Source organism: Lissotriton vulgaris, chromosome 8 (assembly GCF_964263255.1).
Source record: "Lissotriton vulgaris chromosome 8, aLisVul1.2, whole genome shotgun sequence".
Lineage (NCBI taxonomy): Eukaryota > Metazoa > Chordata > Amphibia > Caudata > Salamandridae > Lissotriton > Lissotriton vulgaris.
The window spans coordinates 463,509,014-464,085,729 of record NC_141696.1 but is presented as its reverse complement, the minus strand read 5'-3'; the positions used below and the strand labels follow the sequence as shown (position 1 = coordinate 464,085,729).

Sequence of the window (576,716 nt, the reverse complement as noted above, 5' to 3'; positions counted from 1 at the left end):
TTAGACTTTTGTCTCAGTTTTGATCTCAGCTTAACTTAAGACCAAAACTTAAGTTTAACTGAGACAAAAGTCTAACTTAGCGGCTCTATGAATGCCGAAAGTAGTAAAGTTAGACTTTCGTCTCCGTTTACCTTTGTGAATTGGGCCCACTGTCTCAAAGTGGATGGACTTACTCCAATTACTGCAGCCTTAAGTTGGAACCAAACACTGTCTTCAAAAGTAAAAAACGGTTGTCTTTTGTTTCTCCAGCCAAACGTTTATGTCCTATTCCTGAAAAAAAGTACTGTATGGGATTTTGTCTACATGGATCATCAGTAGTTTAGGGAAGAATCAAAGAGAGAGCAAGGAATGACAGAAGGGTGTGTCCTCTTCCCCTGATTGGCAATAAATGAAACAACGTGGACGGACCCACTAAGGAATCCTTTAGTTTTATCGACTCATCGCCAAGCAATGGAGCACAAAAATACAATCAATTTGTAAGAAGAACCCTCACCCACCAACCTAGTTGGTGACATGCTTCATCATCGAGCTCCCAGCTGGGCTGCCGAGTGCAACCCAGCTGTGCTTCAATGCCTGAATTACAGCGGAGCGGGTTTTTTGATTTGACAGTGTGGTGTGTGCTCAAAAATTGGTGAGGTTAAAAATGTCTCTAGAATACCTAACTGGGTAAAAACAAAGCGGGGTCTAAAGAAGATGAAACATGGGTCTTCGATATCCCCTAAATACTGGTCAACATGTTTCAGCCTACCCAATAGTAAAGAGGCTTTCTTCAGGACCATAGAGCTTGAACTGTGGTCTGGCTCCAAAAGTGTATTAGCCAGGTACGTTGTGAATTATTTACAGCACACACACTAAGGTGTGCTGTGCGTGTGGTGGTGTAGCCTTACTTACGGACACACCAACTGGTTGGAATCTGTAAGAGAAAAAACACACAACGTAAAGGATATACATAACATGTAAAGAAGCATTACTATGACTTTTTGTTTGGCTTCATTATCCTTACGTACATGATGTGCTCTCTGAAATATCCTGGTGCACGTCGTGAGTCGGAATGTGGGGTGTGTTTACATCCCTTCAATCATACGTAGATATACTGCAAACACACATTTTAGGCAAAAGGTCATGCATGGTGGTGGGTGCCAGCATGCATGTCTCTAAATGAATGAGCTCCTTGCGTAGTCACAAGTATCCGCGGTCACGGAAGAGCCAAAAACTCTGGGAATGTTGAACGCTGGCTAATTCCTGGTAATAGCCTGTATATAAGACTAATTTGGTCTGAATATCCGTGCAAGTATATTTAGCCACTGTTGGACAGGCCACATGAAGGGCTCGCTCCCTCCCCGCATGCCCGGGCCAGGGCCACCGTCAACACCATTGCCCAGCCCGGCCGCCATCTTGGACTCTGCACCACGAGGCCGCACGGCCTCAGCTCGACCCCAACCCTGGGCCTGGCCAGGCCCCGACATCCCGGCACCACCATCCACCCAGGAGGTGAACGGACCACTTGGCAGGTCAATGGGAGAGAGGAGTTTCGATGGCTCTCCCCCGCCAGGTGCCGATCGCCCCCAGCCTCCCCGGGCGCTGGCTCCACCCCCCTGCTGGGTGTCTGGACTCCCTCATCCCGGACCCCCCGACCTCCAAGTGCGAGGGTCCGGACATCAAAGGCCGCCAGACCTATAACTGGGGCAGCTCCAGAGCAGGAAGGCAGTTGTATCCTGGAGTCGAGAGACACCGAGAAGAACTCATCCTTGACGGACTGCTGGCGCTGCCGCAGCCCTGCCTTGTGACCTGTCGTCCTGCCGTTGGCGCTGCCACGGCCCTCTGCAATTCGACCATCTTCGTTGGGACCTGCTGGCGCTGCCGCGACCCGTTGTAACTATCATCTTCGTTGGGACCTGCTGGCGCTGCCGCGATCCGTTGCAACTACCATCTTCGTCGGGACCTGCTGCCGCTGCCGCGGACCGTTGCCACCTTCGACCACTCCGGGATCTGCTGGCGCTGCCGCAACCCGTCCTTCAGGAACGCCGAGCTCGAGGATTGTGAGCTACCCATCACCTCATCGTAACTGCCAAATTGGTAACAAGACTGTCCCGCTTCCCCCTTTCCCTTCCAAGAGACTAGAATCGAGGGGACCCCTGAGTCCAGACCTCCTTGTACCATTCTACCGTACTTCAAGATTGCTTATAAAGAACGTTAAATCTTATCCTTGTGTGGTGCCTATTCTGTGGGGGGGAAGTTACTTGTCTGTACGATCGCAGGAGACGGCTCTCCCCGGAGACCTCTCCCCTTGTCCTCGGCCGACCCTCCAGGTCCCGTCTAACATTGGTGGCCAGCAGCGCGATCCGAACCAACGCGTAATCGTACAGAAAGCAACTCACCCCACGACTAAACCACAATGCCGGCCCAAGAGAGCGGGTCTACAGAGAAATTCCAAATGGACAAGCTGGAGGAGTACAACCATCGAGAATTAAAACAATTTTGTATGGAACTGGGCATTGCTACCACCGGTCTGAGTACAAAAGATGACTTTAAACACGACCTAGAATCATGGGCAGAGGCAAACCCTGCTGGTCCCCGGGACCAACGCGTCGAAACACCGGAAACCAACCCCGCTCCTTCCGAGGAAAGGAGAGCGGGTCTCTCCCGGGAAGAGATCCAAGAGCGAGAAAAAAACAGACTGCATGAACTGGAGTTGGCACGGCTCAAAATGGATGGAGAACTAAAACTGGCGGAACAAAAATTGAACCTAGAACACTTACGGCTACGAGAAGAGCGGGAGGAAAAACAAAGACAAAGAGAGCTTGAAGAAAAAAGACTGGCATATGAACACGAGCGCAAACTAGCAGAAATAGAACTACGTAAGCAAGGCAAGGACCTGGGGGTGCCCGAGCAACCACGCACCCCAGGAACTTCAGAACCAAAGGTCCACATTCCCAAAGATGTCGTCCGAGAGTTCTACCGAAACGACGACATACAGCAGTGGTTCAAGGCCTACGAGATCGCCATGTCCTCTCACCGGATCGATCGAAGTGACTGGGGAGCCGGTCTATGGGGGAGGTTCGTCAATGAAGGCCGGGATGCCCTGTTACAGCTCCCGGATCACCAAGTGACGTCCTATGATCACATGAAGGCCGCCCTCCTCACTCGATATGGGCTGACACTCGAAATGTACCGCCAGAGGTTCCGCGACTGCACCCGAATCCCGGGTACAACTTGGGTGGAATATGTGAACTATTTCAGTCGAGCCCTTGAAGGATGGATCAAGGGGAGCAACGTAACGACCTACGAGCAGCTTTTTAACCTTGTTGTGTGGGAGCACCTCTCCAACAACTGCTTTGTCGAGCTCAGGCAGCACCTCCTCGACAGTAAATTGACTGATCCACGGCAGCTCGCCGCCGAGGCTGACCGATGGGAAAGCACCCGAGTGGGCCGGGGTGGCCCGAACGAGCAGAACCGGAACAACCAAGGCCATCACCGTCCCCGAGGAGGAGGAGGAGGCCAGGGCCGGGGGAAAGACACCGTCCCGGCCGCTCCTGCTACCAGCACCCCGCCCCCGGCCAGCAGGGGCAACCCCCCGATGCGCCCGGGGTTCAGAGCCAATGTCACGTGTCATCGGTGCCAGCGAGTCGGTCACTACGCCAATGATCCGAACTGCCCACAGAACCAGACTCCGAGGCCCTGCCAGGTAGCTGCCGCCGCCCTAGGAGAAGAGCAGGTCTCCGAGGAGCAGGAAGAATACGAACAAGAGCAACAAGAGTGGGAACCGGCAGCCATGGTCCTGGAGTGCCTAGGGGGGAGAGACATGGTCCCGCGGGCTCCCCTACCCGCCAACACCAGAAAGTACAGTCAATGGGTGAGCATAAATGGGCGCAAGGCCGAAGCCCTACGTGACACGGGGGCCAGTGTGACGGCCGTCCGCTGTCACCTGGTGACCCCCGAGCAGATAATACCGAACATTCTCTGCCCCGTCCGTTCAGCCGACAATTCGGAGAGCATGTGTCGGATGGCCTGCGTCCCCTTCGAGTGGGGAGGAGTATCCGGCATGCTGAAGGTGACGGTCCGCGATGATGCCCCCGTGGACTGTCTCCTGGGAAACGATCTCGAGAGTTCCCCGTGGGCTGCCGTGGAAAGAAGAGAGCAACTGGGGATGTTGGGCCTCCCGGACTGGGCGTGCGTAACCACCCGGTCCATGGCGGCCCGCGCCATCCCCCGACCAGAAGAACCCGAATGGCCAGCACCTCCTCCCCCGATCACTCCAGTGGGGGACCCCGACACCGCTGACCTCCCGGAACAAGCCCAAGAAGAACCCGCTCAGCCCCGGGATCTCCCAGACCTGGCTCAGTGGCGTCAAGAAGGGGGGCCCACCCAGGAACAATTCCGTCAAGAGCAAAAGACCTGTCCCTCCCTCGAGGGACTGCGACAACAAGCCCTCGCCCAGAGGGCGGGAGATACCACCGGGGCCCACTGGATCTATTGGGACAATGATCTATTGTACAGCGAACAAAGAATCGCCGAGTTGGGGGCCAGTCGAGTGTTGGTAGTGCCCCTCTGTTTTAGAGACTTCCTGCTGAACTTGGCCCACGACGTCCCCCTGGCCCGGCACTTGGGCCAGGACAAAACCTACAACCGCCTGGTGACCCTCTTTTACTGGCCCAAAATGAGGAATGACGTACTCAACCACTGCCGGTCTTGTCCCACTTGTCAGGCCAGCGGGAAGAGCGGCCGCAAACTCAAGGCGCCCCTGCAGCCCTTTCCGGTGGTCACCACCCCGTTCGAAAAAGTGGGAATAGACATTGTGGGGCCCCTGGACCCCCGAACAGCACAAGGGCATCGTTTCATCCTGGTACTGGTGGACCATGCCACCCGCTATCCCGAGGCCATCCCCCTTCGAACTGTAACAGCACCGGTGGTCGGCCGAGCCTTAATGGGGATCTTCTCCCGGGTGGGCTTCCCCCGGGAAGTCGTCAGCGACCGAGGCACGAACTTCATTTCAAAATACATGAAATCCCTTTGGCAGCAGTGCGGGGTCACCTACCGATTCACAACCCCCTATCATCCACAAGGAAACGGACTGGTTGAGCGGTTCAACCGTACACTTAAGGGAATGATTATGGGGTTGGAAGAGCCCCTCCGCCGCCAGTGGGATGTGCTCCTACGGTGCCTCCTCTTCGCCTACCGAGAAGTCCCTCAGAAGTCCCTCGGCTTCAGCCCCTTCGAACTCTTGTACGGGCACCCTGTTCGAGGGCCCCTCAGCCTAGTCAAGGAAGGTTGGGAGATGGCCCCCCTCAAAACCCCTCCAGACGTCTACAAGTACCTCCTGACCCTCCGAAATCAGACCCGGCAGTTCCGAGAAATCGCCAAAGCCAATCTTGAAGCCAGTCAGGAGGACATGAAGAAATGGTACGATCAGAACGCCTCCTCCATAGAGTTCGTACCTGGCCAGCAAGTATGGGTGATGTCCCCCACCGAACCTTGTGCTCTACAAGATAAGTGGACGGGGCCCTTCAAGGTGATCGAGCGCAAGAGCCCCGTCACCTATCTCATCGACATGGAATCTTCCCGAAACCCCCTCCGGGTCCTCCACGCCAACAGACTCAAGCCTCACTTTGTGCGCTCGGAGCTCAGCCTATTGATGGCTACAGACAGTGGGACAGAAGAAGACTCCGAGCCCCTCCCTGACCTACTGAGGACACGTGAAAAGATGGTTCGGTAGACGGGGTCCGGCTTTCAGATGCCCTGACCTCAGAGCAGCGCCAAGACTGTCGAGCTCTCCTGCTGCAGTTCGCAGCCCTATTTTATTTTCCCTCACCCCAGGGGTCACCCCCTGGTGCCTGCACGACGTGGACACTGGGGACAGTCCCCCCATCAGACATCGGGCGTACCGCGTGCCAGATCGGGTATGAGCCTGCATCCAAGAAGAAGTCTCCAAGATGCTCACCCTCGGGGTCATCGAACCCTCGGACAGCCCCTGGGCCAGCCCAGTCGTACTGGTCCCCAAAGCTGCTGCCCCCGGCACCACCCCTGAGCTCCGATTCTGCGTTGACTATCGGGGCCTGAACGCTGTCACCCGGACCGATGCTCACCCCATTCCCCGAGCCGATGAACTGATCGACCGCATGGGGGCTGCTCGCTACCTCAGCATCTTCGACCTAACAGCGGGCTACTGGCAGATCGGCCTCACCCCCAGGGCGCAAGAACGGTCCGCTTTCTCCAACCCGGATGGCCACTACCATTTCAAAGTGATGCCATTCGGCATGAAAAACGCTCCAGCAACCTTTCAACGCCTGGTGAACCAAGTACTGGCGGGCCTCGAAGAGTTCAGCGCCGCCTACCTGGACGATATCGCGGTCTACAGCCGTCACTGGTCAGACCACCTCCGCCACCTCCGAGAGGTCCTGCAGGCCCTCCAACGGGCCGGCCTCACGATCAAGGCCAGCAAATGCCAGATTGGCCAGGGGTCCGTGACCTACCTCGGACACCAAGTGGGGAGCGGTCTGGTGGCCCCCCTCCAACTCAAGATCGCTGCCATCCAGTCCTGGCAACCACCCGAAACGCAAACCGAGGTCCGGGCCTTCTTGGGGCTCACCGGATACAACCGGCGGTTTGTGAAGGACTATGGCAGCATTGTGGGGCCCCTCACGGCACTTACATCTAAGAACCAGCCAAAAAGAGTCGACTGGACTCCCGATTGCCAAGCGGCCTTCGAGAAGCTGAAGGTCGCCATGTGCACCGCCCCGGTACTCCAGGCTCCCGACTACAGCCGGGAGTTCATCGTCCAGACTGATGCCTCCGACCATGGCATTGGGGCCGTCCTCTCCCAACTGAACATCGAGGGAGTCGACCAACCAGTGGCCTTCATCAGCCGACGTCTGCTGGCCCCAGAGCAGCGCTGGAGCACCATCGAGAGGGAGGCCTTCGCCGTGGTATGGGCCCTCAAGAAGCTCCGGCCCTACCTCTTCGGCACCCACTTTCGGGTGCAAACAGATCATCGCCCCCTGCAATGGCTGATGCAGATGCGGGGGGAGAATCCCCAGCTCCTGCGATGGTCCATCTCCCTACAAGGGATGGACTTCACTGTGGAACATCGCCCTGGCCAGGATCACGCCAACGCAGATGGCCTGTCACGATTTTTCCGCCTCGATGAGGAGAGTCCCCAAGAAGATGGGTGACTCTCCCCGCATTCAGCTGGGGGGGACGCATGTTGGACAGGCCACATGAAGGGCTCGCTCCCTCCCCGCATGTCCGGGCCCGGGCCACCGTCAGCACCATTGCCCAGCCCGGCCGCCATCTTGGACACTGCACCACGAGGCCGCACGGCCTCAGCTCGACCCCAACCCTGGGCCTGGCCAGGCCCCGACATCCCGGCACCACCATCCACCCAGGAGGTGAACGGACCACTTGGCAGGTCAATGGGAGAGAGGAGTTTCGATGGCTCTCCCCCGCCAGGTGCCGATCGCCCCCAGCCTCCCCGGGCGCTGGCTCCACCCCCCTGCTGGGTGTCTGGACTCCCTCATCCCGGACCCCCCGACCTCCAAGTGCGAGGGTCCGGACATCAAAGGCCGCCAGACCTATAACTGGGGCAGCTCCAGAGCAGGAAGGCAGTTGTATCCTGGAGTCGAGAGACACCGAGAAGAACTCATCCTTGACGGACTGCTGGCGCTGCCGCAGCCCTGCCTTGTGACCTGTCGTCCTGCCGTTGGCGCTGCCACGGCCCTCTGCAATTTGACCATCTTCGTTGGGACCTGCTGGCATGCCGCGACCCGTTGTAACTATCATCTTCGTTGGGACCTGCTGGCGCTGCCGCGATCCGTTGCAACTACCATCTTCGTCGGGACCTGCTGGCGCTGCCGCGGACCGTTGCCACCTTCGACCACTCCGGGATCTGCTGGCGCTGCCGCAACCCGTCCTTCAGGAACGCCGAGCTCGAGGATTGTGAGCTACCCATCACCTCATCGTAACTGCCAAATTGGTAACAAGACTGTCCCGCCTTTTAGACCTACTTCAGTCTTCTAGGAATCCTGGAGATAACTACCATAGGTAGAGGCAAAGTTTATAGCGGTACTCTGTGTTTGACTGGGGCGTGACTGCATAACATGCCGCTAGGAAGGGGCGTGGTAGCATTACGTGATGTTGTCACATGATCGCAGATGTATGTGCTACTGGAGAGCTAACCTCACTAGCAAGGCATGCTAAGTGAGGAAGATTTGTTCATGTGTAAATGAACAATACAGATAGTCAATACCAGAGGCCCTGTATTAATGGTGGCCAATTCCTGAGTAGTTTAAAAGTAAAATGATTCAGGCAATAGTCTCGGTAAACGAGCAGGTAACAGACTGTGATTGCATGAAGGGATTATGTGTGGTGCTTCATGTGTGGTATATGGAAACATGTCACCATAGTGTAGGGATGTTGGTGACATTATGCATTTGCAGAGAGTCTGATAGAGCAGGGCGTAAAGACATACTGGATACTAAACCTGGAAAGTATATTAAGCAAAGTCTTTTATGGGAGTTAGTGTGAAGAAGCGGGGGTTGTGTCACCACTTTTTCAAACAATACTGATTGTGATTACATTGTTCAATGCGACTAGCAGTGAATTTGAGCAGAATGTGAGAAAAATATATGAAAACAGGGTGTTCTACGTTTTTCTCGTGGTGACCCACACATCAACGTCTATCTATTGTTGTCTGTTGAGTAAATTCCATGGAATGTTCTCATTCAGTCCATTAGTGTGTGTAGCTAAATGGTAGACCCAACGTTGCTCCTTCTCGTGAAGGCGACTCTGTAGGATGGTTGTACCTTTATCCAATTGCTCGATTACCACCCATCTCATGTCATTCATGGTATGGCCAAGTTCAAGGAAATGATCCGTAATTTTTATTGTGTTACGCTTGCAACAGATGTTGCTCCTATGTTCACATATAGGGATTATTATTTTGCGGCTACTCATCCCCAAGTAACGGAGTCTGCAAGGACAAGTAATCAGGTAGATGATGTTGCATGAATTGCAGTTGGTGTGTTTTTTGATGTGCCAAGTAGTCGCAGGTTCTAAGTCCAGGGATTTGGTAGGTTTTGTAAGGTGGCACACGCTGCAGTTACCACGCGGAAAATGGCCAGTCACATTAGGGAGACCCCAGACATTTAGCACTGTATTTGCCGGGTTTGTTTGCTATTGTGGGTGTGTGAACACCAAACTGTCTTTCAAGCTTCTGGCTCTTCTGCATGAAAACAGTGGTTTGTGCCAATTAAGTTTGCCACTCGTGAGTATTCTCCAATTTTTTTTAATGATACGTGCCACTCTGTTGGAGATGGAATTATAGGTGGTCACGCATGTTAGTGGTATGGTAGTTGATGTCATCAGTAGTTTACACATCATTTGGCCTACCAGGGATGATGTTTTGAAAAGGATCTCCAATACTGAAGAGACCTTTATATTTATTTCTGATACTGTACCAGATATAATAAGGTGAGAAATATTTTTAACGTACATTTTGTCAGATTACTGTAGTAACTGTAGAAAAAGCCGCTAACTGATGACGTGTACTGAGTAAAATGCGTAGTATCACTAATTCGTAGTGATGCACTGTGCAGCTTTGTTTTTTTTACAATCCATTGATTATTTTTTCCCCACTGTTTGAGGATGATGCTTCATACAAACCATCATTTAGGGTAAAGAAGTTAGGATTCTGAGAACAAAAAAAAGGGGAAATTGTATTTTTACTATATTCTAATATAGTCTTACAGTATAAATAACGTGTATTGTTATATTTGTGTAATTTTGAAGATTAAATACTAACATATCTTTATTTTCTTTTTCTTTTTCAGTAGTGTCTGCAGTCCAACATCATTAGATATCTAAACAATGTTTTTCTTCTCCACACGTATTGCTTACTGACATGTATGGAAAGTGTTTTAAATATAAATTGTACTTCTCATAGTTTTCCATTTGCTTTTCTCTCAATTTCTAATTAAACGTTTCAGTGCAATACAGCACATTTCTAGGTAGTCAGACAACAACTTACTTAATTATTCAGGCACTTCTTTAAGCAGGGGCTAGCACATCTACTCACTTACCTACAAAGTGTGCCATAGAAGCAGTGACTCAGAGATATAGACACTGATATACCTACTATTTCACTTACATACTAGATTAGACCTCCACTCCTTCACTAAAACAGCCAGTGAAACAGCCTTTGACTCACTGATAAATCAGTCACACATCTACTTACTAATCCATTTAGCCATTTACACAGGGTTCTAGATAGAGCTCCCAAATGGCATTCATGCACTCAGCCACTCACCTATACACACACTCATGCACTCATTGAATTGCCTGTACACCACTGATGTACTCATTTAATTACCCATACACCACTCAGGCACTGATTTCATCATTCACGTACCACTCATGACCTCACTAAATCATCTGTGGACCATGCATGCACTTATTCTAATGTCCATGCATCCCTCATGTACTTATTCAATCAGCCATCGATCTCTCATGCACTCATTGAATAATCTGTGGACTTCTCTTGCACTCATTCTAACATCCGTGCACCACTCATGCACTCCTTCAATTACCAATGCACCACTTATACACTCATTCTAATGTCCAAGTACCTCTTATGCACTCATTCAAGCATCTATGCACCACTCATTTACTTACTGAATCATCCATCTACCTCTCTTGCACTCTTTCAACCATCCATGTACCACTCATGCACACAATTAATCATCCATGCACCAGTCATGCAGTCATTCTAACATCCATGCATGTATTAATACATCCATGTACCTCTCATGCACTCATTCTAACATACATACACCACTCATGCACTCATTCTAAAATCCATGCACCACTCATTCTAACATCCTTGCACTACTCATGCACTCATTCAATCATCCATCCACCTCTCAGGTACTAGTTCTATCATTTATGTACCACTCATGCACTCATTTTAACATCCATGCCCAACTCATGAACTCATTCTAACATCCATGCATCACTAATGCACTCATTCAATCTTGCGTGCACCACTTTTGTACTCATTCAATCATCCATGCCCCACTGATTCAGTGATCTAGGCACCACTCATGCACTCATTCAATCATCCATAGCCCACTCATTCAATTATCCATGCACTACTCATGCACTCATTAAACCATCTATACACCACACATTTTAACATCCATGCACTACTCATGCACTCATTCAACCACCTATGCACTACTGATGCACTCATTAAATCATCCATGCAGCACTCATGCAGTCATTCAATCATCCATGCACCACTCGTGAACTTACTCAGTCATCCATGCACTTTTCATGCACTCATTCTAACATCCATGCACTACTTCTGCACACATACTACTATAAATGCACCACTCATGTACTCATTCTAACATCCATGCACCATTCATGTACTCATTCTAACATCCATGCACCATTCATGAACACATTCTAACATCCATACACCTCTCAGGATGTATGACGTTACAACGCATACTTTTACTCCGCATACCATTACAACGCGGTATTCACAACGCATACCATTACAACGCATAGCGCTTTGGGGTGCTGGATAGTGGTAAGTATAATTTACTATTCTAACTCCAGTCCCCGTGGACCCTAGGGAAGGTGTTGGATAGTAAATTAAACTTACCTCTTATCCTAGAGCGCCCCCCAGCGCAATGCGTTGTAATGGTATGCGTTGTAATGCCTGCGTTGTAGTGGTAGTGCGTTGTAAAAAATGCGTTGTAACAGGTGCATACCCACCTCTCATTCACTTATGCTAACATCCATGCACTACTCATGCACTCATTCTAACATCCATGCATCATTCCTGAACACATTCTAACATCCATGCACCACTCATGAACCCATTCTATCATCCATACACCTCTCATGCATTTATGCTAACATCCATACACCAGCCATACACTCACTTAATCAGCCATGCACCACTCGTGCACTCATTTAATCATCCATGCATCACTTATGCACTCATTCAACCATTAATGAACCACTAATCAACTCATTCAATCATCCATGCTCTTCTCATTCACTCATCCTAACATTAATGTATCACTTATGTACTTTTTCAATCATCTATGCTGTACTTATCCACTCATTCAATCATCCGTGCACCACTCATGCACTTATTCAATCATCCACACACCACTCATGCCCTTATTAAATCTTCCATTCAGTGCACATGCACTCATTCAATTATCCTTGCACCACTCATGCACTCACACTAACATCCATGTACCACTAATTCAATCACCGATGCACCTCTCATGCACTCATTCTAACATCCATGCACCACTCATGCACTCATTAACTAATCCATGCACCTCTCATGCACTTAATCTAACACCCATGCACCACTCATGAACTCATTCTGACATTCATGCACCTCTCATTCACTCATCATCATATTTACTTTATTCGCATTTGATGGATGCATAAAAGTACAGGGAAATTTCACAGCGCAAAATGGGCAAAATATATATTATAAACAACACACGGATTTCGAAAACATACCGATGTATCAGGTCCCCTAACTGTACATTAAAAACCAGACGCAAAGCATAAAATGATGTAGTAAAATTCTTGCAGCTATTCATTAGCAAAGGTTAAAAGTAATAAAAAAAACTATCCGGGCAGACCGAGTGAACCAACACCCCTTGTATGCAAACTCTTACACGACCCAAAAACGTGCATTGGATAAATAATGAAAATCCTTATAACAATTAATTGGCAATAGTTAATACGATAAGAGCAAATTACTAAGACAGACCAAGTAAGACAACGCCTCTCTCAGACAAACTATATCTAGTCCATAAAACTGAATATAGAAAGTTTGCAGTCATAAAACAAACAAAGGGGGATTCCAGTGTAGTAATTACTGCAAAGGCTGAGGAGTATGAACAAGAAACTGTTTTCCAAGCATTGGAATTATAAATTCTTACCTCTCCACTTTATATAATGAACAGAAAAATAAAATATGCAACATAGTTTGTGAAGATCGATAGCCACAGGGGCACAGTGACACATGGTTATTCAAATGTGCTTGAGCTGGGTATCCTACCATTAAACGAAAAAGATTCAATCTTATCCAAGTCAATAGATAGTGGTGCACATTGTTGTAGACAAAGCAGAGATAAGAAGCATGACTCATGGTCACATTGGGCAAGGTCTGGTAGGTTAAAACCGTGATTTTACATTGATTGTGTTGCCAACTTTCAAGATCGGGCTTGGTGAGGAAAGCTTCTCTTAGCTTGGTTTTAGGGAAAGACAAGCACTTAGATGGTCATACGTACAAAAATGCTAGGCCCAAATCTGAAAATGACTGCTTAACATAACTTAGCCATGGAATACTGTTAGCTCGGTCAAGACTAAATATGTCTTATCACTGATTGATTTATTATGACCGAATCCCTTTTCCAGATTCTAACTCATAGAAGGAGCAGAGCCAGTTTAATAGAGTCGGTTAGAAAAGGGAGACAAAATTCTTTGTGAGCAACCAGATTCGAGGAAGCAGTTGGGACTGACAACAGTTATTTAACAAAATTGTCCTCCACAATCTGCAAGGCACCCAATTGAGCTGTGCCCCATATTTCGGCGCCATAAGTGGTTAGGGCTACAGGTTTTGCCAGGTAGATTTCTACCATTTACCTGCTTGCCATTGTACCCAAATTGGAGACAAATTTGTCACAAAGCTGCTTGGCTTCTTTTCATCACATTTGTTCTGTTTTCTACCATAGCAGTCCAATTAAATTTGGAGTCAAAAAGAATACCCAGATACTTAAAACTCCCTTCGCTTTCTAGGGAGCCCCGGTCTGCTTGAAGAGATCTTGTTTTTTTTTCCTGACCCAGCTGCCATAATAAATGTTTTTGATTTATTAACAAACAGTCCCACCAGATCTGCCATATAGTTTGTGTGTGACCTTGGCCATCACGCCCACATCATCTGCGTAGAGCAGAACTGGCAGGCGTAAACCACCTACATATGCAACGTCCCTACATTCTGCGGTCAGAACTTTGTTGAGGCTATTGGTGTACATTGAAAAAAGGAAGGGGGCAAGAACGCACCCCTGTCGGACCCCCTTTTCAACACAAAATGATTTCATGCATTTCCCCTGTTTACCAAACCTGACAACAGCCCCTGCTTCTCTATACAGTTCACTATTAAAAAGAATTATGGGTTTGTCCACGCCCATTGACTACATGAGGACCCATAACTAGGTGTGGCTAATGCAGTCGAAGGCCGTGTACAAGTCCATAAAGGTCATGTAGAGCTGACCCTTTTTAGCATGCACATATTTAGCTGCAATCAAGGCCAAATTTAGGCCTTGATCAACCATGCCCCTCTCCTTTCTACATCATATTAAATCTCAGCTTTTACATTATTTTCGTGTGCCCAGTCCTTTAATCTATTTAGAAGTAATCTCCCCATTAACTTAGCAGTGCGATCAAATAAAAAGATTGGACAGTATTTTGCTGGGATCAATGGGTCTCCCTTCTTGTATATAGGAATAATCAATGATTGTTTCCAGGATGCTGGGGGACCCACTTTAGCAACAGAATTAAAAACTTGTGTCAGGAGAGGGACACACAAAGTCTTTTGTACAAGAAGAATATCCATTGGGACCCCATCCGGACCAGCTGCTTTAAGGTAGGCGATTGGGACAGTGCAAGCTTGGTTTCCTGCAAGGGGAATTCCAACCCTTGTTGGACCAGCAGTGATTCCTCAGAGTCATTAGAATTCCTATCATTCTGTAAATAAAGAATATTCTGGAAGTGAGTCAACCGAGTGAGTTCTTCTATGTGGAGATCTAAAGAAGGACCCCTCTCCAGCAAAAACTGGGCATTGGCCACCTTCCAAAAGACATTGCTGTCCTTGCTCCTAGATGCCTCCCGCATTTTTCCCAAGCTTCCTCTCTCATCTGTTTCTTTCTCGACTCCCTTGCAGACTAATAGTCTGCTCTTAACTTTCTTATCAGGTCTTTATTTCTGGGACTGTTTTTAAGAGCAATTCAAAGTTGTTTAGAAGCCTTCGAACAATTTTCCTCAAACCATCTAGTCGATAGTGGGAGGTATGGTATTACTGAGCATGTAAGATTAGATCTAATAGACAGTAGGATTTTGCTAAATGCAGCAATGACTTGGGAACTATTGGTTTGAGTATCTAAACAGGAATTAATCTCAGGTAGCGTTTCCCTTACAACATTTGGGAGGAAGGAGATCGGATCTATTTTCTCCCACTTTCGTGTGAAACCATTTTTTCCAGTGAGGATGTGTTTTGGAGCAAAAAGAGGGTGTAAATTTACGGAAAAAGGCCAAACAAAGGAAAAGAATAGAAAAGTATGATCAGTCATTGCAGAATTCAGTCATCTGGGCCAATGAGGGCTTGATATATATCTTAAAATTTGGTTGAAGATGGATAAAATCAATCAACGAGGTACCCCAATTTCGTTGGAAAGTACAGAAGGGTTGTCTGGTAGAATATGAGGATGGGTGTATTATAATTATATCCCAAGTTAATAAAGAAACTGTTTAAAACGTTCCATAAGTGTGATGATCAAAATGAGCTAACAAGGAATCGTTAACATCAGTTATCCTGCAGATGCATTGGTCAGATTTGGTACAACAATGCACATTAAAATCACCAGCCCACATAATAAAAATTCATCATGGGTGGTGAGGCAACAGGGCTTCCAGTATTCCCCTCAACTTATCTGTCACTTGTGTGGGTTTTTAGAAGTTAATAATATACAAATGAATCAATAAAAGATCAATTTTTCCCTTCCCTTCAGCTAGGATAATATGAAAAAAGGGCAAGTTATTTGTGAAAGTCACCTTACCTAGAGGGATCGTGTTTGCTGTAAGGGTCAGTAAGCTCCCTGTAGCTCTGCCTGAGGGTGAAGGGAGTGCTAGAGTAAAAAAGGACCTGAATCCGTTAACATAGATAGACTGCCCTGCCCAAGTTTCTGAAAACAGCTAATATCTGAGATCAGAAACTAATTAAACCAGTGTTGGTTGTCTCTTATTTTCAAAACTGAATATGTTCCATGAAAGGAACATTGTGTTCCTTAAAGACTCATGTGAGAGACTCAGGCAAAGGAGATATGGTTGGGAGTAGTAACAATGTGCCAGTACCTTGGGAATCTAATCTAGGGGTCTGCTCTGTACCCTCATAGAGGTCACCAGGGGAGGGTCAGTTTGATTTTCGTGAACCAAATCAGTCCGAAGAGACGGATAGTTGAGAAAGTTAATGAGTCAACCACAAGCCTCTATATCTTCCAGAGGAGAATACCTATTTGAAAGAGAGGCGGTATGAGTAGCCATCTGAGCTGTCTTATGACTGTATTTCATTGAGGGGTGACCTTGATCATCACATGTGATGGAACTACGGGCCAAAGGAGGCCTATAAAAAAACCCTGAGGGACAGTGTAACTCAGAGTTTGAAGTGAAGGGTTAGCTGGTAAGCACCCCAATAAGTCTCTCTTTAGCCATTGGTTGTCATAGCTCACGATGACTTATTCATTTGGAATTGTTTTTACATCCAAATGGTCCATTCCACGGAGTTCTTCTGGCCATAATCAAGTGATTTTGGATAGGATGGCCGCTATTAGAATTTAGAGAACCCAGTATCAAGCTTTGGCCAGGAGCTGTAATGTGGACTCATTCTGATTGGTACGAATAAAGGAACATTAACTAGAATTAAGACATAAGGGCATACTGCTGGGGGAAGATTAATAAACTGTTGCTTTGGTCTGCCAAGGGAAAGGAGAGTTGGCGGGGTTGAAAGAGCCTCTGCCCTAGAAAAATGAAAGGTTTGTCCCTTTCCAGTAAGACCTTGAGTAGTCGCCTGAGATGAGGAGCGCCTATTGGCCTTGTCTGTAGACTATGATCTAGGGGCCATCTGGTTGGCAATACGGGGGTGACTGATAATTGTAGGGACCGGTTGATCTAACACAGAACCAGGTGGCATGTTTTTACAATTAAAAAACATAGGGCCGGGGCGTGGCCAAGATGGCGACGGAGTGAGACGCTCTCTGCGTTCCCTCCGGCGCCGATTTCGACAAAGCACCGAATAGCACCCCCGGGGCCGTGCTTTGACCGGTGGTTCTGTTGCCAAGGGGCACCGGAGCATAGTGGCTGCATTCTGGTGGCGGCGCTAGTCCCTCGGAGCGTCCCGCACGGAGAGGCGCGCTCTCGGAGCGGAAGCGGTGGAGGGCCTGTCCGACGCCGGACTGGCGCAGGAGTGAACGCCGACCAGAAGTGCAGGCAGGGCGGACGCCGTACAGGGATGGAGGTCGGCCCGACGCCAGGAGCGGGACCTCAGTAGCCGGCGGGATCTCCGGAGGACAGCATTTTCCCCGCTGCCCCCTTCCCGTGTAACGAGCTGTGTGGAGCGGCGACGGAGGAGCCGGGTGCTGAGTGCGGATCGGCCACCGGGTGCGCGACCCGGAGGAGCGGAGGGCCCGCCGAACGGAAGGAGGTGAGCGCCTGGAGGCAGCCGGAGGGGGCTCAGGACCGCGATCTGGAGCGCGGAGGGCGCCGACGGAGCTGGGCTGCTGGGCAGGACTTGCGAGGGGGCGGCATTGAGCTCTGGCCGAGTGCAAGGACGGCCTGGTGCAGGTTGGGCGACCCCCCCCCCTGAGTGGGTCAACTGAGGATTGCGGCCACAAGTAGCCTACACATGCAGTGCACCCTGGACGGCGGCGGCCTATAGTAGGGGAGGAAGCGAGGCACCTGGAGTCGCAGCTGCGGCCTACATCCTGAGTAAGGCTCTGCTCGGAGGGCCTGTGCCGAGCAGCGAACCTAAGCGCCATAACATCGGGGAGCAGTGGCCCGGACACATGAGGCGCTCTCTGGTCTCTGGGGGCACGCGCACCGCCGAGCTGTGACCTGGTGGGGACTGTCGCTAGATCAGAAGGGCTGGCCGTGAAGTGGAGTGGACCTGCTACAGCGGCTCTAGCACCTCGAAGAAGGGCACAGGGAGGCCCGCGGTGTGGAGCGGGGGTGGGGAGCCCGCCTCGGTCACCTCACCTCACAAACGGCGACTGACGCAGTGGGTTGTGATCGCCGGCGAATTGTGGTCGGCTTGGGGAGACGCACACGATCGACCTTGTGATGGCGAACAACCAGAGGAGGGGGAAGAACGGCAAGGACGGCCTGACCAGGGGCTCCCAGCTGCCGCCATCGCCTGGGGCGAGCTCCTCCTCCACATCAAAGGACGATGAGGCGCCGGTCACCAAAGCATTCATGACTGAGCTGTTTGCTTCCATTAAAGATGACATCTCCGAGCTGCGGTCCCAGCTCACGTCGGACCTTAGGGAGGTGAGGAGGGACCTGGATGGGGTTGGCGAGAGGGTAGCCACCCTAGAGGACCATGATCTTAATCTGGCTAATGATGTCCATCAGCTGCAACAGGATGTGCTGCGTCTTAGGGAACAGAATCTGGACCTGCAGTCCCATGCGGAGGACCTGGAGAACCGCTCCAGGCGGAACAACATCCGTATCAAATCGGTACCGTGGGACGGGGAGTCCGGCGATCTGAGAGGCTATGTCCTGGCGCTGTTCCAGCAGATCTTGGGCGACGAAGAAATCACTGATGTCAAGATGGACAGGGCCCATAGGGTTGGTCTTCCTAGGCGCGGGGGGGGCCCTCCGCCGGACATCCTAGTCTGCGTCCACGATTTTCAGTTGAAAGAGCGCATTCTGAAGAAGGCCCGGGAGGCTACGTCTATCCTGTTTCGTGGGCACCACCCACAGTTGTACCAGGATTTGGCAGCTTCTACTCTACGGAAACGGCGTGAGTTCAGACCTGTGACTACCTTTCTGCGGGACCGCAACATTGCTTATTCCTGGGGCCACCCGTTTCGCATCATATTTCGTTGGAACAATAGGCTTGAACAGATCAGGTCCCTTCAAGTGGCACTGGATCTACTGGGAATCGACGGACCGGATGCTTCACCTGGCGATAGGAGTCCTTCTGCAAGGGGCCGGCAACGGTCCCCCTCCTGGCACAGGGTGGGCGGGGAGGGGGGGAGGAGGGTGCCTGACAGGACCACCAGCATGCAAGAACGGGACGACGCGGTGGCCTCGGTTGCCACCGTCACGCTGTCTGCCTCTCAGCTTGGTTCCGGGGCGGCGTGATTTCTGAAGAAGGATCTGACTGGCGCCGGAGGGGCGCACCCATGCAGGTATCGTGGGTTCATATGTACTTTGTGAGAAGACACCCAGGTACGAGATTTGTGGGGGACATCGGCTGATGTCTCCTCGCCGTCCATTGGAGGACTCTTTTGGACTTTCGATGGTTTGTGAGGGGGTTTCCGGGGGGGGGGGGTCTTGGGGGGGCTGTTTGGGGTGTTGGGGTTGGGGGTGTGGGGGGGTATTGGTGGTGACGCGGACGTGTGGTGGATAGTGTTATGTGGTGGTGAGAGGGAAGTTGGGAGGTGCTGTTGGTATGGGAGATGCGGGGCGGTTTGGCATGGGACTCGAGGTTGGGATAGTGGGGAGGAGGGTTGGCGGGAGCCTGATCTTAACACGTGTTGTAACCAGGGTACCTTCCGGCAGGGGTGGAGGGCATGCCCCCGAGTTATAGAGGGTTCTTGTTTCTTGTCTCACGATGCCTGTTAGCATAGGGACCTGGAATGTTAAGGGACTGAACTCTCCGCAGAAAAGGCAAAGGGTGTGGAAATATATAACGGACCACCAATTAGATATAGTGGGTCTCCAGGAAACTCACCTTACACGCAAAGATGAGCTGCGTCTTAAGCATAAGGCATATCCCCTAATATACAGGTCCTCGGCGTCCACAAAGCACAAGGGGGTGGCCCTCCTCTTCCATGCTTCGCTGCGTTTTCAGCCTGTGGCGATACGCACGGACAGGGAGGGCCGCTGGTTGATGGTGAAGGGGCTGGTTCAGGGGAGGCTCTGTACTTTTGTTGTGCTGTATGTTCCTAATACTGGCCAGAATAAGTTTTTGCAAGGCTTGCTGCATAAAGTGGGTGATTTTGTTGAAGGGCAGTTGTTCCTCATGGGGGACTGTAATTTGGTGTGGGACGGGGCGCTGGACTGTTCTGGCGCTCGCAGGGCGGATACTGGTGTGTTCTCTGAGATGTCACGGCAAAAAGTTGCGGATATGGGGTTGGTTGATGGGTGGCGGTTTCTACATCCAACGTCCAGGGATTACACGTTTTTTTCTCATGTACACCGCTCATATTCACGATTGGACCATATATTCCTTAGCCAGGCTCTTAGAGGAGATGTCCTTGACTCCACCATACTGCCCCTCTCGGTTTCGGACCACAGCATGCTGGTGCTTACTCTGCGCTGGTCGTCGGCAGGCGCCGGGCAACGGAAATGGTATTTCCCAGCTTCGGTACTTCGGGACGAGGCTTCTAACAAGGCGCTGCGGGTGGCCATCAGGGAGTTCTTTGCCCTCAATCCAACGTCCGATACCTCAGTACCCAACACGTGGGATGCCTTTAAAGCGTCCATCAGGGGCACTTGCTTGGGCCTTAACGCACAACTCAATAGGATGCGACGCAAGGAGAGGGAGGCCCTGGAGGCTGAACTGGCTTCTCTCGAGCAGGCGCATAAACTCAACCCCTCGAGGGTGACCCTCCGGCCTCTCACGGCGGTACGGGGGAAACTGAAGGCTCATTACAGTAACAGGGCGGAGTTCACCCTACTGAGGTTGGGCCGACAGTCCTACTCTTGTGGCAACAAGGTGGGGAGGCACTTGGCCCGACAGCTTCGTGACAGGCGGGAACGTGAGTACATTGGAGGGATCCGCGACTCTGCTGGACAGTTGCAGCATCGGGACGAAACAAAGGCGGCCATCTTCGGTCGCTTTTACTCGGCCCTATACAAGGGGGAACGGCTGGAAACAGCTGCCCAGAAAGAGTACCTAGGGCGTCTGCCCCTTCCGCAGGTGTCCAAGGAATGGAACGAGCTCTTAGGGGCCCCGATTACCAGGGAGGAGGTGCTAGCTGCTATTAAGAACTTGAAGCTTCACAAGGCGCCTGGCCCGGACGGTTACACTGCTGTGTTCTATAAATCTTACGCTTCCGAGCTCTGCGAATTCTTGGTCACCCTTTTTAATGACATGGCCACCTCTGGTTCCTCCACTGGCTCCTTGGCGGAGGCGATGATTACGGTCTTGCCAAAGCCGGGGAAGGATCCGGCACAATGCGCCTCCTTTCGCCCGATAGCACTTCTTAATTTGGACGCCAAACTATACTCGGCGATCCTGGCGCGTAGGCTACAAGACCTTATGCCGGCGCTAATCCATCCGGACCAGTCTGGCTTTATCAAGGGGCGCCAGACGCATGATAACACACGTCGGGTGGTGCATCTAATAGAAAAGGCGGAAAGATTTCGCATACCGGCGGTCCTAGTGGGCCTGGACGCCGAGAAGGCCTTCGATAGGGTGGACTGGGGTTTCCTGTTCAATACCATGACTGCCTTTGGTTTTTCGGAGACCTTCATCACTATGGTGAAAGCTAATTTCTGCTGCCCCCGGTCCCGGGTTGCGGTGAATGGTCATATGTCAGCGTTCTTTGCTCACACTCGAGGCACTAGACAGGGTTGTCCTCTGTCCCCCCTGCTGTTCGCGCTGAGCATCGAGCCGCTGGCGGTGGCGGTACGGGAGCATGGCGGGATCCGAGGTTTACCATTCGCGGGGGAGCAGCATAAGATTTCGCTCTTCGCGGACGATGTCTTGTTCTCTGTTACTGATCCGGAGAGCTCGCTGCCCTGCATCAGGGAGGTCTTGTTGGAATTCGAGGGCGTGGCAGGCTTTAAGGTCAACTATAGCAAGTCACACATCCTGAATCTCACCCTGTCGCAGGTCGAGAGGGACCGGGTGCGGCCGCTGACTCCGTTGGCCTGGGCCACAGGTTCGATTGTCTACCTGGGGGTCCATCTGACTCCGACGGTGAGCGGGCTGTTCCAGGCCAATTTCCCATCTTTGATGGCGAAAACCCGGGCGGAATTGGACAGGTGGAAGCCAAAATTTCTGTCATGGCTGGGCAGAATCCATGCCGTGAAGATGGTCCTCCTCCCTAAATTCTTATATTTGTTCCAAGCTTTGCCTATCCCCATGGACAGCGATTTCTTTCGGCGGCTCAAGACTTATTTATTGCGTTTCGTGTGGCAAGGGGGTCAGGCACGGGTCTCCTATGCGGTTCTCCGTAGACCGAGATCAGAGGGTGGGGTTGGGCTCCCTGACCTGCAGTTATATTACAAAGCGGCGCAACTGAGAGTATTGGTAGAGTGGTCGCAACAGACCTCCGAGAAACATTGGCTCCATATGGATCGATGCGTTACCGGCAGGTCAATCTGGGACCTAGCATGGAAACCAAAGAAGGACCGCCCTCTCAACGCATATATCAGCACTCCTACAAGCACGGTGTTGAAGGTGTGGGACTCACTAGCGGGGGACGACCGTTGGACCACGTTCCCTTCACCGTTTACGCCCTTGCATTACAACCCGGCTTTCCCACCGGCACTTCATGAAGGGCCGTTTGCGGTGTGGAGGGAGGGGGGGTGTCGGGCGTTGACCCATTTGTTCCACGGCCTGGACACCCTCACTTTCGCTAACTGTATGAGAGATTATGGGGTCCCCCAGACTGAACAATTCCGGCATGTTCAGCTGCTTCACTGGGCTACGTCACCTGGAGTGGTGGAGGCGGCTACGAGACCGCCGACGCCGTTTGAAGCCTTTATATTGCGGACGTCTGCCATGAAGGGGGCCATTTCCTTCATATACCAGCTGTTGCTTCAATCGACAATAGCTCCCCGACCTCGTTATATGGGGCAATGGGAAGAAATGCTGGGGCGAGATGTATCGGACGTGGAATGGTCGGCGCTATGGCGTGACCTGACGACCTTTAACCATTCCTTGCACTTGAGGGAAGCCCACCTCAAGACGGTCATGCAATGGTATATGTGCCCGACTAGGCTTCACCGCATTTTTCCGGGGACCTCAGATAAGTGCTGGAGGGGTTGCGGACTTCTGGGAGACTTCCGCCACATCTGGTGGGACTGCCCGGTGATCCGTCCGTACTGGGAGGAAATCCTCTCCCACATGAAGGACATATTGACTTATCCCATTGATGACTCTATGGCCTGTGTCCTGCTAGGGCTGCGTGACCCTGGCCTCGTTTATCAGACCAGGGCAGATAAAAAGATATTGTGGCTATGCCTCGGCGCAGCGAAGCTCACACTGGCTGCGGCCTGGAAAAAGAAGGAGGCCCCGGCGGTCTCACTGTGGCACGCGCGACTATGGAGGTTGCTCAGTCTGGAGAGAGTGGCGGACATCTTCCTAGGCCAGTATAAGAATTTCCGATATCAGTGGGGTCCTCTGGTTACGTTTCTTTCTAAGGGGTTACCCTCGGCGGTATGTCCGGCTTCTTTGAGGTCGATGCACCTCTTTCAAGTGTAATGTGGATATGATTGAGTGTTGAGTGAATGGCGTCACCACTGGGGGGGAGGGAGGGGGTGGGATAGGGATGTTGGTTGTTTTGGTTTTTTGGGCTGTGGAGGATCCACGAATTGATTATCTGCACCGCTTGTGTGGAACTTGGAGGACTGGGGTCCGGCATATTGCAGCACTGGTTCTTTTAGCTGGACCGACCTAATGATAAGCCGGTAGAACATTTTGTACAGTGGTCCTAATTGATATGTTGCCTCGCGCCTGGACTGGATATGCTTATGATATGGTTTGGGTCACTGCTGATGTGCGAACAATGATTTTGCCTTGATCTTGAGAACTGTGCGGTTCCTCCGCAGCCCTTTGTTTATTCTCCTATGCAACTCAAAATAAAAATTTTACAAAAAAAAACATAGGGTCATATGTAGGTAATTTGGAAATAGCGATTCCTAATTTACCGAATTTCGGCCGTTACCGACCGGTATTTAGCTACCTACATATGGCCCATAGTGTGAGAAACACAATTACAGGTTTTACAGGGGATTGGCCACATTCTGTGAAGAAGGATTAGAAAAAGGATTAGAACTAGAATGTTTAGAGTCCACCACATTATGTTGGGCTAGTTTATTTGCTAGTAATCCCTCTAATTTGCGATCAATATTTTCTGCGCGTGCATAAATCGGTTGCAAGAACCGTTTAAAATCATTCATAATATCGACCCAATTTGAGGGAGATAAAAACGCCGGATTTTGCAAGCCACTATGACAGGGGGACGCTGTAGCTGGAGTGGCCTTTCTAGTTTTCTTAGTGGGACAATTGAAAGGAGGTTTCATATAGCCTTTTTTTCCTTTTACCATTAGCTGTACATAAACTTGATGTTAGCTGTGTCCCTTTAGTTGTAGGGGCGGCTTTTGAAGTTTTAGAAAGCGGCGGCTTGGCTTCAGAGAGATTCGATAGTTCATCCTGTGTCACTACTTTGCCCCCCTGGAATGGAGAATTATCTATAATGGTACCTCGTCCTGGATCAACCAGCGATAATCTCTTTTCAGTGAGGGCAATCTCCTTTTCTAAGGTCGTTTTTGCCTTGGCCAAAAAAGTTACCTCCGCTGTAGAAAGCGTCTTTTTCTTCCCCATATTTAATCAGAAATTTGGGGAAAAGATGTTAGAGGGGGGACCCAGCCCAGCCTCCTCCAGGCTCCCACTGGTGTGGACGGGCCTGCTCTTAGCCCAGGTGCGGCCCGTGCCATGGGACTGTTGTGGTGCTCATGTGCGCCTCTGGGTGCCGAGGAATCACAAAGGGAGCCCCGTTTCCACTGTGTTGGCAAAGGCTGCAGTTGGCGTTTCTCTCCCCCAGCTGGTGCAGGACTGCTGCAATGCTTATGTGGGCCTCCGGGTGCGCAGGAATCAAGACGGGAGCCTTGGGATTCTGGGAGATTAAGTTTCTCCCCTGGCCCAGTCTCCACTGTGTTGGCAAAGGCTGCAGTCTGCATTTCTCTACCCTTGCTGCCGCTGGACTGATGTGGTGCTTATGTGGGCCTCCCGGCACAGTGGAATCACAAAGGGAGCCCGGGGAGTCTGGGAGATTGAGTTCCTCCCCTAGCCCAGTCTCCACTGTGTTGGCAAAGGCTGCAGTCAGTGTTTCTCTCCCCTCCTCTCATTCAGTCATCCATGCACCACTCATGTACTCATTCTATCATCCATACACCACTCATGCACTCATTCAATTATCTATTCACCTCTCATGCATGTATTCATTTATCCATACACCACTCATTAAATCATTCATATACCACTAATGCACTCATTAAATCATCTGTGCACCACTCATGTACTAATTCAATCATCAATACACCACCTATGCACTCATTCAATTATCCATACTTCACTGATGCACTTATTCAATTGTCTATGAACTTATCATGCAATTATTCAATTATACAAACACCACTCATGCACTCGTTCAATTAATCATACACCACTCATGCATGTATTCAATCATCCATGCAGTATCCATACACTCATTCAATTATCCAAGCACCCCTCATGCACTCATTCAATCATCTATGTACCCCTCATGCACTTATTCAATCATACATGCACCTCTCATGCACCCATCCTAACATCCATGTACCACTCATTCACTCATTCTAACATCCATGCACCACTCAATCACTCATTCTAATATGCATGCACACATATGTACTGATTCAATCACCAATTCACCTTTCATGCACTCATTTTACAATCCATGCACCAGTCATGCAATCATGCACGTACCAGTCATGCACTCATTCAATCACCCAAACACCAGTCATGCAGTCAATCAATCAGCGATCTACCACTCATGCACACATTCTGTCATACAAGCAACACTCATGCACTCATTCAAGCACCCATGCACTACTCATGCACTCATTTATTCATCCATGTACCACTCATGCACTGATTCAATCACCCATGCACCACTCATGCTACCATTCATTCATACACCACATCCATGCACTCATTAAGTCATCTATACTCCACTAATGTACTTATTTAATCAGCCATACACCACTCATGCACTCATTAAATCAATGATATACCACTCATGTGCTCATTTATTTATCTATACACCACTCATGCACTCATTCCATCATCCATGCACCACTCGTACAGTCATCCAATCATCTGTGCACTACTAATGCATATATACTAACATCCATCCACCACTTATGCAATCATTCATTCATCCATGCACCACTCATACACTCATTTGATCATTCATGCTCCACACATGCTTTCATTCTAATAACCATGCACCACTCATTCACTTCTTCTAACATCCATGCACCACTCATTCTAACATGCAAGCACCACTCATGCACTCATTCAATCATCTATATATCCTGTAATGCACTCATTTTAATATTCATTCACTCATGTGATCATCCATGCACCAGTCATGCACTCATTCAATTGTCGTAAATATTTAATTTACTATCTTAATTTCTATGCAGGTAAGTACTTAATCAATAATAACTCAATCGGAAAGAAAGAAAACAGAGTCCGTGGTGTTAGAGTTCTTAGGGGTTTTATTCCTTAGAAAGGAATTATTCCGGAATAGGATATCATGTTCCTGCAACCACACGGGGTTCAGGAAGGGATAGAGCGAAGTTTTATTGACAATACATAGCTTATATACTTAATTTACATCATAGAAAGCAATGTAGTAGGCGTAACAGCTGAGAGTAGACAAGATAACAGCATCCACGTGTTACTAGTACGTAATCAGAAGGTGTGGACTAGGCGTAACTGGAGGTGTGTTCTAGAAACGTCACAGGTAGGTGTCACATGTGGGTGGCACTAAAACAGAAATGTTGCAATGTCAGCAGAAATCAGAGGCTGGGATGCGCGCGCAGCTGCATGACGTGTGATTTGGCGTGAAACTGCAGGGTGCAGGGGGCTTGACATTTACACTGACGGAAAGAGACAGAAGTCTGGCATGTCAGATCAACTTGTGCTTCTATCATATCTGATATCTGATGTTTAGGAACTGAGCTATCTGGGCGGAAAGGTCTCTGGGGCAGAAGCTATTCTATACTGACTGTGAGCGCGTGTATAAGCGCCTGAGTGTCTGCATGAGAAGCGTGGGGGCATGGGCCTTCCATGGGAGCATGGTAACAGGGGCTATGAATTACTTGCACGGAGACAGGCCGGCCCTTTGGCTCTGCAGCTGAGGAATGTTTACTGAAACTAGTAGGCAGGAATGTATCTTCGAGGAGCGGAACAGATAACTTGAAGGTTGTAGTCAGTCTTGGCAGGCAGCAGGCTGAGCTGAGCGTGGTGGGCCGCGCTGAAAGTAAGGCAGAGTTCACAGGTACGGGGGCAGCCTGGGCTGAGGCTTTCAGAGTCAGAAGGAAGGAAAAGCTCGATGGCAGAAATTCTGGGCCTACTTTGCCAGAGCTGAAAAACATGTAGAGTACACAACAAAAAGACGTTGGCATAGCATACTTAGGAACGGACTATTCAACCCATTCAGGGTGGGTCTGAAAGAGGACATGTTAACGTTGGACGCAAATGTATTTGCGTCTTCATAGCTGGCACAGGAGGGAAGTTACATGCACTTTAACTCGTACATGGAGACGGTGGGGTACACGATAGGGAACATAACTTGACCAAAAATTTATATTTCCTCATTCCCTCCTTGTTCCCTACGGACCCTTCATGATATATCGATCATCATAAATTGATCAGTTTGTTCTTGTAACATAATTTGTTCGTCTCTCTTCCGTTGTCTGTTTGAGAGAAAACTGGAATGTTCAATGCACGATGTGGCACACAGCCCACATATCGCCGGCCCACACTGTAGGCACAGGCAGCAACTGAATACTATGACAAGGCCAAAACCTAGGAAGGATAGGATCTTCCATCCCCAAGCGGACAACGTTGTCCAGAACCAACCGGACCAAGTCCAGGTGCCTGGATTCTGATGTATTAAACTTGCAATTTTGTGAAGACGTGTAATAGCTTTGTATACAGATGGCGCGTTTTCTGGAATGAAAACACAGCAACTTGACCCGATGACCTTACAGGCTCCACCTCTATCTGCCAAGATGACGTCAATAACAAGACGATTCTGAAGGACAACAACCCGCATGGCGGACTGTTCCTCTGTTAGGTTACCTAAGGCGGAGGCAGTTTCATGTACTACAGCTTCAAGGGTTCTAGTTAATCTACGTATTAATTTACTGTTTTGGACGGGGCCTAAAAAGAAAAAGAATCCTTTATTAAAATCGGTGTATTGTTCCCATGCCGTTTCTGTATAGTCGACAAGCGGGAGATCTCTTCGGAGTCTATTCTTTACTAGATTTGTGTTTCTGTGGTAATCAGGAGGGGCTAGAAAAACAGGTGGCAGAAGGAATGCAAAATAACAGGTACCATCCCAATCTGGAGGCAGACGTATGTATGCGGTATGACCACAAACAAAATAAGAATGACGGGTAGCTTTAAAGGATGATTTACCATGATCACTGAATTCGACCACAGTGGTACATTTACTATGACCTAAGTGTACTGAACCTTTCTTTCTGACACATAATTCACCAGTGACTGGTAATACTGACATAGCGGGCAGAGCTGATGCAGCTTCGGATTCAACAGTAAGAATCATAAGGTTAATTGTGTAATTACTTAATCCATATACTTCATTTTCTAGATCAGTTCCTATTCTAATGGGGAGTCCCTCCTTATCAGGGTAACAGACGTTGAGCAGGACTAAGTTCAAGTTTCCCCAAACCCAGCTCCCGTCGAGAACAGCAATATCAGGATCTAAGGAATTAATTATTTTGAACCATGCACCACAGGAGCCGTTGTGAGTGAACGGGTACGGAAAGAGGGGCAGAGCTCCCTTGTAATTCTGGTAGGGAGGGAGTCGGCCACATATCCAGCAGTTTGTAGCGTTATTAGTCTGATGGGAGTGATGTAACATACTAATGAATGTGTTGTTGCGCAGCGCAAGTCTGTAAGAAAGTTCATGTGGAGGTAACTCGCTAAAAGAATGTTCAGCAGAAACATTGTAAGCAGATTGTTCACGCTTGAAAATAGGGCAATATATTGGAAGAAGTACACTTGCAACAATGATCAGAATACTTAGAAAAAACATAATTAATAATGTCACTATACAGTGACTACGCAGTGATTTGCAGTATGAACGTTTCTTGAATTGTCTCTCTCTCTCTCTATCTCGATCTAGGGGATACATGTCAGAAACTATTTAACCGATTCACTTAGGGGAGGACTTAAACAATTAAACTGTCTGACTTGCTAGATCGAAGCTTGAGTCGGTACTCCTCTTGGGGAGTTTTCTCTCGTTCAGGTAATTTAAAGTCACTAGGTTTAATACAGTCTTTGGTGGGGGTGGGCGAGTCAAGGTCTGGTTTCAGTTCATTGCATAATTTAATATGACTCGTGTGGACCCACCCCTTTCTGCCCTCCAACTTCACAGCGGTCCTCGTAGTAAGAAGGACGGTCTTCGGCGCTTTCCAGCGGGGCTCCAGCGGACTTTTCCTGTCAAAATTCCTCACTAGGACCATGTCGCCAGGACGGACATCATGTGGCTTTACATCAGTGTTGTCAGGAAATGCTGCGGCAACCTGTGAACGACATGATTGGAGTGCAGACATCAAGGAGGCAAGGTAATCTGTCAACATGTTACAATCAACATCGGTAATTTTCTTAGGAATGGGCGTCCCCCACATATTCGGTGGTCTGCCAAAGACCACTTCGTACGGGGATAGTCCTGATCTCGAATGTGCAACCATTCTCATATAGAACAGCGCAACTGGCAGGGCGACTATCCAGTCGACCCCTTTCTCCTGGCATATTTTAGCAAGGCGTATCTTAAGTGTCTGGTTATGCCTCTCTACAAGGCCTGCGGCTTCGGGATGTCGGACACAGTGGAATTTCCACTGATATCCTAGCAAAAGGGAGACATGCTTCATAAGTTCGGATGAGAACGGCTGTCCGTTATCTGAGTACACGACACGAGGCAGACCGTATCGTGGGAAGAATTCTCGAACCAGCTGCTTGGCAGTGGTCGGGGCAGTGTAATCTGATACTGGGTAGGCTTCGGTCCAACGAGAGAGTGCACAAACAACTACGAGGACATATTTGAATCCTCGACAACGGTCCATCTGGATATAATCCATCTGGAGGACTTCAAAAGGGTGATCGGGAGGATGAAATCCACCTTGCTCTACGGGGACGCTTTTACCTGGATTGAACTGACAACAGATCATGCAAGTACGCACTTTCTGTTTTGCTGCTGCTCGTAAGTGTTTGTTGTACCAGAGATTCTGTAAACTGTCTAACATAGCTTTTTCTCCTAGATGTGCAGGACTATGTGCTGTATTTATCATGATTTGAACCATGGAGTCGGGGAGGAACCATGTAGGTTTTCCCTTTGTGACCCATCCTTGATCTGTCTGGATCCCTCCTAGTTCGGTCCATTTCTTTATTTCATCTGAAGTGGCATGTGTCTGAATATCGATTACGTCTAGGGTGGGATCCCTGACTGACATACACTGAGTTGGTACTATTGTCTTTGTCACATCAGTAGTCTGGGTGTGAGTCAATGCTGTATGTTTCGCTGTCTGGTCTGCCAGGTCGTTACCCTGGGAAACAGAATCTGTAACCTTAGTATGTGCTTTACACTTCATAACTGATATGCCTGAGGGCAAATGTATTGCCTCTAATAATGCTTGAATGAGGGGACCGTGTTGAATCTTGGCACCATGAGAGGTCAAAAACCCTCTTTCTTGCCATAGCATGCCGAAGTCGTGTACGACTCCGAACGCATAGCGGGAATCAGTGTATATGTTAACATTTCTGTTCTTGGCTAGAATACAAGCTCGGGTCAGAGCGATGAGCTCCGCTGCTTGAGCAGACAATGTGTCAATACGGTGTGTTTCTTTAACTGCAGTTTCAGTGGTCACTGCATATGCGGCCACTAATTCTCCTGTACTTGTTCTCATGCATGAACCGTCCACATAAAGTGTCAGGTCTGGATTTGTCAGTGGAACATCTGTTAGGTCTCGTCGAGGTTTTGTTACTGTATTAATGATCTCTATGCAATCATGCGGTGTTGGATCGGTCATAAGTGCAGGTAACAATGTTGCGGGGTTCAGGATGCTACAGCGTCTGATTTCTATGTGTGGCTGGAATAGTGTCAATTCATAACCTGTCAATCGTGCTATGGTCAAGTGTTGAGTCTGGGTTCTGTTTAAAAGAACCTCTACAGAATGTGGAACTTGAACTGTTAATGGATGTCCTAAAACAATTGAATCACTCTGTCTGATTGCTAATGCTGTTGCTGCTACTGACTTTAAGCACGCAGGGAGTGCCTGGGCTACTGAATCCAATGTACTCGAAAAATAAGCGCAAGGCTTGTATGAACCTGCTTGGTCTTGAGTGAGGACAGACAGTGCTGTACCTTCACGTTCTGTAACAAAAAGTGTAAAAGGTTTGCTGTAACATGGTGTCGCTAGAACAGGTGCTTGACATAATGCTTTCTTTAATTCCTCAAAGGCTTGTGTATGTTCCTGAGTCCAGGGAAGGACAGTCGAAGTCGCTGCCTCCTGTGTTGTTAACTGAATGAGTGGTTTGGCTAGAAATGCATACTGAGGAATCCATTGTCTACAGTACGAGGTGAGGCCTATGAAGGCCCGCACTTCCTTTTGTGTCTGAGGTTGTGGCATATTTGCAATTAACTGAATGCGATCGGGAGTGAGCTGTCTCCCCACTTTGGACAGCAAGTGACCCAAGTACACAACTTGCTGAACACAGAATTGTAGCTTCGAAGGAGACACCTTGTGTCCCTTGTCGGCCAGAAAATGTAAAACTGTCAGTGATGCTTGTTCACATTCGGGCTCACTTCGTGCGGTGATCAGCAGATCATCGACGTATTGCAGTAAAGCGGTGTTAACTGGCATAGTGATACAATCAAGTTGTCTTTTCAGTGCTTGGCTATAGATGCTGGGGCTTTCTGTGAATCCTTGAGGTGCGCGTGAAAATTTGAAACTGCGTCCATTTAAACTGAATCCGAAGAGATATTGGCTCTCTGGATCAATAGGTACGCTGAAGAAGGCGTTCTTGAGGTCAATTACAGTAAAGAACGTCGCTTCTGAATCAATAGCAGTCAATAAGGATGAGATGTCGGGAACCACAGGGTACTGTGGAATAATGCATTTATTCAGTTCTCTTAGATCAATCACCAGCCGATATACTGGCGGTGCATTGGGATCAGTACGTTTAAGAATCGGAATGATGGGTGAATTACAGATATTGGAGTCGGTCTCTACGACCACTCCCTGGGTAATGAGCTCTTCAATGATTTCCAGTAAAGCCACTACAGCATCGGGTGGTAACTTGTATTGTCTGATTCTGGGTAAAACTACACCTTGTTTGAGTGTAACACGGTATGGGGTAATGTGCATACAACCTACATCAGTTGGGCCTTTTGCCCACAGGTGATCTGGTACATTTTTCAATCTGACATCAAACTCACGTAACATATAATGACCCTTGAAATCCCGCAAAAATAGTCTAACTCCCTCCGGGGAACAGCAGATCACGGCTCCTAGAGCCTTCAATGTTTTTATTCCTAACAGATTCTCTGGACATGATTTCGTAAGTAACAAGTCTGTAACACGTGATAATGGACCCACAGCCAGGGGAACTGGTTCTGATACCTCATTTACAATGGGCTGTCCTGAAAAACCAAGGGAAACATTCTGTGAGCCTGAGAGGGGTGCCCCTGGAACTTCCTCATGACTGATTGTGGTGCGACTTGCCCCTGTGTCAATTAAAAACTTTCTGTCTTTTCCCAATACTTGACTGTGTACATAAGGACCCTCTTGATCTACAGGAATCTCAATAAGAGGCAAGCCACCCTCCCTCTCTAGGCTGTTTCATGTATATCGTGGATAATCGGGGTAAGCGGACTGGGCATACTGGTACATCTGTTGTGAAACTTGCTGTGCTGCGGCAATGGGCTGTGGCTGTGGTACCGCTACTGTCTGTGCTGTAGGAGATGAAGCATGCGTAGGCTGTGTATTCTGCATGGGATGCATATTCTGTGAAGACTGATGCTGATTATGGTCTTGTCTAGGCGGATGCGGTCTTTCTTTAGTTTTACCTGTCGCTATGTTATGTTTCAGAACTGGGCATTCATGTACGTAGTGACCTGGCTGCTTGCAATAGTTGCATGTCCCTTTAACGGGAGCTGCGTGTGACCTGTCTGGGTCGTACCCTTTCTGTGGCCATCGGTTGAGACCGATTGGGCTACTAGCATTTTCATTTTCGTGTCTTTCATACGTTTTTGTTCCTGATCCTGCTCTTCTCTAATTCTGTTCTGATGATATTGTAACATTTGTAACATCTGGGATGGCGTATTGGCTTGCCATGTACTCTCGACCTTGTATACACGGTTTTTAACTGCTAACAGGGAATTTTCGACTAACTTTGATACAAAAAGATGCGGGTACGACTCGCTACTTGGTTTAAGACCACTATTAATAATGAAACATTTCTCGAATCTTGAATAGAAGTCACTAGTATCTTCGTCGGGTTTCTGTTTACAGGCTGATATTGCATCCCAGTCTTCCTTTCTAGTTGTCAATAATCTTGGCAGAACCTGTACTATCAGAACTGGTAAGGCTTTAGTTTTCTCCCCAAGGCCTACCCCTGGGACCCGTTTGTTCTCTTCGTCTTCTATTTCTGTCCATACAATCTTTTTCTCTCCCACCTCCCATTCTTTTTCTTTTAGTTTCTCGTAAATGCCCGTGGGCAGCAGTACTTTTAACATTTTCGTGATATCTTCGTACGTATAATCCCCCATCAGTAACATGTCTTTAAGCTCTCTATGAAAACCTGCAGGGTCTTTATCATGGCACGGGACTAGTTTCTTCATTTCTAACAGTTCTAACTTAGTCAGAGGCGTGTGTACATACACTCGTTTCAAGTTATGATCGTCACCCATAACTGGGTGCACTTCTCGTAAGGGGTTCTGACTTTCAATGCCATGCCGACGTTCCATATGATACATTTTTCTTTCTGGGGGCGGGGCGGGGACATATTCGGAGCTTATGAAAGTGTCATATCTATGGCGTTGTTCTAGAATTATTTGAATTAATTTGGTACTTAAACCTCTCCATCTGTCCATGAGTAGTTCTTCTAATGTTTCGGGTAAGGGACCTGGATCAGAATGTTGATTTCTGTATTTCGTGAGAAGGTGCTGAATCATGTATACACCTGCTAATTTCTGCTCGTCTGGGGAAAGGTTCAGGAATGTCTGTGCTACGGTGTCATCATTATATAAATCTGGGTTTTCAGTCCATAATATGGCTGACCGGGCTAGTTCTTTTCATCCATAGAATTTAGTACATGGTACCCTACTCGATCTCGAAGCCTTTTATCAGTCTCCTGGAACTGATGTTCAGCAGAATTTGGGTTTGTCAAGGCAGAGAAAAGAACTTTCTTGCTTTCTGGACGAATGCCTTTCCTAAGGTAAGTTCCCTTACCTACATACGCTATAGTGTCTGTAGTCTTTTCTGGTTCTTCAGGTTCTTCTTCCCCCTCGGAGGAAGCCTTTTCTTTCTCTCCTTTGTGTACGTCTATCACTGCTCTTCTTATTTTCTTGTACATACTGGCTATGCAAGTCCCCTTGTCGTGTTTTCCTTCAGATATATTTTGACCCCACCTGTTGAGTGCATCTAATTCACCCTGATCTGTCTCAGGCCTGTCTCGTTCTCTTATTAGGCAATTTATGAAAAAACGTAATATCTGTCCTTGAACGTCAACTTTCTGATGCTCCATGGCATCCTTAATACTGTCGGGGTCTTTCCCAGTCTGAATAAACTGATATATTCTATCTAGGTGCTCGTTCATTCCTGGAAACATCAGCAGGAAATCAGTAGCAGATCGTAACCGTAGTGATGCCATTATCATTCTATCGTCTTTGCCGGGTACTGGATCATATCTGCAAACTGTAAGTTGTCCTTTGAGTATATCGAGACGGGGTGATTTGTAAGTGTAGGGACTCTGCAAGTCCCCGAGCTGTAACCTGCGTGTTAATGGTGGGGTCTGGTGACCCCCCATCGCACCTCCTGAGGCGGAAGCTTGGACATTATCTCTCTGTGGAGTCTGTATCTGTACTTGAATTTGTCCTTTAGCAGGGTCAGGTAAACGTGGCTTTGGTAGATTAACTTTAGGTATGGGAGGCGGTGGAGGGGGTGGAACAGGCGGAATCTGATCTTGGGGCGGGTTACCACCCCCGTCCCTGTCGTTAGGCAGGGCGCGGACAGGCAGATTGGTGTAAGCGGGTGCTACATCCTCTAGATAGGAGTTCAGGAATATGTCTTTAGTAGTCTTGTGAGTTACTTTAGTTGGAACCAATGGTGACGGTAGATTTTTCGGTATTTCTGAAATGGCCTCAGGCAAACCCTCGGCCGCGAGATACATACCGTTTACGAGGTTATTTCGTGCACGGTCTATCTGTTCTGACTTTACTCGGATCCCCTCAGTAATTAGTTCGTTTTCTTGGGCTTTCTCTGATTCTTTAAGTCTGTCCTCTCTACGTAGTTCTTTTTCAGCACGCTTACGGGATTCCTTACGCCAAAACTCTATGGCGTCTTTCTGAGATTGTCTGGCTTTCTTTTTCCATAATGATTCCTCTACCTTCATGATGCACTCGGCATCCCATGTTCCAGTAACTGGCCATCTGTGTCTCTCGTCTAGATGTTTAGTATAGTCGGCCCATAAATCTAGATACACTATGGCATCTATGCCATGCTTGTGGTACATAAAGTTTCCAGGAGTATCCTTAGGGGGGATAGGAATTTCTTCCTCTAGTATCCCTTTCCTAGTTCCTATCTGCTTTAACTTGTTGAAAAACGGCATCTTGTTTGCTCAGTACTGAACGCTCAATCCTTGCTACTTAATACTAGGTACAGCTAGTTATACAAGAACACAATAATGCACATAACAACAGTCACACTCATACCACGACATTAATCACAAAAAAAAGACATTTGCGACATATACGACTACCCCCTATATCAGATGTACTGCTGAACAGCACAGATACACTGCTGAAAACAGTGCAAGAACTTGAATCATCGGATGTACTGCTAAACAGTACAGATACACTGCCTAAAACAGTGCAGACCGGACTTGTGTACCCAAACCCGTCTAGATACGTCCCAGCAATGGTACTCACCGGGAAGCACGGAAAACAGAAGGCCTCGGAAAACTCGACTGGACTGGACTGGACCGGACTCGACTCGACTCGACACGTGGATACTTCGGAAAACTGGTGGGCCTCTTGACACCTCGGACCTTGCTTCTTTCGGCTAGGCTCTGGTCGGGATCCTCCGCACTCCTCACCGCCTCGTCTGGGTACTGATCGCAATCTTCGTCACCTCCGTGGGCCAGAGGGAGATACAGGAAATCCTGCCGGTACGCGTAGTTTCCTTCTAACTGATGGCAGGGGACAGAGCTTGCAACGCACCAACCGGCGCGTGAGGTGGGGGAGGGGTCCCTATTCGGGTGCCAAAATGTCGTAAATATTTAATTTACTATCTTAATTTCTATGCAGGTAAGTACTTAATCAATAATAACTCAATCGGAAAGAAAGAAAACAGAGTCCGTGGTGTTAGAGTTCTTAGGGGTTTTATTCCTTAGAAAGGAATTATTCCGGAATAGGATATCATGTTCCTGCAACCACACGGGGTTCAGGAAGGGATAGAGCGAAGTTTTATTGACAATACATAGCTTATATACTTAATTTACATCATAGAAAGCAATGTAGTAGGCGTAACAGCTGAGAGTAGACAAGATAACAGCATCCACGTGTTACTAGTACGTAATCAGAAGGTGTGGACTAGGCGTAACTGGAGGTGTGTTCTAGAAACGTCACAGGTAGGTGTCACATGTGGGTGGCACTAAAACAGAAATGTTGCAATGTCAGCAGAAATCAGAGGCTGGGATGCGCGCGCAGCTGCATGACGTGTGATTTGGCGTGAAACTGCAGGGTGCAGGGGGCTTGACATTTACACTGACGGAAAGAGACAGAAGTCTGGCATGTCAGATCAACTTGTGCTTCTATCATATCTGATATCTGATGTTTAGGAACTGAGCTATCTGGGCGGAAAGGTCTCTGGGGCAGAAGCTATTCTATACTGACTGTGAGCGCGTGTATAAGCGCCTGAGTGTCTGCATGAGAAGCGTGGGGGCATGGGCCTTCCATGGGAGCATGGTAACAGGGGCTATGAATTACTTGCACGGAGACAGGCCGGCCCTTTGGCTCTGCAGCTGAGGAATGTTTACTGAAACTAGTAGACAGGAATGTATCTTCGAGGAGCGGAACAGATAACTTGAAGGTTGTAGTCAGTCTTGGCAGGCAGCAGGCTGAGCTGAGCGTGGTGGGCCGCGCTGAAAGTAAGGCAGAGTTCACAGGTACGGGGGCAGCCTGGGCTGAGGCTTTCAGAGTCAGAAGGAAGGAAAAGCTCGATGGCAGAAATTCTGGGCCTACTTTGCCAGAGCTGAAAAACATGTAGAGTACACTACAAAAAGACGTTGGCATAGCATACTTAGGAACGGACTATTCAACCCATTCAGGGTGGGTCTGAAAGAGGACATGTTAACGTTGGACGCAAATGTATTTGCGTCTTCATAGCTGGCACAGGAGGGAAGTTACATGCACTTTAACTCGTACATGGAGACGGTGGGGTACACGATAGGGAACATAACTTGACCAAAAATTTATATTTCCTCACAATCACCCATGCACCAGTCATGTCCTCATTTAGTCACTCATTCAATCATTCATACACCACTCATGCACTCATTCAAGCATCCATGCACCACTCATGCACTCAATCAACCATATGCACATTTATGCATTCATTTAGTCAATCATACTCCACACATGTGCTTATTCAATCACCTATACACCACTCATGCACTCATTCAATCACTTATACACAACTCATTCACTCATGTATTCATCTATGCACCATACATACACTCATTTAGTCATCCTTATACTATTCATTCACTCAGTCAGCCACTCATACACACACTCATGCACTCATTTAGCCACCCATACAGCACTGATATACTCATTCAATCCTCCATGTAATACTCATGCACTCATTCAATCATCCATGCTCTACTCATGCAGTCATTCAGTCATCCATGCAATACTCATGCACTCATTCAATCCTCTAAGCACCACTCATGCACTCTTTCAGTCATCCATACTCCACTCATGCACTTATTTGATTACTCACATACACACAAGCACTCACTCATTTAGTCACTCATACACCACTCATACACTCATTCAATCATCCGCACATCACTTATGCATCATAGTGGAGTGGTGCAGTATGGCACTCATACTCTGTGCATGAGATAGTCGTTCAGCGGCACAAAGGAGCGCAGCTGGAAACTTAGTGGCCCATTAGGATGGCAGGCATATCGCCCCCGCCAGGCTGACGGTAGCCACCGCCGGCCTGGCGGGGGTGATCCGTCCGCCATCCGTGCCGGAATGACCCCCCACCATATTAGCATGGCCAGACCGTCCGCCGCTTTTAATGCGACGGGGAGGAAAAGGGTTCATATAGACACCGCCAGCCATATTACAATGGGCATTTACCAATGCCTTTCCGTGGCGGCAATGCCGCCACGGAAAGGCATGCGGAGTCTACTCTGGGGGCCCGTTTCGGGCCCCCAGGGACTCCGGGGGGGGAGTGGGGGTGCACATGGTGGGGTACCTATGGTACCCCCTGTATTTGCAGTACAACGTGGCAGGCACCGCATTGTGCATGTTACGTTGTGCTTTGAAATGCACAACATGTATTTTTACCATTGCAGCGGGCGGTGCTTTCAGCACCGCCTGCGGCAATGGTAGAAATACAGGATGGCCCGCCACTGTGGTGGGCGCATTCTCATTCCTCCCATGGGACCCCCGACCTTATGGCAGCCGGTCCCTTGTACAGGGAGGATGGCGGGCGGTCAAAGTCTGACCGCCATCCTAATGGGGGCCTAAGTCTTATTTCAATTTCAATTTTATTGAGTATATGATTTGGAACTCCTAGAGATCCACATATAATAAGGTAACAAAAGAGCAGTATAAGAAAAAACGACTTATTAAAACAAATTGTTGTTAACATGGTTTTACAAATTTTCGTGCAAATTATTTAATACAATTCTAAAAAGCATTAAAAAAAATTAAAAATTCTATTGCAGAAAATTTCATTGGGAGGACAGAAAATAGCATCAATGAAGGAGCTTGCCGATAAAATGCCCAATTGCATACATACTGGTCTCACCCACAAACGACGATAGGCCATTAGGGCAGGACAAACTAACAAAACATGTACGATGTCTTGGACTGAATTATTGCAGAAACTGCATATGTTGGGTATGCCGTACCATTTGGCCAACAACTTATTCAAAGGAAGGAGATCCTGCCTTAAAAGTAGCCAAAAACGGCGCAAACCATGGGACATATTCCAGGAAGCATACGGTTGTAATTGTCTAAACAGGTAAGAATTAACAACTTGAGTGACCCCCTTCTTAAGTGTAGTAGAGTTGCGGTCCCTTTCGAAGCTGAACTTCCATGTTGCCTGTTTTAATGTAGATTTTAGCTGATGCACAGACAGGTCAAAAAGGGTTGCTTCCTCCAGATCCAAGAGTGTAATAGCCTTCCTAAAGTTCTTTATGAGTAACGAATACTATTTTAGGGGGCCCATTAGCTCTTTTTTAATGAGAGACCTTAATGTGACTGGATTTCCTTTAATCAAGCAGTCGACTCAGTGAATAACTCCTGCCAAACCCTGTGCCCAGCTACTTCTTAATCCAAATTCTAATCGAAGGGATGCTGCAGTGCAACTTTTATTGACAGAAATTAGGTTTCTCAAGAGGGAACCCTCAATGGTGTCCAAAAAGCCCCATTCACCTAAATCGATGAGTTCTATGCCGTAAAGCAAAGTTGCAGGGATTTTTGCGCTGAATGCCTCTAAAAGATGCACAAAGTGTCTTTTACCGGTTGATTTATATAAGGCTCTCAGCCCATTTCCCTGCGACTTTGCTTTGCGGGAACTGTTATCTATATGGGGTTTATTACTCAAGTTGCTACTAACTATTTTTCCTAAAAATACATATGATTTTACACTTTCCAGTTTTTGACCTCCCAGCTCCCAACTAATGTGGCCTAATTTCAGTTTTTTCTTCCCCTCCAAAAACATTACCTTGCTCTTAGAAATGTTTATTTTCAGATAGTGAGCTTTGGAGAATAAGTGTAGGGCATGCAGACGGTTATTGAGGCCCTTCGGGGTAAGGTCTAGAACTAGTATGTCATCCGCATACATTAAACAAGAAATGTAAGTGTCTCCCAAGCGCGGAGCAATTCCTTCACTGAGGGATATAGTGCGGGGGAGGTCACTAACATAAAGGGAAAACAAAAGGGGAGCTAATAGGCAGCCCTGTTTGAGACCGTTGGCAGAGGGGATGGGCTGGGATAAACCCCTCTCTCCCCCCAATAGTACTCTACACCATGTATTGTCATGCAAGTCCTGTAGCAAGTGTAGAAGCCTAGGTGGCATTCCGAGACCAGATAGTTTTTTCCACAGCAATTGACGATCGACCTTATCAAAGGCTGTGGAAAAGTCTATAAATGCCACATAGACTCTCCCTTTTCTGGCTCTAATATATTTATCAGTTATTACCTGGAGGCTGTTAAATTAACCATAGTACCATGGTTCTTCCTAAAACCGGTCTGCTCAAGTGGGAGTATGTTTGCATGATCCACCCAGCCATTTATACGCTTCAGCAAACATCTTGTAAAGACCTTGCCGATTGCATCCAGCAATGCAATCTGGCGGTAGTTTTGAGGGGACAAACGGTCACCCTTTTTAAACAATGGAACTAGGATGCTTCCCTTCCAGGAAGGTAGAACCTTGCCTTCCAAAAGGCAAATGTTGAATACAGGACAGAGTAATTTACTCCATTTGGCCCCAGTTTGCTTTAGTATAGAAATGGGCAATTCATCGGGGCCCATTGCCCCAGAGCGCCGCATTTCTCTGATGGCTAGGACTATGTCTTTTTCTGAGAATGGTACCAGGGGCAGACTGGACTCCCTTGGCCATACTTGGGGGGCCACAGTGCTGTTACTTGCATAGAGATTGGAAACAAATTCAATCCATATTTGTTCCTCAATTGGAATGGGTAAAGGTCTTATTCTCAATCCACACCCCTCGCCTATAAGGGACCAGAACTGCCTCATTTCCCCGTTAATAGACGCTTCTCTTATTTTTATCCAGATGGCATCCTCTTTTTCTTTACGTATTGTGCATGATAACCTTCTCCTTTTCCTTTTTAGCAATGATATTTTTCGTGCTGCATCAACAGATCTAGCTAGATTTCTATATTAAGCAATCTCAAGGGGCTTGGGAATATTCTAGCAGACTTTTTCTTATTGGAGTTTTTAGCCACTGCTATTTCTGCCTTCATAAACAAAGAAACATTTTCAGTTTCCAAGCCGTGCCAGGAAGGAAGATCATTTATTGCTGCATCGAGCATTCCCTCCAAATTTCGTTGGGCTCTTGCATTCCAATGACACCTTCCTGATTTAACGCCAACATTTACCCATTCACTATTTAGAGACCACTTATCACATTAAGGGGGCTTTACATTCACAGAGATAGAAAGTATTTTGTGATCACTGAACGGCGTATCAATAATACTGAGATCCTTCAGTAGCTCAAATGAGTGAGTCCCCACTATTACATAGTCCAATATCGATTCGCCCTGATAGGATTTATGCGTGAAGTTGGCAGGGGAATCCGAGGGGAGTCTCCCATTTGCAATAATCCCATCCATATCTGCCAATTCATTTAGAAGTAACTTTCCACATTTATTTGTTTTAATATTTTCAGGGAATAATGCCGGAGGTATATGGAGAGTTTCTTCTTTGAATTTATCGCGAAATAAATTCATGCTTAGATTGGAAATTTTGCAATTTAAGTCCCCAACTATGACTATGGTAATCATCGGATCTTTCTCCCTGATATTCTGAACGTAAGAAAAAAACTTTTTCAAAGTTACATTAAAGCCAGCTTCCGGTGGAATGTAGGCATTGATCAAAACTAAGGGTTTAACAACTTCATTGTTGCTAGACCTAAATAGAGTTATGGCTTGAAAAAGGTTACAGGGGTCCATATAGTGGGCATAATTCCAATTTAGGTGATTCGATAAAAGACAAGCTATACCCCCACTGGCATGTCCTCTCTTGTTGATGGTGGCGCTGCCTTCCAACACAAAATAATCTTTCCCTGCCTGAATTTTATCTGGGCACCATGTTTCTTGGATGCATATTATATTTGCCTCAAGAGACAAGAGGAATTGCATTTTTTCCGGGCTATTTTTTAGACCAGCTGCATTCCAAGATATTAAAGATATCTTGTCGCTAAAAATGCGGATTAGACGTTTGATTGTTTAGGGGTTTTCCTGCTAGAATTCCAGGTAGCTAATTCCATTGGTCTCTTTCATCCCCGGAATCAGGTTGGCGAGATAGCAAAGGTGGATTCACATAGGACACTAAACGAAGGTCCTTAGACTTACATATTTTTAAATCCGCAAGATCAACTGCCTGTTTTGTACTACCTGTTGCTGCTTGCAACAAAGAAAAGGGGGACCTTGAAGGGATTAAAGGTTTAGAGACTTTATTTTGTCCGGTGTATCCTAGCAAAGGGATTACGTCTATCCCTCTGCTCTGAAGGTCTTCAGAGCGTTGCAGGATTACGTTTGCTACTAACTTAGACTGGAACTTCACCCTAGTTATCATCCCTATCTCGGACTTTAATATTAATACCCTGTCTAGATCAGCAGATTGTATTAATGTCAAGTTAGCCGATTCTTGAAAGTATTTAAGTAAAAGAGATCTATTCAAAGTGCATTCAGCGTCAAAAAGGGGGGAGAATTCTAACCACATGGTGTCAATGCTTTTTTCCTTAATATCTTTTAACAAAATGTCTTGTGAGACTGCTCCAGCAAAAGAGGTTGCTAAGGGATTGAGAATTGGAATTACATGTCCGGGGGATTATGCTCCTGTCCCAGAGGTATCGAGCTTATAAATCCAATTGTATCCCTGTTAGCATTAACTGGTTGGAGAAGGCTATATGTGTCAGTTGTTATGGGAGGGAAAGGAAAGGGAGTAACTATTAAAGGAACAGCCGAGGGCGGAGAAATGATATTTTCCGTTATGATCATATTTTCAGAATTGTTATCATTTTCAACCGCCACTTCGGGTGTTTGGCGTACTTCTTTGTTCGTAGAGGAGTTAAGGTGTTTTCCAAAAAGGATTTCCCTCCGCCTATTTTTCTCTATCTGTCTTATTAATTTCCTCTTGTTCTTCCCATTCTTTTTAGGTTTCACTAGATTCCCTTTATTACTATTCTCCTCTAGAACAACTGCCTCCCTGTCACCCTCTCCTTGTTGCCTTTTGAAGATCGGAAAGAGATCATTCTCCGTTTTTGGTGGGGACTTCCCCGAGACCTTTATTTATGAATCAATATCTATTGAGCTATTTAAGGTAGGGATTGGGTGGATAGGACTTGAGATTGCTTCCTCTTTTACCATTTTTAAGTCATCTTTGGCTATAGGGAACAGATCCTTTATTACTACCTCATCTCGTGCAGTAGGGGACTGCTCCTTTTGGACTATGTCCTGGACAATCTCCTTCCCATGTCGATTGCCCAACAAAACTTTCAGAATTTGGGTCACTGTGTCTAATACACAATCGGAGCCTCCCACGAATTTTTCTAGTAGTTGCAAAATAGACGACAATAAGTGTTCTAATGCGGAGAGAGAGGCAGAAATAGGTTTGTCCATCCCATGGAATTGGAGTGCATTTATCCCAGTTAGATTTAGGTTGGGACTCATTGAAAAATTAGAGTGTGAGGTCTTGGAGGGGGTACTACTGTAAAGATGGAGACCTGCATGTGTTGATATTGCCGGTGTTTTTAGATCGATCTGAGCTTTGTCTAGATCTGTATCCATGTATCTTTGACATAAATCCTTATCCAGAACCATAGGAGACAGGCCATTATTGAAAGAGACTCTTAATGGTGAGACAATCAATGAGGGGTCGTTTTCATCATGGGGGATTTTCACATTTTGTAAGATATCTTGTACTATCTCTTTCCTTGTTTTTATAATTACTTCGGGTACTAGATCAATTTTGTTTTTCATTGTGGAAAACAGAGGAGGCGAAAAGCTATGTTCAGGTGGTGTAGGTTCTACTCTTGCTGCTACAGAACAATTATCCACGTTTACCTTTCTGTTTACAGACCCCACTCCCAGTGTGTTAGATAGTATATCTAAATGATTTGCTTCAAGAGCCTTGGTATCCTCAGGTATGGTATCCACCGTTATAGCTTTATTCTTACCCCTTTCCCAAAGGTTAAAAAGCTGGCAGGTGCCTTTCAAATGGATTGCTTGGCTAGTCTTATTTTGAAGGGGGTTCGATTTGGTTTTAGAGCATGATCTTCCTACTAAAATTCTCCCAGACCTTAATTTTTTTGTCATCATCTCACTTAATGGAAACAGTTGAAAAAGATAATTACGGAAACGTACTGTTCAACGTACATAAAATACAATACTACCCCATTGATTAAAAATGAAAACAGAGGAAAGAAAAAAGAAAACAATCGATCTATGTCAACACAACACTTAGTGGGATCGCAAACCCCCTTATTCTTTGCCCAATTCCCAACGTCAATAGAAACCAAAGTCAAGAACGACCTTAATTCCCCCCAAAAAGCTTCGTTGGGTGATGCAGCAGTGAAAAAACCCTCTCAAAGTCACTACTCCCTTCCCAGGGACCTGGGCGATTCAGCGGCGGCTCATGTATCACCGCCAACTGACCTCCGTCTGGATACCGGGAAAGGAGAGGGGTAGGAGGGCTATGAGCAAATAATTTATGACTACCATAAGTACCGCTGTACCAGATGGATATGCTGTGTTGGGATGTTAGGGGACTGGCCTAGCCTGGCCTTCTCGTGCCTATGAGGGCCTCAGAGGGCCTGCCCTTGTCCCCGGCTTCTCCCGGGACATTCCCGCGCGCTCCCGCGCAGCGGAGGGGTGTACTACGTTTAAACGGGAGTAGAGGGAGGTGGGCGTGGCGACCAGGGAGAGCGTCCCAGGTGACTCGGGTAAGCAGCAAGGACTCCTGGGAATCGGAGTCCGTGCACCGCCTTGCTCGCAGCCCTGCTTCAGCCAACGCCCACAGCAACAGTGTCCAAAGCACTCCTCAAACTCACAGGGAGCAAGCGCTGTGAAGCGGGACCCGCGGAGCGGGTCCGGCGAGGTGTAGCGCTGTGTAGATGAAAATGCGCTCAAAGATCCAAATTGGCCACACCTGCAGCGAAGGTCCTGGTCCAGCAGGTAGGCGTTAAGAGAATAAGTCTTATCTGCCACATGGGTTGAGTCAAGGATCGACTCTTCACATCCTGATGAGAGTCTCGCTGACCGGCACCTGTGGCAGGGGCTGTAACAGGCTGCTTTGTGCATTGAATATGTGTGCCTGTGCCCCACGGTTGCAGAGGCGTCAGATGCCAGGCTGTCTCATGCCATATGGCAGCCACCAGTGTGGGTGAGCGTGTGGCCTCTGGCACCTTTGTGCTTGTCTGCGATAGCTGGCATGAGCCCACCAGCTGCCATCTTGGCAGTAGAATGGGGAACCCTGCTGCCATTTCTTCAGAGGTGCCGGTGCAAGGGTGCTGCAGTGGCCTCCCTTGAAGCCTAGCCAGGGCATGGGCAGGTAAGGCACTGAGACTGTGCAGCTGGGCATGGGCGCAGAGGGTAGACCCGCAGTGGTGGACACGCTGCCCTTTATTGTAAATCGAATGGGGATGGGACAGATGGCCATTGTATCCCTTGGAAAGGGCAGGCTAGGTGGGGAAGGAATTTCTTGTTTAATTACATTGCATGAAGCTATTGTACACAACCATGGCCCTTTCAGAGGGCTCATTACGGCCACATTAGTATTGTGGTATGGATGGTGCCCTCATCTATAAGCTAGATGGGCAACTGTGTCTTTCTGGGCGCTTATCTAGCTGAACAAGCACATTGTGAACAAGTCTTTGTATGTGATGGGGTTGTTAAGTTGTTTCTGGCAGTGGGACAATTGTGCTTACACAGAAAAGAAGAATACCACACCAAGTTAGAGATCCTGTGGAAATAAAAATGTTTAAAATAGTCATTGCCACAGACCGAATGAGCAACTCTTTTTACTACATAAGAGAATGATTATCACTTGTTACTGTGCACTTGTTACTGTGCCGGAAGACAAGGCAATAAAAGCTCCCGCATTACAGCTATGAACTGAACTCAAAGAGCATCTGCATGTCATGTCTCGCTTTTGTTTCCTACCTGTAAATTCTTGTTTGACCATGTTTTGTCTTTCCTGGTCTGGGCTAGTCCAGTCGTTAGGACCATGCATGCTTCACCTTTAACCCGCAATCAATTAACTCTTGTCCTCCTGTATATCAGTTCTTGCTCTTTCTTTCTTGAGCCGCACCCCCTGAACCCTAACTTTTAGTCACCAGCATGATATAAGGCCTCTACTCATCCCAAACCTCTTCCTGCTGCTATGATCTCCAAATAAACATAGACTCTCACTCTTCTATCTCCTTGCTATCCTTTTGAATCCAAATAGTAGACTCACATGCCCACCGCCCAAACTAATTTCATATTTCGCTATACTAAAACCACTAGTCCTTTTTTGGTTCCGGAGTAGCGTGCTACTCGCCGAAAAGCATATCAACACCTCTTAAGGGGTATTAAGCACTGTGTAAATGCAATAATAATTACAATGATAATACAATCATCCATGCACTACCCAAGCTCTCTTTTAGTCATCCATATGCCAGTCATGCACTCATTCAATCATCCATATACCACTCATACACTCATTCAATCCTCCATGCACCACTCATGCACTCATTTAGTCATCCATGCACCACTCATGCACTCGTTCAATCATCCATGCACCACTCATGCACTCATTCAATCATCCATATACACACTCATACACTCATTCACTCATCCATTCACCACGCATGCACTCAGTCAATCATCCATGTACCACTCATGTAGTCATTCAATCATCCATGCACTACTCATGCATTCATTCAATCATCTATGCACCAAAGATGCTGTCTTTCAGTCATCAATGCACCACTCATACACTCTTTCAGATACACATACAACACTCATGCACTCATTCACTCACTCATGCACACACTCATGCACTCACCCATACACCACTCATGCGCTCAGTCAATGAGCCATATAGCACTCCTGCACTCATTCACTCACCCGTACACGCACACTTGCAATCATTCAGTCATCCATACATGCAATCATGAAAACATTCAGTCACCATACTCCACACATGCACTTATTCAATCACCCATATGCCACTCATGCACTCAGTGTTTCTAATGTATACATATATACAATTTATATTTTTTAACCACGAAAGGCGGGTCTGAAAAGAACCTTATTTTTTTAACACTTTTTTAAATTTTATTTTGATATTTTTTAACATTTTGCAATTTTTTTGTATTTGTTCCAAAATGAAAATGGCAACAAGGGGGAAAAAGTACGTTCAAACAGAACAACAGCTCAAAAACTGGAGAAAATAATAACAAAACTTTAACATGTGTGCTTCTCGACAATGTCCAAAATAATGTCAACAGACTGCTCTCCAGCAGTTAGGGTGGTGTTGCAGTTCAAGCAGTATGTACCCACATGATGTAATTGAGGAGAGTTATTGGGCCGGCGCCTCTGCACCGCAGGTGGCACTCTAGTTGCTGCTGCAGGTACTGCTGCTCTCAATGTATTCGGTTGGTCTTTCTGTCTCCTTTTGTGCCATTTTTAATTGTCCTCAATGGTATGTTTTTAAGTGGTATAACATGGATGTAGTACCACAAAAGTAGTTTTTTGCTATACCATGCAAAAAAGTTATGTTGCACATAGAGCATTTCATTAATTTTGCAACAGTTTTGCTCTCACCAGAACGGATTGTGAAAAAATCCCAAGCCACACTCTGCTTCATGGGTGGTGGCCCTTCATCACCAAGGTCTTCCTCTCCTACTGGCCTCTACTTGGCAGGGTAGATGTTCTTGCTCTTCAGTTGACCCTGATGCCATTTTATTTTTCTAACACACCACAAAAAGACTCCAAAATACTCTAATTGTCAAATATCTCCACCAGAGCTCCAAAAGTGTTCCAATTCCAAAGAGGAACATTCAAGAAAGAAAAATCAGGTGGAAACGTCCTTTCAACATTAATGAAAAGTGACTCCTTCAATCAGATCTCTTCATTTCGAGGTCACATGATCTTCGTGCGTACTATCGTATTCGCGAACCCCAACGCCCTCATGGAGAACAACGTCACAGCGAACACGGAAATGTAATTAAAAACTGCTTTATCATTAAAGTAGTTGGACAAATACATGTTTCTACACTATATCAATAAAGAACTGCCCTCAATCTGTAATGTCAATGACTCTTTATATATCTATCAAGCTTTTTTTTAAACCAATATATTTGTGGTTAAACGCACCACAGGATACTAAGGGCCCGATGTAGGTAATTTTTTTTTACCGGTTCATAAATACCGAACGATACCGAATCGGTATTTCTGAACCGGAAAACGCAATGTAGGTAAAAAGTCGGAAAACAATACCGATTCGGTACCAATCGGTATCCAAAATCGGTAAATACCGAACCGGTATTGCCCGATTCGGAAAACTCCGATTCGGTAACACCCATACACTCCAATGGACCTACAGTCCCATAGGAATAAATGGGAGTTACCGAATCGGAGAATACCGAATCGGACATTACCGATTTGGTATTTACCGATTCAGTAAAATCCGCTCTGGAAAATTCGAAAACAGACATGTGAGCACAGTGAACCAATCAGGGAGACCCATCACACCCAACAACAAAGCCTCAGGGAATCCAACCAATCAGAAGCAAGCACCACACCCCAGTACCTGTAGCAGGCCACGCCCATGCTGGTTCAGAGCAACAGAACAGCAGAGACAGCTGGAGGTGAGACAGAGGAGCAGGCTGCACTGAGCCCAGCACAGCAAACACATGGAGGGCCAGGAGGCACAGAAGGATGGAGGTGACAGGAAGAGAAAGATCAAATTCAGCCCCACAGAGCTCCAGGTGCTGGTGGAGGAGGTCGTGCAGCACTACAATCAGCTGTTTGGGAGGCATTCACTGCAAGTACCAGAGTCCATCAAGAGGAGCACCTGGCTGGAAATACAGAGCAAGGTGAATGCGCTGGGAGTGACTCACCGTGGAATAGATGACATGAAAAAAAGGTGGTATGATCTGAGGATCACCACCAAAAAGAAGCTTGCCAGCCAGAGGAAGGAATCAGGACTCACAGGTGGGGGGAGTAACCGTGCACCACGCCTGACTGAATTGGAGCAGCTTGTTGAATCCACCATTGAGTCAGAGAGCATACATGGGATCGTAGATGCAGATAGCACAGACAGAGCTGCAAGGAAGAAAGATAAGATGCATGTCAATGCACCCCACACATTCCCTGTCCCCTTTCCCAATGTAGGTGAATCACTCACAATCCAGTACACATCACAGTAGTCAGCAGCAATGCATCATGGTAGTTGTAGGCGTAGACATAAACATTAAAGCTGCCAATAATGAACACAGCATGCCATTCCACACACACCAAACACAACCAGTTGAGTGACAGATTAATGTGTAGCAGGAATATGTGTGATGAGAACACACATCTGATCATTTTCCATGTCTCTCCACAGGAGAGACATCGCGCAGAGCAGCGCAGGGAGGAGGGTCAAGAGCACCAACAATGGCACAGACAGAAAAAAGCACAGACACTGCAGGACCTAGCACTGTCCATGAGGACACGGAGACCACGCAAGCACCCACACCAACAGAGGAAGACGCCAATGCACAGGCGCTGTCGCCCCTCCTTTTCGAGACACAGCCAGCAGCACCACCTGCAGGTGCCACAACACCGAGCTCCGGTTCCCCAGTGCTTGTGAGGCCAAGGAGGCAGGACGCACTGCCATTGCACATAATGGACAGCTCTGATGAGGAAGTGCTGCAGGCACCCAGACCAAACACACCACCACCGGCTAGCAACGCAGGCCAACAGGGGTCAATGGGGAGTGGCGGTGAAAGAGACCGTGGCCGTAGGGCACGTCAGCAGGATGAGGGGCAGTATGAGCAGGGCGTATTTGCCGGCCTGGAAGGCACAATGGTGAGGGTGCAACGCATACAGGCAAAGGGTATCCTGGCCGTGAATAGACAGGTGCGCATCCTTAACAAAAGGATGTCGGACATCGATCGGGGGATAGGTGCCATGGCGAAGGGAATGGAGGCCATGGGCAAAGGAATGGAGACAATGGGCAAAGGAATGGAGTCAATGGGCAAAGGAATTGAGTCCATGGCAGAGGGGGTGAGGGACATGGGAGCGCGCATGGGCACCCTCTGTGACACTCTGGAGACTGACCACCAGGAAAGGCGCAGGTACAGGCGCAAGGTACAGGAGCTGAGTCAGTCCATTGACCGTCTGGCTACCTCTAATACACTGCTATGCCGCCGGTCTGTGACCATGCAGAGTAGAATTGTTCACTGCTGCAGTGACATTTCCAGGGGGATGAGGAGGGTGACCTCTGCCATGGAGGTATTGATGGAGCAAGGATTCGCACGTAACGCGACTTGCTCTCTTCACGAACCCCGCCTGAATCATAACTGTACTAACTCTGATTGTTTTGTCATTTTATTTGTATTTCCCCAACACACGGGTGTCCCTAGGAGGCTTGCCTATGTGTTTTTCATCATAATCACGCTTGCACATTAATAAAATGGCCGCTTTGCAGAAATCCAGTCTGCGCATGCGTCGGTCATACCCATGTGATGAGACGCACTCGCAATCTGGAGGGAAAAGTTCGCTCATGCGCAGTGGTGTTAAAATGGCCGCTTGTCACTAATCATGCTTCATGCTATCTTAAGCCGCTTTTGTATATGCATCTTTTCTGCACTAACTCTTAATGCTATAAGTATTATGAAATGAGGGATTAAGAGTAGTTGGTCATGGTGTACAGTGTATTCATTTTATTCTGTGTTATTAATTTGTTTTCGCTTACTTTTCATGTACCGCGTAAATGAGGGCCTGGACTTAGTGACCAGAACCATATTGAAGCTGACGTATCCCTCATCACATGACCTAAGATCTGGGACGTGCAGCAATGGAACCTGGCCAGTTGGCCATTGAAAAGGGGACTGTCCTTTCCTGACGCACCTTCGCCCTTGAAGACCTGCTATTTTTATTCTGAATGTGCAACAATGTTGCAAACCTTTTCTTCACTATTGTACTTTCCCACATGTAGGCCTGGGAACCCAGGTGTTAGGGGGAGGGTAATGTCACGTGAAGTATAGGTGTTACCTATGATCTAACCACCTCCCTTGACCAATCAGAAGATGGGGCTTTGTCATTTTGCAACATTTATGGGTGGTCTTGGGGACTTAAAACTGTATAAATAGCCTAGCTAAGCTTAGAGAAGTTGTCCGACTTGTCCGAGTAGCAGACCTGTCACTGACCCTACGAACTCTATAGGTGCCTGATACAGAGTGCTGCGGAGCATTCTGCCTGGAACTTTCCACAAACTCCAAGGGGTGGAAATTAGTCCTAAGTGCTAAACAAAGCACTTTGCTGGGAGATTCGAAAACCCAATCGGGGTTATTGGCGGATTCCGTGCAGAAGAGGGGGTAACGCTGGCGTTGCATCCGAAGCTGTGAGGGGTTGGTCGTGCCTTGGTGAACCCAGTCCTGACCCAGACCTGAGGGGTATCCTGTCCTGACTGTCCATGAGCTGTACCTGCTCACCTTCTGGTATTTCCTGAATCCTTGAGGGTCCTAGTCCCGTTCTTTCCCAACTGACCCGTGGCCAGGGTTAGTCCTCATTCTCACTTAGGTAAATATTGGCATAGGTGTCTGTCTATACTATATCCTTAACTTTTCCTTTTTCCAATTAAAGCAATCTTGCCTGTGATACTCTCCATATCTCCTTTGAATGTAATTTTATGCAATTGACTATTAGTAAATGTTCCACTTTTACCCTTCCTATAGGACATTGTTAAAACCAACTGTTTATCCAGTTTGTTCCACTTATTCCCTTTCCCTTAGTATGGTTGCCGTGAAGTTAGTAAAGATAGCATAAGGTTTAGGAATTAGTATAAAGGTATTAGGCCACACATTAGGTCTTCCTCACGTCCTTGCCCTAGATTAAACTGTATTAGATAAATGTTCATTATGATTCATGCCCTATAGTGTTCCCTTTTACTCTATGATACTCACTTTAATCCATAGTTATATCCTGGTTCTGATACTAATCATTGATGTATTACTTTGCATTTGCCTACTTGTAATGGCATTTTCGTCCTAAACTTATATTATATAAAATCCTTAAAACTATCAAGGTGTCTGTGGTCATTATACATTAAAGTGGAATTAAAGGTACTAAATGTGTAAAGCATTTTCTCCCTTTTAGGAAAACCCTTATCTCCTGTCCACTGCTAGCTCCTGATCCGTCAGGAGTAATGTGCCTGTGGTAAGTCAGGTACATGAATAGTAAGTGGTGTAAGAGTCACCCACTCGATTACTCATAGTAGAGTGGAGAGGTTTCACCCGGTTCATGCAAAACACTGTCATCGTATGCACGCCAGGGCCCAGTGCGTGGAAATTTGGTAATCTAATGACCCGGGTGACCCGCGCGCTCTATCAGTAATTTCTGGTAAGCAGAGGAATGGTTAGGACTAGTAAGATAGGTAGATAAGATAGTTAGAAAATAAACCGTGAAAAATAAATGTGCTGCTAAAATTTTCAATATTGATTGTGTTACTTAATAAATTTATTGCGCAACTGTTTTTAAAATATTTTAAATGTTTGAGAAAATTTTATATATATGTATTGCTGCTAAACATTATATGTTTTATTAACCAATTGTGTGTGACTGTTGAGTGTTGTCTGAAATCCCCGGGGAATTGTATAACGGATGGTGAGTAGAATCCATCGCGTTAAGAGGTCATTTGTAGGGAGGAAAGGTTAGTGCATGGTTCGAGTGGAACTGGAAGCGCTAATTAGGTCTTTTTCGGAAAACTGTATGAATGATAGTGACGGGACTGCTGATAGAAACCTTGGTCTGATATCACCTAGTAAGGGTCACACTAAGGGAGTAATAGAGTCATCGGAGCTTGTATGATAGCAAAGGGAAACGCTGACGAACCCCAGGCTTAGTATATATCCCGGAAAGAAGTGGATGAGACTGGGTAATAGCAGGTTTTCTAATGCTTGCGTGAGGGTAGGCAAGAGAAGTCTATCCGAAGTGTATGAAAAGTAGACAGAAGTGGTTTACTTGCAGTAAAAGAAGAATTTTCTATCTCTTTAGAACACTCCTACACAATGGCGAATGTTACACGTTGTTGACTAAAATTAATATTAGCATCTTAGAGAAAATACAAAGTTTCCGTTACCTTGTAAAGGAGAGAGTCAGTCGAAGGGCTGCTCTGACGTCACTCCGTGCCGCGCTGGGATTGGTTAAACCAGCGGGTGTGTAGTGAAGCCGAAATTGTAAGGGAGGGGTGAGTGCCTGAGCGTGAGAACGCGTCTCGCGAAAAGGCCACACACCCATTGGTCAAGAACTTTTTGCAAACCTCTGCACTGATTGGTTGTTGAGAAATTGGAGTCGCGCTAGCATTGGAAGCACAAACGAAGTAAACATTTTTCGCACCGAGCTTATAGATTGTTACGAGCGGTGTATGTGGTACCCTGATTTTCTGCCTGATCCAAGGAATCTAGGGTGTCATAAAGAGTTGATGAGCAAAGGCAGACCTCACAACATGTACGGAGGAAAGAGAAAAATGTCATTTGTCAGCAAAATAAAGAATTTCTTCAAAACTGACAAACCCGTACGAACTAGGGAAGGCATGATCATTCCTCCGCCAAATACTCCAGCCTCTTTCATGATGTTAGAAAAAGGGTATCATACCTGTGTATGGTTAGAGAACTGGGTAAAGTACACTGCGGAGGATGGAGTTTTAGCCTTTCCCATTGATGGTACTTTTAACGGGAGAATCCTATTTAACCTGAGGACCCGAATGAATGAATTACATCCCAGACCTAGATTAACTCAGTATGAAGCTTTAGAGGAATGGGAAATTGAGGCTCTAGAACGAGACAGACCCCGAATGGACAAGGGAGTGACCCGATGGTATCCAAAATTGGTAAAAGAAACCAAGGAGCAGAAATTGAAACAGTGGAGACAAAATATGATGGTAGAAGGGTTATTTCCTATGTTCGGAGCTAATGAAATGGTGGGAGGGAAGAAATGTACTGAGAAAACCCGACACATGATGCCCCTGGGTGAATCAGAAGATGAATTTTTAGAGGACTTATTTATGAAAGGTCCCCCGCCTTATAATGAAGAAGCCAGATCTCAGAGCTCCACTACTCCATTGAGACCTTCAGGAAGAAGAAGTACTAGTGAAGCCGATTCTACAGGGATAGAACAGAGAAGAACGGGAGGAGAGGGATTTGGTAGACCAGACCCCGTGGTCCCGAATTACAACCCCTTTGGTGAGGGACTAGTTTTATCGACTCCATCAGCTCCAAATATTTATCCTTCCCTAGTACCCCAAATGATACAGGATCCCCCCATGAATCGAGTATTACACAAGCAGGAAAGGGATGCCCTGAGAGGACAGCGGAATGATCTCATACATGCTATAGCTCAGATTAATCCAAATCCTGAAGCCCTGACGATTCCAGTAACCATTGGTCCAGTTTTTCCTCTATATGGGGACAGAATGAATACTCCTAAAACTCCAGTCATAACCCCGATGATACCCCAGCCCAGAAAAGAACCACTGATTATTGATGACCAAGCCAGTGAATGTGAGTCCATGGTTTCCTTGATGGATCTGCCTAATAGGGAACAAGGACCTAGTATGTCTCGAACTGGACCTCAGACTAGGAACAAAGACGTACTAATAGAGTCTTCATCAGGAACTCAAAGTGCGACAGTGGTAACTCCCGAGGAAATAGAAAGGTGGACCCGAGAATTAGAAAAGGGAACCCCTCTTCCGAGACCTCTAGATATTTATAAGCTAAGAATAGAGCTAGAGGAACTGAGCGCAGGGAATGTGAGTCTGGACCGATTGAATGTCCGGGAGGAAGATGAGTTGTTGTTCATGTGCAAACACCTTACTCGGAACGCAAAATCATACTATGACAAATTAATGGACACAGCAGTATGTATGGGAATAGATATCAGCAGATCTAAGGTACTACAGAAATCCTACAGGGTAGAATTTTCAGACAAAGATCTAGAAAACCTGAATACCGCAGGGAAGAAGACGCAGATTAAGGAACTGATAAACTTAGCACAGAAATGGGGAGATCTAGACAAGTGGAAAGCCAGGTGGGCCAAGAAAAAGGAGGATAGCAAGGAGCGACCACGGACTGCTGAGTACGTCCTACAAGAAGTTGACAAACCAGAAAAAATATGTCCCATGAGAGAAGTCCCAGGGGGAAAATATGTCCATGTCCCTTGGTCCAGACAAGATATAGTGTCATTTACCAATGACTTCCCTAAATTGAGGGAGAAGCCGGTTGAGTGGTACCGACAGGTTGAACGCTTCATAAAGGTTCAGAAATGTCTCCTGAAAGACCTGGATGGGTTGTTCGACATTGTAGTACCTGTGGACCTATGGACCGAGTGCAAAATCGAAATCGATTGGCCCAATGAGGAGTACGAGAGAGACTCTGTAACTGGAGCTCCTTCAACTGAAGTAATGAGAAAATATAACCAAGTCATAAAATACCTAAAGAAAAAGGTACCTGCGAAAGAAACAGATTGGACCCGTATAGATAGAACTACCCAAGAGCGTGATGAATCAGTCCACTCCTTTTATGAAAGGTTAATACAGGTGTTCAAAACTTACAGTGGAATCGATAATGTGGACATGAAGGATATGACCCATTTCAGTTATCGATTCGTGTTAGGATTGAGACCTGAAATATCTCAGTGGATTAGAGATAACAAAATCAGTTGGCAAGGGAAACCCATTGATGATGTTCTCAAATATGCCAAATACTGCGAAGATGAGATCGAGAACAAAAAGAAAGCCCTAAAGGAGAAGGTGATGTGGGCTCAGGTGAAATTAGCTGAACAACAAGAAAAACAGTTAAGTAAAATGACTAATAGTAATAATGTTCCAAATCCGAATACTGGGGGTGGAGGCAGGCCCCGGGTAAAAATGAGTTGGGAAGAGGCTATGGAAAAATTCCCCTGTCACGGATGTGGTCAGATGGGGCATTGGAGAGATAAATGTCCGCACTTGCAGGCTGGTAATGCCCCCGTAAATAGTTTAAATCCACAGGTGCAGAAAGAGGGGATCCGAAAGACCCAACAGCAGGTAAATCAACCCCCAGTGCCACGCGCTCTTAGACAGAATTATAGGAATCAGGGTCAAGAGAATGAAAGGGTCGAAGTGTGGGAAAGAGAGAATAAAAGAAATGCACCCATTCCTCAGTACCTGTTAAATGATACTTTCCTCTGCGATGATCAATACTGACGGGGCCTGAGAGGGGAGGACAAGGAGTGCGTGCTTGGCGCTTCCTTACCGGTAGACCAGACTGGACCATACATTGAAGGAAAGGTTGAAGGGACAGATGTCACCTTTCTGTTGGACACTGGTGCTACCCGTTCCACTGTGAGAACAGTGGACGTTCCTAACCTACCCCTCTCGGGAGATGCTATCCAAGTAGTGGGAGTTTCAAATCAGATAATCAGTACTCCGGTAACTGAGCCTATGGAAATTTCCATAGGGAATTTCAAGGAAATGCACAGATTTGTGGTCTGTGATTCTAGTCCCGTGAACCTATTAGGACGAGATTTGCTGTGCAAAATGCGTTGCACCATCTTTTGCTCACCAAATGGTGTTGAAATTCAGACCCCAGATGAAGATGGCCTATATAAATTGATGTTACTAAGGCCAGACACAGAAATTAAGCCCATGTCTATTGAAAGTCTACCTGAAGAACTACAGTCAAGCGTAATACCTGAAGTTTGGGATTTTACTGGAAAAGATGTAGGCTTAATGGCAAATGTAGACCCAGTAAAAATAGCCATAAAAGCAAATGCTGTATACCCAAATACCAAACAGTATAAAATGAGTGCAGAAGTGAAAGAAGGAGTTGCAAAGGAATTAAACAGATTGCTCAGAGCAAACATCATTCAGGAAGTGATGAGCAGTCCCTGTAATTCGCCCATACTTGGAATTAAGAAGCCTAGCGGAAAGTACAGGGTAGTGCAGGACCTGCGCAAGGTAAACCAAATTGTAGTACCTTGCTGTCCCATAGTACCAAACCCTGCAGTAATACTGTATCAAATTCCTTGGGATGCGGAATGGTTCACTGTCATTGACCTGTGCCATGCATTCTTTTCCATCCCATTGCATCCAGAAAGCAAATTCCTTTTCAGTTTTGAATTCAACAGCCAGGTCTATGTCTGGAATCGTGCCCCCCAGGGTTACACCGAAAGTCCATCAATTTTCAACCAGATTCTAAAGAAATGCCTTGAATCTTTGGTACTGCCTAAAGAGTCTGTCCTGGTGCAGTACATAGATGACCTGCTGGTAGCATCTAGAAGTCAAGACGACTGTGTCACTGATACCATTGCCTTGCTGAATCACCTAGGAAAGGGAGGACATAAGGTTTCACCAGACAAGCTACAGTTCTGCAAGACCTCAGTAAAATATCTGGGGCACCAGATAGAGAAAGGGATCCGAAAGGTCACTTCAGAAAGAATCAGGATCATTCGAGAAATGTCACTACCAGTAACCCAGAAAGAAGTAAGAATGTTCCTAGGAGTTGTTGGGTACTGCAGACAGTGGATCGTGGGTTTCGCGGCTATAGCTAAACCCTTGATTAACATGACAAAGAAAGGAGCGGAAGACCCAGTTTGTTGGAATGATGAATGCATGACTGCTTGGGTAAAATTGCGAAATTGTCTGTGCACAGCTCCAGCCTTAGGAATGCCTGACTACACTAAGAACTTTGAACTGTTCTGTGACACAAGAGACAATTGTGCGCTCTCGGTCCTAACCCAGGAACATGGTCTGATTAGACGTCCCGTGGCCTACTTTTCAGCCACCCTAGATCCAGTGGCTGCTGGATTACCGGGATGCCTGAAAGCAGTAGCTGCTACCTGTACAAGTCTAGAGCAGAGTGAGAACATTGTGATGGGACATCCTGTCATTGTATTTGTTCCACATTCAGTGGTGATCTTGCTCACCCGAACTAAGACACAGTATCTCACCCCTAGTCGGCTGACTAAATATGAGAGGATTCTCATTGGTGCAGAAAATGTAGTAATTTCCCGATGTAACATTTTAAACCCTGCAACTCTATTGCCCCTTCCCATTGATGTAGAGGCAGGAGATGAAATTGAGCATAACTGCATAGACTTGACTGAATTTAGCACAAAACCCCGTCCTGATATCAAAGAAGTGGCCTTGGTTGATGAAGACCTCAAAATGTTTGTGGATGGTTCATGCTTGAGACATGAGAATGGAGGTTTGAGTGCTGCCTATGCTGTAGTCACTTTGGAAAAGACCCTGGAAGCTTCCTATCTTTGCGAAGTTAAATCTGCTCAAGTAGCAGAGCTCATCGCTCTAACAAGAGCTTGTAAAATTGGGAAAAACAAAAGAGTAACTGTTTATACTGACAGTCAGTACTGCTATGGGGTTGTTCATGACTTCGGCCAGCTATGGTTGCAAAGAGAATTCATGACTTCCTCAGGTTCTCCTATCCGGAATGGGAAACCAGTACAAAACTTACTAGAAGCCATCCAATTGCCCAAAGAATTGGCTGTGGTCAAGTGTGCGGCTCACCGATCTGGAAATGACGAGGTGACAGCCGGAAACAGATATGCTGACCAAATTGCCCAGTACTGCGCCCGACATAAAATGTCTCTCCTAATTAAATTATGGGGAGGTGAAAGCAGCTGCCAACTGATGTTGTTTGAAAGGTTGGGAACATGGGACGAATTGAGAGAACTACAACAGACAACAGACAAGAAAGAAAGGGACATGTGGAGGCAGGATGAATGTCAACCCAGGAAAGGGGATGGTGTTGTGGTCCATGTAACTGGTAGGCCTGTACTCCCCGAACGACTGGTTACCGCAATGGCACGGATAATACATGAACCAACACATATTGGGAGGGATGCCATGTGCCGAATGTTTGAAAAGGTGTTCTACAGTCCAAAATTCAGGAGCACAGCAGACAAACTTTGCCAGAGGTGTTTAGTGTGTCAACAGTTCAATGCAGGAAAGAAGACAGTAGTGGAACAAAGTACCATTGGGAGAGCAGAAGGTCCCTTCATTAGGATGCAGGCAGACTTCATAACAATGCCCCTGTGCAAGGGATATCGATATGTCCTGGTCATAGTTTGCTTGTTTTCCTGGTGGGTGGAGGCTTATCCAGCTAAGAAGAATGATGCCCTGACGGTAGCTAAATTGTTACTTAGGGAACTGATCCCCCGCTTTGGAATTCCTGAGACAATTGAAACAGACCAAGGTGGACATTTTTCAAACGAAATCCTAAAAGAACTCTGCAAAGCATTCAAAATGGAGCAAAGGCTGCACTGTGCCTATCATCCAGAGGCTTCTGGGATAGTCGAGCAAATAAACGGCACTCTCAAGTCCAGGCTGGCAAAACTGTGTGACTCCACTAAAATGAATTGGATAGAAGCTTTGCCCATGGTGCTGATGAGCTTGAGAAGTATTCCAAACAGAAAGACAGGCCTGAGCCCCCATGAAGTACTGATGGGAAGAATGATGCGACAGGCATGGGTACCTGGACACAAACTGCTAAGTATTTCTGATGATATGGTGCTAGAGTACTGCAGGCAGTTGGGTGACCAAGTGCGTTCTATCTCTCACCAGATTGGAGAGACTGCTGTCGAATGGCCTACAACTCCAGCACACAATCTGAGACCTGGTGATTGGGTAGTGTTAAAGAAACATACCCAGAAGAGTTGCCTTGGACCGAAGTGGGGCAAGCCTCGACAAGTGATCCTTGTCACCACAACTGCTGTGAAGTGTGCTGGTGTACCAAAGTGGATCCATGCAAGTCACACGAAGAAGGTGACTGGAGAAAACGCGACTGAAGCCGAAGGTAGTCCAGCTGAGGAGACTCCAGAAGAGGGTCCGGATCCCGCTGACATCGAACTACCAGGCACAAGTCAAGAAGTTGAATGGTTTCCTGCTGATGACCAGGTTCTTGATCCTATAAGGACCAGAAAATACTCTTACCTAGGTAGTGAGTGGGACAGCGCAGGTGAGTCAGAACAGGAAGGAGAAGGTCAGATCATCAAAGCCATCATCAAATCTGATCAGGGAATAGGCCAAGTAGGGACAGATCAAGTCATCGACACTCCTTCTCAGACAGAGGAGGCTGGAAAGGGACAGATAGTAGTCAAAGCGGAAGTTCATGCGGAAGAAAATCAAGAGATCGAAGAGCATGAACTAGGCCAGTTAGAAATAGATGAACGTGTTCAGGAAGAAGAGCCTAGTGAATCACTCACAAACGAAGATCACATACAGTCTAAACCTGAACTAGGTCAGAGTAAGGACCAGGCAGAAGAAATAGATGAAAGACCTGGAACTAGTCAGACAGGAGGGGAAAAAGACACTGCTGAAGCAATAGTGCGACAAAGAAGAAAAAGCAAAAGAGTTCACGAGGAAGAGCAAGTTTCCTCGACTACAAATAGGATCGAAAAGAAGGATGAACCCCGATATGTAAAAAGACTAAGAATAAGAATAAAAACAGTTGAAGAAAAACTGAAAGACCGAAAAAGAGCTGAAAGTGAAAGAAAAGAAGCCCGAGGAAAATCCATCCGAAAGGGCGGCAGAGTAAAGAAACAGAACAAACTGTATCGGAGCCCTGAATGGACTTATCTAGTGTTGGAAGAAATTGATGAGCCCGAAGCCTGTGGCAAAAGCGACGAAGGGTCCATTGCTGATCGGAGTTCTGACGAAGACCCTCCTTGAGGTGAAGCGAAGTAAAACTTCTGCTGAGAAGAAATGAAGAGGGGTTGAGAAAGCCACCTGTAAGATAAAATGTCTGATTCAAATGTCACTGGAAGATCCAGATTTAGCTGTTGCAAAACATGCTGTAAAATATGCATCTGTAGTGTAGTACTAGTGGTAATGATATGGATAGGATTAACAGTGTTTATACCTTTTATGATAAGCAAAGACCCTAATATATATCCTACAGACTTGACGACACAAGACGCAGAAGTTGTACATACCGAAGAAACACCACGAAGAGTAGAAAGACGTGACAATTCAATGAGTCTGAGACATACACGACCTGACTTAGAAGCATCAGATGAGGGTGAACTACATTATCACCAAATGAAAAACAGGACACACTTAAATGTTTTCGCAAACCTTTTAGTGCACTATGTAGAAGCTATGGAAATAGAAGATTGCTATGTCTGCATGATGCTACCTACTTCAGTAGCTGAAGGCGTGACATACCACCATTTACCCCTGACCTATGGAATTTCCTGTAGTATATTAGCTAGTTTGTTCTATAGAAGCACTTTACAGTACTATTACTCAAACACTGACGTTATCTTTTCAGAACTTCCTATTAGAGGGAATCTGAACCTTGTACATACACTTGGTGGAGTGACTCGCTACATGGGGGAATATTTCCTGACTATAGGTGACATAGACTTAGATGAAGCTAGAAAAGCTAACCTGACTTGTTCCTTACATGCACAAGAGAAAATGTTCTTAAAAATGGCAGAGAAGAGAAGGGAAAAGTTTCAGAAAAAGGCAAATGACGAGAAGGACAGAATCCCTAGATGGGCAGAAAACATGGATAACACCTCTCAAAGCGAAGTTACTTCTGCTCTGTTACTGGATTCTGAACGGAAAGGGAAACTCTGTCTTCATAGGGAAAAGACTGAGTATTATAACAATGTATTCATAGGTTCCAGCGAGTGTGAACATAATTATAAGGTAATTGGAGGTTGGGGTTTCAAAAATGGGTCAGAACCTGTGTTTCCAGGAATTTATTATATATGTGGAAACAAGGCGTAGTTCAAATTGCCGGATCACTGGTATGGAAGCTGCTACTTTGGCATTGTCTTTCCGAAAATATACCATGTGAACAATGCAGCTGGAAGCAATGAGATTACTAATGGCTTAGTGCGTAGAAAACGTGAAAGTGTAGGAGAAATTGTAGGTGATATTTTTAGTGCACTGATACCTGGAATGGGGGTAGTTCTGAATACTCATAGAATCTGCAAATTATCTACAGTAGTGGATCGGTTATCTACTGACACTGCTGCTGGATTTCTGATGATCAATACCGAAATGGTTGCGATCAGATCAATGGTTTTACAGAATCGCCTTGCTCTTGATACCTTATTGGCAAAAGAGGGCGGAGTCTGCAGGATGCTGAGGGCACAACATTGTTGCACTTACATTCCTGATAAAAGTGTCGAAATTAAGAAATATATAAGAAACATTACTAATTTGGAAAAAGAACTCAAACCATTAGAGGTTGACAGTGCCTGGAAGAGACTGACTGATGGTCTCTCCTCTGTAGGTAGTTGGTTCTCTAACTTAGGTAAAAGTCTTATATGGAAAATACTGATGCCAATAGCTGGAATAGGTTTGATTGTTCTGATCATATTCATCTGTTGCAAATGCCAGAAATGCAGAAAATATATGGTGAATAAAAGAGGAAAACGAAAGGCTGAAGAATTAGAATTAGAAGAATTAAGAAACCAGATATATAAGAAAATAAAGAACAATCATACACACAGAGAGGCGGAGAGAAAGCTCAACAATAAGTTCGTTGAGATTGAGATGGATGAATTGGATGAATGAAGTTGGCATCTGTTTTCATGTGTAGTGATGATAGTAAATATCATCAAAGAGGGGATTGATGGAGCAAGGATTCGCACGTAACGCGACTTGCTCTCTTCACGAACCTCGCCTGAATCATAACTGTACTAACTCTGATTGTTTTGTCATTTTATTTGTATTTCCCCAACACACGGGTGTCCCTAGGAGGCTTGCCTATGTGTTTTTCATCATAATCACGCTTGCACATTAATAAAATGGCCGCTTTGCAGAAATCCAGTCTGCGCATGCGTCGGTCATACCCATGTGATGAGACGCACTCGCAATCTGGAGGGAAAAGTTCGCTCATGCGCAGTGGTGTTAAAATGGCCGCTTGTCACTAATCATGCTTCATGCTATCTTAAGCCGCTTTTGTATATGCATCTTTTCTGCACTAACTCTTAATGCTATAAGTATTATGAAATGAGGGATTAAGAGTAGTTGGTCATGGTGTACAGTGTATTCATTTTATTCTGTGTTATTAATTTGTTTTCGCTTACTTTTCATGTACCGCGTAAATGAGGGCCTGGACTTAGTGACCAGAACCATATTGAAGCTGACGTATCCCTCATCACATGACCTAAGATCTGGGACGTGCAGCAATGGAACCTGGCCAGTTGGCCATTGAAAAGGGGACTGTCCTTTCCTGACGCACCTTCGCCCTTGAAGACCTGCTATTTTTATTCTGAATGTGCAACAATGTTGCAAACCTTTTCTTCACTATTGTACTTTCCCACACGTAGGCCTGGGAACCCAGGTGTTAGGGGGAGGGTAATGTCACGTGAAGTATAGGTGTTACCTATGATCTAACCACCTCCCTTGACCAATCAGAAGATGGGGCTTTGTCATTTTGCAACATTTATGGGTGGTCTTGGGGACTTAAAACTGTATAAATAGCCTAGCTAAGCTTAGAGAAGTTGTCCGACTTGTCTGAGTAGCAGACCTGTCACTGACCCTACGAACTCTATAGGTGCCTGATACAGAGTGCTGCGGAGCATTCTGCCTGGAACTTTCCACAAACTCCAAGGGGTGGAAATTAGTCCTAAGTGCTAAACAAAGCACTTTGCTGGGAGATTCGAAAACCCAATCGGGGTTATTGGCGGATTCCGTGCAGAAGAGGGGGTATCGCTGGCGTTGCATCCGAAGCTGTGAGGGGTTGGTCGTGCCTTGGTGAACCCAGTCCTGACCCAGACCTGAGGGGTATCCTGTCCTGACTGTCCATGAGCTGTACCTGCTCACCTTCTGGTATTTCCTGAATCCTTGAGGGTCCTAGTCCCGTTCTTTCCCAACTGACCTGTGGCCAGGGTTAGTCCTCATTCTCACTTAGGTAAATATTGGCATAGGTGTCTGTCTATACTATATCCTTAACTTTTCCTTTTTCCAATTAAAGCAATCTTGCCTGTGATACTCTCCATATCTCCTTTGAATGTAATTTTATGCAATTGACTATTAGTAAATGTTCCACTTTTACCCTTCCTATAGGACATTGTTAAAACCAACTGTTTATCCAGTTTGTTCCACTTATTCCCTTTCCCTTAGTATGGTTGCCGTGAAGTTAGTAAAGATAGCATAAGGTTTAGGAATTAGTATAAAGGTATTAGGCCACACATTAGGTCTTCCTCACGTCCTTGCCCTAGATTAAACTGTATTAGATAAATGTTCATTATGATTCATGCCCTATAGTGTTCCCTTTTACTCTATGATACTCACTTTAATCCATAGTTATATCCTGGTTCTGATACTAATCATTGATGTATTACTTTGCATTTGCCTACTTGTAATGGCATTTTCGTCCTAAACTTATATTATATAAAATCCTTAAAACTATCAAGGTGTCTGTGGTCATTATACATTAAAGTGGAATTAAAGGTACTAAATGTGTAAAGCATGTTCTCCCTTTTAGGAAAACCCTTATCTCCTGTCCACTGCTAGCTCCTGATCCGTCAGGAGTAATGTGCCTGTGGTAAGTCAGGTACATGAATAGTAAGTGGTGTAAGAGTCACCCACTCGATTACTCATAGTAGCGTGGAGAGGTTTCACCCGGTTCATGCAAAACACTGTCATCGTATGCACGCCAGGGCCCAGTGCGTGGAAATTTGGTAATCTAATGACCCGGGTGACCCGCGCGCTCTATCAGTATTGCTGACACAGCAGACAGCCACTGCTGGGGGTACTTGTTTTCTGGACACGGAGGAGTCCACAAGCAGGAGTGAGGCAAGCACACCAGTGCAGGACATTCGTCGGAGCAGCAGACTCAATGCTGATGGCACGGTTCCCACTGCGCAGGTTGAACCCCAGCCCCGTGGCTCACTCCACAACACACGCAAGCGCAAGCATTGAGGGAATGTAACATTGAAGGGACTGCTCATAGTGAATTCAACTTTGGCAACCCAGTGTGCATGGTGAATTTATTTTTGTTTTTTGTGGTCTACAATAGTGCAGTTGTGCACATTAAAGTTAGTGTTACAAGACATGGACATGCCTGTGTGTCTTCTGTGATTCAAAAGTATCTATTGGTTATTTCTGCGCGTCGCAGTCTTCCATCTGTCGCAGGTGCTGCTCCTGCTGCAGCGTAATCGCCTTGTTCAGGCACGTTATCTATGTCCTCATGATAGGTTATTTCGATGTCTGTGCCCTCCTTTGTAGCAAGATTGTGCAGCATGGCGCAGGCAGCTATTATCTTGCAACAGGTAATTGGTGTATATTGGCGTGCACCCCCGCTCTTATGGAGGCACCTGAATCTGCTTTTCAGAAGTCCGAAAGTGCGTTCAACAACGCTACGTGTTCTTCGGTGTGCCATGTTGTATCTCCTTTCTCTCAGGTTGGATGGGTTCAGGTACGGGGTGAGTACAAATGACCGTAGGGCATATGCACTGTCACCTAGGTGGGTAATGAGAATTTTATTAGTCACATACTCTCAATGTTTCCTTCAGCATGGACTATCATGGTGTCTTGCACATACTTACCCAGCAGGTATCCATCACCAAAGTCGCCAGCCACAAGGCGTCTATAAATCCCACTGTTGGTGAATATGTAGGAGTCATGGCTGCTCCCAGGATATTTTACAACAATGTCCGTTATTATGTTGCCAGCGTTGCAGATCACCTGCACATTGAGTGAATGTGTGGATTTCCGGTTTCTGTAAATATGTTCCGTGGCTGCAGGTGGGCATAGTGGGATGTGTGTCCCATCGATGCAGCCAATGATGTGCGGAAACTGGGCGAGTTGATAGAACTCGGTCTTGGTCCGAGCGAGTTCTGCCAGGGTCTCAGGGAACTCTATGTAGTGCTCCATCCTGTCCATCATGGCGTTTAAGAGTTTCCTGAAAATCCTTGAGAGGCTGCTCTGAGACACACCACCGACAGTGGCTATGACGTGCTGGTAGCTACCAGAGGCGAGGAGGTGCAGGCAGCACAGCACCTGCACATGTGGTGGGATTGCATGTGCTCTTGGGGTTGTGTGTTCCAGATAAGGCTGGAGGTCCGCAATCAAGTCAAGGATGGTCCTGGAGTGCAGTCTGTACCTTTGCAGGATTTCAGCTTCTGTCAATTGGAAGAGGGTGATCCTCTGTCTATATACCTGCTCCTCCCTTAGCCAGACCCTCTGTCCTGCTGCCTGTATCCGTAGACGCCTGGCTATTACGTACAATGCCGCCATTGTGGTTGCACTGTTGCATTTTGGGTCCTACTTTTATATCCTGTTCCTGGTTTCCACCTGCTCCCAGTCCATGGTAAATACCGATGCTTAAATACCGAATTCCATGGAATTCGGTATTTTTAGTTTTTGCTACATCTCAATAGGCATTTTTTACCACTTGTTATTTACCGAGTCTGTAAATGTGCATTCGGTGATTTCCGAATCGGATTTTTACCGATTCTTGTTTTCCGATTCGGAAAATATGAATTCGGTAAAATCCGATTCGGATACTACCGATTCGGTGTTTTACCGACAGGTATTTACCGATTCGGTACCTTTTCCGTCTCTTACATCTCGATTCTCTTTTACCGGTCGGTAATGGCCGGAATTACCGAATTCCGGCCGTTACCGACCGGTATTTGGCTACCTACATCGGGCCCCAAGTGTCATAACATTAGTGGTTGTCACGGACAACAACGTCTTCGTGGTGAACATTGTCACGAATAATAAAACATTTTAAGGAAAAAAACAGAAACCTCTTAAACCATAATTTCACATTCAACAACATAGCTATATTTTGACGTCCTACATATTACAGATAGAAGATATAATTAAATTAACCAATGTAATTGACATGAAAAAAACAAAAGGTAAAACAGTGTTATAGTTTGAATTAATAAAAGAAAACAAAGTATATATTTACTGAGCAAACCAAAGATTATTGAAATGTTATAGCTAAAACAACACTAAAAACCTTAGAAAATCTGAGAAAAATTGAAAGGTTACAGAGATGTTATAGTTAGGAAATAGAGTTTAAAAAACATACAAATGCAGTCAAAAAACCAAAGGTTACAGGGACGTTATAGTTAGGAAATAGAATCATAAGTACAGGGGTGTGGAATTTAATAAAATATCTACGTGTCCATTGGGAAGGTTGCTTCATAAATCTACTTGTCCTGTAACAAAATCCACTTGCCCACTTGGTGCCATGTACTGCAGTGACAAATTATGGCCGCAATCTCATTATTTAAAAGAGTTCTGATATAGCCTCCTTGATAATGCCAGGGCTCGTCGCATAGTAGTGTTTGAATACTTGCAATCCCCTTATGTTGCCACGTTTCCACAGATCTACATACTGGGGCTGAAGGTAGTGGTAAGCAATAGTTCCAGGGTCAGAGTGCCCTTTTGAGTTGGTGCAAAGCTACTAACTTGCATGTTTTAAAGGTATCAAAAACTCTTTTCTAATATATTCCCATACAGAGAAATGTTCGAAATTTACTCCTGACAATGGTAGACGTAAACCTTCTTCCAGGGTTAGGAAAAAAGTGGTTGGAGCCAAGGTGAACTTGCAAACACTCAGATTTTCGCATGAGCAAATATACACATGCATATTTGCCCAAACAAAAATGCAGTTCACAAATATTTTCTAGGAGTACTATTTATTGTCCTACTTCTGTAAATTCTTGGGAAATCACAAAAGCCGCATAACTATCCTTAATGCAAGGACATGTACCTTGGGTGCACTTTTGAAACTTTATTTAATAATTGGGTCCCTAATATGGTCTGGCGTTAACCGTGACGTTTTGTGTGTCTGAAAGTTCTGTTTCGGCTGGCTTCACTGTGAGTTTACAGAATTCTGTTCTTTCACAATGAGAAGATCGGCACACAAAGTATTTTTGTTCATTGCCAGTAACTACTGTGGCAGTGTGTGCTTTTTGAGACCAAAAAACTATTTTTGCTTTTGCCAATATTTGTTATAATGGTGAGGGCCTAGCAAAAAACATGCATAAACAAGTCACACATTGACATAACTAAAAAGCTGACCACTAATTTCAGACACACTAGCTTTGCCATTGCTTGTTTGTTTTTGTTTCCCATAATCATATTGAAACTGGTTACACTGATTTTCCGTTATGAAAATTTTAGGGAAAAACTAGCATGCATAAACACATGTTACTAAATGATGATGCAAAGAAAGGTTACCTGAAACTTTACAGTAGTTTAGCGAATTTATTTTTTCCTGCTTTCATATTTTTTTATGAACATTTTATTTTGAAAGCAAAGAATCATCAATCTTGAATTCAGGCTTTTGCAGATATTTGCATCAAATCAGAGAGTCTCCTGGGAGCATTATACATAGCTTCATTTAGCTAAACTTTGAAAAAGTGTGCAAACATTTTTGTACTGGAACCACTGTCAGCAGTGTAGTCGGCGCTTACAACATTTAATTAGAGCGCTCACCCTAATAATAAAGGCTTTCAATAAATGAACCATAAATACAAGTTTGAACAGCAGTAACATATGGGCAAACATATTCCCTTAACTGCAGATAGTCTCCTTCCCTGATGATAATGTGGTACTGCAAACTGGCAGCCAAAGGGTTTGTGCTGCAGGGAGTTGGGCCTACTTGTCCCAAGGACAAAATAAACATAAAAACTTGTTGCCCTTGACCCCAAACAACATGTCCTGGGCGTCGGGCTATAGGAATTCCACATCCCTGTAAGTACCTTAGGAATTCACTGAAAAACCAAAGGTTACAGGGACATTATAGTTAAAAAAAATTAAAACTCAGAATTGCACTGAGGGGACGTTATAGTTAGGCTCAGATTTCACTTGTTCATAACCAGTGAAATTCAGCAGTTATAGTTACCTGAGCTAACTATAACTTATGCCCCGTAATGTACTGCTTATGACTTCACATGTCACTCATGACATCTCAAATGACGTCACTGATGACATTCCTGATGACATCATCCAGTAAATTCTTCTAAACTCCAATATGAGAATGAAAGCCGGCATTCAAAGTCTGGGGAATTCAACCTGTTTACTTGATCAGCTTACCCCAGGCGCAGGATCAAAGGAAAGATGTGTTTTGGCAGTACAACTGCCTTTTTCAATCTAAAATCCTCCATATTGAAGCTCCATTTTAAACTTACAAAACTATAAACATAAATAATATACTATCCTATTTTTGAAGCAGCTTTTAACATTTTTAACATAAAACTCTTAAATTAGTCTTTTAAGATAATGTCCGGTCAATAACACTGAGAGGTGCTCCTGTGATCAGTAAACACCACTCTTATTAGAGTATTTCACCACACATCACAATGGTATACTCAAAATCTGGACTAGAATGTATTGTGAATCCTGTGCTGCTTTACAAATTGAGCATTCAAAGGGACTTTTTAAAACCAGCAATGCCACTTTTCACATATTCAGGGACTCAAAATTAATTTATTAGAACTTGAAGGAAATAAATGCCTCTCTTAGCTACAGTAATGTTTTCCACTCATATTTAATTGTTGTATGCTCCGCTGGCAAAAAGGACCTAACTACAGACACCATCGCGCTAAAGTTAACAAAAGTATGGAAATGCACCTGGAATGAAGCGGAGACGACTCCTATCCCTTTTACAATGCCTGGAATTTTGTTTGGATCGGGGGATGGCGAGCGATTGAGGGCCGAGTGGGAGGCCGCCGCTCCCGCCGGCGTTTCACCCGTGTCTGGCGGCGGTGCAGTGCAAGAGGTGGAGAGCAGGTCTACTGGGGCCAGCCGCAAAGAAAAGCAATTTGAAGCGGGCTGCGCTCGGAGGACCGGGAGAGATGACCAATCTTCAGAAGCCCGGTGAGTGAATCCAATGCGAGGCCGGAGATGCGATGGCCGTCATTTCCCTGCAGCACAGTGCGAAAGGGAGAGACAAGAAGAGTGCTCGGCAGAGAGTTGAGACCGCCAGTTTGAAGAGACAGTAAGCGCTGCAGCGAGAGTCACTAACTGGAGAGGGTTCTCTCACCTTTTGGGCAGAAATTCACCACTAGTCCCTGAGGTGAACTAGAATCAGTGGTGACTGACCTCAACATGGCGCTGCAGCGGACGACATGCCTCATGATGGCACTGGGGCCCGACACAAGGTATATTTTCTACACTAGCAGCAGGGCGCATCCCGCTCTCCTCGGTGTGCAAACCCCTTTAGCACCTCACAACACACAGCCTTAGCAAGTGTAAGGCGATCCAGTCAGCAACCCCCGTAGTAGCTCTCATTGGCAACAGGCTGGGATTGCATGCTTGAGGAGTGTAAGAGAGACCGTAGGTGCAGAAGAGTGAAATACTACAAGCTCATATTTGAGGACACAGCAGGAGGTGCTTTTGAGTCCCTACGCGGTGGCGCACTAGGAATTAGACTTAGGTCCCATCTTGGAAAGTATGTTAACCCTACATTCTGACTAACCGCAGAGGGTAGTAGCACTGAAGAGAGGGTCAAGGCTATTCCAGGCTCTGCGATTCAGGAGATCTGGGCTCAAAACATCTTGTGGATTACACCAATTCTGTGCCGCCCAAAAAACAACCCTAGATCAACAGGGTGTCTACCTACTTCGCACCTACCTCCAATACGGACCCACAACAGAAGGCACGCAAAGAGACCAAAATGGCGCTATATAAGGACAATCTATTCACCTCTTTGAGAGCATTCAAGCAGGAATTGAGGGATGAACTGAAGGCGGACTGGGCCCAATGACTAGATGCTCTGAAGGCGTATCTAAGTAGTGGATAAACCTCCCAGCAGCAAGACATCGATTTGGTGAGCACGAGGGTGCTGGACATGGAGTCTAAAAATGTGGAACTCGAACAGAGATCGGTACACATCTCAGCCATGATGAGGGATCTCCAGACTCAGCTCACAGCAACGCAATCAAAACAAGAGGATCTGGAGAACCGCTCTTAGTGAGACAATATACAAATCCACAACCTGGAAGAAGCAGCGGAAGGACCAGACCTCGAGGCCTTCATAACGGGACTGTTCTCTGAAACACAGATGAAGGAAGCCTAGCGATGCCTGACCTGACACTCTATTATAAAGCAGCACAACTCCAGGTTATAGTCGAGTGTTCCCACCGAGAATCGGGCAAACACTGGCTATATATGGACCGGGCGACAGCAGGTCGGGTGATCTTGGGCTCAAAATTCCACGGACCTGATAATTCTTGCCTCGTGCCTATTCCAATCATGGAGTCCCACTCTGCCACTCTGGGCAATAGCTTGCTTAATCTCCACAACGGCCCCCACAACGCTAAGGATGCCTGGCCTCCACCTTGGGGGTGCCCAGGAGTGGACACCTCACAGGGAAAGCCACGATGGGTTCCACAGCGGTATTCGTACAAGCGCCTTGAGACCCTTGCGGGTGAGTAGTGCGCTATACAAGTATCAATTTACATTTTTACATTTATATATCTGGGACCTTCTCTTTGGAAGCTGAAACCAGACCGCCAGCAAATGCTTACATTAGCACTCCTACCAAAACAACTCTTCACACATGGGACGATGTGCTGCAACAGACTGATTGATCTACGTTTCCATCCCCATACAATACACCCAGCGTTACCCCCGCACTATTGCAGCAGGGCCCTTTCGACGCATGGAGGGACAGGGGATGCCTCACTCTTACACACCTATTCTACAATTGGGATTTCCTAACATTTGAAAACTGTCAGCGTTACTTCAATCCGCACAATTCAGAATACTTTCACTATCTCCAATTACGCCACTGGGCCCTGCAACCTCAGGTCAGAGAAGGGGCGACGAGGGAACTCACACCACTAGAAAGTTATCTGAAGGGAGCGGGCAAAATGAAAGGGGCTATCTCCTTCCTTTACATGCTATTATTACCCACCTTACCATCCCCTCGTCCCTGTTATCTTGAATTAAGGGAAAGAACACTTGGCCAAGATATCACAGACGCTCATGAAAAGCTTTATGGAGGGACATATGGCGCCACAATCACTCACTGACACAACGAGAGGCCTGTTATAAAGTACTCTATGACTGGTACCTATACCCCACCAAACTCAAGAAGATTTTCCCCAACACAACAAACCTATGCTGGGTTGGTTGCGGACTTCTCTGAGATTTTCATCACATATGGTGGGACTGCCCGGTCATTCACCTCTTTTGGAATGAAATTCTCGCACATATCAAAGACAATTTAGGATACCCCATTCCGATCTCTCCTGAATTTCTGCTTCTAGGGCTTAGGGACCTGGGTCTGAAGTATCAAACCACGGCGGATCAAGCCATCTTGTGGCTTTGTCTGGGTGCAGCCAAAACGGCTTTGGCCGCAGCCTGGAAGAAGCAGGAAGCTCCAGCCATGATGCAATGGCAGGCACGCCCCTGGAGATCACTAACCATGGAACGATTGACATTTACAGAGACGCTTTTAAAAACTTTAAATACACTCGGGGTCCTTTAGTGAAGTATTTGTCCACTGGGCTCCCGATGACTACATGCTCCCCGAGGGTTAGAACACTTCACCTGTTCCAATTCTAAACAGAGTACCGTCACACATCAGAGCGCATCACAGACTTCGCTCCACACTTTCTAGCCACCCAGGGTCATATTTAGAATGGGTCACACGAACCCAGCTTATAGTTTTTTCTTCTATGTTCATCGATATAAGTGGGCCTCCTATTAAAAGATTTTGAAGGTGGTGTGCAAATGTGGCTACCCTTGCCAGTTCCATTGGAGTTTTTAAGTTAAAAATAAGTTATTTTGCCTCTTTGCAAGTGCGGGTGCCATATTTTAAAAATAGGGTTTTAGTAAAGTGGGGCTTGTATTTAGAGATCCCAGGTGACCTTGACACAGACGAAACTGGCAGGATGTCTGCTGATGTATAACCTGAATTCCATTACAAGAGGCTGCCCATTTCTGAATAGTACTAGTAGCGTATTTAGTAGCAAAAGTGTTTATGGTTTTCTAGAGCTAGGCGTTCCATCATTGAAATAGTTATATAGTGTGTGCTTGCTATAATTACAGATCCACCCTACTTTGGTGACATGTTGCACTCTCTGCTGCTGTCTGGGATTTAGTCAGAGGACTGGAGCATCATTGTCACAGCAAGCATCAGTGGAAACTATTTCATGTTTGTTTTCTAACATTTTATTCCTTATCCCCTCTGGCTTATGAATGGCTGGACGTCAACATGCCCGACATTATGTCATCAGAAGAATTTGGCTCAGAAAGCCAATGATATTCTCTGTTACCACTTGTCCTGTTTTGGGCAGGGCAGACTGCTTTTTAATTGCTCTTATTCGTTTGTTTTATGAACATTTGTACAATTGGAACATGACTCGCAAGTACATTTGGGCATTTGTACGCAGTGTTAAATTTGGTGTAGCATATACCTCAATAAACTCAAACACATTACCCTGTCGGTTCTTTTGTTGTTTTACCCGAGATCTGTTGCTGGAGAAGGGTAGTCTGCTTTTAAGCTTCTGGTATTGAACAACCTGCAACAAAGGGGCTTGTAATGTGTTTATGTATAAAACAAGAACTGTCAACACGGCTTTTGTGAAACATTGCATCACAGATCCTATCCAGGGACTTTCAAGTTGTTTGTGGAGCATTTAATACACCACCAGCCTTTGAGCAGTGTGCCGTCCTTCATTTGCTCGTGACATTCTAAGAGGCGCACCCCTAGTACGTTGTCAGGGATCTTGGATGTATGTGGCATGAAGGGCTGAATTATGCCACAAGGTTATTTAAATTATGAGGTAAAAAAAGGCACATGTGTTGATACATTTACTGGCAGTATTATTTTCATCCATTTGAACTAAATGGAAATGGACGAAAACCCCTTTAACGATGGTCAGACAGGGGTCCTGGTGTTCCTCGTCAGATGTGGCCCCCTGTCTGCATATCATTGCATGTCTCTCATCTTGATGTATGTTGGTTATAAAGGTGAACCATTTGAACATTTATGTTTAGGAATACATTGCACCCGTGTTTAGGATTATTAAATGACCAGTGGACAATAGGTAAAGAATTATGATTTTGTCTATTTGTTCTCTTGGCTCAAGAGCGCCGAATTTGGAGCTAGGGAAACAGGTTCTAGTCTCAGCGTCGGCTTAGCATCCAGTGATTCTGGGCAAATCCCTTAATCTCCCTATGCCTACCAAATTAAAATGAATGTGTCCTTGAGTAATGTAACTGAGGTCATGTAAAGCGCTCCAATACATTTGGGTCGAGTTTGCGCTATATAAAACTGCAGGGAAAAAAAGAAAAAGAAAAGTATTCCCACTTTGGCAATCATAACAAAAGTAGGGGCATATTACCAACAACTAGCGATAATTTTTGTCTCTAACTTGTTTAGAGACAAAAATTATCGCCGCACATCGGCGATTTTTATCGCAGATAAACCTTGCTATTAGCAAGGTTTATCGCAAATGCGATAAAAAACGGCCGCAATGCATGAATATCGCTGAAAAGTCAGCGATATTCATGCATTATCGAGCAAATGCTCTTAGCCATGTTATCCACCTCCCATTGGATAACATGGCTAAGAACTGCTCAGGGCAGGTGTTAGCTTTTGGAGATATTCACGCTTAGCGCGAATATCTCCAAAAGTTGGTAATAGGAGATAGCGATGTTAGGGACTGTTTCCAGTCTCTAACATCTTGGCACGCCCACTTTGCATGTCATTAGTGATAAATATCACTGACATGCAAAGCGGGGCCCAAGATGGTCGCTATCTCCTTTTAGCTGTCACTAACTGGTGTTAGCGACAGCTTGGTAATAGGGAGATAATTTTATCTCCGCTTTCTTGGCTTTTAAAGCCAAAAAAGCGGAGATAACCCCCCTTGATAATATGCCCCGTAGTTCTAGAAAGTTAGAGGGTTTGTCTCTTCTGGCTGACCACAGAGGTCTCCCATTGCACAAACAGTGCTATACGGTCAACTCAGCAGACACCTATCTTTTTTGGTTGGTGCAAGATACATATTTGATAAGCTTCTGCCCAGTACTTTTCTGGAGGGGATGAGTAAGAATGCAATTCTTTTGAGAGCACAGGCAGGACCTAGAAATATGATTGAAAATATTTCAATTTCTGTCACTATCTTCTGTCTGCTAAATAACACCAGGCCTATTGTTAGTGCTCCTGATTTTCTCATTAATTCCAGTAATAAACCAGGAGTACTCTTGTCATACACCTGAAACTCAAGAGTAAGGCAGATATACTACAAGATTAAGTCACACCTCCTCACATCAAAATCTTTGCCAGTCTGGTGCATGAGCATCTTATCTTAAATTCATCAAACAGAAATCAATACTGTGTACTTGAAATGAATATGTATTGCGTACCAAGCAGTGACACAGTACGGGTGCTTACCCTGTTTATAATGGAGTTAAAGAAAGAGCATTTGATGTAATCAGAACATTTTTGTCATATACTTCACATGATCGAATAAGGGCAGAAACAAACTGATCATAACCTTCAATTGATAACCACATATTGAGTATTGTATCACCTGTTAGCTAGGAAAATCTACACCTGTGGCCTGATCAGATGGAGTGTTATCTGTAGCGCCTTCACCAGCCTAGGTACCCGCTGATGACTACGGTACACACATGGACCTTAGGATAACACGTTATGATTTTGCATGGAACTGTGAACTCAACATTCTTAAGCTGCATTCACTACACTACACTCTAACAATAATGTCACAGTTCTAGGGTGTCCATCAGGAGCCAAAAAGGTTCTGTAATCACTAACTCATACAACACTACATCTCCCCCTCTGTTAAATAAACAAATAGAATGTATTCCAAATATATACAATCATTACTCTTTAATGAGACTTAGTGGCGCTCTGATCACACGTACCGACCGTGTCTTGGGAAACTGGGGAGTGGCACTCAAAGTGTCCATGACCTGCATTGGCGATGTTGGAACAATAGCAGTCAGAGGGTCTTCAATTGTCCTTTCAGACCCAGTCTCTACATTGACATCAGTGTCTGATGAGCAATGAGCCACTTGTCAAAAGTACAAGGAATCTCGCATCATTGACTTCCCAGGATGTTGGGCAGTCACCATGTGCCGCATGCAGGTCACAACATGAAATGGCTCAACATCAAAGGGAGCCTCACATTTCCATTTTCTAGGCTGATGGACAAGCACTCGATCTCCTCTAGTGAACGTAACATTTTTTGCATGTCGGCGCTTGTCTACATAGGCATTCATTTTTCTTTTACAAGTATTTTATACAGGTTTCTTCCTCAGTACTTGACCTTCTGTTGGTCCCATAAGATAACTTGGATATCGTGAACATCAAGGTTGCAGGGCTTTCACTAGTGGTCGATTGAGGGGGGTTAAACAGTAAGCTCAAAGAGTAGAATGTAAGACAGTTTTACGGTTGGGCTTTTCCAGTACAGCATGCATAACAGTTTTTTTGAGAGTACTCATTAAACATTCGATAAAACCATTGGCCTGTGGCCATAAAGGTGTGCTTGTTGTCAGATTTTAAGATCACAGGAACACCCCATGTCACAAAGATGCTGTCTAATCTCTCAATAACTCTTTCTTGAGTGATAGATGAGAAACATTCTATCAATGGAAAATGGAAGTATTCATCAACAATCACCATCAGGTGATGTCCATTTTCAAGTGGACCCAAGAAGTCAACAGTAATTCTTTCCCATACATGCTTTGGCAACTCTGACATGTTTAAGGTGTGTTCAGTTGTTTTTGATGAAAGGCAGTTACAGAGATGACAGGCATTCAATTCTCTTTCAACTCTCTCATCGAGATGAGGAACACAGACTCACTCACAGAGAGCTTATTTTGTGAATTCAATTCCATGATGTCTTTCATTATCTGTTGTAGCAGACTCTCCGGAATAACAATTCTCGAAACCTCTCTGGGAAACACCTTCTTGTGTCAAAGACTGTTGACTTTTGAAATTTCTAATCTTCTAGTATTCACTATCACTGGTAAGCGGACGAGTGTGCTGGTTCCAAGACTGATGTGTAATAATGTCTTTTAGTTTTAACATGTCACTATCTTGACTCGTGGCAGTGACAATTAGTTCCACGAAAATTTCAATTGGTGTTCTTGATTTCCCAATGAAATTTATGTTGTCTTGGAAGGGATACCATGGCACTGTAGAGGCACTCTTGAGAAGTAGTCAGCAGGGTGCTAAATTCTTGAATTCGTAGACCCAAATGTTCAATGCGAGGAGGCATCATGGCCTTTGGACTGCCAAAGATGGTCAACAATGCTTGATGATTTGCCTCAAGCGTGAAAAGCTTTCCATATAAACGTATGTGGAACTCCTCATAAGCCCACACCACTGCTAAACTTTCTTTTTCAGGCTGGCATATGACACAAAATGTCTATGAGCATTTGGGTGTCTTCTGTGCTTTCAAAGGATTGTGCCTAACCAGACTGGGCAAGGGTCAACAACAAACTCTGTATGAAGCTTTGGATTAAAGTATGCCATTTCAGGAGAATTCTCAATAGCTTGTTTGATTCTCTTGAAACTTTGCTCGCATTCATGTGACCAATGAAGTGAAACATTCTTTTTCATCAAGTCTCTCAATGGAGCACTCACAGTGGCAAAGTCTTGCATGTACTTAGAACAGTAGCTGGCCACGCCAAGGAATGAACGTAACATAGAAACATCTTGTGAAGAACTGGCAGTTGACAACGCTTGCACTTTTGCTGAATTAGGTGTCATACCCCCATCAGAAAAGTTCTGGCCAAAGAATTTTTGCTTTTTCTCATGGAACTCATATTTATCGGCATTCCAAGTCAAACCTACATCTGCAAGTAAATGACACGATTGTGTGAGAACGTTATTGTGCTATTTTTGTGTAGCTCTTAAAGCCAGTATGTCATCACTATAATTAAACACATTCATGACAGGCTGTATGATTCTATGAATGACATCCTGAAACAGCTTTGCGGATCATGGCACACCAAAATTTAGTCTTTTGTATCAGAACTGACCAATGTGTGTAGAAAGGTTTGTAATGTACCTGCAGTTCTCCTCGAGTTCCAACGGATGATCTCCTTTATTCAAATCAAAGCAAGAGAAAACCTTTGCACCTTTAAATTGTGTTAGCATGTCAGCTATGTGTGGACCTGGATGTCGTCCTCTTTCAATTGCCTTGTTAGATTTATGCATGTGATCGCAGATGTGTACAGCTCCTCCACTGTCCTTTTTGATACTACCACTATGAGAGAAACCCATGGCGTTGGATTTGTGAAACGCTCAATGATATCATGTTTCAGCATGGGTTCAAGTTCTTTTTCAACAGCTTCCTGTAAATGAAATGCAATTAATCCGTGCCTTTGACCAATAGGACAAACACCCTCACTAATGTGTAATTGTTCTTTTATAGTCTTGAGTTTTATCAACCCATGAAACAATGAAAGGAACTAACTTACTATTTCGTGATAACCATTCATGTTACAGTTCATTAAGATCAGTCCTATATCAGCATCTGTGCTGAAGCTGAGTAGCCAGGCACTTGACACCGTACTTTGAAATAAATGAATGGGTGCTTGAGCTTTTGTTTTCTTGTGTTTCATCGTTGCTACAAATAAACCTTGACTTTTTAATTGCGTAGATGCAGCCCATGTACACACCTTGGATTTCAATGGTGTAAGTCATGGCAATGGAGATGGTTCACAGGATTTCTCCTCCGGCATAATGTTTATTGACACACCACTGAGCAACCGTTTATTTTTAGTGTAATCTTCTGACAAGGGTTGAATGACATTGGTGCTTTATCAAGTCGACTTTTCTTTGACCCTAATTTCTGTTCATGTGTTTTTCTGAGGTATGCATCGACATTTCACAAATATCTTCTTCGCTTTCACTTGACATTGATACTGAAGAACTGTTTGACGAATTAGATGATGATCAAGTTTGTTTGGTGTCAACTTGACTCAAGTGTGAAAGCATAGCTTCTGGAACATTCAGGTGGGCATTTTGTCTTTGAGCCGTGATGCACTTATTTTTTCGAAGGCATCACCGGCAGCCATCCTTAGCCTGGTCCTACCTGGAGCCTCCTTTTATCAGATAAGTCCTTTACTGTGCATGCCTATTGAGCTACCTATTTGGAACACTATCGCATTACAAGCACTTGTTCCAGTTTCTTCGTTGAATCTCTTCCATCGCAAGAGGCTTTCCAGAGTATCATATTACTGATTTTAACATTTAGCGGGACCAGGTCGCTTTTCAAATATACCTACATGAGGATTGTTTGATAACCAGACATCCGACCTTTTCGTGATATCGTTGATTTTAAAATTAATAAGACATCGTTGCACATTCGGTGCACTTCATTTTTATCAGCCATTTATTAGAATCAAGAACATCCACCAACTATGGAGTTGCAGGTTTTAATCACTAGGAACTAATCACATTGAAACGGGATCTATAATTGTGTGGCTTTTCTGAAGAAGGCGTTGTATACGCCGAAACGCGCGTCGCGTTAATAAAGATATTTAACCCTTTATTTATACATATTGATTAAATGTGATGTGTTACATATTGTGTTTCATTTTTTAAATGTTTTGTATAAATATTATTTGTTTAGATAATATGAGAAGAAATTATTAAAATGGTAACAACTTTGAATATATTTTTTCTGTCTTCCTTGGTTTTCTTAATGTTATAGATACTGTGTATATTTGCTTTATTGACATTGCCTAGAAGTTTTTGTCACTACCATTTAAGTCCCTGTCCTAGGAATTGAAATATCCATTGTTCAGGGGGGTCATTGTTTTTTCTCACTTTTTCCTTTGCCTTGCAAACCGTTACAAAATGATTCTTTCCAGACCTGCCCAATGGCTGGACATTTACCTTTATGTGGAAATGGAAATCCACACCTTAAACACAGCTTAATTTTCCGTGGGGAAATCACTCTGTGTCCCTTGTACGTTGGCTTACTTTTCATGTTTGTGTCTGACTCACTCCGGGCATCTACGACCTCAATTTGAGCAGCCTGTCAATTGACTAGCTGCTCAGCTCTGGTAGCCATGACATTTCGCTCCAAACTAAGAGTTTCTCTAAGCATTTGTTGTTTGAATGAATGTGAGAGGCATCCGTTAAGAACCTGAGACGTGCAGTTTCCTCATCCTTAAATTCATTTAACTTATGGTGTTTGATGGGCATATCCAGTCTCTCAATAAATGTGTTGATGGGTTCACCAACTTTCTGTCGTTCTTGACTGAAAATGTACTTCATGTAATCTGCATTTGGCATCGGATTGAACTTGAGATTCAAGGCTGCTTTGATTTGACAGTATGCAATTTCGTCAGCTTACAGCATTTTCTTTATGACATCTTTTACACCTTCACCAGCAAGATTCTTAAGGTATTTTCTAATCTTCTAGTTATCTGCTTCTTCAGTTGCATTCAATTAAATCCTCAAATGTCTCTATCCAAGCAATCCATCTGTTGCCTATATTTTGCTTTTTGGCAGTATCGAAAGGTGATGGGGGTTTCAGCAAGAGAGCGGCATTGTAACCATTGGTGGAAATTACTGACATGGAAAGTAGTGTTCTTTCTGACGCTTCTTGGTGATCTTGTTTATCCAAACCATCTCTTAGGCCATGCAACTTGCTGGCCTCTGGGTCACAGCTTAGTATAACATTTCTTCATTCTTCTGTGTGTAACCGCGAACTCAACATTATAAACTTGCATTCACTTCACTGCACTCTAACACTTATGTCACAGTTCTACGGAGTCCATCAGGAGTCAAAAGGTTTCCGTCATTGTTAACTCACCCAACCCTACAATATCCACAGAAGGAATACCACTCTCCCTGATTGCAAATTGCCCTGTGTTCCTGCACCTGATTATCCAGGTTGCAGGAGCATTGGGTCTGATTGTACTGCCCGGTAACTCCAGCTGGTAAAATTACAGGAGGCTTTGTCTTGAACTTGATCCATCCCAACTTTTTTCACTGGGAAGGGAAGGGCATTCAATGATCTCCCTGCCAGAACTAATCTTCCCCATCCCTCTCTTTTCTGCCCTACAGCCACCCACCATCACACCCAATATAAAACCCCAACTCACATTTACCACCAGCTATAGGTTGGTGGTAAATGGGTCAGGTAAACACCTCAGAAAAGGGAATACCGTGTAGAATACCTTACAGTAATTCCATTTATGCAGTTAGTAGCTATTCTGAGGGGTTTAACTCAGAATTGCACTGCACTGTTGGGGTGTTAGCGCACAGTAAGAGTAATTACATGTGTAAAGTTTGGACCCCACCAGTACTATGCAACTCTTATTAGAGTTACCTGAATGTATCACTGAGAGGAGTACCAAGGGTAGGTTATGATGACACATACGCAGTATTTAGAGTTTTTGAAACAGTGCAAGATATTGTCACAGGCTGAATGGTTGCATCAATCTTTGACTACCATCTTGTGTTCCCCAAGATACAAATAACCACTTCTGTAAGCCATCCTGCCTGTACACCTACAACCACTTATGACCTGCAAGTAACTCCAAAAAGGTCTCCACTTAGGGGGACAAGCCAAAGCAGAAAACCCCCAATGAAATCTGAACAAATTCAAAAAGAGGAGGGCAATCCAGTGCCTAGCAACATAGAACGGGGACACCAAGAAACAGAATGGCACCAGGAACTAGAAGAGACACAGCACCATCAAGGAAAAAGCAGAGAAAATAAAAGGGACAACATATAAAAGGGAAACAACGAATCCGTAGGCAAAAGTACTCTGAAGCATTGGGACTCAAAGTCAAATTCAAAAACAAGCCGTATATACCCTGAGAGTTTTCACATGATAGGAACATCCTGTTGGAATCTGATCTTGTTTTCTGACATTTGAGGCAATGTAAAATATGGAAGCCATCTTACTTTGGAAAACAAAGGAAATGCCTTCTCCTTTGCCATATCTATAAATAGAAGTTTCCTGTTATTTCAGTGGCTGGAATAGAAGAAGATGTCATGTTTCCGAAACTTTTCAGGTAAGATTTGACTAACCAACCAGTCAAGCAGTGTTCAATTCCTGATGAGCTTGGTATGACCAATCAACACCACGCTTACTCATGGTTTGAAGAAAATACCTTGTTTTAGTATGATCTGTAAATAGCAGCCTCCTTTGGCTGCGCCTTCAAGACTCAGAGGTCTTAGTCATGATGTTCTGGGTAGTTCTTACAGTCAGTGGCGGTGCGTCAATTGGGGCGTTGGAGCATTGCCCCACTAATGCCACATGGCCACATTCTTCCTCGTTAACTTCACCGTCCTGACTCGAAATCGGCCGGCCGAGTTAGTCCGAATGCTTAAGGGGGTGGGGCAGCACTGCAGGGTTGGGTTTGTTGCTGTTTGACTGACAGCAGCAGGGCAGGCCCAGTGCGCATGTTCGGGTTTGGGCTCGTCATTTTCCTGACCTGACCGAACATGCGCACTAGTACTAGCCTGCAGAGCCCTGCATTAGGAGCGCAAGGGTTGCTACTGGCTGGTGGCCGCAGCCCCCAGTCTCCCATGGGCGGGGACAGTCCCTGCTCAAGCCAATCCTGGCGCTTCTGGAGCAGTGTCTGGATTGCTGAGAGGGGTTGCCACCAGCCACTCATGAAGGCGCCAACACAAACCCCGGCCCAGGAGCACACAGCAGAGGCGGCGCAGACCCAGTCAGGTAAGTTTTTAAGGTTTTTAAAACTTTATTTTTACCCCCCGTGCGACCCCCGCGATTATTGCGAGCGCGACTGCTTACAGTATACCCCTTCCTGGAACTCTAGGATGACCTCAAAGGGAATTATGAAATTGGCATATAAATTGAGGAGCTTGTATAGAATCTGCAGGTTCCTAAGAGTTCTTACAGGTCAAAAATCCTTTTTAAGCTATAAGATATTATAAGCAACCTCGAAATGTACGAGACTCACAGATGTTTTTGACTTCATACTAAGGTTGACCATAGGTGCATGACAGGGTGCAGAGTAATGAACAGAATCATCTGCATAGTGTTTAAGTTGGGACACATGAAATACAGCATATATCTTTCAAGCAGACCATAAGCAGAGATGGAAAGTAACAGGGTCCGTAACAAGACAAAAGTTCCAAAGTGCCTAGGCTTTAATGTGGTCGGGGTGGTTTGTTTAGGTAAAACATGAGATGACAACCAAACTGCTATTTCATTGAGGTTTTACATTAATGCAAACTTTCCTTAATTCTTGAGCGAAGACCACTGAAGTGTTGAGCAAAGCTTCTGCAAACATTGTGGCCATTGGACCTTCTTTCCAAACATGAGAGGTATATTAGGATACTCTATAGAAATGATTGAGCGAGAAAGACTATGAAGATGAAAAATGTCAATTTTAAAACAACATGCCATTTCAGATGCCTTACATCACTTCTTCAGGGGTGAAAAACATGCCATGCTGGAAACAGTATTGACTGTTATTATGATTACAGTATGTCCACCTGAAGGTGAAAGATCAGTAATACCATCTGTAAGAAAGGGGATTATTGGTTGCAAAAGATGTTACTTCTTCACAAGTGATAAGTCTACAATCTTCTGTTTACTGGGAAACAAGTACTCTGTTGTAGCACTTGATTTTCTCAGGGTAGCTGAGCGGAGAAGTCCAAGATCTACTCAGGGAAGGTGGTGTGGGCTACTATCTCAGTCTGCAAATATGCAGCCAACAAGACCTAATGGGGTATATTTACAAGCCCCTTATACCGCTAGTGTGTCACCCTTTGTGACAGGCAAGGGGCACATTTTGCTGTCCCATATTTACAAATACACGTAAAGCCACACTGTGTGGCCATTTGTGTCCTTGTATATAAGTCCTCTTTTCACCAGCACTTTGTATGAAAGGGGGCTCCCACACAACACCCATGTCTTTTGCTGCATTCTCAAATTTACAACCTTTCATAAACCTGGGAATGCGCCAGAACGCTACGCCTCCCCAGGGGAAGTATAGGGAGGCGCAAAGAGGAGAAATGTTTTCATTTCTTCTTGTTTTTTCCTCCTTCTATGTGTGTTGCATTCTGCATAGAAATGGGAAATCACCTCTCATGATTGCTTTTGTGCAGGAAGGTGTCATTTTCTGCACAAATGCAATCTCTCCTAAAATGCAGATATCCTTGCACCATGGTGCACGGGTGTCTGCGTTGGTGCATGGCAGCCAATTGTGCACCAGCGCAGAGGAAAGCACAGGGATGCAACATATCATTGTAAATATGACGCATCCCTGTGCTTTAAAAGTGACTCAGTGTGGTGCAGCCAAATGGCTTATAGTGCAGCACTGAGTCACTTTCTTGTTGATAAGGCCCAATAAATTAGGTGCAGTCGAGGCTTTTACAAAAAGGAAAATTACTTTATTACACTCTCTTAGAACTGGGGGTCTCTACTTGGCTGAGGTAGGTACCTTAGTCCAAATAGTGACCCTTGCTTCTAGTCAGGGTAAGAAGGGACACACTCTTGGAAAACGCCTGCTCACCCCCTGGTAACATGGCACGAGCAGCAAGGCTTATCTCCAAGGCAAAGTGTACAATATTTGCAACCACACTCCCAGTAACAAGTGATAAGACCACAAATGGACGTCACACTGGTTTTATAAAAACAGTGGTATCTTTATTAAAAGAAATACGATGAGACCAAATGAGAGAAATCCAACATAAGCGTATTCGTAATATTTCACTTGGCCGGTTATTAGGCTAGCAATCCCTTGTAGGTTCTTTTGGTATTAATGAGCAATTCACAATCTCAAATGCAGTCCTAATGCAATGCTGTGCAGTTTGTAATGCAGTTCGTAATGTAGTAATAAGACAGTCCTTAATGCAAGAATAATGCAGTTCATAATGCAAGAATCAGGCAGTTCGTAATGCAAGAATAATGTGATTCGTAATGCAAGAATCAGGCAGTTCGTAATGCAATAATAATTGTGTTCTTAATGCAAGAATCAGGCAGTTCGTAATGCAATAATAATGCGATTCGTAATGCAAGAATCAGGCAGTTCGTAACGCAATAATAATGTGATTCATAGTGCAAGAATCAGGCAGTTTGTAATGCAATAATAATGTGATTCATAATTCAAGGATCAGGCAGTTGGTAATGCAAGAATTATGCGGTAAGCCAATATGCGTAGTCAACTCGGGCACTAGTAAGCCCCAACAGCAGAGACAACAGTTGGAAGCTTAACAGGGTGGCACCGGTACTGCTGGACAGGTACTGGCCGCTCTGGGACTCAGCGCGTCTAACCCGGTGCAGCGGGAGATAGATCGGAGCACTCGGGTACTCCTCCTGCACACCTCCCCAGGCCACACACGCTTGCGGCTCCCGACCAGAGTTCAAGCCTTACCTGGGGGGTGCGCTGCCTCACTCTCTCTCTCCACTTGTCGGACATCCTGCTGGGCGATCCTGATCACGTTGCCGCTCTGTTGCAAGGCGAGGCTGTAGCCAGATGGGTTATGGCGCTGCCTTCTCCTTCGTTGATAATCTTGGGCAGATTCCTTTCGATGAAAAATTATCACGATCCCTTTCACCTTGTAGCTTCCTCAGCTTCAAGAAATTCTTTAGCACATTGCGGCTCAGGCCGTTGGTGGCAATCTTTACTCACAGCCTCCGTTACGATGATGGCTCGGGCCACAAATAGCAATGCAGCAGCGTGGACGATTTTTCATGCTGAGGGGGCAATGCAGTCATGGGGCACCTTGTAAACAGCACCACAGACCAGACGACAGTTTCAGGCATGCAAAAAGCGGACGCACACAGCGTCGCTAAGACACACTTCTTAGTATCAAGTCAGCTCTTAGCACATTGCGGCTCGGGCTGGCGGCGGTATCTTGACTCACAGCCTTAGTTACGAGGACGGTCTCGGGTCACAAACAGCAATGCAGCAGCGTGGACGAAGTTTCACGCGGCGGGCCAATGCAGTCACGGGGCACCTCGTAAAACAGCACCACGGACCACATGGCAGTCTCAGGCGTGGAAAAAGCAGATGCACATAGCGTCGCTGAGACGTACTTGGAAACCTTTATGTTCCTGTGTTTCCACAACAGGGGACCAGCTCTCCTCGGACCCTTGGAGACAAGTTACTTCAGGACACAGCACACAGCTAAGTCCTCTCAAGCAGGGGGGGACACAGCACACAGCAAAGTCCCTTGTCCTCTCCTTAGTCAAATCAGCAAACTGCAGGCCAGCCCCAGAACACACAGAAAGGGCAGTCCTTCTTTTCAGTCTCTTCAGCTGTACTTCTTTGGTAGAGGTTCCTCTTGACCACAAAGTAGCTTCAATACTTTTTCAGTATGGATTTCAGTCTTCAGTTCAGGGGTTTCAGCTCGTACATGTATACCCCTAAATGCCTTTGAAGTCTTTGTGTTCAGGGGGCTCTGACCCCGGACCAAACCAGACCTGGGTTTCTTCCTGCCAGTACACACCCTCTTCCTTTGATAGTCAGGGTCTGGGGCCCATATGCACAGCAGGAGGTGGAGCCTTCCTCTGGTGACAACAAAACAGCCCTCTTCACATCCAGGTGGCTACTCCTCCCCCCTCACATCAAACGCAGGCCAGCCTGTTGCTTTCTCACCTTCTCCTCCCTGGGGTCAGGACACTTCTCAGACCCCTTATACATCCAAACCCAGACAGGCAATATACAACCAGGCAGTGGCAGACAGGATGGTTTAAGGCAAGAAGCCAGCCACTTCTAAAAGTGTGTTTTCTAAACACACAATTCAAAAATCATCTTCACAAACGATGTGTTATTAAATTCTGAGTTCAGGCGCACTAAACTTCATCCCTCCATCTTATGCCTATGGGAAGATATGCTGGAAACATGGGACACAGCATTCCCCATTCTGTCCTATGGGCAAGATGGCCTTGCAACAGTGAAAAACGAATTTGGCAGCATTTCACTGTCAGGACATGGTACACACCTCAGTACATGTCCTACCTTTCACATTCACTGCACCCTGCCCAAGGGGGTACAGTGGGCGTATTATAGGGGTGTCTGATGTGCACAAAAAGGGAAGGTAAGGCCTGCCAAGTGGGTGCACTTGACAGGACGACAAGGCAGTTAACAAACTGCGCACAGGCATGCAGTGGCAGGTCTGAGATTTCCTCTTAGGGCTACTTGTGTGAGTGGCACAATTGGTGCTGCAGGCCCACTAGTAGCATTTGCATTACCAGCCCAGGCACACATAATGCACTTTTTTAGAGACTTTACTAGTAACGCAAACATACCAATTAATGACAACCAATTACCATAACACTTTATACAGGAAGCACTTGCACTTTGACACTGATCAGCAGTGGCAAAGTGCCCAAAGCATCTAATTAGGCAACATAATGTCTGAAAAAGGTCTAGGAGGAAGGCAAAAAGTTTAAAGAACTTTAGCCAAAAAGGGCCAAGTCCAACACACACACTATTCAATGCTGCGCATCAATAGACAAATCTGTACTAGTTGGCTGCTGGACATGCATATGGTCATGTGACATCCCCATAACCTGTCACACACCTAATCAGCCATGAACCCTATAATCACAATACCCCCATCTTTAATAAACACAATATAGGGGGTGTCTGTATAATAAAGGCAGGCCGCCCGACCTTGGCAGGGTGTCAAGACCTTAATAAAAGCGAAACAATGTCAGAATAAACCAGTGAAATACCCTTAAAATCACTATGAATAGTACAAACTTATAATGGCATTCATTAAGGCTTGCCATGACTCACTGATAACCTGGGTTTGTCAATAAAGCAATTCAAAATATGTGATTGGCCTTCATTAAAACATGAAATGATTGACTGTTAACTTTGTGCTTGTCAATAAAACATTTTCATGACCTAAATTCAACCATATAACTAGGCAGTCCGGTTTTAGGTTTAAACCTATAATAACTGATAAACTTCCACCGTCAGGGAAATAGCCCTTACCAGTGTAAACATATTAACACTGAAAAAAACCTGCACAACCACGAACTAAATGCCATTCAAAGAAAGGAACCGATTAAGGGGGCAACACCACTGGCCCTAAAGAAACACTCCCAGTTCTTGGGTGCCACCTGGAGTCCTAATGTGTCAAGTCCATCCTTGTAGTGGAGTGAGGTAGCTTCTCCTTTCAGCTTGGTATTCTTCTGGTGTTGTTACTCTCAGGTCAAGAAAGTTCTCAGCAGACTCTTCCTTGTGCAGGGGTTTTTGGGTGGGGGTGGACAGTTCTGGAAGTTAGGCATCTCTGCCCAATTCCAGAGTGACACTTCATCACTCCATCCCTGCCCCAATCCTGGTGGGCATTTCAACATGGTGACTTGAAGTCATCTGCTAAAAAATCCTTCTGTGAGGGTCTCACCCCTGTTATCAAATGCCACAGTTGCCTGATCCCTTCCCTCCAAAACTTTAAAGGGAAGCCTCTCTTGCGATAGGCTCCAGAGGTCTCTCTGTTCTCCTTTGTTTCTGTTGGAGTGAGCCATCTTAGGCCAGGTACAATGTGAATAGTAATCTTTCTGCTGGTCAGTGGAGTAATTAAATTGTCCTAGTAGGGGACACAAAGGCCTGGAATCTAATTATGAGATGACCCAGATAATTATGACAAATCCTAAAGTGACATAAGGAGTACAGGTATCACAAAAGTGATGTTGGTTCTGCCTCAGGGTATGTTTGTACTCTAGGACTGGTACCTGACCTGTATTTCTGGGCCTAAGTAGGGAAAAACTGTACTTTGGCACATATTACACCTATGATGTAGAATTCAGGGAAGCACCTAGACTTTAAGTAATCACCACAGACGTACACTATGAATGCCCACTTACGTTAGATGGCCTACACCAAGTCAGCACCTATTGCTAAATGATTCCTTCTGTGACAGGCTACCTGTTCACAGATACTGGACTGAGCTAGAGGGCAGTCTCACACACCCAGTCTTCACACATGCACACTCTTGTGTGCTCACATGTTAATGCTAAGCCATCCCACAGCCTCTCCTCCTAGCTGCATGGCAGTGGACCTTATTTTAAATGGCGGACACTGGCATTTAGCACTCTCAGTCCATTTTAAAAGAATTTACAGTACCAAAACAGGGTAGTCCAATAGCAAACAATCCAGGGGGATTAAATAGACAGAACCCATTTGCTACACACTCCTTGTTAATGATATGTTGTGGTTCAGAGGGTACAGTTAAATATTGTAACAGTTCAAAATGTTTGGGGGTGCTAGAGTGCCCTGCTCTAATATGGCCTCACTGCTGTGTAGCTCCTTGTGATAGGCCAATAAGCCTGGTAAATTCATCACCTCAGGGCAACCTCGCAGCATGAAAACCTCGTGACAGAGGGGATGGAGGAGTCTGGCACCGATTAATGACTGGGGCTCCATCTGGCACACCCGCTTTACCCTCTTTGGCTACGTTTCTTGTAGTCTGCCTAAGACACCCGCAATGGTGGAGCCCCTAATCGGCTAGGGCTATGGTGCTGAGAGGTATATCTTGGATCTAGTCAATATGACCAGGTGAGGCACAGTGAAGAGGGGAACACTGCTTACCTCCTGGAGGCTGTAGGATAGAGCAGTGCAGTGTCAAAGCTCAGATGAAGATACAACTTTCTGCATGAATGCTTCTGGGAGGGAAGGGCTGCTGCAGCCTGGCTCCAGCGCACTTGCAGAAAGCCACCAGACATTGGAGTGGTGGGGGAGCTGATCCTGCTCACAAGTCCAGGAAATTGTAATATATAAATCCACCAGACAACATCAACGACTTAGGAGAACAGTGTTGGCTGGCCCTGAAGGGGGCCACAATACTGATCAAGATCTGCTGTCTCATGACTGAGCTCAAACCTTTGAAGGGGGAGAACCCTTACAAAGCCTCTTGCAAGCATATTCTTTGCTTATTTTCCTTGGGGAAAGAATACAATGAGAAAAAGTGACAATAAACAGGCCAAACTGAGCTTTAACTGAAAGAAGGCTGCCAGGCCCCTTTCAACAGATCTAATGGGTGTGCCCTCATAAAGTGAGCACCCGAACATACACTCTCTACTACAGCATATGCAACAGAGCCTAACTTCTGTAGACAATAAACTCAACACCCTGATATTGAGGATGTATATAATCGTGGCCACCCTTACAAAGCAAGACAAGCGAATATATGCATCAGATATGAGAATATGAGAATATCCACTATTGAAGACGACAAAGCGGGCACCAGTAAGACGTTGCTTGCCATGCACATGGTTCTAAATATGATCAAAGCAAAACTGTAAGACTTAGAGGCAAGATCACAAGGTAACAACCTAGTAGGTCTCTCAGAATTCACGAACTCAGGGAATATGGACTATGTGGAAACCCTCTTTAAATGTCTATTTGCCTCAAAGGCCTTTTCCCTGCTATTTGCTGTGGAGCAAGCTCATTGCTCTTTAGGCCACCACCCATGGCCCTGCCAAGACCCAGTATAGCTCTCCTGTTCAACTACCAAAACAGGGATACAGCCCTGCTCCTTGCCCAAAAGAAACAGCCCTCGTTACACGAGGACTCCCTATCCAAGTATACAGATTTCACTGATGTGGTTCAGGAGGCCAGGCATGAATACCTACCTATTAATCGCAAACTGCGGCAGGCGGGCATTCCATAAGGGATGTTGTGCCTGTCTTGGCTCAAGATCACATATCATAGTAAACCCCATATAGTGCAGACCCGCAGGTTGCCTTGCAGTTCCTGAAGAAGGCAGTGTAAGACAAATCAATGGCATCATCAAGAAAATTGGGCTCCTTTGAGGTCAGCTTCAGTGACATGGAATGAAAACCAAAGACGAATTAACTAAATTAAAACTGAACAGCTGACAAAGATGTCTCTTAAACCCAGGGGCACTGGTACCCGTGCTTGGGGCATTGTCGCTGTGGGCAGCAACAGCCCAGTGGGTCTTTGTTGTGAGGGGCTGCAGGACCGTGGGCGCCCTCCAATTTACAAATTCAATACGCTACTTGGCACTAGAATCTGACCAATACTTCTTGACACTATTATGCATACCATAACCACAGTGGTTGGATAGTGTGTTTCATCAGAACACACAGTTTCTGCATGGACTTGTCACACTGGCCTTCTAGACTCTATGCCCGGCAGGCTCCTGTTTGCAAATGAGGTGCTGAAAGTTGGTATTCTGGACTCCGAAGAAGAATACACCCTGGTTAAGAGAGTTACATGGACCTGAAAGTTCATACTATGCTATTCTATCATAACTCATTTTAAATGTTTGGATAGGGACGACTTCACTGCTGGGTTGGGGTGACTGGTGTGGGTGGGGGGGGAGGGTGGGCACGAACAATCGCACACTGAACAAGGTACAAAGCCATTTCAAATACAGGACTTTTGTCACCATCATTAGTAATAAGTGCCACTCACCATATGCTAAAATTGAGAAGAGCATACACAAATTACATCACAACACACACCCATTAGCTTTCTTTTTTTTCCCTTTTTTTTATTGAGAATTCGCAAGACACAATGTAAAAGCAGCATACACATTATCCAGAAAATATAAATACATTATAAATACATTTATCCTGCAGTATATAAAGAAGAGAAATACAAAGCTAAAACAAGGCATTAACATCCAATTGGTTAAAATCTGATTAAATTGATTGACTTGATTAATTAGCGAGGGCCCTTAAAACCGATAGGGCATCAGGATAAAACTTGATACTTAAGTTGTCAAAGATAAAAAATATGACAAAAAGTGCAAAAAGGCAAAAAGCAGCAGTTATATACATTATCATACACTCTAACACAGTTTAGCTCCAAAGTCCAGCTCCTACAGCCTAGCAGCCCTCCAGGCTGCCACGGGAGCCCAGACTTTTAGCCCCATGTCTCTTGTTTTTTTACCCTTGAGCTCATACAGAGCCGCCTCCACGTTATGCATTCCTAAGAATCTGGACAGCCACATTTGAAAAGTTGGAGCCTCCTTATCTTTCCAAGCGGCAGAGATTAAAATACGAAGTACAGCTGTAGAAATGAATACCAGAGCTTCAGTCTCAGTGTTAAGATCCAGTTTACTTTCGCATCCTGCAATCATCAGTGTTGGGGATAGATTTATATTAACATCTAGCAGCCCCTCTTAGAATGCCTCGATCTCCTTTTTAATCAAATCCAGTTCCTCACACTGATGAAACATGTGTATGAGATCAGCTGGGCCCTTTAAGCATCAGGGACAACTATTATCTAACCTTTTGCCCCAATCAAATAACTTAGAGGGGGTGTAATATAGGTTGAACAGCATTTTAAAATGTTGAGCTTTCAGGTTAGAGGACTGTAAGAATCTTTTATCCAATGATAGAGCTCTATCGAAGTCTATGTCCGGGTCCTCCAGTTTAATGGCCCAAGCTGCCTATGTTTTAACCATGTCATCCTGAGTTTCCTCCATAAATATCCTATAAATACCTTTGATTCTTCGACCTCCCCCCTTCAGATAATCCAAAATACAGCACCTTTTACCGAGAGTAATGCGGGGCATCTTTGATTTAATTGTGTTAACCACTTGGGCATACTTATAATCCTGACTACCATGGAGGGTATACCTTTGTTTCAGATCTTCTAGAGGTCTAATCTCATCTCTAATCATGATATGCCCCAGTGTCAGAATACCCTGTCGCTCCCAATGTTTCCAGCCGCCATCGTTACACAGATTAGGAAAAAGGCCAGAGTTCCAGAGGGGAGTATGAGGGTTAAATCTAGGAATTCCCCAAACTTTCTGCACTGCCACCCTGACCCCCCAGATACTTTCCAATGTTTTGTACCTCGTCTTTTTATAATACCGTCTCTCTGTTCTCCTTAATAATACCCCGGTTGCCTCCCTACCTAATATCAACTCAAAGATAGAGGGGATAACATTTTGCCTATTGGAAGTGTTTGATTCGTCTCCCACAGGATTGAATAACATAGCCATCTGCGTCAAGAGACAGGACCAATGATAATATCTGAGATTCGGCAGCCCCAGGCCTCCTCTTTCCTGTGGCAAGGACATACATTTTAAAGATCTTCTAACATTTCCATATTGCCACAGGAAATTCATAAATATGGCTTTTATTCCTTTAATATGTTTTTCCTCTATCAAGAAAGGGATAGCCCAGAATTTATATAGGATCTTAGGGAACATCGGGGCATATTATCAAGGTGGTTTATCTCCACGTATTTGGCTTTAAAAGCCAAGAAAGCGGAGATAAAATTATCTCCCTATTACCTAGCTGTCGCTAACGCCAGTTAGCGAAAGCTAGTAGGAGATAGCGATCATCTTGGGCCCCGCTTTGCATGTCAGTAATATTTATCACTAATGACATGCAAAGTGGGCGTGCCAAGATGTTAGCGACTGAAAACAGTCGCTAACATCGCTATCTCCTATTACCACCTTTTGGAGATATTCGCGCTAAGCGCGAATATCTCCAAAAGCTAACACCTGCCCCTGGGCAGTTCTTAGCCATGTTATCCAATGGTAGGTGGATAACATGGCTAAGAGCATTAGCTCGGTAATGCATGAATATCGCTGACTTTTCAGCGATATTCATGCATTTCGGCCGATTTTTAATGCTTAGGAGATAAACCTTGATAACAGCAAGGTTCCTAAGCAATATAAATCGCTGCAGCTCGGTGATAAAAATATCGCCGCTAAACCAACATAGCGATAATTATCACTAGTTGTTGGTAATATGCCCCATAGTCATTTTAATGACATTCGCTCGCCCCATTATTGACAGATGCAGTGTATCCATTCTTTTTAAATCTGCCTCAATTGATTTCATTAGGGGGATGAAGTTATCTTTAATAATAAACTCCAGCTGGGCATTTATCGTTACCCCCAAATACACCATTGAGTCGAGTAACCTAAAATCTGATTTGGCTATATTCTTAGAACACCGCACCTGGGTCTTTCCCTCATTTAAGCGATAACCTGACTGTCTCCCAAATAGCTTCGTGATACTAACTACTTCCCGCAATGCTGCAGCAGGTTCTGTAGAAACAATAGCCAAATCGTCGGCATATGCCAACATTTTTATTTGGAATACCTTAGTAACTACCGGTTTGATTAAAGAGTTATTCATTATCTGGTGTATTAAGGGATTTATATATAACACAAATAAGATGGGTGAACACGGGCACCCCTGCCTCGTCCCCCGTGTAATATAGATCTTCTCAGAACTTTCCCCCATCATTTGGATCTTGGCAACTGGACTTGAATACATTGCCTGAATAGCCTTCTGGAATCTTGGTCCAAACCCCCTTTCTTCAAGCACTCCCCATAGGAAGTCCCACCTGACGCGGTTGAAAGCTTTCTCCGCGTCGATGAGGATCATTGCGACCCCCCGCCCCAGCAGCATCGATATCAAACAGCGTAATAGCCCGTCTAATGTGGTCTGTAATACCTCTCCCGGGGATTAATCCATGCTGCCAGGGCGAAACCAGGGTCCCAATGATCCTCCCCAAGCGGGTTACTAAAATCTTGGCATATAATTTATTATCCGTATTTATCAAGGATATGGGCCTGTATGAGCCTGGGTTTTCCTTAGGCATAACTTTTTTGTGAAATACCACTATGTTGGTGCTCATCCATGATTCCGTAATTTCGCCCGTATTCATGATCCCATTAAACAGGTCCAGGAGGAGTGGGGTTGTTTCCGCCGATAACTTTTTATATAGCTCCAGGGGTATGCCATCGGGGCCAGCCACCTTCCCTGCTGTTAGATCTTGTAATGCCACCGATAGTTCGTCAGGGGTGATATCTTTTTCGAGGGTTTGTCTGTCACCCTCGACCAGTTTGGTTCCCATTCCCACCCGCTCTGTCATTGGACTGTCCGCTGTTAATTCCTCCTGATACAATACTTGATAATACCTTTTAAAAACATCCAAGATTTCCATCGGCTCCTCATAACTCCGGCCCTGATCTTTGATACGTGTAATAGTATTTTTGGAGGCAACCTGTCTGATGCGGAGTGCCCTCCTCCTTGCTAACCTGTTTCATAGAGCCTGCCTCTCTGCGCTTGATATTCAGTGGCTGCTTTTTTAGCCAATTGACTCTGTATTTCTGCTTAATGGCACATACTCTTTCTAGGCTTTCTGTACCCGCCCTCCCCTGAGAAATATCTTTCCTATGCTGTTCCTCAGCTTTCGTCAATTTATTCAATAGTTGTTCTCTCTCTAAGCTAATCTTTTTCCAGATTCATGCGGGATAGCTGGTGGTTTCTCCCCTTAAAGCAGCTTTATAGCTGTCCCAAACAGAATTTCGTGAAGCACTGTATCTATTCGCATCAAAGAAAGCCTGTGGCCAGTTCTTGATATACCCCACATAAGTACTATCTGTTAAAAGCGTCCTGTCAAAGGTCCAGGGCCTATATTTTTTAACAGGCCCATTGGTATCCATCGTTAGTATCAGAGGATTATGGTACGATATTATCATTGGTAATTTACAGATTTTAACCGTGCTCAACTCTGTGGCAGATACATGAAATAATCAAGTTTGGAGTATTTCTGGAATGGGTGTGAAAAGTATGTGAACCCAGGGTTCCCTGGTTCATTATTCCCCCAGATGTCCCTCAATCCATGCGATTGCATCATTGAGCAGCCTGCCTGAAATACCCTGGGTTTACGTCCAGAGTATACAGTTCCCCCCACGAAGTCTGCTGAGATATTCAGGTCCCCACAAACCACAACAGGGGCTGGCCACCCCGTCAATTCCTTTTCCATACAATCAAAGATCTCAGGATCGTCGCTATTGGCCCCATAGATCCCACAGATGGTGATACCTATATTCATTTCACATACTGCCCACCTACCCACAGTGTCTGCCTTAGACCGTTTGACTCCCCCAGACCCACTTTTCCTATGATAGCCCCCCCTAATTGTTGACGTTTGGGAGGAACAAGAAAGGATCTCATAGCCCTTTAAATTAAGCCAGTGTTTTTTCCCCAAGGGTAGGTGAGTTTCTTGTATACACAAGATGTCCATCGGTACCGATTTTACAAATTCCTCGAGCCTTCCTCTTTTTTTCCAATCATTGAGGCCCCCTATATTCAGAGAACAGATCCTACGTTTGGACATACTTCTGTCTACATGCTTCCTTCTCTTCAACCAACCAGATTATCATACTGGAAACATATTTAAACCATAGATCTTGTTTCAACTGTCTGAATAAAATTACATTTACATTAGTGTCATAAATTCTATTTTTTAAGTTTGCACCCCCTGCCGGCCCACCTACCCCTCCCCCTCTACCTTTCCACCCCCACCCCTAACCCTCTGAACCCCCCTGAACCCTGCACCCTCCCTCGTGAAGCGCTCAGACTAAGTCTGTGCATGTGATGTATTTCAGTATAGTAGTGAGGACTACCTTAGTTACTACTTTGTCCCAAAACCTCATTACCCCCATTACCCCCATAGCACTATTATGAAGCAATCAGCCGTACCTCTAAACTCATGAATTATACCATTCAATCTTAGAGACAACTAAAACTGGACAAATACAACAAGAAAACAAAAGAGCGTGAAGAGGGGAAAGCATGAAAGGAATTATCTGTCCAAGGAGTCCAGGCACTCCTGCGCCTTAATTTCTGAAGCGAAATATTGTGTCCGCCCTTCGTGAATTATTTTCAGCTGTGCTGGATTTATCAGATATGCCTGCATTTTCTTATCCTGGAAAGGCTTACTCATTTGTCGCAGTCTCCAACGCCTCTCCACCGTAGTATGACAATAATCAGGTCGGACAAAGAATGACACACCTTCACTTGTTCTTTTAGCGTCTGGCCTTTCTTTTTCGGCGATAGACTGTCTCAGGACGAAATTACCCAGGAAGATTAAGATCGCCCTGGGTTTGTCACCTTCCTTCGCGTTGTGGCGTATCTTGAACGGAGTACGATATGCTCTCTGTATTTCTCCAGACCAGCTCCAGCTGGCTAGCTCAGGGAATGCTTGCTCCAAAAGGTTAATAACATAGGCTCTTACATCCGACCCCTCTGAGCCCTCGGGTATACCCAAAACCCTTAGATTGTTCCTCCTAAGCCTATTTTCCATGTCCTCGAGCTTCCATTGTATGTCTATTGCCTGGGCGCCATAAGACTCGACCTTACTGGTAGCAGCGGCGACCTCAGCTTCTGTTGAGACCACCCTTTCCTCCAGATTCAATACTCTGTCCCCCACATTAACACATGCTTTGGACAGTTTCCGCACCACGCCCTGCATTTTTCTCATCGATGCTTGAGACTTGCGGTTATCCTGCCTGGTCTTTTCCCTGTGCGCTATGATTTCCTGGTGAATTACCTCAAGCAGCGATAGTTGAGTTGTTTCCAAGCTGGGGCTCCCCTGTAGTGGCATTGTGGATGAGTGGTCCCAACTCAAACCACTTTGGGGTTGTTCCTGTATTTTCGGGAGGGTGGTGGATTTCACTGCCGTTGTCGGATGGTCCTGCTCAGGATCGCTCTCTGATTCCACATTGCTATCATCTATAGCGGAGCTGCGTTCCTCATCCTCCTCCAACCAGTCCGCCTCCTCTGATACTGAGAAAAAACCCTTGCTGGGAACCTTCTCCCTATCCATTTCAAGAGCCAGGATGCCTTTTGCACCCAGGGGACCAGTATTGTCAATAGGAGCTTCAGGAGTATGGAGGAGGCCCTGGATCTCACGATTCATGATTATTATTGAAACTGGGGCAGCCTGCTCTTGAGTAATGACCCCTTCTCCGTCTCCCTCCTTGCTCCTATCTTCCAGTCCTACAATCTGGAACGCCGTGACCAGCCCAGAAACAACCTCCAGCTGGTTATCAGCCCCTACCAGGGGAGTGCCTTTGGCTACCGGGCTATTGAAACATTCGTCGTGTTGTCGGGGTCGACTGCCTACACTGGCTTCCGTTCTGACACCGTCGGGAGTGCCCACTGTAATTCCTTTGTCAGCCCCCTCCAGCTCCTGAGTGCTCACACAGTCCCCCGTATTTACAGCCTCAGATATTTTTGCCCCCTTCTCCTTACCACAATGGGTAAACATCTCTGCGATGGACACTGTAGTCTGTTGGGTCTTGACAGTAGTTTGCGTGCCTTTTTTCCCAGGCTCCTGTAGAGGTGTTTGTGCTTTCAGGGGTGCTTCCCCCGTCCATTCCCACTGCTCCTGAGACTCCTATCGGATCATTACCAGCCTTCTTCTTTAAAGTTGTTCTTGCCCCCGCATTTGTTTTAGGAGCCATAACTCCTCCTCGCTGTCTCCGGTAGCTCAAGGCACTCCCAGGGCTCAGCGACTTCCGCCTGCTTCGCCTCGCACTGCCTCCTCCGTGCTCCACACCGAACACTGCCTCCAACCTTCTCACGCTGCTCCGCCCACCAGTGCTGCCGGAGAGCCAGCAGGAGGGAGACAGGAAAGCACGGATCAAAGCCACCACCTCGCAGAAGCGGCTCGCCGGGCCCCGCAAAATCACCTGGTAAGTTATAACTGCATACATTGATTGCAGTTTTTACAAAACTCCAGTACGGCTGCTACACCATGTACTCCTTCGGGGGTTGTCAGACCATGTCCTCACTCCTTACTGCGATAAGCCACTACTTCGCGGCCGCCATCTTGCTTCAGCTCGAGTTGGTCTTTTAAAACCATTCAATGATGGCTGTCTGTGCTTCCACACCCATTACCTTTCTAACGTGGAATGCACATGGCTGAAACAACCCCATTAAGGCCAGACAAATACTTGCCTACTTAGACCACTACAAAATAGAAATAACACTCCTACAAGAGACACACAAGGGCAAACAACAATCTCCCACATTAGGGGTCAGATGGTGCTGTCATAGATTGTTGTCAGTTACTCTACACATGCAAGAGGGACTGATATTTTGAGGCACTGTGGACTACTTTTTAAGCCAGAGGTCTTCAAACTGTGGGGCTCACAAGTACATTTAAATGAAGATGGCCTGGAAGTGCAGCGATGTTTATTTGCTGCATTTCCAGGCTGTCTTCATTTATGTGGGACTGGAGGTCAGTGAATGTGTTTCTGTGGGCGTGACTGGCCAGTGTCTGGAGTCTTATCTCCGGCATGCCCGAGTTTTTCACAGGTCTTTAAAGACCATTTGCATACCTTTGTTAAGTGGTTACTGAGGCTTAGTTTTTTTTTCTGGTTCCAATCCCCCCTTGGCCCCCACTCTGCCTATTCCTTACATTTGTATTTTACACTTACTGCTGTAGTGTGAAAATGCATTTAATGAAAAGGAATATGAAGTAGTGTTGCCAATAGAAAAAATGCTAGCCATGTATGTTTAAAGAGTCTTCAAAGTCCTTGTCTTGACACTAAATAGGGTTATAAAAAAAAAAGTATGTATTTGTTTGTAGTGTGACTTCTCTGACTTTGTTCCCTTCAATTATCAGTCGTGGATGGATCATTCAAGCAGCCCTAGAACACAATTAAAAGTGCTTTCTATTTATATTTGCTGTTCGAAGTACGCACAGAGAAGTGCTGAAAATAGGGCTTTAGGTGACGTTTATTTTTGTACCATCTGCGACATCAAAGTAATGAGCTGGCAATCCTAATCATAAGACTGGAAGTTTGTTGCAGGATCAGCACATTATTTCCTTCACCCTTGATCCCTGATTAATGCCATAATAGCAATTGTTTAACTTATATCTGAAACCCTACGCCACCGTCAATAACATGCTGATTTACTTTAAGTGTCTAGGAATGCACCCTGTATTCAGACAACTCGATCCTCATTCTCACCCTTCACTTTCACTCTCACCCTGCACTCACAGCACAGAGATATTGATTTCCCGCATTTGCCCCATAATCCATTATCAACTGCATAATTTGCAGATAAAAAAAACTTGTTTCTAGCTCAAACGGTTCAAAAGTTACCAATAATGCAGCAACACATGTTACCTCGCAGTGAAAGGCTATTTCTAAAGGTTGACTGGTCACCTTTCTGTTTCTTATTGCTATATGTGAGTGTTAATGTGGTACTTTATGAGGGGCAATAAAGGCCAGGACAGTGTTAACAAGTGTAAAAATTGTAAACTAATGCAGTAATGCTATCACAAAATATGTTACAATATGCTGCATATTTCGCCTTTGTTTGCTGCAGAATTTAGTCAACCATGCTGCATAATTTGGCCTTCTCCTGTCGCATAATTCCATTGCCCCTGTTTATAGTGCTATGTCCCAGCCTGTTGCAGAGAGCACTGTGAATATGTAAGTCATTATTTTAAAACAGTATTTACCAACTCTAAGCTAGGCTGCTGCAAAATAATGCAGTGATTGAGATAAAACAAGTTCTTACAAAATATACTTTTTAGTAATATGTAATTAAACTGTATCTAATGCAGACATTTTTGTAAGTGGCTCTAGTATTCCAGATCGACACCCTTACAGTAAATCTCAAAAAGAATAAATCATTGCCACCATCAAGCTTTAAGAAGAGGCACTGGAATTACTCAGCAGAAGAGGACCACATTATGCAGCATGTTTGAATAAATTCTGCAGCAATAAAGGGTAAATTATGCCGCACAACGTGCAACATTTTGTGGTTAGCCTTACTTCACTGGCCGCTCAACTTGCTGCTCATAAACCCAGCAATGACCGCTGCCAGCATTGAATCATTTACCAACACGCTGGAAGATATAATACTTAAATATGAACATTACACGTAATCGTTGCAGGAGATTTTAATTTGAGAAGTCTGGAATGTGCCTCTAGCATACCAAATAAAGGGCACTCTCTTCTAAAAAATTTAAAACTCAAATCAACTCATCTCATGATAAAATTACGCTCACCCTTGTGGTGCCCAAAACCATAATTTCGAAACATATCTACTATCGACTATATTTTAATCAACGAGAAAATGGTTGATAAGCTGAAAGAATTTCAGGTCGATGACAGAGGAGAAAGCGACCACAGGCCTATACATGCAACATTCTACCTAGGAACGGAATCAGTAGACCTCAGAAAATGATGGGAGAAACCACAGGGGAGGAACATTTCAGAGCCATTAAAATAATAAAATGGACAATCAAACTAGAAGGGAAAATGCAGGAGTGGGCAGCAATGTGGGAAGCTAAAGGACCGTGGGAGACCAACCAAGAGACGATTGGGCACTGGGAAGCACTAACAGATGTCCCGTGGGGGAAGCTGGGCACAGAACAAGGCAAAAAAAGACCTTCCCACAAGGCCCCTTTCTTAATGAACCCACAGATTCCGAGGAGCTTGAGCCAATGCAAAGGTGCTCTAAAGAAAGCACTTAGAAACAGAAAAAACAGAGGCTCCTTGGAAGCCTCCATAAGTGCACTGAGAGCCACTTACAGGAGGGAAGTAGGCGAGCACAAGAGGAAAGAAATGGAACAAAAATGGCTTACAATATTTGCCTTGTTAAAGGAAAAGAACAATACCCAATTATGGAGGTATATAAACCGCCTGAGCTCACAGCCCAGAGGCAAGGCGAATAACATTGCAAGCAATGAATGGGAAGTGTATGTAAGGGGCCTATATACCAAAAGAACACCAACTTCAGAGCAAGCCCCTCTTAAGAACACCTAGGAAACAAGCACCGACATAGACACTCTCCCAGAGCATACTGACGAAACAGGAACAACGACGCCTGAGGGCAACGGCTTCACAGAAACCGAAATAACAAGGGAGATAAGGAAAATGAGGAATGAAGGGGCGACAGGCCCAAACGGCATTGCAGCCCTGGCATTCAAAACAGCTCGACCACTCTTCACCTCAGTCCTCACCCCTCTATACAATTTTGCATACTTAACGGCAACAATCCCACAAACATGGAAAGGATCAATTCTTTTTCCTATTCACAAGAAAGGTAACCACTTCAACCCCGCCAACTACAGGTTAGTGGCCCTTCTGTACGTATAAGCCAAAGCCTATGCCAAATTACTATTGAGAGAATTAGAGGACTGGACTTAAAAAAATGAAATATTACCATTCTATCAGACCGGCTTCAGGGCTAACAGTGCAACTACAGATAACATCATGTCAAAGTCAAAGTCAAAAGTCAAAGTCAAAGTCAAAAAAGTTTTATTTGTGTTGGTACTCGTCAGAGGACCACAAAATTTTACATTTTACACATATTTAAAATAATTTTTTTTTTAAAATAAAGGTAAGAAGGTTTTTAAGAATTTGTAAAGATTATAACAAACGAATTCGTTCGGAGGTTGCTTACACAAAAATATAAGTTCACTCATCATTGTGATTCTACAAGAACGGTAAATAGGGTCCAGACATCTTGCACGAGCTGTAGTTACTTTATGATTTGGGCATACAAATAGTACGTGCTCTAGATTCTGAACACCCCCTTCACACAATGTACATGTTGGAGATCCTCCCGGGAGCCATTTTGAAGTATATGTTGATACAGGTAGGATGCCCAATCGAAGCATGGTGATGGCCCTCCTTGCTCCATGCGTCAAGGTGAACCCAATATAAGCCTGGCTTTGTTTGTATTCCAGTAAGTCAACAAAGGGTTTGTAAATCACTAATTTGTTACAATGTTGGGAGTCCAGCTCATAGCTCAATTTTGGGGTGAAACATTTTAAGAACAATTTTACTTGCGCTGGTGACCAAATGAGCAATATGTCTGGACTTATATTTGCCATACGAAATGCAATAGACATGTTCTCTAGAAAAGTTTGCTTTTTAGCGTCCGACCCAAAAGTCTCTTCATTTAGCAACGATCTTAAGGTGTTCTCTTTTGCATGTAGTAGATAGTAGGCCCACCTTATAACATTGGCAATTACTGTAGCATAAGAGCTTGTGATTGATAGTTCTAATCTCAGTGCTTGAACAGGTACTGCGTCTGAGACTTTCATAATCCTTCTTAGAATTTTTCCTTCTTTGCGATCCATAAAGGCCCATTGCTTTATGGGGATGTACTCCGTCGCATAAGATAATACAGGTGGTATTTTTTCTCTGTAAATTTTTATCATTGAGGAAAAATGCCTGTTCCCTGTGGCACTGTAGAGTCTCTGGAGTGCTGCAGCGTGTATTTCGGATTTCCTTTGTAGATTTTTTATCTGTGTTATGTTTGTTAATTTCTTCGAAAGGATCCTGCCGAGGTAGGGATATTCGTTAACCTCTTCAATCTTTTCACCTCCTATCCTCCAACTGTATTTGGCGCTTTTTTTCCTCCCCGAGCAGGCTACCACTTTTGTTTTCTTTATGTTTGGTACTAAGTAGTTTTCTTTGGAGTAATTGTCCAAAATATCCAATGAGCTTTGTAATCCGAAAGGAGTGAGGTCTAACAACACTATGTCTTCAGCGTAGAGCAATGCATGGATGCTTTGTTTAGCGATTTTAGGAGGTAGACTGGAGCCTAATTGCAGGTGATGTGGCAAGTCACTTAAATAAAGGGAGAATAGAATCGGGGCTAGAAGGCACCCTTGTTTTAGTCCATTTTCAGTTTTGATTCTTTTTGTTAGTCCTTTTTCTCCCCCCATTTGGACTTGACACCAAGTATTGGTATGTAAATTTACTATGGTTCGTAGCAATTGTTCTTGGATTCCAAGCCTCCTCAATTTTCTCCATAATGTTGGTCGATCTACCCGATCGAACGCCGTGGAATAGTCTATAAATGCCGCGTAGACGACCTGGGTTTTTCGGGTTACGTATTTATCTAGAGCATGGGTACTCACAAACTTTCTCTAGGGGGCCAAATTTACAGTGTGGTTTGTGTCCGAGGGCCGCACCGGTGGGGGCGGGGTCATTGGGGGGGGCGGGGCTAGAGCAACATAAAAAACTGTGACCATGAGGTTGAACACAAGTCCCTGCAGCAAACGCCTTCGTCCACTGAGCTACCAGACCCGGCATACACTCCTCTCTCTCTCTCTCTCTCTCCCTCTCTCTGACTCCCTCCCTCTATCTATCTCTCTCTGCCTCCCTCCCTCCATCCCTCCCCGGTCTCCCTCTGTCTCACTCACTTTGACTGTCTCACTCCCTCTCTCTCCCTCTCTCTCCCTATCTCACCCTCATTCTGACTGTCTCACTCCCTCTCCCTCTCTCCTTCCCTCTCCCTTCATCTCCTTCCCTCTCCCTCCTCTTCCTTCTCCCTCCCTCTCCCTCCCTATCCCTCCCTCTTCCTCCCTCTACTTCCCTCTTCATCCCTCTCCCTTCCCTCTACCTTCCTCTCCTTCCCTCCCTTTATTTTGTGTCTGCTAAATACTGTTTTTCTTTTATTTAATATGTCAGCTGTTAGAGAAGTCACTCAACCTCCTCCTTTTCTGGAGAAACCTGGAAAACCTTCCTTATTATGGTCTGAGTGGTTTGGTTTGTTTGAAAACCACATCATTGCTATTGATGCTGCTGACTATTCTCCTCCTAGGAAGTTTGCTTTATTATTTGGTAGTTTAAGTTTAGCGGGCCAACGTATTTTTAACAGTTTAGTACCTATTCCTCCTCCGTCAGGTCAATCTGGTGACAGACAATGGAATGTAAAAGTGGAAGCTATTGCAAGACTTAAAAAGCAGTTTGAGGAGTCTCCTAATATTATGTTAGAAAGACATAAGTTTTATAAAAGAAAACAAAAGGAAGACGAAAAAATTGATGAATATATTTCTGCTTTGAGAGTGTTAGCAATTACTTGTGATTTTGGTCCCCTGCTTGATAACTATATACGCGACCAATTTGTTTTTAATTGTGCTTCTCCTAAGGTTAAGGAGAGGATTCTCAGTTGTAAGAATCCGTCTTTATCTGAAGTTATTGATCTAAGTCTTAGTATTGAGAGATCTATAATTTCTACAAAGGCAATGTTGGTAGATTCCTCTCCTAAAGTAAATGTTGTTTTTGAAGAAATGGCAGAGGAAGGTCTGTATGCTGTCGCTGACAAAGAAAATAAAGACAAATGGCAGGGTAAACCAAATTTAAATCAAACCAAACAAAACTTTTGTTTTAGATGTGGATCTAAATTCCACATTGGGAATTTTAAAGGGTGTCCAGCCATTAATAAACTCTGTGTCATTTGTAAGATGTTTTGGCCATTTCCAAAAAGTCTGTAGGTTGCAAAAGAAATCAGTTAAAGTTAACTATGACATGGATGAGTGTTGTGAAAATTTTGACAACCTTATGTTAATGGTGGATGCTGATGAAGGTACTGTTTTTATTAAGGGGCCTTTATGCGAGGCTTCTATTGATGACATTGATGTGCAGATAATGGCGGATTCTAGGTCGCCTATCACAATCCTTCGGGATACTACTTTTTATGACAAGTGGGGGAGAAATATGAAATTAACACAAACTGATGTCAACCCAAAAGCTTTCGGGGAGAAAGATATCGATATGTTGGGCTTTTTCTTGGGAAATTTACAAGTTCTTGGGAGATCTATTGTTACTAAGATCTACGTAGCGATAAAAGGGAAAGATATTGTGGGTTGGAAGGACCTGGCTAAGAAGGGTTTGTATCTGGTCCCAGGTGATGAGAATTCTATTAAAGTGCGTGAGTTTCCTGTTTGTTTTGTGGAAGAGGCGAACATTGACCGTGTGGATCTGTTGAATGAATTTAAGAACGTTTTTAGCAATAGAATTGGTCTGGTAAAAGGGGCTGAACATAAGATTAGATTAATTCCAAGGGCAACCCCAGTTTTCCATAAGGTACGCCCAGTTCCATTGTGTGTCAGGGCTGAACTTAAGAAAATGCTTGAGGATTTATGCAATGATAAAATTATTGAGTCCTCTGAGTCCTCCCATTGGGTCGCCCCCATCGTCGTAGCCCGAAAAAAGAATAATGAGATCAGGTTATGTGCGGACCTCAGGGGTCTCAACAAAAATATAAAGGTCGACTGTCATCCTCTCCCAAAGATCCATGAATTGTTTGCAAATCTAGGTGGGGCCAAATGGTTTTCACTTTTGGATCTAAAATCCACTTATCATCAGATCCCCTTGTCAAAGGAATCGCAAGAACTGACTTCCTTTGTTACCCCATTCAGCGCTTTTAAGTTTTTGAGGCTCCCGTTTGGGTTAGCATCGGCATCCAGTGTCTTCCAAAGATTGATGGATTCCTTATTTAAAGATCTGGTGGGGGTCCAAGCGTATTTGGACGATATTTTAATTTTTGCCAAGACTGTCAGAGACGCCACCTCAGGAGTCCAGGTCCTCTTCCGTCTTATGGTTGACTAGCCCCAATACCTCCAGAAGTCAGTAAGCGTGACAAGGATTAAGAAAACACTTGACACAACCTGCTGGCCCCCAGAGGGACAGGGAAGTGGGGGACGGAAAGGGGAAGTGGATTGGGGTGAGGAAAGTGAGAGAGAGAAACAAACAACACTGGATCTCTTCTGGGAGAATGGTGTCTCTCTCTATTCTGAAGCACTCTGGACTTCCTTTCGTAGTCTTGGTTCTTAGACTGTGCTGCGTTAAAATGTACACCAATCACTATTGATTCTTATAAATACACAGGTTCTTTTAACATATTCTATCAAAAGGATTTTGGTACATACCAATTTCTAGAAAGCCCAATCCTGTGCTTCTTATCCTAACACATGAACATCATTGTAAATTCTTCGAACTGCTTAGCTCTCAAATACCTTCAAAACATAATGCACTGAGTAAGCAATTGCTCAATTTCTCTGTTTACCCACAATTCAATGAACTTTTCTGTGAACTGATTAGTAAACTGCGAACTGCACTCTGCATGCAAACTTGTCTTACCTCACACTGTGCCGTGTGCTTCAATAATTGGGGTTTCTGTGTAAAGAAGAAATAAAAAAGAACAAACACTATTTCCCCTTTTAACAACTAAACCATCTCTTGGTTACAATCTCTTCTTGGTTCTTATGCAGTTTAAGCCACTGCAGTACCTTTAAACATATATATATTTATATACAAGTACCTCAAACAGACAGTTACTATGCTCAAACAGTCAGCAGTTATGTCCATCAAGAGATAACCTTTAGCCAAACAAGATTCGCTTTTTCATTGGTTTTACCAAGGTTTGTTTTTAAACCAAAAGTCAAGGCTCAATAGTTACATCTTCAAAAAACGGAACAGTCTTACTTTCATCCGTGTGCACAGGAAGTCTGTGTCCAGAGACCGGAAGGGAAGGAGCCGGTCCCACCTGAATAGAAGTCCGACTGCAACGCTCGAAAAAACCGGAAATGACAGGAACGATGACGCGGTGCTGGACGGAGCTTGGAGATAGCGCCAGACCGGGAAAACTCCTTCGGGCTTGCTCCTGACGAGAAGGGGAAAAGATGAATCAGGCAAGTCGCGCTGGAAGCGGGCGGGGCCGGGTGCTGAGAGACGGGTCCTGGAGGCTCCTGAGCGGCGCTGAAGCTGTGAAGCGAAGCGTCTGTTAGGGAACCGGCAAGCCTTTTAAAGGCTTTTCTCACGTGTGGGAAGATTTCGGTTGAGCACACCTGCTCAACGTGCTTTCAACGTGCGCTTATGAATATTCATGAGCACCCTTCAATCTGTAGGGAAAAAACATGAACCTGCACAATATTAACAAGCATTGCTACCTCCAACCAAATACCAAATACAAACATGATTCTTTTCTGCTTTTTGTATGTTTTCCTCTGGACCTTAATTCCTGCTTACGTTTTCCTGACAGTTCCCCCCCCCAAAGGCCTTCTCAGAGGTCGTGGTTTGTTGGGATTTAAAGTGTGGAAAGAGCGGACCAAACGGGGAGCATGAACATTACTCTCAGGTTCCCAGGATCTTTCTGCACTATCATAGCCTTTCCAGTCAACTAAGTAATACAAACGTCCCCTAAACCTTTTTGAATCTAGTATTTTCCTGACCTCATATTCAACATGGTCTCCTAATATTAGAGGAGGGGGAGGTGCATCTGGACGGGTGTTTGGTAGTACAGGTTTAAGTAGGGACACATGGAATACTGGATGAATCTTATAGTCTTGAGGAAGAATTAGTCTTACTGAAACCGGGTTTATTATCCTGTCTATGGAAAATGGGCCTATGAATCTTGGTTTTAGCTTTTTTGGGCCCTCAATCTGTATGTTCTTGGTTGATAACCAAACCCGATCCCCAGGCTTATAAGGTGGAGCAGGTTTTCTGTGTTGATCAGCAAAGTGTTTCATCTTTTCTTTTTGCTTAGTTAAGGTTTGTTTAACATTCTCCTGAAACTTGCGTAAACTATTTAGTCTTTCTGCTACGGCTGGCATTCTGTTCTGTTTCTCAGGGAAAATCACAGGCAAGGTTCTAGGGTGTTGGCCAGTAAGGAAATAAAACGGGGAACAACCTAGGGCTGAGTGCATTGTGTTATTATAAGTGAACTCTGCTAAAGGCAGAGCGTCCACCCATTCTGTGGTTAAGGTAGTGGTTAGGCAACGTAAACTCTGTTCCAAGTATTGATTCACTTTTTCGGTTTGTCCGTCAGTTTGGGGGTGGAAAGCTGACGACAAAGCTAAGTCAATACCTAGGTGACTACTCAACTGTTTCCAAAAATTTGACAGGAATTGTGGCCCCCTGTCCGAAATAATTTTTTGCGGAAGTCCATGTAATTTCACTATGTTAGCTATGAACACCTTACTGAATTCTACTGAAGATGGTAGCTTAGGTAGTGGAATAAAGTGTCCCATTTTGGACAACAAATCTACTACTACTAAAATAGTAGTCATCCCTGATGATGTTGGTAGATCAGTTACAAAATCCAAACTAATAGTGTGCCAGGGTGTAGGTGGTATCTCTATTGGCTGTAACAGGCCAACCGGAAGCGAGTGTGAAGGTTTTTGTCGGGCACACACTGGACAGGTTTGGACATACTGCTCAATATCTGCCTTCATACCTTTCCACCAAAAATGTCTTTGACACAACTCCATAGTCTTGTTGATTCCTGGATGAGCGGCCAAAGCCAAATCATGGTTCCACTTAATCACTTGTTTTCTTAGATCTTCTTTTGGAAGGAATACCCTATTTTTAAAATAGAATATGCCATCCAATACAGAGGTCTGTTTTAGTGCAAGCCAATCTTTTGGATCCAAGTCTTTATGTTGATCCTGGAGTAAAGATAAAAAGTCTAGCTGAGTGATTTCTGCACAAATTTTCTCTACAGGTATTATACTCTGATCCCCTTCTTTAATCTTTTTGTCTTTTTCGCAAACTAGGCGTGAGAGGGTATCTGATAACAATTGTTTTGCCCCTGGTCTGTAAGTGATTATAAAGTCAAACTCGCTAAAGAATTGCAACCACCTCATCTGTCTTGGTGTGAATGCTTTCACAGTCGAGTAGAACTGTAAATTCTTGTGATCTGAGAATATGGTTATAGTGTGTTTAGCCCCCAGAAGGTGATGTCTCCATTCCTGAAAAACTGCCTTGATTGCCAAAAGTTCCCGTTCAGCAATCGTGTAGTTTTGTTCTGCTGGCAACAGTTTCCTGGAATAGAAGGCTATAGGATGGTATCTTCCTGAATCAGCAACCTTCTGAAGTAAAACTCCCCCTATTGCGGTTTGAGAAGCGTCTGCTTCAACAAAGAAGGGCCTGTCCGGGTCTGGGTGAGTTAAGATTGGAGCAGACGTGAAGGCTTTTTTCAGAAGGTTAAAGGCTCGCTGGGCCTCGTCATTCCAAAGGAATTTCTTTCCCTTTTGTAGGAGGCTGGTTATGGGTACCACAATTTCAGAAAACTTCGAGATAAATCTCCTGTAGAAATTTGCAAATCCCAGAATCCTTTGTACTTCCTTGATGGAAGTAGGGGTGGGCCAATCCAAAATTGCTTTTACTTTTTTGGGGTCCATGACTATACCTTCGGGGGACAGCCAGTAACCCAGGAACTCCACTCTTGTTGTGTTAAAAACACATTTCTCAAGTTTTACAAACAGGGAGTTATCTCGTAGTTTCTGTAAAACTGATTTGACATGCGAAACATGTTCCTCTGGAGTCTTGGAAAAGATTAGAATATCATCGATATATACAATGACACAGACGTCCAATAGTTCGTGCAATACCTCATTTATGAAGTACTGGAAGGCTGCTGGGGCATTGCAGAGACCAAAGGGCATTACTGTATATTCGAACAGGCCGAATTTGGTACGGAAGGCAGTCTTCCATTCGTCGCCTTCTTTGACTCTGATCAAGTGGTATGCCCCACGAAGATCTAGCTTGGTATAAATAGTTGACCCTTTGACCTGATCCAATAGTACTGGAATCAATGGAAGTGGATACCGATTTTTTACAGTGGCTTTATTAACTGCACGATAGTCGATGCAGGCCCTTAAATCACCGGTCTTTTTTGCAACGAAAAACAGAGGGGACGAGACTGGCGAGGTTGAGTGTCTAATAAAGCCTAATTCCAACAACTCGTCTAGGTAGGTACGTAGATATTGATTTTCCGGTTCGGTGAGGGCATAGACCCGACTACAGGGTAGTACTGCCCCAGGGATCAAATCGATTCTACAGTCGTAAACCCTGTGAGGGGGTAACTTAGTTGCCTTTACTGGATCAAATACATCCGAAAAGTCTTGAAATTCGATTGGTAATTCCACCGAGTCAGATTGCGTAGCAGCACAGACAAGGGGTTGGTTGGGATCTCTATTCTCTTGGTAACAGTGCTTTTTGCAATATAGAGAATCCAAAGTCACAGTACGCTTCACCCAATCTATCTTTGGATTGTGAAGCTCTAACCATGGGATGCCTAAGATAACTCCAAAAGCGGGAGTATCAATCAGGTCAAACGTTGTTAATTCAGTGTGGCCATTATCCGATAGAAGAAGTAGAGGAAGGGTGTGAAATCTGATCAAACCAGATGAAAGGGCTGAACCATCCACTGCCCGTACGGGTTCAGGTTCCTTTTTTGGGACTTTGGTTAGATTTAACCTTTTAGCGAATTCTAAGTCAAAAAAGTTTCCTGTGGCACCAGAATCAATTAAAACAGGAATACTATGTCTTTGTTGGTTTGCCAGGACTAAGATCAACCTTATTGTGAAATGACGGGGTATGTGATTGGCTATACTAGTAATGTACCTTGAGACCTCCATTGACTTATTTCCCGAGGGATCGGTCTCTTTTTCCCTCGAGAAACCTAGTTTTCCGACTCCAAATGAGGATCTTGAATTGTAGCCAGGAGTTTCTTCTTAACAGGCCTAATAGGACACTCCTTGGCGAAATGGCCAGACTTTCCACAATAAAGACATAGGTTGGCCTTCCTTCTCCTATCCTTTTCCTCTTGTGATAAAGGCCCTTTGATTCCCCCTATCTGCATTGGCTCTACTTGAGTATTCTTATCCACCTCTGTGCTTTTCCTATCAGACTTGAAGTGCAAGGCCCTGAAATCTGATTTAGGTCTTTCTGTTCTCCTCTCTCCCAGTCTGTGGTCCAGCTTAACTACAAGATCTTGGAATTCTGAGAAGTCATCAGGGAGGTCTACAATATGAGCCAAGGAGTCCTTCAATTCCTCCCTAAGACCTCGATAGAATAAGGATATCCTTTTATCTTCTGGCCACTGGGTCTCGGCTAACAGTCGATTAAACGTGGTCACATAAGAAATCAGGTCCCGAGAGCCCTGACGAAGATTTAATAACTCATTATCAGATGCTTGCAAAAAGATGTGTTTGGCAAACAACCTAGACATGGCTGTCCTGAACTGTGTTAGATTGTGTAGTAATGGATCATTCTTGTCCACCAAGGGCATGGCCCAATTGGCCGCTACACCTCCTAAATAAGAAATAATGAAAGCCACTTTGGAGGTGTCTGAAGTGAACACTTGGGGTTTGCATAAAAAGTGTAACTGACACTGGCTCATAAAGGTTGTGAAGTGAGAACTGTCACCAGAAAAGCGCTCGGGATAAGCTAGAGGAACAGGCTGTGGAGAGACTACTGTGATCTTAGTCGGCTGCCCCTGGCCTATTCCTGTACTGGGTGTTGGGTTCTGGAAAGGGGCCCCGAACTTGGGAGGAGATAGAATTGGCTTTTTAGGCTCCTCTTTGTCCCTCCAAGAGGTAAAACCATCTCTGGTGTGATCTAATTCCTGTCTAAGGGATTGGTTTTCTAATCGTAAATCCTGTATTTCGTCGTTCATTTTTCTTACTAGATCTACCAGCTGGGTAATATCCATGTTTTCCATGGGAGTAGGCAATCACAAGACGGAATAAGGACAGTTGTGGCTTCGCTTTCTGTCAGAGACGCCACCTCAGGAGTCCAGGTCCTCTTCCGTCTTATGGTTGACTAGCCCCAATACCTCCAGAAGTCAGTAAGCGTGACAAGGATTAAGAAAACACTTGACACAACCTGCTGGCCCCCAGAGGGACAGGGAAGTGGGGGACGGAAAGGGGAAGTGGATTGGGGTGAGGAAAGTGAGAGAGAGAAACAAACAACACTGGATCTCTTCTGGGAGAATGGTGTCTCTCTCTATTCTGAAGCACTCTGGACTTCCTTTCGTAGTCTTGGTTCTTAGACTGTGCTGCGTTAAAATGTACACCAATCACTATTGATTCTTATAAATACACAGGTTCTTTTAACATATTCTATCAAAAGGATTTTGGTACATACCAATTTCTAGAAAGCCCAATCCTGTGCTTCTTATCCTAACACATGAACATCATTGTAAATTCTTCGAACTGCTTAGCTCTCAAATACCTTCAAAACATAATGCACTGAGTAAGCAATTGCTCAATTTCTCTGTTTACCCACAATTCAATGAACTTTTCTGTGAACTGATTAGTAAACTGCGAACTGCACTCTGCATGCAAACTTGTCTTACCTCACACTGTGCCGTGTGCTTCAATAATTGGGGTTTCTGTGTAAAGAAGAAATAAAAAAGAACAAACACTATTTCCCCTTTTAACAACTAAACCATCTCTTGGTTACAATCTCTTCTTGGTTCTTATGCAGTTTAAGCCACTGCAGTACCTTTAAACATATATATATTTATATACAAGTACCTCAAACAGACAGTTACTATGCTCAAACAGTCAGCAGTTATGTCCATCAAGAGATAACCTTTAGCCAAACAAGATTCGCTTTTTCATTGGTTTTACCAAGGTTTGTTTTTAAACCAAAAGTCAAGGCTCAATAGTTACATCTTCAAAAAACGGAACAGTCTTACTTTCATCCGTGTGCACAGGAAGTCTGTGTCCAGAGACCGGAAGGGAAGGAGCCGGTCCCACCTGAATAGAAGTCCGACTGCAACGCTCGAAAAAAACGGAAATGACAGGAACGATGACGCGGTGCTGGACGGAGCTTGGAGATAGCGCCAGACCGGGAAAACTCCTTCGGGCTTGCTCCTGACGAGAAGGGGAAAAGATGAATCAGGCAAGTCGCGCTGGAAGCGGGCGGGGCCGGGTGCTGAGAGACGGGTCCTGGAGGCTCCTGAGCGGCGCTGAAGCTGTGAAGCGAAGCGTCTGTTAGGGAACCGGCAAGCCTTTTAAAGGCTTTTCTCACGTGTGGGAAGATTTCGGTTGAGCACACCTGCTCAACGTGCTTTCAACGTGCGCTTATGAATATTCATGAGCACCCTTCAATCTGTAGGGAAAAAACATGAACCTGCACAATATTAACAAGCATTGCTACCTCCAACCAAATACCAAATACAAACATGATTCTTTTCTGCTTTTTGTATGTTTTCCTCTGGACCTTAATTCCTGCTTACGTTTTCCTGACAGACAATGGATGAACATAACATTTTGTTGAGGAAAGTCTTGTCCATTCTAGGTGGAAGAGGGATGACTGAGAGGGAGGACAAGTGTAAGTTTGGGGTGTCAGAGCTAGAGTACTTGGGCCATATGATTTCAGGGTCTGGTATCAAGCCAAAGTTTTCTGTGGTTAGAGCTCTTATGGAAGCTAAACCTCCAGGGGATAAAGATTCTTTGCGCTCTTTTTTAGGGCTAGCGGAATACTATGCTAGGTTTGTGGAAAATTATGCCCAGGTTGTGGAACCTCTTCGTCTGCTTCTTAAAAAAGGTCAGAAATTCATTTGGTCTAAGGATTTGGATGAATCCTTTGTTAGGGTTAAGGAGTTGATTGTTTCAGCGCGGGTACTGGATGCATTTAGGGATGATTGTCCTTGTGTTATCTCAGTGGATGCGAGTATGAAAGGATTGGGTGCGGTGTTGAGTCAGCAGGTGGATGGGAAAGAGCAAACCGTAGCTTTTGCTTCAAGGTCTTTGAAAGATTTTGAGAAGCACTATAGCACAATTGAGAGAGAGGCTTTGGCCTGCGTGTGGGCCGCTCAGAAATTTAAAATGTACATCTGGGGTTGTAAATTTGTAATGTTATCGGACCATAAACCTCTTTCTTTTATTTTTAGCAAGGTGACTGGTTCTAATAGTCTTTCACCGAGGTTAACCAGACTAGTCTCTAAACTTCAATAGTTTAATTTTGAATTGAAACATATTGCCGGTGGTAAAAATTTCAGGGCAGATTGTTTATCCAGGATGTTGATGGATAAGGACGATGAAGATGATTTGGTGGAGGAGGATGTGAAATGTGTGTCTGTGGTGGATGCCATTGAGGAATGAAGTTCTGCTATTTCAGAGAAGGACTGGAAGGAAGCTTGTTTGAAGGATGTCATTTTGTCTCAAGCTTTGGAGTTTTCTTCTAAGATTTGGCCTGATATGAGGAATTTATCGGGTGATTTGAAGAATTTTGCTCACGTTGCTGAGGAACTTTCTGTGAAAGATGGCGTTTTGTTGAGAGGAGACAAATTTGTTCCACCTAGCGGTTTGAGAAATGTAATTGTTAAACTAGCTCACAATGGTCATTTGGGTGTGACAAAAACCTGCATGAGAATTAAATCTCATTACTGTTGGCCTGGCATTGATGCCCAGGTGAGGGCTTTAGTAAACAGCTGTGAGGAGTGCTTGTTGTCGGATAAGCATTGGAAAACACATGATTCTCCATTACAGCCTACTCAATTTCCTGGGATTGCTTGGGAGAAGGTAGGTCTGGATTTTTCAGGTCCATATAATGTGCTTCCTGAGGGGAAAAGATATCTTATTTTGGCTATTGACTACTTTTCGAAGTGGATGTATTACAGGTTCGTGGAGGCTCCGAATACTATTTCTTTTTTGGAAAGGGTGTTTTTACTGGAAGGTGCACCTCAAGTTTTGGTAACAGATAATGGGACTCATTTTGTGTCAGACAAGATGCGCAAATTTTTGAAGGTTCATGATGTGAAACAGCTTAAAGTGGCGCTTTATTCCCCTTCTTCCAATGGTTTGGTTGAACGGGGGAATAGGATTTTGAAAGAAGGTATTCAAACTGCGTTGGCCTCAGGGCTAGATGTTTTTAAATTTCTTGAAAAGAAAATTTGGAATTATAACACCTCACCACATTGCACCACTCAGGTGTCTCCCTTTGAATTCTTGAGGGGAAGAAAGTTACATTCTTCTTTATTTCCTTCTTGGCTTGGTAAGATGGATTCTAACCTGAATATGTTGAATCATGATGACCTTAATGCTACAGTTAGGCAAAAGCAGTCGGTGATGAAAGAAAATTTTGATAGAGTCAAAAATGTGAAGGATGTTCAAATAGCTGTGGGGGACTGGGTTATGATTAAAAAACCCTTCAAGGTTGCCAAAGGGAATTCAGTTTTTTCGAGTCCCGTCCAGGTTGTTAAAGTTAGCAAAAATGCTGTTTTCTTGGGTGACAGGGGTTGGTGGAATGTCAGACAATTGTTGAAATTGACTGGGGAACACGCTGCTCTTATCTGTAAGAAGAAAAGTTTGTTATCTCAGGAGGGGTGTGGTTGGATGCATTGGTTACAACAGGATGTTAGGTTGGATTCTCATCCTCACACTTCCACGGATGAAATTTCTTCTTCCTCGTGCAGTGCTGATAGGGCTGCCATCCCTTCTTGCAGTCGTAGTGGCCGTGTCAGAAAAGCCCCGGCAAGATACAATGAATTTATTTCTTATTGAACGTTTTGTTTCTTGGTTGTGTTTCTGTGTAAGGGGGAAGGTGATGTAGTGTAATGTATTTGTATATCTCGTGCTTAGAATGTATTTGTACCGCATGCACCATGGCATGCAGAGAATGCATTGTTTTGATTGTGTGGAGCCTTCTGAAGCCAGGGGTTCGTTGGGCATCTTCAGTTGCTTGTCGGACTCCGGGCTGATGAGGTGCTCCTCTTGTGGTTGGATCCAATGAAATAAACTTCCTTTTAATCTACTTCTGATTCCTGGGATTATTAAGACATTCGGTCCTCTACACACACTCACTCCTCTTCCCTTACCCTCACTCCCCTTCCCCCTATTCCCCCTCTCCCTCCCTCACTCCCTTCCCACTCCCTTTCTCACTACCTCCCTCACTCCCCCCTTCCCTCACTCCCTTCCCTCACTCCCCTTCCCTAACTCCCTTCCCACACTCACTTCCCTCACTCCCTTCCCTCACTCCCCTTCCCTCACTCCCCTGCCCTCACTCCATCCCTAACTCCCCTTCCCTCACTCCCCTTCCCTCACTTCCCTTCCCTCACTTCCCTTCCCTCACCCCCCTTCCCTCACCCCCTCCCTCACTCCCCTTCCCTCCCTCACTCCCCTTCCCTCACTCCCTCACTCCCGTCCCTCAGTCCCTCCCTCACTCCCCTCTCTCCCTCACTCCCCTTCCTTCACTGCCTCAATCCCCTTCTCTCACCCCCTCCCTCCCCTTCCCTCACTCCCTCACTCCCCTTCCCTCACTCCCTCACTCCCCTTCCCTCACTCCCTCCGTCATTCCCCTTCCCTCACTCCCCCCTTTCCTCACTCCCCTTCCCTCACTCCCTCCCTAATTTCCCTTCCCTCACCCCCCTTCCCTTCCCTCACTCCCCTTCCCTCACTCCCCTTCCCTCACCCCCCTTCCCTCACCCCTCCCTCACACCCCTTCCCTCCCTCCCTCACTCCCCTTCCCTCATTCACTCACTCCCGTCCCTTACTCCCACCCTCACTCCCCTCTCTCCCTCCCTCACTCTCCTTCCCTCCATCCCTCACTCCCCTTCCCTCACTCCCTCACTCCCTCCCTCATTCCCCTTCCCTCCCTCCCTCACTCCCCTTCCCTCACTCCCTCACTCCCGTCCCTCACTCCCTCCCTCACTCCCCTCTCTCCCTCACTCCCCTCTCTCCCTCACTCCCCTTCCCTCACTCCCTCAATCCCCTTCCCTCACCCCCTCCCTGTGGAAAAAGGTACGGGCCGATGACCTTTTTCAAAGTTGCCCGGCGCCAACCGCCTCTAATACCACTCAAGTTACCAAACAAAGAGGCAGGCGCTGGAGACTGGAAGGCAGGAAACAGAAGTTTTATTCCGACGGAGCAGAACACATCAATTCAGACAACAGGGTATCTTCACGAGGTGCTCTAACTGCATCTCTGAGGCCTGGCCTCTTATACACCGGTTTATGATCTTTATTACAGTTTATTGCATGTGGCATATTGTCGTAAATACTTTGAAGTACGGAAAGGCATCCTCGGAATCCCCGCTTCAGGCCCGTTCCCACACACATTTACAGTAGAAGTCCCCACCCCGGTCACAACAGGTGACGATTGTTGCGCAGCTGGACATTCCGCGGAATGTATGTGGTCGATCGGATCTCATGGGGTGGGGGCTTTGATCAACTCGTGGATCCTTTGATGGGAGAAGCTTCCTACTGTATGGGGGGCAATAAACAGCATCCGCAGGGCCAGGTGGCGGCCTGGGAACGAGTAAAACAATCGGGTACAGAGGAAAGGGGTTTTTATCAAAGGACCCGGGATCATGAAAGGAATGGAGGGAGGTGTTGAGCTGGGAACGGGATGGGGTTCCGAGGCAGGGTTGTGCTGAAGAGGGGTTTATGGCCCAAGCATGTGGGAGCGGGGGCTGTCAGCGCGTGGGGGATGCCTGCGAGGTCGGGAGAGAGAGAGAGAGACGCGCTGGCTATTGGCGATGGGCAGAGTGGCCGTGGTATTTAAAATGGCTGCCGCTTACGCGCACAAATGGACTCAAAAAGGGGGATAAGATGGCGCCGATAAGTTGACACTGCAGACCAGATTTCAACAGTCCTCCCTTTTCAACATATTTAGCAAGCTTGTCTAATCAATGTCTATCTGCATCAGATTCCTAACCTCGACATCATACAGTGCTCTCATGCGTTCCTTTTCAAAGTCCACAGTCTTAGGGCAGATACAATTCGCACATAGTGAACACAGAGGCGGCAGGCATTGAATTCCTAAGCAGAACCCACATATTACAACCACAGGAATCAGGATAATAGTAAACAATCTCCAGCCCCAGTCCTTAACAGTACTCCAAAACCATCCACCAAGCGACCATTCTTCTTGCTCCTGGTGAACTTCTGAGGAGAGTCTGTGGAGATGTTCGATGGCTTTGTACACTGAGGGTGAATTGTCCGGTATATATGTACAGCAGCTGGACCCAATAATGCGGCATGCTCCACCACGATCCGCTAGAACCACGTCTAGAACAAGGCGGTTCTGGAGAGCCACCAAGCGGACCGCTTGAAGCTCGGCTGTATTGTTGGCAAGGATGCCAGCTGTGATGTTCATTGTTGTCTCGACTGCCTGAGTCAAATACCGGATGGCACAGCTGTTTGCCATCGGGCCGCAGAGAGGAACAAGTCCCTTCATTGCATCGAGGAACTGTGCTCCTGTAGAGCTGGCTTGTTCAATGTCCTTGGCTCGTTTTTGTCTCTGGTGATTCGCTGGAGCCACCCACATAGGTCGGAGGAAGGACGAAGGAGATAAAACAGGTGCCCCCCAGCCTTTGGGGAGCCAGGTGTAGGCTTTTGTGCCGCAAACAAAGTACATGTTTGGAGAGGATACAAAGGAAGGTGGATCGGTGGAGTCCAAAGTTCTGGTGATGCGGCAGGCACTGCGGCCCACCAGCTGTGTCCCAAGCCCTTCTATGCACATAAGGCCTGTGACGTTGATGACGGATAGGGCCACAGTCAGGGTGGCAGCTGTTCGTTTCCGAAGGTAAGAGAAGGTGGGTCTGGTCGGATTGTTAAACACCTGCATTTCGATTCGTTCTTTGACAGGGATGTCCATGTGGATAGAGTCGTTGGAGGTCTGCGGGCAGAAGTGTGTCTTCGTTTTGTTTCGCCAGACCTCATGAAAGAAATGCGTCATAGTTTTGCTGGAGGTGGCATTATCCCTATAGCTCTCTTGCAAGAGGATCAGCGAAGCAAGGCAGGAGCCGTGAATTTAGAAGGGTGAAGGGATGAAGGGTATCGAATGTCCAGTGGCGTGGGGTAGCAACCCACAGATCCAGCAGTTGGTGGCATTGGTGGCAAGATTGTGTTGGTGCAGCAGTTGTTCCAAAACTCCTTTCGCCTTTCTCTGAGTTGGGGTGAAAGAGAAATCAGATAATGTTCCTTCATGGTGGTAGGCTGTGCAGTGGTCAGGAATGTCTCACGAGCGGGTGCACTTTCTTCCACAATCCAGAGGGTGGTCATGAGGAGGAGGCAAAAGAGGATTGCGATAAAGAGTGCAATTGTCTTAGAACTGTGGATTTTGTCAGTCTTTGGGTTTCTGTAGTGAATCTTCGGGTGTCCGGTTGCTTCCATCATCTTCTTATCGGGCGCTTCCATCATCTTCTTATCGGGCGCTTCCATCATCTTCAAGGGAGCTCGGTAGCGGGCAGAACCAAAGACCTCGCCTGGCTTTCTCTCCTGACAGCCTTTGTAGTGTTAGGCCACCGATCTGAGAATTATGACTTAGTCAATGGTCTACTTAGCCGAAACTCCCTCCTTTCGTCGCAGGTTATACCCTTCTCTGGATGGCACTGTGGGGTCAGGAATCTTTGCCAGTTCGAGTGTCTCTGTGTCTGGATAGCAGTTCAATGATGGTCGGTCTCTGTTCAGGAGCTCTTCCTGGGTGGTCACGTCTTCGGTCGTCGTCAGAGTCGGGGGGATCCGTTTGCAGTGGTGCGCATGTACCCAGGTCCGTTTTCCTTCCACTCGAAGAGCTGTTCGGGTGGTGAGGAGGACTTGCCAGGGGCCCGTCCACCGGGGTTCCAGACTCTTGGCACGCTGGAAGTTTCTTATCAAGACGTAGTCCCCGGGTTGCAGGTTATGTCCGGGACCCCTGGAAGCGTCAGGGATGGCATGCAGCACCTGTTGGTGAATGACAGACAGAGTTTCAGTCAATTTATACAAGTAATCAGACATTAGGACGTCCGGGACGTCATGAATGGAAGTCGGTTTTGGTGCAGACCAGACGCTCATGGGTCTGCCGAAAACGACCTCGTAAGGTGTCAAGTGGTGTTTGGTGGGGGTGGAGCGCATCGATAGCAATGCCAGTGGGAGAGCGTCTGGCCATTTCAGTCCTGTGGTAGCCACTATCTTAGCTAGTTTTAGTTTTGGTGTGGCATTGTGTCGCTCAACAAGTCCAGCAGACTGGGGGTGGAAGACTGCGTGGAACTTCTGTTTTACACCCAGCCCCTTCAAGATGAGCTGGATAACTTCGGCTACGAAGTGGGGGCCATTGTCGCTCCATAAAATTCGGCAAAGGCCGTAGCGAGGGAAAAATTATTTTAATAGTACTTTTGCAGTGGCCATAGCAGTGTTGTCACGGGTTGGGTATGCTTCCACCCATTTGCTGAATGCACACACCACAACAAGTACGTATTTCAGGCCTTGGTATCTGTCTAGTTGGATGTAGTCCATCTGTAGCACTTCAAATGGGTGATTGGGAACCCCAAACCCTCCCCGGGGTACTACAGTTCCTTTCCCAGGGTTATGTTGCAAGCATATCAAGCATTGTTGGACCAGACGTTTGGCGGAGTCTGTGATTTTGTCGTTGTGCCAAACTCTGGAGACAAGTTTGATCATGGGGGCTGATCCTATGTGTGCAGGGGAGTGTGCCATAGTCAATATGGGAATCAGGTATGAGTCAGGTAGCAACCATTTGTTTGTGTCTTTTGTTCGCCAGCAGCCTTCATCGTCTTTCAGTCCCACCAGTGCCCATTCAGTCAATTCGTGTTGTGAGCTAGCCATTTGAATGTCCCTGATAGTGTCCCTAGCGTCGGTCCATTTCTCTGCTTGGGCCTGGTCACGTACATGCGCGTCGTCGTCCTATTCTCAGCTGTGGTCCGAGCACTGATGTCGGCTAGTGCATTTCCCTGTCCAATAATGTCTGTCACCTTCTTGTGTGCCTGGCATTTGATGACCGCAAGTCGTTTGGGGAGGAGGACGGCTTCGATCAGGGCGGAGACTAGATCTCCATGTAAGATGGGGGTGCCGTGTGAGGTCAAGAATCCTCTCTCCTTCCAAAGGAGTCCGAAATGGTGAACCACCCCGAAGGCATACTGGCTGTAGGTGTAAATGTTTGCCGTGGTTCCTGCTGCCAGGATGCATGCTCGTGTCAGGGCAATCAGTTCTGCTGCCTGTGCAGATCGTTGTGTGATGCGGGCTGTCTCTACTACAGTCCGGGCTGTGGTGACTGCATAAGCAGCTGAGGTGGTGCCATCAGGGAGTTTGATGCAAGAGCCGTCCACCCACAGCTCTCCATCAGGGTCAGAAAAAGCCGTGTCTCTGAGGTCGACCCTACTCCTAGTCTGTTCGTCCGGGAGGGTCACACAGTCATGTACAGGGGACACATTTGGATCGTTTTCTGGTAGGGGCAACAAGGTTGCCGGGTTCAGTGTGGTGCATCTTTTCAGGGTGATGTGGGGTGCAAGCAGAGTCAGTTTGTATCCAGTCAGTCGTGCACTTGTCAGGTGCTGCGTCTTAGTTTGGTTCAGGAGGGTGTCAACTGCATGGGGTACTAATACCGTGAGGGAATTCGAGAGCACGATCCCCTCACTTTGTCGGATAGAGATAGCAGTGGCAGCTACAGCTCGAAGGCAGGCAGGCAAGGCTCTGGCTACGGGGTCAAGAGTGGCAGAGAAGTAAGCGCATGGTCGTTGCTTTGGGCCAATGGACTGGGTGAAGACAGACAAAGCACATCCCTCCCTTTCGTGAGTGTAGAGGGAGAAGGGCTTTGTGTAATCGGGTGTTCCTAGGACAGGGGCCGAACAAAGGGCATCTCGTAGTTCTATGAAGGAGGATTGGCATTCAGGGGTCCAAGGGAGTGGGAAGGGGACATCTTTAGCTAGCAGAGAAAGCAGCAGTTTCACAATGAGACTGAAGTTTGGCAACCACTGCCGACAGAAGGAGGTGAGGCCTAGTAGGGAGCGGACTTGTTTCAGAGTCTTAGGGACAGGGGTTTCAAGAATGGTTTGGATCCGGTCGGGAGTAAGCTTTCTTCCGTCTTTGGACAAAAGGTGGCCTAAGTAAGTGACCTGGGGTTGGCAGAAATGCAACTTCTTCTTGGAGACCTTGTGGCCATTTTCCGCAAGGAAGTGCAGGAGTTGAATGGTGGCTGTGACTGCTAGTGGAGTGGTGTCGGCCGCCAAAAGGATGTCATCAACGTATTGTATCAACACCACTCCATCGGGTAACTGGACTTCATCCAGTTGAGGGCCTGACTGTAGATGCTGGGGCTTTCTGTGTAGCCTTGGGGTGCTCGACAGAATCTATATGAGCGGGCTTTCAGGGTGAAGCCAAAGAGGTATCGGCTGTCTGGATGGATGGGGATAGAGAAGAAAGCATTTTTGAGGTCAATGACAGTGAAGGTGGTGGCAGTAGAAGGAATCAAAGTCAAGATAGTGGTGATGTCTGAGACCACGGGGTACTGGGGTACAACTACTTTGTTGATCTCTCGAAGGTCGATGATGAAGCGGTATGCTTTCTCATCTCCCTCTCCTTGTTTCTTGATGATGGGCAAGATAGGGCTGTTGCAAACATTGCTAACCACTTCCTCTACCACTCCTGCGTCTATCAGTGACTGAATAATCTTTACCAATGCCTTCTCGCCCTCTGGCGATATCCGATATTGTGGAAGTTTTGGGAGTATTGCGTCCTGTCGAACAGTGATGTCAACTGGGTCAATCATCATGCGTCCTACCCCCGAATCTGTCTTTGCTCACAGATACGGAGGCAGAGTGTCAAGTAGGGACGGGTCAGCGTCAGTGATGGAAAACATGTGTCAGGAACGGCAATGTCTGAGCAGAATTGGGTTGTCGTACAGGAAAACTCGAACTCCGTCTTGTGAACATCTAATAGTAGCTCGGAAATGTTTCAGCAAGTCAAGTCCCATAATGGCGTCAGGAGTATTGGCGGAAAGCAAAAACGTCGTGTCAGTCGTGTTGTTCTCTAAGTCAAAGGGGATCGGTGTGGACAAAGGGTTAGTGGAGGGCGTTCCATCGAAACCTATCGATGTTACAAGCGAGCCAGACAAGGGTGCCCTTGGAATCAGTCGTTTAGATAACGCACTACGTGTCGCGCCAGTGTCTACCAGAAATGGAGACTTTGTACCCAGGACCTTAGCGGTGACATAAGGACCTTGCTGGTCAACATAGAGCTCGACTGGATCCCTCCCTTGCCCTAGGCAGTCCTATGCGAAGTCGCGGGCATCGTCGCAGTCAGACTGCTGGTACTGGTTCTGTCGGGGACGGTCAAATGTATTCGGTCTGTTTAATCTATCGTTAGTCGTGTCATTTGCGGGCCCCCGTTGCTGTCCTCTATTTCTCTGTCCACCCGCTACGTCCTTGGGGTCCCTATTTCTGTTCATCTCCAACAGAACCGGACACTGGGATTTCCAATGGCCGAATCCTTTGCAGAAAGCACACTGGTCCTCGCTAATGTCTCTACGTCCAATATGGGGTGTTGGGGTGCGGTCTTTAGTTGGTGCGTTCCTAGGGACATTTGTTTGAAAGTTCCCTTTGTATTGCTCTCGTCCTACAGTCACCCCTTGCAACTGAGCAATCATCACCCTTTCTTTTAAGTCTTTCTTCTTTTTCTCTGTCGCTCTATCGTTTTCATTTTTCTGGTGCTCGTAATATTGGGCCATCTGAAGGATAGCCGCAGGCTTGGAGGCCGCCCAACTACTCTCGCTGGCCTGCAGTTTCTGAGAGACCTCCTGCGTCAGACCTTTTACATAATTCTGGACAAACAGATGGTGTCCTGGCCGCTGTAATCGGAGAACACCGTTTCAAACCGGGAGAAGTATTCCGATATGTCTTCCTGGGGTTTCTGACGACAGGCCGTTACTATCGACCAGTCCACTTTCTTTTCTGGGATCAGGGTTTTCAATTTCTGTACAATTTTGTCTGGAAGTTCAAAAATGGGTTTCAAAGGCTTCTGTCCAGGTTCTCGTTGCCTATCTATGCCATCGAGTTGTGACCAGGTGTGTCCGAACAGCTCAATGTGGTCGACTTTCTGGATTTGCTTCCACACATCAGCTGGCAGACATAACCCGAAAAACAAGTCGATGTCAGCCAGGGTCCTAATCGTTGAACCTAGGGCTGTACCTAATTCAGTGTAGAAGGCAGTGGGGTTTTTACGTAAATCGGGCAGAGACTTCCGGAACGTCAGAATATCTTGCCGATCCCATGGCTGGTAGACCCAGTTGTACACTACCCTCCCTCTTGCATCTTGGTGGTTGACGTCATCGTGTGTTCCCAGACCTCGTGGGGGAACCCAGTAGGAGGCAGACTCTCTTATTGGCATCAGGGTGCTAGCTCGCTCAGTTCGTGATTCGGTCGCTACGGGTGTCATAGGTTTAGCTTCCGATTCTTGTTCAGTGAGGTGGCGGAAAACCTCAAGCGTACGCGTAAGGAGGTCCGTCACATCACACTCGCCCTCATCCCCGATATCGACCTTTCTATACAGGGTCGTTAGGCTCTCGGGACCTTTGTCTCGATATCGGTCCTCATACGCATTCAGGGCATGATAACACAGTCGTACGGCAAAGTGCCGTCTGTGGCTCCCTGCATATGAGTTGAACATATCCGTGATGTGCTCCCCACTCTCCTTTCTTTCTACCAGTGTCCTCACTACCTTGTCGATCCCTGCTCGCTCATCTTTGCTCAACCTGTTCGTTCTTGTGGAATCTGTTTTTCGGGCCTCTGGGTCATCTAACACTGTCGCTTGTGCTGTCTCTAGTACAAGGGGTTCAGCCGGCGCGGAGGCCATGGGGACCGAAGCTCTGGTACTACTCTCGTCTGTGCTTGAGGGTGGTGGGTGCTGTGCTAAAAGTTGGGAAGGGGCATATGGAGGGGGCATGTAGATGATCGGAGGACCTCACAAAAGATCATCGTTAGCTCGCTGTTTCGAGGGTAATTCAGGGTAGAGCGTAGAGGGTGTTCTAACCGGACACTGGCTTGATGTCGCTAACTCTTGTTTCTGTTTGACTTCTTCTCTTTCCTTAATCTCTTCTTCTAATTTCTTAGCAGCTAGGTGGGCTGCCTTTCGCAGCTCTTTTTCCAACCTACTTTCATTTCTCTTTTTACGTTGTTCTGTTTCTTTGCGCCACATGCCGAGACTATCGAGCATAGTGGGCGTTGTCTTGTGTTTCCCAAGGGCTGTTTCTAGCGCGCCTATTTTATCCTCGTCGAAGGATCCTATCAGTGGCCACTGACTTTTCTGATCCTTCTTCGTATATTTATGCCACAGCTTGCTATAGGCTATAGCGATCAATCCATGCTTCATAAACATGTCCTTATTAGGGGTGCCTTCCAGTGGAGCTGGATGGTTCAGCTCTAATAAGCGGTCCGGGCTAAACAGGCTACCAATCAGTGGGGAGAAGATAGGCATGACGGATTACAACGGGGACAAAAGTCTGCACTACCTATCTTATCACTGCGTGCAAAGACTAGACAGAATATTTCTATTCTTCGTTATTTGCAGGCGGTGAATACCTCAAAAGAACCAATATCGAACAGTCAATGTTCGGTCAATCAAACAATCAATGGGGAGAATAAGTAGGCACGACGGGTTACAACGGGGACAAAAGTCTGCGTTACCTACCCTTTCACTACCTGCAAAGAGAGAACCTGTTCTTCTCCGTTTGCAGACAGAGAATCTCCAGAAAACAATCCGCGAACAACAGTTCGGGCCAAACAATCAATCAGTGGGGGAGGAAGATAGGCACGACGGATTACAACGGGGACAAAAGTCTGCGTTACCTATCCTTCACTGCCTGCAAAGAGAGAGCCTGTTCTTCTCCGTTTGCAGACAGCGAATCTCCAAAAGAACCAACAATTCAAAGAGTAATACTAGTATTTTCCAAATCAAACAATCATTTCGCAATTTGTCGTGTTACATGACCTTACCCGGACCGCATGGACAGTTTCTTGTCTTCCGAATCCAGCGCCCGATCGTCCTCTAATCTTCGTGACCGTCGCGGCACTCCTGATGGTTCCCAGTCAGGACCGTAGATCACTCGAGAGAGGTCTGTTTGGAACCAGTGAAGTTCGGATGATCGGCTGTCAGATGAGGGTCTATCGGACAGGAGCTCTCCCGATCGTTGCAGTCGTTCACTCTGTTGTCAGGACCTCTCCCACTGGATCCACGAGTTGCTGATGGGCCCCACGTTTGGGACGCCAATTGTGGAAAAAGGTACGGGCCGATGACCTTTTTCAAAGTTGCCCGGCGCTAACCGCCTCTAATACCACTCAAGTTACCAAACAAAGAGGCAGGCACTGGAGACTGGAAGGCAGGAAACAGAAGTTTTATTCCGATGGAGCAGAACACATCAATTCAGACAACAGGGTATCTTCACGAGGTGCTCTAACCGCATCTCTGAGGCCTGGCCTCTTATACATCAGTTTATGATCTTTATTACAGTTTATTGCATGTGGCATATTGCCGTAAATACTTTGAAGTACGGAAAGGCATCCTCGGAATCCCCGCTTCAGGCCCGTTCCCACACACATTTACAGTAGAAGTCCCCGCCCCGGTCACAACAGGTGACGATTGTTGCGCAGCTGGACATTCCGCCGATTCACGGAATGTATGTGGTCGATCGGATCTCATGGGGTGGGGGCTTTGATCAACTCGTGGATTCTTTGATGGGAGAAGCTTCCTACTGTATGGGCGGCAATAAACAGCATCCGCAGGGCCAGGTGGCGGCCTGGGAACGAGTAAGACAATCGGGTACAGAGGAAAGGGGATTTATCAAAGGACCCGGGATCATGAAAGGAATGGAGGGAGGTGTTGAGCTGGGAACGGGATGGGGTTCCGAGGCAGGGTTGCGCTGAAGAGGGGTTTATGGCCCAAGCATGTGGGAGCGGGGGCTGTCAGCGTGTGGGGGATGCCTGCGAGGTCGGGAGAGAGAGAGAGAGACGCGCTGGCTGTTGGCGATGGGCAGAGTGGCCGTGGTATTTAAAATGGCTGCCGCTTACATGCACGAATGGACTCAAAAAGGGGGACAAGATGGCGCCGATAAGTTGACACTGCAGACCAGATTTCAACATCCCTCCCTCCCCTTCCCTCCCTCCCTCACTCCCCTTCCCTCCCTCCCTCACTCCCCTTCCCTCACTCCCCTTCCCTCACTCCCTCCCTCATTCCCCTTCCCTCAGTCCCTCCCTCACTGCCCTCCCTCACTCCCCCTTCCCTTACTCCCTTCCCTCACTCCCTTCCCTCACTCCCTTCCCTCACTCCCTCACTCCCCTTCCCTCACTCCCTCCCTCTTTCCCCTTCCCTCACACCCCCTTCCCTCACTCCCTTCCCTCACTCCCTTCCCTTCCCTCACTCCCCTTCCCTCACTCCCTTCCCTCACTCCCCTTCCCTCACTCCCTCACTCCCCTTCCCTCACTCCCTCACTCCCCTTCCCTCACTCCCCTTCCCTCACTCCTCTTCCCTCACTCCCCTTCAATCACTCCCTCCCTCATTCCCCTTCCCTCACTCCCCTTCCCTCACTGTGCCTCCCGCACTCCGTCGCCCTCATCCCTCTGTCACCCTCATCCCTCTATCGCCCTCCTCCCTCTGTTTGTTTCCCTTTCTCTGTCTCCATTTCCCTCCTTCCCTCTGTCTCTGTCCCTCTACCTCCCTCTGTCACCCCACCCTGCCTGTGTCACCAGGGCTGAGACAGCATCCCCAGCCTGCTTCCCCAGCGCGCAGAGACACACAGCCCCACCCGAGCATTTCACAGGTCTTCAAAAAGGCCATTTGCATGTGAATGAGGCATTGCTGTATTTCACACCCTCTTGGCGCCCCTGAAGCTCCACTCCGGCTTCGCTGGAATAAATTGGCCAGCCCCCACAGAGCAGCAGAGTGTTTGGAGACAGTCTTTGTAAACACGGGTACTATGTCTCATGGTCCGCGGGCCGCCACGGAAGGCTTGCCGGGCCGCTGCCGGCCCGCGGGCCGTACTATGAGTACCCGTGATCTAGAGTGACCTGAATAACTGCGATATTGTCTGTTACAGAATGTTCAGGTCTAAAACCTGCTTGGAACATGGGTATCAGACCTAACGAGAATGCCCATTCTTTCAGGCGATCTAGTACCTCTGCTGCAAATACTTTTCCTACGGCGTCCATGAGTGCTATTTGACGATAGTTCCCTGCTTGAATTCTGCTTCCCTTTTTGTGAATGGGAATAATAATGCTCCCCTGCCACGATTTAGGTATTTGTCCAGTATAACATCATGGCCCTGGGCTATCTTTCAAAACGAGCAGTGAAAGACAGGCATCTACCACTGTTTTGCTGTTTTATCGACTACAGCACAGCTTTTGATAGAGTCGATAGAGGCAAACTCTGGGGAAAACTGTCAGGCTGGGGAGTCCCATCAAATCTACTGAAAGCCATTATAGTTTTTTATGAGGGGACCTGGGTACAAGTCAAGATAAGCTTCACAGCGTTATCAGCAAGAGTGGAAACCAACAACGGACTGAAGCAAGGCTGTGTCTTAGCCCCCCTATTATTCAATCTCTATACAGCCAATATGGGGGGAGCTTTGAAAGAGGGAAGTCTAGTTCCACGTAACTGGGTACGGCGAGACTGGCAATTCTTCAGTACGCAGACGACACTGTAGTGATGGATCACACAAGGGTGGGTCTCCAAAGAGCATTAAAAGAGCTGGGGAAGTTCAATAAGGAAAATCACCTGACTGTTTACCAGAGTAAAACAAAGATAATGGTATTCGGCAGATATCCTCACAAAAAACATGCACGCTGGACTTTGGGAGATCTCCAAATTGACACCACCACAGCCTATAATTATCTTGGTATTTGGCTACATAAGAGGGCATCATCTGCAAGTCATACAAAACATCTAAATGCCAAAACCAAGAGTGTAATCCTATCTATAAGACGCCTAAGTCAAAGCTTGACCAGCCCCGCAGCGGAGCCCATGTTGAAGGTCCTCAGGGCAAAACTAATCCCGGCCATCAACTGCGGCCATCTGACATTCTTAGGTGATTTAGATAAACTCATATCAGCAGCGCAGGTCAAAGCCCTCAAAATCGTACTGCAAACACCCAGGTATGCAAGGAACATTAGGCTACGGCTGGAATTAGGGCTCAGCAGACCCAAACTTGCCCTCCAGGGGGACCTAATTAAGTATTATATCAGAGTCATAAAAGCACCTTATGACTCTCTTAAACACCACTTGGTAACAATATTTAGAGGAGAGGACTCCCCCTGGTACATCAAACTGGGCAAAGCAATAGAGACCCTCAACATTGAACCACAAAGCCTGCACCTAACAGACATCCCGCACAAGACCTGGTCAAACATCATAAGACGGCAGGTCTGCTCCATAACGTACGAACTGGATCGAATCGCACATCGCCATAACACCCTCACCAAGGCATTGAATGAATCTTACATTATGGGGAAAGCTCAACCATACCTAAGTGAAGCACTAGGGGCCCAGTCCTGCAGGAAAATCCTTTTTATGAGGCTAGTCGCCGTAAGAACTGCGGACTTCAATCCAGCATGGGCACGGGCAGATGGTGCTACCTCTTGCCACCTACGCAACTACCAAAAGGAATCCTGGCTCCACTTACTATGTTGCTGCTCCAAATTAACCAGTGAGCGACAAAGGAGGCTTTGCCCCATCTTAAGAGACCTTGGCATCAGAACATATAGGGAGGCATCAGATTGGTGCTTCTCTGAAACAATAAACCACTTCCTCGCAAGAGCGGCAAAATGTACTCTCCATATTAGACTGGCCTTAGACGTAAGAGCTTTACCATAAGCAGAGACTGATAACAGGCAAACAAGTTGCTTCAGTAACATTTATGGGCAAAGAAGAGCCAGCCCGATTGAACCGTTGCGGATGCACAATCAAGTTCCCGGAGTTGACAGCAAAAGGGACTTTGCAATACAGGATTTGACTGTCGGAAACAGGGTTCTAAAGACTCGGAGTTCGGCGGGGGAGGGGGGAGGCAGGGCTGGGCAGGAAAGGGGGGATGGGCTTCAATTTTAGCTTTTTTTTACTGTAATAATTTTAAATAATGCAACGGTCAACAATAAATCAATCAATCAATACTTCATTATTTTGTCATTTTAACTCAATTTAACGCTGTCAGGGGAAATATTTCACCTCATTAGTACCAGTTTAGCACCCAAATACAGCAGTAAGCAACTACAAGATTACCAATCAATCTTTGCAAAGGGCCTTTTATTGCTCCAGAATACGTTGTCACGCTTTAAGTAACTTTTGTTCCTTTTGAGCTAGAATCAAGTTTTTTTTGTTGAAATCTGCAGATTATGTAGCAAATGTAGTAAACTGATAATTATGTGGAAATGATGTTGCGGCAGAAACTCATAATTTCAGTGGCCCTGGCTTTAAGTGACTCAATCAATTAATGGCTGGTAGGAAGGCTGGTTTCTTTTTTAACTCTCTGCACTACCACCACACCCTACGATTTCAGGCAGAGGCATCTCAAATCAGTATTAACCATTCAGGGGCATTGTGAAAGCTGAGTCCATGGGGTGACAGGTAGAAGGCCAACAGGGTGGCATTCAGATCCAGAGCCCTAATCCTTTGGATCCCTGGGGCCTCAAAGAAATGGTCTAGGAGACAGAGAAAAGGATTGAGATTCATAGATATTATCAAAGAGAAGGCCCAGAAGAGAGAGCACTGTATGGGGACTCATTTTTGCGTTTACAAATGGCCAGAGACAGCTTCTTCAGATAGATACCCCAAAGAAGGAGACAATATAAGTGTTTTTTTTTTAAAGGACATATATTAGAGAAGCTAATGTGTGAGTACCCACTGCTGGTTATCATTAAGGAAGCAGATGCAGCAGGACTGGGGCCCAGGGGTTTGAGGGGCCCACTGCATCACAGTTATTACTATCTACCTTCAAAAAAAAGGGCATCAGAGCTTATTTTACTTATAAGCATTAAGACTGAGGTGATGATTCGTTATGATGAGGACAAGGTGCAAGATGCAGGGGAGATAGCCTGCTACTCAGGACTGCAATTTCATTAGTGCAGTAGGTGTAGTTGCATTTGGGTCAAATAGTGTGAGGGGCTCACAAGGAGAAGTGTGGCTCACTGGTTAGAGCAGGCAGACCCTGAAGCAGAGGTCAGACCCAGGACCAGGGTTCAATTCCCGACGCGGCAGGGTCTTGAGCTCAAATGTCCACGGACTCGATAATTCTCGCTTCGGTGCCTGACCTAATCATGGGTTCACACTCTGCAACTCTGGGCATTAAGCTTGCTTAATCTCCACAACGGCCCTCCGCGGCGGGATGCCTGGCTTTCACCTTGGGGATGCCCGTTAGGGGCTATCTCACAGGGAAAAGCCAGGACGGGTTCCCAAGGCAAGCGCCGAGATGCCTCCGGGTAGTCGAGCGCTATATAAGAACATACAAAAAAACACAAAAAAAAAAACAACACCCCAATTATGGGGAGCAATTTGTTTGGGAGTATATAAGAAATTCCAAAGAAAGAACACAATCTAGTGCTCAGTTGGACCGAAGGTGAACAGCAGAATGTGATTCAGGAAACAAAACTGGACCATCAAGGAAAAGAATCGGGGAGAAAAGGACTGGGACAAAAATATAAGCGAGTGGGCAACAACCTGCCGGCAAAAATACCTCGAAGGTCAAACTGAAAAGCAGGCCTTGTATACTGTCAAATGACAATAACTTCATTTTGTACTTGACTATACATCTTGGTTTGGTAAATCTGAGAAAGAGTACCATTTAGAAGCCAGCTTCCTTTGGCAAAAAGCAGAAAAGGAAGTTCTTCTTCCTTTTTCTATATAATGCAAGCGTCTTTTTTTATTTCAATGGCCCAAACAGAGGGTGTCAGGATGAAGATTTCGTTCAGGTAAGACCAGGTTCACCAAACCGTCAGGAGGTGTACATTCCTGATTATTCCGCACAGTACTGACAGTATTATCCATGGACGCCTTCTGCTGCTTTGTTATTGCCAGTGGCAAATTGTGAATTCTGCAGGTCATCGCTTTTGCTTAGACTTCGTCCTGCCCTAAAATCTGAACGTGTTCATCTGAAGCAGATCCCACCCCTTATGTTGCTAATGCCAGACAAACCGCGGTCTGGAGGAGGGACAGCCTATTTCAGACTTTTCCTAATTCTTTAAAATGCAGTTACAGTGATGGGAATGTGCCACTCTTTCAGGCAAGGAAGAGTGTATGGTTTATGGATTATGCGCGTGCCACAGTTCAACAAGGTTTCACTGGCTACTCCATTTCTGTCATACTGGCAGGAAATCCGAGAAAGGGGGTCTTCTGCATGTGACTAAAAATAGTGAAACTATTTCGTGCTCTGCTTCCACATCCTAAAGGCGTTTGCGTTTCAAATTACAAAACTACACTAAACTGACACGAATATTTTTTTTACGCCTGAATACTTCGTGCCGCGTGAGCTGCATTGATACTAGAAGCGAACAGCACTCGATTGTGTTGCTCTTTCGTTGCACTCTCTACGGTGATTGAAGCTGTACACGTTATCCACGTTCCACCAGCGTCTGAAAAAAATTCCCATATTGGTAACATCTTTCAGATTCCTTTATTCCCTCACATATCTCCCTAGAATAGAAACACGTTTGAGGTTAGGGCCACAATTACATATTGGGCGATCTATACTCTCCTTACCTCAGGTGCTGTCCCGGTGCAAATGGAGGCAATTCGCTCCACTCCCTAAGAATTTGCTGACCTCAGCGCAGGAGTGAAATCCGAAAGTTCCCCCCTGAGTTGAGGAGATCACACTAGTGCAGTGGTCTTCAAACTTTTTAATGCCCCCTCACCCCTCAGAATTTTTCACATTTTTCACATTTATTCTATCAAATTGTATCGATTACACATACCAACAGTGTGTGGATGGGGGTTTTGAAGAATATTTGGAGTAAATTCCCTTTAGACACATACTCCAAGCTAGGATATAAAGGACAAACTATGTTAGTGATGGCCCATTACAGAGCATAATGCTTCTTTTAGCCAGAGCCTGGAGCCCCCCAGGGATCACCTGAGGACCCCTTAGGGGGGCCCACCCCCAGTCTGAAGACCCCTGCATTAGTGAAAGAAAGGAATGAAGATGTAAACTGTGGGTCTACCTTTCACCGGAGGCAGACTGGCCTCTGAAGAGAGGCACCTTCCTCGAGTGGGACACCTATGGTCCTTCTGACCTCCATATCCCCCTCCTTAGGGGTGCCCACTGGGGGTGCACTGAGTGTGCTCGGTCTCGATGGAGCACAGTCAGTGAGTCTGCTGCATAGTCGCCAAGCTCTCATTGACCTTATGTGTGAGGTGTCAGTGTTTTCAGTGTGAATATGTGTGATGTTTCAGTGACTTATGTGAGGCAATATGAGATATGTATCTCACAGAAGGAGTCAAGGGGAAGTGTATGCTGCAAAATAGACAGATAGATCCTATACTTCCTCCAGGAATAATTAAGCTCACACAGAGTATAGAGTAGCGCAGGAAAAACAAAAGAAATGGGAACAGATGGAGGGGCACTCCAGATGTTTTGGCTAGAACCTTCACTCACCGAGGGGGACATGCTTCATCATTGGGTCCCTCCATACACTGGGACAGCAAGGTACCCACTGTGGGTACAACTTTTCCACAGGAAAGGAGCAGGAGTGTTTTTAATAGCACGTCTCTATGTTAATCCCTCTGGGGTAAGAGTGATGGGCAGAGTGCAACAGAAAAAGTAGATTAAAACTATCTCAATGTGGACAAAACAACCTTATTCCTATGTCCTAATGGATAGAGGTTAAAAGCATAGTGAGACAGTGTTATGAATATCTACCCTTTATTGGGTCAACATGCTTCTGCCATATGTGACTTAGATGTTCCAGGTATTCTTCAGGACCATAATGTAATGTCACTCAGCTACATAAACGTGTGTAAATTAATAATGTCAAAATATAAAAAAATCATACTTGAGCCTATATCTTGATCAACAGTGCACAGTGGCGATGAGTGGGTCAGATGGCCCTACAAAAGAATGGTAGATAGGCACATATCAAACATATGCATTAATGTAACTTTTTAGAAAAACACCATTGTGCACCATCACCTTAACCAATTGTGTAAATATATTACCAAGGATTGTATATAAGGGCCTCACCCAAGGGCAATGTGTAAGGTCCAACTCTACCTTCTACAGAGTCTCTTCACATGTAGAGCTCTGTAATGAGGTATAACAACAGAAGTAAAGGTGAAGGGGAACGCAACAAAAACACAGATTTCCCGAAGCAATAAGTACAGTACTGAGGTAGACAAATATTTAAATCTTATCTCAAATCAATCAGCGAATAAAATTATGTATGAATATAGAGGTAAAGGTGAAGTGAACGGAGTGGAGGGAATACTTTGCGTGTTATTATGGTGATACGCCCATTGTTCCCTCCTAATACTCCAACTGTATTCTAAGTGTATCCCTCATAAAGCAATGATGTTTATAGGTCAATCAATGTTTATGCACGGGCCAAGTCAGTGCTTTGTGAGATATCATGTCAATTCGTAAATGTTGCTTTAAGGAATAAGCAGCATCACATTCAAAACGAAGCCCTAAAACCCAGGGTATGGTTGTCTAGTATAAAAAACAACCAGTGGCGATAACAATTGAACAAAGCCTCTAGAGAGTAGGCGCAACCCGGACCGCAGCCCATAGGAACTAAATACACCATTTTACACGTAGCCTCACCTTACATGTGGATTAGTGATAATTGGAGACTCAGTTAGAAGTCAAGGAGCCACGAGTCGGACGCCTGTGCTGTGCGTCAATCACAGGGCATGCGAGAGCACGCTCTGGCTCTCTGGGAATTGAAGTCAGGGAAGAGAATTGCTATGATTGTCTGTAATGTTCTTACTAGAATCTTTTGAGCTTGACAAAATGACCTGCGTGTCATTCAGCTCTAGACATTCTAAATTCTGTAAAAGTCAGTTGCTGTTTCCTGCTCGCTGTGGGTAGGACGTTACTTTTTACTTGTCCCTTAATTTATCCAATAAATATCCATCCTTGTCCCTCAATTTATCCAATAAATATCCATCCCACCATACTTCGAGCACCAGTGCTTCTTTTCATCGTCCAATCAATAAGAGGCATTTTTTGCAGTCTGTGAGTATAGATGCAGAGTAGATTCAGAAAAGGGGGTGGTGATGGATAGAGTTACTGAATAAAGCAGAATACTCCTACCCAGTCAACAGATCAGGGCTTGACCCATCACCGTTTTTTAGCTCACTGCACCATCCCAGCTCAGAACCTGGCTACATGCAAATTAGTCTGTCCCTGGCCAAGTGCATCATGGGAACAGGGCAGACCAAACTACCAAGCCAATTCTTTTACTGGAAAGGAAACAAGCTTCCGGGGACCGGTTTCTGGCATAACAGCCGTCTTCGGCCCGGCTTGCTTGAATCCTGATGGTGCAGTGAGCAAGGGACTCATGTCTGAGTATACCCTTCCACGCTTATGGAGGACAAAACGATTCAGAAAAGGGGGTTGTGATGGACATAGTTTCTGAATAAAGCAGAATACTCCTACCCAGTCAACAGATCAGGGCTTGATCCATCACCGTTTTTTAGCTCACTGCACCATCCCAGCTCAGAAACTGGCTACATGCAAATTAGTCTGTCCCTGGCCCAGTGCATCATGGGAATAGGGCAGACCAAACTACCAAGCCAATTCTTTTACTGGAAAGGAAACAAGCTTCCGGGGACCGGTTTCTGGCATTACAGCCGTCTTCGGCCCGGCTTGCTTGAATCCTGATGGTGCAGTGAGCAAGGGACTCATGTCTGAGTATACCCTTCCACGCTTATGGAGGACAAAACGATTCAGAAAAGGGGGTTGTGATGGACATAGTTTCTGAATAAAGCAGAATACTCCTACCCAGTCAACAGATCAGGGCTTGATCCATCACCGTTTTTTAGCTCACTGCACCATCCCAGCTCAGAAACTGGCTACATGCAAATTAGTCTGTCCCTGGCCCAGTGCATCAGGGGAACAGGGCAGACCAAACTACCAAGCCAATTCTTTTACTGGAAAGGAAACAAGCTTCCGGGGACCGGTTTCTGGCATTACAGCCGTCTTCGGCCCGGCTTGCTTGAATCCTGATGGTGCAGTGAGCAAGGGACTCATGTCTGAGAATACCCTTCCACGCTTATGGTAGACAAAACGATTCAGAAAAGGGGGTGGTGATGGACAGAGTTTCTGAATAAAGCAGAATACTCCTACCCAGTCAACAGATCAGGGCTTGATCCATCACCGTTTTTAGCTCACTGCACCATCCCAGCTCAGAACCTGGCTACATTGGAGTTCTGGACTTTATTAAGGTCCAGAGGTGTCAGGGAGAACACCCGAAGACCCCTGAGTTCTACCTGTCTCGGTGCACAAATAAACAGAAACACGGGCTTCTCGATGGTGGCGTCAAAGACCAAAGGTTTATTACTGCAGGGATGCAGAAGTCACAGAAACTACACACGGGCAGATTCTAGGAGCCTGTTCGAATTGCACTAAGTGAGCTGCTCCTTAAATACAAGTTTTTTAGCTGTAGGCAACATTCTTCACATACTAGTACATTTCTTAAACTTTGTATCTTAAACAATAAATATTTGGCGTCAAACAGGAACCGTCAACGAATTTCTGATGTCAAACATTAAGAATGAGGGGTTCCCACTGTTCGATCATAATCCCATGTCATCTTCTCATTCAGGAGCCGGACCGCCTCATCGTAAATTTCGTTACCTCCCCCTAATAAAGGCCCAGAAGGAAAGGAGCAGAGCCAGGTGTAGAAGATAGAAAAACAGGATAAGAGATGTTTGCGGGTCGTAAATGGGCAAGGCTACCGACTTCGGCCGGCTAATCATGATCAGGCCAACGAACACAAGAACTAGTATAGCAGGACTGGCCTCAGGCAGAGGAGGCAGCTTCTGCCGAGTCATGCGGCCACAGCGTTTCTGACTTAAGGTGTACGTGTCATCAACAAGGTGAATCGCCGGCTAAAGCCTACGCGTCCTTTGAGTGAAATGAATTGATCAGAGGTCACTGTTTGTTCATTGACTATGTGAGGGCAAGAAAACAAGATGGATGCCATAATCTAAAATGGATGCCATCGGTGTACCGGAAATGTGCTCATAACAGGAGTGCTCTTGCTCGTAGCATAGCGAAAACACCAGGATATACTATATGGATCATTTACGGTTCACTGGTACCGAAATTATAGGTTTACGACGATGTCGAAAACACGGGTTCGAATCGTCACGGAACCTCAGACCCTCCTTTTGCCCTAACATAGGCAATTACTCACTCTATGTCAGAGTCTATCTCGATGTTCATCAGGTCAGTGATATGTTGTTGTAGCATTATTCTTTCTCGCACCTTGTCTCCCAACACAGGCGGTTTCCTTAAACAAGTTGCAGCACAGAGGCTACACAAGGCAGGGCCACACTGGATAACAAGACAGCACGAGAATAGGAATACTAAGACAATACCAAAAACCATCAGAACTTTCCATCCCCACGCTGATAATAGAGTCCCGAGCCATTCCATTAATGACCAATTTCCCTTGTCTACATTTATAGAGTCGGAAATCTTGTGTAGCTTAGAGATCGCTTCGTATACTGTCGGAGCATTATTGGGGATATAAACACAGCAACTCGATTGGATCATTCTGCATACCCCACCTCGATCTGCAAGTATTACATCAAGAACCATATGGTTCTGTAATGTCATGAGACGATCCGCCTGGAGCTCAGCTGTTAAGTTACTAAGGGCACCAGCAGTTTCTGTAATAGTAGATTCAACTACCCGTGTTAGCTGACGTAGATTTCTACTATTGGCCATAGGCCCCCAGAACGGAAGGAAACCTTTGAAGAAGTCTCCGGCTTCCTGACCAGCGGTGTCTTCCTTGCTGAAAACACCTCTTACTACTCTGGTTTTGTGATAATTTGAGGCAGCTGTATATGTCGGAGGCAACAGTCGAGCAATATAGCATGAAGCTGAAAAGTCAGCAGGCAACCATGTATATGCCCTGTCTCGACAGATGAAGTAGGTACCCTTAGCAGTTAGGAAGGCAGGGGAAGAGTTCGATGGATACACGTAAGTTTCAACACAGTCACTCTTCCCTAGCCGAGCTCTTGGATTTCTCCCATTACCTTGCAAGCAGAATTGACCTCGGTGAGGTACGACCCAAACTGGAGTGGAGCTTTTACGCTTGTTTTCACCCAAACTAATGCTATACTCCGTTGCATTCCAACTCAAATAAACTCGTAGCTCATCTTTAGGGATAAATGGGGTGTTATTGACGTCTTTAATCATGTCAGTTATTCCCTTTAGCAAGGCTTTATTAGCGGAGTTATACTTGGTGGAACGTGGAGGACGCGGGGGATAGGTCTCGAGGGCATAGACAAATACAGTCTGGAAGGCCCGACATGATCCATTATAGCTAAAAGGCAAGACCAGGTAGGGAATGCCTTTATCCATAGTGTGTGGTATCAAACCGCACACCCAGCAGTCCGTTGTGTTTACTACTAGTTGGTGTTGGTGCAAGAGCTGTACAAAAGTGTTATTTATGAATTCTGAGCGTCGAGCTTGCTCATGTTCAGGAAACGGATGAAAGGAATGAAAAGAAGCAACAGTAGGAGAAACAAGAACATGGGGAGGTACTGCAGTCGTGATCGGTGCAAAGATTAAATGAATACCAATGGCAATTCCACCCACCAACGTTATTAAAATAATCAAAAACGTAATTGCACATTGCATCAGAAAACATTTGTTATGTAGGATTTTGTATAATCTATTTCTGCGAACATAAATTACATTCTCTCGGTGCTGCCCAGGAAGTTCCATCTTCTACAACCGCTCGCGACCACTGATGATATGTACGTAGTTGAAAATGCCTCTATCAGCCCTGGGAGTTCCCAGAACTAACAGAAAGACCGACCTTGTGTCTGGCCCCCGCAGATTCAACTAGGCACAAAGCCACGACCCTACGGCGACCCAGACGGCAAGGTAATAGAAACAACAGAAATACACAGGGAAATACAAAATATTCAGCAAACTTCCTGGCTGGAGGCAATGTAATGGGTCAAATATGAAAAATAGGCAGTTTCCTGCTTTATTTGTCCTTAGAATGAGAACGCAGGTTGTATCTCAGTTTTCCTGGCGTTGTTTGATCCGGGAATAGTCTGTTTCCAGCAGGGGCAACAATGTTCGAATTCGCAGATGACAAATGTTCGTTCGATGCAGTGATCTGGTCAGTGATCAAAGAAGCAGCTTCAGGGGGGGAACCAGAGTTCGGTGAATCAGTAGTTAGTTCTGCATCACTGAAAGGAACATATCTAGGAACAGGTTCTGTATCAGAGGCACCAATTCCTTGTCTAACCCAGTTGTCATAAGGGAGTGGAAGGGGTGCACGCTTAGTATGAGTAGCGTGAACCCAGTTTTTCCGGCCAGCCACACGTACAGCAGTCCTTGTCGCCAGGAGCACTTGAAAGGGGCCCACAAACTTCGGTTGGAGATTCCTGGTCCGTCCGAAGTTTCTGATGACGATGTAGTCGCCGGGTTTCAGCTGGTGACCTGGACTTTCCGGAGGCTTTGGCAATGCATAGAAAACCTGTTGGTGAATGAGACTCAATTTAGCAGTCAAGTCAAAAAGGTAATCAATTAACATTGGGTACTCTAGCTGCTTAAATTCTCGAGGTCTCGGTACCCCCCAGACATTTGCAGGGCGACCGAACACAATCTCATATGGGCTAAGCCCTACTCAAGAGTGTACAGTCGCTCTAGTGGATAACAAGGCCAGCGGTAGTGCATCTGGCCAGGACAAACCCGTGGAGGCTTGGATCTTAGCGAGTTTCAGTTTAAGAGTACCATTGTATCCTTCAACTAAACCTGCTGACTGGGGGTGGTTCGCACTGTGAAAAGCCTGCACACACACTCTGCATAACTTTCCCTACGAACTCACTTTCGTTATCTGACCATACAATCCGTGGCATACCATATCTGGGGAAGTATTCCTTCAGGAGGATTTTAGCAGTGGACAAGGCAGTGTTATCTTTTAGCGGATATGCCTCAATCCATCTTGAAAAAGCACAGACTACCACTAGGACATATTTAAGGTTATTACATCGGTCCATGTGGATGAAATCCAACTGAATCACTTCAAAGGGGCAAGAAGGAGGAGCGAAGTGTCCAGCGGGTGTGGGGGTTCCCTTACCAGGATTATGCATCAGGCATATCATACAGTTTCTAACCACTCTTTCTGCACACTTACTGATTCCATCATTCTTCCAGACTGGGGCCAACATCTTACAAATCCCTTTAGAACTGATGTGCGCTGCCCCGTGCGCCATCGTTACCACCGCAAGCACATACGCATCAGGCAACATCCAACGCTGATGCTCCGACAAGTCAATCCAACATCCACTCGAGTCCAATTTACCCGTCTTCTCTTTCCATGCAATCTTTTCCTCTTCAGTCGCTTCTTCCTGAATTGCTTTCACACTTTCCACTGTGTCCTCACACATTCCCGATTCAGCAACACATCTCGCAGACGTTGCAACATACATCCCACTCATCATATTCCTAGCTGTCTGTTTAGCTATCTCATCAGCAAAAGCATTTCCACGACCGACATCATCCGTAACCGCTCGATGAGCACTGCACTTCACAATCGCAACTTCAGTCGGTAAGGTTAGAGATTCCAACAAGTCATTGACTAGCTGACCATGCAGGATCTTAGTCCCATGGGACGTAATAAAACCTCTTTCCTTCCACAGTCGACCAAAACTATGCGCTACGCCGAACGCATACTGACTATCTGTGAACACATTCACTCTCTTTCCCTTTGCTAAGACACACGCTCTAGTCAATGCAATTAATTCTGCAGCTTGGGCAGAATTCTGACTCACTCTTGCAGTCTCCACAATCGTACTCAAAGTCGTTACTGCGTAGGCAGCTGTCACATCACCATTCTCCAATTTAAAACAAGACCCGTCAACATATAACGTGCCATCTGGATCTGGTAACGGAGTGTCCTTAAGATCAATCCGTCCTTTTGTCTCCTCCTCGGTTCTAAAACAACAGTCATGAGGTTCAGAATCACTCGACTCCTGGCTAGTCGGCAACAGTGTTGCTGGATTCAATACATTGCATCTTTTAATCTGAATATGACTCGCTAGCAGTGTCAGATCATACCCTGATAATCTAGCACTGGTGAGGTGCTGAGTCTTCATTCGGTTCATGAATGTATCCACGGCATGTGGAACCATGACCACCAGCATGTTGTTCATGACCAAACCAGCAGATTGTCGAATGGACACTGCAGCTGCCGCTGTAGCTCTTAAGCAACTTGGCAACGCTCTGGCTACCGGGTCTAATGTTGATGAAAAATACGCACAAGGACGTTGTTTATCACCAAATCGTTGCGTCAAAACACTCAATGCACAACCTTCTCTCTCGTGAACATAGAGTGTAAATGGCTTACTGTAGTCAGGTGTACCCAACACCAGAGCTGAACACAGTGCATTTCGTAACTCAGAGAAACTCTGCTGACATTCGGCAGACCATGACACCGGACTCGGAACACCTTTTCCAGTCAGGGCCACCAATGGTTTTGCCAAGAGAGAAAAATTTGGGATCCATTGCCTGCAGTATGAAGTAATTCCCAAAAACGTGCGCACTTCTCTCTGTGTGCTAGGAGCATTCATCTGCGTAATTGCTTTTATTCTCTCCGGGGTCAACCTTCTTCCCTCCTTTGACAAGAGATGACCTAAGTAGGTCACTTCTTGGCAACAATATTGCAGTTTGGAAGGTGACACCTTGTGATGTGAATCAGACAAATGATGCAGTAGGGAAATTGTAGCTGTTTTGCAAGTTTCCTTGTCATCAGCAGCCACTAGAAGGTCATCTACATATTGCACCAAAGCAGAACCAGGAGGAAGTACAAAAGAATCTAACTGACTTTTTAATGCCTGACTGTAAATGGATGGGCTTTCACAATAGCCTTGTGGAGCACGTTTAAACCTGAAACTTCGACCTCCTAGAGAGAAGCCGAAAATATCTCTGCTTTCCTCGGCTATCGGAATGCTGAAAAAGGCATTTTTCAAGTCGATTACTGAAAACCATGTGGCTGTAGCAGGAATCAGCATCAACAATGCAGTAATGTCTGGAACCACAGGAAACTGCGGAATCACAATTTTGTTAACTTCTCTAAGGTCAATTACAAATCTGTAGACTGGAGGTTTGGAAGGATCAGTGCGTTTTAGAATCGGCAAGACAGGACTGTTACAGACATTTCCTCTAGTTTCTTCCATTACGTCTTTCTGTATCAAATCTTGCACTATCAATAAAAGCGCACGTTCACCTTCACTAGAGATCCTATATTGTGGGATTCGTGGGAATTTGACATTTCCTTTCAAACTTACTACATAAGGAGGTATTTCCAAAAGACCTACATCGTTAGGACCAGTCGCCCAAAGAGTATCAGGGAGAGAACGCAGCTCCAGTGGGAGCGCATCCATTGACAAGTACATCGGGGAGATGACTCTCCTACCCAACGTAAGCTGTACTCCTGACGGAGAACAGTACAATGTCGCATACAGGCGTTTTAACAGGTCTAAACCAAGCAGATTTTCATTGCAACCGGTCGTCAAAATAAGGGGTGCTTTTAATTGACGAGGCCCAACAGAAATAGACAAAGGACCAGAAACAGGGTTATGAACAGGGGCGCCTGAAAAACCTACTGAAACGTTTGTTAAGCCGGACAAAGGTGCGCCAGGGAGTTTCGCATGCATGATAGAACTTTTTGCTGCACCAGTATCCAACAGAAACGATTCGACCACACCTGATGTAGCTACTGCGACATAAGGCCCACTCTGATCTACTGGAACTGATACTACTCCCTCTCTTTGTCCATGGCTGTCCTAGTACTCATTTTGTTGAATTTCCTCGCTAACCTCACAGTAGTCTTCAACATGGTACTGTTGAGATCTACCAGGCTGTACAGATTGTCCATTTCGCTGATCGAAGTAATTAGAAGGACGATCATTAGTCTGTGGAGGCATGGTACCTCATCCTCGGCCTCTAGAAGTTTGCGTAAAACCACCACGACATCTCTGAGCTGGAACACCATTATTTTGCGCATTTTGTGCTAGGACTGGACACTCATTCTTATAATGACCTTCCTTTTTGCAGTAAGCACACTGATTCCATTGGTACTGCGGTCTTTGGGAACCGTAATCGGTCCTCTGATATGGCCCTTGCTGTGAGTTTGTCTGATTCGTGCGAGGTGGATATGCTTGTTGCAAAAGGACTTTAGTTTTTAAATCTTTAGTTTTCTTTTCTGATTTTTCTTTCTCTTCTTTATCCCTATTTTCATAGTACTGAGCAGTTGCAAGTATTTGCGCAGTTGTAGAGACAGCCCAGGCACTTTCAGAATCTTTTAATTTATTACTAAGCTCTGGTAATAAATTGTGCACAAATTTATCAACAAATAATCTCTGGCCTCCCTCCGTGCTCATATCCTGACCACTATGATCTACAAAAGTTTCTTCAGATCTAGTGAAGAAGTCGGATACGCTTTCGTCTTTCTTCTGCTTGCATGCGGACAATTTGTCCCAATTGACGCGCAATGCTGGCATCAAAGTTTTCATTAAATCAATTATCCTACCAGGTAAATTAGCAATTAGAGGTTCGGGTTTAGAACCACCAATCTGTTGACCATCTGCCGTTATGATAGCTGGCCAATCACCACCAAGGGCAACTGGATGATTTTCGGTACGGATTTTAGCCCAAATAGGTTGCGGCACTACATTGCCAAATAGCATGTCGATGTCTGCTAAATTCATTACGCAAGCTTGAACCGTCTGAGTCAGCTCTTTATAATATCCGGCTGGATTTTTACGCGGATCTGGCAAAGCCTGTTTTACTGCTAACACTTCAGCTCGTTTCCACGGAATGTGTATCCACACTCTCTGGAACTGTGCTGGAGCGGCTGCAATACCCCTGGCCGCATCAGCTTGAATGGCTTCGCGCCATATTGGCGGAACCTCCCTCATCGGATATTGACGACCTTGTTTTGTGCTACGTTTCTCTAGGTCCCTTGGTGAGCGGAGAGAAGGATCAAACCTATAGCTTAAGATAAGTTCCATCGCTTCTTTTACATCCTGACCTATTATCATACCTGCAGCAAATTTTTGTTGAACATGAATTAATTCATCCGGAACTGATTCAGAGTCGTCCTTCTCCCAATCCTCACGCAAAAGGGAACACATTACATCGAACACATAGCGCTGTGTTGGTTCATTCCATTGCATAAATGTTTCCAATACATCTCGTTCATTATACCTTCCAACTTTCGAAATCCATCTAAGGGCTGTGGAATCTAATATTCCTCGTTCTTCAATATTAGGAAGCTGACTACGTCTCTGAGTAGATTCAGAGGCAGGAGTCTTAATTAGAGTTTTGTAAAAAGGAGATAGAATATTAGTGACAGATTCAGTGATTCTCCGACGAACAGAAAGCGGAGTCATATAGCTTGCAGAAGTTTTGAGTAGAGTAGTAGTTGGAACAGATGAAACAGCAAGAGTAGGGGTAGCAGGCAAAGTAACTGGAGAAACAACAGGTATAAGCGGAGCAGGCACAGGCAGAGGAGCGGGCAACCCTGGAAGAGGGGGTGCCGGAGGAATATTGTTAACCACAGGGAGTGCAGGAGCTAGATTCAAGGGAACAGGAGCAGGCATCCCAGGCTGGACAGCAGCCGGTAACAAAACATTTGACAAAGGTGGAGCCGTAGCACCCTGTGCATACGGTGGAGGTGACCTCAACAAGTAAGACAACAGGGGATCCTTTTCAGGGTCCTCTACTGGCTTAACAGTACTCGCTGGCAAGGCAGGGTAGCACTTGTCAATCGCCAAATTACGTTCTCTATCAGCTATCTCTATCGCTTTCTCAGTTTCATTGAGTTGCAGCTGCTTAGCAGACTGTATTAAGGTCAACTCTTGCTCTTTTTGCTCTTTCTTCAATTTTTTTTATCTCTCTTTGCTTAGATTCTTTTCGCCAACAACGGAAAGAATCAAACATTGCCGGTCGGACTTTCTTCTTAAACAGTTTTATTTCCAAATTATCAAGAATTTCAGGTTCAAAACTACCATGTAGTGGCCAACTAAGGACACCATCCTTTTTCGTGTAACGAACCCACACCTCATTATAAGATATAGGACCCACACCATGCTTGCAGTAGAGTTCATAAATAGGAGTTCCAATTGGAGGAACCGGACATGAGTCCTCAAACCGGGAATCCCTGTTGCAACCAAAACATGAAAACATACAGTTTTTCTGACTTACCATTTTACAAACCGGAACACAGAACAAACACAAACACAGATGCGCAATCGAACTTAGAATTTAGGCCTACCAAATGAACAAATGTATCGATACCCAAACAAATCCAAAGATTATCGTAACGAGAACAACCAGTGATAATCTACAAAACCAAGTCAAATCAGAGAACTAAAAGGATTATCCGAACAGGAGCAACCAATTGATAAATCCTTACGAAATAACCAAAAACAATTAGCAACCACTTAATACTTAACTGAGGCACTGAAGACGTCACCAAGGAGAAACCCGTCTACGTCTCGCCGTACTAAGGTCTGCACCTCGGGTCCAAGACAGGGCGACAGTCAAGGCAGCGGACCTCTGCAGCCGTCTGATCGGGAACCCTCGTGGAAGAGAACGTCGGGCCACTTTTGCGATATACCGGGATCGATGAAGTGGGGCGCCTCCCTCTGGAATCTTCACACGAAGCTTCTCGAAATCTTCAGGCTTTTGGACCGGTACCGAATGACGTCGCCACACGTTGGGCTCCAATTGGAGTTCTGGACTTTATTAAGGTCCAGAGGTGTCAGGGATAACACCCGAAGACCCCTGAGTTCTACCTGTCTCGGTGCACAAATAAACAGAAACACGGGCTTCTCGATGGTGGCGTCAAAGACCAAAGGTTTATTACTGCAGGGATACAGAAGTCACAGAAACTACACATGGGCAGATTCTAGGAGCCTGTTCGAATTGCACTAAGTGAGTTGCTCCTTAAATACAAGTTTTTTAGCTGTAGGCAACATTCTTCACATACTAGTACATTTCTTAAACTTTGTATCTTAAACAATAAATATTTGGCGTCAAACAGGAACCGTCAACGAATTTCTGATGTCAAACATTACGAATGAGGGGTTCCCACTGTTCGATCATAATCCCATGTCATCTTCTCATTCAGGAGCCGGACCGCCTCATCGTAAATTTCGTTACCTCCCCCTAATAAAGGCCCAGAAGGAAAGGAGCAGAGCCAGGTGTAGAAGATAGAAAAACAGGATAAGAGATGTTTGCGGGTCGTAAATGGGCAAGGCTACCGACTTCGGCCGCCTAATCATGATCAGGCCAACGAACACAAGAACCAGTATAGCAGGACTGGCCTCAGGCAGAGGAGGCAGCTTCTGCCGAGTCATGCGGCCACAGCGTTTCTGACTTAAGGTGTACGTGCCATCAACAAGGTGAATCGCCGGCTAAAGCCTACGTGTCCTTTGAGTGAAATGAATTGATCAGAGGTCACTGTTTGTTCATTGACTATGTGAGGGCAAGAAAACAAGATGGATGCCATAATCTAAAATGGATGCCATCGGTGTACCGGAAATGTGCTCATAACAGGAGTGCTCTTGCTCGTAGCATAGCGAAAACACCAGGATATACTATATGGATCATTTACGGTTCACTGGTACCGAAATTATAGGTTTACGATGATGTCGAAAACACGGGTTCGAATCGTCACGGAACCTCAACATGCAAATTAGTCTGTCCCTGGCCCAGTGCATCATGGGAACAGGGCAGACCAAACTACCAAGCCAATTCTTTTACTGGAAAGGAAACAAGCTTCCGGGGACCGGTTTCTGGCATTACAGCCGTCTTCGACCCGGCTTGCTTGAATCCTGATGGTGCAGTGAGCAAGGGACTCATGTCTGAGTATACCCTTCCACGCTTATGGTGGACAAAACGATTCAGAAAAGGGGGTGGTGATGGACAGAGTGTCTGAATAAAGCAGAATACTCCTACCCAGTCAACAGATCAGGGCTTGATCCATCACCGTTTTTTAGCTCACTGCACCATACCAGCTCAGAACCTGGATACATGCAAATTAGTCTGTCCCTGGCCCAGTGCATCATGGGAACAGGGCAGACCAAACTACCAAGCCAATTATTTTACTGGAAAGGAAATAAGCTTCCGGGGACCGGTTTCTGGCATTACAGCCGTCTTCGGCCCGGCTTGCTTGAATCCTGATGGTGCAGTGAGCAAGGGACTCATGTCTGAGTATACCCTTCCACGCTTATGGTGGACAAAACGATTCAGAAAAGGGGTGGTGATGGACAGAGTTTCTGAATAAAGCAGAATACTTCTACCCAGTCAAAAGATCAGGGCTTGATCCATCACCGTTTTTTAGCTCACTGCACCATCCCAGCTCAGAACCTGGCTACATGCGAATTAGTCTGTCCCTGGCCCAGTGCATCATGGGAACAGGGCAGACCAAACTACCAAGCCAATTCTTTTACTGGAAAGGAAACAAGCTTCTGGGGACCTGTTTTTGGCATTACAGCCGTCTTCGGCCCGGCTTGCTTGAATCCTGATGGTGCAGTGAGCAAGGGACTCATGTCTGAGTATACCCTTCCTCGCTTATGGTGGACAAAACGATTCAGAAAAGGGGGTGGTGATGGACAGAGTTTCTGAATAAAGCAGAATACTCGTACCCAGTCAACAGATCAGGGCTTGATCCATCACCGTTTTTTAGCTCACTGCACCATCCCAGCTCAGAACCTGGCTACATGCAAATTAGTCTGTCCCTGGCCCAGTGCATCATGGGAACAGGGCAGACCAAACTACCAAGCCAATTCTTTTACTGGAAAGGAAACTAGCTTCCGGGGACCGGTTTCTGGCATTACAGCCATCTTCGGCCCAGCTTGCTTGAATCCTGATGGTGCAGTGAGCAAGGGACTCATGTCTCAGTATACCCTTCCACGCTTATGGTGGACAAAACGATTCAGAAAAGGGGGTGGTGATGGACAGAGTTTCTGAATAAAGCAGAATACTCCTCCCAGTGGACAGATCAGGGCTTGATCCATCACCGTTTTTTAGCTCACTACACCATCCCAGCTCAGAAACTTGCTACATGCAAATTAGTCTGTCCCTGGCCCAGTGCATCATGGGAACAGGGCAGACCAAACTACCAAGCCAATTCTTTTACTGGAAAGGAAACAAGCTTCCGGGGACCGGTTTCTGGCATTACAGCCATCTTCGGCCCGGCTTGCTTGAATCCTGATGGTGCAGTGAGCAAGGGACTCATGTCTGAGTATACCCTTCCACGCTTATGGTGGACAAAACGATTCAGAAAAGGGGTGGTGATGGACAGAGTTTCTGAATAAAGCAGAATACTCCTACCCAGTCAACAGATCAGGGCTTGATCCATCACCGTTTTTTAGCTCACTGCACCATCCCAGCTCAGAACCTGGCTACATGCAAATTAGTCTGTCCCTGGCCCAGTGCATCATGGGAACAGGGCAGACCAAACTACCTAGCCAATTATTTTACTGGAAAGGAAACAAGCTTCCGGGGACCGGTTTCTGGCATTACAGCCGTCTTCGGCCCGGCTTGCTTGAATCCTCATGGTGCAGTGAGCAAGGGACTCATGTCTGAGTATACCCTTCCATGCTTATGGTGGACAGAACGATTCAGAAAAGGGGGTGGTGATGGACAGAGTTTCTGAATAAAGCAGAATACTCCTACCCAGTCAACAGATCAGGGCTTGATCCATCACCACTTTTTAGCTCACTGCACCACCCCAGCTCAGAACCTGGCTACATGCAAATTAGTCTGTCCCTGGCCCAGTGCATCATGGGAACAGGGCAGACCAAACTACCAAGCCAATTCTTTTACTGGAAAGGAAACAAGCTTCCGGGGACCGGTTTCTGGCATTACAGCTGTCTGTTCATCACCACCCCCTTTTCTAGATGCAGAGTAGAACCATGATTGTGTTAATAGACAAGACCACAGCCCCTTAAAACGATAATTAGATAACATCTTATGTGTAACCTCACCTTACGTGTGGGGATTAAGGATCTGTGCAGACTCTGGCAGGAGGAAATGAGCCGCAAGTCGGGCTCCTGTTATAAGTGTCGATTGTCTCGCGTGAGCAAACGCGTTCAGGCTACCTGGGAAATGAAGTCAAGCAAAACAATTTACTATGACCAGACCAAACACACACACACACATATATATATATATACATAAAATTTGTGGCGGATATTAATGATAATACCCTTAATCTTCAATTTACTGCTCAGGCCAGCAATTCAAAGGTGGAATTCCTAGATGTGGAAATCTACGTGGAGAATAACATCGTCCAAACCAGATTACATAGAAAGGCCACTGCTGGCAATTCTATCTTGCACGCCAGCAGTGCCCATCCTAGGCACCTAACTAAAAGTATCACCTATGGGGAATTTTTACGTATTAAAAGGATTTGCAGCAAGAAAGAGGATTTGGACAAATGTTTGTTTGAATCTTTAGATAGATTCAAAGCTCAAGGCTACGACTTAGTGGATTTACAATCAGCATTGGTTAGAATACAGGAACATGGTGTTCAACCAGGTACCAGCATTGCGATTGTTAACACCATACACCCAGATGTAACTACAAAACCAGTGGTGAGGTTAATCACCACATTCAGTAGCCAAGAAAAACAAGTGAGAAGCATAGTTAACAAAGATTGGTCAATCCTTAAAACTGCCATGACATTGGCTCCAGAATTAGAATCACAACCTTATAACCTTTAGGAGAGCACCCTCGATGAGGGATGCTCTAGTAAGAACCAGCAAACACAACAGGTGATGGACCGAATGTGGATCAATGTCACACACTCACCCCAGTCCAAAGATCTGGGCCCAAACCCATCGTTTTTTTGCACTCCACACCACCCTGGGTTAGACAATGGCGATATGCAAATCAGCTCTGACCCTGTGCCCCATGGGAACAGTCCAGTCCGAACTACAAAAGCCATGTCCTTCCCAGAACGGAATCAAGCATCTGAGGACCGGACCGGTTTCGAGGTAACACCTCTCATCAGCCCGGCTAGCTTGACTCCAGTGGTGTGGAGTGCCTGGGACCCACGTCTGGACATCCCCAGCGCACTTAGGGCGGAATATGCAAACACAACAGGTGATGGACCGAATGTGGATCAATGTCACACACTCACCCCAGTCCAAAGATCTGGGCCAAAATTCATCGTTTTTTTGTACTCCACACCACCCTGGGTTAGACAATGGCGATATGCAAATCAGCTCTGACCCTGTGCCCCATGGGAACAGTCCAGTCCGAACTACAAAAGCCATGTCCTTCCCAGAACGGAATCAAGCATCCGAGGACCGGAACGGTTTTGATGTAACACCTCTCATCAGCCCGGCTAGCTTGACTCCAGTGGTGTGGAGTGCCTGGGACCCACGTCTGGGCATCCCCAGCGCACTTAGGGCGGAATATGCAAACACAACAGGTGATGGACCGAATGTGGATCAATGTTACACACTCACCCCAGTCCAAAGATCTGGGCCCAAATCCATCGTTTTTTTGCACTCCACACCACCCTGGGTTAGGCAATGGCGATATGCAAATCAGCTCTGACCCTGTGCCCCATGGGAACAGTCCAGTCCGAACTACAAAAGCCATGTCCTTCCCAGAACGGAATCAAGCATCCGAGGACCGGACCGGTTTTGAGGTAACACCTCTCATCAGCCCGGCTAGCTTGACTCCAGTGGTGTGGAGTGCCTGGGACCCACGTCTGGGCATCCCCAGCGCACTTAGGGCGGAATATGCAAACACAGCAGGTGATGGACCGAATGTGGATCAATGTCACACACTCACCCCAGTCCAAAGATCTGGGCCCAAATCCATCGTTTTTTTGCACTCCACTCCACCCTGGGTTAGACAATGGCGATATGCAAATCAGCTCTGACCCTGTGCCCCATGGGAACAGTCCAGTCCGAACTACAAAAGCCATGTCCTTCCCAGAACGGAATCAAGCATCCGAGGACCGGACCGGTTTCGAGGTAACACCTCTCATCAGCCCGGCTAGCTTGACTCCAGTGGTGTGGAGTGCCTGGGACCCACGTCTGGGCATCCCCAGCGCACTTAGGGCGGAATATGCAAACACAACAGGTGATGGACCGAATGTGGATCAATGTCACACACTCACCCCAGTCCAAAGATCTGGGCCCAAATCCATCGTTTTTTTGCACTCCACACCACCCTGGGTTAGACAATGGCGATATGCAAATCAGCTCTGACCCTGTGCCCCATGGGAACAGTCCAGTCCGAACTACAAAAGCCATGTCCTTCCCAGAACGGAATCAAGCATCCGAGGACCGGACCGGTTTCGAGGTAACACCTCTCATCAGCCCGGCTAGCTTGACTCCAGTGGTTTGGAGTGCCTGGGACCCACGTCTGGGCATCCCCAGCGCACTTAGGGCGGAATATGCAAACACAACAGGTGATAGACCGAATGTGGATCAATGTCACACACTCACCCCAGTCCAAAGATCTGGGCCCAAATCCATGGCTTTTTTTGCACTCCACACCACCCTGGGTTAGACAATGGCGATATGCAAATCAGCTCTGACCCTGTGCCCCATGGGAACAGTCCAGTCCGAACTACAAAAGCCATGTCCTTCCCAGAACGGAATCAAGCATCCGAGGACCAGACCGGTTTCGAGGTAACACCTCTCATCAGCCCGGCTAGCTTGACTCCAGTGGTGTGGAGTGCCTGGGACCCACGTCTGGGCATCCCCAGCGCACTTAGGGCGGAATATGCAAACACAACAGGTGATGGACCGAATGTGGATCAATGTCACACACTCACCCCAGTCCAAAGATCTGGGCCCAAATCCATCGTTTTTTTGCACTCCACACCACCCTGGGTTAGACAATGGCGATATGCAAATCAGCTCTGACCCTGTGCCCCATGGGAACAGTCCAGTCCGAACTACAAAAGCCGTGTCCTTCCCAGAATGGAATCAAGCATCCGAGGACCGGACCGGTTTCGAGGTAACACCTCTCATCAGCCCGGCTAGCTTGACTCCAGTGGTGTGGAGTGCCTGGGACCCACGTCTGGGCATCCCCAGCGCACTTAGGGCGGAATATGCAAACACAACAGGTGATGGACCGAATGTGGATCAATGTCACACACTCACCCCAGTCCAAAGATCTGGGCCCAAATCCATCGTTTTTTTGCACTCCACACCACCCTGGGTTAGACAATGGCGATATGCAAATCAGCTCTGACCCTGTGCCCCATGGGAACAGTCCAGTCCGAACTACAAAAGCCATGTCCTTCCCAGAACGGAATCAAGCATCCGAGGACCGGACCGGTTTCGAGGTAACACCTCTCATCAGCCCGGCTAGCTTGACTCCAGTGGTGTGGAGTGCCTGGGACCCACGTCTGGGCATCCCCAGCGCACTTGTTTGCAATTGCCACCATAAGTGCGCTGGGGATGCTCAGACGTGGGTCCCAGGCACTCCACACCACTGGAGTGAAGCTAGCCGGGCTGATGAGAGGTGTTACCTCGAAACCGGTCCGGTCCTCGGATGCTTGATTCCGTTCTGGGAAGGACATGGCTTTTGTAGTTCCACCTGGACTGTTCCCATGGGGCACAGGGTCAGAGCTGATTTGCATATCGCCATTGTCTAACCCAGGGTGGTGTGGAGTGCAAAAAAACGATGGATTTGGGCCCAGATCTTTGGACTGGGGTGAATGTGTGACATTGATCCACATTCTGTCCATCACCTGTTTTGTTTGCAATTGCCGCCATAAGTGCACTGGGGATGCTCAGACGTGGGTCCCAGGCACTCCACACCACTGGAGTCAAGCTAGCCGGGCTGATGAGAGGTGTTACCTCGAAACCGGTCCGGTCCTCGGATGCTTGATTCCGTTTTGGGAAGGACATGGCTTTTGTAGTTCGGACTGGACTGTTCCCATGGGGCACAGGGTCAGAGCTGATTTGCATATCGCCATTGTCTAACCCAGGGTGGTGTGGAGTGCAAAAAAACGATGGATTTGGGCCCAGATCTTTGGACTGGGGTGAATGTGTGACATTGATCCACATTCTGTCCATCACCTGTTTTGTTTGCAATTGCCGCCATAAGTGCGCTGGGGATGCTCAGACGTGGGTCCCAGGCACTCCACACCACTGGAGTCAAGCTAGCCGGGCTGATGAGAGGTGTTACCTCGAAACCGGTGCGGTCCTCGGATGCTTGATTCCGTTCTGGGAAGGACATGGCTTTTGTAGTTCGGACTGGACTGTTCCCATGGGGCACAGGGTCAGAGCTGATTTGCATATCGCCATTGTCTAACCCAGGGTGGTGTGGAGTGCAAAAAAACGATGGATTTGGGCCCAGATCTTTGGACTGGGGTGAATGTGTGACATTGATCCACATTCTGTCCATCACCTGTTTTGTTTGCAATTGCCGCCATAAGTGCGCTGGGGATGCTCAGACGTGGGTCCCAGGCACTCCACACCACTGGAGTCAAGCTAGCCGGGCTGATGAGAGGTGTTACCTCGAAACCGGTCCGGTCCTCGGATGCTTGATTCCGTTCTGGGAAGGACATGGCTTTTGTAGTTCGGACTGGACTGTTCCCATGGGGCACAGGGTCAGAGCTGATTTGCATATCGCCATTGTCTAACCCAGGGTGGTGTGGAGTGCAAAAAAAAATGGATTTGGGCCCAGATCTTTGGACTGGGGTGAATGTGTGACATTGATCCACATTCTGTCCATCACCTATTTTGTTTGCAATTGCCGCCATAAGTGCGCTGGGGATGCTCAGACGTGGGTCCCAGGCACTCCACACCACTGGAGTCAAGCTAGCCGGGCTGATGAGAGGTGTTACCTCGAAACCGGTCCGGTCCTCGGATGCTTGATTCCGTTCTGGGAAGGACATGGCTTTTGTAGTTCGGACTGGACTGTTCCCATGGGGCACAGGGTCAGAGCTGATTTGCATATCGCCATTGTCTAACCCAGGGTGGTGTGGAGTGCAAAAAAACGATGGATTTGGGCCCAGATCTTTGGACTGGGGTGAATGTGTGACATTGATCCACATTCTGTCCATCACCTGTTTTGTTTGCAATTGCCGCCATAAGTGCGCTGGGGATGCTCAGACGTGGGTCCCAGGCACTCCACACCACTGGAGTCAAGCTAGCCGGGCTGATGAGAGGTGTTACCTCGAAACCGGTCCGGTCCTCGGATGCTTGATTCTGTTCTGGGAAGGACATGGCTTTTGTAGTTCGGACTGGACTGTTCCCATGGGGCACAGGGTCAGAGCTGATTTGCATATCGCCATTGTCTAACCCAGGGTGGTGTGGAGTGCAAAAAAACGATGGATTTGGGCCCAGATCTTTGGACTGGGGTGAATGTGTGACATTGATCCACATTCTGTCCATCACCTGTTTTGTTTGCTAGTAAGAACTAGGCCAGAAGTAAGTAACAAGGGCAATTGGCTGACAAACAGAAAAGGCTTCTACAAATGTAGTTCGTGCAGATCCTGCAAGTTTGGGGTGAATAAACAGGAGTTTGAGGATGCTTTTTCCTCTGTGCCCTACAAAATACAAGGTCTTTATTCATGTGAAACAGACTTACTAAACTCCCTGTTTTTAACCGTATTTTACAGCACCTACGGGCGATTGTGAATTCAGATCCTGCATATCCAGCAGCCCGACACTTTAAATTGGTGCACCAGAAAAACCTTCAAGATCTTTGCTACTTTGTAATTGACGCAGTTCCCAAATCCATCAGGAGGAGGGAACAGAGAGAAGAAATTCCGCCAATAAGAAAGCAAATACATTGTACGGTTAGATACCAAGATGCCAAATGGGCTTAATACAGGGAAGGACCTTTACAACTTTTTATAACTTTATATACCTTTCTGTAATGTGATTTCAAGTCTGTATGAAAACTTAGCATATTTGTGCTTCTAATTTTGAATGTAAAATCAAGGAGCCTTTGTTCTTTATTGATTATTCTTTAATGAAATATTTATCCTCTTTACTGCTGCTGCTATTAGGAAAATGAATGAAATGAATTTAATGACATTTTAAATCAACAATTATCCCTTTGATTAATTTTCATCAAGGATTTTATTTAATCTGTTTAAGTATTTGTACATCTATTTATATATTTATGTAGTGTGTATGGTTGGGCTATCCTTTCATTTTTAACTACGCTTTTATTGTGATTTTTATTGGTTTAACTAGGTACCTGGTTTTATGGTTTTGGTCTGATGATGGTGTGGTTTGATGTTAGTGATGACCTTCTTACTTGCACACTATTTAAATATATTTAACTCCGCTAAATTGAAACTTTAAGTTTTCATGCTGGCTTTTCGCCGTTTCTCACAGTTATCTCAATTGTTTGCAATTGAATATTTTTTGTACTTCTTATTAAGTCTATATCAAGAAAAGTGATTGGTATCCGTTAGACTTATTAATTTTTATTTGAATCATGTCGTATCTGCTAGGTTTTTTTTCTTTTACAGAACGACACACTTTTTACACTTTTGGTGAAATGCTTCACTCTCGTTTGTTGTCATGTAATGGATGAATTTGTGATTGACTAGGATGATTAATAAGTGGGCACTTGCCCAGTATATCTAAACTTTTTTATAAATGGTTTAAGACATTCTGAATGGATTTTACATTCAGTCTTATCCATGATATAGATGGAGAAGTTTTTTCTGAATTATGGTTTTTTAGAAAAACTTCTTCTCTTGTTATGTTGGCTGCTACTACAAAGTGTTTTTCTCTCATTATGGATTCCTTTATATATGTACTGATAAAATGTGTGTCTTTAATATTTTCATGTATTTGATGTAAGGAAATGCGATTTATTAGAGTCAACCTATATCCCTAAAAGTCTTTCTTCACACTCTATGAATTTCTTGGGAGGGAACATAGTGGAGAATGGGAGTATTTAAACTACGCAGGATTAAGTGCATGTCATGTGATCAAGACCGGGGTGACCCGGTCGAAACGCGTCATGTTGGGAGAAAGGAGGAATAAAGCACTTTAAATAAACTTGATACCTGAGTGGTGGTCTGTTCCTGTCGTTACGTCTTTGGCAAGCATTTCGAGGTGGACAGGATTTGGTGTTTCATATATATATATATATATATATCCACACACGAAAAGGTTGCCCTTTAGGAAACGCCAACACAGTTTGGTAAGTACCTCCAAGTTTTATTTCAGGCAGCAGGTACAGCGTAAGGTCTCACACTCACAAAGGTTTGCCAAATGCATTTCGGGCTCCTGCCCTTGTTCACTGGCGTTCACAAAATTATCGGCAGCTGTGTGGACTTTGAATACCATTACACCCCGCCCCAGTGGGTTTCTTGCCTCAATGCTTGCTGGGTGTGGTAGTCCGTACAAAAACCATTGTTGGTGCTGCTACAATATTCATGCAAAGTTCAAGTATTCCCCAAGTGGGTTCTGTGGGGGAGACGCACCGCTGTGCCTGCCAGTCACCATGCCCCAAAATACTGGAATTACCAACTCCTCATAGCACCCGACTTTTTAAGTGCTGCAGGTCCGCTTTTCAGGCAGCAGGGCGTTTCCGCGACGAGGCGCGCCGCTCTTATATCCACACACGAAAAGGTTGCCCTTTAGGAAACGCCAACACAGTTTGGTAAGTACCTCCAAGTTTTATTTCAGGCAGCAGGTACAGCGTAAGGTCTCACACTCACAAAGGTTTGCCAAATGCATTTCGGGCTCCTGCCCTTGTTCACTGGCGTTCACAAAATTATCGGCAGCTGTGTGGACTTTGAATACCATTACACCCCGCCCCAGTGGGTTTCTTGCCTCAATGCTTGCTGGGTGTGGTAGTCCGTACAAAAACCATTGTTGGTGCTGCTACAATATTCATGCAAAGTTCAAGTATTCCCCAAGTGGGTTCTGTGGGGGAGACGCACCGCTGTGCCTGCCAGTCACCATGCCCCAAAATACGGGAATTACCAACTCCTCATAGCACCCGACTTTTCAAGTGCTGCAGGTCCGCTTTTCAGGCAGCAGGGCGTTTCCGCGACGAGGCGCGCCGCTCTTATATCCACACACGAAAAGGTTGCCCTTTAGGAAACGCCAACACAGTTTGGTAAGTACCTCCAAGTTTTATTTCATGCAGCAGGTACAGCGTAAGGTCTCACACTCACAAAGGTTTGCCAAATGCATTTCGGGCTCCTGCCCTTGTTCACTGGCGTTCACAAAATTATCGGCAGCTGTGTGGACTTTGAATACCATTACACCCCGCCCCAGTGGGTTTCTTGCCTCAATGCTTGCTGGGTGTGGTAGTCCGTACAAAAACCATTGTTGGTGCTGCTACAATATTCATGCAAAGTTCAAGTATTCCCCAAGTGGGTTCTGTGGGGGAGACGCACCGCTGTGCCTGCCAGTCACCATGCCCCAAAATACTGGAATTACCAACTCCTCATAGCACCCGACTTTTCAAGTGCTGCAGGTCCGCTTTTCAGGCAGCAGGGCGTTTCCGCGACGAGGCGCGCCGCTCTTATATCCACACACGAAAAGGTTGCCCTTTAGGAAACGCCAACACAGTTTGGTAAGTACCTCCAAGTTTTATTTCAGGCAGCAGGTACAGCGTAAGGTCTCACACTCACAAAGGTTTGCCAAATGCATTTCGGGCTCCTGCCCTTGTTCACTGGCGTTCACAAAATTATCGGCAGCTGTGTGGACTTTGAATACCATTACACCCCGCCCCAGTGGGTTTCTTGCCTCAATGCTTGCTGGGTGTGGTAGTCCGTACAAAAACCATTGTTGGTGCTGCTACAATATTCATGCAAAGTTCAAGTATTCCCCAAGTGGGTTCTGTGGGGGAGACGCACCGCTGTGCCTGCCAGTCACCATGCCCCAAAATACTGGAATTACCAACTCCTCATAGCACCCGACTTTTCAAGTGCTGCAGGTCCGCTTTTCAGGCAGCAGGGCGTTTCCGCGACGAGGCGCGCCGCTCTTATATCCACACACGAAAAGGTTGCCCTTTAGGAAACGCCAACACAGTTTGGTAAGTACCTCCAAGTTTTATTTCAGGCAGCAGGTACAGCGTAAGGTCTCACACTCACAAAGGTTTGCCAAATGCATTTCGGGCTCCTGCCCTTGTTCACTGGCGTTCACAAAATTATCGGCAGCTGTGTGGACTTTGAATACCATTACACCCCGCCCCAGTGGGTTTCTTGCCTCAATGCTTGCTGGGTGTGGTAGTCCGTACAAAAACCATTGTTGGTGCTGCTACAATATTCATGCAAAGTTCAAGTATTCCCCAAGTGGGTTCTGTGGGGGAGACGCACCGCTGTGCCTGCCAGTCACCATGCCCCAAAATACTGGAATTACCAACTCCTCATAGCACCCGACTTTTCAAGTGCTGCAGGTCCGCTTTTCAGGCAGCAGGGCGTTTCCGCGACGAGGCGCGCCGCTCTTATATCCACACACGAAAAGGTTGCCCTTTAGGAAACGCCAACACAGTTTGGTAAGTACCTCCAAGTTTTATTTCAGGCAGCAGGTACAGCGTAAGGTCTCACACTCACAAAGGTTTGCCAAATGCATTTCGGGCTCCTGCCCTTGTTCACTGGCGTTCACAAAATTATCGGCAGCTGTGTGGACTTTGAATACCATTACACCCCGCCCCAGTGGGTTTCTTGCCTCAATGCTTGCTGGGTGTGGTAGTCCGTACAAAAACCATTGTTGGTGCTGCTACAATATTCATGCAAAGTTCAAGTATTCCCCAAGTGGGTTCTGTGGGGGAGACGCACCGCTGTGCCTGCCAGTCACCATGCCCCAAAATACTGGAATTACCAACTCCTCATAGCACCCGACTTTTCAAGTGCTGCAGGTCCGCTTTTCAGGCAGCAGGGCGTTTCCGCGACGAGGCGCGCCGCTCTTATATCCACACACGAAAAGGTTGCCCTTTAGGAAACGCCAACACAGTTTGGTAAGTACCTCCAAGTTTTATTTCAGGCAGCAGGTACAGCGTAAGGTCTCACACTCACAAAGGTTTGCCAAATGCATTTCGGGCTCCTGCCCTTGTTCACTGGCGTTCACAAAATTATCGGCAGCTGTGTGGACTTTGAATACCATTACACCCCGCCCCAGTGGGTTTCTTGCCTCAATGCTTGCTGGGTGTGGTAGTCCGTACAAAAACCATTGTTGGTGCTGCTACAATACTATAATGAATTTACGGCTGTTGCCCAGTCGTGGAAGACGGCCCAACGCGGAAAGCGTGCCTGTGCAGGCTGATCCAATTCCTGCAACTTTTGGGAGGAAGGTGAGTGCGGCGCCATACAGGGTGGCGCTGCGCTGCAACACGCGATTTCACCGCAACAAAGCGGGGCAGATGGAAGAAAGAAAGTGCCTCTCTCCACTTGGAAGTCACCCCGAGCCTATCCAGAGGGAATTCAAGCCACCCCACATGGGGAAAACTACTGTTGCACTACAATGCCCAGACGGCTTTGCAATAAGCCACGCCCACTTGGACAGGACATTGAAATTTAAAACACGTGTGCAACAAACAGGGCTTTCATTCCTTGCTACAAGCCACTGATGAAAGGATGTTTTATCCAGAAACGCGTCTGGCTGTTCACTTGTAAACTTTGAAGACATTTTCTCTTGTACCGTCTGCTGGCATGCGGTGGAATAAATTAACAGTGCAACTCTGCCTTCCTGTGGCGTCATTCCAAAGGGCTTTCCTGGTGTGTGTATAATATATATATATATATATATATATATATATATATATATATATATATATATATATATATATATATATATATATATATATATATATATATATATATATATATATATATATATATATATATATATATATATATATATATATATATATATATATATATATATATATATATATATATATATATATATATATATATATATATATATATTTATTTATATCCCAACAAGTTTGCTCTCACAATGAAGACACCCACACGATGTATTCACTTCGCCTTTATTGGAAAAGCAGGCAGCGGTTCCAACTTCAATGTCCTTCAAGCATAGTCTCTTGCCATCGACGCCATACGCGTTTCTGGTTAATTCCCTTGATCACTGGCAAATGGCTTTTTTGGTGAAAAAACAGCTGTGCATTTTGTTCGTTTTGTACTCGCGATGTTTCAGAGATAAGTCCCGCCCATCTGGCCGCAATGCATTCTAGTTCATGTAGTTCATGTAATTTATATCCATAGTGGTGCAGCTGTTTTCTTTCCTCTAAAACTTGTTGGGATATTAGGTGGCCTCGCTCAGGCCACGAAGACAACCCCCCTGCCTCGTGCGGGTCCTTGCGCCCTTAGTCATATGGGGCGCGGTTGAGGAGCGAAGTTGCCGGTTCAGCAAGGCCAAGGATATGCGGTACGGCGGCAATGCACCAGAATAGCATCCCGAAGGGAAATTAATATATGGAGGAAAGATCACAGCTGCACCACTAAGGTGAATGCAATACCACTCGTGCTCACAGAACACCTTTGTTGTCTTCTTTTTTTTCAATAAAACTGAAGTGAGCAGAGTAGGGTCACCATCTGGTCACTACCTCTAAAACTAGTTGAAACATAACAGAGTGAGATTTGGTTCAGAGGTACTGGTCGTTAAAATGAGTGTGGCTAAAGAACCTTTACAGAACTAGAGCTAAATATGTAGTTTATATTGTTTTATTGTAATGTGATGTTTTTGTATATTGACAATATACTTTGTCATTTAATTCATTTGTTAATTTTTTCTTGTTGTGCTCTCAGTGTATGTTTAAATATCTAAAAAAATGGTGTATGGTGCAAAACAGAACAAAAAAACTTTCTCTTAAAAAAGATGAAATTAAATTAAAATAATCAAAAGCAAAGATAATAAAAAATACGTTCTCAGATCAGAATGATTAGGTCCTTTGATCTTTGTATTAAAGGCTGAATGAATGTTTTTCAGTATTGGCATGCTTTAACTTGGTTTCTAATTTGTGGCCCAGCCTTACTGATTGAGGGCCAAACACTTTTGTGGTTAGCGCCAAGATCTTGAGAGCAGCATCATGATTGGCCACAGGGGAGTCTGGGAGCTTGTGCTGCAGTGAGGACTCAGAGCAGAAGAGCGGAGGGCGGCAGGTAAGATCTTGTTTTCCCTTTTTTTCATGTTTTCTCCATTGTCCCCCCACCACACCGTCTGCACACCAGCCACTGCTGGCCTTGCAACTGTAGGCTGAGGATAAGAGATTAACATAGCTGGGTCAGGTATCACAAATCTACAGGTTGAGACTGTGCCTCTGGAAAAATGTCTCTGTCTCTGTCTGTTATTATTTCAAAACTATTTTAATCCCTATGGATATTATGCTGACATCAAGGGCCAGATTTATAATTATTTCACACATCTCAGCAATCCACCTTGCTGTGCTGCATAAAAGGGAATGGGCAAGAATTTGTTGTATTTAACATTATAGCACCAACCCAGGCACCTTTGTACCTTGGTGCACAGGTGCCTGTGTTGCAGACAGGATTGTTTTTGTGCAGGAAGGGACACCTTACTGCATAAAAACAATCCTCTGAGACATCTACCTCTGCAGAACACACAGAAAGAGAAAGAAAGCGAGGAGAAATTAAGATATTTCTCCTTGTTACGCCTAACTTGGGGAGGCATAGAATTTGGATGCACAACCAGGCCTACCAGTAATAGTAAATCTGGAAATGCCTCCATGAAACTCAGTAACGCAAGGCAGCGATCTAGTACCTGGGCGAAGCATCGCTTTTTTTTTTAACCACAAATTTGATTGATTTTGTAGTACCAAGTGGGTGAAACACAGAAAGCGGCATATAGGCACATGACGAATAATAAAAACCATAGGTACTGGAAATATTCTCTCCAGGAGGTCTGCAGAACATAAGACCTAACATCCCACCCTCCCCCTCCCCCAACCCTGCACCGCACATCCCTTGAGAAGTGATACGTATATGTACATGGCAAGTTAACGCATTAGATTGGCGAGTCATTGATAACTAATCGTTCGAGAGGGTCCTGATTTGCTGGTTGCGTAAGGAGAGACCGGTGGATACCCAGGTATTTTGCCCACCTGGCCCAGATCTTCTCATGTTTTTGTGGGCAACCCCGTGCCTGAAACACCGCCACTTCGACCGACATACATTTATCTAAGGCCGTTTTCCATGCTGCCACCCCGGGGCGAGAGGAGGCCTTCTAATGCTGTGCAATGTCTCGCTTGGCTAAGGTGGGGCCTAGGAATAGTAGATGTCTCTTGTATCTGTTCCCCCAATATCTTCTGACCTATAGAGAAGTGTCAGTCTAGGATCTGCCGGGATGTCTCACACCAGCACCCACCCCAAGCAAGACAGCACGCCCGACCAGAAGCATTGCTTTTTCTCTGGTAAGGAAATCTGGTGCAGAGGCTCTGCCACTACAAGGCAGGGCGCACTCTGATTAAATTAATGCCCTCATCCTGTTCAGCCTTGCAAATTGCTACATTGCATGACAATCTTTGGTCCTTGTGGGAATGCAGGAAAATTATAAACATGAGTTTTCTAACCCGAGACGTGCAGGTCTGGCCAGGGCTGCTCCTGAGAGCTTCTTTCTCTTTGCAATATGGCTTGGGCACAATTGACAACACGTTCCCCAATTTGCTATGCAGATGTATTGAAGTGGTGCAGGACTTCTGTTTTTCAGCTGATGCTGCTAAGAAGTGTTTTTAAATGTATTCTTTTATTTATTGTAATGATTTTTAATAATCAAACAATGTACGTTTCAATGTCAGTTTGCTGGACTAAATCTTTTGCTGCAGCGATGCTGGGCAGGTCTATAAATATTATTTATCCTGCGGTACAGCACTTAGGCCATCATTAGGAAAGGCCTAATTCCCGATGGAGGCAGTAATGGTTTCAGCAAAAAACTGGTGTACATCGCAGATCAACCCTGAACAACTTCGATCAAATATCAAACATTTTAGGTTAAAATCTCAATAATGTATTTTACTCAACACTCAGGCATTATCAATGGTATGTGGCACCATAGATATCAGAATAATACTGATTTATACAGATATATAGCCTCATTTGAAGTTTGTAGGAAACTGAAACTCAGAGGGCCATATCATCAAGAATGGCGATAACATTATTGCCGCTTTAGCAGCAGGAAACTGCTGCTAAAGCGGCGATAAGGGGCTTGATAATATGCCCTTGTGAATTCCCATAGAAGCCCAGGTTCACACCAGAACATGGGCTTCTATGGGAATTCGCAAGGGCATATTATCAAGCCCCATATTGCTGCTTTAGCTGCAGTTTCCTGCTGGCAAAGCGGCGATAATGTTATCGCCGTTCTTGATAATATGGCCCTAAGTCTTGAGACATTTCTTGCATAACAATGGGGCATATTATCACGAAACAGTGTTAACATTATAGCCACTTTAGCCGCAGAAAACTGCCGCTAAAGCGGCGATAATGGGCTTGATAATCCGCCCTTGTGAATTCCAATAGATGCCCATGTTGTGGTGTGAACATGGGCTTTTATGGGAATTCTCTACGGCGTATTATCAAGCCCATTATCGCCGCTTAAGCAGCAGTTTTCTGCCGCTAAAGCAGCGATAATGTTAACGTCGTGCTTGATAATATGCCCCAATATCTCCATAACGGAGGTGAATCAGCTAGCGGACTGTACTCCAAATGTAGAGTTCCCTCCAGTAAACAGAGGATTTTCATTTGCCATCAAACTCTAAATGAAGCGCTTTGCTTTCAAAGAAATTTGTGAAATTGAAAACCAGAGCTGCATCTTGATTGTTCTCAAAGAGCTCATCCATATTTCAGAATGACTGACACTTTTCAATAATCCCTTCAACTGCAATTGCCACTCATAAAATCAATCCCTTAATCTGTTTATATGAATGGCAGTTTTGGAAACAACTTTGATATTCAATCCAGCCCTTGGTCTGCACTGACAAAGGAATGGAATTTGCAAAGCAGGTGGCGACGTGAAAGCATATGCATTCACGCCGCGTTTTGGAGCCAGTCTTCTCGTATGTCATTTTATAGGTGGATTATAAACGAATCGCTTTACTCTTAATAACATTTGAGATATATCTCTCTAGGAATACAATTATGTGGTGAAGGGTTCTTTCTCTAAGCCTTGAAAAAGGCTACAATCAGAAAAATATGACCAGCAAAAATAATAATGGAAGAGGGATAATAACATTTACAAATTATTGTATTGTAATGGCTTTTCTATATCTGTTTGGTATCTTTATAGATTACAGACCAGGCAGTAATGGCAGCAAGATCTCTGTTGATTGGTAGGCAAACAGTTCAGTATGGAGGGAAAAGTGCATTCTATACCACAAGCAAATTAACCCTTTTTCTTTAACTGAAAGCATACAAACTTAATTTGTAATATGTTTACTTGCTCTACAATAGTACTCCTTACGTACTACAAAATGCTGCTCACTAACCTACATGTGAATGTCTCTACCTTCACCTGGCCTATCTTTTCTGTGCAGAAATCTCGTCCTGACTGTGGACAGCTCCACACATGTATGTCTACATTTTACCAGTAAAAGTGGGAGGGACGGGGAGCGATTTGAAAATGAGAAATACAAACTACTTAATAGGAGTGGTGTTAGGTTGAGTAAGGGGGGGTTAAGGGAGGACTGGAGGCGTTTAGGAAAAGACATGCACCCACCCACAATAGAGAAAGCCCACTGTTATCCACAAAGTGCACTTTTAAAATTAGCACAACCAAAAAGGAATCTGTTTTATAATTCTGCTCTATAACTTATAGACAGGTTAATAAAAACCATTAAAGTATAATCTAAATTCTAATACTAAAACCAAATTGATTACTTAAAAACTTGGTAGATGTAGATAAATATTAATTGTGCATTATGTTCTAGCCCATCAATACTAAAAATCAATTTTATTTCATAAGAGATTTCTTCAAGATGGTCCAAAAAGGAATCAAAATATTAGTAAATGTTTTTCAGCGCACAATTGAAGTACGTCCAGCACCAGACACAGCCAACCACTGTTACTTTATTTATTTTATTTATTTATTTTAGCGATTTCTAAAGCGCCTGGTGACCCAAGGGCATCCCCGCGCTATGTAACTTGAAATCCTAATGAGAGGAAAGGCGGCCGACGGGTGTTATTTGGGAAACAGATGGGTCTTTAGATTTTTGCGGAAAGCAAGGTAGTTGGATTCCAGTCTGAGGGCGCGAGGGAGTGCATTCCAGCCCTTAGCCGCCTGAACGGAGAATTGTCGACCTCCTGTGCGGGCTTTTTTGAATCTGGGGATGCAGACTAGATTCTCATTTTGAGATCGTAGTGATCTGGTTGCTGTATAAGGTGTGATCATTTTACTTAGGATCGCTGGACCAGATCCGTTGTAAAGCTTGTGTGTTGTACACATTGCTTTAAAGTGCACCCTTTGGCGCACGGGGAGCCAATGCAGGGTTTTGAGGGCTGGCTTGGCGGATATTCTGGAGGGGGTGTTGGTAATCAGGCGTGCTGCCGCGTTCTGAGTCCGCTGGAGTTTCGTGATGGTAGCCTCGGGGGCTCCCAGATAGACCAGATTGCTGTAGTCCAGACGGGACAACACTAGGCCCTGGATAAGGAGCTTTCGGGACATAGGTGGGAGTAAGGGCAGGATTTTACGGGTCGTGCGCATGAGTCCAAAACATGTGCCCGAGGTCTTGGTTGCCTGGGTTTTCATCGTGAGCTGTGGCTCGAGCCACACCCCGAGTGTCTTGATTTCAGATTTAGGGGGGGGGAATTTCTCCGAACACACCGGGCCATAGTGCAGGGGGGATAGTTGTCCATTGCTTGCCGAGTAGCATTACCTCTGTCTTAGTCCCATTCAATTTCAGTGAAGATTCATTCATCCAGTTGTGGATGTCTATGAGGCAGTTAGTTAGATTTTCAGGGTGGTCAATCAGCTGGGACAGGGAGACGACTAGTTGGGTGTCGTCAGCGTAACTCACCATTTTGATGTCAAATGGAGTTACCACATCCTCGAGGGGGGCCATATAGACATTAAAAAGCGTTGGGCTTAGGGAGGAGCCCTGGGGGACGCCGCTAGTGAGTGGGAGGGTGGATGAATGATGGCTGTCGTCCCACACTTGAAAAGTGCGTCCTGTAAGAAAGGATTCGATCCATTTGATAGCTGTCCCGGTAAGTCCTGCATTTGCCAGTCTATGCAGAAGGACACGGTGGTTAACCGTGTCAAAGGCTGCACTTAGATCCAGGAGGATCACTGCCACTGATCCTCCTGAATCTAGTAAGCCCCTTGCTTCTTCAATAACTGCGAGGAGTGCGGTGTCTGTTCCATGGCCTGGGCGAAATCCAGTTTGGGATTGTCGGAGCAGTTTATTTGTTTCAAGGAACTGGGACAGTTGGATGTTTACCAGTTTCTCAGTGACTTTGCTAATGCCCGGGAGTAGAGATATTGGTCTATAGTTGGACATGTCTGATGGATCTAGCTGGGGTTTTTTAAGAGTGCTTTGACCACAGCACTCTTCCAACTGTCGGGGACGGTTCCGTGGGTGAGTGAACAGTTGATAAGGTCCGTAATGGTAGGCACAACTACTGATGCTACGGTCTTGAGGAACCTTATAGGGGCTGGGTCCAGAGGTGATCCACTTTTCATTTTTACTAGGGTTCGCTCAACCTCTCCGGGGGTGACAGGTTGGAAGGTCTGAAGCGATGGACGACAGATGCTTTCAGTCTGTTCGAGGAAGGTACTACTTTCCGTGAGGCTAGGGGAGCTGGGGGGTGGGAGGGAGGCCAGGATGCGGGTGATTTTCTCGTTGAAGAAGTTAGCTAGCTCGTTACTTCTATCAACTTTGGGGGTGTTGGAGGGAGAGGTAGTGGGGACCTTGGTCAGCTCTACTTCAACACACTACCGTAGAAAATAATGGAGGCAAGGGCTTAAAATAGCACATCATAGTAAATGGTAAAATAAATTAATTTAATTTGACTTCGTAAACAATAGCTTAATTTAAAAAGAAATATAACTTCTTAAAAAATTACATAAAAATAATTCTATATAGAGCTTTAAATACACCTAAATACATAATAAATACAAATTAACATGTTCCTTTTGGTGGAATTCTTTGTATCTAAACCTTAAATATCATAGTTTTAATTTAATGTAATATATTGAAATTAATTAAATGTATTTCAAAATTAAGTTAGCGGTCCTAAAGCATTTTATTATTTAGTCTTACATTTAAAATATATAAAATATTTACAATAATATTTATCATAACAATATTTCAAGTTTTTTAAAGTTTAATTAACGTTTAGCTTTTTTCTTTACCGTAGAGAGTGCTCCAACGCAGTTGCCGAGATCTCGCCCAAGTGTTAAAAGTTACTAGTAGTAATGTTATACTTGTAAATTAGGCTCCACCCCCTGAATTCAGGGGTTGGAGACATGTAATGCTACACTTTGCAGTAAATTAACAATTGTAAATAGTGAATACTCAAAACTAGTACATTTACTACAAAGTGTAAAGAGAAAATTTACACATATAGAATTACTCACATGTAAGTTTAACTTTGTGAATAGGCCCTAATGTGTCTCTAAGATGTGCTCATATCACCATATTTCCTACACACATACACAACACTGTCAGACACACAATACTCTTTCACAAACACACACAAATAAGATGGATAAGTGGATGGAGCAATGTTGTAGTGATGGTGGCTATAGCAGTGGTATTAGTAGGAGTGATGGTGGCTGTAGTAACGGTAGTGTGATGGTTTTTTTTCTCCAGAATTCTATATATCGCAAACTCGACCTAAAGGTATCAGAGCGCTTTACATGAGCACTAGTTGTGTTACAGATGGACACATTCATTTTTTGTTAGGCACCGAGAGATTAAGTGATTTGCCCAGAATCACAGGATGTTGAGAATCTCAGCCGAGACTCAAACCTGGTTCCCCAGCGTCAAGGTTGACTGTTATATTAAGTTATAAAAGGACTTATAATGTGCGCAGCTACTCAGTAGAGTATCCAGGCGCTGAGACAGAAAGATACGGAGGCCAGATGGGGGGGAACATCCAACCCAGAGTGAGAGGACCTTATCCCGCTTGTTGGAACATCCAGGTTTTCAGTTTCTTCCTCAAGGCGCACCTGGAAAGAGCAGCCGCCACAGCGGGCTTTAAGACACCTAGGAGTCACCATGAGCTGACCTAAGATATCTACCAGGAACATAGTATGAGATGCTTCTGCAGATGTAATGCGCACGTGCCATGCAGAGCTTTGAAAGCCAGGACCAGGGCTTTGAAGAGTATTCTGCATCAGTCTGGTAACCAGTGCAGATTCTTCAAGTGGTGGTAAATACGGTCTCTAGGACCGAGGCTCAATACTGCCCTAGCTGCCGCGTTCTGCACGACTTGCAGTCTGTTGAGCAGAAACTCCAGAAGGCCCAGATAAAGGACGTTGGCATAGTTCAATCTGGAGGTGATGAGGGCCTGTACTACCGTCTTTCTATGCGGAATAGGTAGTAAGAATAAAAACCTGCGGAGCATTTTCAAGAGACCAAAACACGTGCCTACTACCGACTGTACTTGGGGTGTCATAGTCTCATCCATCTTCACACCCAGATTCTTTACGATCTTGACTGCCGTTTGGGGGGGAGACATGTCTGGGGTCCACCATTGTTTCCAGACGTCCAGAGGAGGTGTGCCAAAAAAGATCATTTCAGACTTTTCCGAATTACATTTGAGATGGTTGAGTCTGAACCAAGCAAAAGTTTCTCTCAGGCACTTGTTAATCTTCTCCCAGTTGAATTCTTCTCCCTTCTTACAAGTGAACAACAGTTGAGTGTCGTCGGCATAGGATATAATTACGACCTCACCTCCTTCAATCAGTGAGGCCAGAGGAGCCATGCATAGATTAAAAAGTACAGGGCTCAAGGTAGATCCCCGAGGCACACCAACATGTAGGGGAGGCATACTGGCTGGGAAAGGAGGTGACCAGGCCTCTTGATGTCTAGCCTCCAAAAAGGAGGGGAACAACTTCAGCACGGTGTCGAAAGCCACAGAGAGGTCAAGTAAGACCAGAACCGCCTTGACACCTTTATCCAGGGTCTCTTTAATGGAATTGGAGATCTCCACCAGTGCTGCCTCAGTGCTAAGATTCTGCCTAAAACCAGATTGGCTTGGGTGAAGCAAATTGTTAGTTTCTGCAAAATTGCTGATCACCGAATGGACATACTTCTCAATTGACTTTGCAAAGAAACGCAACAGAGACATAGGTCTGTAATTAGTTAAGACCATGGTATCAGCTGTAGGTTTTTTTAGAAAGGGGATTATTTTTGCGCTCTTCCAGCCAGCCGGGACCTGACCGCTAAGGAGAGACGCATTCATCGCACTGTTTACTGTGGGGTTCAAAATCTCTACCTTTCTACTAGGAATTTGGTCGGGCATGGTTCTGCAGGTGATCCAGATTTGAGGCCCTTCGTTATTGACAGGGACGTTTCTAGAGACAAAGGGGGAAAAGTGGAGAGGGTGGCCATATTTTCATCATTCTGGGGGCCGCCAGTGGAGAGACCATAAGGTCTTTTCCATCCTGTTCATCGAAAGAGGATTGGATTGTTATGATCTTTGTTTAGAAGAAGTTGGCTAATTTACCCATCCAATCGTTTGAGGAGGGGAGGGCCTCATCATAGCCCTGGGTGAGGAGAAACTTTTAACAATACTAAACATTTCTTTACTTTTGTTTCCTGTGGGCTCAATTTTGGATGCGAAAAAGCTCTTTTTTGCTGACTGTGTCTCTTTCTGGTAGAGTCTTAAGGCCTCTTTATAGATCTTTTTTTCATTTAAGTTAAAATCCTTCCTCCAGGCTCATTCCTGGCGTTTACAATCCTTTCTACATTGGCGATATCATTAAACCATGGGGCTGAGCATCTTGTCGTTTTGATGAGGCTCGGTAATAGGGGGTTAAGGAGAAGTTCCTTGCGCGATCCATTTTACGAGGGCCTCCACATCTTGATCAACATTACCCCATGGTATGAGCGGGTGTTGATCAAGTTCGTTTTTTAGGGTTGGTTGGGGGATGATCTTGTGCAGGGGTCTAGAGGTGGAGGCAGGTCGCTTGGCCTGGGTCAGGGAAGTTTTTACTACCTTTAACAATTTAAAAACCCACTAGATAGTGGTCTGAACATAGAAGCAGTAGGGGTGGGTGTCTCTGTCAGAATTTTGCAATTAGCAAATATTTGGTCATGGATGTGACCATTTGCATGAGCAGGGGCAAAGAACTGCGGTGCGAGGTTAAGCCCATCAGGGGCTTCACCCAACAAGATGGTCTCAGGAATATCCTGTTTGTCCATGTGTACATTGAAATATTGCAGTACAATAAAATGTTGGAATCTAGAGGCAATTGGTGCAATAGCATCACTAAGGAACTTCAAGAGCGCCCCTGCATGGCCAGGGGGTCTAAATACTAGGACTCCTGCTAGGCATTGATGAGGAGACAGAATGGCCTGGAAACAGAGACATTCAGCCCCTACAATTCCTTCTAAGGGGATACAGGTGATGGCTATGTCTACTTTGCTAATGGTAGCAACTCCCCCTCCCCTGCTTCCAGCACGGTCCTTCCTTAAGATTGAATAGCCAGGGGGGTGGATTGCTGTAGCAATGGTTGGGTTTGACGTGTCTGAAAGCCATGTTTCCATCAAAAATTGAAAATCAGGCAGAGACTTGTATAACATATTATATATGTAAAGATCATGTTTGGTAAACGAGCGACAACTTGACAATAAAGCATTAATATATTTTTGACTCTTTAACATTGAGTCCTGCTGCGGCTCTTCCTTTTTCTGAATATTAGGTGCTAAGGGTCTATTCAGGGTGTGGTCAGCAGCTTGCCAACTGCAATACTAGCAACATGGTACTACCTTATATGTCCCTATATCTATCCTGTTTTTGCATTTGAGAGTGTCGCCCAGCTCCCAGTGGATCTCCCTGTCATAGGTTGTTACCTTTATCGGCTGCAGTGCAAAACCGGCAGAGTTTCTAGCCCCAGCCGCCTCCGGGACGCTGACGGGCACAGACGAGCTTGCCTTTGACGCGCCCGCTTCACGCATCTGCTGCGCGGCCGGGCCCCCATCTGGTTAAGAAGTCGTCCCATGACCGGAAATGGCATAGTCAGGGAGAGGGGCCGCGTCCCTCCACAACAATCGGTCGCTAGGAGACTGTGGTGGACCGGGGAGCGGCTTGAAAGTACCAAGAGAGCGATGTGCAAAATGGGCAAGTATTTAAAAAGCAGGTAAACACCTTACACAAATTCAGAACACACATTTTTTTAAAAGAGTTCCCTCACGCAAGCATAAGCAAATTAGTGCGTTGACTGGCGTGCAGCTTACTGTCTCAGCGCGGCCAAGCCTCTAGCTCGCTTAAAAAGCTGTCCCGTGAACGGAAATGGCGTAGTCAGGGGGAGGAGCCGCGTCCCTCCACAACAATCAGTCACTGGGAGACCGTGGTGGACCAGGGACCGGCTTCAAAGTGCCAAGAGAGCGATGTGCAAAACAGGCAAGTATTTAAAAAGCAGGTAAACACCTTACACAAATTCAGAACGCCAACATTTAAAAAAAGAGTTACCTCGCGCTAGCAGAAGCAAATTAGTGGGTTGACTGGCATGCAGCTTACTGTCTCAGGACGGCCGGGGCTCTAGCTTGCTTAAAGCCATCCTATGTAGGCTGAATGCAGCCTACATAGAGAAAATGCAGAGTGCGCATGACTGGTTTGGTCGGCCAAAACAGTCAGGGCCCACATCATTGGGTAAGCCACTCTTTCCCGAGGCCCCCAACTAGGCATACCATTCTGCTTTCTCGCAGCGCGAGAAGCAGAAACATAAAACGTTATTAAAAAAAAAAATTCTGTTTCTGCTTCTCGCACTGCGAGAAAGCAGTGGGGCGACGCTCCTCCACCCTAATGGAGGAGCCGCCCCTGAGAAATCAAGGGATGTATGGAAGGTAAAATTAGAGACCTTTAGAAGAGTTAGACAGTGAAAATCCTGGGCTCCGGAATTGTGTGGGAATATGATAAAGACATTGACAAATGCAGAAATAAGTGATGACTAGGACATTTTCTAGCAGACACCGCCCCAACACCTTCACAAATCTGGGAATATTATGTTCTTCGTCCTCTGCAGTAATAAATCTACTGATATTTCCAGGGTGAAATAGGGTCAGAGAAGAGTGTGAATGCCAGCATACTAATAAATGTGTGTGGTTATTCACAAACTCTCAAGGTGAACCAGGCTTGACACTCCCCTTGTTTGGGGTTTAGTACTGCATAGTTGTAAACAAATGTGGTGCAGCACAATTACACAGCTGTAAAACTACTTTCACTTAACTGGTATTTTTTGTGAAAAGATGTCAGGCATAAATAAAGACATTTTCATCCACTGTCATCCATGAATGTAGGTGTTCACCGTATATTACCTTGTGAAACAGGCCCAGTATGTCCAGTGAGATCTGTGAACCTGAATTAACTTGCATAATTATTAAGAGCATACTGTTGCAAACATAGTTCCTGCACATTCTGTCCACTCCAGCTTCTGGCTTTAGGAACTGCATTGTGCAATGTATGTCCTCCGACACCTGACAACTTCATTACAAGATACCCACCGAATGCAAAACACTGAGTCAGACCACTTCATTAATCGTGTTCTGTTCGTCTGAGCTAAATATATTTCTCTTGTTTAGCTAATTATACTAAATGTCAGGCCTTCTTGAGTTTCAAACAGATGTTATTTCATTTAGTTGGTTGCAGTGCTTACTTTGTAAAAGAAAAATGCCAAGGTCTGAAGTTTTGCTCAGAAACCTATACAATATCCTGGGTGCCAATACAAAGGCCGCATGGTCCTGATTCCACTTCATGCCTCTTTCATCCACAACCAAACACTCCTTGCCCCTTTATTTCACTCTCTCTTTCAGGGTTTTTCCATCCCTGCTCTATTTGTTTGTCACTGTTTTCCTTCTTTTTCTGCCCCATCTTTCACCCTTTTGTGTTTTTTTCTTTCATGCTTTGGTTCAAAGTCTGAGGAGGAAAATAAGCGCTAGTTCCCAAAAATGAGTGCCAGTGGGCCCCACCTGCTACCACTGGCTCAAATTAAGCACTGGTTTGCAAGTTAGAGACTGAGGACAGGTTAAGGAAGATCTGAGTTGGCATGCGAGTGTGAGAGTATGTTTCAATAGGTTTGTAACTTACTACTTGTTGGGTATTCACATGCAAAGTATGCACGTCGTACTGTACGCACGCAAATGTAAGCATTCACATACATTAGTGATGTACGCCATTTGTCAGAACTCAAGCATGCATAGTGTAAGGACAGCATACACTACTCGGAGATATTGGTGACTAGAATCCAGAAAGAATGTCTTATTTTCACTAGGCTGTATTTCCCACTTATTTTTAACACATTTTCCTCCTTTTCCTGCAAACGCTCTGAAAAGCTAGACTTTGAAATAGTTTAGTCCAACTTTTTTCTAATCATTCGAGTCTAATTTCAAATAGAATAGGTCCCTGTATTGTAGTGCTTTTGTCAGGAATGTATGACGTTACAACGCATACTTTTACAACGCATACCTTTACAACGCATTTTTTACAACGCAAGATCCATTACAATGCATTCCATTACAACGCATACTACCTTTACAACGCATACCATTACAACGCATACTATTACATTGCATGTATGGTAAGTATTGGATAGTGTAAGGGTAAAAATTACTATTCTAACTCCAGGGGGGGTGCAGCAGTAGGGTAAGTGTTGGATAGTGTAGGAGTAAAAATTACTATTCTAACTCCAGGGGGTGCAACAGTAGGGTAAGAGTTGGATAGTGTAGGGGTAAAAATTACTATTCTAACTCCAGGGGGTGCAACACTTGGGTAAGTGTTGGATAGTGTAAGGGTACTATGCGTTGTGATGGTATGCGTTGTAATGGTATGCGTTGTAATGACATGCGTTGTAGTGGTATGCGTTGTAGTGTCATGCGTTGTAATGATTGCATTGTAATGGCATACGTTGCAATGGATGCTGCATTGTAAAAGTATCGTTGTAATGGTAGTGTGTTTTAAAAGTTGCGTTGTAAAGGTTGTTTCCCTTTTGTCAGTCACAGCTATCTTTAAAAATCGGTCTGCCAGTCTTTGATGTACAAATAATATGCGACGTTTTACATCTGAGGTGTAAATAACTGATTCTTTATGGTCTTTATTTCCTTGTATTTTAAAACATTAGCTATCTCGTACTCTTCTTTTCATAGTCCTTATTTAGGACTTGGACTTGGACTCTATAATCCAGATACTACTGCTACTACAGATACTACAGCTACTGCTACAGCTACTGATAATGAAAGCTTGGTCTCTGTTCACCCTTATACATAAATTCACGCATATTACCCCGTACTGAAAGCTATGAAAGTCAACAACATCTGGGAGCAAGAGCATTCTGTAGGGACATTGATGAGGAATGTTAGCTCCAGGAGTCGCAGTATTTATGTATAACCCCATGTCTCCAGTCCAAAACTTGCATTTTTTTCTAAAATACAGCAAAATCACACAAAAGCAGGTTCTTTGGCAGAAGAGCCCTCCTATCAAACCTACTTTCCAGATTTTATTTTATTGCCGGTGGTACTTAAAGTTCATACATTTAGTACTTGCTTGTTGCCTAAGGGGCCATCGGATTGAATGGCCAGATCAGATTGCCGGCATGCCTTGACTAAGCATGGGCGGAAAATCTGTTACGCTCACGGATTTTGCGGATTTTCGGTAAATTTGCAATCCGCGAACGCTCGCGAATTTACCGAAAATCCGCAAATTCGCACGGAGCGGATTTTTTTTTCTTGGTGATACAATTTTGCGGCGTGCGGTGTAAGTTCGCAATTGCGAACATGTAGGTGCGGCGGGCAGCAACAATCTCGCACTCGCGAAATTACAAAATCTGCAATTCTGCACAAGAAATCCACTAGCAAGCAGCATAGACCTTCTGAAAATGATGATTTTTATCAGAATAACTCCTCAGGTTGACATTTGCCTGCCCTTTTTTGGATTTGAGGCTTTTTGACTTTCTTTGGATCACTTTTGGATTAGAAATAAACTTTCACAAGTAAGTTTGTTGGCATTACATTTGCTGTTCTGCAGAAAAACGAGTTTTGCTAAACTGAAAGCACTCAGCAGCAGGTGCAAACGTTCAAATTCATCATTAGTAACCATTTCCTGTAGTGCTTCCTGACTGGGGACCCTCCAGAGTTCAGTTGCTAGTTGCAACAATTGTATGACCCTGCTCTGACCCTCACAGCCGGATCATAGAATAGCTACAAGTAGGCCACAAAGGTCCTGGAAAAAAAAATGCACTGCAACAGAAAGCAAATTACAGATAAGGAAGCAGGTGCAGACTGGAATTTTAAAACAGTGACACATTAATAAATCAACCCCAAATTAATTCATGTCAGTTGAAGCAGGGCAGGTGTGCTTGCTTTTTCCCCCCATAATCTACAGTGATGATGAACCAGAGGGTGGCATTGATGTACCAGAGGGTGGCATGGGTGAAACAGAGGGTGGCAGTGGTGAAACAGAGGGTGCTGGGAACCTGTGATGATGAACCAGACGTAGAAACAACATAATCGCGACCGTTGCGAGTCGACATGTACGTTCGCAATTGCGAACTGGTACAAAACTCTCGCGAACTGGCAGAAATCCTTGCGAACACAAAAAAAAAATCTGCGAATTCGCGGATTTTGCGGATTGCGAGTTCGCAAATCCGCAAATTCGCGAATGCCAGATTCGCAAAATTCGCCCATGCTTAGCCTTGACGTCCTGATGAAAGCTCATCTACACATTTGCTGCAGTTGAGTATCTTCAGTGACCCTTTGGTCACCTTGGCTGCATGAATTACAAAAAAATACAGAGTCACATTTCTTGAATTGCTATAGTCAGTGTGACATGGACACCTCTGATGAGGATTTCTGTGCTCATATATGGGAATACCTTATGAAAATTCCAGCTACTGCTCCGAGATGTCTTCTTGCATGCCTGGAGCAAGGCCTCGGTAGCTGGGTTCCAGTCACTTACCTGAGATGCTCCTCCCTACCCAGGGCAGAGGCCTACAAGTCTCCAGTAACTTTTTGTCTTCACTCAGGCAAAAGGCTCTATTGATAGCTGGGTTACAGTTCATGGATGCCTGTCCAAGATGCAGCACCAACTGTTGGCAGCTCTCTGTACCTAGGGCAGAGTTCCGAGGTGAAATGCTGGCTGCAAGCTTGAGAGTCCCTGGTGGTGCAATGTCCATGTGACACCATGCTCTTCTTGTAACCTTTTTTGGAAGAGCCCTTATGTTTTAGATGTAAAGGATCCTTACCAAGAGCCTCTAGGCCATTGTTGTGTGTTTCTGACGTGCTGCTCATTGACAGAGTGCAAGGCTCTTAAGTGTGATTAAAACCACTGAACGTGGTAATACTTTCAGGGTTTTTGCCTGCTGTCCCCAAGCCGGAGGTATGATCCAGTAACAGTGGAGGGAGCTGCTTGTACAGTTTGGTGCAGGTCTTTTTATGTGAACCTCACTGTGGGGTTTACCTGCTGGTTTTCCCTGATAGATCTTTGTAGCAGGTCAAATCTGACGTACCTCATCCCCTCTGAATATGCATTTTGTGTGGATATGTCTGTGGGTGCATGTTGGGTGGTAAACCCTGGTTGGGGTGTGTGCCCATATGTATGAATCAGTAAACAACGTTTACCACAAAACTTTTTCTCCGCAGGGAATCACAACGTGGTTGTTACAACGACTGTGTTGTGATTCCGCATACCATTACTCCGCAAGTCGGAACAACAACTTGCGGAGGAGTGGGGGGGGGGTTGGATTTTAAAATCCAACACATTCTCTAGTGTCTGCACAGACTGGAGTTGGAATAGTAAATTATACTATTCCAACATCCAGAGCCCCCCTCCGCAAGTGGTCGTTCTGCATTGCTGAGTAATGGTATGCGGTATCACAACGCGGTCGCTGTAACGACCGCGTTGTGATTCCCTGCGAGGAAAAAGACCTGGCAACAACGACATACATTCATAAGAATTCCTTAAGGTTGTTGGCTACTCCATATGATTTTTGGTAGTCAAAGCCTTCTGTCTGATCCTTTTCCAAATGCTCTCTTCACTGTTCCTTTAGATTACACCGTCCCTCTGATATTCCCTGTATAGCCAAGTAAACTGTCTAGCTTTCATAATGCATTCCTGTTCCTAGGAAGGGCCTACTGTGACCCGGCTGATACTAGGTACCCATTTAAGCAAGCCAAGTGTAAATTGAGTTACGGCAACACTGAATCCACCACTTTGGCCTGGTGGCTTGACCAGAAGGTGCATGCTTCATAAAAAGGGCTGGACCTATGTCCCATCCCTTCATACTATTCTCTGTGCTATGCGCAGAGATTGTCGAACCGGAATCCACGGGTGGCTATGTGGTTGTTAAACCCCTATATAGTTTCCACGGAGATATGGTCACCTGAAAGAGAAATGAACTCTATTGGAACTGCCTCCCACTCCTCCCACAACTGTTTTGGAAGAACTTGGAATTAGATTGGGCACTTGCAAATACCAACATTCCACAGGACTGGATGTATGCGTGTAACAGCGAACGGCATGCGCTAACCTGCATTTTGCTGTCATTGGTCCTGCAGGAATGTTGTGGATCCACTACTTCCTCATTCACTTGCAACTGCTGCCACAAGACATCATGGTGTGGGTGACACAAATGAGTGGCAGAAAGGGGAATGGGAGCAACAGAGACAGAACAACTTCAAAGGCTGAATGGTCCAAATCCGTTGTGGTGGTATGCGTCAACACTCTGGTCATAAACTGTATGCTGAGTGCAAAACGATGGATTTAGGCCCAGATCTCTGTACTGGGGTGAATGTATGACATTGTTCTGCATTCTGTCCATCACCTGTGGTTTTTGCATTTGTCACCCCGAGTGGGATGGGTATGCTCAGACGTGAGTCCCATGCACTCCACACCACTGGATTCAAGCAAGCCGGGCTGAAGACGGCTGGAATGCCAGAAACCGGTCCTCGGAAGCTTGTTTCCGGTCCAGGGAAGGTATGGCTTGGCAGTTCGGACTGAACTGTTCCCATGAGGCACAGGGTCAGACTGATTTGCATATGGCCCTGTCTGAACTGGGGTGGTGTGGAGTGCAAAAAAACAATGGATTTAGGCCCAGATCTCTGTACTGGGGAGAATGTATGACATTGTTCTGCATTCTGTCCATCACCTGTGGTTTTTGCATTTGTCACCCCGAGTGGGATGGATATGCTCAGCCTAAATCTTATGCACTCCACACCACTGGATTCAAGCAAGCCGGGCTGAAGATGGCTGAAATGCCAGAAACCGGTCCTCGGAAGCTTGTTTCCGGTCCAGGGAAGGCATGGCTTGGCTGTTCGGGCTGAACTGTTCCCATGAGGCACAGGGTCAGACTGATTTGCATATGACCATGTCTGAACTGGGGTGATGTGGAGTGCAAAAAAACGATGGATTTAGGCCCAGATCTCTGTACTGGGGTGAATTTATGACATTGTTCTGCATTCTGTTCATCACCTGCGGTTTTTGCATTTGTCACCCTGAGTGGGATGGGTATGCTCAGACGTGAGTCCCATGCACTCCACACCACTGGGTTCAAGCAAGCCGGGCTGAAGACGGCTGGAATGCCAGAAACCGGTCCTCAGGAGCTTGTTTCCGGTCCAGGGAAGGCATGGCTTGGCAGTTCGGGCTGAACTGTTCCCATGAGGCACAGGGTCAGACTGATTTGCATATGGCCATGTCTGAACTGGGGTGGTGTGGAGTGCAAAAATACGATGGATTTAGGCCCAGATCTCTGTACTGGGGTGAATGTATGACATTGTTCTGCATTCTGTCCATCACCTGTGGTTTTTGCATGAGTGTGATATATTGGGCATTTAAATGTTGCTGTATAAAAGGCAATAGGTAATTTGGCAATCATTACACTATTTACATAATCAAACATGGAATTCCCTGTCTATTTTTATTCCTGCAAAAGAGGCGTGTTCTGCCCTTTTGGTAAATCACATTGCACTGTACCAGTTGCCTATGGATATTTGATTGTGGTGAGAATGTATAACAAAACATTATGCAGAAACATTTACCTATAACAGTACACACTCATATAGGAAGATTCTGAAATTCCCTTTGCAGTTATGCATTACATCATGAATTCAGACAAAAACAGAATGTTGGAGTTTTGAAGTGTACTTGGTGGAACTATAACATTGATTGAGATGGAATCACAACTAAACATAATCAGGATGAAAGTCTAACAATACTAAGGGGCATATTTACAAGGCAATGGCATAGCGTGGCGTTAAGCAAACATTGCTAATGCAACGCAATTCTGAAAACGCAGGGATGTGCTGTATTAACAATCCCTGCATTTTCCCTAGCACTCGAGCTAAACTCAGCTGCCTAGCACCAATGCAGGCACATGTGCACCATGGTCCAAGGATGCCTCCGTTGAGGGAATTATTGTTTATGTGCAGGAAGGTGCCCCTTCCTGCAAATAAACAATACACAATGGAGAAATTGTAACTTCTATGTGTGCTGCATTGTGCAGCACACATAGAAGTTGCAGATAGTAATTTTTCAAATGAATGTTTATGTGCAGAAAGGGAAACCTTCCTGTACATGAACAATCATTCATGGCGATTTACTGTTTCTATGTGTGCTGCACAATGCAGTACACATAGAAAGAGCAAAAACAAGGAGAAATTAAGCATTTTTCCTGGTTTCGCCATGTTAAGACCAGGTTTTCCCTGGTCTTAATTTTGGAGCTGCCTTCTATTTATGCCACGGAGCTGCTCCCATTGATAGCGAGCCACCTCTCCGTCCAAAGTAACTACCCAACACAGCAGCCTTGATCCATTCAGGCGCTGTCCGTCCCTAACCGCTAATGCCTACACCTACATCGATTCAGACGATCTACTAATTGCCCCTGCTCCTGGACCCTGATACCACGCGTCCATCGGCAATAATTAACTTCCACTGGAGACGCTGCCCTTCCGGCCACCTACTAAGGTCCTTGGCAGCCCGCCATTTAATCTCGAGCACTCCATCAACATGACAACCCTGTCCTGAAGACAATCCCGACTCACGGGGATTGGAACGCCGTCGACACCACAGCGCAACTCTATGGCGCATCTCATGTCTTTGGCTCCAAAAAATGTTGAAACTTTGATAAAAATTGTTCAAACTGAATCTTGTTGAGCCTACACTGTATATATATTGATCACCTTGCGCCGTTCACGCTGTTCACTTTCAGCACTTACGTCGTCACTTTTCACCAATTTTATATATCACAACTCACCAAGTGCCTCCAGGTTGTCACATGATTTCCTCTGTACAGTGCTGCCTAACTGTATTTCTATGTGCAACTTCTTTTAAGAATTGGTGAATTACAAGCCCTTTAATTGTACAAGTCTCCTTGTTTCTCTTTTATGTAATGCTGCCTGTATACATTATTGAATTGTCTTGAACTGAAACCTGTTGGGAAACTGTTTCTTATACACACCCTTTTAATAGGAGGCAGTGTCAAAATAAATGGGTTTTGCGGTGGAACGCCTACCGCACCAGCCACTGCAAGTCCCTTTCATGTTAAGTGTAGCATGAAAGTGGACCTTGTTTACAAGGCGGTGTTATGCCACATTAAGTGGCTTAACGCAGCCTTGTAAATAAGGCAAAGGGTTAATCGCCACAGGAATGTCATAAAAAGTGACGTTCCTGTGTCGATAAGGGATTATAAATATGCCCCTAAGAATCAAAACATGTGCCTATTGCACCTAGATAGCTGGCAACATGTACAGAACCAGGCGCCTTTTGAATGCTGCACCACAAAGTCAAGTTCATAGCATTGTAACACTAGGCAAAAGTTGGGAGCAGGCAAACTGGTCACAACTGCAGTCCTGATGTGCAAGATTGCAAAATGTGTGTGAGGCACACAAACTGATTCCATAACTGAATAACTAATCTTTCTTGCATCTTGATGTTCCAGCAGGTACTGATGTAAAAACTGTAACGCAGGTGCTGGAACTGAAACTCAGAAGGTGACAAGTCATAGGGCCTCAACACTGGTGTTCACGATGAAGCTCTGCAGGAATGCTAGTAAAGTTTTGGGATAAGCTAGGGTGGAGCCTGAAGAGCTGGAGGGTTTTGATCAGAAGTCTCAAGGACAAGGGGAGAGAGAGAATTTGGATGTGGTTTTTTGACTGAATTAAACTCATGTGCTAGACCATACTCAAGAGCTGGAGCCAAAGGCAGTCTCACATGCAAGCACAGAGTTCTAGACCAAGTGTGGCTTTGAAACTGAGCCATATGCAAGGTCCTCTTGAACAAGGGCTTGTAATTGAACTCCTCTCAATTATCCAGTTCTCACCTTTTCACTGAAGTCCTGGACACCCATGCAGAGAAATCACTGGACCAGAGGTAGACTCCATTTCTGCCTTACTTTCGGTGGCTAGGGACAAATCCTCAGGACTGTGGGGAAGATCCAAGGTGCTGAAACTTTGTGAGAAGGAGGAAGACTTCCCTGTGTGCTTAAAACCTGCCTTGCCCTGCTAGAGCTTGTGATAATCTATGCCTGTACTGCAACTAGCCATTTAATTTGGCTTAGTCTGACCAAGACTATAGATGGCATTCTACTTAACAGCCTGACCTATGCTGTACTTTTGAGCCACCTACTTGATGAAGAACTACAGGGGCGAGGATAGGCTGTGACTCTGCAAGTGGAACCACAGGTGGTATGACACCCGTGTGAGCTGAAACTGTTATTCACAGCCAGGATCTCCTAAGCAATGACCACAATCTGCACAGAAGACACTAGGGCCAGATGTATCAAAGGTTTCTACCCATTCTGTGCCTATGGGAAAATGTGTTCATACATATGGCCCTATGTACCCTAAATACTCGTGGCCATCATTAAGGCCAGTGTGACACTTCACCTGTAGCTGAATTCTGCAGTTGCGACTCTTGGTCCCCCAGCATTGCTCTTTCATCAAGAATGAACATACTTGCAACACTACCCAGACTGTCCTCCACCGCTGAAAGAGGTGGGGAATGTATGTTTTACATACATCCCCCAGCCTCTATACTTCCAACAGACCATGAATACTGAAGGCTTTCTGAACTGTCTCTCAGGGAGCACTGAACACTTTTCGAGACCACGAACAGTAAAACACACACGCACCACTATGTTTAGAGAAAGAAAGCTCACATTTGATTAAATCTTAGGTTAACCTTTGTACCCACAAAGACCCCGGCTTCAGCTCCAAGAGTCCCAGCTGTCCAGAGACTTTTCGTTTGATTAGTTAGGAAAGCTTATTAAGGTATGAAAAGAACAGATTCATAACTATGCAGTCAACCCCAATGCCTGATTTTAGGATGTTTAGATGGACATTGTGATTGACTGTGTCGAAGAGAGGTCAGGGAGCATGTGTAAGCATGAGTTCCTTTTGGCCTTCTTTTGAAAATGTCATAATTGATAATGAGGGTGGCTGTTTCTGTACTACAACCAGCCCTGAAACTCGAATGCAAGTTCTCTGGTAAGCTATAGTCCTCAATACGTTGATTAAGTTAAGTTTCAAGAATTTGGCCAGAAAAGAGAGGTTGATGACTTGGTGGACTGAGGAGTTGACTTTATTTGGTCTAGAGTGGTGAAAGAAGATAGCTAATTTCTTTGATTAGGGATAAGGGGATAGGGTCTGATATGTGGGAGGCAGGTTTCACGTTAGATAAGATTTCAGTAAGTAAATCTGTTGTCATAAATTAGTTTCAGAAGGAACTATTCTTCAGGTTCAGAGATGGGTGGTGGATGACGGATTCACTGATATTGGCCAGAGGAATAGCATGTGGCAGTCTGGGCATTAAAGTAAGGTGGAGTAATGCCATTGTAGCTATGGGCAAAGTATTACTGCTGGATCTTGTTACACATCTTTAAAAGTATCTGTCCAATCCAGTTCAAGTTTATCGTAGAATAATGAAAATCAGGACAATATAGCAAATGAAATACATAACCTGGACAGACTTATAATTACAAATATGCAAAGAAAATATAAATCATGGAGAAATAATATGCCTACTATAACAATTCATAGCTGTTAAAAGGACCAAACATTGTCAAGAGCCATTACAGCCTACAAACATTCTGATGGACTATCAATATATTATACTCAACTACATTTAGGGCATATTGATTGATGCTGCACCAGAACTGCAATTACATATTCACCTCCCTGGTGCAAAAATGTATTTTCTTCCCCAGCAACAAATGGCACACAAAGGTCCTGAGTTAGATCTTGCAGGACTGGCGCGCCATCGCTTCTTTTGGCAGGCTTCCCGCCCGCTGCCATGGCGATCCATACAGTCGATTTAAATGTTGGGTGTGCGTGTACAATCAATGGTGTATGTTGTTGGTGTGCAATGCTATATGCATAAACATTGGCAAGTTCAAATTATCTACATCTACATATTGACATATACACAACATATATGTCAAGTGAGATGTAAATAAGTAATACTTACCTGTCTCCGTGCCACCATTGCCCCACTACGTCAGGACTCCACTATGAGGACACTGCCAGCACAACTGGAACATCTAAATCGACTTGGCGCAATCTCGCTGGCCTGATGGTGACTGAATACTGCAAGCCAGCAGAAAAGACTGTCACGTCGGAGGTCTCCTATTTATTGGCGCAACATCTAAATATGGCAAGCTGGCTGCCGTCAACTCCATGGAGTACTTCAGACCGCCACTGCCGCGTGATAGCAGTAAGCCTTCCAAGATGTAAATAAGACCCATAGTCTATTCTAATGATAGCAACATTCAACAAAACACCATCAGATCTTTAATGACTTGAGTGGTGGAAAATTCAGATTAAAATGTAAGTATTTGTCTCAAAAGTCAAGTACCAACCGACTTGATCATTTCTGATATGTTAATGATAAATATACTTCATCACAATTAAGCTTCATCATGATTTTACATGAACTCTTTCTAACTACCAATATACTACGATTTCAAACATGTAAATGTGTTGCACTGCGTTAGGTGAAGAGGAAAACTGTGCAAAACATTTACGAACATAGGCTTGCTGCTTGAGTCATCCCCTGTGCAAACAGGCTACTTTGTGTGGCACCCAGATTCAGGCCATGGAGCAGAGGAGAGTGTTTGCTGTCCATCATAAAATTATAACAGTAGGCATACCCTTCCAGTGCAAATTCCTATTCATACATAAACTCAGAAGCTTACCATGCATGGCTTTGTGCTGTGCGCTGCAGCAAACAAGAAATGTGCCGGTTACTGAGAAAATTAACACATTCCTCCTTTTTTGTGCCTTCTTGCACAGGGCATTAGTTTTGATGATGATTCCTTAGTATATTGGACATTGTCTCAAAATGCACTTTTCCTGCATAAAACACATTTTGCACTGATAATATGCCTCTTTGCTTCATGCTAGCATTGGTGAAAAGCATTAGTAATGGAGGAGATGACAATCTAAGACGGCTGGGCATTAATAACCCATATCCATCAACAAAGCCATACGCATTTTTAATCCAGCTCAAGCATCCCTGAATAATTATTTTGGTGAGCCGAGCACGATTTTCTAAGCACGATTTCTCAGGCACATAATTGCTTCTTAAAGAATAGCAAAAATCCCTTGCGCCCACATTAGGTGGTGGAGCACACCCATATTCATACAGAGATCCATGTGTAGGATGTCTGATGATGAAGCATGTCACACTACGTGGGTGAGGGCCTTGCTTTTCTCAATACCACACATCCATGTAGCTTATAAGTAGATGTATAATGTTCTGGCCACATTTCTCTATTTAGTGTGAGTACGGGAAATAGCTCTAACTTTTCTATATTCTACTCCACTTTCTCTTTCCTTTTTAAATCCTCGTTTTATTGTACTCTGATGCTGCTTGTTCAGAATGACTTATTTCGAAGTCTGGGTTTTATTGGTGCAGTGTCGAAAAGACATTGCTAATAATAAGCATAGAGTGGGCTTTGGATCCACCCCTTTCAACCACTGCCTATCTTCGATCAGCCTCTTGCAGCCATTACCTTAAGATAATGTCAATACCGTGTTGGCTCAGCTCAGTAGAGTATTCATCTCTCACGTAAGGCTATTGGCTGAATGGCAGCATCCTTCCAATACCACTTGTGTACTTGAATTGTCCTGCATGAGGGACTAGTTGACATATATGGCCCTCTCTGCCCGCTCCTGTTCTCTCTCTTCTGTGGAGTAGAGTAAAATTATGGGTGCCCCTAGCAGAATGTGATGAGGGCCCCCTCAGTATACCTTATCTCACAGATATTAATTGACCTTGGATCGCATGGCCCTCCTTTGAAAGGCTGGGGGTCACCTGGAGGTTTGGGGGGGGGGGGGGGCTGCACCACAGGAGCATCAGGGACCTCCGTTATATTCCTTTCTCTTTTGTGATTCTCAATACACATGACGACACAAGGCAAGGGTGTAATAAATGCTGATTTTAGAAGTATGGCAAATAATTCAAGCTCTAAAAAGTTGACAGGGTAATTGTTTTAGCTGATTCAAAATGTCAGACATATTCACACTTAGGTTACGTAGGCAGCCTTAGTCGTTCAACACAAGACATCAACTGTTATATTCCCCAATCCATTCAGCTGATGTTGGGAGATTCATGGGTTTCAGAAGCAAACTTCAAAGAAGGTTATATTGCTTGAAGCAATATAGCCTTCTTTGAAGGTCATGGCAAATTCCAGGCATGAGGCAGACAATTTATGATTTGAAAGTTGCTTCACTTCTGTCCTGATAGCCACTTTTCTCCCACTGTCATGGGAGAAGATCTTCCTTAAGGCAGAGTGTTGTTCAACCATAAAGGCTCGGTCCTATGAGCGAAGTGGTGGGGTAACCTTGGTGGGACTTGCTGGAAGTTGTCGAGCAACTACTTGACGTAAGAATGGATACAGATAATGGAGCGTACTAGTTCCAAAAGCAATGATACGATGACAACATGTGTAGTGCAGTAATATATGTCTTTCCTAGTCACAGCAAAATAGCATGCCAATCAAAACAAAATGATTGTGGTTCTGAAGCAAGAATTGAAGAGCAATTGCAACAACCACACCGCTAGCAAATACATGTTAAATAGAGCGTTTTATGGAAATCTAAAATGTGTACAAATTACTTTTGATATCAATAAACAGCTTTCTACAACATCTATGTTTTCCTGGCATTTCTATTATTACAATCAATGTTCGATGTCCTTCGTTAGCACCATTTACTCACTTTACCTGTTCATGTCTTTACCTTGGTTGATTCTATGATTTTTAATTGTGAAGCCAACTGCAAAACAAGCATCAGCCACGAATTTTGTTTTTCCTCATGGCTTTATACAATTTTATGTTCAGACTTGGGAGATCGTAAATGATTTGTAGGTCAACCAGCGCCTCGAATCTGTCCACAAAGGTGTTTTCCCTATCCAACCTAAATCTCATGGCCCAGAGTATGACAGTGTGGTCCTGGCACAAGTGATCAAAAGTGATCAGGAGCTCATCCAAGTAGGGGTGCGAGTATACCACATCCGCCGCAATGATGTAGTCAAAGTGAAAGGAGGACCTTGGAAAATGTTTCTCTAAATCCACGCCCCAGGTAAGTTCTTTAACTTGTGGTTGATGCTTGCATTTTTGTTTTGTGTTCCGAGTCACGTTGTGCTGCAAGTTTCCAAGTAGGTCTGTTAAGTCTGTGGCAATCACACGGGCGCCTGGAATAGAAGAGAACTATAAGACACATACATATAGAACTTCATAAGCTAGAACAAAAGCCCCAGAGTTTAATTTGAGCAGGAGGTTTCCAATGCTCGGCACTGGCACAAACACCGGCACTAATGACGGTCTGGCCTATTTTTCATTTGAACAGACTGAGGGTAGGGGCTGTCGAGATTCGCACCTGACAAAGGTATTCTTCAGTAAAGAGCAGGGGCCTCATTTATGGGGCCGTGCGTCACTTTTACGCCGCCGGTGCGTCACTTTTTGTGACGCATCGGCGGCGTAAAACATGCCTCCTGTTACGCACTATTTACAAAGTGACGCATCTAAGCAGATGGGTCACTTTGTAAACCCCTGCGCTACATTATACCTGCGTCAGGTATAATGTATGCAGAGGGGGTTTTCCCCCGCAAAAAGCCTCGTAATAGTGAAGCAGTGAAATCTATGAGATTTTACTGCGTCACTTTTAGGACGCTGTTTCGTCAAAATCTTGCGCCTGCCTCACAGCAGGCGTAAGACTGACGCAAGCCCTTTCACATGGGGCTTTCCCCATGTGAAAGGACTCATTGCTGGAGTTGCGTCACTTTTGTGACACACTCCAGCAATGCGTCACTTTTGCGCTTACAAAACCGTCAGAAATATTGACGTATCTGTAATTACTTGCGCAATGATGCGCCATATTGTAAATATGACGCATCATTGGGGTCGCAAGGAGGTCGCAATGAAAAGTGACGCATCGCTGTTTTCTCGCAGCGATGCTTCACTTTTCATAAATGAGGCCCTTGGAGTGCAGAGAACCAAGGAGCACTTCCCTCTATACTCCTCCTTAAGGAAAACATCCTAAAAACTCAACAATTTACAATGGTTCAGCCCTACACAATATAATTGTATGATAATATTTTAAGCAGTGAGCACATGAAGAAAAATCCAAAATCCACTTGTTCGTCTTTTTTTGTACAAAGGCTGGTCTATATTGCGTTCTTATTAAAATCTCAAAGGATCATAGCCAATGCATTTCGTCTCCAACAGAGACTTCTTCAGGGCTCATTCATATATAAAAGATGTTTTCATTAATTGTAACACTTTCGCATAGATCTCAATTTCCGGAAGAAAGATTTTTTCATATCATTCATGTCCATTTCAGCGGCATGATAACCAACAGCATGTTTCAACAACGATGTCACAGCAACGGCAAGCTCACTGCTTTGAATATTATCATACAATTATATTGTGTAGTGCTGAACCATTGTGAATTGTACAGTCTAACATACGGTGGCACTGTTCTGTTTAATTTTTGAGATGAACACAAAACAGTGTTTCATAATTCAATATACATTAAGAAGAAATAATGCCAGCCCCCCGACTGCATTCTTAGAGCTTTGGGTAGCCTGTAATTGCCTGAGCTGTCGTACTTGTAGGGATGTGATCATTAGAAGTTGTGTTGGTACTGTCATTGGTTAGCGCTGGCAGAGACAATGGGTAGGTGCAAGTTGCAGTGGGCTCGTGAGACGGGACTGGACACTTCTGTTTTTACAAATTAAGTTTAGAAAACCTCCATCTGGCAAAACAGTTTAACTAGCCTTGGCCCAATTCGTCTATTAGGTGTTAAGGGTTACTTTCAACATAATACCTCATAATACAAACAACATGAAAGAAATGGCATGCATAATGAGTAACAGGAAAGAGTGGGCATTTGCATAAGGTTTATGGTTGAACGTCTAAACGACAAATCTGTTAAACTACTGGAGGATAAAGAAGAAACAGCTGAACCTGCCTACAAGGATTCCAAATTAGGTTATTGTTTAGGTATCTGTAGGAATAGTTTATATGTTAAGTATACAGTATATATCAATTGCTAAAATGTAAACAACATATGTTTCACCCTTTAAAACTAGAACATTTCATTAAAAAGTGGAGAAAAAAAATAACGTAACATGAAAGAAAAACTGAGAGTAAAGAATTGACCCTGCTTCATTTCTGCATGGGAGAAGCAGTTCTTCACATCTACCTGGATCCCGGGGGATCTGAAAGGAGCATTGCTGCACCCTGGTGGAAAAGATATGTAAAGTAATTCATACGAGACGCCCAATTTGCTAAGGAAGGAGCCTGTCAATTTTGACATGGACTAATCCTGTCAGTGTATTTTGTATTACACAACCTGTGCTAGCGGCTGAACACTGTCCCTGGTAAGAACAACAGTTATAATTCTGTTGGAAATGGCCCTTTCTGCACGGTCACCCCCAAACTTTCTGCCTTTCTACTCCCGTTTGCTGAATTCATTTTTGTTGGCTCTAGTATTCTGGGCACTTTTCCACTGCTAACCAGGCTAAAGTGCATATGCTCTGTACTCTAAAAATGGTAACATTGGCTTATCCACAACAGGCATATTTAATTTACTTGTAAGTACCTGGTAAAGTGTACTATATGTACCCAGGGCCTGCAAATTAAATGCTACTAGTGGATCTGCCGCACTGATTGTGCCACCCACTTCAGTAGCCCTTAAACATGGCTCAGGCCTGACACTGCAGAGCCTGTGTGTGCAGTTTTAAACTGCCATTTCGACCTGGCAAGTTAACCTAGCTGCCAGGCCCAAACCTTCCCTTTTATTACACATAAGTCACCCCTAAGGGAGGCTCTAGGCAACCTATGGACAGGGTGCCGTGTATTTAAAAGGTAGGACATGTACTTTTGAGTTTTATATGTCCTGGTAGTAAAAAACTGCTACTTTAATTTTACTCAGTACTGCAAGGCCTATCTCTCCTATAGGTTAACATTGGGATTGCCTTAAAACATCTTTTAAGTGTAATTCTTTGGGGGAAAGAGAGATTTGGAGTTTGGTGCCTCCAGACTCACAATTTAAAATCCCAACTTACGGCGAAGTCAGATTTCAAAATGTAAGTCTGAAAAGGCCACTTTTAGAAATTTGGTATTTTCTTACTGAAACCTTTCTGTTCCTCTGCCTGTCTCTGAGTACACATCAGGGTTGGGTGACAGCTGGGCTTTGCACATTCCCTCTAGACAGTCACACAAAGAAAGCTGGAGTGTGACATTTGCATCCTGATGACCCATCACCAGGCTCTTGCTGAGGTAGATTGGGAGGCAGGAGCTGACACTTGCACTTGAATAGAGCTGTACATGACCCCACACAAAGAGCTGCACACCCCCCTGTAGTGAGTCTGGAACCAAGGCCTTAAGCTTGTGATCTTCAAAGGCCTCTTGAAAGTCCCCCCTCCACTTCAAAGACACATTTGGATATAAGCACTCGGCCCTGATGTCACCAAATCAGAACTCTACTGGAACCACTGACATTTTGCCTGGAAAGGAACTGCTGTGCTGTAGGAGGGACTGCCACTTCGCTAACTGTTGGCCTGTGGTCTGATGATTGCTGTGCTGTAGGAGGGACTGCCACTGTGTTACCTGCTATGTTGAGTTGGCCTTCTGCCTGCTGCTTCTTGCCTGGGAGTGAGCGGGACTGAACTTGCTCTCTGCATCTTTGAACCAAAGTTCCTTCAAGGGCTTGTTTGCTTGCCTCCTATTTTCTGGGGACACAAAAGACATCTTTCAACTCTGCTGGTGCTGCTGGACTCTGCAATCTGTGAGTCTTCCCCTGCCTGAGGGGCCTCTCCAGTCCTGACTCCTGGGACTCAGAAGTGTATTCTTCAGCTGTTTTCTTCAAAAATGGACGCAGTGCCCCGTTTGTGCTCATAGGAACTGACACAGGACATCTAGCACCAATTCAGTGCCGATATAACAGTGATGTGGGTCCAGATTGTAAGGTGTGACAACGACACAGCGATGATCCTTCAACACGTCTGCGAGGCTCGAGTCCGACTCATCAACGCAACTGCGAGGAAAAGCCGATGCATCATGCTCTCGACGGAGGCGCTTTGCTCTGTATAATATTCTTTTTCGGCGGACCCTACGTGGATTCTGTAACCGGCCTGTCCTCCATTGCAGTCGTCCTGAACTTTGGATTTGCACCTGTCCCACGTGACCTCAGGTAACCTTTTGACTGCTAGTGACTTCTAAGCACTATTTTTGCATTTAATCTTAAAAAACTCATATCTCAAGTTCAACTTATTGGATTTTGTCATTTTGGTCTTATTTTACTCAGATAAATATTCTATATTTTTCTAAACTGGTGTTGAGACGTTTTGTGTTGTTTTCACTATGTTACTATGTTACTGTAATTAAAGTGTTGCCCAAATACTTTACACATTGCCTCTTAAGTTAAGCATGACTGCTCTGTGTCAAGCTACCAGAGAGTGAGCACAGGTTAATTTAAGTTGGGTCTCTAACTTACTCTGACTAGGATTGTCGTCCCCACTTGGACAGGGTGCAACCTCTGTCAACTAGAGACCTTGGGGCATATTATCAAAGTAGGCAAAATGACATTATCGCCACTTTTGTGGCCGTTTTCGGCCGCTAAGCGGCGATAATTTCATCGCCCTATTAGCAAGCCTTCACTAACATCAGTTAGCGACAGCTTTTAGGCGATAGTGAGCGGTTTAGGGCCTGCTTTGCATGTCAGCGATATTTATCGCTAATGACATGCAAAGTAGGTGTACCCAAACTGTTAATGACTGAAAACAGTCGCTAACATCGCTATCCCTATTATCAATGCAGATGTAGCGATGGAAATATTCACGCTAAGTGCGAATATCTCCAAAAACTAATGCCTGCTCAGACCAGTTCTTAAAGGGGGTGGTGATAAACAGAGTGTCTGAATTAAGCAGACCACTCTTACCCAGTCAAGAGATCAGGGCTTGATCTATCACCGTTATTTAGCTCACTGCATCACCCCAGTTCAGAACCGGGCTATATGCAAATTAGTCTGACCCAGTGCCTCATGGGAACAGGGCAGACCAAACTACAGAGCCAATTCTTCACCGGAAAGGAGACAAGCTTCCGGGGACCGGTTTCTGGCATTTCAGCCGTCGTCGGCCCGGCTTGCTTGAATCCTGGTGGTGCAGTGAGCAAGGGACTCTTGTCTGAGTATACCCTGCCACACTTGTGGTGGCTAAAAACGATTCAAAAAGGGGGTGGTGGTGATGAACAGGGTGTCTGAATTAAGCAGACCACTCTTACCCAGTCAAGAAATCAGGGCTTGATCCATCACCGTTATTTAGCTCACTGCATCACCCCAGTTCAGAACCTGGCTATATGCAAATTAGTCTGACCCAGTGCCTCATGGGAACAGGGCAGACCAAACTACCAAGCCAATTCTTCACCGGAAAGGAGACAAGCTTCCGGAGACCGGTTTCTGGCATTTCAGCCGTCGTCAGCCCGGCTTGCTTGAATTCTGGTGGTGCAGTGAGCAAGGGACTCATGTCTGAGTATACCCTGCCACACTTGTGGTGGCCAAAAACGATTCAAAAAGGGGGTGGTGATGAACAGAGTGTCTGAATTAAGCAGACCACTCTTACCCAGTCAAGAGATCAGGGCTGGATCCATCACCGTTATTTAGCTCACTGCATCACCCAAGTTCAGAACCTGGCTATATGCAAATTAGTCTGACCCAGTGCCTCATGGGAACAGGGCAGACCAAACTCACAAGCCAATTCTTCACCGGAAAGGAGACAAGCTTCCGGGGACCGGTTTCTGGCATTTCAACCGTCGTCGGCCCGGCTTGCTTGAATCCTGGTGGTGCAGTGAGCAAGGGACTCATGTCTGAGTATACCCTGCCACACTTGTGGTGGCCAAAAATGATTCAAAAAGGGGGTGGTGATGAACAGAGTGTCTGAATTAAGCAGACCACTCTTACCCAGTCAAGAGATCAGGGCTTGATCCATCACCGTTATTTAGCTCACTGCATCACCCCAGTTCAGAACCTGGCTATATGCAAATTAGTCTGACCCAGTGCCTCATGGGAACATGGGAGCTTTCTGCTTAATTCAGAGACTCTGTCCCTCACCACCCCTTTTTGTAAATATTCATGGGAACAGGGCAGACCAAACTACCAAGCCAATTCTTCACCGGAAAGGAGACAAGCTTCCGGGGACCGGTTTCTGGCATTTCAGCCGTCGTCGGCTGTTCTTTGGACTGGGTAAGAGTGGTCTGCTTAATTCAGACACTCTGTTCATCACCACCCCCCCCCCTTTTTCTGATCATTTTTGTCCACCATAAGCGTGGAAGGGTATACTCAGATGTGAGTCCCTAGCTCATTGCACCATCAGGATTCAAGCAAGCCGGGCCGACGACGGCTGAAATGCCAGAAACCGGTCCCCGGTAGCTTGTTTCCTTCCCAGTATAAGAATTGGCTTGGTAGTTTGGTCTGCCCTGTTCCCATGATGTACTGGGCCAGGGTCAGACTAATTTGCATATAGCGAAGTTCTGAGCTGGGATGGTGCAGTGAGCTAAAAAATGGTGATTGATCAATCCCTGATCTTTGGACTGGGTAAGAGTGGTCTGCTTAATTCAGACACTCTGTTCATCACCACCCCCCCTTTTTTCTGATCAGACCAGTTCTTAGCCATCATATCCAATAGGAGGTGCATATAACGGCTAAGACCTTGTTATCGATCATAATGCGTGAATATTGCTGTATTCTCAGCGATATTGATGGATTTCGCCGCTATCGCCGGAAATGTTATCGCTTTTGAGATAAACGTTGTTAATAGCACGTTATCTCAGCAATAAAATACGGCGATAGGCTGAGATAAAAAAAAATTGCCGCTAAGCCTATTTAGTGATAAATATCGGTAGTTGTTGATAATATGCCCCCCAATTTCTAACACTCTCTAAAACTGTCATCTCTATGAGACGCTTGATGGTGAAGCAGAAATGTCAAATTGATATGCATGCTCCCCTGAGTAAAGAAGTACGGTCAGAATGCACCAAAGTCAGTTAGTGGAGGTATCTAAAGCATACTCTTGGAAGAGTGAACTTGCCTGGTGATCTAAGTGTGTGCTGTAGCAAACCAATCCCTATAATTTTTTGAAGGTCCAGAGCCCTCTGGTGAGAGGGATGGCAGTCGCTGATCGTAAAAGGAAAGATAGATGAATAGATGGAAAGAAGGTATGAAGGAAGGGAAGAAGAAAAGATGGATGGCAAGAATGAAGGTAAGAAGGGCAGATGGAAGGAAAGAAGGGACCAATGATAGAAGGAAGGAGAGTAGAAAAAAAGAGATGAAAAATGAGTCTGGAGAAGGAAAAGGAAATAACGAGAAAATAGGAAAAAACAAATAATTTTAGGAGGAAGAAAATAGGGATGTAAAGACAGAAAGAGGGATAGAGTGAAGGAAAGAGGTGTAACAAAAGAAAAGAAGTGACGGAAGACAGAGGATGATAAGAAACATTTGAAAGATAGAAGCAAAATACGGAGTCGGAAATAAGAAAGAAAATAGGGTATACATAAAGTGAGACGGAAGTAAGCAATAGGGTGAGGGAAAGAGAAAGACTGATAAATAATAAAACCAAAATATGAAAAGGAAGACAGGGAAGAAAAGAAGAATCGAAGAAAAACTAAAGAAATCACAGAGAGAGTAAAAAAGAAAAGAGAGTGAATGTATTAAAGGCATTAATAAAAAAGGGGAAGAAAGAAAACAAAAAGAAAGGGGGAGCAAGGTGCTAGAGGAATATGAAACAAACATTGAGGTGAAAACACCAGTGGAACAGAAAAAGCTAACAAGCAAGAGGCAAAAGAAAAGAAAATAGTGTGATGAAAGGGAGAGAAAATGTTTGAAAAAGGAAGAACGGAAACTAAAAAAACACATATTACAAAGGGCCAAATGTATCATGTATGGTCACAAAAGGCCAGATTCATAGAATCGGGCCTTTTGCGACCGGTAAGATGCATTTGGTATGTACAAATTCCAATTTGCGAATGATTTGGTTACATGTTACTGAATGTTATTACGAATTGCGAATACATAGCGATTCAGTATTAAGAAGTGGCTTGTATATGGCATCCCTTCCTAATACCAAATCGCAGTGGTATATAGAAATATTTTGCGACCAAAATGCGGTTGCAAAATATTCACATTTTACCACCTACTTCAAGTAGGTGGTTACCCATTCACAAATGGTTTAGGGCCCTCAAAGGACCCCTTCCTGTTTGTGAATGTTTGCAAAAATGTTTTTTAGAGCAGGCAGTGGTCCTACTACCACTGCCTGCTCTTGAAAAATGAAAAGAAAACTTTAAATTATTCTTTTTTAAAGCAACCCGATTTCCTTTAAGTTAAATGATTGCTTTATTTAAAATCAATCACAGTCATGGTGGTCTGCCAATCTCAGCAGGTCGCCATCCTTATGATTTTAGTGATTCCTTATTAATATTAATGAGGTAGGTTGATTTGCAACGCATTAGGAAACGCGAAATGAAACTCACAGAGTTTCATACATTCAAATAGCAATTACCTAATTGCAATTCGCAGAGAATCGTAATTAGGTAACCCGTATTTGAAATATTGATACATGTGGCCCTAAATAAAGTAAAGAAAAAGGAAGACTGGGCAATAGTAAAAATAAAGCATAAGAATGAATGAAATGGAGTAAAACAAGAGAGAAAAAGGCAAAATGAAGGAAAGAGAGAAAGAAGGATATAGGAGGGAGAAATAAGCTAAAAAAATCTTGGAGCAGAAATATAAATTAAGGCAGACACAAAATAAATGAAAATGGGAAATAGGGGCAGAATATGAGTGGGGGAGAGATATGGTGAAATAGGCTGTGAAGGCCAGGAAAGAAAATTGGAAGAACATGGTAGGGAGAAAGATTGATATAGAAGAATGGGGAGTGGAAAACAAACATTATTTTGGGGCCACAGAGAGAAGGGGTGAGTGAAATAGAAATAAAGATTCAGGTATAAAGATCTGGGAAAATTGAGGTAAGAACTGGCATAAACTGAACACATGTTGACTAACTTGAGCATTCAAGGCACTCCGAAGGCCTAATGAAATGTAACCATTCTTCACATATTGTAGGCACTCCAAGCTTTCTGGTGATCTGGGTATGATGTGGTTCTCATTGGCAGATTGTGGGAAATCTGGACATATCGTTGACCTTACCTGTCATAATGATGAATTGTCAAACAGTGAGTATAATTTACATGTCGCCATTATCTTTAAAGGCATAATGGTGGTCTTCACTGCATCACAGCTATTGTGTCTGAGTCTATGAGACCAGTCAAATCTTAAAGATAGCCCTCATGTCTTCTGACAGAGAATATGCTATCTGTGTAATATTTATTTTCCCAAATAGGCATAATATATGCTTGAACATCAATTTAAAAGAGGCAGGAGATGGAAGGTAGAAGTGATGGAAGACAATATATGCAGGTTTAAAGACAACAGAAGATCATGACAACTTTCATACCTGGACTATATGAATTGCCTTTCAATTTTATAAAGAACAACTGATGGACAGAATGCGGCACAATGTCAAACATTCACCGCAGTACAGAGATCTGGACCTAAATCCATCGTTTTTTTTGTTCCCCATGCCATTCCAGTTCAGACCAAGCCATATGCAAATCAGTCTTAACCCTGTACCCCATGGGATCAGTCCAGCCCGATCTACCAGGCCAGGTCCTCTCTGGATAGGAAATAAGCATCCTTGAACCAGTTTCGGGGCATTACCGCTCATCTTCCAGACTAGCTTGACTCCAGTAGCATGGAGAGCATGGGACCAACTTCTGAGCATACCCATCCCACTTGGAGTGACAAATGCAAAAACAACAATTGATGGACAGAATGCTGCACAATTTCAAACATTCTCCCCAGTACAGAGATCTGGGCCTAAATCTATTGTTTGTTTGAGCCCCATGACATTCAAGTTCAGACCAAGCCAAATGCAAATCAGTCTTGACCCTGTTCCCCGTGGGAACAGCCCAGGACTAACTGCCAGGCCAGGTCCTCCCTGGACAGGAAACAGACATCCTGGGACCAGTTTCAGAGTATCACTCCATATCAGCCAGGCTAGCTTGACTCCAGTGGCATGGAGAGCACAGGACCCACGTTTGGGCATACCCATCCCACTCGGGGGGACAAATGCAAAAATAACAATTAATGGACAGAATGCTGCACAATGTCAAACATTCACCCCAGTACTGAGATCTGGGCCTAATTCCATCGATTCTTTGCTCCATATGCCAAACTGGGGTGGTGTTGTGAGCAAGAGAACGATGGATTAAACCCAGATCTTTGTGACTGGGGGTAAATGTTTGCATTGTTCCGCATTCCGTCCATCATTTGTTCTTTTTTCAAATGTATGGCTTTTTTAAAGGGAATTCAGATTGAAAAATGCTTCACTTTGCAAACATTCCTTACCCCTTTTTCGATCTTGGAAGAGAGGATTGGACTTGTTAGGTACACCATAAAGGTTTGGAAGAATTTCATGAATACCTCTTTAGAACTGGATAAAAAGCTTATTTGTTGTCAATGTATTTGAACATTGACAATGTGGCACCATATTTTGATTTTTTTTTTAGGATGTCTTCTCAGTAGCCGTCCGGAGTTCTCCTCAGTAGTCAGTGCTTGATTTATTTGATTTTTCATGAGTGCACTTAAAGAACTGCCTGGAAGGGATGTAACTTTTTGGCAAAATTAATTAAAAAATTGTTATATATAATTCAGTATTTAGCCCCATGTCTTCACTTTTTCCACAGAGTGAGATGAATCCCACTGTAATGGGTGATGGTTCTAATGTTGCTTGCTCTAGTCCATTCGGGATATGGTTCCAAATGGTAGGTATTTTTTTGTTGGCATCTTGATTTGCCTAATAGATATGGGTGTGACTTGTGGTGCAAATGGTCTACTAATGAATAGAACATTTCTGAAGGAAGCTTCCTGAGAAAAACAGTCGGGGCAGGGAACAACACTCCACTATTTCTGGCAGTGAAGTAAAAAAACATTACTTGAACCAGATGTACATGGTGCTTGTATTCAAGGAAGCAGTGAAAAAACGCTCAACTTGTTTTGGCCAAGTTAGTATGTATCAAACATTACAATAAGTTTGTGACCTGGACCTGCTAATCAATTACTTGATTAAAATATAAACAATTGTAGCAATAATAACAATTAAAACAAAGGTAATATGTGATATGCCAGGTTACAATTTTTGTTCCATCCTTTGGGGCAATGGAAAACTTGCAAACTCACGTGCTCTGCAAAGTTTCTTTATTTAGGAAGATGAAAGAATTTATGACAAATTTGCAAGTTTCTCAAGGGGTGGGAAGGGCGACCATGGCGCGAGATAAATAAAACTTTACAAGGCACAGTGTGGAACCTTCTTGTAAGAAAAGGAGATCATTCCATCAAGCACTTTCATAGGTATAATGAAAGTTAAAGGAAATTGCTTAATATTCTCTATAAGCAGTTTTTGTATCTGCTGCAGGAAATTGGAAAAAGCCAGCCAAAACAGAAAAAACTGGTCACAAGCCTACATTTCTGACCAAAAATGTCTCCATTCATACATGTTATCAGTCAAAAAGATACTTAGGTGTCGTAAATGGATTTTCTGATACTTACATATATTCTATGACTATGTACAAATATTGTGTGGTAAAATCCACACAAGGGGTTGGGAGTGGGAGAAGTTGGTCATAGTGTGTCCTGCGACTTTGTAAATGCCCACAAATTTACGAGCCAACTAGGCATTCACTAATTTCTCTCCTACCCTTGCCCAGAATGGAAATGATGAGATACTTAATCCATAAAAGGTCTGGAGTAACTTCCCTTCAAGGTTGGAAAGAGGAATGGAACATTTCCAAGCTTCATGAGGGTGTAAGAAAAAGGGTTTATCCACATGAAAAATGTTTTCCCTTGTGGCAAAAACAAGAAAAATAAACAAATGTGCATATGCCCAAAAGTGTAACTTTCGCCAATGAAGAGTTAAAACATGTGTACAACTCCACATTATGGTAATAGAAGATGTCAAATGACAGTTCTTCATGAAAACCTGTCTGAACCCTGCATCAGCACCTGACATAGCCACAGCCACCAACACCCCCGACTACAAGATCATAAGGACAAACAGACTTCATAAGACTGGAGGCGGAATCACCATCATCTACAAGAACACCATTAGCTGCACCACCTCCATGGACACGCCACCTCCAACATGGAGAACCTCTCAGTCAATCTCTACGTCACAGCCAACTTCACCCTAAGTGGCTCTCTCATCTAGAGACCACCAGGACCACACACCATCTACACTGACAGTATCATAGGCTTCAAAACACCACTCACCATTGACACTAGGATGTAATTGCTAGCACAATTGCATCCTGCTCAAAGACCTGAACTTCCACCTGGAAGATCATGCCAACCTCAAATCAAAAACGCTTATTGAGGGCTTTGGCAGCGTTGGTCTCACCCATGACTAAAGCTACCTACCCATGTTGCCAGATATCTCTCGGACCCTATTTGCACCTACTTCTACATAACCTGAGTAAATTAGCCCACACCAGTCTCCTAGACAGACCAACTTCTTGTCAAGTTCAGCTCAGAACTTGATCAAGTTCAATGCCTTCATGACTGAAATCCCCCACTGGATGAAAGCTGAACACCGTCAAGACTGAAACTGTGATCCACGGGAAGAACACTTCTTCATGGGACCCTACCTGCTGCCCAGAAGAGCTAGGACCGACACTCGCTGCCATCACCCACACCAAAAACCTCAGGATTGTCATCAACAGCAAACTCATATAGCCTCCCAAGTCAATGTCATCACGGCCTTATGCTTCCATACCCTGAAAATGCTGCAGAATATTTTCAAATGGTTCCCAATCACTCGGAAAACCATCACACACACACTTGATCACAATCAAGCTCGGTTACAGGAACGCCCTCTTTGCCGGGATCAGTAAAAAACTCACCAGAAGGCTGCAGACAATTCAGAACTTGGTGGTCAGAATCACTCTCAATATCTCATGCTGCCGTCACATCACATCACACCTGAAGGAGCTCCACTGGCTCCGCATACACAAATGACCACAATATAAACTCCTGACCCATATTTTCAAGGTACTACACAAAACCGGTTCAGCATACCCCAACAATCACATCCGCTTTCACAAACCTTCCAGACAACTCTACTCGTTCGGACTCTTACATGCACAAATCCCATTCATATGAAAAACTAGATCCGGTGATTGAGCCTTCTAAAGCATTGAACGCCCTGTTGTTAGACATATGAGCCTCCACATCACTTCCTGAATTCTGCAAGAATCTGGAGACCTGGCTTCTTCAGTAGTCCCACTAGGCCTTGAATTGGGCATGACTTACACCTGCTCATCACCAGGATACCCTCCTGGGTGATAGTTGCCTCTAAAAAACTATGGAACATAATATATCCCCAGTAGTATCCTAGAAATGATGTGATTGGTGTGTCTTTCCTAGCGTACTACTAGGGATGTTTGAAAATTCCAAAAACTGTGGACCTGGTGCACCAAGGTAAAAAGCTAAACCAAAGGGGATGATGGATGAAGTGTTGAACAATGCAAGCACTCACCCCAAGTCAACTGATTTGGGTTAAATCCATCATTATTCTTTAGCTCACTCTGCCACCCCGGTTCAGACATGGCCATATGCAAATCAGTCCGACCCTGTGCCTCATGGGAACAGTCCAGCCCGAACTGCCAAGCCATGTCTTCCCTGGACCGGAAACAAGCATCCTGGGACCGGTTTCTGGCTAATCAGCCATCATCAGCCAGGCTAGCTTGAATCCAGTAGTCCCTTGCTCACTTTGCCACTGGATTCAAGATAGCCTGGCTGATGAGGGTTATGAACCCGAAACCGGTCCCAGGATGCTTGTTTCTGGTCCAGGGAAGACATGGCTTGGCAGTTTGGACTGGACTATTCCCATGAGGCACAGGGTCAGACTGATTTGCATATGGCCATGTCTGAATTGGGGTGTTGGAGTGAGCTAAAGAATGATGATGGATTAAATCCAGATCAGTTGACTGGGGGTGAGTGTTTGATTTGCTCAAACGCTCTGCCCATCATCCCCTTTGGTATCGCTTTGTTCGCCCTAAGTTGGCAGGGTATGCCCAGACATGGGTACCTAGCTCACTTTGCCACTGGATTCAAGATAGCTTGGCTGATGAGGGTTATGGACCCGAAACCAATCCCAAGATGCTTGTTTCCGGTACAGGGACATGGTTTGGCAGTTCAGGCTGGACTGTTCCCACGAGGCACAGGGTCAGACTGATTTGCATATGGCCATGTCTGAACTGGGGTGGTGGAGTGAGCTGAAGAATGATGATGGATTAAACCCAGATCAGTTGATTATGGGTGAATGTTTGATTTGCTCAAACGCTCGGTCCATCATCCCCTTTGGAATCGCTTGGTTCACCATGGTAAACATACACTTTTGTGTACGTTTAGGATTGCTTGCTGTAGTGTCTTTGCAACTGCGGAGTATCTGTACATAAAAAGATCGGAAAGTCCTATCTTTTTACATGCAGAGACTCCGCAGTGGTAAAGATAACACTCGTAAAATCCCTTTGGCAGTAGCAAACAATTGTAAACATACACAAAAGTATACGTTTAGCTTTGTGGATCAGGCACTTTATGTTTACACCCTTCAGTCGGAGTACAAGTAGTTGTGTAAATGTGCAACATTTTACGTGGATAGAACCCTCTGTGTGTCTATTGTAGGTGTGCCAGACATTTTAAAAAGTGTACTGTGGCCTTTCATTCTATTTCACTACTTAAAGCGGTTTATCTATGAGCTGATCATTGTGCTGCTGCATTAAACTTCATTTTAGTTTATGCTACTAAAGGATAATACGTGGTGCAAACATGTTTTTTAGATATATAATTAAAATTTAGACTGTATGTGTACCCGGATTGCTTTGATGAATGCTGGTAAACGTATTGTAAGTGTCCAGTAGAGACTATAAAAAAAGTAATTAAAAAAAGGGCATAGTCTCACCCTAGACTAAACATAAAAAGGAATACCGTCTTTGATCTTTCATGCTCGTGAGGCTTCTCCAGGCTGCCTTTATTGTTATATTAAATCATACCGAAGCCATTGTTGTTGCTGAGGTGATGAACTGGTGTGCATTCTTTTGGTGTGAGACAGAAGACGACCTTAGTCTCCTCTCACAACACTCTTTCATCTGACCCTCTCTACAAGCCAACCATGACCTTTTGGAAAAGGTCAGACTGCTTCCTTTCACAGAGGATTAAAGGGCACAGTATTTGCTAATACGGTCACTGACAGCACTCGATAATAATATTGGCACCGAAGCTTGACAGATTTTTGTTTTGCAAACTGATCCAAAATAAGGGTACTTTATGATGCAACTGTTGCGGCATCCAGTGTACTGGTGTTCTTGGCCTATGTGTGTTTGGGTCACAAGGTATAGATAGCAGAGGAGATATTTCAAGTGAGTCTGACTCAGCCCTACTATTACCTGCTGCATAATTCAACCGCATTTGCACATATAACAGTCTTGCATTGCTAAAAAATGGTCAGTCACCTCGGACCAGATTTCAGATGTGCACCCATGTGGAGCGGCCTTTTTGTGCCTCAACCACTTCCATATTCAAGAAGGGACTTCTGATGCTTGTGTGGCCACTTCTGTAACACTAATTGTGCATACGTCTATCTCACACCTACACAGCCTCACAAGAGTTCGCACATTTGCATGGGGTGGGGTGTAAACAGACATACGAAGGAATTACTGATGTAGATCAGAGCAGTGTGCCTGGAATGCAGGATTTTAAGAAGGGAACTTTGAGTGCTAAGAATACCTCACACTTGTACATTGTTCTGAGTACGGGAGTGCAATAAATTATTTGACTAGATAGGGGAGTCTAAGTCTGAGTAAGGATACGCTGAGTTCACTGTCACAGAATGGTGTCTGCCAGGAGCGCAGATTCTGCAGAACGATGTACGAATCCTGACTCTGCGCATGTTACTATAAACTGGTTTCCAGACAAGAACTCCCAAGTACCATAAGCTTGCATTCTCATAGGGAAAAGGGATAGTGAAACATTTATATAGAACCGAAACCCAAGAATATCCCAGGACCTGCAAAATAGCAGGACTCACTAGATCAGGGCAAACGATGGGGTTTTAGCATTTCAGGACCTTTTCCAAGCTTTGTTAGCTCATGGAAAATGTAATTCCTACACTCTGGATCCATTAATGACCATGTTTGTCCTCCCAGACCTTGGCAATGAAACCCTCTGCAGGCACCCAGATTTGCTAACATATTTGGCTAAGTAGAGGGTACTAGTCAGAAGGGTGGGTCCAGTGTATGTCATGCCGAAATAGATGCATGGGGGTCAACCTGCGAAACTGAAATCTGTCGTTGATCATTACCACTGAAGGAAAAGTCAAGGTTACATGATCAAATCTGAGGAGACCCGAAAAGGCATATGCAGCGTAGCCTGGACCTTCTACAATCCATTTAATAGTTTGAGCGAGACTCCTACAAACAAAAAGCTACTGTAATCAATTCATGGACCAATAAAATCTCGAGATTGTTCATCCAGGAAAAGAGCATGCTTGTTCATCACGGAAAACAACATTTTATGTATTAGAATGTGAAACGGTTGAATGTGACTTGTGATGCTGTAGATGGCATGTTTTCCAAGATTAACTCGGCATTAAAGACAAATACATCAATGCCAGCATCTTTATCTTAGTAGCGTTCAGTATCTCTAGTCCCTTCAGCTGAAATGAGTTATCATCCCAACTCATGATGCCAATGTGATGACTAAATATGATTATCATCAGTTTGGTTTTATTTCCATTCTATGCACACCCGTTTGCTATCTATCCATGTCAGGATTAGACTAAATTCCCTTTTTGTTGCTCTAAATCTTTTCCCTGAACACTTAGAAATAAAAAATCTGCATACCATCAGCATAAGCTTTAAATCCTCGAGCTTCTCCAGAATGTCAAGTGAGTTTGCGTATTGATGCTGAACAGTATTGCAGAGAGTGAGGAACCCTGCAGGTGAGCAGGAACTGGGGAAGTTAGTTCTGGCATTTGGCTTGTGTAATTAGGTTGTTATAGAATCCTTGGACAAACTGACTAAGCAATTTGAGACACCCAACAGCACGACAGGCGATTGGGCAGTACTTCATCGCAAAAACTATCTAATACAGCAGATCTTTTAACAGGATCAAAGGGGCCACGGAACGCTTGCTGGCCGCCCATAACAATTGTTTTTCTACATTGAACAGAGCAAATTTTGTCTCTTTGCTAGGTCAGAATCCTGGCTGTCTAGCTCCCTAAAAGTAATATATATATATATATATATATATATATATATATATATATATATATATATATATATATATATATATATATATATATATATATATATATATATATATATATATATATATATATATTATATATATTCTTTTTTTCTCAAGGAAACGCCGCACTTAGGAACTTTTAGTTTTGAAGTTTAATTAACAGAGCCTAGTTTGCACACCGAAGCGTTTCAGCCTTGCGGCCTTGCACCCGCTGTTGTGCTGCTCCGGTAAATTCAGCCACATTGTTGTAAAACCCAAAAATATATAAAAAAAAGAAAAAAATATATATATATATATATATATATATATATATATATATATATATATATATATATATATATGTATGTATCAAAGCTCCAAGGTTCCCACCTGTTGGAGGCACACTCTGACATCCACTGCAGCAACCTTCATGAGGTAAAAGCCGGATTGGCGGGCGGATCCAATTTTCAGCATGCATGTCGATTCAAGCCGGACACGTTTCGTGCTCATTGCACTCTTCAGCGGTGCAACAGTCAATTTGGCATAGAGGCCACACCCCCCACTTAAAAATATGAGCCCTCCAATGGATGACTCGAATGAGTCCGCGTTAGTTTGTGGGTCTTGAGGTAAGCTCTTCAGTTATGTGCCTCTGCTGGGATGTTTCAAGCCCACGTATGGGCCTCCACTCGCACATCCGGCTTGTCAATCCTCCATGGATGCCTCCACATTGAGACTCCGTGATTCAGAGCTCCGTGGCCCCAAATTTCTAGGTGGTGCATCTCCCGTGGCTGGGAGGCCGCGTATAAATCAAAGCTCCAAGGTTCCCACCTGTTAGGGAAGCACTCTGACATCCACTGCAGCAACCTTCATAAGGTAAAAGCCGATTGGCGGCCGGATCCAATTTACAGCATGCCTGTCAATTCACACCGGACGCGTTTCGTGCTCATTGCACTCTTCAGCGGCGCGACAGTCAATTTGGCATAGAGGCCACACCTCCCACTTAAAAATATGAGCCCTCCAATGGGCGACTCGAATGAGTCTGCGTTGGTTTGTGGGTCTTGTGGTGTGTGCTTCAGTTATGTGCCGCTGTCTGAGATGTTTCAAGCCCACCAATGGGCCTCCACTCGTACATCCGGCTTGTCAATCCTCCATGGATGCCTCCACATTGAGACTCCATGATTCGGAGCTCCTTGGCCCCAAATTTCCTGGTGGTGCATCTCCCGCGGCTGGGAGGCCACGTATAAATCAAAGCTCCAAGGTTCCCACCTGTTGGAGACGCACTCTGACATCCACTGCATCAACCTTCAAGAGGTAAAAGCTGGATTGGCGGGTGGATCCAATTTACAGCATGCCTGTCAATTCACGCCCGATGCGTTTCGTGCTCATTGCACTCTTCAGCGGCACGACAGTCAATTTGGCATAGAGGCCACACCTCCCACTTAAAAATATGAGCCCTCCAATGGGTGACTTGAATGTGTCCGCATTGGTTTGTGGGTCTTGAGGTGTGTGCTTCAGTTATGTGCTGAAAAGTGCAATTAGCACGAAACGCATCTGGCATGAATGGACAGGCATGCTGTAAACTGGATCCGCCCGCCGATCCGGCTTTTACCTCATGAAGGTTGCTGCAGTGGATGTCCAAGTGCGTCTCCAACAGGTGGGAATATCGGACTACGCCTACCAGTGACCATTGCGCACAGACTCATACAGAGCAGCTGCATATCAGCGTGTGATACGGTTATAAAGGTGGAGGTAGCCCTGTTTGCTTCCATGACTGATGTGCCTCTGAAGAAGTGGAAACGAAACGCGTCAGGTGGCAGTCTGTAAGAAGGAATGAAGCGATGCATGCCAATAAACAGCTTTCAATAGGGGAAAGTATGTTGTGTTCGAGTGCTGCTTACCTTGGTCACCCCAACGAGCCTACAATTTAAAACCGGCAGGCCAGCTGCTGAGCGAGCACCACTCCATTTTGGGTGCCTCTAAATTGGAACACGGCGCATGGTTTCAGCGCGGCTTCATTACCTGGGAAATGGAAGTAACATCGAATGGCAGCAATATCGGACTACACCTCCCAGTGACCATTGCGCAAAGACTCATACAGAGCAGCTGCATATCAGCGTGTGATACGGTTATAAAGGTGGAGGTGGCCCTGTTTGCTTCCATGACTGCTGTGCCTCTGAAGAAGTGGAAACGAAACGTGTCAGGTGGCAGTCTGTAAGAAGGAATGAAGCGATGCATGCCAATAAACAGCTTTCAATGGGGGAAAGTACGTTGTGTTCGAGTGCCGCTTACCTTGGTCACCCCACACCCCAACGAGCCTATAATATATATAAATATATATATATATATATATATATATATATATATATATATATATATATATATATCAACGCCACTTAGTACTTGCAAAGTACAGATGCACTCTTACAATAATCTCCGCCACACGATGCGATGGTATCGGAAGACTTTATTCCATATCAAGCCAAACAATAGGACAAACCCAACGTGTTTCGGCGACACACTCGCCTTGGTCACGGGTAACTATATATATTACCTACTGGCGGTCGCCAGTAGGTAGTTATAGTTAGGATTTTTTTCAATGTTAAATCTCAAAATTCTATTTGGAATAACTTTGGCGCGGTTGACGAATCTGCCTGAAAATTTCCTAAAAATGGCCTCGTCGAGCTCCGGTCCTTCCCTGAAAGTTTGGGGGGGATGCGTCAAGCGGGGGCCGAGATAAAAGGGGAGTCCCAAAACGCGTTTTCCCCATGTTAATTTCCATAGGGCGGTCGACCTCACTTTTAGCCCGAACGGCTGAATGGATTTACACCAAACTTGGCAAAATTGTAGGGACTGGTAGCCCGATGTGCCTTTGCTATGTCTCAAGATATGTGCTCCAGTGGATTTTGAGTAATTTAGGTTAAAAAAAATATATATCTATAAGCGCGCTCCGGTACGCGCTCTGGGGAGTGCTCCGGGCGCGACACGCGACTTGCGCGCAGAAAGCTGATTGGTTCTTGGGTGTCTGTAAACATTCAAAACAGTCCGGAGCGGCCGCCATCTTGTGTCTCGGTAGGATTGAGACACAAGAGGTGGCCAAAACAAAGGGGGAATTGACCATAAGGGGGCAGGGTAGACCCCCCCTGACCCCCTAGGTTTGATGTGGGGGCTATAAAAGGGTCCCGCTGGGCAAAATAATAAATATTTTTTTCGATTTGTGCAGGGGGAGCGCCCGGTACGCGCACCGGGGAGCGCACCGTGTAGAAAAGAGAATGGCAGAGTTTAAAAATGTAAGTCATTTTATATATATGGGAGGTAGTTCTGTTTTTTTTTTCTTTTTGTTGTTTTATATTTTTTTGTCTTTTGGAACATTTTTTTTTTTTTGATTTTCGGAACAATTAAATTTTTTTTTTAGTTTTTCTGGGGTGAAACAAAAGACAGGGAATTGCAAACAGCTCAACTGGAGTAAAAAAATTGAAAAAAATTAAGGTTGCTTGCTGCAGTGATGGTTGTCTGCAGCTCGATTAAGTAAAGTGATGCTCTGCTCACCATAAGATATAGTTTTGTTGCAATATATGCAAACAAATTTAAATTTGGAAAACTTTGTTTGAACATTAGGGACCATCTCCCTAGCCTCTTCACCGGATGGAGTGGGTTGGTTGGAGGTGCTGGAAGTAGAAGGTTGGGGAGGGTTCAAGGTCAGTTGCCTGACTTCTGCTCTTGAATAATTGTTTGGGTGCTTCCTCTGCATGTGCCTTATCATCGTGTGGTTCCCAAACGAATATTTTTTATTTGGGTTCCCTCTTGACAGTTCTTGGTCACAGATGAGGCAAGTGACCTTTGCTGCATTTACTTTCTTGGCACCCCTTGGCATTTTGAAAATCTCCCAAATAAAATGTTCTTTGGGTTTGTATGGGGGTGTGTCCTCAGGCAGATGTTGCCTCTCCTCCTGCTCCTCTTCGTCCTCCTCTTCTTCATGACCACCAATGTGGTCTTGTGGTGGTCGTTGTGGTGGTGCTGGAGGTGGTGGTGGTCCAGATGCACCTGCAGCTGCTACTACTGAAGCCATTTCTCACAGAATACAGGTCTTCTTCACTCAAACAACAAAGTGAAAATGAGGAAAAAAGGTGGGGTCTTTCATCATTTGGAAAACAAAACTGTTGTGAACCAATCAAAAGTGTTATTTTCAGGTCACGTGACCCGACGCGCTTACGCTACGCGCCCCGGGGCGCGTCGCGTAAACGCGTCGAATGCTTCTGGGTGCGTTTACGCCGTGCGTGTGACGCGGACGCGACTACGCGATACGTCACGATCATGTTTTCGTTCGCGACATTGGCGCTAACGGGACGCATCCCGGTTCGCGCACCGGGGCGCTTCAAACAAGTATGCTCTCCGGGGCGCTCACCGGGGCCCGCACCGGGAGCGCTCCAAGGCAAAAAAAAAAAATTACAAAAGAAAAAAAATTTTAAAAAGGGAAAAATTGTAGGGACTGGTAGCCCGATGTGCCTTTGCTATACTCAAGTGGTTTTTACGAAAATTAACTTTCAAATAAATATATATTGTGCTACATTGGGCTATATATATGTTAGAGCCCAAATGTAGCCCAAATGTAGCCCAATGTAGCCCAATGTAGCCCAAAGATGGCCACCAGAGACAAAAAAAACAAATGTAGCCCAAATATCAGCCATATGTAGCGCAACTATAGCCCAATGATAGAATGTACCAGAGTGTTCTAAAGAACAACTAGAGCGTTAACAATCTTACTTATAAAGTGAGACTTATAGTTAGGAATTAGCAATTAAAAAACCTAGGAAATTCACTGGAAAAACCATAGGTTTCACACCAGTTATAGTTAGGAATTAGCATTTAAAAAACCTATTAAATTCACTGAAAAAAACATAGGTTTCACACCAGTTATAGTTACCTGGAAATTTCACTGACATAAAACCATTGAAATTCCACGTTATAGTTAGTTGGACTCACTATAACTTGCGCCTGTAATGCACTGCTGATGACGTCACATATTACATCACTCATGACATGGTCAGTGACATCACTCATGACATCACTGATGACTCCATCCTTGTGACAGAGTGACAGACCTCCTTTCAGTGTAATGTAACCCTTGAAACACATATTCAAAAATAGAAACTAACATTTACAAAAATGTGGAGATACCTATACCAGTTACAACAACCAATTCAGTAATTCCACCATTTATATACACATCCACTCATTCACCAACAGTTCTATATAGTCATTCATACATATACTCACTTATCATATGTAGTGAGACACCTTTACATCCGTTAACACACCGACAGTCTTCCAAAAGTTACTCACACACAAACTCACACATGCAAATAAACTATTGAACATCCATTTATTTGCATATACAGCTATACACACACTAGCACATTACTTCTAAGGAAACTTACACATACTTACTCTCTTAAACAATCACTTATAGAAACACATACTTTTTTTATCAGGAACTCTTTCAATCTCTCACTCTCACATATACTCACTTATATACATCAATACTCACATATACTAGATTAAAACATATGTAGTTACTCATAAAGACACTAGTGAGACAGTCATTCACTCACTAACACACACATATACACACTCTTCCACCCATACAGTCCTGCACATATGCTGTCTTCAAAACACATACAAACAGTGAGTTAGTCATTGATGCATCTATGTGCTAAGTAACACTCCCACCAAACCATACAGACACTCATACTGATACTAAAAAAAACATCTAATAACACATATACACACACATGTAGCTACTCACCAACCCATGCAGCCACTTATACACAAAGTGAAACACTGGTACAAACATTTAAATATTTAAACAATACTCGCTAATATATGTATTCACTAAGATACACTTAATAAGCCAGTTAACCAATCATTTAAAAAAAAAAAACATCCATTAAGACACTTATTTAAACATTTATTCTTCCATCGACCTTTACATATACATATATAAAACATATTTATTTTTAGAAAGACACACATTCACTGGATGGTGTCATCAGTGATGTCATGAGTGATGTCACTGACCATGTCATGAGTGATGTAATATGTGACGTCATCAGCAGTGCATTACACGCGCAAGTTATAGTGAGTCCAACTAACTATAACGTGGAATTTCAATGGTTCTATGTCAGTAAAATTTCCAGGTAACTATAACTGGTGTGAAACCTATGGTTTTTTCAATGAATATATATATATATACATATATATATATATATATAGATATACATATATACATATATATATATATATATATATATATATATATATATATATATATATATATATATATATATATATATATATATATATACACACATATATATATGTATATATATATATATATATATATATAGATAGATATAGATATATATATATATATATATATATATATATATATATATATATATATATATATATATATATATATATAGATAGATAGATATAGTTAGACAATTGGATAGTTCCATCTTCTACATGACATGAGCAGTGATCCATTTGTATTAAAAAAATCCAGTGTCTCATTGTCTTGAAAATATTGATTTCTAATCTCCACAGTTTAGGCTATTAGGCCACAGCAGACAAGCATGGTCTTAAATGCAGGAGGAGAGTCATAGATCTCGAGGGCAATTGGTTTTCTTCCTATCTTGTAAGATGACGTGAATTTCATCAGTGAAGATTAATGAGAATAAGGTGGGAAGTATGCTAATCAGTCCCTGCAACTTTTATCTCTGTTTATTGTCATGGCGTCAGTGTTGCCAGTTTCAAAAACACTTGGCAGGGCAGGTTTTTCTCTTGCATGTTCTAGGGATTCGAAGCTAGCTCTGATATTTGCAGAAAAACACCTGATGGACGATTTGGGGGCAACAGACTCTTAACCTGTGTGACTTATTTTAAGTTACTTGGCTTTCTTTAAGATGTCAAAATTGCCCTTGGATAGTTTCCATTCAGGTAGATTCTCCCAGAAATGTTGCCCTTAACACTCAGCATATCTTCCATGTAAGATTCTCGAAGTGAGCTGGCAGTCTCTTTTTAGGAAGCAGACACTGATTTTTGTCAGCTGCGGCAATAATTTTGCTATCTTTGAAAAAGTGAAGATTTAAGGGAGAAGACTTACAGAGCAGGTTAAATAGAGGGTGGCACTAGACAGCAACCGAGGGCCACCATCTAAAATGAGATTTATTCTAAAAAATAGTCCATAAATTCCTGGCAAAGCACACAAATGTAATTCAAGAATAAAAACAAAATAAAAAAATAGAAAGGATATTCAGTGGGAATGCAACATAGATTCATCATAAGATAATGATATGCGAACATGCTACACAATAAATAACTGGGAGTAGCTAAATTCATGTAAGGAGAACAGTGACTAATTAGCAAAATACAAATAGCCATTTTAGAGCAAGCTGGTGCTAAGTTATGGTGAAACAAAAGAGATTAATTTCAGCAAACAGGTAGACCACTCCTAAATGGTCCGTTAACACTGAAATCCCAGAGTAGGTGAGAGAATAGATTTCTATCTCGAGTTACGATCGAAAGGTCACTTATATTCCCGTTTAGTCAGGATAGATTCCAATTCATTTGCTTAAGTAAAATTAATAAACGGTACTAATTGATATGATGAAGGCACTACTTGGTGTCCTGGATAATCAGAATAGAATAGACAATGGATGGATTATTTGGCGTCTAAGAACATTGATGAATTGCTTTAAATAAATATGTCAATTAATAATCACTATTTAAGCGCTGAATTACCCCTACATAAAAACATTCAATTTATTTTAAATGTGCTTGTCTATGTATTAACCAAACAGACCTCTGTGAAATCCCCTACAGTGCCCTGTAAAGGCGGTGCATTTTATATTGTTTTGCCCATATTTCTGCTCTTTAGAGTCGGAAGTTGCTTTGGTTAGCCTGCAATCTTCTTTAAATCTTGATTTGTAAAAATATAAACAAATATCCATATTTTATACTGTTTCCAAGTACATGGTTTTCAAAGCAGGGCACTCTAAACGACCCAATCCACAACTAGATGGGGAACTCTTAGAGAAAGTCCCTGCATGTGAATACTTGGAATTGTCTCTAAACGAGAAAAAGGAGTGGGGTGTTCAAATTAAGAAAATTTGTCTAAGATTAGCACAAACATCAGGGTGGCTAGCAAAACAGCAGAGGAAATGTGTTCATAAGATCCTGGGACCGGTCCTGGAAATATATAGGGCACAAGCAAGAGGAGCGGCCTTCTATGGGGCAGAAATATTGGGTAATCAGTTATCTGAACAACTTGTTAAGACCAAGAACTCATTACTCGGACAACTTGTGGGACTTTCCAAAAGCACACCACTCCCCCCGCCCCAAATGGATCTTAGAGTTAGCCTAATTTCACTGGAGGTTGCCCTCAGACCCTTGCTATACTGGCGCCGTTTATAGAGCACTCCAGAACTATCTATGTATAGAGATGAACTGAGGGAAGTGGCAAACCTTAATGGAGCAAGTAAAATATCTTGGCTTACCCACATTAAGAACTCCTTGATATCAATTGGAATGAGAGATTTATGGGACAGTGCCGAAGCTAGATATCCGTCAACACCTAGGAAGGTATTGATAAAGAATTTTAAGGATCATAATCTTAACGTATTACTGAGGGGTCTCAGCATAGGTACACTTACATCATCTTCCCTAGAAGACAAACTGCAATATAGTTTGGAACCCAGCATAGACGATATACAGCCATGTCATGCCCAAAAACTTTATTTGCAGTTCAGGCATGGTGTACTACCCTTACATGACGTCATTCATAAGTGGGGGGGCAGCTCCACAAAAAATTGTCCGACCTGTAATAATAGTACGGAGACTGTCCTACATGTACTGTTTTTTTGTCCAGGATATAAGGAAGTAAGACATCACTGGCTACAACAGCTATGTAGGAATCTTGGAACTTCCCAGTGTTCACAGGCATTTAGGATCCTAAAATATGATTGTAGTACGCCTATTGTTTATTCAGTGTCCCGCTATCTGTTTTCGATGTGGTTCTTTGTTTAGAATAATTATTATACCTTACAATTTTTTAGCGATCAAATATCTTAATGTGTACGCCTATTTTTAATGTTGAAAAATTCCTATTGATTTAATTGTCTTTCTATATGTTTTACCTGTGCTTTTTCTAGCCATATCATGCCGAAATAAAGTATCTCATGAACTTGAACTTTTTCCAAACTGTGAGATCTACTTATGAAGGCCTTCACCGTGTTGCATCACTTTTCAGTGACGCTGCGGCAGTGTAAATATTGCACTACACTGCGCCCTAGTTACAAAGTGACGCATCTAGGCAGATGCATCACTTTGCAAAGGCATGCATCACATTATACCTGCGTTAGGTATAATGTATGCAGGGTGTGCATTATACAGTAAAAAAGCATTGTAGAAGTGGTGCAGTGAAATCTATGAGATTTCACGACGCCACTCCTACGACCTGACTACGTCAAAATCCTTACGGCTGTTTCAAGCAAGCATAAGGGCTTTTCACAGGGGACTCGCCCATGTGTAATGACACATTGCTAGATTTGCATCAGTTATCCAACACACTCCAGCAATGCGTCATTATTGCGCCACCAGATACGTCAGGATTCCTGACGTATCTGTTAAATCCTTGCGCCATAGAGCTCCGTAGTGTAAATAGGGTGCATCTATTGTGTCGCAAGGATGGAGCTATGAAAAGTGTCACATCGCTTTTTTTGCCCAGCGATGAGCCAATTTTGATAAATGAGGCCCTGTGTTTATAGTTCATAAATTTGAGACCACTTTTAAAATTATGGACTCAAAACTTTAAAAACGCCTTTTGAACTTCTCTTGAAGATGCGATTTCAATGAAATTAGAATTCCAGTGGTTTGGTTTTGGGTTTATTTTATAGCGAGTCATTTGAAATCCAACAAAGTAGATGCTTTGCCTCTTACTGATTATATGTAAAATGAAATGTTATACTTAAATATATTTATATTGTAATTTCTAGTTGATTATTGTAATCAATTATGCATTATTAATTTCATTGTGAGTTGTGTGCTTTATTTAATGTTTTGAAGGATTTTTTAAACCATGATGATTTAAAACTTAAATATTAAAATTGTAAATGTTATACTTCAAAAGAAGGTATACTAGGATATTTAACAGAATTATTTCGTATATAGTAACATTTTCACATAGGCTACAGATTTAAAAAAAAGTATTATTTCATGCATCAATTGAAATCTCAATAAAAATTATTTGATGGTTCCAAAATCTTGACTTTTGACAAGCACCATGAAAAAATATTTTTTTCAGTAATAAAGTACATTTTATTGTTACCAATCATATGCACCAGTAAGAGTTTGTGACTAATTCTGCTTCATCCCTTAAGAACGAAGTGGTGAGTGTTGCATGCATAGTTCATTTTAATTACACTTGCCTGGTTTCATCAGCTTCACTGTGCTATGATACAAACATCTAATGCCAGGTAATGTCAATACAGGCACTGTTAGGGAGGAGGAGATCACATAAATGAATGCTTCTCAAGACATTTATGAAAACCTATAAGCTGATGAACTTTAAAAAGTGATCAATGAATACTTGATAATCATGGGTTCCAGATTTTTCTCACTCGCTGGTTCTTTAAATGGGAAAGTCATATTTTACATAGCTTTCTTCATGATGTTCTTCTGGCACACAGATTACCAAGGGAAAATCCGTTACAATCGAACACCAACTCATTCTTAATACTTTTCTCATTTGCAACCAAGGCTTTGATACCAAGGAGAGATTGAAAGAGAGGTTTATAAAATTGGGTGTCATTAGTTCCTACCTCCATACTGCCCGCATGAAAGACTGGACAAAGGATGCACATCCAAGGAGGTAGTCAATTTGTAGAATGAGAATTTTCTTAATGAATAACTGTCTGATAGAAAGAATAGTGGTGCTTTATTTTTCTTTTTTATACGTGGCACCAGGATTGGCAGAGTTCTTCTTTGGAACATCATCCTATCACCTGCTCATGAAGACGTCCTATCCCTATTTATATGTATGAACTTTTCAACCACCGTCAACATTACAACATTCTTCTACATCACTCAGCAGCTCTGGATAGTCGCATCGCTGTCAGGTCCTTCTGTAACAGGGAACAGAGCGATAACTTTCACATTTCAAAAGCTATCAAAGGCTACATCAGATTACACAAAGGCTCTCACATATTTTTAAAGCGGTGTCAAAGGGTCTTTGTATGCTAGAGTAGTAGGAAGGGGGTAATTGTATTGAAATGAAAGACTTCGAAACATATATTAACCCCATGGAATCAAAACACCTTCTCAAAGCCCCTTTTTATTTCCTTTATGTCTCAAACGTCTCTGGGAACCACTCTGCACTCTCTAAATCTGTAAAGACACAGAGTGATTTTTGACTGGAGTTTGAATAGGAAGTTTCATTTCAGTACAGTTATCAACAATTTCTCATTTTACACTTTATTTTAACAACTTCATGAGCATTTCATCAACATTGATTGTGACCTTCTGATATACTCTACTTTGGATTATGGCAATGATTTTTATGTTGATTACAGATTATTTCCTGGTCCGCAAAAAGGTGACCCCATTTCCCTTTTTCAAAAAATATGTCAATGATTTATGTATCAGCCATTGCTTTGTTTAAAAACCTCTCCTTTGCCTTCAAGAACTTGTGGCAAAGACCTCTGTATGCCATCAGTGCAAGATTGTGCCTTACGTACTACATTAGAGCTGTAACTACAGGAACACTTTTCAAATGAAAAAAATTACCCCCAATCCTTGACATTGTCTTAGTCTATGGCAAAGCATGTTATCTGCAGGGACGTAGCTAGAGCGGCCAAGATGGCAGATGCATTTTAGAATACTCCCGGACCTCCTGTCCTGCTGAGCACGCTGGACTGCACCCAACCCAATACTTAGGCCCGACTGCCATGGACTCACAGTGCCGCTGGGGCACTGAAGAATTTCCGGTTGCCAGCGAGTGTATGGATGCTGCTGGTCTCCTGGCCACCACAGTGCTGCTCCTGGTGCTGGCGCAGAGGCCTCGCTGTGGTGCTCTGGAGCTCCAGGATTGCGGCAGCAGGGGGTTGCCCCACAGCTGTACACTGTAGACATTGATCGGCAGAGGTGGAGTCCATAATGCAGGGTGACTTGGCCTCCTGTGTGGGCCTTGCTGTCCTGCACTGCATGTGGGGCCCGGCTGGGCCACGGGGTGGTCTGTGACAAGGTTGTCGGTTTAACCCTCTACCTTCCTTTGCCTTCAGGGGTGGTCGGCCAATGGGGCTGTTCCCAGCGGCTGACCTATCTGGCCCTGCCCGGCATCTCACTGTGCATTTGCTGTGGATGTAGAGAAGACCGAATACCAGGGCACTTCCTGCTGGCTGCACAAGTTGCCCCCCTTCACTTCGGAGGGTGGGTAAGAAGGGGGGCAACATAACTCCTTGGGCCTTTACTATTTACATCGCAATGTCTTTGAGGTTTGACGCCTGGAGGTCTTTAGGGCCCAGGGCCTGGTGGACTCTGACAGGGCTACGGATGGCTCAACTGGAACCAGGTGTACCCATGCTGGCTGGGGGTGACAGGGGATACACCATCCTGGGTAGACCTGCTCCATGCATTACCCCCTTAGGATTATCCAACCAGTGGTACATTGAACCCCGGCTGCTCGTACTTCCTCTGTGGGGTAAATGGCCCATGGGGGTGCAGGTAGGCTGTACCCACAGGGGGAGTGCCCCCCCCAAAAACTCTGCTGTGCCTTGCCACTGGTGCCCCTGCATGCTGGGGGATGGTCGCAGGACTGAGGAGCTATACTGGTCAGTCCCTACTACTCCGATGTAAACACAGGAGTGTTGGTGGTCCATATGCCTGTGGTGCAGTGCACCAATGGCGACCATGGAGAAAGACAAGGCCCCGATTATGCATGTTCAAGCCAGAATTGACAAATACAATCCCAACTCCGCAGAGGCCACCAGACAGCATACTGAGCCCCCCAAAACCTCAAATCCCTTGCCAACATAGAGGTTGCACAAATTCTGCAGGCCATCCAAACCCTCTGAGAAGTGGTTGAGTCCAAAATTGGCGAGGTGGGAGTGGACATAGCTCTCCTTCACCAGGATCTTTACATCTAGAATGGTAGAGCCACATAGGTGGAGGGAAGGGTCTCTACCCTAGAGATGAGCTCGCTGATCTTAGGATGAAGATGACTGCACTGACCTCGGCTACTCACCCCCTGGAAGCTAGAGCGGTGGATACCAAAATCCTCTCCAGGCGCAACAACCTTCGATTTATTGGGTTCCTGGAGGATGTCGAAACTCCCCACCCAGAAACCTGCCAAGGCTCAAATCTGGATCCCAGAGGGAGCCCTCTCCCCGTGGTTCATGGTGGAGCAAGCAGACTGGGTGCTGACACAACCCCCTCCTCCAGGTGTGCCCCCACACCCTATGGTCACCAAAATCCTAAATTACCACAATCAAGTGTTTTTCTATGAGCAGCACACACGCGCTGGAAAATATCCTTCCATTCAGCACATGTCATGATTTTCCCCAATTACACAAGGACAGACCAGAAAAAATGCAAACCATTTGATGTGGTTAAAATGAAACTGAAGGAAAGGTCCTTGCAATACTTGCTGCTCTTCCCTGAAAAACTGAAAGTGATCCATCAATCTCGGTACTTCTTCTTTGAAACCCGTGAGGAGGCCTGGGAAGCTGAAAAATGAGCAATGCACTGATATGACCCTCCAGTCTGGCCAAAGGGGAGAACCCTTCCTTGGGTTGGGGATACCTAATTGATTAAGCCACACCGGCAGGCCAAGTCCCATAGGGGGCGCAGTCCATGCATATGCTCCCCCAACTCCTCTGACACCAAACACTGTTGCTCCCAAACCATAGGCTGACTTCACCACTGTCCCCCGACACCCCACAAGACTAAAGAAAAAAAACCTGCAACTTCCTTGGCTGGAGAGGGGTCCACACGGTGATGGTGCAGCGGCTGGGATGAATCTGAAGATGGGCTCCAAGTCCAACCACCGACTCTGCAGTATTGCTGTCCAGCAGCTTTAGACATATGATTCTACACAGGAGGAGGTCCCCCAGGTTGAATACCCTGATATGTATTTTTTTTGTTGTCCTGAGGGAGTTTCAAGGTGATAAATGCTTCCAAGATGCAAATATGGGGTTAGTTACTGTTACTGTTAGAGGAATCGCAAAGCTTTGAGTTCTAATTTGCTCTTTTGTGTTAGACCAAGTCATGTTCATGCATGCCCAAGATCGAACACTGCACGAATACACACTGATTCGTGGGGTACTAGTCAACCTACCCATAGCCCTCATGGCTGATTTTCATCTCTTCTCCTGGATTGTCAACGCCCTCTTTAACCACATTAAGCGTACATTGGTGCTTTGCTTCATCAAGCAACACCAACTCGGCCAACTCCTTGCTACAAGAAACCCACCTGTTATGTTATAGCAACCCTATCCTGTTCAGATTTGGATATGATTGTGTCTTTCATGCAGGTTTTAGCAGGGACTCCAGAGGGGTAGCTATTTTACTCCACAAACATTTCCCAGTGGTGGACACACAAGTCACCCGTGACTCACAGGGCTGCTACCTCGGTTTGGAGGGGACACTTGACGGAAACCATACAGCATCCTTATCATTTATGTACCACTGTAGGTACAAAGGCAAACCCTTGAGGAACTGGCTAAGAAGATCACCGACCTCCCAACCTGGTTAACAGTCCTTGGTGGAGACTCAATGCTACACTCAGCCAAGGTGAGGACGCGTTGGGCCCCTCTACCAGACACCAACTAGATAGATCCAGGGCACTTGCATCTTGGGCAAACACCATGGGATTATGCAACGCATGACTGGTATCACATTTGGAGGGCAGGACATACACACATATAGCCACATCAGTCAAAACCTCATCCGGCATCGACCTCATACTTTTCCTCACCACTGATATGAAACACACAACAGCAGCAGCGATTCTCCGCTGGGGATCTCTGATCACCCTCCAGTTACCCTCCATTTGAGGGCCCCTGCACCTCATAGCTGCTGCTCCGGTGCTTCAATGCCTGGTTCCTTGTTGATGAATGGTTCATGGATTACCTAACCACTGAGCTAGACTCCTTCTTTGAACTGAACGTCTGGTCGGTTGCAGAGACGGGCACTCAGTGGGCAGCAAGTAAAGTCACAATTTCAAGCACACTGAAAGAAAAAACCCAACTATATGACAGAAATTGAAACCCACATCTTGCAATTAGAGGCTGAAGTGGCCTCTAACGCTTCTATTTCCCCCAATCGACAGCTTGAACTTGATAGGCTGTCACTGCGACACCTAGTGTTTAATGAAGCATGCCAATGCAGGAGGGAATCCACCAGGTGCATATATGAGTACAGGGACAAGAGGCGTAAACTACCTTACAGGATAGCCACTAGGGATACCGGCTCAAAATTGATCCCCTCTATTGTCGACCCATTAAGCCACCCGCTACACTCACTGACCCAGATAGCAGTAATCTTTGTAGATTCCAATGAAAAATGATATGCCCTGCACGCCTACCACACCTTACCATAGTTAAATGCAAAGGCCAAGACTTCCTGCTTACAGGGAACGAAATATTTTCCACAATGCACAGGCGGAAAATGGTGAAAATTCCGGACTGCAACGGGTTTCCCATAGAGTACAACTGTAAATTCAGAGATACCATTGCCCTACACCAACACCAATTCTATACCAAAGTGTCTCAGAAGGGCTACTTCCCACTCAAAATAGGGCCCCTTTACAATGGCAGGCGGACCATAACGGAAAACGGGACCGACCGCAAGAGGTGCGGTGGTCCCGCAAGGCCAATTAGGATGCACCCGCCACACTGGCGGGCGCATCCGGGACTTTAACATTGTGGCGGGCGGTGCTATCAGCAGCACCCGCCGCAATGTTAAATAGGCAAGTTGTGCATTGCCATGCACAACGTGACAGGCACCACGCAGTGCCTGCCACCTTGTGTATGGCAAAGTTGGTACCCCCCAAGTGAAGCCCCCACCCCAAAGCAATTCCTGCATGCCTGCCATGGAAAGGCCTTCACCGTCAGGCATCCTAATATGGATGGCGGTGTCTACCTGACACCACCACCATATAATGCCCGAATTCGACCCGGCCGGCAATCGTGACGATTGCCGACTGGCGGAAATGCGGCAGACGGACTTTGAGTACGGTGCGGTACCCCCTGCCATGGTAATATGGCGGGGGTAAATGGCGGGCGGGGAGTTATGAGGCGGATTGCCACTGCCGGTAAGGCGGGTGTCGATCCGCCCGCCATCATAATGGCCCCTCTAGACTTAGCTATCAATGGTGGTGAAAGTCAAAACGGGCCACCAAATGGCCAGTTGCGCCTCATACCGCCCCAACTGTATGATAAACACAGACATCAAAATCTTCGCGAAGGCACTAGCAAACAAGCTCCAGCAAGTCCTTGGATCATTGCAACGTCCAGGCCGATGTGGCTTTATGTCCAACTGCTGCACCTGCCACTGCATTAGGTGCCTCCACGCTGCCCTAGCCCACAACCCGGTAGATAACCAACGTCACTGCACTCCTGCATGGGGACTCTGAAAAAACCTTCGAAATACTGGACATGACATACTTGGACCAGGTCCGCTGGGGCATGCACTTCTGCTCTTTCTTCTAAAGGTACACCAACGTCATCTACTGAAAACCTTCTCCACAAGTTCTTATAAACTGTTGTGATATCCCATACTTTCCCAATTAGACAAGGCACCAGGCAGGGGTGCCTGCTATCTCCACTCTTTTTTGTTCTGGCTATTGAACCCCTGGCCAGAAGCGTTCATTGAGATGCTCAGGTACGGGGTTAGACCTGGGAGGGGGTGACAGAAGACAGGATTACATTATACACCGACAACGTTCTCTTATTTCTTGCAGATTCCTCAACATCCAGCACCTGGGTCTTAGACATCCTGGAGGTGTTTGAGGAAACCTATGTTCTTTGTGTAAACGGGGCAAATCACTCCTTGTCCCCCTATCAGGAGACTCTGCAACAGTTGCTTGGCAATCAGACATACCAATTTGCCGTCTCAGCTTCAGGTATCTCATTCATAGAGCAACCATATAAGACCTCACTCATAATTTTATTCTCACCCCCCCCCCCCCTTCTCAACATGGTTAAAACCAGCCTACGTGAGGGAGATAAACTACCTTGAATATAATGGGATATATAGCGCTCATCAAAATGATGATACTTCCAAACTTCTATAAGTACTACAGAGCTTTCCACTTTCCATTTCCAACTCCTGGGTTATGGAGACTGGGGCGTTGCTCCACTCTTTTGTGTGGAGAGGCTCCCCCCGAGTATAGCCCTCCACAAATACCGTAGGTCCATTTACAATGGAGGGCCTGGGGCAGCAGACATTCAACAATATTACTGGGTGTCCCAACTACTTGTTATAAAAGATTGGATGAATGGAGGCTGGAATGACCTGTCATCAATTAAAACTGGTGCACCTCTGCCTCGAGAATGTAATGAACATCCTATATGGCCGCCCAATCCCATCTCAAACTATAGAGGTCACTAAGATGGTCTTCCTCACTTGGCGAGTGGAAAACAGATTTACTAGCTGGGATTAGAAACTTCCTAAACAGATTCTCCTCTGGTGGGGCGCTGGCTGAGTCACACGGCACAGCTGGAAGGAATCGAGATGTGGGACATACTAGGAATCACCACACTGGTGATGTCTGACGTGGATTACACATAAAATAGTTTTACAACCTTCAAACTCACTTTCAAGTTTCATACACCCAATTCCATAAATATTTACAGCTCCTGCATATGCTGGCACGTCACTAGGCAGACCTCACTGACAACCAAGAGTTCAGACTGCTGGAGACAAAATTTCAAATGAGCCACTTGAGTAGTGGTGGCATCTCCCAGATTTACTTCTCCATGGTCTGTAATATTCCTGAGACACTCAAGGAGCTTCGACAGAAGTGAGAGCAATGCGTGGGCAGCCTAGAAAACACTGAATAGAAAGAGGCATGTATGGCCCCATCCAATTGCTAACTCTGCCCAGCTGTGGATGATCTAATTACACTATTTACATGCAACCTATCTCTCTCCACAATGGCTCTGGCATGCAGGCATCCTTTCGAACCTAGATGTCCCCGATATTTAAGTCCAGAATTGATTTCTTTCCATGGTATGGCAATGCCCCAAGGTGTCTCAATATTGAAGGATAGTTGCCCAAATCCTTTCCCGATACCTTGTGCGGCCCATCGACTTGACACCCAAAGTAGCCCTGCTGGGCCTCCTGGAGGACATTTGGGGTGCCTGGGGAAACCGCACAATGGTGGGCCTTTCAACACTGGTCAGTAAAAGAGACGGGAAACAGCGTTTACAATGCTGTCATCACATCGCAGTGCTATTACAACGTGGTTGTTACGACAACCGCGTTGTTAGTACGCAATACCTTTACATCGCAAGTCATTAGATCGACTTGCTGTAGGGGGCGCTAAGGGATTGGAAATTAATTCCAACACCTTCCCTACTGTTGCGCAAACTGGAGTAGGAATAGTAAATAGGAATAATCTCATTCAGATTTCAGATAAGGAACATCATCTGGAACATTGGATCATACTTCAGGACCAAATTAACAGACAGTAGAGGAGGATTTCTAAGCAAGTTAGGTATTTAATTACATTTTCAGCAATTGCAACTATGAGACAGTCAAAATGTACTGAAGCAGTCAAATTTAGATAGACAATGTGTTCAGGAGTAATAATAGATCTAAATGATATATGGGCATTAAGAGCCATACAGTGGGTACACTGGGGTAATGATAATGAATCAAGTGGAGCTAAATCATGGTATGTAATTCTGTTCTGCTTGATTCCAAGTGGGCCAGCGTTCTGACACATATGGCCCTCATTACGATGGTGACCAGTCAGAACGCCGACCGCCATCGCATCAGGCAGGAGACCGTACGACAATGAGTCGGCGATCCCACCCACCCAGTTACGATGAGACGGCCAGCAAGGCAGTCAGAAAATGCTTTTTTCGACTGTAACTTGTGCAGCGACCCAGGAAAAGGGCTGCAGCACAAGTAGAAACAAGCATTTGCAATGCAATAGGTCTTGCAGCATTAAAGTTTGAGTTACTGGCATTGTAAATGACAATGCTTTGCATTAATTTTTTTTTAATTTGCAAATGGTATGTAAATATTTTTTGTGACTGGTTAGCTGTTGCTAACAGACACCCTCACAGACCTAGAGCACTGCACGGCTCATATAATCGAATATGCACTGAAATCGGAAGGCTGCAATGCTGATTGAATGCTTAGGGCCCAGGGCCAGGGCCCATGCACACCTGATGTGCAGCCGAGGCCTACCTTACAGAGGGCCCCACAGAAATTAATCAGTGATGCCACAGGATTCGATGGTATATTAGGTTTACTGTCAGAACATTGAGTGCATCACCGCTGTTGTATGATTCATATGTACACAAATCTGACATGAACTAAGTAAGATGGAAAGCAAGAAAGTATGCATTATGTTATGGTAAGTAAATTTGCAAAGAAAGCGTCTCACCCCTCTTCCTAGGCTGCACTTTATCAGACAATTCCCCAAAAGACTTTTAGGGCAGCATATCATGCTTGAAGTGGGTCTACTAATGACCCTATCTAAAACTTCAAAACAAAATGGTAATACATGTATAAAAAGGGTACTTCTAAAAATAAACATGCGAGCAAAACTTAACAGGAACCCAAGGGGGTAAGATTGCTGATCTCTCCGACCAGGCAGAATTACTTTAATAAACAATGGTTACAGAGAACCACAGAATGTACCTGGGGAAACAATTGGTAGTAAGTAATAAGACTGGTTAATCAACGGGGACATTGGCACACAGTCTAGCAACGGTCTCTCCCGCTTGTAGGGCTCTGTATTGTCACTCGATGGTGTGTCGAACAAATATGTGTGTGCATATTCACCATTCCCTATGCAAAGGCCAATAAAAGCAAACAAAAGTCACAACACACTGTCGAAAAAATGGCACCTGAGGGCATGCTGGCTTTCTCACTTTTACAACCTGATCAATAATTGATGCACTCGGTCCGCTGGCATAGGACCAGTGAGGGGCATTTGTAGATTTATAATCCCACAACTACTGTTTAATATCCAAATGTGATCCCTGGATCATTGACAGCACAACTGACTGGTATCTGCACTGCACTCTTGGGGGTACGCCTGATCATGCCACCACGCCCTTCAGAGGACACGCCCGATTTGTTCACCTCCAATGAACACAAATTAACGCGCCTATTTCTTTCACGCCACAGAACCCCTGCGGCACACACCTAGCTCCTTCATTTAACACACCCTTAAAGGGTTCGTCTAATTGACAGCCACACCTACAGGAGACACCCAGCCCTTCCCAGCACAACTCCAGTGAACGCCGTATGCCGTGTAGAAGGTACCTGAACAAACAACATTTTACTATTCACCTCACGGCGCGGTCATGGTAAAAGAGGCGCTTTGTATTCCTCGTGACAACACGACTTTTGCCTACATACACAGGCAGACAAACTGCCTTCCAACCATCACAGGGCTGCTGCCTGCATAGTGAGAGGTAAACCGTGTGCTCGGAGGAGGGCGGCTGCGAATAAATACATGAAGCCCTGGGAGACACTACTGACGAGAAAGAGAGAGAAACACGCCACACTTCAATGGACTGATACACTTTTTTTGATTGCTCAGCCCCACTGAATGGTGCTGGGGCGACTGGGTGTGGGCGCTATAATACTCCTCCAACGAGGGCCTCACTCCTGTCACTCTGCTGAAGAGTAACCACGGCTGGGTTATGCAGGGCTCAGAGAAGGGGGGAGCTCGCCGTTAACGGTCAATGTACATGAAAACCAATATCCCCACAAAGCTGGTAAATGGACCTAATCCCACACTCATTTAATAGGTGGTTCACTTTGCTCTGATGGTCGATGTGCGCCCAAAGACAACACAGTGCGAGTAGCGAGAAGCACACACCCATGAGACACACAGCTGCCCCGGCGGAGCATCAGCCCAGACTGCACCGGGAACCTGCGTCAGGAATGAGGCATTACATGGAGCGGCTGCTTGAATTGAGTGGCCAAGATTCGAGAAACTTGAGTGCATGGAAGTGTGTGAAATGGCTTTCAGGGAAAGGGGCAAGACAACGTGGCTGCCACTAACATCCTCTGTTGTCATTTGGCTGTGAATCCAACACCCGCCAACATGAACATACACAGCACATGTTGTTCCTCACTGAAGTCACTCCCTAACAGAAAACATGAACAGGGAATGGGCTTCCTAAATGCATGAAACATTCTGCTGCAAAGAAAAGTTTTTAGTTTCGCAGGTATTCTATCTATTGTAACTGCTGCAACCAGCGGAAGTTTTTCTTGAAAAGTTACGAGGGAGGCAGGGGCGCCGAATATCTGAAACCAGAGACGCCACGCCAAGTTAAGGAATGATTTTGGTGATGCCGAAAACATGGTATACGAGGAAAGTGGGAAAAGGTAAAAATTTTTTTTACCACAACAACTTTGTTTTCGATGCAGTGCTCTAACGTGCCGTCACCTCCCCTTGCTGGTCGCTGGTAGAAGGAGAAACAAGTTAAAGAGAGACTACAGCGCGAAACCGAAACCTTGCGTGGGGCGGGACTTCCGTAGGGCGGACCTTCCATCTTCGGAAGCCCGCGCACGCGCCTACGAAGAGAAGCAGTGCTGGTGACACGGGGCTCCCATGCCCAAGGGAGAGCCCCGCGGAGGCTGCAGAGGTGTAGAATGGCGGTAAGTGGGGTTTAGTGGGGGGAGGGGGGTGCACTTGTATGTATGTATGTATGTGTGTGTGCGTGCGTGTGTGTAGGTGTGCTCGTGTGTGTCTCTGTGTGCACATGCCTGCAGGGAGAGGTGTGCCTGTGTATGTTTGCGCTTCCCAGGAGACAGCCACGGCGAGCGCGTTCGTGCGCCTGTGGCCTGCGCCGCTCGCCTTTTGCGAGATGCGCGCGGCCGGGTGCTGTCTCCTGGGAAGCAGAGTCAGTGACAAAAGATCTCGGCGAGACAGCGCTTACGCGCTGTATCGCTACGAGACCTAAAAAGCAATTTGTGCACATGCATGCATTGTATGCTGATGGGATCTTGAATCCTGCCGGAAGTGGCGGTCTTTTCCCTATACGTCAGCATTCTGACCGTGTGCATTAAAATGTGGTGGTCTGACCGACCGCCTGTCTGTGGTGGTGCGCCCAACATCGAAATGAGGCCCATAGATTTCCTAGGTGTTGGAACAACAGAACTGAGTTTTCTGGCAGTAATTAGGCCAGGCAAAATCACACAATGCTTTCGCTGCATTAGCAATCAAGCTTCTTTTACCATCCTTTTTTTCTGGTAGGAGGGAGCATACAATGCTTCCTCAGCCAAAACATTGCTTTTTCTTCCCTCCCATACTGCCCTAACTCTTTCGCACCGATCATTCCTCAAAGAGGCTGCAGGATACATTTACCACCTGCTCAGAACAGGTGGTAAATGTATGTGTTAAATTCTACAGAATTGGGAATTCAGTGTGGTTTTATGACGGGTAAATCCGGTCCCACGTGGTAATTTCCAATTCCTTGAGCTTTAAGTCATAATCGAATGGTACTGCTGCAGCGTTACTGCACAGAAATGTGGTGCCAGTGTGCAGATTTAACACCCCATCTGTATAGTGCAACCCGTAAACAGCCCAAGGGTCTTAGTCTAATTTAGTCAAATTTATTAACATACCCCTCTTAACACACGAAATTCTGCAAACATGTCTGAAATATGGGAACGTCTCACAGGAATACAGGAGATTACAGCAGCATTGTCATTAAATAGGAAAAAGGTTATTTGTTCTGCAATTGCTGCGTTTGCTAAAGGGGCAGTGGGGGAACGTCCTTTACGACGCAACTTTTAGCACGCATTGCTATTACAACGCGGTTTTTAAATCGCATTCTATTACAACGCATGACTCTGGGGGGCGCTCAAGGATAGGGAATACTTTTAATTTACTTTCCAACACCTTCCCTAGTGTCAACGGGGACTGGTGTTGGAATAGTAAATTAAAATATTCACTATCCAACACCCCTTTCTGTTATGCGTTGTAAAAGAATGCGGTATAAAAACCGCGTTGTTACAGCATGCGTGCTAAAAGCATGCGTTGTAACAACATACATCCGGGGCAGTGTGATGACCTGCGAGCCATTCCATTCTATGTACTTCATTGTGAGTCTAGAGTTCCTCATTTTAGAGCCTCTATCTGGTTTGAGTTGCTGCTGGCTCTGCGTGGGCAGGACGTTTCTCCTTATAGATACTTGTTCCTGAATAAAGAACCTTCCTGCCAACCTCATCCAGTGTGGTGCGATCCAACTTTATCACAGGCAGTTAAACGTAGTTAAAGCTCATTGATGTACGAACAAAAATTAAGGTATGAGGGCACAATATTCTATGACTTTGAGAAGTCCAGATTTGTAGAACTGATAACATCTTGCACAGGACACAGAGCACCCTATTCATGGGAAATTATACTTCTAGATCACCACCACCTGCATATTTACACTTAAGCACAGGTCTAGTTTTCCAAGTTTGGGGAATTTCCATGCATCCCCAGTAATACATGAAGAAACCTGCACAAGTTGCAACTTTCCAGGTACACTACTGAGAATGTATAAAAATATATGGAAATGGTTCTATTGTTGCCACAACATGGGTTTACGGCCCGAAAGGACTCTGTGAATTTACATACAGGTGTTTAAATTACATACATGCACTTGAAGCCTGATTCAGAAAACTAGATGAGGCATTTAAGCGCGGGAACTTCATAGCGCCCAAACTATCCACCACCTGTGGCGTCCCGCAAGGTTCCTCACTGTCCCCCCTCCTGTTTAATTTATATCTTAAACCCCTATTACACTCTTTAAAAAACAGGAGGGTTACGATTTATAACTATGCTGACGACCTGCAGCTAATTTTCCCACTAGATGCTACTGACTCCGCCGTGGAATTTCAAGCTACCATGCTGCACATTCAGCGGTGGATGGAGTTGAACCACTTAAAACTTAACCCAGGGAAGACCGAGCTAGTACTCCCTGGTAAAAGCTCGATCAGCTGGGGCCCTCATTTCTGGCCGTCAACAATCGGATCTCCTCCCACTCCCTATCTCTCAGTGAAAAGCCTCGGGATCACCATCAACTCCGATCTCTCTTTGAAAAGCCAGGTGGGAGCGGTGATCTCGTCCAGCTTCCTTCAGCTACGCAAAATTAGGAAAATTGCCCATCTACTCACGCACCCTGCCCTCATTCAGGTGGTTCTCGCGTTGGTCCTTTCCCGATTAGATTTTTCAAATTCTATCTATTTGGGCCTTCCCCTGTTTTTGTCTAAGCGCTTGCAAATTGTGCAGAATCATCAAGAGCCACGGTAGGAGTTCGGCGAAACCACTGCTGGTTACTCTTCACTGGCTACCTATAGCCCAACGGGTTATATTCAAAGTAGGATGCCTGGCCTTTAAGGCTCTCTACGGGAAAAGCCCCATGTTTATCAACAGCCTTATAATCAAACATGAGCCGACCCGCAATCTCCGCTCTGCCTATCAGTCCCTTCTCACTCTGCCCTCCTTTAAACGGAAACGTCTTGGTGGGCGCCGATTCGCTCATCTTGCTCCAAAGGTTTGGAACTCTTTCCCCGTGTCGCTCAGGAGATGTACGAATCTCATGGGGTTCAGGAGCACACTGAAGACCTGGTTATTCAAGCAAGCTTCGGGTTAGGTTAACTGTTTTGTTATCTCTCCTCACTACCAGCGCCATGAAACCTCTGGGTGCCCAGGGCGCTTAACAAATTCAGAATAACATAACATAACATAACATAACATTTCTGAAGCACAATTGGCACAGACGGCAAATCAACTTACTTACCAAGCAGGGAAGCCACAATTGACGCAAGTCCCGTTCCAGCTCCAATTTCAATGATATGTTTGTCCATTAATTTGTGTTCCTTGGCAAGGCTTTCCAAGTAATGACAAACAACTAACGCCTGTCAAAGACAGAAATGTCATGCATTTAGCATTGAAGGTTGTGAATGTAACTGGCACTGTTAAGTTTTGGCATCCGCAGCTACTAATTAGTACTGTAAATCACACACTGGTCAATTGTTTTAAGGTGCTTGTCTTTTCATTCACGGTTTTAATCTATTAATATCAAACCAACTGCTAAAACTGCTGTGTGCAAAATGGAAATATTTGAGCTCCCATATTATTTCCATTCTTTATAAGTTGACAGTTTACAATTGTAGAATAATTAACATTCAAAATACCAAATATATATTTAAATGTCTCCTGTAAATCGCACTAGAATTAATGTGATCTAATATTCAAAATAGCAAGTTTTCTGCAAAACGGTAAATAAGTTATTCTTAGAGAAGCAAGTAGATCAACTATTATCAAATCTATTGCTCATAAGACGCACAGTAAGCTCCTCTTTGCTTACCAAATTTTATCAGCCTTGCTACATATGGAGGTCGTTAAAAGCTAGTGTGGGAGCAGAACCCCGATACCCAAATGCCCCTATATTTCAAATCCTCCAAATTTACCGTAGAAATTCCTTTCCACCACCCTTGATCTTGTGCTAAAGGACACCCTCCTCAATCAGAGTTATAATTAGTTTAGCAAAGTATTAAAACAAATAAGAGGGACCACTCAATAACTTAGTTCCAGACTAGGGGAAAAGTTACATGATTAATTACAAAATCTCAATTAAGCAATACAGAGAAATGCTAAATATATCCCATGAAGGCTCAAATACATAGTCAAGAAGTTGGAATTATTTTAAGTCCAACGAACAGCAAACATCTTAAGAGGAGCAAACTGTAGCCCTAACTACTAGGTATGTCATCGAAATAATCTGGCTCACCCCCAGAATCAAGGAGTTTTTATTCACATTTTATGAATAAGTAGTAAGCAAAGACTGCAAATTCATCATGGCATGACTAGTGAGAATACATATTGGACAAGTCAGAATGTAAAACATCACAAGTCATTTTCTAACACAAACTCATTTTTTAAGGAAAACGGCATGAGCTTCTGCTGTGTTGGTGTACGGAGATGCACAGCAACATATGTTTTCAAACAATAGCCCATACACTAGTGTATTCTACCAGGCCCACATCGGAACTGTGGCGGAAATGTCCTTTGGGTTGTAGCATTCAATAAATCTAAAACGTTTCATTCACGATACACACTCTAAGGAAAATAACCAATTATGTTACAGTATCCTGTGCTCTGCGAAGACTGTGGAGAGAGAGGACACACAGGGGGACATTGATTGGAAGGTAGAATGAGCAGGAGCAAGATGAACAGAACATCAGAATAATATCCATATTAATAAATTGATATCGTCGTGAAAATGTGGCACAGCTAAATTACATTACAAAACACACTTCTAAATGTCAAATTAAAATGTTATAAGTGCAATTTCTTTATTTTAGCATTTACAACTAGAATTTACCACAAAAACCATTAGTATTCAACATAATTTGTCTGCCAAAATTGTGCATTAGAAATACCTTCTGCACTTGTTTGGTCTCTGAAATAATTATTTAAGAGATTGGTATAGATATTGAATCCTTTATAGTGTTTCTTATTTCACAATATTTCGTGTGCAGTCTGAGCATGTGCCGTATTTGTTATTTACATGTGATAACTTTCTCTATCCATGTGTCTTGTGCTTTCTGAATAATTAAGTTGCAACTACTATATTTCAACATTTATTTAACCAATGTATGCATATTCATACATGGATACCAGTAGGCTTTTAGTCACTGTTTAGATTTTGGAGTAGGACGTCGGTAGCCTTCTTCCAGCAAGGTACAGCCACCATCCTTCAAGCTTCCAATTACTAGGCTGGGGCAAGGTTGAAGATAGGTTCACTAGTAATTGGATGGCAGTATCACTGTCACCACCCCTTGCTGTGTTCCAGCAAACTCCTGCCATATAACAGTCAAATGGTGCTATTCACTATTGATTTTTATACGGCTTGTTGAAATAGTAAATAGTGTTTAGTGCCTCTTTAATGTAGAAGAAAGTCTTCATTGTTAGGAATGAGGGAACGTTTTTATTAAAATGCTAAATAATCTAGCTAAAGTCACATGTGCAATGTTAAAGTGCAATTTATATTGAGCCAACACAATGTGAAAATGTGCAAAACGTAGTATGCAGTTATACCAATTAGCATAAGTTCTCAAATGTTTAAGTAAGCTTCAATTTACAAGCAACTAAACCAAATGAGCTGAAAAATGTACACAATGCTTAAAAGTTTACCTTATCCTGACATGCCTTTACTAAAAGTTCACATAACATTGCAGAATGTTCCTCATTAATCATAAAATGTTGAAATGTTTGCTAGGAACACTTTGTTGTTAAATAAAATGAATCCTTATTTCACACACTAAATATCAATCAATCAATGAAATAAGATTTGTAGAGCGCTGCAGATCACCCTGTAGGGTATTCAGGTGCAGGCGGAAGATGCTCCGGCTGAGATGAATTAGTTGAAGAGCCAGGTCTTTAGGTTGCTCCCGAACTCCTGCAGGGTGGTGGAAGTACAGAGGTGGAGGCCTTTCCAGGATTTGGCACCCAGGTGTGAAAAGGCATGGCCACTGCTCTTTCTTCTGTAGATATAGGGGGTGTGGGCCAGGAAGAGGGATGAGGAACGAAGTATGCAGGTAGGTTGGTGGAAGGTCACCCTGTCATTAAAGTAGGCTGGACTCTTGTTGAGAAGGGCTTAGTAGGCATTTGTGAGCAATTTGAACTGGCACAGTTTGTTGACGGGTAGCCAGTGTAGGGATTTGAGGTGGGGAGAGATGCAGGTATGGAGGTTGAGGGTGAGCCTGGCTGCTTCATTTTGGATGACCTGAAGCTTGTTTAATTGTTGAGTAGTGATTCACTCATATAGGGAGTTGCCATAGAACATGCAGCTGGTGATGAGGGTTTGGGTGGTGGTGTGTCTGATTTTGAAAGGGGGTCATTTGAGGATTTTTCTGAGTAAGTCCAGGTTGAGAAAGCAAAAGGATGAGATGACGTTTAACCACTTCCTTGTCGAGAGCTTGCTGCCGAGTATTATTCTGAGATTTCAAATGTGCTGTGTGGGTTTGGGTGCGGGCCAAGGTCCGCTAGCAACCAGGATTCGTAGCACAGGTAGTTGCTTGTACTGAAAATGAATATTTCTGTTTTATCTGTGTTGAGTTTGATGCATCTACTATGCACCCAGCCTGCGATGCTGGTCATGCACCTGTGGAAGTTATATTTGGTGTCAGTAGGATCGGAAGAGGGTGAGAGGATGAGCTGAGTGTAGTCAGTGTGAAAGAATATGTTCATGTCATGGGATCTGAACAGAGTGGCCAGGGATGCCATGTAAGTGTTAAAAAAAAGTTTGCCTTAGAGAGGATCCTTGTGGGATGCTGCAGATCATGGTTTTTGGGCCCGAAGTAAAAGGTGGGAGACTGACGCTTTGGGTTGATCTGGAGAGAAATGAAGAGACTATTGTAAAATAGTCCTGCACAGTTTATTCATATAGAAAAATTCATACAAAAGTCACGGTCGCCTCCAGGTAGACCAACCAACAATTTTCTGTCTTGTATCTCCTTATTTTGATAGGAAGCTTTTTTTAATTTTAACTTTTGTATGAATTTTTCTTCCTGAAATTAATGTCTGTCCCCAATTTTAATTATGTTTCAATGTATATGAATAAACTGTGCAGGACTATTTTACAATAGTGTTTTCAGTGTCATATATGTAATATTGCTTCTATTGTTTTGTTTATGGTTTTTAACAATACTTGTTGTATGTGGGTGAGAGAACTGTTGTTTTGAATATTAGGTGCCCAAAGGGAATCTTTTTTTGACTGAAGTCAGTTGTGGTACCCTATCCCTTTGGTACTGGGGTCCCTCTCTCTTTTATTAGAGAGAAATGAAGAGACCCATTCAAAGGCTTTCCCTTGGATTCTCATTTGGTAAAGACCGAGCAGGAGGATGTAGTAAAGTACTTTGTTGAATGCAGCGGAGATATTGAGAAGGATAAGGGCGATGGTTTCTCCCCTGTCTAGGAGGGTCTGATGTTATCTGTGGCCGCAATCAGGGCAGTTTCAGTGCTGTGATTTGAATGAAATCCAGTTCGGGAGGGGTCTAGATGGTTGTTCTTCTCCAGGTGGGTGGAGAGTTGGAGGTTTATTGCTTTTTCTAAAACTTTGACTGGAAAAGGCAGTAGGGAGATGGGATGGTAGTACTTTAAGTCTTTTGGGTCTGCAGTGACTTTGGTGGATCGGTTTGATTTCTGTGCCTTCCCATTCTTTGAGGAAAGAGACAAATGTGATGGAAACATTGATCATTGTGGTAAGTTCCCTGCTGAGTTAGTTCAGTATCTAGCGTTAAATTAGTGCCTTACCAAACCTTTGGGCACCATGTAGTGTAGTTCCTATTTCCCTTATAGGCTCTGCGCATTGGAATAATATACGCTATAGTTTTGCATAGGACTGAGGTCAGTATGCCTCTATAAGGTACATTAAACTTAATTACTTTATGTGCCAGTTAACTCAGAGGTCACTAGAAACTTCTCGAATAAACAAGAAGGGATTAGTTTCTGACAACCACATAAACATGACAACTTTGTTTCCCTTAGAATCGGAGCAGTTCTCAGAATCGTGGAAACAATAGGTAACAGTTTCACTCAGTCAATCGTGCATGCTTAGTTTTTTCAGAGTTACACAGAAATAGATAGACAGGCGTTTCAATAAAAGGATTTATTTAACAATCTTAATTCTCGTGCAAGAAATATGAACTGCTACAATTGCAAGATAGTATGCAAAATATAATACGTACAGCGTAAGCATTAAGTAAAAATAATACTGCAATAGCATGGTCTTTTAGCTATGATATATATTCATATAAACATACATAAATAACACAGGTTAAAAATGTGTATACTCGTCTGGTGCTTCTAAATAGTACTATTCCAGTGTACCTAACCTAAGTGTAGTACGAGGTAAGAAGTTGTTGGTGTTGCTAAGTTAGTATGCCAAGAGTCCCTCTAGGTTCTAGTCTGCTCCATACCTTGAGAATGAGAGAGGTGGGAATCTTTTTCCGGATCTCAATCTCTAACACCCCATGAAGGGAGTCAGGACACTGGAAGCTGGATTCTCTGCAAGGAGGATGACAGCGTCTGGTCAGTGCATCAGGCTGGGACTCAAATTCCTTCCGAACTTGCCGTGGTGAGCCGTATCGAGCTGTGTAGCTGAGCCGTAGTTTGCCATGGCAAGTGAAGGTATATTTATACCTGGAATGTATTTAGGAATGCTAGCATTGACGTGAAGTCGGGCAGAGGAGACGTCATGAATGAACCCCTAAGGAATTGTTGTTCAAACATAATAAATGAGTTCTTGGAGAAATCAATAATTCAAGCAGGGAAAGTCCCAATGGCTAAAGGGTCTTGTTTCTAAGAACTCGTTGTGACGTGGGATAAACGGATGTAGGTGACCATGCCTGTTTTTGGATGGCATGGTTGATGCCTAAATAAGGACTGGGATATTATGCCTAAATAAGGGCAGTGTGAGTTGACCCTATGTAAGGGCATGATTCGGGAAACCTATGTACGGGTATCTAAATCGAAACACAACCCCCACACCAGTTTCGAATGAACGACATTACTAGTTCCTAAAAATGCTAAAAATAGTTACACATGAGTTGCTAAAAACATATCTAAAACATATTTTAAAAATGAAGTAAAAACTGATGCTATGCATGAAATGCAATGGTGCTGTACATATTAAAGCAATGTTTCATTCTAAGCATATGCTTACAGAGAATGATGAATGAACATAAATATATACACATAATGAAATGGTTCGCAATGACTGAAGAAAAAATTCTAACCCATTTCATGTCAGGTTACATAAATGAAATTGTTTGACAAGATGACAATTTATCTTTGGAAGTTTTCAAAGAATTCTTTTCTCCATGAATAGTTCTACTGTAAGCAGATTACTTTGCCAAAAAGAAAAATACAAATTTGGAAGAAAACAATTCATCATAGAAAAAAGTTCCAAGTATTGTCTTTTGTTTTTAAAAGATGAAGGCCAAGTTTAGAGTCTTCCCGGTACACTGTGTGCTGAATCAAAAGTCAGTGTATGGGGATGGTGAAAACATGAAATCCTCTATTGCTGTAGACAAAAAATCGTCTACCGTTGTAGGTGATAGTTGGAATACCTCGTTTAGAAGATTAACCGCACATAGATGTGAAGCATCGCCGCCTTCAGCATTGGAAGCATCAGCATGTTCCTGTGTGCCCGTTGTTTTCTCTCATACCTCAGCAGTAGCACTTTGCTTCTGTGAGATCTCAATGAATGCTGTCATCAGGATTGGTAGCCTCTGGGGACAACACAGAGCATGGGCCATTATCGGGTCTAGCAGAGTATCGATATCAGTTGGCATGACTGATGGGAGTGTTAGACAGATGTCTAGCACGCATTCTTCACAGCAAAGTAGGCAGCGTAGAACAGGTAAGATGCAATCTTGCCAGATTGGTCTGAATGAGTGAAACCATGTGATATTTAATTCTCCTAGACGAGGTAAACCCAAAAGTTGTACTATGCGCTCACTACACTTCCTTTCCAGGAGAGCTTTCTCCACGGTGCTGGGAGTAACGCCGTTGGATTGGCTTGCCATAGCATAGCAGTACGAATAAAAACAGGATTCCTGCAATGAGTGTTAGAATTAGCGGCAGACCACCAAACACCAAGTGCACGAAGTTTGGAATGATTCCGAGGACTGCTTGAAAAGGAGTCAACAGTCCTGAACATACATTCTTAAATACATGCACAATATTGCTCGTATCAGACATGCTTAAGATACGTCCCAACATTTCTGTGTAATGTGTAGGACAGTTTGTACTTAATAGAGCCTGTATCTCAGCCGAAGTCCTTACAATTTGTAGATCATAGGTTCTTTAGCCGAGGTCAAAGGCACAGTTTGTTGTCAAAGAATGGCTTTAATTCTGCTTAACGTATCAATTCGTATAGAAGAGATGTTCACTGAAGTCCATAAAGCCGACTCCCTGCTTGTTTCTATTTTGGGGAACAAAATGTGCATACAGCAAGTGACCCTGGAAGTAACCGTCACTAGATATGGGATGCCTGGCAACATGCTAGAGCAGGTGTGATCATTCAACATAATGTAACTCCCATTTGAAAATTTTCCAAAAATTGCATTATTCACTGCGGCTGGTGACCTTGCAGGTGACAGGACACATTTACAGTGGAACCGTTACAAGACCTGTGTAAATGAATACCCTGACATAATAGAGAACCGCTTAGTGCATTTTCACAGTGTGTACCGCTAAGAAACACTTCACGCTCCCCACTCCAACATCTGTGTGTGTAAGGTAAATCCCAGGATGTCTTGATGTATTCTTTACCCAACCTTTCATATTTGCCTGCTGGTAAATGTTTTAGGCAATACTGAAAGTGGAAATTTGTAACAGGCAGAGTTAGTTTGCCATGTATGATCCATTCAGTAGCTGGTTTTTCTGCTACCGTAGAAGGCAATTTCTATAGTTTTTGAATGCTCAGCACTGCATACTTTGCTCCCCTTTGTGCCAGTTCGATCTGTTTATCAGTGAGATTGAATTCTGAAAACAGAGACGTTGTGTTGATAAAACGTCAGGGCACACAATCTGCACGTAAGTTTTGTAGCATCCAGCCTAATAGCAAAATAGAACGTAGTTGAGACTGGCCTTGTCGCAGCATGACTAAGTCTTGTTCCATAATGTCTATGGCAGAGGATACAATGTTGCCCAATGAATATATCCTGGATGAAAGAGTCATTAACCCATTGTCGACTACAGCGAGAGATCTCTCTAAATTAATATGATCAATTTCTTGTATTCTTTCTGCAGCGTCTGCTTGGGTAACCTTCCATATTTCATTATAAATAGGGCTCCCGGTTTTATGGTATTTATTTTTTTAACACTTCCGTGTTATTTATCCATATTTATTTTTTTGTCCTTTTTATCTGTATATATCTGCATTTATTTTAGGCACAAGCAAGATAAGACTCTGGAGCTAGTATTTTTCCATGTTTATATAAATAGACAGTGGACACTGTTGTTATAGGTTTAGCCATATTTATATATACGCAAAATTAAGTGAATACAATACATTTGTGAGCTGCTGTTGGGTTACAATATTGAAAACACTATTTCACTAGCCATGATTAATAGATGTAAACACATTTAGAATTTAGACAAGTGCACCTGTGCACTGTCAGTGACTTGGCCAAAGAGGGCATGATAGAGCTGACAGCTTTTATGACAATTTAGATATTTTGGGTGCCTCCTTGCTCTTATTGCCAGTTCAATGCTCCTCTCTGCAGCATGCTCTGTGGTTCAAGTTGCTGTCCACAGCTGAGCGAGCAAACAACCTTCTTTGAGGCAGCGGGCTCATATTTCTGACCACCAAGGATCTTTAAAGTGTCATGCCAACACTTTTGTCTCATCTCCGACTTTCACCACAATCTCCCTTGTGGATAGGGCAGTCTTGAGAATAAATTATCTTCCTGGTGTGAGAATAAAGTTACACTCCTCAGAAATTAAAGGCCCTGCATTAGTCATGCTGGACTCTATTTCACTCACACTTCTGAAGCCTGAAATAATGAACAACACCCACATGAGCAAGCAGCTATTGAATCACTTTTTTTCAACCAATTTCTTCGCTAATGCAAAATACATTTTTCAGAAGGGAGAGACAGTCGCTGCATTGAAGAGTCTGGGCCTTAGACATGTATAATTTGCCTTATTTTACCTTTTACTGCCTATTAGCATTGAACCTTTTACTGAATTTAGAAGACAAAGTTCTGTTTGTTGAAGAAGTTTTCGGTGAATTGGTGCACTGTATCACGCAGTTTAACTGCGGCCACGGTGGACAAAACAAGATTTAACTTTGAAAAGCATTTACAGATATGCCCTGGCTGTCTCTGGCAAGATGCACCTCACGGGAATGTTTTCATCTTGCTAATGTTTTTTTGCTGTGTTTCTTCATGCCAATCAAAGTCATGGTGGAAAGTTTTGTTTTATGGCCTGCAAGGATCCGAATGTTAGTTAATCTGACCAAATTTCCCTACCGTGTTTATGCAGCCGGTCTTTTAACCCTTTTCAAGTCACATTCAAAAGATTTATTTTTATTTTTCAAAGTGACTCAGGGCCACTCAGTCCTCCATATGAGTGCCGAGAGGTAATCGAAAGCTCTGCACCGTCACCAGACCTCGACTCCGCCCTGAAGCGAGATTGTAGTATCATCCTTTTCTGCCAACAACTAAAGTGCATCTAAGGCTTCATCAATTTATTTCTTCCCCTCCTTCCCCGCTTACAGTGGCTCAGCACACGGACTGCACCCACTTCATAAGCTTTTGCATCGGAAGGCGTCTTTGGAATGGCACGTTGTGGCTGACTGACCAAAAGCTGAAAGGAGATCTGTGATGCTTGCGTACCTGGGACAGTACGTCATGGCGATTGCTGGATGTGGCCAGTGTTAAAACTCTTATGCTTTTTCAGTTTCATTTTAGCGCTCGTTGTAGCCACAGAGTCCTTTAAGTGCGAGGACCTCAGGCTTGTACAATATATTTGCAAAGACCCGGAAATAACTTAAACACAAGAACCAGTTAAATGCACAAATTATACAGCATATGCTCCATGTTATCCAGCTCCTAATATTACTTGTAAGGATACAAATGGCAATGAGACACGTTTTAGGGGTAAAGAAATTGGATTTTACAGGCCCATACCGTGCCGTAACGTAAATGGTTACAACGGACCAAGACTTTATCAACTATTACCAACGAAACATTTAGCAAAGCACAGATGTATCTGTGAAAATCCAAACATGTCTAAGGATAAAAGGATCGCAAAACCACACGAGCAGCTTCAACAGGAAAATTGAAGTTCTTATGATTGTTACTTTAGCAGAAGCACTCGGTGTGCAGAAAGTATTTTTCGTCCCTTTAAGGAGCAGCCATTGAAAAAACGTTACTGAAAGGCATTGGTAGAATATAAAAGTTCATTTTCAAAGTGACAGTTTCAGAATCTTTAAGAACTAATGCCATGCCAACTAATTGTATGTTTTGTTCACAGGCTTCCACTTGTCAACTTGAACAAATCCTTACGTATCAGTTACTTCATTGTATGGGCTCCAGCATAAACATTGTTTATTTTAGGGTTTGAGACTTACAGAACAATGCTATGAATATGAACATAATTTAATTTACCATCTATCGTGTAAATATTGTTTATAGGTGTTAACTGCTATATTGTGTATTGCTTTTTATAAGTTACGTTTTCAAGACTCAGTGACCATTTAGTTAATGTCTTATTATTGCCACACTTCCAATAAGAAGTAAAAAAAAAGACAATAACTGAAGCTGCAGGTAAGTGAATGGATTGAAAGAGTTTTAGAATGCTTTGTCACCCTGCCGATCCTCAATCTATCCTGCAATCAACTTGTTTCTACTGGTCTTGCATTAGCTACTTAGCGCATCCCTGGGCTCCATAAAGAGCAAACAGTGAAACAAAAGGGCTATAGAGGGCAGGCCAGAGGTCAATACAAGACCCTCATAGGAACGAGTTTCCAGCTCGTAATCAAAGATTAATGGCCTAGCAGGTGTTAATGTGAGCAGGCACACACTGAAATCAGGGAGAGTGGTGCGGCGAGGCAACCACTTGGCTGGAGCACGGATGGCCAAACAATTGTCTGATTCCGGTTTGGTTGTATTTTTCCATTTCTCTTCAAAAATACAGACGGAAGAAAAATATGTTTCCGTCTGTATTTATGTGTAAAAGTCAGTTTAAACGGAAAACCGGGAGCCTTAATTATAAGCAGCGTAGATACCGGCATATATGAAACGTTTATGACACCGTTTTTTTGGTCCTAGAAAGAAATCCCTAAGGTCTGCACCTTCATAAGTAAAGATAAGTGTTGTTTCACATCCTCTAGTGTAGATTTCTGTACCCAATCAAGGCATAATTTTCCTACACTGTAAGTTTTTAGTACCCCTGAAAGCTGTCTTTGAACATAACGTGGGTCTGGCATATTGATAGTAAAACCCAGAATTTTGTTCAGGAATCGTTCTTGACAGATGTTTGTGTCTGTGGGCCAGAGCAACCATTTTTCCCATTCAGGATCTGATCTGTTGTTTTGTAAGATTGAAAATACGTCAACCTCCGCCTGTGTAGTTCTGTTACTTGCCGGTGAAGGTATGGATGGAGTGTTCATGTCTTTGATCTTGGCTAATCCAAGGCAAGACTTTTTTGGACAGTGTCATTCAAAAACATTGGGGCATATTATCCAGGAGGTTTATCTCTGCTTTTTTGGCTTTAAAAGCCAAGAAAGCGGAGATAAAATAATCTCCCTATTACCTAGCTGTCGCTAACACCAGTTAGCGACAGCTAGTAGGAGATAGCGACCATCTTGGGCCCCACTTTGCTTGTGAGAGAAATTTATCAATAATGACATGCAAAGTGGGCGTGCCAAGATGTTAGCGACTGGAAACAGTCGCTAACATCGCTATCTCCTATTACCAACTTTTGGAGATATTCGCACTAAGCGCGAATATGTCCAAAAGCTAACACCTGCCCTGAGCAGTTCTTAGCCATGTTATCCAATGGGAGGTGGATACCAAGGTTTATCTACGATAAAAATTGCCGCAGGTCGTCGATAATTTGTTGTCTCTAACCAAGCAATAGCGATAATTATCGCTATTGCTTGGTAATATGCCTCATTATTTGCTGTGGGATTATACAGGTTCTAAACAAAGCTACTATCCCCTGCACTTGCCAATATCTTGTAGCGCAGACAGATTTTGTTTCAATTGTGTCTTTTCAAAAGTCAAAACCCTGTCTAGACAGTAGGCTATAAAGGCTGCAGAATAAATCTGTTTTGTACTAGTTAACATACTTTTCATTCCTGTTTTGATCACATTTTTTAAATGAAACGTTTCTGGATTGGATATGTTGAACCCTGATAAATATGGAAACTTTATTGCAAAATTTTTGAGCTATCCTTTGGTGGTGTACGACAATGGTCCCATTGGTTATACATAAATACATTTCTAGGTATTGCAGATTTATGCAAGAAATTATGACCATAATGATTGTAACAATAAAGCTGTTCATAGTCTGATGCACCCTCTAAATAATCATGATTAGAGAATGCCGCAGATTTTTCTAGATCAGACATCATGTTATGTCTCGGCGTCCCAATCATCAGAATAGGTACTAGAGGTAATAAAGGCACTTAATTACATTTTAAATAAGTGTGGTATCTTCAAATGTTCGGACGGGCCGTATATGTCATAATCAGTTTTGTCCCAAACTATACCATCTTGTATAGGAACGGCTGTGATGTTCACTGCTGACAAGTCTATTTCTTCACAATGGGATGATTTGTGTGGTTTCAGAAGTAAGTTCACTTTTTTACTTGCTGTGTCCATTTGAATAAATCTTCCATTTATCAGCAAACTCATAGTCATTACCAAGCTAGCCAAAGAAGAAAGAAAAATATTCCAGAGACAAACCATAGTTCAATCCATGGTGTAACCAGATAAGTCTTTTTCAGGAGATGAAAAAAGTCTGTTGCTTGTTTTTTAAAAGTTCTTTGTGCTGGTGTCGTTTCAGGTTCACTGGGATCCTCAGAAAACGTATCATCTTCTTTATAGAAGTGAAACATTCTTTTTACTGGATTTGTTTCTGGGAATAGTATCCATGAGTAGAATACCTCTGTCTGGTGAGATTCATGTGCCTCTATCACAAAAACTGCTTTACCACCTCTTGGTGTTAGGCCATGTTTTATAAGTTTTAGAGTGATGGCTTTCCTTAAATTTGGATGGATGTGTATAACATCCTCATCGGTTTCACTAAAAACTGTTTCATTAAAAGCTGTTACGACTGGGTCAGCCACAGCTCCAGCGGTTTTGGTGTTATTGTCCTCAGACATTGTTCAATGAAAATTGCTGAGCAAGTTTCAAGGGAACAAAGATAAGGTGCACAATATTTTGGAACATGTTGTAAAGTTGATGCGAACAGATGACAGGATACTTCTGGTTGGTTACAAATAGATTTAATGCAGGACACAGCTGAGTACAATCCTCGCCAGCTGACCAGACCACCAACTGACACTTATGGAATTCTCCAGGTAGAAGTCAGAACATACATAGGCATTGTGGTAGACAGGGAACAAGAAAACACAAAGAAAGGACTAAGACAAAAGACAAGCATATTACATGAAGAATCAATGTACAACACATCTCCCTCCTTTATAGAAAAGAAAAGAAATAAAGGAAAACAAAGATTACAATACAAGAGACTGCAACGACAACCACAAAGACAAAAGAGAATTCAGAGACACAGGATGAAAAGAGAAGAGTGAGATGAAACAAAACACTCTATCAATCAAACAACACCTACCCCATGTTGTACAATAACAAAACATGAGTACTAATATCATTACACTCCATCCCCCTCCCTTAGAGAAACTAAAACAAGGTTTAGAAGAGAGAAAATCAATCCAACAAGGAAAGATGCTCACGCCCACAACCTCCCCAAACACGAGTACACTATAGGGTAAAAACCCTAATAACCAAAGGTAGACATAAACAAAGACCTTTGGGAGAGACACAACATACCCTAAGAAAGTTAAAGAAACCAAAAGTTCCCCTTTTTACGGACACATTGACAGTGTAAACATGACACCACAAAATAAGGAACAACATAAGGAATTAAGCCTGGCAAATAACACAACTTTCTTTAAACAGGGTACATCTCAGGATAGATAACCTGGGAACTAACATGGGCAATGACTAATAAGAGCAGCACTAACACTACTACTCATTTCAGGAAAACTAAATCAGTCAACCTGAGAACTAATATAGGTATTGATCACTCACCAACACCACACCCTCCAAAGTAGGCTACACCGCACGACAGCACAGGATGGTTAACCTGGAGATTGACTAACTTCCAACACTATCTCTCCAAAGAAGGGTACAAAACAGAGTTCAAACCCAGAAACCAAACCTACAGCATGCCCTACAAAGGGTATACCATGGGTACCAACAGGCCCCACACCCTCCCCAAAGAAGGGTACACCAATGAGTAAAAACACCGCCATATGAAAGTACAACAACAACAAATCTCAATACACTTTCCTCACTAACCTCAATAACACACAACAGGTTGCACAGGGTTCACACCCTGGAACTTATACACCAACATGCCCCACATAGGGTATACCATGGGTTCAAACTGGCCCCACACCCTCCCCAAACAAGGGTACACCATTGGGTAAAAGACACCGCCATAGGAAAGTAGAGCCACAACAGCTCTCAAAACACTTTGCACACTGACCCTCAAAACGCATGCCCTACATAGGGTATACCATGGGTACCAACTGGCCCCACACCCTCCCCAAAGAAGGGTACACTATTGGATAAAAGACACCGCCATAGGAAAGTAGAGCCACAACAGTTCTCAAAACACTTTCCACACTGACCCCAAAAACACTCAAAAGGTTAAACACAGCAGGAAAAACATATAAGTCCTCCTAGATAGAGTACATCAGAGGAAATGGCCCTGCAGACTAGAATGGGGCACCAGATGTCAGTGCAACCTCATAATAAAGAAAACAACAGGAAAACAGACCCAAGAAACCGTCATCACATAACTGGTGTTGAACTAGTTCAAGCATTCTCATATCACAATCAAGCAACATTTACTAACAAACTCAGTGACCTAACCACCAACAATACAACAAAACAGGGTGACGACAATTTATACACTAACACGCCCGACATAGAATGTCCCATGGGTACCGATTGGCCCCACCCCCTCCCCAAAGAAGGGTACACTATTGGGTAAAAGACACCGCCATGGGGAAAGAACAGCCACACACTTTCCACATTGACCCCCAATATACAAGCTGCAACAAAAGTTGCACAAGGTTCATACCTTGGAATTTACACTCCAACACGCTCTACATAGAGTATACTATGGGTACCGCCCGGCCCCACCCTCTCACTAATGAAGGGTACACTTTTGGGTAAAAGACACCGCCATAGGAAAGAACAGCCACACACTTTCCACATTGACCCCCAAAATACAAGCTGCCTAACAACAAGACATCATTTATACTCTAGAATATTCCATGGGAACCAACCGGCCCCACCCCCTCCCCAAAGAAGGGTACACCATTGGGTAAAAGACACCGCCATGGGAAAGAACAGCCACACACTTTCCACATTGACCCCCAAAATACAAGCTAATGAGCTGCCTAACAACAAGACACAACAGCTCATAGTCCTGGTTCCTCTCAGAACCTCTCTGTAATAACTCGCTGTCACAAATCCTTAGACTTGGAAGATCTTGAAACCCTTCAGTCTCAAATTTACTTCTTGGATTCGTTCCAACACGGATTCGTCACCTTGCTTTAGTGACATGCTTCAGGACTCACAGTCCCAATTCAGATTTTACTAAGTTTTGAAGTCACCATCAGAACAATTTCAGTCCCGGCCACTTGACGGTAAACTTTGTCCTCTCCCAGCTGGACACTGAAAACCATGACTCTTTTTAGTCCCGAGACACACATCGACCTTTCCCTGTAACTAACTTGGATTCTTCATCAACGTTATGGATTTGCAGTCCAGAGACTCACTTACAACTCGCTGACCGGAGTCTCCCATTTGGCCTTTGTTCCCGTTGTAAACTTACTGTCCAGACTCTCACCTGGGACCTTTGTCCCCATTGTGGACATGCTGTCTAGAGTCTCCTCTGGGACCTTTGTCCCCATTGTGGACTTACTGTCCAGACTCTCACCTGGGACCTTTGTCCCCATAGTGGACATACTGTCTAGAGTCTGCCCTGGGACTGGACCTTTGTCCCCCGTTATGGACCTACCAACAAGAGACTCACTTGGGACTTACCATCCTGAGTCTCGCCAGGAACTTTTCCCCGTTGCGGAATTTATTGTCCAGAGGCTCACCTGAGACTTACTGTCTAGAGTCTCTCCAGGGACCTTTGTCCCCCAGTTGCAGACTTACAGTCCAAAGACTCACCTGAGACTTACTGTCTAGAGTCTCTCCAGGAACCATTGTCCCCGTTGTGGATTAACTGTCCTGAGTCCCATATGGGACTTTTGATCTCCGTTGTATACCTTTGTCCATGCTCTCCAACTTGGTACAGAAACACTACAGTCTATTTTACCTACGTCCTTTAGAATTTTCCGCATACTTTTCTCTTTGGTTTTTTTTTGTGTTTTTTTTTTAAAGCTCCGTGTACCATTAGTTATTAGCTTTTTCTTTAAGTGACTCCAGGTGAATAATTCAATACTATTTTCACTTTCCATCATGTCCAATAACACCTCTTTTAACTAAATACGGTCTTTCTGTATGGTGGCATGTGACACAAAGAACTCTGTAATGTATAGTCCTCAGATATGTTGCTTTTGAGCTTTTCCAAGACATGACGTTGCCCTTGTATTAGCAATATTATCCACTAGTAATAATGCCCAAATCCACAAGATGGCAGTATTGTAGCAAATATAACGTTGTAACAGCCTTTCAAATGAGGATTGGTTTTGGCTCAACCTCGACAAAAAAAAACACTATTATTTCTCACTTTCCTTCGGACACGAACAAGTGGAATGCCTTAGGAGTACACTCTTAATGAAAAACAAAGACACAGGAGTCACAAGAAATTACTTACAGTTTACATTTCTCATTTATAAGGGGTTGATGCAGCCGCTGGATAGGACTTCTTGACATCCTTAGTTTCGACTCGGTGGCACTGAGCTCCGGTTACCATGGAAACTCAGTGACAAAATGTCTGCTCGACATTGCGCACTATTGCGCAGTGACGCTCACAAACTGCCTCTAGAGTCAGAGGTTAAGAGACACGGACGTTACGTGAACAGAACGCGCTGCTCCTCCGCTGCACTGCTCCTCCGCTGACACAGTCGGAAAATCTAAGACGTCATCAGTGAGGAGATGGCAAGGCAGAGAAAGGATCTCCTGAATCACCAACGGTAAAGTGAAGATCTTAGACGCCCATAGCTTCCCTTTTAGACAGCCACTTCATATCTGCTTAAAAAAATGTTTCCCTTCACATTCCAGTTTGTGTCCCAGTCAAAGCTTGTCCTGTATACACATTAATTAGAGCAAAGGTTGTTGTTTTTTTTTTTTTTACTGAACAGCTGACTGTCTTCTTAACAGCTGACTGGTGAGATCGATTGTGGCTGACCTCCTCTTGAAAACCTAAATAACTGGTTTTTTCATTTCTTTATAAATTTCTGTTTCTAGAAGCAGTGAAATCGTGGAATAGCTTTCCTGTTTTTCTTCCGAATAACTTGTTCAGAAAGCAACTGGCAAAAACTCATGTCACATTTAAAAGAGTTGACAGCATCTTTACTTAACAGAAAGTTCTCTTTTGGATTAATGTAACTTCACCTCAAGCTTCATAGCACAATGGTACAATGCGTTTTGAAATTATTCTGTTACTCACAGTTGCTTGATGCTAGTTTACAGATGTTTCATTGAACCGATTTCCTGCAGTTTTCTATGTATTTCCTTGCATTTCTCAGCTATTTTTGCTCATGGTTTAAATTGCAGTTATTTCAAACTTAGTTCAGTTCAATTGTTTTCACCAATTCTCACTGCGCTGCGGCTGTTTTCATCTATTCTCACTGCTCAACCAAATCTTCTAGGTTACATTGCCGCTTTTATTTTCCCTCACCACACTTCTTGCCACTTTGAACACTGCGCTATACTGCCAGCGATAAGAAGGGTACTCACAGTTTCATTCTTTCTCTAGTTTCATTTGAGTTCTTCTTCTTTTACCTTTATATCTGGCTTAGATTGTTGCTGGTAGTAGATAAGAGGGTCGCAGTGGGTTCTTTTCTGCGAGGTGTAGCTCAGGCTGTGTTAGATGATTTCTTCTCTGGTCTGGTCAGCTTTAAACGTCGCCAAAATGTTGTAAAGTTGATGCGAACAGATGACAGGATACTTCTGGTTGGTTACAAATAGATTTAATGCAGGACACAGCTGAGTACAATCCTCGCCAGCTGACCAGACCACCAACTGACACTTATGGAATTCTCCAGGTAGAAGTCAGAACATACATAGGCATTGTGGTAGACAGGGAACAAGAAAACACAAAGAAAGGACTAAGACAAAAGACAAGCATATTACATGAAGAATCAATGTACAACAGAACACTGTATCCTTCACCGTTGACCATACGAAACAGCTAATACATAGGATTTTTTATTTCACTCAGCTATGGCGTATACTATCCCTACCCACTCCAAACGTCTTATGGAGTATTATGAGTAGGGGCCTCTGAGAAAAGCACAACTGGGTTACTTCAGTATCTAGAGTTAAATTAGTGCCTGACCAAACCATTGGGCGCAATGTAGTGTAGTTCCTATATCCCTGATAGGCTCTGCACATTGGAATAATATACACTATAGTTTTGACATAGGACTGAGGCTAGTATGTCTCTATCGAGTACATTAAACTTAATTACTTGTGTGTGCCAGCTAACTCAGAGGTCACTAGAAACTTCTTGAATGAACAAGAAGGCATTAGTTTCTGACAACCGCATAAACATGACAACTTTGTTTCCCTTAGAATCGGAACAATCTCAGAATTGTGGAAACAATAGATAACCGTTTCACAAAGTTTATACAGAAATATGTAGTTTCAATAAAAAGGGTTTATTGAACAGTCTTATTTCTCATGCAAGAGATATGAGCTACTACAATCGTAAGACAGAATGCGAAGTATAATACGCACAGCGTTAGCAGTAAGATAAAATAAGGCTGCAATAGCATAGCTTGTAGCTATGACATATATTAAAAAAATACATACATAAATAACACAGGCTAAATACTCATCTGGTGCTTCTAAATTAGTCCTACCCCAGTGTACCTAACCAAAGTGTAGTACGAGGGAAGAAGTAGGTGCTGTTTAGCTATAGTCTAGTTCTGCTATATTTGCCAAGATTTGCCAAAGTCCCTCTAGGTTCTAGTCCACTCCATACCTTAGAATGAGTGAGGTTGGAATCTCTTTCTGGGTCTTGATCTCTAACATCCTGCAAGGGGAGTCACAAACACTGGAGCTGGATTCTCTCAGAGGAGGATGACAGCGTCTGGTTAGTGCGTCGGTTGGAGATTTGACTTCCTTCCGAACTTGCCGTGGCGAGCCACCTCGTACAAGTAGGCAGCCGAACCGTGGACCGTGTTTCGCCATGGCAAGTGAAAATATATTTATACCTTGAAGGTGTTTAGGAATGCTAGTATTGACGAAAAAGTTACGCATAAGAACGTCATGAATGAACCCCTAAGGAATAGATGTTGTGCATAATAAATGAGTTCTTGGAGAAATCAATATCCAAGCAAGGGAAGTCCTAAAGGCTTAAGAGTCTGGTTTTCCAAGAACTCGTTGTGACGTAGATGAATGTATGTAGGTGGCCATGCCTGTATTTGGTTAGCAGGGAGAATGCCTAAATAAGGGCTGGATTTCTATGCCTAAATAAGGGCAGTGTGAATTGTACCTATATAAGGGCAAACATCAGGAAATCTATCTACAGAAACTAGATCGACACACAACACAAACCGCTACGGAAAGTAAGCAAGCTTACAGTACAGCATGGGCGATCGTTAACAGTCGTATGCGAGATGGTAAATTCCGACCAATGGTCACAAAAACACAATCTCTAGGAGATTGTACAGCTCAGTGAGCTGAACTACAAGCATTCAGATTGGCACTTGAAAATACGGTTCACGAATTCCCCACACTTATTGTGTGTGATTCATTTTACTGTGTTCAATCATTTAATGAATATTTACAGAATTGGCTTCAAAATGGTTTCAAAGATGCAAAAGGTGGCACAATCAAGCATAAAACGCTTTGGGAACAAGTAGTTCTGAAAAAAGTAAAGGAGCAAGATGGTGATAGCGTGAGCGACGCGTTGCTTGGCTGCGCACGCCAGTCACGCAAGGAGAGCTGATCGGCTAGCTGTCCTGCGTGAAAGATGCTCGGTAATGGTGCACGGCAACACTTTCCCTCGAGGCGGAGACAGCGACGGCCTGATTCGCGGTGTGCGGTGAAACGGAGCAGAGTAATCGGCAGATCAACACCTGAGCGCGAGGGGTCAAGCACTCTTCAGGCCCGCTCGGAGTTCCTTTGTCTTCTCTCTCTTGCCTACGCTGTTTGCATACATTGGGACGGAGCAGCAGCGGGAGTGAGCCCCGGCGCGTGCGCTCTTGTCTCCTCGCAGATCCTAACCTGGAAAGAGGCACTCTACTTTAACCTAATTGTTCTAGTGACAATCACCCTGACTTGCAGGTTCTTTGAGAGACTGAATCAGCGACAGGAAACAAGAGAACTTTTGATTTCCACGCTTTGCCTTTTCCTGGACATGAGTGTCCGCGGAGCAAGGAGGGGGTTCAAGCAAAAGACTCCGGCTCCACTGAAGGACACCACCGTAGAAGAGGCTACCGTTAAGACCAATACAGACCAGGTCAGTGGGGCAAAGAAAAATGCTCCGGCTAAAACCGGGGGGGGGGGGCTTCTAACAAAGACTCTAAGGTTATCAAAGACACTAAAGACCTTAAAAATTCTATGTCTAACCAGCGTTCGGACCCTCCCCCCCGCCAAAATATTTACGGTAGCCAAATCTCAGGCCGGTTTAAAGAGTAAACAACCCGCCTCACCGCCTAAGACCTTACCACAGCCAGAGGGTACTACTGATAATGGGGGCTCCAAAAAACCCTGTCTTAATAACTTAAGCATAACAGAAAATCTGGCCACCTTCCCAGGCAACATTTCGGTACCTGCATCAGCATCTCTTGCCAGCAACCATATGCCCATTGGAAGCTCAGAGCCCAGCCTGTCTCAACCCACAGGGGCCCCCTGCTCCATTAACCCTCACGCTCCATCGGGTACCCCACTGCCTGCTTCATCCTCCGCCCAAGAGCAGCAGCCATTAAGTGAAGGAGTCAACCATCAAGGGGCTGACACTCCTTTAGTCACCTTTGGCGCTGGCTTTAATCCTACAGGGGCTAAGTTTACTTTTCAAAACCTGGAGACTCCAGTTGGCGCACACAACCCCTGGACCCCAGAGGTTGGGCAGGAATACTTTTACACTGCATCTGATAGCACTCCTAGTACATCCAGTGAGGGAGAAGAGGAGACGGATGATGATGACGAAGAGGCAGGCACCCCCAGCTTCAGCGAAGAGGAGAGCGAGGGCTCCCACGTTAATCCTGATACAATCGTGCGGCCCAAGAAAACTAGGAATAAGAACAAACGACAAAGTCAACTTAGATGGGACTATTCCGAATCAAGGATGTCATACCCTTTGGAGGAGGACAGCTCAACCCAACCGCAGTGGAACAGCCTGGGGAATCAGCAATCTAAGGCAATAGAGCCAGGGGAACCATCACTGGCAGCCATACTAGCTTCCATCAAAGACTTCCAAGAAGAGGGGAGGGCTGATAGCCGGTCCGCCAAGAGCGCAGCCAAAAAACTCCAGGGAGGCCTAAGAAGGCTGAACAAGACCTGCATAGACATCTGTGATAGGGTAACCATGGTGGAAGCACGGACAGAACATTTAGAAACCGAAGCGGTGGCTACCAAACAACTGAGGGAACAAGTAGTTCAGTTTGCGAAACAGACTGCAAAAACACTCACGTGATACACACGCTGAGTCATCAACGTGATGGTGTTCACCTTGCAGGGAATTCATTGGCTAATGAGGCTGTGCAAACGGCTTCCGCAGCTGCGATCACTCATTCAAAAACGAGAATAGACAGTGAGATATTATTGGCTGTCAATGCTTCAAGCAAAGGCAGTGGTGCAGCATTACCTAAAAATCTTCCACTCAAATACTTGTATATAATTCATGCGAACAAGGTTCATTTGCTCGAATCCCTGGAGTGAGGGATAGGGTAATTCCAAACATGGAACGTAGATTAGGACTAATCCTAGCAGCACATGAAGGGATAGCCTCTGCCCATGCAGGAGTTTCCGCCACAGTATCATTATTAAAACAGCGATATTGGTGGCCCGGCAATAGGAAACAGATCAAAAACTATGTTTTGGCATGCGAAATATGCCAGAAGATGAAGTCTCAACAGTGAAACGTCCTGCGCAGACGCCCCTGTTAATTTCAGATAAACCATTAGCATGTGTTTACCTGGACTACTGCGGTCCCTTGCAAAGGGATGGTAACTATAAATATATCATGGTCGCAGTTGATTCGTGCTCATGGTTCCCATGGATGAGGCCTCAGTGCTCGGCTGATGCTCAAACTTTTATAAAAGATTTGCAAGTCTTTACCGGCACATACGCAATTGGCACACTACACTCTGACCAGAGCCCTGCGTTTAGCTCTCGAGTTTACAAAGAAGCAATGGCCAGTTTGGGTGTAGCATTGCGGTATTCTTCTCCATTCCATCCTGGGGGAAATTCTGTTGTGGAAAGAAAAAAACGGGACATAAAGTAGTCTATTACAGCTAGGGTATTAGGTTTGGGTGTTGGCTGGGGCAAACAACTTTATGGAGTCCAACGTGCATTAAACAATTTGCCAAGAAGTTCTCAAGGGGGTGTCACTCAATATGAGGTCCTATTTGGGACGAGAATGTTGGTTCTGGACCTTGATTGTCATGGAACAGTGGTGGAAAATAAGAAATTTGATATCAAAGACCGTTTGGCTGTTTTACAGGACTTAAATGAACTAAGATCGAAACAAAGCAACGTGCGCCTGAAGCCTACCATCACTGGGGAAAAACCGACCGTCCCATCAAAGCTTGTCTGGATCCCAAACCTTGGAGATCTAGTCAGAGAAAAGATCACGGACAAGAAGGAATTTAGGCCTCCTTACAGACAACCAGTACCTGTCATAGCAATCCACGGATCAAGAACATTACTACTGCCGCCCCTTGCTGGTAAAAAGGAGAAAAGGTTTGTGTCCATCAACCTGATCAAACCACACTATGTGGCCGATACTAAGTAGTAGGCCAGGTGGACTCCGACAATGTAGCAGACGCACTCCTCTAGCTACAATCCAAGAGGTTCAAATTCAGAGACTCATCACCTTTGAAGATTCTACAGTGAGAAAATAAGGACTGTGCAAAATGCTATGGAACTTGTTCCTCTTGAAACCCAAAAACCAGTTCTTCCTGATACACCTGTCTACAACAAAGTAACAAGTGATCAAGTGGTTCCAGCGATTTTAAGAAATCCAGATGCAATTACAACCATTGACAGAACTGCCTCTGGCTATTTCATTAACTTTGATACGTTTCTGAGGATCCTAGCGAACCTGAACCAACGCCAGCACAAAGAACTTTCAAAGAACAAAACAGAATTTTTTCATCTTGTGAAAAAGACTTATCTGGTTTCACCATGGATTGAACTATGGATTGTTTTGGGAATATTCTTCTTTCTACTTTGGTTAGCTCTGGTAATAACTCTGGGTATGCTGATAAATGGAAGATATATTCAAATGGACACAGCAAGTAAAAAAGTGAACTCACTTCTCTAGCCACACAAATCATCCCATCGTGAACAAAAAGACTTGTCAGCAGTGAACATCACAGCCGTTCCTATACCAGAGGGTATAGTTTGGGACAGAACTGATTATTACATTTTTGACCCGTCTGAGCTTTTGAAGATTCCACACTTATTCAAGATTTCATTAAGTGACTTTATTACCTCCAGTACCTTTTCTGATTGGGACTTCGGGACTGTTAATAACATATTGTCTGATCTATAAATGTCTGCAGTATTCACAAATCATGAATATTTAAAGGGTTCATCAGACTATGAACAAATGTATTGTTATAACCATTATGGCTATTATTTTTTGCACAAATCTGCAATGCCTAGAAATATATATATATATATATATATATATATATATATATATATATATATATATATATATATATATATATATATATATATATATATATATATATATATATATATATATATATGTATACCCAATGGGAGCATTGTCCTACACCTCCAAAGGGTAGCTCAAAAACGTTTGCAATTAAATTTCCATATTTGTCAGGGTTTAATATATCCAGTGCTAAATCATTTTATTTAAAAAATGTGAACAAGACAGGAATGGAAAATATGTTAACCAATACCAAACATATTTATTCTGCAGCCTTTCTTACCCAACTGTCTAGACAGGGTTTCGACTTTTGGAAAGACAACATTGAGACAAAAACTGTCTGGGGTACAAAAGATTGACAAGTGCAGGGGGTAGATGCTTTGCTTAGAGCCTGTATCATCCTGAGCAAATTATGTTTTTGAATGACACTGTCCAACAAATGTCGTGCCTTGGGTTAGCCAATATCAAAGTCATGAACACACCAACCATACCAATACCTTCAAATAACAGCACAATACGGGGGGATGTATACGTACATAAAATTTTGCAGCACAACAGATCAGATACAGAATGGAAAAAATGGTTGCTCTGACCCACGGACACAAACAACTGTCAAGATGAACAAATCACAGGGTTTCACTATCAATAGGCCAGACCCAAGATATGTTCAAAGACAGCATCCTGGGGTAGTAACAACATACAGCGTAGGGAAACTATGCCTTGATTGGCTACAGAAATCTACACTTGAGAATGTAAAACAACACTAATCTTTACTTAAAGATGGCGCAGACCTTAGGGAATTCTTGCTAGGACCAAAAAAACTGTGTCAAAAATGTTTCATATATGCCGGTATCTACACTTCTTATATTGAAATGTGGAAGATTACCCAAGCAAAGACTGTAGAACGAATACGAGAAATTGATCGTATTAATTTAGAGAAATCTCTCTCTGTAGTAGACAATGGGTTAACGACTCTGTCGTCCAGGATATATTCATTGAACAGCACTGTGTCTTCTGCCGTAGACATCATGGAACAAGACTTGGTCATGCAGCAACATGATCAGTCTCAATTACGTATTATCATACTATTGGGCTGGATGCTACAAAACGTGTGTGCAGGCTATAAACCTTGGCGTTTAATCAGCACTATGTCACTGTTTTCAGAATTCAATCTCACTGATAAACAGATCAAACTGGCACAAAGGAGAGCAGACTATATGGTGTTGTGCATTGAAAAACTGGATAAATTACCATTCACTGTGGCAGAAAAACCAGCTACTGAATGGATCATACATGGCAAAATTACTCTGCCTGTTACAACTTTCCATTTTCAGTATTGCCTAAAAAATATACCAGCAGGCAAATATGAAAGTTTGGGTAAAGAATACATCAAGACATCCTGAGATTTACCATACACACACAGATGTTGGAGTGGGGGGCATGAAGTGAGTCTTAGCAGTTCAAACTGTGAAAAAACACTAAGCGGTTCTCTCCTTTGTCAGGGTATTAATTTACACGGGCCTGCAATGGTTCCACTACAAACTTATCCTGTCACCTGCAAGGCTCTCCAGCTGCAGTGATTAATCCAATTTTTTGGACTACTTTCTAATGGAAGTTACCTCATGTTGAATGATCACAGCTGCTGTGGCATGTTGACAGGTATTCCATATCTAGTAACAGTTTTTTCCAGGGTCACTTGCTGTATGCAAGTATTGTTTCTACAAACCAAGACAGCCAGGGAGTTGCCTTTATGGCCTTCACTGAACATCTCTTCTAAACGAATTGATACTCTAAGCAGAATGAAAGCCATTCTTTTACAACAAACTGTGCCACTGACCTCGGCCAAAGAAAATTATGAACTACAAGTCGCAAGGACTTCTGCCGGGATACACTCCCTTTTGAATACAAACTGCCCAATAATTTCTCATAAATGTTTGAACGTATCTTAAACATGTCTGATAAGAACGGTATTGATACGAACATATATTTAAGACCGTGTGTTCAGGACTGTTAGCACCTTTTCAAGCAGTCCTCTGAAAATTTTCTAACTTCGTGCACTCTTTGCTTGGCGGACTGCCACTATTTTTTGGACTCGTTGCAGGGATCCTATTTTTGCTCCTACTGCTCCAATATGGCAAGCCAAATCACCAGCGTCGTTCCAAGCACCATAGAGAGCTCTATTAGAGATGAAGTGTTGTGAGCGCATCATCCAAATTTTAGGTTTACCTCGTCTACGAAAATTAAATACCACATGGTTTCTGTCATTCAGACCAATCTGGCAAGATTGCATCTTACCTGTTCTACGCTGCCTGCTTTGCTGTGAAGAATGCGCGCTAGACATCTGTCTACCACTCTCAGCAGTCATGCCAACGGATATCGATACTCTGGTGGACCCGGTAACGGCCCATGCTCTGTGTTGTCCCCAGCGGCTACCAATCCTGATGACAGCATTCATTGAGATATCACAGATGCAAATTGCTACTGCTGAGGTACGAGAGGAAACAACAGGTGCGCAGGTAACATTTGATACGAACATTGCTGATACGACCAATGCTGACGCCGATGCTTCTCATCTATGTGCGGTTAGGCTTCTAAACTAGGTAATCCAACTTTCACCTTCAACGGTAGACAACTTTTTGTCTACAGGATTAGAAGATTGTAAATTTTCTCCATCACCAAACAATGACTTTTGATTCAGGCACACAGTGTTCCGGAGAGACTATGAATTTGGCCTTCATTTTTCAAAACAAAGACTACAAACTTGGAACTTTTTCCTATGATTAATGTTTTTTTCCAAATTTGTAATTTTCTTTTTTGGGCAAAGTAATCTGCTTATTGAAGAACTATTCATAGAGAACAGAATTCTTTGAAACACTTTCAGAGGCAATAAGTCACCTTGTCAATATTAATTGTTGTATGTAAGTTGACATGAAATCGTTTCGGTCTTTTTTCTTCTGTATTTACGAGACATTTCATCATGTATATATGTTTATGATTCATTCTTGCAGCATTCAAACGTCTACATATGCTTAGAATGAAGCATTGCTTTTATGCGTACTGCAACACTTTTAAATGCATTTCTTAGAAATATGTTTTTGGACATATTTTTAGCAAATCATGCGATACTCAATATTTAGATATATTTAGCATGTTTAGAATTTAGTAAGCTCGTTTATACGAAAGTCCATCAATCATAGCATTTGTAAAACGCACTACATACCCGTGAGGGTCTCAAGGGGCTGGGGAAGGGGGGGGGTGCTGCTACTGTTTGAAGAGCCAGGTCTTGAGGAGTCTCCTGAAGGTTAGAAAGTCTTCGGTCTGCCGTAGGCGGATGGGGAGGGTGTTCCACTTCTTTGCGGCGAGGTGGGAGAATGATCTGCCGTCGGCGGTCATTCTTCGGATGCGGGGGCGGTGGCGAGGGCGTGGTCTGCGGAGCGGAGCTGGCGGGCGGGGGTGTAGAGGCTGAGTCGTCTGTTGAGGTACGCTGGTCCGGTGTTGTAGAGTGCCTTGTGTCGTGTGTGAGGAGCTTGAAGGTTATTTTCTTGTTGATAGGGAGCCAGTGCAGGTCTTTCAGGTGGGGTGTGATGTGGCTGCAGATGGAGATGTCGAGGATCAGGCATGCCGAGGCGTTCTGGATGCGCTGGAGTCGTTTCAGGAGATTGGCCGGGGCTCCTGCATAGAGTGCATTGCCGTAGTCCAGTCTGCTGCTGACAAGGGCCTGGGTGACCGTCCTTCTAGTTTCGGTGGGGATCCACTTGAAGATCCTAGGAAGCATGTGGAGCGTGTTGAAGCAGGAGGAGGAGACTGCGTTGGCCTGCTTTGTCATGGAGAGTGTGGAGTCGAGGATGACCCCTAGGTTTTATGTGTGGTTGGTGGGTATAGGGGTGCTCCGTCGGCCACCAGGAGTCGTCCCAGGCCGAAGTGGTGGAGCCGAGGATGAGGACCTCTGTCTTGTCCGAGTTCAGCTTCAGTCGGCTGTTCCTCATCCAGTCAGTGATAGCCTTCATTCCTTCGTGGAGGTTGGTTTTGGAGGTGTGGGGGTCCTTGGTGAGCGGAGGGTCAGCTGGGTGTCGTCGGCATAGGAGATGATGTTAAGGTCATGCTATTGGGTGACGTGGGCGAGTGGTGCCATGTAGACGTTGAACAACGTTGGGCTGAGAGATGACCCTTGGGGTACGCCGCAGATGATCTCGGTGGCTTCGGAGCGGAAGGGGGGGAGGCGGACGCTCTGGGTTCTCCCGGAGAGGAAGGAGGTGGTCCAGTACAGGGCCTTCTCTTGGATTCTGAACAAAAGAAGGTTTGGGTCCTTTCACTGACCAGCTTGGACCTCAACAATATCCCAAAACAGAACAAAGTAGCTGATCAGGTTTGTTTTTCAAGTTGTTTAGGGAACACCCAGCCTATCTGTACTGCGTGAACCACAAGTCTGCTTACACAGAAATTTTTGATTATTCTATTTTATTTTATTCAAATATCATTAGTTCATCTGTATGTCTAAAAAGAGCACCTTTGTTAAAACAATCAAGTTAACATTCAGACAAAAAATGTACGCAATATATACAAGAGTGGAAATAGTTCACAATACATACTGAAATTTACAAACACCAAAAAAAGAATGAGCTTTGTACAAATGAATTGAAACATGAAAACATTTAACAAAACACCAGTCCTTAAAATAGTGAACCAATGGACAGGCGGACACAACAATTGAATACAACTGCCTGCCTGTCTCAATACACCTGTGATTTAGTCTTTTTTATATGATTGAACGGCTAGGGAAAGTGGCAGTGATATTAATGAATCCCTAGCTGCACCCTTCTTCCTTATCACAGGCTGAGGGTCAACGCGTTTCGAAACACTGGTGAATAACGCGTTCTCCTCAGGACGTGGACTGGGTGAATCCTTATCTGCAGAAATCGCGCAGGAACTGAAGGAGTGTAGGCTGGCTTCACGCTGTATGTGGTTCCTGAACTTGAAAAGAATTGACAAACGTAGAAGACAAGTTTGTAAGGGCGCTCACGGGTGAGTCGGGAGGACGCAGGAGGGGGGCTGCTGACCCTTGGCTCGGAATCAGACACGAACAGTGATTAGTCTGTTCAGCGGTCTCTGGCGTGTGCCGACCTTTAATTCGGAATCGGACGCGAACAGGAGTAAGTCTGTTTGGCGGTCTCTGGCGATATTTGAATAAAATAAAATAGAATAATCAAACATTTCTGTGTAAGCAGACTTGTGGTTCACGCAGTACAGATAGGCTGGGTATTCCCTAAACAACTTGAAAAACGAACCTGATCAGCTACTTTGTTCTCTTGGATTCTGGCATTGTGGAGGCATGCTCTTAGTGTGCGGTGGCAGTGGAGTAAGTGTTGTGTGTTGATCTAGATTCCATATATAGATTTCCTGAGTTAATGCCCTTATATAGGTACAATTCACATTGCCCTTATTCAGGCATAGAAATCCAGCACTAATTTAGTTATGTTCCATGCTAACCAAATACGGGCATGGCCACCTGCATCCGTTCATCTACGTCACAACGGGTTCTTGGAAAACCAGACTCTTAAGCCCTTAGGACTTCCCCTTGCTTGGATATTGATTTCTCCAAGAACTCATTTATTATGCATGAACATCCATTCCTTAGGGGTTCATTCATGAAGTTCTTATGCCCAACTTTTTCGTAAGTACTGGCATTCCTAATCACCTTCAAGGTATAAATATACCTTCACTTGCCATGGCGAATCATGGTCCAAGGTTCGCGCTGCCTACTTGCACGACTCGGCTCGCCATGGCAAGTTTGGAAGGAAATCAAGTCCCCAACTGACGCAATGACCAGACGCTGTCATCCTCCTCACAGAGAATCCAGCTCCGTTGTTTCTGACTCCCCTTACGGAGTGTTAGAGAACGAGACCCGGAAAGAGATTCCAACCTCACTCATTCTAAGGTACGGATCGGACTAGAACCTAGAGGGACTTTTGGCAAATCTTGGCAACTATAGCTGAACTAGACTATAGCTAAACAGTACCTACTTCTTCCCTCGTACTACACTTAGGTTAGGTACACTGGGGTAGTATTATTTTAGAAGCACCAGATGAGTATTTTAGCATGTGTTATTTATGTATGTATTTTTATAAATATATGTCATAGCTACAAGCCATGCTATTGCAGTATTATTTCATCTTACTTCTAACGATGTATATATTATACTTCGCATTCTGTCTTACGATTGTAGCAGTTCATATCTCTTGCATGAGAAATAGAACTGTTCAATAAACCCTTTTTATTGAAATGCCCGTCTACATATTTCTGTGCAAACTCTGTAGAAACGAAGCATGCACGATTGACTGAGTGAAACGGTTATCTATTGTTTTAACGATTCTGAGATTGTTACGATTCTAAGAGAAACAAAGTTGTCATGTTTATGGGGTAGTCAGAAACTAATCCCTTCTTGTTGATTCGAGAAGTTTCTAGTGACCTCTGAGTTAGCTAGCACACACAAGTAATTAAGTTTATTGTACTGACCTCAGTCCTATGTCAAACTATAGTGTATATTATTCCAATGTGCAGAGCCTATCAGGGATATAGAAACTACACTACAGATGTACTGATCTATCAGTATAAATTATAAATTCGTACTCATCAAGAGGGAGAATCTCAATAGGCAGAGGACATTTGTGTTTGAATTGCAGGAATGCTTGTTTTTTCAAATAAGGATCAAAAACATATTCAACATCTGTTGAAGCAAGAGAATTAACCCATTGTATCCATCTTGGATGTAAATCTTTTGCATTTGGAATGCTTGCTTTTGTAACTGCCTCTAAGGCTGGTACTGGAGTCATGACAAAAATGTGTTTCCCCTGAGCTAGAGCTCTTTCTTTTGCTACAGCGGTTTGAACTGCTGTCAGAATTTTTTCTGTTGATGTAAAGCACATTTCTGCTTGTTTATACAAATTTGATTTGTATGCAATTGGTACTTTCTCACCTTCATTAAAAATAAAGTAGGTGAATCCGCATTGACCCTGAATGATTCGGATCACTAAATTGCGTACTTCTCTGTGTGCTTCTAAGCAATTTGTTGCTGACAAGTCAGCTTGAAGTGAACGCAGGATATCTGTGTGTTCCTGTGTCCAATTTTTTATTTTAAAATTGGGTTTGATTAATTCATAGAGAGGTTTAACCCTTTCTGCATAATTCAGAATGTAAGTTATTCCAAAATGTAGGAAACCTAGAATCAACTGTAAGTTTTTCTGAGTTTTTGGAGGTTAGAGCAGCGCACACTTTTCCAAAAAGTTGCCTGCCAGGCTTTTACCTTCACTTGAAAGCTCATATCCTAGACATAGGACATTGAGGTGAGCAATTCTTGATTTCTTGAAATTGAATTTATATCCCTCAGAGGCGAAGCCCAATATAATTATGTTCACCCTGTTCAAGTGCCTATCCAGGTCATCGTCTGTCAGATAGATGTCATCGACATATGACAATTCCTCGTCATCATATATTTGTAGTAACTCTGTTACCCTTGCTCAGAATACCTCAGACTTTTCTTGAACCCTTGTGGGAGTCGACAAAAGTGACGCTGGGTCCCAATTATTGAGAAAGCTGTTAAGTGCCTGCTTTCAGGTGTTATGTTTTGACAAAAGAAACCATTTGAAATGTCTAATGTGGTTTTATATTTTTCCGCACAATGTTGTTCTTTAATACTGTACTATATGCAATTTGCACTGCATAATGATGTCTTCGTCATGTGGACACTCCCTGACAAATTCTGGTGGCCAGTCCTGTTCTGCTAGAAGTATATCATAACCCTTTGAAAGTCTCTCCCAAAAGAGTGCTTTCACTTTTCTTGGTATTTCTCCCTCCATCCGAAGTGTTATTTCATATAAAGTTTGCGGAGAACTAACCCCGGTGTCTACAGTCTCTACTTGTTTGTACTCATTCAATTCCACTGTCTCCAGAAGTTCCTTCAGGTTCTGGCGAGCTATTGTTACTTCTGCTGCACTGTCCAGCATAGTCTGAGCCCTTTCTTAGTTCTTGAGTTGTGTTCTCAGTATTCTCGGCATGTCTGATCTTCAGACCTGCTACTTTTTTCTTCGAGAATTGAGGTTTTGCTTTGTTTTTCTGAACGTGTCGATCGTCTTTGAACTTCACGCGTTCTTCTTTGTGATCTGACCGTCCTCTTCTTTCGGATGTCGGTGACAACATCTGAAAAGTACGAGAGGAACGTGTATCAGTATCTTGATACCGGTCAGCTTTCTTCAAATTATCCCTATTCCTGAGGTTATAACTCCTTTCAGAGGGCTCCTTTTAAAGGAGGCCTACCTCAGGATTCAGAATATTTCTGTTTTTAATTTTGTTTCTGAGTTTCAAACGTCTTTTTAGAAGATGTAGGATTGTGTGTAATAAAGTACTTTTCAGGAACTCCAGACAGTTGTGGTTTCACTGTGTAATTCTATTAATTTTTGTATTTGATTAAGTAATGCCTTGTCTGACATTGTTCAATGTAAGGATGAGGTGTGTAGCCAGCTAAAATCGGCCATGTTGCTCCTGGTCTACCTAGTGGACCAAGCCTTGTAATGTGATTGAAATGTTTTAGTGCGCCTTTAAACCAGAACTGGTGCTCCTGGTATGTGAGTGGAATTTCAAATCCTCAAAAGGAACATATTCCTAAGGTGGTTCATCTTCTTTGTAGAAGTGAAACATTTTTGTTACTGGATTTGATTCTGGGAATACTATCCATGAACAGAATACCTCTGTCTGAAAAGATTAATGTGCCTCTATCATGAAAACTGCTCTACCACCTCTTGGTATAGGCCATGTTTTATACGTTTTAGAGTGATGGCTTTCCTTAAATTTGGATGGATAGGGGTCACATCTTCATCTGTTTCATTAAAACCTGTGTGATTAAAAACTGTTGCGACTTGGTTGGTCACAGCGCCACCGGTCCTGTTGTTATTGTTCCCGTTATTGGACATTGTTTAATGAAAAATGCAGGGCAAGTTTCAAGGGAACAAAGATAAGGTGCACAATATTTTGGAACACTGTATCCTTCAACGTTGAACAAACCAAACAGCTAATAAATAGGATTTTCGTCTTACTCAGCTGTGGTGGATATTATCCCTACCCACTTCAGACGTCTTATGGAGTATTATGAGTAGGGGTCTCTGAGAAAAACACGACTGAGTTAGTTCAGTATCTAGCGTTAAATTAGTGCCTTACCAAACCTTTGGGCACCATGTAGTGTAGTTTCTTATTTCCTTTATAGGCTCTGCGCATTGGAATAATATACGCTATAGTTTTGCATAGGACTGAGGTCAGTATGCCTCTATAAGGTACATTAAACTTAATTACTTTATGTGCCAGTTAACTCAGAGGTCACTTGAAACTTCTCGAATATCAAGACGGGATTAGTTTCTGACAACCGCATAAACATGACAACTTTGTTTCCCTTAGAATTGGAACAGTTCTCAGAATCGTGGAAACAATAGATAACAGTTTTACCCAGCCAATCGTGCATGCTTAGTTTCTTCAGAGTTACACAGAAATAGACATAAGGGCATTTAAATTTAAGCATTTATTGAACAGTCTTATTTCTCGTGCAAGAGATATGAACTACTACAATCGCAAGACAGTATGCAAAATATAATACGTTCAGCGTAAGCATTAAGAAGAAATAATACTGCAATAGCATGGTCTTTTAGCTATGATATATATTCATATAAACATACATAAATAACACAGGCTAAAAATGCGTTTACTCGTCTCGTGCTTCTAAATAGTTTTACCCCAGTGTACCTAACCTAAGTTTAGTGCGAGGTAAGAAGCAGTTGGTATTGCTAAGTTAGTATGCCAAAAGTCAGTCTAGGTTCTAGTCTGTTCCATACCTTGAGAATGAGAGAGGTGGGAATGTCTTTCTGGATCTCAATACTTAACACCCCGCGAAGGGAGTCAGGACACTGGAAGCTGGATTCTCTGTGAGGAGGATGACAGCATCTGGTCAGTGCGTCAGGCAGGGACTCTAATTCCTTCTGAACTTGCTGTGGTGAGCCGTATCGAGCTCTGTAGCCGAGCCGTGGTTTGCCATGGCAAGTGAAGGTATATTTTAACCTGGAAGGTATTTAGGAATGCTAGTATTGACGTAAAGTCGGGCAGAGGAGACATCATGAATGAACCCCTAAGGAATAGTTGTTCATGCATAATATATGAGTTCTTGGAGAAATCAATAATCCAGGCAGGGAAAGTCCCAATGGCTTAAGGGTCTTGTTTCTAAGAACTCGTTGTGACGTGTGATGGACCAATGTAGGTGACCATGCCTGTATTTGGATAGCAAGGCTGATGCCTAAATAAGGACTGGGATGTTATGCCTAAATAAGGGCAATGTGAGTTGTGCCTATATAAGGGCATGATTCGGGAAACCTATGTACGGGTATCTAAATCGAAGCACAACAATAATACTGGATGTCCTGCAAGAAATCAGTAAGATATATACACTAAATACATCAGATCACCATTCAGGTTCAAACAATCCCAGTCTCCAAGTTAACAAGCCGCTACTTTATAATCTCAAAATATACTAAAAGTTTCTGGGAGGCCTTCCCTCTGCGCCAAGGAAAATTTCTCAAATTGGTCACTTTCCATGCAGGCATTCCAAGGCACAGGAGTTCTCACATTCCTTCTGCATTTTCATGAGTGTCCCAGCCTTTATCTTAGTGAAGTTTACAAAAGTCTTCGGGAGAACATTCAACAATAACAAAGCAACCGTGAATAACCTAAACAACGTGAGTAATCTGGGGCCTGCCTGTGACCACAAAAACCTCAAGAAAGACAGAATCAGACTTCAAGATGACATGAGGGCATGTCAAAGCCAATAGTAAGAACTTCATAATACTTCCCAATGCACAACACAATGTACATTTGTGCACCACTGCCTATAGCATCACACACTTCATCTGCCAATGTACAATATAATGCACCTTTGAGCACCACTACTCATAAAACTGCACTTCGAGACCAAAAAGTACATTCCACACCTCTGTCTCTCTCTCATGCTTTCAAATGCACATCCCACATGTTCTGTTCTTGGCAAGCTGTTCTACTCTGTGACAGCTCCCACTTTAAAACTACGAGAGATACAAAATAAATCTTCAAGATAAACAAGTCACATGCAGGGAAAAATGTCGTACATTCAGGCTAGGGTAAAATAAGGCACCAAAAGTCAATTAAAATCATGGTAGTCAAAGGTCATCACATGGTTTCAAACCGCAGGAGTGCCTCTAGCACTACATGGTATGGTGGTAACAGTTGAGGTCTAATTTGAAGTCTTTGCGGTCCGTCTTTGTTTTGCTGGTGCACCAAATCCTCTCAAGTTTGTTACAGGAGCGTTTGTGGGATTTGAGCTCTGGTGTGAATCAGCTGTGGTGTTTGGAGAATCTCACACTTTTGCTGGGCTCGATGGGGGCAACTTCGTTGATGCATGTGTTGATCCATTCATTGAAGTTTATGACTGCCACCTGGAGGTTGGTGGTGGCATCGGGGCGAGGTTATGAGGAATTTGGTCCAGAGGTCTTGTGCTACTTTGCTCAAGCACCTGTTGGGGATGTTGGGGAGGCATTGAGTGTGGAGGGGTGGTTGTGATGTGGAAGAGGACCATGGAGTTGTATTTGATTCTATCGCTGGCTGTGAATATGGGTTTGAGAGTGTGTCCAGCGATGTGTGTAGAATCCGTGACCAGTTAGAAAATCTCCATGCTCTTAAGTAGGTTGGTCTTGTTGCTGTCGTTGGGGTCTTCCAGGTGGAAGTTGAGGTCCCCAAGGGAGAGGAAGTCTTTAGAGTTGATGGCTAGTGGGTTGATGAAGTTCGCGATGGTATCACAGAAAGCAGGTCATGGTCCGGGCGGCCTGTAGGCAAGAGTGCCTCTGATAGTTGTTTTGCAGTTGGTGTTGACTTGGAAATTGAGATGTTCCAGGATGGGGGCATTGGTGGTGGCTGTGCAGTTGAGGGATTCTTTCTGGATAATGGCTATTCCACCACCTTGTTTGTTAGTGCGGTCCCAGTGAATTATCTTGTACCTGTAGGGTGTGGCTGTGGCGATGTCGAATGCTGATGCCGGGTTAAGCCATGTCCCGGTGATGAAGATGATGTCAGGCATGAGGAAAGTGATGTTGTTCGAGATCGCATTGGTGTGCCGTGGAGTGATCAGGTGTTAATTAGCATGCATTGGAATTTATATGTAGCTGTGTGGCTTGTAAATATGCCCCAAGATGTTTCTCACCAAGTTTAGGGCACCACTCCTATCACAAACAATCAGTTCAAATTTCTCAGAGTCCGAATCCAAATTTAGAAGTCTCAATATTTTCTCAGTTTGTTTTTTATTATTTTCTTATACTCAAAAGAGCCATCAGCCAACGCATTTCGTTCTGACCACCAGAACTTCTTCAGGGCTGGGATAATCAAACATATAAAAAGAGGACAAACTGTCACATAGATGTATATATAAAAACTACATATAAAATTATACATACAACCATATAAATACATAAACAAAACACCAAACATCTCTGTATATTAAAAACATGACATAACATGACATAACATCACAATAGATTAGCTGTTTGTGTAATTTTTTAGAGGATTTTTCACTCTGCACGGGAAAAAAAAAATGCTACTTTAAACAAACTACTTTAAACAAACTTGCCGGTTTTCTACCCTATGCCTGGAATTTCAAGCTGATATCTGTGTGCTTTTTATTTTTCGCGGGCTTTGCGATGGTTACACTCTCCATTGGCTAATCTGGCTGGGGCCATAAACTGGACCCATAAATCGCCTCCCTGCCCACAAGATGACCATGAGGCTACATACCAACGAGGGCAAGGATCAGCAAGACAGAGATAAGCCTCTCTCTCCTCACCATCTAGCAGCATAGAAGCGGAACTCTATCCTCCCCTTTAAGCAACACGGAAGATGGACTAACTCGACCTACCCAGAGTAGAAAGGGAAACTAAACTCAACAATCACTACAATTTGGCTGCCATTTTAGACTGGTCTCTCTCTCTCTCTCTTTGTCGGCCATCATGAACTAGTCTTTTTCACGATTTGACCACACGCTAAGAACTGGCCTCTTTAGACTATTTTCAACTAGCGAATGTCTGCCTTGTATTGCAGTATTATACCTCTACTTGTTATTAATGCACCGATCATTAGCTCATCTATTTCTGGCTGCTCTTTAGTCACAGTTTTGACTCATTTAGCTCTTTGTTTGCACCGGTACCTGGTTCCTGCTTATCATTAGCATTATACCTCTACTTGTATACTGTACAATTGTTATAAGTTGCACCCATTTCACCTTCTATTGCTGTATTGCACCGATCACTACCTCATGTTTTATATAATTACATATTATCTTTTCCTCTGCATTTCACTTTCTATTGTTGTATTGCACCGATTACTACCTCATATTTTATCCTTTATATTTATATATATACCTTTTTTCTTTTTTGTAAGCTGCACCCATTTCACTTTTATCCCTGGAATGCACCATTTGCTACCTCCTATATTTTGATGATGTTGACCGCTCACTAGTGTCACCTTCATGTAACTTACTGTGTGCTTCTATTTGTGTATCGCACCGATTACCACCTCATATTTCTATATAGTTATATATATATCTTTTATTTGACCCCGTTGCTTATCTGTATTAATTGTATTATGGATGTACATGACGGTACTGTTTACTCTTCTGAACTACCTGTTTGACAATGCTCCCTCATTTACCCCTTCTGTGTAAAGCGCTCTGATATCTGCAAAGATCTTGTCCGCGCTATATAAAACTTTAAAAATAAATAAATAAATAAATAAAAGGATTACAAACCTCTTAACCCTTTATAGACAACAAGTTTCACAATTTCTCCTAAGATACTGGACTCTTACTACAGAAAAGAGCAATTAGCAAGAATAATGTAGCAGCAGTACAATGATGTCACATGAATCATGCAAAGAGAAAAACGCAAAAAGGGGAAGGGGAGAAAGAGAGCAGTCTCTGCATACCGTGTGCAATTGTAGAAAACACCAACAGCCAATGAACTGATAAGTATGGGATCCTTCCAAGAAACAAAATAAGTCCAATTAGAAAATCTAGATGAGTCTAACTGAAAAGAAGAAATATGATAGAACCAATTACTGAAAGAGCATAGTAGCAACAACAGCCATAAGCGGTAACACAAACTAGTGGTGGGCGAGAAGTATTCATTATTGTCTATTCACAAACGGGCAACCATAAAAAGTGCATAATAGTTCTCTCGTCAACAGAAGGGGCAGCAATAGATCAAGGACGCCTGTGTCAAGTATTGGGTCAAAGATTAAATAAAATATCATATCTAATTCTTACAATAAAAGAGTCAATTGTGTATATATTAGTTGCCTATATTCAATGTCCTAGAAAGTAATGCACATATAGGGATAAAGATGGCACAACTGAGTCACTCAAAATGACACATGACACTATGAGACGATAGGCCTACCTGACTGGCTTTTTCGTCACGCAATTTTTAATGATAGCTGTTGGTCGACAAATATTGTAATTTAGACAATAGACCTGATAATCTCAGCAGCAAGCCTAAAATAAGATAAAATAAAAAGGGGCAATGTATAACACATGACATTATTGCCAATGGTTTAACATCAAAACCTATCAACACAAATAAAGACTCAGAATGATTGCCATCATACCTATTTATAGGGTATTAGTGTATATCTTCTTCAATATTCCAAATGTGAGTCCGACCCAGATCATTCCAAATGTGTAGTCCCAGTCGGATTTACGAAGGGACAATAGATCTGGACATTATATCGAAAAAGTGTCTAGGGAAAGTAAAAGACCCAGTATTAATACGCCTGTTCCAATTGGAAAACTCAATATTAATCAGTGGAAAATAATAAATAAACAGGCGGTCATATCCGAGTTCGAAAGCACAGGAAACCCCATGTTGGAGTCAGACACCGGGAGCCAGCCAAACCCGCGTGGGGGTCACGACTGACTTCCCACATGTATAACAAAAACAGCGAGCACATATCGAGTCAAGAGACAATCTAAACGCTCACCAGTTATGTCTAACTGGCCAATGCGCTTACGAGAAATCGAACAGCCTCCCGCGAGTTGCGATAATATAACTAAGGAATAGTACAGAGTTCACAAGCCCACAACAGCGATGTCACACTTACCCCTACCGCTCGGCCAAATTCGCCATAGTCAGTTACGCTGGAACTCGTAACGCAACTGATTTCAATCGCGTCCAGGCTATCCTACGCGGAAACGCCATATTATTGCATTCCGCCCAACTCCGTTCTCGCGGTAACACCCACGCGCACCGAGGGACCCATAGTTACACATTATGGTGCGTGCATGGCGGACATGTTGGAAAGGCTATTTGTAGGTATAAAAAGCCAAAAACGGTTCATAATAAGGCACTTTAACGCGGCAATTATAAAATGAGATAAATAAGTTGAAGTAAAATAATAAAGTAAAAAATATCGTCAAAAAAATAAGAGAAAGAAAAATAATGAACTTTTACTAATTGGTGGATCCAACCTAACAATAATAGCGATAACTGTAGGTGTATCACATACATATACAAGAAGAGAGACGCAAGGGAGACGGAAGGTGATAAAACAAGGGTCCAAGGCAAAAGAAAATAACAAACAGCAATAACCATGTGAAAAAAACGTGTGTGTAATAAACACACACACACAGAAATACCCCACCTCCTAGAATAATGGGGCTGAGGTGAGGACCAAAAATTATTGCATTGAGTCCAATGCAATATATTTGGGCATATGCAGAGGGCTAATCCCATATTCATGAATGGGAAAGGGGCTGTAAAATGTAAAGACAACCAGTCTAACCTTAAGGTGAAAATTCTTAAGAGATGTATAACATTAGATGATAAAGGGTAAACAGTAAGTATATATGCTTACAGAGAGAGAGCAATGAATCAATCACAGATCCCAATAGTATATACTATATGACCAACCAGTAGGGAAAATGAAGGGCTACGATATATGGAAAATACAGGGCTACAAGAAATAATGCATCTCAGCGTCAGTGTTATGGTCCAATTCTATGCATTTAAGGCGACAAATCCACATGGCTTCCCTCTTTCTGAGGTACAGTTCTCTATCACCCCCTCGTGGATTGAAGGGAATGTGATCAATGCCATGGAACCATACTTTGTTGTCATTCGCATGATTCTCACGCATATGATAGGCCATAGGGTACTTCAGGTCAAACTTTTTTAGTGCTCTGACATGCTCCTGTATTCTCAGTTTTAAGGGACGAACAGTACTGCCCACATAAATCTTGTCACATCCACAACCTATCACATAAACAACATGGGTGGTATTACAGTTAATGTACTGTCTTATGTCATATTCTTTTGAGGTGTTATACCTAAAGCACTTCGTCTTGTTTTTACCAAGAGGGCACACATTGCATCCAGTACAGGTATAGAAGCCATTAGGTGTGCCTGGAAACCAAGTTTTGGTTGCTTTATTGCGAGGATAGCTGGGGCACAATGAATTACGTAAAGTTTTGCCCCTTCTAAATGTGACCTTAGGAGTGGGTGTGACTAGCTTCCTTAAACTGGGCGTTTCATACAGTAATGCCCAGTGTTTTTTTAAAATCCTAAATAGGTTCGTACTGTTGTTGGTGTATTGGGTTGTAAATGTCAATCTGGCAGTTTCCTTCTTTTGTTGTTTTGAGATTGTATCCCTTTCTAATGTACTCCGTCTGGTTACCTTTTGTATTCTTGTATCAGTGTTTGTCAGAATATCCTCATTGTAACCACATTAATATTTTCCCTAAAGGTATCTTCTGTACTGCAGATATGGCGTACCCGCACCATCTCACCAAAGGGTATGTTCTTAATAACAGAACTGGGATGTGCACTCGTCGCATGCAATGTACTATTGCAAGCTGTAGTTTTGCGATAAAGAGTACTCTGTAGTTTACCATCTCTGATGTGAAACAAAATATCTAAGAATTCAATACTATCCTTACTGTATTTCATGGTTAGATGGACATTATGTGGGTTGTCATTCAAGTATCTGTGATAATCCAAGAGCTGGTCAGTGGTCCCTTTCCATATTAGGATGATATCATCAATATATCTCCCCCCAGAAGACAATCATGTCCATCCAGGGGGAGGCATATTTACCCCAAGCATGTTCCTTTTCCCACCAACCCATGAACAATCCTGCGTACAACGGCGGACATCTGCTGCTGCTGTTCATCACCACCCCCTTTTTGAATCGTTTTTGGCCACCACAAGTATGGCAGGGTATACTCAGACATGAGTCCCTTGCTCACTGCACCACCAGGATTCAAGCAGGCCGAGCCGACGACGGCTGAAATGCCAGAAACCGGTCCCCGGAAGCTTGTCTCCTTTCCGGTGAAGAATTGGCTTGGTAGTTTGACCTGCCCTGTTCCTATGAGGCACTGGGTCAGACTAATTTGCATGTAGCCAGGTTCTGAGCTGGGATGGTGCAGTGAGCTAAAAAAACGGTGATGGATCAAGCCCTGATCTGTTGACTGGGTATGAGTGTTCTGTTTAATTCAGATACTCTGTCCATCACCACCCCCTTTTCTGAATCGTTATGTCCACCATAAGCGTGGAAGGGTATACTCAGATGTGAGTCCCTTGCTCATTGCACCATCAGGATTCAAGCAAGCCAGGCCGAAGACGGCTGTAATGCCAGAAACCGGTCCCCGGAAGCTTGATTCCTTCCCAGTATAAGAATTGGCTTGGTAGTTTGGTCTGCCCTGTTCCCATGATGCACTGGGCCAGGGACAGACTAATTTGCATGTAGCCGGTTCTGAGCTGGGATGGTGCAGTGAGCTAAAAAACGGTGATGGTTCAAGCCCTGATCTGTTGACTGGGTATGAGTGTTCTGTTTAATTCAGATACTCTGTCTATCATCACCCCCTTTTCTGAATCAAGAAATGCATATGTTTGTGGAAGTGGGAGAAAAAGGTATATTCCCTGCCTGGGGGTACAAGTATCTCCAAATGTCTGAAAGGCCCATTTCCCGCAAGATCTCAAGTCCTTCCTTAGAGAGGGCACCTGACTGTCCCTGCCTCCTGGCGGATCTGTCAGGCGTTCTATTAACCCCTTCCCTGCTCATGACGAGCTCAGCTTGTCATGCAGTACACTGGTTGTGTGCTCATGACGAGCTGAGCTCGTCATGAATAGTGGGATTCAAGGATCTGCAGCACAGAGGGGGAATTACTGTAGCAGTCAAGGTGTTAAAGACTAAATTCAGGTTTCTTCCCAGTAATACCATCCTGTCTGAGGACCCACCAACCTCCCGTACCGCCCTTTGAATGAATCCCTCCTGACCCTCGTTCGGGGCATAGATTGAGCCTACGGTAAAAGTGTGGATACCTAATGTAAAAGAGTAGGCTACCAGTCGACCCTTAATTTCTGTTTGTTTAGAACCTAGTTTCCTGGGACAAGAAGAGGAGAGAGGAATGGCTACCCCTGCTGTTTTGGTGTACATGGATGAGAACATTTGTTGGGGGAACTTCTTCAAGCGAAGCATATGTGTGTCTCCGGGGAGATGGTGTGTCTCCTGGGGGAGGCATGTATGTGCCCCTGAGTGTTCGAGATACGAAAGGATAGAGTGCCGCTTAATGACGTTACTAAGCCCTTTACATTCAGTGTGAGCATCTTGAGAGAGTGTGGCATGTTAACGGTTGGGAGAGAAAGCTGAGAAGCGCTTTACGGTTGAGAGGCAAAATTGCTGTGGATACCCAAGGGAAGGCTCAACTGTGTGGCGCCACCTAGGGATGGCCTTAAAAGTCATATCCAGGGGCGATGGGGAGACGGTGAGACCCAACAAACCCATATCAATACAAAAAACAGTTACAATGACCCACTTAGTACTGTGATTGTCCTGGGAGGTAAGTCCCATGGGAGAAGGGTGGATCAAATTGAGCTGTCATAGCCCCTTCTGACCACCCTGGGCCCATCCCCTCCACATAGAAGCTGGGTAGGGACCCAGTGAGATTAACAATGATAGAGCCCCAGGGGATGAATATATGACATTACAATGCATGAAATTACAACAAATGTTTTTACAACGCAGTCTTTATATCAAACTACCATTACATTGCATGATTTTACAACGCATGCCATTAGAACGCATTTATAAAAACTACCATTACAACGCATTCCATTACAATGCATTGCATTACAATGCATTGCATTACAATGCATACCATTACAACGCATAATACTTTTAGGGCAACAGTAGGATAAGTGTTGGATAGTGTAGGGGTAAAAATTACTTTTCCCACTCCATTAAGTGCAACAGTAGGGAAAGTGTTGGATAGTGTAGGGGTAAAAATTACTATTCCCATGCACCCCAGAACCCATACCCACCATAATACTAAACATATCTCCATTACTTACCTTATAATGTGGTGTAATGGCATGCATTGCAATAGTATGCGGTGTAATGGCATGCTTTGTAGTGACATGTGTTGTAATGGCATGCGATGAAATGGAAGTAGCGTTGTAACTGTTGCGTTGTAAAGGTAGGTCATTATAATGACTGCGTTGTAATGGATGATTCCCTAGGGGATCAGCAAAGCAGTGGAGGCCTTTCATGCCAGGCCCACAGAGTCACCTTCCAGGGAGGCCAGTACCGCCTGTCTCTCCCTAGCGATTGTTTCCGGGTCTGGATGCAGCCGAGTCGTAGAATGGCCCACCGTCTTCCACCTGTAAATGTCCTGTTCTCTGCCCGAGCAGGCAGCCAATGGTGGGCTCCCTTGAGGATCATCAGTGAGATTCAGCAATTGGTGAGCTTCCTTTAGTGAGCGTATTTGGTTAGTTTTTTTGTTTAGTTGGAAGATAAGCCAGAACGGGTGGCCCCAGGAGTATGGCACTTTGATATCTGGTAGGTGAGACATAATCGGGCGGAATGCCTTCCTTTTTTGTAACGTGGAGGCAGCAAGGTCTTGGTATAAGGTGGGTTGTGCCCCTGATAGTGGACTGGGTGAATGTCCCATGCTTTTTGGAGAATGCACACCTTTACTTGAAAATCATGAAGACATGTGATTATATCAGATGGGGGAGCCATGGGGGTCATCCTCGGTCCCACTCGGTGGGTGCAATTGAGCTTAATTTCCAAGTCTGTGGTGGCTCCCAGGATGGCCCAAAAAAGGCCCCTGACAACTGATTCAATTTCTTATCCACTCCACTCCGTGCTCTATGGCCCTGATGCATATGTTGTTGAGCCTCAAGCGATTTTCCAAATCTTTGGCGTGGGCCTGTAGATCCAAGTGTTAATTTCTGAGGCTGATCACCTCTTTTGGAGTTGCTCGATCTCCTTGTCTCTATTTGAGCTTTCCGTTTCCAGTGTGTCAACTCTTTCCCCCAGCATATCTACGTCTCTTCCCATCTCCTCCCTCTTCATAGTTTTCAGGTCTTCCCAAAGCGAAGCAAAAAGTGCTTCAATGAAAGATCGAGTGAGTGGGGCCTCAGTGTCTCTCAACTCTGTAGGATCTTGCACTTCGGGAGGTTCCGTGGAGTTTCCAGCCAATTTAAGGAGGAGGTCTTTGACTGAGCAGTTCCTTTCACTCCTGTTTGCTGCCATTTTTGCATCTAGGCCATTTGGGGGAGTGAGGTAGGTGCTGCAGATCATGTCCTCACTTGCTCCTTCATTAGGGCACCCCTAGAGGGTTCACTAGTGGCAGTTCTGCTACGTCACTGCCCCTGATGCAGCACCAGGAGTGGCGTGGAAGTGAGGTGGAGCCCCCTCTAGGGCCCAGGATTCCACCTAAGGAATGCGTGGGGAGGGGCTGGGCCTCTTGGCATTCAAACTTCAGTTGGCGAACAGTGCCAATGTGGGGAGACTGCCTACTTACAGGGCCCCATGTATGGGAAGCAGATTACTCTGATAAGTCTCTTTGGCATTGCCCACTCCCCTATGCAGCAGAGTCTATGTAGGTTGACTCCCCAGACTCTTCAATGTGCAGCCGTGGCCCCTGGTAGTGCCATCTCCTTTGTGATGGGGTGGGGCTGGACTCCCCCCTCCTCTCAGAATCTTCGGCTTTTCTGCTTCCAGAAATTATTAGGCCCACAGGAAGGAGGCTGAGCGCTGGGTTGGGCCCATGTTAGGCCTCCGCTTGTTCCAGGCTAGGTATGCTTGGGCGGCACGATGCTGCAGTGGACAACCAGGGTTAGTCTGCTCTGGCCTAGGTGGAGGCATGCCGAATCGGAAGGAGCTCAGGTGCCCCGGCTGCCAGTCAGTGCCTCCCCAGTGGCCTCATTGCTCTGTCCCACCATGTCTCGAGGTGCTGCCCTATGAGTACACCAGGGCTGGTGGAACTGCTGTGACACCAGGCAGCTCATGCCACCCTTTCTGCGCCATGCCTCAGCAAGTTGCTAGGCTCAGTCCGCTCAAACACCGGGAGGATGTGCTGGGCCCAGAGGCTCTCTGGTGGTCCCCTCCACCAAGTGGCGCTGCACCAACGACTCTGCTGCACCGCCTCACCACATACAGCTATGCGGTCTTTGCTGAGCAGGCCTCCCCCAGGAGTAAGAAGGCCATACCAGCTCGCTTCACGGTCCGCGAAGCTCCTCGGTTACAGCTTCCGACCGCCCGCTTTCAGCAACGAACCTCCGGCGCTCAACCGAGGCTGGATCAGGTCCTCTGGGTCCAGCTAACAGGTACTTGGGCAGTGGGCCTGGTCGGTCCAGCAGAGCAACGAGCAGGCAGGTCCTACTCAATCCCCATCTTGGCCATGCCCCTTGTGAACAACACATTTTAGGGAGAAAGCAGATAGACTGGGGTCCTGATTAGCAGGATCCCAGTCAGACTAGTCAAAAATCAGCATAGCACCAGGCAAAAACTACGGGTAACCATGCAGAAGGATCCTACCTTCCTACAAATGGCCTGCACATTTAATGTAGCTTTCACAAATTATACACGCGCACCGGGGGCCACAATCATTGTTGCCCTTTGGGACTGACACTTCGCGATAGATCGGCAGTACACTGAACTGCTATCTTGTAATACAACTCAATACACTCCTATAGGCGGTGTCACTTAACTTTACAACTAGTTTAGTGTTGTGCACTTGCCGGTTCATATGAGCACAAGTTACAGTTTTTACAATGAAATACTTAAGAACAAGAACTAATTGTTTGTTTGTCTCTCTATGTTTGTCTGTACCTCTTGCTTCCATAGGTGCATTTTATTTTTGAAGTCTCTAATCCAGACACAAGCAGGGTGTGTGCCTCCCGGTTTTTTGTTCGGTGTGGCCCCCTCCTCATTGCACTTTCACAGACGACTTTTTACTTTCACGTCCCTTGGTAGGGTGGGCCTTAGCGTGCCCATACCGCCGGGGTTTATTCACCATAGGTCCTGACGAACGCCAGGTTAATTACACCAACATTTGGCAGAAACATGTTGACCATCACGTAATGATATTGGTAACAGACCATTCAATTTAGTTGGCTGTGTTTACCAACACATTTTTTAATATGTCTTTGTTGATCAGTCATTAAATCAATTTTTGATACAATTGAGGCATTTTTAAACTCACCACGACACTCTTATCACGTAACCTTTCACTTAGCCCTCACAACTTCACATTACCCGCTCCACAGTAAAATCTGGCGTTGAAGCACTCTGGGGTGACATTCGGTCACACCCAGTGGGGCCTGATGATGAAGCATGTCACCGACCAGGTAGGTGAGTGAGGGCTTTCTAAACAAACCTAATTGGTGCTGTTTTCTCTCTTGTGCTCCATTACTTGTGTATTTCTCAACCAAGTTACAGTCTTTTGTTGTTATGTTACCTGCATATCTTCCCATAGGAGCAAGATAGAAAATTAAAGTCTGGGATCCCTGAACTCAGAATCTAATGACCTATTTGTTTGGAAGGATGGTTTTTACATCCTGTGTTTGAGAACAGCACTTTTAGAAAGTATCTGTTCTCCTGTCTGACCTTTCTGTGTGCCTTTGACTGTTTGTGAATTGACTGACTGGTTTGTGATTGACAGGGGCTGGGGAGCCCCCAGGAGGCTGGATGAGTCAGCCCTAGACTGAATAGCTGCATCTGCATCTTGAGTGGTGGGAGGGAATGTCACCTGGGCCTGAATAGGGCTGTGCCCACCTTCCACAATTCTGACTCCACCTCCTGCTGGGCGGCCAGAGAACAAAGGAAAGACTGGTATAAAAAGGGCTACCCAGACTACAGAAAATTAGATCCTCCCGGAATCAAGAAGGAACCTTTGCCAAGGAGGTAGCTGGAAGACTGAAGAAGAAGGACTGTCCTGCTGTGTGCTTGTGGACTGGCCTGCAGTTGCTTTGCTGACAAGGAGTGGAGAAGGACTTTGCTGTGTGCTGTGTCCCCTTGCTTGAAGAGATCTCTTAGGGACTGATGAGAGCTGGCCTCCTGTTAAGAAGTCCCAGGAACAAAAGGACTTCACCCCCAGCTTCCCCCCTGAACTCTGCTGAGTGAGTTCTGCCCTTCCTAGAGTGCTTGATCCAACTGTGGGGCCTCTGAAAGTTGTTTCCTGCTGTTTGGGAAGCTGGACAAGGAGATAGAAAAGACAATCTGCAATTTTCGTGCAACGCTTGCTTGCGGAGCGCATCCCCGACAGTGAGAGAAAATTCGCGCCACCGCAAAGATTGAGATCGTTGCAGCGCCTGTTGCCGCTGCAAGAGCCGACGCATCGTTCACTTGCGGAACGCATTGCCCCTGTGCGAGAAGTTTCCTTTCGCTGCGAATATCGTTGCAGAGCCTGTCATCGCTGGGTAAGATCGCCGCACCGCTTGCTTGCAGACCGCATCACGTCGCTGTGAACATCGTCGCAGAGCCATCGCATTGAGGGGCCGCGAGAGGAGAAGATCTACGCTGCACTGCACATCACCGCCACACATGAGATCGTCGCCGTCCCGAAGATCGTCACATTGTACCTGTGCGAGACGCTTCCTACCTAACCTGCGCACTGGAATCCAGACAAGGTATCGCATCACTCCCCATACAAACCAGATTTGTCGCAACACGCCCGCTGTGTCCAGTGGGGCTGTCGCATCGCCTCCCCAGGGTCTCAGGAGTGACGCATCGCTTGTTTTTCAATGCTGCAGCTTCCATTTGGAACTTTTGTCGCATCTACAGGTACTTTGAGCTAAACGTGACACAACTGTGGATTATTTTAATGCAAACCCTAGAACTCTTTGAAAATCATATTCTTGAACTGTGTATGTTGGATTTTTGTTGTTTTGGTCTTGTGTAGTTTAGATAAAGATACTTTATTTTTCTAAACAGGTGTGGAGTCCATTTGTGGTGTTTTCACTGTGTTACTGTGAGTGTTGGTGCAAATACTTTACACATTGCCTTTGATAAGCCTGTCTGCTCGTGCCAAGCAACCAAAGGGATGAGCAGGGGTTATCTAAAGAGTGTATCCCCCTGACTTGAAGCAAGGTTCCCTATTTGGACATTAGTACCTACCTCTGCCAATTAGAGACCCCAGATTTAACAAGCCTATTTTTGCAACTTTTTGTGCTTTCAAACTCCATCCAGTTAGTGGTAGAAATGGGTATGAAAGCAATATTGGATCATGGAAAGCTATACATTTATGAGAAGCAGACAATATTCTAAATTCAGCAAGAGGTCATTTGTGTTTATCCTTCAAGGTTTTGTTATAGAAACTAACAGTTGAAAATAAGAAAAAATGAAAATGAGTTAAAAAAAACAGCCATTTGTGCCAATGTTTTCAGATTTGTAAAAGCAATATACCATTACATCCGCTGGACCTTTCTAGTTGTGGGGATATAGGACTTGTAGGTTCACCAAGAACGAGAGGAAGCCAGAGCCAATAACTGAGCTGCATCTTGCAAAGCTTTTTAATTGTGTACCGTATATATAGCAATTCATTTGGTAAAATATAAAGAGTAAGGAGTGAAAAATAGGTATCAAGGACACCTATATATTTCCGAGATGGGAACAAAATATAGGGGTCTATTATGATGTTGGGCGTATCGCCACCACCCGCATGGTGGTGGCGAGCCGCCCGACATCTTCCCACGCCCGCCTCCCATTTCTCCCACCATATTATGATGGCGGGGGGAACTGTAGTGGACGGGAAGACCGTCCACCGCTTTTCCACCCGGTCGACAGGTCGACCGGGTGGAAAAGGGTTGCTAGACACAGCCAGCCATATTACGATGACAGCAGGAAGCAGCCTTAACGCCGCCACGGAAAGGCATGTGCATTCCTGAGTTGGGAGCCCGTTGCAGGCCCCTAGGATATTGGAGGGTGGGGGCACATGGGGTACCTACGGTAACCCCCTGCATCTGCATGGACGATGTGGCAGGCACTGCACGGTGCCTGCCACGTTGTGCTTGCAAATGCACAAATGCCTTTTTGAATTGCGGCGGGTGCTGCTGCACTGCCCGCGCAATGCAAAAAATGCAGGATGCGCCCGCCAGTGTGGCGGGTGCATCCTAATTGCCTATGCGGGACCGCCGCACCCTTAGGGGGTGGTCCCATTTCCAGGGGCGATGACGGGCAGATAAAGTTCGCCCGCCATCATAATAGACCCCATAGAGTTTAGAACGAGTAGATATATGCACATCTCATAAATTGTGGGTATCCATACTGGGATGTGAATTGTAGGACATTTTTCATAGTGACTTCTTTTTTACACATTATCTTACATTTGGAAGGCTGAAATGCACATAAAGTCAATAGGTGATAACGCTACAATTCTGCTTACGGAATTAACAAATAGAGCATAAGGGTGCCTTCGCCAAATCCTGGCTCAAAATCAAGGGAGCGGAATCTGGGACGCTGAACTCCCACCTTTGGAAAAAGGCAGCGCAGCTATGACCTACCTGCAAGACTCAATAGACTGTCTGGCCATACAAGATCTTGTGGAGAGAGTGCTGGGTCCCACAAAAGCTTCAAAGAACTTGTCAACAAAATGGTAAAAATGATGTCCCTAGTGGAGGATAGAGCTGCAATAAAGAAAAGTGCACACAGCTGGTTTGTCCTACAGGGCTACTGCAGAGTCCCCTCAACCCTAATTAGGTGCAGGCTTCATGAGAGCGACAAAGAAAATATTCCTTTATTTTTGGCTGGGCATCCTTCCATCATTGCTTCATTTGCCCCCATGGAAACGCCCAGAGACAACAACCCAATGTGGATTATGCTGAGAATCAAAAGGGGACATGCTACACCTATTGTGCATATGCTGGAAATGAAACAAGGAACGGAAACTCATTTTAAAACCTGCCCTAAAGACATTGGGATAAGAACATGCAGGCAGGCAGTGAAAGCATGTTTCAAAGGTGGGGATGTCCAGCTCGCCTGCCATCTGGTCCAATTTATATATAAAGCAGGAAAAATGCTAAACTTCAACTCTTAGCCACCACATTAGGCATTTAAGATTCAACCACTGCTGTGCTACTATCCACGAGATCTTGCACTTGCTCGCTTTAGCTGCTGGGAGCCATACTCAAGACCCAGCGGTGCCTGAACATGCTACTCAGGAGGAAACATTAGGAAACTGCAGGTTCAACATACTGCCTACAACCCTGCTTCGCAATAGCACTGCAGTTTTAGACCCTTCAATTTAAACAAATCCCTTTAGCAACGTTAGAACGTGGCTCCGGCTAAATTGAACTGCAAACGCTGGCATACAACTAAGGGTTTTAAACTTGTTTAATTTTTCTATTACAGTTTTACTTAAGCTAAAGTTAATTTTTTTGCTTAATCTAAAGTATGGTTTTACAATAGGGAAAATTTTGATCTTGATGTTTTACAGTTGAAATGGTTTTAAGTAATCACTCAATTAAAGATATTACTTACCATTACTTACTTACCATATGCAAATCAGTCTTGACCCTGGGAACAGTCCAGCCCGAACTGCCAGGCCAGGTCCTCCCTGGTCTGGAAACAAGCATCCTAGGGCGAGTTTCATGGTACCACCGTTATCAGCCGGGCTAGCTTGACTCCAGTACCATGGAGAGTATGGAACCCACATCTGGGCATACACATCCCACTAGGGGTGACACATGCAAAAAGAACAATGATGGAAAGAATGCTGAATAACATCATGCATTCACCCCAGTACAGAGATCTGGGCCTAAACCCCTTGATTTTTTGCTCCCCATTCCATTCCAGTTTAAATCAGCCATATGCAAATCAGTCTTGACCCTGTTCCCCTTGGGAACAGTCCAGGCCAGGTCCTCCCCGGACTAGACATAAGATTCCTAGGACCAGTTTCAGGGTATCATCCCTCATCATCCTGGCTAGTTTGACTCCAGTGGCATAAAGTGCCCATTCTGTGGCCATTGCCTCTCTCTCTCTCTCTCTCTGACTGCATAGTTTCTGTCTGAAACAGTAAAAGATCTCAATATAAGTGCTAGAGTTTCCTCACATCCATTATGAAACTGTGATAAACTGCTCTAATACCAATTTCACTCTCAAATAAGACCACTCAAAGTTGTTTCCTTTGCCTAACAATGATCTTAGCTTTCTGCTTTTTTTGCAAAATCCTTTATGAAATTAGCATAGAACTCCACTAAGCACATAAAGGCCAGCACTTGAGTTTTATTCAGCCCAGCAGGTGCCTCTCTAATTGCACTCAGCAAATGTTCCTTTGTACACACTTCTTCCACCGAACTGGTGGAACTTAGGGCCTGATTTTGACTTGGTGGTCGGGTTACTCTGTCACACAGGTGAAGGATATCCCATCTGCCCCAAATATAAATCCCATAATATTCTATCAGATTTATATTTCAGTGTATTCGATATCCGTCACCATTGTGATGGAGTTATAGTAAGGGCTGGGCCTTGTTCCGGACATTGTTATGTTAACATAGGCTTATTAGAAGTTTAAACGCCATTTTACCTTTTTGCCGCTTTTGCACACAACACTGCAAATAACTGTTGTAAGTTAGGCTGCGTGAAATGCTTCACATGGCTTGTTTTCAGCATCCCTAGACTTACATTGTGACTCTAGTCTGCACACTGACTTCTAAAGCCTCCAAGTTCATCATAACAAGGTAGCTGTTGTTCGGGCTGATCGGCTCACGTTTTTAGACATAACATAAATGCAGCTGCAGCCAACGTGATTCTGGCACCTTTAACATCACACTGTAAGCATGATTTGGGACACTTGGAATAATCCCGTTTTCCCAGAAAGACAGAGAGCTTTTGCAGATCCTGATGCGATCCATTCCTGCTGATTCTAGCTTTGGGGTCCCCCGTACAAGCCTAAGGGACCTTCTATATTTTATAAAACATAGTTCCTAGCTAGGGAGGGTGATTCACTAGGCGCTATAGGACCTATTTTCATCATCATTGTAATATAATTTCTCCCTTTGTGTTTTATGGAATTGTAACAATGCTGATCATATTATTTCTAATCATATGTCTGCTTATGTTAGCAGAGATACCGCATCTTTAGAGCATGTCGTTAAAATACATATTTTAACCTTACCCGTGTCTCTTTTTTACTCCTGTTGTGGACTGGTATGGGAGAATAACGAAAGAGTGTTCTTGCTTCCCACCATTCCTGAGTATAATCTAAGTCGCATGTTCTGGGTTGTCTGATCATTGGTTTCTTTGCTATAGAACGAAGAGCTAATGTGACACTGATGCTAGCTGGTTAGGGTTTCAAGGCACTAAGGTGAGTTTTTTGGTACACTACAATTCACTGAGGTCCTGAGTCTCTGTGCACAGTTCTGTGTAGGAGCAGAAGCCTTGCAACATGGCGCACCAAACGTTGTGGTCTTATTTTGAGGCTTTCGAGTAGTGCTTATATCAGTCCACTACCCCCTCACTATTGTTTCCGGTTGGCAGTGGTGACGGATAAACCTACCTATAGTTAAAATAGGTCTTTTGAAGCTTGATAATTTATAAAACGGTTTCAATTGGATTACTACCCCGTTGTGCTATATTTCTTTGCATTGTTCTTTTTTTCTTTCTGTGTCATAATGGCGGCTGCTGACATCCGGCAGCATAGTAGGATGGCGGTACGCAATCATTTACAGGCTTATAACGTCTCCTTGGAAGGCATGGCAGTCGTTTTTATTGTGAGTGCTGATGCGGCTTACATGTTTGAGCTTTTCTACTCATGGGTTACATTGCCTGTGGTCGATGCAGATACCAATTTGTTTCATACTTACACTCACACTGCCGTGCCTATGGAGTATACTACTTATAGGACTCAGGAGGTTCCGATTTCTGCTTGGCAGCACTGCGTTTGGTTTGATGGCGCCTTTTCCCACTATCTAACAGCAGTTAGATTAGGTCCTTAGTCCATTCCAGGTGCTTCTTGGCCTGTGTTGGCTGGATTTACCCAGCACCCGCGTGCAGGGCAATGTCCCATACTTGAATTGAGGCCCCTTTATACCTCTGCTGTAGTGTTTATTAGGGCTTTGGTTCATTACATTTCCCGCAACATGCAGGGTGGGGCCCCTGGTGTTGCGGCGCATCCAATTGGGCCGAACAGGTTGAAGTTATGGTAATGCGGTTATGGGCAAGCATACACAGGATAAGGATGAAATGTCTTTTTGGCTTGCCGAAAATTTTTACCAACTGGAGGCAGTATTTCTGAATACAACTCCTGTGGAGAAACACAGGATTCTTACAATTAGTTTGCAGAAATACTTAGTACCTGAAGTGTTTGACTGTACCACATGGGGTATGATTTTTGCGGCAGTATATACTAGGTGCTCCGTCACACCGCCAATATCTGTCCTACCCTCCGTCATTAAACGTGTTCAGGATGAACACGGGCCGGAGCCGGCTGTTGAATTGGGAATGATGTTCGTCGGAGTGTTTGACGTAGTTTCCGATCTTGTCCTTGCTAACATTAAGGGAGATGCAGTAAGCTTCCTGGAGTCTAATGCTTTGCACGATGTCCCCGATGCAGAGAAACCCTGTCTTATAAGACCATTGGCTGTAATAGTTTAGGTGTTAATCCTTTTGCCAAGGCAGCGCAAAAGCAAACACAGGCAGTGAAGTCTGACAAAGATGATCGCCCCTCAGGTCCAAAGCAGACTTGGAATACAAATAAAAAACAGGGGCAAAAGCAACAGAAACATGCGTCCCATCCTGCTTCGCCGGTACCTGTGTCTACTGAGCGCACATCTGAATTGCGCGACCACGCTACGATTAAGTCACCTGATCGTTTTCAGGTTCCTGATCAACGTTCTCCACACTCTTTACAGGACTCATCGGTATTACCAACCGGTGGAGGAGACAGAGGCAGAGTCCCCGATGCAGAGAAACCCCGTCTTATAAGACCATTGGCTGTAATAGTTTAGTTGTTAAGCCTTTTGCCAAGGCAGAGCAAAAGCAAACACAGGCAGTGAAGTCTGACAAAGATGATCGCCCCTCAGGTCCAAAGCAGACTTGGAATACAAATAAAAAACAGGGGAAAAAGCAACAGAAACATGCGTCCCGTCCTGCTTCGCCGGTACCTGTGTCTACTGAGCGCACATCTGAATTGCGCGACCACGCTACGATTAAGTCACCTGATCGTTTTCAGGTTCCTGATCAACGTTCTCCACACTCTTTACAGGACTCATCGGTCTTACCAACCGGTGGAGGAGACAGAGGCAGAGGAAGGAAACAAGAACAGCCCCGCAAGACAGGCGGTAAAGGCAAGCAGGACGACTCTCCACATCAGAGACCCCAGTTTCAAAAAAAGAAAGTTGCTGCTTTAACAGCGAAATATACCACAGACAATGAGAACGCAGCTTCGGCATAGCGTTGATGCTGTTGGACAGCACGGAGAAGATTAGCATAATGCAAGAGGCGCTGCATTCACTACTGAAGGTGACAGCGACTGACACATTCATTGTAGTTGAGACAGCTGACACTAGAGTGGCACCCCCTGGGAGACTTTTTGAAATTGTCCTATTGATTGAAGGTGACATACAACGCACTGTAAAAGGGGTATTTTGGGAGAATCTAACTACTACCTATGACATTTTATTGGTGGAGGTCGACTGGCCCCCACTTTTTGTTTTAGCAGCTCCGCGAGGGGAGAAGATAATGCTCCCTAGTTTTGCAGCTCTGCATTTTGCAGAAGATTTGGCTAAGGCGATTGCACCGGCATTATACCGTACTCACTGTGGTTGGGACAAATTATCCCCCAGTCATGAGATACCCTTACGGTCTATGCCACAGCCTCAACTCCACTACCCCATGCGACGTGCAGCGAAAGCTCCAGAGGCAAGACTCCTTGAACAATTGGAATATCAAGGTGTGATTGAAACGTGTGTGTCTCAGATGAATAACCCTCTTTTTGCTATGACCAAGCCTGATGGCTCATACCGTTTGGTATTGGATTACTGGCACTTAAACTCACATTGTCTTATGTGCGCTGTACAGAATATTCACAGTTCTGCTGTAGTGGATAGTCTCGTGCGCAAAAGGTTTAAAACCACACTTGACATATCCAAAGGCTTCTTTGCCCATAATCTGTCCTCCATTAGTTATCAATGGACAGCTTTTACCAGTGGTGGCAAACAGCGCTATTTCCGCCATTTGGCTATGGGCTACAAAAACAGTCCTGGCGTATTTGCTGCCCGCAAATTCTCTCTTTTAGAGCGACTCGACGCAGATGCATGTTCCTATGTGGATGACATTTATCTCACAGATGACTAATTATGGCTGCATCTATGTCGTGTTCACCGCATAATTTGCCGTTTTGTGGACTTTGGCTATAAATTCAACTTTGCAAAGAGTCACTTTACAGAGTACACAATGTAGATCCTGGGCTACCAGCTCAACAATGAAGGTCGAGGTTTGGCACCTCACTTCCTGGAGAAATGCGCACCGCTGCGTGCTCCCACAACACTGAAAAAACGACAATCTCCTGGGCTTTTTGAATTTCGAGCGTACTTACATTCCCGATTACGCCCAGCGTATCAAGCCTCTTTACGCTTTGGTATAAGCTACTTTTTTCAAATCTTGCTGGCTGCCCACAAATTCAGCCATCTTGTAAACTTTGCAGGCTAATCTTCTAGAATCTGAATTCTTGTTGACTCGTTTCATGTACCTGACTTTTAATGAGGGTGACACAGTCCCTGTTGCTTACAAGTCACACTTGTACACTTCGGCTGAGTTGTGGTTTTCCACTGTGGAAAAAGTTTTAAGGCACATGCACCGTCGCAGGGAAAACATATTTTGGTTGTTACTCTGTATCCTGCCTTGGAGGCGGTGACGAAAGCCAGTGTACCGAATTCGAAAGCTTTGCACCCACGGTGCATACAATGGGCCACGTCCTTGACATCTCCAGATGTCTTGTTCATTTTTGATTCCTCGTTGCAGACTCAAGAGTTTTTGCAGTATGAATTCGTTCATCCTGCTCCTCTGCGCAAGCTGCTGTGGGTTTAAGGCACGCATATTCTTCGGCCTGCGCAATTGTGGTTGGTACAATGGTGAATGGTGAGTTCAAGTCCGATGTCGGGCATACACAGACATTAGGGGACTGTACCACCCAATTGGCAGAGCTTCGTGCTCTGATGCTTGCATTGGAGTACGCAGGTCCCAGTGTGTACTCTTGTCGCAAGTGACTCTTACTACTGTGTTCAATCATACAATGACAATTTATTATTTTGGACTCGAAATGACTATTGTGACTCCAAAGGTCGCACAATAAAACATAAAATGATCTGGGTTCAAGTGGCTGAACTTAAAGAAAGGCTCCCACTCGTCTTTGTAATTCATACTCTTGGTCACCAGCGTGTTAGAGTTCACGCTGTTGGCAATAGTCTTGCCGAAGAGGGGACCACAGCAGCAGTTGCAACATACTCAGTAGCAGCAGTTACATGTTCCAAAAGTAAGATTGATGATGACATCTTGGCAGCTATTGCCACAACAGACAAGGGAGGTAATTACCCGAAAGGTTTCCCTTCTAAATATTCTTATCATTTAAGTCCTGATAAAGTTCCTTATGTGAGAATTAACGACGTTGGTGACAGGTTGATTCCCAACGCGGGCTGCAAGCAGACTTTGATCACAGCGGCACACAAGGGCATGGCCTCAGCGCATGCTCGTGTGTCAGCTACTGTATCTTTCCTACAACAGCGTTACTGGTGGCACGGATTGTACAAACAGACGCGTGATTATTTCCTTCATTGTGACATTTGCCAGCAGATTAAATCTTGTACTGCTGCACGCCCGCCCCAGACTCAGTTGAACATATCTAATAAACCTCTTGGTTGTGTTTATTTAGATCACTGTGGTCCTTTCTCCTCTGATACTGCGTATAAGTACATCTTAGTAGCAGTTGACTCTTGTACGCACTATGTGTGGGTGTGGCCCTAAAGGAGTGCTGATTCTCGAACTGTGGTAAGGGTTTTGCGTACCTTTGTGGGAATTTTTGCATGTGGTACCTTCCATTCGGACCAGGGTCAAGCGTTTGCCACTAAGACATACAAGGATACCATGCGTTCATTGGGGGTCCAAGTCAAATTTTTGTCTCCATATCGGCCTGAGGGCAATAGTGTTGTGGAGCGGATGAACCGTGACTTAAAACAATCCTTGACAGCTCGGGTATTAGGTACAGGCCAGAACTGGCTAGCCCACCTCAATAGCGTTCAACGTTCACTAAATAATCTCCCTAGAAGGTCTCTGGGTGGGCGGACCCCATATGAAATGCTCTTTGGGATCAAAAATGTTTGTTCCGGACCTTGAAGTTCTAGACCAAGCGGTGTTGGCCGCTCCCTTTGACGTAGATGAACATTGTACTGTTTTCCAGAATCTACAAAAGACCAGAGACAGTCTTGCAAAGGAAGACTTGCCCTCCACAACTGATGATGCGTTACAGATTCCGGTTGTTGGCTGGCTACCCCTAGTTGGTAAACTGGTCAGAGAAAAGGTCGCAAACAAGAAAGAGTTTGGTCTCTCATATCGTGCTCCTGTTCCTGTGCTTGGCGTGCAGGGTACAAGAACAGTTATTTTACCTCCACTTCCTGGTCGAAAGGAAAACAGGTACATTTCCATTTACAATGTCAAACTACACAGACTGGCCAATTCTTCTTAGTATGACACATGCGGTCTCTTGTCCAGAGATGCTGCGAAACTCTGTTTTGGCTCCGGCATTTACCACCAGGCCTGATGTTGCAATTGAGATGGATATAGTTACAAATCATTTGTTGAATCCACCACCTGGTAATCCTCTTGATGATGCCGAGTACACTTACCCCACAGATTAATCGAGGCCCGAAGGCAGACCAGTGTGGCTAATCAATCACGTTTTTCATTTGAAACTGACTTTAACACATCAAAGCCATCCTCTAAAGTTTCAATTTTTGCGGTTTCGTTTAAGAAACATTTTTTTATTCCACCCTGGACTGACATTTGGCTGGTGCTTTTTTCAATGTTTTATTCATGTCAATTGGTTTTGTGGTGTATTTTTTCCGTTTTGTGAATGGACACTATGTTAAAGAAAGAACTGCAATTAGGTTAATTGATGGAACTTTGGCACCCCACTCCTTATCGCACAGAATGAAGAGGGACCAGACTTTTGTAAATATCACTGCTTGGCCTGTCTTAGATGGGATAGTATGGGATGCTGTAATATTTCAGATACACGGACCCACCGAGGTTATTAATGTCCCTAATGTACTTTGTGTTTCAATGGGGGATGTGGTTAAACATAATATACATTCAGATGATTGGGACTTCCAAGCCGTTGAGGCTTTGTTTTCTGATTTAAAGTATTATGCTGCCTTTGATGCTGAGGATTTGTATTTAGATTCTGATAATTATGGTGATTTGTTTTGTTACCAACCCTATGGCAATCACTTCCTGCACAAAGCAAACATGTTTAGAAATGTGGTTAATTATACAAAGTGGGAACATTGTTCCGCTCCTGTTGAAGGCAGCTCCAAAACTCTTTTGGAAGCATTTTCTTATTTTACTGATTTTAATCAGTCAAACCCTGATGCATTTTATTTTAAGATGACTGAGAAGTCCTCTTCCAAGGTTAGACTTACCCACACTAAATTATTATATTCAAAGTCCTTTATAGACCAATTGGCAATCAGAGTCTATGAACTGTGGAAAGATACCATTGATCTTAAATCTGTTTGGGGTTCTAAGCATTGGCAAGTGCAAAGTACTGAGACTTTGCATCGTGCATGTCTCATCCCGAACCATATGTTGTTTCTGAACTCGACTATTTCACAAACCACCTGCTTTGGATTGGCTATGTCTAAAAAAGTTAAAAGTCCCCTCTTTTCCTGATTTGGGAGACTACCCCAAATGGAACAATCACAGCAGCAGGTCCCTTAGTGACTTAAAAGCACTGCTACTAATTTCGTCCTTTAACATTTCCAGTTTGGATTCCCATGGTTGGCTAATGTGGCACAAAAGTGCTGATTCATGCCAGCATCGTTTTCTGGGTTTGACCCCTGGCTACACGCAGGTTAGAGTTGATCCCCATTTTCAGAGTGACCATTCTGTCGCAACATATTCTGTAGGCAAGCTATGTCAGAACTGGCTTAAACATTCCACCTTAGCGTCAGGTAAGCTACACTTGTCCAAATTATCTGATGATGTTGATTTAAACGATTTTGTGAAAGGTCCTGCTGCAGGCAGATCCAAAGGATAGATTTACGCCATATACAATGAAGTTTGGAAACTGTCCCAAATTGAAGCTGCTTCTAGGTTAAGAGCTATTGATCACGCTAATTTAGAAAAAGTGCTTGCAGTTGTAGATAATAGCATTAACAGACTTTCTTCCAGGATTTATACTTTATATGATATTGTTTCTTCTGTTGTTGATATTGTGCAAGATGAAGTTTCTGTTTTGTACCATGGTCAACATCAATTGCTTTCTATTATGCAGTTTGCATGGACTTTACAAACGTTAAAGGCTGGTAAGGTGCCTTGGACTATATGAACACTTTGTCACTGTTTTTACCATTTAATTTGACTGTTAAACAACAACTTATGTCAATGAAAGATGCTACATTTTCACTTTTACATATTGAAAAGTTAGTACCCCTACCATTTTCTGTGGCCAGACCAATTCTGCGGTTTGGCTTATTCATGGGTTAATAACGCTCCCTTTCCCGCTGTTTAAATTTGAAGCCTGCATGAAACACTGTGCCATAGGCAGATATGAGCCATTAGGTAGCGCACATCTCTTTGAAGTTTGGTCTCTTCCGTTCACCTATTGGTGTTTGAGGGAGGGTAAAGAAGTTTATTTAAAAGGTGAAGATTGCACTTCCACCCCTGATTACTCATTGGTCTGTAGAAATATACAATTGCACGTTTCCTGCAACCAGGAAGCACTGAAGTTGGCCTGTACTTTAAAAGGGACACCAACCCCGGCTATTATTATCCTAGCGGGACTACTGTACATAGTGGCTGTTTGCCAACTTGTAGTCTGCTGTAAGAATGTACTGTTTCCTCCTCCGCATGGGAAGCCTGATATATCCATCTGGCTTTCCGTTACGACCTCGAAAGCAGAGTTCAACACGAGGAGTCGAATAAGGACTCTTTCATCTCAAAAAGTCGCCCTTACATCTGAAGGACTGGGCTATTCTAAGGCCCAGCGGTGCCAGGGAACAACACCTGAAACCTTCGTGGGTTACCTGTTCTGGCGTACAAATCACAGAGACACGGGACACATCCTTCGGCGTCAAAGAACAACGTTTATTTACTGCAGGGATACAGAAATCGCAAGAAGTACACTACGTGTAGGTTCTGAGAGACTGCTTCGAATTGCAACAGTGGATCGCTCCTTTTATACATATTTTAGTCATAGCACAACATGGCGAACAAAAGGTTACAACTCAGTTCCCACAGTAAACTTCAAAAGGGTCGCTTTCATGTTTCCAGGAGCCCGGAACATAATTACAGTAACATCGCCGGTTCCCAACTGTAAAAGCACATTATCCCACCATTAGGCAAATTCCATCCTGGCTGTAAACGAGCTAAGAGAAGAGACAGAAACAGGTGCAAGGAAGACAAAGATTAACAACAGATTGAAAAAGAGTGTAGGGGGCAATATTGGAAGCATGATTGCAGGATCAAAGGATTCGTGCCTAATGCATGCACGGCTGAAACAATAGACCAGCACGGCAAGATGAGCCTCGAGCGGGGCCATCTGCCTTTGCAGTGTCATACCCCTCGTCATAAAGACACCTTCAAAGAAACACGTCTCTTCCGCAAGAGCTTGGGAACCCCAGGGTCACTAAGCGGACAATGTCCGTTCGCTGGCTACTTGAGGGCAAGAGACAAAATGGATGCTGTATCTACAATGGAACCCGTGGGTTCAGATGAAGAAACCCACGAATAAGACGAACGGTTCAAGGCAGCGTAGCGAAAACGCGTACACCTACTAAACTTGTCATTTGCGGTTCATAGATACCGAACTCGTCCATATTCGAACAAGTCAAAAACACCATTATGATTGTCACGGAACCTCACATCTGCCTGTGAAACATTCGTCCTTCACGTGGCTAATACTCGTACTGAGGTACATGCCTTGCTCAATACAGATCTCCCCCTCCATTTTGGAGCGTTAATTCACTCTATCTTTAATGCCTTCCCGACCATGGGCTTGGCACACTTTTTTAAAGTAGTAAGTTCTGGCCTTGTGACCTAATTCCAAACTATAAGCCCCATTAGGATGTCGGGTGGATCGCCACCGCCATGCGTTCGGTGGTAATCCGCCCGACCTCCTTCCCTGCCCGCCACCCATTTCCCCCACCATATTACTATGGCGGGGGGACCGCGGCGGACGGAAAGACCGTCCGCCGCGTTTCTGCCGGGTCAAGGAGTTGACCGGGCCGAAAAGGGGTTCATATGGTGGCGGTGTCTGTTAGTCACCACCATCCATATTACGGTGTGTGCGGGGACATGCTTTTCCTTGGCGGCAATGCCGCCATGGCAAGGCATGCGGGAATGTCTTGTGGGGGACCGTTGCGGGCCCCCAGGGACTCTTGGGGAGGTGGGGGGTGCACATGGGGGGTCACTTCACTGTACAACTTGGCAGGCACCACGAGGTGCCTGTCACTTTATGCATTGAAGTGCACAATGTGTGGCGGGTGCATCCGACGGTTCAGTTTTACGTCGGGATGGCGGGCGGACAAAGTTCGCCCACCATCCTAATGGGCCCCTATATTTGGTGTGATTCCAGCATTTTTTCCAGCGTCTTTGGCGGTTTCCCGTTAATTCTCGCTTTGGCTGCCGGTGTACTGCTGTTAATTTGCTTGCTGGAAAATGGTTGCACATTCTGTGCCCCATGACGGACAGCCCCGGCTGCTCCAACTTCGTAACCGGATGATAGAATACTATGGATCGCTACCTCTGGCTACTCTGAGTATGGCGTATGGTTTATCTTTATGGTTTTCGTACTTTACATGCGTGCAGCCAGTTTTCCATTGCCTTGATTGCAATTTTGAATTTTGAATGGGCTCTGGATTTGTGTCTCTGCAATACAGTGGCTCTTAACCTGGATTATGATCTACTAATGAGCCCCATAGTTGCTCATGAATTTGACTGTTCTGGAGTTGGGATTATGGGATTATGGCCTGCGCAGCGGCTCAAGGGGTCCTGGGCGATTGGAACATAAGCACATATGGACTGCAGCCCTTGACTTTCTGGCACACAGGTATCTCTAAGAACACCCTAGTTGTCCTCTGATGATGCTGGAGGATCCGGCTGTTGAAGAACATGTGTCCTTTCCCTTTATTAAATTGGATGGTTGAAGTGTTCACTGACGAGAAAAACAACTTCCTATTGGAGGCGGTTGCAATGTACTGTGCCTATACGCTGTTGGATTGAAGTTTCGATTTTTCTGTTTCATAGACACGTAATGGACTGATGAATATTTTTTCTTTCATTCCACTTCCACTGAGTTTTGACCATCTACGCCACTATAAGGTTTTGAGAATTTTTTGGTTTACTAATTCAGATTTTTCTCCCAATTATCCACTTTGGCGAAATTTGGAACTTGGTTCAGTCTCATTCGAACTTGAACTCTGCATTCTAAAAATTGCTCCCGCTATTGTGCGTTTTAAAATCAAGGGAGGGTGTAGTAAGGGCTGGGCCTTGTTCCACACATTGTTAAGTTAGCATAGGCTTAATAGAAGTTTAAGCGCTATTTTACTTTTTTTGCCGATTTTGCACACAAGACTGCATATAACTGTTGTTATAAGTTAGGCTGAGTGAAATGCTTCACATGGGAATGGCTTGTTTTCAGCATCCCTAGACTTACATTGTGACTCTATTCTGCACACTGAGTTCTAAAGCCTCCAAGGTCATCATAACAAGGTAGCTGTTGTTCGGGCTAATCGGCTCACGTTTTTAGACATAACATAAATGCAACTGTAGCCAACGTGATTCTGGCGCATTTAATATCACACTTTGAGCATGATTTGGGGAACTTGGAAGAATCCAGTTTTTGCAGAAAGACAGAGAGCTTTTGCAGATCCTGATGTGATTCATTCATGCTGATTCTAGAGGTATGGTGTCCCACATATAAGCCTATGAAACCTTCTATATTTCATAAAACATAGTGCCTAGCTAGGGAAGGTGATTCACTAGGCACCATAGGACCTATTTTCACCATCATTGTAATATGATTTCTTCCTTTGTGTTTTATGGAATTGTAACAATGCTGATCATATTATTTCTAATCATATGTCTGCTTATGTTAGGAAAGATACTGCATCTTAGAGCACGTCGCCAAAATAAATATTTTAACCTTACTCGTGTCTCTTCTTTTTACTCCTGTGGTGGACTGGTATGAGAGTATAACGAAAGAGTGTTCTTGGTTGTCTAATCCTTGGTTCCTTTTCTATAGGACGAAGAGCTAATTTGACACTGATGCTAGCTGGTTAGGGTTTCTAGGCACTAAGGTGAGTTTTTTGGTACACCACAATTCACTGAGGTCCTGGGTCTCTGTGCACAATTCTGTGTAGGAGCAGAATCCCTGCGACAGAGTAATCTGTCTGCCGATATTTAAATCAGGCCCTTAGATACTCAGCCTCTTCTTTCAAGAAATGGCATTTATCTTTCTTAAATATTAATCCAGCTAGCCCCATCCGTCCAAAATCTTTTTTCAACACCAAACTGTGCTTCTCTACCATTTAGCTAAACACTGGCATGGGTGCAGAGGCAGAATATCGACTTGGAAATATTGATTTACATGAATATCGAATCAAGAATATCGATGGTGCAAAATATCGAGGTACGTTTTTTCGTAATCAAAAATATCAATTTTTATGTAATGTAGAAATATCGATTTTGTAAAATCGATGGCAAATATACAGTTGATGATTATATCGATTTTATTTTTGATATTTTTTGTATAATGTTGGTTTTCTTTTTTTATTGATGTTGTATTAGTTATTTTATATTTTTTATGTTAAAATGTTTGTATTTATTGTTTTTAATTAATTTTTAGGAGCGGAATGTTGTGTTTATAGGGGATAAGGGTGGAGAGTAATTAAAAAAATGATTAAAATGTATATATTTTTCACATTTTTGTTAAAATTTAGGAGCAGGATCTTGGTGTTATAAGGGATAAGGATGGGGAGTAATTTTAGAATGTTGTTTAACAATACATTTTTATTAAAATATATTTGAAATATTGAAATATTTAATAAAAAATGAAAATATCAAAAAATTTAAAATTTTAATGTTTCATATATTTATATTGTTATGTAGAATTATTAAAATATTTAACAAAAATGTATTTAATTAGATATTTTTTTATAAAAATATATGATTGGTTTATTAATTTGAAATTTTATAGAAAAAAAATTTTGTTCAAACTTTTTTAGAACTTAGATATTTCAATTAACATGTAATTTAGAATTGAAAATTTTTATTATACATTTTTTTGAAAAGTGGTCTCTTAAAATTTTAATAATATTTTTGTAAATATTTTAATTCATAAGAAATATTTTTTATATATTTTCTTACTTAAAAAATGTTGTGATGCATTTTAAATAAAATTGTGTTACATTTTCAATGTTTATGAAATTAATAAAAAAAATGTGTTTAAAAATATATATTTTTCTCGAAATTTCATTAAAAAAATTAAGAGAATGTATATTTTGTTCTGGGGTTACTAATGGGATTTTTGGGGGGGGTTCATTATCCAGCCCTTACTCTGAGTTTATTTGGTTTTGGAGTTGGAATAGTAAATTATTATGATTTGTTATCCATCACTTCCCCTGAGTTTATTTGGTTTTGGAGTTGGAATAGTAATTTTGTTAGATTTATTATCCAGCACTTTCTCTGAGCTTATTTGGTTTTGGAGTTGGAATAGTAATTTATCATTGTTTATTATCCAGCTCTTTCCCTGAGTTTATTTGCTTTTGGAGTTGGAATAGTAGTTTAATATAGTTTATTATTCAGCACTTTCCCTGGGTTTATTTGGTTTTGGGATTGGAATAGAAATTTTTTGGGTTCATTATCTAGCACTTTCCCTGAGTTTATTTGGTTTTGGAGTTGGAATAGTAATATATCATGGTTTATTATCCAGCACTTTCCCTGAGTTTATTTGGTTTTCTTTGGTTTTCGAGTTGGAATAGTATTTGGGATAATTATTCAGCACTTTCCCTGAGTTTATTTGGTTTTCGAGTTGGAATAGTAATATATTGTGGTTTATTATCCAGCACTTTCCCTGAGTTTATTTGGTTTTGGGGTTGGAATAGTATTTGGGATTATTTTCCAGCACTTTCCCTGAGTTTAGTTGATTTCGGAGTTGGAATGGTAATTTATTATGGTTTATTATCCAGCACATTCCCTGAGTTTATTTGGTTTTGGAGTTGGAGTAGTAATTGTTTTAGGTTTATTAGCCAGCACTTTCCCTAAGTTTATTTGGTTGTGGAGTTATGAATATAAATTTTGTATTGTTTAATATTTATTTTATTTTTATAGTTTATATGTATATTGAAATAAGAAAGGATATTATGTTTATTTTCATTGTAAACATTTTTATTTGTTAACCCCTTCGATGCTTATGATGGAATGGTTCCGTCATCAGCGTCGGTTGGGCTGTGCTGATGACGGAATCGTTCCGTCATGACCACGCCCGTTTTTCGAACCTTAAGCACAGCGCAAAAATTTGCGCCGTGCTGATGGTGTTAATACATGTATTTTTTTTTATTGAATTTTCATTTGCTTTATTTATACAATTTTTACAATCATAAAAACAATATTCAAATATTTTAATGTTCAAAATGTATTAGAAATGTTTGTGAGACACATACTTTGTAATAAAGTTTGAACAACATCAAAATATCAGAATTTTGTTTTTATTTTTGTAAAGCAAGTGAAAATTCAATTAAACAAAAATACATGAGTGGAATCAGCCCCATAATTGTACGTAATTTTGTATTATTATGGATGGGAAATGTTTTTACATACAAGACTATAATACAAATACATGAGTAGAGATGCTGTTGTGGGACGCATTTATACATGTAATAATTTGTTCATCATAATAGTGTAAATGTTGCTGTATTCTCAGTAATGTGATGTACAATTGTTGTTATGCAGAGTTGATTCATAGCATGCCGTATGCATCTAAAAAAGAAAAACTCAGTAAAATATATTTAAAAAAATGGGTGGGAAATGTTTTTTGTTACATTGGTTTCGTTGTTTCTTTTTTATTTTAATAATTATATTATGCCATATATTATTTGTTAGTTTTTAAACTTTAAATGACATAATTATTACTTTAAAAAAGAGTAGTGTTATGTTGTTTAAATGTTTTTTAATTTTAAAATGTTTATGATATTTGGCACAATTTTTTATTTAAAGTATAGATTTAGCTAGCATGTCTAGGTATTCTAGACCTTTGGTGTTTGGAAATAGTTCAGTTTTGTGTTGTAGGTTTTCATGCATTGTTTTACTTTGTTTACTGAGTTTAGGGCCAATTTTAGTTAGGGATTGCTCTAGTCTTAGCTTTTCAAAGCGGAATTTGACTGAGTCAACAGAGGAATCTTATGGAACAAATTAAGGCAGGTGGCCCTCTCAAGCCCAATGCTCCGAGCCATAATGCAGCTGTACATAAATACGTGGATGCAAGTTAAAGTAGCAGGCGGCACCAGACTTACAAGCAAAATATGCATAGAAATTGGTCGGAAACAAGGCTGCGTTTTCGCCCCTCGCTTGTTTAATCTATTTATGGCTGATCTCTCACCAAAGTTAGATCAGGTAAACTTGCATCCACCACATCTACGTCCATTATGACTAACACATTTAACTTATGCAAACGATAAAGTTCTGCTAAATCACACAAGAGTAGGTCTCTAAAGAGGGATTCATGAACTGGACATTTCGCCAAGGAAAACGTATTCGGAAAAAACATAGCAAAAACAAGTCATGACCATAAGCCACTGACTCCAGGCACAACAACAATTTAAACTTGGCAACATAAACCTGGAGGTAGTCACAGATTACAAATACCTCAGCTAACAACAAATTTAACTGCAAAATGCACAACAATAATTTAACCAAGAAAGGAAATGGGTTGATATATACCTTATGCACCATAGCAAGGAGTTTAAGTGGTCCATCATTTAAACCAGTATTAGCTATCATTAAAACGAAACTCCTGCAAACCCTAGCCTATGCACGTGAAGTCCAACACAGTAAAGATGTAACAACCCTTAAGAGACTGCAAATAAAGACATACAAAACAGTATTTGGATTACTCCTCTTCAGCACTGATCCCTCTGGAATTTGGGCTACTGCAGCAACATCTAGCAAGAAGGTACACAACAATAAAACTATGGTATAAAATCTGGTCAAACTGACAGAATCCTCTTAATAGTGCCATCTGGAAGGCACAGGAAGATGATCCTCGATCAGCCTATAACAAGTACCTGTGGTTATCAATAAAGCCAATGAAGGTGACAGATCTTTGGAAATGGAACTTACCGTACCCACTATTGCGACAAACACTGAATAAAGTAGAAAAAGGCACTCGCTAATGGAAGATAAAATCATATTTAGCAAGCGATCCCACACGTCGATGGTACTGCAATCGTATTCGATTTTACAACCCGCAGAATATTTGAGTATAACATACTCCATACATTTAAAAAGAAAGCTGCGATCAATATGTCTTGCGTCACTACCAACAAATGTTGATCAACCAGCGTGGAGATACAATGGGACACCGTCTTGCACCCTATGTGGTGCCACAAAGCAGGAATTTGCTCATCTAATCTGCATAAAATCAAATCGACTATTATTGCTAAAAAACGTTTTAATGCTAGTGGCATTCGCACCTACAGATCTGCCATATTAAAGTGTCTTGATCTGAGCAATCCGCAACTTAATTGCAACTTGGTAAAATGTTTACTTCTGTATGTGAAACTAACCTGAACAAGCATTTCGAGAAGAACAATAGCACTTTATGTCCCCCACCAGAAAAATGGAAAAACCCTGTCATATTTGCTCAAATGTTGTCTCCTGTGTCTGTGAACGTACTATTGTTGATCATCAGCTTTTAGTATGTATTTTATATATGTGACAATTTGCTCAAATATTGTCTCTCTCATCTGTAAATAAACTACTGTTGACCATAGCTTTTTAACATGTATATTATATTTGTTATAATATGAATAGTTTTATTGAAATATTATTACGGTTTTAATTAACTAAAACAATAAAGATTCATTTATAGTCTTAGCTCTTGATAGCTCTGTTCTTTTTTGATAGCTTCTATAAGTTTATGTAGGGTTAGTTGTCCTCTTCCTATTGTGACTTGAAATACATTATGCCATCCTTCCACTGCATTGTTGGTTTTAGCTTCTTTGAGCTAGAGTGCTATTGTGGACGTTCTTCCACGGGATTTGGAACTTTGGTTATATACAGTGCCCTGACCTATGTAGCCTTCCCACCCAAGTGTCTTCCAAGTAATCTAGGAAGGGAGTTAGTTTGCTTTCATTTGCTTGATAGAAAGGGCTTTCAAGAAGTATGTTATAATGGTTGGCTACTTCAGTTGTTTGTACATAGGCCAGGTGTATACATTTTTTAATTTGGCAGGCAAACGTGCTATTGGTGGCGTAATCTATACCTAAAGTAGATTTTTGTAGGTGTCTCCAGATACTTTGGTTAAAGTGGTAATAGCAACCTTGTATTACAGTGTGTGGTTATATTTTTAAAATTGCTTGTTCAAAGTCAGTGATCATTTTTTGTGGAAAGTAGTTTTCGGTGTATTGTTTTATTATTGTTTTTTTGAACATTATTTTATTATTGTTAGGAGCTTGATGTAGGTGGTTTTGTTTATTAGGGAGTAGTGCGTATATGGAGGGGATGTTAGTGTCTTCATATGGATGGTATATAGTTGATAAAAAGGCTTGGGGCAAACGTTGAATGTGCCATTCATCATCAACATTTCACAGTTTTTAAGTTTTTGTAAGTTGTTGTTGGTGGAACAGATGATAATTCTTTTTTATGCCTTTTATTGTCACGAAGAAGGACATTTTCATCTTTGTGGGTGTTGGTGTATTCTGGTAACATTTCTATTTCTGCAAAAGTTTGGGGGTTGTGTGGTGTTTGAGCTGTAGCTCTTTTAGTTCTGGCTAATAATCTTTTCAGAGTGGGGCTAGATGGCAGTTGTCCTGTGTCATGTTCAGGTACTCTAGTTAATACATTTTTGAGTGTTTGGGTACTGGTTTGTTGGGAGCTGGTACATGCTTCTCTAATTGTTTCTAAAGCATCTCTGACTTCGATTTCAGTCACATTGGGGGGTTGGTTGTGTTCTCGGACATTAAATACATTTGTTTCTACTGTAGTGGCTCTCCCCGTAGCAAGAGTTGGAAATATTTACTGCATTTGTAATTTGTTCTGTTATTTTTTTCTTGGGTATAAGTGTAGCCCATGTAGCACAGAAGTAGTTTTCCCTTTTGTGAAGTTATGAATTTTGCTCCTTCTGCCCTTTATTTGTCTAACTGTGAATATATATATATATATATATATATATATATATATATATATATATATATATATATATATATATATATATATATATATATATATATATATATATATACGGCATAAAAACGTCCAGCAGCAGCATGCGGCAGCAAAACAGACGAGGCAAACCCGATGTTGTGAGTAGTGGTTTTTAATTACTCATCACCATACCGCCATGACGCGTTTCGGTGCAAACAGCACCTTGATCACATGACAACGGTACAAAGCAGGCGTGCTCAATTTAAAGAGCTCAGAGACAATGGCCCGTTACCAATTGCATAGATATAGAAAGTATACTGTCACGAAAAGTAACTGCATCAATGCATAATTACAGTTTTGTCACCAGTGGGCATGATTATAACTATTCGGTTACACAGTTGAAGATATTTGGATATGACACGATATTTGTTCAGATCATATTTGTGCGCTGAGTTTATAAATAAATAAATAAATACAAATATATACATACTTATTTAAAATTCATCAATTTACATCACTAGCAGCAACTATATATTTCACTCATACAAAACCATTGAAATTGCTCCAATATAGTTAGTTCTACTAACTATATTTCGCGCACCCGCAATCCACTGCTGATGATGTTGTCACATATTACATATTACATCATTCATGACATGGTCAGTGACATGGTCAGTAACTATATAAGGCCTGAAACCTATGTCTTTTTTAGTGAATTTCAAAGGTTTTTTAAATGCTAATTCCTAACTATATAAGGCCTGAAAATATGTTTTTTTCAGTGAATTTGCAAGGTTTTTTAAATGCTAATTCCTAACTATATAAGGCCTGAAACCTATGTTTTTTTCAGTTAATTTTCAAAGGTTTTTTAAATGCTAATTCCTAACTATATAAGGCCTGAAACCAATGTTTTTTTCATTGAATTTCTAAGGTTTTTTGAATGACAATTTTCAAATGTATTAATAGTTTTTTTATACTGATTTACTACATTTTTGCAGGCAACACTCTGCAGCGCAGCTCCATGGCGCTTACTGGAGATACCTGTTGGACTAGTTCCCTCTAGGGGACCTCTGGATTCAACAGAAATTAATTCTCCAACTTAAACTATGCAGACGCGCCCTGTAGAGTGTTCTAAATTGGGGGAGTGAGACCGTTGAATTTTTTTTTGAATTTCCCACTACTTTTATTGAGATTTTGAATGTCCCGGTTATTGACAGCACCAGTAATGAAAGAAGTTTCTGTTGGAGGAGATGACAAGAGGGATTTTTTTGAGCAGTCTCTGGACGGCGAATTTCGCGAATGTTTGGAGACCATAGAGTTCCAGGAATCATCTTTGCAGACTTTTGATGAGGAGATTCCTGATGATGTGATTAATGAGGAAATTCCTGATGATGACATGCTACTAGTTCTTTTAAATTATGAAAATTCAGAAGAATAAATTTATATTTAGAAATTAAAAATTGTTTGAGACATTATTCATTTTTTTGTAATTTATGAGGTAGTAGCGAAGTGATTGTGGTATAAAGTGAGACTTACAGTATAGAGTGCAACATTTTTGTGTTACATAGTAAGTTTACTCATAGTTACTTCCCTTTTCCCACTATATTTTCTCCAATGTGTATTTGACATCTCTTCTTCGTCTCCTGCCTCCTTTCTCTCACTGTCTGTCTCTGATGCACCCTATCGCCGCCATTTTGTGTAGTTTCAGAAGAGAGTGAAATGTAATAGTTGAGAAAGTGAAAAGGGGGCAGGGTAGAATGCCTCTGACCCCCTAGGCCTTCTAAGGGGGTCCCTGAAGGATCTGTTTCAGCTTTACTGAGAGACTATGGTAAGGGTTCCATATACCACAATAACTTGTGTTACAACATGCAAGATATCTACAGAGGAGACAGTGTACATATCTCAGATGAGGGGAACAGAGTCTTTCTCTTGAATTTTAGACTCTACATCGGTGCCTACTTGTAGGTACTGAAATCACCCACATAACACAATAGCTCTTTTTAGAGCTACCCTACCTCTAAGCACTCCAAATTCTTATTTTACACTATTTTCTTTCACTGTTTTTCCCTGTGGTACGCTCAGGGTACACGTACCTGGAAGCGTACATGGGAACGCACCCAGCGCTTACCCCGCAAAAAAAAAAAAAAAATTGTTTTGCCCTTAAGGGTCCTTCTAGACCCCCCTCAGAAAACCTAGGGAGTCAGGAGGCGTCTACCCTGCCCCCTTTTAATCATTTCCCCCTTTTTGTTTTCACCTCCTGTGTCTCGATTCTACCGAGACACAAGATGGCGGACTCTCCGGAATGTTTGGAATGTTGACAGACACCCGAGAGCCAATCAGCTTTCCGCTCGCGCACTTCCGTGGCGCGCCGGGTGCGCTTACCGGTACGCGTACCCTGAGCGCTCAAATCGAGCATATAGATATATACATTTTTTAAGTTAATTTTCGTAAATACCACTGGTGCAATTTTCACCAAATATAGAAAAGGCACTTCTGCGTACCAGTCCCTACAATTTTGCAAAGTTTGGTGTAATTCCATTCAGCGGTTCGGGCTGTAGCCGTGTCTGAACGTCCTATGGAAATTAACATGGGAAAAACACATTTTGGGACCCCCCTTTTTTCTCGGCCCCCGCATAACGAATCCCCCTGAAACTTCCAGGGAAGGAGCGGTGCAGAGCTGGCCAACATTTTGGAAAATGACACACAAATTCCTCGACCGGCGCCAAAGTTATTCCCAATAGAATGTTGCGAATTTCCTATGGAAACTAGGTCCTAACTATATATACCTACTGGCGACTGCCAGTAGGTAATATATATATATCATATTATATTTGAAAGTATACTTACATTTGACTTTCTTTAATTGTCTTGATGTATACATTATTGAGTATTGATTTTTATTCAGTGGCTTTTTTTCTGTTGGTTGAAAAGCAAAATATTATTTTTATTAAAATGTTATATTTAATTATGTCATTTTGTTTATTTAATTTCAAATTTTATTTTGTTGAGAACAAAATACTTACTATTTTTAGTTGATTAAGTTGTTTTGTTGATGTTGTTGTATTTTGAAGTTTGTAGAAACTGTGAAGGGAAAAAAATTCCCCCCGCCACATTACTATGGCAGGGGGGACCCAGGTGGACAGAAAGACCGTCCGCCGGTTTTTCGCCTGGTTGATGAGTCGACCAGGTGAAAAGCTGTTAATATGATAGCAGTGTCTGGTAGACACCGCCATCAATATTAGAATGCATGCAGGTACATGCCTTTCCGTAGTGGCAACGTCGCAACGGAAAGGCATGCAATCTTCAACAATGGGGGCCGTAGCAGGCCCCCAGGGATTTTAGAGGGTGGGAGGTACATACGGGGGGTACCTATGGTACCACCTGCATTTCAATGTACAACGTGGCAGGCACCGCGCGGTGCCTGTCACGTTTTGCATTGAAATGCACAACTTGCATTTGTGGCAGTGCGGCGGGCGGTGCGTTCAGCACCACCCACCGCAATGTTACAAATATGGGCGGGTGCATCCTAATTGTAGGTGCAGGACTACCGCACGCATTTTGGCCAGTCCCGTTTCCCAGGGCACCTGCCATACTAATGAGCCCCATTGTATTTTAATAGGTAGCTCTATTTGTTGATTAATGTATATAATTACTTATGGACGGATTACGATCTCATTAAGAAAGCCTCCAGATGGGTACGTGAACATGTGAATCCGATTTGGTGCCTATGTTTCTGACCAAGTCGTCACCCGCTCCGAACGACCAAGTATGATGCGAAGATCTCGTCCGCGTCAACCATATCGTTTCCAGAACCCAATCCTGTCCGACCGACTCATTCGGAACTCAATCGTGCCCACAATGGAGCCGGATCCCCACCTAACAAGTACGATGCATGATTCGGTCAGCTGTATCGCCACTGTCTCAGTCAGCTGATGGCTGTATGAATCGGACTTTGGGGGGATGTACCAGGTCCCCCTTCACCTGGAGCCCTTTAAATTGGTTATGGGGTGCCCATGGGTCCCCCGATCCATGCATGCACAGTGTGGCGGGCAACATAGGGCGCCCACCACAGGGTGTACGCTTTTCCCCACCCACCCCTTTTTGCTATGGGAGCCTGTGTGCGTGTCATTACACGGGCTCCCATAGAGTTCAATTGGAGTCTGAGCGAAGCAAGTCCGTCAGCATACGGCTGCATCGTACTCATTCGGTCGGACTCGCACAGCGTAATTCGCTTGGAATGCCCTCCGGATCGGAGTCGTAAAGAGGGTTTTCCTAGCAAGATCGTAATCTTGCCCTTAGTAGTAGATATTTTTAATGTTGATTCTGTACTTGTTTTCGACCTTAATGTTTGCATTGAGTTGTTTTGGTGGAGTTATTGTGAAATATAATCTGTGAAACATTAATGAAAATATTATAGTTTTGTGTTTATTGGATTATTTTTATTATTTAGTCTTTAGTTTTTATTTGTAAATAAAAAATATCCTTACTTCTTTTAGTTAATGAAATGTCTTTTGTTGATTTTGTGGTTTTGTTGATTTCTGTAGAAGCTGTTAAGAAAGAAACATTTGTTTGCTATGTTTTATTTTTTATTAAATGAATTACTTTTAGATGGTTTACTTCATTTGTTGGTTAAGTTATATACTTACTATGTGATCCATTTTTCATACTTTTGATTTTATTGTTGTGTAAGTAAATCTTTGTGTTGAATTTTCTAGGTGGAATTTTAGTGTAGTTAACTCAGTGATATGTAAAGGAAAACATGTTATAGTTATTTTTAGTATAAATGTTATTTATTTAGTTGCAAAGTTTTGTGCTTACCTTTATTGAGGGATTTTTGGAATAGTTGTATCTGTCGTTGTTTTATGTTCTGTGTTCTCTCTTGTAAAGGTTTGCGCGTTCTCAGATGACCATTATATAGCAACATTTTCTGTTAATTAATTGATTGGTTTTATAGTATTTATTTAATTAGTTAGAGGTTTCTATTGGTTTGTGTTGGTGTAGTTTAAATGGAATTTTGTAGCTGTTTACATTTAGTTTGTTTCACATTTATTATGTTTATTTATTGTTTGTTTTAATTTTGTTTGTTGTGATTTAAATTTATATGTAGATAAATGTGATACATTTTTATATATGATATCTATTTGTGTTTGTTTATTTTTGGTAGTTGTGATATATGTTTAATGTTGTATTGTTTGTTTATTTATTTGTTTTTGGATTTACATGTATTTGCTTGAAGGAATTGTATTATTTAGTAATTATTTTTTGGGTTTATTTAAAATATTTTGCATATTTTATTATATTATTGCAAATAGTATTTTTTATGTTTATGTTATTTTCAATATAGTTTATATTCATTTTATCAATGTTTGTGTTGTTAATATTATTTATGTCGATGTTTTTCATGTGTTTAATATTATTGTAATGTTATCAATATTTTTGTTTAATTTATTTTTGTTGACAATATTTTTGGCATGGAGATTTTTTTATATGATATTTTTTATCGATGTTAGTGTCATTTCTGTTTAGTGCATTGTGTAACTCTATTTTTGTATACAATATTGTTGTCTGGATATTTTGGTAGTGCGAGGTTTTTGGAGTCAATTTTGTATCAGTGATCGTGGCGACAAAAACAGAATGCAGTTTGCTCTTTGAACAGCTCATCATTCTTTGAAAACACTTGCAGGGGAAGGTAGTCCAAACGGCAAGCATGTGAATTTAAAAATACTATGCGGGTTGGAATCATTATGTAACTTAATTTGGTGCTAGGCACTCCTCAAGTCTAAATTGAAGAAGTACCTTCTCCCATTGATCATTAGGGCCACTTATGATATTAGACAATGGGTTGCTGTCCACAGGTGTGCTGTGATTGAGGTTCCGTAGTTACACAAACAAATCTCAAAGTTTCATCAGTCTTTTTGGTGATCACCAGAGGAGACAGCCATTCCACCACTTCCACTGGCTGATTCACACCTCCCTTAACCATCTCATCTAGCATAACCTTGACTTTTTCCCCAGTAAAAAATTATAATAAACACTTGTTTTAGTGCTCATCTCTAAATGAAATTGTCAACATGTGGCACAGTGTCATATTTGCAGGTACCGACAATTATGTGCCGGTGCTGAGCACTGGAAACCACCGTGTCAAATTACTATTGCTTGTATGTCAACCTCACTTGGTTGTGCAAATGTCTTCTACCACTTTTTTCAGAAACCACAAGTTCCCTCCCACTGTTGCCCATGGCAGTACAGCAATCTATTTTTAAGAGATGCAAATACCAATGAAATCAACTGTTAAAATGAGTTCTTCAGGTAACAGCCTGCTTTCCACTTGAGAGTACTCCATGATGCCTCCCTGGCCAGCATTATATGAAGTCACTACATGTCTGACATGAATGTATTTGAATATTCTGTCATTCAAATTTGGATTTCAACTGGTCAAAAACTTCAAACTTGGAATTGCCCCTCCAGTCCCATGGCCTGAAATTCTTTCAGTGTGCGACCTCATCTAATGCTCTGCCTATTCATAGGGAGTTTTATTGGTTAACACATATTTCCAATCAGTTATAGTAGTAGCCCCTTCCCATATCATAATCACATATTCATTGACATGTCCTAATAATAACAACTCCTATTTGTAAAGGTGAGCATATCACCCACTGGGGGGTTTTAAGGAACTGGGGTCGTCGAGGAGATAAAGTGAGATATTGCCCAGAGTCACATGATGCTGAACTGAGCTGCCGCTGGGGACCGAACCATGAGCCACTCGCTCCCAAGTGAGCTGCTCAGGCCGCTGCGCCACACCTCCCAGTATATGTACATCAGAATGAACACAACAAATGTATTGATATATTCAAGAAGCTGAACAAAGACTTCTTCCCAGCCTTGCACAGCTTACTTTGTGTTTCAACATAGGGCTCTCTAACTGCTTCTGTCATCACTGTCTAAAGGTCTTCACACCTGCAGTCTAGCAAACACATACCGTGTGGATCACATGGTTACAAGTGAGCGTGATCCGATTTCAGGAGCGCTTCCACAGTCATTGTAACCATTTCACTCCAAAGTCACCTCTTGTATGGAACGCATGCAAACATGTGTCTCTGAAAAACAGTTTTTTCGGCTTCCCATACTTTAGTATGCATCAGATTTGGCTTGTAATCTACCTGAGCAGTGTGTCACGACTTCATGTAACTAGTCATCAGTCTCCTGGTCCTTGAGTTTCCATGCATTCAGTCGCAGTGTATCACTGTAAATCATCATATGCCTTTCATTGCTCATAGTAATCTGAAATGCTGTTGCACTGATATTCAATGCCGTCCACAAAGGGGTCTTTAATGTTGAGAAGAAACAAATAACTTAGCCTAGAGATAGAGAAATGTGCTCTGGAAATGTAGGTGTGCTGCTTATCATGCTCGTCTTTGGTTTTCCATACATTGGGTCTCTTAGTTGATATGTGAGACACTTCACACATAACACCATTGATGTCTCCACCCAAGATATGAACTGCTTGAATGGAGATGAGTTCAACAAGAGTCTCACTATGAAGTCTGGATGGTGTATAAAAACAAATAGCTGTGAAATCTAGTCTTCTCCATTTACCATTAACTTCCACATAGAGTCAAGGACCGAGGCGGTGTGAATTCGACATGAACCTAAACCTCCCTTCACTGTCATACGTCTTACCGATGTACAATTCAAACACAGTTGGCTGGAAGGGGAGAATAGTGAAGGGAGAGAGAGAGAGAAAATACAACTGCTTGAGAATCTCTTCAGGTCTCGATTAATGGTGCGATGATACCTTCCTTGTGATGGGTGGCGTACAAGATGTAAGTGGGACCCAGATCTGTGACTGGGGGTGAGTGCCTGAAAAGTTTCAGTGCTCCGTTTATCATCTCCTTGTGTTTGTTTTGTTTGCCGTAAGTTGGCAGGATATATACCCAGATTTGGATCCCTTGCTCACTTTGCCACTGGATTTAAGCTAGCCTGGCTGATGAGGGGTGTTACCTCAAAACCGGTCCCAGGGTGCTTGTTTCTGGTCCAGGGAAGACCTGGCTTGGCAGTTCTGACTGGGCTGTTCCCATGAAGAATAGGGTCAAGACTGATTTGCATATGGATGGGTCTGAACTGGGGTGGCGAAGTGAGCTAAAGAACAATGATGAATTCACCCAGATCTGTGACTGGGGGTGAGTATCTGAAAAGTTTCAACGCTCCGTTCATCATCTCCTTGTGTTTGCTTTGTTCATGCTAAGTTTTCAGGGTATGATCAGATGTGAGTCCCTTGCTCACTTTGCCACTAGATTCAAGGTAGCCTGGCTGATGAGGAGTGTTACCCCAAAAACGGTCCCAGGGAACTTGTTTCCGGTCCAGGGAACACCTGGCTTGGCAGTTCGGTATGGGCTGTTCACATGAAGAACAGGGTCAAGACTGATTTGCATATGGATGGGTCCGAACTGGGGTGGCAAAGTGATCTAAAGAATGATGATGGATTTAACCCTGATCTGTGACTGGGGGTTTGTCTGAAAAGTTTCAGCGCCAGACCTTTGTCATGTTGGATGGCATTTAAGAGATATGTATGTATTCATTACACACAGATATGTTGAACGAAGATAACAATCACATATGAATCCAAAAAAAAGGAAAACAGAGGGGATCTGTAGCCAACGAAGGTCCAGTACCTGGGCTGTGAAAGTTATTGTCAAACCAATTAAAGGACGTACTAATCTTTTGTTTTTAAGCCATATGTTGAAAAGTGAAGTTTGAGGGCAACCTAGATGTGTGGGGTGGTAGTGTGTGTGAAGACATCTAATTTAAAACTTTTCACCATATGGAGTAAAAACAAAAGATCTCCCCTAAATTGACCCTTCGGGGGACACATAGGACATTGCAGTACCGGTGCTACGAGGAGCAAAAGCCTAATGATTAAGCATGACAACCCCAGGGATTTGTGAGGGCAAAAAGAAACACTCCTTAGGATTCCCTCCCCATTTCGTGTCCACCATTTTGCCTCTTCCTCCTATTTTCTGACAGGAAAAGTACCTTTCGTAATTGGTTTAATCGCATAGGAATGCCACACACTGTGAAGATATAGCATCAGCAATACAAATTCCCAAATATTAATATTCTCACCAGTACTTCCACTAATGCGGCTATGATGATCACTGTGGATGACTAGTAGGCATTCTAAACAACCAGATGAAGCAATAAATATCAACACTAGTCCCTAAACAGGGAAGAAGTGAAGATACCACAAAGCCTGCCTAATTAGGTAAGAGGAATAAGGTATCGAGCGACTGACAAAGGGAAAACAAAATAAATATATGGGATGGAAAGGAAGGGTGACCAACTTTAAGCAGTGGCAGAGAACTACAGCAAAGCATACAGGTACCAGGCAGTGAGCAATTTATTTGTGTGTCTACTTATGGTGATAGGCCAGAGCTGACCCACAGACAGAGTCAACAACCAGATGAAGCAATAAATATCATCACTAGTCCCTAAACAGGGAAGAAGTGAAGATACCACAAAGCCTGCCTAATTAGGTAAGAGGAATAAGGTATCGAGCGACTGACAAAGGGAAAACAAAATAAATATATGGGATGGAAAGGAAGGGTGACCAACTTTAAGCAGTGGCAGAGAACTACAGCAAAGCATACAGGTACCAGGCAGTGAGCAATTTATTTGTGTGTCTACTTATGGTGATAGGCCAGAGCTGACCCACAGACAGAGTCAAAGAGACAGCAACTCCTACTAAATTGAGAAAAATTGATCGTTAACCTTTCACCTTAATCACCATATTCCTAGTCTCCATAATCTTCAAACTCCAAAGCATAATCCTGACACTTCAATTTCCTCTCAGCGCCTTTCCCCGGGTACAACAACCCCTACCCCCATCCTGAATGCTGGTCCTGGGTTATTAAGAAAAGAGAATTAGTGCTTGGCTAGGATTCTAAGGGCATGTGCAAACTGCTGGTTCCTGAGAGTTCTTGTGCACATCATAGCCCTTCCAGTCTGCATACTACTGCAGTTGCCCTCAAGAGTCGAAAATAGTTCTATGTCTGCAAAAGGACTAAAGTTGAGACCCCATGCGTAATATAGCACATAACTCTGGTTGGCACAGCATCCATATAACGGACAGTTAAGGCACAATATTAAGTATTACTACCCAGCTGAAAGATATTACATTATTTGAGACCGTAAGAATGAAATACTGATTAAGCCCTGTTGAGATTCAAACGTGTATCATGGAGGGTACATAGAGATCTGCAGTAAATGCTCAGCCTGGTACATCTCCTACGAAGGAGAAGTGAACTACAGCTACATAGTTTACCAAGGCTGCAAGCATTCAAGTATTTTTTTGCTGAATAGATGATGTTAAAAGAACACTACAATATAAACTGTTTAATTAGGTGTGTATTGCGGGAGGCTGAAGTAGCATGTAAAGTAGGGAGATATTCCTAAAACTTCTGCTCACCTGAACATGACCTTGCCTCTTTCTTCTCTCTTTAAGTACAATGCTCCTTTGCTTTACTGAAAATATTGGGGCATATTAGCAAGCCCCTATTGCCATCACAACGTCACTGGCGCTAGGGGCCTCGCCTTATTCACAAGGCAGCGATGAGCCACTTAACGTGGCTTAACGCTGCCTTGTGAATGAGGACCCCTTTCACACTGTGTTTAGCATGAAAGGGGCATGCAGTGGGTGTTGTGGTGGGCGTTCCACCGCAATACCCATTCTGGCGCTGCCCCCTATTCACAAGGGCAGCGTAAATAGGAGGCAGCGCCAAAAGTAAGGCAAAAAAACCCTGGTCTTAAGTTGGCGAAATGAGGAGAAATGCTTTATTTCTCCTCGTTTTTGCTTTTTTCCATGTGTGCTGCTTTGTGCAGCACACATGGAAAAAGCAAAATGCCATGGTTTGTATATGTGCAGGAAGGTGTCCCTTCCTGTACATAAACAACCCTCTTTTTCTAATGCCGTTTTGTAACTTGCATGTGTAGTGCATGAAGCAGCGCTCATGTAAGTTACAAACTGGCATTTTAGGTTTGCTTATGTGCAGGACGGGACACCTTCCTGTACATAAACAAACTTTGCTGCTTGCAGACACCCTTGCACTCTGGTGCAAGGGTGCCTGAGTTGGCGCTAAGTTGTGAAACTTAGCGCCATCGCAGGGGATCGCAGGGGAAATGCAAAGCTGCACCATATCCTTGTGAATATGGTGCAGCCTTGTGTTTCCGAAGTGGCAGAGAGAGGCGTTAAGCTAAGAAGGCTAACGTCTCTCTCTGCCACTTCCTTGTGAATATCTCCCATTGTTCCTTATAATTTCCAATCCACACATACTTACATACATAAAAATACACACATCACCATAGGCAATACATAACCTTTATACATACTGTTTAGATCAACTAATAGCAGAACTAAAACCTCACACATTTCTGCATTACTTAGCATGATTAATACCTAATTCTCCTAATCACTCCTCCATTCAGAGGATTGAAAACCAACATTAGTGACTAACTCTGTGTAGCAGGGAACATTCTCGGCCTATGCAACCAAGAGAACCATAAAAGGCTTATATTAGAAATATTATCAAACTGTAATTACCGATGGCCAGACAGTGGCTCCATAAAAGTCAGTTGCTTCTGAAATTTGGATTGCTTCTCCCGCAAAATGAAAACCTTCCCATGGGATGTTGTTGATCAGAGCAGGGAAGAAGCGCCTTTGCATGATGTCTGCCACAATGTGCTCTTCTTCATTACTCTCCGGGAGGGCTTAAACAAACAAAAGAAAATGTAATTCAATCCGTTTAGTTTTGACACATTTGGAGAAACTCCTGTCTCATCACAGGCTAATTTTTCTCTTATCCACATTGGTAGAATCAAAGAACAGTAATGTTAGGTATGGATCCTGGAGATTATCATGTCTAACCCGATGCTCTTGTAATATTTTCTCAAAACGTAGAAACTGTCACTTCAAAAGTCAACACTTTCAAAATGACAGAACCCCGACAGAAGTTAAACTACGCTACAGAAAATTGAACATATAGGGCCCCTTTAGGATGTCGGGCGGATCGCCACTGCCCGCATGGTGGTGGCGACCCGCCGGATATCCGTCCCCGCCACCACCCATTTTCCCTGCCATATTACTATGGCGGGGGGGACCACAGCAGACGGAAAGACCGTCCACAGCTTTTCCGCCCGGTCGACAAGTCGACCGGGCGGAAAAGATTTTTAATATGGTTGCTGTGTCTAACAGATACCGCCACCATATTATGTGTATATACTGGGCGGAAAACTCTTTTCCGCCCGGTCGCCTTGATAGAGGCGGACAAATGCCTTTCCGTGGTGGCGTTGCCGCCACAGAAAGGCATGCTGGAATCACTTGCGGGGGCCATTGCAGGCCCCTGGGGATTCTGGGTGGTGCGGGGTGCACATAGGGGGGTTCCTTTGGTACCCCCCTGCATTTCAATACACAAAGTGGCAGGCACCATGCAGTGCCTGTCACGTTGTGTATTGAACTGCATGACGTGTATTTTTAGCATTGCGGCGGGCGGTGCTGAAAAATGCGGGGTGCGCCCGCCACTGTGGTGGGCGCATCCTAATGGCCCAAACGGGACCCCCGCCCTTATGGCGGGCAGTCCCTTTTTGGGTCAGATGGCGGGCGGACTTTCCTAATGTGCCCCAAAGTGAGGGAGAAGAAAAAGAAAACAGGAAAGAGGATAAAACAGAAAAGGAAAAGAGGGAAAAGGGGGAATTATCCCTCAACAGATAAAAGAAAAAGCAAAATAGAAAAATATAAAAAGGAGGAGACAGGGAAGTAGAGTAAATATAACAAAGGGAGCGAAGAGAAGTGTACAAAGGAGATACACGGGGTTTACACCCCAAAACTAAATAGGCAGGAAAAATAATAGACAAAAACAAGAGGCGATGGGGAAACAAGGGACTCCACACAAGGGAATTACTGCATTTTACTTGACCAAGTGTATTAAAACTACACCTGCTTGTACCTTTATCGCTTGTTAACCCACGAAAAGATAATATTAGTATTGACATTTTACCTGTGAGCCTAGATAGCTGTAATCTAATCACGCTGGCCTATGATTCCACAATCCTTAATCATAAAATATAGAATAACTCATTGTCCACGTGCAGTCAATGATTTAATGTCTCCAATTAATGAACGCAAAATGCTTCTTTCTCAAAATCACTTGTTGATTGCATACTCTTCCACCTTGAATCGTGTGTACAATTGCTATCTTTCAACATTGATTCATTTTATAAAATTGTAAAAAGTTTTCTTCAAGGGAGGCTATTTGTAATTGTTTTTGTTAAATTCATATATGCTCCATCCACTTTTTACCTTAGTTGGTGCTTGATGATTCAATCTCACATATTATGGGTCATCCAGTTGGGATTTGAGCTTTTCTATGTATCTTTGTGAAGAAATACATAGCAGGTCGTTTTGGGCCCCACAATCCATATATTTAAATTAAATAACTTTGAATACATTTTTAATCTCAATTTCAGGTGTTATAATCATACTAAGGGGTCTATTACTATAGCGGGCGGATCGCCACTGCCCGTATGGTGGTGGCGATCCACCCGCAATCCCTCCCCGCCCACCTACCATTTCCCCCAGCCATATTAGGATGGTGGGGGGGAGCCCGGCGGACTGAAAGACCCCCCTGCACAACATGCCTTTTTTACATTGCAGTAAAATACTAAAGGAGTATGACCCATAAACCAGGTTGGGATCTGGGTGGAAGGATAGAATGAACAGACAATATCCCAACAGGTGGTATTATAGAGGCAATTAAACATGTATGCTAAAAGCATTACTAGTAAGGAAATAAGGAGACTAAAATCATTTTAGATCGTGCTCATTGCATCGTGTAATTTAAGCAAAGATAGGGAATACAGTTATAGCAGCACTGTACTAAAATGAATCAATAAACAACCTGAATTGCACTTGGTGCTCGGTATGTGCAAGTGACATAAGTGGCGACGGAAGTGACAATTGTGGACAGCGTGAACGGCGCAAGGTGTGAGAGTGTAATAGTTGTCAGTCAGTCAAAAAGCTTTATTATCGGCTAAAAGCCATAAAAGCACATATATACAATTTGTAAATAATCAAAATATACCAAATTTAAAAGAGGTACAATGTAAACATGATGCTAAACACAGTATACATAAAAGAATTTTAGGGTATGGCGTCGAAAACATTAAAATCCCCTAACAGAATTTAGGAGGTCCACTCCCACCCTTCTTTAAAAGATTCCAAATGAGATATAAGCAATAACAAAGGTCTCACATTTTGGCATTTTTTATCTTCGCGCTTCTAGAGCACCACATAGACAGGAGATATTTGGAGGTCACGAATACAATCAAGGGGGAAGTGTCATATTTTAGGATTCTATATACTTCCCTGTAATCCCTGAGACCCGTATTCTTGCATAATTGTCCAATCCATTTAGCTCTTTCCTTAGAGTATAAAGGGCAAAAGAGCAGAACATGGAGATCCGTCTCCTCACTACTTTCACACCCTGGGCATGTACGGGCTGCAGGAGGTACATTCAACCACTTATTGGTGACTGACCTAACTTGGAGTGTTCCATGTCTGAATTGGACATAAAGTTTCTTCGCAAGTAAGGGCTGGATGTCATCCAGGAATTGCTCAAAATGATAATTATCCTTGACCTCCAGTAATCTATTTCTCAACTTTCCCAAAGCAGGATTATGTGCCAGGAGATCTATGCGATATTGTTTGAATGTTTTATTCAAAAACCTTTTAGAGATTAAAGGGCATGTTTGCTCTGAAGGACCGGGTTTTAGAACCCAGCGGCGTCAGGTAGAACGCCTGATACCTTCGAGTTCCCCTGTCTTGGCAAACAGAGACAGGGGATACTTCTTGATGACCTCAAAGACCAAAGTTTATTGGCTGCAACCAGGAACAGAGATCTACGAAGCACACGCGGGTGGTTCGCCAGAGACTGCACAAATTCAGTAAGCGGAGCATGGTCTTTTATGCCAAAAATCAAGCCTCAGGCAACATTTCAAATTAACATTCGGTACATACAAACTGACCAATGACAGTGTAACATTTTGAAAGTAGCGTATGACGACAATCTCAGACAATCCCATCTTCCGTTGTCCAGCCCACCAGAAATGACCAAGCAAATTCCAAGTTTCCTGTTCGATCAGGCCGGACAAACCCATCATAAAACCTTCAACCCAAATCAATGATTATGTCGTAAAGGAAAGGCAGAAACAGATTAGAAAGGAGATAGAAAGGTGGGAGCAGTGTACCATAAACTCGGGCACGTCCTGCTCTTTGATCTTAATCAGACCAGCTGCTGAACAAGGAACTGGCTCAGCGAGGTCAGCCTCGGGCAAGGAGTCAGTTCAGCCAGGTCACCCAGAAGTCAGCTAAGGTGTACGTGTCTCAAGGACTCGTTCAGCCACAGTCATCGGACCTATGTTAGGGCAACCACACAAAATGGCTGCCGTATACAAAATGGAACCCGGAGGATCAAACTAAATCCTTGAATACGACGTGTTCTCCTATATCGATTCATACGAAAACACTCAGACAAGCTACACTCGCCATTTGCGGTCTGCTGACACCAAAATCGTCCATTTCCGACGATCTTTATTGAACGGGTTCGGAGCCATAGAACCCAGTTCGCGAACCACGGAACCACAGACCTCCTTTTGCCCTTACATAGGCAACAGACCCAAACCCATGTTAATCTGAATCCGGATCTATATTCATCAGATCATCGATATGTTGCTGTAGCATCATCCTATTACTTAGTACCTCTCTCTGGACAGGTCCCCTTGCACACGAAGTAGCACAGAGGCCACAAATAGCTGGAGCACACTGTACACAGAGACAGAACATGAAAAGGATTGCTAAGACCATCCCAATGACCATCAAAATCTTCCAACCCCAAGTGGATATCAATCCCCATAACCATCCCATTAACGACCAATCTCCTTTGTCCAGATGGACAGAATCGGAGATTTTATGCAATTTGGAAATGGCCTGGAAGACTGATGGAGCGTTGTCTGGAATGAAAACGCAGCAGCTCGATTGAATCAGCTTACAAACTCTACCTCGATCTGCTAATATAACATCAAGGGCAACTCTATTTTGAAGTGTCATGAGTCTATCCGACTGGAGCTCAGCAGTCAAGTTACCAAGGGCACCGGCAGTTTCGACTATGGTGGACTCAACCACTCTCGTCAACTGGCGAATATTCCTACTGTTAGCCATAGGTCCCCAGAACGGCAGAAAACCCTTAAAGAAATCTCCCAATTCTTGTCCTGCAGTGTCATCTTGACTAAAGACACCTCTACCAACTCTCGTCTTATGGTAATCTGCCGCAGCTGTAAAAGTGGGTGGTAACAGAAAGGAAACAAAACATGTGCCCGAGAAGTCAGGGGGCAACCATGTATACGCTTTGTCGTAGCAAACAAAGTAGGTACCCTTAGCAGCTAAGAACGCTGGGGAAGACTGAGACGCACATACATAAGTCTCAGTGCAAACACTCTTCCCTAACTGAGCCTTCGGATTCTTGCCATTGCCCTGCAGATAATAGTGGCCCTGATGGGGCACTATCCAAATCGGTGGAGAACTTTTCGCTCGCTGGTTAACACTCAGACTAACTCCATATCCAGTAACGTTCCAACCAATGTAGGCTAGTGTCTCATCTCTCGGAATAGTCTCATACGAGCTAATCCCTCTAATCATGTCGACAATGCCTTTAACTATAGCGCTATTCTTCGGGTTGTCTTTCAATGAACGTTGGGGGTAGACACTATGGGCATAGATAAACATCGTTCTATAAGCCCAAATCGAACCATTTAAACTAAAGGGCAAAACTAAATAAGGAATACCCTTATCGGTTGTATGAGGCATCAAACCACAAATCCAACAGTTTGTCGTGTTCATCACTAACTGGTGTTGGTGCAAAAGTTGGATGAAGGAATTGTTAGCAAATTCCAATCGTCTAACTACCTCATGCTCAGGCAAAGGATGAAAAGAATGGGAAGAAATAGTAGGTGAAGGTGTAGGTTGCACAGTGGGATTAGACGTCATTTTAAAAGCAAATGTTACATAACCAGCTATAAATATCATGAAGCTCAATAGTAAAAATAAACATGGTATCCAAAAACTTTTCTTCGATATTATTTTACATATTCGTTTTCTAAAAGTCAGTGTCTGTACAGGTCTCTCCAACTCAAAGAAATCCATCCTAAACTAAATGTGCTGCCTGCGGTGGTAGGTTGATTCTGCTCAGGAATGCCTCTGCTAACCCAGGAAGGCTGCCTTGGGCCAACAGAACCCTCGACCTAGTGTCTCAGGCTTGCACTTCAAAGACTGACGGCAACCGCGACCCTAGCAGCAAGAACCGGATGGCGGTTCAAGAAAAACAAAAATGAGTAGATCCTTGGTGGAGAGTTAACCTGCAAACAGAAAAAAATCATCAACCTATATTAGTCTTTATTATTTGTCCGTAACTCTTGGTCTCAGATTATAGCGGCTCTTCCCAGCTAATTCTTGATCAACAAACAAAAGATGAGGCTCTGTAGTGTCCAATCGATCTGCAGGAGGTACGGATTCTTGCAACATCCTGTTGCTCTCTTTCTCTAAGTTTGTTCCAATCAGTCGAGCATCACTGAACGGTATAAACCGTGGGACAACTTCTGTTTCAGAGACTGCAAGTCCCTCCTGGACCCACTTATCGTATGGCAAGGGCAAAGGTGCCCTCTTGTTGTGGGATCCGTGGATCCAGTTTCGCTTGCCTCGCACTCGGACCGCAGATCTTGTTGACAGGAACACTTGGTAAGGCCCCATCCAACGGGGCTGTTCGTTCTTGGCCCGCTGGAAGTTACGTACAAAAACCCACGATCCAGGTTCAATAGAATGGCCTGGATCTTCTGCAGCTTGTGGAAGGCTGTCATGCACCTGTTGGCGTAAAACATTCATTTTAGTTGTCAGTTCACGCAAGTAGTCAAGCAACACAGGATACTCGAGGTCACTGAACCTCGTTGGTCTTGGTACGCCCCAAATATTTGCCGGGCGACCAAACACAACCTCATACAGACTCAAACCCATTCGTGAGTGCGCAGTCATTCTTGTGGACAAAAGTGCTAATGGCAAGGCATCTGGCCATTGTAAACCAGTGCTCTCTTGGATTTTGGCCAATTTTAACTTAAGAGTGCCATTATAGCACTCAACTAAACCAGCTGATTGGGGGTGATTTGCACCGTGGAATTTCTGCCTAATTCCGAGACCCTCACACACTCTCTTCATGACTTGACCCACAAATTTACTCCCATTATCACTCCAGATAATTCTCGGCATTCCAAACCTCGGGAAAAACTCTTTTATCAAGGCCTTCGCTGTGGACAAGGCAGTATTGTCCTTAAGGGGGTAAGCTTCTACCCATCTAGAAAAGGAGCAAACAACCACTAACACATATTTCAAGTTGTTGCATCTCTCCATATGGATGAAATCTAGCTGCAAAGCCTCGAACGGATACGTAGGAGGAGCAAAATGACCAGCTGGTGTTGGAGTTCCCTTACCAGGATTATGCATCAAACACACCATACAGTTCTTGACCAAATTCTCTGCGCATATGGGAATTCCCACATTCTGCCAAACCGGGGCCAACAACTTGCAAATCCCTTTCACACTATTATGTGCCGTTCCATGAGCCATTGTAACAACTGGAATCACATACGCGTTAGGCAACAACCATCTCTGATGCTCTGACAAATCAGTCCAACAACCATTTGAATCCAATATACCCTTGCTTTCTCTCCATTCATTCAACTCTTTCTCTGTGGCTTCACCTTGAATGGATTTCACGCTCTCAATGGTATCTTCACACATACTCTTCTCTGGAACCCATCTCGCCGGACCCGCAACATACATTCGACTCATCACGTTTCTTGCAGTTTCTTTCGCAACTTCATCCGCAAACGCATTACCACGACCAACATCATCCGTAACCTTTTTATGAGCACTGCATTTTACAATCGCTACTTGCAATGGTAACGTAAGAGATTCAAGAAGTTCATTCACCAGTTGTACATGTTGGATCTTCGTCCCATGCGATGTCAAAAATCCACGTTCACGCCACAAACGTCCAAAACTATGAGCCACACCAAACGCATACTGACTATCCGTGTACACATTCACTTGTTTTCCTTTCGCCAACACACACGCTCTCGTAAGTGCAATCAATTCCGCTGCTTGTGCTGAGTTATGTGGGATACGTGCAGCTTCAACAATCGTATGCAAAGTCGTCACAGCATATGCTGCAGTCGTATCACCATTCGGCAACTTAAAGCACGAACCATCAACCCATAAAGCATCATCACAGTCAGTAAGAGGAGTATCTTGGAGATCTACTCTCCCTTTCGTCTCTTCTTCGGTTCTTAGAAAACAATCATGCTGTTCTTCACTATCATCATCTGTCTCAAGCGAAATCGGCAACAATGTAGCTGGGTTTAAGGTATTACACCTTTTTATGTGCACATGACTCGCTAACAATGTAAGTTCATACCCTGACAACCGAGCACTAGTTAAGTGCTGTGTCTTGGTACGATTCAACAAGGTATCCACTGCATGTGGAACCATAACCACTAACGTGTTATCCATAACCAAACCAGCAGATTGTCGAATTGAAACAGCCGCTGCCGCAGTAGCTCTCAAGCAACTCGGCAACGCTCTAGCTACAGGATCTAAAGTCGACGAAAAGTACGCACATGGGCGTTGCTTATCGCCAAACTGCTGAGTCAAAACAGACAATGCACATCCCTCTCTCTCGTGGACATACAATGTGAAAGGCTTACTGTAGTCGGGATTACCCAACACAGGAGCCGAACACAACGCATTGCGTAATTCGGAAAAGCTCTTCTGACATTCGACAGTCCAAGGAATTGGATTTGGAGTATCCTTAACAGTAAGAGCTATCAAAGGCTTCGCTAGCAAGGAAAAATTAGGAATCCACTGTCTACAATATGACGTGATACCCAAACATGCACGTACTTCTCTCTGTGTCGTAGGAACACTCATTTTCGCAATAGCCTGAATTCTTTCTGGGGTCAGTTTCCTTCCCTCCTTCGATAAGAGGTGACCTAGGTAGGTAACTTCTTGTCGACAGAATTTCATCTTTGAGAGAGAAACTTTGTGATGACAATCAGATAAATGACGTAATAAGGACAAAGTGGCATCCTTACAAATCTCCTTAGTATCGGCGGCAACTAACAAATCATCAACATACTGAATAAGGGCTGCACCTTCAGGTAAAACCAACAAATCAAGTTGTGTCTTTAAAGCTTGACTGTAAATGGATGGACTCTCGCAATAGCCTTGAGGAGCGAGCTTAAAGCGGAAACTTCGTTCTCCTAAAGAGAATCCAAAGATGTCCTTACTCTCCATGGCAATCGGGATGCTGAAGAAAGCATTCTTCAAGTCGATCACCGAAAACCAGGTGGCAGAAGCCGGCATCAGAGTCAATAACGCAGTAATGTCAGGCACAGCAGGAAATTGTGGAACAACAATTTTGTTCACTTCACGAAGATCGATGACAAATCTATATACAGGAGGCTGTGAAGGATCAGTTCTCTTTAGGACAGGCAAAACAGGACTATTGTACACATTACCTCGCGTTTCCTCAATAACACCCTTGTCGATCAGATCATAAATGATCGCCAAAAGTGCACGCTCACCATCACTTGAGATACGATATTGCGGAATGCGCTGTAACTTAGCATTCGCCTTCAGAGTCACAACATATGGGGGAATATCTAACAGGCCCACATCATTTGGACCCGTAGCCCACAGTGAATCCGGTAACAAAGACAATTCAGATGGAAGACAATCTTTCGACACATACATCGGAGAGATCACACTCTCACCCAAAGTAAGATGTACTCCTGATGGAGAACAATACAAAGTCGCATACAATCTCTTCAACAAGTCCAATCCCAACAAATTCTCATTACAACCTGTAGTCAAAAGAAGGGGTGCTTCAAACCTACGAGGACCAACAGAAAGGGGCAATGGAGCAGAAATCGGATTCGTAACGGGGGTGCCAGAAAAACATACAGAAACATTATTAAAGCCAGACAAAGGTACGCCAGGGAGTTTAGAATGCATAATAGAACTCTTCGTAGCACCAGTGTCTAGCAGAAAGGCTCTGACACACCTGATGCAATCACTTCAACATAAGGTCCACTAAGATCTACTGGAATTGAAACGACTCCCTCTCTTTATCCATGGCTGTCCTAACAATTACTACCATTTGCTTCGTCATCTTCAACATAATAATCATCTACATAGTACTGTGCTGTCCTACCAGACGAATTCTGCTGTTGATCAAAACTATTCATCGAATTCTGCGGAGGCAAAGGACGCACGTTCTGTCCGCGACCTCTACCTCTAGGCGCTTGCTGAGCACCTCTACTTCTCACACCAGGAGCACTATTCGCTCGCTGTAGCAAGACCTGACAACTATTCTTATAATGACCCTCTTCTTTACAATACGCACACTGATTAGGGCCATACGGAAAATGCTGTTGAGAAGTCTCGTCCCTTTGCGAGTTTCTATAATACTGTTGAGGTTTCTGATAATCACGCTGATTATTAACACGGGGTGGATAAGCTTGTTGTAGAAGAACTTTAGTCTTCAATTCCTTAGTATTCTTATGCGCTTTCTCTAACTCATCCTTACGTCTATTCTCATAGTACTGAGCAGTAGCTAAAATCTGTGCTGATGTAGAAACAGGCCAAGCACTCTCAGAATCCTTCAACTTAGTACATAACTCGGGAAGAAGATTGTGCACAAACTTGTCGACGAACAATCTCTGGCCACCCTCGGTAGCCATATCCTGCCCACTATGATCGACAAAAGTTTCTTCGAAACGCGTGAGAAAATCTGACACAGTCTCACCCTTCTTCTGCTTACATGCAGACAACTTGTCCCAATTAACACGTACTTCGGGCATCAAAGTCTTCATAATATTAATAATCCTACCAGGAAGTTCTGTAATAATATTTTCAGGCTTAGCACCTCCAACTTGTCTATCATTTGCAGCAACAAGATTAACCCATGAATCACCCAATTCATTATCATGATCCGTATGTCGAATAACATTCCAGATGGGCTGTGGAACAACATTCCCAAACAACATATCTATGTCCGCCAAATTCATGACGCACGAACTCACAGTTTGCGTAAGCTCTTTATAATATCCTGCAGGATTTTTCCGCGGATCAGGCAAAGTCTGTTTAAGCGCTAGAACTTCTGCACGCTTCCATGGAACATGTACCCACACTCGCTGAAAGTGCGCAAGAACAGGCGGAACAGCAGTCGCATCAGCAGGTCTCCAAACTGGAGGAACCTCTAGCATCGGAAACTGACACGCTTTTCTTCTAACTGACGAATCGGGCTCAAGCAGCCATTCAGAAGAAGCATTATTTCAAAATGACAATAACGTCAACACCGCTCTCTCGATGTCGAGGAGACTCACAATCGTCCCTTTCGCAAACTCAGAACGCAGTCGAGACAACTCTTCAGGAGGTTTACCCACTTCGTCCATCCATTGGTCATGGAGGAACGCACACATGATCTCAAAAACATACCATTGCTTTGGTGCTTCCCATTGCTGAAAAACATCCATGATACCCTCAAGATCGTACTGAGACGTGTACGTAACCCATCTACGTGGAGAAGTGTGGCTCAGGGGTTAGAGGCGGCAGACCCGGAAGCTGAGATCGGCCCTGGACCAGGGTTCAATTCCCCGCCTCGGCGGGTCTTGGGCTCAAAAAATTCCACGGACTCGATAATTCTCGCTCCGGTGCCTTCTCAACTCACGGGTTCACACTCTGCGACTCTGGGCAATAGCTTGCTTAATCTCCACAATGGCCCCTCGCGGCGGGATGCCTGGCTTTCACCTTGTGGATACCCTGCCGGGGTTATTTCACAGGGGAATACCAGGACGGGTTCCCTAAGCAAGCGCCGGGAAACCCTTTGTGGGTAGCTGTGGGCTATATAAGCTCAAATACATTTACATTTACATTTACGTGCCATGTGATCCAAGACCACTCGTTCATCCGTATCAGGCAACTGACTACGCGACTGTCTACGCCCACTCACAGGAGACATACCCAAATGTCGGGGTGAAAGGTTCTAGATAACGTAAAAGGCATGTGTTACCTGAGTTAACCAGTGCGGACTCGTCCAAGATCGGGTCCGAGGGGCCTTGCTGGATCCAGTAATGTCAAAAAACGACGTGAACGGTTCCAAGAGGTATCCCGGTAGGGGCGTGTCACGTGGTGCAGTGGCGTGGTGCCAGTTAGGCCAATAGGAACGGGCGGGGGTGGGAACATGTGAGGGGGCACGAGAAGGGAGGAGGGAGAACGGGGAGAGTGAAACCCCTTGTCACATCAGCGATTGCCGAGAAATAATAAAGTTTTGGCACAAACAATGGTTAGTATAAACAATAATTGGTATGAAGTAAGAAAGAGCAAAACATTTACACGGACACGGTCATGGCGCAATAAAATTAAGCAAGTGACTAGTATATCAGTAACCGGTCACAAAATAATAACGGTTGGCTAGGCAGGGATATTTGACAACAATGTGGCATGTCATCATAATAAAAGCAGTTGGAATTATGAAATGAGTTAACAGTTCGGTGTGAATACCTGCTAGAGAAGGAGTAAGTCTATACGTGAAGGTGACATATATATTACATTACTATCACGTATGAAAAACTAGAGTAGATAAAAGAAGTGGTACTGCACATTCAGATTAAAGGACATGTATATAGTGTAAGGTAACAGGCATGTAATAAACAGAATCAGGTAGAGCAGAATTTGAGACAGATGGGTGTTTTTAGGGAGGAAGGTTAAGTGAGGTATGGTGGTCTTGAGACCCGACTGATTGGTAGTGACCTCTCAATGTCTATAGTGTAGTTAAACAGAAATGATACTGTTCCGTTCATCAATAGTATTTAATCCTTAGTTAACTGAGTTGCACAGAGTCATCCATTTGCATTCAGCCCTATTGAGGAGGGTCTTGATGTCACTGCCCCTCGTGGGTAGAGATGGTTTGTCGATCACCTGCCATGAAATGTCCGTATCGGGGTGATTCTTTTCAAGGAAGTGTTTGACCAAAGGTGCAGTGAGGACCTTGCAATTGATTCTGCTTTTGTGTTGTATGATGCCTTGCTTGACCATCTGTGTAGTTTGCCCGATATAGGTCAAGTCAAATGGGCAGCCGATAGCATAAATTACATTTTGAGATCTGCAGTTGGTGTGTTTCTTTAGTTTGTATGTTTTTCAACTGTGACAGAAGTCCTTGGTATTGATAGTAAGGTCACAGACAATGCAATTTGATGGGTTCCAGTCCCCAAGCTGCTGTGATGGTGTGTCTGTCTGCCTGTTTTTCAGGCCAGGTGATGGCGTGAACAAGATGACTTGCTAGATTATCGCCACGTTGGTAGGAGAAGAACATAAGTTACTTACCTGTAAACTGTGGTTCTCCAGTATTGGTGTCTTTCATAGATTCACATGCTTGAATATTCCCCGTCGTCGAAGTGGGAGTCCCACGGTACATAAAATACCAGTAATATATGCATATGTAAGTAAAATTATTATAATTATAAAAAATACATATACATATATATAAATACAGTAAACTCAAAAGTACCATAGAACTGCATAGGCCCATAGAAAGCCTAAGGGAGAAAACTCAACTTGGTTACATATCAGTGTCATTATGTTTTGGTCCACATTCCAGCCAATCAGGCTGCAGTTCCCTCTAGAACCTTCTCCTCAGAAGCCCAAGACTTCAGATTTTCGTAGCACAGAGTAACCAAAGTGCCTGAGGAGAAGAGAGCCTCTGAAGGGAGGATGGGAGGGTTGCATGTGAATCTATGAAAGAAACCAATACTGGAGAACCACAGTTTACAGGTAAGTAACTTATTTTCTTCTCCAGTATTAGGGGTGTCTTTCATAGATTCACATACTTGAATAAGAGTGGAAAGCAGTAAACATCATATAAGTCATAAAGGTAACAGTAATTTCAAGCATATAATAGACATATTATATTAAAGAGAGATAACCTTTATGACAGGAGGCGGGTAGCAACAGAGGCTCACCTTTAATGGAAAAGATTTCGCAGCACCGCTTGTCCTACTGCTGCTTCTGCGGCATCTGTTGACTGCAGACAGTAGTGCTTCGTAAAAGTATGGCTGCTCGACCACGTAGCAGCTCTGCAGATGTGTCGCAGAGGTACCCCCGCAAAAAGGGCAGTAGAAGCTGACACAGCTCTAGTTGAATGAGCCCGTACTGGAGCTGGAAGAGGCTTGCCAGCACGCTGATGACAGAAGGCAATAGTGGAAGAAATCCACCTAGTAATAGTTTGCTTGGTAACAGGTTGTCCTTTAGAAGCCGGGCCGTAGGCCACGAATAGTTGATCAGATTTCCTGAAGGATGCAGTGCGCTGAATAGAAAACTTGAGGCAACGTTTTATATCCAGGGAATGTAATGAACGTTCCGCAGGAGTTTGTGTATCCGGAAAGAAAGTCTTTAAAATGACCGGTTCATTGAGATGAAAATCACTGGGAACTTTCTGAATAAATGTAGGATTAGTACGTAGTGCAACAGCCTCCTTTGAGAACTGGAGAAAAAGAGGTTGAATTGTGAATGCCTGAATGTCACTGACACACCTAGATGACGTCAAGGCGAGCAATAGGGCAACTTTCCACGTGAGGAATTTTAAGCTTGCTGAATGGATGGGTTCAAAAGGAGGTAGGAGGAGCCGAGACAAGACCAGGTTTAAGCGCCAAGTAGGCGAAGGACGTCGAATGAGTGGAAACATTCGGAAGAGACCTTTGAAAAACTGTTTAATAATTCTAGACGAATATAGTGAGGAAGAGCCATCATGACGGAAGCGGGATAGAGCCGCTAGAAAGACCTTCAGAGTGGAGTGGGAAAGTCCTGATTTCGCAAGGGATAAGAAGAAAGGCAGAATCTGTTCTGGTTTAGCGGTGATCGGATCCAAGGCCTTGGTATGGCACCAGACACAGAAACGCTTCCACTTCAACTGATAGGTTTTAATGGTGGAAGGAGCATGGGCGTGCGCTAACACCTTTCGACAGTCTGCGTCGATGGTCAAATGCGCAAATTCATGGTGCTCAGGTTCCAGGCATGAAGTTTGAGGTATGCTGGATCCGGATGGCAAATCCGCCCCTGCTGCATCGTGAGGAGGTGAGGCAACGGATGAAGCAGAATTGGCTCGCTCTGGGAGAACAAGAGAAGGTCCGGGAACCATGGGCGCCTCGGCCATTTGGGTGCGATCAAGATGACTTGACAGGGTTGAAGCCTTATCCTGTGCTAAAAGCGTGGAATCAGAGGAAGCGGAGGAAAAGCGTAGCTGAATGCGTTCAACCAGCTGATCGAAAATGCATTCCCGCTCGACTCTCTGTGGGGATGAAGACTTGCAAAGCGTTGGCATTTCTTGTTGGTGATAGCGGCAAAAAGATCTATCTGCGGATGGCCCCACTGGCGGAAAATGAACTCCAGAGTTGGTTGATTGAGTTCCCACTCGTGGTTGTCCGAGAATGACCTGCTGAGTGTGTCCGCCAGAACATTGGAAACTCCCGGCACATGTATGGCAGCGAGATGAATCTGGTGATGAATTGCCCAATTCCATATCTCCTGTGCTTGTTGGGAGAGCAAAGGGACCTGGTGCCGCCCTGCTTGTTCAGGTAATGCATGCTGGTGGTGTTGTCTGTTCTCACCAGCAGAGATTGACCTTGAACGATCCGTTGAAAGGACTTCAGAGCCAGGAAGATCGCCAGAAGCTCCAGGCGATTTATATGCCAAGTGTGTTGGACCGCAGTCCATTTTCCTTGTACTGACAGGCCTTCGAGATGTGCTCCCCAGCCCTCCAGGGATGCATCGGTTGTAAGCGTCAGAGTTGGGGTAGTGTCTTGAAAAGACCGACCTCTTGAAATGTTTGGAGGGGGAGCCCACCACTCTAGAGCCTTTTGGATGCGGGGTGTAAGAAGGATCTTGTCGTTGAACGATCCTGAAATCTGCTTCCACTGCTTGTCTAACTCCTCTTGGATGACCCTCATATGAAGTCTGCAGTGGGGAATCAACTGTATGGCAGAAGAAGCCATGCCGAGGAATGATTTCAACATCCGGACTGAAACGTACAGTTTTGACTGGAGGGATCGTACCATCTGGAGCATACGGTCTTGTCGTTCCTGGGAGACAAAAACCATTGCCAGATGAGAATCTAGAGAGGCTCCTAGAAAATCTCGCCGTTGAGATGGGTGAAAGTGTGATTTCTGGCAATTGATGGAAAGGCCCAAGTCTTGAAACAGGGAGAGGCAAGATGGCCAGTTGAAGATTCGGAGCCTTTATGAGACAATCGTCCAGGTATGGATAAAATTGTATGCCTCGTAGGCGTAGAAAGGTAGGTACCAGGGCCATGATCTTGGTAAAGACCCTCGGTGCTGAACGGAGGCCGAATGGTAGGACCTTGAATTGGAAGTGCAGGTGTCCGACTGTGAAGCGTAGATACTTCCTTTGTCGGGGGTGAATTGGCACATGGAAATATGCGTCCTGGAGGTCGATCGTTGAGAAGAATTCCCCTGGATTGAGGTAATTCAGGATTTGAAGCAGAGTTAACATCTGAAAGGTTTTGCAAATGATGAATTTGTTCAGGGCCCGTAAATCCAAGATTGGACGCCATTCTCCTGACTTTTCCTTTACTAAGAAAAACCGGGAATAGAATCCCTTGCCGCGTTGACCTAGCGGCACTACCTCGATGGCCCCTTTTTGGATCATTAATTTTACCTGGGCCAAAAGTTCTTTGAGGTCTGGGGAGGGTGGCCCCGAAGGTGGATGAGTGGGAGGGAATTTTGTGAACTCCAGGGTATGGCCTTTGTAGATAACGTCCAGGACCCATTGTTCGGAGGTGATTTCGGACCATTTGCAAAAGTATTTTGAGATGCGACCTCCAAGATGCACGGTCGGGAGACAAAAGGAACTGAGACTGTCACTGTTTCTTGTTGTTTGCGCCACCTCTATAAGTTGTTTTCCGTTGGTATGGTCTGGAGGAAGACTGACGATTCTGGTTTTGGTAAGAACCTCTCTGCCGGTTATCGACGTAGGTATTATATGAGCGATACTAGCCTGATCCACGAAAAGTAGAGGAGCCACCGCCTTTACCTCGTGCCCCCCGAAAGGGCCGCTTTTTGTATTGGAGAGTAGTCAAGGACTTTGCGGTGTCAGTGTCCTTTTTGATCTCCTCAAGAGCATCGTCTACATGCTTGCCAAATAAAGACTCTCCATAGTAAGGCAAGTTGAGGACTTTTGCTTGTACTTCTGGGCGAAATGTTGTAGATTTCAGCCAGCCTTGACGCCTCAAGACTGCAGCCCCAGCTAATTGGCGAAAACCTGTGGATGAAATGTCAAGCGTACATTCGATAATTTCAGATGAAATTACCTCTCCCTCTTGGATAATAGCCTGCGCTTCTGCAAGGATGGCCTCAGGCATTTGAGGAATCAGTGCGGCAATCTCGGACCACATGTAGTAAACTTTTTTCCTATAGAGTCCAATTTGCGGTCTTCCTGATCAGGAGGAGACGTGAGTGGTGTAGCTGGATTACAAGATCTTTTCTGTGCTGCCTGAGTAATAACCGACTCTGCTTTTGGATGTGACACTAAACAGGCTGGAGCGGACGCTGGAGCCTTATATTTTTTGTCTAATCTGGGCAAGACTGCAGGTACTGAGTTAGGATGTTCCATGAGTTTAAGACCCTCAGACCAAATAAAGTCAATAATTGGAATTGTGTGGGATTGTCTTTGTGAAACGTCCTTAAAATCATACAGGAAGCATTCACTTTCATGTTGCTGTTTCTCGACAGTGAGATGAAAGCGTTTCGCTGCACGCACCATTAAATTATGGAATTTTGCAATGTCCACTGGAGGCGATGCAAGAGGTGAGGTGGGCAGAGTGGAAGGTGTTTGAGCCCTGTAATTGTCCCACTCATTCATATCGACATCATCGTAGTCATAAGGTCGTGAGGAGCAGGATCCTCATTGTCAATGTCAGGTCGAGTTCTTTCCGGTGACGCGGGTGGAACCGGAGCAGGTGCTTGTAGGGGTTGAGGTTGAGGCTGGGGAGGAGGTTGTGCTGCTGGGGAGGCAAGTGTAAATGAAGGGAACCTGCGGTTATAATCATCAAGCATGTGCTGTAAATTTTTGACTAAAGATAAAGGCATTTGTGTAACAGGTTCTGAAGTTACTGTCTCTGCTTCGTCAACAGGGAATAAATCATTCCCACTTTCGACGTATTCCTCTTCGTCACCCTCATCACTGTACTCCTGGCACTTAATGTGCAAGTCAGATGGACTAGATGCCTGTCCAAACAGTTGTTCCACCTCCGATTCATGGCCGGATTCTTCTCCACCTGATTGAAACAATTTTTCAGGAAGACGTGCTCCACTCCTTATTGGACTTATTTGAATGAGAGGCACAGTCCTCAAGGTAGAAGCAGTAATCACTGTAAAAGTGGTAGCTGAGGCCGGAGGAGGATGAGATGCCGATGAGCCTGTAGATGTAACAGAAGTAGTCCTATGGCCAACCTGAGGCGCAGAAATTGAAGATTTTTTTGTCGTTCACGAAGTTTTCTTGTCCGTCGACGGAGCCGTCGACGGAGCCGTCGACGAAGTCGTCGAAGGTATTGAAGGTTTGGTCGTCGACGATGAAGTAACCGTCGACGAGCTAGCCGTAGACGGAGTCGTTGCCGCTGATGCGATGGCCGTCGACGAGGTTGTCGTCGACGTTGATGGGCCTGTCGACGAACTTCTTTTAGATGATTTGGTCTTCGTCGTCGGTTTTTGCTTCGACGACAGAACCATCGACGGAGTTCGCGTCGACGATGGGAGCGTCGACGATGATTTCTTCATTAACGGCATCAACTTGACACTCGTCGACGAGATCTTAACAATCGACATAATGGGTCTCGTCTCCTGGGCTGTCGTCGACGAGGTGATCGTCACCGACGCAGCAGTGGAAGACATAGAACATGTCGTCGTCGACGTAGAGGTTACAGACTTCGTCGTCGCTGAAGACGTCGACGGGCGCGTCGACGAGCCCGTCGACGAGCCTATGCCAGATTTCTGAGAGGAAGGCAAGGCTTTGGGCGCAGACGTCAGAGAACCAGGTCCCGTAGACGTGCCTTGAAGCAAATCCTGTGGGGAAACAGTCCTGGAGGATTCCAACAGACTACTCTTCTTAAGAAAAGGAGATGGAACCTCAGTTTCAGACCCACGCTTCTGGGAGGATCAAGAAATGCCTGAAGAAAAGCTTTCCACATCAGAAACCACAGACTCTGATGTCTTTAACTTCTGTAGCCACAGAAGGAGACGGGCCTCTCTATCCCTCAGAGTCTTGGGAGGAAAATTGCGACAGTACTTACAGTTCTTAACCTCGTGGTCTGGGTAGAGACAGTAAATGCATTTACTGTGAGGATCCTAATGGAAAAGGCGCAGTTTCCCACAGGAAGGGCAAGCTTTAAACAAAGATTTCTTATTTGAAGACATTTTGAAGAAATAACAGGTAAAGTTGAAGATAAACTGAGCAGAGCTCAGGGAGACTCCCTTCACACGACGTGCGGTAGAAAATTTGAGGTCTTGGGCTTCTGAGGAGAAGGTTCTAGAGGGAACTGCAGCCTGATTGGCTGGAATTTGGACCAAAACATGACACTGATATGTAACCAAGTTGAGTTTTCTCCCTTAGGCTTTCTATGGGCCTATGCAGTTCTATGGTACTTTTGAGTTTACTGTATTTATATATATGTATATGTATTTTTTATAATTATAATAATTTTACTTATATATGCATATATTACTGCTATTTTATGTACTGTGGGACTCCCACTTCGACGACGGGGAATATTGAAGCATGTGAATCTATGAAAGACACCCCTAATACTGGAGAAGAGTGGTGGTTCTTGGAATGGTTTGTAGGGACGCAACAGTGACCAGTTTTTCTTTATAATCTTGGAGATTTTGTTCATGCCTGGGCTGAATTTCGATACAAAAGGTATTCTAGTCATGGATTTTTTTGCTTGTGGTGTGAGAAGGTGGTCTCAATGGCAGTACCATGCGCTCTTATGCGCTCTGGTCACCAGATGTCTAGGATAGCCTCTGTTCATTCGTTTATTTGTCAGGATTTCAGGTTCACGAAAGTAGTCTTTGCGCCACTTCCAGTTACGCCTGATGCGTAAAAATTGGCCATAGGGGAGGCCATCTCGCAGTACTCGTGGGTGATAGCTCGAGTATTGAAGCAGAGTATTTCTTTCTGTTGGCTTGCGGTATAGGCACGTACCTAGTTTACCTTCTTTGGTGTGAATAGTAACATCCAGAAATGGTAAATCATTGTTTTTGCAGTCACTGGTGAATTTGAGTTGATTCTGTGAATGGTTAAGCCAGTCAATGAAGGGATTTAAAGTTTCAATGGTGCCATTCAAGAGGAGTAAAATATTGTCAATGTATCGATGCCAAAGACCGATTTTGTCAAGGAAGGGATTATTTGTGGAGAGGATGAGTGTTTTTTCCATATGGTGTACAAACAGGATGGTAAAGTTTGGGGCAAAACAGGCCCCCATGGAGACACCCTTAACATGGAGGTAGTAGGTATCTCGATTCAAGAAGTAGTTATTCTCAAGGGCAATGTGTAGGAGGTCCATTATGAATTCTGTGGGGATCTGTGAAGGTTGGGGTCTTGTTTGTAGGAGTGACTTTATGACTTGAAGACCTTAACAATGCGGAATGTTTGTGTATAATGATTCTATGTTCAAACCAACAATCTATTGTTTGTTCATATAGAAGGGTCTTTCTTTGATGATGTTGATGAGATCCATAGTGTCGCGGATGGAAGTGTCTGTGATGGGCACTAATTCTTTGATGATGGCATCTAAGTACTTTCCCAGGGGTTCCAGAATCGAACCGCACCCCGAGACGATTGGATGACCAGGAGGGTTTAGGCTGTCTTTATGGACCTTGGGTAGTACATAGAGTACTGGTGTCCGTGGGTGTGGGTTGTTCAGAAACTCGTATTCCTTCTTGCAAATGATGTTCAAGTCTCTGGCTTGACTGGTTACATATTGTATTTTGGTTCTGATGTCCATTAATTAGTCTTTGGTAAGTGGGCGGTAGTGGTTAGGATTGGAGAGTTGTCGATTGATCTCCTGGTCATATTTGTCTATTCCCATTACTACTATTCCACCCCCTTTGTCCACCGGTTTTATAACAATTTTGGGGTTATTCTTTAAGGTAAGTAAGGCTTGTTTTTCAACCAGGGGAAGATTGTAGGGCACATATTGGAACTGTGATTTGAGTTCTGTGACATCCTGCATAACCAAACGTTCAACGGCCTGGATTTCCGCTGGGTGGAACTGCGATCTGGAAGATAGAGTGGACTTTGGTTTGTCGGCGAAACATTTTTTGTGTCTAATCTGTCCGAAGAATCTCAGGAGGCTTGATTGAACTTCGAGATGTTTGGTCCTTTCAGTGGGAACAAAGCTCAAGCTGCGCGATAGAAGTATGGTCTCGTCGTGAGTGAGTACGTGGTCTGAGAGGTTGAACATGGGTATAGATTGGTCATCAGGGGTGGGCCTGGACTGGAGTGTGAGAGACGTTACCAGGTTGTCATCGGTGTTCATTGTGGTGGGCCCCATTGGTAATATCGGTTGCGGGTTTGTCCTTCGCCTGCAAATTGTGGTTGGCATTGGCGACCTCTGGTTGGGCGAATTTGAGGTTGGCCGCGTCCTCGGCCTCGTCCTAAAAAACCGTGTGGGAGTAAGTGAAGTATTCAGTAGTCAGGTTCATGAAGAAATGAAGTTTAATCACAGCAGACAGCTTATACATCCACAGTTCATGAAGTACAATCTCCCTCTGCCCAACTCCCACTTACAGAACGTCCACCCCAGAGAAACAATGACATTCTAATAGAAATGTTCTAACTGAGAATACTACACACCTTCCCCTAAAAAAAAATAATACAAAGAAAATACAAAAATAACAATAGTTAATGAACAAAATCTCTCAATTTGACTGGGGTATGTTTGATGCGAGAACTTTTCCTTAACTTAATCACATTACTACCAGATTCTACAATATCATTACCTAAATCATTGTCATTGTCTCTGGATTTGCAAGGAATAGAATCTTGATAATTGCTTACACTTGTAGAACCTGATTCCAATGCATCAGAAGTTGGCAAATCATTTTCAAATGTGTCTAACATGGCAGAATGGTATTCATTTTCTTCAGAAGATTTAGACAAACAAGGTTGAGAAGTTGCTTCTGAGTTCGCAACTCTACATAAAGAAATACGTCTGAAACTCCAAATTTTTCCACCCTCTACTCTTACCGCTTTGCTGAAAACCTCCAGCACTATACATGGATCAGACCATTTGGCCCACTTTTTGCCATAGAAACCACCAAACTTAACATGTACAAAATCCCCCACTTTAATTTTTGAACTATGACAGGAAAATCGCGGTGCATTGCCTCTCATCTTCTCTTGATACTTCTGAATCTTTTCCCTAACTTGAGAAAAATCAAGGGAAGAATCATGTGAAGTTTTTATTTTCATCCACCATGGTAAGAGTTTAGAACCCGGTTTTCTACCTCGCAACATCTCAAAAGGAGACAAACCAGTGACCAAATTCGGAGAAGTGCGATACGACAACAAAGTTGCACCTAAAGCTTTTTTGCACTCCAAACCACTTTTTATAGCTATTTGGATAGAGTCTTTAATAACTCTATTAAAGCGTTCTACTTGACCATTGGCTTGAGGTTTATAGTTGGATACTCTTTTATGCACTATACCACATCTATCAAGAAACAAACCAAACTCTTTGCTAATAAATTGGAGACCATTGTCTGAAACAATTTCCGCAGGAATACCCTCACAACAAAAGTCTTTGTCCAAAAATTCAATTACTTGTGTAGAACCGATCTTACCTACCACGTTCAACTCATGCCATTTAGAGAAGTAATCGATTAGAACCAAAGCAAACACATCCTTGGTGGAAGACAAACTAAGAGGACCAATAATGTCAATACCAAGTTTCTTCCACTGACTTAAAACAAACTCAATAGGAGAAACATCAGCAGACAAAGGTTTGACTGGTTTATCACTTTTAGAGCAAGGAGAACATAGTCGAACCCACTTATCAACCATTCCATCAACACCTGGCCCCCAATAGAACTCTCTAATACGCCTTTTGGTGCTGGACATACCCATATGTCCTTCATGAGCCATGGAAATAATTTTTTCTCTTATCTTGAATGGAGGAACTATTTTATCCCCTCTTGTTATAAAACCATGAGAAAACATGAGTTCATTGTTTATTTTACAAAAGGACAAAAGATCACCAGATAATTTCAGTTTTTCAGGCCAACCTATTAGCAGAAATTTTACAATATTAGATAAGGTACCATCCTCACACATAGCCACTTTCCACTCAGATTCAGAAATGCTATCAGATTAAATATTTGAGTTCCCGCCGTTGATATCATCAATGTAAATGCAACATCAAAATCAACACAATTGTTAGCAAAATCACGTGTGTCAAGTAACGGTAACCGAGACATGCAATCGGCATGAACATTTAAGCGACCAGGAACATACTCAACCACACACTGAAATTCTTGTAATTTGGCAGCCAAACGCGCCAACCGAGCAGTAAGGGTTCTACCACCACCAGCCGCTAGCATGTTGATTAAAGGCTTTTGGTCCGTTCGTAAGGAAAATTTAGTACCCCACAGAAATTGTCGAAAGTGTTGCACAGCCCAGGTACACTCTAGCAACTCTTTTTCAGTAGTAGAATAATTGTATTCTGCACCTTGCAATGTTCAGGATGCATATGAGACCACATATTCTTCACCTTTGTTTTTCTGCATTAAAACAGAACCTAAACCAACATTGCTAGCATCCACAGTTACAATACAATCTTTTCGGACCTCAAAAGGTCTTAAAAATGGAGCATTCACAATTTCTTTTTTAAGGAGTTCAAAAGCACATTGTTCTTCATTGTTTGATGCTGATGACAGAGCGGTTCTGTCATCAGCATTGGTTGGGCTGTGCTGATGACGGAACCGCTCCGTCATTGGCACAGCCCTCCCCAGGGCATGGATCTGTGTTTTAGATGCAGGGGTGGCAGCGGCAGACTTTCCGCTGCCACCCCCGGGCCCCCCGCGCTTCCTGGTGACGTCAGCGTGCTCAGCGCACGCCGACGTCATCAGGAAGTGCTGGACGCGCTGGAAGCCATTTCTTTCCAGCGCGTCCAGCGAGCAGGTAAGGTTTCTGCTCTCCGGTGGGGCGGGGGGGCCGTTTCTTGGTGCCTTGAGGCATCAGGGGGAGGAAACACTGTTTCCTCTCCCCTGATGTCTCAATGCAGGGCATTCCTGGTTCAGGATCGGGCACAGCGTCGCGATCCGGCACCAGGAATGCCCCCACTAGACACCAGGGATGTTTTTTTGGAAAAAGGAAGCGACCCCTTGGGCAAGGGTCGCTTCCAGGGGCATAATTTTAATATTTAGACTTTTCTGCCCCCCCCTGGGGGCAGATCGCGCGCTTTTTCGCCGAATGTGGCCCCAGGGGTGGCAGAAAAGCCCACTAGACACCAGGGATTATTGTTTTTGTGAAAAGGAGGCGACCCCTTTTTTAGACTTTTCTGCCCCAGATCGCCCGTTTTTTGGCCGAATCTGGACCCAGGGGGGATAGAAAAGCCCACTAGACATAAGGAATTGTCTTTTTTTTGCAAAGGAAGCAACCCCATGGGCAAGGGTTGCTTCCTGGGGGACGAAATAATTGTTTTAGACTTTTCTGCCCCCCCCCCCCCCCCTGGGTCAGATTGGGCGTTTTTTTACTGAATCTGGACCCGGGGGGGGGGGGGCATAAAAGCCCACTAGACACCAGGGATTGCTTTTTTCTTGAAAAGGAACCGACCCCTAAAACAAGGGTTGCTTTCTGGGGGCAAAATAATGATTTTACATGTTTCTCCCCCCCCCCCCCCCCCGGGGAAGATTGGCCTCTTTTTTTGCCGAATCTCGACCGGGGGGGTGGTAGAAAAGGCCACTAGACACTAGGGATTGGGTTTTTTTGCAAAGGAAGCGACCCCTTGGGCAAGGGTCTCTTCCTTGGGCCCATAGTTTTTATTGAATATATTCTGCCTCATAATTTTGCCTTTCTGCCCTCAGGAGGGAGCAAAAAACCCTAATAGACACCAGGGAAATCTTTTTTTTTGTAAATGGAAGCGACCTCTTGGGCAAAGGTTGCTTTCAGGGGGTCCAAATTTTAAAAAGGTTGATATTCTGTCCCCCATTGGGACAGACACCCCATTTGTGACATAACCTGTGACATATCCTGTTGTAATGTGTATTTTTTGTTTTCTAAAACGTAATGTTTTCTTTTCTCTTTAGAATGTTGCAGTGTGCGGTTTCATTACTGGTGGTTCTGCTGTTTGTGTAGTTGCATGTGTTTGGTAAGAGACCTTTTTTGTACAATATTAATGTAAATGTTTTTTTGAAAAGTATGTAGTAATACAAGTATGTTTGGTTTCAGTTTTTTGTGATTATGAAACAAGTTTTGCATTTGTGCTTGATGTGCATTTTGCTTTTTGTAGATGTAAGTTTTTTTTTCTTCTTTCTAGTGGTATATCGTTGACTATTTGCTGTGTCTTTGCAGAGTAGGTGCTGGTGAGTGTGGCTGTATTTTGTAAGTGAATTGTATAGTTATTCAGTTTATAGATCTTTGTGATAAAGGCTTACATTTTTTTACCTACTTTGCACAGTGTTGTTTGTTGAGTTGTTTGTGCAGCCTCCTTTCTTAGTGAGGATAATGGCTAGCCGCCGGATTACCGCTCAGCAAGTTTGTGGAATGCTTTTTGATTCTTCCTCTGACCATGGTGCTGAGACTGACTCTGATTCTGAGGCAGAGGTGGGAGGTGAAGATTCTGGTAATGAGTTTTCTCCCCACATGGCATCGTCTGATGATGAAGCTACTTTTGGTGTGAATGAAGTGCCGGTGTTAGAGGAGGACATTGCTGTGCCAATAGTGCGGCAAGAGGCATCTGGGGTGCAGCCTGAGGCTGCTACACTTCACGTTGGTATAGTGCGGCAAGAGGCATCTGGGCTGCATCCTGGGGCTGCTAGACTTCCAGTTGGTTTAGTGAGACAAGAGGCAGATGGGCGGCAGCCTAAGGCTGCAAGACTTGTAGTTGAAAGTTCTGACCTCTGGATTGCCCCAGGCATGGTACAGCCGGCATTGCCTAAATTTACTGGTGTTCCAGGGTGTAGGGTGAACACTGAAAACTTTTTGCCAATTGATTTTTTCAAGTTGTTTATGGATGATGTGTTTTGGCAGGGATTGTAGAGCAGACTAATTTGTATGCAGAACAGTTTTTGAGGGAGAACAGTGCCAGCCTTAAGCCCTACGCTAGAGCTACCCGGTGGACTCCCACAAATTTGGAGGAGATGAAAAAGTTTTTGGGTTTAACTTTTTTGATGGGCTTGCTTAGGAAACCATCAATGGCTTCATATTGGTCTACTGGTCCCTTGATGGCAACAGCTATATTTCCAGCAGTCATGAGTCGTGATAGGTATTTGCTTCTGCTTCGGATGATGCATTTTGTTGACAATGGTTTAGCTTTGACACACGATCACCCTGATTGTGACCGTCTTTTCAAGATTCGACCTATCATTGATCATTTTGTTGATCGATTTCCTGAGATTTTTGCTCCTGGGAAAGAAATTGCAGTGGATGAGTCTTTGGTGTTGTTCAAGGGCCGCTTGGTATTTAGGCAATACATTCCTAGTAAGAGGGCACGCTATGGAATTAAGCTTTATATGCTGTGTGACAGTCGGACTGGATATGTCTCTAATTTCAGGGTGTACACCGGTAAGGAATCCAGGATTAACCCCCCTAGTTGTCTGTCGACTTTTGGAGTTACTGAGAAAATTGTATGGGAACTTGGTAGAGGATTTTTTAACAAAGGCCATTATTTATATGTAGATAACTTCTACACTGGCGTGCGGTTGTTTAGGGAATTGGCCAAAGTGGACACTGTTGCTTGTGGCACAATCCGCTCTAACCGTAAAGGTTTCCCAAAAGAACTTGTTTGTCAAAAGCTTGCTCGGGGACAGTGCAGTGCAATGCGTTGTGAGGAGCTTCTAGCTGTGAAGTTTTCAGACAGAAGAGATGTCTACACATTGACTTCCATACATGATGAAACTGTTTGGGTTTGGTAGTTTCCCAAGTTTGCTGCCGAGCCCCGTGCCAAAAACTCAGGTGCCCCCCCACAAAATAAGGTAGTTTTGCTATAGGTTATTTTTAAGACTCCACCGTACGATTTGGGCCTTTTCCTGTTGCAGCGACTATGCCTGCCCACGCAAGTGAGGTACCATTTTTATCTGGAGACCTGGGGAAAAATGTATAGGTTTGCTAGGTTTCCCTAGGTGCCGGCAGAGCTAGGGTTCAAAAACGAAAGGTAGGCACTTTGCCAAAAAAGGGCCAGTTTTCACTGCGAAATTGAGGTGCGACCACGTTGTGTTTTGCGCTGTTTCCTGTCGCAGACACTAGGCAGACCCAGGCAAGTGAGGTATCATTTTTTTTGGGATACCTTAGGGAACGCTGGGTGGGTGGAAATTTGTTGATCCACACAGATTCTAGAACTTTCCACCACAGAAATATGAGGAAAATGCATTTTTTTGAAAATGTTTTTGCTTTGCAAGGGATTCTGGGTAAAAGTACCTGGTGGGATGTCGTGGACTCACCCCATTCTTAATTCCCCTGGGTGTCTAGTTTTTAAAAATGTATAGGTTTGCTAGGTTTCCCTAGGTGCCAGCAGAGCTAGGGTTCAAAAACGAAAGGTAGGCACTTAGCCAAAAAAAGGGCCCGTTTTCACTGTATAATTGAGGTGCGACCACGTTGCGTTTTGCGCTGTTTCCTGTCGCAGGCACTAGGCAAACCCAGGCAAGTGAGGTACCCTTTTTTTTTGGGCGACTTAGGGAAACGCTGGGTGGGTGGAAATTTGTTGATCCACGCAGATTCCAGAACTTTCCACCACAGAAATGTGAGGAAAATGCATTTTTTGGGGTAAATTTTTTAGCTTTGCAAGGGATTCTTGGTAACAGAACCTGGTGGGAGACAGTCGAGTCACCCCATCCTGCATTCCCCTGGGTGTCTAGTTTTAAAAAATGTATAGGTTTGCTAGGTTTCCCTAGGTGCCGGCAGAGCTAGGGTTCAAAAACAAAAGGTAGGCACTTTGCCAAAAAAGGGCCAGTTTTCACTGCGAAATTGAGGTGCGACCACGTTGTGTTTTGCGCTGTTTCCTGTCGCAGACACTAGGCAGACCCAGGCAAGTGAGGTACCATTTTTTTGGGGAGACCTGGGAGAACGCTGGGTGGGTGGAAATGTGTTGATCCACGCAGATTCCAGAACTTTCCACCACAGAAATGTGAGTGCAATGCATTTTTGTTTGTCAATTTTTTAGCTTTGGAAGGGATTCTGGGTAACAGAACCTGGTAGGAGGCAGTAGAGTCACCCCATCCTGAATTCCTCTGGGTGTCTATTTTTTAAAAATGCATAGGTTTGCTAGGTTTCCCTAGGTGCCAGCAGAGCTAGGGTTCAAAAACAAAAAGTAGGCACTTTGCAAAAAAAAGGGCCAGTTTTCACTGCGAAATTGAGGTGTGACCACGTTCGTTTTGTGCTGTTTCCTATCCCAGGCACTAGGCAGATCCAGGCAAGTGATGTACCATTTTTTTAGGGAGACCTGGTGGAACGCTGGGTGGGTGGAAATTAATTGATCCACTTAGATTCCAGAACTTTCCACCACAGAAATGTGAGGAAAATGTATTTTTTTGTCACTTTTTGAGCTTTGCAAGAGATTCTGGGTAAAAGAACCTGGAGGGAGGCAGTCGAGTCACCCCATCCTGAATTCCCCTGGGTGTCTAGTTTTCAAAACTGTATAGGTTTGCTAGGTCTCCCCAGGTGCCGGCAGAGCTAGGGTTCAAAAACAAAAGGTAGGCACTTTGCCAAAAAAGGGCCAGTTTTCACTGCGAAATTGAGGTGCGACCACGTTGCATTTTGCGCTGTTTCCTGTCGCAGGCATTAGGCAGACCCAGGCAAGTGAGGTACCATTTTTTTCGGTATACCTTAGGGAACGCTGGGTGGGTGGAAATTTGTTGATCCACACAGATTCTAGAACTTTCCACCACAGAAATATGAGGAAAATGCATTTTTTTGTAAATGTTTTTGCTTTGCAAGGGATTCTGGGTAAAAGTACCTGGTGGGATGTCGTGGACTCACCCCATTCTTAATTCCCCTGGGTGTCTAGTTTTTAAAAATGTATAGGTTTGCTAGGTTTCCCTAGGTGCCAGCAGAGCTAGGGTTCAAAAACAAAAGGTAGGCACTTAGCCAAAAAAAGGGCCCGTTTTCACTGTATAATTGAGGTGCGACCACGTTGCGTTTTGCGCTGTTTCCTGTCGCAGGCACTAGGCAAACCCAGGCAAGTGAGGTACCCTTTTTTTTTGGGCGACTTAGGGAAACGCTGGGTGGGTGGAAATTTGTTGATCCACGCAGATTCCAGAACTTTCCACCACAGAAATGTGAGGAAAATGCATTTTTTGGGGTCAATTTTTTAGCTTTGCAAGGAATTCTTGGTAACAGAACCTGGTGGGAGGCAGTCGAGTCACCCCATCCTGCATTCCCCTGGGTGTCTAGTTTTAAAAAATGTATAGGTTTGCTAGGTTTCCCTAGGTGCCGGCAGAGCTAGGGTTCAAAAACGAAAGGTAGGCACTTTACCAAAAAAGGGCCAGTTTTCACTGCGAAATTGAGGTGCGACCACGTTGTGTTTTGCGCTGTTTCCTGTCGCAGACACTAGGCAGACCCAGGCAAGTGAGGTACCATTTTTTTGGGGAGACCTGGGAGAACGCTGGGTGGGTGGAAATGTGTTGATCCACGCAGATTCCAGAACTTTCCACCACAGAAATGTGAGGAAAATGTGTTTATTTTGTCATTTGTTTAGCTGTGCAAGGGATTCTTGGTAACAGAACCTAGTGGGAGGCAGTCGAGTCACCCCATCCTAAATTCCCCTGGGTGTCTAATTTTCATAAATGTATAGGTTTGCTAGGTTTCCCTAGGTGCCGGCAGAGCTAGGGTTCAAAAACTAAAAGTAGGCACTTTGCCAAAAAAGGGCCAGTTTTCACTGCGAAATTGAGGTGCGACCACATTGCGATTTGCGCTGTTTACTGTCGCAGGCACTAGGCAGACCCAGGCAAGTGAGGTATCATTATTTTCAGGAGACCTAGGGGAACGCTGGGTGTGTAGAAATGTGTTGATCCACGCAGATTCCAGAACTTTCCACCACAGAAATGTGAGGAAAATTTGTTATTATTCCAAATGTTTTAGACTTGCAAGGGATTCTGGGTAACAGAACCTGGTGGGAGGCAGTGAAGTCACCCCATCCTGAACTCCCCAGGGTGTCTAGTTTTCAAAAATGTATAGGTTTGTTATGTTTCCCTAGGTGCCGGCAGAGCTGGGCTGCAAAAACTACAGCTAAGCACTTTGCCATAAAAGGATCAATTTTTAACTGCAAAATCGAGGTGTAACCACGTTGCATTTTGCGCCGTTTCCTGTCGCAGGCAAAAGGCCGACCCACACAAGTGATGTACCGTTTTTATTGGGAGACTTAGGGTAATTCAGATTTGTAAATCAACTGTTATTACCTATTGAGTTTTCATGCATTTCTCTCTTCCCAATGAAAGACATCGTGTAAAAAAAAATCATTTTGAAAAATGACCAATAATTCTCATGCTAGTATGAGTATTCACAATTTTGAAAATTTGCAAATATATACTGTTTATAAACTCTATATTTGTACCCAATTCAGAAATACATATGTGTCTTTCATACCGATCTTTCCATGTATACATTTTCCAAGAATAAGTGCTCTATACCCGGTAAATAATAAAATACTATTGCAAGTTGCTGCTCAGTTTTTGGCTCTGGGTTCGTCGGGTTCTTGGTGAAACTGCAAGTCCTATATATCCCCACAACCAGGAAGGTCAAACAAATGTAACAGTAGATTGCTTTCAAAGAGCTGTCAAAATTACAAGAAGTTACAGGTGAAAACGTTGAGACAAAAGGCTGTTTTTTTCAACTAATTTTCAAATATTCCAATATTTATTTGTTAGTTTCTATAAAGAAACCGTCATGGACTTAGACAAATGACCCCTTTCTGAATTCAGAATTTTGTTTACTTTTCAACAAAGTATAGCTTTTTAAGATCCATTATTGCTTTCAAACTCATTTCTACCATTAACTGGAAGGAGGTTAAAAGCTCTAAAAATAGCAAAAATAGGCTATGTCCCAGAAGAATGACAAAACTGTGTGAAAAATGTTGTTTCTCTGACAAAAGACTGTGATTCCCAAAAAGTTGAGAAAATGGTGATTGCAGCCCCACAAACCCTTTTTGATAATATTTGCAGGGACAAACCAGAGGCTTTCATTTGCAGCCCGTTTTTCCCATTTTTCTGAAAAAAAAACAAAATATTTACTCTATTTTGCCTACTTTCTGGGACCCCTCCAAGGAAATCCACAAACCCTGGGCACCTTTAGAATCCACATGATGTTGGAAGAAAAGGACGCATTTTGGCATGGATACCTTACGTGTTCAAAAAGTTACAGGGGCCTAAGCGCGCACTACCACAAATCACCAAAAAAAGGCTTAGCACATGAGGGGAAAAGGTCTAGCAGCGAAGGGGTTAACAAAGATCTCAACGGATGAACTTTAGATTAATAATCTTGTACAAATTTACTGTAAAATTCTGTTAGCCCTAAAAACGTTGTTCCTTTGTTGAAGGAGCAGGGGCATTAGAGATACTTTGAATATGATTGAATTTGGGTTTAATACCATTAGAAGAAATTTCATGTCTAAGATACTCTGCCGTATTTTGTCTAAACTTGCATTTAGAAAATTTTAAGGTCAAACCTTTCTCTTGTACACATTTTAACACAATTTCCAAGTTCTTATTATTTTCCAAAAATTAGAATGTCGTTCTGGAAGGCAATAGCACCAGGACACCCTTCCAGGGTATTGCGGATTTGCTGGCATCATCCCGGTTGGCCTGCAAATCCGCAATACACCCGCAATCTTTACACAGGACCCCAAATTTCGAACTGGCATCAGTGATCTAGCCACTACCTGCTCCCGTCACTGAATGGTTCTAGTAATCGACACAGCAATCGAACACAGTCGCAAGGAACTCGAGGAAATTGATGAACTAGAGAAATTGATTTTGGCAGACCCTTCAATCACGGATGCAAAAAGTGTCTTGGAGAAGAACAATACTACTATCTCTACCTTCAACACATTTGAATTGAACCAAGATCCAAAAAGACATTAAATATTACAAGGTTGAACATACCTATACCTACCTCTGAGATGAATTCTATAACACCCCCTACATCCCACCAAGAACACGTAACTGGGGTCGGTACCGCAACAACCAAAGAAGCACTTTTTCAGACTCCTCTAATACCTCAATTGAGGAAACTGACTTAGGTGACCGTCCGGGTACATCAGGAGCCACTAACAGACTGCAACCCTTACTCCCACCCAGTTTTTCAGGACGAGGCAGCGGACGCGGCTTACCTCAAACTCGCTCAACCAGAGGTCGCCATAACCAACCACAATTTGCAGGCAAACAACAAACCAGCAACCGATATTACCAATGGGGCCCACCACAATGTACATCGATGACAACCTGGTAACGCCTCTCACACTCCAGTCCAGGCCCACCCCTGATGGCCAATCTATACCCATATTCAACCTCTCAGACCATGTGCTCACTCACGATGAGACCACACTTCGATCACGCAGCTTGAGCTTTGTTCCCACTGAACGGATCAACTATCTCAAACTTCAATCATGCGTCCTGAGATTCTTCAAATGGATTAGACTCAAACAATTTTTCGCTGACAAACCAGAGTCCACTCTATCTTCCAGATTGCAGTTCCCCCCAGCCTCCACCTTCAACCCCCCTTCCAATACGATGCCTCCGGAAATCCAGGCCTTTGAACGTTTGGTTATGCAGGATGTCACAGAACTCAATCACAGTTCCAATATGTGCCCTACAATCTCCCCCTGGTTGAAAAAAAAGCCTTACTTACCTTAAAGAATGACCCCAAAATTTTTATAAAACCGGTGGACAAAGGGGGTGGAATAGTAGTAATGGGAATAGACAAATATGACCAGGAGATCAATCGACAACTCTCCAATCCTAACCACTACTGCCCACTTACCAAAGACCCATTAATGAACATCAGAACCAAAATACAATATGTAACCAGTCAAGCCAGAGACTTGAACATCATTTCCAAGAAGGAATACGAGTTTCTGAACAAACCCACACCCACGGACACAAGTACTCTAAGTACTTCCCAAGGTCCATAAGGACAGCATAAACCCTCCCAGTCGTCCAATCGTCTCGGGTGGGGTTCGATTCTGGAACCCCTGGGAAAGTACTTAGATGCCATCATCAAAGAATTTGTGCCCATCGCAGACACTTTCATCCGCGACACTGTGGATCTTATCAACATCATCGAAGAAAGACCCTTCGATATGAACACACAATTGATGGTTGGTTTGGACATAGAATCATTATACACAAACATTCTGCATTGTGAAGGTCTTCAAGTCATCAAGTCACTCCTACAAACAAGACCCCAACCTTCACAGATCCCCACTGAATTCATAATGGACCTCCTACGCATTGCCCTTGAGAATAACTACTTCTTGTATCGAGATACCTACTACCTCCAAGTTAAGAGTGTCTCCATGGGGGCCTGTTTTGCCCCAAACTTTGCCATCCTGTTTGTACACCATATGGAAAAACATCTCATCCTCTCCAAAAATAATCCCATCCTTGACAAAATTGATCTTTGGCGTCGATACATTGACGATATTTTACTCCTCTGGAATGGCACCATTGAAACTTTAAATACCTTCATTGACTGGCTTAACCATTCACAGAATCACCTCAAATTCACCAGTGACTGCAAAAACAATGATTTACCATTCCTGGATGTCACTATTCATGCCGAAGAAGGTAAACTAGGTACATGCCTATACCGCTAGCCAACAGAAAGAAATACTCTGCTTCAATACTCGAGCTATCACCCACGAGGACTGCGAGATGGCCTCCCCTATGGCCAATTTTTACGCATCAGACGCTACTGCAAGTGGCGCAAAGACTACTTTCGTGAAGCTGAAATCCTGACCAATAAACTAATCAACAGAGGCCATCCTAGACGTCTGGTGACCAGTGTGCGTAAGAGGGCATGGTACTGCCATTGAGACCACCTTCTCATACCACAAGTAAAAAAATCCATGACTAGAATACCTTTTGTATCGAAATTCAGCCAAGGCAGTAACAAAATCTCCAAGATTATAAAGAAAAACTGGTCACTGTTGCGTCCCAACAAACCATTCCAAGAACCACCACTCTTCTCCTACCAACGTGGCGATAATCTAGGAAGTCGTCTTGTTCACGCCATCACCTGGCCTGAAAAACAGGCAGACAGACACACCATCACAGCAGCTTGGGGACTAGAACCCATCATTGGACATTACAAGTGTCAAAATTGCAGTGTCTGTGACCTTACTATCAATACGAAGGACTTCACTCACAGTGGAAAAACATACAAACTAAAGAAACACAGCATGGGGTGCAGATCTCAAAACGTGATCTATGCTATCTGCTGCCCAGAAGACTTGACCTATAGCAGGCAAACCACACAGATGGTCAAGCAACGCATCATACAACACAAAAGCAGAATCAATTGCAAACACTTCCTAGAAAAGAATCACCTCGATATGGACATTTCATGGCAGGTGATCGACAAACCAACTCTACCCACAAGGGGCGGTGACATCAAGACCCTCCTCAATAGGGCTGAATGCAAATGGATGACTCTGTGCAACTCAGTTAACCAAGGATTCAATACTATTGATGAATGGAACCGTACCATTTCTGTTTAACTACATTATAGACATTGAGAGGTCACTACCAATCAGTCGGGCCTCAAGACCACCATACCTCATTTAACCTTCCTCCCTAAAACACCCCTCTGTCTCAAATTCTGCTGTACCTGATTCTGTTTATTACAAGCCTGTTACCTTACACAATATACACGTCCTTTCATCTGAATGTGCAGTACCACTTCTTTTATCTACTCTAGTTTTTCATATGTGATAGTCAAGTAATATATATGTCACCTTCACGTATAGACTTACTCCTTTTCTAGCAGGTGTTCACACCGAACAGTTAACTCATTTCATAACTCCAACTGCTTTTATTATGATGACATGCCACATTGTTGTCAAATATCCCTGCCTAGCCAACCGTTATTATTTTGTGACCGGTTACTGATATACAAGTCACTTACTTAATTTTATTGCCACATGACCTTGTCCGTGTAAATGTTTTGCTCTTTCTTACTTCATACCAATTATTGTTTATACTAACCATTGTTTGTGCCAAAACTTTATTGTTTCTCCGCAATCGCCGATGTGACAAGGGGTTTTGCTCTCGCCATTCTCCCTGCTCCCTTCTCACGCCCCCTCGCATGCTCCCGCCCCCCCATTCCTATTGTCCATACTGGCACCACGCCACTGCACCACGTGACACGCCCCTTCTGGGATACCTTTCGGAACCGTTCACGTCGTCTTTTCACATTACTGGATCCAGCAAGGCCCCTCGGAACCGATCTTGGACGAGTCCGCACTGATTAACTCAGGTAACACGTGCTTTTTACGATATCTAGAACTGCTCACCCCGGTTCTGATGCCCACATGTTCTGACTCCGTCGTTTACCCATCTAGGCTCCTACACCTTGAACCCCTTCGCCGAGCTCCCCGGCGTGGCAGGTGTCTCGCACTGGAAGATTTGTTCTACCAGAGGCGCCTCCATCCACACAACGGGTACACTTGCGCTACCTTGCGGTTCTTACCCCAATGCCAGACACTTACAGACCCCTCGCCTCACTTTTCCCTTCCTGCCCCGCAGATCATACTCAGACGTTGTTCTGCCCAACTGACCATGGACTCTCCAGAATGACTTAACCACTGCTTGGTCCATACAGAAGGTAATTCCTACTACGCTATGTTTCCCTGTGCTCGCTACGTTTTGACAGTGGCTTTCTGACGTCTCTCCTACCGGCCCAGCCTCCCAGCCTTTTGACCTTTTTTGAGCTATGCTGGCCTTACACACCTGACTTTGTCTCTTACCATCGGGAATTGTCTCAACCTTGGCAGTGCTCCCCTCCTTCCTCTCTTTGCGCCCTATGTCTAGATGGGCCCTGCGCCCGCTACGGTCTGACAGTGGCTTTCTGACATCTCTCCTACGGGCCCAGCCTCCTAGCCTTTTGAACCTTATTGAGCTACGCTGACCTTACACACCTGACTCATCGTCTCTTACCATCGGGAATTATCTCAACCTTAGCAGCGCTTCCCTCCTTCCTCTCTTTGTGCCCTACTTCTAGATGGGCCCTGCCCACTCCCGACCCTTATTGCCATCACCAGCAATTACCCAGCGTGTTTTGACCATACCCCTCCCAACGTTGCCTCTCCCCTTCCCTCCCGCAGCTTCCCTCCCGCAGCACCACCAATACAGTGCAACCCAGTCCTGAAGACGATCCCGAGTCACGAGGATAGAAACGTTGTCGACTACACAGCTCAATAAATGCCGCAGCTCCCACAGTGGCTCACCTAAATTGTTACCTCTAAATCAAATACTATTGCATTGTAATTTACTTCGGAGCCACATTGTTCATCTTACACACTGTATATATTATTACACTCTCACACCTTGCGCCGTTCACGCTGTCCACAATTGTCACTTGCGTGGCCACTTATGTCACTTGCACATACCGAGCACCAAGTGCAATTCGGGTTGTTCATTGATTCATTTTTGTACAGTGCTGCTATAATTGTATTCCCTATCTTTGCTTAAATTACACGATGCAATGAGCACGATCAAAAACGATTTGAGTCTCCTTATTTCCTTACTAGTAAAGCTTTTAGCATACATGTTTAATTGCCTCTATAATAACACCCATTGGGATATTGTCTGTTCATTCTATCTTTTTTAAATTGCGGCAGGTGCTATTGAAAGTACCGCCCTCCGCAATGTAAAAAAGGCTGGATGCGTCCGCCTGTGTTCCAGGCGCATCCTAATCTGCTTCTCGGGACCGCCGCACATATGGCGGGCGTTCCACCTGCCATCGTAATAGACCCCTAAGTATTGAAATTTTATATGTACAGCAATGTTGAAGCAATTTTGAGAAAAACGCCTTGACTGTTTTTCAGAATAAAAATGTATGTAGACAAAATCTTTCCAGAAAATTATGAATTTTGAGAGAATGTTTGAAATATTTTAATTCATTGATTGCTGAATAAATTACTCAAAGAACTCTACAAATATCCTCCCATTATATCCAGCAAAATGAGAGATCACACCAGGCACAAGATGGCTGCCAATTCTTGAATGTAGGCTTAGTTGGAAGAAAAAATATTAAAATACAGAAATTAGATAAACCAAAAAGGAATGCACAAAATACTTACTTTTATTGTTACTTCTATTATTAAATGGTACCTGCAGAGCACATGATCTGCCATTAGGATGGCATGGCAAGGCATTTCAGTTTTCTGCAGAATGATTTGTTTCATTCCAAACCAGAGTCTTGTTTGGTACTATGAAGGTGTGTAATCAATAAATAGACTTAAATTGAAGTCATCCATCATAACTCATCAACATGCTATACTGAGCCATTATATGTAGGGCTCCCGGTTTTCCGTTTTTACGGATTTCTACATATAAATACAGATGGAAATCTATATTTCCTTTGTCTGTATTTATATTTAGAAACGGTAAAATACTAGAAAATGTTGCTGCGCTGAAATCCAGAGTTCCCGCCATGCCCCCGTCCTGCTGCTTGAAATTCCTTCCCGATCACACACACAGCCACATCCGAGTACTTCACAGGTCTTTTCAAAGACCATTTACTTGTTAATGAGGATTAATTGGTCTGTCACCCCATGCTGTAGCCTCTCCCAACGCCCCAGACTCCCAGTCCCAGGCCCCATACAGTGCACGTTTTAAATACTGAATAGTGGGCAATACATGTTGTACTAATCTGTGTACGTGTATTGTTTTTAAGCATCTTATTTCTTTTATTATTTCGTGTGTTTCCAATGTTCTGGGGTGGGGTGAAGTGTTGTGGAGTGGGGATATTGAGGTAGATTAGAGAGGGGTAGAAAAGGTCGTTTCAAGTGGGGTAGATTGTGTAGAGTAGAATGGGGTGATTAGGGTAGAGTGGAGTAGATTGGAATGGGGTAGATTAGGGTAAAGTGTAGTAGACTGAACTTGGATAGAATAAGTTAGACAGTAGTGGAATGGAGAGGAATATATTGGAGAGCATAGACATGGGTGGAGTGGGGTGGAGTGGAGTGGGTTAGATTGGAGTGGGGTAGAGTGGGAGGAAGTGGGGAAGCCTGGGGTAGATTGCAGGGGAGTAGGCAGGGTAGACTAGGGTAGATTGGTGTAGATCAGAGTGCAGTGGTGTAGATTGCAGTGGGGTACATTGGGGTAGATTGGAGTGGAGTAGGTGGATTAGGGTAGAGTGGAATTGAGTAGGGTAGACTGAGCAGAATGGAGTGTGGTAGATTTGGGTGGAGTGGAGTGCAGAGGAGTGGGGTAGACTGGAGTGGAGCTGGTATATTGGAGTGGAGTGGAAAGATTGGGGTAAATGGGGATAGGTTGGGGTGCATGCGGAACCTAGCAGTGGGGGGGTATATTGGGTTACAGTGGAGTGGGATAGGTTGGAAAGGTAGATTGAAGTGGGGTAGATTGGAGTGGGGTAGAGTGGGGTGAGTAGATTGGAGTTGGGTAGAGTGGGGTGAGGTAGGTTGGAGTGGAAGGAGTGAGATGGATTGGGGTGGATTGGGATAGATTGGGGTGGAGTGGGATAGCCTGGAGTGGTGTTGATTGGAGTGAGTTGGGGTAGATTGGAGTGGGTGGACTAGTGAAGAGAAAATTGGGGTGGAGCAGAATGGAGTAGGGTAGATTGGAGTGGAGGGAGGTAGATTGAAGTGGAGGGGGTACATTGAGGTAGAGTCTGGTAGAATGGGATGGAGTGGGGCATATTGAAATGGGGTAGACTGGAGTGGATTGGGGTACATTGGGGTGGATTAGGCTACTTTGGGGTAGATTGAGGTGGAGTTGCATAGAAGCAGTGCAGTGAAGTAGATTGGAGTGGAGTGGGCTAGACCGGGGTAGATTGAAGTGGAGTGGTGTAGATTGGAGTGGGGTACATTGGAGCAGACTGAGGTGGATTGAGGTAGAGTGGAGGGGGTAGATTGGAGTTGAGTGGAAAGGAGTAGATTGGGGTGGATTGCAGTGGAGTGGGGGTAGATTGGACTGAGAGGGGTAGGCTGGAGTGGGATAGATTGAGTTAGGATGGAGTGGAGTGGTGTAGATTGGAGTGAGTTGGAGTCAGGTGGACTGGGGTAGATTAGGGTGCAGTGGGGTAGGATAGGGTGGGTGGGCATAGACCGGGGTGGAGTGGGGTTCACTGGAGTGGTGTTGGGTAGATTGAAGTGGAGTAGGGTAGACTGAGTGGAGTTGGTAGATTGGAGTGAAGTGGGGAGATTGGTGAAGAATGGACTGGAGTAGGGTAGATTAGAGTAAACTGTAGTGGGCTAGATTGGGGAGGATTGGAGTGGAAATGGGTAGATTGGAGACTCTTAGATTGTGGTAGATTGGAGTGGGATTGATTGCTGTAGAGGCAAGTCGGTAGATATGGGTGGAGTAGAGTGGATATTGGAGTGGACAGAAGTGTGGTAGATTGGAGTGGGGTAGACTGGGGTAGAGTGAGGTAGATTGGCATGGAGGGGGGTAGATTTGAGTGTGGTAGATTGGAGTGGAGTAATGTGATGTGGGGTAGATAGGAATGATGTGGCGTAGATGGGAGTGGGATAGATTAGAGTGGGGTGTACTAGAGTGAAGTGGAGTGTGGCAGATTGGAGTGGAGTGGGGTAGATTGGAGTAGAGTGGATTGATGTGGAGTGGGGTAGATTTGAGTGGAGTGAGTAGATCGGAGTGGAGTGATGTAGATTGGAGTGGAGTGGGGCAGACTGGAGTAGATTTAGCGTGGAAAGCAGTGGAGTAGATTGAAATGGAGCAGGGTGGGGTAGACTGGAGTTGAGTGAGGTAGATTGTAGTGGAGTGGGGTAGACTGGAGTAGCGTAGGTTAAATTGGGTAGAATAAAGTGGAGTGGGATAGACTGGGAGAGTCATCGTGGAGTGGGTTGGGGCAGATTGGGATTTTTTGGAGTGGATTTAAATAGAGCAGGGTAGATTGGAAATGGAGTGGGGTGGATTGGGATCGATTAGACGGGAGTGGAGTGGAGTGGGGGAGAGTGGATTGGAGTGGGATTGATTGGAGTTCAATAGGCTACATTTCTTGCACATTAGTGCATATGAATATAGGGTGTCTGAAAGTTCTCTTGGTGAATAAATATAAGAATGAGTACTAAGGCACATATTTTAAGGAGAAATGGAGCAGTTGCTGCCCTGCACATAACTGAAGCGATTTACACAGACAATTACTTTGTATGCGCAGAGAAGAGGTGGAATACATATGAAACTGAGGACACAGGTTTTAAGGAGAAATGGATTAACTGCAGCACTGCCCAAAATTGAGGAATTTTAAAAAAGCCGCATACTTTGTGTTTGAAAAGGCACAATGTTTATATTGCTTAGTGGCAGCCTAACCTGAAGCATGTGACTGAACTACTAGTCTGGAAAGACTATGTAAGTCCGGTTTCAGACTAGTAGGTGTGGAGAAAAGGTGCAGCCTACAATCATTGGCACAGAATATTAAAGCAGTCACATAGACTGCTTTAATATTCTGTGCCATTTGTTTGGTGCTGTAAAGGAAGCATTGAACTGTAAATCAAAGTCACCAACTACCTTAATAGTCTGTGCTATTAGTTTGGTGCTGTAAATAAAGTGCCAACTTCCAAAGCAATTTACGGCAACAACAAACAAAACCTGTAGGACGGAAGGTAAAATAAGCCCATAGGTGTAGCATGGAAGTAGAAATGATGGACAGAACAATCAAATATTCTACCCTAAATCTAAGCAAGAGCAGCAGAAGGACACTTATCAAATTAAATCAATCCAGTCCATACCCCAGAGAAATAAAAGGAAGTGACATGATGCATATAGTGGCCAATTGGGAGGTAACTAAAACAAATGATAATTAAGCTAGAAAATGGTAAGTAATGGATGGGCTCCTAGCCCTTTACTTTGTCCAATACCCCTCACAGCAACAGTGCATGCGCTCTGTGAGGCGAAACCCAAAAAAACACTGATGAAAACTGAAATCTGACAAATGAGGCAAAGAACAAGAACAATAAACTAGATAAAGGTATTAGTTAAAGATTAGGATGTGACTTTAGGGCTTTTAATGGGGTTTGGTCTCATGAAGGGAAGATGAAGGGGAGATGGGTGCAAACATTTTTATGTTTTTCTTTGTTACTTCCGTTTGCACAACTTTAAATAGGTTACAAAGCTGACAATATTGAAGACTCTAAGACTTGTGGACACAGTATACTATGCAATCAGAAGTGTTGCGCATTGTGTATCAAAATTATTTTATTTGCCTTGGTGAGTGCTGAAAGGAAGAATGTAAACAAACGTTATCATGTTTGGTAAATGCTGATGTGGAATGGTGTGCTTGGACAAGAGGGTGCTGGAATGCAATGTTATGTCATCCATACTACTACCACTGCTGTCAGTTGAACTTAGAGCGGTGCAAAAGATAAGCAATTCACCATTTAACCTGATTTTTATGTTGGGTAGTGTGAGAAGTTGGCCTGGTATATGCTGTCCACTGACTAAAGTGTGCACCTTGCACAAGTACAAACAACCCTTATGGTGATTTAAAAGGTCAAAGATAACCTTTTGAAAGCTATCCAGTTGGTAACTGTGGAGAGCAGCCTTCAGGCCTAGTCTTGAAGGAATGTTAAGCAGCTTGTTTTACCAGAATGCAGTCTTATAATATTGGTTAAATGAAAGGAGAACCACACAGTAGTTCTAAACATATGTATTTAATAATATGGCACTATCTAGTATGACACAGTATCTCTTACACTGAGATAATCACAAAACACTCAATACGTAAGCACAGAAATGACAGTAAATAGCACTAAATACCTAGTGGGCCCCAAGGGGGGAATCAAACCGTATACTAAGCAAGTGGTATAAGGCCCACGACTCGAGTCAAGACAGTGTTGAGAGGACGTAGAATTGCTGGGACCCCAATCAATCACAGAAGGTAAGTTGATAGGGACCCCACGGAGTGTGTGTGCAGTGTGGGAACTCAACCGCATGCTCCGTACAAGTCTATGGGGAAGTCGCAGTTGAAGTTTTAGAATTTAAGGACCCTTCCCAGTGGACTTTGAAGAAACCCTGTGGAAGACAGAAGGTTGGAGAGCCACCCAACCCGTGGAGACTGAGGTACCCAAGTTACCTATCCCAGGGAAGCCAGGTGCATAGGTCTGAAGTGGCGTCGGAAACCGCTGTTGAACCCAATAGAGGACTTTGATGAAGAGCCGCTGCTGGAAGGAAGAAAAGTGTCATTGGAATCCAAAGGTGGATTCTTGTCGAGAAGTACCTGAAAGCAGAGGTGACAGAGTCTGGGTCACTTGGGAGTGACCGGAAACTCGGTAGACGAATGTCCACAGATGTTGGGTGCCTCAGGTTGGTTGATGGAGTCCTTGAATCTGCACCTGCGGGGACCAGGAGACATGGAGGACAACCAGGCACCAGATGCAAGCGGTCCCACAAAAGATGTTGAGTGCTGAGAGGTTGGTGTCCGGCGGGAGCACCAACAAGCTTTGGCAATGGCAACCCACGCAGAAGGTCAAGGCAGTTTACGAATCAGACCAGCAGGACCCAGGAGAATCACCACACACAGGGGAGTCAGGGCAAGCCTGAAGCAACCAGGGGAGCCCAGGAAAAGCAAAGGAGACCCTCAATTGGACCCATAGGCCGGTGGCACAGGAGTCACAAGAGGACCTTGAGCGATTTCACCAAACAACAGCCCACGGAGCACTCAGTGCGATTAGGTCAAAGTTCCTGGTAGGAAATGGTGCCAGAAGTTGGGGCTACTTGGAGCCCAGAGCACGTGTTCAGGAATTGCCAACAAGCACATGCACTTGTAAATACACACAGTGCACAGGGGTATGGGTATTGCAGCCCCCACCTGGGACACCGGCGTCAAACTCCGTTAGAGGGCAGCTTAGACCTCATGGAACATAAAAACCTACCTCCTATGTTGTTGGACCCTTCAGAGTCATTAGGAGCTTGGGACCAGCAGACCGGTCAGCAGTGTTGAGGTGCCTCAAAATGCAGGGGAGTGACTCCTTCACTCTAAGGTAGATTATCTTCAGGTGTCCTTGATGCTTCACACATCCTACACAGATCCTGTATGGTGCACAGGCACAGATGAGGCATCAGATTGAGAGGGAGATGAAGTTGGGTGCAAAAGAAGACCAGTGAAGTCCAGAGTGTCCAGACGGTCGAAGCACAGTATTTTCTTGTTCAGAATCTTGTCCACGTTGAATATAAGGTCCTACAGTCATGTAAGCCTTTAAGTACCCACCGAAGATGGTTGGCAAGATTCAGGGGACCCTCCCAGGTAGGGTCTGGACAGTGGGGATGTTACTCCCATGTCCTTTGTCCAGTTTTGCACCAGAGACTGGTATGAACTGGACTATGCACAGGGACACCAAATGTGTCCTTCATGGTCACACACTCCCCTATAACAGGATGCCGATTGTTCAGCCTTCCCCTGCCCGAGCTTGGCTCAGGAGGGCAGAAATGTGTGTCTGATCATCAGCAACCATTTTGGGCTGTCCGGGACTAGAAGGCTGGTACCGGGAACACCAGGGACCCCACAAAGCTCGCTTCTGAGTGGTGGAATCATACCTCCCTCACAGGTTACTGGTGTGGGGGTATGATTCCACCATGTTTGATACCAAACACGATCAGGTTTGTCTCAGCCATTTTAGAGTTGGTCATCACGCGGTCGCGTATTGCCCCTCTATATGCAACCCGGTAGAATGAACTCCGTAGGCTGCAGAGGTGTCCTGCTCCTGCAGTGGCACCCTCTCACTTAGAACCAAGCCCCCTGCATTCAGGATTCTAAAGGCCTGATATAGGGGCAACTGATAGGTTTTAAGTGCAGTGACCCTTAGATATAGTAAACCTATATCTAATGTAAGTGGTTCATGCACTAACTTACGCAGGCTGCAGTGGCAGATTTGTAATTCCATTTTGCCAGTGGAATCATATAGATGTTGAATAATATGGGACTTAGAGATGATCCTTTGGGGCTCCACAGATGAGGCTCCAGACCTTCTGACATGAAGGGCTGCTTGATGACTTTCTGGGTTCTTCCAGTTAAGAAAGAGCTGATCCAGTAGAGGGTGGGGCCTTGGATTTCTGTCTCTTGAAGTTCTTTGATCAGGTTAGAGTGGGAGATTGTATGGAAATCTGCAGGTTAGGATGAGGACAAAGGGCTGTCTAGGTGCTGTGATTGGATCTAAAACCTGACCGGGTGGTGTCCAGGAGCTGGTGTCGGTCTAGGTGGTCTTGAGTCGCTTGCTGATTGCTTTTTCCATGACCATGGCTGAGTACATAGTAGGGAGATCAGGCTGTAGTTTCCTAGCTGGGTGGGGTTTGACCAGTTTGTTTTTGAAATGCGCTAACAGCTGCATGTTTCCAGGCTTCCAGGAAGTTGGTAGGGGCAATGGAGGTGTTCAGGATGTTGGTGAGTTCTTTGGTAATCTGGGAGGCACACATGTTGTAGATGTGGAGGGGCAAGGGTCTGTGGGGGGTCCAGAGTGGATGGTTCTCATGATGTTGGCTGTTTCTTCCGCAGCAATTGTTTCCCTGGTACTCAAGGAATTTCATGAGCTCTCTGTGGGTAGGCTGGAGACGAGGCAGTTGGGGTTCAGTTGAGGGTCAAAGTTGTTGTGGATATATCAGGTTTTAGGCGGGACTGAGACTCAAACAACAAATTAAATGTTAAGGACGGTTGTTTATTCAAATCGAATGGTATAGTTTTCTCTTATTTTCCTTCTTAATTCCGGAATTCTTGATTTTTCGCCCTCCAGCTGCCCAGCAGGAATACACCCTCAAACACAAGAAAAGATCAGAGTTGAGCCCTTTTGTGTCTTCTGCTTCTTTACGTATTTTAAACAAACAGACAGGAAATCTTTAACCCCTTCGATGCTCATGACGGAACGGTTCCATCATGAGGCACAGTGGAGCTGTGCTGATGACGGAACCGTTCCGTCATGACCACACCCATTATCATTGATCCTCAGCACCGAAGGGGGAATATTTCCAGCAGTGATGAGGTTAAAGGATCACACGATAAACAGCCACACCAGTGGTTTAATGAAAAGAAAAGGTCCCAAGGTGAGAGATATCATCAGATAATATAAAAATGAAAACAGTATCTCTATTCGTACTAATTCTCTGAAGGTTAGTATTTCAATCTTGGTGGCCTTGCTCCAATAAAGATAAGAAGCCTTTTTACAATTAAGTGTCTCACAGAAAAATATAAACAATGGAGCCCATCTAGTTAGACTTTGGGAAGTTAGAACGTTACTTATCCTGACCCTGTTTAAGTAAAGTAGAGAACCTGTCCTTGTTTAAAGAGAACCCTGTTTCCTTCCACATCCTGGTGAAGAACCACCCGCCTACCGCCAACCCAACAATTGGCCCTGTACCTGGCTGAACCACATTTCTCCAGAAACGTAGCTGGACGTTAGGCTCTGCTGTGACTTTACTGAAGACTCCCGTCCCAGGACCACAACAACGGTACTGACTCCAACGTATCTGAGGTGTCTTCTGGGTTGTCGTCTGGAGTCTTTGAGTGTTATGCTGATCCGCTGTGATGAGAAGGGGTGGGACCTGAGTCTGTCTTTCTGCTCCTGAACTCCCAGGTTTAAAACCAGTTTGGTTTTGGCTCCATTCTTTTCTCCGTAGCCTGCTGATCTATTTCGTCTATGTTGTCTTTACCTTTCACCTCTTCCTTTTGCCCTATTACTTCCATATCGTAGGTTTTAAAGGGGACACGCCACTCTGTGATTGGTTCCCAGTCTTGCACGTGATGCACTCCGTAGGTAAATCGTAAGGATGAGACAGAGCTGCCTGCTTGTTTGGGAGAGCTACTGAGAGGCTGTGGGGAGAAAAACCATTGCTCCGGTAAGGGTTCATTCACCACGACATACCAAGTTATGTCATCCTTATCTACAGTTAGTGGGGGTTGCATGGGGTCCGCCTTACACATCCACTGTCTAAGATTTTCTGCTCGGGGAAAAGAGGCAACTGAGAAAGAAAGTCTGCATTAGCATTATCCTTCCTTTTCCGATAATGCATCTCAAAGCGGAAGGGTTGTAATGATAAAAACCATCGGAGAACTCTAGGGTTATTACCCATACTGCAGCTCATCCAGATCGGTATAAAGGATGAAAGGAGTTCCCTCCAGAGAATAACATAGCTTATCAACAGCCCATTTTATGGCAAGGCACTCCTTTTTGATTATCGGGTATTTCTGTTTGCGGAGAAAGAATTTATGCCTAATACACAGGATAGGTACCTCTAGACCCTCGTCATTGACCTGAGACAGGGCAGCACCAATACCAACATCTCAGGTATCGGTTTGAAGAATAAAGGGTGTAGAGAAATCAGGAGAAGTAAGAATGGGGCTAGATGTAATGGCCTTTTTTAAAGCCAGAAAAGTCTCTTGAACCTCTGGAGGAGGATTACGGAAATTCTGGGGAGAAACACCCTTTTCAGTAACTCAGTAACGTGGGGCTGCAATTTCAGAATATTGGGGAATGAACCTTCTATAATAGCTAAGAAGGTCTAAAAAAGAATGAACTTATTTACGGGACTTAGGTAATGGTGTGTCCATGATAGCTTTGACTTTCTTTTCTTGTGTTTCAAACAAAACATTGCCCAGCACATAGCCCAGATATTTTACTTGTTAAAGGCTATATGGGATATTTTGTATTTATATGTAATTGGGATTGGCTCAATATGTGTAGCATGGCTTGAAGATGTTGGAGATACAAGATATCCTGAGTCAATCCTAACATCATCAATGGAAAGGGTACAACACAAAGACATAAAAACTTTACTAACATCTACAAAAACCTCCAAAGAAACAAAAATCACCTGCGTTAGTAAATTTTCCAAAGCAAGCCAACTTTTAAAAAAAAAAACATCAAAAAGCACTGGGTAGTGTTACAGATGGAACCAGATTTTAAGAACATTTTTGAGGATATGCCAATCTTTTCTTTCAATAGAGCTAAAAATTTGGGCGAAATAATCAAACAGACCCACGAAAGTACACCCAACACAAACTTTAAAGGTACAATTCCCTGCAGGAATTGCAACAACTGTAATAATATAATGGAAGGCAAGAGCATCAACCATCCGATGAAAGGAAATAAAATAAACCCGCGTGTTAACGCCACCTGTGACACAATGAACATAATCTACATGATCAAGTGCCCGTGCGGCAAAGCGTACATTGGCCAAACAGAACGCAAACTAAAAATAAGACTTAACGAACACAAAAGTAATATCAGGACCAAAGCCCCTAAATCAGTATTGGCCACACACGTTTTGGAAGCTAACCACCAAATAAGTCAACTGAAAGCTTGCGTTTTAGAAGTGGTGGAAAAAAGTCAGGACAAGGACAATAAGAAAGCGCTGCTTAAGCGCGAGAACTTTTGGATATATCATTTACAAACTCTCAAACCGAAAGGGATGAATGAACGGACAGAATTTTCTTGTTATTTATGAATCATGTCTATAGAATATTTTGATGTTTTCACATTGTGCAGCGCCAAATTTATATTAATCATATGATTATTATGCATTACTACAGTTTACAAAGGTGCCTAACCTTCATGTTCACACATTTTTCCATTATGCATTATTACTGTCGCACACTGTTGTGCCCACCACCATATCGCTTTAAATATTTATGTTTACATGGTACCCTTCCGCACACGTCACAGTTACCATCGTGTCTTCTCGCGATAACACCACACATTGTTTACGTTATTTCACTTCCGCATACGTCACACGCCATTCTAACCGCATGGAGCTCACGGACGGACTCCCGGTTCCGTGGAAGCTATCATCTTGAAAACACACAGTAAGATTTGCATTGAGGCTCAGTTTTTGAGCCCGCTATGAATCACTTTAGAGTGGTTTAGACTATTAGTTAGGGGGACTCTGTTATAGAGATAGCACTGTTCATTATCTTGGGTCACAGCACACGCAAGGAGCATTTTTTCACTTAACATGGTTCTATTACGTTTCAGTTAGACTATATTTTTGAGATAGAGCATTATTTCCGCAAGATATGTGTGATTCTATTACCAAATCAGAAACAGTGTATGATTAATTTGCACAGTAATTTTAGAACTGTATGTATTCATCATGATATAAATGATTATAAGTTATGTAATTTGGCTGACAGTATGATTTTGCGTAATATTGAGGAGTTATAGCTATATCCTTTGCTTTACAGACTTCCCCGATGAAGGCTATCAGCCAAAATGCATTGGAAGTTTTGTGATGATTAATTCAGTAAAGAGAAATGTATTTCTATGAAGTCATGCACAAATATTGATCCACATGGAAGTATGAATAAAATACTTTGGATACAGTAAAAAACTTGTTTCTACGAACTATTTTCATCATCAAACGTTGACTGGAGTTACCAGTGTGCTAATCAGTGCCCTAAGAGACACCCACACAGTTTGTGTTGGTGCTATCTCATTTTGGTTTACCTCCACACTCCAGCGCGGGGAGTTATCTTAGGAGCACGATAAAATAGTAATCATTTTTAATTAACCTTCGCAGTGCACAGCCACTTCCTCTAAGGAGATACAAGTCCCACATGGGACTAAAGACAAATATAGCATATAGATAGGCAGATGAATAACTTTGAAGTTTTTCTAGCACTTTATTCCTCAACCTCTGAAAGGTTGCTGGGGCCCCCTGAAGAACAAAAGGTAGGACGGTAATTTTAAAATGACCATCAGGTGTAGAAAAAGCTGTTTTCTCCTGATTTTCCCATTTGGGGGGTACTTGCCAATATCCCTTTGCTACATCCAATGTTGTGATGTATTTGGCTTCACCTAATTTCGCTATTAATTCATCTACCCTGAAAAGGGGATAGGCATCACTTTTGGAGACCCGATTAACTGCCCTGAAATCAATACACAATCAAATTGACCCATCCGGTTTGGAAACGAGTACTATTGAGGGTGGACCAGTTACTTTTAGAAGGGCGAATCACTCCAATTCCTAACTTGGAGGCTATCTCTTGTCTTAACGCTTCTCTTCTCGCTGGGGGTATCCTATATGGTTTTTGTTTTACAACTACTCCTTTTTCTGTGGGTATGGTATGTTCTGTTAAAGTGGTACTACCAAGAGAATCTGAGAAGATCATTGAAAAGGACTGTCAGATTGTGAATGGGAATTTTTTTGTTCTCTCTTTAATCCCTCATGGATGACTAATTCTCTAATTGTATTGGTCTGAGTGATTTCTTTTTGAAGTAGATGAACTTTACACTGTAGTGGTCCTAACCATTTTTTAAGAAGATTTATGTGATAGTTTTGGTGCTCAGAGGAGGTAATTTCCACTTTATAAGTTTTTTTTCCTATTCTTGCTGGAATTTGATAGGGACCCTTCCACTCCATTTTCATATTTTTGTTAGAGGAGGGCAGTAGAACGAGGACTCAGTCACCCACCTGATATTCTCTCTACTTTTTGCCTCTGTCATAGAAATGTTCTTGTCTAATTTAGCTTTTCTCAAGCTGGGTGTGTGCTAGTTCTCTTAACTTGCCAATACGGGATCTTAACTGTTGGACATATTCTAGAAGATCCTGAGCTTTGGTACCAGTATCCTTCTCCCAGACTTCCTTTGTCATTTCAAGTAAAGTTCTAGGCTGTCACCCATGCAAGAGTTCAAAAGAAGAACACCCCAAACTGTTTTGAACTTGTCCTCGAAAGACGAAGAGGGCGCGAGGAAGAAGAAGATCCCTATGTTTCCCTTCTGCGAGCATCTTCAGGAATGTGAATTTAAGAGTACTGTTATATCCTTCTACCAGGCCATCCATTTGTGGATGGTATACAGAGGTTTTAATATGAGAAAGGTTTAGAGTGGCACATATCTCTTTCATTAATTTGGAGACAAAAGGGGTTCCCTGATCGGTAATGATCTCTTTAAGGAACCCTAGCCTAGATATTACTCTATAAGAATTTGTGTTTTATTTTTGGTGGTAGCACTTATGATAGGAATAGCTCCGGGACATCTTGTTGTGTAGTCAACTATTACCAGGATGTAGGAGTTGCCTCTACTGGATTTGTGTAATGAACCAATTAAGTTTATACCAATGCATTCACAATATTTACCAAGTATGGATAGGGGTTAAAAAGGAACAGGGGCACATTTTTAGGGATTTTTTAATTGGCATATGTCACACCCTTGACAATATTTTGTATATCGGCCAATATATCGGGCCAATAGAAATATCTCTGTATCATTTGAGAGGTTTTCTGAGCTCCTGTGTGACTAGCCAAAAAGTGGGAATGGACAAAAGAAGGATCTGTTGCCGAACATCTTTTGGAATTAATAGTTAAGGGTCATCACCCTGTTTCCCTACTCTATAAAGGAGCCTTTTCTTACAAGGAATTGAGGAAAAGAAGAGGGAACCTTTGTTCGATTAATTTTAGCCTCCATCCAGGCATTCTGAAAAATTCCCATCTTTCCTTTGAGCGTGGTGAAAATCTTGGTCCAATTGCCAGGGTTCTGAAGTAATTTGGGTATTATTACAAGGTGGTTTTATATTTTCTTTCAAGTGAAGATTCAAGAAACGGAGTTGTCTGAATATCATTGCTAAAAACTCAGGATTATCAGTGCTCAATATTACCTCTTCTGGTAGATTAGGTATGTTCTGTTATGTTATGTTATGTTAATTATATTTTTATAGCGCACAGATGCCCCAGCCAAGGGGCATCCTGGCGCTAGACAGGTACTATAACATAACACACAAAGGGGAAAAGAAGAAAATGGCGACTACTCGGAAACGGGAAACAAAAAAGTTTTGATTGCACGTCTGAAGGTGGACAGATCATTCAGGGCTCGAATGTGCACCGGGAGCGAGTTCCACAATCCCGCAGCAAGCACCCGGTAAGAGCGGCCACCCATTCTGCTAAGTTTAAAACGGGGGCAGACAGCTAGGTGAAGAGCCTCAGATCTTAGTGATCTCGGAGGGATGTAGGGAGTGAGCAGGTTGGACAGTGCAGAGAATTTCATAATTTTAAAGGCCAGACAGAGTGCCTTAAACTTGATCCGCTGTCTGACCGGAAGCCAGTGTAGGGCCGAGATGGTACCTGACACAGAACAATGTCTGGGAAGACCCACGATGGCTCGCGCCGCGGCATTTTGAACCCTTTGGAGCCTGGATGCCTCAGCCTGGTTTACCCCTATCATCAGCGAGCTACCGTAGTCCAGCCGAGATAGAATATATGCCTGGACCACGAGCTGTCTGGTGGGGGGATCAAAATATTTCAAGACCGGCCTTATGCCAAGCAAGATACCGTAGCAGGTAGCTGCAACCCTCTTCGTGTGGTCAGTGAAGGTGAGTGCAGGATCCAGCCAAATTCCTAGGTTTTTCACTCCAGAAGCTGGGATAGGAATAATGCCCAGCTCTGGAGGCCACCACTGGTTTCCCCATAGCTCGACATGTTTCCCTAAGACCAGCACCTCGGTATGACTCGTAACTACATTTATCTTCTACCCTCTTGGTATAGTAACTGTTAGGTGGGCTACTGGGTAGGTTTTTATGCCTCCATGTACACATCTGATATTGACCACCCTCTTAGGAAGGAATTGAGACAGTCGTAGTATCTCACTTTGTATGACTGACTGTCGACATCAGGTGTCTAATATAGCTGTGACTCTCTGGTTATTAAGCAATAGATTTAAAAAGAAACAATGTCCATGTTCTTGAGTATGAAGGATGGAGTGAGGTACACAGATAACATCCATAGGTTCCTCTGTAGTCGTTTTGTTGGGACAATAACAGGATGTATGACCCCTAAGCACTGGGGTCCCTTAAAGGTAGGGGGATCCATCTTCTGGGTCCTAGAATTAAGGGTCTCTGTATAAATTTGTTGGAAATGGCCCTTTCTGCAAGGTCATCACCAAACTTTTTGCTTCCTCCGCCTATTTTTTCCTGACATGCTATTGTTGGTTTTAGGACTCTGGGCACTTTACTACTCCTATTCAGCGCTAAAGTGCATATGCTCTCTGTGAAATTTGTATTATGGATTGATGTTCCCATGATTGGTATATTTAATTTACTGATAAGCCCCTAGTAAAGTGCACTGAGTGTGTCAGGGCCTGTAAATCAAGTGCTACTAGTGGACCTGCAGCTCTGATTGTGCCACCCACATGAGTAGCCCTGAAAAGATAACTCAGACCTGCCATTACAGAGGCTGCGCTCAGTTTGTAACTGCCATGTTGACTTTGAAAGTGCACCCACTTGCAGGCCCTTATCTTCCCTTTCCTTACATGTGAGTCACCCCTAAGGTAGACCCAATGTACCCCTTTGGCAGGGTGCAGTGTATGTGAAAGGTAGGACATGCCCTGAGGTGTGTGGCATGTCCTGTGTCCTGAAAGTGAAATACTGCCAATTTCATTTTTCACTAGGGAAAGACTATCTGGCTCATAGGAAAGCATGGGAGTTAATTTATAACATCTTATAAATATAACTTCCCATTGGGACCAGATGGTAAAATACAGTTTAGTATGCCTGACCTCAGAATCTAATGATGCATCTTTTAGTAAAGGTGATTTATACTTTCTGTGTTTGAAAATACCCCTTACAGAAAGTAGGTATTTTCTTGCTTACCCATCCTGTGTGCTTCTGCTAGGATGTGTATTGACTGCCTAGCTTTGGAGTGACAGGGGGTGGGGATGTGCAGTGGCTCCAGAGAGTTTGGATGAGTCAGGGCTGGGCTGAATAGACCTGGGCTGCATTCAGAGTAGTGGGAGGAGTTTTCACTAGCACCTGAATAGGCCTGGTCGGCAATTAGAGTGGTGGCAGGAGATTTCCCTAGCACCTGAATAGGCCCTGTCGGCCTTGGACAATGCTGTCTCACCTCCTGCTGGGAAGCTGGGCCAGAGAGGACCAATTTGGTTTGGACTAAGCACAGACACTCTCTGCCTGGGAGGACAAAAGAATTTAGAGTATAAATATTGGGGCTCAGACCCCAGAACTTTTGAACTCTTTTGGAACGAAGAAGACTGCAAAGAGAAAGAGCAGGAGAAGCTGTGATGAGGGACTACCCCTTTGCTGTGTGCTTTGCTATGTTGGACTGCAGTGGCTGCTTCTGTCTTGGGCAGTGAAAGGACTGGGCTGAACTTTCTGCTACTTCCCTTTTTTAAGTTTCTACAATGGCGTGAGGTAGAGCTTACCCCCAGTTTAAGAAGGCCCAGGAACAGCCAATACTTCAAGTTCTTCTGCCATCAGCACTATGGACGGGGTGCTTTGTGCTTCAACAGAAGAAAAATCAACCCGATGCCGTCAACCACGCCACTGCCAACTCAGTGTCTTGAAGGCAACGCAGAGGGCACTGCCACACTTTGCACCGTAACCCTTGTCTCATTGAGGATGCCACTGGACTTCTCTTCTTTACCGAGCCATTGTTTGCACTGGGACCTGTGGGCACCGTACTCTATACCACCTCGCTTCACGCCGTCGCTCTGGTATCACCAACACCACCGCTCCACGCCAACATCAATGCCACTGCTTGCACCCTGGTTTGAGGGCACCACTCGTAAGTTACACAATGCACTGTCATCAACCCACACCGCAGCGTTGGCCAGCCGACACCATCAACTCCAGTTCGTCAGCTGACAACAGCACTTCAGCAACAACGCTGCTTGCACCGTGACCTTGGCAGCACCGCGACGAGCACCGCATCGCTTCACACACCAGCCCTGGTCTCACTGACGCCACTGGACGACTGGCATGAACCTCTGCTTGCACCGCGACATGAGGGCATTGCCTGCCGCACCACTGCACTTCGCACCGCAGCCCCGGCTCGTGTCGGCCCCCCGACTTCAACCGCGAGGAGTTCGATCTGCAACGCATGTGACTTCAAGGGCCCGACAACTCCCTCACCATCCTCCAGAACTAACGGCTGCGGATGCCAGCCCTTCGGGGCTCCTTAAGAGGTCGCTGATGCCCTACATTTCTAAAGGTACTGTTTTGGGGGTCTTCCCGACACCGTAGCTGGCCCGCAATGCTCAGGTCAGAACTGTTTGGATTTGTTGTTCATGCAGCTGTGATAGCCCGAGGCGGAGCTATCGACTTCAAGAGACTGTATTTTAAGTCTATTTTAATTAGTGAAGTTCCCTGAGACCTGCATGGTGGAATATTATAGTTTTTGGTCTTGTTTGGAGTATATAAAAATACTGGATATTTTTCTAAACTGGTGTGGTGTCCTTTTGTAGTGTATTCACTGTGTTACTGTTGGTATGTGTGAAGGCTTTACACACTGCCTCTAAGATAAGCCTGACTGTTCGTGCCAAGCTACCAAGGGGGTGAGCTGTGGTTATTCTAGGAGTGTTACTTCCTTATCTTGACTAGAAGGAAGGGTCCCTACTTGGACAAAGGTGCAATCCCTTGCCAACTAGAAACCCTAATTTCTAACAGAATTCTAATGGATCTCCTACCTATCCTAGTTGGTGCTACTGTGGTGCCTCTAGAAGTTTTCTCGGCCTCTGAAGAAAAGGATCTAGGCTGGGCCCAATCATAGGTTGTGGCTATTTCTTCTGGTTGTTCTATATATTAAGCTTATATGTTGTTTCTGCCATTTCTGGGTGGTACTGGTAGGGCTTCTAGATATTTTCCATATATATTTGGTTCATGATTTCCTCCTTTGTTTGTTATTGCGGTTTGAGCATTTATTAGCAGCCAGCTTTTTTTCTTTTAAAGTGCTTTTGGATTATATCCAGGAACACCCCTTTCTCTCCCCATTTCCAACCTGTATGATTCAGCGCCCATCCCTAAGTGGTCCAAAGTGATGACTTTTAATTCTGTGTATGGCGTATTTCCATACGGATTAGCCACCTGGTAAGCAGACTGAGTCTAGCCGACTAATAAAGGGGCCAGGAAGAAAGGTCCTTTTTTTTGGGCGAGGCGCAGGCCTTTGTAGCACGTTCAAAGTTTAGTAAGAAAGCATCAGGATCTTCCGTATTTTTGCGAAGCTTTTGGGGCCCTAAAGAAAAAGTGGTGCAAGAGCTGGAAAGGCTAGAAGTTAGCTGAAACTGGTCCTCTGTCATTTATGTAGGCTTTCCACTTGTACTTCCATAGACTCTTTAAGGATCTCTTGGTCTGATTTTGCAGAGGACATTTGTCTCTCTAGATCCCATTCCAATTTGCAATGGCCCTGAATTAATTGTTGGATTATATTTTCCATTTTTATCACTGGTGTTTTATTTTGCCTGCATTCTCCACCACTTGTCAGGTTTTAATTGGGACTAACACTCAAACAACAAATTAACTTCAGGATGGTTCTTTATTCAAATAAAAATGTCTAGGCAAATCAGTTGTTCCCTAAAAGTAGGTAGTTAAAAGACAGAAGCCAGTGAGAGTCAGAGAAATGATAAAGAGTCTATGCTCCAGGAGAGGAACATACATGAGATAGACATGCTGAGGCAAGGAAAGCCATTGAATAAGAAACAAAAAAATTAGAAAAAGGCCAACCAATAGTAAGCAATGAGTGGGTTGTAAGACACTGTAAGTTCTGTTAAGCCCACAAGAGGTCCTTTGCAGCCAGACAGCGTGCTCTGGTAGGCTCGACCTAAAAGTAGTTCTTTTCAAAACCAACTTTATTTGTATACATTTTTTTTAAAACATGGTATTTGTCTTCAATTTGTATAAAATATATAGGGGTATATTCTCAAGGACTTATCGCCCAGTTATCAGCACTTTATCGCAGCCAAAGTGGCGATAAATGTATCACCCTATTCACAATCTGGTGCTAACAGCTGATATCTCCAGTTTACCTGCGATAGCAGCCGCAAAAAAACATCACCACAGATGACCCCGGCAACTATCGCTAATGATATGCAGAGTAGCCGTTACCGTGGAAAGAGCCGCAACAACACCACTTCGCAAAATTCTTAGTGACAAGCAAGATCGGCGATATGATCACAAAACATGCAATAAGGATCGTGACCTGGTGTAAAGTCAGACGACAGCCTGCACCAGAAAAGGGAGCCAAGCCCAGCGCCACACCTGAAGACAAACAGAAGCCATGGAGCTACTGATCATGCAGCTCGGAGCCCCAACAGAGCCACAACACCCACCACCACCACCCCCAGGTCCGCCAACCCCGGACCCCGCCTGCCCCCCCGGGCCACCACAGAGGCAGCAAAGCACAGACAGCAGACCTTCAGAAAACGCACCAGCCTCACAGACTTAACACCAGAGTATGTCATTGTCCACTACAGGCTCAAAAGGACAACCATCCTTCGCATCCTGAACATCATTGCCCACGGGTTGACGGTACCAACCGAGCGGACAACCAACATCCCACCTCAGACAAAGCTGCTGCTGGCTGTGCTGCACATGTTGGCCTCTGGTACCTTCCAACCAACAACCTCTAGAGTCAGAAGAGTCTCACAGCCAGCCCTATCAAAGTTCCTCAAACCTGTCCTGGATGCCATCATCAGCTTGGTACTCCAGTACCTATACTTCAACCATACTGAGCAGGAACAGCTGGAGAGCAAGCAAGGCTTCTACACCATAGCTGGCTTCCTGCACTTGTTGAGGGAAATTTACTGCACACATGTCCTACTTGTGCTCCCCTGCCGACACTGCACACAATTACCGCAACAGAAAGTATACGAATTCCATCAATGTGTAGTCAATAGTGGACCACCGGGGGCTCTTCACCAACGTCGTCGCCAAATCAGAACTCTGGGAATGCACACGTCACAAACTCACATACAACATGCCAACAAGCCATCAATGGCATGGCACCTCAGCCATGCATTAGAATGGGAGAGGTGGGAACCAGTCATGTGCCAAGGAGGCAGTGACCAATGAATGAGAATGTACACAATGTCAAGGGTGGCGTGGATATGCTGGACAGACTGCAGTATGCAGACCACAGACATATTCATGTGAACATACACCGCTGGTGTATGGTATGTAGTGGACAGTGGACACAACCATATCACCCCAGCCAGTGGGGGAGATCACAGAAATGTAGCTTGTTACATCCCTCTTGTAAGCATGTGTGGAGTGGGCTGGCCCAGCGTATGCCAGGCTAGCGTAGGGGTGTGAATAAAAAGAACGTAGCTGTGGGCGTTGTTCTCTTCCAGAATGGCCAATGTCCTTGCCAGGCCGGCACCTCTCACACCCCCTCGAACCCGACGCAGTGAGTGGTGTTGCCTGCGACCCTTTGCACCTGCTGCACCCTGGCCCGCTGCTCCCCAGACCCGTCTTGCCCGCCCCTGCGCACCCAGACCTCACTGCTCACCTGCTGACACCGGCGTGTGTCACGGAGGGCCCACCACGTACCGCTGCAAGCTCCAAGCCCGAAGCCCCTGACCTTGGCAACCTCCTCAGACCATCACGACCTCCGCTACATAGGCCTGCAGTACTCCTGTCTCGTTGATGTACTTCACCGGCTAACACTGTAGACTAGTACGTCACACATTTGGAACTGAGTCTTGATTACACTATGGCAGAGAACATTATTCATGGCAGAGTTTATATCACTATACTCCCTTCGATGTGGTGCCACCAACTCTGTGCATAGCATTCCAACCACACGTGTATGTGGGCCCTTGCTGACTTCGGCCTTCGGCCTTCGGCCTACGACCTACACTGCGGTCCTGCAGGCCTCACACCAATACAATGCAGTCTGTATCAGGCAGGACACAGCATTGTCGCAGGATGCACACCCGGTCAGCTCTGGTGCCACTAACTCGGTCAGCCACAAATCTTCTCCACAAGCCATTCCAACGTCGTGTGTTAGAGATCCAGGAGGAGATGGCAGGACAGCGGTTGGCCTACGATGATCGCTGCCTTTGGCCCACACTGCGGTCAACTAGGTCACACATTTGGGACTAAGTCTTGCTTTCTTCATGGCAGTGTTCATGTCACAGTAAGCAAGGAGAGGGGTAAGAGGAAGACGCGCTTCAGTCCAGAGGGGAAAAGGCTCTCCGTTACAGAGGTGATGGGACACTATCAACAACTGCCATGGTGCCACTAACTCTGTACTTCGCAAGCCAATGATACATGGCTGTGGGTCACTGCTGACCGCTGCAGCCGTCACACACTGCGGTCGAGTAGGTCACACAATTAGAACTGAGTCTTGCCCTCTTCATGGCAGAATATATGTCATTGTACAGGCCTCATTGCAGACTGCATCCTCTTTCAGCTCTGGTGCCACTACGTATGTGCCCCGAAATTCATGGGCACTCTCTTGTTGAACTTTGGTGATGTCTGAGTCCATGGGCTGGGAGTGGTCTTCATCATCATGCAGCTGATACTGACATGGTGGTAAAGAGGAGTCTGTAGCATTCAACTCCGCTATTTGCCTGTTTCTGCCTGCTTCTGCCCTCTGCATCATGCCCTGGAAGGACACTTTCCACTGTCCCCCGCAACCCTCACCGACATTCCCCTTGGACATCGCCGAGGACCCGCTCAGCTCATGTGGTCCTACCTCAGTGCAGCCCAAGTCACCGTCCCGTGGCGGTGTGCCTGTGCCGGCTGCAGTGCATCTGGGGCCACTAACTCTGTGCAGCTCAAGTCATGGACGCTTGCTGTTTGAACCTTGTACTACTGATTGTCTGATCACTGTGGTTTTTGCCAGCACCAACCATCCCCTGAGGGGTGCTTTACACTAGTGTCACTGGACATGTGATCCTGGCAATAAAAGGGGCCGGGCGCACGCACCCGTAGCCAGTTCCACAAACTCGCTCAGTGTGTCCGTGTGGCCATTATGTATGCATGAGGGCCCGTGCCATACCACATTACATTGTGCTGTGTACAGCGGGCGCAACCATGTCACCGCAGACAGTGGGGTAGACCTGGGACATGTAGCCATGTCAGATCTCACTGTGAGCGTAAGCGGAGTTGACAGCCGTACGACTGTACAGTGTAGGGGTGTGGCTCTTCAACGTGTGGATTTGGGTGTGGTTAAGTTTAGGCCTCCCAAGGAAGTGACTAATGTGTGGGTCTCTGTTGTAGTGTCTGTGCCACCTGTCTGGCAATGGACAATGTTAATATGCGGCATGCCCCCGGAGTGCGGGCTCGGCCGAAGGGGTACATGACGGACGGCAAGCCCACTCTGGGTCAGGGATCACACATGCCAACTGTTGTGTGTGTCGCTATTAGCGCCGCATGCACCAAATGTCTACCCTCAACCGCATGGCGAGTTCATCCAGGCAGGTTCTCTACATCTGTGTCAGCCCTGTCCTTATAATGGGCCTACACACACGTGGCCGGCCACCTTCAGCACACATCATCACTGTGTAGTAGTCAGGCTTGTGGACATGTGCAGAAAGGCATGACAATGGTGTGCTGTAGGGGTGTAAGTGATGCAACAGCGCTGCGCATACTAGTGACTATGCTCGGGGGAGGGAGGATCAGCAGTGAGGCTACATAATACACATTGATGCCACTTGTTTGCAACAAGCAGTTCATGTAATACAGGAATCACCAAGTTACACATATCACACACCAATGAACCAGTGAGCCTGCCAACACATCACGCAGTACATAGACTTGACTCATGTCTCTGTGCACTGTCACAGGTGACCAAGGATATGCACTCTGCGCTTAGATGATGACACCCCTCCGAGCCCCGAACTCACAGGCCTGGAGGCAGTACAATTTGGCCCACAAACGCACAAGGGGCATAGTGGGGTGTGTTGAAGTCACGTTTCAGGTGCCTGGATGTCACAGGTGGAAGGCTCCTGTACAGCCCAGACATTGAGTGCAAGATAATCGTTGCATGTTGTGTGTTGCACAACATATGTGTACGCAGCTATGCTCCATGGATACGAGTGCCAGATGCACGGACAATGAAGATGAGGCAGTTGGACCACACCCCAGTGCAGCAGGAATAGCCTGTAGTGACACCATCATTGAGAATTTCTTCTCATGTTGACGTCACATTCTGACGGCCCTTAGCAATCATGGGACAGTACGATGGATTACAACAGGCACATCATGTGCAAATAAATGCAGTCCAAGATACATTCCCTCTGTGTGTGTCACTCATCTGTACAGGCACTTCACTCAGACAAGTGTGGGTGCGACATGTAGTGCAAGCAATCTTGGTATTTGCTAATGGATGGTGGGTATGTCACCCCTGTGCAGTGATGCTGTTTAGGGTGTCACGTATTCGAACTGTCAGCTCTGTGTGTCAAAGTTTGTACGGTATCCCACTCTTCGGTGTTTCACATGTGTCCTAATTCATTCCATTTTGGCTGTCATTTGTGGCCTACAAGTGACAACAGGGCTTCTTTTGGGCTCTGATATGTGCCTCCATGATGCAGGGATGCACCCTGTGACTCAAGTCCTACGACATGGGCAACATGTACATAAGGGGGAGTCACTGCCCCTACATTAGTCAATGCTTTCATTATTGTTTATCATGGAAATTGCACGTCTGTGTGCGGGAGTGTTGATAGTCCCTCTGCAATGTGAGGACGAGATGCGGTTTCACAGTGTGTTCCATGTATGTTTTCGCATTAGCGCAGTTTACATACAGAATGCATGTCAATGTACATTGTGGCTGTTTGTGAGGTGATGCCTATCTGATGCGGGTCAATGGTCATTTGTTCAACGTCACGGATGTGGGGTTGTGCTCGTACATTGTCATCTCACCATTTTTTTACTCTGCTTTTGTGGAGCATTTTCCCACATGACACATGGGAATCGCAGGCCTGTCGCTGGTTATTGCTGATGTTTGTATCACGATTGGCCTCATCGCTACTATTTTCGCATTTGTGTTTCATATTTTTGTGGCGTCGTGTTGGCTTTAACGCAGACATTTGACACTTTATCGTGGGCCTATCGCATGGTACGACCGTGTTGTGAATACGCTGTTGACACAGCGGTGTTTTCCCGCGATAGACTGCGATGTGCATTGTTGGGCTATGCTTATTTTGCACTGATTATCACACGTTCTTGAGAATATACCTCATGGTAAATATTTTTTATGAGTCAGACTGAAAGTGAGTGAAAGGTCAGGAGGCCGTGTCCTATGTGCCTGAGGGGTGCAATTTACTGCTACATCTGTTTTTTTAATTTAAATTCCAGGATTTGTGGACCGTGTCAAGGATTCGCAGGTCTGTGAACCCATGTTGAGCTGATGAGTCCATGGATTCGGTTGAAGATCAGTGGTCCCCGCCAATCGTCCAACATGGATCCTTGAAGCTTCTTGAAGTTTTACTGTCATATGCTTGTGAAGTTGCACTGAGGACCATAAATCTGCCCTGGGATTTGTGAATGCAGCAGCAAAATTGGGTTTTTAAATAATTTAAACATGGGTGAATGTTTGAGCCCCAACCAGATGGGTCTGGAGTTCAAGGTACACCCCACCCACCCCATTTTAGCTTCACAATGTTATTTTCAGAAGGCAGACACTGAGTCCCCATGTGCTATTGTGGTAGTCACAGCATTTGTCTTGAGGCTGCGGGCAGCAAATCAAATCATTTCACTTTTACAGATCCATTTGCTGATCCACAAACCTGGAATGGCTGACGAGGGACAAAGCTGTCCTGACAAATCAGATTCAAGTTTATTTAAATTTTGGATTTGCAGGGCTCCACAAAATCTGGTTTGCTGAACTCTTGAGTTAACTGTCCTGCTAGATCTAAAATTTAACCTCTTACTGACCATCTCAAGACTCTTTTTAAATGCAAGTAAAAAAAAACCTACTTGATAAATTTACACGAAGTAAAAACACTTACTTGGGTAAACTTCTACTTTTATGCGAAGTGTTTTTGTAGTTCAATTCAGTCATTTGTTGTGTATATGTGGAGTAAACAATTCTATAGGAATTTAAAATTGGAAATGTTGCTTTTAAGGCCCCCCATTCTTTGGCCCCTACTAGACGGATCTGCACGAAACTTGCCAGCAACAACTGAAGGTGCATTTACTTTTTGGGGGAAATATTTGGGCAGATTTGTTGATCAGCACATGGGTTATTAGCAACAAAAAATGCCTTTACAGTGGAAAGTCTGACTTAACCAACGCATTGCCTCCTATGTAGGGCCTCTTTAATTTTTAATTCACATCATCTTAAAATACAGACCTTATTGGTGCATCAACCCTGGCACTGATGTGCATTTATTTAGGCCGATGTGCACATGTGGTCAAGCAAAATGAAGTAACTCACACGGCCCGAATGCCAATGGCAGAAGTGGGTTGACCCATTGCATAACGTTGTAAGCTTTGGTGGTTGGAAGCACAATGTAAATGGCAGTTGAACAGACCAACGAAAAACGGGGCTGACTGAGAGCACCTTTGTGCACGTATATTTTCGGAATTTTTTATTTATGTTTTTTTTTATTTTCTACACGCGGTTGGAGAATTAGATGAAACTGTTTCTAGGGCAGAATTTAAAACAAGTATTGGCAAAGCCAATAGATCTTGCCTATATGACCTTTGCTAATGTATTAGCCACATTGCACAGCATTAATGGCTGCTGCTGCTGTGCAATATAGCTACACAAAAACTGATGATGTGATGATAGGGCCATTTTGTAGGCACATGCATTTGTTCAAACACATCCACTTGCCTGTAAAGGACACTGCTATATTTTTATATTTACCGATCTGAGATGGATTCGGAAATACAAAATGGTAGCGCAAAAGCACTGTTTTAAAACAGAGCTCCAAAGAAATTAAATAATGAATGAGCGGCTGAGGCGTGAAGCAACACTGTGGGTGGAAAGAAGAAACAAGAGGGAGAAAACAATGGAAAAGGAGATCTACATGACGTGAGGGAGGCTGAAGCATATGACAAAAGAAAGCAACATAGAGTGGAAGGGACAGGAACCACACAGGCTAGAGAGAGAGCAACACAAGAACGAGTGGCTCAGCAGGGTGTGCTGAGGGTGCGCGGATCCTCCGCGGCCCTAGAGATATATATGATATATATGATTTTACTTTCGTTTTTCTCAGCAACTGCTGAAAGGATTTACACTATTTAACAAAAAGGCAGAACTAAGAGCTAACTTTTTGCTAAATTTGGTGTAATTCCATTCAGCACTTCGGGCTGTAGCTGCGACTAAAGATTCTTATGGAAAATTGCATGGGGAAAACACGTTTCGGGACACCCCTTTTTTCTCAGCCCCCGCTTGACGAATCACCCTGGGACTTTTAGGATAGGAGCGGACCGGAGCACCCCACGAGTTCATCAACCGGCGCTAAAGTTATTGGGAATAGAATGTTGCGGATTTTCTAAGGAAAATAGGTATATATATATATATATATATAATGTCCCCTTAAGGAAGCCAACACCCAGGCAGGTAAGTTTTCATGCTTTAATGGGAGAAAGCTGCAGCTTTGAAGACAGAACACTTCCCCTGATGTTTATTGCACCCAACGCATTTCGTGCTTCTACGGACTTAATCTTGGGCAAAATCCATTTGGCAGTCGCACCACGTCAAGCACCTGATGTAGTTTGTGAGACCCACCCGAGTGGCACTGGCTGTTGGTCCCTGTAGTGCTAAGCAATCGTCCCCATGTGAGTAGTGTGTGCGCTGCCATATCAGAGAAAATAAGACCACAGTGGGTTAGCAGAGTGTCCCGATAATTGAAGCGGCACTGTAGAACTTTCACCACATCCTTCCTGTCCCTTTTAAAGCTGCATGCTGGCTGGCATCAGCATGGGTCAGCTTCAACGCGGTGGGGCTTCCTCATGGCAGGACTGGTCGTATCATAATCCACAGCAAAGAGTGTCCCCTTAAGGAAGCCAACACACAGGCCGGTAAGTTTTCACACTTTAATGGGAGAAAGCTGCAGCTTTAAAGACAGAACACTTCCCCTGATGTTCAATGTGCCAGACGCGTTTTGTGCTTCCACGCACTTAATTTTGAGTAAAATCCATTTCGCCGTCGCTCAACCTTAAGCGCCCGATGTAGTTTGTGAGACCCGCCCCAGTGGGCGTAGACAGTCGCTCTGTCTGTAGTGCTAAGTAATCATCCTCATGTGAGTAGTGTGTGCACTACCACATCACAGAAAATAAGACCACAGGAAGAACATGGAGAACATTCTACAGTGCAGCCTGATAAACGGGACACTCTGCCAATTCACTGTTGTCTTATTTTCTGTGATGTGGCAGCGCACACACTACTCACATGAAGACGATTACTGATTTTGTATCTTCAAAAATCTTTCCAAAAAAAGTTCATCCACCTCAGTTCCTTCCGGACAAGTTTTGGGACAATCCATCCAGCGAGGGCTGAGAAAAACGGTGATCCCAAAACGTAAAATCCTGATGCATTTTCCAAACACTTCTTTAAGACGGGCTACAGCAAAAACTGTTAAACGGAATTACACAAAATTCAGCAGGAGGTTACATCTTGGTCCACAGACTGTGCTTTTTGTGTTTTAGTATACATCCATTCAGTAGTCTTTGAGATATTAAGAGCCAAAAATAGTTGTATATTTTGAGAGTTGGGCTCGCAAGACCCTCCCTGACTCTCACTGGAGTGCCAGTTTAAAACTAGAGTGTTCTGATTGATCCAGGGAGCTTTAGTTCCCTTGGGCCATCTTGCTCCCGCCGGAGTAAGACTCCTGCGAGAGTGAGTGCTCTGATTGGCTGCCAGCAACATGAAAAAAAGAATGCCGGCAGCCATTACAGGACTCGGGGACTCAGTCCGACGTCCTAAAGTTCTTAAAAAAAAGAGATATATGGGAGCAGGGTCGAGAAATCCTGCCCCCCTAGGCCCAATGAGAGGGACCCAGAGGAATCACTCTGGGGACAAACAAGAAAAGAAAGCAACAACAAATGCTGCCATCCTGCAAGACTCCTGAGGGATCGAAAAAAACAACAAAGAAATGAAATGGCGACTGGGCCATATTATTTGTGTACGCCTCAGGCACCCTACCTCCGGGGTTCTGTTTAGAAAGGTGAGGAGGGCTGCGTGTCCCCCTCCCCAAGCCATTAGAAGCCCCCGGAAGCCCACCCCCAGGGCCAACTGAATTGTTATGGGGAGGGTAGTAATTATGGCTGATATTCTTCTTAGCTATTTTAAACTTACTGTCAGGCCTCTAATGCCATATTAATTTATAGACCAACATGTAGGAAAACGAAGTTTGGATGATGTCATCAGTGATATCATCAATGATGTCATTTGAGATGTCATCAGTGATGCTATAAATTATGCTATAAACTATGTCATGAGTGAAGTCATATGTGAGGTCGTAGCAGTGCACGGCAGGGGACAAGTTATAGTCAGCTGACTATAGCTGGTGAATTTCTGTGGGTTTTGTTGTTGTTAAAACATTGATGTTGTCACTGACAAATTCACCTAGCTATAATGTTACCTTAGCCAATATTTTTTTCAGTGAATATATATATATATATATATATATATATATATATATATATATATATATATATATATATATATATATATTTCAAAAGCAACTTTCCATTCATCCAAATAGACGTACTCGACACACGTAGAGTTGCTGGTGCACAACATTTATTTGGCAGGAAACAACGCGTTTCACCTTGCGGCTTGGTCACGTTGCAGCCGTGAAAACCCAAAAGGTGTCCTTTTACTCAGTTATGCAACATAGAAATAGGACTAGTCCCCCATATGTGTACAAAACGATACCAGTTTGGCAGCTATATGTAAAAGAGCACAAATGCATGGTTACATCCAATTTTTCTTTTGTCTCATTTCTCTATACAGATAATGTTGTCATATCATATTCGGGCAAACAGATCCATATACAATGATAAAATGTCCGTTCTCACAATGCATTTTAGAAAGTTTATATCTTTTTCATAAAACTATATTGCGATTCTGTGTACCTCAGTAAACGCATTAATACATCCTAATCCACATTAGTCCAGTGCCTGTCTAATCAAATTTCATCATGTTTTGCGAACTCAGTTATTGTCGTATATCAATAAAGTTTACGAATTCAAAACAACAGTCAAAGCTTTCTTATACTATGCACAAAAGATCGTAATTAGTGCAGATTGTCACGCCCCAGTGGGCAAAAGTACTTTAACAACTTCCGCGCCCCAGTGGGCACACTAGATCATCTATGATGTTTATGAATTCATAGTCCTTCCAAAATCCTATTACTCAATAAAGCACGGCACACTTCATAAAGGAAGAAGTGAAATCTACCCAAGTGGACCAATACTAATTCAGAGTCTAAGCTCCAGTGGGCAATTCTAAGAGTGCCAGGTTTGAAACAGGGGATCTTAAGATTGACTTAATTGACTTAAATATTCACACAGGTCTCTCCAGATTGACTAATTCCTGTAATAGCCAGCATGTTTAATGTGCATTGTCATTTTTCTTCAACCTCCAAATGACATCTGCTCCATTAACATGGTCCCACCAATTCATCATGGTACCTATAAAAAGGTTAAAAAATATATTCAAAATATATATAAAATCATATATACAATCAGACACCTGGAAGACAACAGACCACTTCTATACTTTAATAATTTCATAGTTTCAAGTTTTCAAAATATTCATTCTGCAAGGTGCACAGCCAATTCTTCATTTGAATTTAATCCATTTGGAGTCATACATTCAATGTCAATTATATACCTCAACTCTAATTTGCGTAGAGCCAGTTTTCTGTTGCCTCCACGAATTCCCAGATCCACCATTGTCTATGACCACCATCTGCAACAGATTTTCCTTTTGAAAATGGCATTCATAGAAGTGACGTGCCTCCGGGCATTGTGGGTTGTTACTCCTGATTGCCCTCAAATGTTGCAATACCCTCACTTTTGCTCTGTGTATTGTGCTTCCTACGTACCATCTGTCACAAGGACAGATTAGTACGTATACGCAGTACACGGTGTTGCATGATAGCGCTTTCAGGATGGTAAACACTCTACCTGATGTTGGAATGGTGAGAGTTTTACAATCTACACTCTTCTGACAGGCCTTACATGATTTGCAACATCTAAAGCCAGGATTTCCTTTTGCTGTAATTTTGCTAGTGACCAAGTTGTTACTTAGGTCATCTTTTAAGGATTTACACTTTCTGAATGTGATCTGGGGATTGGGATTCAAATAAGGTTTGAGGTGATGATCAGTGAGCAGAACATGCTAATGTTTGTTAAAAATCTTTTTGATCTCATGGGCCTGTCCTGAGTAGGTGGTGATAAATCTTACTTTGTCGTCTTGCTCAATGATTCTGTTTGGGTTCAGCTGTTCATTTCTGATAGCGGCATCAACCCTGGTACAGGCCTGTTTGATCGTTTTATTTTTGTAACCCCGTTCTTTAAACCGGTTACACATTAGTGTCTTCTCCACTTCATAGGCAGAATCGGTATTACAATTTCTCTTCGCCCGTAGCAGTTCACCATAGGGTATACTGTCTACTAGGTTCCGAGGGTGAGCACTTCTAGCATTTAAGAGGCTATTGCCAGCGGTTTTCTAACGAAAGAGAATGGTGTTTATTGTCTCCCCCTGAATTACCACTTGTACATCTAGAAACTCGATCGAAGTCTTATGGATCTGTTCAGTAAATACTAGATTAAGTGTGTTCTTGTTCAATTGTTTTACAAACTCACTGGCCGACTCTGTACTCCCATTCCAAATCATAAAAATGTTTTCAATGTACCTGAGCCACAGGACAACCTCGGTGTTAAATTCGGCTAGTTCTCTGGATACCTGCTCCTCCCACCAACCCATGAATAGGTTGGCTTATCTTGGCGCAAAGCAGGTGCCCATTGCCTTGCCCTGTGACTGCCGGTACATTGGCTCGTCAAAAATGAAAAAATTATTTGTGAGACAGAATTTAATCAATTCTGTCAACATTTTGGAATGGCTCAGAAATTATATTGATCTTGTTTTCCAGAAGTGCTCAACCGCTGCCAATCCTAGGTCATGTCGTATACACGTATAGAGACTGCTTACATCCAGAGTTACCAGAGTGTAAGACGATTCCCAGTGAATCCCCTCAATGATCTTCAAAAAATGAGTAGTGTCCTTTAGGTAGGCAGGGAGAGCGATAACAAAAGGTCTGAGATAATGGTCAATGTACTGAGACGTATTTTCCAACAGGGAGCCCATTGAAGACACAATGGGTCTCCCTGGAGGATCTATGGCATTCTAATGAAGTTTAGGTAAGAGGTACAGAATGGGAATTTTTGGATGCTCACATCTCAAAAATTTGTGTTCTTCCCATCCTAATAACCCCTTGTCTCTGTAATCTTGTAGCAACTCCTCAAAGGCCTTGTTGGACATTTTTATCTCAGAAGGGGTACTGACTTGATAATATGTGGTGTCATTAAACTGTCTTCTACCCTCAGCTAAATACTTGTCTTTGTCAAGTACCACCACATTCCCTCCTTTGTCCGCATTGCGGATAACAATCTGGGTGTCATTTTTTAGGTCATCTATGGCCTGCCTTTGTTCAAGAGTTACATTCTTCATATTGTTCGGTATTCTCTTAGTTCTTATCTTTTTGATATAACTTAATACTCCTTTTTTGTCACATGCGGAAGAAATTTAGATTTTGGTTTAAAATTACTCCCTGGGTTTGCATTCACATTAATGTCCTCATCATACAAAAAATCATCACTTTCAATAGCACCTAAAGAAATTACTCCCAATAAATCAACATCATTACTGTCCAAATCATTGGACTCCAAAGCCCAACTGCCAGGTGTACAGTTCTTGGGGTGCATTTCAAAACAAATTATAGGTTTCAATTTCCTTGCAAAATAAAACAGATCTATTCTGGTTTGTGGGTAGTTAAAATTGCTGGAGGGGCAAAATGAAAGTCCTATTGCCAAAACATCAGTTTCTTGTACAGTTAGTAATCTTTGTGAAAGGTTGATTACCATCATACTTTTGCTTTGCTGCCTCTCGTTAGTACTCCCATGGGCAATTTTTCAGTGTTTTTGTCGATTTTTGGCTTTTTTGTTCCTCTGGCTCTTCCGCGACCTCCTCAGCCCCTTCTCCTTTGATTCCCTTGATCTTGTTGGGATTCTGTCCGTCCTTGATTCAGGACTTGAAACTGCAATAAAAAATCCTTCTTCTTTTTCTGCTGATCTTCATTGGTTGTTTGAGTGAGGCCCACAGTGGAGATATCTGGAAGGCTACCATCCGAAGCATCACTTATAACAACTTCCACTTGTGCCATCATAACAGGGTTAATGGTATTCACCAGGTGTGGTTTATCAAAGAGGTGATCATATTTACGATGGAAAGTGAGAGTGCGACCAGATTGATAATCTTTATAGTCTCTTAGGAATTTGCGCTGTTTTTTCATTGTTATTTCTTTCTCTAATTTCAAAATTTTCGTCTCCAACTGTTTGAGGAAATCATCCAATATATCGTTGGGCGTCAGGGTACCTATTTCACTCGTGAGTTTCTCAATTTGCTCCAACAATTTACTCCTGTCTTTTAGTGCATACTTCACTAGTATGCGCATCATCGTAATTGAACATGATGACAAATTGTTAGCCCACTCCTCGAGCATTTCAGGGTCAGGGTCTTCAAAGGTTGGAATTGTGAATATTCTTAATCCACACGGCACCCTTCCGACCTCTATATACTGTTGGAGTGACTCTGCCTCCCACCACTTGCAGAGTTATTTTTTGTGCAGTTTCTCAAGTTTTACCAGTAATGTCTGTAGTTGAATTTCATTGTTAATAGTGCTTGTTGATTGGGCACTCGAGTTGGGAATAGCGCCACCTTGCATGAAAAAAAGTTTGTCTGCAGTTGCCTTCCGTTTAGAATCCAACGCTGCCATATTATCGTGCTTGCTATCTTATACAGCTACTCACGCCGATATTGAGGGCGTCTCCTCCTTATTATTATCGGCTCCCAAACCCCGCTAGGAAATGGACACAGCAGCAGTGTAGCGTCACCCACCGAAACGTACTCACACGAGTAGCACCACGATGCCGCTCCGCCTTGCGTTTGTCCTGGCGTCGCGTCCACTGTACTACAGGATCCAGAATGCTTTACTCCTTGCCACCTTTCTACCGATTTCTCAAAATCCCAATGGATGTTTAAACATTTCTTTGAAAAATAACTCAGTGGGTATATTCAAAGCCCACTTGTAGAGGCTGGCAGGCACATCCAAGCAGGGGAACGGACTGGCTTATCGTGTTTAAAGTATATAAATATCATATTCATGGGTTGGTGGGAGGAGCAGGTGTCCAGAGAACTAGCCGAATTTAACACCGAGGTTGTCCTGTGGCTCAGGTACATTGACGAAATGTTTATGATTTGGAATGGGAGTACAGAGTCGGCCAATGAGTTTGTAAAACAATTGAACAAGAATACACTGAATATAGTATTTACTAAACAGATCCATAAGACTTCGATCAAGTTTCTAGATGTTCACGTGGTAATTCAGGGGGAGACAGTACACACCAGTCTCTTTCGTAAGAAAACCGCTGGCAATAGCCTCTTAAATGCTAGAAGTGCTCACCCTCAGAACCTAGTAGACAGTATACCCTATGGTGAACTGCTACGGGCGAAGAGAAGTTGTAATACCGATTCTGCCTATGAAGTGGAGAAGACACTAATGTGTAACCGGTTTAACCCTTTCCATGCTGATGATGAGCTCAGCTCGTCATGATGCACGGTTGAGCTGTGCTGATGACGAGCTGAGCTCGTCATGAAACAATGGACATGGGCATAGTCCAGCACCGGAGGGGAAAACACCTAGCAGCGAAGGTGTTAAAGAACGGGGTTACAAAAATAAAATGATCAAACAGGCCTGTACCAGGGCTGATGCCGCTATCCGAAATGAACTGCTGAACCCAAACAGAATCATTGAGTAAGGCTACAAAGTAAGATTTATCACCACCTACTCAGGACAGGCCCATGAGATCAAAAAGATTTTTAACAAACATTGGCATGTTCTGCTCACTGATCATCACCTCAAACCTTATTTGAATCCAAATCCCCAGATCACATTCGGAAAGTGTAAATCCTTTAAAGATGACCTAAGTCACAACTTGGTCACTAGCAAAATTCCAGCAAAAGGAAATCCTGGCTTTAGATGTTGCAAATCATGTAAGGCCTGTCGGAAGAGTGTAGATTGTAAAACTCTCACCATTCCAACATCAGGTAGAGTGTTTACCATCCTGAAAGCGATATCATGCAACACCATATACTGCATATACATACTAATCTTTCCTTGTGACAGATGGTACGTAGGAAGCACAATACACAGAGCAAACGTGAGGGTATTGCAACATTTGAGGGCAATCAGGAGTAACAACCCACAATACCCGGTGGCACGTCACTTCTGTGACTCCCATTTTCAAAATGAAAATCTGTTGCAGATGGTGGTCATAGACATGGTGGATCTGGGAATTTGTGGAGGCAACAGAAAACTGGCTCTACGCAAATCGCAAATTAGAGTCGAGGTATATAATTGACTTTGGATGTATGGCTCCAAATGGATTAAATTCAAATGAAGAATTGGCTGTGCACGTTGCAGAATGAATATTTTGAAATCTTGAAACTATGAAATTATGAAAGTATAGAAGTGGTCTGTTGACTTCCAGGTGTCTGATTGTATATATGATTTTATATATATTTTGAATATATTTTTTAACCTTTTTATAAGTACCATGATGAATTGGTGGGACCATATTAATGGAGCAGATGTCATTTGGAGGTTGAAGAAAAATTACAATGCGAATTAAACATGCTGGCTATTACAGGAATTAGTCAGTCTGGAGAGACCTGTGTGAATATTTAAGTCAATTAAGTCAATCTTAAGATCTCCTGTTTCAAACCTGGCACTCTTGGAATTGCCCACTGGGGCTTGGACTCTGAATTAGTATTGGTCCACTTGGGTAGATTTCACTTCTTCCTTTATGAAGTGTGCCGTGCTTTATTGAGTAATAGGATTTTGGAAGGACTATGAATTCATAAACATCATAGATGATCTAGTGTGCCCACTGGGGCGCGGAAGTTGTTAAAGTACTTTTGCCCACTGGGGCGTGACAATCTGCACTAATTACGATCTTTTGTGCATAATATAAGAAAGCTTTGACTGTTGTTTTGAATTCGTAAACTTTATTGATATACGACAATAACATTGAGTTCGCAAAACATGATGAAATTTGATTAGACAGGCACTGGACTAATGTGGATTAGGATGTATTAATGCTTTTACTGAGGTACACAGAATCGCAATATAGTTTTATGAAAAAGATATAAACTTTCTAAAATGCATTGTGAGAACAAACATTTTATCATTGTATATGGATCTGTTTGCCCGAATATGATATGACAACATAATCTGTATAGAGAAATGAGACAAAAGAAAACTTGGATGTAACCATGCAGTTGTGCTCTTTTACATATGGCCGCCAAACTAGTATCGTTTTGTACACATATGGGTGACTAGTCCTATTTCTATGTTGCATAACAGAGTAAAAGGACACCTTTTGGGTTTTCACGGCTGAAACGTGACCAAGCCGCAAGGTGAAACGCGTTGTTTCCTGCCAAATAAATGTTGTGCACCAGCAACTCTACGTGTGTCGAGTACGTCTATTCGGATGAATGGAAAGTTGCTTTTGATATTTGGGTGACCGCGAGCCCTACCTCGACCCGCCCGCGAGCGGGACTGGCATTCTTACCGGAACTTTGTATATATATATCCAAACAAGGTTGCTCTTACAATTGAAGCGCCACACACAATGTCAAGATTTCACCTTATTTATTCACTGTGCAGCAGTGAGACACAGCACACTTGTCTCAGCAAAGTCTCTTCCGCCAACTGCCAAACGCGTTTCTGGTGGCAATCTCCCTTTTTCAATGACTGGCTCCAAGGAAAAGAACAGCTGCTTGCATATTATGCTTGTTTTTAAAGATTAAATGTACTGCTCAACAGGGCGTATCGTATCAGGCATTATGGTTCATGTAGTTTTGGGTCAGATAGTATCCCTGATAATTGCAGCTGTCACTTGACTTTCCTAAACACATATTTTCAATCATCTTGCATGTTCAAAATTGTGCCAGTTTTCATTGCTTTTTTGTGCCCAGATGAATAGGTGACATCGGGCCCGATTCACAGAACTAACTTAAGACAAAATCCTAAACTTACTACTTTTGTATTCACAGAAGTTAGGATTTTGTCTTAAGTTTGTCTTAAGACAGACTTAAGACAGACTTAAGACAAAATCCTAACTTAAGTCTGTCTTAAGTCTGTCTTAAGACAAACTTAAGACAAAATCCTAACTTCTGTGAATACCAAAAGTAGTAAGTTTAGGATTTTGTCTTAAGTCAGTTCTGTGAATCGGGCCCATCGTTCCCAGTTGGTGCTCATGAGTGGAGCACCCGGACCTGCAGTCGTCAGCAGTGGAGTGGCTTCGTGACCGGGAGCAGGCCACTATAAATGCAAAGAAGGTTGTTCTTTCAATTGAAGCACCACACACGATGTCAAGATTTCACCTTATTTATTCACTGTGCAGCAGTGAGACACAGCACACTTGTCCCAGCAAAGTCTCTTCCACCAACTGCAAACGCGTTTCTGGAGGCAATTTCCCTTTTTAAATGGCTGGCTCCAAGGAAAAGAACAGCTGCCTTGCATATTATGCTCGTTCTTAAAGATTAAAAGTATCGCCCAACAGGGCGTGTCGTATCAGGCATTATGGTTCATGTAGTTTTGGGTAAGATAGTATTCCCGATAATTGCAGCTGTCACTTGACTTTCCTAAACACATATTTTCCATCATGTTGCATGTTCAAAACTGCGCCGGTTTTCATTGCTTTTTTGTGCCGAGATGAATAGGTGACATCGTTCCCAGTTGTCGCTCATGAGTGGAGCACCGGGACTTGCAGTTGTCAGCAGTGGAGGGGCTTCGTGACCGGGAGCAGGCCACTATAAATGCAAAGAAGGTTGCTCTTTCAATTGAAGCGCCACACACGATGACAAGATTTCACCTTATTTATTCACTGTGCAGCAGTGAGACACAGCACACTTGTCCCAGCAAAGTCTCTTCCGCCAACTGCCAAACGCGTTTCTGGAGGCAATTTCCCTTTTTAAATGGCTGGCTCCAAGAAAAAGAACAGCTGCCTTGCATATTATGCTCGTTTTTAAAGATTAAAAGTACCGCCCAACAGGGCGTGTCGTATCAGGCATTATGGTTCATGTAGTTTTGGGTCAGATAGTATCCCCAATAATTGCAGCTGTCACTTGACTTTCCTAAACACATATTTTCCATCATGTTGCATGTTCAAAACTGCACCGGTTTTCATAGCTTTTTTGTGCCCAGATGAATAGGTGACATCGTTCCTAGTTGGTGCTCATGAGTGGAGCACCCGGACCTGCAGTTGTCAGCAGTGGAGCGGCTTCATGACTGGGAGCAGGCCACTATAAATCCAAACACGGTTGCTCTTACAATTGAAGCGCCACACACAATGTCGAGATTTCACCTTATTTATTTACTGTGCAGCAGTGAGACACAGCACACTTGTCCCAGCAAAGTCTCTTCCGCCAACTGCCAAACGTGTTTCTGGAGGCAATCTCCCTTTTTCAATGGCTGGCTCCAAGCAAAAGAACAGCTGCCTTGCATATTATGCTCGTTTTTAAAGAATTAAAGTCCCGCCCAACAGGGCGTGTCATATCAGGCATTATGGTTCATGTAGTTTTGGGTCAGATAGTATCCCCGATAATTGCAGCTGTCACTTGACTTTCCTAAACACATATTTTCCATCATGTTGCATGTTCAAAACTGCACAGGTTTTCATTGCTTTTTTGTGCCGAGATGAATAGGTGACATCGTTCCAAGTTTTCGGTCATGAGTGGAGCACCGGGACTTGCAGTTGTCAGCAGTGGAGCTGCTTCGTGACCGGGAGCAGGCCACTATAAATGCAAAGAAGGTTGCTCTTTCAATTGAAGCGCCACACACGATGACAAGATTTCACCTTATTTATTCACTGTGCAGCAGTGAGACACAGCACACTTGTCCCAGCAAAGTCTCTTCCGCCAACTGCCAAACGCGTTTCTGGAGGCAATCTCCCTTTTTCAATGGCTGGCTCCAAGGAAAAGAACAGCTGCCTTGCATATTATGCTCGTTTTTAAAGATTAAAAATACCGCCCAACAGGGAGTGTCATATCAGGCATTATGGTTCATGTAGTTTTGGGTCAGCTAGTATCCCAGATTATTGCAGCTGTCACTTGACTTTCCTAAACACATATTTTCCATTATGTTGCATGTTCAAAACTGCACCGGTTTTCATTGCTTTTTTGTGCCCAGATGAATAGGTGACATTGTTCCCAGTTGGTGCTCATGAGTGGAGCACCTAGACCTGCAGTCGTCAGCAGTTGAGCGGCTTCATGACCGGGAGCAGGCCACTACAAATCCAAACAAGGTTGCTCTTACAATTGAAGCGCCACACACGATGTCAAGATTTAACCTTATTTATTCACTGTGCAGAAGTGAGACACAGCACACTTGTCCCAGCAAAGTCTCTTCCGCCAACTGCAAACGCGTTTCTGGAGGCAATTTCCCTTTTTAAATGGCTGGCTCCAAGGAAAAGAACAGCTGCCTTGCATATTATGCTCGTTCTTAAAGATTAAAAGTATCGCCCAACAGGGCGTGCCGTATCAGGCATTATGGTTCATGTAGTTTTGGGTAAGATAGTATTCCCGATAATTGCAGCTGTCACTTGACTTTCCTAAACACATATTTTCCATCATGTTGCATGTTCAAAACTGCGCCGGTTTTCATTGCTTTTTTGTGCCGAGATGAATAGGTGACATCGTTCCCAGTTGTCGCTCATGAGTGGAGCACCGGGACTTGCAGTTGTCAGCAGTGGAGGGGCTTCGTGACCGGGAGCAGGCCACTATAAATGCAAAGAAGGTTGCTCTTTCAATTGAAGCGCCACACACAATGACAAGATTTCACCTTATTTATTCACTGTGCAGCAGTGAGACACAGCACACTTGTCCCAGCAAAGTCTCTTCCGCCAACTGCCAAACGCGTTTCTGGAGGCAATTTCCCTTTTTAAATGGCTGGCTCCAAGAAAAAGAACAGCTGCCTTGCATATTATGCTCGTTTTTAAAGATTAAAAGTACCGCCCAACAGGGCGTGTCGTATCAGGCATTATGGTTCATGTAGTTTTGGGTCAGATAGTATCCCCAATAATTGCAGCTGTCACTTGACTTTCCTAAACACATATTTTCCATCATGTTGCATGTTCAAAACTGCACCGGTTTTCATAGCTTTTTTGTGCCCAGATGAATAGGTGACATCGTTCCTAGTTGGTGCTCATGAGTGGAGCACCCGGACCTACAGTTGTCAGCAGTGGAGCGGCTTCATGACTGGGAGCAGGCCACTATAAATCCAAACACGGTTGCTCTTACAATTGAAGCGCCACACACAATGTCGAGATTTCACCTTATTTATTTACTGTGCAGCAGTGAGACACAGCACACTTGTCCCAGCAAAGTCTCTTCCGCCAACTGCCAAACGTGTTTCTGGAGGCAATCTCCCTTTTTCAATGGCTGGCTCCAAGCAAAAGAACAGCTGCCTTGCATATTATGCTCGTTTTTAAAGAATTAAAGTCCCGCCCAACAGGGCGTGTCATATCAGGCATTATGGTTCATGTAGTTTTGGGTCAGATAGTATCCCCGATAATTGCGGCTGTCCGTTGACTTTCCTAAACACATATTTTCCATCATGTTGCATGTTCAAAACTGCACAGGTTTTCATTGCTTTTTTGTGCCGAGATGAATAGGTGACATCGTTCCAAGTTTTCGGTCATGAGTGGAGCACCGGGACTTGCAGTTGTCAGCAGTGGAGCGGCTTCGTGACCGGGAGCAGGCCACTATAAATGCAAAGAAGGTTGCTCTTTCAATTGAAGCGCCACACACGATGACAAGATTTCACCTTATTTATTCACTGTGCAGCAGTGAGACACAGCACACTTGTCCCAGCAAAGTCTCTTCCGCCAACTGCCAAACGCGTTTCTGGAGGCAATCTCCCTTTTTCAATGGCTGGCTCCAAGGAAAAGAACAGCTGCCTTGCATATTATGCTCGTTTTTAAAGATTAAAAATACCGCCCAACAGGGAGTGTCATATCAGGCATTATGGTTCATGTAGTTTTGGGTCAGCTAGTATCCCAGATTATTGCAGCTGTCACTTGACTTTCCTAAACACATATTTTCCATTATGTTGCATGTTCAAAACTGCACCGGTTTTCATTGCTTTTTTGTGCCCAGATGAATAGGTGACATTGTTCCCAGTTGGTGCTCATGAGTGGAGCACCCAGACCTGCAGTCGTCAGCAGTTGAGCGGCTTCATGACCGGGAGCAGGCCACTACAAATCCAAACAAGGTTGCTCTTACAATTGAAGCGCCACACACGATGTCAAGATTTCACCTTATTTATTCACTGTGCAGCAGTAAGACACAGCACACTTGTCCCAGCAAAGTCTCTTCAGCCAACTGCCAAACGCGTTTCTGCAGGCAATCTCCCTTTTTCAATGGCTGGCTTCAAGGAAAAGAACAGCTGCCTTGCATATTATGCTAGTTTTTAAAGATTAAAAGTACCCCCCAACAGGGCGTGTCGTATCAGGCATTATGGTTCATATAGTTTTGGGTCAGATAGTATCCCTGATAATTGCAGCTGTCACTTTACTTTCCTAAACACATATTTTCCATCATGTTGCATGTTCAAAACTGAGCCGGTTTTCATTGCTTTTTTGTGCCCAGATGAATAGGTGACATAATTCCCAGTTGGTGCTCATGAGTGGAGCACCCGCACCTGCAGTCGTCAGCAGTGGAGCGGCTTTGTGACCGGGAGCAGGCCCCTGTAAATCCAAACAAGGTTGCTCTTGCAATTGAAGCGCCACACACAATGTCAGGTTTCACCTTATTTATTCACTGTGCAGCAGTGAGACACAGCACACTTGTCCCAGCAAAGTCTCTTCCGCCAACTGCCAAATGCGTTTCTGGAGGCAATCTCCCTTTTTCAATGGCTGGCTCCAAGGAAAAGAACTGCTGCCTTGCATATTATGCTCGTTTTTAAAGATTGAAAGTACCGCCCAATAGGGCGTGTCATATCAGGCATTATGGTTCATGTAGTTTTGGGTAAGATAGTATCCCTGATAATTGCGGCTGTCCGTTGACTTTCCTAAACACATTTTTTCCATCATGTTGCATGCTCAAAACTGCGCCGGTTTTCAATGCTTTTTTGTGCCCAGATGAATAGGTGACATCATTCCCAGCTGGTGCTCATTGTACAGCGGTGCCTCCATGGAAACAAAGCACAAACTACATGACCCAGAGTGCACTGAAGCACACGCCCAATGAGAGCGGGACTATTTAAAACTACCGCAGGTGTGGATAATATACCGGGCTGTACTTTCACCACGAAGCCAAGCCAGTGTTCAAGAGAAACCTCGAAACGTGCATGGCGGATGGCATACTACACGCAGAGAAGCCGTACCTGTTCATGTTGCAGCCTGCTAAGCAATAAATGGTGAAAGCAGAAACATTGCGAGTGGTGTCTTCAATTGTGGGAGCAATTTTGGATGGAATCTATAGCTCTGGCCACGAAGACACCCCACTGCTTGCAAGGCAGGTCCTGGCGTTATGAAACCCACGGCGCATTGAACGAGCGATGTTGCCAGCTTGGAAAGGCGCAAGTCATGCAACATCCAGTTGTGGTGTAACCAGCGGCCCAACAGGATCGTATTGAAGGACGAAATTGTACAGCGGTGCCACTATGGAAATAAAGCACAAACTACATGACCCAGAGTGCACTGAAGCACACGCCCAATGAGGGCGGGACTATTTAAAACTACCGCAGGTGTGGATAATATACCGGGCTGTACTTTCACCACGAAGCCAAGCCAGTGTTCAAGAGAAACCTCGAAACGTGCATGGCGGATGGCATACTACACGCAGAGAAGCCGTACCTGTTCATGTTGCAGCCTGCTAAGCAATAAATGGTGAAAGCAGAAACATTGCGAGTGGTGTCTTCAATTGTGGGAGCAATTTTGGATGGAATCTATAGCTCTGGCCACGAAGACACCCCACTGCTTGCAAGGCAGGTCCTGGCGTTATGAAACCCACGGCGCATTGAACGAGCGATGTTGCCAGCTTGGAAAGGCGCAAGTCATGCAACATCCAGTTGTGGTGTAACCAGCGGCCCAACAGGATCGTATTGAAGGACGAAATTGTACAGCGGTGCCACTATGGAAATAAAGCACAAACTACATGACCCAGAGTGCACTGAAGCACACGCCCAATGAGGGCGGGACTATTTAAAACTACCACAGGTGCAAATAATATACCGGGCTGTACTTTCACCACGAAGCCAAGCCAGTGATCAATAGAAACCTCGCAATGCGTATGGCGGGTGGCATACTACACGCAGAGAAGCCATACCTGTTCATGTTGCAGCCTGCTAAGCAATAAATGGTGAAAGCAGAAACATTACGAGTGGTGTCTTCAATTGTGGGAGCAATTTTGGATGGAATATATATATATACCAAAAAAAGCAGAGATCTCTGGGTAGTTCCCAAGAGAGAGCAGCTCCTGTATAGGAACACCAGTGACACTCTAAATTTACTCACCTCAAATGTCTGCTTTTTTGTCAAAGATTTTAAGCATAGGATTAGCACAATCTAGAACTGAATAGGGCAACCCGATAGTCCCCTAGGGACTGGGTATGTTCAATCACAAAATATAATTGTCCATAGGGGAATCATTAAACATTATTTATCATTCAAAATCTTGTCACGATAGAGATGATTAGTGTATCCATACAGGGAAAACCTTGATAAACACAAAATTTATACCAATGGTTATTTAATTCCAAAGGTTTTTCTCAAATGTAAATTACAAAACTGGCAACAGATATACTACTGATATTTCACATTCATTTAACTGTAGAATCTTGAACACCTTTTGCTTACAAATCATATGGAAAACAAAACACCATATTGAACGAGGTCAAACAAAACATCGCATCTAGTTTATGTTCTGCGTAATCAGTGTATCTATATAAGCAAAACGATGTTCTTTTGTCGACGTTTCGGTCGGTATACAAGATCTCCGAGACCATACTACAGTTAAATGAATGTGTAATATCAGTAGTATGTCTGTTGCCAGTTTTGTCATTTACATTTCAGAAAAACCTTTGGAATTAAATAACCATTGGTATAAATATTGTGTTTATCAAGGTTTTCCCTGTATGGATACATTACTGATCACTATTGTGATAGGATTAGCACAATGCCAGCCATGCTGAGATAGAAAGGTGCAAAGTATTTTGCCATTTATACTGGAAAGTCTTTAAGCATATGTTTAGCACAGTGCCATCCACGCTAAGCTGTAAAATGACAGAAACGTTTCACCACTCCAGGCACAGTATTACAGTCTGCATTGGTAAAATACCATCCAAGTCAACCTGGAATGAATAAAGGCAACACCTGACATGTGTTTTGCTATCATTATAGCTCTTCAGAGAGGTTTAGCTTTGTCCAGACACAAGGGATCACCCAGTATAAGGCAAAACAATACCCTTTCAGGCATAGAGTACTGCATAAATTATGCAAAAAAGAAGCAAAGAACTCTGGGTGGTTCCCAAGTTTAGGTGGGGAGTAGGTCTTGTATGGAGCACCCTACAACACCAGCAACACTTAATTTGCTAACCTTAAATGTGTGCTTTTTATCAATGTGTTTAAGTATAGGATTAGCACGGGGCAATTCATGCTGAGAAAGAAAGGGTCAGTTTTTTGCCATTTCTACAGCAAAGTCTTTAAGCATAGAGTTAGCACACTGTCATTCCATGCTGCGCCTTACTCCAGGCACATTAATACAGCTTTTGATTTTTGGATTGGTAAAATACCATCCAATATAAATATATAGATATATTACCTACTGGCGGTTGCCAATAGGTAGTTATAGTAAGGATCTAGCTTCCATAGGAAAAGCATTTTTTGAGTTGTTTGCAACTTTGGCGTAATTGATTCTGTATTTCATGGAAAGTTTGTGGGTGATCCGTGCAGTGGGGACCGAGAAATAGGGGCATGAAAAAAGGGTGCATTTGTAAGGTTAATTCCCATAGGAACACCTTGTCGAAGCTGCAGCCCAAACTGCTGGTTGGAATTACAACAAATCTGGCAGAAAGGTGGATGTTGTCACACAGATTGTGCTTTTTGTTTTTTTGGTGCAAATCCGTTCAGTAGTTTTTGTGAGATTAAATCCAAACAATTTAGTGATATCTCTGGCCGCTGGTTTCGCTGTGAACTCACGACGTGCTTGATGTAAATCGCAAAAGCGTGCGCAAGCAGGGATGCTCTAATTGTCTGGATGCAACCTGAATAGAAGTTGCAGCTGTTTTATGGTGATCGCTGTTAAATCGTAACGTGTTTGAGGTAAACCGTGAAAGCACAACAGCGGGAATGCTGTGATTGGCTGGACACAATCTGAACAGAAAGTTGCCACCGCCATTTTATCGATCGGGTATGACACACGACAATCAAGTTTTGAACAAAGGCTGATGGAACAATGCTGGCCCACTTTATCCTACGGACCTGATCAGCCAGTGGGTGCCTTGTAAGCAGGTGTGGAGCCCACCACTTTTTTATCCCAATAAAAGGATGCCATTAATGGGTTATGGTTGCTCAGATGATGCTGTGAAACCTCAAAATCTAAAAGTGTGGCAGGCAGAAAACCAGAGACACATATATAATCAATCACAGTACAATGCCCTCCCCCCTTACAGGTATGCGTGGAAGCCTCCACAGGATCATGTTTGCTCACCAATAAGTTTACCCAATCATACTCAGAGGTAAGGCTGTTTGCTGCTTCTCCTTGGCGTGTGTGTTTAAAATGTGCCAGGGTTGCAAATGTCTCCTCAAAATCAGATACCTTGTAGTTAAAACAGGAGCGGCATGGGTGCAGGTCAAAATCTCCCACCAACATAATTAAGGTATAAGGGGGATCTGACAGAAAGAAATCATTCATAAAACATTTAAGACTAGCCATTGCTTCCATCTCATCTTTAGGGGATACTGCGTTATAAACATTAATGAGAAGCAGTCTGCATTTGTTAGGGAATATTAAAAGGGTGTCCATGATTATTTTACATTTAGAATGTATCACCTTAACTTTACAGTTATAGTCTAATTTAATTCATGTCGTAAGGCCACCACTAGCACGTCCACTAGAGGAGCGGGTTGCTAACACTGAGTGGGAGGAGTAACCATCAAGATAGAAGCAACCCTTGGAGTCCCATGTTTCCTGTAGACAGATCAGACCAAAGTTCTTCAACATGCCCAGTCAATCGCCATCAGACAGTTTACTCTGGACCAAGTGATGACCTTAATGGAAACTTGAGTCACAGTCACAGGCTCCTTAATTGGGTTGGCGTGAGTCTGAGGGTCTAACATGGGAATGGATTACAGTCAATCTTGGGCATCACAGAGAAAAAAGGGGGAAAAAAGGTCCCAATACCTTACTATCCATATTATTGAGTTGAATATAGGTGAGGTATTTGCCCTTAACAGTGGGGAACCCCCGTCCCACTGGCGATAAGAGCAATCCAAAGGCGTGTCAGGACAAATCTTGGTTATTTGTGATATCTTGCGGAAAAAATTCCAGAGGTCAGTTTAATCTTTTGCAAACGTGTTTTATGCAATTTCTGGGATACTGAGACTTTCTCATGTGTGAATAACATTTTGGGCTCTTGGGTGTCTCTTACAAGAGGCTTTGTGTTGAGAATGTGTATAAGACCGCTACAGATAAGACTGTATGCAGAGTTTCAGGTTGCTTGGAAACACCCTTTCCCTTCATTTGTAGAATGAACTCCATCACATCTATGGATAACATGCATGTTAAAAAACAGGTTGTTGTTGTAGATAGAGCCCATGTTATGGTCTGTTAGTAAAGCATCAACAGTTTTATTAACATGTTTCCTTTCTTTGTAAATCTGTGGACAGAATTAATTAAACTACTTCCATTTCTGTCTTTGGCATATGTTAAAGTACAAATGCAAAACAACAGTTGATGGACAGAATGCAGAACAATGTCATACATTCACCCCAGTACTGGGATATGGGCCTAAATCTATCGTTTTTATGCGCTCCACACCACCCCAGTTCAGACATGGCCATATGCAAATCAGCCTTGACCCTGTGCCTCATGGGAACAGTCCAGCCCGAACTGCCAAGCCATGTCTTTCCTGGACCGGAATCAAGCTTCCTAGTACCGGTTTCTGGCTATCAGCCGTCTTCAGCCAGGATAGCTTGACTACAGTGGTGTGGAGAGCATGGGACTCACGTCTGAGCATACCCATCCCACTCTGGGTGACAAATGCAACACAACAGTTGATGGACAGAATGTAGAACAATGTCATACATCCACCCCAGTACAGAGATCTGGGCCTAAATCCATCAATTTTTTGCACTCCACACCAACCCAGTTCAGACATGGCCATATGCAAATCAGCCTTAATCCTGTGCCTCATGGGAATAGTCCAGCCCGAACTGCCAAGTCATGTCTTTCCTGGACTGGAATCAAGCATACTAGGACCGGTTTCTGGCTATCAGCCGTCTTCAGTCAGGATAGCTTGACTCCAGTGGTGTGGAGAGCATGGGACTCACGTCTGAGCATACCCATCCCACTCGGGGTGACAAATGCAAATCAACAGTTGATGTACAGAATGCAGAACAATGTCATACATTCACCCCATTATAGAGATCTGGGCCTAAATCCATCGTTTTGTTGCACTCCACACAACCCCAGTTCAGACATGGCCATATGCAAATCAGCCTTGACCCTGTGCCTCATGGGAACAGTCCAGCACGAACTGCCAAGCCATGTCTTTCCTGGACCGGAATCAAGCATCCTAGGACCGGTTTCTGGCTATCAGCCGTCTTCAGCCAGGATAGCTTGACTCCAGTGGTGTGGAGAGCATGGGACTCACGTCTGAGCATACCCATCCCACTCGGGGTGACAAATGCAAAACAGCACTTGATGGACAGAATGTAGAACAATGTCATACATGTCATACATTCCTTTCCTTTGGTTTTTCTTTGTTCACCATAAGTTGCTAGGGTATGCTCAGACATGAGCCCCTTGCTCACTTTGCCACTGGATTCAAGCAAGCCGAGCTGAAGACGGCTGAAATGCCAGAAACCGGTCCTCGGTAGCTTGTTTACGGTCCAGGGAAGGCATGGCCTGCCAGTTCAGGCTGGACTGTTCCCATGAGGCACAGGGTCAGACTGATTTGCATATGGCCATATCTGAACTGGGGTGGCAGAGTGGGCTAAAGAACGGTGATGGATTAAACCCAGATCAGTTGACTGGGGGTGAATGCTTGTATTGTCAACGCTCCGTCCATCATTTCCTTTGGTTTTTCTTTGTTTGCCATAAGTTGGCAGGGTATACTCAGACATGAGTCTCTTGCTTACTTTGCCACTGGATTCAAACAAGCCGGACTGAAGACGGCTGAAAAGCTAGAAACCGGTCCTCTGTAGCTTGTTTCCGGTCCAGGGAAGGCATGGCTTGGCAGTTTGGGCTGGACTGTTCCCATGAGGCACAAGGTCAGACTGATTTGCATATGGCCATGTCTGAACTGGGGTGGCAGAGTGGGCTAAAGAACGGTGATGGATTTAACCCAGATCAGTTGACTGGGGGTGAGTCCTTGTATTGTCAACGCTCCATCCATCATTTCCTTTGGTTTTTCATATGTTAAAGTACACCAAGACAGTGTGAGGGAAAAGGATCATCAGCTCAGGAAAGGTATCCTTCATTAGGATTTCCAGTCTTACTCCAGTTAATGTCCCTAGGTCACTGACACCCCATTGCACAATTGTGAGGTCTGGGGCAGGTGAATTCACAATTCTTTTATTTAAAGGTAGTAATTGATGAAACTTTAATCCTGTCTGTCGAATCCAAGTAATGTTCACATTAGTCAAACCTAAGTCCCTGTTAATACTTCTCTTTCTTGCAGGCCTCAGCAGCCCAATAGAAATAGCTGTGGTCAATAATCCACACTCTAAGCATTTTGAAGGTAAGGAGCAATAGCAGTCCGGAGAAGCCAGGAGCTGAATGAGGTAGTTTTCAAAATGAAAAGCAGGTAAAATGGAGATATATTTTTTTTAATATATATTTCATTAGATGCTGTCAGCACATAAGTGAATAAAATTAGGTAGTGTATTGGATGCAATAGCTAGAAGTCCTATTATTGGCTGTTTAAAAAAAGAAATGTAATACAGACATGGATATGCTTTTGAATCTTTGGAGTAAACCAGACCTGCTGCACCTCATTTGGAAGTAGCATATTCCTTCTAGAATATGCTTTAAACTTGTGACCTACTAGTTTCACTGAGCTAAGAGTGTATTGGGGAAGGGTTTTGTTGGACTTTGCCCTTTTGGTAGGTTCACCCCGAAACTTTTTGCATTTTTCTAGCCTGTTTCTGTAACCTGGTGTTGGTGATTTTAGGCCTCTGCGCACTTTTTCACTGTGGTCCAGTCTAAAGTGTGGGCACTCTCTGTATATGTGTGGTGAGATCGGCCTGCCCTCCCATAAGAATAAATGGGGATATGTGTGTCCATGGTAGTTCCTGATGTGTGGGGAGTGCAGGGGCGAGTTTGGTATGTGCGAACCCGTGAGATTAAATGCTGCGCGACAGTGTGCGCAGATTTAATGTGTCTAGTGTAGAAGTGCCACTTTCAGAAGTTGGCATTTCTGTGTGCAGTGAATGTGAATTGACTGTCCGGCTTGTGAGTGACAGGGGCTGGCTGGTGTGCTTATCGCCAGGAGCCAGGATGGGTCTGCCCGGTGGTGAATGGGGAGATCTGCATGTTGATGGAAGGGAGGAGTTGCACCTGGGTCCTGAATAGGGCTGTGCCTTCCCTACACAATGCTGGCTCCACCCCCTGTGGTTAGTCTAATGTCCCGAGCCTGTCCAGTGGAAGGGAGAGAGGGGCTGAGCAAAACAAAGTGCTCAGGAGTTCCCCAGAACCAGCTGTAGCCGGTTCTCCCATTGCCTGCACCTTGTTAGCAAAAGAAAATGTAATATAAAAGAGGGGGTGTGACCCCATGATTTGGTTCTTGTTCTAATACCTGAAATAACCAGGGGTGTGCTGCTGCTGGGGCCCAGGGGAAGGCTTGCCTCCCTGGGTCCTGCCCTGCCCCTGGATACCGGGACGGCTGTCTCTTTGATGAGGAGCTGGTTGCTCCATTCCTTTGTTTCAGGACCTGTGCAGCCTTTATTGCGCTCTGGGGGCGCGTATGCCGGTCATGGCAGTGCTGGGCTGCAACTTGTGGGATGGAATCCCGACATGGGGATCCCCCCCCCTACCGCTACTGATCGCAGGTGCCCAACCTGCATTATGGCCGAGTATTTTCTCTGTAGATGCACGGGTGCCCACCCCGCGACTTTGGCGTGATGGTTATAGCAGTAGCCCAACCTGCTTTATATGTTAATTATGGAGGGAGCCTACCCCTCTTGCCACCACGAGACTCACCAAGGCAGCCGCGGGCAAACAGGAAGTCAGGCACCGTAGTGCCTGATGGCAGACGGGACTTCCGGTTTCCAAAGGAAGTCCCGTGCCCGCTGTCGGAAGAGGAAGGAGGCAGCCTTGAGCTCCGCAGGCTCCATGGTGGGTATTGAAGCCCCGGTCCCGAGATGGGGGACCGAGTGAAGGAGGTCACGTCAGGAAGGCGGGGCTCTCGTGAGAAGAGAGAGCCCTGCAAGCGCTGCCATCTATTTCCTGCTGAGGGGAGGCGCGAGGCACACTGCCGGTAACTGCCCCCCTGCCGCACCCAGAAGAGAAGCCGCATCGGGTGAAGAGGAGCCCCTCACCAGGAAAGAGCAGCCGGTGAGTAGCGCGGATGAGGGGGGGCTCCGTGTGTGCAATAAGTGGTGCCAGTGAGGGCACAGAGTCAGAGCGGCCCGTGTGTCCAGTGGGCCGCTTTAACAGGGGGCATGTTTTCAGCAAAGTATATTAAGGGGCATATAATTATTTTTAGAGCTCGTGCGTGCCTCTACTGATGGGGGCATTAATTATCTTGAGAGCCCGTGAGACTCTAGCGATGGTCCCCAGTTGCTCTTTTCAAGTCCCCCGAGCAGGAGACCAACAGTGGGGCCATGTTTATTTGAAAGGCCCCAGAGGGTCTGTGCTGATACCCGTGGGATGCCTCAGTGTTTGGGGGCAAGTTCTTTCTTGATTGGGCCCATTATTGCCAGAGCATGTGCGGCTTCAATGTTTGGCGCATTTCTGCCGGGGGCACAGTGAGTCCAGAGGGGCCCAGGTTTTTATTTGTTGGGGCGCATTGGTGTAAGAGGGCACAGTGGTGCCAGGCCTCATCTTTGAGAGACACAGCTGCCCAGCAAGTAGTGGGCAGCTGCACCGTTTAGGTCGCAATTATTGACTTTGGGGGCATGCCTGAGTTATAAGTGAGTTGCCTTAAATTTACCCTATATGTCTCATCATCTACTCCCAACCTTTCCAGGATACATTGTTTTATATAAGCATTGGGGACCACCCCTTGAAGGGTTGCTGCGTGATAAACCGCTTGCAAGTCTCTGGATAAAAGAGGACCCAGATATTGCCCCAATTTTTCCACGGGCCAGGATGCAGCTGTTGCCATTCTCTCAAAGTTATTAAAAAAAATCGGGGTCCTCCCCAACCACATATTGTTGCAACACTACAGACGGCAAAGTGGTAGGGCCTCTTTGTTGTCCTAGGGCTTCAGTAAGTTTATCCATGGCAGCTCCGTGGGATTGACCATGTCCAGCTAGGACTTTCTGTAACTTGTCACGATCTTCTTCCATAACAGTCAAAAACTGTTCGATAACTTTGCCCAGGTGTTCCTGGTTCTCGGCCATCTTTGCAAGTGCAGCCTCCAATTTGCCTTTCAATCCCACTTCTGACACCACTTGTGGGAGTGCGGGTTTGATAAACAGGCATGGAGGCTGGAGAAGTGGTTTAAAAGAAGGTGATTTACTGATAACAGAAGGGTTTGTGATTTGTTTGCTTGACTGTCCCTCGGGTCCTTCCTCTTCTGATGACTCCGGTGATGAACTGGAGGGGGTCAAGATGGGTAGAGGTGTTGACTTGCTCTCCTTATCCTCTTGACCGAGGCGGTCTCCCCGGAGGCTCATAGGAGGATGGAAAAACAAATGAGGGAACCGTGAAAATTGTGTTCTAAATACGGTCGTTTTATATCTCCCTTCAACACACCTTTTGTGTTCAAAAAGAGGTTGGTTGTGCAATATAGTCGGGTCGAGTGGATATACCGAGGGTTTAAGTCAAAGTTCAGGGAAAAAGAGGGTCAGGTATGTTTTAAGTGCTTAGGGAGGGGTAAAAGGGTGCTCACTGGGGTCAATACGACGTCAAGGTGATGAGTGATTAAAAAAAACAGCACAAGAAAGAGCAAGAAAAATAGGGACAATACACTAATCTGCAGTATTGATCAGTAATGTGGGCCACAAAGGCGTATAGCAGCCTCCCTTTCTCTCTGGTCCCACCCTGTACTCCCTCTCGCTTCCCCGCTTCCCTGCTTCCCAGTACCCTTGAGCCGTTATTACTCACCGGCTCCGCCGCAACTCTCCAGAGTCGCAGCCACTCAGCAGCATCCTCCGAACACCACCAGTCCTCACACCAGCTTTCTTCTCCCTCCTCCTGGTTCACTGGGGGTCATACATCCAGTGTCTCGGGTCCCGCTTCTTCCTCCTTGGGTCCCGCGTCTTCCTCCTCGGGTCCCGCGTCTTCCCTCGTTGTCTCCTCACTCTGGCGTCCTTCTGCACCTTTCGCGCCACCTCTCTCTGACTCTGCCCCTTGAACCAGGCCACCTTTCATTGGATCTTCCCTAATGCTTCCTGTTTTAGTAGGGGTCACTTCCGGGTCACTCCTGCCGACTCGTTTTTGCAAAAAAACAGCAGAGGAGTATGGTTTTGGAAGTCCAGTGTTAAGGCGCCGATACGGAACCCGTGATTGTGGCTTCCCTCTCGGCGCTAGTCCAGTAAGTCTCTCATCTACTCCCGGGTCCTTCTCACAACTCCTTTGCCCCTGACACAGCTGACCAGAACTTAGTGCCAGCTGCAGCGTTTAGACCCCCTGTTATGATTCTCAGCTGCCCAGCAAGTAGTGGGCAGCTGCAACGTTTAGGTTTGCGCAGATGGCGCACCCCTGACTGGCGCTGCCTAGGCAGCTTGCCCTGACATTCTGGACACAGGGCATGTGAGCCCCTTTGCAGATGGTCAGTTGGCCAGGGGGACTGGTAGATGTATAGGGCGCAAGGCCCTAATGTGATTGATGTGCTCATGCAATGTGGTGCTAGGAAATGTAATGCATTTAGTATGTGTTACGCACCCTGTTTGATACCTCAACGTATGGTTTATGATGATGAGGTTATTTTACATTTCACGTGGTTATGCTAGTAAGATGATGTTTCCCTCTGTGATTTACGCCCCTAAGGTGAGTTATACTTAGGAGGTAGGGTCTAAGGTGTTTAGACTAGTGAGAGATCACATAATGTGTTTATGCTGGTGAGGTTGGAGCAGAATGTAATATTCGCCTGATGTGACTGTGCATGATGTGGTTTATGTTACAGGTTGAGGTGGAGTACAACGATTACCAGTGGTTACTGGTTGTAGGTTTTACTTGTACCATTTCTTTACCAAGTGCTAATTCTGACAATGGCCCACGTGGCCCTGTCATGTGTAAATAATCCCTTGTAAATCTTGCCCGTGCCAGTTGGCACAATGTATATGGTTTGATTACTATCTGGTGTGTTATGAGAATACAAAAGCTATTTTTATATAACCTTGTGTGGAGTTCCATTTGTAGTGTGCCTGGGATGTTGTTGCTGAGTGCGTGCGCAAATGCTTTACACATTGCCTCCGGGATAAGCCTGACTGCTTGTGCCAAGCTACCAAGGGGATGAGCAGGGGTTATCTTTGGCGTGTAACTCCCTTGCTCTGACTAGAGTGGTGGTTTCTGCCTGGCTTTGGCGCCAGCCTTAGCCAACCAGAAATCCCATTTCTAACAGGTGTTAAAGAGACAGAACATTTTTGTTTAAGTTGAGATGTTATGACACAATTTAAGTAATAGTAAACTTTAATTTCTAAATCAGGACTATGTAATAAACTGTTGTGTAGTATTTAAATTTTACAAAAATGAAGCTAAATATCGGTTTGGACTCCTGTTTTTCACGATTTGTGATCATCACGATTACTCCGTGATGATCACAAAAACATCGCAAAAGCGCAGGAAAAGGAACCTCCTTTTGAAAGAGAGGGTAAGGGTTAACAGATGCTAACCATTCAGAAGTGGAGATACAGTAGTCTAAATGAAAGACATGATTTCATTTGCTACCTTTCTCATGATCGTAGATTGGGAAGTTGAAGAGGTTGCCATTTTATAGTTGCTTTCCATGAGAGTGGTGCACCATTCTTGTGTTCAGTTTTTACAAATTTTAACAATGTCAAAACTTTCTAGAAAGAACTAAAACAACAATATAATCTACAAACTCAATTCACTGGTATGTAAATAACTTTTTAGTATTTACTAAATTTACATTAGAAATGAAGGTGTATATGGGAGTTAGATAAAAAAAAGTATCACAGTGATGTGAAAAAAAATATATCAGATGAACCGTATCTGTCAGAGGGTATGTGTTTAAGATATTAGTACTGTTGAAAGTTTCCATGAGCAATGCCTTTAGAAATGACAATGCTTTAAATGTCTAAGCATCATGTGCAGAACAGACGGATCCACATTATTGCCATTCTGTTAACTGTGGTACTTTTAGTCACATTATTTAACAGGAGTAGTGTAGTCATGAATAAAACAACCTGCTTTGCCTGTATATGAAATATAAAGTAGTAAAACGTGTTAGGTATGTATTTGGGAGTGTTTGTCAATTAGGTTTTTAACTTATATGACTGGTTTGCATATGTTTAGATGGTGAGATATGTTTTTTCTAGTTGCAGATAGCTATCTGTATGATGAGAATTTGAGTTTACTTAAAGATTTAGAGACTCTATATTTTTGGAAAGATGGCCTGACGGTGTATTTCTATCATGAAATCACATATATGTTTACATGGTGATCTATGTTCTTTAACTCCTTCACTGCGGCGGCTATTCCGCCGCAGTGCTAAGGGGGCAGGGCGGAAGAGCGGCGGGCGCATGCTGGTGACGGTCATGGCCCCGCCCGCTCAATAGAACGCTCAGCGCAGGCGTGGAATTCGCGCCGCGCATGAGCGGCGGGCGGGCCATGACGGAACCGCTCCGTCATCAGCACAGCGCCACCGCAGCTGATGACGGAGCGGTTCAGTCATCAGCACTTAAGGGGTTAAGGCTGTTCAAAATTCTATGTGTATGGTGAGGGTGGTGCATTTCTTTAAACATGCTCTGTTTAAAATTGAGGAATTTAGTAGTACAGAATATCTCGTTACAGTTCTTGTGGTGGTGGTGGGCAATACTTCATACATGTTTAAAATACACAAGAAATATTTGAAAAATAATGTAGGTATGCCATTAAAAAAAGGTTTTGTACTTTGAAAAAGTGAGAGTTGTTGTTTTCAGTGTTAGAAACTTACTGATACGTGCGCACATTGAGTAATAGAGCAATGTGTGCTCCTAGAGAGCCATGTATCCAATTATATATCAAGTATAGTATCTAGACTTCACTCACACATTGCACAGTTAAAAGGATAGATATACTAAAACAGGTAGCTACATACTGATAGGAGGAATTAAACAATTAGTCATAGATATAGTCACAACCGTTATGTCTCTAACAGCAATGGTCACTACTAAGGCATTCTTCGAATCACTCTTGCACTGTCTACGCATGTGTTCTATTATCTAGCCACTATATATGCACTCTTGCAATTATGCAGGCACTATTTATGTAGATATTTAACTATGCAGCCACTACCCATGCATTCATCCAATCACCTAGGCACTAACCATTCGCTGATACAATCACCAAGACTGTAGCTATGCAGTCATTCAAACACCCACTTACAACCTATGCACTCATCGAAATACTAAGGAACAACCTATGCACTCATCCAATTACGCAGGCAGTACCATTGCAGTGTACCTACCATCCAGTACCTATGCACTCATTCAATTACTGAGGCAATACTGTTGCACTAATATAATGACCCCAGGAGTACACTTGCTTTCATGCAATCACTCAAACTTTAAGAATGGACTCATGCAATCACCCAGACTAGTCATGCACTCACCTAATCAGCCAGGCACTACTGATGCACTCATTTAATTATCCAGGCACTACCCATGTACTTATCTAAGCACTCAGGCACTACCTGTTTTATTCAACTTAAAACACATCACCAGCAGGCATATACTCATTCAATCACTAAAACACTACTCATGCACTCATCCAAACTGCTAGGTGCTACGTATGCACTTTTGCAATCACGCATGCACTATCCATACACTCTATAAATCACCTATATCCTATGCATACACTATCTGCAATCATCCAGGCACTAGAATTGCACTCATTTAAACATCCAACCACTATCTTTGCATGTATTGAATTAGTGAGGCATTAGTTATGTACTTATCTAATCATTCAGGCACAACACATGCACTCATTCAAACACCAAGATAGTATTGATATACTCATGCAAACATGCAGACAGTCACTACGCCGATATGGAATGACCGATGAAGTTCCCACATACTCCGTGAATCATCCAGCCACTACCTGTATCCGCAGGTAATCACCTAGGGACTTTTTTTTATGTACTCATTCAATCATCGAGGAAGTATTGACATTTAGTTTACATGTTGAAGTGGGAGTATGTAGTCTTGTAGAACTATCTGGTGAATTACATATGCAACCTGTCACACACTAATTGCATGTACTCTGAAGAATTAGTGAGCTATATGCTTTGATAGAGATTAATATGCAGATTTTTATATGCATCATTTCCCAAAATTTCAATGTGATACATTTAAGTAGAAAAGTAGAAAAGTACTGAGATACTAAATGATCAGATACAAAGGGGGATGATGGACGGAGCCTTTCGAGCAAATCAAACAATCACCCCCAGTCAACTGATCTGGGTTTAATCCATCACCATTCTTTAGCTCACTCCGCCACCCCAGTTCAGACATGGCCATATGCAAATCAGTCCGACCCTGTGCCTCATGGGAACAATCCAGCCCGAACTGCCAAAGCCATGTCTTCCCTGGGCCGTAAAACAAGCATCCTGGGACCAGCAGCACGGAAGTAGAGAGGCACACAAATGGCTCTTATGTTGTGTTTTTGGATTTACAGTGTTAAGGCACTATATGTATGTCTACACGTTCATTGATATTCATTTTAAAATTTACAAAAGAAGGGATAAACTGGTATTTCACCATGTATAACTGAGAACTGAGATATTTTGCAGCTGTGTTGTAGGGGAGGATGCTATAATGTTAAAAGTCAATTAACAAATACATTTGTGTGTTTTGCTGTGGGTTTGGTATATTGAAGTAAGTGCATGTATTTATATAGCTAGGTTCATCTGTAGATTTAAGACTGCAACATAACATAAAAACAGTTTTTGTATCATGTGTAAGTCAATAGTAATATAGTTGGTATATTGGCAATAGTAAAAATTTAAATATACTTTTATTTATAATAATAATAATACTAGTATTTATAAAGCGCAAACAGCTGCCTCAACTAGGAGGGGTCCCGGCGCTGTGAGGGCTTAACAAGAAAGCTAGCTGGGAGTCTGCAGCCTAGAGAGGCACCGAGAACAGCCACGGCTTAAGCTGTCACCTAAAACTTGTTTCTGATTGGCCCTTTCGCAGCTCAGGAGGTAGGGAATTCCAGAGACGGGTCACGTTGGCTGAAAAGGTCCGGCCGCCCAGTCTGGCCCTTTTGACTCGTGGCACACTCAGTAGCACCTGATCATTTGAGCGAAGGGAGCGGGACTGTGTATATCTAGGCAGACGGGCTCTCAAATAATTAGGACAGGTGCCGTAGAGGGACCTATAGGCCAGAGTAAGAGTTTTACATTTTATTCTACTGGCAATCGGGAGCCAGTGTAAGGCCCGAAGATGGAGGGAGATGTGCTCTTTAAAAGGAATATGCTTAAGCAACCTGGATGCAGCGTTTTGCACCGTTTGCAGCCTTTGAACCAAGTATTTCGGGAGACCGCTATACAGTCCATTAGCATAATCCAATCTCGAAGTGATGGTGGCATGGATCACGGTTTTCCGGCAAGACTCAGGCAAAAGTTTCAGGATTGGACGGAGATTCCTCATTTTGCTCATACAGCAGCCTGTGACCTGATGGATCTGGGGCACAAATGAGAGATTTTCATCCCACTTGACCCCCAGATTTTTTGCCCCCTGGGAAGGGGAAGGTGGAGTACCCATCTCAGTCGGCCACCAGAGCTCAGCTGGAGGGTGACTGCCTTTACCAAAGAAGATCACTTCCGTTTTTCCCGGATTCAGTTTCAGCTTATTAGTATTCATCCAGGAAGCCACATCCTGAAGGCACCCCTTAAAGTTTGCAAATGCCGCATCTGTAACCTCAGAGTAGGGAAAAACCAACTGGGTGTCATCAGCATAAGATATTGCGGTGACTCCCCAGTTGGCAATGAGAGAGAAAAGAGGGGCAAGATAAACGTTAAACAAAAGGGGGCTAAGGGCAGATCCTTGCGGGACCCCGCATCGCAGCGGCTTACGATTTGAGTCACAAGTGCCTAGAGTGACCCTCTGCGTTCGGTTTGACAAGTAGGACTGCATCCAACCGAGTGCCTGATCTTGTAGGCCGATGTCTGCCAGAAGTTGGATCATCCTAGCATGATCCACCGTATCAAACGCGGCTGAGAGATCCAGGAGCATCAGCATAGCTGAGTCTCCTGAATCTAACGACCACCTCAGAGAATAAGCCACCTCAATCAGCGCCGTCTCCGTGCAGAAGCCGGGTCTGAACCCAGACTGAGTCTCATGAAGGATGTTATTAGATTCGACATGAGCATTCAGCTGGCGATGAATTCGTTTTTCCAGCATTTTCCCGGGAGCTGCCAGCAGAGCGATAGGATGGAGGTTAGTTAAATCCTCCGCATCCCCGTTTGGCTTCTTCTTCAGTGGAAGGAGCGTCGCATGCTTCCAACTCTCTGGAAATTCCCCAGTGTCTATGGAAGTATTCCAGATATGTTGGAGCATAGGTGCAATAGCGTCCGCTAAAGGTGCCCACAGTTTAGGTGGACAAGGGTCCTCTGGGGAGCCTGACTTACACCGGGTTATCTCTTGCCTTGCCTCATCTAGCGGGATAAGTTGAAATTTCCTCAAGGAGACTGGGGGCCGGTCCCCATTCTCTCTATCCTCCTTGGCCGTAGGTTTATGCGGGCCAAAGGAGTCATAGACCATCTGTATTTTATTGTCAAAGTAGATAGAGATCTTATCACAGAGTGCTATGGATGGGAGAATATCCCTTTCAATGCAGTGGGGCTTCAAAAAGGATTTAACCAATTTAAATACTTCTTTGCTGGGATTCTCTGCCTGTTGAACAACGGAGGCATAGTAGCTCTTTTTTTCTTTCCTAATATGCTTGTGAAACAGCTTGGTGGCCTCTCTAAATTGTATTTTTGCTAGGGGGCAGTAATTTAATCTCCATTGTCTTTCGAGTTTCTTACAGGCTCTTTTTCCACTCTTAAATCATCGGAGAACCATGGGCCGGGGGAGAAGTTCTCTGCGCTGTCACCCTTTTTGCAGGCGCTACTGTCTCTACCATGTTGCTAATCCAGTTATGTAGTGCCTGGGCATCCACGCTGGCATTCATGGTACGCTTAGGCGGGTCATGGGACAGAATTGGGTTCATGATGGCCGGAGTGAGATTTTTCCATTGCCTCTTCATATAAGAGTGTTTACTTTTTCTAGGTTCTACACTATTTAATGCTATTGTGAATGGTATCAGCCAATGATCTGACCATGCTACTGGGAGTGCGTCATCCACTACTATGCTTTCTAGTGTGGAGAAAATTAAATCCAGCATGTGTCCAGATCTGTGTGTGGGACCTTTGTTAAGGAGCATCAGGTTTACAGCACTCATTGCTGCCATCAGGTGCTCTGCCGCTGTATTGCCATCCCTATCCATGTGGACATTAAAATCACCCACAACTAGGAAGTGCTCGTGCTTCAGCGCGTTCAGTGTAATCGCGTCTATAAGATGAGCTGTGCTACTCTCAGCACAGTCCGGGGGACGATAAACCACCATCCCAGCAATGGCTAGTTGGGGGTTTAGGAGAAGGCAGAAGTATAAGCATTCCATACCTGGGATTGCAACTGATGCTGCGGAAGATATGGAGAAGCAGTCTTTAAAAATTACTGCCACCCCACCTCCGCGTCTGCCATCCTCGCGATTCGACATGCACATGGAAAAGCCTGCCGGTACAGCTAAGCTAATGGCTGTCACATTATGCTCATTTAGCCAAGTTTCAGTTAAAAACAATACGTCCCAGGCCTGGCTCTCCAGGAGCAGCCAAATGTCCGTGCTGAGATGGGGCAATGATCTACAGTTCACAAGTCCCGCTCTGAGACCTCTAGTTACTTGGGCTGAAGCCGCCCCTGGGGTTGGCTTAGGAGGAGAAACGGCCCTGACCCACGCAATGCCACATTCTGAGCAAGTAAGTGGGATCGTGGCCTCCATAAGGGAGTGAGTTATGCAAGGCCCCCTTCGATTAAAGGCCATTAGATCTTGCCTCGACCAAACAGTCCTATCGGGATCCGACCCCGCTGGGGCAGCATGCTTGGCCTTGGCCGCAGTCCGGCCGCGGACGGCGGCAGACGGGCTGGACTTAGGCGCGACTTCGGCGCACCATCGTCGCGCCCGCTGCGCTCGTCCACTGCGCGGCCGGATGCACATCGCCTCTAGTAGGGGTCTGGCCCGGAAGTGATGCTAGCTGGGGGAGGAGTCGCGTCCCTCCGCTCAATCGGCACACAAAAGCCGTGGCGGAACGGGGACGGACCGGGACACAGCAAGGGGTTAGTTCAATCAGCCCAACAATGTCTGCATCCCCCGAAACAATTCTAGCTCCCACCCGCAATAAGACAGAACAATATACATATAACTACAGAAGGGGAAAAATGCAGAAAACAGTGGTGAAAGAAAAAAGAGCTACTGGTAAGAGGACAAAGTAATTTCTCAAAAATATATCTGGACACCTGCAAAGATTTGAAAATAATGTGAATGAAAACCACTATGAGAAACAATTAGAGTGGACACAATCTATATTAGAAGAACGGATCACTGAAATAATATCGACGGACACAATATCGACTTGCCAGAATATCGTGGACAAAATATCGACAGTCAAAATATCGAGTTTGTATCTACAAACAGGTAAGTACAAAAATATCGAGTACAAAATATCGTTAACAATAATATAGATGTAAAAAATATCGACTTTATTAAAAACAGTGTTAAATTAAATTAATATTAAATTTAAATTACTAAAATATACTTAAAACTACTTAAATTAAATTATAATAATTAAATAATAAATGAAAATAATAAAAATATTTTTTTACAATCTTATTAGTTGACCCTGAACCCTAAAAATACCCCTTTACCCAAAAACCCCAAACTGACCCTGAACCCTAAAAATAACCCTTTACCCAAAAACCCAAAACTGACCCTGAACCCTAAAAATGCCCCTTTACCCAAAAACTGAAAACTGACCCTGAACCCTAAAAATACCCCTTTACCCAAGAACTGAAAACTGACCCTGAACCCTAAAAATACCCCTTTACCCATGAACTGAAAACTGACCCTGAACCCTAAAAATACCCCTTTACCCATGAACTGAAAACTGACCCTGAACCCTAAAAATACCCCTTTACCCATGAACTGAAAACTGACCCTGAACCCTAAAAATGCCCCTTTACCCAAAAACTGAAAACTGACCCTGAACCCCAAAAATACCCCTTTACCCTAAAACTGAAAACTGACCCTGAACCCCAAAAATACCCCTTTACCCTAAAACTGAAAACTGACCCTGAACCCTAAAAATGCTCCTTTACCCAAAATGTATCAATATTATTTATTTACCAATTAATTATTAATTAACAATAACAATAAAGTAAATATATTAGAACATTAGCTGTAATTATTTTAATAATTAATATTATTTTTTCCAAATTAATTACTTAAAAATAACACAAAATTAAATATATTAAAAATTTACTCTAATTAATGTAATTAACTAATTACAAATAATTAATTAACAATTAATTACTAATACAAAATATGTTCAAAATTATATTAATTAATTAACTAATTAATATTAATTAATTATCAATTAATTATTAATTACAAATATTAACAAACATATATTAATTAATTAATTATTATTAAATTACTTCCCACCCTATTCCCCTATAAACCCACAACCCGCTACAGAATTACATTCCGCAATTATTATAAAAACAAAAGTCATTTAATAAAATATTTTATAACATTAATACACACTATTCACACATATTATTACATAAAAATACACTATAAAATATTATATATTATTAAAAATTCGATATTTTTGCTATCTATATTTTATACAGTCGATATTACTTCACTTACCTGAAAAACGATATTTTTGTAGTCGATATTATGTCCAGTCGATATTATGTCCAGTCTATATTTAAAACTCGATATTATGTCCAGTCGATATTTTGGAGTCAATATTTTGTCTGTACCCCAGAAGAACAGCAAAGAAAGTACTAAAGATGGACACACCTTAACCAGGGGACAGAAGTACTTTAAGGAAATCAGAGCCAATATGTTTTGAAGTAGAGTGGTTGTAAATGTATTGAGAAATACGAATAACTATGGAAGAAGGACCACAGCCCTTCCGGTACAGACAAGGTGAGAGGGGAAAACAGAGGAACCCATTACAGAACGGGACTGGCCAAGGGTACATGAGGGGGTGCGGGAAGTAAGTTCAAATGCACAATTTAAATTAATTCAATATACATAGTTTACCAAGTGTATTTAACCCCTTCGATGCTCATGACGAGCTCAGCTCGTCATGAGGTACACCTCTTGTGTGCTCATGACAAGCTGAGCTCGTCATGACCACACCCATTAACATTATGGCCCAGCACAGCAGATGAAAATGTGCAGCATCCATGTGGTTAACTCTGCATAGATTAAGTAAAATGTATCCGGAACGTTCGGATGCTTGCCCTAGATGTGGTGAGGCAGTAGCTTGCTTGGTACATATGATTTGGGCGTGCCAAAGCTTGAATACTGTCTGAGAGGGAGTGCTGGAAAAAATACACAAGGCAAAGGGGGGGACTTCCTAGGACAATGCGCTTGGTCCTACTAGACCTAATACCCAGTCCAAAACAGAAAAAACTTGGCAAAAATGCATACTCCTGGGGTTAGATCTTGCAAAAAGAAGAGTGTCAATTTCATGGATAAGCCTGCCCCCTCCACTTCTGAATAATTGGTTAAGGGATTTCAATGAATGGGCGATGGCTGAATTGGCCTGTATGAAAAAAATTAGAAGTGATGAAAAATTAGAAGATGATACTCAGGTGCAGCCTGCAATTATTGCAGACCTGAGAGACCCCCGATGTGAGGACGTGGAAGTGGGAGACAATGCACAACAAAACCTGGGTACTGACGAAACGGGGATAGGAGAGGCTTAAAATAGATTAAATGTATTGCATTCTAATGAAGATTATGGAGCTTAAAAGAAGGATAAGAGAATGGACTCAAGACACGAAGGGAATGGGTGGGGGAGGCAGGAGTTAGGATCTGGTTTGAAAGGCATTGTCTTATTCTGAGACGTGGATTCAGATAAGACTGGAATAATGCTATTAGTATATATAATATGTGAAACACCATGTTGGACTAATATCTAAAATGCCAATGAAGATTGTTAAAAAAAAAACTACAGAAGGAGAGAGGCAATGATACAGGAAGAACAATTTGAGGGAGTAGTTGATAAGGCCTTTGCTTTGAAGAGGAAGCTTTTCATTTTGATTATAAATAGAATGAAGTCTCTTGACAAAATAGTGTTGTACAAAACCAGAAGAAAAGGTTAGTCAATAGAAGTAACATTTGTACAGTTTATAGTGGAGAATGGATACATACTTCTACTAAAGGGCCTTTCTTTAATGAAAAAAAGCTGTCTGCAGGATAACACATTAGTTCATGCTACTGATGAAAGAGGACAGTGTTATGAAATTAAGAATAGCAATCATTTAGCAAAAGAGGTGATAGTGTCTAGAAATGTATAGAAAGTAATTGCAGAAGAGGTCCAGTGAAGGTGTAGTCTGGCCCTGTATGAAACGCGTTACTTACCTGTAACAGCAGTTATCCAGTATTTGTGTCTTTCATAGATTCACATGCCTGAATCATTCCCCGTCGTCGAGACGGGAGCCTCCGGTACATAGAAAAGTATTGTCCTATAGACATACATAGAGAAAAATAGGCCTAAGGGCCTCACCCTAGTAGCCTATCCTTGTCCTTATGTAAAAAGGACCAAACTCTTAGAGCCAGCCAATCAGCTATCACCTCCGTCTAGAACCTTCCTGACAGGAGCCTCAGTCTCTCAGATTTTCGTACGCACCAAGCTAGGTAGGCGCAATACAGTTAGAGAGAAACGTGAGTCCTTCCAGGAGAGGCGGGAGGGTTGCATGTGAATCTATGAAAGACACCAATACTGGATAACTGCTGTTACAGGTAAGTAACGCGTTTCTTATCCAGTATTAGGGGTGTCTTTCATAGATTCACATGCCTGAATCAGAGTAGTCAGCAATACATTATGCACATTTCTGATGTAATCAAGCTATATAGTCCTTTCAGATAATACACATATTACCATGCGACTTTGAAACATTAGCATACATCAATATATCATAACAGCAAGAGATGTGCATACCAGGATGGCGGGATGTTGGAAGGCTCACCTCACTGGAATAGATGGCGAAGCACCGCCTGGCCCACTGCTGAATCCTTCATAAGTTCAGCATCCAGGCATTAGTGTCTGGAGAAGGTGTGAGGTGACTTCCACGTCACCGCTCTACATATGTCCAAAATCGGCACTCCAGCGAACAGCGCTGCTGATGTGGACATCGCTCTGGTGGAATGCGCTTTAACATTAGCACTCAAAGGCCGTCCGGCACTGTCATGGCAGAATGCTATCGCTGAGGAGATCCACCTTGAGATGCTCTGTTTTGTTAGAGGCATACCCATCCTTGGCCTACTGTAGGCCACAAATAGCTGTGATGACTTCCTGAAGCTCTTTGTTTTGTCTATGTAAAACTTTAGACACCTTTTGAGGTCCAAGGAGTGTAGCGTCCTTTCTGCTGCGGTGGTAGGGTTTGCAAAGAAGGAACGTAGAACCATCGGTTCATTAAGGTGAAAGTCTGAAGGCACTTTCGGTATGAACTTGGGATTTGTCCTCAGCACCACCCTGTCCTGTTTGAACTGCATGAAGGGTTCCTGAATGGATAGAGCCTGTAGCTCGCTGACTCTCCTGGCAGATGTTAGAGCGAGCAGCAGAGCCGTCTTCCATGAGATGTACTTGATGGAAGCTCGATGAATGGGCTCAAAAGGATGCTTCATTAGTTGGTTGAGGACTAAATTGAAGTGCCATGTCGGTGGGACCCTTCTTGGTCTTAGGAAGGATCTATATAGTCCCTTTAGGAACTGCTTGATAAGCCTTTTGGACCAAAGAGACGGTCCCCTGTAAGTCCTGGTGAATCGTGAAATGGCCGCCAAATGCACCTTTATGGATGCATGCAACAATCCTGACTGTGCCAAGTGCAGTAGATATGGCAATATCTGTTCGGGTGTGATATGGAGTGGTCTCAGGCCTTTCTCTAAACACCATATGCAGAATCGTTTCCATTTTAGAGAGTACGTTTTGTTGGTACTGTCCGCTCTTGCTTTTGCCAGCACGTCCCTGCATTCCTGCGGGATGTTTAGATGACAGAACTCTCTGTGGTCAGGAGCCAGGCCGATAACCTGAGTGATTGCAGGTTCGGGTGTTGCACCTGCCCGTTGGACATTGTCAGCAGGTTCGGGTGCTGCTTCAGACGAATCGGTGACCTGATGGAGAGGCGATGAAGATCCGAGAACCAGTGCTGCCTCGGCCAGAACGGGGCAATTAGGATCAGGGTACAAGGCTCCACCTTCATCTTCCTGAGGACCCTGGGAATCATCGGAAATGGTGGAAAAGCGTACGCAAATATGCTGAACCAACAGATGGAAAAAGCATTTCCGAGTGACCTTGGTTGGGAACGCCAGCTTGCGTAGTTTGGGCATTTGGCGTTCTCCTTGGTGGCAAACAGGTCGATTCCTGCGACTCCCCATTCTGAGAATATGTGATCCAGCATACTCTTGTCAAGCTCCCGTTCGTGGGAGAGGGATTTCTGTCTGCTTAGGGCATCCGCAATGGTGTTGTCCTTGCCCGGGACATAGTCCGCCCTGAGCGTGATCCCATGGATTACAAGCCAGTTCCAGACCTTTTGTGATTCACGTGATAGAGTGAGCGAACGCGTTCCTCCCTGTTTGTTGAGATAGTACATCGTTGTGATGTTGTCCGTTCTGACGAGCACCTGGGAGGTCTGGATGCGTGGTAAAAAGGCTTGTAGTGCCAGATACACAGCCCTCAGTTCCAGAAGATTGATATGGAGTTGCTTCTCCTGATTTGTCCATTTGCCGCTTATTTGGAGGTCCTGGAGGACAGCTCCCCAGCCTTCCAGGGATGCATCCGTGGTGATCACCAGAGGTGCTGCTGGAAGTAGGAATGGCAGTCCTATAGACAAATTCTTGTGATTTCTCCACCATTCCAGACTCTTGGATATTTGTGGTGTTATCTTCACAATGTCCTCGAAAGAACCTGTACTCTGTGTCCATTGGGTCGTGAGGGCTTCTTGCAATGGGCGCATCCTGAGTCTGCAGTGAGGGATGAGGAGTATACAAGAAGACATCATTCCTAGGAGTGATTTGTAGGTTCGAACTCTTAGGGACTTCTTTGATGCCACAGCCATGGCCAGAGATATTATTTTGTTTTTCCTCTCCTTCGAAGGAAATGCCCTTGCGCATTCCGTGTTCAAGGTCGCCCCGAGGAAGGTGATGTTTCTTGTTGGGGTCATGCAGGATTTTTCGTGATTGAGAGTCAACCCTAGCTGCTGAAAAAGATTGGTGCAGGCGTTGGAGGATTCGGTCGCGCCTGCAGCTGAAGGTGCCTTTACCAGCCAGTCGTCGAGGTAGGGGAAGACTTGGTGACCCATTTGACGCAGGAAAGCTGCCACAGGTGAAAGGCACTTGGTGAAATTCCGCGGTGCGGATTTGAGGCCAAACGGTAGGACTTTGAATTGGTAGTGCGGTCCTGCCACCTCGAATCTCAGGAATTTTCTGTGAGCCTTGAGGATCGGGATGTGGTAGTAGGCATCTTGGAGATCCGAAGATGTCATAAAATCTCCTTTTTCCAGTATGCCTAGTATTTCCTGGATCGTCACCATCCTGAACGACTGACTCTTCAGGAAAGAGTTGAGTGCCCTGAGGTCTAGAATGGGCCTCCACTTTTTCACCTTCTTGCGCATAAGAAAGAAGCAGGAATAGAATCCTTTCCCTTTTAGAGACGATGGAACTCGCTCGATTGCTCCTTTCTTCAACATCGCAGATATTTCCTGGAGTAGGAGGCGTAGATGTTTGTGTGGAAGCCTGCGGGGAGGGGTTGCATGTGGGATGGTGGTGAATTCCAGGGAATGGCCGAATCTTATTAATTGAAGTACCCACCGATCTGTGGTGATGAGATGCCAGTTGTCTAGGAAATGGGTCAATTTTCCTCCAATCTTTAATGAGGGATATAGTTGCTGGACTGGCTGGAGTAATTGGTCACTGGCGTCCGCCAGTGCTCTTCCTCTGGTTTTTGCCCCTGAAGTTTGACCTCCCATAAGAAGTCTGACGACCTTGTTGCTGCTTCTGTTGGTATTGGGATTTATTCTGGTAGGAATACGAGGACCTATTTTGATAGGATCCCCTGTAGGAGGACTGGCCCCTGGATTTGTTGCCTCGAAAGGACTGGTTCCTTGCCTGCAAGTACCAAGTGCTCTAGCAGTATCAGTGTCTTTCTTGATCGCTTGGAGCGCCTCGTCAATCTTGTCCCCAAAAAGGTGTTGGCCGTCGAAGGGCATGTCCAGCACCTTCATCTGCACCTCTTGTCTGAAAGATGTTGCCTTAAGCCATCCCTCACGGCGCTGGACTGCTGCCCCGGCTAGTTGTCGAAAGCCCGTCATGGCTACATCAATGGCACAATCAATGATTTCAGCTGCCGAGGTTTGACCCTCTGTAAGCAGTGCCTTGACCTCCTCCTGAACTGTGTCTGGCAGTTCCGCTAAATATGGGACTATATCTTCCCAGAGCTGGCGGTTATAACGCCCCAACAGGGCTATGGAGTTGGCCACCTTGATGGTCATGGCCGATGTCGTTGTAAACCTTTTACCGATTGTGTCCAACTTCCTGCCTTCCTTGTCCGGTGGGGCTGACAGAGGAGAGGAAGGGTTGCAAGAATTCTTTTGGGCCGCCTGGGTTACGACCGAATCCAGTTTTGGGTGCCCATTGAGGCAAGCTAGCGCTGTGGTTGGAGCCTTGTATTTTTTATCCAGGCGTGGAACAACCGCAGGTACAGAGGCCGGTGTCAGCATTAGTTTCTTTCCCTGGTCCCAGAGAAATTCTATTATTGGGATAGACTTCGTTGTCTTCTTTGTTTGCTCCCTGAAGTCATGTAAGAAGCACTCGGTCTCAGTGGATTCCATCACCATATGAAATCGCTTTGCTGCTCTTTCCACTATTCTATGGAAACCGCCAATGTCCACTGGTGGTGAATCTGCTTGGCGTGGTTGGGGTGAAGCTGGGGAAGATGCCACATACTCTTCCTCCTCTTTGTGGTCCGACTGGATTTCTTGGACTTCCCCCTCTTCCAGTTCTTCAGCCTCATCATCTGATGATTCTATCACCTGAGGTGGCACTTTCTCATGGCGGACCTGAGTAGCTGGCCGTGTCTGTTTTGGGGCTGCCGCTGGTGTATTTGTAGCAGGCGTTGGGCCCCCTGTCTCAGTTGCCGGTGTTTCCGGGAAACGTTGTTTGTAGTCCTGGATAAGGTATTTAAGGTCATTTACAATTGAAGCGGGAAGGCATACCATCGGGGGGACCTCTGTGCGAACATGACCTTGGAAAGAGTGTTCCTGGTAGCTCATTTCATCCTGTTCCTCGTCCGTGCTCTGACATTTCACGTGAAGGTCTGAAATGGAAGTTGGCTGATCCAGGAGTTCTTCTTCCTCAGATTCCTCACTCTGGAGAATGTCCGTAGGCAAATGAGTTTGCACCTTACTTGGTGACGTTGTTTCTGGTGTAATCTGCTTCTTGGTCGGTTGCCAGACGCAGAAGCTTTTGCAGGAGCCCCTGCCGTTGTTTCTGGTGTTGTCGACGGTGGCAGGGTCAGAGACGACGTTTCTACCAGCTTGGATTTCTTCCACGGCTCAGTAATGACCAATGTCGACGACGATTCCCCCGTCGACGGTACCCTCGTCAACGGCATGACCTTCGTCGACGGTGCCTCCGTAGACGATATTTTCATCGTCGACGACGCCTTCGTCGGCGATGCGCTCGTCGACGATGTGCTCGTCGACGATTCATTCCTCGTCGACGGTGATTTGGTTGTCGGCGTCTTCGTCGTCGACGTCTTCGTCGTCAACATTCCCATCGACGCAGTATTATAGATGGAATAGGTTTACCTGCTGACGACGATGAAGGAGTGGTCGTCGTCGATGAGAAAACCGACGACGCTGTCGACGTCGACACAGTCGTCGTCGCTGTGGAGACGTAAACTGGCGCCACAACTGTTTTTTGCGCCGAGGAGGATGTCGCAAGTTTGCTGGACGACTGTGTAGGCTTCTTAAAAGTCTGAGAATCCTTTACAGACACTGAAGATTTTGTCGATCTTGCCTCTGAAGACTTCTTTTGTGCCTTCATAGGAGGAGTGTCTGAGGGGCCAGGGGAAGCCACCCTTGGCCTCTTCAGGGAGACTTCTGAGGTCATAGAAATGCTCCCCTCTGAATATTCCACATTTTCCCTCTCTTTAAGCCTGTCCAGCCAGATGAGCAGGCGACCTTCTCTGTCCCTCAAGGTCTTGTTAGGGAAAGACCTACAGAACTTACAGTCTTTAGGGACGTGGTCTGGATAAAGGCAATATAAGCATAGGGCATGCTTGTCTTCAACATGTAGCCTTTTCTTCCCACATGAAGAGCAGGCCCTGAAAAGGGCTTTCTTCTGGGATTCAGACATGCCAGAAGTTTGAAGAAATAAATCACTTACTCCAGTGATAAGTGGCTAGAAGAAATCCTGTTCGAGATTTTGAAGAACGAACTCACTTTTAAAAGTGAACAAGTTGGTTTTGAAGAGATCCTGAGGAGAACTCAGGCTGGAGACTCCCTAGCACAACGTGCGGTAGAAAATCTGAGAGACTGAGGCTCCTGTCAGGAAGGTTCTAGACGGAGGTGATAGCTGATTGGCTGGCTCTAAGAGTTTGGTCCTTTTTACATAAGGACAAGGATAGGCTACTAAGGTGAGGCCCTTAGGCCTATTTTTCTCTATGTATGTCTATAGGACATTACTTTTCTATGTACCGGAGGCAGGGTTGTGGAATTTATTAAAATATCTACTTGTCCATGGGGCAAGTTGCTTCATAAATCTACTTGTCCTTTAACAAAATCCACTTGTCCCATTGGTGCCATGTGGTTCGGCGACAAATTATGACAGCAATCTCATTATATAAGAGCTTATATAGCCTCTCTGAATATGCCAGTGCTCATACCATAGTGGTTCTTGAATGCTGCCAATCCCTTTATGTTGCTGCGTTTCTGCAGATCGACATACTGGGACTGAAGGTAGTGGTAAGCAATGGTTCCAGGGTTGGAATGCCCTTTAAGTCTGTGCAAATCTACTAACTTGCATGTTTTAAGGGTTTTCAGCAACTCTTCTCTAATCTTTTCCAATACTGAGAAATGTTGGAAATTTACTCCTGACAATGTCAGACGTAAACCTTCTTCCAGAGTTGGGAAAAAAGTGGTTGATGGGAAAATTACCTTGCATACACTAGGGTTTTCGCATGAGCAAATCTACACATGCATATTTGGTCATCATAAACTGCAGTTCACAAATATTTTCCAGGAGTACAGTGGTGTAGAGAGGAAATTGCCTCCAGCGAGTTATCGTGGGCTAAAGAAACAAGGCTCTCACTAAAGGAAGCTTATGGGAAGCTAGGAATAGAACTAGATACCCAGTTAGGACACACCAATATAGGCAAAAAAGAACTACGGTCCTTGGGAGCGGATGTGTCCTGCATATGCGATCAAGAGTATCTCCGGCAAAAAATATCGGTGTCCCATATGATCCAAGTATTGATTTCAGAAGTCCACTCCTACCCTTACTTGGATAGGTTGCCAAATCAGCACTTAAGAAGAGAGGTTTTAAAACTGAGAATGGGCATAAACCCCTGTTATGTAAATACCAGGGCTAAAAATTACATGATAAATAGTAATGGCAATTGCACATGTACGTTAGGTACCTCCTGTGATATTATTCATATTTTATTAGACTGTAGGATGACCCTTGATATACGTAAGGAGATTTTAGGCCCGCTATTCAAAACTTATAGGATTATGAATAGAAAGCAAGCTGTATATCTCCTGGTGGGGATGGTAAACCTGGATATAGCCTGCGCTTTGGGGAAATACATGAGCCGAGTCAGGAGGTTTCTTCAGAGTACAGAGGTATAGGCGTATGGTAACGAGATTGCACTTTAATGTATGTATTATGTTTGGAAGGCCTGGTCACATATGTTTTCTCATGTTCACCCTTGTGATTTTAACATCTTAGGAGGATACTGTTTAAATAACAAAGCTATTGGGGTTTCCTCCCGGAAAGGACTGAATTGCAATTTTATAAATTTTATATATTTTGTTTTTATAAAGTTTTATAAATGTATTGTGTATACTTTTATGGTTGTAACAAACCCAAATAAAGTTTTAATGACTGACTGACTAATGAACCATCTATACAAGTTTGAACAGCATTAACATATGCACACAAATATTAACTGAACTGCAGACAGTGCCCTTCCCTGATCCTTAATGTGGCACTGCAAACTGGCAGCCAAAGGGTTTGTGCTGCAGGGGGTTGGCCTACTTGTCCCAAGGACAAAATGCACATTACAACTTGTTGCCCTTGACCCCAAACAATATGTCCTGGGCGTCGGGCTATAGGAATTCCACATCCCTGGGAGGCTCCCGTCTCGACGATGGGGAATGATTCAGGCATGTGAATCTATGAAAGACACCCCTAATACTGGATAAATACATGGTATCGTAGTGGTGGTTGTAGTATTTGACAGCAATACATTGATATGCTAAGATTGTATTTACCTTTCCAAGGCGAAGTTTAAAATACAAAATAAGTACTTTACAAGGATTGGATCCTTGCAAGTTTAGAAAGCACACAAATTTGGAGGGACACTCTGTACCTTGTTTATCAAAGATAGTGTGGCAAAGCGCCTTTCGTCATTTAAGGATGTAATCAGTACACCTCTCAACAATGCGAAGTTTAGTTAGGAGGCTCTACTATGTGAAAATTCCTGCTTTATGTTTAGGAGAAATGAATACAACAGTTGTATATGGTATTGCGGCATAGGTAGAAAAGGTAATGATGTGCAGCTTCATTTCTTTTGTCCAGAACAGGACTGTATGGAAACCAAAGAGTTGAGAACATGAGGAGTTGCAGAACAGTACATGGCTCAGACAGGCAGCAAAACAAAGCATACACTTTCATGCACAAAAATATGCCTCAAAAATTGAGGCAAGAAACAAAACAGCTTCTGGTAATGGGACCTCAGAATCCACAAAGCGCCTTACAGAATCTACAAATAATAAGCAGCTTGAAGAAAGTAAATTGGCTAAATAGTCTTAGAAACAATACCCCATTTTAATTCAATAAAAGACAAATGTGTAGAAGCACATAGATGAGACAGACGAAGACTGAAAGCAGCGAAGGAGGTGGGGGTGAGAGAGGCAAACAAGGGAAAATAGCTGGAAAACATGCTTTCTTATAGAGTGCTTCACAAAAATGAAAAAAAGAGTTCCAAAAAAGAGAGTAACTGTGGAAAATTAGAGCAGCCAATCAGAGAGGTGGTACACAGGCTGTGCTCCACGGGAGTGACTAACACAAGCTAGACAGCCTAAAACAAATAAAGTCAGAGAATAGAAAAGCAAGCATTACTGTCTGTGACCAAAGTCAAAGCCAATGATAAGCAACGGGATTAGGTATTTCTTGGAAAGCTTTCAGCAAGTGCCCAATACATCATTGCAACCAGACAAGTGTGCTGTCTGATAGGCTTTGACCAAATAATGCATGCAGCAAAATGGTGCAGTTGATCATTAAGGAATGCAGGCAATAAAATAGAAAATGAACCCACTTGCTTGGTCTTGCTTTCCTGATAGTTCACGTGGCAGGCTACAATGTGATGTTGTTGTTTCCATTGTGGAATTACACAATCCTGGAAAAACAAAAATTAGGAATAGAATATTGCGAAGTATAAAATAATGCCTGTAAAGATTAAATCAAAATCAATGCTAATGGTCAAAGAATTGTAGCGACAGTTGCAAATGTTGCAAGAAGATTCATCAAGGAACTCTATGCATAATGCAGTTGAGTGTTTGAACTCAAGCAACAGCTGTACTGCAGTGTCTATGAAAAATTAAGATTGTTCATACTTTATAATTAACGCTTTAATCTAATAACGCTTATTTTAATCTTATTGATGAAAAGATAATGTATATTCTTCCTGGTTTTCCTGCCACTCAGTACCCCTCAGTGATCGCCTGTTTGAAAGACAGGAGTGCATGAGACTTCCTGCGTTTTGTGGAGATCAACTTTTATGCGCTATTGATCTTATTTCATTTCTCCACTAAAGACATGATAATTTCATTACAAGTCCTGATATGACTGGCAGTCTCCCACTTGTCTGCAAAACTAACATTTCACAAAACGTATAAATTTTTTGAAATTTCACAGATGCTACAAATATGGGGGCCCTTCGGCAAAGTCTGTAATCTCAACAAAATTGATTGCCTTCTAACCCGATGTTGTAGTAACATGATCTGTCCAGAATTAAATGTTGGGCATGCCTACTGGTCTTACAATACAGGACAAAGGATTTTGTCTTGGAATATATGTCTGTGTAAACAGGGAGTACACCTATAATAACTCTGGTACACCTAAAAAGACTCTTGTCTTTGATTGGCACCACTGACATTTTTGACAGATATAGGTGGCTTTCATTCTGCTACAGGTTTACCAGTCCAAGATGTGTAGGAAAGTGGATTCTTATGTAGTGAGGCTGGTTATTCTTCACTGTGCAATATTCTCATAACATCCCAAAATAGGTCTTTTTGATTCACTTTACTAAATCATTAGCTTAGTTAAGGTACAGTGGCAGAGAGCAGCCAGGATATACTAGAGGAACATGTTACGTAGTTCAGAGTACCAACATGCATGATAAGCAATTGACATGAAAGAAATCACCAATTTATAAAAACAAAGTGAACACAATCAAATGAGTATAACCAGAGGTATGAATTTTAGAAAGAAGAATAAATCAATGTAATTCACTACTGCAGAATTTTAACGCTTCAGTCTTTGGAGAAAAACACTAGTGGCAATTGGTCACTTGCAGGTTGAGTCCAATGGAAACCAGTGGAGGGTAGGGTGATGCGGGTCCCAGGACCAGAACATAACAATCATTTGGTTTTTAGTTTGCTCGTAGAGCCCAGATGCAGAATTGTCCTGGCTGTCCCTGGTGCTGAAGCGGGATATGCGGGTGCTAGTTTTACTGCTTAGGTGCTGCTGGTGAGGAAACAGATGCAAAAACTCGACAACAGAGCCTCTGAGGCGGTGGGTTAAAGATGCTGTGGAGCTCCCCCGATGACCTGCGTCAAACAAAGGTAGTGGTAGCCTTGGCAGCAGCAAGCGCATCTTGGAGATACTTCGACATCTAGGGGAAAATTGTATCAACCTGAAATTTGCTAGAGGTCAGGACTTTGTTTCACACAGTGCTTTGGACAATTTTTTTTTGGGCGATCCCTCAGCAGGCCCAATGGCCAGTGATTCCTTGGCTTCGGGAGTGTGTTTTTACTGCGGGCTAAAGGATACTAGTGCCACTAGTCCAGGGAAATTCTGGGGTTGCCTTTGGCTCTCAGGGGAGTTCTTCTTGCGGGAGGAACCAGCCTTTGGTCAGGGATGAGCCACAGTTGTGCAGTTGCAGGGTGGTTGCCACACATGCAGAGTATCACACCTTTGTTTTAGGTAGGTCTTGAAGTCACAGACTTGGGTCTCTTCTTTGCCCTTGGTTGCAAGTCAAATTAGATCTGTGATTCTGGTGCCAGGGGTGCCCCCTTAAATCTTAGCTTTATGGGTGCTAGAGGAGTGGGTGTAAGTTGCCAATGGGCTGCTGGCCCCAGCAGCTAATCTGTCCCTGAGGTGAGAAACCTGGGGGTGTTTGCCACCTTTTTGACCCAGAACCCTCTATTCGGCCACTTTGAGAAATGGCAGAAACCTTCCTTTGCTGTACAGGCCATGTGGCACACCCTGGTGATGTGGCTAGCCTTCTGGGGCTGTACACCACCTGACTACCTAATTTTCCCACCTGCCCAAGAGCAAATGTGCCTGGGAGCAAGGAGTTGGCTGTTTCCTCATTTGGCAGGCAACCTGGATGCATATCAGAGGCAGTGCAAGCTTTGAAGATCACCTCCTTGATGTGCCACTTCACTAGCCATCCAGTCAGGTGTCACTTTCTTCCCAAGCAGGCCTTTGTTTCTGACTGCTGGGAGTGTTCACACCTCCTGGCAGAGGGTCAGATTTCTGTCTTGGCAGCAGCAGCTGCAGGCTGTCAGCCAGGGTGCAGGAATGGATGGGGCAAATAGGTGGGGAAACTCTAAGGTAGCCACCTGGGTGCATGTCACGTCATATTTGACATAGGAATCATGTCAGGTTTGATGAGAAAAGTTGTTTGATACCAACTATAACCATTTTCAGTGGGACCATAATAGAGCTGCCAACCTCAGGCTGTCCTGGTGCCAGTTATTCTATGGCCCCCTGAATACTTAAAGTAGCTCTTACTGGAAAGAGGCTACTATAGGGACATAAAAGCTTGCACTTATATGTCCACACCTTCAAAAGCATGAACCCTGCCTCCTGGGCTCAGGAAGCCTACCCTAGGGGTGACTGACATATCATAAATAGTGCTTTCATCTTGCCACTCATGGTGAGGGCAAAGTTGTGTTCGAGCAGTTTCCACTGGTCATGCAGTCTGCAATGGTGGGACCACAGTCATCTGTTTACTTGAGTCACAGAGGGTGGCATCATCAGTGCTTTCCTGGTGGCCCTTTTAATTTCCGTGCCCTGGATACCACTGGTATGATTTACCAGGGACTTATAAAGGGGTTAAAGTTCTTGATAATTGGGGTTATCAATTCACATGTATCAGGTTTAGAGAGAGAATCCTGGCACTGGAGCCTGGTTGGTCTGGTTAGCAGGCTCCAGTGCACTTTCATAGTCATAACCATCAGCATGGGGCAAAAAGTGTGGAGGTGACCATACAAAAAGGGCACTTTCCTGCAAGACGGAGGGCCCATTTTAAATAAAGCTTTTCCACTGTGCAAGAATAGTAGCACATCAGTTCCAGCATGCTTTATATCTGCTTTTTAATTTTGCTGGCATGGAACACACTCTGACCACTATCTGTGCTATTCACCATCCTCTGCCTCAATACCAAATGCTGGAAAATGCTTCACCACAATTCGAAATCAAATTATCAATCACTTTATTTTAGTGACAAAATGTGATCTAAAAGGCAGCAGTAGATTGATATAAAAGAACAGGGCCTTAATTGTCCAAATTTAACTGCCTATATCCACTGCTGCAAACATTAAAATGACTTTTTCTGCTATTGGCACGCAGACAGTGATGTGTTGCCTATTCATACTTGTAAAGCATCACAAAGTGGGCCCCAAACATGCGATAACTTGCAGCTAGCAGTAGAAATGGGTGATCGTAGGGCTAACTAGCTAAAGAGAATAATGTTTATATAAAAGTTTGTCAGTTTGATACAATTGCGATCCTAAAGTATAACAGAAGAACTTTAGAACTCTAGCTTTGGACAAAACAAATATTTGTTCTCCTGGCAGGTGAAGTCTGGGGTGCATCAAGACATTGACAAAACAATTAAGTCTCTAACCTCAGAGACAATATCTTCCTCAGATGACGAGATCCATGAAACATTTGTTGATTTTAATCACAAATTTTAGAGCTCCCAATCAGTGAGAAATTGAGATTCTCATAAAAATTTTGTGTGAAGATTTCAGTACAATGCTTCTATAAATGGTAAATGCTGAGAAGAGAAATCGCAAGAAGTTCTTACTGAATTTTCAACCATGTAATAATACATCTAATGTATGTGCTATCTATAGGTCCTGGTAAAATCCGAAACTACTTCTACATAGTTCTCTAGATTAACCATTTCTGGTGTCAGTCGGCCTTGTTTAAAATATGGGTAAAGAATTTTAAACACCCACATTTGATGTTTAGCAAAAATAAAAGTTGTGGTAAGAAAGAAGATCCCAAAACTATACAGCTTTTTCTAGCTTTAAATCACTACTTCTTGTAGGCTTCAAGATGTTTGATAAATTAATGTCCATGATTATGTACTGATATTGTATATTCATAGCTTGTATTTATCACTTATTTTATATTTATAATGAGTTTGTAAAATAATTAAATTAGAGTAGCACAGAATACCACAAATGACAGGGGGAACACATTATATTTAATATGATTGATATTATTAAATGTTGGCACAGTCAGTAGTATTATCTGTACTGTATGGTTCCCGTATGACGTTTGACTGAAATAGGTCCCTAATTTTGTCTCATTTATCGTCAGTATTTATCACTGACATCAATTACCCAAAAGATCAGATAAGGGTAGTCTTGAAGAAGATAAACAGCGGCCTGTTTAAACTACAGGAAGACAGAGATCATGAGGTGATTTTTAACTGGGGAGGTGATTTTAATACTGGGTTATGCCCTTTTAAGTGGGGATAGCAATTGTGGTTTATCACTATCACTAGAAGAAAATGATTCTCATCCTCATTTTTTGCATTCCTATCCTGGGGACCTATTAAATGAGATTTTATTCTCACATGACTTGGGGTTTGCCACCAGCTTGTGTTGTCTCCCAGTCGATTTTGTGCATACTTTTATTGTGAGAGGTTTGAAATCAACAATCGACTTCATTATTTTATCTAGTCGATATGCTTCATGCATCTTAAATTATAAAACCCATAAGAACATAATAAGCTACCATCTCCCACTGAGTTTAAGTCTAGCACTCCCAACCAGCAGGCAGAACCAATATAGTAGTCAAGTACCTTGGGCCCATAATTTATCGTTGGGAAAGACTAACTGCTATACTTTGCGCTGGTCCAGTTGTGAACCTATAGAGTTCACCAAACAAATCATGACCAAGTGCTGTAAATCTATTTTAACTTGTTTGGAGGAATCCAGTCCCACGATCCTAAACTAGAAGCCTTTGCTCAACTTACATTGGAAATACAAAATCTACTTAGGGTGGAGTGTAAAGGCGCACTAAAACGCAGACAGGCCTGGTTTGATTAAAAATGCACGAAAACCTATACTAAACTAAAGGTGGCTCTTCATAAATCTGTAAGGGACAATGTGGAAATTCATGAGTTCAGGAGGGAATGTAACGAAGCACTAAAAACATGCAAAAAGCAGTTAAAAGAGAATGCCTGGGCCACCCTTTAAGAAGCCTTACGGAACATAGATTGTGCCGCCTTTTGGCTGGCGGTGAATGCTCCTTTTTTAACTGCCCCTAATAAACCGTTGATACAGGTTGTGATTGATGAAAAGCAATGGGTTGACTTCTTTTGTAAGGTCAATAATTCTTACACAGATAAAGTAGGTTTAATGTCCCACTGTAGTAACCGGGGGGATATTACAGCAGTTCCCATGAAATACCTCCTTTGGACCTTTATTTTACACACGATGAGGTCATTGGTGCAATCAACGAGAGTAAGGGCTGCAAGGCTCCTGGCCCAGATAGTGTGCCAATTGACCTGTTTAAATCAAATCTGCCCCTCTGGGCTCCTTTATTGACACAGGTGCTGCATGCTTGCTGCTCAGAGGGTTTCATTAAGACCTGATATGAGTTTATTATAGTACCCATTTTTAAGAAAGGCAACCGGCAAAACCCAGCTTGCTATCGTCCAATATCTTTATTGGACTCTTCGGTGAAGGTAGCAGGGCGGATTTTTTTAAACCGGCTCCAAGATTGTGCAGAAGAAAAAAATATGTTATCAGATGTACAATATGGTTTCAGGCAGGGGTTGGCCACTATGGAGCAAGCTCTTAATCTTAGTATTTTAACAGGGAAATACACTCAGGCTAAAACAGGGAGATTTTACTTAGCATTCGTTGACCTCACAGCCACTTTTGACTGTGTTATACACAGTAAACTATGGGTAATTTTAACTGATATGGAGGTGGACCCTCACTGGTCCTGTTTCTAGACACTTGTATAGCGGGACGACAGCCAAGGTCCAGTATGGAACTAGGGGAGAATGTACTGCACCGTTTAAGGTGGAAAGGGGGGTTAAACAGGGTGTGTCCTGGCACTGTTCTTGTTTACTTTATTTAAAAATGCCTTGGAACAAGTGATGGTGGAAAAGGTAAAGGATTTGCCATATATTAAAAAACGCCCGATAGCTACCCTTCTGTATGCGTATGGTGCAGTGTTGATGGCCCACACCCAGATAGGCCTACGAAAGGCACTTTCCACCTATACTGCATTTATGGACAATCTTGGCCTAAAATTGAATGTCACAAAAACCTACATAATGACATGTGGGAAGGGAAGCCAGAAATGTAGGAGCATGTCCATAGGGGGCAGCAGAGTAGAATCTACCAAGACATTTTCATATTTAGGTATCTTGTTCGATTCTAATGGATCCTGGCTTCAGACTGTCAAAAGTAGGATTCTACTTTTCATGAAATTGCCGGCAGCTGTGGTCAATTTTGCAAAAACAATTGGGTAGAATGCCTCCAGCACTGCTCCTTCAGATTTATCAGGCTAAATGTGTTACTATGGCTACCTATGGGCGGGTGTGAGGGTTTTCAAGACTCCCAACCCATTCAGAGTGTTGAAAATGCCTTTTTAAAGTTTCTCCTGACGGTCTCAGCTAGTACTTCTGTTTACAATTGCCATAGTGAGCTAGGCATTCCATATATTGCAGATATTTTTAAAGCTCAGCCTGCTCCATTATCACATAGGATTCGGACTTCTACCATAACTGGTCTTAACCAAGATATCATTAAAGACAGCGTGAAGTTGGACCAGGCCATGAAGATCGGCTGGTTGAAATACATAAAAAACTACATGTACGAATTTGTATGACCCACCTGGAGGCAAATAGATTTATCCTAGAAGCTAATAAGTCAAGAGAACACCTGCACCAATTGATTTTAACTACTCATGCTATACGGCTGTATATACTGTATAATCTAAGCGGGTATGATAGATATGTTTTGACCCGACTTAGATTTGGGAACTTTAAACGTCTGATAAGTTTTCCCAAGATTAATAATGATCAGTCTTTGCAATCATCATTGTGAGTGGTTTTATTTAGCAACATTTATAAAAAACAGAGAACAAGGTGGATTCTGCCAATTTTAGGGTTAGGGGCGTGGACCCAATGTCGACCAGCATTTCTATTTGTGCAATTTTTAAATAACAAATGTTTTACTGAAGCAATTGCTTGTTTTTTAAAAAGTATATTGAGAAACAGAAAACTATTACTATTTAAATCTTTCAAGGGCGTGTGTTTTTGATACTCTATGATGGACTTAATTTTGTGAGATATTGTTTTAAAAGCGATTTATTTTTATTTGTGTTGCATGTTCATAATCAAGTTCTTTTACAAGATGAACTGCTTTTATCTGTGTATTTGCTTTTGTGATTTTACTTGTATAAAATCGAATAAAGCTTGTTCTGATTCTGGTTCTGTTATTAATTCCTAATTCCTCCAAAGCTTGGTGGATGCTGTATTCAGGGAGTTAGAAAAGGGGGTGGTGATGAACAGAGTGTCTGAATTAAGCAGACCACTCTTACCCAGTCCAAAGATCAGGGCTTGATCCATCACCGTTATTTAGCTCACTGCACCATCCCAGCTCAGAACCTGGCTATATGCAAATCAGTCTGTCCCTGGCCCAGTGTATCATGGGAACAGGGCAGACTAAACTACCAAGCCAATTCTTCACCAGAAAGGAGATAAGCTTCCGGGGACCGGTTTCTGGCATTTCAGTCGTCATCGGCCCGGCTTGCTTGAATCCTGATGGTGCAGTGAGCAAGGGACTCATGTCTGAGTATACCCTGCCACACCTATAGTGGCCAAAAACGATTCAGAAAAGGGGGTGGTGATGAATATAGTGTCTGAATTAAGCAGACCACTCTTACCCAGACCAAAGATCAGTGCTTGATCCATCACCGTTATTTAGCTCACTGCACCATCCCAGCTCAGAACCTGGCTATATGCAAATCAGTCTGTCCCTGGCCCAGTGTATCATAGGAACAGGGCAGACTAAACTACCAAGCCAATTCTTCAACAGAAAGGAGACAAGCTTCCGGGGACCGGTTTCTGGCATTTCAGCCATCGTCGGCCCGGCTTGCTTGAATCCTGATGGTGCAGTGAGCAAGGGACTCATGTCTGAGTATACCCTGCCACACCTATAGAGGCCAAAAACGATTCAGAAAAGGGGGTGGTGATGAACAGAGTGTCTGAATTAAGCAGACCACTCTTACCCAGTCCAAAGATCAGGGCTTGATCCATCACCGTTATTTAGCTCACTGCACCATCTGAGGTACCGTGACAATTGTCAGTGGTGTTTTTCTACTCGTTCGAATATGGACGAGTTTGGTATCTATGAACCGCAAATGACGAGTTTAGTGGGTATACGCGTTTTCGCTGTGCTAACCTAAACCATTCATCTGTTATGTGGGTTTCTTCATCTGAACCCACGGGTTCCATTTTAGATACGGCATCCATTTTGTTTCTTGCCCTCAAGTAGCCAGCGAACGGACACTGTCCGCTTCGTGACCCTGGGATTCCCAAACTCTTGCGGAAGAAACGTGTTCCTTTGAGGATGTCTTAATGACAAGGGGATGACACTGCAAAGGCAGATGGCCCCGCTCGAGGCTCATTTTGCCGTGCCGGTCTATTGTTTCAGCCGTGCATTTATTAGGCATGTCTCCTTTGATCCCTGCAATCGTGTCTCCGATATCACCCCCTTACACTCTTTTCAATCTGTTGACTATCTTTGTCTTCCTTTGCACCTGTTTCTGACTCTTCCTTAACTCGTTTACAGCCGGAATGGAATGCACTAATGGTGGGAAGACGTACTTTTACAGATGGGAACCGGCGATGCTACTGTAATTATGTTCCGGGACCCTGAATGCATGAAAGCGACCCCCTATGAAATTTACTGTGGGAACTGGGTTGTAACCTTTTGTTTGCCATGTTGTTCTATGACGAAAAACTGTATGAAAGGAGCGATCCACAGATGCAATTGGAAGCAGTCTCCTAGAACCTACATACGTTGTACTTCTTGTGACTTCTGTGTTCCCTGCAGTAAATAAACTTCGATCTTTGACGCCGAAGGAAGTGTCCCGTGTCTCTGTCATTTGTACGCCGGAACAGGTAACCCACGAAGGTTTCAGGTGTTGTCCCCTGGCACCGCTGGGTCTTAGAAAAACCCAGTCCTTCAGTTGGCCGTGAGGCGGCATCAGCGGTACCGGTCCAAAGCCCGACGATCGTGAGGAAGTTCGTGTGAAATCTCCGAGGGAAGGTGCACCCCGCTTCATCGATCGTGTTGTCGAAACAAGTGGCCCGAAGACTTTTCCCGCAAAGATCCCCGCCTCCTGACGGCTGCGACGGACTGATGCCCTGACTGTCGACCTGTTTTGGCGCCTGGCGTAGACCTTGGTACAGCGAGACGATTGACGGGCCTTCCTGGTGACGCCATTGTTCTTTGAGTTAAGTATTTGTGGGTCGCTCCCAGAATCCTTAGTTGTTGTGGGTGCTTAGTTGTTGCATGGTTCCATTGCAATTGTGGTTCTTCGTACTTTGTTCTTAGTTGTTCTATTTGATGATTGCAGTCGCCAAAAACCGAGGGTTTTGCATTTTTGCGAGGACATCGTAATCCAATAACCCTTGACGTTTGTGAAACTCGGTTAGTGTGCACGATGCCTGGTCGTAGTACTTTGTTTAGCTGTTTTAGAGGTTGTGGTACGGATTCCCGATTGGAGGACTCATGTCCGATACCTCCAGTTGGAACTCCAGTTTATGAATTATATAGTCGCCATGGTGTGGGTCCTATCACATATAATGAGTGCTGGGTCCGCTACACTAAAGATGATGGTGTCCTTAGTTGGCCACCTCATGGTAGTTTTGAAACGCCGATTTTGGATAACCTGGAAGCTAAATTGTTTAGAAGGAAAGCAAGGCCGGCCATGTTCGATTCCTTTCGGTTATGGCGTAAAGAAGCCAAGCAGAAAGAAATCAAACAGCTTAAACGTAATAAGAGAGAAGGTATCGTTACGACGATGAGAAATGCAGAGCAGTTTCAGCGAGACAAAGATGAGAAGGAAAAATAAGTTTTTGATAGATTACAACGTATGACGGTGGATAAGTTTGAGTTTGAGTTTAAAAGCACTTTTAAAGCGCACGTATACCTGCGGTTTCTTGGCGCTGTAGCTAGCGGGGACTGAGGTTTAAAAGCAGGGAGAGAGGAAGGTGCATTTATTCAAATGACTTTGTGAATAAGTAGGTTTTAAGACTTTTGCGGAATTGGGGATAGAGGGTGATAGCACGAAGATGAAGGGGAAGGGAATTCCAGAGGGTAGGTGCCAGAATAGCAAATTTGGAGCCGCCCCACTTCTTTCTCCGGAAGCGAGGGATGGTGAGGAGGGACTGGGAAGACGAACGTAGGTCCCTGGAGGGGACATAAGGAACAATCTCAGAGGAGATGAAGGCGGGTGCCAGATCCAACCGGGCCAGGAAAGTGATGGATGCGAGCTTAAATTGAATTCTAGCCCGCACGGGGAGCCAGTGAAGAGATTTCAGAAGTGGGGTAGAGTGGTGGAATTTGGGGAGGTTGAAAGCCAGGCGGGCCGCCTGGTTTTGGATCTGTTGTAGGCGACGCAAACTGTATGCAGGAATACCGGCATACAGAGCGTTCCCATAGTCCAGGCGGGACACCACCATGGCCAGAATGATAAGTTTGAGAGCAGAAAAAGTAAAGAAACGGGACACCTTGCGTATAGTACGCAGTGAAAGGAAAGAAGAAGATACCACAGAGCTGACCTGGGAGTGGAGGGTGAGTTGGGAGTTAAGTTTAATGCCTAGTGTTTTGACTGAGGAGGAGGGAACAGGGGGAGAGCCAAGAGAGGGGGGCCAGAAGAGGGGGGACCAGGGGCTGGATGAACCACCCGTCAATACCAGCTCGGTTTTGTCCGGGTTGAGCTTGAGGTGATTGTGGCTCATCCAGTCCCTGATGTGAAACATGACGGTTTGAAAGTTAAGGACAGCAGAAGGAGAGGAAAGATCAAAGACCAGCTGGAGGTCATCCGCATAGTTAAATACGGCGACCTCCATCTGTTGGAGAGAAAAAATAAGAGGGCGATATATAGATTGAACAAAAGGGGGGAAAGAGATGAGCCTTGAGGAACCCCGCACTGAACTTTCCGGAAGTCCGCTGTGAAGTCACCCAGGCGGACAGCCTGGGTGCGGTCGCTCAAGAAGGAGGACAACCAGACCAGGGCAGTCCCCTCGATCCCCGCCGCCCTGATACGGGAAAGTAAGATGTTGTGGTCCACCGTATCAAAGGCGGCTGAGAGGTCGAGGAGCACAAGGGCCTGGTGCTGGTTAGTGTCCATACCCTCCCTGAGGGTGTCAAGGACCGACATGACCACGGACTCCGTAGAGTGTGCGGGGCGGAAACCGGCTTGGCGGGAGGCAAGGGCTCCATGTTTCTCCACAAAGGAGCTCAGGGCGCAGGTGACGTGGCGCTCGAGCACCTTGGCTAGAAATGGCAGGAGGGAGATGGGACGGAAATTGGCAGGGACAGAGGGATCTGCCCCAGGTTTTTTCAGAATGGGCACAATTACCGCAGACTTCAAGGAGCTGGGGACTATGCCTTGCGTAAGGGAGCTGTTGAGGAGGTGAAGGGGGGGATCTGGACAAGAGACAAAGATGTGACGGAGGATGTGGGCAGGACAAGGGTCAAGGGGGGAGCCAGATTTGATCAAAGGCACCAGTGAAACCAGGTTTTCCCGAGTGATAGGGGGAAAGGTGGTCAGTTTGCCTTTGGGAGGGGGACATTGAGGATCCACAAAAGATGGGGGAGGTGGGGGGATATTGGCCTTAATGGTGACAATTTTGTGGATGAAATAATCATTAAGAGAAAGACAAAGGTCTTTGGACGGGGCTGGTTTTAGCGTAGTTCTGTCCGAGAACACCAGGTTGTGAACGATGGAGAATATCTCCTTAGACTGGTTCTCCGCTGCTAAAATTTTGGAGGAGAAATAAGCTGTTTTGGCCTCCAGAATGCTTTTTTTGTACTGGTTGAGGATGTTGATATATTCCAGTTTCAAAGTGGGGCAGTAGTTTCTCCTCCAAGCCCGCTCTGCGCGGCGAACTGTTAGTTTGGTGGCTTTAAGCTCTTGATTAAACCACCGGTTGGCGTCTTTGTCGCGTTTAGAAGTAATGCGCTTGAGCGGGGCAACGGAGTCGCAGCCGCGGGAGAGCCACTGATCTATGGCGTCAACCTGGGAGACCGTAGTGAGGCCCTGAAGAGGCGGGAGAGTACTGGTAAGGAGAGAGGAGAGATTCTCAAGGTTGACACGGCCCCATGATCGGACCCAGGTGTTTTTGGGCCGGGAGGGCTTAGCTGGGGGGAGAATAGGAAGGAGAAATGAAATCAGGTGGTGGTCGGACCAGGTGCAAGGGGAGATAGATAGAGATTCCACAGGGCAGTTCAGGGACCAGATCTGGTCGAGCCGGTGACCCTTGATGTGGGTGGGGGTTTGAACATGAGGTATGAAGTTGAGGGAGTGGAGGGTTTCGGAAAAGTCCTTTGAAGATGGACATTCGGCAGGATCGGAAGGCCAAAAATTAAAATCGCCGAGGAGCAGGATGGAGGAATTGTTGATGGTAATGGTGGCCAAGACCTCCAAAAAATCAGGAAGAAACTGTAGGGGGGACTGAGGAGGACGATAAGTGAGGAAACAGGTTAGAGGGGGGGAGGTGGATACTGTGCGAATCACCAGAAATTCGGTGGTAGCGATGGTCGGTAGGGAAAGAATTTGAAAAGGGAGATCGGTACGTGCGATGACTGCCACGCCGCCCCCGGCTCTGCCCGAAGGGCGGTCGGCGCTGAGGGCGTAGTAGGAGGCTGGGAGGGTGGATAGGAGTGCAGGGAGGGAGTCATCGCAGAACCAGGTCTCCGTTAAGAAGAGGAGATCTGGAGCCTGTAAATCCAGCAAGACCGAAAGTTTGTGCGCGTGGGCAACGGCAGAACGGGTGTTGAGGTAGAGAGCTGTGATGTTTTTAGGGTTTGGCGGGGGAGCAGACCTACAGGTCGTGGGCGGGGTATCCAGGGCAGGAGGAGGGTGAGGAAGGGGAGGGAGGGAGGCTATGCCGAGAGCAGAGGTGCGAGAGCTGATACTGGCCGTGATGGGCCAGGGGCCCTGGTAGCTGCGGAGTAGGTCCGGGCTATAGGTGATAAGTGGGGCAGAGTGAAAAGCCCCTAGTCCCGGCCGGTCGCGGACGAGCGCAGACGGGCTTGCCTTAGGCGCGCCTTCGGCGCGCAATCGTCGCGCCCGCTGCGCTCGTCCGCTGCGCTTCCTACCAAGACACATAATTTATGGCCGTGAGGCGAGGTGTTGAAAGGGGCGTGGCCAACAGAGTGGGCGTGTCTGTGGCGCGCCTCGCACTCGAGAATGGCGGCTGGAGGAGAAGGGTCGTTGCAGCGTGGAGCGCGGTTTAGGAAGATGCCAAGAAGTGCAGGTAGGATGTGGAAGTGATAGGAACACGTTATCACAAGTAAAATTTTAAAAACACAGAGTAATGCTTTCTCCCGGCTTCCGCCTCAGGAGTCCAATAGCTAGTGAAGCGCCTGGCTTCAGCGCGCACTATATATACAAACAGTCGAGGGGGCGTGGCCAACAGAGTGGGCGTGTCTGTGGCGCGCCTCGCGCTCGAGAATGGCGGCTGGAGGAGAGGGGTCGTTGCAGCGTGGAGCGCTGTTTAGGAAGATGCCAAGAAGTGCAGGTAGGATGTGGAAGTGATAGGAACACGTTATCACAAGTAAAATTTTAAAAACACAGAGTAATGCTTTCTCCCGGCTTCCGCCTCAGGAGTCCAATAGCTAGTGAAGCACCTGGCTTCAGCGAGCACTATATATACAAACAGTCGAGGGGGCGTGGCCAACAGAGTGGGCGTGTCTGTGGCGCGCCTCGCGCTCGAGAATGGCGGCTGGAGGAGAGGGGTCGTTGCAGCGTGGAGCGCTGTTTAGGAAGATGCCAAGAAGTGCAGGTAGGATGTGGAAGTGATAGGAACACGTTATCACAAGTAAAATTTTAAAAACACAGAGTAATGCTTTCTCCCGGCTTCCGCCTCAGGAGTCCAATAGCTAGTGAAGCGCCTGGCTTCAGCGCGCACTATATATACAAACAGTCGAGGGGGCATGGCCAACAGAGTGGGCGTGTCTGTGGCGCGCCTCGCGCTCGAGAATGGCGGCTGGAGGAGAGGGGTCGTTGCAGCGTGGAGCGCTGTTTAGGAAGATGCCAAGAAGTGCAGGTAGGATGTGGAAGTGATAGGAACACGTTATCACAAGTAAAATTTTAAAAACACAGAGTAATGCTTTCTCCCGGCTTCCGCCTCAGGAGTGCAATAGCCTAAGTGTTATCTCGCTTTACCAACGGGTACTGATAAGAAGGGAGAGGAAGCAGTAGAGGTCCCTTTGTTGTCCTATCTACTGAAGTCACCACCTCCATATGCGCAGGATACCACAGCCCCTGTGGTTCCCCCTGTTCCTCAACCTGTTGTTCCGGCGGCTGCTGGTCAGCCTGTTGCTGGCCCTGTTCTGGCGAATCCTCTTGTCCCTATTCCTCTACCTGCTCCTGTTCTTACTGCTCCACTGCCTATATCTTCTCAGCCTACTGTCCCCGCTACTTCTGCTCTTGTGGCTACTCCTACGGCTCCTACAGCTCCTGTATTTAGTCCTCATGTTGTTGCTCCTGTACTTTTTTCTTCTTCTCCGTCTGTTCGTAGACGTATCCCTAATGCTGTTGCTAATCTTTACTCTCCTTTTGGATCGCTTCTTGGGTCCGATGTTTCTGATGTTTCCCAACGACGAAGTCAGCTTCCTGGTGGTAGGGAACGTGATACGTTAATTCGGATGTCGCGTAATTGGATTAGGTATCCCCTTAAAAATCCCCCGCGCATAATTTTTGAAACCTTCTCCCAATTCAATGAACCAACACAGAGATTTGTGTTTGATGAAATGTGCAAATTTTTACGTGAAGCGATATCGAATGATGAGGTAAACGAAGTACCGATCGACGTAACTGAACTTCAGCTTCAGTTCTCGAGTGGTATGATTGTGGGTAGCAATGTTCGACGTGCTATAGAACATCTTTTATGTGATACCTCGAGCATTGTTTAAAGATGAATCTGAGGAGTGGATGGCAACGCCTGGTCAGTATCCCATGCGTGAAGTCCCCCCAGTGTGGATGCCAGGTGATGCTGCTCAGGTTCCGCCCATTTTGCCACACTTCCAGAGAGTTTGGATACACCTCCCATGGAAGCGATCAGAAGTCTTGCAGGTTAAGCAATCTTTGCCTGACCCCCGCAAAAATCCTGCAGGGTACTATAAAGAGTTGTCCCAATTAGTGGATGCTACGATTATGAACCTTGCCGACATCGATATGTTGTTCGGCAACGTAGTACCTCAACCGGTTTGGGCGAAAATACGTCATGAAGATCATGCAGCTGATTTATGTGGTGTTTGGGCGGCACTTACAGCGGCTGACGGATTACAGGTTGGTGGGGCTAAGCCTGAGCAGTTAATTACGGCTTTGCCTCAAAGAATTATTACCCTTATGAAGACACTTATGCCAGCAATGAAAGTTAACTGGGATAAACTGTCTGCCTGTAAGCAAAAGAAGGACGAGAGTGTCTCCGACTTCTTTACGAGATTTGAGGAGGCATTTATCGACCACAGTGGTCAAGACATGAGTACCGAGGGAGGTCAGCGGTTGTTTGTAGATAAATTTGTATCGAATTTGTTGCCTGATCTTAGCAACAAATTGAAGTATTCAGAGAGTTCGTGGGCTGTTTCTACCTCCGCTCAGATATTGGCTACGGCTCAATACTATGAAAATAGGGAGAAGGAGGAAAATGATCGTGCAGATAAGAAGACGAAAGATCTCAAAACAAAAGTTCTGTTACAACAAGCGTATCCTCCGCGCTCAAATCAGAATGATTCTCAACAGCGAAATAGATCGCAATCACAATCTACTAGGTCACAGTCGCGGAATGATTCTTCTACGCAGAGATCTATGCTAGGATATAATCAATGCGCCTACTGTAGAGGAGAGGGTCATTTGAAGTTTGACTGCCCGATCTTGCGCGACCGAAATAGTGGTGGTTCATCTAGAGGAGGTCGTAGTGGTCCTCAACAGGCTTCTCGAGGTAGAGGTTGTGGTGTTACTCAGAATCAAAATGAGCGTTCTAATGATTCGTCTGATTCCAATAATTGTTTTGATCAGCGTGGTTCATCGTAGGGTAGATCCGCACAGTACCATGTCGACGATTTATATATCGAGCAGGGTATTGGTGACTGTAATTATTAGGACAGCCACAGACAAGGAGAGGGAGTAGTATCAGTTCTGGTTGATCAGAAAGGGCCTTACGTCGCAGTTGACACATCGGGCGTAGTTGAGCCTTTTCTGTTGGACACTGGTGCAGCGAAAAGTTCCATCATGCATTCGAAACTCCCTGGCGCACCTTTGTCTGGCTTAACGAATGTTTCCGTTGGATTCTCTGGCGCCCCTGTTAGCAATCCGGTTTCTAGACCTTTGCCCCTTACAATTGGGCCTTGTGAGCTGAAAGCTCCTTTGATTTTGACTACTGGTTGTGGTGAAAATCTTTTAGGCCTGGATTTGTTGAAACGATTGTATGCGACTTTGTATTGTTCTCCTGCAGGAGTGGAGCTTACGTTGGGTCAGAGAGTGATCTCTCCCATGCATTTGTCATCTGATAAGCTCCCACCGGAATTGAGTTCTCTTCCTGCATCTTTGTGGGCAACAGGTCCCAATGACGTGGGCCTGCTTGACATCTCTCCTTATGTTGTTCAATTGAAATCGAATGTGCGATTACCACGTATTCCCCAGTATCGTATCTCCCTTGATGGTGAACGAGCGTTGTTAGCGATCATCTATGATCTGATTGAGAAAGATGTTATCGAGGAGACTCGGGGAAACGTGTGTAATAGTCCTGTGTTACCTATTCTGAAACACACTGATCCATCTAAGCCTCCTGTTTACTGTTTTGTTATTGATTTACGGGAGTTGAACAAAATTGTGATTCCTCGGTTTCCTGTGGTGCCTGACATTACGGCTTTACTGACTCTGATTCCAGCATCTGCTTCTTGGTTCTCAGTGATCGATCTGAAGAATGCTTTCTTTAGCATTCCTATTGCTGAGGAAAGCAGAGATCTATTCGGTTTCTCATTAGGTGGTCGCAGCTTTAGGTTTAAACGTGCTCCTCAGGGCTACTGTGAGAGTCCATCTATATACAGCCAAGCCCTGAAGAGTCAGCTTGACGCGTTTGTGTTACCGGCTGGTGCGGCCTTGATCCAATATGTTGATGACTTATTGGTGGCTGCGGACACACAAGAGATCTGCAAGACTGCTACGGTGTCTCTGTTACAGCATCTCTGTGACTTACATCACAAGGTGTCACCTTCTAAACTGTAATATTGTTGCCAAGAAGTAACCTATCTAGGTCACTTATTGTCAAAGGAGGGAAGAAGGTTGACCCCAGAGAGAATTGCAGCGATCGCTCGAATGACTGTGCCAACAACTCAGAGGGATGTGCGTGCCTTTCTAGGTATCACGTCACACTGCAGGCAATGGATTCCAAATTTTTAATTGTTAGCGAAACCATTGGTAGCCCTCACGTGCAAGGATGTTCCAACTCCTTTGCCATGGACAGAGGAGTGTCAGAAAAGTTTTTCGGAACTGCGTGATGCGTTGTGTTCGGCTCCTGTGTTAGGTACTCCTGACTACAGCAAACCGTTTACACTATACGTTCACGAGAAGGAAGGTTGTGCGTTAAGTGTTTTGACGCAGCAATTTGGCGGTAAGCAGCGTCCATGTGCATATTTTTCCTCGACTTTGGACCCAGTAGCTAGAGCTTTGCCGAGTTGTCTAAGAGCGACAGCGGCTGCTGCGGTGTCCATCCGACAATCTGCAGGATTAGTCATGGATAATATGCTTACGGTGATGGTTCCGCATGCAGTTGACACTCTCTTAAATCGTACAAAAACCCAACACTTGACGAGCGCAAGGTTGTCCGGTTACGAGTTGAAGCTTTTGGCAAGTCATATTCAAATAAAGCGCTGTAATGTTCTAAATCCGACGACGTTGTTGCCAACCAATATGGAATCTGACGATGTACCACCACATGATTGTTATTTGCGAACTGAGGAGGAAACGAAGGGTCGTGTTGACCTAAAAAACACTCCATTGGCAGACCCCACTGGTACTTTGTATGTGGACAGTTCGTGTTTTAAGTTGCCGAATGGTGATGTGACGACTGCGTATGCTGTGGTCACGTTGAGTACGGTTGTGGAAACTGCGAGATTGAATCAGAATTCTGCGCAGGCGGCAGAGTTAATTGCATTGACGAGAGCATGTGTTTTGTCGAAGGGAAAGCGAGTGAATGTGTTTACCGATAGCCAATATGCTTTTGGCGTTGCACATAGTTTTGGTCGACTGTGGCGAGAGAGAGGCTTTATGACGTCGCATGGCACGAAGATCCAGCACGGACAGCTCGTGAACGATCTTTTAGATGCACTCACATTGCCCAAGCAGGTGGCAATTATTAAGTGTAGTGCGCACCGTAAGGTGACGGATGATGTTGGTTGTGGTAATGCGTTTGCGGATGAGATTTCCAAAGAGACAGCTAGAAACCTTGCAACTAGAATGTATGTGACGAGTTCGGTAAGGTGGCCTGCAGAAAATGGTATGTGTGAGGACACTGTTGAGAGCGTGAAAGCAATTCAGAATGAGGCCACCAAAACTGAAAAGACTAAGTGGAAGGAGAGCACAGGAAAGTTGGATGCGAATGGATGTTGGATTGATTTGTCGGAAAGTCAGAGGTGGATGTTGCCGGATGCATATGTGCTAGCTGTTGTGACTATGGCACACGGCTTGTCACATATTAGTGCGAAAGGTATCTGTAAGTTGTTGTCCCCAATATGGAAGAATGATGGTATTGCTAAGTGTGCTGAGAGAGTGGTTAAGAATTGTTTGGTATGTTTGATGTACAATCCTGGCAAGGGCACTCCTACACCACCTGGCCACTTTGCTCCTCCTACATGTCCCTTTGAAGTTATCCAACTGGATTTCATCCATATGGAGCGATGTAATAACCTGAAGTACGTTTTAGTTGTGGTTTGCGCATTCTCCCGATGGATCGAAGCCTACCCTCTCAAAGACAATACTGCCCTGTCCACAGCGAAAGTCCTACTGAAGGAATACTTTCCTGGTATGGAATGCCACGGATTGTATGGTCTGATAACGGAAGTGAGTTTGTGGGGAGTGTGATGAAGAGTGTGTGTAAGGGCCTTGGAATTACACAAAAATTCCACAGCGCCAATCATCCCCAGTCAGCAGGTTTGGTTGAAGGGTACAATGGTACTCTAAAATTAAAACTTGCAAAGATTCAGGCTACGACTGGTCTGTCGTGGCCTGATGCCTTGCCTCTGGCTCTTTTGTCGACCAGGGCGACTGTACACTCTCGAGTAGGGTTCAGCCCATATGAGATTGTGTTCGGCCGCCCTGCAAATATTTGGGGGGTTCCTAGACCCAGGTCTTTCGACAGTCTTGAATACCCAATGTTAATTGATTATCTTCATGATCTGACTGCTAAACTGAGGTTAATTCATCAACAGGTCTTTGAAGCACTGCCGGCACAGACAGAGGGTCCTGGCCATCGGCTCCAACCAGGAGATTGGGTGGTGACCAGAAACTTTGGCCGGAAGCGAAACCTAGAGCCGAGGTTTGTGGGACCCTTCCAGGTGCTACTCACAACGAGAACTGCAGTTCGTTTGGAGGGCCGCAAAAATTGGGTGCACGCCACCCACACCAAGAAGGTACCAATACCTTTACCAGCGGACTCGTGGGTGAGGACCGGCATCGCCGCATCGGAAACAGAAGCTCCGGTGAAATTCGTGCCGTTCAGTGACGCTCAGCCTGTGGGAGATACCTCAGTCCAATCAGATAACTTTGTTGAACCTTTGTCATTGGAGAACTCAAGACTTGAACTATCGTCTGACCGACAGGACTCTGTTCCGCAACCTGAACAATTATTTGAAGAACAGACTCGTCCTGGAAGACGCAGATATTTTCTTCGTTCCCATACCAAAGACTAATAAAATCTTTTTTTTGCTTTTTTTTCCCTTTTTGAAAATTCACGTTACACCCCATTATCATCTTGAACATTTCTGAACAATTGTGGTCTCTATTTAAATCTCTGAGTTCTTTTTCACGTGTGTGTTTTTCCACAGCTAGGAGATTTTGTATTATATTGTTTGATTAAAAGAACCTTACATCCGGGTTGACCATAGGGCCGTGCGGGTACTTCCTTCTGTTTAGCAGGTTCCTGACACTAGGTCGGTACTTTTGTCGATTCCTAGGAACTCCTGGGAATTGATAATTGCTACTCAGAACGATGTGCGTCAAGAACGTTGCGGACGGTTTTTTAGAGGATGGAATTCTCAAAGTTGTCGGAAGTGGAGAAGACTCTTGCGCAAAGATCAGTACTGCACAGGGTTGTACGTACCAAATGCTTTCTGTTTCAGGTGTTCCTGCTGTTCCTAACTGTTTCCATGTTATTGGTGGGTGGAGTATATTATGGAATACAAACATTATTGCCTTCTGCTTCACCTACTTCTTCTTCTGAACCCAAACCTACTCCCACTGTTTCTCCTCATTCCTTTCACCTTTTACCTCAACACGAGCAGGTTAGACGTGCGGAATTCATGAACAACTCCTTCGTCCAGCTTCTTCATCAACATCAGTTGGTGATGAATACCACCAACTGTTGGGTGTGCGGTTTAATGCCACATACCATGGATAGGGGAATTCCGTACTTGGTCCTTCCTTACAGTTCCCAGGGTTCAGCTCGAGCATTCCAAACTATGTTTCGTAGCGCACTAGATTCCTACCCCCATCGAGAGCCACGCACTGCAGATCATGGTCCTGGCCCGTACCACAAACCTTTGGCAAGAGCGATTGCCGATTTAGATAGGGATATCTTTGACGCATCGCTTATCCCAGAGGAAGAGGTGCGAGCATACAGAGATCTGAGTGAGGCTGAGTATAGTATGTCAGTGGATGATCGGCAGCTTAAAAGCTCGTCTCCGATCTGGGTCGTACCCCATCTTGGTAATTTCTGTTTGAAAAGTCTTGGCCGAAGTCCGCGAGCTCAGCTCGGGAGGAGTGCCTGTACCGAAACGTATGTTTTACCAACAGCCTCTTCCCCTGTTCTTTTGACTGCCAAGGGTACGTACTTTGTCTGTTACGACCGCGCATATACATGGTTGCCTCGTGACTTCTCAGGCACCTGTTATATTGCAAATCTGTTGCCACCAACTTTCACCGTCGGATCGGATTATCACAAGACCAGAGTTGTGAGAGGCGTGATTAGCGAAGAAGACACTGCCGGTCAAGAAGCAGGAGACTTCTTTAATGCAGTGTGGTCCTGCCTTATGTGGCCTCTGTGCTACGACGTGTATAAGACGGCCACCTGTTACCAAGGAAACATTAATGGATAGAATGATGTTGCAGCAACATCTGGATGGTCTGATGAATATCGAGATCGATTCTGATATCGACTAGTGCTTGCCTACATGAGGGCAAAAGGAGCGTCGGAGGTTCCGTGACAATTGTCAGTGGTGTTTTTCTACTCGTTCGAATATGGACGAGTTTGGTATCTATGAACCGCAAATGACGAGTTTAGTGGGTATACGCGTTTTCGCTGTGCTAACCTAAACCATTCGTCTGTTACGTGGGTTTCTTCATCTGAACCCACGGGTTCCATTTTAGATACGGCATCCATTTTGTTTCTTGCCCTCAAGTAGCCAGCGAACGGACACTGTCCGCTTCGTGACCCTGGGATTCCCAAACTCTTGCGGAAGAAACGTGTTCCTTTGAGGATGTCTTTATGACAAGGGGATGACACTGCAAAGGCAGATGGCCCCGCTCGAGGCTCATTTTGCCGTGCCGGTCTATTGTTTCAGCCGTGCATTTATTAGGCATGTCTCCTTTGATCCCTGCAATCGTGTCTCCGATATCACCCCCTTACATTCTTTTCAATCTGTTGACTATCTTTGTCTTCCTTTGCACCTGTTTCTGACTCTTCCTTAACTCGTTTACAGCCGGAATGGAATGCACTAATGGTGGGAAGACGTACTTTTACAGATGGGAACCGGCGATGCTACTGTAATTATGTTCCGGGACCCTGAATACATGAAAGCGACCCCCTATGAAATTTACTGTGGGAACTGGGTTGTAACCTTTTGTTTGCCATGTTGTTCTATGACGAAAAACTGTATAAAAGGAGCGATCCACAGATGCAATTGGAAGCAGTCTCCTAGAACCTACATACGTTGTACTTCTTGTGACTTCTGTGTTCCCTGCAGTAAATAAACTTCAATCTTTGACGCCGAAGGAAGTGTCCCGTGTCTCTGTCATTTGTACGCAGGAACAGGTAACCTGCGAAGGTTTCAGGTGTTGTACCCTGGCACCGCTGGGTCTTAGAAAAACCCAGTCCTTCACATCCCAGCTCAGAACCTGGCTATATGCAAATCAGTCTGTCCCTGGCCCAGTGTATCATGGGAACAGGGCAGACTAAACTACCAAGCCAATTCTTCACCAGAAAGGAGACAAGCTTCCGGGGACCGGTTTCTGGCATTTCAGCCGTCGTTGGCCCGGCTTGCTTGAATCCTGATGGTGCAGTGAGCAAGGGACTCATGTCTGAGTATACCCTGCCACACCTATAGTGGCCAAAAACGATTCAGAAAAGGGGGTGGTGATGAACAGAGTGTCTGAACTAAGCAGACCACTCTTACCCAGTCCAAAGATCAGGGCTTGATCCATCACCGTTATTTAGCTCACTGCACCATCCCAGCTCAGAACCTGGCTATATGCAAATCAGTCTGTCCCTGGCCCAGTGTATCATGGGAACAGGGCAGACTAAACTACCAAGCCAATTCTTCACCAGAAAGGAGACAAGCTTCCGGGGACCGGGTTCTGGCATTTCAGCCGTCGCCGGCCCGGCTTGCTTGAATCCTGATGGTGCAGTGAGCAAGGGACTCATGTCTGAGTATACCCTGCCACACCTATAGTGGCCAAAAACGATTCAGAAAAGGGAGTGGTGATGAACAGAGTGTCTGAATTAAGCAGACCACTCTTACCCAGTCCAAAGAGCAGGGCTTGATCCATCACCGTTATTTAGCTCACTGCACCATCCCAGCTCAGAACCTGGCTATATGCAAATCAGTCTGTCCCTGGCCCAGTGTATCATGGGAACAGGGCAGACTAAACTACCAAGCCAATTCTTCACCAGAAAGGAGACAAGCTTCCGGGGACCGGTTTCTGGCATTTCAGCCGACGTCGGCCCGGCTTGCTTGAATCCTGATGGTGCAGTGAGCAAGGGACTCATGTCTGAGTATACCCTGCCACACCTATAGTGGCCAAAAACGATTCAGAAAAGGGGGTGGTGATGAACAGAGTGTCTGAATTAAGCAGACCACTCTTACCCAGTCCAAAGATCAGGGCTTGATCCATCACCGTTATTTAGCTCACTGCACCATCCCAGCTCAGAACCTGGCTATATGCAAATCACTCTGTCCCTGGCCCAGTGTATCATGGGAACAGGGCAGACTAAACTACCAAGCCAATTCTTCACCAGAAAGGAGACAAGCTTCCGGGGACCGGTTTCTGGCATTTCAGCCGTCGTCTGCCCGGCTTGCTTGAATCCTGATGGTGCAGTGAGCAAGGGACTCATGTCTGAGTATACCCTGCCACACCTATAGTGGCCAAAAACGATTCAGAAAAGGGGGTGGTGATGAACAGAGTGTCTGAATTAAGCAGACCACTCTTACCCAGTCCAAAGATCAGGGCTTGATCCATCACCGTTATTTAGCTCACTGCACCATCCCAGCTCAGAACCTGGCTATATGCAAATCAGTCTGTCCCTGGCCCAGTGTATCATGGGAACAGGGCAGACTAAACTACCAAGCCAATTCTTCACCAGAAAGGAGACAAGCTTCCGGGGACCGTTTTCTGGCATTTCAGCCGTCGTCGGCCCAGCTTGCTTGAATCCTGATGGTGCAGTGAGCAAGGGACTCATGTCTGAGTGTACCCTGCCACACCTATAGTGGCCACAAACGATTCAGAAAAGGGGGTGGTGATGGTCATCACCACCCCCTTTTCTGAATCGGATTCAGGGAGTTGGCATTGGATTAGATTGCATCCGTTTTAGAATCTACAAAACAGTCTGCTAGAGTTGCTACATTGGATGATGATTTATTTTTTAAATAGGAAAATGATTGCTCTTTTCATTAACTTTTATTTTTGTTTTAGACTTGTAATGAAACTTCACCAAGCCCATGGCATTACATTGATTTATGTACATGAATGATACTTAATTTATCCTAAGTCATCAAACCTGCTGACACCTGCTTTTGACATTACTATAATGATCAGTATGGCAGACACTGCAACACACTCCCTTAGAAAACAATGAAGAAGGGACTTAAAATAGCATCTTTTAGGAATTCATGTTAAAATAAATAACATTATTTCAACTTTTTACATAAAAATTTAAATTTTGTTGAAAGTTTTATATACACATATAAATACACACATGCATATATATGTGTGTGTATATATATATATATATATATATATATATATATATATATATATATATATATATATATATATATATATATATATATATATATTCACTGAAAAAACCATAGGTTTCACACCAGTTATAGTTAGGAATTAGCATTTAAAAAAACCTATTAAATTCACAGAAAAAACCATAGGTTTCACACCAGTTATAGTTAGCTGGAAATTTTACTGACATAAAACCATTGAAATTCCCACGTTATAGTTAGTTGGACTCACTATAACTTGCGCTTGTAATGCACTGCTGATGACGTCACATATTACATCACAGGGGGCAGAGTAGACCCCCCTGACCTCCTAGGTTTGATGTGGGGGCCATAAACAGGCCCCGCGGGGCAAAAAAAAAATAATATTTTTTTCTGATTTGCGCGGGAGGAGCGCCCGGTACGCGCACCGGGGAGCGTACCGGGGAGCGTACCATGGGGGAAAAAGAATGACAGAGTCTTTAAAAATGTAGCCTTTTTTTATAAATTGGAGGTAGTTCTAAAAAGAACTGTTTTTTTTTCTTTTTGTTGTTTTATATTTGTTTTTTAATGTTTTTTGAACATTTTGTACTTTTTTTGGCTTTTATGAACAATTTTATATTTTTTTGTTATTTTTATGGGAGAACAAAAAACAGGGAATTGTAAACGGCTCAACTGGAGCAAAAAAAATCTGGAAAAAATTATGTTTTTTTGGGGCAATTGTGGTTGTTACCATCACGGTTGATGAGCTTTATGCTTTGCTCACCATAGGTGATGGTTTTACCACATAAAATACAACTGATTTTGTATTCCCCAAACTGGGGTTGTATGTTTGGGACCATCTCCCTTGTCTCTGGTTCCGATGGAGTGGGTTGCTTTCTTTTGGAGGTGCTGGGTGAAGATTGGGGAGGGTTTCTGGCCAGTTCTCGGACCTCTGCCGCAGCATAGTTGTTAGGATGCCTGCGCTGCATGTGGCGAATCATGGTGTTATTGCCAAATGAGTATTTCTTGTTAGGGTTCCCCCTTGAAAGTTCAATGCCACAGATTAGGCAAGTAACCCTTGGCGCATTCACTTTTTTTGGTCCTTTGGGATGGAAAAAAACTCCCATATAATGTGCAGCTTTGGCCTATATGGGGTATTATCTTCTGGCAGGAATGTCCTCCTCACCTCCTCCTCCTCCTCCTCCTCTTCTTCATCTCCACCACTGTGGTGTTGTGGTGGTCCTCTTGGTGGTGGTGGTGGTGGTGGTGGTGGCTGAGATACTCCTGCTGCTGCTGTTACTGAAGCCATTTTTCAGTCCAAAAAGGTACAGAGAGAACTTTCAAGAGGTCTTCTTCACTCAAAGTACAAAGTGAGAATGAGGAAAAAAGGTGGGGGCTTTCATCATTTGGAAACCAAAACTGTCCTGAACCAATAAAAAGTGTTATTTTTAGGTCACATGACCCGACGCGCTTACGCGACGCGCCCCTGGGAAATTAACATGGGGAAAACACGTTTTGGGACCCCCCTTTTATCTCGGCCCCACTTGACGAATCCCCCCAAACTTTCAGGGAAGGAGCGGAGCGCCGCGAGGCAAATTTGAGGAAAATTTCAGGCAGATTCCTCAACCGGCGCCAAAGTTATTCCCAATAGAATGTTGCAAATTCCCCATTCAAAATAATCCTAACTATAACTACCTACCGGTGATATATACATGTGCCCGTCACAATACTAAAAATGCTTGTGATGCTTTTGCATACACAAAGCGGCAGGCACCACGCGGTGCATGCCACATTGTGAATGCAAATGCAGGGGGTACCACAGGTACCCCCCATGTGCACCCCCCACCTCGCCTAAACCATGGGGGCCCCCACAGCAAAGACTGCATGCTTATCCATGGCGGCATTGCCGCCACGGAAAAGCAGCTTCAAAGGCCCATCCTAATATGGCTGGCGGTGTCTGATAGACACCGCCACCATATAAACCCTTTTCTGCCCCAGTCACAATGCGACCGGGGCTGAAATGCGGCGGACGGTCTTTCTGTCCACCACGGACCCCCCCCCAGCCATACTAATATGGCAGAGGGGTCATTCAGGAACGGATGGCGGACGGATTGCCTCTGCCCAGCCGGCGGTGACCACCGCTGGCCTGGCGGGGGCAATCCGCCCGCCATCCTAATGGGCCCCATAGTGTCTCAAATCAATGGTCACACATAGTATAAATATTCCGAATAGATTAAAAAACTCTATATACATTCTTTTAAATATGCGAACAATGTTAAGAATAAATATATAAATACCAATATAAATATATATACTAAGATACGATGTTATAAAAATTACTTTTGAATTGGTAAACATGCCATTAAATTTACCCAGGATGTAATGCAAGTTGATCAAGTTTCCACGGAAATAAAGCCCATGTGGCCCAATTTACACAATTTGCCATTCAAACTGAATCCTGAATAGGAACATATTAATTACCATCCTTAAAGTGCAAAAAACAGTGCTTATACATTTAAAACCATATTCAAAGGTGCTTTATCCGTTGTAAATAAAATTACTAATGTGCACATTTTAAAATCAGAGATTGAACGTTTTAACCTTATCCTAGATGTTATTCATTATGACGACATTCATTCTAGGCACATCAATGTGTTAGTTTGCAAACCTGCACCGACCCTCAAATTGTTGCCCTAGATGAAAACAGGAGCTACAGACAGGTATACATATCCTCGCTAGCATTCAATCCCTCAGGGTTCTTGCTATCAAGTTCCAATATACAGAGCCTCCAGGATATCGCGATTTTGCGATTTCCCGCGAAATTGGCACTTTTGTAAAAATGCCGCGATTTTTACAAAAGTGTCCGCGAAATCGGCACTTTTGTAGAAATCGCTGCATTTTTACAAAAGCCGCTATATCCTGGGGGTCTAATTGATGTAATCCTGTTCATGGGAATAACTCTGAGGTTCCACTAGGGGGAGCTGCAGTCTCGCTGCATTTCTGAAGTCTAGCTGCCTTACTCTGCGCCTTGCATTGAGCTGAAATGCAAAGCGCCAGCTGGTTTCAAAAATAGTGACTGGAGAACAACTCTTATGTCGGCCCACGAAGCTGCAAACAAGCAGCAAAATGCCCCGAGCCCTGTCTTTGATAACAAGCCCCTCTTTGCTATAGCGACACCCTCTGTGCCTCTGTGTCTTCCCTTTGGCACTCTAGAGGTGTTCTATTCACATTACTGCCATAAACCTCCTTTCTGCTTACACCCTTAGCTCCAGGGCACAACCTATAATCAGAGTCGGCTGCGATTGAAACAAAGGATGTGGGCATTTATTTCCGTGATCAGAGAGGAAAGGGTGTATCATATGAAAAAATAGCATTCCTAGTCACTGAAAAAAACACATTGATTTTGAATTTTTAAGGTATAAGCAATCTGGCAACGTAAATATGCTAAAACTGTGTTAACACGACGCAGTGTCTTCACCACAAATCGCGAGAAACGCTAGAATGGCACTTAAACCTGTTTCCTGTGCTTGCTTGGGAAAATACGGGGGCTAGTATGAAACTGTTTTTCCCTTCTGCCTTTGGTTCCTAATCAACCTTGTCTCAGATTTTTTTTAACTTTTTTTTTTAACTTGATGATTCCATCTTCCGATGACTTACAAGAGCCACCAGTAAATATAAAGAGGAACATCTTGAGAAAAGACGGTAGAACAGAAAATGCACATTTATTTGAAGCAATTGCATCACATAAGGGTGATAGTATTCTTGTAGGCTAAGTCTTGTTTTATACGAGGATGCTTTTTTTACCAAACATTCACAGTTGCTGTGTTACTTCATAAAACTGTCTTTCACTTTCAGAGTTTAAAGCCTCTGTAATGTTTTGGTGAAATTAATGATATTTGTCCTAATCAGGCATTACGCATCTGTTATGTGACGAGGGAAGGGGTTTATCATCGTTCTTCGTTATAGAAGGTGAGGCCGTATGTCAACCTACAGTAAATCACATTAAGCATGGAGTAAGGAATACGATGCAAGCCTGTACATCAACCTGCACACTTGTCTGCAATATCTATTACTGCAATAAATAACACATTTGCATATATGCGTTGGGAAGTAGAGTCCAGTGACAGCAGATGCTGCCACGGGTGCTAAAGGCGTGCTACCCCCAACCACCCTCAGTTGACATCCACAAAGTTACCTTATGCACCCAAAGCTACCTCTGTGAGTGTAGGTATCACCACCTCTCCAAGCAGGGCAGACTTGCATCCTAAAGATGCAATGATGAAACGCTCTAATCAGCACACCCATGTACTGGATCCAGTGTTATGATCTCTGTCTTGTTACAGTGGTGCTGGAAGCTGGAGTTCCTTGAGCACACTTTGCAAGTAAAAGCTTGCAAAATGTGATCTCATAAAATGTTAGAAAAACTGCCAACAGTTGAAGAAGAAACAAAAATGTCTGCATTAAACACCCCTTACAAAGGTAAAAGGTATTCATATGGTAACTTTGCATAGCGGATATATGAAACCAAACATTTTTAGTAATTCCAGGAGCTGGATACGAAGCTGTTTCTCCGTTGTCTAGTAGGGTCCTGATGTCATCGTTGGCGGCGATGAGGGCAGTTTCAGTGCTGTGGTTGCCGCAGAACCCAGACTGGGAAGGGTCCAGGATGCTGTTCTCCTCGAGGTAGCAGGTCAGTTGTTTGTTGACGATCATCTCGATGACCTTCACCAGGAACGGGAGCAGGGAGATGGGGCGGAAGTTCTTGAGGTCCTTGGGGTCCGCCTTGGGTTTCTTGAGTAAGGCGTTGATCTCGGCGTGCTTCCAGCTCTCCAGGAAGGTTGCTGTCTTGAAGGCGATGTTGATGACTTTCCGGAGATAGGGTGTGATGGCTGTGCTGGCTTTCTTGAAGATGTGGTGTGGGCATGGATCTGACGGAGATCCAGAGTGGATGGTGTTCATGATCGTGATGGTGTCGTCGTCGTTGATGTTGGTCCAGGAGGTTGGTGCTGGTGGTGGTCATGGGGGCAAAGGTCTCAGTGTTTGTTGGGGCGGTCGTGACGTTGAAGCTGTTGTGGATGGCTGCGATCTTGTGGGCAGTCTTTTGCTTTTCGAGGGAAACAAAGTGTCTTCATTGTAAATAAACCAAATATACATAGCTTCATGTTGTTAAATAACTAAAAAACTAAGATATCTGTGTTTGTTGTAGGAAAAATGGCCCAATAAAATGCCGCAAAATTGCCGCACAATTTCCATATTTGTGCTGCTAAATTTGCTAATCCATGCCGCTATATCCTGGGGGGTCTGAATATATAGCGTGTCTCAAGGAGGCGTAATCTAGCTTCTCTCTCCTCCACGTTCTAGAGGTGGTACTGTGTCAATTAAAAAATATTGCAGATGCTTGGGGTCACTCTCATGCCTCAGCTCAAAGTGCTGTGCCACTGGGTAAGCCTGGTCTTTCCCTGTGATAGCCCTGATATGCTGCAGTATCCATTTATGGGCCGGCAGTTGGGTACTTCCCATGTACCTCAACCCACATGGACACTGCAGCACATAGACCGCATAGTCAGTCTTACAGGTTAACCTCTTAGTGATGGGCACAGGTTCAGTTTTAAATGGACTGGTGAAATGAGTCTTATTACACCCATATCGGCAAGCTTTACAGGTTGGACGTTTTCTAAATCCCTTGCTTAGCGCCATCCATGTACTTGGTATAGAAACTTCGGGGCTGTTGCTCACCAAAGCACTTCCCATGGAGGAAGATTTTCTGAATGTTAGTTCAGGCTTATTGGTAACGAGGCTACCTATGACAGGATCCCCTTTTACCAGATTCCAATTTTTATAGAACATTTTCCTGATTTCTGAATGTTGTCGATTGAACGTTAAAATGATTCGTGATTGTATCTTAGGTTCTGTGTTTTCAGCCTTAGCCTGCTTGGATTTAGGAATTAGCGCCTGATGTCTTGTTACAGATGTTGTGCGCTTAATGGCCTTATTCAGAACCTCCTCAGAGTATCCTCTCTCCAAAAACAGCAATTAACTGGCTTCCTGTGCTTTAATAAATTCTATGTCCGAAGTACAGATTCTTCTGATGCGCAGCATCTCCCCATAAGGGATACTGCGTATCAGATGATGTGGATGTTGGCTTGCCGCATGTAGCACGATATTGCCCACGATTGGTTTTCTGTGTAATTTAGTGGCTAGGTTGGTATTTTCCACATATACCTCTACGTCAAGAAAACAGATGGAATCTGCATGGATCGTTGAAGTGAATTGAATATTTAAATTATCATTCAATCCATCAACAAATGCTTGCGCACTACTGTGTGAGCCCTTCCAAATCATAAATAAATCATCGATGTATCTTAGGTACAATACTGCATGTTCCTCCATATCAGCTCGATGTCTCCCCATAAGGACCTGCTCCTCCCACAGCCCCATGTGCAAACATGCAAAGCTGGGGGAGAAGCCGGCCCCCTTCGCAACACCCCTTATTTGCTGGAATACCTGGTTGTTAAAGAGGAAAAAGTTCTGCTCTAAACAAGTTTGTACCATAGTCAATATAATTTTGTTAAGCGATGAAAAATTCATTGTTTAAGTAGTGTTCCACAGCTTTTAGTCCATCGCAATGTCTGATTGACGTATATAGTGAAGTAACGTCCAACGTCATTAACAAACATTCTGAATCCCAAGTCACATCCTCTTATTTAATAATAAAACCTGTGGTGTCCTGTACATAGGAGGTCAATCCTTTTACCCAGTCCTGTAAAAAAATACTCAATGTACTTTGAAATGTTTTCTGTTGAGCTGTTTATGGCTGAGATAATCGGCCTACCCGGTGGTTTATCCATATTTTTGTGGACTTTTGGTATTAAGTAAAATGTTGGAATTACCGGATGTTCTTTCTTAAGGAAACGAAATTCCTCATCTGAAATTAAGTGGCCACTTCTCCATGCTACCAACTTTGAATTTTGATCATTCTATGCTGATTTTATTGCCAGGATGTTACTCTTTCTGTAGCATAGTGGGTCCTTCGACTGTGATTCTGCTTCCTTTATATTCATTTGGCGTGGCCATAAAACGATATTACCACCTTTGTCTGCCTGCCTGACAATAATGTTACGGTTAGATTCAAGCTTTTTGATAATTTGTTTGTAGCATTGGTTCTGTTTGTTGATTGCACAATGCTTTTTGTTTGTGGCAATATACAATATGTTTAGATCTTGAGTAATCAGTTCTTGATAAACATCCAGATTATCATGTAGCATGACAGGTTGGAAAACTGATTTGGGTTTACAGGGAGTCCTACAAATCCCAAGGTCTTCCACTGATGTTAGGATTGTCATGTCTGTAGACTTATTCTGTTCATTTTGAAGTGACCAAATGTCCTCAAAAATCACACGGTCTCCTGCCGTTAACAGGGATGGGTTACTTGGAATCTTAGTTCGAGTCTTTCTATGAGGTTGCAGATGATGGAATTTGCTGAGCTTCAACTTCCTCACAAATCTGTATTTGTCCATATGAGTATTGGCATAATTGAAGTTGCACGGTGGACAATAAGTCAGTCCTAATCCTAGGACTGCTTCGTCATTCTGTGTCAACTTTATACCTGTAAGATTGATTGCTGTGTTGGGGTGGATGATTGTACAGGGGTTCGATTTTGGAATCTGTTCCATCTTCCCCTTGTCGCTTTCTTTTCTCTGCTTTTCTTTTCTTTTTCCGGCATTTGCGTCTTTGGTTTCGCTTGTAGTTGGCTTTCTGATATTTTATTTGCTGCCTGTTTGCACTCGGGGTCTCAGCGTGTCCCGGCGATCTTGGCAAAGGCAGCTTACCTCCTGCGCCAGGGACAGCTTTGTAAACCCCACCTTCTGTGCACTCGCAGGGTCTCCTTTAAGGTCACCTTCAGCAGAAGAGCTCAGATCTGTGGATGAAGCCAAGATAGAGATCTCATCATTTGTACATTGTCGTGATCTCCCTACTCATGCTTTGACGGTGTCATATCTGCGTGCAAAGGTAAACACCTGTCCATTTTGGTAATCAATCCGATCACGCTCAAATTTAAACGCTTTCCATTTCTTTATTACTTCTTCATCCTTTCCCAACCTAATCATCATGTCATCTCTCATCTTTGTCAATTGCTCATTTTTCTCCATCTTGGTAATCTCTGTTTCCAATTGGTCAATTTCTAATTGGATTTTAACGCGATCGCTTTCCGCATATTTGACCAAAATAGCCATAAGCCTACTCGAAGATTCCAAGTTTGTTTCTGCCCACTCAGCCAACATGGCCGGATCAGGATTGTCGTAGCTTGGTGCCAAAGTTATGCAGAGACCTCTTGGTACTCTTCCCAATTGCAAATAGTGGGACAATGATTCATGTTCCCACCACTTGGCTTGTTCTTTACGCATCAGCTTTTCCAATTTTTTAAACATTTCCCTTATAGTAGGATTGCCTACGGCCACAGCAATGTGCCTCGAAGAAGTTGGCTCCCCCGCCGGGGAGTCAATGAACATAGATTCGGCAGCCTCTTCCCTATGACGCAACACTGCGGACATGTTTGCTGCTTTGTTTTGCCAATTGCACACAACACTGAAAACCGTACGCTAGCGCTAAGATTAATGTCCGCGCTTGCTCTGGGCACACTCCTCACTGGAAATTCTGCATATGTCCTACCAGGACAGGGCTGTCAGCGCTCCCTCCAGTCAGCCGACTCGGTTGGTGCTGACTCCTTCAATCCCGGTAAAACCCTGCACAGCTCCCAGGGGCTTCCCGGAGCTCACTCCACGACGGAGTCTCGTAACACTGGTTCCTGGTCACAGAACCAACAGCTTCCTGCCGCCCACCACAGGCCAGAGGAGGGGTTCCACTCGTACTACTAAAGTCTCTTGGTACATCAAAATAGAAGATTCCTCGCCACACCAAACCACCTCTCACAGGTAAAATGACGATGAGCAGACCCGCTTGCTGGTGCCAATTTTTAAGTGCTTTATTGTGCTGAATACTCGCCCAGCAAATTCGCCATGACTCGTTTCGCTTCTTCCACGAAGCTTGATCACATGACATGTTGCTGACATAAAGGAGGGTATTTAAAGTGCTAAATGCGCGGAAATGGCTGTGCTCAGTGCAAAAAATGCATGGAAAGTGACGGCATACTATTAAATATTGCCATAATGACTATTATAAATAATTAGATATTAGTTATCAATGTAGTAACAGTTATTTTATATTTTTATTTAAAATAAAAAATATTACGTTTTGGTTAAATAAGTTTTCGAATTTAAAATTAATTCTATACATGTTTTTTAATGAATGTTAATACATATAAGTATACATTTGATGTACTTTTTTTATGAATTCTTTAGAGATATGATTTTTACATTAAATAAATATATTTGAAATAAATATTTTTTTGATATGTACTTTGTTTTGTTAATTATACATTTGAGTAAATGAATAGAATAAATTCATATTGAGAAGTTATCATAAAAAATTGTAATAAACAATTAAATACATTTTCCTGTACTTTACCATGGGGAGATCTTTGAACTGTTGGTGGATACCTCCGCCTATGTGTGAAACGTTACAAGTGGTAACTTTACACTAGTAAATCCTGTTTTGTAGGGCTCTGCCAAGGGGGAAGACATGTAAGTCGAGTAACTTTACACTCGGAAATGCTAGTTAGCACAAAAGTGTAAAGTTACTCTTACATCTGGAGTAGGTTTTCACACGAGTACATCTATATGATTAAATGTACCTTTGTGAATTAAACCCCATATGTCACTCCTAACAAATGCTTATGATACAACTTAATAAACTGATGTTTTATTGTGGAATGTAGAAGGGAAAAGGTGTTTGTAAAATTAGTCTCACTACGTTTCTAAGTGATGATATTGCATGCTGGAAAATAACTGGCTAGTAAATACAGGTTTTCTTAATATGGACAGTGCCTTGAATTATTACAAGTGACTTTATTAAAAAGAAATTATCTGCAGAAGGTAAATCAGAATGCTGACACGCCCTACAATGAGTGGTGAATATACACCACACAAATAATGGCCCGAAATCGAGCAGTGAACACACTGACGCCACTGTAGGTCATAAACATATTGAGTTGTGCTTTAAAAAAAAAAAGGGAAACCACTGTTCTCTCAGAGAAACGCGCACCTAATAATACAAATGAAATAACCTATAATCCTTCAGAAACGTATACTTTGCCGCCAGGTACTGTACAACGAGTGAGGCGTTCAGAATTCGCGCCTTTCCTGGTGTATGGGTGACGCACTTGCACTCTGGTTTCAGATTGCTCTTTAGATATGACGGGGGCGGGCTATGAAATGTCTGTAACTTAAACAATGCTAACGCTTGAAACAGCCACTTAACTATAATACCACATAATGCTCCACCCAGACCCTTGCTTTCACAAGCGAATGGGGACGGAGTAACCGTGGGCTCATTCAGAGTAGTCGTAAATCTGATAATTTCACCGAAACATTAAGCTAATCCTTTTGCAACGGATTTTAAAGTATCTAATTCAAATAACTTTAACAGACAGAAAATGGTGTGGCGCACTATCTTTTTCTCCTTCTCTTTCTCACCCTCTTCTCTCTCTCTTTCTCCCTTTCTCCCTTTCCCATTTTCTTTCCGTATTTCAATCTCTCCCTGCGTCTGCCACGGAACTGTGAAGGGGCGAAGACGCTCTACGTGACAGACAACAGGTAATACAGTAGAGAACGAATTAGTGTACAGTGGATCGATGGACCCGCGGTGTCCTACCCTTCTGGTCTTTCCGTCAAGCAGCAGTCTAAAACTTCAGCTCTTCTCTTTCAACAGTTGTTGTTTTTCCCATACCTTTTCTTTGACAAGTTCGCCAGGGCTCCCAGAGAGACTACCCTCAAAGAAGACCCAAGCTGTAAACCACACGCTCCCTCCTCCCCGCGCGCGCGCTGCCAAGGAATCCCGGCAGCTGCTGCTCTTGTGCAAAGCAAGCACCTCATCTCACATGACACGCAGAGGCAAACCGCAGAGCTTTAAAAAGGCAGCAGGACGTCACATAACCGATGGCTCGCCAGTCAGAAAATGAAAAGACTGAACAGCGTTGACAGTGGCGTAAAACGTAGGGGGGTCCCCAACAAAGTAGCTGGAGTCAACCCCCCACGCTCCAGACCCAGTCATGAGCTCTCAGTGCCACGGAGTGACGCAGCTTGAACCCCACCCCCCTTTCCGTGGCTATTGTTACGCCACTGAGTGTTGGTCTCTTAATGACCAACCGCAGCGGATTCTGGCAAACTTTTTAAACATTTAAATAGACTATCAAAACTATTTTTATGCTTAAGATAACCTTTTCTAACGTGGAAATAGAGAAGTTGCCCTTGCGATGCAATATAGAGAGCAGTATATAATAATCCCTGGAAAGTAACACTGAGTGAGGACATATGTGTGCAGACTCTAGCAAAACTAACCAATCACACTGCATTACATCACAGAGATTGAAGCTCATTACCCTGAAGTGCACCCTAAGAACCATTACCACTATACTGTACTTCAGCCTAGTAATACTGAGCCACCAAACTGCACTTCCTCCCAGAGACCCTAACCCTCCACAATGCACTGAATCCTAGAGACACAAACCCCACACTGCACTGGATTTTAGTAATACTAAGCCACCAAACTGCACTTCCTCCCAGAGACACTAACTCTCCACACTGCACTCAATCCTAGAGACCCTAATCCCACACTGTACTTCAGCCTAGTAATACTAAGCTACCAAACTGCACTTCATCTCAGAGACACTAACCCTCCACAATGCACTGAATCCTAGAGACACAAACCCCACACTGCACTGGATTTTAGTAATACTAAGCCACCAAACTGCACTTCCTCCCAGAGACACTAACCCTCCACACTGCACTCAATCCTAGAGACCCTAACCCCACACTGTACTTCAGCCCAGTAATACTAAACTACCAAACTGCACTTCATCTCAGAGACACTAACCCTCCACACTGCACTGATTCCTATAGACACCAACCCCACACTGCAGTGGATCCTAGTAATACTAAGCCACCAAATTGCACTTCAGCCCAGAGACACTAACCCTCCACACTGCACTGAATTCTAGAGACACTAACTACACGCTGTACTTCAGCCTAGTAATACTAAGCCACCAAACTGCACTTCGTCCCCAGAGACACTAACCCTCCACACTGCACTGAATCCTACAGACACAAACCCCACACTGCATTGGATCCTAGTAATAGTAAGCCATCACACTGCACTTCATCCCAGAGACACTAACCCTCCACACGGCACTGAATCCTAGAGATACTAACCCCACACTGCACTGGATCCTAGTAATACTAAGCCACCAAGCTGCACTTCACCCTAGAGACACTAACACTCCACACTGCACTGAATCCTAGAGATACTAACCCCACACTGTACTTCAGCCTAGTAATACTAAGCCACCAAACTGCAATTCATCCCCAGAGACTCTAACCCTCCACACTGCATTGAATCATATAGACACAACCCCCACACTGCACTGCATCATAGTAATACTAAGCCACCACACTGCACCTCATCCCAGAGACACTACCCTCCACATTGCAGTGAATCCTAAAGACACTAACCCCATGCTGTGCTTTAGCTTAGTAATACTAAGCCACCAAACTGCACCTCATCCCAGAGACACTACCCTCCACATTGCAGTGAATCCTAAAGACACTAACCCCATGCTGTGCTTTAGCTTAGTAAAACTAAGCCATCATCCTGCACTTCATCCCAGCGACACTAACATCACATTGAACTGCATCCTAGAGACACTAACCACCACACTGCACTGGATCCTAGAAATACCAAGCTATCCCACTGCACTTCCTCCCAGGGAGGGTAAGCACCACACTGCACTGGATCATAGAAATACCAAGCTATCACACTGCACTTCCTCCCAGGGACACTAACCCTCCACATTGCCCTGAATCCTAGAGACACTAACCCCACACTGCATTGGATCCTAGTAATACTAAGCCACCAAATTGCACTTCATCCCAGAGACACTAATCCTCCACATTGCACTGAATCCTAGAGACACTAACCCCACACTGCAGTGCAGCCTAGTAATACTTAACCACCAAACTGCACTTCATCCCAGAGAAACTAACCCTCCACACTGCACTGAATCCTAAAGACACTAACTCCACTCTGTACTACAGCCTAGTAATACTAAGCCACCAAACTGCACTTCATCCCAGAGACACTAACCCTCCACATTGCACTGAATCCTAGAGACACTAACCCCACACTGCACTGAATCCTAGTAATACTAAGCCACCAAACTGCGCTTCATCCCAGAAACACTAACCCTCCACACTGCAGTGAATCTGAAAGACACTAACCCCACACCTAACCCCACGCTGTACTTCAGCCTAGTAATACTAAGCCACCAAACTGCACTTCATCCCAGAGACACTAGCCCTCCACATTGCTCTGAATTCTAGAGACACTAATCCCACGATTTACTTCAGTCTAGTAATACTAAGCCACCAAACTGCACTTCATCCCTAGAGACACTAACCCTCCACACTGCACTGAATCCTAGAGACACTAACCCCACAATGCACTGGATCCTAGTAATACTAAGCCATCATCCTGCATTTCATCCCAGTGACACTAACATGACATTGAACTGCATCCTAGAGACACTAACCACCACATTGCACTGGATCCTAGAAATACCAAGCTATCAAACTGCACTTCCTCCCAGGGACACTATCCCTCCACATTGCACTGAATCTTAGAGACACTCACTTCACACTGCATTAGATCCTAGTAATATTGAGCCATCACACTGCCTTCATCTCAGGGACACCAACCCTCCACACTGCACTGCATCCTAGAGACGCTAACCACCACACTGTACTGGATCCTAGTAATACTAAGCCATTATACTGCATTTCCTCCCAGGTGCACAATCCCTCCACATTGCACTGAATCCTAGAGACACTGACCCCACACTGCATTGGATCCTAGTAATATTAAGCCATCACACTGCACTTTATCCCAGGGACACCAACCCTCCACACTGCACAGCATCCTAGGGACACCAACCCACACTGCATCCTAGTAATACTACACCATCACACTGCAGTTGTTGTTCACTTGGCCTGACGATTCTTTGGACACTTCTGTAGTTCATCGATGTTTGTCCTCAGTATTTCGCTGGTTGACTATGGCCCAGCTGAAGTGCAATGAGGACAAATCTGAGGTGCTTTTCTATGGTTCCTTCCCCTTCTCGTTTAGGAGTACGCTTTGGCCCCCGAACATTCCCAGCCCTAAAGTGATGGGGGGCCCGCAAAAAACCTTGGGATCTGGTTTGGGGAGGACCTTAGATTCGAGGACCACATAAAGAAGCTTACGGGAACCTGCTTTGCCACTTTGAGAATGCTACGCAAATTCTTCCCCTTGCTCCCTAGGGATGCCAAGGAGACAGTGGCGCGGGCTCTCATACTGGCAAGACTGGACTATGCGAATGCACTGTTCAGTGGCATTCCGGCTTACCTGGTTAAACGCCTGCAGGTTATCCAGAATGCTGCTGTTCGTTTGCTATTCAATGTCCCTAGATGGAGGAGTGTGCGCTCTGAACTGCGCACCCTTCATTGGCTCCCAGTCTCACAGCGCATTTTGTTTAAGTCCCTGCTGCTGGCGTTCAGAGCTACCCACGACCAAGGACCAGCATATTTGAAACTCAGATTTGCTTTCTATGTTCCCGCCCGCACCCTCAGATCATCCACTTTGTTCAAACTGTTTCTTCCCCGCTTTAAGCGAGCCAGACTCGGCGGTCAATCGATTGTAGTGGTCGCGGCTCGGGCCTGGAATGCCCTCCCTCTTCATTTACGCTCCTTGCAAGCTGTGGCCCAATTCAAGAAACATTTGAAAACTCACCTGTTCAGAAGTGTAACTTATGTGTAGCTTAAGCTGTTTTCTTGCTGCTCTTCTCTCTGCCTTTCCCACTTCGCGCCAGGATACTCTCAAGTAATAGAGCGCGCTACAAAATAATTTATACATACATACATACATATACATACATACATACACTTCATCCCAAGGACACTAACACCACATCGCACTGCATCCTAGAGACACTAACCACCACACTGCACTAGACCCTAGTAATACTAAGCCATAATACTGCACTTTATCCACTGCACTTCTTCCCAGGGTCACTACCCTCCACATTGCACTGCATCCTGTAGACACTAACCACCACACTGCTCTGGATCCTTGTGATGCTAAGCCATCATAAACACTATATCCTAGAAACACTGAAATACCACATTGCACCATGGGGTGATAACACATCACACTGCACTACGTCCTATGGACACTAGGCCAACTACACTGCAGCACATCCTATCGTCTGGGTGAGCACAACTACGATAAACCATCAAATTCAGTTTCAAAAATATATCTCAAATGGAGGTTTTAAATGTTGCAATAGAAACATACAATCGGCAGTAAATAAAATAAAAACCATCACTTTAAGTAATTGTTCTCCCCTTTCCGCTTAAAAGGATTGGACTGTTCATAATGGCACTCTGGGGCTTCCTCAATGTTCTGCAGGCTAGAGGGTTGTTTCAGAGCTGGATGGGCTGCCATTTCCCAAACATGCCCCCAACTAGATCGCAATTGATGGATTGGCACCCTGACTGGCTCAACTGTACCAGTTGTTTCCAAATGCATGATGGTACATGTAGTGAGAAACAATCTTTTTTACTCTAGATACGTGGTTGCATGAATGTTCAAGCGCAGCCCGGGGCTTGGTAGCTAGGGTGTAACCCCACTCACTTTGATTAAAGGCCACATCCAGACACGGTCTCTGGCAGTGCTGGTGGTTTGGATATTTTTGCCAGGATGATTTTGGTTTGCAAACCAGTCCTGCGGCATAATCACGATGCTTATGCCATGTCTGGTGATCCCCATAAATACACACGATTATTTTCGGTGTAAAAAGGTTTTCCCTTTCCCAGGCTGCAGCACAATGTAGGTTAGTTAACCAGAAGCATGACAAGTGGAATAAAATCTTCTGGGGAAAGATTCTAGTAAATTTGTGCTCAGAAAAGTGAAAATGGTTCTTGGATAATATTAGTCAAAATAAGGCTTCTCTTCAAACTATTTTATAAGCCTCCGTGTTAATACCCGTCTAAGATGATTTCAACATTGATATTGACAAAGCCAGAGATGAATTTGTGAATAAATAAATACATTCATTTAAGTGGAGCAATCGATTGTGGACAAGCTCTTTCTCATAGGGCTCTGGGTTTATCACCGACCCCGGATACAATATGAACACAGAATTGGGCAGATTCACAAGGGCTTTTATGACATAGCACTCATGAGGTGCCATTTAACTTTCTCTTAAAAGCCTTTGTGAATTCGTCCAAAACATCTACAATTGGAACAACATATTAATATTCATATACATGTAATACAAATCGAAAGGAATGTGCCCTCTTTGCACTTTTACTAATACCCAGTTGGACATTTTGGGGCCAATTCACTAGGACAGGTATGAGTATGTTAGGTAATACTCCTGTAAAACTACTTCAAGTGCTCTTAAATGTCTTTGTTTATTGACTCCAGAATATTCACATCAAACATTTACTGAAGAGATAACGTATTTTGCATTAGAAGGTCAGAAAATGTGAGAAATGTGAATCCATGGGAAGGAAAGAAACATTTAGATAATGGGATATGTTCTCATAGGAATAGTGCACATGCTCTGTCCAGCCCCACATTGGCCATCTAATGGAGGGATGTTACACCGCATTAGCAGGTACTAGCCTCCCTTATACTTGGGTACAGGGCCGGCTTTAGCGCTTGTGGTGTCTCATGATCGTCTCCTCGGATTCTCTCCCTACCACCTGCAAAAGTGGAGAAGTGTGGCTCAAATGGTTAGAGCAGCAGACCCTGATGCAGAGGTCTGGTCTGGGACCAGGGTTCAATACCCGCCTCGGCGGGTCTTGGGCTCAATTTCCTCGGACCTGATAATTCTCGCCTAGGTGCCTATTCTAATCATGGGTCCCACTCTGCAACTCTGGGAAATAGCTTGCTTAATCTCCACAAAGGCCCCAACAGCGCTGGGATGCCTGGCTTCACCTTGGTGGTGCCCAGGAGTGGACATTCCACAGGGAAAAACCAGGAAGGGTTCCTAAGCGGTATACGGACAGCGCCGGGACACATCCGTTGGAGGTAGCTGTGTGCTTTACAAATGGCATTTACATACAAAGTGCCCCTCATCCCTCCTATCATAAGATATTGCTAAACACAGCGCCCCCCTGAGGTCATAGCACCCCCTTCACAGGTCAGCGTCAAGTGCAGCCGCACCAGTCGCACTGCCCTAAAGCCAGTCCTGCTTGAGTAGTATGTATTCTGGGGCTCTATCGGCACACCAACAAGTACTGAGCTGTGATCAGATTCGCTGACCTGGCCCTCCTATTGGCGAAGCATCGAATCCTTCGAAAATGAAAGGTGACGAACCACTCAGTGGTCTTTGCATGGGTACTCTCCGTGCTGGTATGGCCATGGCCGAGAGTACATTGCTGCACAGGGAAGAGGGAAAGCGTCTTCATAACCGATCTCAGAGTTCTGGGACACCCTTCTAGAAAAGTTCAGCGTGGGGACTACGGCCACTCAGTCCACTCCTTGGCCACATGTACAGACAACAACTTTCTACTCCTACCACCCCCCCCCCCCCCACCCCTCCACAAGACATGTTTGGTGTTTGCGCTACCAGCCCCTGCTAGCCCTTACCGGCTTAATGACGTCTGTGTTGCATTATCCTTCATCATAAACGAGTACACCCACTGTTTTTGTTTTCCCCGTTATTATAGGTTACATTGCTTCAGAAGTGTTTTTTCCCTTTCTATATTTGTTGGAATCCTTGTTGCTACATTGTACCGCCATCCATGATATTTTGTACAGATGATAGCCGTCCTCCTTGCCGTTGATATCACTGAATTTTCTGTTTGTCGTCCACACGTGGCAGGACTACCTGAATTAACTGTCATATTTTACAATGCTGTACTATTCTAATTCCTTACTTTCGTACCTCTGATATGTATACAAATGGAATTGTGATGTATCGTCTGCATTATACTATTTATGTACTTACAGCAAAAATGTCAATAAAAATATGTTGCATCTGAGCCACTAAAATAGGCCAGATTAGAAAGTCTCTCGGGTGAGTAGGCTGACAACTGGAACCTGCAGTATCCATAAGGAAGCTTCTTGCAGGCAATATATGCATGCAAAGTTATGTTGATATTAATCCTGAGCTTTCAGCTCATTGTCTAGGAATATTCAAATGCACAAGGAAGAGAAAACACATGTCTAGGACACAACGGGTTAAAGCAGTGATTATAATGAAAGAGAAGTATATTAGATGGAAGATTTGCACATATGACACTTCATAGCAACTGAAGGCATTGAGCGAGGGAGCTTTTGGTGAATCTGATCCCCTTCAATTCTTGGTGCGTACAAGTGATTGAAGAAACCAGCTTTCCTAAATGTTTACGTAGGCATGGAAGTAGTCTGTCCATGGCTCATATGTACATTGCATTAAAAAAAGTATTGAACACTAAATTAAGGACTTTCTTGTAAACAGAAGTATCTACCAGCTCGTAAAACTCATCATCCCAGGGATGGAAGTAAACTGCCTCCTCAACAGGTCACAGATTAGGGCGCAAGCCCTGGGGCATAACGTTCACGACTTTCAAGGGGTGAACTTGCCTGGGACAATGTCCCCATAGGGACCGATGTGGCTGTTAAGAAGTACATACCCCTCAGGGCATCGGCCCACATGAGATACACACCCCATGGGGTGTTTCTTGCTGAGGCAAACAATACAGACTTCCTTCGGAGTGGGGTAGGTCTCCAGGCATTGCGAGACAAGGCTCTAACAGGTACATGCATCAATATTGCTTTTTGCGATTCCCTAATTGCGAAAAATAAGGAATCACAATTAAGGGATTGCAAAATGCAATGCATCAAGAAATCGCTAAATAAATTGAGATTTCTTAATATTCCTTAATTGCGTCTCGCAAATTGAGAGTCGCAATTAAGGAATACCTCCCCATTCATTCCTATGGGCCTAGAGGCCCATAGGAATGAATGGGAAGACATTCTCAATGTGCGATTAGCAATTAGCGAATCGCAAATTGAGAATGCGATTTCAAGGGTGCAGGGGTGTCCAAATAACACTCTTTGCACCCCTGAAATCTATCTGTGCACATAAGTTGTGCACATACATGTCCTTAGGGCATGTGTGTGCACAACATGAAACTTTGAAAAATGCACAAAAGTGCATTTTTCAAAGTTATCCCAAATTACCATGAGGTTCAACCTCATTGTAATTTGCCCCCCCTAATTGCGAAATCACAATTTTTTTAAGTTTCATGCATTGCATTTAAGGAATCGCAAAATGCGATTCCTTAAATGCAATTGCAATTTGAGAATTCGCAAATATTTGCGAATTCACCCTTCATGCATTCAAAAAGCAAATTTTATGATCACAAACGACCGATTTTTGCGATTCGCACTGTTTGCGATCGCAAAACCCTATGATGCATGTACCTTGTACAGAGAGAACAGAATGACAGAGCTCCTTAGCAGAGAATTTCAGAAGAGGCAGTCAGAACATACATACAATGACATTTTTTAAGTCAGTAGCATGCCTGTTAATTAATTTACTTTCTTACAACAGCTGCTATCTACATCTGCTTTGCGAAATCATAAAAGAGATACCTCCCACCGTTTTCGGCCGACCCTCTCAGAAAACAGGGACATGAGCTTAATTTCCTGAAATCTGCCGTGACAGCAGGCGAAAATTCGGGACTGTCCGGGCAAATCCGGGACGCCTGTTCAGCCTATCTAAGTGCCAGGCGGTGCTAGTCTTCAATCTCGCTCGGCCGATTGAAAGACGCATGCTGAGCAGAGCAGCGAAGGTGAGCGGACTTTGTAGCCTGCAGCGCCACCTGGTGCCTATATATATATCTGCCGCATGAGGAGTGCAGAATACGTTCCAGCAGCCCCCTCAGCCCAAACACTGTGCTGAGAACCCAAAACCTGGCATTTCTAGATAACAAGCAAATAACAGCAATGAAATCGAATAGAAAGTATGATGCGCTTATCAGTGGCTGCAGGAACAGTGAACAAGAGAGAGCAATTAAAGTGGCATAGGACTTTATGTGGACTCCTGGTTCCTGATTGGAAGATGTTCTGTTTCTGGTAAAGTTTGTTTTTTGGTGTATGCTTTCTAATGGCCTTAGTTTTGGAAATGTAAAATAAAGTAGGGAAGATAGCATACTCCTTTCCCCTGTCCTGAAATATAATTTTTAAATGGGCTGTTGTAATCTCTTTACTTATTTCGTGTACTTGGTGATACTTGATGTAAAGATTTCTGTGTCCAATTTATTGCTGTCATCTTACTATAACTTTGCAAGCACCACGTGGTAGATTAAACGCAAAGCATGCGACCACCAACATTTATCTCCTTAAATTTAGTTATAACATAACAGAGGAAACGAATGTGGCCCTACAGCACGTTACTTAAAGCAACTGTACTTACAAACACAATTTCACACGTTTCTTACTAGAGTGCATACAGTGCTTTAAAAGGAAAAAATAAGTGCAGGTACTCATTAAATTGAGTTAGGGGTGTGGCTAGTGGGTCTAGTGGGCGGGGTTAGAGGCGGGTGAGACATGATGATAGAAACACTTCTATTGAGTATTCATTTTGCACTTGATAGTTGTCTCAAACGTTCCATATGTGCAGATTAACAGGTACATATGCTAATAAACGGTGGTCTGAAGTACTTGTGGGAGCAATGCAAGGAGCTTCTAAACTCTGAATGCAGCCAACCCACCAAGAGTACTTTTAGCCCTTCCAGGCTAAAAACTGATGTGCACCAGGACGGGAGGGACTGGCATAGCATCATTATTAAAAAGTACTAGACGCATTTCTTTTCAAATACCTCCTGGGTGTCCTGATTCTCTACTATCACTCCTTTTATTTCTAATCTGTCATCTCTGTGCCTCTGTTACTCTTTCCATAGCCGCCTCGATCTCTTCCCCATCTCTGTCTGCACTTACCCCTTATGTCTCTTTTTTTCCCCTTTAAACTCTCCTCTGCTCCTTCTATCTCTGGCCCCTCACTCTTTACCTTCTTTCACCCAATTCTCCTTCCTCTTCCCTCGGCAGAAGGCCACATGGCCAGAGAGCTTGCAGTGGCAGACAGTTCACACTGCAGGGTCGTGAGCATGTGCAGAGTCCAGTAGGGCAGAGGTCAGGGGAAGAACAATACTGGCCTCTGATGGGCAAGTTAGTAGACCTCCTCCCACCTCAACTGGGCTCCAGACAGGCCGTGTAGGCCATCTCCACCACCTAACCCCTGTCAATGTCCCAGCAGGTGGGCAGGGGTGGGGGTGGAATTGCCCATTGGCCCAAAAAATGTCCCTCCCCTCTTCTCTTTATCACACAACATTCTCTCTTTTCCCACATCTCCTCTCCAACAGCATTGATTCACCACACTCCCTAAATAGGCTGCCACACCCTCACCTTTCTCACCCTCCCCATCCCTTTCTCTGATTTGCATATTCTCCGCTTACCCGTACGTCTATTTTTTTCTCTCACACACCCCATCTTTCTCCATTTTTTGACACCCTCTATCTTCCTTCCTCCACTTTACAGCATACGCATGACTGACTCCCTTCCTCACTATCGTCACCTTTAGACTTTTCTCAAAACTTTCTTAAAATTTATTTTCCACATCTTTTTTTACTGTTATTCACCCCTTCTAACATTCTCCTGTAATCACATCTTCTCTTATCAACTTGCTGTCTGTCTCACACACACTCTACACTGACTTTCTCACATCAGCACCTCACAAAACTTTGCCTACAGACACCCTCTTTTAAATCCAACTTTACCTCATTAATCCTTATCAGACACCTCTTCCTCCTAAATCTGAGGCCATAACCTCCCTCAAACTCTTCCTTCTCTCTTTCATGCATCTCTACTTCATTTTCACATCTACTATTTCTCTCCCTTAGTTTAGCAGACACACCCTGTTTCTCATGCTGTCTATCACTCCGGCATTTTTTAAATAATAAATTTACAAACGTACACAGGCGAAAAATCTGTGCTACACAATTCAATAAAAATGACCTAGAGGCCTTACTTTTAATGTCAGTTGAGCAAACCAAGCACATGGCTGAAGATTTAAGTAAGTGCAGTGAGGATATCAAGCTAAACATGGCTATTTACTTGTAAAAAAAAAAGGAGCAAATAAAAGTTCATGCCATTTTGAAATTGCTAGACATGTTTATTCTTCCATTTTAGGTATTAAAGGGTTTAACTTATGCAGTTGGGGCCTTAGGGGAACAGTCTTATCTGGTGCAGCCCAGCCACCTCTGTAATGATGTGATTTATATTATTATTGTATTTACGCCATGTTGTTCGGGAACATGGAATGTATGTTTATTCCGATTCCACTGTGGATTGCTCACTATGATAATGTTCATGTAGGTTCTGGTCAGTTGACCAGTAGCAGTTTGTGGTTGAGGTTTATTAAACCTATCTGCTTGAATCCACTCTAAAGTCATTCTCTTTATTTAAATGTGGACAACACCACATTTATTTGGCGACGATTGAGAGAAGAAGGATAGGATAAGAAGTACCTCAACACAAAGTCTGGCTTATTTCGGTTTATCACTCCTCCAGCGGCAGATTCTTTGAATGTGAAGTGATGTCTTCCCAGCAGCAGTACGTGTGCGGAGTTAAATTTCGTCAAAAAAACTGATGAGGAGTACGGTGGGAGGCATTTAAGGAGCATTACGAGTCTTCGTTAAAATAAGATCGGAGCCGATTTTCATAAGGCGTTGTGCGTGTCAAGGACGTCATTGTACCTTTACGCTGCGTTCCATCTTGTCTGATCTTCTTGAAGCGTGGTGCGTGTAAAGGATGTGACTGTAACTCACGCTGCGTTCCAGCTTGTCTGCCGTACATCACAAAGCAGAAATTGCATGCGTTTCACTGACATAGTAGTCAAAATTCTATTTGGAAAGAATGGAGCATTCTTAGTTTATAAAGGAACGTTAAGGATTGAATTGTGATTTGTTGGAACGCTTCTACATCATCGTCTTTGTTACAGCATAAGAAGGACATTCTTTATTTTTTTTATTAAAAAGGATGCAGTGTGACACATCGTAATTGAATGACAATGCTGTGGATAAGGACATACAGGCGAATAAAGAAACTTAGTCTCTCGCTCTGATAAAAAAGTTTTTATTGTATTTTTAAAAAGAAGGTTGTTTTTAGAATTGAAATAAGCTATTTTATTGAAACTGTTACTATAAAAGGGGTATAAAAAAAGGATAAGTAAGGAAAATGTATTTTTAGTAGTTCAAAACAGAATTAAATTAAGTTACTCTGGGTAAGATCTGATAAAAAAACAATGCAAAATGTTACTCAACCTGCATTTTTCTTGACGAGCCCAGGTGAGCCTAATGTTAAGTGGCAGAAATGGAAGAAAATATTTGCTAACTATTCAAGGGTGTGTGGCACAAATTTAAATGCAGAAAGGAAACATTCTTTATTACTACATTGTTTGGGAGGAGAAGGTCAAGATGTTTTGGAACACTTGCCGGAACTAAGTGCGTCTGAGCAAAGAAACTTAAATGAATATGAAATAGCAATTGAACAGTTAGATCAACATTATCTTCCCAAACTAAGCACAATAATGGAAAGATATAATTTTGGATTGCGAGGTCAAAAGAAAGATGATACAGTGGAAGACTATGTCTCGGCATTAAGGAAACTAGCCTCTTCGTGCAAATTTGGTCAAACTTAGGATGATAGAATAAGAGAACAATTTGTTTTAAAATGTGCACATGACAGCATAAGAAAAGAATTTTGGTTAAAAGATGAGCCCCCTTTGGAAGAAGTATTCGTTATTGCGAAACAAGTTGAACACATGACAAAATGTGTAGAAGAACTGAAAGGAGAAAAAGAGAAGACCACAGATTCTGAAACTAAGAGTGTATCTAAAGTTGAGGAAGTTATATGTCAAGTAAAAAAGATGACAAAGTTACAATTGAAAAAAATATTTTCAAAACAATGTTAACTTTTAAGAAGTTATATTTTTCCTTTAGGTTATGGCAGGAAACCTATTAAGTTGTTGGGGTATTTTGTGGCAACCGTTGAGTTGGGTAGTTACATTATTCCAGTAAAGTTTATGTGGCAAAACAGGGCGATGCACTACTAGGTTGGCAACATCAACGCAATCTAGGAGTTAAACTTAATCCCAATGTTTCACCTCAGGTACAAATACAGAAAGTAGATGATATGTCTTCCTTGTTTGCAGATTAATTTCCTAATGTTTTTAATGAAAGTTTAGGATGTTTACAAGGTTACAAACACCGTATTAAGTTAAAAAAGAATGCAATTCCAGTTCTAACTAAAGTAAGGAGAATTCCTTTGGGCGAACAGGAAAGTGTGCAGAAGGAAATTGATAAGCTTGTTGAAAATCAGATTATTGAACCTGTTGAAGCCACAGAATGGTTAGCACCTGTTGTGATTGATAAGAAACCATCTGGCGAGATTTGTTTATGTATAGATTTGCGTGCTTTGAATAAGGAGGTAGTTGTGGACAGATTTCCCTTGCCAAACATTGATGAAATTGTGGGAACTTTGGAAGGAGCGAAATATTTTACCACCTTAGATTTGGCTTCTGCTTACCATCAGGTAGAGTTAGATGCAGCTGCTCAGGAGTTAACAGCTTTTATTACACCAATGGGTACATTTTAATTTAAAAGAATGCCTTTTGGGCTCATTTCGGCAGCTTCTGTATTTCAACGCATCATGTCAAGAATTCTGAAAGGCATCTGGGTGTAAAATGTTATCAGGATGATTTGTTGATTTATGGTAAGGACATTCTTGAACACAATGGGCGTGTGTGTGCTGTTTTGGAACGGTTGAATAGAGCAGGATTGTCACTCAAGAGGGAAAAGTACAAATTTGGTATGGAGGAAGTGAATTATCTTCGGCATTGCATTAAAAGTGAAGGTGTTTTTCCTAAGGGTGAATTAGTTGATTTCATTGACAAAATGGCTGAGCCAGTTAATAAGGAAGAGCTTCTTTCATTCCTTGGAATGATTGAATTTTATGGAAAGTGTATTATGCATTTCACGGACAAGACTAAAAATCTGAGGTGACTTACTGCTAAGTGCGTGGTTTTTGAGTGGTCTAGTGAATGTAAGAGAGAGTTTGTTGATATAAAGGATGAGTTCAAAAAAGCTCTGTGTCTACATGCATTCGTTCCTGGTTTACCAACTTACGTTTTTACTGATGCGAGTGACAAAGGTCTTGGAGCTGTTTTGGTTCAAAGTAAAGATGGTAAGGAATCTCTGATTGCTTGTGCATCAAGATGTCTTAGAAGGCCGGAGTTAATTTACTCTGTAATAGAGAAAGAATTGTTGGCAATTTTTTGGGCACTGAGGAAGTTTAAGAATTTGATTTGGGGAACTAAGGTTTCTGTCATGTCTGTTCATAAACCATTAAAGGAAGTTTTTTTCGAAGAAAGGTTTGGATGCCATATCTTCTAGGATTAGAAGATGGATCATTTTGTTGCAGGAATTTGACTTTGTAGTGCATTACATTCCTGGTGTTACTAATCAATCCGCTGATTGCTTGTCAAGATTGGTAAATAAGGAAGCTGTAAGTGACGAGGATTTGTTGGAGGTTGAAGATCTTATCAATGTGTGTGAGGTCACAGAGGGTGCTGTTGAGGAGAATGAATGGAAAAAAAGAACTGGAGAAGGATGAGGAATTAATCAAGGTGATGAGTTTGTTGAGAGAAAATAAACGTTCGGAAAAACCTTGGTCTCTTGTTAGTGAGGAACTATCAATTTCAGATGGTATGTTAACACGTGGCACGAAGTTGGTGCCTCCTGCCGGTATTAGGAAAAGATTGTTGATCATTGCACCCTCTGGTCACTTAGGTATTGTTAAAACTAAAGAGATGATGCAAACTCAATTCTGGTGGCCAGGGATGGATTTGGAGATAGAAATAATGGTTAGAGAGTGTGTGGAATGTAGCACGAGTGACAAAATTCTTAAGACTAAACAAATGCCTATGGTTTGTAGGAATTTACCTAATCATCCTTTGGATGAAATTGCCATAGATATTTTAGGTCCACTTAGTGGAGTGTCTGATACTCCATATTTGATAGTTGTCATTGATTTATACTCTAGATGTATAGAGGTGTGTGCAGTCAGGGATAAAACTTCTGACTCTGTGATCAAGTTTTTGGAGGATGTGTTCAAGAGGGAAAGTTTTCCAAATAGGATCTTGTCTGACAACGGACTACAATTTTGTTCTAGTGTTTTTGAATATTTCTTGGGTAAATGTGGGGTGACTCATAAAAGATCATCATTGTATCATCCTGAAACTAATGGAGCTGTGGAGAGAGGAAAGAAAACACTAAAAGAATGTATTCAGCTAGCAAGGGCAAATGGGTTGGATTGGAAGGTGGAATGGAATCGAGTAGTTTTTATAGAGCGCAATAGCTACCCTGAGGCATCCTAGCGCTAAGGATTTGCGTGTGTGAGTGAAGGGGGGAGAGGAAATTATTTATTGAATAGTAAGGTTTTTAGCTTTTTCCGTAAAGATAGGAGGTTGGGTTCTGAACGGAGGGGGAGAGGAAGGGAGTTCCAGAGTCCCGCTGCATTGAAGGAGAATGTTCGACCCCCGGCCTTGGCTTTCCGAATCCTAGGACTTATGACTCGGAAAGCAGATGCAGATCTAAGCTGTCTGCTCGGGTGATAGCGGGGTGATCAGAAGGTGAATAATGGTTGCTCCCTTTCTCTAAAAGGCGCGGTGGGTAATGCACATACTCTTGAATTCGATTCTTTTTCTGATGGGTAGCCAGTGGAGGTCTCTGAGTTCAGTTTTTACGGGGAGACGACGTGGGATCTGTAGAAGGGTGCAGGCTGCGCAGTTCTGGATCACTTGCAGCTTATTAAGGGTCGATTGGGGGGCTCCCAAGTAGAGGGCGTTCCCAAAGTCTAGCCGGGAGAGAATCAGGCCCTGAATCAAAATCTGTCTTGCCTTAAATGGGAGGAGGGGGAGGATTTTGCGGATGAGCCTAAGTATACCAAAGCAGGTAGCTGAGAGTTTGACTGCTTGGAAGCTGAAGGTGAGTGCCTTGTCCATCCAGATTCCTAGGCTTTTGATAGTGTCTTTGGCTCTAGGGGCAGGCCCCAGCGAGGTTGGCCAGATGGGGTCAATAGATTTTTTGGGGGGAGTTGCCTTAAGGTGGCCCTTAAGGAGAGGATAGTTGCTTATCGGTGTTCTCCCCATTCCACTACTGGGAAATCTCAATTTGAGTTATTTAAAGGCAAAATTCCCAATACCATGTGGTGTCCTGGGTGGATGAAATTGAATAAAGAGTTTGTAGATAACCGTATTGGTGAATGGAGAGAAAGGGAGTTGAGAAAGCAATTTTCTAGGAAGAAGTATTTTGATGAGAAGAAATGTGTTCAAATTCATGAGGTCAAGATAGGTGACTTAGTTAAAATAAAAGCACCGGTTGGGCGCAAATCTTGGTCAAGGTATACTGATGTTAGACCTGTAGTAAAAGCTTTTAAGAATGCTATTAAAACAAAAGATAGAAGGATTTGGAATAAGAGTCGGGTAGTAATTGTGAAATCTAAAATGTGTGGTCAAAATGAGTTTGATGTTGATAACCAATCATTTAATTCAGTCAAAGATTCTTCAGATTTTTCTAGGCCATCTCTTGATGTTCGTGTTAGGAGTCAAAGGATACGTAAGGCACCCGCCTACATGAAGGATTATGTATGATTTATTATTATTTGATTTAAAGTTTTTTTCTTTTGGTTCTCTCATTTTTATGTATGGTTGATTGTTTTTCTTGTTGTCATTTATAACCGCCCATCTTTTTGTTTTTCTGTTAAGATGGGAGATATGTAATGATGTGATTTATATTATTATTGTATTTACGCCATGTTGTAGGGAACATGGAATGTATGTTTATTCCGATTACACTGTGGATTGCTCACTATGAGAATGTTCATGTAGGTTCTGGTCAGTTGACCAGTAGCAGTTTGTGGCCGAGGTTTAATAAACCTATCTGCTTGAATACACTCTAAAGTTATTCACTTTATTTAAATGTGGACAACACCACAACCTCCTCAGTAAATACTCTCCAGTCAGGTGGACATGGGTGGGGGTGGAATTGCAGGAGCAAGTGCATCAGGCCTCAGTGGGAGGCCAAGCGTTTAATGACACGTCACCTCCCACCCTTTCAGTCTGCACACATCACTGTGCCCCTGGCATCCGTTGTTTAATACACTAACAACAATTCGACCCAGCACGGAGGTCCGGCAGGGGGTGGTTGAGGAAAATGAGAGCTTCAGTAGCAGAGGCCCTCTTACCCCTGCGGCAGGCCTCCAGCTGGCGCCAAAACGGAAAACATGCTGCCAAATAAACGGGCCAAAGCTGGCCCTCAGGCACCTGCCCAGTATCCGATCAGAGTACCGGTACTCTCCTTAGCACTGGAAAAGTGCTGGTACTCTGCTTAGTAAAAACAAGAAGTGCCGGTACTCAGTTTGTTTGAGTACAGGCCCATTTAAAGCACTGAGTGCATATATAAAATTCAGTGTAACTTTCACAGTTCAACAAAATTGATGTTAGAAAAACGCAGCCTACTGTTTCACAGTTTGCATGTTGCAGTGACCTTGCATATGAAAACAACTCAAAAAATAGTCAAGTGTTATGTATATGATCTTCCCTCTATGTACAGATTTAGGGCCATGTGTATCAAAAAAGTGTTTTGTGATTCTCAAATTGCAATTTTTAGCGAATCATAATTAGAGAATGGAAAAATGCAATGTATGTAGGATTTTCTAAAACATTTGCGAATCCTACACATTCCTTATTTGCGAATCGCAAATTGAGATTTGCAAATAAGGAATGCCTTCCCTAGGAGGCCTATAGGAATGAATGGGAAGACATTCTCAATTTGCGATTACCAATTAGAGGATCGCAAATTGAGAATGCAATTTCAAGGTTGCAATGGTGCCAAAAGGACACCCTGTTGCACCCCTGAAATATGCATATGTGCACATTTGTATGTGCGACATATGGCACTTTTAAAAAAATCAAAAAAGTGTTTTTTTAAAGAAAACCATAAATTACCACCAATTAGAAGTTGATGGTAATTTGCAATTTCTTAAGGCCAAACATTAATTTCGGGTGCTTCCAGAATTGCATTTAAGGAATCGCAATTTGCAATTCCTTAATTACATTTGCAAAATAGAGAATCGCAAATTTTGCAATTCTCTATTTTGCAATGACCTTTTGGGATGATACATCCCAAAAGGCTTTTTCCAATTCACAAACTGGCCGATTCTGAGAATATGCCCGTTTGCAAAAGGGAAAAAGGCTTGATACATATAGCCCTTAATCTCTTGCATTCTGGTTTTAAAACAGATATGTATGAAAAACACCATGTCATAATCCATGTATGTAAATGCACAGACTAGAATATACTATTTATAACCATTGTTGAGTGTCTGGAGGAGCATGACTTCCCAGTTGAGGCTTTGCCTCTTGTGAGTCATAGTTGCTTCCCATGCTAAACAATCATAATTACTAGCATATTCCACGTGTATGTGTTTTCTAAAGATGGAATTTAAGATGCCACCTTGTAGCACCCTGTGATATAATTGGTTTACAAGTTATTCTTCACAAAATGGACAGTAACACAGATTTTAGAATAACTGGTCCAATTGTGCATTTTTTCCCCTTCCAACGAAAACCGGCCCAAATCTACAGCCATTTACCAGCTGCTTTGAGCAGGTGGTAATGTAGCGGATTCCTTTTGTTCCTCGGGAGAGGTATCATACTCGCCCCCACTACAGCAATTCCCCCATTCCCATTTAGCCTGTTTGCTGCGTCCGTTGGCCAATGGCTGACATACTCAATACCTCCCTGGTGTGGTGCACATCGATTTGCCGACACGAGGGAAGGTCCCTTAAAGCACCAGAGTTTTCTTTCTGTTTTCTTCCTTAGGGACGTGGAAGGCTTTCCTGGTCCCTCCCCGTCCGCCCATCCGGAGCCGAAGACAGCTGCAGGTAAGGCAGCGCTCGACTCTGGTGGGGAAAACAGGACAAAAATGGCCTACCCAGCTTCAGGGAAAGTCTACGCTTTTAAACGAGTCCTTCATGAAAGGTTTTTTTGGCCTTGGATCACATCCGCACTACTATGCGCAGCCTGGAAACCCCACTAGATGCCAGGGATGTCTTGGGAGTTGGCCCTTGTGGGAAACCTCCCCTAGGGGCATATATTAAAAAAATAAAGTCTTTTTCTTCCCTCCTGCTCACTGGCTGACCCCCAGTGGAGGTGAATTTTTTTTGTTGATATGCGGTGATGTAACTGACCATGTCATGAGTGATGTAATATGTGACGTCATCAGCAGTGGATTACACGTGCAAGTTTTAGTGAGTCCAACTAACTATAACATGGAATTTCAATTGTTTTATGTCAGTAAAATTTCCAGCTAACTATAACTGGTATGAAACCTATGGTTTTTTCAGTGAATTTAATTGGTTTTTTAAATGCTAATTCCTAACTATAACTGGTGTGAAACCTATGGTTTTTTCAGTGAATATATATATAAGTCCAACGGTACAAATGTATTGTACCTCGCTCTCAGAGTCCCGAAAAACACCACACAAATCAGCAGAGTCCAAGGGTGTTAATAAACACCCTTGGACTCTGCTGATTTGTGTGGTGTTTTTCGGGACTCTGAGAGCGTGGTACAATACACTTGAACCGTTGAACTTATATGATTACCGGCGTGCTCAGCCGGCGTTCACGCCACCTCCCTCGGGGCCACTGCAACCCTGAGAGCAACTTGCAGTTTTGGATATATATATATATATATATATATATATATATATATTCACTGAAAAAACCATAGGTTTCACACCAGTTATAGTTAGGAATTAGCATTTAAAAAACCTATTAAATTCACTGACAAAACCATAGATTTCACACCATTTATAGTAAGCTGGAAATTTTACTGACATAAAACCATTGAAATTCCCACGTTATAGTTAGTTGGACTCACTATAACTTGCGCGCCTGTAATGCACTGCTGATGACGTCACATATTACATCACTCATGACATGGTCAGTGACATCACTCATGACATCACTGATGACACCATCCAGTGAATGTGTGTCTTTCTGAAAAATAAATTTGTTTTATATATGTATTTGTAAAGGTCGATGGAAGAATAAATGTTTAAATAAGTGTGTAAATGGATGTTTTTTTTAAAAAAAATTGGTTGGGTAACTGGCTTATTACGTGTATCTTAGTGAATACATATATTAGCGAGTATTGTTTAAATATTTAAATGTTTGTATCAGTGTTTCTCTTTGTGTATAAGTGGCTGCAGGGGTTGGTGACTGACTCACTGTTTGTATGTGTTTTGAAGACAGCATATGTGCAGGACTGTATGGGTGGATGAGTGTGTATATGTGTGTGTTAGTGAGTGAATGACTGTCTCACTAGTGTCTTCATTAGTAACGACATATGTTTTAATCTAGTATATGTGAGTATTGATGTATATAAGTGAGTATAGTATATATAGTGAGAGATTGTTGGAGTTCCTGTTTAAATAAGTATGTGTTTCTATAAGTGATTGTTTAAGAGAGTAAGTATGGGTAAGTTTCCTTAGAAGTAAGGTGGTAGTGTGTGTATAAATGTATATGCAAATAAATGGATGTTCAATAGTTTATTTGCATGTGTGAGTATGTGTGTGAGTAACTTTTGGATGACTGCTGATGTGTAACAGGATGTATAGGTGTATCACTACATATGATGAGTGAGTATATATATGAGTGACTATATAGAACTGTTGGTGAATGAGTGGATGTGTATATAGATGGTGGAATTACTGAATTGGTTGTTGTTACTGGTTTGGGTATCTCCATTTTTTTGAAAATGTTTGTTTCTATTTTTGAATATGTGTTTCAAGCGTTACATTACACTGAAATTAGGTCTGTCACTCTGTCACAAGGATGGTGTCATCAGTGATGTCATGAGTGATGTCACTGACCATGTCATGAGTGATGTAATATGTGACGTCATCAGCAGTGCATTACAGGCGCGCAAGTTATAGTGAGTCCAACTAACTATAACGTGGGAATTTCAATGGTTTTATGTCAGTAAAATTTCCAGCTTACTATAAATGGTGTGAAATCTATGGTTTTGTCAGTGAATTTAATAGGTTTTTTAAATGCTAATTCCTAACTATAACTGGTGTGAAACCTATGGTTTTTTCAGTGAATTTCAAAGGTTTTTTAAATGCTAATTCCTAACTATAACTGGTGTGAAACCTATGGTTTTTTCAGTGAATTTCAAAGGTTTTTTTAATGCTAATTCCTAACTTTATAAGACCTGAAAGCCCACCAGGAATCTCCAGTATGCGCCAGGGGACTGCATTGCAGAGAGGTGTAATGAAGCCACAACCCTTTTTACACCTCTCTGCAACGCAGCCCCCGTGCATGTTTGAAGAGGGGGAACTAATTCCCCTTGCATACTGGGGGCCAATTAGCCCACCTGGAACCTCCAGTATGCGCCAGGGGCTGCATTGCAGAGGTGTAATGAGACTATGCCCCTTGTTACACCTCTCTGCAACGCAGCCCACTGCCGCGTTTGCAGAGGGGGAACTAATTCCCCTTGCATACTGGGGGTCCCTGGGGTCAACTGGTCCACCAGGAGCCTCCAGTATGCGCGAGAGAGCTGCATTGCAGAGAAGTGTAATGAGGCCACACCCTTGTTACACCTCTCTGCAATGCAGGCCACTGGCGCGTTTGTAGAGGGGGGACTAATTCCCCTTGCATACTGGGGGTCCCTGGATCATATCTGCCCAAACACCGATATTCCGAACGATTGTAAATTACTTTTCTTGAGAAACATTTGGATTTGGATTATCATGTCCTATACTTTGGAATTTTTGAAAGACTGACTTTGAGGATGCTATAAATTACTCAAGTCTGCCCGAATTGTGTGGGTAAAATTGATACCTAGTCACTTTGAATAAGAATATACTTATGTCTCGTCTAACATTTGGAAGAAATATCTAGTTATATGACAACTGGATACCGACATAACTTGAAGGAAATAAGAAAGCCCTGAAGAAGTTCTGTTGTACAGAACGAAACCTTTCGGCTGGCTGTGGTACATAAACTTAAGGAAAATAAAAGCATTTGAATATACACCAAGATTCAGCGCTTCAATAAGGACTCTAAGTGATATGATTTGATTGGACTCATTGTGAAAGTGGTGCTGTGCCAAACTTTGGAATATTCTCCACTACTCTCTACTACTTACTCTCTCCTACTCCACTACTCTCAAATACTCACTGTCTACTACTCATTCTCTACTACTCTACTACTCTCTCTCTACTACTCACTCCCTACTACTCGCTACTCACTACTCCCTACTACTCACTATCTACTACTCTCTACTACTCACTCTCTACTACTCTCTCTACTACTCACTCTTTACTACTCACTACTACTCTCTACTACTCACTCTCTACTTCTCACTCTCTACTACTGTCTACTACTCACTCTCTACTACTCTCTCTCTACTAGTCTCTACTACTCACTCTACTACTCACTCTCTACTACTCACTACTATTCTCTCTGCTACTCATTCTCTACTACTCTCTACTACTCACTCTCTACTACTCACTCTCTACTACTCACTCTTTACTACTCTCTACTACTCACTTTCTACTGCTCTCTACTACTCACTCTACTACTTACTCTCTACTACTGTCTACTACTCACTCTCTACTACTCACTCTCTACTACTCTCTACTACTCACTCTACTATTCACTCTACTACTCTCTACTACTCACTCTCTGCTACTCTCTCTACTGCTCTCTACTACTCTCTACTACTCACTCTCTACTCTCTATTACTCACTCTCTACTCTCTACCTCTCTACCTCTCTCTTCTTCTCTCTCTACTAATCTCTACCTCTCTACCGCTACCTCTCTACCTCTCTACCTCTACACCTCTACCTCTCTACCTCTCTCTACACGCACACATATACACATATATGCATATATATATATGCATATGCATTTATATATATATGTATGTGTATGTATAAAAAAAAACAACAAAACATTTTTTTTTTAAACAGCTACTTTTAAAACTGTCATTCTTTTTCCCCATGGTACACTCCCCGGTACGCTTACCGGTGCGCGTACCGGTGCGCGTACCGGGCGCTCACCCCGCGAAAATCAAAATTTTTTTTATTTTTTTTTTGCTCCGCGGGGCCCTTTTATGGCCCCCACATCAAACCTAGGGGGTCAAGGGGGGTCTACTCTGCCCCCTTATGGTCATTTCCCTCTTTGTTTTGGCCACCTCTCGTGTCTCGATCCTACCGAGACACAAGATGGCGGCCGCTCCGGACTGTTTAGAATGTTTACAGACATCCCAGAGCCAATCAGCTTTCTGCGCGCAAGTCGCGGTAAGCGCCCGGTGCGCGTACCGGTGCGCGTACCGGAGCGCGGCTATAGATATATATATTTTTTTGAACCTTAATTACTCAAAATCCACTGGAGCACATATCTTGAGACATAGCAAAGGCACATCGGGCTACCAGTCCCTACAATTTTGCCAAGTTTGGTGGAAATCCATTCAGCCGTTCGGGCTAAAAGTGAAATCGACCGCCCTATGGAAATTAACATGGGGAAAACGCGTTTTGGGACCCCCCTTTTATCTCGGCCCCCGCTTGACGAATCCCCCCCAAACTTTCAGGGAAGGACCGGAACGCCGCGAGGCCATTTTGAGGAAATTTTCAGGCAGATTCGTCAACCGGCGCCAAAGTTATTCCAAATAGAATTTTCAGATTTAACATTGAAAAAAATCCTAACTATAACTACCTACTGGCGACCGCCAGTAGGTAATATATATATATATATATATATATATATATATATATATATATATATATATATATATATATATATATATATATATATCCGCCGCTCCGTTGCACCAAAAAGACCGGGGCACTCGCAGACGGGTGCCTCTCGTGGTGGCGCCCCACGTCACATTACCGCTCCGATCGTCTCCCGTTCAAAGGAAAGAAAATCCGGCACTCACAGGAGAAGTGTTAAATTCCATTATTTAATTTAAAACACTTAGCAGACAAACGCGTTTCGGTTTTCCTTCGTCAGTGTCTACCGTTAACATAGAAGGCTAATTTTAGAGTCTTTTCTTCCAGTGGTGAGAGTACTCTGCTGGTCAAATTTATAATTGTTAAATTGTCCTGACCTCCTACCATCTTGCTCCTCGTTTGCACCTCATAATCCTGGGAGTTATGCTGCTCTGTCCTCTGCCTTTTCCCCTTCCAGCCCCCTCTCCGGGTCCTCCTGTGGCTTCTGGGCGTTTGCTTTCCCCCCCCCGGAGCCATGATGCCCGAATTAGGTTGAACTCGATGTGAAAAGGTTTTTTTTGAACCTTCTCTTTCAATGTACTTGCCGTTTCATCTCCGGATTGTTCGTTCTCAGTTATGTCCGAATCAAATGTCTCTACTCTTGGCAAAGTTGTGGGAGAGACTTTCTTTTTATTCATTTCTTTTCGGGGGGCATCGAATTTTTTTGCGAATGTTAAAATTCTCCCCTGTAACACTAACAAGGGCGATTTGATAGAGAAGCACTGGATGCACTGTCACCAGGGCGCAAAGAAAATCTCATAAGAAAAAAACACGACTGTACATAGCGATTTTAGCATTTATTTATTTATTTAAAATGACTAAAAAAATGTTTAGAATTACGAATGATATGAATTTTAAACTATATCGCCTTTGATAATGTTTTGAAACGATTGATAATCAAACTGTAATATACAATGTGAAGTCTATTGCTCACGGTGTAAATACGGTAGTCCACTTTCTATGTACATGCCAAATATGACGAAATGTTTTTAAGTCTGCCTCCTTCCATGTTAATGGTAGACACTGACGAAGGAAAACCGAAACACGTTTGTCTGCTAAGTGTTTTAAATTAAATAACGGAATTTAACACTTCTCCTGTGAGTGCTGGATTTTCTTTCCTTTGAACGGGAGACGATCGGAGCGGTAATATATATATATATATATATATATATATATATATATATATATATATATATATATATATATATATATATATATATATTTTTTTTTTACCTACTGGTGGTCGCCAGAAGGTAGTTATAGTTAGGACCTAATATCCATAGAAAATCTGCAACATTCTATTTGGAATAACTTTGGCGCCGATTGACGAATCTGCGTGAAATTTTCCAAACCTTTGGCCAGCTCCAGTCGACTCCTATCCTGAAAGTTTCACGATGATTCATCAAGCGGGGGCAGCGAAAAAAGGGGGGTCCCAAAACACGTTTTCCTCGTGCAATTTCCCATAGGACCTTTAGCCGCAGCTACAGCCCGAACTGCTGAACGGAATTACACCAAATTTTGCGAAGAGGTGGTCCTTGGTTTAGACTCATGCCTTTTGCTTATTTGGTGTAAATCTGTTCAGTAGTTCCTGAGAAAATGACAATTAAAGTCATTTATATATCTATGGATCAGCCTACCTATCCGCGTACCCTAAGCCCAGCCTGAATGCACCCTGCCGTGCACGAGCTGTATTTTAAATGGCTGTCAACACTCCAAATCAGGAAGTGTTGGCAGCCATCTTGTGCCTTGGAACAAGAAACCCAAAACAAATGCCGCAAAATGCGAAAAGGGGGCAGGGTAGACACACCCTGACCCACTAGGTCAGCTCAGGGAGTCCCACAAAGACCCCCAGGGCCCAAAATGTTTTTTTTTTTTTAATCGCGGGATGCGCGTAGGATCCGTGTATCCTATTGATAAAAGAAAAGAAACATGGTCTCCCATGCTAAATATAGTAATTTGCCCCAGGGGGGGTCAAATCCCAGGGGCATTATTAAAAAAATTGTGTGGGGGGGTCCCAATCCCCCCACACTACCCCGGGGACCGCCACCCCCGGTGCTCTTACGTAGTATATGCAGGGGGCTCACAGGAATCCCCCTCAGAGCCCGGAGACCGCCACCCCACGGGGCTTGTTTAAAATGGGTGGGGGGGCTCTCAGGCCCCCCCCAGCTCCGGGGACCACCACCCCCTGGGGCTTTAAAACATTAACTGGGGGGCTCTGATGCCCGCCCAGCCCCTCGGAACGCCAACCCGGGGCTCTAATTTAATATATGCAGGGGGCTCACGGGGCCCCCCTGCAGCCCTGGGGACTGCCACCCCCGGGGCTTAAAAACATTTGGGGCAGGGGCTCTAGCCCCCGGGGACTTCCACCCCCCGGGGCTTCTGAAAAATGTTGGAGGGGGGACGCCCGACCCCCCTCCTGGAGCCTTGTCTAGGCCTTGGGGACTGCCACCCCCAAGGCCGGCTCCTGTAGTATACCGGGGTGCCCACTCCCGGGATACTGCTGTTTGCAATGGCAGGGCTGGAGCCTCATGGCTCCCACCCTGCCACTGCAAACTGCTTTGCTTCATTGAAGCGAGAGCAGGGAAAACTGCTCTCACTTCAATGAAACAAAGCACATTGCTTTTCCATATGGGGAGCAGCATGTTAGCTGCTCCCCATACGGAAAAGGAATGCCGGCTCCCGCAGGAGGCGGGGAGCCAGCTGGACCGTGGGGGTGTTGGAGACCCCCCACGGTCCCCAACGGTGAGGGTCAGCCCCGGGGGATGGGGTCCCCGGGGCTACCAGTTGCCAGGGAGGGGGGCAACGCGGCTCCACTCCCCATTAACAAATGGGGTCCCCGGAGCCTTGAGGTGGCCTGAGGAGGGGGGCTCTGCAGCCCACCTCCATAAAAAAAAAATGTATTGGCTATGCCTTGGGGGATGGGCAGGGCCGGACTGGGAACTGAAAGCAGCCCTGGCAAATTTCTGCAGACCAGCCCCAGTGTGGCACATAGCGAGCGAGCGCAGCGAGCGTGCCCGACCGCTACTAGGGGGATTTTGGAAAACGACAGACCAAAATGGTGAATTTTACAGCACTTTTTTCATTATATATTTAATTGCATCAACTTTCAAAGCACAGTAAATAGTAGATGATGACCTTAAAGAGCACCAGGTTACCCACCCAGTCATATGTACCCATAGACATTCTTTCAGAGAGCACCAAAAATAGACACAAGTAGTGAATCAGAGAGAACAAAGTAAAAGTGAGACCAGCTCCCCACATGGTGTGTAGTGAGCAAGCGCAGTGAGCAACCACTACTAGGGGGAGTTTTTGGGGATGAATATGTCCCCCCCCCCAAGAAAATTTGAGAGACAGAAAGGCCAAAACAAAGCATTTTGGATTACATATTAGATTGTATTAACTATTAAAGCATAGTAAATTGTCACTCATGTTGTCACACATGAGCACACAGGCCACTGACTGATTCCAGAATACTGTGGAAATGTCTCACATAAGCACCTAGGCACTGACCAAGGCCTGGTCACACCACCAGGCCAGTAAGCATGCAAACATCACACATAAGCACCCAGGCCAGTAAGCATGGCAATGTCACACATGAGCCACCAGCTCCAGGTCACTGAGGCCAGAAACTATGGAAATAGCACACATAATTAAGCACCCAGGCCAGAAAGCATGGAAACGTCACACATAGGCACCCAGGCTGATAGAAGGCATGGAAATGTCTCAAATGGCACCCTGGCCAGAAAGGATGAACAATTAACACAAAGGCCCTGGCCTTGACATGACACATCTTTAAATAGCCTACTTAAGTGGGTGGCACAATAAGTGTTGCAGGCCTACTAGCAGCATTTAATGTACAGTCCCTGGGTACAAGTAGAACCACATTTCTAGGGACTTACAAGTAAATTAAAATTGCCAATTCAGTGTAAGCCAATTTTACCATGTTTGAAAGGAGAGAGCGCAAGCACTTTAGCACTGGTAAGTGGTGGTAAAGTGCACGGAGCCCTAAGAGCCAACAAAAATTGCCTTTTTGATGTAATGAGAGGCCAACAGGCACTTATCTAACCTTGTCTCAGCAGTCATTATCAACAATATGTATCTAAAAAAATATTTTGCATGTGCTAATGGCGCTGGGACTTTTTCTGTAGCTAGACCTAAACAAGAGTGCTTTAATTGTGCAGGGACAACCAGGTACTTGCTGCCTGCACTTTAATTATGAAGGAATAGTACAGGCACTTCTCTGCACTGCCCCCAATTTTTTTAATGGAAGAGTACCAGCACATCTCAGCAGCAAACAGGCAGTACAAACTCTCCTTTGATGCAAACTACTTTGGATGTTGCAATATTTTAAGGCATTCTCTTCAACTAATCGTGTATCAAGAGGGAGAGAGAGGACCAGATAGCTAGTCCGTATCCCCAATTTATATAGAGTTTAATCAAAAAGAGACTAGCTAGAGTTAAGGGGGGGGGTGGGGAAGATTAACAAGATTCAGTATTGAAATCTAAGTGACTCACTCTTGTTTTGTCAAGGGGTGGTGACACCTGGTAGGTGTGCTCATGAAGCACTCACCCACCAACCTTGTTGGCGGCATGCTTCATCATCGGGCCCACCCAGTGACACCTAGCGTGTCCCAGGTGTGCTTCGACGCCTGATTACAGCGGAGCAGGTATATCGCTGAGTGTGCGATGAAGGGTGCTGTGAATGTGAGTTTAAAACGGCTTGGCGGTGGTCCCAGTACCCGAAGGTGGATTAAACTTTAATACCTGGGCCACCGTCAGCGGTTAAAAATAAGGCCGAGGGACGTTAGAGGCGAGTTACGACCTCCCACGTCCTTTGATGGGTCAACATGTTTCAGCAAGTGCCTTATGAATATGCTGGCTTTCTTCAGGACAGATAAAAGTGTGTGCAATTAAAACTAGTGGGTGTGTGATTGAGACTATGTGTCTACACGCCCTAAAGTGTTTATCTAGGTGTGAGAGGGGGATTCCCTTCTCAAAAACACCTGTACATGTAACATGTAAGGACAAGGACAAAACATACAAGGGGAAAAGAGAGTCACTAGAAAGTATTACATACATAATCATGACAGCCGTTTTTATAGCGTAGGGGGTGCAGGCTATAGGCGGCTAGGGTGTAATGATACTGGTGGTACCATTATTGTGAGAATCGCAATTGAATTTTGTTGGTGGGGTGGCTAAAAAAACGATATTCACAACAATAGGTGAAAGAGGTGGTAAAGAATAAAATGGAGCGCAGGAATACTTTCTTACGCTACTTTTAAGGAGTTTTGGCTTCAAGGTTTTGAAGTGGCAAGGGGTTGGCCCTGTGAAGAAGAAAAAGGTTTTGCCACTGGGGTTAGGAGACCTGTAGGGGAGAAAAGTAGCGCTTACCCGTAGTAGTGGTGGTAGTTCGTCATACTCACAGCATTTCTGGCCAGAGCCTGCTTTGGACCTGTAGTGCCTCCTTCGCAGAACCGGTAAGTAATGGCCAGTGCTGCTTGGTTTTATACTGCAGGCGATTGGGTAATTGACCGCACCTGTGTGGTTGGAAAATGGTAGAAAGACTCGAGCTGCCGAGTCATGATCTTACCCAGGTGCGTGGGGAGTGGTCGCGAGTATGTGCGCATGCTCGCGGGGTTGTGGCTGATGTGCGCGCATGCGCGGTGAGTCGCGTTCTCAGGGCGCATGTGCGAGCGAGAGTGTCGTTTTCGCACATGCGCTCTGCAGAGTTGTAGGCGCGACGTACTAGCGCGCCTGTGCAGGCTTTGGTTGGCAGTGCTCAGGGGCTTATAGACCATGCGTGGTCACAGTCGGAATGACAGTCCCCTGATACTCAATTTCTGAATGGGATATGTGAATGAGATGGGCAGTTCGCTATTAAAGGGCTTTCCTGATATAGGGGTGCCAGGGTAATGACAGAGGGGTCGTAAGCATGGGAGGGGATCCACGGTCCCTATTCTCAGAACTAAAAGGCTCTATCTCCAAGGAGATATTTTACAAGGGGGGGGTTCCAGTATACAGAGGGCAATTATGGCCCTTAGGTTTATGAGGATGTTAAGGAGTTCCACGGGATGGCATCGTTCAGGCCATCAGTGGCAGTTGAGAGGCGGTATATCCATCGTTGTTCTTTGCTAAGGAGTTTCTTATCATTGTCAATGGGGCTTTCTGGGATTTGTTCAATGACTGTCCAGTTAAGGTCATTGGGTGTATGGCAGTGGGTGATAAAATGATTAGTTAGTCTACTGATGTTTTTCTTGCATCGTATGGTACTGCGATGCTCAGTGATTCTAGTTTTGACTTTGCGTGTTGTCATCCCCACATACCGGAGGCCACACGTGCATGTGAGGAGGTATATAACATTGCGTGAGTTACAATTAGTGTGGTTCCTTTGGGTCCAGGTCTTGTTGGGTTCAAGGTTCAGGGTTTTAGTGTGGGTAGTGAGGTGACACACACTGCAGTCGTTGCAGGGATAATGTCCAGTGATCTTGGGCAGGCCCCATGCATTGAGGACTGTGTTTTCTGGTGGCTTTGGTGGTAGTCTCGGTCGGGTGCTCACCAGTTGATCTTTTAGATTGTTGCACCTCTTGTACGCAAATCTGGGGGCGTCCCATTTTCTTTGCCCTGAGATAATTATTCTCCAATGTTTTTTGATGATTTTTGCCACCTCGTTGGATGCTGTATTGTAGGTTGTGACGCAGGTTATTGGTTGTTCCTGGTCCTCCTTTGTGATGGTTTCAAGGAGTGCGTCACGGTTTTGGTTCCTCGCCCTTTTCTGTGTTTTGCGGATGATGGCTTTAGGGTAGCCACGGCTTTCCAGCTTGGTGGCCAGATCTGCTGATTGTGACTTATAATCACTGACGTTGGTACAGTTTCTGCGTATGCGGAGAAACTGACCAAATGGTAAGTTTTCTTTGAGAGGGCGAGGGTGGAAGCTTGTGTAATGAAACAGTGAGTTCCTCTCTGTTGGTTTGTAATATGTGGTACTGATGAGGGTCCCATCTTTGGCTGTGATTTCCAGGTCTAAGAAGGGTAGTTGGTGGTTGCTTGCTGTGCTAGTGAAATTCAGATATGGGTCCCTGGTGTTGAGCCAGGTCATGAATTGGTCCAGGTCATTCTTAGAGCCTTGCCAGATGACCAGAATATCATCAATATACCTGTGCCATTTCAGGATGTGGTGGCTGAACGGGTTGGTTTCCACAGAGATGTTAGTGCATTCAAAATTATGTACATACAGTCCTGCCACGCTAGGGGCGAAAACGCTGCCCATAGATGTTCCGTTTGTTTGTAGATAAAAGGTGCCCTCGTACTCAAAATAGTTTTCTTTGAGGGCCAGCGTGGCACATGCCAGTATGAAACTCCTCGGCATGTGGTAAGGCCAAGGGGATTCTTCTAAGATGTCGTGAAGGACTTTCAAGGTGGCATCCTGGGGGAGACTGGTGTACAGGCTCTCCACGTCTAATCCTACCAGCAGTTGTGTGTCAGGGTCAAATGCCATATTGTTTATGACCTGTAGTAGGTGTTTAGTATCCTTTATGTATGTGGGTGTTTTTTGCACCAAAGGATTTAGGAAAAAGTCCCTGTAACGTGATAATGGTTCAAGTAGGGAGTTTATGCCTGATACAATAGGTCTGCCAGGCGGTGGGATTTTACCCTTGTGTACTTTGGGTACAGTGTAGAAGTACGGGGTCCTGGTGTGTTCAGGGCATAGGTATTCAGCTTCCTGTTTGGAAATATGTTCAGCATCTGCTGCCCTCTTGACAAGTGTAAGGATAGTTGCTCGTAGATTCTCTGTTGGATCCTGTTCCAACCTGCGGTAGTTCCTACTGTCACTTAAGAGTCTGCGACATTCAGTGTCATAGTCTGTCTTGTCCAGCAATACAATGCCTCCCCCCTTGTCAGCTGGTTTTATGACCAGAGTGGGGTTATTTTGTAGGCGTTGTATAGTTTGTCTATCATCCCATGACAAATTGTTGAAGTGATTGGTCGGGTTAAGATTCTCAATGTCATGGTATACTGCCTGTTCAAATGTTGTGATTTCGGCAGGGACGGTGGAAGGTGGTGGGACAAAGGTTGACTTAACTCTGAGACCCGTGATGTTGGGGTTCTCGTTGGGTTGGTCACTTTCTGGGGTGGGTTTTTCAAAGAACGATTTCAATTTGAGTTTTCTGAAGAATTGCGCCAGTTCAACGTGTAGTCTGAATTTGTCCAGTCTGGTGGTTGGTTCAAATGACAGTCCCTTTTCCAGGACTGACTGCTCTTTGTGGGATAGCGGGGTACTAGACAAGTTAAATACCAGTGACGGCTGGGCGGTGGCGTTCAGTGTTTGCTCGGTCCCGGTGTTGCTTCTTTTGCTTTTTGGCGTGTGTTCGAGCTGACTGGGTTCTCTTCTTCGGCCCAGTGGACCTGTGTGTTGTGTTGGATTCGTCTTCGACGGCCCCGTGCCCTTCGGCCCTGTCCTAAAAAAGGAATGTGTGGGCCCTGGTTGCCCGCAAATAGCGGCATTGGTCCCGGGGGATACATTGTGGGGAAACCGTAGTAGGGGTTCTGCATGTGACCGAAGTTAGGTGGGAAGCCATAGAATTGGCTTTGGTGTCCTCCTTGCCAGGTGTTAGGCCAGCGTTGTCCTCTTCGTCCTCTTCCACCTCCTCCTTGTTTTTGTGATCCACTACTGGAGTCACTGGAGATAGAACTGTCGTCACCTGAGGAATTGGACATGTTGGTGTCCTTGGTTGGTGGTGTGTAGTTTTCTTCTGAATACGGGTACACTTTGGCATAACTAAACTTCTTGAGGTCTTTGTCAAACTTCTTAATTTTCGCCTGGGTCAGGTATTCCTTATATTCGTTTATCTCTCTGTTTTGGTCATCTAGCTTCTTCTTGTATGAAGTAATGGTGGCTTTGAAATGGCTCTCTGTGGCTTGGATTTCGATCATGATAGCGTCCGATAAGCGCTTTGCTGTTTTGATGATCAGTATCATCCAGTCCCTGGTGCAGTGCCAGGCGATCTGGGCCCAGTCTTTCCTGAACGAGGGGTCATCAAGGAAGATCCTGGGTGCGTTAGTTACTAGAAGGCCCCTTGGAGCCGTATTAGTTCTGAGGTATTGGGCCAAGATTGTCCCATGAAGGATGGTTCGTATTCTGTTGCGCTTTTTCTCTGTAAGGGTCTCCCAATCGGTGGTTTTTGCGATGGTGTTGGCGATATTAAAATCAGCTTGGAGGGACGGGTCAGACAGAATGTCTGCCACATCACTCTCATTAAAGGTCAAGCCATGGTTTTTGGCCATGGTTTGGGTATGCTCTCACAGCTGTGCGCTGCCAATGTAATTGTGTATCAAGAGGGAGAGAGAGGACCAGATAGCTAGTCCGTATCCCCAATTTATATAGAGTTTAATCAAAAAGAGACTAGCTAGAGTTAAGGGGGGGGTGGGGAAGATTAAAAAGATCAAGTATTGAAATCTAAGTGACTCACTCTTGTTTTGTCAAGGGGTGGTGACACCTGGTAGGTGTGCTCATGAAGCCCTCACCCACCAACCTAGTTGGTGGCATGCTTCATCATCGGGCCCACCCAGTGACACCTAGCGTGTCCCGGGTGTGCTTCGACGCCTGATTACAGCGGAGCAGGTATATCGCTGAGTGTGCGGTGAAGGGTGCTTTGAATGTGAGTTTAAAACGGCTTGGCGGTGGTCCCAGTACCCGAAGGTGGATTAAACTTTAATACCTGGGCCACCGTCAGCGGTTAAAAATAAGGCAGAGGGACGTTAGAGGCGAGTTACGACCTCCCACGTCCTTTGATGGGTCAACATGTTTCAGCCAGTGCCTTATGAATATGCTGGCTTTCTTCAGGACAGATAAAAGTGTGTGCAATTAAAACTTGTGGGTGTGTGATTGAGACTTTGTGTCTACACGTCCTAAAGTGTTTATCTATGTGTGAGAGGGGGATTCCCTTCTCAAAAACACGTGTACATGTAACATGAAAGGACAAGGACAAAACATACAAGGGGAAAAGAGAGTCACTAGAAAAGTAGCGCTACTTTTCTCCCCTACAGGTCTCCTAACCCCAGTGGCAAAACCTTTTTCTTCTTCACAGGGCCAACCCCTTGCCACTTCAAAACCTTGAAGCCAAAACTCCTTAAACTAGCGTAAGAAAGTATTCCTGCGCTCCATTTTATTCTTTACCACCTCTTTCACCTATTGTTGTGAATATTGTTTTTTTAGCCACCCCACCAACGAAATTCAAGTGCGATTCTCTCAATAATGGTACCACCAGTATCATTACACCCTAGCCGCCTATAGCCTGCACCCCCTACGCTATAAAGTCGGCTGTCATGATTATGTATGTAATACTTTCTAGTGACTCTCTTTTCCCCTTGTATGTTTTGTCCTTGTCCTTACATGTTACATGTACAGGTATTTTTGAGAAGGGAATCCCCCTCTCATACATAGATAAACAATTTAGGGCGTGTAGACACATATAGTCTCAATCACACACCCACTAGTTTTAATTGCACACACTTTTATCTGTCCTGAAGAAAGCCAGCATATTCATAAGGCACTGGCTGAAACATGTTGACCCATCAAAGGACGTGGGAGGTTGTAACTCGCCTCTAACGTTCCTCTGCCTTATTTTTAACCGCTGACGGTGGCCCAGGTATTAAAGTTTAATCCACCTTCGGGTACTGGGACCACCGTCAAGCCGTTTTAAACTCACATTCAAAGCACCCTTCACCGCACACTCAGCGATATACCTGCTCCGCTGTAATCAGGCGTCGAAGCACACCCGGGACACGCTAGGTGTCACTGGTTGGGCCCGATGATGAAGCATGCCACCAACTAGGTTGGTGGGTGAGGGCTTCATGAGCACACCTACCAGGTGTCACCACCCCTTGACAAAACAAGAGTGAGTCACTTAGATTTCAATACTGAATCTTGTTAATCTTCCCCACCCCCCCTTAACTCTAGCTAGTCTCTTTTTGATTAAACTCTATTCTCTTCAACTAACCTCACCTCATCACACTAAGGGTGTGAGTTTGCTTGTACACTGACTCACTGGAGAAACTTCCCACCACATGATGCATGGAAGGGACCTCGGTCACTATAGATGGTCGATAACCACTAACTTGCAACAGCGCATCCCTCCTCGTCTCTGTGCAGTTTAGGACACTTCTTACCCAATGATCCTTCCTCATTGCTTATCCTCGATATCTAACACCTGCCCTCTGTAGAGCCACATCCCTCCGCAAACCAGCAAGTATAGTGTTACCTACATCATTTTATGCAAACTTACTAGCACATTCACAGGGAAGCCACATGGTGTGGGGTTGTTCCCCTTAGCAACAGCAACTAATTGGTCCTGTGGGGGTTGACGCCGGCAGTCTGATGGTGGGGAGCTTGCTCATGGTTCTGCAACGGAGCATCCGCACACAACAGCAGAGCACAGCTTGGACTGGGCTAACTGTAGGACAAAAGTGCACCATCGGCTGAGTGGCATGACTTTCCACCACCATGCCATCTCCCAACGGAAGGCACATTTGGTTTAGGTTCAGGCGTTGTGTACACATGCCAGCAACTCTTCTCATTACTTCTGTAAGATTGACCGCCTCGACATCAGTGACACAAAACTGGACTATAAGGCCACCACCCCCTTTAGACTGAGATTGTTGAAAGAGCAGAGGGACACGGGATACAGACACTAGTACCATGGGCTCGTAATGGCCATACACAAGCTCAGACTTCCAGACTGCACCGTGGTCCTTTGAGTACTTGGTGTATGATATAGTAAGTCTGGTCAGCCGATCCCTAGGAGACAGGTGTAGGTTCAAAGTTGGCTAATTTATTGTCCAGTATTCATTTTCTGTTCGCAGTGTTTCCTTGTGACTGTTTGTAGGGATCTTCCTCGGTGTGGGACAGTGGAAGTCAGTGGATTGCATTTATTTATTTATTTATTCATTTCAACCCTCGGGAACAACTTTCATGGATCTCCTTGAAAACGAGCGAGGTCCTAAATAATGGGGTGATACACAAACAGTCAATATGGCACCATAGACTAAAAGCAGAGGTCTGCCTGTGATGATCGGCGAGGAGCTAAGGATTTACACACTTGAAGGAAACATTGTTCAGTTGGAAGGCTATGATACAGGTCGTGTGAAAAATAAGAAGTGCAATGTTTAAACACAAGCTTTAATCAGTACAGTATGAAAAACTGAATGTGGGAAAATGCTAAAACAGCCACTACATGTTAGGATGTTTTGTACAAAATAAAAAAGGGTGAAAACATGAGAATGCATATTATAAACATTTCTTTTTGCCACAATATTTTATTGACCGTGCCTACATAACTCAAAAGGGACACTGTACAAATATGAGGGCAACAAGCAATATTTGACTTACTGAAAGGAAAAACAGTCATGTTGAATTGTACTGTAATTGCATTTATATAGCACTCACTACCCCGAAAAGGCATTGATGCAGTTTTCAGTGCGTAACATGCTGTTCCAGAAACACAGGGTTAGTAGTTAATACAAGGTTTATTTGTTAACATAGTTTTCAACTTGTGCTCTTCAGATGAAATCACCTCATGAAATAGTCTATGATTCTTGTGGTTGGAGTTAATAGGTTTTAGTCTTGGGTTCTCCACGTATGTTCTTTCATGCATTACATCAACAGTTTTCAGTAATTCAGATTAATTGAATGTGGATTGGGCAAGATTAGGATTGGCTAAATTTACAATTGAAAAAATTAAAGAAAGGAATTTAAGATTTATGTGAATGGGTGTATTGCATTAGTTGCTAGTAGAACAATGTGTGCTTTGGTGCTGATGAGTTGTGAAATGTGAAGGTGGATTTGAAGGGAAGTATTTGATTGCTATGTTTAGTGCAAGAAAGGTCACAATGGTAAAAAGCATGGTATTTAGGAGATGATGATTAATAAGATAAGAGTAAGCCCTAAATGTATAACAAGCAAAAATGTCAGACGATGTGTTGTGAGAAGTTAATGGAGGAAAAGGAATTTTAGAGAGAGAAGTCAATATCAGTGCCATGCATGTATGATGATTTTTCCTTGTATAGTTACGCTATTGAAATGAGTTCTTCAAAGTTCTCCTAATTTAAAGAACATAACAAATAGCACTGTATGGGTAAGGCGTTTGTGCTGCTATCGAGTTGGGACTGCAAAAGTAGTGTTCTAGTCTTTTTTGTGAGTTCCAGGTGATTTTCAATGCCGTTTGGTTTTGCTAGGAGGTAGTTCCCTAAGTTTGCAGACAGTAATGAGTGAGTCGTGCCATCAAAGCTTTTAGAGTGCCTGAATATGTAGATGCTTTTTCTACCTGTGTTGCCTGCAAGTGGGGACTCCATTTCCAACAAGCCTTCAGTCCCCCAGGAGGGTGAGGAGCCACCAACGCGCTCAAAAGCGCAGCTGTTATCCCGCGGTGCGGGACACTTTCTCTGCCTGTGTTGCCAGCAAGTGGGGACTCCATTTCCTACAAGCCTACAGTCCCCCAGGAGGGGGAGTAGCCTCCAACAAGCTTAAAAGCACAGCTGTTCTCCTGCGGTGCGGGACACTTTCTGTGCCTGTGTTGCCAGTAAGTGGGACAGAGCTGGACTGGGAACTGAAAGCAGCCCTGGCAAATTTCTGCAGACCAGCCCCCGTGTGGCGCGTAGCGAGCGAGCGCAGCAAGCGAGCCCGACCGCTACTCGGGGGGGTTTGGGGGGGTTCTCCCCGGAGAAAATTTTGGAAAACGACAGACCAAAATGGTGAATTTTACAGCACTTTTTTCATTATATTATTTAATTAAATCAACTTTCAAAGCACAGTAAATAGTAGATGATGACCTTAAAGAGCACCAGGTTACCCACCCAGTCATATGTACCCATAGACATTCTTTCAGAGAGCACCAAAAATAGACACAAGTAGTGAATCAGAGAGAACAAAGTAAAAGTGAGACCAGCCCCCCACATGGTGTGTAGTGAGCAAGCGCAGTGAACAACCACTACTAGGGGGAGTTTAGGGGGTTTAACAAGGTCCCCCCCCAAGAAAATTTGAGAGACAGAAAGGCCAAAACAAAGCATTTTGCATTACATATTAGATTCTATTACCTTTTAAAGCATAGTAAATTGTCACTCATGTTGTCACACATGAGCACACAGGCCACTGACTGATGCCAGAATACTGTGGAAATGTCACACATAAGCACCTAGGCACTGACCCACGCCTGGTCACACCACCAGGCCAGTAAGCATGCAAACATCACACATAAGCACCCAGGCCAGTAAGCATGGCAATGTCACACATGAGCCACCAGCTCCAGGTCACTGAGGCCAGAAACTATGGAAATAGCACACTTAATTAAGCACCCAGGCCAGAAAGCATGGAAACGTCACACATAAGCACCCAGGCTGATAGAAGGCATGAAAACGTCTCAAATGGCACCCTGGCCAGAAAGCATGAACAATTAACACAAAGGCCCTGGCCTTGACATGACACATCTGTAAATAGCCTACTTAAGTGGGTGGCACAATAAGTGTTGCAGGCCTACTAGCAGCATTTAATGTATAGTCCCTGGGTACAAGTAGAACCACATTTCTAGGGACTCACAAGTAAATTAAAATTGCCAATTCAGTGTAAGCCAATTTTACCATGGTTGAACGGAAAGAGCGCAAGCACTTTAGCACTGGTAAATGGTGGTAAAGTGCACTGAGCCCTAAGAGCCAACAAAAATTGCCTTTTTGATGTAATGAGAGGCCAACAGGCACTTATCTAACCTTGTCTCAGCAGTCATTATGAACAATATGTATCTAAAAAAACATTTTGCATGTGCTAATGGCGCTTGGACTTTTTCTGTAGCTAGACCTAAACAAGAGTGCTTTAATTTATGCAGGGACTACCAGGTACTTGCTGCCTGCACTTTAATTATGAAGGAATAGTACAGGCACTTCTCTGCACTGCCCCCAATTCTTTTAATGGAAGAGTACCAGCACATCTCAGCAGCAAACAGGCAGTCCGAGAAGAGGAGTACCTACGGTTCTATATTTCCATTTTGAGCACTAGTAAAAAATCTCCCTTTGATGCAAGCTACTTTGGATGTTGCAATATTTTAAGGCATTCCCTTCAACCAACCTCACCTCATCACACTAAGGGTGTGAGTTTGCTTGTACACTGACTCACTGGAGAAACTTCTCACCACATGATGCATGGAAGGGACCTCAGTTACTATAGACAGGCAATAACTACTAACTTGCAACAGCGCATCCCTCCTCGTCGCTGGCAATCTACCCACATTTGTCATTAAAACGTGATTCTAATCACAACATTTGAATTGATATGAAGACAGAGAAGGAATGAACATTTGTTATATTTAGCAGACTTCAGTTTTTGAATCTGCCTCTTATTCAACTGAGCACCTTCCTAATGTTGAGCCAAACTTTGAATTTCTCAGAGTATTGAGATACAAATCATGAAACCAGACAGTATGTTGTGCATCCAAATCTGGCAGTGATTGATAGGGAAGATCTTTGTATATAAACAGCACACATAATATTTTCTGCTGCATACTTTGTATTCTTGTTCAGAAGCATTCATGTTTTAATCTCATATCTTAGGTTGATGTAAGATGGCACAATGTTGTTGGAGCCTGGGACAGTGAGGAACATCTTATTCAAGGGACTGGTATTCTGATTTATATGATTGTGAAATCAAAAGGAAGTTCCCTGGTTGGACCGTGAAGCAACAACTCAAAGGTATGTATAATGTTGAAACCACTAGTGGACATTTCATTACACGTGGGCATTTTACAGCTCTCTTACACAGTACAGGGTGAAAGGCACATTTTGAAGGTAATGCTGCACCTATATTGCTGCTCTTTAAATTTGCTATAAAATATGTCACTGAGCTAACGCTACTAGTGACATCTACTACGATTTACAAATTACGTAATCTTATCCAGTCAAGGCCACTCAGCCAAGCCTGGCCTCGTCACCCAAAGCAGCCCTGGCAATTTTGAAGGACAAGCCCCTGGGAGGAGGAAGAGGGAGGGATACTGGGGAGATGGAAGTGTGCAGCAATGTTGCTTTTGTTAGCCGGGGCCAATATTGCAGCACCGCTGCAAAACCGGCTCCCAGTGACAAAAAAAGCTGCCCCCACTGTTGCAAACTGGCCACCACCCTTCCAAACTCCTAAGAAAACACCTGATGCCCGCTACGGCCTGTCCGGCTCTGAACTCAGCCTTCTATCCTTTTGAGACTGGTAAATCGATTATCAGTGAATTTGGTAGTCTTATTGCTATTTGATGCACTTAGAAACAGCAGGAGTGGACAATAGAACACTGAATGGAAAAACATTATTTATGTGTTAGTGCCCATTGGTGCTTGATGAGAAGCAACAGCCTTCGAATTACATACCATCGCAGTAGCAAGGAGGGTGGACACTAACAGCAGACTGTGATGGTAACGACAGGGGACCCTTCCAAGCGTAGCACATTAAGTGATTCTGTGTGATTGAGCCCTTGAAAAGCCAAATAACATGCATTAGGAGTTCTTGAACTCATAAGGAGCATATAATGGTGCAAGCTCTAGGTCCAAGCACTTACCAGTCTGGCACCCTACCAATTTCATTCTCATACCTGGTGTAACATGATATTTGTGTGACTATTTGTTCCCTAGATCAAATGATAAATTGAACCTCAATAATTAAACCACTTGAAAAAAATCCAGGGTACAAGGGGATTTTGTTAAATCAAATCAATCAATCAGGTATTTGTTAAGCGCAATTACTCACCCCTAAGGGTCTCAAGGTGCTTGGGGTGGGGGGGGTTGCTGGTTCCAGTCCATCGAAGAGGGGGGCCTGTCCAAGAGGTAGGTTTTGAGGTTTCTTGCGAAGATGGGGCGCGATCTGTCTGAGGAGGAGCAGAAGGTCGTTCCAGGCTCTGGCCGTGCGGAACAAGAAGGAGTGACCTCCTGATCTGGTCTTTCTGGTATGGGGGACCACGGTGCAGGAGAGTTGGGCTGATCGTAGGGTCCTTTGGGATGCGTGTAATTTGAGTTGGCTTTTCAGGTTGCTGGTCCGTTTTCGTGGAGGGCCTTGTGAGCGTGGGTTAGCATCTTGAAGGTGACTCTTGCTTCTATGGGGAGCCAGTGAAGTGTGCACAGGTGCTGGGAGATGTGGCACTGTCTTGGCAGATTGAGGACCAGTCTTGCGGCGGTGTTTTGGATGTTCTGTAGCTTGCGGGTGAGGTTTTTGTTTATTCCGGCAGAGAGTGCGTTGCAGCAGTCGAGCCTGCTGGTGACAAGGGTGTGAGTGACGGTCTTTCTGTGTTTGAGGGGGATCCATTGCAAGGTCTTATGTAGGAGGCGGAGGGTATGGAAACAGGAGGACAAGACAGAGTTGATCTGGCGGTCCATTTGGAGCTCTGAGTCCAGGATGATTCCCAGGATGCGTGCGTGGTCCCTGGGGGTGGGCGGGCTTCCGAGGGCGGGGGGCCACCAGGTGTTTTTCCAGGCCTTGGGTTTGAGCCCATGATGAGTACTTCCGTTTTGTTGGTGTTTAGTTTTAGGCAGCTGTTTTTCATCCATTTGGCGACAGCTTTCAGGCCTTCTTGAAAGTTGTGTCTGGTGGTGTTGGGTTCATTGGATGGGGAGAGGATGAGTTGGGTGTCGTCTGCATATGTCACAATGTTGAGTCCGTAGATTCTGACGATGGGGGAGAGCGGAGCCATGTACACGTTGAAGAGCATAGGGCTGAGGTACGACCCCTGGGGGACTTCGCAGGTGGTAGGTGCAGGGTCTGAGAGGAAAGGGGGGAGTCTGACCCGCTGTGTTCTGCCAGAGAGGAAGGAGCGGATCCAGTCGAGGACCTTGTCTTAGATCCCTGCGTCGTGGAGTGTGCATATTAGGGTGCGGTGAGAGATTGTGTCTGAAACCGCTGCGAGGTTGAGGAGGATGAGGGCTGCTGTTTCTCCATTGTCCAGTAAGGTATGGATGTCGTCTGTTGTAGCGAGGAGGGTGGTTTCCGTACTTTGGTTTTTTTCCGAAGACGGATTGGGAGGAGTCAAGGATGTTTTGCTCTTCGATGATTCTGGCGAGTTGGCTGTTGATGGCTTTCTCATTTAATTTCACTGGGAACGGGAGCAGTGAGATGGTTCTGTAGTTTTTGAGGTTGGTGGGGTCCGCCAAAGGTTTCTTCAGGAGAGGGTTGATCTCAGCATGTTTCCAGTCATCAGGGAACGAGGCAGTTACCATGCGAGCAGTTGATGGTATGGCAGAGCATGGGTGCGAAGGGGTCGGCGGCTCTGTTGAAAATGTGGTGAGGGCAGGGGTTTGTGGGGGCCCTGGAGTTGGCTGACTTCATCATCTTCAGTGTGTCTTCGGTGGTGAGGGCTGTCTAGTTGTCAGTCGCTGGCTTCAGGGTAGGGGTGGTTGGTTAGGGTTCAGTGTGTTGGTTGTCTTTGTCAAAATTGTCATAGATGCTATTAATTTTGTGGTGGAAAAAGGTGCTGAGCCTGTCGCAGAGGTCTTGTGAGGGAGGGATGTCTGTGGACTCGCTGGTGGGTTGGGCCAACTCCTTGATGATGTTGTTGTGTGCATGAGTGGGCATTCTGTCTTCAATCGGTTTTTTTCTCGTTTTTCTAATGAGTTGGTGGTGGGCATTGGTGGCCGCTCTGAAGTTGTTGTGGGCTTCTGTGGATTTTGTGTTCCTCCAGGCCTTTTCGAGGCGGCGGCAAGTGCGTCTGGACTCTCGAAGTTCGTGGTGAACCATCTAGCTTTCTTGGTGTCAGTGTTGTTGTTTTTCTTGAGGGGGGCTAGGGTGTTGGCACTGTTGGAGATCCATCTGTGCAGGGTTCGGGCTGCGTTGTTGGGGTCGTCGTTTTCCGCGATGGTTGGGGTGGAATTGCTGAGTGATGAGTTTAGCTGGTCGTCGGTGATTCTGGTCCAGTTTCTTCGTGGAAGCAGGTGCTGGTGTCTGTGGATGGTGGGTGTTCTGAAGGTGAAGTCGACCCATCGATGGTCAGTCCATGGGAGTTCGGTGGTGTGGTTGAAGTTGATGGAGTTTCCTGTTGTGAAGGGGGGGTCGAGGGTGTGTCTTGCTGAGTGCATGGGTTCGGTCATGATCTCACGGAGTCCAATGTTGTGGAGGTTGTCCAGGAGGGATGTGGTGCTGGGGTCCAGTTGGTTGTCGAGGTGGAAGTTGAGGTCTCCCAGTAGGGTCAAGTTGGTGGATGCAATGGCATGCGGAGAGATGAGGTCCGTGATGGAGTTGGATAAGAGTCCGCGGGGTCCAGGGGGTCGGTAGATGAGGGTTCCTCTGAGGGTGGAGGTAGGGCTGGCCAGTATCTTGAAGTGAAGGTGTTCCATCAGGTCTGTGGGCTCGTTGGGGAGTGTGCTCAGGTGGAGGGTGGATTTGTGGATGAAGGCGATTCCTCCTCCAGTGCGGGTGGGGTGGTCCTTCCTGGAGATCTTGTATCCTTGGGTAATGGCGATGGCGATGTCCGGTCCCCAGGTGGTGTTGGTCCAGGTTTCGTTAAAGAATGCTACATCCGGGGTGGTGCTGTCGAGGAGGTCCCAGATTATGGTGGCGTGCTTGTGGAGGGATCGGACGTTGAGGAGGATGAATTGCAGTATCTACGGTTCGGTTGTGTTCTTGCAGGCGGGTTGCACTGGGTTTGTGGTCTTGGTGGTGCTGCAGGTGTGCCAGCAGCAGTGAGAGCTGAAGAGTCTGTGGGTGTCGGCTGGTAATGCTAGCTTGCAGTTGTTGTTGCGGCTTGGATTGAGAGTGTGGAGTGCTGCTGGGTTGTAGCGTTGGCGGTGCAGAGATCCAGGGTTCCTGGCACTGGTCGCAGTCAGGTCGCAGACGGGCGCAGATGGGCTTGCCTTTGGCGCACCGGCAGCACGGCCGCCATTAAGTAGGGGTCGGGGAGGGCTGGACTGCTGGGAGGTGGGAGCGGGGAGGGGAGCTGGATTGGGCCGGTCTCACTTTTCATGCTGGGGGGGAGGGGCCGTGGGAGCAGCAGGGTGGGTAAAGACAGGCTGAAAAAGGCAAAAGATAAAAGGCAAAAAGAGAGAGAAAAAGGCAAATAAGGCAGCAAAAGTGCAAGAAAGAGTGGAGGAATGACACTGAGGACACAGAAGGAGAGTAAAAGGGGGAGATTGAGTTGAATTAAAAAACGAGTGAACAACGGAGGAAAGACAAGAAGGAGAGTGAAGGGGGGAGCTTGAAATGAGGGGGAAACAACAGGAAACGGAGGAAAGACCCAGAAGGAGTGTGAAGGGGGGAGATAGAAGTGAGGGAAAAAAATAAGTGAAAAAGGAGAGAACAAGCAGAGCGAGAGAATGGAGACAGAGGTCCACTGGACCACCAGGGATGAGGCGCAGGTGAAACCTGCGGGTGGAGGAGGGTCTCGAACAGCAACACTCAAGAGTGCAGGGGATTGGGGAAGACCTCACTTAATGCTGGAGCTGCCAGGGAGGGATAGCAATTTCACTGACAATGAGTCAGTGGTCTTGCTCCGATGGAAGTTACTAGCAATTTTACAACCCTAAATATTTTGTGTGAGGTGAATTGCTCTATGTATGGCCTTCTTTACTAACCATGATACCCAAGCAGGATACTGATGCTGAATATCAAGACTATGTATATCGTGGTACAAGAATGTTGTGGACAAAATATTGATAATTACGTGCATAAAGAGGAAGTATAGATTTGCTATTCCTGACTGCACCTCTACATAGCTTGAAGATACACAGAGGTATGCATTCCTATACGTACTCTGTAGTTCCTAGTCACAACTGGACCCAGTCTTTTACCCACTTTGTCAGTTTCACACTAGCTCCAAGCAAAGTTAACCCTAATGGCTTCCATTTACAGCCAATAGCTAGGTATAAGTGTGAGGAGTGCATGTGAATACATAATGGTAAAACAAACTCATCAAAGAACAGCTGTGGAATCCACATGCACTTTTGAGAGGCCATTCCTGCTCACTGTCAGAGAAAGCTGCTGGTTGGGTGATAGACACACACGCATTAAGTTGACTAGCCACTGCACTTAGGACTTGACTTCAAGCCAAACATTCCTAACAGAGAACTATTTCGAGCACCTTACACGCACATGGGCTTGCTAAGCCCTGGAATTACTAAACACGGTGCTCACTTACAACCTCATTCCAAGTGCTCTGCAATACTAGGATTTATTGTGCACACAGTAAATACCGATAACTCTGACCACGTTATAGTCTGGGTATCCATGTACAACACCATTCAGAGTTTACATGTTCCTAATGAGATATAGAATATGTTATTGAAGTTTGCGCACATGGGGCCTGATTCACATAGGTAAACTTACACTTTTGTGTATGTTTACTATATTTTTTTTGGGGTCTTCACAAACTATGAGTTTGCAATTTGAAGTGCAAAACCTTCAGATATGTAATAGTTACTGCTAAATCTAAATACTGATTTAGGCATAAACAGGGTTTTTTACCTGAATTTATATTTGCAGGCCAATTGTAATGAGGCTCTTGATACTTACTTGCCATCCACAGTTCTTATGTGCGGACATTTTCATATTTTATATGTATGCCTCTGCTAGATGAGTTGGGTCAAGGAGGCAAAGCCAAGCGTTCCCGCCTGTCCTTTGAACATCTCCTGGGTAGCCTGCCCAAGGCCTTCAAACATGGAGTGAGTGCAAGGGGAGCCTCGGCTTCCCCAGAGCCATACAAATACTCACTCTCTCTCTCTCTCTCTCTCTCTCTCTGTCTCTACATACTGCTATTAAAAAAACCAACCCAGTGGTGTAGTAAGGGGGGGAGGTCACGAGTTTTGGGGGCAGCGTCGGACCCCGCTCTTACATGCATTTGGTGTGGGGGCAGCAAGAGCAGAATTTATTGCGAGCATCCCCTGCTCTTCAGCGCTGCTGCGGGTGGCAAAAGCAGGGACTGTCACTGAGGCAGAGTGCCTGGCTATGCCACTGACCCAGCCCACAATACTTTCCCTTTATTAGGTCTCACCTGTGTTATCAAAGAAATGTTACATACTGTAACAATACTTATGCGGGCTCTGGGTTTGTCCATTCCTTACCGATAGATGTCTTGCTTGTCAATCTCATTTGCTTGCTTCTTATTCAAGGGTTTTTCCTACTTTTCTCTGATTTGTCCTGCCCCTGGGTCATAACTTCTTTACCATCCTTTTGATTGGATGAACCTACATCCTTCCACTTCTTACATTGAGGGAAGTACGGGGCATATTATCAAGGGGGTTTATCTCCACTTTTTTGGCTTCAAAAGCCAAGAAAGTGGAGATAAAATTATCTCCCTATTACCTAGCTGTCGCTAACACCAGTTAGCGACAGCTAGTAGGAGATAGCGACCATCTTGGGCCCCGCTTTCCATGTATTGTATTGTATTGTATCGTATATTGGATTTATATAGCGTTTATCACCCAGGGGTCTCTAAGCGCTTGCCTTGGGAACCCGTCCTGGCTTTTCCCTGTGAGATAGCCCCTACAGGGCATCTCCAAGGTGAAAGCCAGGCATCCCGCCGCGGGGGGCGTTGTGGAGATTAAGCAAGCTTAATACCAAGAGTTGCTGAGTGTGAACCCATGATTAGGTCAGGCACCGAAGCGAGAATTATCGAGTCCGTGGACATTTGAGCTCAATGATATTTATCACTAATGACATGCAAAGTGGGCGTGCCAAGATGTCAGCGACTGGAAACAGTCGCTAACATCGCTATCTCCTATTACCAACTTTTGCAGATATTCGCGCTAAGCGTGAATATCTCCAAAAGCTAACACCTGCCCCTGAGCAGTTCTTAGCTATGTTATCCAATGGTTGGTGGATAACATGGCTAAGAGCATTAGCTCGGTAATGCATGAATATCGCTGACTTTTCAGCGATATTCATGCATTTTGGCCGATTTTTATCGCTTAGGAGATAAACCTTGATAACAGCAAGGTTCCTAAGCAATAAAAATCGCCGCAGCTCGGCGATAAAAATATCGCCGCTAAACCAACATAGCGATAATTATCGCTAGTTGTTGGTAATATGCCCCTACATTTTTCTTGTTATCTTGGGACTCGATGGGATGGCATTGACACTATCGTTTGTGGAAGTCATTCAATCTTTAACACATTAAGCAATGCTTTAGACACCCATTTAAAAAACAGAGGGCAGGATTGTCCTCCTTGTGCGATCATCTTAAGGACTGCCTCCATGCGGACTGTGCAATAAATGAAGTGTACAGCCACACTACTTAGGGGCAGATTTACAACCCCCTTTCGCCTCTTTTACGCCGCTGTTGCATCACTTTTGTGATGCAGCGGCGGTGTAAAAGATGCGCCATGGTGCGGGGTATTTACAATGTGACGCATCTGGGAGATGCATCACGTTGTAAAGCCCTGCGCCATCAGGAGGCGTTCCGGTGCAGGGGGGTGGGGGCGTTCCTGCGCAGGAACGCCTCCTAAAAGTGGCTGAGAGAAATCTACAAGATTTCACTCAGTCACTTTTAGGCCAATGCTGCGTCAAAACCCTGCGCCTGCTTGAAGCAGGCGTAAGGCTTGATGCAGCATTGGACAGACAGGGCCCCCTAAGCTTTGCTGGAGCTGCGTCGCGCTTGCGACGCAACTCCAGCAATGCGCCGCCTTTACGGCACAGATGCGTGACGCATCTGTGCCGTTTTTGCCCCATGGTGCGCAGTATTGTAAATGCGGCGCATGGGTGACGGCGGTGCGGCGCACAATAAGTGGCGCATCTCTGGGGATGCGCCAGTTATTGTAAATCTGACCCTTAGACCTTAATTACATGACCAGAGCCCCTATGTAATTGTTCCAAATGCTTTGATGTTAAGCCTCAATTAACCTTTTCCTTAAATGTTCATGTAAAGATTCTGTTTATTGACTTATTTTACTATTCCCTCGCTAAAACGTAGCAAACGCTGAAGAAACATCACAAGCATATTACATGATCAAAACGTGTAGGTGTAATTCCCCCATAGGTCACAAGTCATGAAACCTGTGCACCATCATGCAGCAATTATTTCTGTCATGCGAGCTAATCACTTAGGACAACATTACAAAATCAATGACACCTTCTGGGTTCCTCTTCTCCTGAGCATTAGGCATGTACCTACTGCCTTTACCCTTGTGGCTGCTGACGGCTTCTGCTTTGCTTCCAGCTCAGGGTAGAACCACAGGAAGCTCAATAGATGTCTTACACTATTAAATAGGTGCTATCATGGTTCCTATAATTCTGGACATCCAGCTCCAAGGGTGGTACCTTCGGTTCTGTCGCTGACATGTACGGGGTTGACACACTTCCTCATTTGTAGACTAGGTAAATTCGTGGACACAACCCCCCCCCCCCCCCCCCGCCCATATGTTTGCACTGTTGACGTAAACAATTTTAGTTATAATTCCGAATTATAACGAAAATTTCATTCCCCCACATGTTATATCATGGTCCAGTATCCCAATTTATGTATACGAATTTATTGGTTTATCTATTTATTTACACTTTCATAAAGTGCGTACGAGACCCATGTATTTCAGAGTTCGGAGAATAAAAATAGCAAGAGTCCGAATTACGCACTATACCAGCTAGTATGTAAAACATTTGCAAGAGACTGTGTGTGCATGTGGGGGGGGGGGAAGGGGGGGGGGGGGTTGGGGGGAGGGTTATGTAAGTACATATTTCTGAGCAAGTAGCAGCATTAAGCCATTCTTGAAAGCCTCGAGTGAGGGGTCGTGCATGTATTTGGAGGCATCGAGTATTCGAGTTCCATATTCTGGGTGTACCGTCGGTGGCCCTCCGCCTTGGAAATGCAAGTATAGTTAATAATATATAATTCTGGATGAAAAGCCGTTTTACGTTCATCTCGAAGGCATTGAAAGAGTGGCCTGTGGGTAAGTTTGGAGGGAACGAGTTCATATTCTGGGAGCACTACCCGAGAAGCATTGGATTCCCTGTTTTTGAACCTGGAATGTTCTAGAAGTAAGAATTGGGCAATGCAAAGAGAATCACTAGCAAAGACTCCCCCACACAGTTGACTGGGTACCAGGAAAAAGGAATTCAAAAGTCAAGTCTCTAATCACAGATCCTCAGAGGGGTTTCACGTTGGCATTTCCCTCTTCGTTGCATGCTTTCTTTTAATTTTAGTCCCTGGGAAGGGGCACTTTTACTGCCTGGCTTGATACTATAAAGTCAGGCATTTTTTATGCAGCGAGCACATGAACAGACAGTGGGTTTCGGATAATCCCCTTCTGACATTACCTTGTATGGGTCAGCAACCTTCAGCCCCTGTTTTTTTTAAGTGTCAATTACATTTGGATGAGCCACCGAACTTTCCAGTTCAGCATTTTTCTTCACTGATGCTTGCCACAGCAAAGTCATCTGTCTTGGAGTTGCTTTTCTCAGCTGTTTCTTCCATGAAATCTCTCAGCCACCTCCCACTGCCACATGCTTATCGGAGCAGACTGCCAGCATTTTCTGTATTCAGAGAACGTGGCGACTTCTTTGTCGCCTGTCTGCTTACATTACTGCCATTTGGAACATGCAGTCCATATTTTCTTTTAAACAGTCACTCGCAGAACAAGTAAGCCGCCTTACAAACCAAGGCATTGATTTGATGCCCTTTAGGAGGTCCAGAACAGAACTATCTGTACCCTCCGTCCGCCTGAGGAAACAGATGGGCAGGTAGAATGTGACCTTTAGGGCAATGATCATAACAAGCAACGGAAGAGCCAATATGTATGGTATTATGCAAACAGCATTTGAGCATGATGAATGTGCAAGCATTAGCACATAAAATAAAAGTGCTTGTTTCATGTATTAAGTTGCAGTCCTCAAATAGTCAATCTGTGATTTAGCTCTAGATCTCTTCTTTTCCAAGTGATCCCATAGAGACATCCTATTCTGCAGGAAATGCATCCTGGTAGGTCTATCATGTAGGAGAGTAGGATCTGCTTTCTATGGTTACCCCCACTTTTTGCTGGTGTTTCACAGTTTTTTTACTTTAGTCTAGCTGGGGCCCTGCTAACCAGGACCCCAGCCTAGCCTGGTCCTCTCTAAAATGATTGCATGCACTTTAGGTACACTCCAGATTGGTTACTGGGTTAGTATATGTTACCTTAGGTACTAAGGGCATAGGTACCCCAGAGGCCTACCAGGGGCTGAAGCATGTATTATGCCACCCCTGGGAAGCCTTCCAAAATGGCACCACAGGCCTGCTACTGCAGCCTGGGTAAAGTGGTGCATGCACCCGTTACTAAGATATAGGTTACCTATATCTATCTATATCTACCTTAAATCACTGACACATATAAACCTATAAGTCACTCCTTTGGCAGGCCTTATCAATCCTGAAGGCAGAGTGCTTGGTTTTGTGTGAGAGGGTTCCATGCATGAGCAGGATCCCTCTGCAGCTTTCGGAATCTATTCTCTGAGGCTCTTCTGTGATGCAGCCAGACCATATACTCTTAAGTGCATTATAACCTTGCGGTAAATGCTAACTTCGGAATGGCTGCATGGAAACATGTTCTGTTTGGTGTCAAACACTTTGGAATCCCACCCCCCCCGCCAGTCCTGGCGGCGGGGGTAGAACTCCCCCCTTCTAGAGGAAGAAGACATGTACAAACTTACCTAACCGGTGATAGTTTAAAAGAGCCCCAACATCACAAAATGGATGCTGCAGCCACAGACACGAGTTTGACCTCCTGCTGCTGGACAAAACTCCGGCAGGGGAGGCCTGGACAATAGGTTTCCTGTCACAGGGAGGTGTAACCACGTCCCAGACAGGCTTTAGTGTATTGGGGCTGGGTGGGTGCATTTATAGAATGCTTTTCAGACAGTGCTGGGGGCACACTTGATGTCCCTGTGCATATCCCAGTTCAAACCGGTTGTAGGGGCACTCAGTCCTTGCTCTGGCGCGAAACTGGAGAAAGGGAAAGGGGTGTAGCAACCCCCTCCCTGGATCCTCCCATAGGTGGCTCCCCGAGTATGACCAACCCCCTAACTTAGTATAAGTATGGGACCCCAGTCCTTAGGACTTCAGATTACACCTGGACGAAACTCTGCCACATTTATCCTGGAACTTCGACATTCTACACGACTAGAAAACAGAAGAATCTCCCTGCATTTCCGAGGCTCCCACCGGACCCCAAAGTATTTGCGACTAAGGACATGGACTTCCAGACTTCTCACAGTCTGACACAAGATCCCAGCAAAGCTGAGACCTACAGCTCTCACGAGTAATGTGGGACAGGAACTCCTGGACACCGTGCACATTTGCTAGTGCATCCACTTCCCAAGTTTTCCTGAAGTTGTGCATTAGGCTATTTGTAGTCCAAGCCCCGAGCACCATCTGCACCAAAGGTTGTGGGCCTACACTCCACGAGTGTTCCGTGAGCCCACTTCTAGCATTGCTGATTGAGGCCCCTTCGCAATCCCTGATCCGTCAAGTGGTGGGTCCCCATGAAGGTAACTCTTCTTTTCCTTGGGCTTCCCTGGTTGTTCCAGATGTGCCCTGACTCCCCTCGAAAGGGTGAGTCCCTCAGACCTTGCTGGTCTGCACCAAAGCCAATCTCTGCTTTCTGCGTGGGTTGCTGTTGCCAAGGCTTGTTGGATCTAATCCAGAAACCTACATGGCAGCACTTGACATCCTGTTATGCGGGATGTCCTCAGGATCGTGTTGACGTTTTATGTTCACCTCTAAATCTAGCCAATGACTGAGTTGCTGTAGTAGCACAGTGCATTGGAAGGATTAAGTGGTGGAGAAATGGGGGTTTGGGATCAGGAAGGAAAGGAAGGGGACAGCAGGGAGGGAGCTCTGGAAAACACAAAGAAAAGCGTATATCATGAATACCTTATCATTTTTATTGCCATGATCACACTGTAACCTTTCCCTTATTACTTCTAGCTCTCTAATTACCTGAAAAGTAAAAGACACTTCAGTGTAGAAGCAGGTGATGGTTTATAGTAGAGATGATGGTATTAAGGGAGTTGCTGCAATAATACAAAACCAACATATACATATAACAACCACTATAGGAAACATATACAACAAGGCATCAACTGAGAGGATAACGCTACATGAACATACCCCTAACTCACTCCTGATATGCTTCACAGGGATTGAGTGTAGACCACTACCACTCGTGAAGAACCCCTGTTAATAGAGGAAGTCAGAGACAACAAAGGTTAATACACTGTACATCCTGAACCCATTCTCCATCAAGAAATAATAGAAAAACGGTAGGTGAGAAGCCCTGTAGTTAATGCACTCAATGCAACGTATCCGAGGCTAGAAACCTCTCGTAGTCTGAAGTTTAAGGGAGAGCTCCTTGCTCTAATTCCAGAATACCACAAAGTTAAAGTACCCAAAAGAACTGGAGATACCCGTGGATTACCAATCATCCACTTCTCCGTCGGCCGACAATACCGACCGGGTCAAATCCTGTTTGGAAAAGTACTGACCCACAGTAGATCAAACAAGAACACGTGTGGGCTTTTGCCAACACGACCTCAAAATCAAATGAACACAAAAGCGGCCGAATCCTCGTGCAAGCACACTTACCGCACCCAAAGAAGATCAGCAACCGACACCAGAGCACTGGACAGGAGGAATTCCCGACGCCGAACTCGGGAAATGCTTTCCTCTTATGCTTCCTGGTTCGTAATCTCGTGATACTCGCGAAGGATCATGGGAGATGTAGTTCCGACTCGGGTTTTGCTGGGAATTGTAGTTCCGACCCCATGCGCGATTGTGACACATCCTTTGTGGGCAGTTCGAACCCAGGTCCTGGTCATCGTCGACACCTCCTGGTCTGCGTGGCTGAAGAGTCAAGCTTCACCTTCTTCACCTGAAATCACCCGATATCGGTTGGCATCTTCTCATCACCTTCCTGGCTACTGGCAAGTGAACCACACTCTGTCCCCTCTACTTGTAGGTTCTTCACATCTCCAATCCACCCTTGGATCCACCCGGACACTTTCCACTTGGTCGCCCGCAGCTCTTTGCAGCAGCTCGTCATTGAAATCGACGACGAACCCTGACACGAAAAGACACCTATGCACCCGGCTTCCCTGGGTGAGGTAACTCGGGTACTCCGGTACTTCCGTGGGTGTTGACTCTAGAACCTTATTGTTCTAAAGGGGTTTGCTCCAAGTCTTCTTCTAAGTGTCCTTAATCAGTAATTTTCCAACTCCGACTTTCCCCGTAGAAGTTAATGGTGATTCACGGCTGTGTTTAGACACTGCACGCGTCGCCTGTGGGTCCCCTGTGCACTACCTTGGGTGGTCCTGGTGGTCCCAGCAGTTCTAAAGGCTCTAGGCCTTGCATCTATGTCTGTCGTGGTTCTTATACCACTTTCTTAATATATGGTTTGGTACACCCCTAGGGCTCAATGTACATTGTACTAATTTACTGTGTGCTAAATAAGTTTACTGAATGTACTTTTGCCTCTAGCTTCATAAAGAGACTAGAGGGATGTGTTAAGAATAAATACATATATTTTATATATATACCACGTGTGGTTCTCCTTTCATTTGGTCATTCATGAGATTATAGCCTGTGAAAATAAGCTGCTTCACATTCCTTCAAGACAGCCTGAAGGCTGCTCTCCACAGTTACCACTAGGATAGCTTTCTATATAGGTTGTCTTTAAACCTGCCATCAATAAGGGTCATTTGCAAGGTGCAAGGTGCCCACTAGAATAGCACAGGCCAACTTCTCACATATCATATTAATATTAAATTAGTAACCTCTTAAGCCACAACGAATTCCACATATTTCAGTAGGCCTCGAGTGATCTAGAGACAGGTGTGGTAATGATGCGTGGTGAAGATCCTCGGAAGTTGACCCTTTTGACGATGTTTGTCTGCACTCTATCCCTGCCACAGATGAAGTCAGAAATTCCAGTTGTCTGGACTTATGTGCTTTTATTGATAAATAATAAGTATTTACCAAAATTTAGCTTGCCAAATGTCTTCAATATTGTGGAGTGTGAGGTTCATCTGGATTGGTTGTTTCCAGGTTGCGAGGTTTCAGACTAACCATGAAGTTGAGTGATTATTGGCCCCTATTACTGTTTCTTCCATGAAATCTTTCAGCCGTCTCTCAGTGGCACTTGCTGTTCGGGGATCTGCTGGCAACAGCATTTTTCCTATTCACATGACGCAGTGACTTCTTTGTCACTTGGCTACTCATGTAACTGCCTGCTGGAACAAGTTATACTTTTCTCAGAAACAGCTACTCACAGATCAAGCATGCCCCTTTACAACCACAAAACAGACATTCATTTGATTCTGTTAACAGTGAGCATAACAACTCAATTTTCTCTATTTTAGTCCTCTGGTACCTTCACACCAAAGAACATAGCTATTCTTTTTTTTTATTTTTGTGTTTTATAGAGCGCAAAATTGACCCGTGAGGGTATCAGAGCGCTTTTCAAGGTTTACAGAAGTGAACAAAAATGGCTTAGAAATACAGAAGTATACAAACGATTGGAGAGAGGCAGGGGTGCTGGGTACATAGGGGATAGAGGGGCACGTGTGTATGGCTTACAATTACAGTTAATCAGCACAAGGCCGCACAGTTTCTTGGTGGAGTGAGTAGGTAATATGTGGGAAAGGCGATAGTCATAAATTAATCAGGCTCGCTGTGGTGGTTGAAGGCAGAGATTAGGCGAGTAATTTACAAATGAGGAAAGTTTTGGAATCCTTTTTGAAGCTTGCCAGAGAAGGGATTCTTCTGATGGCGGGTGGGAGAGAGTTCCAAATGTTTGGTGCAGCCCCGGAGAAAGCCCGATTGTAGGTTTTTTTTCTCCAGAAGATGGGGAGGTTGGAGCAAGAGGTCTCTGGTGGACCAGGAGTTCCTGCTTCTGTAGTGTAGTTCCTATATCCTAATAGGCTCTGCGCATTGGAATAATATACACTATATATTTGACATAGGACTGAGGTCAGTATGTCTCTATCGAGTACATTAAACTTAATGGTGTGTGTGCCAGCTAACTCAGAGGTCACTAGAAACTTTCTCGAATGAACAAGAAGGGATTAGTCTCTGACAACCGCATAAACATGACAACTTTGTTTCCCTTATAGTCGGAACAATATCTTCACAGTCGTGGAAAAAAAAATAACGAGTTTCACTCAGTCAATCGTGCATGCTTCGTTTCTACAGAGTTGCACAGAAATAGAGAGATGGGCGTTTCAATAAAAGGTGTTTATTGAACAGTCTTCTTTCTAATGCAAGAGAGTTGAACTGCTACAATCGTAAGACAGAATGCAAAGTATAATGCCTAAAGCATAAATAGTAGTATAAAATAATACTGTAATAGCATGGTCTGTTGCTATGACATATATAAAAATACATACATAAATAATACAGGCTAAAAATACTCAACTGGTGCTTCTAAAATAATCCTACCCCAGTGTACCTAACCTAAGTCTAGTACAAGGGAAGACGTAGGTGCTATCTTAGCAATGGTTTAGTTTTGCCAAGAATTGTCAAAGGTTTCTCTAGGTTCTAATCAGCTCCATACCTTAGAATTAGAGAGGTTGGTATCTCTTTCCCAGGACTCGATTTACCAACACCCCACAAGGGGAGTCAGAAACACTGGAGTGGTATTCTCGGCAAAAGGATGGCAGCCTCTAGTCAGTGCGTCAGCAGGGGAGTTGGCTTCCTTCGGTACTTGCTGTGGCAAGCTGCGTCTTGCAAGTAGATAGTCGAACTGCACTGAACCACACCATGCTTTGTCATAGCAAGTGAAGGTATATTTAAGGTGTTTAGGAATGCCAGTATTGACATAAAAGTCGGGCGTATGAACGTCATGAATGAACTCCTAAGGAATAGATGTTCATGCATATTAAATGAGTTCTTGGAGAAATCAATAGCCAGGCAAGGGGAAGTCCCTAAAGCTTATGTGTCTGGTTTTCCAAGATGTCGTTGTGACATAGATGAACGGATGTAAGTAGCCATGCCTGTATTTGGGTAGGATGGGCTATGCCTAAATAAGGACTGGCTTTCCATGCCTATGTAAGGGCAATGTGAATTATACCTGTATAAGGGCATGAATCGGGAAGTGCATACGGGATCTAAATCGATACTCAACACTCACTCCACTTTCTTATGTACAACATTACTAAATTCTAAACATGATAACATATCTAAAATATATCTATACATGAAGTGCTAAAACATTATTCAAACACATTCTAAAATATTGTATCCAAACTAGTTTGTAAGCATAAATTGTATTGGTGCTGTACACATTAAAGCAAGTTATTCATTCATAGCATATTTTTGACATTATGAAATCCAAACATGAATGAATCATAAAAATATACATTTATGAAATGGCTCGTAAATACAGAAGAAAAGGGCAGAATACATTTCATGCCAGATTACATAAAACACTTTTTTTGTGGACAAGGTCATATATTGTCTCTGGAAGTATTCAAAGAATTTTTGTTCTCTAAGAACAGTTCTACTGTAAGCAGATTACTTGTGCCAAAAAATGAAAAATACAAATTTGGAAAAAGTTCCAAAGTTAGTACCATGTTTTTGAAAAATGAAGGTCAAAATCAAAGTCTTTCAGAACACTGTGTGCCAATATCAAAAGTCAGTGTTAGGGCTGGGAGAAACCATGAAATCTTCTATGTCTATAGACAAAAAGTCATCTACCATTGAAGGTGAAAGTTGGATTACCTCATTTAGAAGATTAACCGCACATAGATATGAAGCATCGCTTCAGCAATGGTCGCATCTGCAATTTTCAAATCAGATGGCACCTGTGCTCCTGATGTTTCCTCTCGTACTTCAGCAGTTGCAATTTGCGTCTGTGAGATCTCAATGAATGCCGTCATCAGAATTGGTAGCCGCTGGGGACAACACAAAAGCATGGGCCGTTACGGGGTCCAGCAGAGTATGAACATCAGTTGGCATGACTGATGGGAGTGTCAGACTGGTGTCGAGCATGCATTCTTCTACAAATAGCAGGCGGCGTAGAACAGGTAAGATGAAATCTTGCCAGATTGGTCTGAAGGACAGAAACCATGTGGTGTTTATTTCTCGTGGACAAGGTAACCCTAGAATTTGAATGATGCGCTCACAACACTTCATCTCCAATAGAGCTCTCTCTATGGTGCTTGGAGTGGCGCTGGTGATTTGGCTTGCCGTATCGTAGCAGAAGGAGTAAAAATAGTATCCCTGCAATGAGTCCTAAAAGGAGGGGCAGTCCGCCAAACACAGAGTGCATGAAGTTTGGAATTATTCAGAGGACTGCTTGAAAAGGTGCCAACAGTCTGGAACATACTTTCTTAAATAGATGTACAATACTGCTCGTATCAGACATGTTTAAGATACGACCTAACTTTTCTGAGAAATGTATAGGGTAGCTTGTATTCAAAAGGGCATTTGTCTCGGCAGAAGTCCTTGCAATTTATAGATCATAGGTTTCTTTGGTCGAGGTCGGTGGCACCGTTTTTTGCTAAAAAATGGCTTTTATTCTGCTGAGTGTATCAATTCGTATGGAAGAGATGTTCAGTGAAGGCCATAGAGGTAACTCCCTGACTGTCTTGGTTTTTGGAAACAATACTTGCATACAGCTAAGTGACCCTGGAGGACAAGTAACTAGATATGGAATACCTGGCAACATGCCACAGCAGCTGTGATCGTTCAACATGAGGTAACTTCCATTTGAAAGTTGTCCAAAATTTGGATCAATCACTGCAGCTGGTGAACTTTGCAGGTGACAGGATACGTTGTTATAGGAAACATCATTGGCCACGTGTAAATGAATACCCTGACAAAGAAGAGAACCGCTTGGTGCGTTTTCACAGTTTGAACCGATAAGAAACACTTCACTCCCCCCACTCCAACATCTCTGTGTGTATGTCACATCCCAGTATGTCTTGATCTATTCTTTAACCAAGCTTTCATATTTTTTGCTGGTATGTGTTTTAGGCAATACTGCAAATGGAAAATTGTAACCAGCAGAGTGATTGTTCCATGTATAATCCATTCAGTAGCTGTTTTTTCTGCTTCCGTAAATGGCAATCTTTCCAGTTTTTCAATGCTCAGCACCGTATAGTCTTCTCCCCTTTGTGCCATGCTGGTCTGTTTATCAGTGAGATCGAATTCTGAAAACAGTGACGCAGTATTGATTAAACGCCAAGGCACATAGCCTTGAATGCAGGTTTTGGAGAGTACAACCTAATAGCATGATTGAACGTAACTGAGACTGACCATATTCTAACATGACCAAGTCTTGTTCCATGATGTCTATGACAGAAGATACTATGCTATCCAATGAATATATCCTGGACGATAGAGTTGTTCACCCATTGTCTACTACAGAGAGAGATTTCTCTAAATTAATACAATCAATTTCTCATATTCGTTCTGCAGTCTCTGCTTGCATAATCTTCCATATTTCGTTATATGCAGCATATATACCGACATATATGAAATGTTTTTAACACAGTTTTCTTGGTCCTAACAAGAATTCCCTAAGGTCTGCGCCATCTTTAAGTAAAGATAAGTGTTGCTTTACATCCTTAAGTGTAGATTTCTATAGCCAATCACTGCAGTTCCCCTACACTGTAGGTTGTTACTATTCCAGGATGCTGTCTTTGAACATTTCTTGAGTCTGGCCTATCAATTTTAAACCCTTGTGTGTTTTTCAGGAATCTACCTTGACAGTTGTTTGTGTCTGTGGACCAGATTAACCAGTTATTCCAATCTGGATCTGTTCTGTTGTGAAGCAAAATAGTATGTACGTCGACCTCCCCCTCTGCAGTGTCATTACTCTCAGGTACAGGTTTAGGTATGGACAGATTGTTCATGTCTTTGAACGTGGCTAACCCAAGGCAAGACGTTTGCTGGACAGTGTCATTGAAAACATAATTTGCTTATCGATGATACTGGCTCTAAATAAAGCATCTACCCCCTGCAATTGCCAATCTTTTGTACCCCAGACAGTTTTTGTCTCAATGTTGTCTTTCCAATAGTTGAAACCCTGTTTAGACAGTTGGGCAAAAAATGCTGCAGAATAAATCTGTTTTGTATTGGTAAACATAATTTTCATTCCTGTTCTGTTTGTATTTCTAAAGTAAAGTGTTTCTTCATTTGGTACATTGAACCCTGAAAAATCTGGAAACTTATTCGCAAAGGTTTTTGAGCTACCCTTTGGAGGTGTAGGACAATGTTCCCATTGGTTATACCTATATACATTTCTAGTAGGTATGGGCGGAAAATCCGTTTCGCTCGCGGATTTTGCGGATTTTCGGGAAATCCGCAATCCGCGAGATTCGCGAATCTCCCGCAAAATCCGCAAATCCGCGAGCAGCGGATTTTGCTCGCACTGCTCGCACTGTTCGCGTGAGTTCGCGGCTTCCCAGTACAACTTCGTGCCCCGCGAATAAGTGCTAAATTGCAGAAATACGATCTTAGCAAAACTGAAACTACTTGCCAGGTTCAAAAGTTCAGGCTCATCATTAGTAGCCATTTCCTGTAGTGCTTCCTGAGGGGCCCCTCCAGAGTTCAGTTGCCAGTTGCAACTATTATGTGACCCTGCTCTGAACCTCAGAATAGTTACACATATGCCACAAAGGTCCTGAATTACAGCTAAGGGAGACAAGCAGGAGCCAGGCTGGAAGTTAAAATCCATTAATGAGCCCCTAATTTATTATTGTCAGTTGGGGCAGGGCAGGTGTTGTAACTAATTTTGCAACAATGAAAGCACTTAGCAAGTGCAAAAGATCACTAATCAGGGCGCACTAAGGAAGCAGGTGCCAGCTAAAAAAATATTCTGTGACACATTAATCAGCCCCAAATTAATTCAGGTCACTTGAGGCAGGGAAGGTTTGCTTTGCTCTGCCGAAAATAATGTACACTGGACAACCAGAGGGTGTGGTGATGAAACAGAGGGTGGCATGGGTGGGCCAGAGGGTGGCATGAGTAGTCAGAGAGTGGCAGTGGTGACAGAGAGTGGCAGTGATGAAGAAGAGTGTCCCAAACAGGCTGGACACGTAGAAACAACAAGTTCGCAAAACTTGCGACCCGACAGGTAAGTTCGCAAATTGCGAAATTGTAAAAACCCTCGCGAACTGGCAGAAACACGGGCGAACACAAAAAAAAAAAAATCCGCAAATTCGCGGGAATTAGCGGATTTTGCGGATTGCGAATCCGCAAATCCGCAAAATTCGCGAACGCGAGATCCGCAAAATTCGCCCATGCTTAATTTCTAGGCATTTTAGATTTGTGCATGAAATGATGACCATACTGGTTATAACAATACATTTGTTCATAGTCTGATGAACCTTCTAAATGTTCATGATTTGTGAATAAGACAGGCATTTCTAGATCTGACATCATATTATTAACAGTCTCGAAGTCCAAATCATCAGAAAAGGTACTAGATAAAACAAAGTCACCTAATGAAATCTTGAATAAGTGTGGACTTTCCAACAGCTCCGACGGGCCAAAAATGTCATATTCTGTTATGTCCCAAGCTATACCATCAGGTATAGTAACGGCTGTGCTGTTCACTGATGATAAGTTTCTCTGTTCATGATGGGATGATTTGTGTGGCTTGAGGAGTAAGTTGACTTTCTTACTTGCTGTGTCCATTTTGACATATCTTCCATTTATTAGCATACCCAGAGTCATCACTAGAGCTAACCAAAGTAGAAGAAAAAATATTCCCAACACAATCCAAAGTTCAATCCATGGTGAAACCAGATAAGTTTTTTTCCAGGTGATGAAAAAATTCAGTAGCTTGATCTTTGAACGTTCTTTTTGCTCGCGTTGTTTCCGGTTCGCTGGATCCTCAGAAAACGAATCAAAGGTAATGAAATAGCCAGATGCAGTTCTGTCAATGGTTTGGATTTCACCATGATTTGTTGAAATCGCTGGACCCACTTGATCACTTGTTACTTCATTGTAGACAGGTGCTTTTTGACTAACTGTTATTTGGGTCTCTAGAGGTACAAGTTCCATAGCTTTGTTGCTTAGTCTTTCTTTTCTCACTGCAGATTTTTCAATGGTGATGAGTCTCTCAGTTTGAACCTTTTGGATTGTAGCTAGAGGAGTGCATCTGCTACATTGGCGGAGTCCACTTGGCCTACTGCTTAGTATCGGCCACATAGTGTGGTTTGATCAGGTCGATGGACACAAATTGGTTCTCCTTTTTACCAGCTTAGGGTGACAGTAAAACTGTTCTTGATCCATGGATTACTAGGACAGGTACTGGTTTTCTGTAAGAAGGTCCAAATTCCTTTTTATCCGCAATCTTTTCTCTGACTAGATTACTAAGCTTTGGGATCCAGGCAGGCCTTTTTGGGACGGTTGGTTTTTCCCCACTGGTGGTTGGCTTCAGGACAACGTTGCTTTGTTACGTTCTTAGTTCATTTAAGTCCTGTAAAACAGCCAAACGATCTTTGATATCAACATTCTTTTGTTCCATCAATGATATGTGACAATCAAGGTCCGAGACCAACATTCTTGTCCCAAAGAGGACCTCATATGGAGTGATACGCCCTAGAGAACTTCTTGGCAAGTTGTTAAGACTATGTTGGACACTTATTAGATGTTTGACCCACCCGTCACCTGTACCTAATACCCTAGATGTTATAGACTGCTTTATATCCCATTTTTTTCTTTCCACAACCGAATTTCCCTCAGGATGGAATGGAGAAGAGTACCGCAATGCAATACCCAAACTGGCAATGGACTCTTTGTAAGCTCGGGAGTTAAACACAGGACTCTGGTCAGAATGTAGCGTGCCAATTGCATATGTGCAGATAAAGACTCGCAAATCTTTTATAACAGTTTGAACGTCAGCCAACGCTGAGGCCACATCCAAAGGAACCTTGAACATGAGTCCACTGCGACCATGATATATTTATAGTTACAATCTCTTTGTAAGGGACCGCAGTGGTCCAGGGAAACACAAGCTAATAATTTATCTGAAATCAACAGGGGCGTGTGCGCAGAACATTTCACAGTAGAGACTTTCATCTTCTTACATATTTCACAGTCCAAAACATAGTTTCGGGTTTGTTTCCTAATGCCTGGCCACCAGTACCTCTGTTTTAATAATGATACCGTGGCTGATACAGCTGCATGTGCAGAGGCGAGCCATTCATGTGCTGCTTGGATTAGTCCTAATCTATGTTCCATGTTTGGAATTACCCTATCCCTCGCTCAAGGGATTCGAGAAAACTGAACATTGTTTGTATCAGTTATATTTGAGTATTTGAGTGGAAACCCTTTAGGTAATGTACTAGAGCTGCCTTTGCTTGTAGCATTGACATCCAGCATTATTTCACTGCCTATTTTCATTTTTGAGTGAGTGATTGCAGCAACGGAAGCCGATTGCACAGCCCCCTTCGCAGCTTCATCAGCCAATGAATTCCCTTCAATGTGAACGCCATCACATTGATGACTCAGCGTGTGTATCACGTGAGTGTTTTGTAGTCCTTTTGTAACTGAACTACTTGTTTCCAAAGGGTTTTATGTTTGATTGTGCCACCTTTTGCATCTTTGAAACCATTTTGAAGCCAATTATGTAAATATTCATTGTAAGATTGGACACAATAGAAAGAATCGCACACTATGTGTGTGGGGAATTTGCGATCTGTATTTTCAAGTGCCATTTTGAATGCTGTAGTTCAGCTCGCTGAGCTGTACAATCTCCTAGAGATTGCATTTTTGTGACCATAGGTCTGAAATTGCATCGCGCATATGACCTTTAGCGATCGCGCATGCAGCACTATAGGCTTGTTTACCTCCGTAGCGGGCTGTGCTGATCCGTCAGTATAAATTATACATTCATACTGATCTAGAGGCAAAATTTCAGTAGGCACAGGACATTGTTGTTCGTATTGTAGAAATGCTTGTGTTTTTAAGTAAGGATGAAAAACGTATTCAACATCAGTCGCAGAAAGAAAATTAACCCATTGTATCCATCTTGGATGTAAAGCTTTAGCATTTGGAATGCTTGCTTTTGTCACTGCCTCTAAGGCAGGTGCAGGTGTCACGACCATTATGCGTTTTCCCTACGCTTGGGCTCTTTCTTTTGATACAGCGGTTTAAACAGCTGTCAGAATGTTTTCTGTTGATGTAAATTTCATTTCTGCTTGTGTCTACAAATGTGATTTGTATGCGATTGGTACTTTTTCACCTTCTTTGAAAGTTAAGTAGGTAAATCTGCATTGACCCAGAATGATTTGGATCACTAAATTGCATATGTTTACGCATGTTTGTAAATGTTTAGTTGCTAACATGTCTGTTTGGTGTGAACGCAAAATTTCTGTGTGTTCTTTTTTCCAATGAATGATTTTAAAATCAGGTTTGATTAATTCTTAGAGAGGTTTAACCCCTTCTGCGTGGTTTAGAATGTAAGTTCTTCCAAAATTCAGGAATCCTAGAATTGACTGTAAGTTTTTCAGCGTTTTTGGAAGTTGGAGCAGCACACAATTTTCCAAAAAGTTGGCTCATGACTTTTGCCTTCACTTGATAGTTCATATCCTAGAAAAAGGATGCTGAGATGGGCAACTCTTGAGTTTGTACTCTTCAGAGGCGAACCCAAGTATAATGGTGTTCACCCTGTTCAAGTGCCTATCCAAGTCATCGTCTGTCAGATAGATATCATCAACATATGACAATGTCTCGTCATCATAAGTTTGTAGTAACTCTGTTACCCTTGCTGAGAATAAATACGGACTATTCTTGAATCCTTGAGTGAGACGACAGAATTGACTCTGGGTCCCCATTATTGAGAAAGCGGTCAAATACCTACTTTTAGGTGCAATATTTTGACAAAAGAAACAGTTAGAAATATCTAATGTGGTTTTATATTTTTTATGCACAATGTTATTCATTAATGCTGTACTGTGTGCATTTTGCACTGCAAATGATTTGCAACAAGAGTTTAAGTGTCTGTAATCCAAAACTAGATGATATGTATTGTCTGGTTTGGAAACAGGAAACAAAGGATTGTTCATTGATGAGGTGCATGGTTCAATCACCCCTTGGTATTCAAGCTGATCTAAAATCTGTTTTTTAGCTTCTTGCTTAACTGGGTACTGCCTTTCTGCAGTTGGATTAATTTTTTATTGGATTTTTGGTGAGGAGAATCCTCATCCCAACCTACATGATTTTTATATAATGCTGGGGCATGGGTGACTGCCCATTTCCTGGCATAAGTATATTTTTAAAGTATTGGAATATGGTTAGAGAAGGCTGACATAATTATGTCTTCGCCATGTGGGCACTCCCTGACAAATTCTGGTGGCCAGTCTTGTTCAGCTAGAACTATATCCTAACCCTTAGAAAGTCACTCCCAAAAGAGTGTTTTCACTTTTCTTAGTATGTCTCCCTCCATCCGGACTGTTATTTCACATAACCGATGTGGAGAACTAACCCTGGTATGTGCAGTTTCAACTTCGATGTCCTCATTCAAGTCCACTGTCTCCAGAAGTCCCTTCAGGTTCTGGCGAGCTATTGTTACTTCTGCTGCACTGTCCAACATTGTCTGAGCCCATTCTCCATTCTTGATTTGTGTCCTTAAGATCCTTGGCATGTCTGATTTTCAGACCTGCTACCTTCTTTTTGGTGAATTGAGGTTTTTGTTTACTTTTCTGAACGTGTTGATCGTCTATGGACTTCACTTGTTCTTCCTTGTTTTCTGACCGTCCTCTTCTTTCGGATTTCTGTAATGAAGTCTGAAAGGTACGAGAGGATCGTGTATCAGTATCTTGATATCTATCAGGTTTTCTCAAATTATCCCTATTCCTGAGGTTATATCGCCTTTCAGAGGGCTCCTTTTGAGGAGACCTACCTCAGGAGTGAGAACACTTCTCTTTTTAAGTTTGTTTGCTATTCTCCCACTTCTTTTTAGAAGCGGTAGGAGTGTTTTTAGAAAGTACTTTTCAGGACTTTCTGACAGTTGTGGTTTTACTGGTTTCCCACCCAAACTGTCTCTGCCTAATTCTTCATAGGATTTTTCAATTATTCTGGCTAGTTCTTGTAGTTATTCTGTTTCATCAAGTTCCCTTAATTTCTGGTGGATCACCACTGATGCTGCTTCTCCTTTAATATTGGATAATATTATTGATGAGACCTGGTTAAAAAAAATTCCGTAATTTCTTACCTAAATTTAGAGGAGACTCTGCACCGTATTCGTTTTGAATTTGCTTCAGACTGTACCCCAAGTGGTGCAGTCCTCCATATGTGGTGTGATCCCCATTGGTAAACAGATTGTTAAAATTCTGTGTTTCTCATGAGGGCTAGTATTAGGAAATACTGCTTCACTTTGAGTAATTTTCTGTGCTATCCAGAACGGAATTTATTCACGTTTTGTGGGTAATTTACCCATGACCGCGTGCAAAGTCTGTGGTGTAATATTTAGTGTATTCCCCTGGTAAGGGGTTTGTTGTGGAATAACTACTGGAGGTTGGACTGTGAGAGTCCGCATGACATATTGGACTAATTGTCTGTAGATTTTGAGTTGAGCAAGTAAATCTACGTCTGTCATGTCTTCGATTTCAGAATGAGGTGTATACCCGGCCTAATGCCTGGCCACCAGTACCTCTGTTTTAATAATGATACCGTGGCTGATACAGCTGCATGTGCAGAGGCGAGCCATTCATGTGCTGCTTGGATTAGTCCTAATCTATGTTCCATGTTTGGAATTACCCTATCCCTCGCTCAAGGGATTCGAGAAAACTGAACATTGTTTGTATCAGTTATATTTGAGTATTTGAGTGGAAACCCTTTAGGTAATGTACTAGAGCTGCCTTTGCTTGTAGCATTGACATCCAGCATTATTTCACTGCCTATTTTCATTTTTGAGTGAGTGATTGCAGCAACGGAAGCCGATTGCACAGCCCCCTTCGCAGCTTCATCAGCCAATGAATTCCCTTCAATGTGAACGCCATCACATTGATGACTCAGCGTGTGTATCACGTGAGTGTTTTGTAGTCCTTTTGTAACTGAACTACTTGTTTCCAAAGGGTTTTATGTTTGATTGTGCCACCTTTTGCATCTTTGAAACCATTTTGAAGCCAATTATGTAAATATTCATTGTAAGATTGGACACAATAGAAAGAATCGCACACTATGTGTGTGGGGAATTTGCGATCTGTATTTTCAAGTGCCATTTTGAATGCTGTAGTTCAGCTCGCTGAGCTGTACAATCTCCTAGAGATTGCATTTTTGTGACCATAGGTCTGAAATTGCATCGCGCATATGACCTTTAGCGATCGCGCATGCAGCACTATAGGCTTGTTTACCTCCGTAGCGGGCTGTGCTGATCCGTCAGTATAAATTATACATTCATACTGATCTAGAGGCAAAATTTCAGTAGGCACAGGACATTGTTGTTCGTATTGTAGAAATGCTTGTGTTTTTAAGTAAGGATGAAAAACGTATTCAACATCAGTCGCAGAAAGAAAATTAACCCATTGTATCCATATTGGATGTAAAGCTTTAGCATTTGGAATGCTTGCTTTTGTCACTGCCTCTAAGGCAGGTGCAGGTGTCACGACCATTATGCGTTTTCCCTACGCTTGGGCTCTTTCTTTTGATACAGCGGTTTAAACAGCTGTCAGAATGTTTTCTGTTGATGTAAATTTCATTTCTGCTTGTGTCTACAAATGTGATTTGTATGCGATTGGTACTTTTTCACCTTCTTTGAAAGTTAAGTAGGTAAATCTGCATTGACCCAGAATGATTTGGATCACTAAATTGCATATGTTTACGCATGTTTGTAAATGTTTAGTTGCTAACATGTCTGTTTGGTGTGAACGCAAAATTTCTGTGTGTTCTTTTTTCCAATGAATGATTTTAAAATCAGGTTTGATTAATTCTTAGAGAGGTTTAACCCCTTCTGCGTGGTTTAGAATGTAAGTTCTTCCAAAATTCAGGAATCCTAGAATTGACTGTAAGTTTTTCAGCGTTTTTGGAAGTTGGAGCAGCACACAATTTTCCAAAAAGTTGGCTCATGACTTTTGCCTTCACTTGATAGTTCATATCCTAGAAAAAGGATGCTGAGATGGGCAACTCTTGAGTTTGTACTCTTCAGAGGCGAACCCAAGTATAATGGTGTTCACCCTGTTCAAGTGCCTATCCAAGTCATCGTCTGTCAGATAGATATCATCAACATATGACAATGCCTCGTCATCATAAGTTTGTAGTAACTCTGTTACCCTTGCTGAGAATAAATACGGACTATTCTTGAATCCTTGAGTGAGACGACAGAATTGACTCTGGGTCCCCATTATTGAGAAAGCGGTCAAATACCTACTTTTAGGTGCAATATTTTGACAAAAGAAACAGTTAGAAATATCTAATGTGGTTTTATATTTTTTATGCACAATGTTATTCATTAATGCTGTACTGTGTGCATTTTGCATTGCAAATGATTTGCAACAAGAGTTTAAGTGTCTGTAATCCAAAACTAGATGATATGTATTGTCTGGTTTGGAAACAGGAAACAAAGGATTGTTCATTGATGAGGTGCATGGTTCAATCACCCCTTGGTATTCAAGCTGATCTAAAATCTGTTTTTTAGCTTCTTGCTTAACTGGGTACTGCCTTTCTGCAGTTGGATTAATTTTTTATTGGATTTTTGGTGAGGAGAATCCTCATCCCAACCTACATGATTTTTATATAATGCTGGGGCATGGGTGACTGCCCATTTCCTGGCATAAGTATATTTTTAAAGTATTGGAATATGGTTAGAGAAGGCTGACATAATTATGTCTTCGCCATGTGGGCACTCCCTGACAAATTCTGGTGGCCAGTCTTGTTCAGCTAGAACTATATCCTAACCCTTAGAAAGTCGCTCCCAAAAGAGTGTTTTCACTTTTCTTAGTATGTCTCCCTCCATCCGGACTGTTATTTCACATAACCGATGTGGAGAACTAACCCTGGTATGTGCAGTTTCAACTTCGATGTCCTCATTCAAGTCCACTGTCTCCAGAAGTCCCTTCAGGTTCTGGCGAGCTATTGTTACTTCTGCTGCACTGTCCAACATTGTCTGAGCCCATTCTCCATTCTTGATTTGTGTCCTTAAGATCCTTGGCATGTCTGATTTTCAGACCTGCTACCTTCTTTTTGGTGAATTGAGGTTTTTGTTTACTTTTCTGAACGTGTTGATCGTCTATGGACTTCACTTGTTCTTCCTTGTTTTCTGACCGTCCTCTTCTTTCGGATTTCTGTAATGAAGTCTGAAAGGTACGAGAGGATCGTGTATCAGTATCTTGATATCTATCAGGTTTTCTCAAATTATCCCTATTCCTGAGGTTATATCGCCTTTCAGAGGGCTCCTTTTGAGGAGACCTACCTCAGGAGTGAGAACACTTCTCTTTTTAAGTTTGTTTGCTATTCTCCCACTTCTTTTTAGAAGCGGTAGGAGTGTTTTTAGAAAGTACTTTTCAGGACTTTCTGACAGTTGTGGTTTTACTGGTTTCCCACCCAAACTGTCTCTGCCTAATTCTTCATAGGATTTTTCAATTATTCTGGCTAGTTCTTGTGGTTATTCTGTTTCATCAAGTTCCCTTAATTTCTGGTGGATCACCACTGATGCTGCTTCTCCTTTAATATTGGATAATATTATTGATGAGACCTGGTTAAAAAAAATTCCGTAATTTCTTACCTAAATTTAGAGGAGACTCTGCACCGTATTCGTTTTGAATTTGCTTCAGACTGTACCCCAAGTGGTGCAGTCCTCCATATGTGGTGTGATCCCCATTGGTAAACAGATTGTTAAAATTCTGTGTTTCTCATGAGGGCTAGTATTAGGAAATACTGCTTCACTTTGAGTAATTTTCTGTGCTATCCAGAACGGAATTTATTCACGTTTTGTGGGTAATTTACCCATGACCGCGTGCAAAGTCTGTGGTGTAATATTTAGTGTATTCCCCTGGTAAGGGGTTTGTTGTGGAATAACTACTGGAGGTTGGACTGTGAGAGTCCGCATGACATATTGGACTAATTGTCTGTAGATTTTGAGTTGAGCAAGTAAATCTACGTCTGTCATGTCTTCGATTTCAGAATGAGGTGTATACCCGGCTAAAATCGGCCATGTTGCTCCTGGTCTACCCTTGGACCGAGCCTGGTAATGTGATTTAAGGTGCCTTTAAACCAGAGCTCATGCTCCTGGTGTGCAAGTGGAATTTTAATATCCTCGAAAGGAATATATTCATCCGGTGGATGATCTTCTTTGTAGAAGTGAAACATACGTATTACTGGATTTCCTTCCGGGAAGACTTTCCATGAATAGAATACCTCTGTCTGGTGATATTCATGTGCCTCTATCACAAAAACTGCTCTACCACCTCTTGATTATAGGCCATGTTTTATAAGTTGTATAGTGATGGCTTTTCTTAAATTTGGTGGAATTATTACAGCATACTCATCCGTTTCTTGGAAACTTGTGAAGATAAGAGCTGTTTCGGCGGTGTCGCCTGTAGCTCCACAGTTTGCAGTGGTATCTTTGTCGGCCATTTTGAAATAAAAAATGCAGAGCAAGTTTCAAGGAAACAAAGATAAGGTACACAATATTTTTGAACACTGTATCCTTCAACTTTGAACAAACATAATAATACATATGATTTTTCGTCCTACTAGGCTATGGCGGATATTAGCCCTTACCCACTCCAGACGTCTATTGGAGTATTATGAGTAAAAGGGGTCTCTGAGAAAAGCACAACTGAGTTACTTTAGTATCTAGCGTTAAATTAGTGCATTACCAAACAGTTGGGCGCCATGTAGTGTAGTTCATATATCCCTAATAGGCTCTGCACATTGGAATAATACACACTATAGATTCGGCATAGGAATGAGGTCAGTATGTCTCTATCGAGTACATTAAAGTTAATTGTGTGTGTGCCAGCTAACTCAGAGGTCACTAGAAACGTTCTCGAATTAACAAGAGAGGATTAGTCTCTGACAACCGCATAAACATGACAACTTTGTTTCCCTTAGAGTCGGAACAATATCTTCAGAGTCGTGGAAACAATAGATAACTATTTCACTCAGTCAATCGTGCATGCTTCATTTCTACAGAGATGCACAAAAATAGAGAGACGGGTGATTCAATAAAAGGGGTTTATTGAACAGTCTTCTTTCTCATGCAAGATAGGTGAACTGCTACAATCTTAAGACAGAATGCGAAGCATAATGCATACAGCGTAAACAGTAGTATAAAATTATACTGTAATAGCTTGGTCTGTTGCTATGACATATATAAAAATACATACAAAAATAACACAGGCTAAAACACTCAACTGGTGCTTCTAAGATAATCCTACCCCAGTGTACCTGACCTAAGTCTAGTACAAGGGAAGAGGTAGGTGCCATCTTTGCTATGGTTTAGTTTTGCCAAGAATTGCCAAACGTTTCTCTAGGTTCTAATCAGCTCCATACCTTAGAATGAGAGAGGTTGGTATTACTTTCCCGGGACTCAATTTCCCAACACCCCGCAAGGGGAGTCAGAAACACTGGAGCTGGATTCTCAGCAGGAGGATGGCAGCCTCTAGTCAGTGCGTCAGCAGGGGAGTTGGCTTCCTTTGGTACTTGCTGTGGCGAGCTGCGTCGTGCAAGTCGGTAGTCGAACTGCACCGAACCACACCGTGCTTTGCCATAGCAAGTGAAGGTATACTTATACCTTGAAGGTGTTTAGGAATGCCAGTATTGATGTAAAAGTCAGGCATATGAACGTCATGAATGAACCCCTAAGGAATAGATGTTCATGCATGATAAATGATTACTTGGAGAAATCAATATCCAGGAAAGGGGAAGTCCATAAAGCTTAAGATTCTGTTTTTCCAAGAAGTCGTTGTGACGTAGATGAACGGATGTAAGCAGCCATGCCTGTATCGTGGTAGCATGGGCTATGCCTTAATAAGGACTGGATTTCTAGGCCTATATAAGGGCAATGTGAATTATATCTATATAAGGGCATGAATCGGGAAATGCATACGGAATCTAAATCAATACACAACACTTCCTCCAGATACCACTAGTTTCTGTGCCAGATAAGCAGGGGAGTTTGCGTATAGAGCCTTGTGTGATGCATGCCAGTTTCAGCTGTATTATGGCCTCGAGGGGAAGCCAGTTCAAAGCTTTCAGATGGGGTCAAATTTCCTTGTGCCGGTAATTAGTCTTGAGGCCGCGCTGAAGCAGGCTTTTAAAGGTGCCTGGGAGAACTTGGGTAAACCTGAGAGGGTGGAGCAGCAATATTCCAGTCTAGAGATGACTAGCGCTTGGACTGCCAGTTTTAGGTCGGGAGCATCAATGAAGGGTTTCAGCTTCCTTAGGTAGCTTGGGTGGAACCTGGCTGATGTAGCCATCGAGTTGATGTGGTCCAGAATGTTCAGGTTGCAGTCGGGGATTATTCCAAGAGATTTGGAGAAGTCCACGATGTTTGGTGGGCAGTTTAAGGCTGATATAGCCTTGATCCACATCTGAATCTTCAGGTTGGTTTTTGTAAGGGAGATTAGGAGAAATTCAGTTTTCTTTGCGTTGAGTTTGAGTTGGTTGGAGACGAGCCATTAGACGGTCAGCTTCAGGGCCTCGTTCAGGGAGAGAATCTCCTCGAGCGATGACATTTTGATGTATATTTGGGTGTTGTCTGCGTACATATGGTAGGAGATGTCAGCGGTGCAAAGTACTTCAGTAAGCGGCTCTAGGTAAAGATTGAAGAGGGTGGGGGACAGCGTTGATCCTTGAGGGACTCCATCCGTGACTGGGGAGGGAGCAGATAAGTTGCCGTTAATTAGGAATCTCTTTGATTGGTTGTGGAGGCAGGACCTAAACCATTCTAAAACAGAGCCATCCAAACCCATCCTGAGTTTGAAGCGGTTGAGTAGTTTTTTTCATGGTTGACAGTGTCGAAGGCCAAGGATTGACCTAGAAGGATTAGAAGGCATGTTTTGCCTTGCCAAGGGCTTGGAGGGCATCATCCACAATGTGGAGCAAGGTAGCTTCAGTGCTGTGCCCAGGTCTGAATCCGGAGTGGAAGTCATCGAGTAGGTGGAAGTTGTTGATGTGTTGACTTAGTTGCTGTTGTACACACTTCTCTAACACTTTGGCTAACAGAGAGCTGTTGGAGATAGGTCTGAAGTTGTCAGGGGAGGCTGGATCCAGCAACGTTTTCGTTAAAATGGGAAGGACATTGCCGGCTTTCAGAGAGTAAGGAATCAATCCCTGCTAGAGAAAGGCGTTGATTATCACAGTCCAGCTAGGAACAATGGATTGGGTAACAGCAGCGAGGCAGTTGGATGGGAGCAGGTTATTAAAGTGATTTTTGGGTTTAAGGTAGAGAGGATTTTAGAGATGGAGTCTTCGTCATAGTACTTGAAGTTGGTGCAGCGTGCTTTATTTTTTTAGGTGAAGCCAGTGGGGACAGTGCAGAAAGAGGGGACAGATCAGGAAGGGGTTGAGAATATGTAGCGGCACTGAGTTCATTTCCTAAGGCTGTGATTTTATCAGCGAAGAAGCAGGAGAATTCCTCAGATGATATTAGAGACTTGGAAGTTTCTTTTGGTGTTTTTGCCAGTTATCGGATTGGTGTTTGACCAGTTCAAAGAGCTTGCGGTGTCAATTCTTGGCATTCCCTAGTTCCGATCTGAAGATTTTTTTTTTTAATTGACGATGTTCCTGTTGTAGGCGTTTCTCGCCAGGCAGAGAAGTTTTAGATGCGCGGCAGAGGGGTGCTGTCTCCATATTCTTTCAGATTGCAGTAGGGATCTCCTCTGTTGAGGGATCCAGTGAACTAGGGGCTTCTCTCTTTGATTTGTGTTCTTTTTAGTTTTAGTCGGGCTAGGTCATCCAGAATGTTCGATATAGTCGCTGAGTATTGATCATTGTGGTCACTGACCGTTGTTATATGTGAGGGGGGAGGTCAGATTCACAGCGAGCCTCTAGTTTCCTGTGGTGAAGGTTCTTGGTGTCTCTGACCTAGCATTTGGGAATCACCCATTCTGGTGCCTTTGTCTTGTGGGTCCTGAGTAAAAGGAAGGCAATGGCATAGTGGTCAGACCAGTCACATGGGTCTTTGGAGATAAGCTTGACTGATGATTCCTTAGAGATGATCCAGTCCAGGGTGGCCCCTTTTGAGTGAGTTGGCAGTGAGCTGGCTTGAGCCAGGGCTTGATTGGCTAGGAGGTCTTTGATGGCGTTGACGTGAGGATCCTTGGGATCGTTCCAGTGCAGGTTCAAATCACCAAGGAAAATCTCTTTAGTGTTGGAGGAAATCTTAGTTGTGATGATTTCCAAGAGGTGATCGGTGAAGGAGTCGTTCAAGCCTGGAGGGTGGTATAAGATGTGCAAGTTGCAGAGTTGTGTTGAGTTGCTGCAAATGGAGAGGGTGAAGTATTCGCAGGAGTCAGTGGTATCCGCCGTGAGTTCCGTGACAAGGAGGTTAGATCAGTAGATGCATGCAATGCCTCCTCCTTTCCTGCTGGATTGTCTGTCCAGTCTTGCAGTGTTGTAGTTGGGAGGGACTCAGAGGTCCAGGCAAGGAGATGAGTATTCGTTGAGCCATGATTCAGTTAGTATTATTAGGTCAAAATTTTTGTTCAGGATGAGATCAGCAATATCGGCGGCGTGCTTAACAGCCAATCAATCAATCAATCAATCAATCAATCAATCAATCAATCAATCAATCAATCAATCAAATCATTTGTATAGCGCGCTACTCACCCAGAGGGTCTCAAGGCGCTTGGGGTAGGGGGTCCGCTACTGCTCGAACAGCCAGGTCTTGAGTTGCTTCCTGAAGGCGAGGTGGTCTTGGGCCAGGCGGAGGTGGAGGGGAGGGAGTTCCATGTCTTGGCAGCCAGGTAGGAGAAGGATTTTCCTCCGTTGTGGCTCTTTGGATGCGGGGGGACGGCGGCGAGGGCGTGGCTGGTCGATCGAAGCTGGCGGGTTGGAGTGTAGAAGGTCAGGCGGTCGTTGAGGTATCTTGGGCCTTGGTTTGGAGAGCTTTGTGTGCATCGGTGAGGAGTCGGAACGTGATTCTCTTGCTGATGGGGAGCCAGTGCAGGTTTCCCAGGTGTGCGGAGATGTGGCTGTGTCAGGGAATGTCCAGGATGAGGCGTGCTGAGGCGTTCTGAATGCGCTGGAGTCTTTTCTGTAGTTTTGCAGTGGTCACGGCATAGAGGGAGTTGCCGTAGTCAAGTCTGCTGGTGACGAGGGCCTGGGTGACCGTCTTCCTGGTTTCGGTGGGGAGCCACCGGAAAATCTTACGTAGCATGCGTAGGATGTTGAAGCATGACGAGGAGACGGCGTTGAATTGTCTGGTCATGGAGAGGGAGGAGTCCAGGATGAAGACAAGGTTGCGTGCGTGGTCTGTTGGTTTGGGTGCGCTGCCCAGGAAAGGGGGGCCACCAGGAGTCATCCCAGGCGGAGGGCGAAGATCCCAGGATGAGGACTTCCGTCTTATCTGAGTTCAGTTTCAGGCGGCTGTTCATCATTCACTCGGCTACGTCTTTCATCCCTTTGTGTAGGTTGGTTCTGGGGGTGGCGGGGTCGTTGGTGAGGGAGAGGATCAGCTGGGTGTCATCGGTGTAGGAGATGATGTTGAGGTTGTGTTGGCATGGGATGGCCGCAAGGGGGCTCATGTAGATGTTGAACAGCGTGGGGCTGAGTGATGATCCTTGTGGTATGCCGCAGATGACTTCGGTGGCCTATGATCTGAAAGGGGGAGGCGGACTCTCTGTGTTCTTCCGGCGAGGAAGGAGATGATCCATTCCAGTGCCTTCTCCTGGATTTCGATGTTGTTGAGGCGCTGCACTAGGGTGCGGTGGCACACCGGGTCGAACGCCGCGAAGAGGTCCAGGAGGATGAGGGCCGCTGTTTCCCCGTTGTCGAGCAGGGTTCGGATGTCGTCGGTGGCTGCAATGAGGGCGGTCTTGGTGCTGTGGTTGGCCTGGAAGCCGGACTGCGAGTGGTCGAGGGATCCATTTGTCTCGAGGAAGGCGGCCAGCTGTCTGTTGACGGTCTTCTCGATGACTTTGGCAGGAAAAGGAAGGAGCGAGATGGGGCGGTAGTTTTTGAGGTCAGTGGGTTCTGCTGATGGTTTCTTCAGTAGGGCGCTGAGTTCGGCGTGCTTCCAGCTCTCTGGGAAGGTGGCGGTGTCGAAGGAGGCGTTGATGATGTCCCGTAGATGTGGTGCGATGACGGAGTCGGCCTTGTTGAAGACGTGGTGAGGGCAGGGGTCGGTTGGTGATCCGGAGTGGATGGAGTTCATCGTGTGGATGGTGTCTTCGGTGTTGATCGGGGTCCACGCGCGGAGGGTGGTGGTGGGGGGGCGTTGGTACGGTCGTAGGGTGCGTCGGCTGTGTGCTGAAACTGTTGTGTATGTCTGCGATCTTGCTGTGGAAGAACGAGGCGAGCGAGGTCTTGCGAGGGAGTGATGTTGTTTCCGGCGCTAGGGTTTGAGAGCTCTTTGACGATGTTGAAGAGTCCCTTGCTGTTGTGGGCGTTGTTGTCCAGTCGTTCCTTGAATGCGGTTTTCTTGGTGGTGTGGATCAGTTGGTGATGTTTTCAAATGGCGAGCTTGAGGGTGGTCATGTTGTCTGTAGTTGGGTCTCTGCGCCGGGCTTTCTCGAGGGCCCGGCAGTTCTTCTTGGAGCTCTTGAGTTTGTCGGTGATTCAGGATGCTTTCTTGGTGTCTGGCAGGGGGGGCTTTCAGTGGAGCGAGGTTGTCTGCGCAGTTGCTGATCCACCTCGTGCGGTTGTTGGCGGCTTGGTTGGGGTTCGCTGAGCTGGCGGGAGGGTTCTGGCCCAGCGATGTGGCAAGCTGGTCGGCTGTGATCTTGTTCCAGCTTCTGCAGGGGACCTGTTGCGAGTGGTGGTGGAGCGTGGTCCTTCTGAAGCTGAAGTGGACGCAACTGTGATCTGTCCAGTGGAGTCCGGTGGCGTGGCTGAAGGGGATGTCCTTACTGGAGGAGAAGACGGAGTCAAGCGTGTGGCCGGCGTAGTGGGTGGGGGTGGTCACCAGTTGCTTGAGTCCGAGGTTGGCGAGGTTTACCAGCAGGGTGGTGGTGTTGCGGTTGTTGTTGTTCTCCAGGTGGAAGTTGAGGTCCCCGAGGAGGATGTAGTCAGCGGAGGGGAGGGCGTGCGGGCTGATGAAGTCGGCGATGTCTTCGCTGAATTGTGAGCGTGGTCCCGGGGGTCTGTAGATGAGGGTGCCTCTGAGGATGGTCTTGGGGTCGGTGTGGATCTGGAAGTGCAGGTGTTCGGTGGCTGCGAGGGTGTCGTCGGAGTTGGTCGTGATGCGGATGGTGTTCTTGTGGACGATGGCGATGCCTCCTCCAGTCTGGTTGACACGGTCCCTCCGGGTGATCTTGTATCCGTCCGGGATGGCGATGGCGATGTCGGGCGCTGAGGAGGCGTTCATCCAGGTTTCGGTGAGGAAGGCGACGTCTGGAGATGTGGTGTCGAGGAGGTTCCAGAGTTCCACGGTGTGTCTGTGGACGGAGCGGGTGTTGAGCAGGATGCACTTCAGGGAGTTTCTGCTGGTGCTCGTCTTGGCGGGTGCGGTGCAGGTCCAGATGCAGGAGAACTTGCAGGATTGGCAGGTGAAGGGTCCGTGGGTGCGTCCTGGGGTAGCTCGGTGGCAGCCGGGGATTCGGCCGGTGTTGAGTGCGTTGAGGGTGGCGTAGTCGTAAGTCCGGCGGGTGGGCTGGCATCCTCGGGGGCCAGGGGGTGTGGCGCTGGGCGCGGTCGAGGCACGGACGGGCGCAGACGGGCTTACCTTTGGCGCGCCTTCAGCGCACAATCGGTGCACCCGCTGCGCGTGGACGCTGCGCACACGCGCGGACTCTGCCATTAATGGAGAGTGTGGGGGGCGGAGCGAGGGAGGAGCAGCTGGGAGGTGGGGGCGGGGTGGCAAATGGGAGGGTCGAGGGAACCAGCAGGAGTGGGGGCGGGGCCGCAGGGGAGCAGCGGCAAGGAGCGGGGTGGGCAGCAGCGGGGACAGAAGCGCTAGGGCCACAGAAACAGAACAGTGGAAAACAGGGCAAGACTACGGCGGAACAGGGGGCAGGGCGGTCCACAGCACAAGGCAACAGGAGCAGGCAGAACAGTCAGGGCAATGGAACAGCGCAATACAAGGCAATACAAATCAGGACAATGCTACAAACCACAGTGGGGGCACAATCAGGGCAGCGATGCGACCGGTGACTTCCTGGAGGGCCACGCGGCGGGTAGAGCGACTGGCACTGACGAGGTCAGGCTGGGTCACAGCTCCCTGTCGCACGGTCACTCCCTTAAGTAATCCGTGGGAGGGAGGAGCAGCTGGGAGGTGGGAGCGGGATGGCGAATGGGAGGGTCGAGGGAACCAGCAGTTGATTAAGAGACCAGATGTGGGGGTTGGGGGGAGTGTCTGGAGTCTGGGTGGACATGTGTACAGGCGCAAGGTTCTTTTAATTCCACTTTTGTTACGGTGGGTAGCTGACCTGTTGGGATTGATGGTGATCATACTGATGGCATGTTCGGAACCCGCATCTAGTGGATAAGGGATGACTTGGACAGAGTTGTAGTCTTGGAGGATGGCTAGGATTTCATTTCATTTTCAGTGAGGTCTAGTGGAATTAGGGTGGCAGTGGTAGAGTTGTAGGAGAGGGCAAGAGCTCGGGTTTTCACCTCTGAAAGGTGGCATGGTTGCTTGCGCGGTCGAAGGTGTCTCAAGGGTAGCGGTAGTGGGTGCCTGGGGAGCTCTGTGACATAGGGGGGTGTATATCAGCGGGGGCTTGAGGTTAGCAAGAGAGAGTTCGGCAAGGTGAAGGAGGTTCATTAGGTCCAGAAAGGATACATGGATGCTCTGACTTAGTTTGGCCACTCTCGAGTGAAGAGTTTCGAAATCAATATAGGAGGGAGGTGCTACAGGGCAGGGGGCAGTGGTTCAGGAGCAGTACAAGCAGCATGCATAGGTAGTAGGGGAAAATGGTTGGCTTGAGCTGTATCAAAGGTCTTTGGAGGCGTACCAAACTCACGGTTCGACTGGATGGCAGGTGGGGAGGTGGTCAGAGGTCTAGGGATGACTCTGTTGGAGGTGCCAGGGGACGTGCTGTAAAGGTTAGGGTGATCAGTGTTGTAACCCTTAGAGGGCTAGCTCGATCTGAATCAGAGGTTTTTGGGAACGTACCAGTCTCCCATCAGTGGGAGAAGCTAGGGGGGAGGAGATCAAAGGTGTAGGGGCGATTCTGTAGTCAGGGCCAGGAGACATGCTGGGGAGGTTAGGATGAACTGTATTGGAAGCCCTTGGAGGGGGGTTTGTGAGTGGCTAGGAACGCTAGGCTGGCTGGTCGGCAGGTCATTGTTGCGGGTGTTAGTTACCCTGTTGATGTCGTGCGCATGGTTTCTAAGGAGGGTGAAAAGGTCTGCGAATGTATTAAGGTTTTTAGTTGAGGCTTGGATCAGTACGATGCTGTTTTTGTAGAGGGTGATGGTGAGGTCAGCTCGCGGGGTTAAGGAGGGCACTTTTGTGAGCTTGGTGCCGTATGGAATGTTCCTGGTTGAGCGAACATTAAGAAGGCGCACAAAGGTTTTGCGCCAGGAGGAAGTTTTTCTGGAGTAGAAAATAAGGTAATTAATGACTATCCCGATGTCCATACTGTAGCACAGGTCGGATATCAAAGTCTCAGGGTGTTTTTTAGGGTGGAGCGCTTCAATGATTTAGCAGTGGTTTTGGAAAAGTTGGGGGGGAAGTAGACCAGAGTATAAGAGTTTTCCCCAGTCACGTTCAGGCCAGGACCTGACATGTTGGCTAGGGTAGGGCAATATATGATTAAAAAGGATCAGATAGGCAGCAGAGGGAATGAATCTCCAGGTACCAAGGCTTGATGGAACTGTAGTGACTGAAACTTGTCTCTCCGGAGTGTTACTAATCAATCACCAAGGCGGTGCGGCATCCCAGGCACACTTCGACGTTTCAATTGTACAAGTAATGTAGATGTCATCAATGAACCTATTATTAACTATCAGGTCTTAAAGTGAGCAACAATAAGTCAGGAATACCACTCTCCACATATCAGAATGAGATGGTCAAGTTGTAAAGAATATTATTTTCTTCTCAAAGTTGATACAGTATTTGCCTAACATATGAATGTTATGCCTAATGCCCAGATGACTTACAAAAAATGTATGTGCTGGTGCAGCCAGCTTGGAGCACTTATAATCTCATTCACATGCCTGCTTTTCCAATTATTTCACTGTAGAATTGTGAAAGCTCTACCTCGGAATTAAAGTTTTACTATTTTAGACTTTTTTTCTTCCTTATTCGATTTCAATTAAATATTTCTGCAATCTCGGATGACACTGAGGACACCCATTTACTAATGGGAACTTTTGCTCAATTTTGTGCTAAGGACCATGTCAGAAAGGCCCAGGACTTATTGCAGGATCTTGGACCCTTCAGATATATCTGAATATTTAAGCATCATCGACAACTGTGTAGTTTTAGATATCTATTGTAAGACATTCAACAACTACAGTGGCCTAGACCTTAGCCCAAACAAACCTAAATAAGCATTGGTGTACCTCTAAGTATTACAGTGCTATATCAAATTAAAGAACTCATTCATTCATTCAAATAAATAGAAAAACACACCAATAAATGCATCCACCAGCTTGGGCATGCAGTTTATTTTTTTGGATGACGTTCTAATTTGTATCTTCTTGTTTAAATTTACTGCGAAGGTGATCATACATATAGGGTTGTCAGATCTGCTTTATAAAAGACCATGCCCACAACTGAGAAAACTCTCATCTGCTATTAAAAACATTGATTCTTTCAGTTTACTTCTTCTAGACTTGTTGCACCAATAATCATTAACTTTTAATTTATCCATCAAATCAATTTAATATCTGTAAGACTTTAGGTTACTGTTGAGAGGGATGGAAGCCCAATTCAGACAACGTCCAAAATGCTTGTTAGAGTCAACTACAAAAGTCACTAAATTAACCTGTACCTAACCCTCTGGTAGCTTGGCACAAAGCAGTCAGATTTCAAACTTCCAGGCAAAGTGTATCACAGTAATAAGGTGAAAACACAACACAAGGGGGCATATTACCAAGCAATAGCGATAATTATCGCTATTGCTTGGTTAGCGGGGAAAAAAATATCGCCGAGCACGAGGATTTTTACAGCTGAGATACCTTGATATTATCAAGGTTTATCTCAAAAGCGGTAAAAATCCTGCGAAATGCATGAATATCGCTGAAAAATCAGCGATATTCATGCATTATCGTGACAATGCTCTTAGCCATGTTATCCACCTTCCATTGGATAACATGGCTAAGAACTGCTTTTAGCAGGCGTTAGCTTTTGGAGATATTCGCGCTTAGCGCGAATATTTCCAATAGTTGTTAATAGGAGTTAGAGATGTTAGCGACTATTTTCAGTCGCTAACATCTTGGCACGCCCACTTTGCATGTCATTAGCGATATTTATCGCTGACATGCAATGTGGGCCCCTAAATGCCCGCTATCGCCTACAAGCTGTCGCTAACTGGTGTTAGCGACAGCTTGGTAATAGGGCGATAAAATTATCGCCGCATTAGCGGGAAAAAGTCCCGCTAATGCGGCGATAATGCCCTTGGTAATATGCCCCAAGATTTTTATTTTTTTTAACTTTTTGTCCTCATTAGCCTCAGATTCACCGTCCACAGCACCTCTATCTGAAACCTTTCCTTTATGCCGTGATAGGGGCTTCTGATACTGCCCCACTCGTACAAAACCTACCAGTTGCACTTAAAAGCATTCTCGCTTACATTCGACTCTCCGAACTGAAAAATCAAGAAGAACGAGACCGAAAGGGAGAGGACGAAAGAGTGGGAGTGGCATGTGCTTTTACTGAGGTCTGGCTAGGCATAATCATTGGACAGGCCCATCCTATCCTTATCCCTATCCCTACCTCTCCAACCATTCCACATCCGGGAGCTAGAAAGCATATCTCTTCCTTTCTAGGGAAACTGTATCCAACCTAAATGTATATTCCAAGGATGCCCACCACTCAATGAACGTGGGGGGATTCAGGCTAGTCAATTTCTTGCATAGTTCTCTTTGTGCCAACAACACTGTATAGAAAATTAATTTTTGCTTATCTTTATCATATTCACTTGTTTCCAGGGCCACACCAAAGAAAACGAGGAGAGCGCTTACCTGCAACTGTATCTTCAAAATGTCGGCCAAAGCCTTGTTTACATCACCCAAAATACCTGAATCCTTTAACACTTCAAGAACATATGCAGGTCATCTGCCATCCTTTGACCACATTTGGGGCTCTTTGGGTTGCAGAAATAGCGCTTTAGGTAGGTAATGATTCAGTAAAGTCTGTGGTGAACATATTCCGATAATTGATTGGTAACTTTACTATTACCACACGATAGTAGAATGATTCATGCAGCGAAAATATAAACAGCTGCAAGGTCGGGGAGGATAATAATCTCTCTCCTCGTTGAGAAAACGCTTCAGACTGCACCCATGTATGCAGACGATATCATTACCTACCTAAAGCGCTATTTCTGCAACCCAAAGAGAGAGAAGGGGAACAAAACAATGGCATGAATTTGTGAAAATAATTGCCTATCTTGCCATCCATGTGCAAAATAAATTAACCAGCATCAACTGCGCATAGGAGATTATATGAACCCTTTGGAATTTTTCTGTATGCAAGCCTGTATTTTCACATGTGCAATAGACGGCTACCTGACGAAGGCACGTTTGCCGAAACGCGCGTAGTTTGGTTTGACACCTGCCGCACTGCCTCCATCATCTTTTTTGTCTCATGTATTTTGGATATATAAATTTGTAACAATGTCATAATGTGTAAATATATATAAAACAAAAATATTTATAAATAAAAACTATATTTTGATAACTATTTTGTGTATATCTATGGACTTTTGATAGGGTGATACCTTTTGTTTGGTTTTTCAGTCTATCTCATTGTAACATGAATAGTATTGTGAAATATATACCTAGCTAAATTTTTTTCTAAATAGTAAAAAAAGATACTTGCCATAACTTCTCCAGTGTTGCTTCCGGCAAGCATCTCCCCTACAGCTCTTGTTGCAACGTAAACTCCCATCCCCTTCTTCCATAATCCGCCAGTACCAATGTGATGTTTCCTTCTTCTTGGGTCCATCAAAAATGAAAGTTTCTTCCAACTCATTAGAACCACCTACCCTGTTATCCGATGACTGGAACCAGATCTGAATTTGTAAATATTTTAACCTTGAAACTTGGTAATTCATTTTAGTTTTGAATCCTTCCCATGAAATCAGTTGCTCTCCCTCTAATAGGTCCTCCAATATCTCTACGCCAGCTTTCCTTAGTGTCCCGGCCAATTTATCCTTTGTCCAGTCAGGTGATCCTGGTGAATCCCACTTAAGGCCATATTGCTGTATTTCAGCAATTTTAGTCTCCTTCAGATCTTATACCAGGTTTCCTCCATACCGTGAAGAATCTTTAGCCTAACCTTTTTGAAATATCATGGATCTGAAAATGTCCTCATGAAACCCGAACCACCTCCTTCTACTCCTTTTAATAATCCTATAAACAGCCTCCCAATTTCTGAATCTAAGGGTCTGTCCAGAAGCATCCTGCCATTTTTAAGCTGGAAGACCCACGCATGTAATTGCAAATCTGGAAGAGCCAGCCCCCCTTTTTCTCTCCTCCTCCGCAATTCCTTTCACGAAATACGTGGACTTTTTGCTGCCCAAATGAATGAACCAATCTTGCCCTGTAGTTTCATGAGCCATCCTTCTTTAAAGGCAGGGATATAGCATTAAAAATAAAAGTTAATTTCAGAAGGATAATCATTTTCACTAAATTCACTCTGCCGAAAATTGTTAGGGGTAGGTGTGCCCAGCATGCCATTAAATTGCATACCTCTTTTTTCACCCTTTTAAAGTTTGTTTCCGCCAGTTTATTAAGTTTATTTATTATGAGTCACTCTAACTCCCAAATGTCTCATCTCAGTTTTAGTTCTTTCTACCCCTCTATCCAAATTCCAAATCATATTCTCTGTCTTCCCCCTATTTATCTTGTACGCTGAGACTCTTCCAAATTCCTCTGTAATTCTTACTGCATGCGTCATTGTATTCTACAAATCCTCTGGTTAAATCAACAAATCGCCAGCATACAAGGTCAGTTTCTTTACCCAACCTTTACATTGAAATAGTATAATCCTCTGCTCTGCCCTCAGTTTTCTCGCTAACAGCTCCATATACAGATTGAACAATACTGGGGATAAAGAGCATCCTTGTCTTGTCCCTCTCATAATGTTAAACGCAGGTGTTAATATTCCATTCACTAGGACTTTAGCCCTTGGTGTCTTATAAAATTCTGCTATTGTGCTGCAAAGTCCATCCTCCAACTTAGGAGCTTTCAAAACTGATTTCAGAAAAGCCCAATTTACATGATCAAACGCTTTGATTGCTTCCAACGATATAACTGCTAGGGGAGCATTATTTACAACAGCCAAATCTATTGTCCCTATAAGGGAATAAGTGTGCTTATGCAGTGTCCTTTCTTGCATAACACCTTTCTGGTCGTCCTGCACCAGGTCCCCTATAACCCAGTTAAGTCTCTCCACTAAGTGTTTTTAAAAAATCTTATAGTCGCTATTCAAAAGTAACACCAACCTGTATGTCTCTATTTTTGCTTTTACCAGGTTTCAAAATTTTGGAAATTGTGGCTTCTGACCATGACTCTGGTTGAGGTGCCCCCTCCATCAAAATCTTGTTAAACAGTTTAGTTAGGATCGGAGTCAATGTATCTGCTAGTGCGCTGTACACTTCTAGTGGTAGACTATCTGGGCCGGGGGATTTCCCCCGTTTACCCTTTTTCAATGCCTGCTCCGCTTCCCCATCTGGATTTGAGTATTTAGAAGCAACGTTTTTTCCTCCTCCAAAGCATCTTCCAAACCCTGAATCAACCAATTGTCCCTCTCTTCTGATGTCACCATATCCTCTTCATACAAATTTATAAAGCAACTATAAAAGGCCCACTCAACCTCTTTTCTGTTTATTAGAACCCTTTCAGTATTCTGGCACTTTATCTCCTGTATTAGATTCTTTACCTGATCTTTCTTAGCTTGCCAAGCTATTAGTTTACCACAATTATCTCCATACTTGAATTGCCTTAATTTACTTGTTTCCCATCTCTCCCTTAACCTCTTATCGAGAATGGTAACAAGTTTTAGTTTCAAATCAGATAATTTGGGTTGTCTAAACTCTCTCTGATTACTGCTGACCTGGTCTTCCTCATCCACTCTTATCTTTTCCTCCAACTCTCTAATTTCTTCCCAAAAGACTCTCCTCTTAGCTTCTGCACAACTTATCAATTTCCCCCTTAAATACGTTTTATAAGAGTCCCACACCACTCCAGCAGTGGCAGAGCCCCAATTAAACTGAAAACATTCAACAGTCTCCTCTTTCAGTCTCCCCATTACTGCCTGATCCAACATCAGAGTACAATCTATAGACCGCCTAGTAGATATGCTATCTTCCGTAAGGAATATCTCCAATACAACTGCAGAATGATCTGACAAATGAATCCCATTGTGTTCAATATTGTTTACTTGTTCACTTAATCCAGAGTCCAGCAAGAAATAATCTATCCTGGACTAATGACAGTACTTCCTATAGCACTATGCATACCCTCTTTTATCCCCCATTCTTCATCTCCAAATATCACACAATCCCAGTTGTTTTATCATTCCGGCACCATCATTTTTTGGTTTACAATCGCTCTGCTAATAGTCGATCTATTAAAAGTACTATCTAATACTACATCAAAATCACCTACCAGATAAATGGATCAGAAAACAAGGTAACTCCACCAAAAATTCTCGCAGAGGTACTATATCATCCAAGTTTGGCCCATAATACCCATCTACCTCTACTATCTGAAATACTTTCTGGGTCTCATTTTACCAGTATCTTGGTTATAAATGTTTGTTTAGTACACACCAATTGCTGCACCCACTTTCGAGACTTAAAAACCTCCTTACACTCCTTCTCTGTCAGATGTGTCTCCTGTAGTATACTGACCTGGGCAGTACAATCTTTAATATATTGCAGAATCCGCTCTCTCCTTGGCCACACCTTTAACCCATTAACATTCCAAGATAAAATCTTCAAATTCAGCTTCTGTGCCTCGCCCTCTTTCCATTCTTGCTACCCTTTTCTTATGTAAAATCTGCGGCTTCTGAGAAATTTTTCTTTCTTTTCTCCCTAAATGCTCCCCACCAAGCTTGAGATAAAGCCTTCTCTTTCAAGGAGTAAGTGAAGACATCCACCAGGATCCTCCTAGGTTTGCTTCTGTTAGGGTTGAGCCTGAAGGGGTCCCTATGAATTCCCTGCATATCCCTGCTAATCTCCTGATCTGATTCTTCCAAAAATAACCCTGTTTTGATCAACCTAACTACAAACTTTTTCAGATCATCTCTCTCTGCCCCTTCAGGCATATTTAGAATCTGTGAATTATTCCTCCTTTGATTATTTTCCATCCTTTCCTCCCAGTCCTTGCGGCCATGTTCTTTCAACTTTAAAGCTTTTATATCTTCTTTATTTGTTTGTACCTTGAGCTCCTCAACTGTCACCTCTAGGACTTTTGTTGTCCCCGCCAGGTCATCAATCTTCTTCTCTAAAGCCTCACAAGTCAACTTTGTCATTTCTGATTCTCCTCAGACACCACTTCGAACCTACTACTTATCACTGACATGAGTGCTGCTATCAATTCCCCCAGAACTGCTCCCCCTGTATTTACCACAGCCTGCTCACACTGTATCATGTCCTTCCTCCCCTCTGCCCCCTCTGTGCTCAAGCCATGTTCCGGGCCAAGGTTTTCTACAGCCCTATTCTTGATAGCCTTCCACACCACTAGATCTGAGTAAGTGACAATCCCACCCTTTAAATCTTTTATTATTTCCGTACTCTCCAAAACATCCATGTCCTGTACCTGTAGTGGTGCAAACCTATTTGGGCTACAAACACTCCCCCATTCTGCTGATACTTCCCTAACCAAGTGTTCTAGCTGTCCCTCAGCGGCCTTGCCTCTTTGCGCCTCCTTTTTTGCCATCCCTGCCACACTTAATATTAGAGTCTTCAGAGGTCTTTTAAAAAAGGTCCTGAGAGAGGGGGTGACCTTCACCTTCTGGGCTACATTCATGAGTTTCTTCACCAACCCCTCTTGTTTGTACGATTTCTGTTCTTTCACCACAGTGCTTCTAACTGCTGGGGCTTTAACTGCTGGAATTCTCTCTCCTTTACTTTCTCCTTTTACCCCTCCACCCAAAAAGGGTCCTCCCACTGCTCACTGTTCAAACAAAGCTTTCCCCCTCTTAGCACTCCTTAGCGTGTACCTCCCCACTCCCTGATGTTTGGGCTCACTTGTGCTCTAATTTACGCTTTAATTTTTTGACCTTAGTAAATCTCCCTGCACTTCTTTATACTTTATCCCCTCTCCTCTCTGCTTTGCACCTTGCTGTGATTCCTGACACCTTACTGTAGTTTCCCCTGTGTCTTCTGAGTCCCTGGTTTTGGTCCTTGGGGGTTCTCTGAGGCCAACTCCACCTCCTCCCTGGAAGGAAATCCTCGCTGCAGCCTTCCTCCCTCTCCTCACTTCTAGCGTGGCTCTTGGCCAGCGCTGCTCGCTGCCCTCCACACCCACTGTAGCGGCCTCTCCACCACTTACATTTCCTCTCCAGCTGCCTTACAACACTGCCAAGAGCTTCCGGGTCCTCCAACCCCTCCAAACCCTCCCCAACCAGCCTTAACCTCGGCAGCTGCGGAACCTCGGCGCTCAGGCCCGAAGCCTAGAATCAATCAACTCCTCCGCCCACTGGAAAGAAGCCATTCAAACCCCTATCCCACGTCTCGACTCAAAATATGACCAAGAACAGCAATTATCCCATCCTACTCCCCTTGATCAATCATTCCGTAGTATTCATCATTGTTTTCTGTCCATAAATTGAAAACCCATAGTCCGCTTACACCTCCTGTGTCTCTATTCGTGTGCGCACTTGGAGAAGCTCCCAGGACCCGCCTCTAGCCGGCTGCCATGTTTTCCTCCCTGCTCCCTTAAAACTTCGAGGCATAGTGTATCTATGTAGCACACAGTGATGGATGGATGATGCATCATCGCAAACGTTTACATTGTATGCTGGAAAACCGGGCCTTATGGGCCTGGTGGCGCAGGGCACGCCTTAAATCCCCGAGTTCACCTGCCTTGTCGAACAGAGACACTCGACACTCTGTTGAGCAAGGAAAGACAGGTTTATTAGCTGCAGCCAAGCACAGTTATCCCCAAAGTTACACGCAAGGTGGGTTCTGAGGAGACTGCCACTTCAATCCGTGGCACACAATATTTTATAGGAAACACATTTACAGAGTTTACTCCTTACACATACAAAATGAACCAATAAGAAAAGTTGGAAAACAAGCTATCAGGTGACTCAAATAGACCCCTCTCTCAGACCCCGTGTGTTACCCCTCCCAACAAATTAATCAGTACTAGTACCAACAATCTAATTTGCAGGTGGCAGGACATATTTGTATGCCTCAAAGGATAGTTGTGTAATTGGAGAATACAAGGAGAAAATAGCGAAGGCCAGACGGATAAGATAATATAAGGAAAGAATAGGAGAAGGCAAATAGTCAGTCAAGACAGGGATCAATCAACCCAGACATGGATTAACGAACTCGGCCACACCCTGACATTGGTTTCGTAAACCAGGACAAAAGAGTTACTCTTTAACTTAAAAGACACGCAGCAGCTGGGAAAAGCAAAAACACTCCGTCCGCTGTGCTGCCTGAGTGAGGGTTGCAAAAAACACAGTTGATGGACAGAATGCAGAACAATGTCTTACATTCACCCCAGTACAAAGATCTGGGCCTAAATCCATGGTTGTTTTGCACTCCACACCACCCTAGGGCAGACAATGGCTATATGCAAATCAGCCTTGACCCTGTGCCTCATGGGAACAGTCCAGCCCGAACTACCAAGCCATGTCTTTCCTAGACCGGAATCAAGCATCCAAGGACCGGTTTCTGGCTATCAGCCTTCTTCAGCCTGGATAGCTTGACTCCAGTGATGTGGAGAGCCTGGGACTCACGTCTGAGCATACCCAGCCCACTCGGGGTGAAAAATGCAAAAAACATAGTTGATGGACAGAATGCAGAACAATGACTTACATTCACCTCAGTACAAAGATATGGGCCTAAATCCATCATTTTTTTGCACTCCACACCACCCTAGGTCAGACAATGGCTATATGCAAATCAGCCTTGACCCTGTGCCTCATGGGAACAGTCCAGCCCGAACTACCAAGCCATGTCTTTCGTAGACCGGAATCAAGCATCGAAGGACCGGTTTCTGGCTATCAGCCTTCTTCAGCCTGGATAGCTTGACTCCAGTGATGTGGAGAGCCTGGGACTCCTGTTTGAGCATACCCAGCCCACTTGGGGGGAAAATTGCAAAAACACAGTTGATGGACAGAATGCAGAACAATGTCTTACATTCACCCCAGTACAAAGATCTGGGCCTAAATCCATCATTTATTTGCACTCCACACCACCCTAGGTCAGACAATGGCTATATGCAAATCAGCCTTGACCCTGTGCCTCATGGGAACAGTCCAGCCCGAACTACCAAGCCATGTCTTTCCTAGACCGGAATCCATCACAAAATGGCGACGAGACACAAAATGGTGGCTAAATACAGGACAAAGTCGGAAATCGAAGAACCTCAGACCCTCCTTTTGCCATCACTCAGGCAAAACAACAGGGACTCAAGTTAGTCTGAGTCGATGTCAATGGCCATGAGGTCATTGAGCAGTTGCTGTAGCATCATTCTAATATTCTCTGTTTTCTGTGATACATGCTTTGGGACACACATAGTGGCACAAAGACCACAGATGGCAGGTCCACACTGTACACAGAGACAACAAGAGAAAATGATGGCCAAGAGCCAAGACCATTCCAAGGAACATTAGTATCTTCCATCCCCATGTGGACAGTAGTCCTCAAAACCATCCCATCACAGACCAATCACCCGTGTCCTGATGTATAGACTCAGAGATGATATGTAACTTGGAGATAGCTTGGTATACCGTAGGGGCATTATCAGGAATGTAAATGCAGCAACTAGACCTGATCAATCTACAGACTCCTCCACGATCTGCAAGGACAATGTCTAGAACCATTCCGTTCTGCAAAGTCATAAGGCGATCCGCCTGAAGTTCGGCTGTCAGATTACTCAAGGCTCCAGAAGTTACATTTATGGTAGCCTCAACAACACAAACTAGTTGTCTGATGTCTCTGCTATTGGCCATTGGGCCCCAGAGAGGAAGCAACCCTTTAATAAAGTCACCTCCTTCTTGTCCTGCTGTGTCTTTCGAATCAATACCTCCCCTGCCATATCTTTTCCTATGATATCCTGAAGGAGCAGTATATGTTGGAGGAAGAAGAAAAGCCACATAGCAAGTTCCTGAAAAGTAGGTAGGAAGCCATGTATAGGCTCTATCGTGGCAGATAAAATATGTGCCTTGTGATGGCACTAACGGTGAGGAAATCTGAGGTGAATAGACATAAGTATGGGAACAAATACTCTTCTCCTGTTGATTTTTAACATTCTGACCATTCATTTGTAGACAGAAATTACCTTGATGAGGTACAATCCAAATTGGTGGGGATCTCCTTCGCCTAGCCTTTTCTGTAAGGCTAGTAACATAACGGGTTACATTCCAGCCATCATATGCTCTTTTCTAAGCATGGGCTGAAAATTCGTTCCGCTCGCGGAATTTGCGGATTTTCCGCGATTTCACGATCCGCGAATCTCGTGAAATCGCGGTAAAATCAGCGGGGACGAATTTTCAGCCAAGCACTTATAGGGTTACAGCAGCAGGTGCAAAAGTTGAAGCTAATTTTTTGTAACCTTTTACAAAAGGGTTACAAAGAAATTAACTTCAACTTGGGCACCTGCTGCTGTGAGCCTGTAAGTGCTTCCTGGCGCCTCGTTGCCTACTTGCAACTATTCTCTGACCCTGCTCTGACCCTTGAAGCAGGGTGTTAGGGATCGAACCTAGTCCTCTTTCATGACCATGTTTGTGTGATCACGTGACCTACCTGTGGGAGTTAATAGCAGGACTCACCCTTCCCACATCTCTTGGTATCTACTCGTTTGGTTCCTGGTCCTGGGCTCTGGTTGGTACTTGATTTGCTGTGCTGTGCTTACGGGCTCGTAGGCACGGATTATTCGAACCTCTTGCCCTTTCCTTTCCTTTCTTGTCCCCGTCTTCCCTGTTGTTGTTTCCCTTGGTTTTGCTCCTTTCCGTGGTGTTTCTCTGGACTTTTAGCCCGGACGGGTTAATGGTGGCTGGGGCTCCAGCGCCCTTTTTACTGGACGAACAGCAGCAGTCCGGCGGGATTGTTGTATGTAGTGTATTTTGATGAGACAAACTTTGGCAATAACTCTAGATGCACCTCCGCGTTCTGTGCTACCATCCGCTTCGTTGTGTTGGGCGGAGCGAAATACAGACGCCTACGGATTGAGCCGGAGCAGCAGCGGAAGCCATCGTCGTCGGATGTTCTTGCAGGATACTTCCCCAAAACTTTTACTCGGTGCTTAGGGGACAATAAAGGGTTTTTTTTCAGTCACAAAACGACTTTTTCCCCCTTTAGTAAAGGCTCCAAGAAAAAGGAGAGCCTTCAAACTTTTGTTGTTTCCCCCATTGGATTGCCCTTTGCTGTAATACAGCGCCGGATTCCTCCACAAGACTCCTGTGGCATCATCTACGGGTAAGGAGGTTTTTGTGTATTGCCGGGCATGGTCATGGATGGGGAGGCTATGGGGGTTGTCAAAGGAAGTGTAAAGGTGTGTAATGCATGACCTGTTTTGTAGGTGCAGTTACGTGGAGGCAGAAATACCCTGTTCCTACCAGACTTGAAAGAAGCAGTCCCGGTGCCCCTTATTTATCTGTTCCCCTTTCCCGCCCCCTGTCCATTGCCCCTCTGCTGACTCATTGTATGACGTCCAGTGAGTCGCTTATGGGCAAGGGTAGTGGATCGGGCCATTCTTCGTTCCTGCGGTGTTCCGGCTTTGGAGGAGGAACTCAACAGAATACCAAGCCCATGTATATAATAGCACTGCCTGGACGAGAATGGACGATCAAACAGGACCTAGTGCTCCGACTATGCAGGACGTCATGGGCGCTATAGCTACCTTACAGAACCAAGTACAGGACTTAAGACAAGAAAATGCAGGGTTAAAGCAGGAACTTGGGGCCATGAAGAATAGAGAACAGGGTCCTGTTTTGCAGCCCGCAACCTTTCACTATGCAGGAGGGACTGGTCAGAGTTCTGGTAGTGGGGCTCCACTAGCCGTTACCGTTATTACGCCTGTTCCTGTGCCCTTGGCTCCTCCAGAGAGATTCACAGGGGATAGTGATAAATTTGGCACTTTCATGAATCAGTGCCAACTTTATTTCATGTGTAGGCCTAATGCTTTCCCCAACGGCACGGCCAAGGTAGCTTTCACGATTTCGTATTTGGCTGGTACTGCTGCCCAATGGTCTAGTCCCTTGATAGACAGTGACGATCGGGTATTGTATAATTATTCTGAATTTAAGGAATTAATGCGTGGATTGTTCGCGAAACATGCATTTATGCAGGCCAGCGACGAGGAATTACTTAAGCTGCGACAGGGCAGGCAGGATTTGCTTACGTATATTTCTACATTTAATCGCCTGGTGTCTGAAACCCATTGGTCAATGGAGAAGAGAACTTCTCTGTTTTATCAAGGTCTTTCTGAGGATCTTAAGGATGTGGTGTCACAGGTGGTGGATCCCCCGGTGGACTGTGCGGCATTCATTGACCTGGTGGTCAAATTGAACCATAGATTGTATGAGAGACGTGGGGAGAAGAATCGTTTCCAGGTGTCCCGTGGGGGTTTTGTTAAATCTGAGGTGAAGACCACTGTGAAAACTAAGAACGCGTCTGAACCAATGGAAATCGGTGTGGTCAGGGTGGCCATTTTGCTAGGGAATGTCTAGTGAAGCCTTCTGGTGCCTCCTACAGTAAGAAAGTAGCCTGTATTTACCATGATGAAGGTCCTGTACGTAGGGAAGAAATACAGAGGACGTATGAGGTACTAGGAGCTGTAGACAGGGTGCCCAGGCATTTTATCATCACAGCCCATCTATTGCTTTCTGGTAATAATAGAGTGCCGGTGTCAGTTTTATTGGATTCCGGTGCCACTGGGAATTTCCTTGACATCTCGTTAGCAGAGAAATTGATGATACCCTGCTGTGCGAAGGACGGCACGGGCGATTGACGGGCGATTGACGGCACGGAATTGACATCTGGTTCCATCACTCAGCGGACTGTACCTTTATGCCTTGTGTGTGAGAACGGACACTCTGAGATGGTGTGTTTTGATTTAATAGACGCCCCGTCTTTTGGCTTAGTATTGGGGGTACCATGGCTTCAGGAGCACAATCCTAAGATCGATTGGGTTCAGCGATTAGTGACCCTGGACTCTCCCCATTGCTTAAAGCATTGTTATAAGGAGGCGAGTGAGTGGGTGTCCCCGTTGCCATGTGCAGTGACTGAGGTGGGTCCTGTTCCTCTACAGTACATGGCATTTAAGGATGTGTTTGATGAGGGCCGAGCTCAGGTTCTTCCTCCCCATAGGCCTTTTGACTGCAAGATTGATTTGTTACCTGGTGCTCCTTTACCGTGTAGTCGTGTGTATGCCCTCTCCGAACCTGAGGAATTGCATCTCAAGGAGTACCTTGATGAGATGTTGAGGTTAGGGTTCATTCGTCCCTCCTGTTCGCCAGTTTCATCGGCGATCTTTTTCATTCCGAAAAAGGAGGGCATCCTAAGAGCATGTGTAGACGATAGAACATTGAATAAGGTAACGGTGAAGAACAAATACCCGCTTCCACTCATCCCTGTGTTGTTGGACCAACTCCGCAAGGCAACAGTGTTTACCAAATTGGACTTGCGGGGTGCTTACCATCTTGTACGTGTTCGCCCCGGAGATGAGTGGAAAACGGTGTTTAAAACTAAATATGCTGAAAAACAGAAGTGGGGAGGGTCAAAGGGGATATGATTTAATGACCTGTCAACTTATGCCCCAAATATACATCTAACACAGAAGAAAGAAGACCAGGTCAAAGTGTGGTGTGCTGTCCTAAATGGTGTGTAGGAATCACACGGAAAACCATGTGGCTGGAGATGCTATGTTTCAATGGGCTAGAAAAGTCCCATCAGACCACCCTCTAGGCGGTATATCATCATTTGGGGGATGGCAGTAATTCCTGCACCGCCAATGAACAGTGCGGGCAAGAAAATCAACCATGTTCTGCCAACATTGTGCCCAAAATGAAAAGTGTGTTATAGAAAAGCAGTGCTGTGAAAAAGGTGATACTTAAAAATGACTACCTAGACTGCGGGGATAGCCTGATAGCAAAAGTATAGGTGTCATGATTAAAAACACGCCTAGTAGCGAGAGAGTAGAGCTACATGATGGCGTTGTGTGGAATGGTCAACTAGTTTCAGCTGTTAAGAGTAGTGCTCCAGCTTTCATCAGGACCTTAAATTAAGTGCGCTACTGCCAGAATGACTAAAGGGTGTACAAGTATCAGGAAGCACAGGTTGCATCAAAATACTATATAAATGGAGACGTATCACCCAGACTTGGGGACTCTGTGTCCTCTGCAGACAGGAAAGGAATGTTCTACCCAGCCTTGTGTGGGTAATAGCCTCACCTTACCCGGCGACCGCTCGGGAAATTGAGGCCCGCTCTATCCGTCGGTGCCTCGGCTCGAAAACGAGCGGAAGTGAAGGGGGTCTGATGGGACTTTTCTAGCCCATTGAAACATAGCATCTCCAGCCACATGGTTTTCCGTGTGATTCCTACACACCATTTAGGACAGCACACCACACTTTGACCTGGTCTTCTTTCTTCTGTGTTAAAACTAAATATGGCCTGTTCAAGTACTGTGTGATACCGTTCGGGCTATGCAACGCGCCGGCGGCTTTTCAGTTCTTCATTAATGAGGTTCTCCGGGAACATCTAGATAGAAGTGTAATCGTCTATCTGGATGATATTTTAATCTTCTCGGAGACCGGTGCTGAACACCAAGAGCATGTGACACAAGTGCTACAGAAGTTACAAGACCATCATCTGTATGCCAAGTTGGAGAAATGTCAGTTCAGTACCCCTAAAGTGGAGTTCTTGGGGTTTATTATTTCAGCTGGAGGTGTTCAGATGGACCCTAGAAAGATCGCAGCTATTGTTACCTGGCCTATACCAACATCAGTTAAACACATACAGGTCCTTCTGGGGTTCGACAATTTCTATTGGGGGTTTATTTCCCATTTTTCATATATTGTGGCACCTATGACCCGGTTACTGAAGAAAGGGGTTACCTTTGTTTGGTCCGCTGAGACCCAGGGCGCTTTTCAACGGTTATTGGGGAAATTTACCTCTGCGCCTGTACTGGTACATCCTGATCCTGCTCTGCCATTTTTTGTAGAGACAGACGCCTCCTTGTGTGCTGTGGGTGGGGTGTTGTCCCAAAGGGACGTAGAGACCGGTTGTATGCACCCCATAGCCTTTTTTTCTAAGACCTTGTTGCCGGCAGAGCGTAATTACACCGTGGCAGAAAGAGAGTTGCTGGCAGTTAAGTTGTCTTTTGAAGAATGACGGCATTATTTATGGGGAGCTCGGCACACCATCACAATATACACTGACCACAAAAACCTGGAGTTTTTTCGTTCAGCCCGTGCTTTGACACCCCGCCAGATGCGTTGGGTTCTTTTTTTTAATGAATTTGATTTCGTCATTACTTATAGACATGCAGCACAGCAGATTAAATCTGACACACTCTCCCGGATTCATGTAGATCCTAGGGATTTGGGACTTGGAAAGGAAGACAGACCCATGATTGAGAGTAACAGGATCATTGGGGTGGTAACTATGGAGGAGTTTCCTTCCTTGGTGAAAGAACAGTTACGTCAGTTGGATTTGGCCCCATGGTTGTCATTGCCCCAGGTTTTGGTTCTGGATGGGTTACTGTATCGTGAGGGTCGGTTGTTTGTCCCCCCTACCTTGAGAGAAATGGTTTTGAAATGGTGTCATTCTTCGGCATCAGCGGCGCATCCTGGGATGCAGAAAACAAAAGAGATGTGTTTGCGGTGGTTTTGGTGGGAAACATTGGCACGGGACATTCAGGGTTATGTGGCAGCTTGCCCGGTTTGTGCCACCAGTAAGCCCACTCACTGTAAACCCTCTGGTCTGTTGCAGCCCCTGGAGGTCCCTCCTGCTCCTTGGCATACCATCAGTATGGACTTTGTGACCGAGCTTCCATCTGTTTCCGGTTTCACTGCCATTCTTGTGGTAGTTGATTTGTTTACTAAAATGGCGCATTTCATCCTGCTATCCAAGATCCCTACTGCCAGAGAAATGGCCTTGGTCTTTATGTCCTCCATTGTGCGGATTCATGGGTTGCCTTCTGCTGTAGTGACAGACCGGGGGACACAGTTTGTATCCCATTTTTGGATGGAGTTGTGCTCAGTGCTTAAGGTGGAGATCAAGTTGTCATCTGCTTATCATCTGCAATCTGATGGGCAGACTGAGCGCACCAACCAAACCATGGAGCGGTATCCTAGGTGTCTAGTGTCCTCCCTGGCATGTGATTGGGTGACGGCTTTGCCCATAGCGGAGTTTGCGTACAACAATAGCTTGCATTCCGCTTTGGGTATGACTCCCTTCTTTTGCTCACTGGGTTACCATCCTAGGGTATTGGCTATCCAACCTACGGGGTGAGTATCAGCCATAGACGATGTGTGTAAGCAGTTGAGTGATATCTGGGGTGTTGCCCGGGTGCAGTTGCTAGCGGCTAAGGCTAGTATGAAAGAGCAGGCTGATAAACACAGGGCACCTGCTCCCTCTTATCATGTGGGTGAGTAGGTATGGTTGGCCACTAGGAACATCAGACCAGGTGGGTCTCGTAAATTGCAGCCTAGATATGTGGGTCCTTTCCCGATTGTGCAGGTTATCAATCCTGTGGCTATGAAACTTGACCTGCCCAATGAATATCGGGTTCACCCTGTGTTTCACACATCTTTATTGAAACCCTATGTGCCCTCTGCCCAGGTTTTGCCTCCCCCGCCCCCTTTGTTAGTAGATGGTCAGGAGGAATTTGAGGTTCAGGCTATACTGGACTCTAGACATATGAGAGGTTGCCTGTTCTATCTGGTTGACTGGAAGGGCTATACCCCGGAGGACCGAACATGGGAGCCTGCTGGGGGGGTACATGCTCCCCGGTTGGTTCGGTTGTTTCATCGCCAAGATCCCACTAAGCCCCGCCCGGTAGGGAGGATTGTTGGGGGGGTACTGTTAGGGATCGAACCTAGTCCTCTTTTCATGACCATGTCTGTGTGATCACGTGACCTACCTGTGGGAGTTAATAGCAGGACTCACCCTTCCCACATCGCTTGGTATCTACTCGTTTGGTTCCTGGTGCTGGGCTATGGTTGTTACTTGATTTGCTGTGCTGTACTTACGGGCTCGTAGGCACGGATTATTCGAACCTCTTGCCCTTCCCTTTCCTTTCTTGTCCCCGTCTTCCCTGTTGTTGTTTCCCTTGGTTTTGCTCCTTTCCGTGGTGTTTCTTTGGACTTTTAGCCCGAACGGGTTAATGGTGGCTGGGGCTCCAGCGCCCTTTTTACTGGACGAACAGCAGCAGTCCGGCGGGATTATTGTATGTAGTGTATTTTGACGAGACGAACTTTGGCAATAACTCGAGAAACACCTCCGCGTTCTGTGCTACCATCCGCTTCGTTGTGTTGGGCGGAGCGAAATACAGACGCCTACGGATTGAGCCGGAGCAGCAGCGGAAGCCGTCGTCGTCGGATGTTCGTGCCGGATACTTCCCCAAAACTTTTACTCGGTGCTTAGGGGACAATAAAGGGGTTTTTTCAGTCGCAAAATGACTTTTTCCCCCTTTAGTAAAGGCTCCAAGAAAAAGGAGAGCCTTCGAACTTTTGTTGTTTCCCCCATTGGATTGCCCTTTGCTGAAATACAGCGCCGGATTCCTCCACAAGACTCCTGTGGCATCATCTACGGGTAAGGAGGTTTTTGTGTATTGCCGGGCATGGTCATGGATGGGGAGGCTATGGGGGTTGTCAAAGGCAGTGTAATGGTGTGTAATGCATGACCTGTTTTGTAGGTGCAGTTACGTGGAGGCAGAAATCCCCTGTTCCTACCAGACTTGAAAGAAGCAGTCCCGGTGCCCCTTATTTGTCTGTTCCCCTTTCCCGCCCCCTGTCCATTGCCCCTCTGCTGACTCATTGTATGACGTCCAGTGAGTCGCTTATGGGCAAGGGTAGTGGATCGGGCCATTCTTCGTTCCTGCGGTGTTCGGGCTTTGGAGGAGGAACTCAACACAGGGTAAGAGAATAGTTACAAGTAGGCAATGAGGCGCCTGTCACGAAAATTAAACCTCAACAGGAAGCACTGACAGATATAAAAACAAGCATTTGCAATGCAATAGGTCTCACATTAGGAAAGTTTGAGCTATTGGTCTTGTAAATGACAATTTTTTTATTTATGTGTTGGTTTTGAAAATAGCTAAATTAATAGCTTTGTCATTTACAATGCCAATAGTTATAACTTTCGCAAATGTGACACCTATAGCATTTGTAATGCAACATGTTTTGTATTTACGTGACTTAGCTGTATTGATATTACAAATTACAATGGCTTTCAATTTTTTTTAAATAATAATACTTAAATAAAAGTGATTTTAATTTATAATGGCAATAGCTTAAAATTTAGTAAATAACTTTTTACGATTTTAAGATTATGTCAGTGTATTTTATTGTGACAAAAATCCAAGAACAGAAGTGAAATATTAACATCTTTTTGTGACATTTGTAATAAAGTTTGAAACATTGACAGAACATATTTGAACCAGTTGTTGTTGAATGGTTGCGCAGATTGATGCTGGAGTGGCGCTGAGTGGTGCTGTGGTGGTGCTGAATGGTGCTGTGGTGATGCTGAGTGGTGCTGTGGTGATGCTGAGTGATACTGGAATGGTGCTGAGTAATGCTTGGGTGGTGCTGAGTGGTGCTGTGTTGGTGCTGAGTGATGCTGTTGTGGTGCTGAGTGATGCTGTGGTGGTGCTGAGTGGTGCTGTGTTGGAGCTGAGTGATAATGTGGTGGTGCTGAGTGATGCTGTGGTGGTGCTGAATGGTGCTGTGGTGATGCTGAGTGGTGCTGTGGTGATGCTGAGTGATACTGGAATGGTGCTGAGTGATGCTTGGGTGGTGCTGAGTGGTGCTGTGTTGGTGCTGAGTGATGCTGTGTTGGTGCTGAGTGATGCTGTGGTGGCGCTGAGTGGTGCTGTGGTGGTGCTGATTGGTGCTGTGGTGGTGCTGAGTGATGCTGTGGTGGTGCTGAGTGATAATGTGGTGGTGCTGAGTGATGCTGTTGGGGTGCTGAGTGATGCTGTGGTGATGCCGAGTGGTGCTGTGGTGATGCTGAGTGATACTGGAATGGTGCTGAGTGATGCTTGGGTGGTGCTGAGTGATGCTGTGGTGGTGCTGAGTGATGCTGTGGTGGTGCTGAGTGGTGCTGTGGTGGTGCTGATTGGTGCTGTGGTGGTGCTGAGTGATGCTGTGGTGTTGCTGAGTGATAATGTGGTGGTGCTGAGTGATGCTGTTGTGGTGCTGAGTGATGCTGGGGTGGTGCTGAGTGGTGCTGAGGTGGTGCTGATTGGTGCTGTGGTGGTGCTGAGTGATGATGTGGGGGTGCTGAGTGATGCTGTGGTGGTGCTGACTGGTGCTGTGGTGGTGCTGAGTGATGCTGTGGTGGCGCTGAGTGATGCTGTGGTGGGGCTGAGTGGTGCTGTGGTGGTGCTGAGTAATAATCTGGTGGTGCTAAGTGATAATGTGGTGGTGCTGAGTGATGCTGGGGTAGCGCTGAGTGATGATGTGGTGATGCAGAGGACAGAAAGTCACAAAAAGCAGTCTAACAAAGGGCAGAAGGGCACACAAAACCAATCTAATAGAGGACAGAAGGGCAGAAAAATAAGGTAAAAACAAGTCTAACAGAGGGCAGAAGGGCACAAAAAACTAGTCTAACGGGGCAGAAAGACACAAAAACAAGTCTAACAGAGGGCAGAAGGGCACAAAAAACGAGTCTAACAGAGGGCAGAAGGGCACAAAAACAAGGGAATAACAGAGGGCAGAAGGGCAGAAAAAACGAGTCTAACAGAGGACAGAAGGGCAGAAAAACAAGGGAAAAATGAGTCTAACAGATGGCAGAAGGGCACAAAAACAAGGGAATAACAGAGGACAGAAGGGCACAAAAAACGAGTCTAACAGAGGACAGAAGGGCAGAAAAACAAGGGAAAAATTAGTCTAACAGATGGCAGAAGGGCACAAAAACAAGGGAATAACAGAGGACAGAAGGGCACAAAAAACGAGTCCAACAGAGGGCAGAAGGGCAGAAAAACAAGGGAAAATGATTCTAATAGAGGGCAGAAGGGCACAAAAAACGATTCTAACAGGGGGCAGAAGGGCAGAAAAACAAAGGGAAAAATGAGTCTAACAGAGGGCAGAATGGCAGAAAAACAAGGGAAAAACGAGTCTAACACAGGGCAGAAGGGCACAAAAAACTAGTCTAACAGGGGGCAGAATGAATCCCGCCCTGTGTGTTTGTCCACGAAGATGCCACCTTTTTGTGCAATACCTCTTCTCAACTGGAGTACTTCCTACTGTCTAATCAGTAAGTGCTCCCTCGTTGGCTAAATGTATAGGGGCAGATTTACAATAACTGGCACATCCCCAGGGATGCGCCAGTTATTGTGCGCCGCAGCTCCGCCACCCATAGTGCGCCGCATTTACAATGCGGTGCACCATGTGGCAAAAACGGCACAGATGCGTCACGCATCTGTGCCATAAAAGCAGCGCATTGCTGGAGCTGCGTCGCGCTTGTGATGCAGCTCCAGCAATGCTCTGGGGGGCCCTATCTCCCCAATGCTGCATCAAGCCTTGCTCCTGCTTCAAGCAGGCGCAGGGTTTAGACCCAGCATTGGCCTAAAAGCGACTGAGTGAATTCTTGTAGATTTCACTCTGCCACTTTTAGGAGGCGCTCCTGCTCAGGAACGCCCTCCCCTGCACCGGAACGCCTCCTGATGGCGCAGGGCTTTACAATATGACGCATCTCTCAGATGCGTCACGTTGTTATTACCCAGCACCATGGCGCATCTTTATTGCTGCCGCTGCGTCACAAAAGGTCTCGGTAGAGGGTGGGAGTGGTGAACCAGAGGGTGGCAGTGATGAACCAGATGAAGACAGTGATGAACCAGAGGGTGGCAGGGGTGAACCAGAGGGTGACAGTGATGAACCAGAGGGTGGCAGTGATGAATCAGAGGGTGGCAGGGGTGAACCAGAGGGTGGCAGTGATGAACCAGATGGATGAAGGGGTGAACCAGAGGGTGGCAGTGGTAAACCAGAGGGTGGTATGGGTGAACCAGAGGGTGGCAGTGGTAACCAGAGAGTCGCAGTGGTGAACCAGAGGGTGGCAGTGCTGAACCAGAGGGTGACAATGGTTAACCAGAGGGTGACAGTGGTGAACCAGAGGTGCTGTGATGAACCAGAGGGTGGCAGTCGTGAACCAGAGGGTGGCAGTGGTGAACCAGAGGGTGACAGTGCTGTACCAGAGGGTGGCAGGGGTGAACCAGAGGGTGCTGTGATGAACCAGAGGGTGGCAGTGGTGAACCAGAGGGTGGCAGGGGTGAACCAGAAGGTGGCAGTGGTGAACCAGAGGGTGGCAGTGCTGAGCCAGAGGGTGACAGTGGTTAACCAGAGGGTGGCAGTGGTGAACTAGAGGTGCTGTGATGATCCAGAGGGTGGCAGTCGTGAACCAGAGGGTGGCAGTGGTGAACCAGTGGGTGACAGTGCTGTACCAGAGGGTCGCAGGGGTGAACCAGAGGTGCTGTGATGAACCAGAGGGTGGCAGTCGTGAACCAGAAGGTGGCAGTGGTGAACCAGAGGGTGACAGTGCTGTACTGGAGGATGGCAGGGGTGAACCGGAGGGTGCTGTGATGAACCAGAGGGTGGCAGTGGTGAACCAGAGGGTGGCAGGGGTGAACCAGAGGGTGACAGTGGTTAACCAGAGGGTGGCAGTGGTGAACCAGAGGTGCTTTGATGAACCAGAGGGTGGCAGTCGTGAACCAGAGGGTGGCAGTGGTGAACCAGAGGGTGGCAGTGCTGAACCAGAAGGTGGCAGGGGTGAACCAGAGAGTGGCAGTGCTGAACCAGAGGGTGGCAGTGGTGAACCAGAGGGTGGCAGTGATGAACCAGAAGATGGCAGTGTTGAACCAGAGGGTGCTGTGCCCATACACGACCGCATGGGCATCTTCGCCATGCAAGCGGCCCACGAACACGCAAAAGCCCCGCGAACTCGCAAAAAGCCCCGCCAACACGCAAAAAGCCCCACGAACACACAAAAAACCCAGCGAACACGCAAAAAAACATGCGAATTTGCAGATTTTGCGGATTGCGAATTCGATTTCGCGCGAATTCGCAGAACGCGAATTCGCAAATTTCACCCATACTTACTCTTTTCTCATCTACGGGAATCTTACTAATCTCAGCAATTCTAGCCATAGCTACTATTCCCTTTATCAAAGAACTGTGACTAAAATCTGCTCCACCACCATATGGACTACCAGGAGGATACCGTAGTTGGTTCTGATAAACATTAGAAAACATAGCCAAATAGGCCCAAGCGGAGCCTTCATAAGAAAATGGAAGGACTAATTATGCCATCCCTCTCTCTGTATTATGGGGCATGAGCCCACAGACCAACAATCAGTGGTGTTCATTAACAGTTGATGCTGATGCAATAACTGAATAAATGAATTATTAAAGTATTCTGTTCTCCTGATCTGCTTATGTTCTGGGAGTGTATGAAACCGGTGTGGGGAGGCAGTAGTAGGGAAAGATAAGGAAACAGAAGTTGGAACAGGTGCTTGCTGCATAGTATAAGCAACCCAACTTACACACGCTAATAAAATACATGAACATATTAAAATACATAGGGTTATGCCACTTGGACTAACCAATAATTTCTTGCATTTACTTTTCATCTTTAGATTCTGATCATTAATTCCCACTTTAGTATCCATACTCTAAAGCGCTGCTCACAGCAATCTTCCTAGATCACTTAGCTGTGATTATTAGCCGTCCTATGACACTGCAAGTCCTGCAGACCTATGTCACTACTCAGGTCACAGCTTAAGACTCCTACCGTGACCCTGCAACTTGATGGATAGTGGAAAAAAGAAATGTCTCTCAAAAAGTGTAATCAGAAAAATGGAAAAAAGTTCAATTGTCTTTCGTTATTCTTGGTCGTAAATTATACTGAGTCTTATTAGCAATCGTGTGCTCCTTAAACAAAGTTTCTGGATTCACTGTGTTCAATCTCAGATGTGATAGTACAGCTTCTTGCAACACGTCGTCGTCTTCTTTCTCAGAGTTCGTTCGATCCAGGCGTGCACTACTAAAAGGTATGTCTAGGGACCCTTTCGCCTTTACTATCACTCATACCCTTACGAACCCACTGATCAAAAGGTAAAGGCAAAGGTACCCTCTTACAGTGCACGCCATGGACCCAGTTCTTTTTCCCGACAACCTTTACTGCAGTACGTGTCGCCAACAAAACTTGTCGAGGCGGACCCCAACGAGCTTCCAAATTCTTTTTCCGCTGGAAATTCTTGACGCAGACCCAGTCTCCAGGTTGGATGGAGTGACCTGGATCCGCAGAGGCCTCCGGCAGAGCGTTTTGAACCTGTTGGTGAAGAACACGTAATTTAGTGGTGAGGTCATGCAAGTAGTCAATCAACATTGGGTATGGGATGTCAGAATACTTTTTAGGTTGAGGGACTCCCCAGACATTGGCTGGGCGCCCAAATACGACCTCATATGGACTAAGTCCTAAACGAGAAAGCACAGTAGTTCTCGTGGACAGAAGTGCCAAAGGCAAGGCATCAGGCCAAGCTAGACCCATGCTGGCCTGAATTTTTGCCAATTTAAGCTTGAGAGTGCCATTATAGCACTCTACCAAACCTGCTGACTGAGGGTGGTTTGCCGCATGGAATTTCTGCATAATACCAAGACCTGTACACACTTTCTGCATGATTTGGCCTACGAATTCACTCCCATTGTCAGACCAGACAATGCGCAGCAAACCAAACCTCGGGAAAAACTCCTTCAAAAGGACTTTGGCAGTAGACAAAGCAGTATTGTCCTTTAGGGGGAGGCCTCTATCCATCGGGAAAAGTCACACCACCACCAGAACATACTTGAGGTTATTACAACGATCCATATGAATGTAATCGATTTGCAATACCTCAAAAGGGCACGTAGGGGGATCAAAAAGACCTGTTGGAGTTGGGGTTCCCTTTCCTGGATTATGCATTAAACAAACAATGCAATTCTTCACCACATTTTCCGTACATTTAGGAATTCCTTCATTCTGCCATACTGGAGCCAAAAGTTTACATATGCCTTTTGCACTAATGTGGGCTGGACCATGCGCCATAGTATCTACAGGTAGTACATAGGCGTCTGGTAACAGCCAACGCTGATGTTCTGACAATTCCGTCCAACACCCAGTCACGTCCAACATTCCCGTACTTTCTCTCCACTTACTCAATTCCTTCTCAGTAGCCTCTTCTTGAATCGTTCTCACACTTTATATCGTGTCCTCACACATTCCTCCCTCTCTGACCCATCTTGCAGGGCCCGCAACACACATGCGACTCGTAGCATCTCTTGCTGTTTCTTTCGCTACCTCATCTGAAAAAGCATTCCCGCAACCCACATCATCAGTAATCTTCTTATGAGCACTACACTTTATTATTGCTATTTGGGTAGGCAACACAAGTGATTCAAGAAGGTCAGTCACCAACTGACCATGCTGTATCTTAGTCCCATGGGAAGTAAAGAATCCTCTTTCCTTCCACAAGCGACCGAAGCTATGAGCCACACCAAAGGCGTATTGACTATCAGTGTAAACATTCACTCTCTTTCCCTTAGCCAACACACACGCACTCATCAGGGCAATTAGTGCAGCTGCTTGGGCTGAATTCTGTGCAATGCGTGCTGTCTCCACTACCGTATACAAGCTGCAGTCGTCTCGCCATTTGGAAGCTTGAAACAAGACCCATCCACCCATAGGATCCCATCCGGGTCCACAAGTGGAATGTCTTTTAAGTCTATTCTGCCTTTCGTTTCCTCCTCTGTTTGGAGAAATCAATCATGCTGTTCTTGAGTGTCTTTCCCTTCCGGAATGGGCAACAATGTTGCTGGATTCAAAGTATTACACCGCTTGATCAGTATATGGCTAGCCAAGAGCGTCAGCTCCTATCCAGACAAGCGAGCACTCGTGAGATGTTGTGTTTTCGTTCTATTCAAAAGAGTATCCACTGCATGTGGTACCATAACAACAAGAGTGTTATCTTATACCAATCCAGCAGATTGACGAATGGAGATCGCTGCCACTGCTGTAGCTCTGAGACAACTAGGCAATGCCTTGGCTACTGGATCCAACATAGCTGAAAAATAGGCACATGGCCGTTGTTTGTCTCCAAATTCCTGCGTTAAAACTGACAATGCGCAACCTTCTCTTTCATGAATGCAGAGTGTGAAAGGTGTACTGTAATCTGGAGTACCTAACACAGGGGCAGAACACAAGGCAATACGTAAATCAGAAAGACTCTTTTGACATTCATCAGTCCAAGGAAGGGGTTGTGGTGTATCTTTCAACGTGAGTACCTACAGAGGTTTAGCCAACAACGAAAAATTTGGAATCCACTGTCTACAATAAGAGGTTATGCCCAGAAAGGCACGCACCTCCCTTTGGGTGGATGGTACAGACATTTGCGCAATTGCTTGAATTCGTTCTGGGGTCAATCGTCTTCCCTCCTTCGACAATAGATGACCTAAATTGGTAACCTCTTGGCGGCAATATTACAACTTAGAGGGGGACACCTTGTGATGCAGGTCAGACAAATGACGCAACAGTGAAACAGTCACATCTTTACAGACATCCTCTGAATCAGCAGCAACTAACAAATCATCCACATACTGAATCAGAGTGGCACCTGGAGGCAAAACGAAAACGTCAAGCTGAGATTTCAAAGCCTGAATGTAAATGGAGGGACTTTCAGAATAGCCTTGAGGTGCACGCTTGAACTGGAAACTTCGGCCTCCGCGAGAGAAGCCAAAAATATCCCTACTTTCCTCAGCAATAGGAATGCTAAAGAAAGCATTCTCGAGGTCTATAACCGAGAACCATGCCGCTGAAGCGGGTATCATAGTACCCAAGGCAGTGATATCTGGGACAACAGGAAACTGGGAAACAACAATCTTGTTGACCTCCCGAAGATCGATCACAAAACGATATACAGGGCGCTGAGAAGGATCAGTGCGTTTAAGAACAGGTAGAACAGGACTGTTGCAAACATTACCTCTCGTTTCTTCAACCACACCCTTCTGAACCAAATCATAGATAATAGCCAACAAAGCTCGTTCACCACCATTAGAAATCTTATACTGAGGAATGCGTGGTAGTTTAACATCAGGCTTAATAGTAACCATGTAAGGTGGAATCTGGAGCAGACCAACATCATTCGAACCTGTAGCCCAAAGTGTAGCAGGGAGAGACTGCAATTCAGGCGGGAATCGATCTTGAGATAAATACATAGGAGAAATCAATTTCTCACCGAAGGTAAGATGCACACCAGAGGGGGAACAATACAACGTTGCATGAAGATGTTTCAACAAATCCAAACCCAACAAGTTTTCTCTGCAACCAGTCGTTAGAATAAGCGGAGCATCCAAATCGTAAGGACTAATCGAAAAAGGCAAAAGACAAGAAACCTGGTTAGCAACTGGGGCGCCAGAAAATCCTACAGAAACGTTCGTTAAGCCGGACAAAGGTGCCCCAGGGAGTTTGGAATGAATGATAGAACTTCTCATTGCACCAGTATCCAAAAGAAATGGCTCTGCAACACCCAATGCAACAATTTCAACATAAGCCCCATTCTGATCCACTGGAACTGATACGATTCCCTTACTTTGTCCATGGCTGTCCTAACTAGAATGAAAATCCTGAACCCCACCCTCAACACAATAATCGTCATTATAATATTGCGCAGATTGAGTATTCTGCTGATCAAAATAATTTAAAGAGTTCTGCAGGGGAAAGGAACACTGTCCCTGAGGCAACGCACCTCACCCTCTACCTCTAGATGCTGATTGAAAACCACCACGGCCTCGCGGCCCTGGAAATCCACCATTACGCTGTAATAAAAACGGACAACTATTCTAAAAAATGGTCTTCCTCTTTACAATAAGCACATTGATTAGGACCAAGTAAAGGTCGTGGAACAAAGGGTTCAGGTTTCTGGAACAACCTCTGAGACTGGGGAGCCTGTTGAAACTGACGTTGGCCAGAACGAGGGGGATAAGCCTGCTGAAGAAGAACCTTTGTTTTTAATTCTTTAGTCTTCTTCTCCATCTTATCTTTCTCTTCTTTATCCCTATTCTCATAATACTGGGCAGTGGCTAATATCCGTGCAGACGAACAAACAGCCGTTGAACTTTCGGGGTTTTTCAACTTATGCGACAATTCAGGAAGTAAAATAAATATGAATTTATCCACAAATAATCGATGTCCACCTTCAGTAGTCATATCCTGACCACTGTGATCGATAAACGTCTCCTCAAAACGAGTAAAGAAATCAGAGATCAGTGAGCCCTCATACAAGGAAGCGCTGTCCCTGAGCGCTGCTGCCCGACCTTCCTGCAACGCCTCGCGGCCCCCGCTTCGCGGGAGCCGCTCGTAGGCGAGACTTCCTTGGGAGAATCACTTTTTTACTCTCTACCTGTGCATTGTGCACCAACGCGCCCTTTGGACTTTAACAGCCTGCTGACAAGGGTAGAGGCGGGACTGCGAGGACCAGCATTCCGAGCGGCGGGGATCGGCCGCAGCTGGTCCTCTTCCCGCCCCCTCCTCCTCCCTTTAAAAACCTCTGTGGAGCGAGTGTGCCCTGTGAGCCCTCATACAAGGAAGCGCTGTCCCTGAGCGCTGCTGCCCGACCTTCCTGCAACGCCTCGCGGCCCCCGCTTCGCGGGAGCCGCTCGTAGGCGAGACTTCCTTGGGAGAATCACTTTTTTACTCTCTACCTGTGCATTGTGCACCAACGCGCCCTTTGGACTTTAACAGCCTGCTGACAAGGGTAGAGGCGGGACTGCGAGGACCAGCATTCCGAGCGGCGGGGATCGGCCGCAGCTGGTCCTCTTCCCGCCCCCTCCTCCTCCCTTTAAAAACCTCTGTGGAGCGAGTGTGCCCTGTGAGCCCTCATACAAGGAAGCGCTGTCCCTGAGCGCTGCTGCCCGACCTTCCTGCAACGCCTCGCGGCCCCCGCTTCGCGGGAGCCGCTCGTAGGCGAGACTTCCTTGGGAGAATCACTTTTTTACTCTCTACCTGTGCATTGTGCACCAACGCGCCCTTTGGACTTTAACAGCCTGCTGACAAGGGTAGAGGCGGGACTGCGAGGACCAGCATTCCGAGCGGCGGGGATCGGCCGCAGCTGGTCCTCTTCCCGCCCCCTCCTCCTCCCTTTAAAAACCTCTGTGGAGCGAGTGTGCCCTGTGAGCCCTCATACAAGGAAGCGCTGTCCCTGAGCGCTGCTGCCCGACCTTCCTGCAACGCCTCGCGGCCCCCGCTTCGCGGGGGCCGCTCGTAGGCGAGACTTCCTTGGGAGAATCACTTTTTTACTCTCTACCTGTGCATTGTGTACCAACGCGCCCTTTGGACTTTAACAGCCTGCTGACAAGGGTAGAGGCGGGACTGCGAGGACCAGCATTCCGAGCGGCGGGGATCGGCCGCAGCTGGTCCTCTTCCCGCCCCCTTCTCCTGTCCTGCCTTCATTACTCGTGTGGGCAACGCGCACGCGGGACGCGCGCGGGACAAAGGCCGGGGCAAAGAGCGGGCCGTTTAAGGCCGTTCAAGGACGGCAGAGGACGGCCCAGGCCCCGAATCCCTGTCTCATCGCCCTGAAACCACCATCCAGGTAGGCCGATTGCCGCTTAGCCTCTCGAGGCCACAGCCTTTCAACACCTGGTTTAGCACTTTTCATTGCCAACGCCAAGCATGCGGCACAAAACAAGAAGCTGTACCAAAAAAGCTACGGAGGTAGCACAAGTGACTGGTCCCATTGACCTTTTCATCTCACGGGTAAATGAGACAATTGATAAGAGCATTGTACTCCTAGAGAAAAGAGTCTCCCTGGACCTTATGAACGCCAAGCGCTCCTCCCTGGGCTCCCTTGCAAATGCAAATTCACCCTCTCAGCAAGCTTCGAATAATTGCTCTTTGCCCTTGCCCTTAACCACTATAGGCACTGTTACAGTACCGAGTGCTGTTGACTTGTCGGTTACCTGTTCGGAGTCGGACCCGTCCTTTGTGGATCTGGAGGCGACCCCAGACCTAGAAGCCTGTCGGACACCCAGAGAGACGGAGCCGGGCCTGGATGGGTTAACTGCCAAGTCGACTCCTCATGTGCCTAGTGATTCCAGGGGAAAGGTCACTTTTATTCCAACAAAAGTAGTGACTAAGCCCAAAACTAAGGAGTCTAAACCCAAGGAGAAGACTAAAGTCAAAGTTAGTAACCACAATTTGATAACACCTACTCCACATACAGCGCCTGGTATTCCATGTTGGGTCGAAAACATGGTCACTGATCTCAAGCATGATCTTGAAGCCACAATAGCGGCCCAAATCAAACCCTTGATTTCTAAACTTGATAGGCTAACATCGCTCATTAATACTAAATGGCCCAACAAGTCTAATGAGCCTGGGCCTGTCCAGCAACAAGGGCACGGGGAACTACTGTCCAACCCCCAACCGCCAGCCAAGGTCATCAAGCCCATAACTGGTAAAGCGAACCTCTTGCCATCTTCCAAGGACCAAGCTGCATTACATTCTCCCCATTCAGGGAACAACCTTGCTCAGCCGCCACCTATCCCCAATACAAAAGCGGTGAGCAATCCTTCATCCGTGCAGCAATCAGCCGTTGGTACCAAGTCCAACACCCCCCAAACTACGGGCCCCAAAGGGAAACCTACGAATATCCTAGCCTCTCACTCTACTAGCAACTCTGAAACCCCTAAGCCAAGGCAGACCCGCTACAAGTCTATTACTCTGCCACCTGAAGTTTCTCCTTTTGTGATTGTGTTGACTGCTGTCCCCCCACTGAAGGAAGGAGTTAAAGAGACCTATGTAGAGTTAAGAAATAAATGTGCACAGTGGCTCCAAATACATAAACCACTACCTAGTAGTATGAGTGGGGAAATTCTCACTGTACGTAGAGGGGATTGGGTGGGTAGGGGAAAGAAAACAATACCAGGGGATGTAATTACTGTTAACTTCAGGGATGTGGGGGCTGCGACTTTTATTTGTAATGCACCTAACAGCGGTCCTGCCACCCAGATCAAACCACTCCCCTTGTCCTACTTCCTCCCCAACTCGACAAGACCCAACTTCCACCGGCCAATCATTCCAAGTAATCAAGAGCCTGTACGTCCCCCCCGATATGCCCCTAACCACTGGCAGCAGCCGCCCTACTTTCCACCTTTTGTCCCGCACCATGTGGGCCCCCAGTGGCAACAACCTATCCACCCCTTACCACCTTTTTTCCAACCTACCCAGCAGTGGCAACAACCGCCTCAGCCACCACTTACTGCCAATCATCATCAATGGCAACAGCCACGGCAGGATCCATTTTCATCTCTGTCCCTTAACCCCTCCTATACACAGTTTGCCCACCCAAATAGATACTGTGTACTGGATGAGGTTGATTGACTTTCTTCTAAGGGAGGCTCAGACACTGACCTCCCTCATGCTAATATCGCCATGAAGGACGCAGTGCTGGACACATCTCTCCCTACAATCTTAGAGGTGTCATCACCTACACTAACTAGGGATAGTGTAGTTTCATCCAACCCCCATTGTACTGTGATTCCAGACGGAAACTCAGCACATGGCGAGCGAAAAATTCTTAGTTGGAACCTTGCTGGGATCTCAAGGAAACTAGGCCTCCCAGAGTGGAATGCTCTGGTTGATGCCCACAAAATCTGTATATTTCAAGAGACATGGGCCACTGAACCACTGCACCGGGTGGGGTTTGTCACCTTTTCCACACCAGCAATAAAATCCAAGGCAGGGAAGGGGCGGCCATCGGGGGGGCTAATTATTTGGATAAGTATCCTGCTTAACTGCAGGATAACCACCAAGAAGGCAGGAACTCCGGATATCCTTGGTGTCTCCCTATTTGGCCTACGGGGAAGTATAACTGTTGACCTTTACAATATTTACATCAGGGGAACAAAAAATGGGTGCATTTTACCCACAATGATGGAGCTTGAGGCTCAGCTGGGAGAGCAGAGTGGACATGGCCATATCCTAGTAGCTGGGGATTTTAATTGTACATATGAACCACTCCCCCTAGAAGGAATACCAGACCTAGGAGAAGAGGATAGTAGATGGGGTATCCCTACCCTCTCTATCCCACCCATCAAGCGCTGGACTCGCAGTGCAATCCATCTAAATGCACTCACACTGGAGTTTGGATTAAGAGCTGCTAATGGTCGCACTCGATCTGACCTCCTGGGTGCTCCCACATTTAACAGAGTTGGTCAATGCACACGGATTGACTACATTCTGCTGGATAGGGGCCTCTGGAGCCATGTTAAAGACATGGTTATTACCAATACCATAGAGAGCGACCATAACCCACTCTCCTTATCCCTAAAAAATCCTTGGCACATTGAAGTACTGCCAGCTTCTCTAAGCCGCCCACAGGGGATTACTGTTGCCACTTGTGGCAGGCGTCTAAAGTGGAGTAAGTTTATGTGTAACACCGACAAACTATCCACAATAGACGAAGTGGTTAAGGGCACGCAGGCTGAAATTAGCTCTATTGATCTTACCATAGCAGCAGACAAGGCTACCGCTATTTTTGAAGCTACTGTAAAAACTATTGGGGATCTCTTTTGGGTACAACTGCCATCAGGGAAACAGAAACCTCAACCTAAAGGCAAACACGATTGGTATTCGGCAACATGCAGGAAGGCCAAATCATGCCTAATAGAGGCAGTCAAAGGGAAGTTGCCCCTAACAATTCAAATTGCCAGAAGAGACCATAAAAAGGCCCTACAGGTAGCTAAAAGAGAGTGGGAGGATGCCTACTGGCTAACCCTTAAGGAAGCCAGTATGAAAAAAGACTCTAAATCCTTCTGGGATACCATAAGGGCACGAAATAGACCGGATAGCGACCTTATAACCTGCAGTATTTCGGGCGAGGTATGGGAGGCTCATTTTTCCAAACTTTATTCCTGCCATAATGACCTGAACGGAAGAGGGTCTCTCCAATCCTCTCCCTTCACTAACTATATTCACCTCCCTAGTGACCCTGACTTTACTTTGAAGGAAGTAGAATATGCTATTAACTCCATCATTCCACAAAAAGCCGCAGGACCAGATGGCATCCCCGGGGACCTGCTAAAATCTGATGGTGTTAATTGGGGCAAATTAATACACTCCCTCCTTCTTGCCATCTGTAGGGGTGCCCCAATTCCCGTGTCTTGGAAGGGGGCAGAGGTGGTTCCCATCCACAAGAAAGGCCCTAGGGATGACCCGTCCAATTATAGGCCGATCAGCTTACTAGATGTAAGCCAAAAAGTTGTCGGTAAAGTTATTCTACTCAGGATACTCAACTGGGTAGATGAAAATAAAATACTTACCGACTTTCAGGCCGGTTTTAGAGTAGGCACCGGAACGATAGAGCAGGCCTTTAGGCTTATGATGATTTACTGGAAGGTGGTAGTGATAGGCAAGGGCAGTCTTTATCTCGCATTCATCGACTTAAAGACTGCCTTTGACCTTGTCCCCAGGGACTTGTTGTGGAAGGTGTTGGCCAACATGGGGCTTCCAGAGTATCTTTTATCCCTATTGGTCAGGCTCCATCAGGACAGCTTTGCCCAAATTAGGTGGGGCTCTGGAGGGGAGAAAACGGGCTGTATTTCGGTCGAGAGAGGGGTACGCCAGGGATGTGTTCTGGCTCCCACCCTTTTCTCTTTGTACATCAATGGGGTGGTTGAGCACCTACTCAAATCACCATCCGACGAACCATCCCTGGCGGGGGTACGTATACCGACCCTCCTCTTCGCGGACGACACGCTCCTAATCTCCAAGACCCCAATGGGACTACAGAAACTCTTGGATAACTTCCAAACCTTTTGTACTGACCGGGGCTTGGTTATAAATACCAATAAAACAAAATACCTCGTCCTTAATCCCCCTAAACAGCAAGTGCGTCCCCCTATCCTAAACTCCGAGTTCCTGGAAAGGGTTAAAGCATTTGATTATTTAGGGATACGTATCTCAGACAAAATGGATTGGACCCTCCATCTAGATAAGATGCTGCTGAACCACAAAAGGATCACAGGTGCCCTATTGAGGGAGCAACGTTCCAGTTCGTTCAAACCAATAGGAACAGTCCTAGAGATCTACGCTGCCAAGGGTGTCAGCTCTGCACTATATGGAGCTGAACTTTGGGGCTTTGCATCTTCTCAAGCTTTACAAAAATCTGAGAACAATTTCTGTAGACAAATAATGTCCCTCCCTCAAAGCACCCCACTTCTACCCTTATTTATGGACCTTGGCTGCACCCAGATTGGCGAAATTGCGAAATTCCGTCCTCTCCTATTATGGGCTCGTATTTGGCGGGTAGAGGAACTTAATGCCTACGCCAGAGGCCTGGAAGAAATAATGGCATCACCACACTGGGCCAGAGTCAAATGGTTAGCAGACATGAAAATCTTATTGTCGAACTTGGGCCTATTGGATTTCTGGTCAAGCAGAACCTCTCCTCCTAAACAAGTACTTAAAAACCTTTACCGGGATTGGATTCGCTCCCAAAGGCACTCTAGCACATCCATTGGTAGGCTCACAGAGGATTTTTTAACGTTTAAAGACGAGAACCCTACTTAGACATAATCGGGAAACCGTTTGCCCGCTCTTTGTATTTTAAATTTAGAACGGGCACCTTGCCATTGAATACTTTCACCAAATCATGGAAATCCTGCACAGATAAAACTGATTTGTGCCCATCATGTTTAGCCCACCCAGAGACATTAGCCCATTTCTTATTCGTCTGCAAGGAATATGCCAATCCAAGAAGGGCGTGGCTGAAGAACTTGTGCCGGCAATTGGGAACCAGGAGCCATGATGTCGCAATTAGGATTCTTGTTTCGGACAGCTATGTACCCTACGCCTGTGCCCTAGCAAAATTTTTATTTTGGGCTTGGGCTATTCGAGCCAGAAAGCTTAAATACTCTGTTTAATCTCTTTTTAACAATATTAATTCTAGTAAATGTTATACTTTTTTGCTATTAACTGGAAATGTGTTGCCAAATTTATTATTAACTACAAATTTTTTTAACAAAAACTTGCTTTTATGATAATGGAATTTTATCGAAATAAAGCTTTTTGACTTTGACTTTGACTTTGAAATCAGAGACACTCTCATCTTTCTTCTGTTTACACGCAGCTAACTTATCCCAATTAACGCGTAAGGCAGGCATCATCGTCTTCATTAAAGCGATGATTCTACCAAGCAATTGTGTAATCAAATCATCTGGCTTAGCACCACCCACTTGTGCTGCATCCGTGGCACTAATAGCGGCCCAATTACCACCTAAAGCTTGATCTTGGTCCTCTCTACGAATCGGAGCCCACAACGCTTGTGGAACTACATTCCCTATCAGCATATCAATATCGGCCAGATTCATAATACACGCATCAACAGTCTGGGACAGCTCTTTATAATATCCCGCAGCATTTTTACGATGGTCCGGTAGAGACTGTTTAACCGCCAAAACTTCAGCTCTTTTCCAGGGGACATGTACCCACATACGCTGGAAATGAGCAGGGACAGCCTGAACAGCACCCACTTGCGGAACCTCTTCTCTCCATACTGGAGGAACTTCCCTCATAGGATAATTCTTCATTTTCTGTCTAACTGCAGGATCAGGTTCAGGAATGGTCTGAGAAGAATATAAAGACCTGAAAGTAACAAGTGTCTTTACAGCGTCCTCAACAGCGGAACCCACAAAAAGTCCTTTATCAAACTTATCCTGTATATCTAACAGACCCTGAGGAGTTAAATCCAACTCCATATCCTCCCGTCCTTTGACAAGAGCGTCACACATGGTATTAAAAACATATCTCTGCGTGGGCGCGTTCCACTGGAGAAAGGTACTCAAAATATCAGGTACACTACACAGTGGACCACTCATCATCTATTTGTGAGCAAGAGAGTCAAATGCAACTCGTTCGGCAGAATCTGGAATTCGGCTACGGGATTGCCTTTGAGAAAAAGCAGGAGTCCTATTAAAAGACCCAAAAAGGGGGGAGAAAAGACCAGAAACAGTATCAACCAACCTATTACGAGTCGGGGAAGAAGCAGACAGTAAAACTGAAGACGCGGTATTAAGCAAAGGAAGAGAAGGACCAGCCGTCACAAGAGAACCCAAAAATTAAGGAGACTGAGGTACAGAAGTTGGCGGCAAAGGAGGTGCAGGTGGCAATGCAGGAAGAGGCAATTGCGGAAGAACCGGAGCACCTGGCTGAGCAACAGGTTGCTGGACAGGCGGCAACAATACACGTGCATTAGCTCCTGGCACATAAGGCGGAGGCAATCTCAACAAATGGGTCATTAAGGGATCTTCGTCAAGATCCTTATTCTGTGGAGAAGTAGGCAACACAGGGTAGCATCTATGAATTGCCATACGATGTTGTCTGTCTAAGACTGAAATCGCCCGTTCAGTCTCGTCATCCTTAAACTGCTGGGCAGCCTGTATGATTGTCATATCTTTCGTTTTTCTATCTCTTTATGCCTGCTTAATTTCTCTCTGTTTGGCTTCTTTGCGCCAAAGGCTGAAAGAGTCAAACATTGCGAGCCGGGCTTTTCTTTTGAACAAAATTGCTTCCAAATTATCTAATATATCAGGCTCAAAGCTACCATTTTGTGGCCACCGTATAACACCATCTTTATTCGTGTATCAGATTCATGCCTCATTAAAGACAATGGGGCCAACACCATGTTTAGAATAGAGCTCATAAGTGGGAGTTCCAACCGGAGGAATCAGACATGAGTCCTTGAGTTGGGAATCCCTATTACAACTAAAACAATAGAACTTCCTAAATCCGCTAAAACCAGGCATCTTAAGTTCACTGGTCCGTTTACCAACTTCAAGGAGGGAAAGCAAAGAACACAGTACAAATGTACTCACCCCTCGGCTTCGGCTATTGCAACAGTCGAATAACAAAATTCAAAAACGAAACAAAGAAGAGGGCGCTACCCACGAATACTTAACTAAATGGTCTTCTCACGCCAACAGAGGTCCGTCTAATGTCTCGCGATACAAGTCATCACCAGAGGGTGCAAAGCAGGGCGGCAGTCAGGGCAGCAGTCGTCAGCAGCCATCAGAAAGGAGTAGCCACGCTACAAAAGACCTTCGGTCCACTTCAACATACAGGGGTCGCTTGACGTGGCTCGCGAATCCTCCAGAATTTTCTTGCGGGGCTTCTCACGACCCTCGGGCTGAACCGCTACCACTGAAACAGCCCCACAGTGGGCGCCAGTTGGAGAACCGGGTCTTATGGGCCTGGCGGCACAGGGCACGCCTTAAATCCCCGAGTTCAACTACCTTGTCGAACAGAGACACAAGACACTCTGTTGAGCGTGGAAAGCCAGGTTTATTAGCTGCAGCCAAGCACAGTTATCCCAGAAGTTACACGCAAGGTGGGTTCTGAGGAGACGGCCACTTCAATAAGTGGCGCACAATATTTTATAGGAAACACATTTACAGAGTTTACTCCTTACACGTACAAAACAAACCAATAAGAAAAGTTGGAAAACAAGCTATCAGGTGTCTCAAATAAGCCCCTCTCTCAGACCCCGTGTGTTACCCCTCCCAACAAATTAATCAGTACTAGTACCAACAATCTAATTTGCAGGTGGCAGGACGTATTTGTATGCCTCAAAGGATAGTTGTGTAATAGGAGAATACAAGGAGAGAATAGCGAAGGCCAGACAGATAAGATAATATAAGGAAAGAATAGGAGAAGGCAAATAGTCAGTCGAGACAGGGATCAATCAACCCATACATGGATTAACGAACTCGGCCAGACCCTGACATCGTTTACGTAAACAAGGACAAAAGAGTTACTCTTTAACTTAAAAGACACGCAGCAGCTGGGAAAAGCAAAAACACTCTGTCTGCCGTGCAGCCTGAGTGAGGGCAACACAAAATGGCGACAAGACACAAAATGGCAGCTAAATACAGGACGAAATCGGAAATCGACGAACCTCAATCCCTTTATATCGGCATCTTTACATCGCATGCACATGTACAACACAATCTTTCACCACGCAAACCATTACTTAGGTTACGCATTCAAACACATGCAAAACACATGTACAACGCACACAAACACCCCACATGGTTTAACATCGCGATTTTTTCCCAAATACCCCCTACATAACACACACTCGCCTAAAGCCTAAAAATGTACCCTACACTTCCCTTAACCCTAAGCCCTAACCCCTAATACACTCCACTAAACACACTGCCCTAAACCCTAAACATAAACACTGCCAGCACAATCCCCAGCCACTGCCCTAACCCCTAAAGACTGATCTCCAGACACTGCCCTAAACCCTAAACACTACACTGTCAAAACAATCCCCAGCCACTGCCCTAAACCCTAAACACTACACTGTCCGCACACTCTCCAGACACTGCCCTAAACCCTAATCTCCAGACACTGCCCTAAACCCTCATCTCCACACACTGCCCTAAACCCGATTTTCCACACACTGCACTAAGCCCTAAACACTAAACTTTAAGCCCCCTTACCTCTTTCTCCTCGCGTCGCCCCGGTGCTCCTCCGCCTCTTCCCTGGTGCTTGTCCGTGCTGCCCGCCTTGCGTCCATTACACCACCTACAATCTAAAAGCGTATGCGTGGCAAATGCACATGCGATGTAATGGTGCGCGGCATAATGGTCTGCGTCCTAACGTTGCTTGTGTTGTAACGCTTGCAACATAAATGTATGCGACCTAACACATGCTTTGTAATGGATGTAACCCAACTGGGATAAGGTCAAAACGCAACACAAGATTTTTTGGGAATAATAGAGTAAATTTCAATAAATAAAATGAGACCAGTGCAACACAAAATACAATCAATAGAATCAGAGATATTAAGTTTCAAAGTTGTAGGTAAGTATAGTTTCTAAAAGTACAAAATGCCACTCGCAGTCACTTAGTCGTGTTAGTCTGGAGGATAGTCACAAGTTCAGGCCAACCACGATGGGGCATGCGCCGGATCACGGAACCAGGTTAATCCCACTGAAAAAAGTTACCTTCTCAAAGTCCATCATGAAAGTCCACTACGTGGTGAAGGAAGCTGTAAGAAGCAGGGAGAACCTCATGGATAGTCATCAATGTAGTGCGAAGAGCAGGCCTGGCATTGTGAATGGTCTTTACTGCCATGCGAAGATCCGGTAGGGCATCATGGAAAGTCTTACTGTAGCTTTGTGTTAGTGGTTACCATAGGCTGTTGTTGCTGTAGCATGAAGTGTAGAACTTGTATCGCTGATTGACACTATAGTGTGAAAAGTCCGTTCACTGTGAATTTAGCGTTGGCCATTGTCATGGGTGGCAGTATATTGCCGCACATGGCACCTCTTGGAGATCAGTAACTCACTCCAGCAGAGGCCAGGAAGTCCAGTTGCAACAGTCCAGCTGGGCAGTGGCAGGGAGGCCTCTGGAGCTTGTTGTGTCCCTGTGGCACAGAACAGGAGGTCAGTCATCTGAACCTTGGCGTCACTCACATAGCCTAGGATGAAGGTGTAGGAAGGTGGATATCTGACTATATGGCTACCCCAACTTTTTGCCTAGTGTTTTGCTGGTTTTCGACTTAGTTGGCCGGGGATCCTGCTATTCAGGGCCCCAGGCTATCTGCTCTCACTGTAAAATGGACTCCATGTACTTTAGATACATACCAGATTGGTTACTGGGTCACCCTTGTGAGCCCCTGTACAGTGTACCATAGGTACCCAGGGCATAGGTGCATCCAAGGCCTACCAGGGCTGCAGCATGTATTATGTCACCCCTGGCTGGCCATCTAAACTGACACCACAGGCTGATCACTCAGCTTAGGTAAGGTGATGTAATCACCCCTTACTTAGATATGGTATCTCTATATCTACCTTATATATAGACACATATACACCTATAAGTCACTCCTATGGCATGCCTTAACAATCCTGGAGGCAGAGTGCTTGGTTTTATATAAGAGGGTGCCCTAGCATGAGGTGAGCCGCTCTGCAGCTTTCGGACCCATCTCCTTATAGCTGTTCTATGATATAGCCATACCATATACTCTTAAGGGCATTATAATCCTCGTTGTTAATTCTACCTTTGGTTTGGCTTTATCAAAACATGTTGTGTAAGGTGTCAAACACTTTGGAATACTACCCCATTCCACCCTTCTAGAGGGAGAAGACATGTCAGTACTGCTTTACCCGGTTAAAGTTAAACAGAGCCTCAGCATCACAAAATGGATGCTGCTGCCACAGACATGAGTCTGACCTCCTGCTGCTGGACGAAACTCCAGCAGGGGAGGCCTGGACAATAGGTTTCCTGTCCAGGGAGGTGCCAGCACCTCCCCAGACAGGCTTTAGTGTATTGGGGCAGGGAGGGCTGCATTGAAAGATGCTTTTCCAGACACTGCCTGGGGCACACAAGGTGCTTCATGCATAGCCCGGTTCAAATCAGTTGCTGAAGCATTCCAGCCCGCTCTGGCACAAAACTGGACAAATGGAAAGAGGTGTAACCACCCCTTCCCAGGTCCACCCATAGGAGGGACCTAGCAGGTAATCCAGCCCCCTTTCTAAGTATAAGTATAGGAGCTGTTTCCACAGGACTTTAGATAATCCTGGTCTGAAACTTTGAAACAGAACTCTTGGACCTTCGATGTTCTATATCGACTAGAAGACTGAAGACATCTCCCTTCTGGTCAAGGAGTGACCCCCCCTGTGCAAACAGGCACCACCAGTGACGTGCCAGTTTGCTCTGTCGACGCTCCTGCCAGAACCCGAAGACTCAGCAACTCAGGACTGGACTTCCAGACTTCTCTGACACCGTTCCACATCCACAGCAAAGCTGAGACCTGTGGCGGACACGAGAAACGTGGGACCGAACACCCTGTACATCCTGCATTTTGCTAACTGCATCGACTCCTGAGGTAACTCGAAGTTGTGCATTGGGGTACAAGAATCCCCAGACCCAAGCACCAACTGCACCGAAGCTCAGCCCTCCACACTCCACGAGTGCCACATGGGACCTGCTCTTGCATTTCTGTTTGACGCGTCTTCCCGGTTCCTATTCTGTTGGCTAGTGAGCCCCCCTGAAGACTCCATCTTAAATTTACACTGCTGGCCTGGTTGCTTCAGGCTTGCTACAGCTTCCCTGCAAAGGAGAAGTGCCCCAGATCTTGCTGATCTGACCTGAAGCCAATCTTCACTTCTTGCATGGGTTACGTTTGCCAAGGCTTGTTGGGTCCAATCCGGATACAGACACTGCAGTCAACTAGATCCTTTGTGGAACAGCTCGAATCCAGATCCTTGTCCTCATCGATGCCTCCTGGTCCTCCTGGCTGAAGAGACAAGCTTCACCTTCTTCACCTGATTTGACACAACATCGCCTGGTTCCTTCCTGGTTTCTTCCTGGTCACTGGCTAGTGACCCAGACTCTGTCCCCACTGCTTTCAGGTTC

General features: G+C 44.6%; 1 protein-coding gene across 2 annotated transcripts; it reads right to left on the bottom strand.

Moving 5' to 3' along the window:
• Positions 1-186,708: 186,708 nt before the first annotated feature.
• On the bottom strand, positions 186,709-456,548 carry LOC147697178 (methyltransferase-like protein 21E). Of its 2 annotated transcripts, none has more exons than XM_086934236.1 (5): positions 456,469-456,548; positions 420,753-420,833; positions 311,327-311,493; positions 229,700-229,817; positions 186,709-187,455 (listed from the first exon to the last, which is right to left on the bottom strand). In XM_086934236.1, exons 2-5 carry the CDS (start codon positions 420,814-420,816, stop codon positions 187,052-187,054), a joined length of 753 nt encoding a protein of 250 aa, XP_086790362.1. In that variant the 5' UTR covers positions 420,817-420,833; positions 456,469-456,548; the 3' UTR covers positions 186,709-187,051. The 2 variants fall into 2 exon arrangements, with proteins under 2 accessions (XP_086790362.1, XP_086790363.1); XM_086934237.1 differs by having other exon boundaries at positions 456,394-456,502.
• Between the last annotated feature and the right edge of the window lie 120,168 nt (positions 456,549-576,716).

Coding starts and splice junctions, on each gene's coding strand:
- LOC147697178 (XM_086934236.1), bottom strand. CDS start 420,816: ATGGAAACAACAACATCACATTGTAGCCTGCCACGTGAACTATCAGGA. Junction 311,494..420,752: donor AGGAAAGCAAGACCAAGCAA/GTGGGTTCATTT, acceptor TGTTTGTTTAAG/CCCTCCCGGAGAGTAATGAA. Junction 229,818..311,326: donor GAGCCACTGTCTGGCCATCG/GTAATTACAGTT, acceptor TGTCTTTGACAG/GCGTTAGTTGTTTGTCATTA.